Source organism: Planococcus citri, chromosome 5, assembly GCF_950023065.1.
Source record: "Planococcus citri chromosome 5, ihPlaCitr1.1, whole genome shotgun sequence".
NCBI classification, from domain to species: Eukaryota; Metazoa; Arthropoda; class Insecta; order Hemiptera; family Pseudococcidae; genus Planococcus; species Planococcus citri.
In genome coordinates, this window is record NC_088681.1 from 37,397,150 (window position 1) to 37,801,770 (window position 404,621).

Below are 404,621 nucleotides of genomic sequence, written 5' to 3' on the forward strand. Positions count from 1 at the left end.
GTACCTGTTTTCAAACATGCTGGTGTAATCTCTCACGTTTTAACTGTTCTTTAAAAGGAGAGCGAAAAAAGCTGGCTGCATTAGAAATGCGAATGAACTAATATTACAGTACCTACAACTTTACATTTATCAAATCAACCAAATGATAATTATCCGGTGCGGTGGAATAATACCAAGTCGACGAGTCAAATAAGCACTGCAGCTTGATGCTCTGAAAAATTATCCACACGAAGGAAGATCGACGACGACGCCGTCACGATTTTGTTACTTTGAATATCAATTCAGCGATAAATATCGTCTTCTTCACTCTTCAGTCATTTGTTAACATCGTACCGTGAAAGCGAGATCTGACGAATCGAAGCAGGTGGAAAATTTCAATTTTCTGAAGCAATTGTTCGATAAGAATGGATTTCTTGGAGGAACGTACTTCTACGTATTTATTGTGCTGCTGAAACGTATTCACAATTTCAGGGCTGGTTGACGTCTCGAGTACTTGTATAAGTCTCATAAAACTTGTCCATGTGATCCTCAAGTACAAATGTGATTAATTCAATTTCACCAAAAATGTTTTTCTCAATCAAGTTTCTGAGCATTTTCGCCCCTCTTCTCCTCTGCGCCTTCACTATCTTCCTTCCTATTTCAATTCTCGTGGAATAAGTACATCAGTGGGGGGGGGGGGGTAGGGAGTAGACTGAGGTTTTTTACGAATAATTTGACAGCATTTTCTTAAAATCTCTTAAATTTTTTTTAGAAATCTGGACTAATTCTTCATTGTAGTTCTGGGGGGGGGGGAGGATCTTTCACATGAAGTTTCGAAAAATGGAAAAAATATGCTCGTATTTTTAATCCTATTGTTGATTGTAATTTTTTTTGTAATTTCGTGAATTTCTGCTTGATTAAAAAAAGTAAAAATATTGAAATTTTTAAGGATAGATTGTATTGGACAAACTTGCAGCTGAGAGAAATTCATGTCAAGCTGTGTACGTTTTCTGGATTATTGGATCAAAAAACAAGATGATCTATAGTACGAGAAGATTTCAAAATTCATTTAAAAATGCGATAGCTAAAAAATAAAATAAAGAAAACCGAGAAAAATTCACCAAGGTCTAAAAAAGGATACAAATTTTGAATCAATTTTTATAAATACTGAAATGAAAATCGAACGAGTAGGTGAGAGAAATTGGAAGTTCATCTTGTAATTATTTCATTCATGTTGGAAAAAATATATTTCTACGAAAAATCCCCATTTTCTATGTGCTATGAAATGTTCTAAGTGAGACTCCTTCCCTTATTTTTCGTCTTGGTCAATAGATGCCTGACTAAACCCCATCTACTGAGTAAGTCAGACTCAAGTTAGGTCAGGCCACAGAACAGAATGAGGGGAAGGCGTGCAGGAGGATCGTTTTCAAAAAAAAAATACTCGAAATCAAAAATCTTCAAATCTTGGGACCTGAATATCAATTTCATTATTTCACTCTATACCTCTGCTCTTTCTTCACTGAGTAAGTTCTACTGTCGAAATATCAATCATCTTGGTCATTTGAAAATCTGAGAGACAATATTTTACTCCATATTTGTCAGCCGATGACACCCCCCCCCCACCACTTCTCCTGTTTACAACTGTACTTCTATTTGGCGGTGGAATTAACTGAAGATAGAAAATGATGAAATATACTTACATCGTCGCAGTAGGTCCTACTGTATTACGCGATCACGACGAAATCATTCCTAGAAATTAATTAATATTCAACTATTAACGTTCACACGTTGTCGACATAACAAAATTATCGATTTTTCAGCGGCGACGACGACGACAGCGACTGGAAGAGCAAGCGTCGCGTCGTTTTTTTCAAGCGACGGATACGCGATTGATTTGAAAAATGTCTACGATGGAAGCGGCGGAAACGAAATTATCGTGGAATTCACCGGCGTTGGTAAAGAGAGAAGCAAATAAAAGAAGAGAATCGAATCGTAGTGTAGCCGGTATTCTAAGTGAACGCGCCCGTGAGACGATTCGAAAATTATTTGCAAGGTTGCCTGCACACAGATCGCAGACAACAAATGCCTCTGCATCTGAAAATGTAACGTGTGTATGCGGACTACTAAAGTGGGAAAAAAAAGGTGGCTGTTGTTTTTGGACCAAACGGTTGATCGCAGAGACAGAGAGTGGCCTTCATCCGAGGACATTCTACGGGTAGGATGGTTATATTGGATAGCTTTTACCTGCTCTAGAGCTCTATTCTGTGTCTGTGAAGCCCACACATCTGTTTCACAGTGTGATCGTAAAATTACGAATACACGTGTTCTTCGACTCTATGATTAGGTGTATATTTAGCCTGCGCTGCGTTTTCAACTCGAGGATGGGAATTCGTCTGGTTTATTTCGTTGTTGTGGAATTTATCTCTAATAGATATTTATGTACTTACTATTTTTTTTGTGAATGAGAGGAGAGGTTTGTTGTCGTAGTCGAGTGATAATCCTTTTAAGATGATGACCAGGTTTTAGCTTCTGGGAGCGAAGACATGATTGAAGGTGTTAATGTCATATTTTTATCATACCTGTGTTTATTTTATAGCGAGGCTTTTATGAAAGCATCGTTTTTTTTTTCTAATAAATGAGGCATTTGATTTACTTATAGAGGATTAAACCGAGTACCATGTTCCAGTACATGCTCGAAGTGTAAGGGAAGAAAATCAATAACGATGGTTATTAGTTATGATTTAACACGAGTGGGTGTTTTTATACTTACCTCAGATGTGAGTATATGGTACGTTATTAAGACGTCGAAGACGTTTTAGATTAATATTCGTCGAAGACTTATGGTCTTCGTATGTGTTTTATTTGACCGGAGAATTCCTTTGACAACGAAATAAATGCTGTTTAATTTAAAAAGACGTGTTTTCCACAGCTGCCATCTCTACACACGTTGAATAATCTCGCGGACGACTGCTGCTAAATGTGGTGTTACAGAACTCGTGACTTATGCTCATAACCGAAGCCATGACTTTGATAATCTGTTCAGTGTTCACAGAGTCGAATCAGGTTTTCCTCGTGACTAGAATATTCCGTTCAAAGGCGCGGTAATTGTTCAAGAAAAGAAAAGAAGAATCAGTGCGGTTTAATTAATGTTTGGGGAAAAAATACTAGTAGGTACATAGATATACCTGAGATTGAACTATATAATGCAACTTTATACGTAGCATGAAAACGATAAAATATCTATACAGAATGTCTTATCGTATCGAGCTTGCTGCAGGATGAAATTAATATTCCACCTCATGTACGGAAGATTTGACTCGTAGGTGGTATCGATCCAAATATTTGTGATGTTTTGGAAAAATTCGACAAAGTCGAGCCTCTGCAGCGATCCGAAGATGAATTTCACAGGGTGCAGGCCTACTTTTGCGCGCACCGTGTGCAATGTGCAGCGCCTAATACACGCACACGCAGCTCACACAGCTCGCCCATCGGACAATCACAAAGACGCGCCAACTGTTATAATACATCTGCCCCTTCTGTTGAAAGCCTGCTAAATGTACAGATGGACGAGTGTTGGTGATTCAAGGGCGCTGTCTCGATGTAGGGTTCTGGGGTAGTACGATACAACAATACCAAACTCGTATACCCTGCTTGTCGAGCCGCATATCATGTCTGGAATTAACGCGAAATGCCTATTCGGCGTTTAATTCTAACACCAACCGAAAAAACAAATCGTCTTGACGTATTTTTTTTTGTCATTGTGTTATGCAACGTGCGCCTACTGAAAAGTATTAAAGATGTTGACGGCCTCTGGATGTCGTGCAGCATTGCTGAAGATTGCTTCATGGGGTGGAAAATCTTTGCAAGTTTTGAAGGTTTTTCTTTGTAGTATGTGCGAATTTTTGATCCTGTAGATGTTATGGTACGTGTTGGATACGAGAACGTGATTTCGTCTCGTAAGATGTGTTGGTTTTGGCTGCGAACGAGTATTATTATGTAGGAAATGCGTTTAATGAACATATGGCTGAAAGAGCTTTGTTTTTATATGTACATACACGACGAATTTAGTCTGACTTATGCATATGTTCGAAAATACGCCAACCTATTGAGTATCGTTTGAAGTGTCGCTTCGGATTCGATTTAATTTGCTAAAATTGTTTCACGATGTGTAACTAATTCTTATACAGGATGAACATATTTAGCTTCTATTCTAATCTTATGGGTGTGAGTATGTATGTGTCTGGAAAGTATTCACGTGCCGAACTTTTTAGTCGTGATGTTGAGAAAATGTGTGGAAATGGGAGTATTTTGAATGGTGTTGAGGATTGAGATTCGTTTCTCTCTCGAAGTACTGATCTATCAGTCCAATGTACTGTTTTCAGAGACTGACTGAAAAAAAAATTTCAACTGTGTATATTATGGTGCAATAATAATTATAACGTAACATTGCATAATGAGATGTCGAAGGATGACGAATTTGAAGGGCACATGTCCTGACCATAATGCCTCTTTGACCACCGACCAAGATCCTAAAATGACGCAATATTTGTAAAATTTTCAGCCAGGTATTTTTCGTACCGGATTTTTAGTTTTACCTGCCGAAAAAATCTAACTCGTTGACATGACGGGTGCAATCTTCCAAAAGATGAAAAAGAATCATATCTCGTAGTACAACTTTTCTCAGGGCAATAAATGGCATGGCTTTTGTTACCTATATTATTATTTAAACACTGGAATTTTTTACCAATCGTTCGATTTTCTGTTCTAGACAACTCATTGGCTTCTGTTATATTTATTTTTTTCACACTTTGGGCCTTTTGTTTCTATTTTGGTAATGATTAAGTATGGTTCCAAAAAAAAAAAAATGAAACTTGAAGATAAGAGGATGAAATTATTTTTATAGGCCCTTTCATAGTTTTCTTCGTTCCTTCCAAATTTAATGCCTCATTTGAACACTTACTAGGTCATTTGGTATGATTACTTGCCTTCAGATCTTCCAATCGTTCCAGTTTTCAGTTTTTTAGCTCGCGAAATACCTGTGATAATTGCCTGCACTTGAAATAAACGTGTAAATTGCATGTGTATTGTGTACCTGCATATTTACTGGAGTGATAAGCATATGTACTCATCGGGGGTCTTTATCCTCAAGGCTTCCAAGGGTCCCGCCTTTACATGATAGTTGTAATCGACTAGTCATTAAGAAATACATGACAATCATACCTATACTTTTTAAACAGCAGGTGATAGTGAAATAAAATCAATTAGGTACTCGAACACTCAACTTTAACCATTTCACCGAACGTTTTTTGATCTTATTCTCAAAAAAAAAAAATTGGTCGAAAAATGAGAAAAATAATATATTTTTAAAGTATTATTCTAAATCTAAAGGATACGAAGATAGAGTAATAAAAATAATTATAACTTAGCGTCGTTACATTTTCGTAAACGTGTGTTTAAGCAGGTGTTATTCTGGGGGTAAAACATTACCTACCTATCCTATATGTTCATGTTTGAATTCGATTAATCGTCTATTTGTTATACAGTTCTATAGGATTATGGTATAGGTAGGCTATGTAGGCTTTTGTGAAAGATTATGGCGTGTATGAAGTATATAGAGAATCAAAGGTTGAAAAAAGACTCCTGTAAAATACGTTAGAATTTTTCTTTTAATAAGCCAGATGCTGAAACGAATTGAATTGCGCGGAAATTTCTTTCTACTACGATTAAAACTCCGTTTTTTTTCACGTGTTAAAGAATGACTAGGTTTTCTAAAGCGTAGATATAAAATGTAATATGTATCCAGTACTTCATCATTCTTCGCAAAAGCTTATGTATTAGATACTCGTATACCTCCTTTACCTACTACCTAGACTTACGTAGGTACATTAAACGAAAGTATATTTTTCAAAAGATAAAAACCACATGGAATGATTCTTTGTTTACAGGTTCTCGGAATTGGCTGTATTAGTTATGCTGTTTCCAAAGATGAAAAGAATTGGAAAACTAGTACCTATCGAAGATATGAAGCAGAAAAAAATTCACCAGGTAAGTGTTTTTATGAACTGATCCTTTTGAGATAACCCTCGGGGTATGAGAATTCGAAAGCTTAGATTGTATATTGAACCCGTAAGTATTATCGTAGGGTATACATCTTTCAGAAACCTATCGTTTATTATTTTATTGACATTTTGCATTTTTGCAATATGGCGCGATGTTGTATCGTGAAAGGGAAATATAAAAGTTACGTAAAAATGAGAGCTTGTAGTTGTACACAAATCAAACTGACTCTTGAAGTATTTTTAACTCTCTGGGGCATTGAATTCTAAAAAACGTGGCTGATAAACGGGTCAAGTCAAGAGTAAACATGAAGTGAGGAGACGTAAGGCAACGTTTAAAGTTTTCGTCATTTTATTTATAATTTGAAAAACAATTTTTAAACCAGCCCTCCCCCCCGCAACCGCTCTCTTTAGACGTGAAAAGGGGTAGGAGAAGTGGGGTACAATTCACTTCTGGCGCAAATTTTCAGAAAGAGCTCACGAGGTGAATATTAACCTAATGAATTAAGCATTAAATTGTAATAGTGTTAAGCTTTTAAAACTTATTTTAAATTTTATGCGTTTTTAAAAAAATAAGCGAAGCAATTTGATCGATAATTTTCAACAAAAAAAAATCAACATCAACCTAGGTTGATTTCTTAAATTTTGAAGTTCTCAAGTTTGTAATGCATTTGGGCCCGTTGATCTGTTTTGGCTCTTAATGAATCTGTCAACAATGGTGGTTTTTTCGCTCTAACCCCTACCCAACCTGTTTTGAGAAAAGTGACCCAGTTTTAGAACAAATTATTTCAGATTCTGCGTCCACCTAAGCCATTTCCATGAAATTCAAGACCATTTTTAGAGTTCTACTGAGCGATTGGAAATTTGCAAATCGCTCAATTTTGGGAAAATTAACGTTTAACCCCCCCCCCCTCCCCCTCCCCACAAAAAATCGCGTTGATTTGGCTAAAACACACTTAATCAGTACATGGAAAGGTTTTGTCAAAATTGTGACCATTTTTCTAGATTTTTCGAAAGTGACAATGATGACCAAAAACTTGTGCACTTGTTTCTAAAATATTTCTCCAGTTTCAGAAATGATATCATTCGATGTTTTAGCTTAATTAATGCGAAATATTCGAATAAAAAAATTTTCAAAACTCGAATTTACCCAAAATTAGGCGATTTACAAATTTCTGATTGCTCAGTAGAACCTTGAAAATGGTCTTGAATTCTGATAGCAATGGACTACATCGACGCAGAATTTCAAATACCATTCTTTTGGAACTAGGGTATTTTTCCCAAAACAGGTTAGTTGGGAGTTAAAGCCAAAAAAATCACAATTTTTTCGAAAATTCATTCTCTTTGAAGACTATTTCTCCTCTAGAGGCACCTCTGGAACCAATAAATTCTTCTCGTAATGGAAGTAGGTACGTAAGACATCTAGAGATCAATTTAACCTCTCCCCCCCCTCCCTCTCCGCCATGAAAAACAAATTTTGAGTGTTTGAAAAATTTTCAAATTGATCGAATTATGAGCTTTTGCCAAGGAGGTTGGACCAGGTTCGTGCTCGCGTGCTTTTCAAATTGCTACACTATCTTTTTACGTTATTTACTGTCCAAGTCCCACTTTCTGTCAAAAAATTGCAAAAAGTCTCGCCTTTTGTCAACTTTGCTCAAAAGTCTCGTTTCTTGCCAAAAATTGCTAAAAATTGTTGGTTTTTGTTTGCTAAAGAATTATCACTTTTTCGCCGAAAAATTGCCCATAAAAATATATTTTTTTCACAAAAAGTTGCAAAAATTGCGAAAAAGTGTTACTTTTGTGCCAATAATTATCAAAAAGTTCTGCTTATTGCCAAAAATTGGAGAAGTTTTTGTTTTTTCTGAAATTGCTGAAGAAGTCCCACTTTTTTACATAAAATTGCAAAAAGATATTTTATATATTTTTTACCAGCAATTGCTGAAGTCTCACTTTTTTGCAAAAATTGTCAAAAGACTAGTCTCGCCAGTTATTAAAATGTATCACTTTTTGCCAATTGTCAAAAAGTTCTACTTTTTGCTAAAATGGCCAAGTCTCGATCGAATTTCATTATCAGTTTTTGATTTGAATATTTTGTTTGGTAATTTTTTTCAACCTTAACTTCAATTAAAAATATCTTTTGTAATAATTTTTGAATTGAAACGTTTAACTCACATTTTTTTCAAGTTTTTTGGTTATTAAGTTACTTTTTTTTTTTTTGAAAAAATAAAGTACAAGCCCTGATTATACACTGATCTAAGAATTTGAAATCTTCCTTAGTTTTGTTGAGGTCATTTGGCCATAATTTTTTGCAAGGATCTAAGTATCATGTTTTTGAAAGAGGAGGTACCAATTTTGCCCATCTCTTCTATAAACGAGCGATTTTACTTTTTCTTCCAAACTCTATGAATCCTTATCAGCAATCTATTGCTTGAATATTGATGAAAGATTTCTCTCGTTCTCTTCGTAGATTCGTCGAGTGGTGCGGGGAGGGGGGAGTGAATGTCTTGTCAATTCTTCATTTCATTGTCACATATTGCTTTTGCAAAAAAGCTCAGAGAAATGTCGAAGAGAAAGATACTCTTTCCTGAAGAAGAAAAAAAAATGAAAAATTTGGACAAAACCGTGAACACGATACCAATATAAGAAACAGTACCTCTGTAATTTCGGTCAAGCATTTAAATTTATACACCCTGAAGGATAAACCTACACTATTAAATTTGGCCGCCTAAATCCTAAATTGGATAAAACACGAACGTGCGCAAATCTGCGAAACGACGAAAGGTTTCGCGTGTGCTATTAACTTCTTCTTAGTTCTTATATGTGTAGTATACCAAACACACGCGTCATATCATCCGAAAACACTTCTATATTAAACTAATAAATCTCTATAATCCGCGTCCCATACCCTCTTCTTCGTCCCTGTTCATCCTGATCTGACCGTTCGCCTCGCGTCCTGACGCGTCCTACTGCAAATCTCCGCGACGACGACGACGGCGGCGGTATACCTACCCTCCCTTTGCTTCGGTTCGATAATATTCAGGAAGTATTCAATGCGAGGTTAATTTTTTAAGGCCTAAAGCCAGACCATACTTATAATCGAGACTGTATGTATTTTTTTATTTTGCAAAAGGTCATAGACGTAGAATTGTTCTAAAAATTATTCGAAACCGGAGTCACTGGCTTTTAGTGAATTGGCCTTGGTCAACGAAACATGTCTGGAATAATAAAATGAAATTCAGCTTCGATGCAACTGCACACACACACGCCATGCCACGGAGAGCTTCAGGGTCAATGGATGAGAAAACTTTGAACTATAAAGGAAGATGCCTTAGATACTTGCTTGGGTACTACAAGTATCGTACGATTATGGTTGTTTTTTTGTTGTTGGAAAGAGTAGATTCGAATTCTATTATCGCGTTTGTTGTAAAAAGAGATTTACTAATTTCATCGACTTTACTGACTGCAGCTCGAGAGAAACAGACTGACAACAGAGAGGAAACAAAAATTTCGTAATTACAGCGTCATGTACACTTCGATGTTGATGGTAAATCGAGATAGCGTACTATAAAAAGGTCAATACTCGACACCTCGTGACTGCCGAGTATATACGCTCCAAGTTCGATCTATACTTAGGTACCTACTACTTTATAGTATACTGTACAATTGCTTCGTGAAAAATAATCAAAACAGAGAAAAAAAGTTACTACGTTGTGAACTAGGTACCTATGTAAGTATATACAGAAAGAATGAGAAATGAGTTAATTTCGAGCCAGCTAACAGGTTGCAGGTTTTGAAAAAAATCAAAAAAAAAACGTAAGAAAACGATTCGAACCGTATCGCGAGTAATTTGTGATAAATTAAAATTGTAAAATCGCTCGAGGTACAATTGTAAGTCTATGTAAATAGCATGTTGGTTAATTTTCGCCTGCCTTTATCGTACCAGCGTTGTGCTATTCTGAGAATAGGCAGAGGTGGGTACGATAAGCTGCATTCCTTTTTAAAAATACGTCCTCAATAGCGTGAATTTTTTCGGTTACAGTTCAATGTGCCAGTATCGCACTATTTTTTCATCGAAAATAGAAGTTTTTCGCTACTCGAAAAGCTGTGTAAGTTGGATTAGGATGAAGACTTGTATGATGACGAAGATGATGATGATGAAGGCAGCGAATAGCACATGAAACCAGTTTTTATGGTACCCGCATGCGCCTAGGTTGACTGACAAGACACTATGCGGGAATGATTCGATCATCTAAAAGGAAATACATATAGGCAAGAAGCATGGTGTACGTAATGTACATAGGTAATAGGTATCTCGATAGTTGAAAGTTGCCATCTTGAAAACCTGCAGTACATGAGCAGATACATTTTTGTATTCTACGATATGAGCGAGCGAAAGAGAGATGGTCACCAGGTGAATACCACATGCGATTAATTGGAAAATACTCGCGAAGCTTCTTTTTTTTGGGGTTAGTGTATTAGATTCTCGTGTCGTGTTCACCGCCACAGCATCTTCAGACATGTATTAATTAGTTTAATTGGGCGTGAAGTGGCTAGAATACTGGTTTGGGTGCATGCTAGGCTCAATAAGCTCGTATAAGCTAGAGCTACATGTCGTGTAAGTGTCGCACCTTGTCGTGAATTAACGTTCGCTGAATTAAGACACCTGTTCGATGAGCTGATAGCTAAATGTTTCATCGCTTGGAAAATATTCTCGTCTATGACCTAGCCTTCTAATATTACCTACTTACCCGTGTACGAAGCAAAAATCCTAAAAAAAAATTCCCAAAGATGCGAAAATACGAAAGGAAATAGAGGAAGTAATCTTCCTTTCGGTAAAGAAGAAAAAAAACTTCGAGGCATGCGGCAAGTATGATATTTAAATAATAAAAATGGCTCGGGTACTATGCTTCGACCTTTATTACAAAATGACACCCTACAAAGTAAAAATATTCCCATGACCCAGCCTTTTTCCTTTCAAGTCGCATGTACGAGTACCTAATCCAATTTCATGAGAAATTCACAAACATCCCATCGCATCACAACTTTCGGCTGAAAGATGGTGGCCATATAAGCGGAAAGTTGAATGTAAGTGGTATGTACCTACTACCTACATTAATTGTCTTTGGTAAACGAACATTACCGAACATTTATTATAGTACAAATAGTAGCCACCTTAGGGATTGAAATCAAAAATGCATTAGGTGTCGGGATGACCGCTGATGACCTCAAGAGCTTTATATGGGCCTTTCTTGCTATGTGTCTGCTAAGCACCGCTACCTATTATCATTAGTGACAATTGTTCATTTCTGTTTCATTATTAGTAATATTTAATGAGCGTGCGGATTAGATAGTATATCGGTTGTTTGTGTAGTAGGTACTGTGTGTTGCTAATGTGTTCGTTTCGTGCACATTAACTTCTAGCATAGCTGTTGAATAAAATGTATGTAGAGAGGGATCAGGTAGATGTGATGGTATGGACGGGTATTGCACCGGGTTTAGCGGTGTAGTTTTTTTGAAATATTGTATGTTTCGCTCGTCGCGATTTTATTATGCTGTAGAACGTAGGTATAGGTAATTGTAGCGAATTATGAGTTTATTCATCGGTCGGCTTAGTGTTTGTGGCGAAGGAGAAGATTTGAGTGCAATGGTTTAAATTTTTCATGTACCAAAGGTAACTGTCCTGAACAAGGTCTTTTGAAATTTGAGCAGTTTTTGAGCTAGGTATTCGTAAACAATTGATATCGATAGAAATTTCCAACAAAATTATGAGTACTTCAACCCCTCTTTTCAGCAATTCATTCTGTTTTGTCACAGATGATCGGCTTAAGCTCGAAGTATTGATCAAAATGGTACTGCGAGAAATACCTGCTCTTAACAAGGCCACTTTTTCATTTTCACTTTAAGAGTGGTCTTCTTTGGAATAGGTACCAAAATTTCAGGTCCTAAAATTAATTTAAAAAATTTTTTTAAAAAAACGGTTTAAGGGTAATTTTTTAATTTTTTTGTGGAAAATAAATTTTTTGAGCAAAGTGAACCACTGAGAATGATTCCTTCAATGCAACTCTCAAACACCAACAACGGACAGTTTTAAGCCATTTTGGAGCCTCCAGCGACTTTTCAATTTTCTCCATCAAATTTTAAATCACTCTGAAAAGGCCAAAAATGAACATTAGGTCGTATAATTTTGGTCAGTGCTTCAAAATTTAAAGTGCTAAACTGCCTTTTTCGATTTTTGGTGAATTTTTGAAAATCAAATTTGAGCCAAAAATGAGGGAAAAAATCAAAATTTTACCAAATTGTTCAAGAAAGCTGAAATTTGGGATATACCCAGTTTTCGACATGCCAAATCGATTGGAAACTGTTTCAAACCGTTTTGAGCAGTTCTGGAGCATCCAGCAGATTTTTGAAACTCGAAATTCCCATAAAATTTCATCAAATGGAGTTGGAAAGCCGAAATTTACCCTTCGAACTAATTTCAATACACCACGAAGTCAACTGCAGCTGGATTTCAAGTCATTTTGGAGCCTCCAGCGACTTTTTGAAAATTACTGGAGCCTCCAATAAATTTTTGAAAATTGAAATTTCCTAAAATTTTATCAAATGGATATGAAAAGCCGAACTTTTTTCTGCACTTCAATTTTAACAGCCTCTGAACACGACTTCAGGTGGATTTCAAGTCGTTTTAGAGCCTCCAGCGACATTTTGAAAATTACTGGAGTGTCCACCAGATTTTTGCAACTTGAAATTCCCACAACATTTTATCAAATAGAGTCAGCAAGCTGAAATTTACTTTGCAAACTAATTTCAATACAATATGAAGTCGATTGCATGATGGTTTCAAATCGTTTTGAAGCTTCCGGCTGATTTATGGAAATTTCAATTTTCCAAAAAACGCAATACAACCATTCAAATAGTCGTTGGAGGCTCTAAAACGACTTGAAATCCACCAGCAGTCAACTTTGTAGCGAATTGAAATTATTAGTTTGCAGAATGAATTTTGGCTTTCCATCTCCATTTAATGAAATTTTGGGAAATTTCAATTTTCAAAAAGTCGCTGGAGGCTCCAAAACGATTTGAAATCCACCAGCAGTCGACTTTGTAGTGAATTGAAATTAGTTTGCAGAATGAACTTCGGCTTTCCATCTCCATATTTAAGTTTCAAAAATCTACTGGAGGCTCCAATAATTTTCAAATAGTCGCTGGAGGCTCCAAAACGACTTGAAATCCACCTGCAGTTGACTACTTGATGTATTAAAATTAGTTCGCTTTACCCTGCGAACTAATGTTCAGGCTTTCCATCTCCATATTTAAGTTTCAAAAATCTACTGGAGGCTCCAATAATTTTCAAATAGTCGCTGGAGGCTCCAAAACGACTTGAAATCCACCTGCAGTTGACTACTTGATGTATTAAAATTAGTTCGCAGGGTAAATTTCGACTTTCCAACTCCATTTGATGAAATTTTGTGGGAATTTCGAGTTTCAAAAATTTACTGGAGGCTCCAGAACTGCTCAAAACGGTTTGAAACAGTTTCCAATCGATTTGGCATGTCGAAAACAGGGCATATCCCAAATTTCAGCTTTCTTGAACAATTTGGTAAAATTTTAATTTTTTCCCTCATTTTTGGCTAAAATTTGATTTTCAAAATTCACCAAAAATCGAAAAAGACACTTTAGCACTTGAAATTTTGACAGGTGATAAATTTTTGCCTGATCTTTTGATCTAACTTTGTAAAGTTCAAAAAATTGTGTGCAAGTCCCATGTTGGAACGTATGTAAAATCTGCGATTTCACCTGGCCTGCTAATCAAAATGGCCGCTATTTTGTAAGTCGGACCACTTTTTTTTTGAGTACAAGGGCTAGAAATGTTCCGTAGGACTCCCTTTAAGAAAAAAAGTTGTCCTCGAGGATCGACCGGGGGGGGGGTGCAATAGATCCTTATGCGGGCTCCCCGACTATTAAAAATACAATTTTTAAAATATTTTTCAAATTTACTATTTTGTAACTCATTAGAGAGGTAAAGGATTACGTGCCCCAATTTTTTTTTAAATTAGAGAAAATTTGCCTAATTGGACATTTTTTTTTTGACAGTGATGTACTACCTTACTTCAAGTACTAACATGAGGTGAGAGGGAACAAAAATTAGAAGAATCATTTTCATATTTTTCTTGAAGAGCGAAGGGTCTAGTCAGTATAAAATGCATTGATATATTCCATGCCCCCAATTCCAATGCAAAACATTTTGGTCCAATTTCTCAAATTCTGATCTACTCCATATAGAAAAATTCAATCCAACTAATCCAAGGATATACCAAAATCATCGAGAAAACCATTTCTTCTAAAATAAGCACCAGCCTTGGAACTCCGAACCAGTCCCAACTCCCATACAATAAAAACCTTTACTTGAATAGGGTGCATGGCAACCACCCATCTACACCACAAACGAATGGTTCGTCTTATAGGTAGGTATAGTTAGTCGTCGACAAAACCATTTGAAAAAAATCGATTCACGAGCTAAATTCCCTGCTGCATCCGAATCTCGTGCACCATACATACATTTTGCAAACAACAACGACGAAGAGGAGCATGGGATGAAAATCCACCCTATTTCATCCCTCAATAATTCCAATCTAGAAACACTGTGGCAACGCAATTATCCGCCTTTTTTCTTCTTCTGCTCGATTCTACAGCACCATAACTCGCGGTATTACACTATACATTTATGGTAGATAGGTTTCTCTACCTATATATGTACTCCTACATTCGGTGCAAGAAATCTACTCTTATATTGTATGTGAGGCGTTTCTGAGTGAATCAAAATCCATATCATGCCTAGACACTACATCATACGTAGCTGCACCGCCTTTTGAATTACAATCCGCGTATCCTACTCTTCAAAGTACTTATTAATTCCAGCTTCAAAGACGTGTAACCTCGACACAAACGCGCAGCATTTATGCGGAAATTAAGAAATACCCGAAGCACCGATCAAACAAACACGATGCACACGCTTTTCTACGAGTATTTGCATATTTTAATTATTACACGTTTTAAAATGTTTACGAACCTTAGTAAAAATGTAAGGTACAATGAGTTTTCAAGCGTAAAATACATATAACGTAGTATTTACGTTGCCAGTTGCCACGACTGTAAATACTGGAGGAAAAAATTTCCTCTATAAAATAGCGAAATATTTATAAAAAGAAAAGCACACGACTCAGCATGGGTAAAAAAACAAAAACTTAACCCGACTCGGCTTTTTCAGAGGGTACAATGAGCCGATGTCTTTGAACCAATGTCAACTTTTATTTTTGGTTACCAGGTGACTAGCTGTATAAATTAAACCGGTTCTTTAAATAACCGCTAATTCTACGTCTGCGAAAAATGCAACCAGTGTGCATTATTTTATTGCATTTTAACGCGATGCCACATTATGAGTCTTTAGGCGTTATAGACAGCTACCAATAATACCTATAAGCAACAGCTAATTTCTAAGGATGGAAACCGCACGTAGCGAAATTTCGTCCCGCGAGTCGTGTTCAAGGACACGGACACAATCGACAACTGAAAAGGAAGTCTCCAAAGACGTATACCTACATTATAGTAGAAAAAACCTCTCACACATTTTCACTAAAATACAAGGTATAGGCTACAGGAACCACCAGCACCAGCAGAAGCATTGCCAATCGTCGCTCGTATCCATCGTTTACACCAATTAATCACCTCATCTGTTCCGTTCGTTAAAGTTATGTAGCAAAAGGCACACAAAGACACCTCTGTGGTGCCTGCCCAAGAATACCTAGTTCGACTGTTGGGTTCTTATACAAGATTCTGGTCCATCTTCTACACCGGCCAGTATACCTATAGCGCACACGTGGATCTATCTAAACGATAACGCTCGACTTGGCTGGTCTTTTTCGTTTAACCTGACAAACGATCGGGATAAATCGGTATTAAAAATCAGTAAAAATCTCAATTTCCCGACACCGGTCGACGTTAATATCGCGGTACGAATAACAGAGTTCGTTAACACTGGGTATCATCGACGAGAAAAAAACCAGCTCATAAACGTGAAGCTGTAAAATATGACATGCCTATCTCATTACGAATTCTTCATATCTTTGTTTTAACATCCTTTTCAAGAATACGACTTAATTATCTTCCATTTTCTCATTCCTTATAACAACGTGTACCCAAACGGTAATTGTTTTCGACAGGAAGTCTCCCTCTACTCGTTCTCCACCTCGAGCACTGGCTAATATAAAAATTGTTCAAATTATAACCGTTAAAAAAATCGCCATTCGCTATCGCGCGCACCATGCATGCATTTTTCCTCGTGCAGTTCCCTGTTTCCTTCTACTTACATTCCTCTTTCAAATTTACAACTCTCATCGCCGGTACCTGCTCTTTTTTTTCCATCCTCCTTTTGTCCTAATTCTTTGAAAAAGCCAAGCCAGACCTTTGAAATCGTTCAACTGTCCAAACCACACCACGCCGCGATGGAAAAAAAAGAACGCAGAAAGGTACGAAAAAAGGGCCATTAAGAACAGATTTAAAAAGACTGGCAAAGTTTTAAACGTATTTTCGACTCCCTTTACGCTTCGTAGAGCTGATCTTTGAATAAATTTCCAAATAAAAGCGCCTTTTAAAACGTGTTTATTTTGACAACTATACTCTTCGCCGAAAATGTTACTGCACAAAAGCATTCTTTTCTCTCAACACATAATAAGGTATACATATAAAATTGAACCAGAAATTCGAGCTTCTCTTTCTTATACATTTGTCGAAAACCAATTAATAAATCAAATTTTGAAACCTGCTGCCTTTGTAAATGCGAGTACCTCTTCTTACACAGTTTTCATTTTCAATGGGTAGAAAAAACTGGCGCCAAGACTCCATGTTTCCAAAACTCAATAAGATTTGAATGAGAAAAAACAAAACAAAACAATCTTTACCTACGACATCCAGACATTTGGTTTTAGAGTAGAGATTGTTATACTCGTAGAACCTTTTCAACTCCCATTCATGGATCTCATTGAAATTTTCAACCGTTAACTTCTTTTAGAGCTTTCTTTAAGTACTTATTTCAAAAATTAGTTCGATTTGCAAAATGATTCTTCCATGCTGATTTGTGGAGAAAACCTATCAGGAAGCTTCCTTACTAAACAATCAATGAAAATGGAACAAATAACAATCATGGGCGTCGAGAGCCGAGATAGATTTACTGCAAACGTCAATCCTCCCTCCCACCTCCCCAAATAAAAATTGACTTGTGATCATGAAAAATTTTTGTTTTCAAAAAATATAAAATTTTAAATTTTAATTGAAAAAGTTAGACACCTGCGCGACTGATACGATAATTCATTTTCCATCTCACAAGGGAACCTCTTGAGGTGGCACACTCCGATTTGAACGGGACCGCGATTTTTGGAAAGAGCATAGTCTAAAACCTCCACAACCTAATTTTCAGCTGCTCATGTTCATTTATCGATTTTTGGCGAATTTTTGAAAATTCAAAATTGACCGTTCTTGGCGATTTATGCTTTTTTTTTAAAAGTACGTACTTGATCAATAAAAATGGTCAAAATCAGTCCCAAAACTAATATTAATTATCCAAATCCAAATTTCACCATTTCCAGCCATTCTGGAGCCTCCAGCGCGATTTTTCAATTTCTCCAGAATTTTGAATTTGCTCCATAGAAGGCGTGAATATGAAATTGGGCAGCTAAAAATCGAGTTGTATATTACACTTGACCTGTTTAACGAATTTATCCAAATTTGAGCCGATATTGAGAGTGACACCTCAAGAGTGGTTTTTTGAAGTGTCACTCTCGCTCCAAAACGGCTAGAAATGGTAGAATTTGCGCTCCGGGGGTTAGTTCTTGAAGAAATACAGCGATTCGCGCAAATTTCAAAAATTTCCTCGCAAACGGTTATCTTTTAATTTTTTGGAGTTTTTAATTTTGAAAAAAGCTGGTCGAAAAACCACTCTTGAGGTTGTCACTTCCAAAATCGGCTCAAATGTAGATAAACCTGTTAAACAAGTCGAGTATAATACACAACTCGATTTTTAGCTGCCTAACTGCATATTCGCGCCTTCTGGAGTAAATTCAAAATTCTGGAGAAATTGAAAAATCGCGCTGGAGGCTCCAGGAAGGCTGGAAATGATGAAATTTGGATTTGGGTAATTAATATTAGTTTTGGGACTTATTTTGACCATTTTTATTGATCAAGTACGTACTTTTTTTTAAAAATCATAAATCGCCAAAAACAGTCAATTTTGAATTTTCAAAAATTCACCAAAAATCAAAAAATGAACTTGGGCAGCTGAAAATTTGGTTTTGGGGGTTTTAGACTATGCTCTTTCCAAAAATCGCGGTCCCGTTCAAATCGGAGTGTGACACCTCAAGAGGTTCCCTTGTCAGTTCCTTTATTTCTCAAGATTTCTGAAGGAAATCGAGATTCCAGGCCAATTGCCCCTCTTACCCACTTTCCGACTCTAAAAACAATTATAATTAGGAGCAATAAAAAATTATTTTAAAAAACTGAAACGCAGGTAAACGTAATTCTTTTCTTTGAACTTTGAAGGGAATCTGACATAGATGAAATGCAGAAATTCAATTGGCAGAGTTTTTATAAAGTTTGGCAAAGGTGTTACGGTAGTTGTGATACAGATATTTCTTCGTCCCCTGCTCTTTCCTTATTTAAAAATATCATTTTTCGGGATTTAACATTTTAATCTCATTACAGTAAGTGAGGTACCGACGCCCATTAAGGCCCACCAAAGTGTTTTTGAGTCATTATTTGCCCCAAATTGAGATTTTGAAAAAGTATTTTCATCATAAGAAACGCTGAAGTTTTATCTACAAAATTACCCTTTTGTTTTAATTCTTAACCCCTCTGGAGGCCGAAGTCAAGCGTTTCAAAAAAAAATTGGGCATTTTTAATTCTCATATAAAAGCAGTATGTACTTAAGTCAACATGCAAATGCACTTTAAAATTGATTTTTAATCATAATAATTAATACAATAATTTTGATAAAAAATGTTTCCAAACAAATTTTTTTGGGTCTTTTTGGAAAATAGAATTCCTGATGAGGTCCAACTTTTTAAATTAAATTTTCACTTGAAAAGGGTAAATAATGACACAAATACTGTCCTTTAAAATCCATTTTTGATCACTTTCAATACATTTTGATAAATAATTACTGAATAGCGGGTCTTACTAGGAAATTTCACTGGTCACTTTTTCAACAGGTTGTTGCGGCAGGTAGTGACGAAAACAAAAAATCGAATATGTCCTATTGTAGCTAATTGTGTATAGAATCATACTTGACTATGAGTTTTAGGAAAATCTACTCATTTTTCGAAACATTTAGCGATTCACTTGTTGTACAAGCAAGATCGCGACTCAAAAATACTCATTTTCAAATCCAGACACATTAAGAAATTTGTACCTAGATATTTTATGATTCCGAAGCAAAAATTTGTTCTCGCCTGAAACAAAGAGAAATAAATCAGAAAATTACTTTTATCGAATAAGATCACAGATAAGTCTACGTATAACAAGGTTAAATTAGAAAATCTTGCCTCCAAAAAAGTCACTGAAAGTTTCAAAAACTAGAACTGAAATAGGTGGGTAGGTACCTATTATTCCGTATGTGCCAAAGACTGAAAATTTGTAAGTTCTCGACTTTTCTGGCAGTTTGTTATCTCATTTAGGTCGTGAAAATTGACGGAATTCTTGAAAGATTTTCAAGCAATAAAAAGTAGGATGTTTTCTAATGTTGTTTGGGTTTTAAAAAATTTTAAATTTTTCACATTTTTGATTTTTTTAGACAAAGTTCTTGGTTCTTTTTAATTTGAGAATGATTAAGTGTATTGATTTTTCTGATTTTCAATTTTAGTTTCAAAATTACTTCAAAAAGACTTTAAATAATAAAATACACATTGGTCCAAAATGCGTCGTTGATGTGAACAGCTGAATCAAGATGCTATTTGTAGATTTCCATAAGGTTTTACTATAAAGACATTGACTCTTATCGATGTCTATTTTTAGCTTTCCACCTGAATTTGCATCTTGAGCTACGGCTTGGTTTGTTGGAAAGAATGGAGATGATGTATCGCGCAATGGAAAATTTTCAAATCTTTTCAATATCACGACATGTGAATTTATACAAGTGACAAAACAAATTCAACTCTGTTGGTTTAATCTGATTGGATGTGGTTGCACAGTTATTAGTCATACGTTGATTTATAAAGTAATAAAAAAAAAAAAAAAATGATGCAATGGCGGGCATCGCTAATGTCAATGTACGACCACAGAGAGATGATTACCACCAAAGTATTGTGTTTTTTGATGTATGATCGTCGATGGCGAACTGGTTTTTTCGGTGAAGTCTGTTTGCTCGTAATGGTCGTGGCAATCTGTATCATTCGAAACAAAGGAATTGCATTTTAAGTTCTCGCCAGTTCGCCGGCGAGTTTTTACTCGAAAAAAATGCATTAAATGCTGGGAATTTACTTACCTGCCCATCGTGCGAGTATCATAATAAACGACGATTATTAGATTGTGAGAAATGCCGGTGCTACGATGAGATTATGGTAAATAAAATTTATAGGAATTTTGGCTCCGGTTTAATTATTTTTAAATATCGATTTGACGTTTCTTTTCTTTCTCTCTCTCTTTCTCTCTTTTCGCATTCAGCGTGAAGGTTTCTCATGTAAACGAGTTTGCCGTATTAAATTCTTCAAATATAATATTGTATTTTGTATTCGAAGATATACCATAGTTATAGGTTTGGAAAAAAACACGTACTTACACGATACACGTGTATTATAGGACTAAATTTTATATTAGGTTTTCTTTCATTATTTGAAATTGGATGTTTGAAAAAAAAAAATCATATTTTCTTTTGAATATGGCTTTCCTGCCTTAGCTTTGTGTAATTGCACAATAAATCATGAACGCAACGATTGTCAAATTTATTTGAGAATTTTTGAAGGTAAAAGAGAGGTTGAATTTAACGGTTTTTCTATATCCGTTTTTGTTCCTTTGTCATCTGTCATACCCTTCGATTTCTCTCCCTATTTTAGAGAACTGCCGTATTTCCTGTTTTTACACAGCCACCCCAATCTATTCTTTATTAACATGGTACTAACCCTCCATAACAGCGTTGCTTGGCGTTGCAACGATGCCAACTTGAATATTCTAATCATAGATTACCTTGAGAGTCGATATTTGTAAAGAAAAGTAAAGCATTCTTTTGAAACCCGACAATGTAGTTTCAATTCGAACCTTTCCTTTCGATCTGGCGATGGCTATGGTCTGATTTTTCTTCGTGGGTTTGTTCTGTATAGGCTACGATTTTCGTGCTAGCTGGGAGAATCCGATAGCATCCGAGCAGCAAGGTTGCCAAATTTTATGCGAATGTGCACATCGAAGAACTAGAGTTTTGGGTAGATTTTTGGAATGTGGTTTTCATTGTGCGAAGTGAGAATGAGCTTTTTTTTGCTAGTGCCTGCTCCCTACGGCGGTTTTGTCGTTTGCTTGTGTTGAGATGTCATCTCTGATTTTGATAAAGTATTTCAGTTGGGTGCAGCCTGAAAATTAAAGAAGTGTGAAATGTGCAAAGCCTACGAAAAGTACTTTAATCATGAATTGAATACAGACCACAGTACATGTCCCTCAATCACCCTCCTTTTAGCCTGGAAAGTCTTATTTTGAGCCATCGAGCCATTTTCTTCTTCAACCTTTTTTTTTGCTTTCATTTTTTTTAAATTTGAAATTGAAAAATAATCGACTTTATATTTTGGATGAGAATTTTGACCATTCAATTTTTGTAAAATTCCACCTAGCAAAGCCATTTTGGAGAGAATCTTATTTGACCCGAAAGGAATAGAAGAGAACATCGTCCTCTTATTTTATTTTTGCCTCTCAGAATTTTAATGTTGGTATTACAAACTTTTTTCTTCTTTTTGGCCATTTTGAAAAAAATTTATTTCGCCTACCTTTTTATCAAAAATTCGTAATAATTAGATACATGACTACTAACTATTAGGGTGGTCCTTAAATGTGAAAGCCCTCAAAGTGGTGACCTCTGGTGAGAAAATAATTCCTGTTTTTTTTTATTTTTTCCATTTTTGAAAAACTCGGGCAACGGTGGGCCTCTCAAAACTCTCATGAGGATATTAACCTCCATCCCTAGATAACCAAGTTGATCCCCTAGAATAGCTGAAATTTGTATTTTACATAAAATTTCAGCTATTTTAGGGGATTAGCTTAGTTTACAATGGAGGGCGCTCAAATCGTCATGAGAGTTTATTTTTCAAAAGAGACTTTTTAAAGATTAGCTGCAGAATTTGAAATATTGAGATTTTAAAATTTTACAGTGAATTTGTATCTTTATAAAATTTTTGAAAATCGAGGGGTCTGCCGCAGCCCGAGTTTTTCGTAAATGGAAAAATAAAAAATAGGGAATTATTTTCTCACTAGAGGTCACCACTTCGGGGGTTGGGAGGGAGGAAAATCCCAACTTCGAAAATAAAGACCACACCCTAATGACTACATGAGTAACATTTTCCAAAATCGTATGACATTGAGTGCCAACGCTAGAATGGCCTTTAAAACTTCTCCAGGCACTCCCCCTTTTGAAAATGAAGAAAAAAATGTAGACCTACACCCATGCTTATGATCTGGGTGTAGGAGAATGATCAGACATCCCAAGGAGAGTGATAAATTTACTCGAGTAAAAAATGAAAAAATATTGAATTTTGACTGAAAAAAATTGAAGATTTTTTCTCTTTTTCTTCCCCTATTTCATTTCCAAAAAGTTTGAAGTTTCCATTGCGAATGTTTATTTGCTCAAGGAGCAAATTAGCATCGAATTGTGCTTATACAAGGTGACAATGACTTATTAAAAAATCCCAAAAAAATCTTTAATGAAATCGTGCTTTCCAAGTTTTACTCAAAATATTTTCAAAACAAAACTCTCTTAGGGAAATCTTGTGCTCTACAACTTTGATTTCTTCGATTTTTTCAAAAATGTTTGTGTTTTAGTGAAGAATTTAGAAAAAATTGAATTCTTCTCAAAGATATTAGGTTTTTGGAATATTTTAAGCAAAATTGGAGCTTTGTGATGGTTATATTGATTTTTTTTCAATTGCGCGATGACAGAAAATCAATTTTTAGAAAATATTGAGAGTGCTGTGGAAAAAATAAAAAATTTTCTTTGTTATGTAATTACTTTGGTGCATTTCAAAAAAAATTGATATTGAAAGCTGTACTTTATAGAATGATATTTTTTGGTGAGAGGGGGGAGAGAGGGGGACTTTTCAACCAGGCTACTTTGCGTGAACCTAGAAAATTTTTACCATTTTCATTTCTTAGATGCAGTTGTTTTTTCCCAACTTGAATTCGAAATGAAAGTAAATGGAGTATGAAATTTTTCCAACCCCAAAATGATTTTCAAAATCGATTCTCACTACTTAAAATTGCTCTGTAAAACCATATTTTTGTTATGACACTAACGGGAAAAAATGTTTTACACTTCCTAGAATTTTTTTGGGTTCGAAGGTTACCTCCCCACTCCCCAGCCTTCAAAAATCATTTTTCCATTTCTTACACTTGCAAGGCAATCATATAGAACTAATATGCCTGATTAGAACATGTTAAAATTTCTCACTTCCCCCTCTTCTTGAATAAAATTTTAGTTGTCTTGTTCGGATTTTATAAAACATTTTTGGGAATTTATTGGAAATTTTTAACTTTTTCATGATTTTAACTCCCACATCTCGAAACCACCCGCATTTTGGCCATTCCAAAGCCTCCAGCGAGTTTTCAATATTCTCTAAGATTTCGAATTTGCCTAGAAGGACCAAAACTTAACATTGGTGATCAGCTAAGCACAAAAGAGCAAAATTTTTACCAAAAAAAAAATATTAGAATCGTAGTGAATTAATTATTGCTTTGTTCAACTATTCTATAGCTTTGAAAAGGCTCAGACCCCCAAACATTCTAGTCTGGGCTACACCATCAACTTCTTCGTGATACATAAATCAAAGAGAAGAAATGATCAACCTTTACCAAAAGAAAGAAAAAAAAATGAATAAGAAAAAGAAACCAGTGATGAAAAGAACGAGTGAAAAAAAATACCCTCAATAAAATATATATGAAACCAGCATCAGACGACAATTGAAAAAGCGAGTGAAAAAAATGTCCTTTATAATTCAAATACCCTTCAAGGCTTGTAACTCGACATACACTACCTACATTTATGTACATGTAGTACGTTGCATCGGACATACTTCAATTACAAAATATCTGAACAGAGACGAACTAACGAACAAGTTTCGAGTTAAAAATAAACATTCTAAGAAGAGAATGAAAACAATACTCGACTCGACGTTCACTATCCTTTTCTACCTAAGGCTGTCATAGAGCAAGCAGAACATACACTACAATCGACTCTAACTGGAGAAGTCATTCTTTGGCAAGAAGACAGACTAGTTTACGATGTCGACAGTAAAGATATCTGGTCGATGAAGAGATGAAGAATCTGTAAGGACGTAATGAAAAGTCCTTTGCGTGGAACCAGATTTCTGATTTGATGTTATTAGTCATTCTGCATGTAAAATGAGAAAACGACCCAGTGGCATAAATGTTCGCATTTTAAGTTAGGCTACTACGTGTCGATGATGAAGGAAAAAATTATAAAAATCGCACGATGCTGCGTGGGAAATATTTGTAGTTGAGTCAGCCTAGCAATTGAGTCACTTGGGTAGCTAACTTGTGTACAAATGCAGCCTTGATGGACGAGACATACTATAAGATGGTACTGGTGTCGAAGACGACGCGAAAGAAAGAAGAGAAAAAAAACGAGATTTCTTTGTAATTGGTTTTTGTTTGAAGTTTTTCACAAAAACTTGTTAATTAAACGTGGCTCAGCGTGCACGTTTGTGAGCAAAGCGGCGGCAAGTTGAAAATTTCCCTGTTCATCTTGGTGTTGTTGGGTTGCTGTAGGTACCTACATCCGTTTGTACCGAGAGTTTATTCCGGTTACGAGCCGAAGAACGAATTTTTTCTTTCGAGTAGAATTTCGTGGGAGTTGGTGGGTGTATCTCTTGTATAGTAAGATATGCTACACGATCAAGGTATATCCAGGTAGAGGTAGAGGTAATGTAATGCAGTTAACGCCACAGCCATAGAGCGAACGTTTCTTCTTCTTGCTGTTGCTGGCTTGCTCGAGATCTTCACGAGAGGGTATATATTGCGAAACGGGCATGGGCAATGGAAACGACTCGCTTTGTACTCTTGAACGCGAATGTCTTTGACCTCCAGTTCGGTTGAAAACAACAACCTTCCTTCTGTGGAAGAGGTTGTAGTACTATACGCTCAAGCATTACCTACCTAATGATTAAACGTTGGGTATCGCGTGCTTCGTTCATTTTGATTTGATTTACGCGCCAAGCATGCAGGAATTTTTTTTACCTTGTATGTTATCAATTTACCGTAATTTGTATTTATCAAAAAAATATCATTTTTGTTAAAATCGTATTACGATTAATATTTAATTTAATATGCGGGTAATTTTCAAGCTTTTTATCGATATCTTTTTCGCCATTTTGCCACTAAACCTGCATACTTTAATGCAGAGTGTACCTAATTCCGTTACGCTATACCGCATCCTCCACGTAATCTCTCCAGAGTATGCGGTTCTCGTACCTGCTTTTCCACCTTTTTCCTCGAATATCTTCCAAATCCAAATTAACGGATGGTTTGCGCCGTCCTGCCCGTCGTCGATGTGTTGGTGCGATTGTCAACTTGATGAAATTCTACTCTATACTCGTATACATTATGTAGGTAGGTAAGGTACACCAGACGTTCACATCGTACTGTAAGAAGATTATTAAAGGTAGATCGCGGAAAACGACGAATTTAACAACGGCTATATATTTAATCGCATCAACGTTTAAATGAACTCCGGCGCAAGAATTATCAAATAACTGTAAAATCATTTTTATAGTGGATTAACCTGGTTCAAGTTCAAAACCGTCAACGGTCACGTGGTGTTTAAAAATTTCAAACGAGCAATTTTCAACTCCAATTGGCTTGCATTTGATGAAAACCTGCCAGAGTCTGGTTCTGTGTCGAAGATTACCTAATACCTACCTACCTATCTGTCTATCTGAGTACAAACGAAATTCGAGTATTTATCCTCAAAAACTATGCAATGAAGCTTTTCTTGAAGTCTATGGCTCGAATGTGGTTTTCGATAATCAGCTTATGAAATGTGTGTTAATCGATGAAATGGTCCAATTAGAATTATAAGAGGTCAAAAAGTTGGTAGATTTCAAGGAGAGGTAGCAATCGTCGGTTTCCATTTGTGAGATATCATGGTGTAGATTGGTTTTCTGGCTCTAGAAATTGAAGGGGCTACATGAATCATGGGATAATATGGTTGATTTTTTGGTGTTCGGGGTGTTCGATTCATATGGAAACGACACCAACATATAGCTCAACTTTCAATATACTTAGTGAAAATTAAGTTGGGGCAGAAGCACCAGAGAGGTGTGGATGAGGGTAGCATAAAATTGGACTTCATATTCGTGTTCGGGGTGTTTGAGTCATATGAAAATGACACCAAAATTATGAAAATAGCTCAACTATAGTAAAAATTTAGGTAGAGGGCAGAGGCACTGGAGGGGTGTGGATGAGGGTAGCATGAAATTGGACTTCATATTCGTATTCGGGGGATTCGATTCATATGGAAACGACACCTCGTTTACCAAAAACAATAATTTACACCAGAATCCATTTTTACCCCCTCTGTAAGTTTTTTCAGTTTTTGACCACGGCTCACCTCAAATTTTTTTTTGAAAAAAATATATGTTTTTTAGGGGTCAAAAACACATTTTAAAATGCTATTCCCATTTTTGTGCCGAATCATGGTCATCGCTAAAACGGGTAAACAAAGCTAAAAAAAACTCCATTTTGAGGGGGAAATGTGTGGGGAGGGGGTGAAAATTTTTGTGGGGATACCTCTCATGGATGTTTACAACGTACTAAAAGATTTAAAAAACCGGTTCACATGCGGCTGAGAAAAAAATTGTCAATGCAATTTCAGAAAAGGGGGGTTACTCAAAAACTCGGGGGGGTCTGGGGGTCTGAAACTTTTCTGACGGAAGGTGCTCAAGGGTACCCACCTTCCATGCAAGTATCAACCCTGAAGCTCTCGGCCGGGGGCAAATTCGCCATACTTATCCACCTATAGCCTTTGAAAGAATTTATTTTTTATACTTAGAGTCATTTTGACTTGCAACCCGATTACCCGAGAGAGCTGATTTAATTCAATGCGACCATTTGCATGAGGAGAGCTATAGCCAAAGAGATTCCTCAGGGATTTCAGTAAGTGAGATCATTCAGGAAACGTCCGGATTCGGAATCAGATTCAGAGTTTTCCTGTGTGAAGTCAGAGCTTCCAAAATTCTATAATTTTAATCCCCCTCTCCTTCATCTTGCACAATGATTATTTCAATTGGAATTCAGAATCGTATCGACAAAACTCAATCAAATCCCGTGTAATGTTGGATTGAGGGGGTTTGATTGCAGATAATCGTCGTCGAAACACGTTTACGTTAATATTATTTTGTAAGGGTGAAAGTGAAAGGGGGTAGAGTTGCGAAAATTGTTTTAAAAAAAATAAGTACTACACAGGACTATGAAATTTTCAAAAATCAACGTTCTGGAAATACTAGTAAGTAGTAAACTGATTTCTGTTAGGTTTTTTACTTTGAAAATCCCTTTAGTAACGTAACCCTTTCTCCCCTCCGGCCTTCCATTTTGAATTCTAGTGGAGACAAAATCAAGCCTAAAAAAATCTACGCTTCTTCCTTCTATTTTCATTGAAAACTTGACATTGAATGTAAATAATAAAAAATGCGTGATTTTAGCTTCAATTTTTTTTGTTTCTTCATGCCATTCACAAATTGCACTAGCAAGAAGGTCTAAAATTTGAAGCAGAAACTTTCGTAACAGATAATTCTGGCTCTGAAACTTGGAAAAACCTGCAGTTGATATAATGAAATGCTGAAATGAGAGTTGCATTCATTTTACGAGTATTTCATGTGAGGTGGAGAGGAGAAGTCAGGGTTTCCCTGAAAGGAAAAACTACTAACCCTGGATATGTCTTTTTTGACTTTTAATTAAACATGCTTCAATATTTTTCGGTTTTTAAAATATTCATTTTTGAGTGCAAATATTTTAAGAAATTTTTTGAACCAAATAATAAAAATTGAAAGAACATTCAAAATGTACCACCTTTTTGGTGAATTTTTTTTTATTGAACCAAACAATGAAAATGAAAGGAATATCATCACATTCAAAAAATATGTACACAACTTAGCCAAATTTCAGATGCTAAAATTATTTTTTTCATTTTTGATGAGTTTTTAAAGAATTTAATTAGATTCATCTGAAAAAAAATTGGATTTTCTATTTTTGGAAAAATCGTCATTGATCCCTAATTGGGATTTACCAATCTCACCCTTCTCTCTTCTATTCTGGCTGTGGAAGTTTTGCAACGGGCAGCAAAATATTTTGACTCGAAAATGAAAAATTGAAAAAACATCCTAAAGTATGTACTACACCGCGAAGCCAAATTTATGATGCTAAGATCGCAGATTAATTTTTTTAATTTTTTGTGAATCTGAGAAAATTCGAATTCTGGCAATTTTCCATAAAAAATCAAAAGTCGAAATTCTATTTTTGAAGTGAAAAATCCAAAAATTTGCTTGGGTCTCTAGAATGTTTTAAAATTGCCATAAATCGACTTAAGATGTAGAAAATGAAATTTGAACCTTTCAACTTTCTGTCTCAAGATCAACTTTTGATTTTTTCTCATAAGAAATTGGACGTCCAAATTCATCAAAAAATTAATTTCAGCATCTTAAATTTTGTTTGTTGATGTATTTTTGAATATTTTTTCAATTTTTCATTTTCTGGTGCAATAATTTGGTGCCTGTTGGGAGACTTTCCTCGTACTCGTCAAATTTTCGTGAAGTTGGTCATTTTAAGAATACACGCAGTGACGTAGATTATTCTGAGACCTCATTTTTTCCCTGATCTCGAAATTGTAAGAATAAAGAGAAAGGTTCGATTTTTGTTCAAGTTCCTATAGCCTTTTTTTGCCTGAAGTTTTTTGAAAATTTACAGAATTAAAAAAATTGCACATTTTCCAAAGAAGTGCCCGCTGCATGATTAGATGTTAGGTACCTTTTCCCTTTTTTCAATTCATTGACCAATTGGCTGCGAGGAGGAGCTGCAGCTTTTATTTCCATGGGCTTTTCTCGTGCTACCTTCTGTCCTCCTTTTAGACATCCCTTAGATCGATGATAAAGGGCACAGAAAATGATGTTCTGTTATAGTTGAAACAAAAAATTCATTTTTCGTAATTAATTGCATAAGTTTTACATCCTAGCGTTGAAAAGCAAAAAAAAACAGTCCTGGCATTTTTACGAAGTTATCGGCCTGAGATTAGTGCTAGTATTTATTACTTTCTTGCCGGTATCATTATGTGAAGAATGAACTTTTCAGCATTAGGTATACTTCGGTACATTTAGAAAAACACGCAATTTATTCAACGTTCGTGTACCTGCGCTTGAGCAACAAATAAAATTGTTATGTAAAAATTCTCATAGATACATTAACTACCTAGCTAAAACATTGTAACTAGCATCGACTATACGATGACGACGACGACGTGATGAAGAGACCGGTAAAATTTCCATGCAAAGTTCAACGTTCAGTTATTTGATGGTAGGTAACGTGGATAGAGCAAACAAATTTATCGCCTGTAGAAACCTAGCGTACACACACGGTTCGCTGAAAAGTTTTAAAAATAGCCATTATAGCGAACAACCTGTATAAGTAGGTTCACATGTATCAGGTTCAAAGTAGTTTTTTTACTTTACGAATCGCAACAGTGCACTCGCATTCGGTACGAGCCAAAGCGGCCGAGCCAGAGCCATCAAGTAACCGGACATTTGCTCTGCTGGTCGATGTTCGAAGTGGACACGATTGGCTGATCTTCAGCACCGGCCCGTCATAAACTCCGTCGAATTAAGTATTTATAATCGACGAATTGAGGAAAATTTTCAATGTTCTTGGAAAATACTTATTCGCGTTAAAAATGCCATAGACTATCTATTATTTCCGCGTTATTAGCATCTTTTTTGGGTTGACGTTCTATTCGGGACTCGGGTGTCGTGATACGGACGATGGTCGCCGGTCGGTGATAATGCCATTTTCCTCTCTTCTCCTTTCTTCACCTTTGCACGATTATTCGTGTACCGACGATTGTTCGCTGTGCTGCGCTGCTTCGAAGTTATTGGCTCCAGTTTAATCGGCATTGCTGCGGGATAATTAATGATCGCTGAAATGCACAAACCAATGCGAGTGATTTTTTTAATAGATTTCATACGGAGATTATAATTTATGCTGTATTGACCAGAGGCAAAAATTGTTTGTAGGATTCGACGGAAAAAAGTTATAAATAATTTTAAATTATCGTCGAGTTCATTCCTGAAGCAAATACGAAAAGTTCGCGTTATTTGTTTTAATGTGTTTGCGTCAATAGTTCGATTCTCGATTGTAAATTTTTTATTGGCAAATTTTTGAAATTTTTGTAGAATTTGGTCAACTACGCAATGCAGGTTGATCGTAATTCTTCAAAATACGAATAAAGATGAAATTTTGAAAAAGATTTTAACCATGGAAGGCGAAATTATTTTTTAAAGATATTTTCAAACCTTATTTTCGAATCTGGAAATATTTCCTCAACGTCACAGCTAAAACAAAGATGTCATATGAACCTTCTAAATAAAGATTGGAGTAGAGTAGAGAGCCTCATTCAAAAATGGAATCGCACTTTTGAATCTAAAATGAAATCGAGTGCTCTGATTTCGCAAAAAAAATTGTTTCACTATGTAAACTCAATTTTTTATGATTACGAGCAAAACTGCAAAAGTAGAAATTTATGAAGTACTGCCTACTGGGTTATTCCACGTCAATTAGACCAAAAAGTGGTAGGGGGGTTCGACGATTTTTTTGAAATTTTTCCTGTGGAAAAACCTTTTGAAGGGATGACTAATGGCGCAAATCGCAGCCCTCTAGCCCATTTTTAAAGGCAGCCAGGGGGTGTCAAAGTTTTCAGTGATTCTAAAATATCATCAATTTCATCAGTGGATTACTCAATAACCGCGATACCTACCAAAATGGAACTTTTTCCAATAGTTAGGGATTTTGAAAAGCTTTTTGATGATATCATAAAAATCAGTGTTGCCACTTTTTTTCGTACAAAAAATTAGCTCAAAAAGTTTTGAAACGTACCTATAGTTTTCATATCGTTCCGACTCTCAAAAATTCTGAAAAAAATATATTATGCACAACTTTTCATGTTGAACAAATGAACAACATATTAAAAAATTGGGATGGTACCATGTTGCAAAGTCGATTTTAAAAAATTCAAAGTTTGCGACAAAATGCGATATTTTGATTTATTTTAAAACATGAAAAAAAGTTTTTACAAGTGAAGTTGACCCATTCGACCTCTTATTTTTACGTATCTGTCGAAAAAGTTGAAAAAACCCTTTCACTCGCAAAAAAATCAAAATTCGAAAAAATTCAGAAAATGAACGAATTTTTATTTTTTTGTTGTGTGTGTAATTTTTATCAACTTTTTCATGAAATACTTCAGAAAGAGGTCAAAATAAGACAACTGAATAAATTTAAACTTTTTTGATAAGTGAAATTGAAAATTGAATTATTTTGATTTTTTTTTTGTAAGTTCATTTCATCGAGTGAAAGGGTTTTTTCAACTTTTTCAACAGATACGCAAAAATAGAGGTCAAATGGGTCAACTTCACCTATAAAAACTTTTTTTCATGTTTTAAATAAAAAAATCGCATTTTTTCGCAAACTTTGAATTTTTTAAAATCGACTTTACGAAATAATTCCACCCCAATTTTTTAATATGTTGTTCAGCATGAAAAGTTGTCCATAATATATTTTTTTCAGAATTTTTGAGAGTCGGAATGATATAAAAACTATACATTTTGAAACTTTTTGAGCTAATTTTTTGTACGAAAAAAGTGGCAACACTGATTTTTACGATATCACCAAAAAGCTTTTCAAAATCCCTAACTATTGGGAAAAGTTTCTTTTTGGTAGGTATCGCGGTTATTGAGTAATCCACTGCTGAAATGGATGACATTTTAGGATCACTAAAAACTTTGACACCCCCTGGCTGTCTTTAAAAATGAGCTAGAGGGCTGCGATTTGCGCCATTAGTCATCCCTTCAAAAGGTCTTTCCACAGGAAAAATTTCAAAAAAATCGCCGAACCCCCCCCACCACTTATTGGTTCAATTGACGTGGAATGACCCTACTACATCTTTAAAAATTTTTAAACAGACATTAAAAATCATTTTTAATGTTCTTTTCAGCAAAATTATTTTCAAAATGGGATTTCCACATCTTTGACGGAGAGCACAACGCCCTCCCCTCTTCCAACCTGATTTTTTCTTCTATGTATTCAAAAAAATTCTCATACATCGTTACAATACTTTTACCTTTTTTCAACGTACCTACCTATTTTATTTAATCTTGCATATTTTTTTTCAATTTTGAGACATTTTCTAATTTTTTTCTCATATTTTTGTGTTGCAAGAGAATTTGTGATTTTTCAACAAATTTTCTTTCCAACAATTCTTGCATTTTTTTGCATTTTTAAGTGCATTTTAAACGATTTTTGAGAGAATTCTTCATTTTTTAAAACATTTCAAGCATTTGTGCTATTTTGGAGGATTTTATTTTAATTTTCACGATCTGTTATGCAACTCTTTTAAATCATTCATATTGCATTTTGAACAATGCTTGAAACATTTCTCGATTTTTAGATTTTTTTTGAGAATAATCAAATGCTCTAATCTTGTATTGATGAGAGTTCTCCAATTTTTGTTTATCAATATATCTTCTCTCTCCCTCCCTCACGGAAAAATTCCTCATTTCATTCTGCATACCTACTCAACAATATTTTGAACTTTCAACAACTTGAGAGACCAATTGACGCGAGTCGAATCGTTTCATTGACTATTCTGCATTTTCGCGCTGATATTCCCATCAATGGAGACCAAATTGTGGACACACGTGTACCATAAACAAAAAATGACGAAAGAATAACGTTGGCGTAATATCTCGCGGCCAGTCATACATATTTTTATGCGTATAGTACGTTGCGTGTTATTAAACTTGACGCGCATAGTCCTTACACTTGAAAACATCGCTGGTGAACTTGAATCATAAATAGCCATGAATGGGAGCTTGCTGCTTGCAGTGCCAGTGTTGTTGTTGTTGTTGCTGTATGTATAATGGCAATTTTCGTAATTATAATTGTCATACGTAACGATCTCCCAGAGCATATTAGAAGAATGCAGCGTGATAAAATGGAAAAGAAAGATAGAGAAAGAAAGCGAGCGAAAAAAATAATAATTTTATTCTTCAAACATGCAGTCTAGCGTACGCGTTAGAGTTTGATAAATTGAAGAGATGTTGCCAAAATTAATCACGCTCTCTCGGTAACGATACAACAAATCGTATTTTATACCTCGACAAAGGTTGATGAACGTTTATGGAGCACCGAGTACTGGTAACAAAGCATTACCTTGAAGATAATGGCAGTTTAAATTGGAAAGACCTTGCAGATAAAGATTCTACCGTAAAATCAAAAAAATTACTATAAAACAACAAAAGCGAAAAATATCTGGATCGAAGATTGCCATTGAGAAAATTCTAATACGATTGTCTGGCGATAAAAATTGCTTTTCAGGGTTAAAAAATTATATTCTCGGTAAGTTTATTGAACTTTTATAACATACAGAGTCAGGTTGTACTTTCGATCGCGTATTCGAATGCTTTGTTTTTATATTTCGCGTCGCGTCTCGTCCTCGTCGTATATACTTAATCGTCCTCTGTATATACTTATTCGACGTGAGACGAAAAACAAGAGGGAAAAACCGCAAACGAAACGAACTCTCTCGGACTAATTAACTATTTAATTCACTTAATGGCAAAGAAATGTCGGAAAAAGTGACATCGAAGTAACCTGGCGTACTTCCTCTGAAATGAAAATGCGTTCGGTGCTGATGGTTTTCTTCGTGAAATGTACCAACAGCGACTAACTGTGATATATGTATTTTACCTTATACTTACACCTAGAGAAGGATACTTTACCACGCCGCGATACACCGCCGGAAATATAATATCAACCCTGAGACACTGTGAAAGCTTTTACAGAGATGTTATCGAAATTATGAATAACCTAGGTGCGAGTTATTTAATGTCAAAATCGTGGTCTCTTCTCGTGTAAACAGAAACACCAGAGCTTATAAGTTACAATGTGACGTTTTCCAGAGCAACCCGCATAATTGGAAGAAACTCTGGTTTCGATTTTACCCAAAATTTCAGTGTCATTCGGTTCATGTTCGGCAGGATGTAGAGTTTGAGTGGGTTTTCGAACACCTGAACTTTAATTGGTCTAACATGTAGATAAGCTACTAAATACGTGGGTAGGTGGGTGCATACTTAGCCTAGTATAATATGTTGTAGGTAATATTGAGTCGTTTTTGCATTGATGTGTTTCGGGAAAAAAAATTTCTCTAAAAAATCGATTAAACCTAATAAAAAGATAAAAAAAGCATGCTTTAAAAAATGAGTGTTGATAAAGAGGGAGGAACCCTTATATATAAAGCTTTGGCTAATTGAACTAATTTTTTTCTGTCATATTTTGAGGATGGCTAGTATGGTCTATGGAGATAAACAATGGCAATTTTCTGATTCAAAAATGAAATTTTTCAGTGTTTTCCTCTTATTTCGATTTTGTACAATTTTTCTTAGAAAAAAAGTTGTTTTTACTTTTTCAAAGGATATAAGATGCTTTTCCTCATTTTTCTCCTCAACAGTCCATACAAAGCCGTGAACTTGAAATTCTTCCTTTTTGAAAAAAAAATGTTTCTCCAAGCCTAACTCAATTTCCCCTAACTTATACTTACTTGAAAACAATTTTTTCTACAATTTGGTGGATGAACTGCCAAATTACCAATTCCTTCCTATTTTGCATTGAAGTGCAAAAAAAGCACTCTACTGGGCATTAAAAGTTGCATTTGAGGTGAAAATAATTTTCAAATGCATTCTTTTTCTTCAGATTTTCTCTTCAATTATACCTACCTATTGAAAAAAAATTGAAATTCGTTTATTTTTTTGCTTTGAGTGTAATTTTTATCAACTTTTTCATGAAATACGTCAGAAAGAAGTCGAAATAATACAACCGAATAAATTTAAACTTTTTTGATGCTTGGAATTGAAAATTGAATTTTTTCAAATTTTTCAACAGATACGTAAAAATAGAGGTCAATTGGGTCAACTTCACCAATCAAAACTTTTTTTCATGTTTTAAATCAAAAAATCGCATTTTTTCGCAAACTTTTAATTTTTAAAATCGACTTTACGAAAGAATTCTATACCCCAATTTTTTAATTTGTTGTTCAGCATGAAAAGTTGTCCATTATATATTTTTTTCAGAATTTTTGAGCGTCGGGACGATATGAAAACTACGTTTTGAAACTTTTTGAGCTAATTTTTTGTACGAAAAAAGTGGAAACACTGATTTTTAGGGTATCACCAAAAAACCTTTCAAAACCCCTAACTATTGGACAAAGTTCCATTTTGGTAGGTATCGCGGTTATCGAGTAATCCACTGCTGAAATAGATGTTATTTCAAGTTCACTGAAAACTTTGACACCCCCCTAGCAGTCTTTATAAAAGGGCTAGATGGCCGAGATTTGCGCCGTTGTTCATCCCTTCAAAAGGTCTTTCTACTATAAAAATTTCAACAAAAAAAATCGCCGACACCCCCCCCCCCCTCCTACTATTTCTTGGTCGAATTGACGTGGAATGGCCCCAGATTTCAATCAAATCTTCTCAAAATTGAAAGATAATTTGTCAAAAATGCAGGAAGTATTTTGAATTTTACTGTTAAATTGACTTGTCAGTTACTGAAATTTATATAAATTGGTGAAAATATAGGCACAGTTGAGCAATTGGCTAATAATCGATGAAAATTGTAAAAATTGAGACAAATATTGCAAAAATTCTCAGTTATGAAAAAAATAGAGAGTTACATAAAATTGATCAAATATCAAAATGAAACGAAATCGTGAAAAAAATCACAGAAAGCATAATAAAAACCTTAAGATTTTCATAGAAATTACTTAAAAGTTATCAAAATGTATTGAGGCAGTATTGTGAGCAATTTGAAATTGCTGGAGAAAAATCAACTTTTGCTGGAGGCTTCAAATCGCCTCCTAAATGATTGCATTTGATTTGAAAGTGTCAACTTTTTTATTTTCCAAAAATTGACCAAAAATCGAAAAATCATCGTCGACAGCAGCTGAAAAATTTGATTCTGAGGTCTGGATGATGATATGCTCTTTCCACGTTTCAACGTGTCAAATTCCAGCTCGATCGGAGTAGACGAGTTGTGAAGGTTCCTTCTATGTAGGCCTAAGCAGGTACCTATCTATGAGTGTCAAATTTCAAGTTTTCCTCTTTCTGTCTCTGTGTTTTCCTTTTGATTTTAGTTGTTAATGGTCTTGAGGAAAAAACGTAGCATGGAATTTTCTGAAATTCTCATTCGTTGAACATCAGCTCGAGCGAGTGCTCTGTCGATATCCTCATCCTGTGATTCCCACGTGCTGTGGTGGAGCTGGACCTCCCTCACTTAGGCTGTTTATATTACGTCGCTTCTTACAGCATCGATGTTTTTTTTTCATCATGTGGTTTGATGACTAATGACTCACTCTTTCTCGGTTGCTAAAAATTATTCAGTTTTTTCTCTCATTTATTTTTCGATGTTTTTTCCTGAAATCGTAATGAAATTGCAATGGTATTCGCGTGGATGGCGAGTTAGCTAGCGAGTCGAAAAATTTCATACGTGGTTTTAAAAAGCACGAAACGCAGACGACGCCACCTTAATGTCGTATCCTAATTAAGTACGCTCACCAGTCACCAATACACTCTGTCTACATGAACAATTAAACTCCGATGAAGAATAAAAATAAGAACAGGAAATAGGATTTTTCAAAAAATGGCAGACAACCAAAAAATTCCGAGTTGTTTTTCTCAATCGAGAATCGGAGTTCGAGATTTCTGCCATGCTATATTATAGAGATAGACTACAGTTCGTAAATTCGTAATGCAGCAAAGACGCTTTAGGACTGTCTTTATGCCTTATGGTAGTCGTGGTACATAATGAAAATTTTTTCTCACATGTTGGCTGCACTGAGGCAATGTGTGAGAATACACATTCCAAATGTAGACGGCTTCGGGTATAGATAATGCGTTACCACAAAGAGGGAGAGGAAACAAAAGACGCCGTCGACCGAAGAACTGATGTAGATGGCCTTCGGTGTGTGTTATTCGAGTGGTTGAATGTCCGATCGCGATGTGTACAGAGTGCTGGATCCTCGGCCAAGGTTACTTCGAGCCTGCAGTCGCTTCATCCATCGTTCATCCTGCCCTTCGACTCCTCTCCACGTCTTTTTTTCACTCCCTCTATCCTGTGCCCGCCGATATCCCCATTCGTAGGCGCTATTTACACGGTGTGAAAATTCACCGCGAAAAGCTTAATTTTTGGCCACGAACTCGCAGCTGTGCGAAAAATGAAAAAATTCTCGAAATTTTAGCGGTTGGTACGACTGCTTTACCGCCATAGTGAAAATCTTGACTGATCCGTCGGATTCTTCGCCCAAGTGTCATGTCGTAAAATTTCGTAGAAGATTTTAGGTAGTCGTGTGGTTACGTACCTACGTGTGGTCATCATCGTGAACGTCATTGAACTTTAAGAATTGCATGGATGATATCTCGAAAATTTATGAGAAGGAGTAACTAAAATATAATAGGCGACTTCTTTGATAAAAATAAATTTCTTTTTTACGTTTTGAAAAAATATATAGCGCAGAATCATAAATTTGGACTCTTGATACCATTTTTTATTTCCTGCAGATTAATTGATTTGAAATAAAAAGATGCATCTTTCATATTTATCAAGTTGAATTTTAATTTATCTCTACTAGTTTGTCCTTATTTTAATGACCAAAAATACAGGGTGTGGGTAAAAAACCTCGTAGTTGAATATATTTGTCGAGAATAGACCTATAGAAATCTCTGATACCCTCGCTGCCCGAAAAAGAAAACGTTCATTCGTTCATTCATCTTGAAACTTATATTTACTGAATTTCCATACCTTAGATAGGTAGGTACTCATTTTTTTAAAAGCATTGAAAAATTATCCGTGAATGTTTTTCAACTATGTAAAATACGAATTGTTGAACTTTAGATAGCTCTATAAACGTTTTTGACTGTAGGAGATGATTTGCATTTTTATTCCCTCTGTGATTTGATTCGACGTGATTGAATTCCATATGAGTCATTCACGAAAAATAGATTTCGTTGAACATGAATCACTTTTGACCAGTGTGATCAGGGATGTATTTTGCTCGAACAATTTGATCCCAGATGAGTACCAAAATAAATGTTTAATCAGATGTAAAAGAAATTATTTCTGAATAATTTGATTCAGAATGAATCAATCTTCAAGAACGATTGATCAGAAATGAGTGAAGGTGTCACAGATAACGATTCTCGAATCGTTTGTGAATGACCAGATCACAATCACGTGAATCGTTCGCGAATGATTTGATTAAATTTGAATCAATAATTTGCGAATTATACCTATCTGATTCAAAATGAGTTGATCATTGAAGAAGAATGAATCGTTGATGAGCAATTGCAATCAATCAGATAAGAATGAAGAATTTTCTTTAAAAAAATTAACCAAAAGTGAATCGTTCTTGAACGATTAAATTCTATTCAAGTGAATCATTCGCGAACTTTTTTGATTCAGAATGGACGAATTAAGCCTATTATTAAACGATTGCGAACGATTTTATCGACTTGAAATCGTTGGTGAACGATTAATCAAATATGAATGAATCATTTGCAAAATATTTTTTGCTAACCAAGAGTCGTTGACGTGATTTAGAATCATGTGAATCGTTCATGAACGATTGATTACTGAAAATTGAATCGTCTGAATTGAACATGAGTATGATCAAACCATAAAATGAATCTTGCGAACGATTTGATGCAAACAGGTCTAATTTTGACTCACAGTTCATTCTGATTTATCGAATTTTTTACCCAACGAATTATGCATTTTAAAGGATTCTATTTTTTGTAGGGTGAGGGGAAGAGTCCTGAAAGTGTGAGATTCGTAATTCATTACGAATTTTTTCCTTCTCTGTTTCTTGGTGTAGGCATCAAAATTTTCAAAGATTTAGTGAAATTGAAAAATTTAGCATTTTAATTTTAATCTGTATTAAGTAGGTAGGTACTTTATTTTTTCAGAAATGTAATAAGTACCTACATGTTTTCATTCTGGTTTTCGTATCTTGTGTGATTTAACCTCGGTTTGTAAATACGTAATTTTTGTTATGCGAAGCAAACGAACTGGTCGAATTTGAAATTATCATCTTTCTTCTTTCACTTCTAATTTCACACCAAAAAAAGTATAGAAATAGGCCAGCTTGAAACTGAAAATATACAAATGATGCGATATTTTGAATACTCGTACTAGAGCCTGAAAAATTCCATCGCCTGTCCTTTCTTCGTTCTTGAAACAAAATACAGAGCGAATAAATTAGGTAAAAACTCGAAATGGAAATCTCTTCCGGAATAAATTGACGTGAAAAATCCCAAAAACATCTCAGCTTCACGTGTTCGTACAAATTACATTTCATATATAAAGTCGTCAGATCAGCGATTCGTGAAATAGGTTTTTTCTTGAAACTCAAACACGATGTAAATGAGTGGAAAAAACCTCCTAGTGGTATGCTCATGTAAAACACACCTACAAGTGCTTCTTTATCCCCTAACGGCTGTCGTTACCGGTGAATTTACAACGTACAGAATCGCCGGCTGCTCTGGTAACCGCAGTTTCTAAAATTAAACGTTTTTCTAATAAAAAAAAAAAATACTACTTTATTCAACCGTAGGCCGAGCTGATTATTCAAGAATAAGGCGAAAAAAACTTCCAATTTATCCAGAAACGAGTCAAAATAGTAGCCTTTTTCACTCGGTTATTCGATCAAATTACGCATGTGGTATAAATGGACGATAAAAAACTGTCTCGAAGAGCTTTTTCAACATGTGGATAAAAAATAGCGAAGAAAGTTGAAACAACGCCCATGTAGGACAAGATTTGTTAGTGTGGCTGGTTGGTCGTTTTTTTTTCTTCTTCATCAATTTCAAGGTCATCGATAATAAAAGCTTTAAAAGTAGCTACAGGAGATTCACGTTGGTTTGTAGGCGTCGGAAAAAGTATTCGGTGAATGGAAGAGATGCTGTGTGAGTGATTAACGTGAATACGCATCTTTCGTAATAAAAAGTTTTATTTTGGTCATTTTTTTTAAAAAGTAAAATTATAGCTTGTGTGAGATTTTTACGAGAGTCAGATTCCATCGAGGCGGGTTTTTTATTGTGTATACGGAATTATGAGTTAAGAATAAAGTTACCGCGAAGCTTTTTTTTTTATTTTTTATTTAATATAAATCGATGCTTTATAACGTTTGGGTGAAAAAGAAAACATATCCCACTCGTTTTGATACTTTATGAATTTGCGAGACACAAAGGATAAATTATTTCGTTTACGACCAATCTTAATATCCGGTAATCTTTCACGTAACATCTTTAAACATCTTAATAGGTGAACTTGTTCGTGTTCTTAATGCTTAATTAGATATGTAAATTAATTACGAAACAAAAGAAAATGGCTACATCCGATCGTATTTATCCGTTCAAACAGGTATTAAAAATAACGATCATGTAATGCGCCCAGATAATAACTTTCAGTTTCATAAATTATTTTTTCCGTCAAATGCATCGTCCCGGGGTAATTAAGAATTCGTATGACATGGCGGCGAATTCGTCGTAAGGGTTGGAGAATTGATTTCAGAGGCGAGCGAAAGGGTTGCACGAAAGGGATTTGTCCAATATAAAGGGGTGAATTCTCGACGTACTCGTATCTACATGGATCGTTCTGAAAATCTCGTGTATTATATTTGTATACTTAAAACCATCAAATATTGTGTATGATATGGCATACGAATGTATAACGTTATAAGATTGCTGTTATGTTTATGTAAGTAATTGAAATAAAAATCGATTTTTATTCTCGTCCATCCTCCTCACTTGTATGTACAATTGAAACAGTTGTCGCTTAAATTTTAAAACAAAAGTTTGCCATTTGCGGATTTCTTCGATATGTTTTTCGCAGCAATTCTTCGTCGCATCAACTTTTCCTGTTTCCTTTCTTTGAACAAGTTTTAAATGAATCGAGCTTACAATTTCATCACGTAATGTTCCTCTTCTTTGATAAAACTTTCCATTGAGATTTTCTCGCGCTCGTTTAATGCGAATATTGTACTTAGGTGGAAATGAATCGGGGAAAAAGTTCTGAAAATATTATTGCATTACTATGCTGCAAAGTTTAAAACGAATCTTGAAATTTATTTCTACGCTATGAGCTATAATTGCTCGTATGTTAACGAATCTCCAGGTGATGACTCACTCTACGTGAATGTTAAATAAGTTGCCTGTCGTAGTTTTGCGAAGGCAGACGATCTGATGAATTTTTTAAACCCGGTGTTCGTACGTTTTACTTCGAAGGAATGACACGTGATGTGAAGAAAATTAACGATGTATGAATGGTCAGTGGTTTATGCAAGTTTAATTCCATTCTGAGTGACCTCTCTACGTTGAGGCGAGCCATGCTGCTTTTTTAAAGCAGTTTGTGCGAGAAATCTAACCCTTGTAGCTTTTTTGGTAGGTACCTAGTTGTTTGTGGCTAATGAACCTGAATGGATATTATTATTCGCAATGTGCTGGTCTCAGAAAGTCTGATGGAATTTGAAATGGATACTTCTAAAACTTAAGCAACCCCCAAGTCATGCAAATTTTTAATTTCAATTTTTTTTTTTTTTTGAGGAAATTGGGGGTTTATTGTACGACGTAGAGGTGTTCATTCGAAAAAATTCATTCGAAATTCAAAATCAGGGATATCGAAAGCATAACGAATGATATGCCACACGATATTAAAGTTGATTTTTTTCATGAATTCGAAATTTGGCACATAGTTAGAAACTGAGTTTTCGTTTAAAAAAAGAACTACTTCGAACTTTCAATGACATTTTTAAAAATGATTTTGTTTTCATTTTATGAGAATCCTCGAAAAATGAAATTCGTTGCTTGAAATTTCCACTGATGACATATTTTTATTTTAACTAGTTTCTCCTTCGATATTTTTTTATCCAGATCAAAAATAAAAATCTTCCTGCTAGTTGAAGTATTCATGTTGTTGAAAAATATTGTTCATAAAAAATCATAAGAACAATAAAATGAGAGACAGGAGCACGCAAGAGTTATGTATTTTTCATGACTTCATCTGTGGGGAGGAAGAAAACTTGAAGGTGAAAATTATCGCAAATAGTCAAAAATGGACTCGACGAGTTAAAATGTTTTTTCTTTCCTATCAAATAATGGATCCTGAAAAATAGAAGGAATGTAAAATAAAAATCATCATTTACAAAAATTTTAAATTTCAATATTTTGATTTTTTTTTTTTGGTTGACAAAAAGTCCTGTTTTTTTTTTAAAAATTGTGAGATTCTTGTTATTTGCTAAAAAATTATCAAAAATTCTCATCTTACCAAAATTGCACTTTAACATTTTTTTTTGCCAAAAATTCCTTTCAAAAACCCTACTTTTTTCTGGAATTGTCAAAATCTCACTTTTTGCCAAAAATAGCCAAAAAGTCTCGCGTTTTTCAAAAATTGCTAAAAATTGTAAATTTTTTGTTGAGTTTATTTTATGAGATGTGATTGGAATGTTTTGTTTCATCATCTTTTCATATAAAAGTGTTCTGTTTTTTAGGATTTTTTTCTTCTTTGGTTACTCAAGTTATTTGTTTACCTTATTAAAATTTAATCACCTGCTTGAATTTTTCTTAAATTTTTGTTTTGTTTTGAAGATTGACTAAGCATTCAAATAAATTAAGTTTTGGTCTTAAAAACAAAAACAAAAAAAAATCAAAAAAAAACAACATAAAAACGTGAATTTTTACATTTTTCTCCAATTCTCTAAGATTGCATATTTACTTTCCTCAAAATTAATGAAGAATCGATTATTTGGTTCTCTGTTCTCCCTCTTTTCTCCTCTGCTCTCTTCCCATACAAAAAAATAGCAAAAAGAAACGAATGAAAATACGTACATTTTTCAAAAATAATGATTTAATTAATTTGGTGCACCTAGTTGAAATATTTTTTCAAAATAAATTCGTATTAGATAAATGTGTTCTTATTTTTATAGTATGGTACGTCGTAGAATACTGATAAAATTAGGCTAACTATAATTTTCGTCACGCAATTTTTTTTTTTTTTTGTTGCTCTAATTGAACAGTTTATGTGTTTTTCTGAAACATAAATAGCTGCTAGCACTGTCTAGCCATACGAAATAAAATGTTGAGTTGTTAGCCGAATAAAGCGAACAGAACAGAATACCACGTGAATCGTCATAAACTGTCATCAAGCATGGGTGACTAACCTTAAAAAATGAACACGACATAACTAACACGTGTTTACTACATAAATGAAGAATTGTAGGTGCAGTAGGGAAAAAAAGGGAAAAAACACACCCTTGTCTCAGATGTGCGAATTTTCACGATTTTTTCCTCTTTGTGATATTTTTGTCAAATCTAGGAAGTAAAACTCGTTGTATCGAAGGGTTTGTTGGAAATTCGAGGCATTGGCATCGGTGAAATTTTATTAGAGAGCGTGACTGTTTTTTGGAATAAGTTGTGACGATGGTTTTTTTTTTCGTGTAACGGTTTGCAATTTCAAAGAGACGTATAGTAATAAGTGGCGAGTAGTTCAATATGTTTTGAGTTTACTTTGGATCGAGCCATTTTCGGTATTTGAATTGGATTTTTTTCCTCGATGAAATAGATAGAGGCTGGAATTTTTTCTCGAATTCTTTTTGCTGTGAAAATTGTTATTTTATTGGGAAACTGTAATTTTGCCATTTCATTATCAAACAAGTTCGCCGCCTCGCCGGGGAATTGGAAAATGTAAACATACGATTTTTTTTTTCATTTTGCACGTCTGTTAAATAAGTTGAAAAAAGTTGTAAGTTGATGTAGTTTGCTTACGATTTTTTTTTCTCTCAACGTAGATTTATAAATTTTTATTAATATTACGAGTATATGGCGTATTTTCGATGATGATTTTAGAGAATCCCTAGAGCGTAAGGTTTCCTTATTCCCACGTTATTTTTTTTCGTTTTTTGAAATAGTTGTTATGAAACTGGAAAAACAACTATATTTTTAGAAGTTCGTGTTCGAAGGAAATCGGCGTGATGTGTTTTGTTTTGCCAGAATATAAAGCGATGCTGCTACCCTCATGTTCTGACGTTCGATGTATTGCCTACTCGTTCGCCTGATTTGCGCCGTATATATTGCGAGCTTATGCAATTTTATTAACATCATATTTATTCATATGATAATAATAATTGTTATCTTTTAAAAAAAGGAAACTTCCTCATGATGATATTCTGGTTTTGGTTAGTTATGTGGCGATTTATTTAATGATAGGTAACTTGAGTCAAACAATCACTCGAACTACTGATGTGATGCGTTTTATTTTCATTCTTGAAAAAATATCAAGAAAATTCAGACCGTCGTGATTTGATTTAATTGCTACTCTTTTAGCGAAATTTGGATCTAAAACTCATTAAGATGATGTTTTTATAGGTTCATAGCATGAAGTCTAGTTTTAAAAACGTAGTTCAGGTAGTCAGATTTCGAGTATACCAACCTACTTAAGGTTTGCGTTTTCAAGTTTTGAAAATACGTGAAGAAATAGGTTAAGTTATTGCAATCTTATTTGTAAAAGTTTCCTCTCTTCTACGAAACAACGTTTGTTGGTGGATTTACCATTTATGGGTAATTCCGCGAGTAAATTGTTACGAAGGTCAAATGATCGGACTCGGATGTACAGTGCAGTGCAAATGACACAGGTTTTGCGAGACTTGATTATAATACTAACCAGAATCCAGATATGGTGGCTGGCGTTCCTTAACACTATATGGATGATTAGGTACCTAGATACATATAGGTTTCTCGAAATTAAAGAGAAATATTGTATTGTAGGTACCAATGGTCAAAATTGGGGTGTATTTTCATGGTACAATTTTTTTGCAAAGTTCAAATTTTGCCAGATGTTTGAAATTTTGATAGTAGTTACAATTTTTAAATTCATTTTTCAAGTTCTGATAAAAATTATTTGACTTGATTGTATATACCTATTTTTGAGCATTGAAACAGTTTGTGCGATTCTTCATATTTGTCGTCACACGTCACTCGTCCTCATGAGGCCTTTGTTAAAAGATGGGTATTTCAAGTTTTATTCCAACAATAAGAGAACAGGGTGTCCATTCTCTTGGGAAACCTGGAAAAGTCAGAGAATTTGGTTGGTCTGGAAAAGGTCAGGGAATTTTGTAATTTTTACGCAAAATCCCATGGAATTTTGAAAAAACGATCAACTGAAAATTTTGGGTAAGGGCCTGTGATGAGAGGAAAAAATTATTTTTTACTTCTGGAAGCACGAATTTTCAAAAGCTTTTGTGCTCGCTTCGCTCGGGCTCGTTTTCTTTCTTTTTTTTGAAAGCAAGATGAAAATCTCTAGATGATAAAAATCAAGTTTTAAAGCCAAAAAATGAGCTCCTCCACAAACAAACATCGTTTTTATGCCTCTCGAAATACAAATTTACAAGAGCTTTCGCCTTCGCTTGGGCCGGTTCTGTTTCATTTTTCAAAATCAACTTTCATAAAAAAAAAAAAAAACATTATTCAAAATCTAAAATTTTAAAAGCTAAAAAATGATCTACTCGTCTTCACATTAGAAAAACCCTCATTTTTATGCCTCTCGAGACACAAATTTTCAAAAGCTATCACCCTCGGTTCGCTCGGGCCAATTTGTTTCTCATTTTGCAGTAAACATTTCACATTTGAGGCCTCCAACAATCCAAAAAAAAAGAAATACCTCCCCCTCTCTAAAACCTAAAAATTGTTTTTACTTCAAAAATGGGAACCAACGTAATATCTGCCTCGGGCTCGCATCAGCTCTGCTATTTTTTTGTCATTTTCATACTGGAATAAACTTACTAGTTATTCTTAGTTCTGTCAGTCAAAATTATTCTCCATTTTTGGTTTTTTATTCGGCATTTTTGAATTTTCTTTCAGCATTTTTATACCCGATTCAACCCCCCCCCCCCTCCACCCCAAGAAAATTTGAAGCGCGACACCACTGCTAGCATGTTTAATTTTTTTTTTAATATTAAAAAAGTTGTAATCAAAGTTTAGCTGCTTTTTATATCTGAAGCAGTATCCAGTTCAAACAGAAACTTATGAAAAAATCCCCCCTCCCCTAGGAAAGTCATTTTTTAATTAAAGTGTGGAGTACGTATGGAAAATTTGGAAAATTGGTCTGGAAAACTTGGAAAAGTCAGGGAAAATGACTTGCCAAAAATAATGGATACCCAGGAGAAGCTGCAAAAAAAGGGGGTTGTGTGAGCCGAAATGTTTAAAAATTACAAACAAATTCGTATCTATTGTAAATTTTTTGATTTTTGAAATTTAAATGAATTCTCTGATTACGTTTTGGGCAGGAAGCAAGGAGGTTGGTAAACATTCTCAAAATGTTAAAAACTCCGTTTTCTCAGTAAATTTTGCTCATATTTTCACCGCATCAAGTTCATTTCATTGATCCTACGTACAAACAAAAAATACGTGAAAGGAGGACCTCGGATATTAATTTTGACTTTAGAAAAGCTCATTCAAGCGGAAATTATTTACGGTATAATTATGGTGATGATTGCAAAGGTTGAAAGACCTGTAGTGAGTTGAAGGGGGAGGAAGAGGCGGTTTGCTTTTTACGTATTTCGTAACTTCAGTGTCAGAAAAGTCAGTGGGATGGCAAAATGTGCAAAAATTTCATAATGTGGTACTGATTTTCAAAATTATGGAGGCATTTAAACCTCCTTGAATTAAACAGCTCTTCTTTGGGTCAAAATTATTCTCCAAGGTTTCACTTTTCTACCATATCTAGATTCGAAACTGAAGAAGTTGACGTGGTTACAAAATTTTCAGAAATGATGAAATTAAAATTTTCAAAATTGTTGCGCATTTAACCCCCCCCCCTCTCCTTGCGTCCCTGGAGAAAATTGAAAAATCGCTGGAGCCTCCAGAATAATGCGAATTGTAGTACTTGTTGATGTGTAAGAGTTGAATCGAAGGGTTTATTCACTTGGTTCAGTTTGCTTTTAAAAAAAAATCAATTTTTGAGGAGTTTAAAAATCGCCCTCGAAGCAGTTTTTTTTTTTAAATTTTGAATTTTCAAAAATCCAAAAACTGAGTTTTAGGATTTGAAGTTTTGGTTTCGAGGGTTTTTGAACATGCTCTTTCGATCTGGTTTGGTTTCATTCAAGTCGGATAGTGTCAGTTGTCAGTTCAAAAGGTTCCCTCGTAAGCTCAAAATTAAAATTCCTATTCAGGCTAAAATTTACGTTCAAAAATTGGAAAATAGAAATTTTCAATAAAGCTTTGCTTGCCTGCATTTGCTCTGTTTTCACGTAGCTCGGCTGTCAAACAGCACTTCACCTACGTTCTCTATGCTCAAAATATCGTACTATCGGACAGCATTCGCGCTATCTGTTGAGCTGGGACAGCTTCAAGCGTGCAGCAGTCGGCAGCTCGAGTATTCGATACGATACGCTCTCTAGGCTGACCGCGAGTTAACTTTGGACGGTGCTCTATTGATAAGCATGCGTTTAATATCAGCGCGTTGAACGTAGACGCGCGCGAATATAGAACACGAAAAGTTTGAACGAGTGTATGTATATTCTGCGAGTAATCAGCGTTATACTATTTTAGGTGCTTAATTGTCGTTTGTTTTCCGCAGCTGTGTTCGCGAGCGAAAAAATATACGTAAAATTTCGAATCATCGTCACAGCGGCGATTTCTTTGCGAGGGGGCGATTCTGTGGCTTCGGGGCTATCGGTGTTGTGTTTGTTGTGATTTTGTTTCGACTTCGGCTCTTAATTTTTTGCAGTGATTTTTCAAAACTGATGATCGTACGGTATTGGTGTTGTTAATGTTGTTTCAAGGTTGGAACAACGTGTGCCCCAGTGATCAGAATTTGCAAACGATTCAGCAGCAATTGAACTGCAGCAAGACACCTGGTTGGAGCGTACATGTGACTCCTAGCGGCAGATTATACTATTGCAAGTGAGTCGCTTCTTACGTAATATCATCTCGTCATTATTCAAAGGCACTCTCCGAGATAACTCGTGATAACTTCCCCATAACCCTTTGATAACCTGCATGGCAGATTCGAGCCAACTAATTACGGTAGCTGGTCGCTATGATGCTGCTGTTGCCACCACTGTGCGAACGATGCATATTCATGAGGATTGTAAAAATGCAGATGAGGAATGCGTTCCGCGTTCGTCGCATCCAAAATTCTCATTCAACTAGTTCGAATTTTTCGGACCCTGTGAAAGAGATTTCAACGAGATTACGTTTTCGGCTGGAAAAATATATCAACTGTGTTGACACGACTCGGGACCGCTTCGTTAATTAATTTTTTGCTCACCGGTCCCCAAAAAAACCTCTTCTCTATGCTCCCTTACGAGAAAATTTTTCCACATGAAATTATGTCTCTGGAAAAAAAAACGATTATTGCAATGTTTACTCAAATTGTTAACATTTTAGCATGTTTTGCGGCTTATTCGATATACACACGAGTTGGTATTGTGTACATTTCGAACGTTAACCTCCTCGCCGTACTATTACAGATTACTATGCTAATTATCGATGTGGTCCTTTTGTCGGAATTCAGTGGTTGGTAAATTTCACACTCGTTTTATCTGGCCGACTTTGATTTGTTATGCTTTTACAGAGCCCGTTATAAATGTAGGTAGCTATAGCTATTTAAACCGATACGCGAGTCAATTGATTTACTACTAATGAGGTAATCTAGATTATCATTTTTATGCTTATTTAGTATCGTCGATCGTATGCATGTTCGGTATAGCAGATGTACGTCTTTTTTTTTTTGGAAATATTATACCGCCTGTGTTTCGATATGTAGTTCATACTATACCAGCTGAGATGAGATTGTCATGGCCGACTAATACATTTTTCAGGTATTGGAACGCATACCTATATGCCTCTCTCTACCTACACTTTCGAGTGGTCGGAAGGTGTTTAGTATTCATATCGCAAGCAAATAACTAACGTTATATTCGCATGTGTCACCCATACTTATATAAACTCAAAACATAGCGAAGTATGCTCAAAATGTATTCGGAATTCAATCACAGCTCGAGTGTTTGTTGATCAAGTTATCGACATACTCGGGTACTTCAATACATAGATTTTACCCAAAGGAATTAATCAATTGATCGCGTGATGATCGAACTTCGATCACATTGTTTCTGCTGATGATAATGTCCCATTACGCTGCATCAAAAAAATAAGGAATATCCTGGAATTTGAAACTGTATTTTTTCGCTTTCGTTCTTATCATGTCAAATGGAGTGTTAAATATTGTCAAATGAGACGAACAGACATCTGTCAGCCTTTTGAATAGGTATTTACCGGCATTTGCCCACTTCTATCTGGCAAATCCCACGTCTTTATTAGCGAATAACTGAAAAATCTACTGGAAGCCAAAACCCAGTAGAGCGAAAAAATTGTACCTCTTAATGAAAAGTGTTTGGAAAATTGGTGGGCGTCTTTCACTTTTATGTGTGAAAATAACTATCGAGATTTTGATAGACATTTTATACGTTTCATTGAAGAAAAATGAGAGGGAGGATTGGATGCCTGTTAAATTTCATGATTTTTGTGGTTTTGGGATCAGAGTTGCGCATGAGTCGAATTCTTTGAGCATAAGAATCGCAAAAGTTCGATGTGATTAGAATAAGCGCCAAACTTGATAGCAAAAAATGAGAAATTATGAGAAAAAAAGATCGTTAGAAGTCAAAAAAAATCTTTGAATTGTAAAGGAAATTTATAATTTTATGTACTTACCTTATTATCAGATATTTTTTTGTTAAAAAGTTCGAAATTCAAGTTGGCCGAATGAAATTTTCGCCTTGTAGACGGATTTTTTAAAAATTATAATCCTTGTTCCGCTGAGACAATAATTACTTCACATTTTTACTTGAAACATTGTGGAATTTTGGAGAATTTGTTCAAAATTCTTGTAATTCGTCAATCTTTCTTCTCTCAAAATCAAATCTTGTTTTCAAAAAAAAAAAAAAATAGCCGAAGTCATATTTGTGGTATCCCCCCTCCCACCCAATCAGGTTCCCGGTGATGAGGTCAAAAGGACGAGGTGAAAATGAGTAATATTAAACACCTATTAAGAATAAGTTTTTTTCTTTTTTTTAAACCACTTCTTCTTTTAATTATTATTGTACTTTTACAGAAGATTATTTTTTTCAAATAGGTATACTTCAAAATTGTGGATTTTTTCTTTAAAAGTTTTCTTTCGTTTTTTTTCTCTCTTAACGTAAGAGCATCAAATATTTTTTTAATTGTCTGAAAATTTCGGTTTTAGAAATAGGTACCTTCAAGCGTTGAATTAAAAGTAAACCTTCGTTTGATTTTGAAAAATTCCCTTTTATTTATTCTTTCATTTTTGAAAACATCTAAAAGTGAGAAATTTGTTATTTCTGACGTTCTTTCATTTTTTCCTCCAAGTATAAAGTATTCTCGGATGCCTCATTCAGGGTGTCTAACAGGTAATGTAAGTAATGTAAAAAGTAATGTATTTCTTCGAAGAAAGTTTGTTAGACACCCTGCGTCAATCCTCCTTCTGAGCTATCGAACGAATTTTTTGGTTCCATGCCTGAAACATTTAACAATTTTAAACAAGAAGAAAAGTCTGATTTGATTAATACATATTTTCATCGTTTTAAAAATACTTTAACCTTATACAACAATTATTTTCACAATTTTTTAGTGACCTTTTATAATTTTTCTACCACTTTGACAATTTTTGTCAATACGTAATAATTTTCTGCAGTTTTTGAGCAATCTATTGTCAACAATTTTTTAGGAAATTGAATTCCGAATTTTGCAAAATCTTGACTATTTTTTAAAAGCTCATCCTTTCACTAATTAAGTGTTATCAACAACGTATCATATTTTCTCAAGTTTTAGGTGCATTTTATTCAATTTTCATTATAACTTGTATTTTTTTATTCGTTTTTTGAATACTTTGATCGCTTTTCTGCAAGGTTTTGTAATATTATATTTTAGTCAATTTTCAGTTTTAACGATATTTTTATCAAAAAACAAAAAAACTATATTTCTAATTTCTCTAATTGTATAAAAAATTACCTGTGTTCATCAAATCTCAGCATTTTACGATGCTCAATTCAATTTTCTTTTTTGTATTTATTTTTTGCTTGTTTTTTAAATGCTGCGTTGGTCTTAATTGGATATAATTAATAATTATCCAATACAAAATAATAAAAACACTCGCAGTATACATTACACGCAGTTCATTCACTTTTATTTGCAAACGTTTCGGCAAACTTATTGCCATCATCAGCGGAGATCTAAAACTAAGTATAAATCACGTATATGCAGATAAAATTCTAAGAGGAAATCTATAAAAGCTAAAACATGAATGAACAAAGCTTTTATCGATTTCCTCTTGGAATTTTATCTGCATATACGTGATCTATACTTACAATTAGTTTTAGATCTCCGCTGATGATTGCAACAAGTTTGCTTAAACGTTCGGAATTATAGGTGAATAAACCGAGTGTTTTTATCATAAAATTCGCAACACACAATTCTTCTACAATGAAAAATTTAAAAAACCCACCAAAGCCAGCGTTAAAATAGCTTTGAAAAGTAGAATGGAAAAAATTAATCCATATTAGAACTCGGCGTACCAGTTTAGTGAAGAATTTTCAGTCACATTACGATTTTTTCCCCCCAAAATCAGCGGTTAAAAGTGCACTTGAAGGGCAGTTTCAGTAAAATCGAGCACCTCACTTCATTTTCAATTTTTTAGTTTTTGTCATGTTTAAAAGCACTACTGAGGACTCGGAGGGGTTTTGGAACAAAAAAATTAATCGATACTCAAACTCATTGCTTTTTTAAAATTCCAAACTTCAATTTTTTATTTTTTTATTTTGATCAGAATTAGAGATCTTTGTGCCTTTAGTGGTGTTGAAATCACGTTTCGATTAAATGGCTGCTTTCAATTTTTGATTTTAATATGAAAAGTTGAACTTTTATCATAGCATTAGCAACTAATAGGTACTTATTTCACTTTGAAAGGACGTCACTTCATTTTTAGTTCGAGTGTACCTACTCCTCATTTTTTTTTACCTTTTCAATAACAATTTCTTCAATTCATCTTGGATTACTGTGTTATCTGTTGAACATCTTGCCCTGAATTTTTTTTTCTAGCAAGTGTTTTTATTTCATTCGATGTACCTCTTATTTTATGGTAAATGAATACAGCAGATTACATCATGGAATGCTAAGGATGGCCCGAATGAAGAGTTTTAGCATTTTATCGTAGGTACCTACATGTAGGTAGATAGGTACTTCACGAATATCCAATAGCATTAACTCTCGCATGCTTCTCTTTCTCCACCTTATAGGATAATCTTTAATACACATTGACAATATAAGTAAATGAAAAATGTGCGATTATATAGTGTACGCACGTGTATACAGTTTTAAATACGTATACGTATATAGTCGTATTCGAAGAAGAGAGGTCGGTCGTCGGTCGCAAGGAACGTAAAACAATGCCCAACAATATAGTCGTCGTGCTCGTAGTACGTCGGTATAACGTAGTAAAACAACGTCGTATAGTAAATACGAGAGAGTATACAAAGCTCGTGCGAACTAATCCACGCAGGCTAAAAGCGAATAAAGCTTGCACGTGGACAAAGGCGCCGTTGCGAGTGTAAAACAGGCGCGCAAAACAGATAGAAGAAGGACGAGAGAAAAAACCTTTCTCGAAAGCTAGGGAGCGAATATCTACTCGTAGAATGTTGTATTCTACACGAAATCAAACAGAAGTATAGTATCAAGCTTGCGAAGACGATAAAACTGCATGAACTTATTTCCTCAGCTTCTGCGGCGGTTGCGGGCGTATTTACGGAACCCTTGGCAGAAATGGCAGAAGATAACGACATCGGTACCGTTTCGCAAAAATCCCGAAAGCCGCAGTTTCCTTTCCTGCCTCTGCCTAGCAACGACGCGCACTACTAGTGCTACTATATGGAGTGCAAGCGTGCAAGTTGTTTTCGGGGTAATTCTGTGCTCACGCATATTTTTACCATGTTAGTTGTGAAAAATTGCAGTCCATTTAGCGACGAGTCGTATAAAAGGCACGAATTACGGCAACGGAAAAAGTAAAAGATTTATCTGGATATGAAGGATAATTACGTATGTGTGAAGGATGTTAACCAAAAAGGTACTTATTGCGTGAGAAAGCATGTAGAGTAAAGTAAGTCGTCCTTAGACTGTCGACAGTGTACCCATTTTTACTGAAAAAGTAAATGGGGCTGCATCGTTGATGCAGAATCCGAGATAGTAATTTTTCAACATTGACGTAAAAAATATACCATTAGGGAAGCTACGCTTTTTGGGTCAGTTTTTACGATTCTCTACGCAGTATTTTTCATTCGACAGGGAAGCCCCTCCCCCCCTACCAAAAAAAAAACTATACCATAGCAGCGAATAAAATTATTGAAAATGTTTCACTCATCCGAAGTAAAGATTTGGAGCAAAATCAATTTTTGGTGTCTAAACTTGCATGAGTTGTATGTAGCGACTTTACATCAAGTCCTCTATGAATTTTGGTGTACGAGTAGATGTGTAAAAGTAAGCAAAAAGTGACGATTTTAGTGGTTTTCAATTTTTTTTTCCAACTTCTTATGAATGAATCGGAATGAAATAGTGCACAATTGACCTTGAAAAGTTGAAGATGTGGTAAACATTTGACATTTTTCAGTGAGTAGATGATATTTTCTATCTTTCGCTCACTCAGATATAGATCAAACGTGTTCCCAACGATAAAGAGTAAAATTTGTGAAAATTCCATGTAAAAAGTTAGGTAGCAAAAATGGATGAAAAAAATCACTTGTTTGCGGAACAATGTTTCCAAAAAAAATATTTTCTGCATTAGTTTCCCAAATTTGAAAAAAAAAAATCAAAAACGATAATGTGTAGGCAAAGACAATTTTTTTGGGGTGGGGGGGGGGAGATTTCGGCCAAAAATTTTGAATTATTACTTCATCTTTTTGAAATTACTTCGTTTGATTTTTTTTACTAGACTTTGATAAGATTTGACAAAATGACGATAGAGACGGAAGAGATGGACATAATATGGACTCATCTACTTGTAAATTTGGTAAAAATGGCTCCTGAGGGCATAAATAATAAAAATTTAATTTTATATGGTAATTATTTGTATCAATTCCTTTTCAGATGTGCTCAGTCAATACTACTTTTTTTTTAAAAAGTAACAAATATGTGCAAAAATCACTCGAAAATTTAACAAAATGTCACAAAAAGAGTTTTAAAATGTTTTAGTATTTGATGAAATATTTCAAATAATGTGCTTGAGCAAAATTTTTCAAGAAAACCTTACGAATTGAAAAGCTTGATCGAACTACTTATGTAATCTTTAAATGAAATGTAATTTTACGAAAATGACGTCAAACTTTTTTAAATCAGGAAAATTGGCATTAAAATTGTTAAAATTGGTATAAAAATGAAAGTACGCTAAATTGAGCAAAATCTTGATAAAATGGTGTGGAAAGTTTAAATGTTGCAAAAAGAATTGAAAAAGGCTGAGGTTTTGATCAAACATCGCAAAAAAGGACTGAATACCTCTCCTTCCCCACCCCCCCCCAAAAAGCTTAAGAAACAGAAAATTTTTTTAAGAAACAATACGAAAAGTTGATAAAATATTGTCAAGTAAAATATAAGTAGGTAGGTACCTATAATTTTGAAAAAAATTGTACCTATCAAAATTTTTCGAAGTTTGAAAAATAGATGAAAGTGTGTCAAAATTGAGCAGAAATGAGTTTAAACGACAAACGAATCATTATATTTTTTTTGTGTTGAAGATAATGAGCATACCATTAACCTTGCGATTTGAAAAATATCCGGAATTTTGAACCCTTTGATTTTGTATATTTTACTGCTTTTGATTTTCGAGCTTATGTAAATCCTTATTTTTGCACATGCTTTTGACATTTCAAGTGCATTTTTGACATATTCCCGCCTGTTCCGCTTGTTTGGACGTACTTTTCTAAATGTTTTGTTTTTTATTGAAAATGAAATGATATGTTTCGAAATTTAAAGTGCATATTTTTGATGCTCCAAGTGCAAATTTGAACATTTCTAGAGCATAATATAATTTCTTGCTTTACGAGTTCGCCTCTTTTGCTTTTCAGAAAAAGTCCTCTAAAATGTCCTCGAATTGGCCTTTATTTCCTGTAGACCCATCCTATGAGATGCCTGTGACTTTTAATTGACTTCTGACAAGTCAGAAAAAATTGTATTCCATGGCATTAAATTATTGAAATTGAATGATTGTACTTATATGAATCAAAGTACGAAATGAGCTGTAAACATAAAGTATAAGACCATAGAACAGCTTGTGATTTTTTATTGAAATTAATAAAATGATACTCTTTTGAATTTTTCTCTGAAAAATAACGCGAATTTAATTAAAAAGATTTTCATGTACGAGTACATGTACTTACATGAAAACCTTTTTGAGCTTCACTGACTGACAATGTGTATTCTGTTTCAAAAGTATACGATGCTTCTTGCAAAAGTAAAGAAAGGATGCAATAAGTGTAAATTCTTCAAGGAATTTTCTCTCATGCATCTACTTACTTAGCTCATTTTACACCGAATCAGCATAAAAGTAAAACTTTCTTCTCTTTTTTCCATGTTCACTACCCCTAATGATGCAAATGGCTGAATTTCCATCTAAAAAGGTAGATTAATGCTGAACTATAATATGCTATTCTCGCAGGTGAAAATTAATATTTCAAGACGCGTTGAAAAGTAAATAATTCGAAATGGTATAAATGATTGCAATTTCTTGGAAACATGGTACTTTTTTTCTGTTCAAAAGGAAACAATATTTGAAATGAAATAATTTAAATGAGCTACTTTCATTGAAAAAAAAAAAAAAAACTGCAGTTTGATTCCGTTCGAGTAACCAAAGCCCCATTTGATGTGAAACATTCATTAATTAATGTTTTTTTGCGCTTTGAACTAATTTTTTCAAAAAGGTTTTGCCCCAACGTTCAAATGTCGACATTTTTAAAGTACGTATGTACAAATTTCCTTTTAACCTACTCCTGGAAAAATCCTGGCTAGACCACTGATTCGATTAGTTACTCACCAAAAAAAGTGCTAAACTCCTATACATGGTGGCGTTGAAAAATGCGCCAAATCACTGTCTTATGTATACTATAACATTCCAAGCTCGCTTTAAACTCGCATTTCACCTTTTTCGCGTGTAATTAAAATTCATCCTTAGAACGGATTCCGGCCAAAATAACGTTTTGGGCGGAATTCCGACACTCGCGAGTGAGTTTTTCGTGTGATATTATCAACGCCTATGCAATTCTTAATTAAACACGTCGTATAGTAGGTGAGTTAAATGAATGGTGGTGGCAATATCTACGTATATAAACGGCTCCTTATGTATAGTATACGTAGATAAACTAGCTGCGAACGATTTAAAAGCTTTATTTTTCACCCCGTGTTCGCGTCTATTGTTCGTTGTTAAGCTCGTGCTCGCGTCATCATTAAAAGAAGAAAAAAAATGCAAATTTTTTAAAACATTTCTTCGTACCTCGACCCTGTTTTAACACTTCGTGTATACTGTATTTTACGAAAACCGTAACGCAAAAGGTGAACGAAAAAAAGGGTACCTTTCGAATGAACTCAACTTCGCCATCAGATCGATGTTTTCCTTCATTTCTAAAAAAAAAAAATCAACTTATTACGTATCACTGTATGTAGTATTAAGGTGTAAATTGTACTCGACAAATAAATTCTCTTTATAAACAGACCATTTTCATGGCAGCTCGTTTGTCGGTCTAAATTTTCGAATTTTTTTCGCTTCAAAGTATCATCACTTGAAGCCTGAAGCGATGAGAGAATTACAAATTTGCGAAATGCGGGTATAAGGTAAAGGTACGGATGGTGTACGCGGGTTAAATCGTTAATACATTTCAAAGATTTTGCAACGTCTCTAACACACTTTTGTCGCTGAAAGTAAAATGATTATTCGCCTTGGTAGGTAAGGTAGATGTAGGTATACTTGCTGCCATATAATATGTAGTAACGCATTCGCTCTCACGCTATATTTTTCATCAATCTCGACACAGTTGTATGTATGGTATTTAGCTTTTGCGCATATATACCCAGAGTCAACTTAGTAAACACGATTACAACCCTCCGCCCGGTCTGCTTTTGTAGTGAGCCGAAAGCTTTATTTAATGAATACCCCGTCAAGGATTAATTCACTCTTGTGCGAAGTAAGTTTCCATTCTTTCGAGTCGAATACGAACACTTCATATTTTACTCGCTACGTTTAAGTAAATTTTTTACCCTTGTTTTTTAATATCGAGTTACGACCATTTTCACCTTGTTCGCAGCGTGTACCACTCCACCACTTCTGTATTGTTTCTTGCATTTAATTAGGAAACGGAAAATTAAATTTTTTTAGTTCAAGTTCAATTTTACCTAAAATTAGTTTTTTTTCCTCTTTGTTTACTAGTAAGCATCTTTCTCTTCGTCTTCTTCGTTTAATAATTGTGCTAAAATTAAATAAGTTTTTTTTTCAAAGTTTCAAGTTATAAATTTTTTTCTTAAAAAAAAATTAATCAAGCATTCAGAGGTAAATTTAATGAAAAAATACGTAGTAATTTTATATTGCTCTGACTTCGCTTTGTGAGGGAGGAATAGAATTTCGGTGCTTTTGAAATTCATTTTACTAAATCAGGATACAAATTTGTCCTATGACATTCTCATGACCATGTTTTTGGATTCAATAGAATTAATAGAATATTTTGGTTTCAATTTGCTCAAGGAAAACATTTTTTCAATTTTTGGCCAAAAATGGTTATGTTTCCTTTTCTGATTTTTTTGAATACATAATCAAGTTTTTCTCAAGTTTTCCTTACCATTTTTCGATCAATATCCAAATTTCAGCTTTCGAGGTCAATTTGGTAAAATTTCGATTTTTTCATATTTTTGACTCATAAAATTGATTTTTAAAAATTCACCAAAAATTTTAAAAAAATGTACGTGGGTAATTCTCAGAAAAAGGGTCGATTTTGATATGCATAATTTTGAAAAACGAAAATCATTTTTTTGGAAAATTTCAAGTGGGAATCATTTGTATATGTGTCCCAGATCCCTTTTCTAGTGTTGGCCTCAATTCAATCCCCCCACGGTGGACCCCGGCCCCCCTAAAACGGCGATAATTAGAATTCGACCCTCATCGATGTGTAATATGTCGATTGACATGTTTTCAAGGTCGTAGAATTCGAATCTGGAGTTATTTTTTTGTAGAGGTGGAGGGTGAGGCGTGGGGAGGGGGAAAATGTCAAATTTTGCTTATATTATCGTGTAATATGTCGATTTATGTTTTTCAGGCCGCAGAGTTCGAATCTGGACTTATTTTTTTGGTAAGGGTAGAGGTGAAGTGTGGGGAGGGAGAAAATGTAAAATTTTGCTTGTATTATCGTGTAATATGCCGACTAGCGCGATAAAAGTACAGCTGTCTGAAATTTGGCCAAGTCGAAGGACAAATGGGCGCTGGACAAGCCGAAGGACAATCTCGACGTTTTTTCGTTTCTAGCCTTACCTACTGGACATTATTGGATTTTTAACACGTAATAAATGTGTACTTATCATGTAGAATAACTTCCCGTGCTCAATTATTGGTTTTGGCGGGTTCATTGGCGTAAATGAAAACACCAAGCCGAAGGACACAGATTTTGCGAAATATCAAAACTTCACAGATAAGTACGATCAGAACGAGCTGTAATGTAGTTTTTAAAAAGAACGGTGCGGGGTAACATTTCTATGAGAACAGTGAACCAGTGCAGCCACTCACTAGAAAAAAATGTTGGATTGGGAAGCTACCAAAAATAATTGAAAATTGCTCGAAAATTTGCGCAAAAAGTGTGTGACAGTTTTCAAATGTGAGTTGTGAGCTTCCTATAGACTTATTGCAATTGCAATTTGCACAATAAGAGACCTTCATGTTCTATGATAATGAGAATGTGTCAATTTTTCCAAAAAAAAATGAAGTTCATGACACTTTATAACATTCATTTTCAAAAACATGATGTGTGACAGCCAAGTCGAAGGACATTTGGGGTATAAAATCAAATGTACACCAATGAAAGGAGGGTCTAAAACCTCAATACCATGTGTGAAATGTGTGCGGGGTCATTCTTGAATGGACCAAAAAAAAAAAAAAAATTCATGCTAAAACCGTTGAGAAATTTGCCATGTACACGAATTTTACCTTTTTCTGAGAATTACCCAACTACTTATTGCTCTTGAAATTTTGGCTGGTGATATATTTTTTGTCTTGTTCAAAATTTTGTATGCCAGTTTGGCTACTTTATTCTACTTGAATATCTTTCTATTTTTTTATGGTTTAAAAAATTTTAAGATGAACTGGAGGGAAGGGTTGTCGAAAAATTTTTCATATTACATAAGCATTTATTTGCTAAAAATCTCACTTCTTCGATCTAGTTACTCAATATATTCACTGATGCACTTTTCGATTGGTTTAAAATTTTCATGTCAATTCACATAAAGAGCTGGAAAAAAATTCAAAATGCTTTAAAAATTATCCGAAAATCGAAAAACACATCTACTTTTATTTTTAAATATGTAAAGGGATCCAATAGGTTAGTATGAGGAATTTGAGTTTATGTCCTAAATTTCATTAAAACAGTTTCTTTGCTTTTTGATGAGAGAAATCTTGTGTAAATGGTTCGTTTTACTTTACGAAAACACCTTGTCGTATATTCCACACAGTTAAGTTATGACAAAGCCTGTGAAGTATTCATTCAGTCACTCGTCTGTGCTCAAAAAGTGAAATAGTGTTGGCACAAAAATTAATGCTGCTACGAGTAGGTAAAGGTATACGAAGAAGAATAAGTTACGCTCGGAGGTTGATGTCATTTGGCTTCTATTTCAAAAAAGATACACGTGAACTTGATAAAGTTGAAAGTTTTAACGCGAACTTAATTAAGATGGTGTGGTAAGTTGAAACAAGAAAGTTGTACAAAGGTAGTGAGGCGGTTGTACATGCGATATCATACAGTCACGAGTCGTATATTTTTGTAAAGTACTCGGGGAAATATCAACTCTATGATATTTCGTTACAGCATCACATCACTGGTATATGAGTGAAACCTAACGATACACGAATAAAAAAGAGAAAAGAAAGAAAAAGAAAAATATATAATAATAATTCCAAAAGACGAAGTTATATGCGTCGATACACTTGTAAAAAGATTCTTAGGTACCGGCGAATGAATCGAAATTCATAAGTGTAGGTATTTTCCCCTTAGAGCAATTTTCTGTCGTCGTTTTTCCACGTGAAGTATGTAGCTTTCATTCGTTTGATTTCCTTTATATACAATGTCTTTTGTTTCGTAAAAATATAGCATTTTTGGTACGTCGTCGTCTTCAGTGCTGGATTAACTATTTTCGCTCCCCATTGGAAGTTTTATGTTTATTTGTTTTTTGAGGAGGGGGGAGGGGAAGGGGTTGGAAGCAAAAATGCCCAATGCTTTAATTTCACGGAAATGATGGTTTTACACCAAAAATTTGAATTTTTCAATCGATTAGTTATGTTTGTAGAATTTCTCAGTTTAATTTTTCTATTCTTGAAAATGTTTGGAAATTTTGCATAACAGCTACGCGGGGGCAAATGCTCTGAAAAATTGATAATTCAAAAAGTGAAACATCATCTTGATATTTCGAAAATTTACAAAATATTGATTCCGATGTGAGAAGTCAATTTTTTGCCCTCCAAGTAAATATTTTCCAACAAAGACTTTGATCAGAAAAAAGAAAATGAGTTCGCGAGGGCAAAAGCATTTGAAAATTTATAATTCAAAAGATGAAATAAAATGTTGAGTTTAAAATCTTAATACTTCAATTTCCAGTTCACCTTAAAGCGCTAGTTTTTCTTTATCGAACTGCGTAAATTTTCAATTTTTTTTCATAAAGACAATTTTTTGTGTCACTTTGCCCTGCAAGCTGCCATACCATGGTAGTTGTGGTTAATCCGGCGCTGGTCGTCATACGATGATAAAATCCAAAAGTACGACAAATATATATCTTTTAATGTCAAAGTAAAGGAAATTATCTGTCAGCTTTATCGTTGCTAGTTTAAATGGTTGGTATTTTTTTTGTCGAACTACGCAACGCGTACGTCTACGTACTACACGACGAGTACTATTTCGCAAAGGTAATTTTCAAACCCCTTTTGCGAAATAACAATCTCGATATCCAATTTCACACGTAGTTGACTTTTCCGCGAAAGCTATTCGTTAATGTTGTCATTAGCTGAAAAGTCGCCAAGAACGGTGGCAAACCTGAAAATAACATTACATTCATTTCCAGCACCCTTGAAAACCTATTAATCGATATGTATGTCGATATATTATTTTGATATCATTTTACCTTTTCAAGTACCATCATAATTGGGGGGGGGGCGAAGTTTGTTTGTGACACTTGATAGAATTTTCAGAGAATCTTTTTTTGAATACAAATCAAGTTGAAATTCAATGAAGCCCAATCCGGAATTTCTTCTTCTCTCTCCGTCACCCTAAAAAGTCTGAAAAATTGGCCTATTTCACGAATAATTTTTATGCGTAAGTGTATATACCCAACCTTAAGTGGTACTGGGTCCTTAAATTTCGTCAAAAAAATTAAGAATTCCCTTCGATGCAGAGCTGGAAAACTGAAACTGAAACTGACTTGCAAAAAATAAAAGATAAAAACTAAAAAATGACATTTTTTCAGTTTTTTGCATTTCTGCTTTCACTCTTCTTTTTTTTGTGCAATTGTTTCTTATTTCCCTAGTTTACTCTTCAAATTCAAACTTGAACTTTCCTTCTTTCAACTCTCAAGAAATGCTGGCTTCGTTCGGTGGCAAGACTAGGTATACCATTTTTTATGTTTCTTTTTTCAAAAATGAAGAAAAGAATTGAGAAAGGATGTTTTCTTGAGTAAGTATTTCTTATTTTTTTCCAACCCAACAAACAATGACTGACAAAAATTGAAACTAGAAAATATTTTACCCTTTATCATGACTGCCAAAAAGTCTTGTCTCTATTGCAGAAAATTGATAAAAGTTGCTTTTTTGCGAAAGACTTCAAAAAGAAATGGACCAAAGATCTTTTTTTTTGCCAAAAATATTGTCAATTGTTGCTTTTTGCGAGAAATATAGGCCCTACTGGAATTCTCATGTTTTATGCCAAAAAGGCGTGCTTTTATCTAAAAAGTGATCAAAATTCTGTCTTTTCATCAAAATTACAGTGAAACCATTTTATAATTTATGAAAATTGCAAAAAAGTTCGCTTTTTTGCTAAAAATTTCTAATGAGTCCTGCCTTTTTCCAAAATTATCAAAGACTGACTTTCTAAAAAAAAATTGTAAAAAATCTTGCATTTTGATAAAATTGCCAAAAAGCCTCGTTTTTTGCCAGAAATTTCTGAAACCTGTTGCTTTTTTTGCCAAAAATTACAGAAAAGTGCACTTTTAATTGCAGTTTTGGAAATTTACTACTTTTCAAGCGGTGTTATCTATAGGTACTTATTTTTTTATTTTGGTCCCTCAGGGTCTCCTGTCTCTCACCTTTTTCGTCTTTTTTTTCATTTCTATTTTTTTAGGAAGTTTACTTTTTTGAAAATTATTACCTAGGTAAATTTTTTCTATCCTATCTTTTGAAAATTTTCAATGTTTAAAATATATCAAAATTTTCAAGCCGGACAATAATTCTTGCATTTTTTATTTTACAATTTTTCAAACATTTTTTTCATTTTTCTTCCAGAAGGTAGAAAGACGGAAAAATGGAAAACATAAAAGATGATGAATTTTACGTCGTATTTTATATGGGTTACCTATCTAGAGCGCTGAATCGTATTCCAGAGTTTGTATTTTTTAATTTTAGCGAGTTATTCGTAATTTGGTACGAACAAGTGTCGTTCATAGAACTCTATAAAACTGGTGAAATTAATTTTCGCTTGTATTGTTGGCATTATAGATTATGCTTTAAGGTTATATCTTGGAATTTGAGTGCTAAAAATGCTGGAAGAATAAAGCAAAGATATTGAAAAAGATTAAAATCTTTTACGATACATCGAGTTATGGGTTATTAATACGAATGGAAGTGAGTTTAAATTTTAAGGGTGTTTTTTTGCATTGAGAACTCCATAGCTATTACTTTCGAACCATTTATAAATCCATGGCTTTTCTTCTGATACTTTATTGGTATATGAAATTCGATTTAGATCGTCGAATAAAAAGGAAAAGAAAGAAGTAAATTTCAACTCGGTTCCACTTCCTATTTAGTATAAGGTCGTTGAAAAGTCGTATATTCGTCGAAACAGGCAAATTTAAATTTCGACTATAAATTTTATCTTATATATTACGTATTATTTTTATCGACTTTTACGTATAAAGTTGGAGTTTTCTTCGTTCAGTTGACATTTTTGTCTTTTGAGTGAGATGCTCTTTTAGAAATTGTCACGCTGTCGTTGATGGTGGAGCTACAGGAAGTGCGGTTAATGTGGCGTCAAAACCCTACGAAAACGTATCTAAATAAACTTTTTAACGAAAACAAATTAACATCCTGTTTACGTATGAAGAATTTTTTTCTCCACTGCGATGAAGGTTGTTATTTAAAAAAAGACACGACGCGGTTATAAATGGCGCATATGCATATTCGTTTAATATTAATATGTACTACATCGTCGAGCACATGAACTATACGCGGTTCGAACGAAATTAAGAACCACTCTGTATTAATTTTTCAATCGCCGTGTCATCGTAGGCGAAATATAACAATCAACTCCTCCGTTTATTTCCAAAATGGGACGATTAACTTTTGCATTATTTATATATTTTTTTTCTAGCTTTTCGATTAGGTATTTCGTTCGCGAGGAACGTAAATTATATGTTTCATGTTACGTAAAACACTGTTTATAATTTTTATCAACATCTTGATCCCATATATTTCGAAGATCTCTCGGTGGTCGAATTGACTCAGCATCGTGTTCAACACGACTGATTAATCATCGATGTACTTTAGAAGTATAGGTACATTATACATTTTTAATTTTTAAATCTGTCAGATATTTTATCATTAGTAAAAATAAAGTAGTAGGTGCTTAAACGGTTGGCACAGATGGGTACTCGGTATCTGCCTCATCTGGCTGCGTATTTTTGGAGTTCTTATATAACTCGCTAGTTCAAAAGGTGCGTTTCGAATACTCGTTACTCCTTTGGAAGGAACAAAAAAAAAAGGGTAAAAATGGCTAAATGCCAACGACGTTTTATTTTAATAGTTTTTACCCCAACGATTGAAAAAAAGCCTCCAGTTCCGGGATAAATATACGTACAATAGGTAGGTAGGTAGGTAACCTACGCGTCTTATTTGTTTCGATTTCGATGAGTTAATTAATATGATGAGTAACGTACCGCAACTGGTCATAAATGTGAGGTCATGCAGTATTAGTTAAATTCTAAAATGGTCTTTACAGCGGTAATTTTTCATTTATTAATGATTCTTACTCGTTATGGAGAATTAACGAGGGCGATAAAACGTGACTGCGAAAATGAAACGAATCTTGCAAACGAGGTACGAGCTAAATGAGAGACTTACTGTGCATTTGCGTGAGGTATAATTTGAGGTGAAAAGTTTTCAAATTGATAATTTGCACCAGCTTGAAGTTATCGTTGGTTATGTGGCACGCATTTGTGCTCCTTTTTTCCATACCGGGGTGTATTGACGTCTTTTTCATGCTAATCTTGAAATTGTTTACCGGCAGGAACTTTGCAAATGTAGCTTGGTTTCGGTTGATGGTAGAATGCGTAATGAAGTTAGAAAAGCTTCGCTGCGAGGAGATGTGATGTGGTATTTGGAAAACGTTATTTCTTCGCTTCGATTGTGTTTGATTATTGTTTCAAGGTTATCGGTGTTAATTAAAAATTGACTGAAATTGAGCGTGTCATTTGTATTCAGCTTATCGAGATGTTTGTTTATCTTATTTTTAAGTACCTACCTATATATTTTGCATGTTTATCGATGCACTTATCGAAAATACTTACCTATATAGGAGTAATTCCAAAGAAGATTGGCTTCGAATTACGTATCTAAATCACGATAAACAACATTCGACTTGAATTTAAAGGCTATCGCGAACTTTTTAAGGTACGGCAATTATCTCATTTTACAATTCATTTCCTCAGAAAAACTCCGACAAATGGTTAAAAACATCTTATCATCTCCATAAATTGACGAAAAATGAACTTTAAATTTACATTCAGCGTCATGAAAACCTATTTAACTATATCACTAAATCGTAAACGTTTTCCTCCCCTCCACACTCTGCCTTTATATTGAAAAATAAATCATTTTTTATGTATCTATTGGTAAACTGTAAACATATTTCGTACACTGTCTTGCAGTCCTCAGTCCTCTTATTATTGCGAGGGAAATGAATAATAATCGAACGATAAAAAAGGTAGTTTGCACAATAGTCATTTGAAGGATAGAAAGTGGTTTAACTACGACAATTTAGGTGGTAAGCACTGATACATATTTTTCATTGATAAAAGAAGGCGTTGGCACCTTAAATTTCTCTGCGAGATAAGCAGACCTTTTTTTTTTGTTAAGTTTGCTTCTTTTTTGGGGGCACGCTAATTCTCGAAAGTTGTGAGTCTATAATTTTTTGCACCCCCTCTCCACCATTGATTGTCACGTTTAAAAATTCCCCTTTTTGTTCCAAAATTGCCAAACAAAAGTTTTGTTTTTTGCCAAATTTGCCCTAATCAAAAAGTGCCAATTTTTGGGGGAAAATGTCAAAAAGCTTCAATTTTTGGCAACATAGTCAAGAAGTGCCCAGTTTTGGAACAATGAAAAATTTTCATTTTTGTCAAATTTGTCAAAAAAATGTTTGGTAAAATTGTCAAAAGGGGCCAATTTTACGAAAATTCTCAAATAGTCCTGTTCTGGCCAAGATTGCTTAAAAATCGTTTTTTTTTTTGGTAAAATTATAAAAAAATCACGTTTTTTATCAAATATATCAGAGAGCGTCAATTTTTGGCGAGTTTACAAAAAATTGTAATGTAACAGGGTGTCTAACACTCCTATTTATCCTATATATCCTATAAAAGTCCTTTTATTTGCCTATGACACCTTTTTGTCCTTTTAGTGTCCTATTTTTCAACAATTTTATCAAAAGTCCTATTTTTTTCCAATATGACTTTTTCAAATTTTCAATTTTCCCCCCTTTCTTTCCGGAATTTTGAACTTGTAGAAAAGAGATGATTTGTCGACTTTTGTAGAACTTGAATCACACATTTTTGAGAGCTTCTGCCCTCGCTTCGCTCGGGCTATTTGCTTTTACTTTCCCCAATATGTAACTTATTGTTCAAATTCAAGAAATGTTAAAAGTTTGAATCAGAAAGATAAACTCCTCCTTCTTTACCAAATTACCGATTTCTTTTTACTTCTCAGCAAAACATGAATTTTTTGAAAACTTTTAGCTTAGCCTTGCTTCACTCAGGTTTGTTTGCTTTTCTTTTTCAAGTTTGAATTTTTCTTTTCTTTTTGTTGAATTGGGGTGTTGAATCATCATTTAAATTTTAAGATTTTGTAGCAAAATAATATAAGTAACTTATCACTCAAAAAACATCGTTTTTATACCTCTCAAAATACTGAATTTCTAAAGCTTTTGCCCTCGCTTCACTCGGGCCCGTTAGCTTTTCTTTTCCAATTTTAAATTTTCAAAAAAATCATAATTTAAATTTCAAAATTTTGAAGCAAAACATTCGAAAAATTTGTGCTTTTTTCCAAATTTTCCATTAATTTTTTTACATTTTTTAAAAATTTGTTATTTTGAAACAAGTTTTTTATTCACCAAATTTCATTACATTGACAAGAACCTAAATACATCAAAAATTGTAATGATAAAATTACCTTTTCGACGTACGCTTGCTTGAAAATAATCTTGGGATGTTTGAAGACATTGGATAAGTGAAAAATTTGAATGTAAAGTTTTGCCTCGCCCACTGCATGCCTCCCCCTCTTGAAAAATACCAAGTGTTCAAAAACTGTCCTGTTGAAAGTTCCGCTAAAATTCCTGTCGCTAAAAACTTGAATATAAATTTTGACCCCCCCCCCCTACATTACAAAATTCCACAGTAATGCTGGAAAAATTACCTGCTGAAAGTCCTGCTAGAAGTCCTATAAAAGTCCTATTTTTTCATTTTGAAATTTTGTTAGATACCCTGAATGTAATTTCATCAAAATTCTGAGGAAAGTAATTTTGAATTTTTTGGGGTGACAGAGTATTTAACAGGTAGTGAAGGTAGTGAAAGTAGTGATAAAATAGTGATTTTAAAAATTGGTAGTCAAAGTAATGAAAAAGCAGTAAATTTCGTAAAAATAATTTTGATTGAAATTAAAAAATACTTTATTCGTGTTACCTACAAATTTTCTTCCAATTTCAATTTTTTTTGAAAATTTGGTTGAAAAAAGGCACCTAGTCAAAAAAAACAGTGATTTAAAAAAAATCCGTTAAGATACCATGAATTCCAACTTCTGATAATTTTCAATTATTTTTGGAGGGGTGGTCAATTTGGCAAATTTTATGCCCTTTCTGCAGTATTGACAAATTAATCATTCAATTTTGAGAATTTTTAATTAATTCTTTGTATTTTTCAATAATCTGAGCACTTGAGCAGTCTGTGCAAAATGTTACCCAAATTGAGACAGTTTCTCTTATGGTCGTTTTCTGATGGTCCATCAAATGTTGGTATTTTTGAGTGACTTTTACAATCAATTTTACAATTTTTATGATACTTTATTTGTGAATATTCATTTCTGGCTCTTTATTAAACGTCGAGATCGTCAGAATTTTTGCTTTGGCCTTCGACCATTATTATTTCATATATCTGTTGATTGATCAATAATTTTATAACCAACTAATCCGCCTTAATTTTTCTTTGTTTCAGGTGAGTACAAATTTCCTTCCAAAAATGATAGAATATGAACTGGGTGTATGAGAGTAAGTGAGTAATTTCATAATCCTTATGAGAAAAGTTACTTAAGTCACTTCCACACCTGTGTCCTTTTATTTTCAATAGCAAATCTGAAAAAAATTCTAAATTCACGGAATTTGAAAATCAGCTGAAATAATTGTCTATTCGGTATGAACCGACGTTGTGTTGTTTTTCTAAATACGAATTTTGAAACAGTAGATCGAATTTTTTAGTTCACAAACGATTTTGATTTTTAATGAATTTTTAAGGAATCAAACTCGCGTCAAAAATGGGAAAAAATTAGAACTTTACCAAATAGACCAAGAAAGCTGAAATTTGGTGTATGTCCTGTTTTCGACCCTCCAAATCGACTGGAAACGGTTTCGAACCATTTTGAGTGGTAGTTTCGGAGCACCCTAGCAGATTTTTGAAAATTAAAATTTCCACAACATTTTACTCAATTGAATTGTTGAAATGAAATTTACTTCGTATCCCCTTTTTAATATGCTGAGTCGATTGGAGATGGTTTCGGGCTGTTACGGAGCCTTCGGGTATGTTTTGGAAATTTCAGTTTTTACCAAATTGACCTAGAAAGCGGAAATTTAGTAGGTATAATACCTTATTTACGATCCCTCAAATCGATTGGAAACGGTTTCAAACTATTTTTGAGCTGTTCTGGAACCTCCAGCAGATCTCTGAGGGTAGAAATTCCCACAAAATGTTACCAAATAAAGATTCATAGAAAACTAAAATTCACTCTGCGTATACTGTAATTTCAACATGTTGAGTAGACTGAAGCTGATTTCAAGCTGTTCTGAAGGCTCAGGCCATATTTTAGAAATTGCATTTTTCCAACAAAAAAAATGGCCATAAAATCTGTCTAAATTAACTTGAGCACTTATGATTTCAATTGGAGTTTGTTAGTGACCCACTTGATCGATGATGACGCTTCAGAACCGCTCAAAATAGTTCGAAATCATTTTCCAATCGATTCGGGCGATCAAAATTTTACACGATTGCACCAAATTCATTCAGTTTTTTTGGCCAATTTGGTAAAATTTTGATCTTTCCTTTTCTTAAGATTCAAAAACTCGTCAAAAGTCGAAAAATGTAACTCATCGATTTACAGATTTTCAAAGTAGCCGATTACAAAAACTATAATTATGATTTCTCGAACTAAGGTAATGAGATAAATACTCGAATTCAAGGGGTGCAAATTCATTTAAAAAATATTAAATTGCGCAGCTGATCGCGTTTCTTTTTATTGCCTCAAATTTATAGGCTCATTTCCTGTAGCAAAAGCGTCTTGAACAATGTAGCTCTTAATTTAACGTACCTACCTGCGTACTTACATTAAGTAGGAAATTTTAAAGGGACAAAAATTGAATTTATATCTGACCTTAATCTCATTACAAACTGTGCGACATACTGTTGGTTATTTATTGCTATCTTAAAGTACTCGCACCTGCTGCTGTAAAATTAAACCAGTAGCCCAATGTCGCAAAATAAACGAATTAGTCTTGTCACGAAAAGGCTACGTAGGTACTTGTTTTTAAGGTTATAGTATACAGCACGGCGCATTTGAGGCTATAGTAAACGTCTTCTAAAATGAAATCCTAAGTAAAAGGCGCAGAAATTTCTATGTGAGTATTTTTCTTATAGTCGTCTATGTATTAGTGGGTACTTATACCCATTTCTATTATTTATTTACACCGAACGACTGTACGAGGTTTTTTATTTCAGTCGAAAATCAATGTTACACTGTTGGTTATAATGTGTTGCGTGTGTTGCCAGTATTCGCTAGAGTTTTAGAGAATTTTTATGTATTACGCGGTTAAATGAGTGAAAAAATAGCGAAACGAAACGAATATTTTTAAAATTTATTTTTCGAGTATTTTTTTTCTTGGGACTTTATACGTACCTAGGATAGATTTTTTCCCATAACAGCATGGTAAAACCTGCTACGTGTACGTTATTAGCGAGCACAGCGAATTGTTTTATGTGCACGACAGCTAGGACAAGATAAAAAATGTGCACTATGAGTAGAAATACAGCAATTGCATTAGAGCATATTCGTTTGTCGCTAATTGTTCATTCAGCTAATGGCAACCATTTTTATAATGACTCGCTGGCGTATTTTCTTTATTAATGCAATCGTACGAAAGTTTTATTCGATTAACTTATGTATGCAGATGAGAAATTTCATTTTAGTTTATTACTACCTACACGTGCAATTCATACCTACGATGCACTTACACTTGTACGTACTCGAAGGGGGAAAAAGCAGCATAGACAAAACTATGTGGCCTGTGGAGAATAAATAAATTACTTAATGTTCGTGTACCTAACCTATTACTCGTAATATCAAAAACATCAGCTGAATTTTCCAATAATACGTACAAATTGTCCAACAATATAATGCAGTGATCAAATTGCATGCGATGAATTCTCGCCTGATTGTAGAAATTTGTCATGTTGCGGTTTCGTTTCGAAACGTTCGAGTGAGGAAATTGTTGTAAAAGAAAGCTCACACTTGTGTTTCGTAATAAGCTCTTGGAAAATGACAAAAAATAAACAGTAATCCATTTCTACGGTTGACGTTTTATTCGATTGTAAAAATAACGTTTAATAAAGCAGGTTTTTATGAATGCGCCCCAGTGTTGAGAATCTTGGTATTATATAGTTTCTCGTTTGAAATTGTCTGTAATTCCGACTCAATTGGCAGATTCGTCCGGAAGACTGTTGCGAATTATACGAACGAATTGCGTCTTCACGTAGCCACACGTTCGTATGACGCGGATGAGAAAATTTCGCTCTTCTATAAATTGAATTTATTTTTGGGCGCGAGGCGCAACTGTGCCCGATATATTTTCAATTATTAGGTTTTAAAACTGTCGTTGGACTCGGTACTGTTACGTAACTCGATTTTCACTACGTAACGATTCGGGTGAATGAAACTTTACGTACGTTTATCGCCTTATTAACTCGATGTGATGAGATTTTGGCTGAATTACGATTCGGAAGTGTTATGTTTAGCGACGATTAAAAATTATAGGTTTTTGGATCGTTTGGTTAATGCGCTTGATTATTATCTAATGTGTAGTATGATGAGGAGGTGAAGTAAGATATCATAGTGGAAAGAAAACTGTTCATCGACCGTTTTATGTTCATGGATGGAAACAAAATTAGGAGCAAATATGACCCAATTCGAGTGTGTAGATTTTTCATTTAAAAAATTTGCATCATTAGTTTAAATTGAAATCACTGTACAGACATAAAGTAAAAATTGACATCTAAAAAACTCAATCCCCAAATCAAATTTGAAGCTGCCCTAACTTTTTCTCACTCAGTTTGAAATTTTTTCTTGTTTTCCATAATTTTGAAAGCAGTTCTGATTAAGGTAAAAAATCGCTCGTTCACTGATTAATCCCACTGAAGTCATTATTTTACCATGAAGTTGACAGAATGAAAAAAAAACATCAGTTTTTGTGTTTCCACACAGCACGATCTCGACTAATCATCGTCGTCAGCGTCGAGGTATGTTATGTCTACCATCAAGACGCGCCAAAAAAATTGTTTAGCCATTTTTAAGAAATATTTTTCTGTTCATTATTTTCTAATGATTCCCCATTTAAACTTTTTCAAAACGTGATAAATTTTATTTTTTGTATTGCTCAAATTGCTAAAGCCAGCTTCCTTCAGTCTACTCTCTCCCAGTTGTAAAATAATTTTTTAAATTATTGATTCAATTCAGTGTTAGGGGCGAATAGAGGGAGGAGAGCGAGTTTGAGAACGGTCAACAGTGTATCCAAATTTGTAAGACTATTTTCATCGGGCTTTTTTTATTGAATTTTTTGAAAACTGACGCTTGCAAAATTCTGCTAAAAGCTTCAGAATTGCTCAAAAGTCGGAACCAATTGATTCGAAAGGTTGAAAATGGGGTAAGGACAGACCCAACTCCAGATTTCTGCATTATTTATGTGACATTTCAACATCATGGACCCAATTGGAATTTTCTAAAATCTGTACAGAAAATTTGAAAGTGATGAGTAATTGAGTATTCAACTTCAAATAATTCTGAAATTTTGTCTGGTAAAGTGATTTTGGATGATTTTTTTCAATTTTTTTTTTTTTTTTGAATGGATCAAAAGTTTTTGAAATTCTCCAAGATTTGGTGCTCAATTTATCTAGACATTCAGGAACATGAAAGTTTCATTGAGCTGGAAAAATGTCTGACTTTTCGCCAAAAATTGGTAAAAATTCTCACTTTTAACCAAAATTTGCAAAAAAAATCTTGCTATTATCTTGAAACGCCAAAAATTGCCAAAAAAAAAAAAAGTCTCCCTTTCTTATTAAAAACTATTCAAGTTACAATTTTTGCCAAAAACTACTGAAAATTGTTGTTTTTTTTGCAAAACGTTCTAAATAGTCACAACTTTTTCCAAAAAAATTTTCAACATTTTCACTTTTTTGCCAAAAAAAAACTGTCAAATAAAAGCTCTGTCTTTCGCTACAGTTATCAAAAATCTCGTTTTATGCCATAAATTGCCAGAAGGCGAAATTCTCACTGGGTCATTCCATGTCAACTCAACCAAAAAAAGGCGATTTTGAAAGTCATGTCTTTCGATTTCGCTCAAATTTTTTTTACAATATATACCCACCTAGTAAGTAATAATCCCGCAATCAGTTTGGTCCCAGCCCCCTTAGGGGATGGGTGGGGGGCTTCCATTATTTTCACATTGTCTCGAGGTACTCAACTTCAGCAGCCCATTCCTCCAAAACTATGATACTTTGATCAAAACTGATTTCACAGTTCAAAAGAACATTGCATTTAGAACTTTTTAAGCATTTTGAAATTTTCAAAAGTTGAAAGTTCACATTTCAAAATGACACTGTAAGTGGGAGCTACCATTTAACATTTTGAAAAAATTTCCATAGATGAACCTTTTGATGCTTTTTCGAAATATTCAAGTTTCGAGATGGGATCTCTTAATGGAGGGGAGCACCCCCACCCCCACTTTTGGGCGAAACTTTTGAAAGAAAATCTGGGGCATGTGACATATCGAATTCTATGTTTTTGGTGACGCTGAACACGAATATGACGTCAGTTTTTGATAGGACCCCGTCCATGGCCCCCAGCACCTCCCCAAAAGGGGTAAAAATTCAAAAAAGTGTTTTTGTTTGTGCGACACATGGATGATGGAATAGTATGTTTTTGGTGACGCTGAACACGAATTTGACGCAGATTTTTGATTGGACTCCATCCACGGCCCTCAACAATATTTTTGGACTTTTACCTATTGGGGGAGGTTCTGGGGGCCATGGGTGAGGTCGATTTAAAAAACTATGGCAATATATTCGTGTTCAGCGATATCGAAAACATACTATTTCATGTGTCACACGAATGTAACCATGTTTTTGGGGGTTACCCCCTTTGGGGGAGGTGCTGGGGGCAGTGGGGGCCGTGGACAAAAATTAAAATTTTTTAGCTTGAATTTTTTTCAATTTTTTTATGATTCATTTTTGGTACAACTTTTACTTTTTGATTGGGTAGGTACTTTTTTCTTTAAATAGTAATATTGAATTGAAAATAGAGGAATTGGCTTACTGTCATAACTCCTTATTTTATGTACCTAAGCACCTTAAAATTTTTCATCATGATTCCTTATAATATTTTTGATAAAAACTTTGAAGTTTTATTTTCCAATTTAATGAATAAGTCTCATTGTAGCAAAAATACATTTTGCATTGTAACTTTTTAATGGTTCATCAAAGTCATATTTATACTTCTTTTTTTCCCCCTCTCAGCTTTACTGCATAAGTCTATCAGAAAATCATTATTAATCGGTGCATTTATTCTTACTTATTTTAAAGTTAACCCTAGATATAAAATATCGTGTTAACACATTATTCGCAATATTTTAAACGGCGTCTTGCCTGCCTTGCCACAAAAATTGGCTCATGTATCGGAATTATTCGGCATAGTGCGATAAATTGTTCAATTTTTTGTTACTTTCAAAATCCGCGTTTACAACAGACTAACTCGGGGCAATTATTGAACGGCGGCCAAAGTGCCAACTTATACATCAATTATTTAGCTTACGTTGTTGGCGACAAATATGACGAATAAAAATGGTGTCAAAAAATGTCTTCGTTTTGAGGATTTCATCCGATCGTAAATTTTATCCGGAATTATCCATAGGGATAAAAAATATAAATGATATACCTACTTACAAATAAGAAAAAAAAACAGTGAAACAATTTAAAAACAACGATAATGAATATAATAATTAAGGTCGCGAAAATTGTAAAAGAAATCTCTTCTAATTATACTGAAATGTTATCTCGTTGGAAGACGAATTTTATAGTGAATCATTCAGGGTTGCGAAAAAGGTGCAGATATGAGGCCAGAGAGAAAGAGAGTAAATTACTACGTTAACATTTGATGAATAAAACAAAACCCTTGTCGTGTTAATTGTACGAGTAAATTTATAAAAATCAAATGTAGAAAACCCGAAACTGCGTCATTAAACGCGAAAAACCAAGGGTACGTGGTACGATTGTCGTGTTTTAAATAATAGAAGAACGCCAAGAGTAGGAAAAAAGAGCAAAAAACCAACCCGCTTTTCGAAAAGGCTAACAAACTAAATATGAACTCGGGTCAAATGTATAATTTAAACGCAAAAATAAAAAAACGCATTAATATCATTCTTAATTTGAATAAAAAAATCATCTTGCCGAAATTGTTTTGAAATTACTTCATTTGAATAAAAATATCAAGGTCGTTCCGATAAACTTCTCTGTAAACTTAAAAGCTCATTACAGATGACATATTTCCAAACGTTACGAGTAAGTATAACACTTTTGATCTCAATTGCGAAAATTTTTTCTCTGCTATTTGTTTGAAAGCACAAAAATGCCAGCGACCTTTTTTCTTTTAGAATAAAAATTTTTCGCGTGTTTTTTTCGCATTTTGAATAAAACTTTTATACGAAATGGTACAAAAGTTGAATCTTTTCTCTCTCTAATTTTATTACTCGAATTAATGACACTGCACTGTATGGAAAAAAGAATCTCGAATTACATTGGTGATTAATCATTATAAAGTTGACGTTTTATCAAATGTACGAGTATGTGGATGTTGTATTTTTACCTTCGAAATAGATACATACAAAAACTCTGCCTATTATTGGATATTCGAGTTTGGTACCTATTTAGTTACCTCGATATTTGATATACATTTTGTAATATTTCGACGAATTGATTACCACATCGAAGATTCTAATGGGATAACGGTTCAAGATCGTTAATTTTAAATCATTAATTAGATAATTTTCAGTCGTTTATTTGAGAATTAATCGAATACGAAGTATTTTAAAGATTAAATCAAGTCCACAACTAGGTACACAGTGCACGAAAAAAAAACACAGATAATGACAAAAAAATATCAAACCGCGTTATAAATTTTTTTATCATTTTTCTCAATACTTTTCAAGTACCCAGACAGAAAATTTTCGATAAATGTAACAAATCACGTGTTTCAATTTCTCACACATGGTACCAAAGTTAACTTCACGCTCGTGCCTCATTATACTTTGAAAATAGCGTAAAATGAACGTTAAATTCGCATTCAGCGTATTCGAAAACCTAACATTCGATATACGTGATGTATTTTTATCATATTTTTGATTTCAACCCCCTCGCGCCACCCCCCCCCCTTCGCTTTAAATCGAGGGTAATGATGAGATATGATAAAAATACATCATGTATATCGTTTTCTATGTTTTTAATGACGCTGATTTCGACTACAGGGTTAGTTTTCCAATTAAACGACATTATAATGAGATATTGTATGTTTTTTATACGATTTTACGCGATAGAGAACTACGAAATATAGGTACCTATTTATAGATCGCGTAATAGGCGCAGAAGAGAACGTTAGCATTGTTGAAATTCATGTGATGCCTTTTCACAAAAGCAATTAGTTAACAAATGTTATTAAGTATTTTACGGAATTATCGGTGGGAATTTTAATTAAATAAACAACGTGTAATTCTGATAACGTGTGGGCGACGTTGAAATTCGATACAACATTATATTCATCTTGGAAGCTGAACAAAATTTCATTAAAGGGGATACTCGTCGTCGTCGGGTACAACAAACGTATTGCGGTAAACATTTATTAAATTATGAACAATACGATTGCATTGGCTTACTTGATTAGCAGACGATTTTCAAACGGAATGTGTAAACGTGCTCGAAAGATGAGTTTTTGAAGATGCGATGATGATGAAAAATCAATGTTTTAAAAATTTCCATCGCTCGTACGAATAAGGTACTTACCCTTCGCGCATTTCGGAGGTGAAATTTTGGTAGGTACAGCACGACTGTCGAGTGTTGCTTGCTGGATGCGTGTTATGTAACATTTTATATTACTCTGCTCTCTTATGGTGTACGATCTCGTACGATGAGATAGTGGCAGCGGCGCCTGGTTGTCTGTTTTAATAATAGTTGAAGTGAGAACATTTAAAGGAGAATAAGCTAACGCAAGAATTCGCCAATATCTCATAAATAATGCAACAGACAGTTTCATCAACGAGACTCGTGCTTTGCCATACACCGCCGCACGCCTCGAATGCATTCGGCGGCTGGGCCTATTATTTTAGCGTGTGCGCGAAAAACCATCGAAAAAGTGAAATGTTTATCTCTACGAGCACGACTTTATCAACGAGCGGCGATAAATTTCTATACTAGATTAAAATCGAACATCAAAAATTAAAGCTAAATCTGCACAGCGGCCATAAAATCTGGAGCTATTCCAACGCAGATAAATTACGTTAGAAGTAATTATACTATATCTTCGCCCGTGGTTGGTTTTCGTTTGCGATTTCCAAGCGTATTCTTAATTTTCTTCGAATGCTAAAAACTTTTTTCTTTCGTTGTCTTATTGTATGTATTAGGGGCTGGACGCGATCGACATGATGGAAGTACGCGTGGTTTTCTTTTTGGAAGAATTTTCTTCTCGGTCAATGAGTATTGAGTATTGCTGCGGAAAGTTGAATCTCGTCAGCACTGGCAAGATAGAATACGTTTTTCATTTTTAGCGTGATTTTTCTGAAAAGTAAACCTTTATAAACCGTTAACCCCGATTGAGTTTGAATTTGGCTCACTGAAAAAGTATGTCACCAAGACCTTTGAATCAAATTTTAAGCTGCCAGAATTGATTTTTCGATTTTTGGCAAATTCTTAAATACGATGGAAATTGCATACATATTGGCATACGAATTTTCTGGAGAAAAAGTAAATGGAAGTAAAAAAAAATCTAAAAATCAGTTTAATATGTATGTAAGTAGGTATATACCTACTGGAGTCTTAAATTCGACTTCCGAATCAATTACCACCATTGTCGAACCCATCCTGGAGCCTCCTGTAAAAGTTGACCTTTCTTCAACAATCTGAAATCGCTCCAGAAGACATTGGAATCAACTTCAGCGTCTAAAAATGTAAAAGTTAGGTATTCCGAATCGATTAAAGTCTCGCTTTTTAGACAAAAATTGTGAAAAAACACGAAAAAGTCGTAATTTTTTTCCAACAATCAAGTTCCCAAATTCTCACTTTTTTGCCAGAAACTTCCAAAACGTCTTGTTTAATGCTAAAAATTGTAAAAAAAATCTCGCTTTCTCAAAAATTGACAAAAATTGTAAATACGAGCCACCCCCTACCTCCCCTCTCTTAATCTCAGATTCAGTTCATACATGTCTGGAAAAAATTTGTGGTTCAATTGATAAATTCGCTCCTGAAAAAGGCAGACCTTCTCCTCCCATTTCGCTACCTATTTTTGTTTGTATGAGTAGTACCTAAGTGTACCTAAAAAATTGAAAAAATTACTTTGGAAAACAAGAGAAAGTCAGGGAATTGAAAATTAAATTCTTACCATATGATTTACATGTCAAAAAATGTAGCTTACCAAAAATTACCAGTAATTTTCAAGAAATTACCAGTAATTGACGAGGAATTACCGGTCATTTATTTAAACTTACCTATATTTCACAAATTACCCGTGATTGACCCGAATTTACCAATATAATTTACCCAAGAATTAGCAGTAATTTACCCAAGAATTATCAGTAATTTACCCAAGAATTATCAGTAATTTACCCAAGAATTACCAATAATTTACCCAAGAATTACCAGTAATTTACCCAAGAATTATCAGTAATTTACCCAAGAATTACCAAATTTACCCAAGAATTATCAGCAGGGCTGTTAAATTACCGTAATTTATTCGCTGGTAAAATACGGCGGTAAAATACAGTATTTTACGGTATTTATGGTATTTTACCAATTTGGATATGAAGAGTTATTTGAAGTTTGACTTCGAAGTTCTGAACTTCTGACCTGCCTCTGAAGTAAATTTTCATCTGTTTTAAGTGTTATTAGAGATTATAGGAAATTTTCCATGGGCATTTTTTAGAAATTTATGGGGAAAATTGTTGGTAACTTTCAAATCATAAATTTCTATGGAAATTTGGAAATTTATGAAGGAAAGATGAAAAAAAAAGGTGCAATTTGGCTTTTTGGTAAATTATGGTAAAATACGGTAATAAACGTTTGGTAAAATACCGTAAAATACGGTAAAATACCGCCGTAATTTACCAACATAAATTACCTTACAGCCCTGATTATCAGTAATTTACCCAAGAATTATCAGTAATTTACCCAAGAATTACCAATCATTTACCCAAGAATTACCAGTAATTTACCCAAGAATTATCAGTAATTTACCCAAGAATTACCAATAATTTACCCAAGAATTATCAGTAATTTACCCAAGAATTACCAATAATTTACCCAAGAATTACCAGTAATTTACCCAAGAAATTACCAGTATTTTATCAAAAAATTACTATTAATTTACCAAAAAAATACCAGTAATTTACAAGAAATTATACACACGTAATTTACCAAAAGTTACCATTAATTATTACCAGTTATGTGCTGAAAATTTTTTTTTTTTATTAACAAGGAAACAGCAGAACTGCCGTGAGGCATTCACCACGTAAAATTAACAGACACAATTTACAAATAGTGTAAGGAGAAAAGAAAAGTGGACCACTGTCCAATTTTCTACCTATTCGGCATTTAATGAGCAGTTAAACAAAGAAATCCGTAGTCTTTGTTCTGGCAAGTCTTCTGGTGGTGTTATTATCCAGTAGTTGAATTGCTTCCGTGTTGGGATGCTGGTATAATCTTTTTGCGTGAGCTTTCGATGATGTACTGATGATTTCATCCACTGTCAAAATTTTCCAGTCCCTGTGGAGAGTTTTGTTGCTGACATACCAGGGAGCATTGCTCATCATTCTCAGAGTTTTGTTTTGGAAACGTTGAATGATGTTTCTGTTGGCCTTTTTTGCACACCCCCAAAGAGGTGCTCCATACTGCCAGACTGGCCGAAGTATTGAGATATAAAGGAGACGTTTATTCTCTAGGCTAAGTTTGGATTTTCTACCCAATAGCCAGTGAAGGTTTTTCAGTCTGTAGTCAAGCTCTTTTCTCTTAACCTTGATGTGGTGGTTCCAATTAAGTCGCGAATCGAGGTGTAATCCAAGGTATTTAGAAGCATTAGTCTGAGGAATAATTGACCCATTGATTGAAATGAAGGCATAGCCATACTTTCTGTAGGTATAGGTGGTCATTGTAGATTTATTCTCATTTAACTTGATCTTCCAGCGATTTGCCCAATTAGCAAACTCATCTATGGCAATTTGTAGATTATTGACTGCCATTTGGTAATCACTATGAATAGAAATTTTTGCAGTATCATCCGCAAAGGTAGCATCGATCACTTCAGGATTGGTAGGCATGTCAGCTGTGAACAGTAAATATAATCTAGGGGCCAATTTGCTTCCTTGTGGGACTCCAGCTTCAGCTGTCTGTTCATATGATGTTACTCCATTATAGTAAACGGAAAATCTACGATTCTTGAGATAAGAACTCAGGATTTCACATAAGTTGGCTGGCAGAATTGAGCCTAACTTGTGAAGCAGGCCATCATGCCAGACCCGGTGAAAAGCCTGACTCACATCAAGAAAAACGATGACACAAAACTTTTTGTCCTCCAGAGCACCCTCAATCTGATGCACCACCCGATGAACTTGGTCAATGGCTGAATGCTTTCTTAGGAATCCAAATTGGTACTCAGGAATTATTTCAGCTGTGAATTTTTCGATTCTGCTGAGAAGAACTGATTCCATCATTTTGGAAAATATAGGCAGCAGTGAGATTGGTCTGTAAGAAGAGGGGTCTTCTGCAGGTTTTCCAGGTTTCAGGATCATGATGACCTTTGCAGATTTCCAGGAGCATGGGAAATGTCTCAGACGGATGACTGCATTAAATAGGTAGGTTAAAAACAAGATACCTCTCCTAGGTAGTTGCTTTACCATGATGGTAGTTACTTTATCATTACCAGGGGCTTTCCTGGGCTTGATTTGAGAGATAATTTTTGTTGTCTCCTTTGGAGTGACAAAAGTAACATAACTTGGTATGGAAAAGTTCAAATCCGGAGTAATCTGTGACTGGATGTTGTTATTGGTGAATGTTCTGGCGAGGTGATTTGCAAATACCTCGGCGATTTCTTCGTCACTCTTGGCCCATTGCCCATTGTTGTCTCTGATCGGAGGAGCTCGAATTACAGGTCTTTTTATTCTCCTTGTGGCTCTCCAGAGAGAGTAATTGTTGGCTTTATTAGGAGCTAGGTTTGTGACATAGTCCTCAAAGGAATTGTTATTAACTGTATGCAGTAGCTGCTTAGTTAGTTTGTTGATTTTGTTGAACACAGCTTTGTCAGCAGGATTTCGAGAGTGCTGCCACTTTTTCCTGGCTCTGCGACGTTTGTTGACCATTTCAAGGACTTCCTCTGGATATAAGATTTCCTTATTTGCGACTGTTGCTTTATTTGGGGTAGCTAATGCAACAGAGTTTACCAAGATGTTTGAAAAGCTAGCAACAGAATTATCTAGCTCATTGGGTGTTTTGAGACTGGAATTTAGGTCAATGTTTCTGGAGACCTCTTCACAATATAAGTCCCAGTTGGTGTTTTTGTTGCAAATACTGGATGGGAGTATTCTTTTGATGACTGATGCACTTACTGTAATTTGCACTGGGGAGTGATCTGAGGACAGATCCGCAATGGTAACTACCTCCATGTAGTTAGTAGATAAACCTTTGATGATGAAGAAGTCAATAACATCTGGCACTTTATGTAGGTCAGTGGGCCAGTAGGTGGGTTTTCCATCCGAAATTGGAAGGCAATTTCCATCACAGATTGCCTTGTGGAGCTCGCGCCCCCTTTTAGAAGTACTCCGAGAGCCCCAGGTCGTATGTTTAGCATTAAAATCGCCACCACATATCCATCTGGTACCTAGTTTATCGAAGAGGTCCGAGAATGTATTCTTATCAGCACTGGGTCGAGCATTTGGCGGACAATAGATTGCTGAGACATTTGTAGCAATATCATTCATCTGAATGGTTATGGAAACTGCTTGGAGATTCGGATTTTGAATTTTCATGTGCTCAAAGTGTGAAATTCCTTTCCGAATAATGACAGCAGCGCCACCTTGGGCTTTACCACTAGGGTGGTTACTGGAGTATCTATCCTATAAAGCTGCAAGAAAAATAAATACACCAAAAATACGCGAAAAATACGAAAAAAATTAATTAAAAAATACCCGAAAAATCGGAAAAAAGTCCTGAGCCCGATCTATGGCACCTAGAGAGCTGATTTTTTTTTTAATCGACAGCTTAACGTCTCTAGAATATAGGAAAAATACGCGGGGGCAAAAATTTTGAAATTAAAGGGCCCAAATTTTGAGTTTAAATGGGCTGTTTTTGCCGTTTTTTCGATTATTCTCAAATATATCAAGAACGAAAAAGGCTAGAAGGGTGGTTAATATCTCATTTTAAAGAGCATTCAATTCTGAACATTTCCCTCGATTACATTACCACTCTGGGGTTTTTAGTTTTTGAGCTATTTTGAATTCAAATTTCGAATTTCAGTTACACAATTTTGAATTAAATTATCTCGAAAACTAAAAACGCTAGATCGGTACTGTCAACGAGGGAAATGTTCGATATTTCATGCTCTGTAAAATGGTGAAAACAGATTAGCAAAAAGTTAATTATATCGTGCGATTTTGATCGTTTTTTATGGAATCTTGAAACAAAAAACCGTTAAGACGATGCGTGTACTTATACACCCACACAAGCATACACACAACCACCACAACGCATCGCGATTTTCGTTGTTATTCCAGACAGGATCACGCGACATGCGCGCGCATACAAACCTCCCACTCCTCCAACAACGGAATTCTTACAATACGAGAAGATTTATATGCAAATCGATCAAGCTTGAAATTGTCAATAGAAACAGTTATTATAATATTTATAATATTGCTATTTGCTAATGTTATAATGCAAATCCATCTATCTTTGCAATTCTTTGGTGCTTTGCTTTCGCGTCTATCATCTATCATTTTAATCAAAGTTTTTACCGAAGCATCATTACTTATGTACTTATGTACCAAATTATGTATTATTGACATAATACCTACCCTTAAACGTTGCAAAATCCAAAATTGCTTAGAATGCCATAAAAGACGTTCAAAAATTTAAAAAAAAAACGAGTTAAAATATCAAAATTTATGAAAATGACTTAAAAATGAAAATGAAGAAATATTGTAAAAATTTTAAGTAGGTACCAAAAATTTCAAAAATAGTTCAAAGTGCTGAAAGTCGTTGAAAGTGGTATGAAAATGAATGAAATGATTCATCCAAAATGATGTTTCAAATCCTAAAAATTGTTTACAATATCACGAAAACGGCTGAAAATTTTATTGCGAAAAATGACATAAAATCAAATAGAATGTACCAAAAATTGTGTTGAAAATTCAGAAATTCTTTTAAAACATTAATTATTGGAAAGTGATGATTTTGTATTCACTGGCTGTATTTTACAAACAGTTGGTTGGTAGGTTGCTTTCGTTCACGCTGTTGTCCCATTCCAAAATAACCAAAAGTCTTTTTGTTTTTTTAAATGAGCGATTATTTTTGACATTGCAACTATGTATCAACGTGATAGAATTTTGAATGAAGTGCAGATTATGTATAGTTTTTAAGGAAAGGTACTTGGGAGCAAACCTCTTCTGAGAGTGAGCGAAGGGGGGTTTGGGGGCGCAGCCCCCAAGAGCGAGTTCCGAGGGCGAAGCCCGAGGAACGAGTATGGGGGTTGGGCCGCGAAGCGGCCAGGGGGCGTAGCCCCCTAGTATATCATAAAGCCTCATTTTTTTGATATCAAATCTGCTGGAGAAGTGCGTTTCGGAGATCAAGGCTATGTCGATTTTATGAGCTGCTAGAAATTGCTCCAGTTCAAGTTTTCTTCCGATTAGGCCATTAGCATTCCAAGTAACAATTTTTGTAAACACTGACATTGTTACTTATTTGTAGAACGAACTTTAGCTGGGGTGGCAGTGAGCTTGCTAATGTTGGTTTCAAGTGAGTTGACCCTAGAGTCAATCTTATTGACTGACGCAACTAAATCATTTAGTGTGGACATAATTGATTCCAACGATGAATTTGACTCGGAAGCATGACCCTCAGAAGAGTTTTTAGAAGCCACCATGGCATAGGAGCTGCCTGCTTGAGTAGATGCAGGGGCAGTGTTCTGCGTTTTTTTATCATAGGAACGAATGTTGGTAGATTTGACTGATGTGGGATCAATTATTGCTTTAATCTTGTTTTTGAAAACAGGGCAGCCTCTGTAATTTGCTGTGTGGTTACCCTGGCAGTTGGCACACTTGACTGGTGCTTTTTTAGCTTTCTTGCACTCGGAAGTAAGATGATCACTACCACATTTCACACAGAGTGGCGATCTTCTACAGTAACGTTGACTATGGCCAATGTCCTGGCATCTTTTGCATTGAGGGATTCTATCAGCTTTATTATTTGGAATTTTTGGACGTTCCACTTTGATTTTAGCATGCAGAAGGGTGTCAATATCTTCGATATCTTGATTGTTGAAATTAGGTTCAAGATCGACACGAAATAGTGGCAGGTGTGTGGTGATTATTTTACCTTCAGACTTCTTTTTAATCTGAACATTGATAACATTACGTACGTTGAAACCTAGGCTGGATAATGCCTCACTGATTTCGGAAGTGTCTGTAGTTGGGTGAAGGTGGCGAATAAAACACACAAAGGGTTTATCTTCTTTGACTTGGTAAGTGTGAAAAACTATTTCACCCATAGCAATGTATTTACGATCAATGATTTCTTTATCAAACGCCTGAACCAGCTTACGATATTCGTCGATGGATTTACATTGTAGCTTAACTTTCCCAGAAGAAAGGGTTTTACGTTCACATGACTCTTGACCTTGTTCTTTGAGAAATTGGCCAAAATACTTCATATTAGAGACTGCTTCAACGAATATTGGCGGTGGTTTACTCGAATTTTTATCGGATGGGTTTCCCTCTTTATCATCACTTTCTTCATCTTCACTCTTCTCCGTAGATTGTGGAGAGTTTGATAACACAGAAGATGGTCGTTTTTGGTTACGATTTGTTTGAATTTTTACCATTTGGTCCAATCTGGCTTGCAGGCTGGTGACTTGGAAATCAAGGGATGCAATTTTTGACTTTAACTGGGCATTTTCGGCCCTGAGAGTGGTAACTTCATCCATAGGATGAATACAGGTATCACGTTAAAACGATGCAACTTGAATGAATTACATTACACGAGATACGAGATAAGAACGGAGCTCAATCTCACTACAGTATCGGCGTACAGGTATAATAACGCATACGACTAACCAGCACGACGAACAGGTTAGGTACTTCCAGCACATAACATTATACATTAATTTATAAATATTAAATTCAGGCGAAAAATTTCTTGGACTATCCCCCTCTCCCCTATTCATCCTTTGTAGGTATGTGCTAAAAAAAAAAAACATTAGTATGTAATCTTTTTGCAAATTAATTTCCAAAAAGTCTTGCTTTTTCATAAAATTGTCTTTTTTGAAAAAAGTTCCAGAATGATCCAAATTTTCAAAAGTTGTCCAGAAGTTTCGTTTTTTACCAAGTATTGGCTTTTTTGTCAAAAATTTCAAAAATTTTCACTTGGTTTCCAAAAATTGTCAAAACGTGTTTTTTCATCAAAAAGTAACTCGTAGGGTATGTAGTTCAACTTTCTATTTTATTTTGTAATGTTCTGGTTTTTTGCAATTCTTTATCTTTATGCATACCTATATTGTCTATACTTAAGGAACCTTTATTTTTATTAAAATTGAGAAAAGTTTTTCATTTCTAAAATTCTCGAATTAGAGTATGAAACACCGTAGAAAAAATAGAGAAAAGGTGCAGGGGAGAAATAAGATGTATCGGTATAGGTATCATCATAAAAAAACTATCATTTACTTTTAGGGATTTCATTTGTTTTTCTTTTTTTCAATACGACAAAATCGAATTTAAATTAAGTTTTAAACCGAGTCGTGTCCTTTCTTTCGTATTTCAAGATCATCCATATAGTTAAGCATCGGCATAGTAGAAACAAATTAGATTTTGACAAAGGAAAAATTCACGTGGTTTGGGAATGTTTCGACGTATACCATCAATCTTTAATGTGTCAAGAGCTAAAAGCTCACACGTGAAAGTTTCACAAAGCAAATTTCAAGGACTCAGATCCGCAATGGTGATTGGGGCACGTAGAAAAAAATTATTGCTGGCTTCGAAAGGTCTAGCAGGGCCAGCTAGCGAACCATATATCAAATTCGTGCAGTTTTTCACCTCAATTTTCTCAAAACGACGGTTTTATTTGAAGCAGCGAGAAAATAAATAACCGCAGATTTCCAATTTCAAGGCCTCTCATTTTCTACAGAGAAATAAAACACAAGGCTACGACTGGTGGAATTTTCTTAAAATTAAATTTCGTTGCGTAATCCGTCAGAATTTCGCTTCTTAAAACCGTTTATGAATTTGCTATTTTTATTATGATAACGATAAATATTGAACGCGAGAATTTACCAAAGCTCTTATATACAATTTGAGAGAAAAAAATTCAAATTTTTAAAAATTATGTACATCTTTAATAAGTTTTCATCAAACTTTCAGAAAAAAGGGATACATCTGGTTTAAAAGAAATTTGAAATTTTTCTCCAGAGCGCAATAAAACACAGCAGATGAAGCTTTAAACACTCCGACCACATTTTCGTTAAATTTCAAATTCGTCGGTATTTAAAAATATCCCCATTTAAGAAGCCTTTTAATGAATATATTTGCCGAACATCGAGTTAAAATGCATACTAATCAACAGCATCTGGCTCCGATTAAGTTTCGCGTTTGCGAATAATCACGTCTCGTCAAGGCTAATGTCCTTTTCTTCGTTTGGAAAACATCCACAGCATGGCGAAGAATACGGTGACCTTTATAGTAACCAAGTTGAATAACAACATAAATCTGTAAGGCTTAAATTCGCCACCGAACTGGAATAATCTTGATTGTGTGAAAGATTGCGGGGTAATTTACTTCTCGCGCATACGTAAATCCCTATCTTAACCTTGGTAATCAATTTGATGAAATTTTTCTCGCGTCTTTCGCCGAACAGGAAATTAATCTTTCTTTCCAGCGCCATCCACCATCGCGCTATGGTCAAAAAATATGAAATAATGATGATGTTATAATATAGTGTGATGAAGTTGACTCGTGACCTGTGTGACAAAACAAGCGTATGTACGAGTATACGCATTTTAGGAACTACGAGTATTTTTCTTTTTCATTCGGCTTATTGAGAAAAATAACCATTTGCGGAAAAAATTTCCAGCTGCCAAGCGATGATATGGAGTTATAAATGTGAACGTTTTTCCTCTCTGGGTAGCTCTAGCTACCGCATAAAAATCGAACCGTTCTGCTGTTGCAAAAAAATACGTAGCTGGCTGGCAGCCTGTCGAATAAGAGCCGAATTCATTTTTTTTATTTCAAGTATTTCTATGCAAATGTTGTTTGAAATTTTACTCTCTGATGAATTCCATTTTGCTGAGGTCTCTCTCTTCACCATTTCTTGAAACCTAATCGAATTTTAATACAATTTTTACTTTTCTTTTCAATGCATTCGAATAATTAATTTTAATTCTTGAATAAATTCAGTTGGTTTGTTTTTGAGTTTTAGAAATTGATGCGATGCTAAAATATCAAAAAATCGTTAAAACATTGATTTACAAATTTTCTTCGAGACACTTCCCCCTCCCCCCTCCTCAACTTGTCTCAAAATCTTGATGATTATACTTCAATTTCTTTTGTTGAAAGAATTCTTGAAATGAAATTGTTTTGTTATTGAAGGTGATGAAAATTCGAATTTTGTAAATAGAGCCACCTCCTCCCTCCCCCTCACCTGATCTCAGGTTCAATATTTTAGGTTCAATTCATAAACGTCTAAAAAAGATTTATGGCTCAATTGACAAAATTCGCTTTTAAAAAATTCGACCCTCTGCTCTCATTCCGCTATTTTTTTTTTTTTTTTTTTTGCAGTCTACCTAGGTATAAGTATCTGAAATAGGTATTGGAAAATTTGGTTTGGAAAATATTAGAAAGTCAGAGGCAGAGAATTGAAAATAAAATTTTTACCGGGTGATGATTTACATGTCAGAAATTGTAATTTACCAATAAAAACTATCAGTAATTTACCAAAAAAATTAGGAAATTACCAGTAATTTACCAAAAAAATTAGGAAATTACCAGTAATTTACCAAAAAAAATTAAGAAATTACCAGTAATTTACCAAAAAAATTAGGAAATTACCAGTAATTTACCAAAAAAATTGAGAAATTACCAATTATTTTTCCAAAAAAAAAATTACCAGTATGTAATTTACCACAACAAATGACCCGTAACTAAACAAAAAAAAAATACCAGTAACTTATGTACCAAAAAGTTACTGGTAATTCACCAAAAAAATGCCAGTGATTGACCAAAGAAAATCATCAGTTATTTACCAGAGAAATTACTCTTAATTTACTTACCGAAAAACTACCAGTACCTAGTTTACCAAAAAAAAATACTAGTAATTTACCAAAAAAAAATTACATGTAAAATTACCTGCAGTTTACCAAAAAAAATTACCAGTAATTTACCAAAAAAATTACCAGTGATTTACCAAAAAAATTACCAGTAATTTACCAAAAAAAAATTACCAAAAAACTTACCAGTAATTTACCAAAAAAATGACTAAGTAGTATTTTACCCAAAAATTACTGGTAATTTACCAAAAAAAATACCCGTAATTGACCAAAGAAATTATCAGTGTTATTTACCACAGAAACAAATTACTCTTAATTGCCTGTAATTTACTAAAATTTACCAGGAATTCACTAAAAATGATTCTGCAATTTATCAGAAATTACCGCCATGTAACATTGTAAATGCTGTCGAAAATTTTCTTGGACTGCACCCCTTCCCCTGTTCGTCAGTTGTGTGCCTGCCCGGTGCTGTAATTGGAATAATTTGAGGTTTGAAATTAAGGAAAAAGGAATCATGAATCATTGAAACATTAATTAATTAATTTTTCAATAGATAATTTTCCATTCCTTACTCTTGAATCTCTTGAAAATACGTAATTTGGATTATGATCACAAAAAAATCTCGTACCTTAGTATTACGAATAATGTTGCGATTTTATCAATATAATGTTTTTTTATTCGAAAAAGAGGAGGAAGAAAAAAGAAAAGTAGGTAATAAAAAAAAATGATAGTCGTCATGCATATCGATTATTTAGCTTTTAATATCACCGAGTTCGATTCTGATGTTTATTTCGTGTTCGAACGTAATTTTAAATTGATGTGTAGGAAAAAAAAACAAAGAAAAAAAGCAGGTAATATTTTTTGTAAATTGATATTAAGTTAAATAGGAAAACTGTGTTTTGTATTTTTCAAAACATTTCCGCGTGTGAACGTAATGTTCAACTTTTCTTTTATGATTGAATCTCTTTTTTTTTTTTTGTTTTTTTTTCGAAGTATGCGAAGAAGCAATAATAAACTTGTGAAAAACGTACTATCTACGAATTAAGTTCGGAAATGAAATAACAACCGATTCGGGAAACGATTCTAAAGAAGTAATGCAGCTTTTTACGTAGCTACATTACCTATGTATTTTTTTTTTTTTTTTTTTTTTCATTTTCCACTGATTAATGTTGCACTGATGCGATAACAAAGCGAGATAGGAGGAGAGATATACGAGTAAATTTTTAATTAACGACTCTTTGAAATTGGATAATTAATCGAAGTTGACAGTTTTAAAAAGTTGCTCGAATGTTTAGCATAGTTTTATTGTTGTAAATTTGTCGAATGAGACGCGAAATTTGGTAAACATTGAGCAAGTATTTTTATTTGGGTCGCATTTCAATACCATTATAGTTTTGCGCGAGTACGTTTGTATCAAAACAATGAAAAAAGTTCGGTATTCGAGTGAAAGTTTTCAAGAGCAAACAATCGGAATCGGGTTTTAGGCGGCAGAGCTTTGTAGTAATTGACGGGGACAGCTTGGGCGAGCCTGTGTCGTGAATTTTGATATTGTACGTCTGAAAAGTTTGGGGTCTGCGTGCTCTGTATGCTATGGAAAAACAGCACAATAATTACGAGTAGTATGCGAAAATACATACGTAACAACGTAACGTGAAAAGTACTCGTACATATCATGAACATGACTGTAAAAGAAGCGATAGCTGGATGCAAGAGTCACTGACAAGGACAGAAATTAACTTTATCCGCAATTAAAGCTGGAACCCGGAACGAATCGATAACTAATTCGAAATGTTATGTTAGTTGGCTGGTCGCAAGTACAATTTAGAATCGAGCTCGAGTTATGGAAAGTAAAAAGTACTGGCTTTGGTATAATCGATGTGGTGGTCGCGCTAATCGTGCATCTTATCTCTGTATTTTAGAGTAAACGAGTTAGTACCGAGCTTAACAATAGAATCCCATTATCCATTGCCGATAAAATCGATTTTCGTCTATTAATTTTTAACGGTGCAATTACCCACTACATCCTATAATAGTACTAATATGTACTTGTACCCGCAGTATAAACGATGGTTTTTCTTTTAGTCGCCAACAAAAATACGAGTATGTACCTATTTGACTCGTTAAAGTACATATAGGGCTACGTAAGTTGGTTTTTCGTGAAATTATACGACAAAAAATAAAAAGAAACGCGCACTACTTAATGGTGTGTTTTGAAAATCTTCAACGCCATCCGGTAATAATCTCGTATAACTTTCGCCTCTCTTTTATTCCCAAAAATAAAAATGTCTGTCAACTGGCTTAAACAAAATAAACTTAATGAGTAAAATGTAGATATACGTGCGTATTGCAATACGCGGCAATGATCTTTCTTTGGCAGCTCTCGACATAGACGCACGTTGCGTCCGTCGTCGTCTTTACGTTTCCTTATGTATTTCCTCTCGGATTTTTAGCCGGATTTTCTTTTACACGTACCTACGTCATTCTTCTTAGGAGATGAGTCGAGTTATTACCGTGTTCTACCTGTGAATTGTGGAAATGAAAGATGTACTCTTATGTAGAATCTGTTTCATGGTCCAAGAAACCTGCAAGTATATTTAGACTATTTTCTGTATTTCCTGCAATATCTAAAATTTTAATTTTTCGATATAAATATATAATTATTTTAAAGGAGGGGAAAGAAAGGATCAATGAAAAAATGAGTGAGATTGGTCATATCACGTTGAAAATCATAAAACTGAGATGATGTATTTATAGATTTTTTTTTCATGTAAGAATCTCAGAATCGTTGATATTTTGAAAAAAAGAACAACAAAAAAAATGTCAAAAAAATGATAAATCGATAGAATATGGCGTTAAAACGCTTTTCTGGCTTCGAAAATACGAGAAAATTTAGAAAGAGACCGAAAGAATATTCTTATTTAATGATTAAAAAATAAAAAAATAAGCTAAAAATGCAAAATAGTCGAAAAAAGTGAAAAAACATTTTTGAAAACATAAAATGTCACCTAAGAAAATAATCTTAGATGTGTTAAGAAACTCAAAACATTGAAATATTTTCCTAAAATTATTATTAAGAAACAAAGTAGTGAGACTCAATCATTTTTCATTTTTTTTCTCATTTCTATTCCAATTTCTTTTACCTCGTTCTTCCTATCAAGCAACGTGAGAAAAAAGTGAGGAGGGGAGGGATACAAAATTCCGAATTCTATTATAGGTATCTATTCCTCCTCCTATATTATTTAATCAATATCAAGCTCATTCATTTTCCAGGGTTGGTACCAATGCAAAAAAAACCGAAAAATGGGGTTATGCAGCACGAAATAAAAAAAAATGTGCAAAATTTCACTGTACCTTTCGAAATTTTGGGTCCTTGCTTCGCTTGGGCAGCAACTTGTTCTCTTCTTTTTCTACCTACAAACCTACACGAGTAAATTTAATTTTCAAAGATCAAAAACAGGACAACAGCACGTGAAAAAGATGCGAAAAAATGATGAGAATTTTTGATTTTTGATGTCAGTTTCAATCACATTTTCATTTATCCACATTTTCTATCACCTTCCTTCCCTCCACTCCAATTCAGTTTCTCTTGTTAACGTGAAAAAAATTTTGGGATGAGGATGAAAAAAATTCAAACTGTCATTTTTCTTCATTTTTTTTCCATACTTGAGAGATTCAATTATAGTCTTGAATAAATATGAGATCTCAACGCTTCTGAAAGGAAGAGGACAGATCCAGTGCACTCCAATATTTTGATCGAAACTCTAAAAAATGTTCAAAAGTGGAGTGAAATATTGGTTGTTATCGATTTGAAGACGTGATCAAAAATCGATTAGTGTTTTCGATCATTCCTCTGCCCCTCTCCCTCCCTTCTAGGTATTTGAAACATGCCAAAAAACGTTCTAATATTTTGAGGGGGGAAGTTGGAAGTTTAAAAGGCATCTGCTGAATTAAGATCGTTGAGCGTGAATATCTGTTTATTTTTTGAATTCAAACTCTCAGTGTCTCTCCAAAGCCCCCCTTCTTCAAATTTTTTTAAAAAAGTTGGTGATTGAAATTCCAAAAAAAAAAAAAAAAGAGAACATTGTTACTTTTTTGAGACTTTTTGGTTGTACTGTCATCACAATTTTGAGTAGAATGTCTTCTCATGGTTTTCTCGTACATTCCTTGGGTATGACGAATTTTTCTCTCAAAATTAGACAGAAATATTTATTTTTGACCTTCAAGAAATTACTTTTTTTTTACCAATAAGGAATCTTTTACCACCATCGTTGCTGTCGAGCAGAAATTTAGCTCACCAAAAGGGCATATCATCAACATTTCGGAACCTCTCGAGTTGCTAAATCTAATTTTTCGTTTTTTGACGAATTTTTGGCATATGGACTTATAATTTTTCATTAAAACGATGAATTCAGTAAAATTTTGAAACGAAATCGCCTTCCTGGATCGAATAAAACTGCGCGGTTTTGAGCTTTTCCCAGCGCATTGGAATTGCTCCAAATGGTGCTGTAATAATCAACTTTGGCAGCGAAAAATTAGACCATTGATTGGAAAGGTTACGAGAACGCGTACTTCAAGTTTTTGGATGCTGAATTCGATTTAGACCACTTCTATTCAATTTTTTGAAAACTATTGAATTCAAAAATCCGTTGAAAGTTTAAAAATTGCTCGAATTTACCATAAAATTTAAAGTTTGCCAAATTTCAGATTTTTACCTCAATTTGATCAAAATTTTGATTTTTTACAGAGAAGTGGATCAAACTTAAACTTTTAAAAAAGTCGCCAAAATTTTTCGTGATTGGTTCAAAAATGTTTCTGTGGATCGTGACTCCCCCTCCCCCTTTCATTTGGGCATTATTAACTGGTTCGAATTTCTCCACGAATTATAAGACCCGTTCAAATCAAGTGTAAATGGAGCAAGGAAGAGCTCTTCAAACGGCTTTTGAAGCTTTAGAAAGGAGTAAATACCTAAGCCTGCGTAGCTTAAATTATACAGCTATTTATGAAGAAAATTCGGCTCGTAAAACATCGCAGAAATGTTCCTTTCTCATTTTTAAATAATTGGTATAAATTCCGAAACGTGCCAAACACGTGATACGAAATCAGCTAGATTTTCGCGAGATATATGCATTCGCGTTTTTTTTTCACGCCAAGATATTCTTCTCTCAAGTTAGGTGATTTATTTTCGAGTGCCTTTTTACGCGATGCTATAGGGTATCGTTATATAGAGGAAAATGTATGTACTTACTCGAAGAGATAACCTTTTTATCATGTTTGTTTTAAAAAGTGCCAAAATGTACGATTATTGATGCTATTTCGAGTCCATTTTTATTTACCTTCGTTCAAACAAGGTACACATACCTACCCTGTTGTACCTTGTCCGTCCCCCTGTGTGTCGGTGTCACGAATTCAAGTGATACTCGTCGTGTTCGAAAGCATGACTTATAATTTAGTGGTCACAATACCGTACTTCTCGTATATATGTATGCATATCATATACGTAACATAACATGGAACGTGTGTTTAATTACGCGTACCACGCGATGTAAAATTTAACGTATTACGTGTAATTATCGGACTAACGGCTATGTTTCTTTGCCTCTTTGTTGCAGGTGAGTAGAAATTATTCCAAGTTGATGCAATACCATATTACAATTCTTCACTCGCGGTGGGATTGCCTACATTAAACGGGATTTTGTCACGTGAAAAAATATATACACTTGTACGTATATTACAAATGAACCGCTCGGTGCTCTTTGTTGTAAACGATGTGCAGCTATATAGGTAAGCAGTAAGCACCTTTGTTCCAAATTTTGCCATCTTCCACAGGATTGAAATTACATCTCCTTTGTATTTCGATGCTGAGATTTTCATGTTCTTGGAATGAACATGATTTTCGTAAACTATCGCAAAAAAATGATTTAAATCTTGAACAAAAAATTATATTTCGAAAATGAATCTCAAAACTAGCGTCGATAGAGTAATAGGGTTGAAAAGTTCATGAAATTGCTTCTCATAAAAATACATTGAAAAAATCATGTAAAATTACCTTAACTTTGAATAGATATTGGGTATGAATTAATTCAAACTTTTCCCAAAATCGTTGGTGTGGAAGTAAAATAATGAAAAACGATTCGTATTCGAATTCGAAAAATTCAAATCGTTGCCCAACAATTTTCACTCAATGTGACATCTTCAGAAACAAGTTTAATTCCCAGCTGAATAAAATAACGTTATTTCCGGACACCCTGTATTTTGTATGTAGAGTCTATCGAACGTAATCCGGTCAATATATTTGTTTCCTTTCTGGTAATACCGCCGAGTAAATTTTTATTTATTGCATTTTTTTACTCGCTGACTGAAAACTTACTTGAAAAACGAAAGAAATATTTCTAGTATCGCGAAATTGTCAATATTTGTATAAAATGATCGGCGTCCAAACTCGTATAATGATATTCGTTTTGTACAAATCCCAATGCATGTTGACTCGGAGTTGAGTAAACTTCTAAAGGTAAAGGTATTCGAGTCTTGAATCTGATTCGATTACAAATACACGATAATTTTCTCGGCGTTTCTGGTCTTGATTAAAGAAACGAAAAAAAACCACCATTAGAATGATTTCATTACGAATGAAAAAGAAAAGAGAGAAAGAAAAACCAAGGAATAATTTCACGACGACGACGACCCCTCGCGTATTTAAACTCGCGAGCTTAACAAGAATAAAGTTCGATTTTTCGTCGTCGTCGGTGGAAAAAAAATTATAATTAAAACTTGGTCGGGGATAAAGGTAAACTCTCTGAGAGTTTTAACATTCGACGCACACCCTTATTTGAAAATTTTTCAACTGCTTCGGCCGGTGTATTATTTCTCGATCGAGGTGGATGAGAAAAATTTCAAAACCATACGGTACCGTTATGTCTGTGCTTTATGATAAGTTAACAAAGGCTATATAGTTCATATATGTGTACACTGTTTTCGTATCTCGTTCTTTTGAGATGCCAAAACTACATTTATACTGTATCTAGATAGGTAGTACCTCGTTGATAGGATACAATATATGATATTTAACTTGGCTTTGTTTGCCGAAGCCGTCCCCTTTTTAAATAAACCGAACGAAACGAAAAACAAATATCGAACAACGAAATCTTGTGAAATTTCTAACTGACATTTAATTTCTTCGTCTATTATATTCGACGTGTAGCATCGTAGATACCTCTACCTACCTATACGATGCTTTATATTTTGTCGTATATCAACAATGTCACCTTACTGTACTCGTCCACATGGCAATAGCACACAGCCATTCAAAGTCATCAAAAAAGTTAGATAACTTGATAGTTGATAGCGAGAGAAAAAAAAACTCGCGAAAGTTCAACAAAAATGTAACACGGGGACAGCTTTCCAAAAAAAAAAAGGTTTATTTTTTAATGCGTTTGATCCTCATCTGGTTCCGAACGAAACAGACATGACATTATATCATCTCTCGCACCTGCAAAAAAAAACTCCCGGCGCAGACGACAGAGCCAATAAAAAAATTATCCCTTTTAAATTCCACGCTGTATTTGATATCAGCATGCTGGTGTAAGACCTCTACATGACTCTGCTCTTTTGAAATACGAGAGCTGGTAGTTTTCAAAGTGCGTAACGAAAAAAGTTATTTTTATTTCATACTAAAAGCCTTCTCTACACACGGCGAACGGCAGACGACAGAGATGACACTTTACTCCTACTCCTCCAACTACTATTACGTGACTAAGTACTCATTCGAGCCGAGCCTCCGTGCACGTGTGCGAATTTCCATATATACGTAGACAATTGTATGCTCTTGAATAGGTACCGAAAATATCTCTTTTTCTGTTTTTAGACATTTACACTTAGTTAGGTTTAATACTGCAGGGAACAAGTAGCGGGTAGACCGCTGCTTAAGTCCTTATAGGGCCGAATTTTTTAATCTTGAGAATTTGGCTTGCTTGGATTTTTAACTCATACAGGGATGTGTTTTTGAGTCATCCGGTTTACAGAGAAGTTCCTGCAAAACACTTGGTCAAAGTTATTGGTTCTAAAAATCATTTTTGACCCTTTCACAGCGATTTAAAATTTGTGAAGAAATATGAAAAATCGCTGGGGGTTCAAAAAAGGTCAAATTTAGATCATTTTCAAGTCATGTGATTGTGTAGACACACCAGACGATACATTACCGGAAAACCCGCTCATTATTATGTACCTAGACCTACTAGGGTGGATTGTGAGGGAAAGCATTTTACCAAATTCAATAGAGGCCTTCATTTTTAGTTGAAAGTCGCTGAGAAAAAATGTTAGCTCGGGAGGTGCCCCTGGAAGGGAGATATAGGTCCTCAAAAAAAGGAAATTTTTGAAAAAATCGTGGTTTTTGCTCTAGCCTCTACCAAACCTGTTTTGGGAAAAATTGCTCAGTGCCAAATTACATATTTGAGATTCTGCGTCAACTTGAGTTATTCATTACCATAAAAATCCAAGACCACTCTTGGGGTTCTACTCAGCGATTAAAAATTGTAAATTGCATAATATTTTTGGGTAAATTCGTGTTTTGAACATTTTTTCTTCACAAATATTCTGCATCAAGTGTGCCATCAAAACATCGAAAGATATCATTTCTGAAATAGATGGAATATTTTGGAACGTAGTGGTGCCAATTTTTTGGTCATTACTGTTACGAGTAATTTCAGAGAATCGAGGAAAAATGGGTGTAAAGTCTCCTCTCCTGGAAACGTTTTAAATCATGAATTTATGTTTTTTGGTCAAATTGATTTATAATGTATGCTGATTGTCTTCCGCAGCCTGTCGCCTGACGCCTGGCTCCGGTCAGATGTGTTCGCATTGACGCGAATCATCTAACCAAAATTTGATCTGATCAGGTCTCGTCTGATCTGTTCATCCGAACTAGGTTTTCAGCCTATTGTCTGTCTGGCTTCCCAAGGTCGTCTGTCTGTCTATTTAGCTCGTTCAAGGTCATCTATCTTCCTGTCTGGCCTTTTAAGGTCATTGGCCAATGTGTCTGGACTGTCAAGGTCACTGACCTACCTTATACTAGCATCTCACGATCAATCTGCTTGCCTGACCTCTCGAGGACTCGAGGTTGTCTGCATGGCCGTCTAGCTGCCTGCCCGTCTGTCCTTTTAAGGTCATTGATCCGTCTGTCTGGCTTCTGCCTTTTATGTTCATTTACTTGTGTGTCTGCGCTCTCGAGGTCATTGGGCTGTCAATGTAGTTTCGCAAGGTCATCTGTCTGTCTGTCTGTCTGTCTGTCTGACCTCTTAAGGTCATTGACCCGTTTGTCTGGATTCTTAAGATCGTATGTCCGTCTACATATATAGTATCTAAAGGTCATTAACCGTTGGGGTTCTGTGCCCTCAAGGTCATTGACCCATATGGTCGTCTGGCTGGTCTCTTAAGGTCACTGGCCTTCCGATCTAGCCTCTGACGGTTGTCTGGCTTATCGAGGTTGTCTACGCCCTTGTCTCGTTTTCCAAAGTCCTTTATATATCTGGCTGGTCCCATAAGGTCATTGACCTGTGTGTCTAAACTATCAAGAATATTGACCTACCCGTCCAGCCATCCAAGGTCGTCTGTCTGTCTGTCTGTCTGACATCTTAAGGTCATTGACCTGTCTGTTAGGACTCTTGAAGTCGTCGGTCTACCTATCAAGCCTCTCAACAATTCAGTAATTTTGTTTCAACTTTTTATAAAGTCAGACTGGGTATCTAAAAGTCCGTTTTAATTTTTAATACGAGTAAAAATTCCAAATATGAAGGAATTATGCACATTTGGATCACTTTGCTCAAAAATAATATATTTTTTATATAAAAAAAGTTTAAAAATTAAGTACCCTTGAATTAAATTTTCTGTTATAAATTTTCAATTTTTCAAAAGTTTTAAAAAGAATTTGAAAAAAATGTTGATTACTACTACGGTGTTTCATTCAAATGAGAGAGTGCCAGTTAAAAAAGTTCTCTGATAAGTCCAAAACCGTACAGAAAAATAATTTCTTTCATCAGTTTAAAAAATTGTACCATAGCAATTTAGCAACAACACCCATTACTTTTACAAAAATTGAGCTGAAAAAAAGATCTTCCTGGCGCAAAGGCAGAAGCACCAAACGTGCACGTCTGACGTCTTCTGCGTGTAATTGCATTCGTATATATTATGTACATACTTCAATGTATTTGATGAAATATGGTTTAATGCTCGTACAACGACAGAAATAGCGTGTTTTTATAATGCGACCAATTTCATATCTATTTTTTGGCCAGACGAAATGTGCATGGAAATTATAAATCATTTACTTTTACGTGTAACTTTACCATACGTACCTACGTCTCGTTTCACTACGATGAAATACTCGCATCACTCCTACAATTTCTATAGGCAACGTTAAGTTTTGGCATTTTATTTTTATTTTTCTGTACAGTCCTACTCTGTCCTCTGTCCGCCTTTTATGTGGAATTTTGTGATTAATGGTATCACCGAATTTGTCGCCGCGAGGCGAATTGTAGGAAAATTTCAGTTTCACTTTCATTTACTATTGCTCGTGACAGCAAATTTGGTGCTGAAACTAGGTTCAATGTTCGATAGAACGGTTTAAAACGATTTTACAGACAGTCTTTAGTCTTTACCTATTTCAAAAGGATGCGAGGGAGTTGTGCATGAATTTCTTCGCGTTTTCATCAAGATTTTCTTACTTTTTAAGCGGCATCTTATGTGATAGTGACGATTTCATTGGGGTGACTTTTTAGTTTTGAATTTTTTCCAACATGATCGGAATTCAATTTAGGCTATACGTCTATTTTATCCCCTTTTTTTGTAAAAATATGAAAATTATGACCTTTCGAAGAAATGAATTGCATATATTTTCAAGACACCCTATGCCTATATGCAACTGCTGAATGCATCGAGCATGTAGAAAAAAATCTCGCTTCGAATTCGATCTGACGCCATCATACTCGTATAAGAAATTGTAACACAATCGAGTATTAATGATGTAGTCGGAATATTCGCTCGATTCGGCTTCGTAGGTACTCGTATTACTGAAATTTTAGATTACGTTTCGTCGTATGGTGTAATTGGTTGATTGCGGAGAGAAGAAACGAGATTATAAGGAATATACGCAGGGACTTGTGCAATTTCTCTCACAGTGTATTCGTTACTTCCTCTTTGTTGAACGTAATTATAAATAATGCATTTATATGCGAGAGAATTACGAATCGCGTTTCTCATAGACTAGCGCAGGCACATGCCGACGAATGACACAGACGTACTTGTTCGTACCGCTCGTAAGTCGTAATGATGTCAGTAGAGTGATTTTCATTTCAGTCTCAGCAGCCGACTATAGGACATCATCTTGGCCCAGATCCACGTGGTACTTACTAACTTTTTCGAGAATGTCAAATGCGTACTTTTGAACCACAAATAGTCAAATACGAGTACCCATAGTGCAGTCTTGTTTCCCAGAACATTCAGCATTTTTATGAAACATTAACGATTCGTATAGTCGAGTCGAGTCGAGTCGGGGCACAGATATTTGAAAAATTGATTAAAACTCCTCCCCCATATCCGCGATGGTAGCAGATACTGTGGTACAGGCGTTATTTCCTCGTTTCTAGTTGACCGTTTTTTTTCTCACTGTTTTAAATTACGCGACGTGGAAGCTGTCGAGTTTTAATTTAGTTGCCCTCGCTATACTCTCGGAGTTTACGCGACGCTTACGCGAATTGCAAAAAATAATCGAGAATTGAATCGCATCGGCGAATTACGCAAATCCCATTTGTGAAAACAAATGCTAGAAATCGGCCAGAACCAGAACGCGGGTTTGAACGAAGCCTTTTAGTACGACCAAAATCTTGTAGGATTTCAATTGGGAAAAAAATGTTTTCGTATTGTGATGGTGTGTTTCATCGTCCAAATAGTTGAATCGACAGTTTACCGCAACATGGAGTCGACAAATCATCATTGCCGTTCTACCAACTTGAATAATCGATTACATATACGAGGGTGTTCAGTCTTTTTGAGAAATTATTTTCGTGGTTTTCTGGGTCAATTTTTCCAGTTTTTTAAATGTTTAAAATATCAAGCACATAAACAAAAACCAACAGTGGTTTTTTTGCGACTTAGGTACCCTACTGGTCTTCACGGTCCAGTAAAAAAAAAATGAGTAAAATCAGACCATTTTTTTCAACATAAAAATGCTTGGCCAAATTGCCACCCAGTGAATTAAAGACCATGAAAATTGTTAGCTTCCATTCAAAACAAAATAATAGTTATTGGTTACATTTTTAAATATTTGTACAAAAAATATGTTATGAAGAAATAAACAATATTTTTTGAAGCGTTTTTGCAGAAAAGTTTTTGCAAAAAAATTTGAAATTAGTCGAGTTTACTGTTGACTCTTCCAGAACAATGTGAAATTCTTGAAGAAAACGAAAAATTCACCAGAGAGTCGAAAATAGCTCAAAAGTCGTTTTTGAATTTAAATTTCGAAATGAAGTGAAAAAATTGAAAATTTGCCCAAATACTTTCATGAATTTTCAAAAAATCTCCAGAAATCCAAAAGTCAATTTTAGCATCTAAAATTTTGGTTTCATTGAAATCAAAGTACGTCATATTCCAGTAGTTCCATTTTGTTGGTGTAAAAAATGAAAGTTGGCATGCGAGAAAATTTTGTATTTTTAGGGGCTGGAGAAGGAACTCACTAACTCCGAACCCAAAATATCTCCCAAAAAAACTTTGGATGGTGTGAAATATTACAGATAAAGAATGCCATGCCATAGCTCTTTTTCCGATTTATCTAGAACAAAATGGTGGTCTATGGAGCGATTTCAAGTGGTAAAAGATGCTCTGAAAATCATTTAAGAGACCGGAAAAATTTGAAAAAATTTATAAACACTTACCTACTAATTTTTAAAACGACCTTTATGGATATGGGTCATATTCCATGTACGAATGAAACCATTTTTTGGACTTTTACCCCGTTTGGAGAGGTACTGGGGGCCGTGGATGGGGCCCAATCAAAAATCTGACGTCATATTCGTGTTCAGCGTCACCAAAAACATACAATTCGATATATCACATGCCCCAGATTTTTTTTCAAGAGTTTTGCCCAAATTTTGGGGAAGGGGTGCTCCCCCTCCATTGAAAGATCCCATCTCGAAAATTAAATATTTCGAAAAAGCATCAAAAGGTACATCTGTGGAATTTTTTTCAGAATTTTAAATGGTAGCTCCCACTTACAGCGCCATTTTGAATTTTGAACTTTCAACTTTTGAAAATTTCAAAATGCTTGAAAAGTTCAAAATTCAATGCCCTTTCGAACTGTGGAATCAGTTTTGATCGAAGTATCATATCTTTAGAGGTATGCGCTGCTGAAGTTGAGTACCTCGATATAATGTGAAAATAGTAGAAGCCCCTCCGGCCTCCACCCGGGACCAAACTGATTGCGGGTTTCTTACTTATTGGATGGGTAGACATCATTGTAAAAAAAAATTGAGCGAAATCGAAGGACATGACTCAAAAATGTTGGTCCAATTGAGGTGGAATGACCCATATGAAAAATTCAACCTGAAAATACAAACCCAAAAAAAAAATGTTTTCAATAATAAAATGCTTACACTTTTCTGAAAAACGAACATAAAACTATAAAAATCACTCTTAGGATGTCTTTTTTAGAAGGGGGGGGGGGGGGGGGTTAGCTGGGTACAAATTAAGAAATCGAAAAACAACATCAAAAGATCATTGTGAAAATTTCAGATTCAAAATTTGAATGAGATCTTATCCATTCACGAGAAATTTTTGAAGCAGAAAACTTCCAATGTTTCCAAAAAAAAATGAATATAGATAAGTAATAGTTTTTTATGAAAATTATTTTGGTGTGAATTTTCACAAACTCGGTACGACTTCGAAATTTCGCTGGAAGTTCTGATAATTTTGTTGAATATTTTGTATTTATGCAGCTTGTATCGAAACAAGTGCTCGAATTCCACACTCGAAAGAATCAAAAATTTTGTATGTACTCGTAAATACATCATAAATTTTTTCTTTTTTGGGGTCGTGGATTTTAATTTCTGTTTCCAATTCAAGTATCAGAAGTCATGACAAAATATCTCGTATTCTAAGATTTTTTTCGATTTTCCGACGTTAAATTTTTCAGTAGATATTTATGTAGAATAGAAACCTACCACACATAGCTTTCTCAGTCGTTATTTTTTCACCCTAGTTCGGAGCCAAAAAAACTTACGATAAAATATCATTTGGAATAAATTACATGTACAACAACGACGAGCATTTGATTTATACATAATGGTTATCTACCCCTGTGATTGTTTTATAATTCGTAAAAAAAAAAAGAACGTTAGACTTTAACGCTTCAATAAAAGAAATAAAACCGAAACACGTATCTACGAAAAATTGAATAAATATGTACTTTTTAATCACACTGATGTCTTTTTAACGTTTATCGAAGCGTGTTTGAAAAATAAATGTATTCGAAAGAGTCTCCCCGTTGTCGTATAAGAGAAGGGAAAAAAGACTCGAGGAGAGAAACACTCGAGTATACGATAATTTTACGTTGAAAAATAAAAGACAACTGATATTTTAGACATCAAACAATAATATGATAACTGTGTTTAACGTAGGTATCGTTTGAATATAAAAATAGCATATTTTACAATAAGGAATTAGCGTACTTGTGAAAAAAATCTCGATTGTCGCGGATACGAAAGGATATTTGCATATCAAGTGTACCAACAACGATTATACGAATATTTCCATCGACGTTTGAATTTTATACGTAGATCTAGATACGTACATACAAAAAAGTATGAAAGTCGATAGATTGTATTTTATGGTATAAAATCGTATTTGCGCTTTCCATTGTATAGTCTTGAAGGCGGAATTTTTTCCCACTGAAGACGAATTTACTAAATCTAGGTTTACAATTAAAAGATGATTGTCCATTCTCAATATATGAGTAGTGAAACTGGTTCAATTTCGTCATAGCGGAATTTAAATCAAAATACCGGTCTGCTCGTCGATTGTAAGCTTTTCTCACATTAAAATTAGAACCGAAGTGGAAAATGGACGTTAAGTATTATATACGAAGCGAAAAGTAGGTCTGGTACGAGTGTTTTTTTTTTTCATTTGTTTATTGTTAATTTAAACATTCGTCTGGAATTGAAGCACGTTTCCTCGAAGCGAAATTTAAAGCTTCGTGTACCAAACTAAAGCTATTTCTTTTATACCTGCGAAAATACGAGCAAATGTTACAAAGTCAAGTTGACGACGACGACGCGACATAACGTGGATGGAAATCAGGAGCGAAAAAAAGCTCCTCCGGGGAATACGAACGACCAAATTCGAGTGGGACGTTTAGTTTGCGAATTTATTATTTAAATTTACCGCCAACTTTGCCTTTGTGCGGTTGGCCAATTGTTGAAAAAAATTTAATTGTCGGAACAGCTGAAAGGAAATTTTGCGATACGATTTCGTACCGTGATGAAATATTCAAAGAATCTCGTCCGGCTTTTATTATTGGTTTAATTTGGCTGGCCTTTTCAAAGAGAACTACGATACCCATGTAACACTATTAAAGATCAAAATTTACGTTGTGTATTGTACCTCGCTTTGATGTGGGATTTTTTTCCCATCAGTGCATTATTTGTACTCATTGATGAAATGCATAATACTCGTAAAAGCATTTTCCATGCGTGACCTTTTCGCATTCTGTTTGTGATTTTTAGTCTTTTTACCTCGATCTCGGAAGGAAAAATAGTTGTGTACTTAAAATTATACAGGTATTTGATAGGTCTGGCCGGTGTCGCTGTTTGAAATGAAAATATTGAAGAAAAAAAAATGCAATTTTTATAATTTTTTTAGCCTCGAATTCCTTAAACGTTTGAACTATATTTTTTTTGCTTTGGCTAAACTTTTGAAAAGGCTTATTATGTAATTTCAAATCTTTTTTTTTATGGAAAAGGTTCAAGGATACAAACTGTCGAGACAGTTTCTGCCGTCAATTTATTTTTTAATAAAAATTATTTTTTTTATCAATTTTAAATTTTTTTTCAGGTGAGGATTATGAATTTCAAGGTTTTTCAAAGTAAAAAATTGTTTGTGAATATTTTAATGTTTGGACAGAATCTTGAGTTTACTCTCGTCAAATCGAAACTGGTTTTTTTTGGAGGCGTTAGACATTTTTCCACATTTTGGTCTCATCCTTTTTCGTGGGGAGGGGGGGGTGCTCAATTTAATTTTTGAGTGCGAACTGTCAAGATAAGAGGCCTCGGTTCTGGATTGAAAAATATTAATTTTCAACGCAATATGCCTACCTTCCCTTCCCTGCTCATTTTGAACCGATTGTTCGAAGTCGTGCATATTTTTCATCGAGGCATCGATTCAAAAATATCGCGCACCCCCCCCCCCCCTCACTCACTCATTTTTCAACCCATACATATACTGTATTAGATCTCGAATGGAAAAATACGTTATAAATAATTTATTTCCTTTCAAGAAGAACTTCGAATCGTAAAAACTTTCGTACATTTTCTCTGTTTTTCAATAAAAAGTCAAAACGAAGTAAGAGTAGGTAGATGAGCAATTTTTTGGCAGTATTTATTTTCGTTCAGTGGCCCGGCCAACTAAAAGTTTGTATTGAATTTTGCCTAGATTGAGGTCCGAGGCATCCTACGATCAAAATTTTGAATTGAAATTTTCAAACGGATCTCTTTTCATAATATTTGTACATTCAAAGGTTGTTCAATTGGCGAGTCTATGCTCCATAATCAATCATTTGCCCTGGTATTAAGGGCGTATAACATTTTACTTGAAAGATAACGAGGTAGGCTTTAACTGAAAAATTACACATTTTGCGGTGCTTTCAGAATTTAGCTGTCAGTTTCACTCTATAAATTTTTACCATTTCCTTTCTGCTATTCTCTGTTAGCATTTTGAGCAAGGTTCATCGTACTCTTTGGGCATTTTACCACAACTACACTACCTAGTTATAGGGCAAAAAAACCGCAACAATTCTCGACTGGTTTGTAATTGAAAGCTTGTAAAGTTGTAACTATCATGACATGGGAAAAAAGCTCGTGGTATCGATTAAACTATACTACATACGTATATACGTATTAGACCTACACGTTTACACGAAAGCGTCACGTAATGCAAAAATTTCGTGTTAGCAGTAAATTGTATATTCGATTTAAATTTTTACCGCGTATTCTCGCTTATTGGCCAATATTATGAGAGCAGGAGGAAAAACGGTATGAAGGGGAAGGTTTGTAAAATTTAATAATTTGCGTAGCGGGTACCTGCCATGGCACCTAGTTTTGGTGTTTTTCTATATAGTGAGTGAAGTAAAAGCGTCGACTATATTGCAAAATAACTTATCACTTTTTGCGCGAATGAAACTCGTAAACGAGCTGGTTATAAATTTAACATTTTTGCTTCCACGTTCCAGGTAGTTAACTGCAATCATTAATTTCACTTGGTTGGGAAAATATAACCAGCAGTCTTTTTGGCTGAAACAACTTTATACATGGCAATAAACGCCAAGCTTCAATATTATACCGAAACGAACGTATTTCTAGCTTCATCGAGCTATCCGGTAATATTTTTGGGGACGATGGATGCGAATCGAGTGCTACGATGCAGTTGGCGTGTGCTCGGCGCCAATACGTGACAAATTGCTTCTTCAGTTTTAATAACCGAACTCCATGTTGATATTCATTTTGTACACGTTTCGCCGTGTCTTTGTGTCTGTCTGTATGCTTGGTACGCGAGCCAGTGCTCTTCTTTTGTACTCGCTTGTTCTTTGCTTTGCCGATGATAAATTATTGCCAACATTCTACCCCATATTGCTCGCAAAAGTAGTAGTATATCGAAAACTAACTAGAGGAAAAGTTCATCTGTAAAGTGATGGCGAAAATACGTACAGCTGACGGTGAGATGAGTTGAGAACGAAATTCAGTCCAAGTTTTGCTTTTCCAGTTCCACCAAGTGTTTTTCGTCATCGCTATTTGGGCTTAAATTTTAATTTGCGTCACTTTTCTAGGAGAGAGATTGCTCGAATGTTTCGAAAATTACTCACATATTGATAGTACTAAATTTAAAATGAGAACTTCTGAGAAGCCAGCTCACAGCAAGTTACCCAATCTCACTAATTTTATCAAATTAAGGAGCATACCTATCAATAATTTTGTCTTTATTATTATGATAAAGTGTTTTCATTAATTTTTAATTGCTTACCTAAGAAATTTTTGACAGAAACTTCTGTTTTTCCCCAAAAATGTGACTATTTTAAGGTTTCCACTTTTACAGGCACATTTTCAGAAATTCCAAAAATCATACCACAAGTTTGGGCTAAAAATTCTTTAAAAGTACTCAAAAAAATTCTGACTGAAATTTTTGATTTTTTACCGAAATTTAGACTTATTTTGACAGGTTGCACGACACCTTTTTCAGAAATCATATATGACCCAATTTTGGGCTCAAAATTCATCAAAAGTGCTCAAAAAACATGTTTGTGGAAATATTTGATTTTATCGACAAATTTTAATCCGTTTTGGTGGGTCACGAGGCGCATTTTCAAAATTTTCAAAAATTATAATAAGTAACCCAATTGTAGGTTTAAAATTTTTCAAAAATGCTCAAAAAATATTTTTGCAGAAAAATTGAAATTTCAACTCATTTTGATAGCTTGCAGCATCACTTTCGATAATTCAGGGCTCTTACTAGGTTACTTTTTTAAAATTTTGGTTGCTAAAGTTACTATTTTTCAGAAAAATTTTCAAAAATTTGACCTGCCCAAATCTCTTTTTTTGTCAAATTAGCCAAAAGTTTTGTTTCTTGCCAAAAATTGCTAAAAATTGACGTCTTTTTGGCGAAAGATTCTAAAAAATTCTCACTTTTTGCCAATAATCGCCAAAAAGTCGTGTTTTTTTGCCAAAAATTTGAAAAAATTCTCGTTTTTTACCAGAACTGCTAAAAAGTCTCGCCATTTACCTCAAATTGCGAAAAATTTTCATTTTCTTCCATCGATTTATTTGTCATTGTACTTATCACTTTTTTACTAAAAAGTTTCACCATTTCGCCAAAAGTTGCTGAAAAACTTTGCCTTTTACTAAAATTTTCATAATTTCGTGTTCATGCCAAAAATATATCAAAAAGTCTCACCATTTATCATAATAATTGCCATGAAGACTCGTTTTTTACTGAACACTTTCTAAAAAATGTTCAGTTTTCCGCAAAACAATTCAGAAAGTTTGACTTTTCCTTTAAAAGTGTTTCCAAAAATCTCGCTTTTTTGCCAAAAATTTGTGAAATATGAGTAGCCTAGTCTTACGTTTATAACAAAAATTCTACAAATTTACCTATCATTTTTTTGCCAATATGTACCATTGTACCTAACCTACTTATCTGAAAGTCCTTTTACACACGGTTTTATAAGTTTTTTGGTTACTTTATGGTTACTTTTTCGCACTTTTTTGGTTACCAAAATTACTTGGGGGGGGGGAATTGACTTTGAGCCTGTATAATTCTAGGACAGTTCATTTCTACTCAATATGGGGGGGGGGAGCCAAATTCGATTACTCAACCACCTTTTGGAGTTTTGACAGTTGTACATTACCCTTACCTGTCTAATCTACTTGCAGAAGTATTTCTATTGGTTGGAAATTGTGGCCTTTTCAAATTGTATTATTAAATTTTAAAGTAAAAAAAAGTAAAAATAGCTCATTCGAGTTTCGTTTGGTAGAAAATTCGGTGAAAGAATGTACTTGAAATAGAATTCAATGTGTACCGTTTTTGGTGAAATTATTAAAAATTACGTAGGTATGGATAAAATATTTTGTTAGGTAAGCGTATTTCATACAAATCGTATAAAAATATAAAAATTGCAAGAGAAAAAAAAAGAATCACCACCTCTATCCAGGTGGATGTACGGCAAGCTGGTAATTACTTGGGTATTTACGCGTATACGTGGAATTTCCTTTTCAGCGACTCGAAAAAGAGTTTACGAGTAAATTAAACTAAATAAGCTTTGTGATTCGTCTCTTGGGTAAATTTATTTATTATCGTCTTTTATACCTGCGCGAATGCATATACGAGCGAGTGGTTTTTTCGGTGAATTCTTACGCCTATGTATGTTTGAAAAGTGCGGAAAAGCCTTAGAATTGAATGGTGAATAGCGGAATCTCGGAGCAGATGAAATTTTCGCGTTTTCTCGCCAGCCTAACAAAGTGATTGCTTGAATGATACATTTGCAAAATACGTAACTCGCGTTTCGGTACTCGAACGTGCGTGGTATTTTTAAATAGCAACCTGTCTCGGCTGAAAGAAAGATGAAAAGAGTCGAATATTTTCACGAATTTGTTAGTTTAAGCAGTTTATTTTGTGCATTGTAAGTACCTACAAAGAGTGTAGGACTGGAAAAGCGACGACGACGGCGGTTGTGCCTTGTATACAGTTTTCAATCAATGAAAAATTAATCCGAAAATAATGATTTTTAAATTAGCATTCTGCGACACAAAGCGTCCTTCTTGACTATACAATTTATAATTATAACATTAACGAAGAATCGAAATTAACGAGCTGAAAACCTACCATCGTCGTACTTTTTAAGCGCTTTTTACGCGCATTTTTCGTTTACTTTGCAAATGTACTATAGTATAATAGGTAACGATGGTGGAGCAGAACCTGCAGAGAAGGGGCGGACATAGAAAGGCATTAACATTAAAATTATATAACATTTAAACGTCCAAATTATGTCAGCCATACATGACACGCTTACCTAGTCGAGTGGGTGCCTCATCGTATCGGTATCAAAGAGAGAGGTGTTAAATGATTCGCAAATTTCATTTGCTATATTATACTATCTACACTGTTGCTTTTCATAAACTGTGACATTTTCATCCTGTTGAAAGTTAACGCGGTAATTTTTTACTTTTTTGTTTCAGGTACGTGTAGCTTATGTTTTATATACGACGACAATGTGACAGTAATGAACAGATAGCGAAATGTGATCAAAGTTTTTCAAGCTTGGTAAAAAAAATTCGTTTTACATTGTTCGAGCTTTTAGTGGTGGGGGTGCAGGTAGGTGGGTAGGTAGTAGGTACATTTGAAAGCTTTCGCTTTGTAAACGAGATGACGAACTAAGCGAACGAACGCGCATTTCTATCCGATTAAATTCCAGACAATTCGATATTAAAGATAATGAGCTTTGAAGTAACGTGCGTATACATAATTTGGTACAACGTTAATGAGCATTTACTGTATATTTACCCATCTTCTCCTTTGTGTCAGGATGTTTCGAATGAGGAAAAATATTATCGAGGTTGTTTTTCTTTCTGTATTTCATGGTGTCTTAGGTATACGTAGTTCCATTAAGAAGTGATGGTGACGAGAATATTTTGTTTCAATTTTTAATAATCGAATTATCACGCTTAGAGCAAATAAGAGCTCGGGCTCAATCTGAAATCGAAAATTTAAAGTAGCTGTGAGAAATGAAACAGAAAATAAACTCCGCAGTTGTATTGAAAAAAATATGGAATATTTTTTCTCGTTTTCAGTTTTTTTACTCGTTCTCTCAACGCAGATGATGCGTTCTCTTGTTCTTTCTCCGAACTTGATCTTCTTAGGAATAAATATGTTCTCATTTTTCTTTGTAGGATCTAACATCACTCAATTAGTTGGAAGTGCTGTGGATGATGAGTAAGGAAGCGTCATTCGCGTCACAGAAAATCGGCTGCTGTGTGGTGCAAATTGTTAGTTATTTAATTTCCTGCGTAAGCGATTTTTGTGAAAAAAGAGTGTAGTTTGAAACACCCTTAATCAAAATTTCAGCTTCCTAAATTGATTTTTTTGTGAATTTTAAAAAATCTAAAATTCGAAATTGACCATTTTCAATGATTCATGCTATTAAAAAAAAAAAAAAAAAAAATGTTAACGTACTTATTCAATAAAAATGATGAAAATGACTCCTGGAACTAAAATAAACTATACTTACTCCCAATCGAATTTCACCGTTTCAGATCATTCTGGAGCCTCTTGCCTAATTTTCGATTTTTTCAGAATTTTCAAACTTCAAAAAGCTTTGAAATTAGTTTAGACCGCTAAAAATCGAGATGTGGTGCTATTATCGATTTGAGCCGATTCCCAGGAGGCCATTCGAGTGTGCAGAGTGAATCGCGACAAAAATGTCAGAAGATTTTGATCAAATTCAGTAGAGACCTTCATTTTGAGTGGAGAGTCACGCAGAAGAAATTTTAGCTCCGGAGATGTCTTTGTAGGAGAGATATGGGTCCTCAAAAAGAGGAGATTTTTGAAAAAAAACACGTGTTTTTTCGCTGTAGTCCCTACCTAACCTGCTTTCGGAAAAATGGTCCCGTCCCAAAAGATGACGTTTGAAGTTCTACGTCAAATAAACCTAGGCCATTAGAATCAAAATTCCTGGCCACTTTCAGGGTTTTACTGAGCCTGAATGCCCGAACGGTTGAAAATGGAAAATATTGTTTCTGAAACTGAGGTGCAATTTTAGTGCGCAGTGGTGCCAATTTTTCGGTCATTATTGCCAATTTAAAAAAAAATATAGAGAAATGGCTGAGAACATAATTTTTTTGATTTTTTTGAAATTGGTCGTGCCTTGTTTTGTCACCTCTTTTTTGAGGGCGCGCTAATTCTCGAAAGTTGTTGGTCCATGATTTTTTGTACCCCCTTTCCTCTCCATCCCCCAACATCCAAAAAGATTTTATTTTCACTTTACTAATTTAAACATCCTCTTTTTGTCTCAAAATTAAGCAAAAATCTTGTTTTTGGCCAAACTTGCTTATAAGATTTTTTTCTGTCGAATTTGCTGAAGTCAAAAAGTATTCATTTATGGTTGAATTGTCAAAAAGGGCCAATTTCATTGATATTTGCCTTGTCGACCTAAAAAGTCCTTTTTCTTGTTACAAAGTTTGCAAAGCAAAAGTCCTGTTTTTATTTACAAAATTGCTTAAAAAGCTTCTTTTTTTGTCAAATTTAATTTTTTTCTCCCAAATTCTTTCATTTTTTTCAATTTTAATAGCTTAATTTTTCGATATTTTCAAAATTTCCTTTGTGGGCATATAATTATTAATTTCGAAATATTTGGGTAGAAATTTTCCAAAATACGCGAATTTGCCCAAAAAAAAGTTCTCAGTAAAACTCTCTCGGATTTTGATGGTAATACCCGGGGTCGACACAGAATTTCAAATAATATCCTCAATACAGGATAAATCCACGATTTTTCCGGAAATGTGCCCACTTTGAGGACCCATAAGGTATCTTCTCTCCAGAAGCATCCCAAAAAAACAATTTTTTATGAGTGGCATTCAACTTGAAATGAATGTCTAGCCATTGAATTTAGCCAAAATACTCTGCATTTTTTCCCTGATGCACTCTAATAATTAGGTACCTACCTACATACTTATTTACTTAGTAGGTTAAAGAAATCTGTCTTTGGAAAACTTTTAAAAATTTTACGCGAATGGCTGTGTCTTGATTAAAATACGAACCCTTCGCCCAATCCAAACTCCATCATTTCAAACAATTCTGGGGCCCCCGCGTGATTTTCGATTTCTTCAGAAAGCAAGCAAGTTCTTTTGGACATTTGAAAGTTGAGTTGTGGCTTATTCTCGATCCATTTAACCAGTGAGTATCTTTTTGACCAAGCATATTAATAAGGAAAGAAAATAAAATAATTTTGGCGCTTTTTGTAGAGATTCAAGATTTCTGAAAAAATCAAAAATTGTGCTGAAGGCTTTAGATTCATTTTCATAAAAATTTGAGCTGCTGAAATTTTGGATATTTATGAAATTTTCAAGTTCATTCTCTTTCCAAAAGAAGTATCTACCTAATTGAGATAGATCGATAACAAATTAAATTTACAAATGCTGAAAGAAACCCCATGAATGGTTATAGAGATGGAATTCTTGTAGGTGGCTGAAAACTGTCAGATACGTCCTCCTCTCCTCTCTATTTAGATGACACCACAATGATCCTAAAAAGGAAACCACTTTGCAGAGTTGACAAAATATACAGAATACATCTCAAGAGAAGAAATCCGTAGTGAACAAACTAGATTACTGATTAGCTGATTACCACAGCTAAAACCTAAGCCATCAACGCTCTCCGGCAATGAATAACCACGCTCTGCTACCAAGTGCAAAATTAGCTGAAAATATTTTCATATGACTTTTAGGTGTAAAGAGCTGAATACAAATCTAGTCCTAATCACCCTCCTTTTTCATCCTCCCAATTTCTTTACCTTGCTTAAGAATGTTTTTTTCATTTTCAAAAATCCTTTAAAAATTTGGAAATGAACCCGAATACTTTAAAATTGAAACTTGTTTACGGTTTGTTTTTCTATTGTGTGGTTTTTCAATCTACATGTATCGACCTTTGATTTATTTCTTTAACCTTTAGCGAGGACAAATGGTCTTTTTTAGATGGCTATTTTTCCATAGGCATATTTTAAGACTCCCTTTTTTTGAATCAACAACAAAGAAGAAACGTTACAATAAAAGAAAAAGTGCGTCAGATCACATGGAAATAAAGAGACAAAATAAATAAACATTAGGTATAAACAAGAACAAAACGATGTCTGGGCTAGCTCAATTTAACAATACGAGCAAAGATTCCAAGTCGGCAAGTCCATTAACTCGAAATAATATTACCAAATGTTTTACATTTCTTTTGTTCAAAAATATCACTTACGTATAGGTCGAGCGTTGCGAAAAGTTGCGCTTTTACAAATCGAAAGCTGTGAGGCCTGAATGGTATTCGCAAAGGCAATATATACGTACGTAAACGAACAATGGAACATTTCTAGGCGAGCTTGTTATGGATGGAAAGGATTAAAATTGCATTATTGAAAAAGGCCCGAAATGAAATTTCACTATGGGCGAGTTTTTTACATCGGTAATTACTTTTTGAGCGGGTGAAATTTTTCGGTGTAACGAGATGACGGCTCAAAATGGCCCATTCTTGGTTTTAAATTATTAATTTCAAACGGTTATAAGCGTTAATAACGATGTCGTTTGTTGCTATGTAGTTTTTTGTTTTATTTTCCGCCGCCGTTATTATTTATTAGGCTACGTGAACTCCGCGAAAGGGCGGCAAATACCATACGAATAAATTATTTTATACGCCCCACTTTGGAGAAAACGTACCTACGTACAATTCGTAGTAGGTATATATAGGTAGGGACCTACAATATATAAAACCGAAAATGGAATAAAATGATGGGCGAATATTCATCCTATTTGAAAAGTTTAATAGGCAAAGTTGTAAATTTTTTACAAAACTACGTCTGAAGAAAATAAGCAACGATTGCGTAATAATTTTATATGCCACGAGTAAAAGTCGTCGTCTTGTTTCGAAATTCGTTACTCGGTTATTTTTTCTCATCTCTCTGCCTCGTCTCATTTTTGAAAATAGACGACGATGGGGTGGGCAGGGACGGAGACAGGGTGTAACTGAGCGTGTATAAAGTTGCATCTTAATTCGTTGAATTATCTCGTACCAGTGTTTCGTCCTTAACCTAAAAGTTGTTAGATATGAAAATACTTCTTTAGTTACATCGAAAACTATACAAAGGAGTGGAGAAGTTCGAAGGGTAGTTTTTTTTTTCTTCAAAATTGTCTAAATGATCTGGATAACGTATAAAAGTATTCTCTCGAGAGTATGTAGTTGTAGAGGTGGTGGCTATATCGTTCTATAAAATGATGAATGTTAATCAAGTCATGCAGATGTGATAAGACTCTTGATAAAACAAAACCCTGCTGTATCTACTGTACCTTTACATACAATGCAAAATGTTAACTAATACGTACGAAAAAAGAGATACAGGGAGACACAGAGAGAACGAGACCTATGTACTAATCAATATAACCTTTGTGGTTCGTTATTAATGTACACAGCGAATTATACGAGGCTAAAAAAAATCTATGTAATTTACTTTCCAGTCGCATCGTATGTAATGTAGAACATTTGTATACCAACCGTATAACTTTCGACTTCGCTATTTTTTGTATACGCGTTTCCTCTTCTTTATAGTAATGAATTCGAGTATCTAAATTAAAACTCGCGTATCGAGCAGCATTTGTTAAAAAGAATAGCATATACATAGCTTTTCCTGTACCATGTACTGCTTTTTTTATTTCGCATTCGATAAAAAAATAACGAAACTTAGGTTCGCATTAGGCTTTTCAACTCGGTCCAATTAACTTTGCGTTTGAACAAATGCGACCTTATTTGGTGAAATATATGGTAACTTTTCCGGCCTTTTGGAGTTCTACGAGGATGCATAATTTTATTGAATTCCTTTCCCTTTCCTTTTCTCTCGGTCTCGGTTTGGGTTTAGAGAGGTTCGGGGTAAGGAATGGAGGTTTTTCGCCTTATATACCCTGATTTGCTTCTAATGTCGAGTAGAGCTGAATTTTTTTCTTTATTTTCGACGAAATTTCCGAGTCTTAACGAGTAATTAAATTTATTTAAGTATCGAGGGAGCTGATGTTGGGTAACGCGGAGTTTTTATAATGTTTTATTTCGGGTCTTAATGGTCTCGTTATGGTTCTGCAGATTGTATCATTAACTCGTTATTTTTATTAAGTTTTATTTGAGAGGTGTTCGTTTAATTTTGAAACAAGATTACTCGACTGTGTTGAAATTTGAACGAATGATGGAATTTTGAAAAGATAGGGTGCCCAACCAGATCATCGAATCGAAACGCAGAATTTTTGCAGGATTTTTTCGAAAGCTCTACTCATACTTGAGTCGTTATTTAGAATAGATTATTTTTGGATTTTATCTCCTCCCCTCCCCTGCCTTATTGAAAAAAGAACATTCAAGCGTTGGCAGCGTTCACAAAATCCTAGAAAAAAAAATAAAATTTCTCGAATAGGCATCTCTTAAGTTAGGAGTTACTAAAAGTAATTTTTGGGTTTATTTTCAACGTTTTGATTACTAATTTTTTTTTAATTTTTTTTTTTTTTTTGAAGAAATTCTTTCCTTACTGGCAACACTGTCTTATGGTAAAATTGAAAAAATCTCCCCTTTTGTCAAAATTGCTAAACAGTTTCGTTTCCTGCTAAAAATTGTCACTTTTTTGAAAAAAAATTCAAAAAAAATCAATTTTTTCAAAAGTTACCCAAGTTTTTTGTTTATGCTGAAAAATGCCAAAAAGGACTACTTTTTCACCAAAAAATTGAATAGAGGCATACTTTTTCGACGAAAGCTCCCAAAAAAAAGTAAGTATCATTTTTTAATAAAATTGTGAAAAACTCAAGCTTTATGCTGAACTTAACAAAGTCTTGCTTTTTGTGAAAAATTGACTTTTTTTTACTAGGTAACACTAGGCTAGATACCAAAAAAGTCTTGGTTTTGTTAACCAAAACGATGCATAAAAATTTCGTTTTCTTGACAAAACATGCAAAAAAGTGTACATTTTTGCCAATAATTTCTAAAATACTGTTTTTTGCTAAAATTGTAAAATGTTTGCAGCTTTTAGACAAAAACTTTCGTTTTTTAGCAAAGTTGCTAAAATCACTTTTCTTTGCTAAAAATCATTACCTACTCAAAAGTCTCGTTTCTTTTGTTGCTAGAAACTGCCAGAAAATTACTAAAAATTCTAGTTTTTTTCACCAAAAGTTGCAAAAAATCTCCTTTTTTGACAAAAATTATGAAAAAATTATTTCCAAAAAGTTCTGCTTTTTAGCATAGATAAATTAATTTCTGAGTCTCACCTCTTTTTTAAAAATTACCCAGAATTCTCATTTTTTTTTTCTTGCCAGAAATTGCCCGAAAATCATCAAAAAGTGTTGTTTTATGCTTTTATTTATCAAGTTGCGAAAGAATCTCGCTTTCTCGACAAAACTTGCGAAAAAATATGTATTTTTGCAAATAATTTCCAAAAAATGCTGCTTTTTGAGAAAATTGTAAAAGCTTGGTTTTTTGACAAAAATTCTTGATTTTTAGCAAAATTTCTAGAGTTTTATTTCTTTTTTGAAAATTACCCCAAAAGTCTAGTTTTTTTCCCGGAAATTTCCTGAAATCGCCAAAAATTCTTGTTTTCTTACCAAAAAGTTTCAAAAAAAGTCTAATTTTTTTCTACAAAAATTTCAAAAATTTGCTTTTGCAAATGTTGTCAAAAAATGCATTTTTTTTCTGAACTTGTATTTAAGTCTTGGTTTTTGCCCAAAATTGGTCAACAGTTCTTGTTATTTCAATTGAGTTCAAGCCCTATGAAAACTCCAAAAATTCATTAGAGATAAGGATCAGAACTGCTTGAAGCTATCGCCATCCATGAATTCGGAAGATAAAAAATTGGTACAAAATAAACAGTTGTTTATGTTGACTTGTTCGTAAATGAGGATTTTGTCATTGTTTTTCAAAAATAATCATTTGGGAAATTTTGAGTTTTATTCGACAAAAACGGATTTTGAAAATTTGTACCTAAACCTTATGACAGCTCATCAGAGTTTGTATAAATTATGAATCCCATTTTGGCATTTTTTTTTCTAAAGATTTTCCTGCAATTGTAAAATCCAAAAATCCACTGGAGGCTGCTGATGAATTTCAAACCACCACTGATCGATTTGGATGGTTGTGAAAATAGTGTTTAAACCGAATTTCAGCCTTCTGCCTCAATTTGATCATATTTTTATTTCTTTATTTTTTAATGAAAAATGAAGTCTCTAAATTTTTTAAATGTTGCCAAAAATCGGAAATGGAATTCAGCTTCTGAAATTTGGACCAATGGAATACTTTTGAATGCTTTTTCAATTTTTTATTAAGTCCAAATAAGAATTTAAAAAATCATTAATTTATTAAAATTAGGTACCTACTACCTACCTATTTGTGTATTCTCTTTTTCATTTTTAGGTCAAAAGAGCACCTTATTTGGCGAGCCAAGATATCGATTGGTCAGATCGATATTTTGTCTATGTACTTTTCGATATCGATAACGTCGATATGGAGCTTTCTTCCAACACATAAGACTATGTTATCATATCATCACAAGGAATAGCCTACTCTTAGAAAATACTTCTATGGTCTCGGTCTGGTATTATTATTGTTATTATTTTAGAAAAAGTTTTCGGCCAGGGAGGCTATGGCGAGATGAGTCTTTTGAAAAATAGTCTAAAAACGTGTTTTTTAAATTTGACGGCTCGACGAAATTGCCAAGACTTGATGGTAAAAACCCATCACCACATACCTTTATTAAAGGTGGTATATTTTTCACGAAAAATACACTATACTGTTGAAGTGTTGATTAATGGTAAAAAAGCGCTGAGTTTTCGTAACATTTTTTTTTTTTCGTTGCAAAAGCAACCTGGTATACCTATACAGTACGAATACGAGTACAATTCGAGCAAAGGAAAAAATCAACCTACCTAATACCGGAGTAGACTTGTCTCGAAGGAACGGTAAATTCGAGTTACCAATGTTAAGTGCTTGCAACCAGAACGTTTTATTTTTTATCTAGTGATTTTTCTTTTTCCTCGTGATTCGAATAGGAACAATTTTAAAAGAAATAAAAATTTATAGGATTATTCGGTCGGGTATTTTTTTCGCTTTTGGGCCGCCTTCGACAGCTTTGGTAATTCGGTTGAATTAAAACTAGCGAAATTTTTCACCAGTAAGCGGAAGTATCGAGGCTTTTGCATCGAATCGCGGAAAACCCCAATACGAGTTATTCGATTGTGTAAGCGAAAAATCGCAACTTTGGAAAGTTTTTTTTTCTTTCCCTAGCTACTAATCTTTTTACCGTAGGAAGCGCCGAATTTTTAGGTACCGCAAAACCGACGATGACATTAATGGTACATATTTTATAGAGTGTGTGTATTCTTCTACACTATAGGTAGGTATAGTATATCAAAATTTATAAAGAATAGAGAGAAAATCCCCCAAGTATATTTTCCACTATTATACTATAAAGCTCTGTATCAATAACAATTAACATGGTTAAAAATTTACTTGGTCTTTCCTGCACCGTAGTTATATAGCCATCGATATAATAAATTTTTCATCTCGTTTTGTATTCCGCTTCTCGTATAGCCTGAGCACGATAAAAAGTCAACCATTGAGAAATTTAACCGTTAGCGAAGAACGTGCTGCGATGGGGAAAAAAGTCCAAAGTTTACAAATTTTAACCCAACTTTTGATATTCTAAAGATTATGAAGTTTGTAAGTTTCGTAATGCGATGGAAAAATATTCTCACCGTCATTTTTTTCCTACTTTATGAAACATATTTTAAAGATTCATTCGTTAAATTCTTCGACTACCATCGAAAATTTCCAAAATAAACGTCTGGCACGTTTCGGAAGAATTTTAATATTGCTAGAGTACGACATATGGGAATGTTGGTCTGTTTGTGTGCTTTCTTTTTTGAACCGAGTTCCACATGTTCAACTGCTTGTAAGCAATGTAAGCGAATGTACTTTTCGCAGGAGTTACCCTATCGTGTTATGATGTTTATTTTACCGGTTTATCTCCTCTCTGTCTCGTCTTTAAATTTTAAGGAGCGTTAAAAATGTGTAAGTGAAGGTCAGGTTGATTATGAATTTTCATGTATTTATGATAAGTTTGAGCAATCAGACAGAAACTTGAGTAGGTGATTAAAAAAAAATGCATAATATTTATTCATCAGGCGGCCTTTACAACTTGTTGACTGTTAATTCAAGGTGAAATTTGGTGCTCTGAAAGAGCATACCATTCGCACTTTGGAGCTAGATTTTGAGCTATCGCAGTTCATTTTTTGATTTTTGACGAATTTTTAAAAATGGAAGAAATAGTTCATTGACGTAGGTGTTGGTTTTTTTTTGACCATGAGTGGCAGTGGGCGAGTCTTTGGATGGAGATATACTCGTAAATCTAAAAAGTGGTTTACACTCTGAAGTTGATCCTTCTAGACAATTGCTGTCACTTTAATTTTTTTTTGATACTGGGCATATATAATTGCCAGGATTTCTAGTATCTAGCCTATAAAAAATAATCTGTGGAGAAAATTTTAATTTCAATCGATGGAAACAAATTTTTAAAATTTATGCTTCAATAAATTGAAGAGATCATTAAGACACTAAATCCCAATTCATATGTGTTTACTGTTGAAATTGATTCAAGCCCTTTTTATGACAATTTTTCCTAAACTGATGAATGCAAAAATCCGCTGGAGGCTTCAGAACGCTTTGAAATCACCATCAATCGATTTTCGAGGTAAAAAAAGGACATAAAACTATAAATTTCAGCTTTTTTTGCTTCAGATTCATGAAATTATATGATTTCTTTATTAACAAAAAATTGATAAAATTCAAATTTTGAAAGCTTGAAACATGAAACCTCGCCTCTGAAATTTCATAATTCAGATGGGAATCTCCAACGCACCAAAAGTTGAGCCCAAGAGATGAAAATATTTAATGGTATGGAGTTGGAATTTTTGAGGTGGCTCAATTCGCTGTCAATGTCCAATTTGAGACAATTTAAACTCGCACTGTGCGATTTGAACAAAATCGATCAGGCTAAATCGAAAGAGCATGTCTTGAAATCCGCTTATCAAAATTGTAGACGCCCAAGTTCATTTTTAAATTTTTAGAAAAATTTCGAAAATTTAAAAAATTAAAAAAAAATGCTTTTAGTGGATCTTTTTGAAAAAATGGCTTCTTATGGGAAAATTTGTATTTTTTTTCACTTTTTTACATGCAAACCGTTGGCCAAGAATTCACTCTTGAACTCACTTTTCTGGAATTTTGTAGTAACCATTCGAGATCTGCCAAATGATCATCGACCTTAAGTTATTACATAATGTGTTTGAGTTCATTTTTGGCCCTTCTAGAATAATTTGAAGTTTCTGAAGAAAATTGCAAATCGCTGGAGGCGCCGTTCATGTACCTATAGGAGTTGAATTGAAGGAATAATTATTCACATCGTTCATTTTGCTCAAAAAATGTTATACATATGTATTTAATATTTGGTAGAAAAGTTTGAAAATCACCCTTTAAACAGCTTATTTAAATTTTTAAATTTTTCAGAAATTCGCCAAAAATCCATTAAATGAACTTCAGCATCTTAGATATTCAGCTCATACTCTTTCGTTCTAGAATTCTAGATGGATTTCGTTCAAACAGAAGAGCGAATCGAAATCCATATAAGTTATAGTCTTTGAGGTCGCGGAATCAACTTTCGGTGTTGGGCAAATTTTAACCTGTAGGCTGTACTTTGAATTGAGACGAAAAAAAAAACAAAAAGAAAAACTTTGTGAACATCCGGTTGGAATTTTCTTGGAATGGCATGGAACATTTTAATTAAACTAGGAAGGTATGTGTAGTTAGGTACATACTTGAAAATAAAATAAAACAAACAAACTCGAATTTGATTTCCAGTCATTTTGGAGGAAGTTTAAATTCCTGGAGAAAATCGATTTTGCGCTGAAGGCTCCAGAAAGACGGGCATCTGTAAAAAATGTGTTTGGTAGGTCGATATTAAGTATTAGGTACGCGGCGAACCAAATTATAATACTTATCAGTTTGTACTTCAACTCTTGTGAGATTTTAAAATATGTCAATTTTTTTCATGTTTTCCCATTTTGAAGTTTTTTAAAACTCGTCAAAAATGAAAAAATAATTTTCAGTTGTTGAAACCCAGTTTTAACGTACGTTAGAGGATTCTTTGAAATGCTGTTTCTACAAATATAATTGTCTTAAAATTTCGTGAATTCTGATTCAAACAGTTTTAGTGATTTCCTGTTCGAAGTTTCCGGTGAAGATGAATCATGAATTTTATGTTCATAATGGGTAATGAATGATGTCACCACTTTACCTATCGATTTATCTTATTCGAATGGTGTGTAATTTACCATTATTTTCTTGTCTTGATAATATCTTCGCACCTACATTTAAGTATTTATTGCTCCCACCAATAACACTCATTACCCACCTTAGGTAGGTACCTATTTGTATGCTATTTAATGCGGTTTAGAAAAAATCCTACCTAATTACCCAAATTATTCGTTGATATTATACTCGAAAATAGCGTGATAATCCCTGATATTGTGAGATAATTTAAAAATAAATGTTTAAAAAAATTTTACTGGTTGAAAAAATTGCAACAAAATTTTGAAAAATCTTCCCTGCACTATTCTTAATCTTAATCTTATTAATATAAGAATTTTCATTTAATGGATTAAGCAATTTTAGTCATTAATATTTATGCGCCAAGTTAAACTGTTAAAAATATGTAAAATTATTCGAAAGAAATAAAATTTGCGTTAATTCGGAGTTGAAAAAATATTTCCCAAAAGAAAATCGTATAAAAAATATACCCCTGTGTCAGGTGTGGGGTTCGAACCCACGCTCCCGTTTGGGAACCAGAGCTTAAATCTGGCGCCTTAGACCACTCGGCCAACCTGACATCTTGCGTTCGGGCTGTTTAAACGCTGGTAAGAGTACATCTCGCTACTTCGCATCACTACTTCGTAATTACATCGTGTTTTTACGTGATAAGTGCTTATTTTTAGACTTTTTTTTAAAATCAATTTTCTCACATTTGCTGGTATGAAATGTAGTCGATGATTATCTTATCAAAAAATTATCCAAAGATTATGTTGTGAGTGAGAAATTCACCAGAAAGCTGACTTTTTTTAAGTGACTGAATTTCGTGTTGAAAATTTGTGTAATTTTGTAATGAAAAAGTTGACAAATGTAGAGGGTACTTGGGACTCCATGTTACCACTCTACAGTGGTAATTTGATGCCCAGGTCGGAGGCTGCACTGAACCAGGTGCAACGCCATCTGGTGGACTGGTTCAGGGAAGCTGACGGCCGAGAGTAAGTTACAGAGTTGCTTCGCAGTTTTCCAATCTTCTTCTAACGAGCAAGATAGAGCTTTTACGCTAGCTTGGAGAACGTTCATGCCTTTAAGCAGAATCTTTCGTTGTTATATGAATGGTAGTAATTGTACATTGTAGCAACATGTACTATAATCTTTCATGTGCTTGAATAAATATTCAGAGTAAATTGCTTTGGCCATTTGTTGCGTTTTGGTATTTATGATAGTACTGTAGTGTATGGTAGAACTGAGATAGGTATTTCTATACCTTGGGACTTTTGGTCTAAACGGCCTTATCGAGTAAGAGCCCTCAGAGCCAGATGGTACAAGTAGTCTGTGGACGCTTAAGAGAAAGTTAGGGTTTTACCTTTACATTGGCGCCTATGCGTGGTCTTCTTCCGAGTAGTTAAACGAGTAGCTCTGTGTAAACGTGTAGCTCTCAACCAACGATCGGACAAGAACCAGCGTGCAACAGGTTAGTGTATAAGTGTATTTATCTCGCTTTAATCTCGTTACTTTTTATTTTTTATCTCGTTATTCGCGTCGAATCGTATCCGCGAGTGTAAAATTGTGTAAAAAAGCGCATACCTGTGCAAGATTTTTCCTGCTTGGTTTCTGTTCACGTCCGAACCTGAAACACAAACGAGCAGACGTAAGCTAAGCCGGATTTTTCGTGTATAAATTAGATTTATATACAAGAGTCCTTTTAAAATGAGTTCTAATCGTGGTAGCCGAGGTGGTCGCGGCTCTTCGAGTTCTTTGAACAGGAGTAATTCTGGTTCTGGGAACAATTTAGAGTCGTTAGAAGACTATAGGCGAAATATAGGGTCCAATTCTGCTAGTGGTCAACAGAGTAGTCCTAGGGCGTCTCAGATACCTCAAAGACAGCCAAGAGATGCTGCCGTTGCCTGCACTCAGAGAATCCATGAGACTTTTCCGAGGCGCAGGAACGAAAATAACAACACAAGTTCGGAGGTCCCTAGGAAACAAGCTAGGCTAAATGACGACGAGGAAGTAGCTCAAAACAGAGTAGAAATAGGCGAGCAAGCAAGCCTAAACATGCAGCAGGCTATTTCGAATCTGGCAGCCTTGAGCACGAACGAACCTGCTCAAGGAATGCAAAACGAGTCTGAACCTCCAGTGCCGAGTGCGAATGTCGATGCTAATCCTATGCAGCAATTGTTGGACGAACTAGACGCTATGGCGGCAAACCCGAACATTTTAAGACGAATCCCGAGTAATGAAAACTTAGCCACTGGTCAAAATTTGCAAAGTGGCGCAATACCGAACGTGTCAAGTAATCCGAGAAGCTTGAGTTCTAGAGAAACTGTTCGCGTTGAGACAACAGTTGAGGAAATCGAGTTAAGACGTGTGTCTGGCGGTAGCCAGGGGGCAGGATCGAGGCCTATGTCGAGGCGTGTCAGCCCCCTCCCCCCTCGAACGAGTAGAGCTAATAGTGAACCACGTTCCAACGTGACGATCGAAGATGTTAGTGTTGATATCGAAACTGAAGCTCAAGAGCAAATGGCGCAGAGGTTTAGCGAGTTGAGAATGGACAATACTCGAGCTAGACCTCAAGAGGTGTTGTTTGGTGGTTTTTTGCCATCTGATCGCAGGCCCAGGGACCCCAACGCACCTCCTCCCTATTCAGTCAGAGACCCGCGTGCGAATGCTCAACAACCGGTAGGCACTGCTAGGCAACCTCAAAACCCAAGCTCGGAATTTATTAGAGAAATAAACAACATGACAACAGGCGCAGCTACGATGCCACGTCCAAGCGTGAACGTGGCCGCGCGAAGGTACGATTTTAGATCGGTTGAGCTTGGTGTTGAGCACCAACTCATACGAATTGAAAATAGGCAGCCGGAGGCCTCTTTGGACGTGTACGTCGACGCGCAGGTGTCCAATTTGCGTGATAATTGCGATATTTTAAACCATAGAGCCGAATGTATCGAAAGTGGCCTATCTCGCACGCGAGGCGATTTGGAACGCATTTACCGAGAAGTTCAAGCGAATATCACCGAAAGAGATGAAGCAAGTACCGCTAGAATGCGCCGAATGGCTGAAATGTGGGGTACTTGCCACACTGGTTTGATAAATAGAATTGGCGACCAAATTAACAATGAAGGCCTACGTGTAACACAGACAATGGATGCGGTCACGGAATTAGCAAATGAGATACGTGTCGAAAGAGAAGCTCGCCAAAGAGATGCTGGTTTAATTCGTATGTTAAATCAAAGAGTAGTTGATCTTGAGAACGAGCGTCAGGCTGAGGCGTCGCGAGGCGGGAGGCCACGCTCACAAGCTCAAGAAAGCTCAAATATACCCCAAAGTGACCCAGTGCCACCGGATGGTCGTAGATTCGGATTCGACAACCATTTTCAGTGGCAGGACGTACCGGAAAGATGGCAGCAAGGACCTGCTTTTAGACCACCTCAGGGTTTAAGTCAAGATGTACGATTTGATAGACCTGCAAGCAGAGGCGCGTCACTCGGACGCATGAGTAACATTCAAGAGAGACCTCAAGTGCAAGTGCAAAATCAGAGGAGCGAAGCTGAATTGCTTAGAGCTGCTGAGTGTGCTGAATTGGGCTTGAGAATCGCGTACGAGCCTCTGAACGATAATATCAATTATGGTGCAGGAAATAGCGTGGCTAAACTGAACACGTTGCAAATATTGAAAGTAACGTATACGACCGAGAACGAGTACGAGCCGCACCTTTTTGTACGTCAATTTGAAAGTGCGATGAAGAGCATGTTTGCAACCGAAGAGATTTACATAAGCATGTTCAAGCAGTTGGTTGAGCATCCTGCGGCGCAAACCTGGAATGCAAACACCAGCACGCAGACATCGTACACAGCCCTGAGACAGTCGTTTTTGCAGACTATGTGGAACGAGCAGCGCCAAGAGAATGCCTTAAATCATGTCAGAACATTGACACTTCCGAACACGTCATCAACGGACATGGCTAATACAGCGTTGCGCTGGTTAAGAGTGGTCTCAAACGTGCAAATTAACGAGTGGCAGATGATAAACGCGATATATCCGAGACTTGATAGGTTATTGAGAGTAAGAGTGTCAACTGAGGAGCGCAACGATATTGTGCTGTTTGCGAGACGCTTGCTGGAAATGACCAAAAACGAGGAGTTTTTGGATAATGCGCAAAATCAGAGTCAGGGTCAGAACCAAACGAGACGTAGGAATCAAGCCAATGACAACTGGCAAAGAAACACCAACAACAACAATGGTGGAAGAGTAACGTTCGATGATAGGCGCACGAATTCGAACAGGCGTGATAATTATAGATCTAATGATCGAAGAGATGATAGAAATAGGTCTGACACCCGAGACACTCGTGATACGCGCAACAATCGCGACACACGCGACAATCGAGACAATCGCAATACTAACCGCGACCGAGATACGCGCAATCTTGATGATAGAGACACGCGCAATCGTGACACCAGAGATACGCGCAATCGTGACGGTAGAGATGCGCGAGATTCGAGAGACAACCGCGATAAAAGAGGAGATTCGCGCAAACGTGACACTGATGCGAATAAGAGCGGCGCTAACAAAGGCGATAATGATCAGAGACGCGATCGTGATCGTAGGGCTAGAGATGGCGGTACAGCCAACGAAGCTGAAGGGGATTATAGAGATATAGATCCTGGGGAGTCGTTGGAATCAGAGGAAGAAGGGTCGGTAAGGTCTGATACGTCGTCTTTAAACGACGACCAGACGCAGGCTTAACAAAACAAGCCACAGCCCCCACGCCCGAGCCAGATCTCCCCTACGAGCAATATGACTTAGTTGGCGACGCTTTCGCTCAAATTTTAAGTAGAATTATTGAGTCAAAAGCTAAAGAGAACGGTAGCGGAGATGATGCCAAAAAAGAAGGCAAAAAAGACGTTGAAAAAATCGCAAAGAAGTGCTCCATGGCAACCATTAGGGAACATGTTAGAAAAAGAGAATTTGAAAAAAAGAAAGTCATTCTCTCTCTTGGCACATACGAGTTGAACTATGGCAATATTCGAGACAGCCATATGAGACGCCTCCTACGTGAAATAGTTGGCACGTTAAAAGAGAAAGGTGTCGAAGACATTAAAATTTTGTTTCCAATGATTTTTCCAGCTGGAAAAAACGACCGAGGAGTTACAGCTAAAAGATATTATGCTTGGAGGAGAATTTTTGAAGAAGTCTGTGACAACGAGTCCGTTACTCTGTGGTGGTCGCCAGCAGCAGTATTTATCAGGTTGATCAGGTTGGAAGATGGAAGGTTGAGGTTTCAACCTGACAAATCCGGCAAGGTCATTCCAAGAGACAATAGGCTGCAAAAGAAAGCGAGTGGCTACGTGCCAAACGAAGCAGGCGAAAAAGAGTTGCTTTTCGAGATGAAAAAATGTTACAACCATAAGTTTAAACCAAAAAATTCAGTGTTCAATTCGCAAAACTTATGCGTAGAAACGAGTACGAACCTGTCTGCTGAAGTTGTCACCGAGTCGGATGGCGATTATTTAGTCACCACCAAAGAGTCAATTGAAAAAACGAAAGCGAAAATGCCAGAGAGTAGCAGGCCGATAGCTCAAATTATTGAAGACCTAACCAAGATGGAAGTGAAGCTGTCTCCGGATTGGCAGAAAAAAGTCAAAATGGTCTGTAAAGCGTGGAAGAATAAGCAAGGTCAGCCTATGGAAGAAACCTCAAGCGATGAAGAAACAACGAAATCGAGCGATGGGGCACCAGCCAATCATCATGAAGTCGCAGTCAATCAGGCAGCTGCAGATCAGAGTAGCACACCAGAGAGTGACGTCATTGATGAGAAGCGGACCGATCCAAATACTGTTGAGCCGTTAGTGAGAAGCCAGATAGAGAATTTCGATCAGGCTAAGACCTGTGTGGTACCCCTGCGGTTCGCGGATTTAACCTTATTTACTCAGTTAGATTCTGGTGCTACACCTAATATCATGTCAGAAACTTGTGCCAATAATCTAATAAATAATTATAAAGAGAAAATTGAATTTATTTATTTAAAACGAGTACTTCAGTGTAGATTGGCTAACAACCAAGTGGTAAGAACGTGGAAAAAGGCAATAGTAGTGCCATTGAAATTTGGCAAGCATAAGATCAAAGTGCCATTTTTTGTGATGCCTGGTGACAACAAGTTGTTACTGATTGGCACGAAATCGATCGAGAAGCTAGACATAAAAACAGACGTAAAGAAAGGTACTGCTACGTGTAGGCCACCTGGCACTCACAGAGCTGAAGAGGTTGTATTTGCAAAGAGAAGCGAATATCGAGTTGAAGACATGTATACCAACCAAATACAACTTGAAGAAGAGTACCAAAAAGAGACAGTAGAAATAGTTTCACGAGCTGATTTACATAGTTTTTTTAGAAAGGATGGAAGGCCTAGAGATGATGGGCCTGAAATCTTTGAAAGAAACCTGAGAAGGTACCTAGGTGAAGCAGTTCGTGAAGGAAGGATTACGAAAGCCGAGTCTGAGGAGGCACTCGAGGAGCTGCTCAAATTCAGAGATGTGTTTAGTAGATTTCCGGGTAAATACAAAGGAGCTATGGTGAAATTGAAGTTTGTTGACCCTAACAAAATTCCGAACTTCGTAGGGCCTAAATACAATCCGTCAAACAAACAACTTGACAAAATTAGACGTGCTTTGGCTGACATGGTTGAGCAAGAGGTAGCAGAGCCGTCTGATACGACTTACATAAATCCATTAGTGCCCAACGAGAAAAAAGACGGAAGCGTAAGACTGTGTTTAAATCCAGTAGAGTTGAACCCGATATTACAAACTAATTACAACGAGGCGGGCCTCTTAGATAGAATAATTACCTCAGATGGAGAAGCCCGTTTCTTCACAACGTTAGATTTCACGACAGCCTTTTGGCAGTTGGTACTGGATCTAGAGTCGCGCAAGTATACTGGTTTCAAGGTCGATGGTAGAGTCTACCAAATGATAAGACTCCCGTATGGCTTGAAAATTTCATCTGCGGAATTTGTAAAAGTAATTAATGAAGTGATACCGGACATGCCTGGAGTTACGAAATACGTGGATGATTTGTTGCTAAGGTCACTCACCTTCTCAGAGATGCTGAGGCTGTTAAAAAAAGTACTTGAGTTGTTGCGTGAGCATGGGCTCAAACTTAACCCGAACAAGTGTAAATTCTTTGCCAGTTCCACCGACCATCTTGGCTTCAATATTTCAACTAGAAGCATAAAAAAACAGAGTAAGAAAATTGAAGGTTATTTAGAGTATATACAAAAGAAGACGTTAAAGAGAACTGGTAAAGTTAAATTAGGTAACGTAAGAGATGTGTTAACTTTGATAGGGTTAACTGGTATATATAGTCGCTTCATCCCTAATTATCAAGATATTGTGAAGCCACTCTATGATTTAACTCGGAAAGGTGTGCCATTTGTATGGGGCACCGCTCAAGAGGAAGCAGTAGAGAAGCTCACAGTGGAATTTACGAAAGAGTTTGAGCTTATGTCACCAGTTGACGGAGAAGATTTATACCTAGATACAGTGTCTACTGAGCATTCGCTCAACGGCGTCTTATACCAAAACATCAAAGGTGAAGACAAAGTAGTAATGTTCGTGAGTAGCGCGTTTAAACAACATCAGCAAAATTATACGTTAATTGAGCGCGAAATGTTCGCTTTGGTAAGAGTAATAAATAAGCTTCAGCTTTGGCTCCATGGTAGGCGGATACACGTGAGAGGTGACCTCCAGTCAGTCGTGCACAAGTTTACAACTCTGGCTAAGGTGCATAGAAAAGCGGCTGGCTGGATCACAGAGTTGAATTGTTACGACCTCATGTATGATTTGAAACATAAAGTAAGAGGTCAATGGTACGGAATTCAGGCGCCTGAGTTGACAGTTTACGATACAAATTGGACAAACATGGTGCCATTAGATGTGTCATTTGTAGAATTGGTAAAAGATGAAGTCTTGGATCATCTGAGACGCTTGGACATCTTCCAGAGTCGTGATAGGATGTGTGCTAAAATAGTGCGCAAACTGAACGCCTCAGAGCTTGATATGACTGCAAAACAGTTAGAATCAAAGAGAAGAATGCAAGCTAAATATGCAGTGATCAAAGAGAAAGACAAAGAATTGCTATTCAGAAAATTCAAAGATGGCTCAAGAATTCCAGTGATGCCTGACGAGTTGTTCAGGGATACCATTTTTTACTTGCACGAGATGTATGGCCATATTGGAGCGCATAAACTAGAAGCGGTCTTTAAACGATTATATTATTCACCAAATATTGTGAAAACTACACGAATTATTACGAGCGAGTGCATCACTTGTAGAAAGACCAAAGGTTATAGCGAGAAGAAGCGCTTGCAATTTTCACAAATAGAAGCGTTTAACATAGCGGATGTCATTTCTGCGGACCTGTGTGGACCAATAGCGAACGAGTACGGAGAGCCTAAGTATATGTTTGTCGCAAAGTGCGTATTCACGTCGAAAGTGTGGATTATTCCACTGGAGTCAATTCCAGCTGAGACAGTAGTGCATGCGATGGAAACTGTGCTCAATGATATAGAGAAGCTGGGCCACAAAGTTCGCAAAGTAATTACAGACAATGGCAGCCAATTTAGGAGTGAGGCGTGGAACGAGATGCTCACCGCGAATGGTATAAAAATAGGCCATACTACAACTTACAACCCTCAGTCTTCTCTGGTTGAGCGCACGATGCGCATAATTGGAGATAGGCTGAGAGCAAAGTTGAACGATGAGCCCGAGAATGACGAGTATACTCACCACGGTTGGCACGTGCATGTTAAGAAAATAGAGTCTGAAATAAATAATACCCCTACTGAATTTGGCATAAAACCGAATGAGGTATGGGGCATCGAAGATGAGTTTTCTGCCAACATGCCAACCAAATTGGCTAAGTTAAATTCTAAGTACCTGCTCAAGAAGCTGCAGCAGGACCAAATCGAGAAAAATCCTAAATCTGTGACTACCGAGACGCTCATGGAAAAGCCTATGGAGCTCTCAAACCTGATACGTGACGAAGATGGTTATTACTGGGCAGCCGTTGATGGAGCTTGCTCAAACAACGGTTCCAGTGATGCCATAGCAGGTATAGGGGTGGCTTGGACTCCTACTGGAGAATTTAATATATCCGAAAGAGTAGACCACCCTAGGTACCGGAATACCAATAATTTGGCCGAGGCGATAGCTCTGTGTAAAGCTATGAAAGTGATGCTCAAACTAGGTGCAAAAAGAGGAAAAATATTTTCGGATTCATGCTATTTAACAACAGCAATAAATTATAATGTAGAGAAATGGAAGATCAATAACTGGAAGAATGCTAGTAAAAAACCAGTTGTGCACCGAGAAATTTTTCAAGAAATTTTAGAATTGAAAGAAAAGTTTGAGAAGTTTGAGTTAAAGCACACACCTGCGAGAAGCTTTGATCGTAACAACCACGCCGCTGATAAGCTAGCTCGTAAGGCGGTGTATACACAAGAGTTGGTAGACCTGCAAGTTGATGAAATGACCGAGCAGCAGGCGTTAATTTCATTTATTCGAGAAAAGAGAAAGCTACAAAGATCAAGAGATGAAGTAGCATTTTATAAAATTAAGGGAGACCCCATTTGTTACGAGGAGGGGGAATTAGTTATGCTTACGGAACACAGACAGAGCTCATATGATAAAGGAGTCTCGAAAAAATTGTTTCCTAAGCGTTTTGGGCCTTACATGGTCATGAAGCATGTCGGAGATAATGCATACAGAGTAAGAAGCATAGCTAACGAGTCTGATGAGCAAATTGTCAATGCTAGGCAAATGACAATTTATTTGAATTTAGAACAACAAGAGAAGCTCAAAAATGATCCGAAATTAAAGTCAAAGACAGACTCAAGGCCCTTAATTGAAAAAATTAAAGAGAAAGTAACGCCGAAAGAGATAGAAAGGCCAGAAATTGACGAGGAGGTCGAAGAGGAGGTCATTGACCCTAAAATACACGATCAAGTAGCAGAAAGAGCAGCTAGGCTATTGGCTAGAGAATTGCGAAAGAAAGAGCTAGAACAAGCTGAGGAAAAGAGAGGAAAGAAACTGCAAGAATTCCAGAAACTCAAAAAGCATGCGAGACGCAAGTTAGATGATAAAGAAAACGAGAAGATTGCTACGTGCATTAAAAAAGCCGTTGGTTTGACAACAAAGGCTGGAGAAATACTTGCGAACGCGGAAAAGAAAGATAAAGATAGAAAAAGAACAAAAAAGTTGAAGCCAGGTGAAAAAGCACCTGGGTCAGACGATCCGGATTATGTACCACCTACAAGCACGAAAAGAAGAAAAAAGAAAACAGTAAATTTTATAGCTCTGGAAAAATTAGAATCTCATCACCGTGTGATGTTCGTAGAGTTGTACATGAATTACGAGGACATGCTGAAATAAAAAGAGAAAAAGAGTAGCTGGAATTCGAGGTACTGGTTGGTGCCTAAATTTTAATCTGTAAATAATTTTTTTTTTAGTTTTAAATCTTATTTTATTCAAATTACTCGTAGCAATATTTTAACCTAGTTTTAAAAAACCAAAAAGAGCAAGCCATCGAAAGTAAAAGCAAGTTCTATCCGAGTAGCATACGAGCTGTATGAAGAGAAGTAGTACTAGCGAGTAGGCGGGGGGTAGAATGGAACGAACGCAACGAGAACGAAAACGAGCGGCTCCCCGCAACCTGTAGTTACGAAGCAGAGAGTAGTCTGTACGTTAGCGAGTAGGCGGGGGGTGGTAAAGAGTCGCACGCATCAGCTGATAAAACTAGATCGGTTGAAACGAACCAACGAACGAGGAAAGTAATGCCAAGGACGTTGCAGTTTTGATGTATTATTGATGCGTGTTATGTAATAACGTGAATGTTTGTTGAAAGTTTGTAGTGAAGTGCGTATTCGTAGAGTTCGGCATATTGATGCTTTTGTGGTAAATTTTGCGCTAATTGGTGATCGTAAAAGCTCACGTACGCGTGTGTATGTGCGAAATCGTATAATTTGGCGTAAAAAAGTAAAAAATCGGGTAATTTATTTGAGAAGTGAACAGTTTGCTGCATGTTTGTTTCGGTAAGGTCTAACAAAGAAGCCTAAAATCAAAATGGCGTAAGTCTATTGAATATGGTTTTTAATTCGCTCGTGTTGTATTTTTCCGTTAGAAAAGTGAATAAAAATTCGAAACGTGTTGATTAGAAGAAAAATTCCAGTAAAAGAGTAGCTCCTCGTGTATTTCGACTGGGTAAGTTGAATTTGTTTATCCTCGTGTGCAATTAATTTCATTGTGTTACACGATACGTCATGCTTAATTAGTGAAAGATTATTAATTTAGTGTGGTATTTTTTGCACACAGCCGAAGAAGCTACCGGCTATACGAGAAGCGACGTGGTTTTTTGTCTTGTTTCAACGAGTTGGAAAAACGATAGTGGTCAAGTGGTGGCATGAAATTTTTCGACGAAGTTTTGTTTTATTACAAAAGGTAAGCGAAATGCACAGAGTAAACTATCGTATATGTGAACGTAGTGCTAATTGGAAGTACGTGTAATTAAAAAATGAACTACGAGTAGCGTATTGAGATGTTTATTACCTGTTTCAGCTGATTAGTTGGACGTTTGAGTGGTAAATATTCGTTTGACAAGAATTCTATCGACGCTGAGATTAGGTAAGCTGGATTAGAAGTACCTACGAGTAGTTTACACGTACCTACAAACAAAGTAAGATAATACGAAAATTAATTACCTGTCGATGCTTTCAGTAATAAGACACATTGGATCGCAGTAAATCGATTCGAGAAGCTGGAAGTTTATTTTAGTCAGACAGAGGTAATTAGGATAAATAGAGTAGATTACGAGTAAAATACGAAAAATGCATTTGTACTTACCGTTGTGCCGTTGATTTGCCACAGCTATTGACGTAAAATGGATGGCGCGGACGAAAGAGAAGATATACCGAGACGAGCGTTTGTTTGGGATGATAGCAACAGCAGCACTTCCGAAAGGTAAAGATCTTCGATACCTGTAAAATAGAGTAAAAATTAGATTATTCTCGAGTAGCATTGATAATTAACAGAGTACGGTGTAATTGTTATTCAAATTTAGCGAAGAGGAAGATGACGCAACGCATTACCGCGTTTTCCGCTGCCAGCTATGCGGACAGGCCATTGGTGAAGGCTCGAGAAGCAAAAAATCGAATTCCAGAGCCCTCGCCTTGCCATGCGGACATCAGTTGCACAAAAAATGCATGAAAAAGCATAATGTCGAGGTGCCGGGTGATTGTCCGGTGGTCCGGTGTAAAAAATCCGGTAAAGTCGATCCGGCCACATGGGTAAAATTACGAGGTGGCACGACGGAGATTTCGAGACGGGCCAACGAAGATAACGAGTCGCTGCGGGAAAGATTGCGGGATGCGGAACGACAGGTACAAACGCTGATCGAGCAAAATGAGTCGCTCATGAGAAATACGCCGAGAACCGAGTTGGAGCTACGAGAACGCGAGCTGAAAATCGCAATCGACGAAGCGGTGCGTCTGCGTAAAGAATTAGACGAGCTGCAGGCTACCGCTACTGCACTTGCTGATCGGAATCGGGTCCTCCTACTAGCGCATGAAGGCAAGGAAGAACCGACGCCAGAGGAGCTGGTGGAAGACGCCTACGCGATCGAGAAAGAAAAACGAGACTTTGACGTGCGATTCGATGCTGGTAAGTTGCGGTCAGATGGGCATTGTAGTTGTTTCGAAAGAGTAAACTTAGGTGTTGTGTATTTTATGTCATTTAGAAAACAGAGCAATTCGAGATAGGCGTTACCAACAGTTCGAAGAAGTGTTACGCGAAAACGACACGAGTTTCGAACGGGCGTTAAGCGCAATAAGTCGGGCGCGCAGCTTCAATCATATTGAAGATCACCGCGTCATGATGCTGTTGGACCTAGATCGCCAAGCAGAGGAGCGTGAGATTACCTTGACTGAAATACTCGATGGTTTGGACGTTGTGCCGGTGTTAGGAGGTGAGCGTCCGCAAATATGGTTTTAGTTTTGAGTAATGAAACGAGTAGTAAACGAGTTGTGTCTTTTCTTGCGTATGTTATTAAATAGGTGTCGAGCTGCCGGTTGCTATGCAAATGATCGGGCTTAACAGTCGCTTAGAGGAGCTGTCAATAAGTTATGAAGACATCTTCGAGCTGTTGAGCGACGAGACCGAACGAGCACGAATCACCGCGAGACGATCGTTGAGACAGGCGAATGCGAGGCCATCTTCAAGCGGGGTGCCTGTGACCAACGAGCAGCCCGAAGCGATAAAGATAGAAGCGGTGGAGCAGCCAATAGAAAACGAGAAGCCACCGACGCCAAGTGTTGTTATTCCGGTCCTTTCGCCCGAGGTTATTTCGAGCGTTAACAGAGGAGCCTCGTTAAGTTACGAAAGCGTCGAAGCGTCGGTATTGTCGGACTCGGGTAAGAATAGCGAAGTAAGCCCTCGAGCTGACGAAAGAGTGTCGAGACGTGTTACACGAAAGAGAACGAGTGAGAGTACGTCGGCTGAGAGCTCTGCGTCCAAAATATCTCGTAATAGTGACATTCCCGATGGGGTACTAATTGCGTCTTTAAAACTGTGTTTAGAAAGAGCAAGTAGAGACGATTTACGTGGCGAAATTCAAAGGCTGTTAGACATGCGAGGAGATGCTGAAAATGACGCAAAACCGAACTCCGATGAGACAGAAAACCTGATTCGGAAAACTCTGCTTGAAGCGAAAGTAAAGAAGCAAGAGTCGACACCGAAGACAGAGAAGCGACCAGTGGACGTCGTGACGGGTACGCCAGCGTCAGACGCCGACAGCAGCACAAGAAAAAGTGAGTCTCGTTCGAGCCGAAAGGATACGACTACGGAAGGTTCGTCGTCAAAGAAATCTGTCCGTTCGAGTGCGTCGAAGTCGGGCGTTTCCGGCGTCGAGTCGATCAAACGAGGCAGATCAAGGAGCAGCTCGTCGAGTAGCTCAGACTCCAGTTCTTCGAGCTCGTCACCACCGAAAAGACCTCGGCGCAAAGCCGCAGCAAAAAAAGAAGCTCCGGCAAAGAAGAAATCAGTGTCAAAAAAGAAAAAGCCGACGCCGCCGAAGAAGAAACCGGCTGCGAAGAAGAAGGCCCCGGCACGAAAGAGAACGACGAAAGGGAAACCTTCGACGAAAGAGGAGCCCTCTGTAGAAAAAGAAATAACCCCCGAACGAGCAGCTGAAGGAGTCCAAACGAGGAGTAAGACGCGCAGCGAATCAAAGTCGGTAGAAGAGGGAGAAATTACTCAGTCGAGCCAAGAGGTGCTCGAGCTGGCAGCGAGTTCGAACGAGGTGGAGGAGCTCGCGGCGAGCACGCCACCGCCACCGCCAAGCGACCCGGCCCCGAGTCAGCCACCGCCGCCGCCGAGCCCGGTGTTACGAGAACAGCTACCGGGTATTGCCCAGGTAAACGCGCAGGAACGAGCGCGACTAGTACTGATTGAGCGAGAGGCGCAATATCGCCACAATATCGAAGAGATGCTGCGCGAGCTTGATCAACAAGAGGCGAATACGCAGGCGGGCTACTTGGAGCCACTGCCGGTAGAAGAATGCTTCGTACCGGCCGAGCAGCGACCACCACATCCCGCCCCAGTGTGGATTTTGGCTAGCTTTCAGGTGGAACCGGACGGGCAGCGGTATTATCGTAACGTATGGTTCCCGGTCACTCGCGATACGCTGCAATTGGCCATGCAGAGCAGGGGAATTATTTTAGATGATAACCTGACGACGCGGGATGATTCATTTTATGAACGAGACGGAGCAGCGGGCTTGATCAGACGATACTGGCGGGAAGGAGTAGCTTTCTATGGTATAAACTCGTTTATAGTAATTGGAGATAGTTTAGCGCACGCACTAGTTAGCGAGATAATTTTTCAAAACCGAGAGGAGAAAGAGGCATGGAAGATCCACCCTGTGTCTGGCTCTCGAATACCGATTACGACGATAAGGAAAAATCTTCGGAGATTCGTACTGCGGTCGCCTCAAAGGGTGATTATGTCCATTGGTCAGTACGAGACAGAAAAAGAGGAGCTTGAAGAGATCAAGATACGCATCAGAGAACTGTGGCAGACCATGTTTAGACATGGAACTCGCCACATCTTGATGGTACCGCCGGTAACGTGGCCGCAGTGTCCGGTGAGGAGGAACGAGTTGAGACAATTCCTACGAGAAAGCCCTGGTGATTATTTCCCAGGCAGGTACGTTTACCTAGAAGGCCTCGAAGAGGTGGTAAATCGAGTCCCTCCGACAGTATTCCGTGGACCGACTCCATATCTAAATGAGCACCAAGTAAGCGAGGCGCTCGTGCGAGTTTTCGAATATGCCAGTATAGAGAGAAGGCACGCTTACGGCCACTTGGCAAGGGAGCGCGATCCACCGCGACCTACGGATGAGCAGCGTCGAGATCAAATTGATAGAAGTCATGAATTACGACGACACGACCGAGAAGCGCGCGGACACGTGGACAGAAACGCGGTAATGGAGAGATTGGCGCATGAAGTCCATGAGAGAGATCTCATAGACAGAGTGCAGGCGCAAGAGTATCGAAACCCGAATCGGAGACCACTGCCGGAGCCGAACATGAACGTCCGAGAATTTGAACCGGCACCGAGGCCACGAGTAGCTCGGGAAGATCGAAGGTGGCAGCAAGCAGCGCAGGATAGACCAGCGGCCCAAGAGCAGCGAGTAGCTCGCGATGAACGAATTCAGGCCATCGCGCAACAGCCAATTCGACAAAATGTCCCCGAGCAGCAGCGTCAGAACCCCGAGCAGCAGCCAGAGAATCGAATGCCGCAGCCAGCAGCGGTACCGGCGATTGGTGTTGGTCTGGGTAGAGGACGGCTAGCCGAAAGAAGAGAAATTAGACGACGAGATGCTGAGATGGCTCAGCGCCAAAATAACCAGAATCCGGAAAATCACCGTCGGTAAAGAGTAGCGACCGGAAATGGTTTAGAATTCGTCTGTAATAGTTCCTAGTTGAGTCAAAAAGAGGAGAAGACTGTAAATTTGGTTATTTTTATAATTTTTTGAGAATGTAATTGTTTTTTTTTTGTTTTCGTTTGCCAAAAGAGAAGCCAAAAAAGAAGAATTGGTTTTTCCCATATTGTTTTTTACGAGCAGATGGAATTGTTCTTGTTATTTTATTTTACTTTTTGCATTTTTTGAATGTTTTGGTGCACTAATAAAGAGAAAGTGGTGCCAAATTGAATGTTTAGTGAATTTGTTTGTTGTTTTTTTTTCTCTCCACATGCGTGAATTTTTGTGTTGAGATGATTTTGTTATTTTTGAATTAGGCAAACGAGTATGTAACAAAGAGAAAGATGTAAATTTGGATTGTTTTTTGTTTGTGTTTTTTGTTGATCATCATAAGAGTAGCCAAAATACGAGGTGAAAAATGTGATATAAAATAAAACTTACGCAATGAGTATTGAAGTTTTTCATTTCGCGAACCAATGTGTTTGAACGGGAATGGAACCAAAGAGCAGCTCTACCAACGAAATACCTGTGAAAAGAAAAAAGAGAAAAAACAAAGTACAAAGTTTTTTTTTCGAAAAATGGTAAAATAGAAGTAAAAAATATTACGTCCCGTGACAGGTAGCAACGAGTAGACTGCATGAATAATACGAGTAGCTGGAGTTAGCGTGCGTGAACTGGTCCAGACGTGTTGAAGGTTCAGCACCTGTGAAAAAACAGAGTGTTAATATTCGGAGGTAGACTATGAGTAGGTGAAAGAGTAGTTACCTGAGTCTGGAAGCAGTGAAGTAACGAGTTGAACTCCAGCGAAAAACCTGGAACAGAGAGAAAGAAAAGAGTTGAATTATTCGAGTAGCTCACCTGAGTAGTTTTACAGGGTTCGAGTCAAGAAGAAGTTCCAGAGTTCCAGCCAAGTTCCGGTCCAGACAATGGTATGATGTATAAGATTAGCATAGTGATAAAATTCGATTGGAATATTATTATTAATACAAATGTTTAGATATGTTAATCTTAAGATCGCGAAATTGTACAAAGATTCTGCAAGAGTAGCCAGATAGGGATGTAGGGCCATGTAACGAGCAGGCCACTTCTGGCATACGAAGCGGGGCAGGAGGAGCCCAAGTACTCTACGAGACGCTGAGTAGGCCTCTTTTAGGCTGCGTATCCAGTCGGGCCCCCGAGCTATACCCAGCCGGGGCATTATGTAGAGGGTACTTGGGACTCCATGTTACCACTCTACAGTGGTAATTTGATGCCCAGGTCGGAGGCTGCACTGAACCAGGTGCAACGCCATCTGGTGGACTGGTTCAGGGAAGCTGACGGCCGAGAGTAAGTTACAGAGTTGCTTCGCAGTTTTCCAATCTTCTTCTAACGAGCAAGATAGAGCTTTTACGCTAGCTTGGAGAACGTTCATGCCTTTAAGCAGAATCTTTCGTTGTTATATGAATGGTAGTAATTGTACATTGTAGCAACATGTACTATAATCTTTCATGTGCTTGAATAAATATTCAGAGTAAATTGCTTTGGCCATTTGTTGCGTTTTGGTATTTATGATAGTACTGTAGTGTATGGTAGAACTGAGATAGGTATTTCTATACCTTGGGACTTTTGGTCTAAACGGCCTTATCGAGTAAGAGCCCTCAGAGCCAGATGGTACAAGTAGTCTGTGGACGCTTAAGAGAAAGTTAGGGTTTTACCTTTACACAAATGAGACTGCCTTTATCAATATCAGGCTGGGTATGTCGAATGTGGAGCTTTTCAGTTGAAATTGAATAAATTTTTGTGAGCTGTAGAGTTTGAGAAAATGAACTTTTTCCATTCAAGTCTTTGGATAGGATCTTCGAATTTCGAAAGGTACTTTAATGTGTGCTGAGAAAGGAATTGAAATACAACAGGTACCCTTTATTTCTATGTATGTAGCTGTCTTGTAAAAAGTTCATTTTCCAAGTTTTGAAGATTTTCATCTCGAAATTTGATTATGTAGGCCTGTAGGTACTTACTCGTAGTTTGAGTTAGGTTACAATTTTCAAAATTTTATTTCATTTGATAGGTAATTAAATTTTTTGATGGTGGGGGGGGGGGTAAATAGTAATTTTTTGCAGCTCTTCGTTGCTCTGTGTAATTTTAAATGCGCACAGTTAATTTTAAAATTAAATTCATATCTCAACGAATAAGTCTCGAATCCAGTGAAAATATCATCGAAGAAAATGGTTTGATGAGTCGCCAGTCTCGTCCTCATCTCCCCTCTCTCGCTATTTTCTTTGCAAAATCTGCGTAAAAGTTCACTCTCGAGGGAAAATTGAGTAATTAGTTGGAAACTTTTATGAAATTTGCTTAATGAATAATCTTACCTGTGGGAAAAGGTGCGTAATTGAAAAAGTTGAGATTTTTTTTTGTAATTAGTGCTGTTTTCTACTTCGAAATGTTTTGGATTCTTCGTTTTTACCGGTACATATTGTATAAAAAACGTGTAGAAAAACGAGGCGAAAGGTCAGAAGAAACGAATTGAAAGGATTCATAAAAAATCCATGCAAATGTAAAATAATAAGCAATATCGATAACCTTTTTTTTTTTTTTTTTTTTTTTTGAAAATAACTTAATTATATGCCTACTTGCCTACCCTAAGTTGAAATTTTTCTCTTAGCAATTATTAAAGGTACTATGTAATTTATAAATTGTCGTATTATCTGAAAATTCAATTACCAAAAAAAAGAAATCCCTAAGAAATAAAAAATAAAAATACAAACGATACAAAGAAATCATTTTTTCGACTTTGCTTTTCATTTCACGAATTTTCCAAGTTTTTATTTGACGAATTCGAGGTTTTTTGAAAAAAATTAAAGTTTCATAACTCGAAAAACTTGACAAAAGGACGAATAAAAAATAGGTCATTGTATGTTTCATCATTTCTTTCTGACTGATTTTACTTATTTTTAATGATAGTATGGTATACTTAGTTTGGAATTTTATAAGTTGAAGAATGAGGTTATGTATAGGCGCTTTGAAAAATATATTCGCCAGTTGGATCCCATATTCGCAGGATACATCAGCCTTGAATTTGCAATTAGCTAGCCTATATTACAATGAAATTGTGAAATATTTCCTTATAATAATATATACGTATATCCTTTAATTTAGTTTATGCCTAATTCCTGCATTGGATTTCACAATTAATGCAGACGATGAATAAGCTAGCTAAGGAGGGGGGGGATTGGTTACATCGTTTGTGAGGAATAAAAGAATGAAATAAATGTACGTAATCTCCATCGATACAATTATAATTTGTATTTCATCAGTATACTCATGAATGTACACGTTTGTAAGTTGAAGTTGAAAGACATTAGGTACATTAAATTTATCTTTACTCCTACATACGAGTATAAGAATATGTATAGGTAGGTACCTTAAAAATTGAAAGTTAACATTTTAGGTATCCTTTAGATGATATCTGGACCGTTTATTCTGACGGTCATTAATTTCTGTATGCGTTGGAAATTTTGAAACAAGATTAAAGGTGAGAGAGCCAACAACGAGACTTTTTTTCGTGCTTTTTGTGCTACGCATAGTCATCGCAACTGTCGAGCCGAACTGGAAATTAATTACATTTCATCGTGGAAACTTGAATGATTTCCAAGGACTTATAACCGCTTTTTAGTGTATTGGAAAATTTTGTGGGCGCTGTTTAAAGTTGTAATTTTTCAAATTAATTACGTCTAGAATGATAGAAAAAGGACTGAGTGCGATTGAGAGTAGGGGGGCGGGTGAAAAAAGATGAAAAAACTGGAGGATTCGCGCATGGCAAGGTCGTATTTGGAGAGTATTTTTGTAAGGATTCGTCTATCCTTATGCCCACGTATATCCGACTATATAAAAGAATTTTCTTGGGTAATTTTTGTTGTTTAGAACGTCGTGTCGAGGTAGCTTTTTATTTTTAGCATGTTTTCGGATACATTATATTCTTATATAGGTTTAGGTAGGTACTTTCGGCGGCTGAGCTAATCCTGTCAAGAAGTTTCGCGTCGAGATGTTGTACTAAAAAGTTTTAATAAAATAATAAATTAAGAGAAAGGCTTTTTCTCGAATAAATTATTCGAGTTTTTTATACGTATACTTTTGGTATAGGTATGTTTCTGAGAAGGAAGGAAATTCGCGCGCGGTATCTGGATTATCGTCGTTATTTTTGTATATTTAATTAAGGTGAAACTCGATAAAAATGTGGCTAAAATACAAATTTCCATCAACGTGAGATGAAGAAGAGTAGATCGCTTGGAATTGATTTTAAATTGTTATGAAGTGTTACCCTACTAAAACATTGAGTATTACGTAGGTATTTATTTGTGACGTGTTGCCAAGTTGTAATACAAAGTCTTTGTGGAATGTAGTTTGTGGCACATTATAAAGCCATTATACTCCCTTACGTATAGTTTCACGAAATCAGTTTATCCCTTTGGGACTGCAGTGGAGGAGAAATTGACGGATGAAGTTTGCAAGTTTTCGTTTTCTTGAAATCGACTTTGTGTCCAGTTTACCTGAATGCGAGGTAAATTAGGCGTCGAGCAAATTCTATTTTTCGTTTCCATAATCCATAACAAAATTTGGTACTTAGGTATAATATTAACGTTTGCTAAAAAAAATAAAATAAATGAATGATTTTCAAAAAAAAAAAAATAGAGAGAGAAGAAAACCAAAATAAGAACTACTCAGGAGAAACTACTGAAATAATCAGTCTAAAACACCCAAAAACTTACATCCAATTGCTTTAGTTTTCCATTCTGTAAAAAAAAAATCGTTCTCATTTCAAAAGTTGAAAAGATATGAGAAAATTCAACAAGTTTAGATGAATATTTTAGACCTTGTGAAGTCAGTTATGGAGGAACTGCAACCTCAAAGTCTCTCTTTCAAATTGCTGTTTACTTATTTTTCTGGGTTTTAATCTTTTTAATTGAAAAAATAAAAAAATCTCAACTTTCTACTTTCCAAATTTGTTTATTGCAGTAAGTAAAAAATTAAAAATTAGATAAAATTAAATTTTATGAAATGGAAAAAAAACTAAGAAACTCATGTGATTTTAAAATCTGGAATGACCTTCTCGATTGATACAGTTGAGGGTTCAATTCAAGAAGGGCATATGGAGCAATAGGCCCTTTTTGTGATGAATCCCGCATTCGATTCTCTGTTATTTTTTACATACCTACATAATTTTGAAAACAGAAGGGGAAGGGAGGGTGATGTTGTGAGTATTGATTATTCAATTCGAAATATGCGGGGATCGTACTCGTTAATTTTTCAAGTACCTAACTGGAACTTTTAGTTACATCTTTGTTTTGCTGAAAATTTCTGAAAATAGTTTTACTATTTTACCAAAAATTACAAAAAACCTTACGTTTTGCTAGTTATTATCATAGTTGCTAAAAAGCCTCTTTTTTCAAAAATTGGTCGAAAAACTCGTTTTTTTGCCATAAAGTTGTGAAATACTTGGTTTCACTTTTTTTTTTGGCAAAAATGCCGAAAAAGTAGGTACTTACTTACTATAACTTTTTGCAAATAATTTTCAAACAAAAACTCTGCTTATGCTGAAATTTTCCAAGTCTCGATTGAGTTTCTTTGTTTGATTTCAATTGTAATGTTTTGTTTCGTGATTTTTGTTTACGTTAAATTTAATTCAAAGTTCTGATTTTTTTGGTAATTTTTTTCTACATTAAAATGTTTTTCTCATATTTTGGATCATTTTTGGTTACTTTTTCAAACTTTCTTGATTATTTGAGTTAGCATTTTTTTTTTTTTTTTTTTAAGAAAAAATTGTGTTACAAGCCCTAAGTTTGGTTTAAAAATCTCCTTTACTGATTATTTATTTTTCTTTGAGTACATTGCCAATCAGTATAATATGCGTTTGTATTTAAAATTGAGAATTTCATTGACCTTGAAAGTCCCATGGAAATTTCCCTCAAAGACATTCGAATGCGAAATGTTTTTTTTGATACATCAAATAAGATTTATCAGAATAATCATCATCGCTTCTTTCGAGCAAACTTTTTTAATTTATACAAGTCTTGAGAATTGAGATTATTCTCATTTTAGTAATTGAAACTTTATTTTTTTCTTGTTTCAGGTGAGTGCGAATTATTTTTGTCCTAAGAGTATGGAAACATGATTATAAGTAGGTAAGTTACGTGTTGATGATTCATATGTTGAATTGAAAATCATCCAAGCATTGCTTTGACTCCCTAAAACCACCTGTCATGTCACCTCAATCTGCAGAATATTTCAATTTCTTGCATCAAAAATGGGCCAATTTTGAATTTTTAAAAATTTACCAAAAATTGAAAAAATGAAATTCAGTTGTATATTTATTTACCTATTTTTTAACCAATAGTATTCAAACATATTAGGGGATCACCACAAAACTCATGTAGCCTTGACACCCAACTATTTCAGTTTCTTTTATGTGTCTCTATATTTAATGTCGATGATTTTATAAAGTTTTTGAAATTGTATGTAAGTGTACTTCTCAACTTACTGTTAGTCGGTTTGAAAAATCTTTACCGTGCGGTACATAGCATTGAAAAAAATCAAGCTGTTTTATAAAACAGCTTATTTTTCTGCTGTCTTTTATGGTCTTGGAAAGTACTCTTAGTATAGAAAGTAACTTTGAAAGTTTTCGTTTCACATTTGAAAGTTCGCCATCGTAAATTGGCCGAATACAACGAATTGTTGGAAATTAGGGCCATTTAAGGTAGTTAAAAAGAGAGAAAAAAATCCCGCTTCGATGTTTGATATTAATTGCAATGCCATTTCGATGATGCTGTGTATACTAGTGCTATTGCTGTACATGGGGAAAAAAACTACACAAAGGGATATGCGTCGTCCATTGTACACTTTAGTTCCGACTTATACAAATGTTTTTGGGAATTAAGCAAAGCGTGAAAACATTAATTTTACACGCGATGGAATTTTTATAGCGAAACCGGAAAAAAATTCGCGTTGAAAAAAAAAAGGTGAAATTGAACAATTTAAACGTTGCTGGTGAAAATCAAATGCAAAAAAATAACGTTTTAAGGCCAACTTCCTCTTTGTATATTTATGCGGGGTATTTGGCCTTTTTACAAATGCCATTTGTAATTGTTATTTCTGTTTTTCTTTGCGTGGTTAGAATGTTTTTTAATTTTGAAAAAATATTTGTTACTCGTTAGGGTCGTTGGTTAGTTTACAAGAAAATTGCGCCAACGATGGGAATTCATCAGTCAAAAAGAAGTATTTCTTTTGATGTTATTGATTGGTTAACCTTGGAACGAGATGAACGATAGGAATTGGGTACCTTACCTACCATGTACAAAGAAAAAAAATCTCGAATTTTTTATATACTTAACCATCAATGAAACGATTTCATTGCTTGATTTCGGCTTTTTCTTTTCTTTAATACGAAAAGTGGTTTTCGCTGTATTTAGCGATGAAACGACGAAAAATTAATTATTGCGGCTATTTGGAACTTTTGTGAAAATGTTTGCCACTGTCAAGTGATACTACTTCGCTTTGAACTTGTAAATTCAGTTGGGAGAGTATCCTTTTGTCTGTTATTTGATTGCTTTTGTGGAAAACGTACCAGTGAAGCTGTCAATTGCGCGGAAACGCCATCATTTGTCCTTGTATACTTTTTTTTTCATTCTGCCAAGCTTGTTGAGATTATAAATGCGAAGATGAGAGGCTCTCATCGAGTATAATTCCTATTGGGGAATAATCTTACCAATTTAGCGAAAAGCTAACTCGACGAGTAAAAATTCCATCTTGTCTTTTATCATTGGGTATAGAAAAGTTTAGACGTAGTAATTAACGTATTGTTCGTATTATGCTATAATATCTCGAATTCGCAGTCGGGTGTCCAATCGATAATATTTCTCGAGGTGTCACAAGGGTCTTAGTTTGGCTTTCGAGTTAAGGTTATCGTTAAATAGTACGCCTTGAACTTCGTTTGTCAGATTCACCCAGAGTATTGTTTTTCAAACGTTGATTTATGTGTTTGAAGAAAAAATCTCTCTCCGGCGGCAATGGCAATGGTTTCGTTACTTGTAAAACTTTGAAGGTGGTTAAATGAAGTCGTATCGTTTCGAAAGAGTGGTCGATTACTTTGGAAAAATATATCGAAGGAAATGGTTCGTAATACACGGTTAATGTGCTGTGTTTGAATTGGTGTCTGACTATTCGTCTGTTAGATATTGACTTTGTAGTACCTATTTATAGCCAGTTGACGTATCGTAAAGTGGTTTCTTTTATATTTATTTTGGCGTAAGGCTAAAAGTTGAAAAGAGTACAATATCGATTAAAAAAATTGTACTTTGATTTTTAAAACTCGAGACCGCGATGCTGTGTGTATGAGAATATTACAGTAAAACGGTTCTAAAGAGAGGTTAAATGGGCGAAGAAGTATTCGCGGGGTATTTTTCCATTAGGAATCAACGAATCATTATTAACAACTCGTATATCAAATTGGTACACACGCATCAATTTAAACAATGCAGCGAGAAATGAAATACTGTTTGAATTTTTATTTTGAGGTTATTTTTCGTGTATGTACATTATAAAACCAGAATTACTAGTTTTATTAGCTGTGTTTCGCGTGTAAACAGCTATCTGTGTATACCATTGCATCAGTGGGTTGGTACTGAAAAAACTGGTTTGACGGGTTTATAAAACCAGTCCATCTACTTCTCAACCTCGTTTGGCTGGTTTTTTTCGTAATACTGTCCATAGTTTGCGTATAAATCGAATAGCTGTAATATTTTTATACAGGTTTAGTAGCTGATGACAATGGTTAGTTCCCGAATTTCTTTTTTTCTTTTTTTAATTCTTTGAAACGTTCGTGGGAATTGTTTTTCGTGAAATTTTCATCGGAAATGCCTTAACATCTATGCTCATTTAACCTTAGAAAATGATTTGCGATAATTTCTCTTGAAGTCTGTCACCAATTTTTCTTCAGTTTCAATCATTCACCAAGTCAAATTTATCCTCTATTTTTTTTTTTTTTTTTTTAATAATTTTCACATAGGTAATTTTTTCACATTTTTAGACAAATTTTTGTAAAAAATGATAGCTATTGCAGTAGCCCAAACAAATATATTTATGTTTCAGTCCGACATTTTATACCTTGGAACTTGTTCTAATTGATCAAATAAATCCAAGCTTTGGGGAATAGGGTTTTCTCAAAAAACCATATTTGACCCCGAGAGTGGAGATGGTCAAAGTTGGAAATTGTAGAAAGGTAATTTCTTTGGCGGGGCATATTTTGGCTCCCAATGGATTAAAAGGGTCCAAAATGATACCAGTGGTCACTACCACCCCTGCAAATGTCATATCCAAACTTCAGCTTTCTAGGTCATTCCCACCCCGTTTAAGGCGGAATTGAAGTGAAAAAAATCTTATTTTACCCCTACTATTGACCCCCACCCTTAAAATTGACCTATGGGCTCAAATCTTCATCATACAATGGGAGGGTGCCACTTCGAGTGCTTTTTGTAAGTTTAAATCTTCCAACCCTAGTGGATTTTCCTGCTATTTTACGTGTTTTTTTCGACATTTAGGAGAGCCTGCTACCCCTCCAAATTGACTTAGAGGGTCCGAATTTTTACACTACAATGGGAGGATGTGCCTGAAGTGCCTGTGGTAGGTTTCGACCTTCCAACCCGAGTTGACCCCTTTCCAGAGTCAAAAAATGCATTTTTGGACTACATGTTTTTCGACTTTAAGGATAGCCTACAACCCCTCCGAATTGACCTAGAAGGTCCAAATTTTAACAGTACAATGAGAGGATGTGCCAGAAGTGCCTTTCGCAGGGTTTGACCTTTCGACCTCAGTTGACCCCTCTCCAGAGTCAAAAAGTGGATTTTTGGACAATTTTACACGTTTTTCGACTTTTAGGAAAGCCTACAACCCCTCCGAATTGACTTACAATTAGAAGGTCCAAATTTTTACAGTACAATGAGAGGATGTGCCTGAAGTGCCTTTTGCAGGTTTTGACCTTCCGACACCAGTTGACCCCTCTCCAGAGTCAAAAAAGTGCATTTTCAGGCTTATTTTTCCAATTTGATGTGTTACATGATCTTTCATATGTAGGACAGCCTGTAGCTCCTTCAAAGTAAACTGGGTTGTCCAAGTTTTCACAGTAGAATGGGAAGGTGTCGATGAAGTGCCTTTTGCAGGTTTCAACCTACCTAAGTAATATAATTTTAATTTTTAATAAACACTGGCGTTGTGTTTAAAGAGCTCACAAAGTTTTCTGTACAGAAATTTGTCATTTTCAACTTATTTTTTGAATAAGAAAAATTAGCCAAAAGTTAACAATTTTTTTAGATATTTTGAAATCTAATGACCAAAAAATTTGCACCTGTGTAGATAATTATTCCCTTTGAACAAAATATTCTAAGATTATTGCAAAATATTTTTCCGGATTCAGAATTTAGAAATGATATCTTTTGATTGTTTGGAATAATTATTGCGAAATATGTAAGTATATGTAGTTGGGAAGAAACAATTTTCAAAACTTGAATTTACTTTAAAATAAGCGATTTTAAAATGTTCAGTCGCTCAGTAGAACCTTGAAAGTGTTCTTTGGTTTTCATGACTTGGTCTAGGTTCACGTAGAATCCCAAATATGTACCATTTTTGAAATTGTGTCATTTTCCCAAAACAGGGTAGGTAACGGCTGCAGCGAAAAAACCACGCTTTTTTCAAAAATTTCCCCTCTTTGTGAACCCCTAACTCTCTTCCAAGGGGCATCTTCAGAGCTGAAATTTTTTCGGCGTGACTTTTAACTCAAAATAAAAGTCTCCGCTGAATTTGGTTACAATCCTCGACTTTTATTTTACGATCCAACCTAATGTGTATCCTGGAAACGTAAGTATGAAATGCACGCCATTAAATTTGAAAAAAAAAAGGTTATATGCAAGCATTGGTAATATGGTTATCCACATGAAAAACTATCACAAATGGACGATCCAGAATTCTAGAGCCTATAACGCTTGACCAGTTTTGTATTTTTCTCTCTTTAAGATTCTCCATTTTGAAAATGCACGACGTAAGAAATTTCCTTAAAAGGTTTTCCTACTACATATATGATTCTAGTCTTATAATTTATTATACCGTGAGCTCCTTTTAATGGGTAATTTTTCTCCTTTGGGCATCGATTTGATTTCGCAATTACCTCGAAAAGGTGCGATTAAAGGTGTAAGTTTAGAAATTTTTTACTTTTTGCACACCGAATATGTTGCTAACAAACACGCGAGTCCGCTTGATAATATTTTTCAGGTATCTGGGACGTTAATGGAATAAATACTATCGAGTGTGAAAAATTTATTGCCAAATGGTATTGGTTCGGTGTTTGGGCGTTTTCTAGCGTAGGTACACCTATATAACCGATGGATCTTAGTTTAAAACGCATTTGGCAACGATATAGAGCGACCTTTTGTGACCTCGTAGTTTTATTTACAACATAAGCAGAGACTTATAAATTTGATACTTAATAAAATAAAAAGGAAGAAGGAAATTTCGATGGTAGTTTTTTTTTGGAAAGTTTTTTATCATACACGGTTGCATTTTTTGTTACTCAACTGATACTGAAAGTCTTTAATATTACTTAAAGTTTAACGGTGACGATTTCGTAGACAGGAGAATAGCTGAATGGGTATAAGTGATGAGTGGATGTGATAACCGAAAAAAAAGTTTGATGAACTTTCCCTTCTGCAAGCTCAAAAAACAAGCTAGAGTTGAAATTATCGAAAGTATTTCCTACTCTTTCAGATGAAAGAAACACTTTGGTGGGGTAATTAGTATGTGAAGACGACAGTTTGATGTTGATTAAGGTATCGTTACCAAATACCTACCTATATAGTAATTTAATTATGCTTGGCTTAATTAAATCTAGAATACTGTGCGGGTGTTTTACATACCTACACCTATACGACATATGAGATATATGTAGGGAGGTATACGTGGTGTAGTATAACCACGTTTTCTGCCTTCTGCCGGGTAGCTAACCTTATTGCAATAGCTTTTGAGGTATGTGATTGATATCGAGCGAATTTTTCAACATCGAAAAAGTTGTAGCAGATGAGAGTAATGTGATATTTTGTCGGATTCGTGTATAGTTAGAAATAGTTTCAAGTGATACTTGCCCCTGCTCGGCAATGTTGTGTATTTTGCAGCTTGCGATATATCGTGTGACTATGGCGTTTACCATCGTAATTTGTTAATTATCTCGCAAAATGAAACTAAATAGCGAGTGAATTAGTAGTGTTGCGGTTACATTAAGCTGCGATACCGTTAAAATATTATATTTTAGCTAAAATCTACGTGATGCCGAATGCGTATAGTATAATTTATTACTATTGTTTTCGCATTTACGTATATACGTTGTTACTTACCCGTGTACCGGAGCTTTACCGGCCTCAAATATTGGTTTACAACTTTTTGATACAATTTATTGGCCTTTAAAAATAACTTTCTGCGTTTTAGTGGATTTGGATTTCATTCGGAGGTACCTATTTTCAACCTCGAGTGATTTGCAACTGTGCAATGGTAAATTTATTAAGTCGTTTTAAAATCCACACGAGCTGAGTTTTTTTCATGTACCTATCCGAATTTACTTATAAACGATGAAATATTATGCGAAATTCTCCGAAAATGGCTCCTTTTTCGTATACAGTTGAGAACGTTAAGGGCACATTTACTCAATGATTTGTAAATTTTCGTCGTAAAATGAAATATTGTACCGAAAAAATTATACGTCATTTTGAAAAGAAAAAAGGAATCGAGATTTTTTTATTATGTTTGAGCACTGTTGGCAATCAAAATTCAAGTATTCGACCATTTTCAAGTTGTAAAGTACATAAGTAATTTTCGCACAAATTACACTTTCATCTGCTCATAGAAATGGAACTGCTAATATGAAAATATTTCCTTTATTTTTTGGAAATTTTTGTTTTGTTTTTTCAGTGACTTTTGAAATGCCTTTTTGGTTATTCTCATCGAAAATGTTACTGATTTTCTTTTTTAATCAAAACCATGGTGGAACTCGCGAGATAGCACTTGAAAAAATAAATAATAAGCTGTTCAAACGGAAAATTGGATATTCTGAAGGGTACCTATTGAATTTCCAAAATCGACAAAAAATCACATAAATTGATAGAAAAAATCAAAATACGAGTTACCTACATCTCAGAAAACCACATTTCTTGTCAGTTTTGTATTAAAATCATGTTTGGAGACTTGATTTTGACAAAAGTGGGGAACAAATTGGGGAGTGGGCAAATTTTTCCAAAAAAAAACAACACCGATATCAAGAAAAATTAATTTTGTTCGTTTTAGAATTGGCCTTGTAAACATGTTGGTAGTTGAATATGATCTGAAAAAAAGATTCCTAGAGTTTGTTGTAGCTGCTCAATCGCACTCTTCAAGATTAACCTAACTTATTTATTTTTTGTTGTGGAAAGTGACCCTCAAAATATGTTTTGGTACCTATACTTATTTCATTGAAATTGAACTTTGAATACACAGTAGAAAAAATATTCAGAGTTGAGACTTCTTCTAAAAGCCATATTTTCTAGATTTTGAGACATTTAATTTTAAAAATCTCACTATTAGGTAGTGTCTTTGAACGTGATTGTAATTTAAATGGGATCAGAAGTGTGCTTTTTTTGGATAATTAAAACTAGAAAGTTTGAATTTTTCATCAGTTTATGTTTGAATCCATTGAAGAATTCAATGCACCTTTCAACCCACCATGCTCTGTTTAGTAATTTATTTTATTTACTAATAACAGTAAAATTGAATATTACCAATAATTTCCCAAAAATTGGTAATTACCAGTAATTTACCGAAAACTGTCAATAATTTATCAAAAATTACTAGTAATTTACCAAAAATTACCAGTAATTTACCAAAAATTACCAGTAAATTACCATTAACTTACCAGAAATTACTAAAAATTATCAGTAATGTACCAGAAGTTACAAGTAATTACCAGTTATTCACCAGTAATTACTGTTTTTTTTTTACAAAAAATACTTGTAACCTACCAAAAATTACTTGTAAGTAATTTATCAACAATTCCAGCCTAAATTACCTGTAACTTTTCAAAAACTACCAGTAATTGAAGTTCCCAAAATATTGATGTAAATTTGATGAGATTTTTCAGAGTTTTTTAAAGTTGAACTGAATCTCTTGACATAATTTCAGGTACTCGACAGCATTTTTTCAAGTTTCTAAAAGCTTAAAAAAATTTCAGAAAATAATTTATGAGAGTTTGACATAAGTATCTATAATTATGTCATTTTAGCGATTCATTGATTGTTCAAAGTTCTCAAAAGCCAGGCTTATACTTGAAAATTTACTTATATATAACTGAAAGTATCAGAAATTGGCCATTTTTTCAGTTTTTGGAAGTCTTGTAAAATTAAATAATATGCAATAATTGGAGTAGTCTAAAATTATTGTTAAAAGATATGGTAAAAATGTCAAAAGATATGGTAAAAATGTCATCACCTGGCGCAAAAACTTATTCTTAACCAAAATTTAAAATACTTAATTTAATTTCTTTCACATTTTTTGAATGCTTTTGGTGGATAATGAGTTCTGCGCCAGTAGGCAAAATTTTTACCAAGTCTTCTAACAACTTGCTTAGGGTGGTCCTTATTTTTGAAGTTGGGATTTTTTCCGCTCCCACCCCCTAAAGTGGTGACCTCGGGTGAGAAAATAATTCCCTATTTTTTATTTTTTCCATTTTCGAAAAATTCGGGCTGCGGTGGGCCCCTCAATTTTCAAAAATTTGAAAAAAACCTAATTCAAAGAAAAATTTTTGAAATTTCAAAATTTCGAGTTCCATCGTCTCTAAAAGGTCCCTTGTGAGTAAAATAGACTCTCATGACGATTTTAGCCCCCTCCCATTAAAACCAAGCTGACCCCACCAGAATAACTGAAATTTGTAGTTTGGCTTTTCTGGTGGGGTCAGCTTGGTTTTAATGGGAGGGGGCTAAAATCGTCATGAGAGTCTATTTTACTCACAAGGGACCTTTTAGAGACAATGGAACTCGAAATTTTGAAATTTTAAAAATTTTTCTTTGAATTGGTTTTTTTCCAAATTTTTGAAAATTGAGGGGCCCACCGCAGCCCGAATTTTTCGAAAATGGAAAAAATAAAAAATAGGGAATTATTTTCTCACCCGAGGTCACCACTTTAGGGGGTGGGAGCGGAAAAAATCGCACATTTTTTTTTTACCATGTAGTTAAGGACCACCCTAAACTTGCTACTTTTTATTTGGAACTAATTTTCTGAAAAGATGGTAGGTACGTATGTATAATTTTTGAACTTTCAATAGTTCACTTTTCTCTTATATATTTGTAGTTGAAAAAATCCCTGTCCTGATTTGAAAGAATTTAATTTCACGTTGAAAAAAAAGTAAAAATTTGTAGTTAGTGTTATTCTTTTATTTGCCTTTCTTATACCTATCCATGTTTTTTGATACCTTGCTGTTTACCTGCTTTCTTTGTGAAACCGGGTGTTTTTTTCGGTGTAAGTTGAAATTATTTTCACTGTCGGATTATCCTTCAAAATGTCAGGTTGGTGTAAAAATTTTGGATGTTTTATTTCCCATCATAACTATAAAATTTTTATACCTTGTTCGTTATCGTCGAGAGTAAAAAAAAAGGTGAAAGACACAACGAAGTGACACTGTGAAAAACCATCTTAATCGAAGATTAAGTTAGCTCTCGAAGAACTCAGCACATGAAATCAACCTCTTACACCGAAAATCTCTGGTACTAAGAAAAAAGATAGCTACAAGAGAAGAAAAAAAAATTGAAACGACAAAACTCTCGTTTCTCCGCTTCCTTTAACAAGTTTTAAGAAAAAACAATTATATTGCGACCTAAATGGAGAATAAAATAGCGACTAGAGAGGAAGGATTTTTCGCACCATCGGTAATTTAAAGGTTTCCCATTTTAAATTCGTCCTTTCATCTAATTCCGACACAATTTCGTTTCGTATACTTTTAACGACAATGCTCTTTTTTCGCGTTTTCTGGCTAATGTGCCTTTTCACAAATTGGCATTTTAGTGCTGCGATAGTATGCGACGTCACAGCGAGTCCTTTTAATCATATTCTTCCTCGTTTTGGTTTCGGGTGTTTGGAGCATCTTCATCGGAAAACATTACAATGATTGCGAAACACCTCGATCCTTTCCTTATGTCTGTTTTGATTTCATTGTCGAGTTGACATTTGGAAATTTTATACGATTTTTTGCCCGCTGTGGTTTCAAATTGTCGACGTAGGGTGCCTGGAAATCGAGCAACTTAATTTTTACCATTGTTAACTCTGCGTTGTTGAAAATTTCACCACTAACAGCCTTTTTAGCGTATACTGTACGAGTAAATAGTAGGTATGTGTTTTGTAGTTACGATAACGTCGTCTTGTTCGCCTTAGCAAAAGTTTCATTTGTATTTAACTACCTACGTATTATACCGGGTTGTGCATTAAATGTAAATGAAATCTTACCAAGCAGGCGAAAATCTTAACAAAGCAGACATTGATCAAACAAACCGTTTCAAAGATAAGGTACTACTTACCTAATATGATGGTACCTGTGAAATTTTTTCCCCATTTCGCGTAGTACGTAGCAAGTAAGGTACTAAACTTTAGTAGATATTACTCGTTTACTATGTATTCCACGCTCTAAGCTATACCTCTTTCGATATTAAACTGAAAGTTTACCCACCTTCTGCGTTTATTACGAGGCAATGTCGTAGTTTGTGTATTGAATTCGCTATCTCAAGCATTACGAGATCTCCAGATTTTGTTCAGCTCTCTTATTGCTAGCTGAGTATTCGACTCGTTTATAAATCGAGTGGAGGAAAAACCAACCTGGAAAAAGAGTAATCGATAAAATTTCGAGAAGTGAAATCGAATACCTATTCATGGTTTGTTGTCAGATAAAATTGACAGATTTTTGATGAGTTGAAGATGAACTTTCAACGCTTTGTCCATTTTATGGTCAATGAATGTTGAATTTTTGCTGAATTACCTACTTATTCGAGAAGTTTATCGAATCCATATTTCATCAATTTTTTCCTCTATAAAGCTCAAATTTTAGTGATGGTAGTATTTCAACATATCGCGAGCTAGTTTAAAATTTATACGCTGTGAAGGTATAAAAAAACTATGACGTTTTAATAATGCAACAAACATAGGTGGAAATTGAGACACAATGCGAATGGTAGACGACGACTGTAGCATTAAAAATACGATACGTAACCTATCTGCGTATTACGAGTATATTGTGGCATAATTAATTTTTTATTCCATTAACCGTTTGTCTAATTCGCGTACACAAAGCCTAATGAAATTTCACGTCCTGGGAAACTGGGAATATACATAGAACCACAGATGGAAATCGATGATGACATATTTCATACGTGTGCATTTCCTTCTCTCTTCCTATATGGTATGAGTTGAGTACAGTCTATATAGACTGTAGATGTACGACGTAGGTACGTGTAGTACGAATAGTTGCTGTCGCAGGAGATAACGCAAAAAAAGGGGGTTCGAAATCAATTACGAATTTTTCAATCGAATGCAACAACATTCCGAACATAAAATGGGTTCAATTTACATTCAAATACGATGCCGTACGAGCGAACTCGCGGTACTACACCGAGATGTGATGTAAGGTTGAGCGTGAAATTCGCAGCTAATAAAAGTATCGATGGAAAAATTCTCCTTCTTCGTCGTTGAGATCGCGTCTAGATTTCGTTAACATTTAACGTAACGCTTCCCTAAGTATATCGTGAATTCTTGGAGATCGTCTGAATACTAAAAGAAGGCTCGTTCGACTCGTATCCAAATTTTTTCCAAGGTCTGGGCGTATTTTTCAGAAGAGTAAATATGGCTATTGATTTGATTTTGTACTTTTGATAGATGGGGAGGGGGGTAAACTATTCAAATTTCAGCCTGTTAGACGTCTTAAGTTTTTTTTTTTTTTTTTTTTTTTTACTATAGCTAGAATTTTAGTCTTTTTGAGAAAACAGAAATAGGTACTTAATTCAATTTTATATTGTCTCGTATAGCTAAACAAAGTCGTTAAAACATTGAAATTCGAACCCTGCAATAAATTATGCAAATCGTTGACATGTTATCTTAATTTATTTAAAACAAATCGTTAAACCGTTCCTTTAACAAGCAATATTTCTTCTTTTTTTTTCAAAAATGATTTAGAGATATGTTTTTTGTCAAAATTGTAATGAAAATTTTCAATTTTAATCCTCAAGTTCCCAACTCAAATTTCGGATTTGGTGACAAAATTTCAGATAAAGTCAAATTAAAGATACTCATTATCGTTGCTTGTTTCGATTTAATTTTTCATCAGCAAAGACGACCGTGTTTTCTGCACGATTGAAAAAAATTCAAACGAAGGTGAAATGTGGAACAAAATGTAAATTCAGCTGTCAACTACGTCCTTCTATTCATATCCTCATTACATGTTCTTGCGAGAAACAGCTCAAAACATAAATAAATAAATAAATAAATACGGTACATTAAAAAGATCGATAATAGTCGTATTAAGTACTTAGGTACTATAACATTATGCTCATAGAATATATCACAATTGAACATAATTATGGGTACAATACGAGGTGGATACAATTTTTCGTGAACTGATTTCAAATTTGACTAACCCTTCAGTGCACAGTAAAATGTTGATGACTTGAGAACAGGATAGCGAAAAAGAGGGGACAGAAAGGGTAATTTTGTCAGACCCTGATTTTTTGGAGAATGGAGAACATCGAAAGCTAATTTGATGATCAATTACGTAAGTAGATGCTGGGCTTGTGAGCTTGCAGAATTGCTTCAAAAATAAAACCTTAATTTTTGGTTCTTTTTAAATCAACGATTGATCAAAATTTAGTAACTTTTCCAAGAATCGATTTTTTAGATACCTATGTACCTATAAAAATTGTTTTTTCGTACAACTTTTTGAAAATATTTTTCCCTACCTTTTTGTGTAAGAAAATCTACATCTTCAACTCTTCGTGCATGTTTTGGAGGGGTCTAATCAAAATAATGAGTGCTGATATTCGTATTTAGCGTTCTCTAAAACGTATGAAAAAATAGTCACACGATATTTGACATTTTTTTGCATTTTGACCAAAACTGTGGGACTCCATATACACCCCCCCCCCTACAAAATTGAGTTTTCAAAAAACCCGAGTCATCAAAAAAAGTTCAACATTGAGAGATTGAAAAATTTTAGGCAATTATTTTTGATTTTACCTACGTTTAAGAATCTTCACTTCTGTAGCTCCTAAATTTGGTAAGCTTTTGAAAATTGAGTTTTCGATAAAAGCTCAACTTTGCACTTTTGACATTTTTGGAAAATATTTTTGAAACTTTTCTCAAGAATCTGAAATGTTATAGCTCCAAAATTTGACAAGCTTTTGAAAATTGAGCTTTCAAAAAAAAATTTAGCCATCAGAAAACCTCAACATTTGAACTTTTGAAATTTTTGGAAAATATTTTTGAAACTATTCTCAAGAATTTTAAATTCTATAGCTCCAAAATTTGACTTACTCTTGAAAATTGAGCTTTTAAAAAAACTGAGCCATCAAAAAAGCTCAACATTTGAACTTTTGAAATTTTTAGAAAATATTTTTAAAATTACTCTCAGGTATCCCAGATTCTGTAGCTCCAAAATTTGACCAGCTTTTGAAATTCGAGCTTTCAAAATAGCTGAGCCATCAAAAAAGCTCAACATTTGAACTTCTGACATTTTTGGAAAATATTTTTTGAAACTATTTTCAAGAATCTCAAATTCTGTAGCTCCGAAATTCGACAAGCTTTTGAAAATTGAGCTTTCAAAAAAAATCGAGCCGTCATTGAACTTTTTGCTAAATATTTTTGAAACTACTCTCAAGAATCTCAAGTTTTGTTGCTCCAAAATTTGACAAGCTTTTGAAATTTGAGCTTTCAAAAAAAAGTGACCCCTTCGAAAAAGCTCATCTTTGAACTTTTGAACTTTTTGGCAAATATTTTTAAAACCACCCTGAAGAATCTCATACTTATTCTACTTCTTGGAACTACGCAATTTTTCCTAAATTAAGTTGGATTAGAAGAGTTATACCGAAAAAAACAATATTTTCGGAATAACTTATTTTGTAGCTCTGTACTGAATTTGGTGGTTTTTTTTTTTTTACAATCAAAGCCTACTTATTTATGATGGTTTAATCAATATTTTATTTCTATTTTTCTGCGTCTTTTTTCCATTTCAGAAAATAAATTGTTATTTTTTGTAATGTTTATTGAATTTTTGAGCTCTTTTTTAAAAACTTTAGTGTAACTAAAAAAAGGGGGCAGAAGGCAGATTTTAACGAAATTCAGCAAATACCTTCATCACTCCAAGTTTTCTGTTTGATTGCTTTTAAAATTTTGCATTTTCAAAAACTGGTAATAATGCGACTCTTTCAAGGTTGAAAATTTGTAATAAAATTGTTCAAAATAATCCCTCTTCTTATTCTGTAGAAATTTATCACTGTGGTAGGTACTCATCTTAGCAGCTATGTACCTAATTTTCAAAACACATAAGCGTACATACGCTCCTTTGGATAATATTTTTCTCAAGAAATCCTATAAATACCGCACGATATTACACCCATTTGTACTTACAAACCACACTGCCAACATTCGACTCGTATTCGGGAAAGCAGACGAGCAGTATGGTAAGCCTGGGGTAAGAAAAATTGCGTCGAGAATGCTCCTCGCTAGTACCCATTTGTACGTACTTACTACTTACATTAGGCATTCAAAATAATCATATCATCCGTAAACAACGATTTGTTAACGTTACACGTTCGTGATTGTTGGATTAAATGGTACGGCGGTATTTTGACATGTGGAAATAATTCGCGTAATTAATTATTCGTGGTGTTATACTTTCTTAGCGAGACTAACGTATTCAACACAAAATTCTACATTGTCGTAGCGCCTTTATACTCGTACCTACTCGTATGGATATGTTATACGTCTCGAGATTATAAAAGGTAGAACTGGCAGCCAAATTGGGGGGAAGGGGGGCAAGGGCGTAACACGAGGGGGCGGCTGTCTTCTCACACGTATTTTATAACGCTTCATCTCTTATCATCTGACTATATGCTGAGTGAGAACTGGGTAGTGGGTATACGTACTACGAGTATACGAGAAGAGCGTGTGACCGAAATGTGCGAAAAACGAGCTCGCAACGTTACATCATTAATGTGAGAAATTACCGTAAATTTCCGCCAACGACGACGACGACAACATCGTCTTGGCGTATAACTTTTATCAGAACGATAAGCTTTTTCGAGCAAAGGCGGGATGGTCCAACTTCGGAGGAAAAGATAACGGTAACATTGCCGGTAACCTCGACCTTGAAAATTCTATTAAAAAATACCCAATCTTTTCTAATCATCGCCACGTGAATCGTAAAATAGTACGCGACAAAAACATGCCCTCTTTTGGCACCCCGAAGACGAATTTTTATTACCTCGATAAAGACGATATCGATGGTATATAAAATTTATTTACGCGAATATCGACATCGAAGTAAAAAAGAGCACCGACGACGACGACGAGCGTACTCAACCCAACGTTTCATTATAATGAAAAAAGCAAAGGTAAACTACCACGTGCATTTAGTCAATTAATGAATGGAAAATAACAAGATGTAGGTAGAGGTACTTTTACTACGTAAACATATCGGTTATCGACACCGGAGCCAGAGCCGGAGCTTTTATCGGTGGTTACCGAGGCCAAGTTACGACCTTGTCCGCGCACTGTCAGCAAAATCGCGACACGTATCAGTATTCCGGTCGAGTTTCGATCTTATTTTATAGTTTTATACCATAAAACCACCGGTACATAGACACTTCTTTGTAATACCATTCACGTTCGATGTTTACATGCAAAGCTTTCTGTTCTACTATCTTATCTCGAGCTCTCAGTGCTTAATTTTATGTAAACTTGGTTTCTGCCTTCCTTCATTCCCTTGCCCTGGCTTGTGCTTTCGCCTTTACCTTCTCTTTACTGCGAACTACCATACTTCGGTGTCGCTATCATGTACAGGCAATACGACGAGATCCACGACCGAGCGTAATTTATCAAGTAAAAATCTGTAATCATCTAATCAGGTACCTACCTACGATTCATTAGAGAAAAATTGAATCAAAAAGTTTTGTACGTTAATGACATAAAACTCGGAAAATTGATGCAGAAATCGTTTAAAAAGAACAAAAAAATGTAATACGATTTAAAAAGTAATGTTCTTCAAATTACAGAAAATTTTAAAAAATGAAGTACATACTTCACTTACTTTGTAAACTTAGTTGAAAATCGAGAAACAGTTGATGAAATAAGTTACGATAAAATGACTTTTTCTAAAGGAAAAAAACATGTAAAATTTAATGAAATAAGTTTAATTAAATTAGAATGCGTAGAATGTTGGAAGTACGCTTGAAATACTAAAAAAATTGTATGTAGGTACAAGACAAGGTATGTGAAAAGTTGACTACTTTTTAAATCCAAACACTATAGGTGACAAAATTGAATGTACTTAACTAGGTAGTAGGTACTTACTTACATGAAAATCGTTGAATTGTAGAAAAAACGAATGGGAATGGAATATGATCAGAGTGGATTGAAATATTGCGAGGATTGTTCGAAACACTGAGGAAACTGCATGAAATAAAACTGATGGAAAGTTGGAAAAATTGATACGAAAATTATTGCAAATTTCGAAAAAAATCAAAATAAAATTACTCGTATACACTTTGAATGCAGCTGTTTTTGAATACCTAATTATAAAGTTGTTCTTGTAAAATACCTATATACCTAAATCTAATCTCAAATTTATTTTATTTTTGTTTCAGGTGAGTACCAACTTTTTTCTAAAGGAGTGATTTGGTAATAGAATAAATGAAGATGGGTGAGTAAAAAGTTGACATCGTTCGGCGGTTTAGCGATCGTGTAATCTTGTAAAAATTCCACATGCAACAAATTTTTTGATAAATTATTATTTCTTTACAGTATTATTTTCTTTAAAAAAATGAGGAATTTGAAAAAAATGTCTTGTTTAAGCATTCTTTGACGAGGTAAGAGATAACAGAATGAGAAAATTGAACTATTAAAATTTTTATAAGTATTTTTTGTAGCTACAAAAATTTTTATTTTTTTTATTTTTTAAACATGATGTGTCAATGTTTGAATCAAATTTCTTACTAGAGACCAGAGAGCTCTCACAATGGACGGAAATTTTTTTTAACCGAACACGGAAACATTGAAAAAGCACACACCAAAATAATCACCAAACCAAATATCAGGAGGCTGAATTTATTTTTTCGATTTTTGAATGATTTTTGAATTTCAAATTGATCTCATTTGATCCAATTGATTCAAAAAACTGAAATTTGGATAATACCTTATTTTCGATTGTCTTTTGTGAATCGATTGATGATAATTTTAAGTCATTCTAGAGCCTTCAGCAGATTCTTGGATTTTACAGCTTTGAAAAAATTCTTATTCGCCATTGTTTTCAGCTGCAGGTTTTTGGATTTTCAAACTTGAAAAAATTCTTTCCAAGAGGGGCGTGAATGAAATTCGACCTTTGCAAACTCTAAATGAATAGTGCAATTCAAGTTCAAATTTTTATACCTATCAAATGCGACATTTTTCAAAATTTTAGATTTTTTCCCTTTCAAAAAGATCGTTTTTCATGAGATGGGGATCAAAATGAGCTCATGAATGAATTCGAGAGTATTTCTCTTTATGTACGACCACATACTTAATTAAGACGAAAAATCGAAAAAATTCTACTTCAATATTTTGTTCTTAATGAAAGTAGAATTTTTTCGATTTTTCGGTTTGCCCACAAATGAATTCAGTCATAGAAAAAATATAAAAATATACATTTTATTACTCAACATAATATTTTTTCAAGTTTGAGATTTTTGTTCTCACATCGGGGGGGGGGGGGGAGGGGGGATTTTGAATAAGAAAAATGTTTTTCGCAATTGTTCATTTTCATCTCTACAAGGAAGTGGGATTGATAAGAATTCTTTATTATAGGTAGGGTCAAAATGGGTTCAAAAATGGATGCAGTGTTTGAAAAAATGAATATTGATACAAAGTTCAATATTTTTCAAACCTTTAGATTGTGGTCCCTCAAAGAAAGGCTTTTCATAAGATGGGGTCAAAATACACTCAAAACTGAATTTTTCGTTACTGAAAACAAACATTTTCACATTAACACAATGTTTTTTGAAATTTCGAATGTCAATTTCCTTCCCTCAAAAGAACACTCTTTATTAGACGAGGCCAAAATTAATTTCAAAAATGAATTTATCACATCAACAAAAAAACCTATCTATCTATTATGATTATTTTAATTTCATCAAATTGTAATTTCACAAATTCGATTTTTGGGAGCTCTAATATGTAGATCTGGCACACGTCGGTTTTGGAAAAATACTCAATAATTGGTCTAGTGTGTGGTATTTGACTCTTTAACTTCATTTTTTGTAAAATTTTGTGGCAATTTCATCTTTCTATAAAATCTTCTGGAGACTCCAGAACTGCTGAAAATAGTTCAAAACCGTTTTATACCAAATTTTAGCTTTCTGGATCAATTTGATAAAATTTTGATTTTTTCGCTTTTTCTTGTTGAAAATTTCATTTTCAAAAATTCACCAAAAATCAAAAAATGCACTTTAGCACTTGAAATTCTAGCTGGTGATATATTTTTATGTAGTTTTGTCCAGATCAAAAAATGTTGTGCCATAGTTAGGATACTGCTCTTGTGAGCAAATTTTTTTTATCGAGTAGAGAAATGAAATAATTTGGGTTAAAATGCACTCCTCATAACCCTCTTGTTGTTGATATAATCTTCGTTTGAATAGTTTGAATTTTCTAAAATTCAACCGAGTAAATTGAAATTTTAAATTTTGGATATTTTTTTCATGTTCTATCTAAAAATCAAAACGAAATTTTAATCCAACTTTCTCGAGGTGATTTCCTTCAAGTAGGTACCTAATTCCCTCATTAAAAATATTATCTTCTGCCCAAAAGTTGGGCCAATTTGTGCTGAGAATAGACTCGACACATTATTTGTCCTATTTTAATCACTCATATTAACCGGTTCGCGAGAATCCATAAATAATTCGTATTTCATTTTCATTAATAGGTTATCGGATCATAGGTTGACGTAATGAAACGGTACAGTAGGAAAAAAAACCATACGATTTAGCCGATTTTAAATATGTACTACGCTAGCAATAAGTATCGAAAAACAGATTCGAAACGTGCGTACAAAATAAACCGTTCAAATAAGACACGATACGCGAAAAGTTGAACAAGTTCTGCTAAATGATGCATTGTTCAAAGAAGCGTGTCCATTTTACTCGACTCGATTTGTTGTAGTATGTTGAGTCGCGAACGCCGCATGACCATCCGCATTATATACGAGTACGTCTCCGGTCTGTGGTCTCCGGTCTATGCGTACTATGTACTTACTTGTACATACAAATACGTTCATTTCCAAACGCCTCCAGTAGGTATAGGTATTCCAGCGCAGAGCGCACAATATACCGATAAACCGGTTTAGTTCCAGTTTCGTTACGGATTCTAAACAGACGCCGCCGCCGCCGCCGCCGATGTTTGCATATAATGCTTATAAAAATCTCTTTATTATAAGTACATTTGGAATTATTGTCGTCCGAGGCGCTGTTTAGCGCCATTGTTTTAGGCCATCACGAACCAATATCAGGCGCTTTCGTTCGTTACCCTTTGTACGTCTCGTCGCGTCCTAGTCGCCCACCCCCACGCACTTTGCCCTGTGGCTAGCTGAGCCTTGTGTACGCCGCGTGTTAATCGTTTGTAAAACCCGATACCTTTGAAATACCTTAATTTGAGCAAATTTTCCCGCACCTCCACCTATGTCGATCAGATTTACGAAATTTGATATCGTATTGGACTATATAAGGCTACGAACGAAAAAATAACCCTGTTTTTAAGGCCCCATTAATAGGAAAAGTTTAACGTTACATGCCTTCGAATATGTGGTAACGTGTACCTTTACGTAAACGTACGTATACGCATTCAATTCGCTGATTACCTTATATTTCTAACGATATTGTTCTCCTTTTTCGTCGTCTCGTCTGCGCTCTCTTACAAAAAGGTATTAATTTTCCGCATTTACCTTCGTCACTTCCGACTATACACGATACGTCGTCATCCGAAACGATGGCATTTGACGAAATTTTCTTATTCTAGGCTACACACATCGCCTTACATTACACATACAACCGAAGCCGAAGTCAAACCGACTGCCGCCCTACCTCACCCTGTCGTCGTCGTGTTTTTCCTTTTGTGTTATCACGATGACGTCATAGCCAGAAACCCATTTAACATATTAGTTTTTCTTTTTTGTCTTTCGTATCAAGATGCTATATAAGAATAGGTTCGTCTATTTATAGTACATTTTGTATAGATACAAATTTCCTTCTTCGGGGCGCGGCGTAGGCTATGTTTAGGCCACATACGAGTACATATAGAAAATCGGGTCAGAAAACTTCGTCTTCGTTCGATATCAGAAAATTTTCCAATCCTTTGAAAGTCTTTTAATATAATAAAAAACAAACATCCAGCGTTGTTGGAGGAGATTTTCAAGTTGTTTCCGGCCGAAGTGAACCTTTACATGCTATATCAATTCTGATTCAGCTTAATTTGGCTGGATGAAAGAGCATATCACCTACACCTCCCAAATTTTGAGCTGTCAAAGTTGATTATGTACGTACTTGAATTTTGAGTGATTTTTTTTTTGATAAGTAATGGTAGAAATAACATGCTATTTTTTTACAAAAAAATCTCAAAGGCTATAGGTGGATAAGTATGGTGAATTTGCCCCCGAGAGCTTCAGGGTTGATATTTGCATGGAAGGTTGGTACCCTTGAGCACCTTCCGTCACGAAAGTTTCAGACCCCCCGGACCCCCCGTTTTTGAGAAACCCCCCCTTTTCTAAAATTACAATAAAAATTTTTTTCTCAGCCGCATGTGAACCGATTTTTTTAATTTTTTGGTATGTTGTAAACATCCATAAGAGGCATCCCCACAAAAAATTTCAACCCCCTCCCCCCATATTTTCCCCTCAAAATGGCGTTTTTTAGTTTTGTTTGCCCGTTTTAGCAATGATCATGATTCGGCACAAAAATGCGAATAGCATTTTTAAATGTATTTTTGACTCCTACAAAACATATATTTTTTTCAAAAAAAAATTTTTGGTGGGCCGTGGTCAAAAATTGAAAAAACCAACAGAGAGGGTTAAAAATGGATTCTGGTGTAAATCATTGTTCTTGGTAAACAAGGTGTCGTTTCCATATGAATCGAACCCCCCGAACACGAATATGACGCCCAATCTTATGCTACCCTCATCCACACCCCTCCAGCGCCTCTGCCCCCTTCTCAATTTTTACTATATCAAAAATTCAGCTATTTTCGTAATATTGGTGTCGTTTCCAAATGAATCGAACCCCCCGAACATGAATATGACGTCCAATTTTACGCTACCCTCATCCACACCCCTCCAGTGCCTTAGCCCCCACCTCAGTTCCTACCTACTATATTAAATATTGAGCTATTTTCATAATGTTGGTATCGTTTCCATATGAATCGAACCCTCCGAACACAAATATGAATTCCAATTTTTTGCTACCCTCATCCACACCCCTCCCCAGTGCGTCTACCCCGACTCAATTTTCACTATATTGAAAGTTCAGATATTTTCGTAATGTTGGTATTGGTTCCATATGAGTCTAACACTCCGAACACGAATATGACGTCCAATTTTACGCTACTCTCATCCACACCCCTCGAGTGCCTCTGCCCCAACTCAATTTTCACTATATATTGAAAGTTCAGATATTTTCAAAATGTTGGTGTCGTTTCCATATGAATCTAACACCCCGAATACGAATATGAAGTCCAATTTTATGCTAACCTCAACCACAACCCTATACAGTGCCTCCGCCCCCACCTAAACCATAAATGTTTTCACCAACTCTGATCAATCTTCTACAAATAATTACTCGGGTTGTTATTACTTTTAAAAGTATGTTTCGCGAAGGTTGAAAACTCGAAAAACAATGACCATCGCAAGGTTCAAACTTTAACATTCAAGTTTCGAGGTTTCCATTCGTGCCAAAATGACACCCAGCATTATGAAAATAGGTTTAGCATTTCAAATAATAAAAATTGTCGAGCTGGCTGTAGCCTGAAAGGCGATGGATGAGAGTAGAGCTAAATTGGACTTCATATTCGTGTTCGGGGTATTCGACTCATATAGAACCGACACCAACATTATGAAAATATCTGAACTTTCAATATAGTGAAAATTGAGTTGGGGGCAGACGCACTGGGGAGGGGTGTGGATGAGGGTAGCAAAAAATTGGAATTCATATTTGTGTTCGGAGGGTTCGATTCATATGGAAACGATACCAACATTATGAAAATAGCTCAATATTTAATATAGTAGGTAGGAACTGAGGTGGGGGCTAAGGCACTGGAGGGGTGTGGATGAGGGTAGCGTAAAATTGGACGTCATATTCATGTTCGGGGGTTCGATTCATTTGGAAACGACACCAATATTACGAAAATAGCTGAATTTTTGATATAGTAAAAATTGAGAAGGGGGCAGAGGCGCTGGAGGGGTGTGGATGAGGGTAGCATAAGATTGGGCGTCATATTCGTGTTCGGGGGGTTCGATTCATATGGAAACGACACCTTGTTTACCAAGAACAATGATTTACACCAGAATCCATTTTTAACCCTCTCTGTTGGTTTTTTCAATTTTTGACCACGGCCCACCAAAAATTTTTTTTTGAAAAAAATATATGTTTTGTAGGAGTCAAAAATACATTTAAAAATGCTATTCGCATTTTTGTGCCGAATCATGATCATTGCTAAAACGGGCAAACAAAACTAAAAAACGCCATTTTGAGGGGAAAATATGGGGGGAGGGGGTTGAAATTTTTTGTGGGGATGCCTCTTATGGATGTTTACAACATACCAAAAAATTAAAAAAATCGGTTCACATGCGGCTGAGAAAAAAATTTTTATTGTAATTTTAGAAAAGGGGGGGTTTCTCAAAAACGGGGGGTCCGGGGGGTCTGAAACTTTCGTGACGGAAGGTGCTCAAGGGTACCAACCTTCCATGCAAATATCAACCCTGAAGCTCTCGGGGGCAAATTCACCATACTTATCCACCTATAGCCTTTGAATTCTGTTGCTACCAAAATCGACCCCTATGATCGATTTCAACCACTTTTGGAGCCTCTAATAACAGAGTAATAATTTCTCTTCAGCGCGTATTGTAATTGTTTCAGAAGTTTTAATCAATCTCAGCTACTCAAAATTTAATCCCAGGGGATTGTACTCGGTCACTTTTCAAGTACGAGTAACTTTCGGCCACTTAAGTTACTTACATTTTTTTAAAAATTACAAGAATTTAATTTTTCCAATGTTGGCTCTTTTTTTGGAAGAGAAAAAGAATACGTTGTGACGGACGTATTGAAGCTGCCCTGGGAGGGAGGGGAAGGGCGAGGAAAGTGAAGGATGAGAGAGAAGTCGACTAAAAGCTATGTTGACAATTTTTTCGAAAGAAGAGTCAGAAATGATTTTCAACTGACCTTTGAAAATTTTGCAATATTGCCACGTGTAAAATATCAGTGACACAGCTTCCCGTTTTTTTTTTCTAAATTTTGAATTTAAATAAAATTCTCTTGCAAAAAGTTGTGCTAAAAATTGGATTATAATGCTTGTTAGATACTCGTATGATTGAAGTTTAAATCATTCAATCTGGATATTAAGGATTTCCTCAAAGCAATCACATAAATTTCCAAAACCAAACTTTAAGATATAGTCGGGAATGAAAGATGATGTCCTTTTCCCCCACTTTTTTGAGGATTTAGAACCTACTGGAAAGCTCGAAACACAGTCTATTTCATTTTTCTTGACATCTTCGAAATCTGACGTGGGCAAATTACTATATTTTCACAAAATTGAAGTGAAACCAAGTGAGAGATTCGAGGTGGAGAGGCTCGATTGAAATTCTTAATAAATGTTGTTAAAAGCTAAAATTTCGAGTGTAAGGTTTGAACTTGAAAAAATATTTTGTATGAATTAGAAGTTTTTGGAGTGGGCAAAAAAGGAGAATTTTCCGTTGGCTAAATTGCTTAACGTCCTTCGATTTCGATTTTTTTTTTTTTTTTTTACAGATTTCTCTTGGTATAGTCTAGTAAAATAACCTTCTTCATTTATACCCTAGTCATTAAGTTGGAGGAAGGGAGCGGTATAATTTTTCGCACTGGCAATTTTGTGCAAAAATGCTGAACTTTGAGGGCTCATATCTCGATGCTATAGTTAAACTTGGAGCAAATCTGTTCGTGTGGTTTTCAACAAAATACTTAGATTCAAGATTCAGAATTGATAATTTAAAATCAGAAAAGATGGAAGTTTTACCAAAAAAAAACTGCCTCTACCCCTTAAAATTGACCTCTCAAATCGAATGCGATCAGTTTCAAGCCGATCTGAACCTTCCAGGAAAAGTTGACAGCGCTCCAGGTACTGAAATCATCCCAGATAATATTTTCATTAATCTACTTTTTTTTTGTTGGGCCTAGATCAATTTAAAAGTCGCTGTAATCGATTCTAGAAATCAAATTTACAGACAACGAAAATTTTCCAGTTTGTTTCAGTCCTAGAAACATCTCGAATAAAGACTTATAGATAATAAATTCTTCATTTTCATTTTCAAAAAAATCTATCTCTGCGATTAACTCTTCACTCTTCTCAAAGAATAATAAAATATTCAAGTTTGAAAAAGATTTTGTCTTTTTTATTAGAATATTGCGAACGTAGGCGTAAAGTAAACCGTTATCATTCTATGTAGTTAACTACAGCTAATCGAAAAAAATAATCTTGTAACCGATTCAATAAATTTTCCACAGTCTTTGCTTCCGATTCAAAGTTCATTTTGAGTTAAAGAACGATGTTTATTTTTCATTACCTCTTCGAGTTCGACAAAGCATAGGTACGAGTAAAGTATTCTTCGTAGGGATTTATTTACTCATTTGCTCAGCAAAAGCGAATTTATTTTTAGTCTGTACCAACAAAGTAGTGTAAATGTTGTCGTATTGTTTATTTATATCTACGGTTTAATTAATTTACATAAATCAGAATTCGCAGATTTGAGTAACCCAACTTGGAATTTCTTTCCGTCAGAGTGAATATTTGTAATCGAAAACTTCCCTTTTTTGTACGGTATACCGATTACATAAAGAAGATGAAGATGTTGCCAGATCATAGGAACCTGTATCAAATGTGTGGATAAAGCTCAACTTTCGTGCTGGATTTTGGATTTGATGTTGTCGTTTCGATTCGGAGCATTTTGATTGATGTTTTAGTCGGAAAATTACGTCGAGTTTATTGACTTTCTGTTTTACGTATTTGTTTGCCTAAATTTTGTTAGGTGTTTGAAAATATTTTTGTTTCTTCTGAAGAGAAAATTTGGTGCTGGAAAAAACCTGTAAAATAGTTGTTTAAAAAAAAATTGAGTGTGTATTTTTCTCTCTTTTTGATTATAGGTACCTATTATGTCAATTAGGGTTGGAAAATATTTTCATTCGTTTTCATTTTTCATATTTTTTCCATTAAAATTGGAGATTGAAAATGTGAATATCTCGTCTTAAAATAATGATCGAGTTTCATTACGTTAATGAAATGCCTGGCCATGACATTTGAAATCAAACAATTTTTTAATTATGGGGTCGATAACCCGATAACGCAAACTTGTGTGGTTTAGACGGCTTTAACTTCAATGAACTTGTACCTACGAACCAAACCATTTGTGCCTGAGGATGAAAAAATTTCACGTTATTTGGTCTTTGCTCTTCAGTTATAGCATGAAAATATTTTGGTTAACCTTGAGAATGTTTGCAAGTTTGAGAATAATGCTAGCGAGATAAATGTTGAGAAATACCTTTGGAAACGGAAAATGGAATATTTCCCAAAATACCTTTTCTCTTTTCTGCTTTGAAAAGTTTACGAATATAGATAACTTCATAGTTTTGTTTGATTGAAGTAGTTATTTTCTAAAACTGTCCCAATGAACGTCGACAAGTTCAGTTCGACTGAGGAATTCGAAATGGCCGCTTCTTTTATCATGTTCAACACGTAGCGTGGAAAAGTTTATGTTATGTATTTGTGTTAGTTGCATGACTGAGTTTGATATCGAAGGACATTTACGTGTATTTATAGAATTTTTCAGAGAAATTTTCATTTGATTTAATATTGAGAGGAGAGTATAAATAAAAAATCGTATAACTGTATGTTAGTAGGTCCACTTGGAAAGTTTGATATAGATACCTTTATCAATTCACTATTGAATTTAGTACATAGTTGAAACGCGAAATAATCTCTCTCCAGTCTAAAATTTCATCTGTAGGACAGAGGACTAGAGCAATAGTAAAGAGCCTATCGTATCGGCACCGTGGTCCTTAATATTCATTCGATTCCATATCCGATTTATAATAAAGCGACTAAAATAAACCCATTATCAATTCCGAGTATCTTCGCAAGAACCGCAAAAGTGTTTCAAATTAGGGTCAAATTTTCAAAATTTTGAGTAGCCTACTCATCCGAGAAGAGTCGATGACTCCGGCCTAAAATTCAATTAAAATACGAAGCATTTCAATTACGAGTATTTCGCCTTTATACGCTCAACCTCGATAATGAAGGAGTTCAATATTCCACCAACGAATAGTTTAAACCTTGGATACAATTTTTCCAACAAACTGAGCATCGTAATGTGGGTTTTTTAGTCGACAAAACGAGACCTTTGACCGAAATCTGTGCCGTTCTCTAGATCCCCATGCCCCTTATAAAACTAGCAAACACGAATCGAGTAAAAGCTCTCAAGTTTAACGTAAATAGTGCTTCTGCTTACGACTGGCGTACGTAAATATACTCGTACATCACGAACAGGAACAGGAACAGATTTGCCAAGGAAAAATTTTCTAATAAGGAGCCTTTGCCTGAGGAGTTCGCTTTGTATATGATTATTTTCGCTTGGTATTGATTTCGTGCGAATAATTCGACGACGGCAATGTTACCGCGTTATGGTTATTTTCTAATAAATTCGCATTTTTCAGCCTATAAATCGACGAGCTCGAGTGAGCGAATTAATGAGTTATTCGTGCAATCTGTTCGAAAATATTTCGCGTGAATGACTCGTACAGCTATTATAGCATGATGCCTTATGTTGTAATTACTTTCGACCAGATTCATCCCAAGAGCAAGATACTGCATTATCGAAACTTGGCAAGCATTTTTTTTCCTCTCGGAGCCTCAGAAATGTAGGGTATATAGTTTATTTTACCCCTGCGTGCGTTTGATTCGATACCTACCTCTTTCCTGTAGGATATCGGTGCTCTCAATGTGTGGAGTTTTATCACGATGGGCTGTAAAAATGACCTACTCGGACACGATTCTGTTTTACAAGCCAAGCCTCGATAAAATTTGGTTCGAAAACTAGGATTACATATTCTATCCGTGGTGTCGTCCTCGGTGATTTATGAAATTCGGCTAACAACGACGATTATTGAAAAAAAAAATCCCCATTTTGAATCGTATAGGTATCGCACAAATCAAAACTTTATTTATGAGTTTACCTATCAAGTTTCAAATCTCGATGTGCTTGTGCTGTTGATACGTATTTGTACCTAGTCCACCTACCTACACCTATCTACTACCTAGGCTACCTATATTGTATGCGAACATCGAACAATATTCATTTGAATTTCCATGTAAAAGTACAATTTGAGTGGATTGTTTTCAAGTAGTTGGCTGGGATATTTTTTTCCTTTTCTTTTCTTCTTTTTTGAATTAGAATCGAAGTGCTAATGAAAGAAAAAGAAGTCTTCAAGTATTTGGTATTCTGATTTGGGAATCGCTCTAAATTTTTTACTTCAACAAAAAAATTGAGTTTGATTTTTTTTAGAAATTCTTCGAAGAAAGTAGGTATCCAAACTTGTAGGAAATGTTTGAAACAGACAAAAAAATTGTACTTAAGAGCAATCAAAAATACCTACCATCAGACCAAATTTTCAGATGCTGAATTTCATTTGCGTCCCTTTTATAGCAATTTCTCCAGAACTGAAAAATTCCAAAATCTGCTGAAAGTTCCAGAACAATTTGAAACCACAGTCTTGGAGGTCAAAAATGGGGTATGAACCAAATTTCAGCTGTCTTTGCAATATTATCAAAATTTGATTTTTTTAAAATGGAATACATGTACCTTCAAGTCTCAAATTTGCTGAAAATCGAAAAATAAAATTCATTATTTGAAACAAGGTTTTATAGTGTATTTTTGAGTGCTCTTTAGGTTTTTCTTTGTCCTTCATGATCGTTTTGAATTTTTTGAAAAAATAGGATTTTGATGCCGTACAGCGATACACCTACCTCAATTTTGGTCAAACATTGAAATTGGAATTTGAAAATTACGTATTCTTGGCTATGTTTTCGATGTAGCACGATTTCAAAGTTCCATACAAGTCTTATATGCCTCGCAATATGCTCTCAAATCTTGAAAAAATTTTAAAAATTGTATTTTGGGGTTTTTATCGGCGTTAATTTCGAATTTTATTTTATTTTTTTTATGTGAGCTACGTAAGCCCTACAATGAATTCCCAAAAAATGAAAAAATTACAAATTTCGTGTGGCTTATGGTTTGCTGGGTTTTCAAAAGGGTTAATTTCCGGATTTCAAATTAAGTATTTTTTTTACGAGCCTCCTAAATGCCACCATACTTGAGCTTTTAAAATTCTAGGTCATCCAGTTTTTTTAATTTTACAAGATTTATGTATTAAATGCCAAAAACCTAAAAATTTCCTCAGAAAATTTATTTTAAAAAATTATTGTAAATTTCTAATAAATGCTATGCTTGCAAGGCTGTCATTTTGAACTCATACACTCTGACGTGAATTAAACCATACCAGATCGAAAGAGTGTGTTTCAAACCCCTCTTAACCAAAATTTCAAAAGCCAGAATTCATTTTTGAATTTTTACCGAATTTTTGAAAATTCTAAAAATTTTAAAAAGTTGTTTCATGGACTATTTAAACACAGGGAACAAAATGTGGACAGACATACCCGTATTCTGCGTTCCCTTAGTCTGAGTCCCTCTCTGGCCGTCCAAGGTGACCCGTGTGTCTATAATCTCAAGGTCACTGACTTATCTGTCTAGCTTCCCAGGGTCGTATGTCTGCCTGTCTGGCTTCTTAGGGTCATTAACCCGTCAGTATGACTTCCCAAGGTCGTCTCACCGCCTATATGCCCAATTATAAGGTCATTTACTCGTCTGACGGGTCTCTTAGGGTCACTGACCTACCTGTCCGGTGTCCAGATTCACATAATTGTCTGTCTGGTTAGACGTCCAAGGTCTCTTGTATTTTTGTCTGGCCTCTTAAGGTCATTGACCGGCCTGTCTGGGCTCTTAAAATGTAGCTTCCTAAAGTCGTCCGTCTGCCTGTATGTCTGGTCTCTTGAGGTCATTGACTTGTCAGTATGGCTTCCCAAGGTCGTCGGTTTGTCTGTCTGGCCTCTTAAGGTCATGGACTCGTCTATCTGGGCTCTCAAAATCTAGCTTCCTAAAGTCGCCTGTTTGCCTGTCTGGTCTCTTGAGGTCATTGACTCGTCAGTATATGGCTTCCCAAGGTCGTCTGTTTGCCTGTCTGTCTGTCTGTCTGTCTGTCTGTCTGTCTGGCCTCTTAAGGTCATTGACCCGTCTATCTGGGCTCTCAAAATCTAGCTTCCTAAAGTCGCCTGTCTAGTCTCTTGAGGTCATTGACTCGTCAGTATGGCTTCCCAACGTCGTCTGTTTGTCTGTCTGTTTGGCCTCTTAAGGTCATTGATCTGCCTTGCTGGCCTCTCGAGATTGTGTGACTGCTTGTCTGGCTGTCCAAGGTCCGTTTGCCTGTCTGTTTGGTTTCTTAAGGTCATTCACCGGTGTATCTGGATTCTAAAGATCGCTGATTTACCTGTCTAGTTTTCCAAAATCGATTGTCTGCCTCTTCGGCCTCTCATATAGTCATTGACGCGTCAGTATGGCTTCCCAAGGTTATCGGTCCACCTGTCCGACTATTTAAGGTCATTGACCCGCTCTCGAGGGTGTCTCAGTAGGATACTGTACAAAGTAGGTATGTTCGTCCGTAATTTTGTTCCTCATTTGATAAACTGGGTATCACATCCGAAAATCGAATGTAAATTTTGAATTTTTTAAACTCGCAATTAGTATTACCGAACATTTAACAATATAATTATGTGTAGTATTCGTAATTTACGGTTTTGGACTGAGACCATACTCAATGGTTGCCCATAAAAGTTTTATGCTTTAAACATAAATCAAGAAATTGGAAAAGAGGAACGTCCTCCTCCCTTACATGTACCTCCTAAGCTAGTCCGAAAGTGAGAAAATGAAAGTGTTTTTTTAGTTAGTGTGGTGATATGACTCCATAAAAAAATTTTAGTACTATTTTTTTTTTTTTCATATTGATCATTTAATGACATTGACGATTAAGAACTGTTCCTTTTCAGGAAACATGCGTATTTTTGAAATTTATTTTTGTTGTTTGATCGTTTTAATCATCAAACTTCAAAAATGGTTTAATTTTCATTAAAATAGGTAGGTACCTATCAATTTTTTCTCTACATTTTGCTTTTCCATAGTTCTACACAGTCGTGTTTCGAATTAAACCATACGAATGTACTAAAATTAGGTGACAATGTTGTTGAACTCTGACAAAACCTGGAACACCAAAATACATACATAATACGCACTTACTCGCATTAATTTTAAAAATAATTTGGAAAAATAAATGTGCAACTCCGGGTATAGTACACTACACGCATCGTTGTTGTCAGACACAGAAGACTCGTGTATAATACTGTGTGAGAACCAGCTGTACATGCTCGTAAAATTGGCCACACACACAAATTACACGACGTCGTCGGCATCGCGTCGGTGTCGACGACGCCGAGCCATTTCAAAATCTCTTCTCGCTCGGGCTTTATAATGAAGACTTTAGGAAATTACACGTATCGCGTTGTCAACTTGTACGTTCATAAATCAGACGACATGGACGAGTCGAGTATTCGGCGTGCGGTTGGTTGGATTTTGGAAGGTAATTGTTATTATAATTTCGATTTTCCTCGTTTACATTTACCTCTGTGTGAGCTGAGGTGGTACAGGAAGCAACAATTCGCTGGGCTGGTTTGACGAATACACAGATTCCTGCGGTGGAAAGTTGAAAACAAGCGAGGGTGCTTTGTAGTATATAGCGCTGGAAATAGGAAATTGTGCGAAATTATAGCCTACGTGTGAAGTTATTGGGCTATCTAACGAGTAGGCGTTGGAAGAAATCATACGAAAGTAAGTAGAAGATGAAGGATGAAGAGGGTGGACGATCAGGCAGATTCGATAGATAGTTTCAAAGATAATATTGACGGAAGAATAATTTCGTTTGAAAGTTTCCGGGCTACTTAAGCAGCTTACGTTTGGGTGAATAATGGCGATGATGTCGATAATGGCGATGGTACATCGTAACTCGATGTACCTTTAATTGTATTTAACTTGGAGATGGGTTTATAAGGCTATTTTAAGAGCACGTTGGTTGGGTTGCTGTTGTAGGTGGAAAAGTTTGAATTTCAATGGGCTTACACGCTTGATGTGGTCTATAGCTACGTAGCTGATGGTCGAGGTGTACTCGAGTATGAAAAATGACACCACGATGTTGATTCGAAAGAGGGAAGAGAGTCTCTTTGAAAAAGATGGCGAAAAAAAATAAATAAATCACCCGGATCGCTTAACGCCTGCCACAATTTAACGTCTATAATTTTCGGCCAATAAGTAAACACAAGGCGAATGTAAATGAGATGTAGTGATTCGTTTGAAAAATGAACCCCGAGTTAGAAATGATTGATTATTTTTTCTTCTCGTCGAGATATCAACCTTGAACCAACAGTTTACATGCTGTTGTAGTATAAGATGATGACGAGCTTTCAAGTTGCTGCAGAAAGCGATGTCGATGTCGCGTCGATGTATCGGCGAAGAAATTTCGCATATATATTCTTGGTACTTATTATGTACGACTATAGGTAAGTTAGGTAAAATGTACATAAACCGGTAGTTCTAAAGAGAAGAAATTTTTTGATTCTACAATGAACAATGACCTGAAAATGTACATACGTACGGTATAGATTGTCTCGAAAGAACAGGATATGTCACCTTTTAGGTACAATGACAAGCTTCCATTTTTGCCTGTACGACGACGTTTTGTTGTGTTCCGGTATGTGTAGCTTCTAGATGTGTATTTCGAACTGACCACGACCTACTAACGGTCGTCGTGATCGATTGCATTCAACTTGGTCATTTTGTCTTAAGGCCAAGCCACACTATGACATGCGTTCGAAAAATAACGCGTATTCCGTGTGTACAAATAATACGAGTACGAGTAATTATCGGGGCGGTCGGATTTCGTTTTTTAAAAATTCCCTAACGTCGTCGTGTTCATTGAGCGAGCAAATTCGCCAAAAATACAACCATCTGAATTGTTCGCGTTTTAACGGTTTGTGCGATTGCGGTGGTGTTCATGCAAAGTGAGTTGTTTTTTTGGTGTAATTCTTAAAAAATTGTGTTTTATACATATGTTATTCGTTGATTCTCTGTTGTTCGGGGTGCCTCAGGTGTTCCTGCAAATTGATGTGGTGTTTTGTGTTGTCGAGTTTCTTTCGAGTTTTTTTTTTTACGTACCTCTTGGATTTCTTTGGTTCGAGTTGAGTTTTCGTAAGCTCCAAGGGTGATTTGTTTTGTATTTTGTTTTATGTTTATCCACCAATCATTCGTTCAATTTTCATATAGATCACTATGATTTTTGCTGTGGAAAATTGTTTCTAAACACCTGTTTGTTTTTCTAAAAAAGAATTGAGAATTAAGAAAAATGAAACAATTTAAATGAAAATATATTTTAAAAATTCGTTTAAAAAGCAAGTGAATAATTTAAAAAGGATTATATTCAAGTCTTGAGAAGTCTAGTTGTGGATTTTGAAACGCGAATGATTTTAATCAGTTTCCAAAAAAGAAACGTCTTGCCCACTTGGACATGAATTTCATTCATTTTCCTTCCAGATGGTAGTCTACGAGATAGCTATCATCAGAGCTCGTACTCGATTACTTCTCAAGCAAATAAGTTACTAAAATTAAAATCGATTTAAAAAATTTAATTTAATTTTTCCAAATCTTGATTCAATGATTCTATGAGTAAAAAGTCTTGCTTTTTGTAAAAATTGCCACAAAGTCTTAATAATTGCCAAAAATGACTAAAAATTGTCTTTTTTGGCAAAAATTGTCTAAAATTATTACTTTTTGGAAAATGTTGCTTTTTTTGACAGAAATTACCAAAAATGTCACTTTTTGTCAAAAATTGCTAAGAAGTACCGTCTTTGGGACAATTTGCTTGAAATTTCACAAAGTCTCGATTTCACCTTAAATTGACGAAAATTCTCGCTTGTTATCAAAATAGATAAAAAGTCTTAATTTTTTTCACCTAAAATTGCCAAAAATCCTCACTTTTTGACTAAAATTGCAAATAAGTACTACTTTTGGACCAATAATTCTCAAGTCTTGCCTTTTGCTAAAATAAAACTGTCAAAGTCTCGCTTTCTGCCAAAAATTTGTCAAAATTCAAAAGTTTTACTTTTTGCCTGCAAAAATTGAAAAATGTTTCATTTTCCCTCCAAAAATTCTCACTTTCTTTGCTAATTATTTTTGCATTTATGCGGTCCAACTGCAAAATTTAAGGTCTTATAGAGGTTGGAATTTTTCAAAATTTCCTACAAATTTGCGTGAACAAATTTATAGTTTGATGATTAGGTATTCCTGAAAACGTCCAGTTTCTGGTCACATTTTTGTTTTGAAGTTCGATTTTGGTATCCTTTGGGAATATAGTGTTTTTGGGGGGCCCTTTTTCAACAAAACTGTGTACAAAATGGCGAAAAATGTAAATGACGTACTGAAACTCTAGAAATCTTTCATTTTGGTGATATTTCATGCAATGTCGCATTTTGAGAACTCACTTTCGAGATGAGATGAGAAAAAGTATATTTTTATAGCCTAAATAATTTTCCAATAAAAAATAGTTGCGCATCTGCTACATAAGAAAATGGAAATCTTCAAGTTTTGCTTCTTTTCAATTTCCAAAGTATTTTGTGGATCACTTTTTTTCTTGTGTGAGAAAAAAGTGTAAGTATTTTTATATAAGTTTTTCAACAAGAAAATCCATAAAATCTTGAAAAGTGTGATTGGGCAGTTGCAACTTATGTTTTGATTTTAATCACACGAAAAATTTTAAAATTGAATCTTTAGAATCGAAATTAAAGTTTCGAAATTTGAAAAAAAAATAGGCAATGAAAAAATTTGATGTCAAGTCCCACTTTTTCAGCGTAGGATGAATTTTTTAAATATATACGTAAATCATATCTTGAAAAATTATTAATTAGATTTTCAAAAAATAAATTTTATTCCAAAAATTTTGAAGAAGTTGGATGTGAAAAAATCAAAATTTTAAACGATAAATTAAGTTGTCAAAATTTTGGTTTCGAGGATTTAAGAGGTGTTTTCTTGTTTTACGTAGCTTGATCTATTCCAATCAGAATGCATCAAAATGATTCCCTTGCCCCAGGATCAAATTTTGAGCGGTCAAAATTGATTTTTCGATTTTTCATTTGAAGAGTCAATTTTACCTCTGATTATAGGTTAAATGACTTTCAAATTTTTTTTTCGTGATTTGCCGACTTTTTTGAATTAAAAATTGACGTATGTGGTAGCAAAATTTCGTTTATTTTCGAAAATTTACTAAAAATTTTAAAAATCAACATTTTTTGCTCCGCGAAATTTGATTTTGAGAAATTTCAGCTAAAAGCAATAACAAATCATGGAGATCTCTGTTTTTTTTTTTTTTTTGAAAAGAAATTAAAATTGACGTTGATTATTTCAACGTGACTTCTCTCGGAAACACCCTGTTTTTAAAACCAAAATCAAACGAAATAAGGAAATGTACCATTCATTATCCTAAACACGAGAAAATGAATTCGTTAGGTAATACCTACCTTTGCGGAATTTTCCAAAAAAAAAAGTTTCCTCAACTTCTACGAGTTTGCTCAAACGAGATTAAAATTTCAATTTTTCTCATCATCCGAGAACAGTTTCCAATTCTCGGTTGAGAAACTGAGGATTACCTGCGGCGAAATAACCGCGATTAAAAAACATCGCTCGTCAAAAAGTAGGGATCTTTTTGTAGATTGAATTACACAAGGATAAGGATGAATTTCTTCAACAACGAAAAACACTCGACCAAGTATCAATTTGCTAACAATGCAATCCGTGTTGTTTTCACCTTGACAAAGCATCGTAAAAGAGTATACAGAAAATTAAAACAAAATTGATGTTTTTTTTTCTGTTTGGTTTGCGTAAAAGTGCAGAAAACTTATGCTCCGGCGACTACGTATCTATAAATTCATTACCACGCCGTAATAAATTCTCCGGTATTCGAATCGGAGCGGAGTTTTATAAAACGCCGGGGAATTACGAGCCAGAGTCGCGTCTTTCATTCTGCCCCCTCGTGTCTTCTCGTCTGCGATCGAAATGTTAACGTAATTCTATATCTTTAACGATGCGAAAATTTTGAATAAAGTTTACTCTTTTTTGAAAATTAGATCAGAAACGCGAATTGCGTCTTAAGCTACCAGTAGCGAAACTTCGTCGTAATACGTTTTTTTGCACGCTCGACAGACGCAGGCATTTGTACATTTTGTATGTATTCGAAAAGTTCGCGAGGCCATGCAGCAAATCCGCAGACAAATGAAGAGACCAATCTGATGCTTTAAACGACAGCGACAAAATAACAACTACACAACAAGTTATTGAACAGGCGACATTTAAAACAGCTCGCTGCTCAGCCCACGCAACCCACGCCAATTGGTTTTATCTTTTTACATCCTTGACATTTGAGGTTTTGCCACATTTTCAAGGACGTCTATGGTTGGTTTGCTTGCGTGTGACTTGGAAAATGAAAAAAGTCAGGTGACTCGTTATCGTGAATTCCACCTAAGGCCGATACCACTCCTCTATTCTGAATATTCGATACTTTCAAAGTCTCGCTACCTCGTTTCCGTATACTTTTACCTACTGTATAAAAAATAATGAAGTGAAATCCTTCATCCCTGCATCTCCCCTACTTAAAAATCTCGTCTACGTGCACTCGACGCGACGACGACGACGTCGAAAAAAAAGGCTGCAACGTAACACAACACACGAACAAAAGCCCGTCGGGACACTTTCATCGTGGAATGATATCGCGAATCAGACGCTGCAACGTCCTTTTTAATTGAAAAAGGTACGACGAACCTTTTGCGTCATATATTTTCTACCTACCTTGTAGTCTATCTCTTTTGTGTATTGCATATACCTTTGCAATGCCTTCCAAAACACATACACATAGTTTATCCGTGTGTACTTCTGCCCTTCGGCCTCGTGTCTAGCTTGCGATAAAAAAAAAAAAAAAAAAAAAAACTTTCCCAAGTGCTAAATTTAATTAACGCCGTCGTATTAGATGATCTCGTGGCTGTAAAGTTTAACAAAATGAAAAAAATCTCGACTGTAAAAAAAACTTGTAATGAGTTATACTCGTATATTGTAAAAGTTGCTGCGCTTTAATAGCTGAAAAGGATTAGCAAATAGTTAATGGGTACCTACTTTGATTTATTTTGTGGTTAAACTGGTTGCAATTTTTTTGAATTGCATGTTTGAAGTTTTTACGAAAAATTAATACTTGACTTGTAAATTTTTGTCTTTCCTTTGGCGAATTGTTGGTGACAAAAATCACCAGAGTACTGGAGAGGGAGGATGTTTTGGACACTTTTCTTTGATTTGAAATTGCAAGCGATAGGAAACACCTATAAATGTGGGGTTGGTCTCATTTGAAAGAGGATCTCAATGCGCACATTTTGACTTACTAGAAAAATTTTCAAGTTGCAAACTGAACAAACCATTGGACTTTGAAAAAACACCATTTTGGGTGGATGTGTTGGACAGCAGTGGGATGTTTTGGACACGATAGGTAGATATTTTGGACATGCTGAGAAAAGACGTTTTTTTGAATGTTTATTTTTGGAAATCCCAAATTTCAATCCATTAGAAATCAATTGTCAGTATCTGTCCACAATTTCACACAATTTCAGTTGACTCGGATTGTTTTTAATATTAGTGAGGCAATGTTGAAGAGTCGACTTTTCTATGCCATATTTTTCAGCCAGTGCTGGCCTGCTCAAATCGACATATTTTCAGGAGGCAACTTCAAATCGTTCTTGATTAGCATTTATCATTCCAGACTCATTAAAAGTCTTTCCTGGATTTGTCGAATAAAACTGAAGCATTCTTACACACAAACATAACAAATTAACACAAATTTATCGCAGTGTCCAAAACATCCCCACTATGCCATTTCTACTTAAACTGGCTGTGGGAAAAAAGTATCAGTTTTTCACGAAAAGGTAATTAGTGATTATTGACGAGAAGGAATCAGAGATTTCATTTCACTTGGGCTCTTGACGAAATTCCTCACAGTTATTTTTCAGGAGCTCAAAATGTGAGACAAATTTTTTTTCCAAAAACAGCACTTTAAAACAAAAGCTGAAATATTGTTATCACACGATTTGGTATCCGGTAAATGTCGTCAAATATCAGTTGTGGTACAACATTGTCACATAATAGTGAAAACCCGGTCAAAAAAAATCAAACCAACTCGTCAAACCAGCAACTGTCCAAAACATCCACCTGTCCAAAACATCCTCCCTCTCCAGGCTTCACGACTGTTGAAATTTTTTTTGACTGTCTATGGTGACTCTGGTAATCACCAGAATGTCCACATGACCCTTGAAATTTTTTCTGAATGTCTGGTGACTCTTTGGTGAATTCTGGTGACTTCATGTTGATAAAGTCACCATGAGAGTTTCATCTTTCTTCAGGCGAATTGTTGGTGAAGAAATCACCAGAGTGCTCTCATGGCCCTAGAAAAATTTTTTGAATGTCTGGCGGCTCTTTGGTGAATTCTGGTGATTTCTTGGTGACATATTCACCAGAAGTCACCATGAGAATTTCCGTCCTTCTCACGACCAATTGTTGGTGAAGAAATCACCAGAATGTCCTCATGACCCTTGAAATTTTTTTTGAATGTCTGGTGATTCTGTGGTGAATTCTAGTGACTTCATGGTGATAAGTCACCAGAAGTCACCATGAAGGTTTTTGTCTTTCTTTTGGCGAATTGATTTTCAGGTAACCACCAGAATGTCCTCATGGCTCTTGAAATTTTTTTGAATGTCTGGCACCTTTGGTGAATTATGGAGACTTCTTGATGACATATTCACCAAAAGTCACCATGAGGGTTTCATCCTTCTCATGGCAAATTGTTGGTGAAGAAATCACCAGAATGTCCTCATGTCGTCATCATGTAGTAGCTCGGCTTGGATCATCAAGAGGAGCCAGTCCCCAGGGACAGATGAGAAGGCAAAGACAACACCAGGGGTATTCTGCACGTCCACGTTGTGAGGGGTGGTAACATGTTGCTGCTTGATGGACTTGGAATCGATAAACATGGCAAAAGCAGAATTCTCCAGTTGGTGGAATGATGGGGAGGAGTGGTGAGCCGAAGGCCAAGACTACATAAATATGGATTACAAACACGAATGCAAAATAGCTGCAGAACACCAACAACTCACTTGTTCCAGCCCCGGGGAAGCCAAGAGCTTCAGAGTGAGAAGGCAAATGCCAGCGCCTAAAAACTGGCAAATTTGGCTAAGGGAGTAAACCCCAAAAGAAAATGATGGTGGAAGGCAACAGGAAACCACGACCATTACATTTCCCTAGAATTATATGGACATTAATTAAGCAATGGCCCTAAGTTTCCGTCAGACCAATCCTCATCCACCAAGACAGCCGGATAGGCTACAAAAAATATGCGGGAGTCAAAACAAGGTGGAACAACATCAATGTCACAACCTGGAATGTAAGAACTTTGTATCAAATTGGAAAACTTGCTAATGTAATTATGGAAGCCAAGAGATTACAAATCGATGTATTAGGAATACATGAGACCCAATGGACTGGAAATGGTAGAAACGGGTTGATAAAGACTGTGAGACGATTTACGCTGGGAAAGATACACACAAACTAGGCGTGGGTATATTAATACGAGGGACGCTCAAAAAGTAAGGTTCCCATCCCTGGCATTTGCGTAAAAATTAACAAAAACGAAATGTTTGAAAATCGGTTGCGAATGATTCGCCAAGAAATCAATCAACTTTTTCAATCGCCAATCGTTCGTAAATGATTCGATTCGATTGTAAACAGATCAATTGCTGTACAAATATTTCAAAAAAAGTGAATCAATTCGTTCGTAAGTAAAAAGATTTTTATTTGGAGAAATTTTTCTATACATTTTTTGCATATTTTCGCATAATTATATACAAAAAAAAAATTCGAAAAACGCGTATTTTTCAGAGTTTTTTTTTTTGCAAATATACGAGTATGAGCTTTTTGCAGACAAAATTTCAATTTTATAGGTTGGTAAGAAGAAAGTACGTACTTGTAAAAAGACACATTTTGGCGAAAACAGTTTTTGTTCCCAACCCTTCAAACCGGATCTGTGGCGGTTCAAAGTTTTCTTTTGTCAATTTCACCCCTACCACTATGATAATTTTTTTGAAAAAAGTCGAGTTGAAAGGTCCATGCTTCTCCCACACATTCCGATTGGTACCTGAATTTTCTCCTCACTTTTATCTGATTGATGATCACAACATATTCACAATTTGAAAATTATTTCCTCCAAGGGATGAAACATTAGATGGGACACACTGTATATCTCGAGCATAGAAATATCATAGGCAAATTTTCTCCTTTCCTGTACACTTATCGGTTACCTACATTATTAAACGCGGAAAAAGCAAAAAGCCACCGACGAACGAGTATAAAAGCTTGGTAAATTTTCTAACTTGATACGAGAAAACAGACGTCCACCTTCATTAAACACGACGTAGAATAAACTTCAAAGTATACTCAACATACTATACATAGACCTATACACTCGTATAGTACTAGATAAGGCAACAAAATGAGTGTAGAAATTTCACGTAAAACGAGTAAAATTTGATGGGTCGTTTGGATAAGAAGCACAACAAGCGAGAATTCGAGTACAGAATAGGAACAGGAAGGGTAAAAAGGGAGACACGACGAAAGCGTCAAAAGTAAGTATTAATTTTACTCGATGAACAAAAATACAAAGAAGGTGCGAATTGGCACAGTCGAATGGAGCTTTTTACAATTTGTAAATTTGATTGAAAAATTTCTTCGCTCGGTGTACGACGCGATGTACGAGTGTACAAGTATATAGGTAAATACTACGAAGCGTAGGTACTCGTTTATGGTAAATTTTCCAAATGCTGCTGTATAAAAGGTAAAAAGAGAATTCTTTTATTGCGCCTTATACGATGTTTGAAACGAGTTATACGCGAAACAGGGACTTTCGTAATTTCGAAATTATTTTTAACAAAGTTGTACTGCAACACAAAAGGTATCTCGAGAATTTTCTAAAACTTTTCCAAACGATGCTTGTTTATAACAAGTTTTTATAATAATATCGAGCTTATTCCGCTGTCATAAGATGCGGCGCGCGAGACGCAATTTTTATCCGAGTGAAAATTTTTTTTTCACAGTAACTAAATTTAAAGCGGTGGGTACCTATTTTAAGGTTTTTCCTCGTCGATACTCCTCCCTGCGCGCAGCCTATAGCACCAAACACCGAACAGTAAAAGGATTAGAGAAGATTCGATGCAAAAATATGCGGCATTTGGTTGAGAATTTCGCAACGTGTTGTTTATATTCGGGTTAACGACGATCGCTACGTTTCAACCGAGCAAGAATTGATTATCGTAAAACCCTTATAATTTCAATTTATTATATCTACCTTCCATTCGGACGAATCGAAGCAGGGGTAAGAGAAAAATAGATGTAAAAGTTTTCAAGATGCTGGTTTATCCGCACCTTATCCTTTCACCCAACCTGCTCGATATCGATATCGAATATTACTGAGAGAATCTTAAACGATTTCAATTTTTCAGTTTACTATGTCTCGTGGAATTAATAATACGCAAAAAGGTATCTAACTTTGTAGGTAAAAATAATCCACCCTCTGTAACAATAGCCACGAAAATAGAAAACTTGATAATACGATTTCGTTCGAAATGAGAGTTTTATTTTTAAAGAATTTCAATTGACACGAGTTCGTCTGGCTATGATGACGAGTCATTGCCGACTCGATTCGTTTTTTAAATTTTAATTTAGCTAGGTACAGCCGAGCTACCTAAATGGAAAAAATTAACGTTTAAATTTTCCATTCGTATTCGCACACTGTACTTACATTCGTACACAGTCATACTCGAAAAGTTCACAATTGATGAATCTTTATCACTGGTCAAGGTTACTCTGCGTTCTTTTGTCTTTTACCCCTTCGCAGTAATTCGCGTGTGAATGCAATTTGAGAAAATCTTGTCTGGGAAAGCGAATCGATGTGTTTTAGATGTCGTATTTTGAATAATTTCTCGACCTTGAGTAATTTGCATGAAAAATTACTACTCTACGTCTCTACGACCAGTCAAGTCACGAGAAAAATAACCCCATGCAGACGTTTCGACTTTCGAGAATTTCTCGTAAATAATTTGTGACGGCGATGTATATGTGAGCGGGGAAAGGGAACAGGGAGAATGTAGGAAAATTGGTCTTCGAATGAAGAAGAAGAAAAAATACACGTACGTAAAGGACGAATGTAAACAACTGACAAGGGAAAAACTATTTTATATAGGGCACAAAATTGTATACGAATTGGACATTTGAATGGAAACGCCGTGTCAAGAAACTTTCAAATATATATTTTTACCAGATAGAAGTTCATTTTACAATTTTTAACGTAGGTATTCTGAATCTGAAAACTTATCAAAAATGTTGTACTAGTGCAAACAGGGTTGGAAAAAAGTTTATTTCTGTCCAATTTCTATTTTTAAAATCGATTTAATGTTTTTTATCGGGTATTTTTATTTTGAAGGTCGACATGTATTTCAGTAGGAAGCTTTAAACATTTTAAAAGAGTATTTTTTTGACAAAATGTCTGAAGCAGACGGTAGAAGTTTTTATAGAGGGGAATAAGAGCTGGAAAGATAGGATTAAAATTGCTTCGGTAAGTTAGCTTCGATCACAGTTTCAATATAAAAATGGTTATTCCAAAAAGTTTGTATGTAAGTACATATTTGGCTATTTTTCTTTACATTTTGAAATTTGCAGTGATGACTATAAATTGTACCTACCACTGCGTTCCAAAATAGTTATTTCCTCGGGTTTGGAATTAATATCTTTCAATATTTTGGCATAATTATAATATGAAAAAAAAAAAATTTCAAGGGCCATGAGGACTTTCTGGTGGTTACCTGAAAATCAATTCACCATAAGAAAGACAAAAACCCTCATGGTGACTTCTCACCATGAATTCACATAAATACCAAAGAGTCACCAAACAACATTCAAAAGGACTCTACAAGCATTTCACCTCTTTCATTCTGCACTCCAAGTGCGTACCTTCCCGCAAGTTGGCTGCCATGATTGTTCCCGACTTTGGCATTGAAGTCTCCCATCGAAAACACAACATTGTCTAGGTTGTTGTAGAAGTTGTTGATTTCCACTGTACTGCTTTCTGCTATTGGCGCATAAACTTGAATTTGGTTTTGGCTTGACCTCCAATCTCACAAGTAGTACCCTCTCTGATTTTGGAATTATGGCACTGATTTTATCACTGATTCTGGTATGTACGAGGGACACTCAAAAAGTAAGGTTCCCATCCCTAGCATTTGCATAAAAATTAACGAAAACGAAATGCTGAAAAATGGTTTGATTCTCTAAACTTTCTAGATCATTTTGATTAGGGTGGTTCAAAGAACAATAAAAAAATTCTATGTTTTAATTTTTTGAGCTTACCCCCTGGAAGTGTTCCATTTGGTCAGAAAACACTTGACAAAAAATTTCAGGTCAAAAAAATAATATTTAGAGGTCACACATGAGAGTTAAATCTTGAAATGGTATGAGCGCGTCAAGCGAAAACTTCCCACGGTTGCGCGCCGGGGAACGCAACGTTGCATCCCCCCATTGGATCGAAGCAGATTACAACACGTTATCCCCTCTACAATGCATGATAAGTATGTCTAGTCCTTGGTAGGCTTTTTAAGATGTTATTAATGATGAGTCAACGACAATTTTTTCAATTCCAAAGATCACTGAAGGTGAAAATACATACGAAAGATTTGAAAAGTAAAGAAAAAAGTACGAGTATGAATTTTGAGGTTGTATTATTCTATTCTAATGGAAACCAGAGGGAAAAAATTTATGGGATAAATTTACATTGAAATATGAATATTGAATATTTTATAAGATTCAGCACTTCCAAGTTGATGTTTATCAACTAAGTATTATCAATTTAACAGCTATTACTTGGTAAAAATGGAATTTTTTAATTTCTAAATTCCATTATTCGGGTTCAAATGAATTCTACAACCAAAAAAGCAAAATCAATACTTTGGAATAGTTGTTTTAAAAGCCCCCAAAAAATTGGTATCACTTAATAAGTTGTAGCGGGGATGCCACTCTCAGTACAGTTGCATAGAATCAACCCTGTCGAGCTTCATTGCGTTTTCTGCGGCAGCGTCGTGGGAAGTATTGTGCTTGCGCGTGCTCGTAGCTCTCAACATTCAATGCTTGTGCGATGTGCGTGACCTCTAAATATAATTATTTTTAAACCAAATTTTTATGGTGTCATTTTTTCATCAAAAGGAACAAAATTAGGGAGTAAGACCTTGAGATTTCAAAAAAAATGTTACATGAACCACCCTAATTTTGATATATAGGTAAGCATCTTTACAATTTGAGCCCTTGTCACTTTTAAAATCAGCTTCGCAATGGAATCGTGCTGGTCTAGTGAGATTTCAAGTTTCATCAAAATCGGTTCAGCCATTTTGTAGGTACCGTAATTTGGGGTGAATAGAATCAGTGCGGGTGAATAGGATCAAAAAAGTTTTGATCAAGTGTAGTTCAGCTTCTTATCGCTCAAACAGACTGGTTCCACCGGAAATATGACCAGCTGATAAAATACCAACACTAAGATAACTTGCCTCCGAGCTATGGTGACTGTCTCGCCGACTAAACCTTATCATGTATCTTCTCCACCTGGTAGTGCAAAAATGTACTTGTCAGAACTTCTCTCACTACCTCACTCCTATCAGAGCTATCATAATCGTTCTTTCATCAGTCGTTGGCAAATTTATTCTCGATTATACTGCTCTACTTGGATGTTGCTTTATCTTGATTGTGTTTATTCTACGAATTTTTTTCGATCGCATGGTAAGTATGTTGAAAAAAGTGGGGTGAATAGGATCACATGAAAATTCAGCTGTTTTGACGTTTTATTATTCTTTCTATCATCTTTAGGACCATGACGCATGATTATAAGACGGATCCTCGCGAATCCAGCATATTATAATCGCCGGAAATTATCGAAAAAACGTCAAAAAACTGAATTTTCAATATTGTGATCCTATTCACCCTGCTGTTTTCAGCATACTTACCATGCGAGCAAAAAATTCGTAGATTGATGATTTTTTTGCACAGATTTTTCACAGCTACCTTCCGAAATCCATATTTAAATAAAAAAATAGCGATTCCATCAACCTCCAGTTGAGTAAAGTGGACTCAAACGTGAGTGATCCTATTCTCCACAACCAACGTACCAATAGGATCAGTAATTTTGAAAGTAAAAATTGAAGGTTGGGGAATGTTGTCAAAAAAGATAAGTAGATAGACTGAATCTAGGACTCATTCTACACATTTTCATTTTTTATTCATTCTTCTACAATAATTCTGAGCAAATCTACACTCATTTGAAAAAAAAAAGTATGAAAAATTGATCCTATTCACCCCAGATTACGGTAATGAGCTTTAAAAAATGTTGAAAAGTACATAATTGCAAAAAATACAAATTTCAATTTTCAAAAATTTTAACGAAATCTTTTCCAAATCCAAGGAAAGAAATTTTCGACCAAAGTTGACCCATTAAGAGAGACAAAAAAAATTGTTTGAAAAATCAATTTTTTAGTATTTTTGAAGGTCCTTTACCCATTATAATAATACTAGATACTTATTCTGACAAAAATATATGTTGTGTATCTTAACTATAGATGTGATAAACTTTGGTATCATTTTATTTACAAGTATAATTGCACATTTTTTCCGGGTCAGAATTTTTCTATTTTTAAAAAGAACTAGAAAAAATGAATTTTTGCAACCAAAAAAAAACGCGTAAAATTAACATAAAGACCCTCAGCAAAAATGAAAAAAATTCCATTTAAAATTGCCACAGAAAAATTCTTCTCCGAATTCAAAATAAATTTCTACCCAAGATGCGGGTGCGAGGTGAGGCGATTTTTCACGTGTTGAGAATCCTTTATCACTTTCACGGGTGTCCTTAAAATCAGGATCCCCTAATTGGTAATTTTTCAAAATACCACAAATTTTTTTGAGACACCCTGTATGTGTATATCTGTCACCCGAACTTCTCCGAGATACCGAAACCTGCTGGGAAAAACTTCGTATCCTTTGGCAGGCTACCAATTAACTCCGATTGCCGCCATCGTTTGGTGCAAAAAAAAATATGGAAATTCGAGTCGTCGAAATCGCCTGCCTGCCTGACCGAAACCGAAAGAGAGATGACAGAACTGATATACCTACTCGACTACTCGCAGTCGTAGTTTTTTATTCATCGACTGGAAACGAGGGTTAATTTATTTGTATAAGGAAAACAAGCGCGGAAGAGAAAGAGGAGATGGAAAAAGTTGAACATTTTTTCTCTCGCAAATTGCTCTCCTTTTCGTTGAAAAATTTGCGTTATTTAAGGGTAAAGTTGGTTCGAGGAAATTGGTCTTTTACTTTACAAAGCGTTAGAAAAGGCTCGAGTTTGATATGCGAGTTACAGTTGGGTATAGCTATAGGTATTTTTTAAACCGTTTTCGTAATTTTCCACAGATCCCTCGAGACGTCCTGTGGGGGTTTTAGGCTTTTGATTCTAATTATGTAGAAGTTGGCCAGTCAGGTATATGAAACTTGGTTGTATGAAAGTTGCTTATCTGATATCGGCTATTGCAAAAAATATATGAATTTGTAATTTCGGGTCTCATTTTTGCTAAGGATAGTCTTTGAACTTTTTTTGGTGGAGGGATTGGAGGGGGGGGGCATAAGAGCAAGGGAATCATTAAAGGCTGGACGGAATTTCACGAGTAAAAATCAAATTCTCTTCGAAACTGTGCTATTTAAACTTGAAACCGACTATGTGTAGGTATTAATTCAGAATTGAACTCACTCCATGCGAATCAACTGCATGATAATCACGAGGTTAGAGCACCTCTTTAAAAAGGTGATCAAGCATGCTCGTCGGTGCATCTTCGTATTTATCGAAAATATGACTTCGGAAAATGCTAAGCGGTAATTCCACTGTTATTTTATAACTCGCTGAAGTGACGTATTAGCCGAGTAATTCTCGGCTTTAATGAAATGTTTACTTTGTTGTCTCGTTAGGTAAAATGGTTAAAATACAGATAGGAAGGCGGTAGAGGAGTCTTCCTAAATACTTGGAAGGAAGTAGTAAAGTTGGTTAACAATTTCGATACATTTAATTAGGCGTTAATTTATGCGGAACACGTGCAAAAACATATACACAGACTCGTCCAAGTTTTCTTACTTTATAGTTTTGTGAAGTTTACGCAATTCTGAGGAAGGAGAGTCTGAAGAAAAAGGATAAAAGGCCGTACCTCTGGCTCTAGATCGTAACTGGAATGGTATGAGGAGGCGCCGCCGTAAGGTATTAAGCTGTTAGGGAGAGCTTTAGACGTAGGTAATTATATATAGACATATTTGTAGCAAACCGAGATCAGTCATATACAACGTGCAAACCGAGATCACTTCCCTGAAGCCCACTAATGTATGTGTTCAATCCGTGTATGTTGAAATCTTCCAAGTTTTTGTGTCATTTGGAGGAGTATAGAGGGCACTTCTGTCCCTGTTTTGAACATTTGTGCATTTTTTTGAAAGTATATAGCACACGCAGAAAGCGAGATCAGAAGATCCGCGTTGAAACCGAGATCCATTTATATATATACTTTTCTCGAATATAAATTCAGCATAGATCGAGATCAGTGCGCTGTTGCCGTTCTTAATGATGATAAATTGATGATTGATTTTTGTTAGTCGCGGTTTTATCGAGAGTTTAAAATTATTTTAGTTGCATAATGAACCATTCTTAAATTAAATTTCATGCAGGGTCATTTTACTCCTAAAAATCATATTTTTTGAAATTATTTCAAATGTTCTAAGATTTTTGTGCTGTTTGTTTCTAATACCTGCGCTCAAAACGAATTTTTCTGTTCTCAAAATTATCAAAAAGTCATCCAAAAAATGCTGAAAAAATTTGATTCAATCACTTGAACTTTGGAGAAGATTTTTTCTAGTCATAGTTAAATTTACTAGCATAGGGGAAAGTCCCCTAAAAGTGCGCAGTCTCCTAATAGTGCGCAGCGCCATATCTCGCGATTGGCACCACTGAAAAATTTGTGAGGTAGCTCATTTGAAAGAGCGTGTCGTGGTGATTATTTTGATGTATCATACAAGCCATTTGGCTAAATTTTACGCGTGCAAAGTCAAAAAATGTGAATTTTTAATTTCTGATGTAATTTTTTTTTGTGAAAAGTTGACAATTTGTATTGCTCTCGTTGAATTGCAAAAATTTATGAGATAACTTATATTATATCATTTTGTAGGGAATTTTATCCTCTTTAATATTGTTGTAAAAGTTTGAATATTCATCCTTTCGTTTTCTTGAAAATAATTTTTAAAGAAATAGAGGATATTTTTGAACCATGGATTCCCAATAGTGCGCATCCTAGAAAATCTGTAAATTACGCTTGTGTTTTTCACTACCTGACTTTTGTTTTGATAGAATGGAGTGTTAAATACCTGTAAAAGGCTAAAGGGTGTTAGTTTTCAGTGAAGAAACATTCCTAAGAGTGAAAGAATACTTGAACAATGGGCTTTCTTTGCAGAAATAAGCTCACACATAACCCCTACTCATAGTAAAACATATTTTCGCAATTTTTGTCAAGTACTCATGTTTTTTATTTCTGTTCTCAGTGTTCTCGTGATAATGAAACGTATTATTGCGATTTTTGTCAAGAATTAATTTTTTTGAAGTAAATTTACACATCGCGCACTATTAGGAACCCTACTGCGCACTTTGAAGGAGCCCATGGCTCCTAATAGTGCGCATTTTACATTTTTTACTCAAGGTAGGATATCTCAGTCAGTTATCAATGAAAAATTTTGAAACTCTGGAATTATGTAGCTGAATGATACAGCTACAACATATCAAAAAATCACGATCCTAGGTAACTTTGCGGCGGAATGACAGCGATTTTGGTACTAAGTGCGCACTATTGGGAGACTTTCCCCTATTAATGCGGTTTTGAGCCTCACATCTTTGAAAAAAATGGTCGAAATTTATTCAAGAAATTTAGTTGTGTTACTTCGATTCCAGAAATTGCTTTTATCAGACATAATACTTACAAGTTTTTAAAATTTTGTGTGCGATTTTGAATATGCGCGCTCAAAATCATATTTTCTGGGCTCAAAATTTTCATAAAAATTTTCAAAAATTACCGAAAAATGTGATCAGATATTTTTAAAGTAGTCGTACCTGGTCTGATTTCCTTGGCATATTGAGAGCAATTTCCGACACGCAGAAGCACTCAACAACTGAAAATTTTCACCAGGAGCTCTGCATTTGGATGTCCTGCTTTCTTTGTGTAAGTAGATAATTTTTGGAGCGTTTTGGTTAAATTTTCTGTACGTTTGCCGTTTGCCCATAGGCATAATATTTTTTCAACACAACAAATTTTCAGACCTGATCTTACAATGGAACCTTTTGGAAAGAGCACGGTCTAAAACCCCTAAAACCAAATTTTCAGCGGCCCAACTTCATTTTTCGATTTTTGGTGAATGTTTGAAAATTCAAAATTGACTGTTTTTGGTGACTGATGATTTTTTTCAAAAAAAAAGTACGAACTTGATCGAGAAAATTGATCAAAATAAGTCCTAAAACTGATAATAATTCTCGAAATCCAAGTTTCACCATTTCCAGCAATTCTGGAACCTCCAGCGCGATTTTTGATTTCTCCAGAATTTTGAATTTGTTCTAGAAGGCGTGAATATGAAGTTGGACAGCTAAAAATTGAGTTGTGTGCTTTACTCGGCCTATTTCATGTCTTTTGGAGCAAATTCAAAATTCTGGAAAAATTGAAAATGGCGCTGGAGGCTCCAGAATGGCTGCAAATGATGAAATTTAGATTTGGGGAATTAATATCGGTTTTAGGACTTTAATAACTTTTGCTGATGAAGTATGTACTTGCATCAACCACCCAAAACAGTCAATTTTCAATTTTTAAACGTTCGCAAAAAATTGAAAAATGAAGTTGGGCAGCCGAAAATTTGGGACGTCGAACAAAATGGCATTTACAGACCCAACACTTTTAAAAAACGCATTTAAAAAGACTGAAAAATTTGGTTGAGGAGCTTTTAAATTTAGAAATCGTCGTTTATTTGGCGAACGATAATTTCTCAAATGTTTTGGTCCAATTTTCTATACGTGCACTCATAGTGCAGAGAGTTTTTGAGGCCAACATTTTCAAAAAAATATCCAAAAATGGTATGAAAATTCGATTACATAACCTAACTCATTCTTGTAGCTTTTTGCGAACAATTTCCAACACTTGCACTCAGAAATTTTATTTTTATGGCCTAACATTTTCCAAAAAATTATCAAAAAGCAAATAAAAAATTTTATTGGGAGCTCTGACCTTTTGATCATCCCTTTTTTGTCATACAATGATTTTTCGAGCATTGTGATGCGATTTTTTACGCGTTTACCCACAGGTAATGATATTTTGGGGGCGTAAAATATTCCAAAAATTACCCAAAAAAATATTTAAAAATTTGGTTGTCTAAATCAACCTATAGTAAATTTTCCCCATTTTTAGGCACTCGAAAAAATTGCTATAGAGGATTTGAAAAATCGATTAGATAACTTCAACTTTTGGAAATTCTTTCCGACAGTTTGGACAGTCATGATGGAACGAAATGTCTTTTCAGAGCATGTAATTTTGAAAAAAAATCGCCTGTATGATTTCCAAAAAAAATTGAAGGAGCTGCTTTAAATTTGTAAATTGTTTTTCTTCTGGTACATAATATAAAATGTTAGTAGTTGCATGCAGCTAGAAAGGAGAATTTCCGATGTTTATCATCTCATGATTAAATTTTCGGTTGTTATTGCATAATGCTTGAAAATTTTAACCCAACATAAGAAGCACCATTTAAACACAATTGTATTGGAAATTATATCAATCAATGTTAAGAAAATTGTATTAGGCAGGTGTACTACGAGAAAAAGCGATTTTTGAAGCTGAAATTTACTAATCAAATTATTTTGCAGTTGCAGTTTGTTTGGATGATTTTTTCATAATTTTAATCGAGCCCAAATTATTTCATTTTTTGGGTGTGCGTTTTGGAAATTGTACCCAATTGAAAGGATTCAAAAAAAATTATTAAACAGCATCCTTTTAAAAGCCATTTCCAAAATTTGTGCTTAAAACGGTAAAAACTTATTCAAATAATTTGGAAAGCTTCAAGCTTGAAAATCATCCTTTCTTTGCTTTATAATAATTTATGGTGATTTTCCTAGCTTTGTGCGATTGTAAACTGTTTCAAACCATTTTAAATAATTCTGGAGCCTCCACTAGATTTTTGAAACTTGAACTTCCACAAAATTTCATAAAATGGAGTTAGAAAGCCAAACTTCATTTAGCAAACTATTTTCAATACGCTACAAAGTCGACTGCAGGTGGATTTCAAGTTTTTTGGAGCCTTCTGCGACTTTTTAGCAATTACTGGAGCCTCCAGTGAATCTCTAAAACTTTAAATTTTTATCAAATGGAGATAGAAAGTCGAAATTCACTCAGCTCAACAATTTTACTCCCTGAAGACGACTTCAGAAAGGTTCAAGTCATTTTGGAGCCTCCAGCAACTTTTTATAAATTCCGTAAGTCTCCAGCAGATTTTTGAAACTTGCAATTTTCATATTATATTATCAAATGGAGTTAGAAAGTCGAAATTTACTCTGCAAATTAATTTCAATACGATATGAAGTGGACTGCAGGTGGTTTCAAGTGGTTTTGAAGCTTCCAGCTACTTTTTAGAAATTTCAGTTTTCCAAAAACCACCGTAACTAAAACCTGTTCAAATAATCTTAAGCTTGCGTGCTCGCAACTGGCGCTTGTTATTAATGACCTTCATGAACGATTAATCCGTTATTTTTTATTAAAATCAGTTCATTCTAGTTTGAAAATTATTTTTGTGCATCGATTCATTCGAGTTTGTGCCTAGGTATTTGAAAATTTTGAAAATTCACCGTCCCGTCTCCTTTTGAGGTAAAAAGATGAAATACAGTTGACACCCAATTTTCGGCATTATAAACGGAGTTTTCATTCTCAAAATTCTGAAAAAAATATCCAAAAAGTGCTTAAATAACTTACACTTTATTTTTTTCGTCAGGTTATAATATTATTCTACCATTTTGATGTGATTTGGGTACCCGAATTTCCGAAATAATGACTGAAAAATTTGGCTGAGGAGTTCTAAAATTCAGAAATCGTTGTTTCTTTGCCGTACATTAGTTTTCCAAACGTTTTGGTCCGATTTTCTGTACGTAAGCCCATAGTGGTAGTTTTTGAGGCCAAAATTTTCAAAAAAATATCCAAAAACTGTACAAAAGAATTTGATTACATAACCTAACACCTGGTAATCATTTTACTAGTTAATTTGTGTAGTCTTTTGCGAGCAACTTCCAACACTCACTCTCGAAAATTTTATTTTAATAGCCTAAAGTTTTCCAAAATATTATACAAAAGCGAATTAAAAATTTTATTGTGGAGCTCTGACTTTGGGAATCGTCCTTCTTTTGTCATATGTATCATGAGTTCTCAGCATTGCTATGCGATTCCATAATGACAGCTTTTGGGTCGAAAAAAAAACACCAAAAAATTCAGTGACGTAACTCGATCTATGAAATTTTCTTAGAGTTTTAGGTAGGTATTTGAATGAATCACTCAAAAATATTTGAAAAATTCGATTATGCAGCTTATTCAGGCAGTTTTTGGAAATTCTTTCCGACAGTTTGGACAGTCATAATGGAACGAAATGCCTTTTCAGAGCACGTAATTTTGAAAAAAATTCGCCTGTATGATTTTGAAAAATTTGATAGAGCAGCTTCAAATTTGTAAATTGCCCTTTCTCCTCGTAATATAATTTTCTGTGATTTTTGACTGCAATTTTTGAGTTTTAGATCCAAAAACTTCAAAAAAAAATCCAAAATTGACGAAAAATCTGATTGGGAAGTTGTAACTTTGAGAATTGTGTCCTTTCTTTGCCACACGACAATTTTCCGAGCATTTCACGAACCATAATGATACGTTTTGGGCTAAAATTTTCAAAAAAATCACTGGTAAATGTTGAAAGAAAAGGATCAGGCAGCTTCAAATTCGAAAAGAGGAATTTTTTACTTTGGAAATCGCCTCAAATAATCTGAAGTTTTCTCATCAAACTTTCGCTAGTTTTGGATTTGAGATAATTTTTTGAATGGACTTAAAAAATGTTTCAAAAAATTAGATTAGGCAGCTCTGAAGGTTTCCAATTGAATTTTTTGGTAGATTTTTAATGTTTTTTTGAAATTTTTGACTCCAAAAAAATACAATTTTAGCACCCGTGTTGGAAAATTCCGTTCAAAAGGGCCAGGAAATACAATGACTAGGGAAAACAATTTTTAAAGTTGAACCTCCCCAATGAAGTTTTTGAAATTTCTTCGGCAATTTTTTTTTCATATTGGCTCAACAAATATTATTATGAATGCACGTGCAGGAGAAAATTATTTTAAGGCAAAGAAAGATCGATTTTCAAATTTAAAGCTTTCCAAACTATTTGAATAAGTTTTTGAACACTGCCATTTTAAGCAAGCATTTTGAAAATTGCTCCCAAGAGACTAAAAAATCACATTTTATGTTGGAAATAGCAATTTACAAAGTTGAAGCTGCCCAATAAATTTTCTTGAATCCTTTCCATTGCGTACAATTTTCCAAAACTCACGACCAAAAAATGAAATAATTTGAGCTCAAAATTTAAGAAAAAAATCATTCAAACCCAACCGCAAAATTTGATTTAGAAGTATCAACTCTAGAAATCGTGTTTTCTTTCGATATACCTGCCTTGTACAATTTTCGATATATGCGTTTGAAATTGTGCTTTTTAGGTTATAATTTTCAAAAAAATTATTTTATAACAGTTGAAAAATATAATTTTGAGAAAGTAAACATCGGAAATTATTTTTTCAAGATCAAGTTGCATTTAAGTACTAAAATTTTTCTCACGTTTTAGTGGGGTTTTCTGAACGCGTGCTTACATTTGGCTCAAAATTTTCAACAAAAAAAATCGCCGGGAATAAATCAAAACATTTGACTGAGCAGCTTCAAATTTGAAAATTATTCTAATTGAACATGGGTTCCGTACCAGATAGATATTCTGACTGATATAAAATTTCTACACAAGATAAACCTAGATCGAAAAATCGTGAAATATTATACTGCCAGTAGTGCCAGCCAAAATTTTAGGTGCCTAAGCGCATTTTCCAGTTTTTGGTGAATTTGTAAAAACCCAGTATGGGCCAAAAATAAAATCAAATCATCTCCAAATTCACCGAGAAAGTTGAAGTTTAGAATGATTTGATATAGTCGGGGAGCCCGCTTAAGGATCTATTGCGCCCCCTCCCGTCGATCTTCCAGGACAACTTTTTTCTTGAAGAGGGAGTCCTAAGGAACATTTCTAGCCCTTGTTCTCAAAAAAAAGGGGGATCTACTTACAAAATGGCGGCCATTTTGATTGACAAATCAGTCGAAATCGCAGATTTTGCTTCCAACATAGGACTTGCACAAAATTTTTCGAACCATACAAAGATAGATCGAAAGATCAGGCAAAAATTTATCACCTGTCAAAATTTCAAGTGCCAAAGAGCGTTTTTCGATTTTTGGCCAATTCTTGAGAATCAAATTAAGGCCAAAAATGAGGGAAAAATCAAAATCTTACCAAATAGACCAAGAAAGCTGAAATTTGAGATATACCCATTTTTGACATGGCGAATCGATTGGAAACTGTTTCAAACCGTTTTGAGCAGTTCTGGAGCCTCCAGCAGATTTTTGAAACTCGAAATTCCCACAAAATTCCATCAAAATGGAATTAGAAACCTGAAATTACTCTGCAAACTAATTTCAATACGCTGCGGAACCGACTGTTGATGGATTTCAAGTCATTTTGGAGCCTCGGGCGACTTTTTGAAAATTCCTGGAGCCCCCAGCTGATTTTTGAAACTTACTGGAGATGGAAAGCTGAAATTTACTCTACAACCCAATTTTAACACCCTCTGAAGACGACTTCATGTAGGTTCAAGTCATTTTGGAGGCTCCAGAGATTTTTGAAACTTGAAATTTCCAAGTAATCTTTACCGCCTTTTTCGCACGTATTAAATATTGAGAAAAACACCTTTTACTTGCACTTTTACTTGCACGAAACGTTTCGTGGAAGTAAAAGGAGTTTTTCTCAATACAAAACTTGAAACTCCCGCAACATTTTACCAAACCAAATGGAGTTCGCAAGCAGAAATTTAGTTCGCAAATTGATTTCAATACGATATGAAGTCGACTACCTACATGATGGTTTTAAAATGGTTTTGAAGCTTCCAGCTACTTTTTAGAAATTTTAATTTTTCAAAAAACGCCATGCGACCTTTCAAAAAGTCGCTGGAGGCTCCAAAATGACTTGAAATCCACCAGCAGTCGACTTCGTAGCGTAGGTATCGAAATTAGTTTGCAGAATCGACTTTCCAACTCCATTTGATGAAATTTTCTGGGAATTTCGAGTTTCAAAAATGTGCTGGAGGCTCCAGTAATTTTCAAAAAGTCGCTGGAGGCCAAAACGACTTGAAATCGACCTGCAGTCGACTTCGTAGCGTATTGAAATTAGTTTGCAAAGTGAATTTCAGCTTTCCAACTCCATTTTGATGAAACTTTGTGGGAATTTCGAGTTTCGAAAATCTGCTGGAGGCTCCAGAACTGCTCAAAACGGTTTGAAACAGTTTCCAATCGATTTGGCATGTCGAAAATAGGGCCAACTTGTTCTGAAGCCTGCGGCCGTGTTAATATTTCAGTGTCCCAAAAAACACCGTAAACTCTACCCAAATAGACGTTAACATGTATGCTCGCGATTCTTGTTTGCCTGTATGTGATTTCTAGTCATTCTGGAGCCGCCAGCGGAATTTTTAATTCTTTACTTTTTTTCAATGAAGTATGAAGTCGCTGGTCAAGGTTTAATTCCAAACCAGCAGAAACCGATTTTGGGGAAATGGGTATGTAATCTGTCCAGTGAGTCATCTTGAGTTTACAAGGAAAACATACTTTGAACATAATTTTATGAAGTTTTTGAAATACTGAAGTTTTCAAAATGACGCTCAAAATTCCAGAACGGTTTTGATCTCTTGCAGTCGATTCTGCTCGTTGAAATTGGAGTACCTACATAATAAAGTTCAGCTTTCCAACATCTTTTGGAAAACTTTTGAGAAAATCTCAGCTTTCAACAATCTGCTAGAGATACCAGAGCTGCTCAAAATAATTTGAAACTGTTTTTAATCAATTCAGATGTTCGAAAGTAGATTATAAATACACAAAAGTTCAGCTTTCTATTTAAAGTCAGTAAAATTTTAATTTTTCGAGCCAAATTTGTTTTTTGAAAATTTTTCAAAAATCGAAAAAAAGGACTTTGGTATGCCTGAAACTTTGGCCAGATGGTATCTTCGCATACGTTGAAAAAACTAGGGAAATTATGCTTATTCCAAAGAAGTTGAAGCTGTACATTTGAATTTTTCAAACTTTTTCCGACGATTTAAAAAAAATTGGGGTCAAAGAATACCATTTCAAGCACATACGTGTCTGTAGAAAACCCAACTAAAACGCTACGAAAATTATAATATGGTTAGAAAAAAAATTTCCAAAGTTTATGAGGGCTAATCAAATTTGTCTGATACTTTTTTTGAAAATTTTAGACCTAAGAAAGGTCATTTCGAAAGCACGCCTAAGAAATTGTACCAAAATGCTGAGAAAAATGACTTTCAAAGTTACAGTTTTCCAATAAAATTTTCCTTCTATTTTGTGGATACTTGAATGTTATTTCAATTTTGGACCTACAAAATACCATTTCAACTTCGCTTTTTGGAAATCACACACAATGGATAAGATGATTAGTACTAGAAAAAAAATAATTTCCGAGATGGAAACTTCCTAAAAGAATTTTTCGTGTTGAAAAATCTGCTTGAAAGTGACAAATAACACCTCGAAAGCTTCAATTTTGGTATTCAAATTCATTCTACCCGCCAAATGTGGTCTCAAGGTATTGGTGAAATTTTAATTTCGATGAACTTTTTTCTGTTTCAAATTTTTACCATATCAAAAATAGGCTAATTTTCGAGTCAAATTTTCGAGTCAAATATGATTTTTAAAAATTCAGAAAAATCAGAACATGAACTTTCACATTAAAAATTTTCACTGAAATAAGAAAATAACATTCAACTAAAGCACCTAAAATTTTTGTCAACATGATAAATTGCTAAAATAAAACAGAACCCTAATAAAACATTTTAAATAATAAATATGTAGCTAAAATATCACGTACCTCTACCTATGAAAATCATAACTGCATTGGTACGCATGCGACGTTGTCAAATAATGTGATCTCGGTATTAGCGCGCGGCGTATCCCGCGAAATATACGACGACACGACCGCGGCGCTGCGAGTGAACATCCGACTCAACTACAAATGTATATCCGTAGACGTTTCACGCTAAAAACGAGATCATAGCTGAAACTTTGCACAGAGGTAGTAGGTGATCTCGTTATTAACGTGCGCCATCTAAAAAAAACCGAGATCACCAAAAATGAGTCGGTGATCTCGTATTGCACTATGTATATATATATTTGCTTGCGACCAGACATGTCAACTATGCTTGGCATATATGCAGAAAAGTGAACAAAATTTTAAAATTGGTATAATTTCTGTTCTAAATCACTTATTAAAATTTTATTTGCAGATTCAGTCCAATATTAAAAAAATCCATGTTTTGAAAAAAGAAATCAGATTTTTAGGCTAAATTTTGAAGAAAATTTTTGAAAATGGAGTCAAAGTAATTTGAATTTTGAGAAAGTTAAGACACCAAAAGAAAGCTTAAACAGCATAAAAATTTTTGATGTTTTTAAATTTTCCATAGGCCAATAAAATACTGAAAAATTTCAAGTTAAATTTGTTGTTGTGTACACTCAGGATCGATGTATTTGCATACATCTCCACCAGCACATGACATTCTACTCACTACAAATTGACTGTAGACCCTGCGTTCGTCCTCGCGCCTTGATTTCTAAGCCATGCGCCCTCTGGTGGAAGTTTCTGAAAACTCATAGTTGACTTGTATAGTAAAATTAACCCATGACTTGTCAACTATAGTTGAGAAGTTGGTCAGTCCACTTGTATAGTAAAATTAACCCATTCAATAGTTGACATGTCTGGATACTAATACCTATATTTATGATCTCGTTTTGCACTATATTTACATATATGTATAGAGAATGAAGTTACGCTCGTATAAATTGATAAGACTACTTGAAAAATTTCTCTCGAGTCGAGACGATGAGAGAAAGATAGTACTGCGCTAATTTTCGAGTTATGTAGTACTATATATATTTTTTAGTACGTTGGCGAAAATTAATTATGATATTTGCGCGCGAAAACCATTCGACGAAAGTCATTAGTAATTTTAACGTTTCAACGTGGAAAATTCGTCGAAAAGCGACGAGGTATTAGGGGCAGGGTGTAGTTTTGAAAAGAATTTATTGCTCGGAGGTTTCGGAAATGGGTATTTTTTTCCATTTTGCTCTCGCTCAAAAGCCTTAGCTGATACTCGCGTTGAAAAAACATTGTAATTAAAAAACTCGCCGCCCCGGTTGTTTTATACACCTTATCGTCGTATAGTTTATAATTAGATGGAATGTTTACATTTGTAATTTTTTTCGTCTTGTCTCATTTTTTTTTTGTGTGTTTTGTCTTGTTTTTTCTAAAATATTATCATCGTTACGATTAAAATTATATCGATTTGCTTACAGCCAAGAAACGCGAACCGCTTCATGGTTACCGCCGGCAGACGTTTGGTATTCGGAATTACCGTATGGATGGGAACAAGGAGTCGATGGTGAAAGGAGACATTATTATATTAAGTAAGTACCTAACTACTCCTCGAAGCTATATTTGATAAAACGCGAACACGAATTGATTGTTTTTATTAAACTTGTAAGTCTCTGTGTTCATCGTATATACTGATGTTGTTCTTCTCTCTGTCTCTTTCGCTCTCTCGTCGCTTATGAGTATCTCGAAAAGTCCTCATGTAAAATACATACAACCGCGAGATGAACAACGTACGAAAATTCATCATTTAATATTTATCCTTTGAACTTACATGTACACTTACTGACGGTTTTAATTAACCGCACCGTTACTATATAGAATGACATCTAAAACGTCACTACCGTTTGCGTCGAATATTCGAACGCGAGGTCTTCTCGCAGTTATAATTTGAGTGTCATTAGGGTGTAATTTTTCAAGTGCGTTGTACTTGAAATCTTTCTAAGTGGGAATGGTACTCTGACTGGCTGTTGTTAGACGAATTTCCCGTAGAAAAATATGATTATTATAAAGTAGTATGTACTCGTAGGTTTCTGCGAAATGTTCCAGTGTACAAGTTAGGTCTTCTGTTCAGTTTATGGGGGAGGGGGGGTATTATATGGAACAATTTAGAACCGGAACGAAAAATAATGAAAAATCATCCAAAAATACATCTTCATGAAAAATGTTGTAAGCTGAAATTCTTTTTTTTTGAGGCGAGCGGGGAGGGGGGGGGGTTGAAAATTTTATAGTCCTAATACAAAAAAACCGAAATGTCATTTACCTGTTACATGTTTTCGACCTCCTGCATCGATTAATGGCAGTTTCGAATTGTTTTAAAACCATCAACGCCAGACATATTTTTCATTGAAAAAAATTGAAATCACTGTTGGAAATAATCACAAATTTGAATCTGCTGAATATGGGTAAATTTTAGTCTCGTTGACTTTATTTATTTCCTGAAACCAAAACATTCTCGTGAAGTGAACGTCATTTGATGGGGTTTTGTGTGCTCCAGTGCGTTTTAAAATGATAAAAATGAGTCTAATTCAACAATTTTATTGGCTAAAAAATTGATTTGCCACAAATTTTTTGAAAATAGTGAAAATCCATCCAGTTTTGAGAATAATGAAGGGCCTGTAGTTGGAGATTGTTGGGGCATAAAAAATCTGACATGAATTGGATAGAACTGATAAAAAGAGAAAGGAGTTGAAATTCACAAAAATTGTACCTATAAAATCAGTATTACAAAAATTTCCCATGAAACTTGGATATGCAATGCTACCTTTTTCCCTCTATTTTCCTCTCCCCAACTCCAAGCTTTAAGATTTCAAACGAGTGAAGTAGTAAAATGTAAACAAACAAAAATTGACCTTAATTTAATCAATATAAATAGTACTCCTGAAACTGGATAAATTTTCTACATTTTTGAAAAATAATGATTTTGAAGTTTTCAAAAATGTATTTTGTTCCTTTAAAATAGGTACCTAATTGAAAAATGAGGCAATAAAAGACGATTGAATTTTTTCAACTGTTGAATCGTCGTTTTCCAAAAATTGTTTTTTTGAGTAATGGAGGCATACAAGTAATTATACTCCGGATGGGCGAAATGTGGACTACGAATTATGAAGGAAAAAACTCATCATTGAATCTTGAATGCCAAACAGAAAAATTTCAGATGTAATTTCATTGAAATTTATTCATTTTTTAATAAAATAAAAGTCCAGGATGAAAAAAATAGGTAGATAATAAAATGAGAAAATATAAGTACTGCATTAAATTGAAAAATTTTTATGTGCGTTATTTCGTATGATTTGATAGGATTTTATGCAATTTTAATTTTATCAACTCTAAACAATTTTGTTCATAAAATCTAAAAAGAACTGCACATAATTTAATGGAGTTTCATTTGAAACTGTTTTGTTTGGAATTTCGATCATTGAATTGTTTTCATCAGAGCTTTGTACACATTTTTTCAACTTTTTATTTTCTTTGTAAAAGCTGGCTCCAGAATCAAGGCATTGAAAAAATATCCTACCATGTAATATTTTGCCTCAAGGAATATTTTTATTTTTATTTTTTTTTGAAAACAAGCACAAGTTTTGCCTTTTTTTTTCAATTTTGTAGTTTTTACCTCGTAGAGTATCAAAAAAAGCTTCAGTTTATTGGCTTTCCTAAAAAATATTACTTTGTTTAGCAAAATTCAACATTTGTTTTAATGCTTGGAATGTTTTCTAGTATAGCAAAAAAACGTTCTAATTTATGATTTTTCGACTTTCAGAAATTGTCACTGAATTTAGATGGAGTGAAAAATATTCATCGTAAATTATTTCATCAGAATGGTTTCAAAAATGTGGCTGATTTTTTTCAGAAGGGGGGGGGGGAGGAGAACAAAATGGTTGAAAACATTAAATTTTGATGACGAAGCAGACACTCTGTACAGTCTTTTACTGTTTAAAATTCAAAAAAAAAGTTTTAGATTTAAAAAAAAATTTAATCATTGCATGTCGAGTTAACTTTTTCATATTTTTTTCGACGTTTAAGAAATTACCTATATTTTTGATATTTGTTTCTTTTATAATTTGTTTGGTCTTTTATTAATTTTTTTTTTAATAGGTAGAGGTACCGCAAAATTATTTGAATTTTTTTGTATGTATTTCAATAAAATCTGCTAATTAATATTAGACTGTCTTCTTTTTAAAAAAGTGATGGAAATTCTTTCAATTTTTCAATTTTTTTGTCCAATTTCCTTTTTTATCCCCCCCCCCCCTTCTAATCATAGAAAAATGTATCTATTTTATCATTTCTTGCCATTTTGAAAATTGCTTTGCCATGTTAAATGACTTTTGTTTGATGATGTCGTGATTCTATTTTCAATGGTTCAAATTTGTTGATCGTTTGTATACGCCTTTATTTTCGTTTAATTTTGTCGCTGTTGTCTTCGTTCAGTAAAATGTATTTTTCAAATTTTATCGATAAAATCTTTTTTTTTTAAATTGAAGTTGCTAATAAAATTTAGGTAACTTCAATGTTTCGAATGTATTTCATGAATTTAAACTTTTTAATTTTGTGTAACCATTTTCTGGATCAATTTTCGTATGTATTAAGTAGGTATAGGTGCATGTTTCAAGACCTCCAGTTTTTGAGCTCCATTTCAGATTATTTTTTTATTTAAATAACTGACAATGAGATGAGAAACACTGTTTGTGGATTTGTGAGTCTCTTCAGTGAATTCGTCTGAAAAGGGCAAGAGCTCGTCTGCACTTTCATTATATTATTGGTAACGATGAAACTGAACGTATCTAAATTAATTTCAAACATTGAATTGCCATTTTGAACTGTATGGTATGTTTATGTATTTTGTATTGTATTGGTCACGTGTTCATAACGGTAATAAATGACAGGTCATATATTGGTTATATTCTATATGCTTGTCACTTACCATTAGTGACATAAATATCGCGGTCGCATCTCTCTGGCGAGTTGTAAAAGCTTCCGGCGCGCCAAGAATCATCGATGCAATAAAAATATCGTACGTAGGAAAACCTTCTTCTTCGTATACACTATTACGTCTTCTACCTACTACGTACCTATACAACTTTTAAGGTTTTCGAGTCGAATGAGATCCGTATATCACGTCTTGTACATTTATTACATCGTTCTCATTACCGACCTTATTATTACGTAACCTCGCAAGATTTATATCTTCTAAATGAAAGAACAGTAACAGTATATAGTATAGGTAAAAAATAAATTCTAATTCAGTAGCACTTCAATATCATACGTCTCGTTAAGATTAGGTGCTCATTTCTGTAGTAAGTATAGAGGTACCTACACTACATATACGATACAATATGTAGTAAGAAATGTACGAGTAATCGTGACCGATACCTTCGTTCGAACTAGTTGAATCGCGCGCGAAAAAATGCCACCGGTGAAAGTTCATAGCATCTTAGTTGTAACCGCAAACCAACGATTCAATTTTAAAATTAATTGATGAGGCTGATATATTTTCTGTTTACTCATAGCCGCTTTATAACGAAGTCTTATAGGTATTTACCTACTTAATTAGATACCTAGTAACTATAGTTCCTATATGATTCACTTATACTTACTTTTTAAATTCTCTCCTTTTGTCTTAATATTGTCAAATAGTCGTTTTTTGCTGAAAATCACTTTTTTTCAAGAAGCACCCAAAAGTCTCTCTTTTGTAAATATTTATTCTGCAAAATTATTCTTGCTGTTTGACAAAATTGTCAAAGTCTGGCTTTTTGTCAAAAATTCTCACAAGGGAACCTCTTGAGGTTTCACACTCCATTTTGAACGGGACCGCGATTTTTGGAAAGAGCATAGTCTAAAACCCCCAAACCCAAATTTTCAGCTGCCCAAGTTCATTTTTTGATTTTTGGCGAATTTTTGAAAATTCAAAATTGACTGTTTTTGGCGATTTATGCTTTTTTTTTTAAAGTACGTACTTGATCAATAAAAATGGTCAAAATAAGTCCCAAAACTAATATTAATTACCGAAATCCAAATTTCACCATTTCCAGCCATTCTGAAGCCTCCAGCGCGATTTTTCAATTTCTCCAGAATTTTGAATTTTCTCCAGAAGACGTGAATATGCAGTTGGGCAGCTAAAAATCGAGTTGTATATTATATTACACTCGACCTGTTTAACGAGTTTATCTACATTTGAGCCGATTTCGGGAGTGACACCTCAAGAGTGGTTTTTTGACCAGCTTTTTTCAAAATTGAAAAATCAAAAAATCAAAAGATAACCGTTTGTGAGAAAATTTTTGAAATTTGCGCGAATCGCTTTATTTCTTCAAGAATTAACCCCGGAGCGCAAACTCTACCATTTCCAGCAGTTTTGGAGCGAGAGTGACACCTCAAAAAATCACTCTTGAGGTGTCACTCTCAAAATCGGTTCAAATGTGGATAAACTCGTTAAACAGGTCGAGTGTAATATAAATGTACAACTCGATTTTTAGCTTCCCAACTTCATATTCACGCCTTCTGGAGCAAATTCAAAATTCTGGAGAAATTGAAAAATCGCGCTGGAGGCTCCAGAATGGCTGGAATTGGTGAAATTTGGATTTCGGTAATTAATATTAGTTTTGGGACTTATTTTGACCATTTTTATTGATCAAGTACGTACTTTTTTAAAAAAAAGCATAAATCGCCAAAAACAGTCAATTTTGAATTTTCAAAAATTCGCCAAAAATCAAAAAAAATGAACTTGGGCAGCTGAAATTTTGGTTTGGGGGTTTTAGACTATGGTCTTTCCAAAAATCGCGGTCCCGTTCGAATCGGAGTGTGACACCTCAAGAGGTTCTCTTGTCAGAAGTTATTGCTTTTTGAAAAATTGACAAAAATTTTCACTTTTTTTTGAAAATTGTCATTTATTTTGCAAAAAAATCTCAAGGTCACAGATTTCAAAAACGATGAACAGTAATTTTTTGCCCATAATTGCCAAAAAGTTCTGTTTTTTTTTCTGAAACTGTCAAAGTCTTGTTCTTTGACAAAGTTGCTAAAAAGGCTTACTTTTTTTTCTCACGAATTACCCAATGCCCAAAAATCTCTCCTTTTTGGTCAAAAATTGCTTTTCGCTAAAATAGACATTTTGAAGACCATTTTCACTGTTTAAAAAATATCAGTAAATTTTAGTTTTTGTCAGGGAGGAATAGCGAAGGTAACAAATCCATGCCCATTTTCAAGGTATTTTTCGAGAATTGAAAATTCCAAAATTCTTCTGGAAGGTCCAGAAAGGCAAGAAATATTCCCAATCGATTCAAGAAGTCGAAAATAGACTTCTAACACAATCAAATTTCAGCTTTTTTTTCTCCCCGTTTGGAATTATTACGAGGCATTTTGCTCTCTGCAATAAATTTAAGCGACTCCCTACCCTAGTGAAAATTTCGAATTTGGAAGATTCGCAAAAACTCGATAAGTGGAAAAAATTCGCCATTTATAATATCGCATTCCATTCGAGAAATATCGATAGTATATTAATTAAGGTATAGCGATCGTCGTCGACTTGTAAATGAATCGCAATCTCTTACGCAGTAGGGTTACCGAAATTACCTACATTATGTTCTCTCGGGTATTAGAAGACGTCTTGGCAGAAGACGAGGAGTCAAAGACGAGGTACCCTTGAACACTTTCTCAGTAATTTTCGAAGGTTGGCCAATTACCAACAAGGTGTGTTGGTAAGTATATACGATGGAAAAAGGTTGTAAGCTAAAAGTAGGGTAGTTTTCTTTTCGCTGTTACTCGCCAAGTCGGTGAAAAGTTTATAAAAAAGGTGTCGGTTTAAACGAATTTCGCGCGTTGAACTCAGGTGAAACTGAAACACACCGCTATAAAATGGCAAACGGTGTAAAAGCAGTTGCAAAAGTTTCGCGAGATGCCTCGTGAGAATTAATAAATGTAAATAAAACCGCTGTACGCGGGCTAAGATACACGCAGTTGAATTGTTTTATCGACGGTATCCGAGTCGCTGGTGTGTATTTTTGAAAACGTCCGCGTCGGGGCCGGGAGGACTATTTGTTAAATGTCTCTGACGCTAAAGCGTGCATCCGGGCTGTTTTCGATACCTCTAAATCCGAGCCTGTGTCTCTAACTGCGCTACAATTTGATAAGCGTGTAATTTGAGCTGAAAAAATTTATTAACCTCGTGGAAAGTTTTTTGAAAATGGTAATTTAAGGTTGGTGGGAGGGAGCAGAGGGGGTGGGCGTTGCGTTGTAGAATTTTATTGTGCAGGTTTTTTTTTTTTAGTATTCTGAGGGTGACATGGTGCGTAAAAAATTACTCCAAAATACACGGTATGAACTTCTACGTGTATATGTTTATACTGGAAACGAGTTAGATTAATGTTTTAATGCCTTATCTTGCGAGTATTGCGGAAATCTCACGAATAATACTTTTTGAATGGGCGTGTAGCACTGTAGCTCTAGCTTATATGAGCATGGTGAGCGACGACTATGGTAAAAAAAAAAGAGTCGCAAGGTCGTTACGCGTTTACGAAAAAGGAAACCGAACGGATAATATTTTACAAACGCGAGAAATAAATCAAAATCGTACGATGTGTAGGATTTTTAAATGAAATTAATATTTTTCGAATACATTTTCGTATATACATAGAAATTCGATACAGCGAATATATTAACGTGCGTTTTGCCTATGTAAAAAGAGTGGAGTAGGTATTTTGAGAGAGTCGAACGATTTTTCCCTACGTGAATACTCTTGTATGTACTCGAATAAAAGCTCGTTGTATTGTTTTGGTATTTTAAGCAGATCCTCTCTCGGTACAGATCTAAAGGGAAATTTACCATTAGAAAAACACCACCTTTAAGTATTTACCATAACTAACGTGTCTCGGTGTTTAAAATAATTCATGAAATAAAGTTGCTCAACTTGGTTCTCGTAGCTGAATAATTTATACGTCTCTTGAAAGCATTTTCTTTGCATTTGCTAGTTTCGTGTGGAATGATTTTATTTATATATTATATGTACCTACCTACTCTAGGTGTTGGTGTATAGTAGATATAGTTTATACAGGGTGATTCTACATTCATCACTAGTTCCTAGTACATGAGCCGAATAAGCAACTAATATTGCATTATTGTGTAGCGGTCGCGAAAAGATTCAATTCATTCGGGGTAAGTATAAGTGTACTGTGTCTGTGTAGCTTGACTGAGTCGTTTGGCAATCTTTTCTTCGTTTCTAGTTGTACCTAGTTTAATAATGAACAACCTTTGGGAACTTTCGAAAAGTACGGAAGAGCTGTATCTAGGTGGTATTTTTCCATTCTATTTTACTTTTCTATGAAAAAGTAAAGAGTTGATTTCAAGAATTCTCGAATGTCTGAGTAGGTTGGTATTTTTAACTATTTTGTGACAAGCAAGAAAAATCTGATGGACAGAGTTAGAAAATGTTTACTGCATCACGAGGGTAGAGATATTTACCAGGTGTTCCATTAAAGTTCTGAATGAAAGCTCGCCAACTCTGAAAAGGGGGGGTGGGCGGGGTCGTCACCCTCAGAATTGAAGAAAATAATTTTATAAGTTTCAACGGATTGTCTTCGTGATTGTTTTGAATATTTTTTTAAAAAAATTCGTAGTTAGTAGGTCATCAAAAAAGTAATAAAACGTGACCAAAACATTTTCCATGCACAAAAAAAGAACAGCTTTAGCCATTTTGTTAAAAAAGCAAAAATTTTTGTCAATTTTCAAAAAAGCAAGAACTTTTGACAATTTTAACAAAAAGCAGGAATTTTTGGGAATCGCCTATATTGATAGAAAAGTGATAGTTTTTGACAATTCTGGCCAAAAAAAAGAGAGATTATTGAAGTTATTCTTGGAAAAAATGAGACTTTTCAGCAATACAAGATTGTTTAAAAATGAAACTATGACAATCTTAGAGAGGAAAAAATGAAAGTAAAATCTCTTCTGCAAAAAAATTTTAAATCATGGATACCTATGTTTTTTACTTCAGTTCATCTATCAAAAATAGGTCCCTAATTGTAAATTTTGAGAATTCATTTGGATTTTTTCCAACCTCTTGAAAGTCAGAAAAAAGATTAGAAACTTTTACATAACATTGAAATATGAGAAATCGCTCATTTTTTTCAACTTTTTCAAAAGTCTGGTATAATTTTAAAAATTCCACATCAAGTCGTGATTTTTAAACAGAATTTGAGAAGAAATAAATATATTTTTTGAGGTCATTGATCCCTGAGACCAGACTTTTAAAGTCACTGACCTACCTTTCTAGTCTGGCATGGTCAACTGTCTGCCAGTCTGGCTTTTCAAGGTCATTGACCCATCAGTATGGCTTCCGAAGGTCGTTGTCTGTCTGTTTGGCCTCTTAAGGACATTGGCTCATTTGAATTATTTTTTATTTTTTTCCATTTGATGAAAAAATGTTTCATATTTTGAGCACACATCAAAACTAGTGAATATTTGCTGACGAGCTATTTATTTTCAATCGAATTTGTAACCAGTTTACAAAATATCATCTGAAAATGTAACCAATTGAAATAAAATTGAAAATATGATATTCGGGTTCTCAACTTATATTTCAAAAATAGAAAAAATTAAACAAAAAATACTTAGCTTTGTAGTTTTTGACATGAATATAAAAATAAAAACGAAAATTCTGCCTTTGAACAAAATAATGAATAATGCCACAAAAATAAAAAACTTCAAAGTAGATACACGAAGATTCAATTAAAGAAAATTTAAATTACTTGGAACAAAACGAAAATACTTAGGTATCACATTTTACCTTATTTAGGTCTACTATGAAAAGTAATATGAATATTGGAGCAATTTTCAAAAGTGAAATACTTATTTATTAAATCGACGTGACTTTGATCTATGTGTTGATCTCCAGCACTCGGTGATTCCCGACTTTCATCTTGTTTTGGTTGATCTGACGTTGAAAATTGATTACTGGCCATAGATGCCGAGTCCATTGATAAATCCAAGTCAACAGGGACGAAGTCCTGCATTTCTTTATGTTTTTTGATCGATGAGGAACTTTCACTGTCGGAGTTTTCAGATGATAATTGATCGAATCCGGCGCAAGATTGGATGAGCGCGTTAGTTTTTTTTTTGCAAGATCTTTGACTAATGTTGCGAACTCCTGGTCTTCTTTTAATGCCTCCAGTGGCGTAAGTAGTTATCGTAGTGCAACGAATACTGTGCCCTGTGGTCAAATAAACAAAATATCATTTTAATTTGATACCAATCAATCAATGTTTTATTTTGAGCTGAAATGTGTGGTATGCATCAATTCGTAAAATACCTACGTTGGAGGATGAATAAGTGTACATATTTAATAATTAATATGTAGGTACCTGTATAACGTTCTGGTTCATCTAGGTGCAAATATTCGGCAATTTGTTTCGGCATCTTGGTAAATTTGTTTTTACCGATGAACTGTACCGTACATTTGCCTCTTTGATAATTGGTGAAAAACCGATCGGATCTCAAGTTGGCTGGTCTCAAATTCCAGTATTTTTCAACTAAATCGTAATATTGATCGCTGATGGTGAAAGATCGATGAGTATTTGTTCCAGGATTCGGTATCTTGACTAGGTACATTCGTCCGTGAGTTTCAATTTGATTAACACCCATATCGACCAGTTCGTCTGTTTTACAAGCTCCCATCAGAGTAAAAATAAGAACAACCTGTGATAAAACAAAAATGGAACATTAAATGAGTACCTATACTCGTATAATTTCAATTCAGTTTCTTCGCAGAGTAATCAAATTAGGTAGCTATTGCTTACTTTAGTCGCTAGATACACGGCATCGGGTGCTTCGTTGATAAATTTCAGTAATTGTTCATCAGTGAATATTTTAGCTTTGACGGGGATGTGATCTTTATTCCTAGACTTGATGAACTCCTTAAGGTCGGTGTATTTTGAAATATCGACGTTCTGCTTCAAGTGCAGCATACTCCTCAGCATCGAATAACAACTCCATAACGTTGCTGGAGACTTGCTATTCGCTAATTCGGTAAAAAACTTCAACACTACGTCTTGGATGAAGTGACCGGCGTAACCATTATCTTCTTGCCATTTGACAAAACCGTCGTACATCGACTCGTATCTGTGTTTGGATTTTTCCGGTACTCCTACGCTTCTTTCAGGGTCGAAGTCTGCATCATTGTCGATGTCTTCGATATCACCATCTTCTTCTACTGGTTCTACTTTGATCATTACGTCGTTCGATAAATCGCCATATTCTTCGTCATCGGTGAGATCTTCGCAGCTGTCCATCATTAGAAGTTGGAATGGTGTGAGTTAGAAATGAGTAAAATAGGTAACTAAACGAGCAATGGATGATTAAAGTTCACCGAACAGATTGCATTAAACTCTTGAGAGCCACGACGAAACAAACGAAACAATGCACAGTAAAGCGAACACTGCATCGAGTGTAAAATATGCGCATCTACTAATAATACACTTTCACGCCTCTAGTGATGAAAAAGTAATGTGAAACGGGCTGGCAACGTTGTAATCGTACCGCGAACGATCGACGACCCTCGATGTAAAGTAAACGTACCGTAAGAAGGAAGGGGGGAAGCGAACTCGAACACACTTTCGTTGCACGAATACGCTGAAAATGTTCACTACCGTACTACCTTCTACTTTACTCGATGTAACCGTACGAAAGTTGGATGCCAACTATTACACGACTAGTACATTTACTATTTTACATCAGCCGTCTTCGGCTTCAGCTAACGTCAGCTTGTTTCGCCCGCAAACCCGTATGCAATTCAATCTACTCTTTCATTCATTATCTGCATCTTTACATCGCTATTTTTACGAATGAATGAGTCACTTAGAACGGGAAAGCACCGAGTATAGAAACGCGAAACAAAACACAACATTACGTTACAACCTTCTATGCGGGTACTGCTAGCAGGAGGTATTCCATACTACGACCTATTTGTATCTCTAGAGACGTAAAAGTGTAAACACAAAAATGAGTTGGTAGCAGTGTATGCTTACCAGAGCAACGTTCAATATTATGCGGGTCTAGGTACCTAGTACCTAGTACCTACCTACTCGTCTCGTACTCGCGCTTTCTGTCTCTAGGGACAGAAATAAACGCACAGCGCATGCTTTCTCTTTGTAGGATAATGCTATTGTTTGTTTTCTTTCGACTACCTACCTATCATAAGTTGTAATGTGAGGTTACCTAGAGTTAAAAAATCAAATAAATCGAGTGAAGCCATTGGTATAATTTGGTTGAAAAAAATTCGAAATTTTACTACAGAATGTTCAATGAATTATACGGTATTTTCTTGGCAAGCATTCAAGCAAATCACTGATTGAAAATAATTTCCTGATGAACTATGCTGCCCAACCCTTGGGGGGAAATGATGATCTAGAGATAGGTAGGTGCTCAATATGTCGACCCTTTTTTCGTCTAGGTGATTATATTCCAGAGTATCTCACAGAATGTTAATATTTTCATTTACGTTTCTAGGGAGATAATCCGCTACATTATCTCCCGCTCGCTAATCGCTCGGTGGACAAACTAGCGATTTTCTCCCTTAAAACGTAAAATATATTATGGAACAAGGGAGATACTGTGATCTTCATCCATTTTGTTGAAAATCACATTATCTCCCTAGTTGCATAATCTACTATTACCTAATGATTTGAAATATTAAACATCTGATGCTGATTACCGTGGAAGAGGGGGGGGGGAGATCCTTTTCACAGATGAAAACTTTCGGTCACGAATATACGTAACTATAAATTTATGAATATAAACGGAATCGGAAAATTACTACCTACATCTGAGAACGTAGAGTTAGAAAGAGGGGAATTTTCTCGGACATTCAAATTTGGAATTGGAAGGGGGAGTCACATTTTTAAACAAAATTTTCACTACTCAAGAATACATTTGAAACTTTTTTAAATTCAAAACTTTTTAACAAGGTGTCTGACAGGTCCTACTTATCCTACTAAAGTCCTACTTTTTCTCAAGAGTCCTTTTAGTTCTACTTTTGTTCAATAAGACTTTTTCAAATTTTCAATTTTCCTCTTTTTCCGGAATTTTGACCAAATTTTGTAGAAAATGGCTCATTTGTAGACTTTTTTAGATTTTGAATTACACATTTTTGAGAGTTTTTGCATATTCTTTTCTCTCATAAAAAACTTATTGTTCAAATTCCAGAAATGTTTAAAGTTTGAATCAGAAAAACTTTTTCTTTTTACTTCTCAAAACATGATTGAATTTCTGAACGCTTTTGGCTTCGCTTCACTCAAAATTGTTTGCTTTTCTTTTTCAAGTTTGAATTTTTAAAAAAATATACCTAATCATTATTCGAATTTTAAAATGTTGAAACAAAACAATAAAATTTTTCATGTATAGTAGGTAGGTAGGTACCTTACATACAAAAAAACATTATTTTCATACCCTTCAAAATACTCATTTTCGAGTGCTTTTGCCCTCGCTTCGCTCAAGCCCGTTCGCTTTACTTTTTCAATTTTGAATTTTTTTCAAAAAAATCATTATTTGAATTTCAAAATTTTGAAACAAAATCATAAACTTTTTACAAATAAGTCATTACTTTAAAAACATCGTTTTTTATACCTCTCGAAATACTGATTTTCGAGAGCTTTTTGCCTCGCTTCGTTCGGGTCCGTTTGCTTTTCTTTTTCAATTTTGAATTTTTCATTGAAAAAAATATTCAAATTCTATCGTTTTTAATCCTCATCCTCATCCTAGAATACTAATTTTCGAGAGCTTTTACTTTACCTTTCCCTTTGCTCGGGTCTATTTACTTGTATTTTTCCATTTTCAATTTTTCAACACAAAATAACTATTCGAATTTCAAAATTTTGAAGCAAATAATAATATGAAATATTTTCAATCGAAATAGAAGAATTCGAGTTTTTGATTTTAAGCGAACATGAATAATTGATGTGATATTTATTCATTTTTAAAATTTATAAATGGAAAATAAAACGAAAAATTGAAGGTGAAGCGTTTTTTGGCGTCTACTTGTTTAAATAAAATCATAAGGTGTTTAAAAACATCAGAAAAGCAAACATTTTTACAAAAATTTGGCTAAAAACTTGAATGTAAATTTTGACCCCCCTCCTCCCACCTTAAAAAATTCTATAAGTCCTCGAGAAATGACGTGCTGAAAGTCCTGCTAAAAGTCCTACCAAGTCCTACTTTTTCATTTTGAGATTGTGTTGGACACCCTGTTTAATTTTCAATTTTTTCGCATCTCCAATTCAAGTACATAATATGTATAAGGTATTTATCGCTTAAGATTTTTTAAAATTTTAATTTCTAAAAGAAGGAGTAAGAATAAATACATATAATGATAAATGTCAAAGTTTGATTACAAAGATAAAAAAATACAAAATATTTTTCATTTTTTTGGGGGAGGCGGTCAACATTTTTATTGATTGCAGTCTTATTATTCATCACCAAAAAATAAAACTTTCAGAAGGGTCCTTTTTCATATAATAAGTATGTAGGTAATTCAAATTTTTGGAGATATTTTCTGGCTAAAAATTTTAGGCTGAAATGTCTCAGTTTTTAAGAAGTGGATATAGTAGATGAATATTTTAAAGGTTACCATGATTAAAAAATCGTACGTAAAAAGCAGGATATTAAGATAGAGAACCAGAAAACAGGATTAACAGAACTGTTACGTCATAGAAACCTTGTGATGCCATTTCTTCTCAAATTTTCAATTTCTAAAATTTTTTCCTAGGAACAGAATGATGGGAAATTTCAAAGAAGTTACCCGGATGAACTTTCCTTCTTTTTACTATATTCAAAATATGTACTTGCATTGGATTTCGTTGATGTTACAGTTGTTTTTACAACTAGACCCAAATTAACACTGTGAAAAAAAAAGAGACAAATAAAAAGGTCGAGGCACCAAAAAAAATACTTCAAACTGAATTCGTAATATTATCATCTTGAGCTATAAACAAAAAAAAAGCCAGAGGGAACTCGCGATGAAAAGGAAATTACGAAAAGTTTGGCCAAAGGAAGAAAAAAATTGTCTGTCTACTTTGACGTTACTATTACGTAGTTTTATTCTAAAACCAACGAAACATCCTGATGTAATACAAGTTGCCTATTTACGCCCTTGTATAGGATCCGCATATCTACTCGTATTTGCGAATCTTTCGCTTCGACACACGATAGGTGTTTTCTTTATTTCTATTCGCGATAGGAACTATGCATCAATTAAGGTTTGATTTATAGTGAATCAAATGCTTAGTAATCAGGTGAATGGTGAATGAAAGGTGATTAAGATTGAGGTGGTGTTGAACGAAGAATTTGGGCGCGAGAAAGACGCCCCTGCGTTGGGAGAGTAATTTTCACAACAATTTATCTTCATTTTTGTCGAGTAGATTAGGTTATCGCGAATGAGTCTAGTTCAATTTGTCAATTTTAATTAATTGGATTACCTACGCGTTTAATTTAAAATGTTTTTTTTTTTCTCTTTTGTTTTTGTACACTTCTATATTAGGTACCTATCTATTAAGGTAGGTAGATATACCTATAAGTTGGCTAGTTGTAAGGTGTAATTTGTTGGTCGGTTGTAGATTGTGGCTGCCGAAATGCTTCGTATAAATCAGAAACGGCCGATAAGAAGAAATTGAGGTATTACGGCGTATTATTTGTTTTCTAACGTTTTTCACGAGTAGTGTTTCAACTTACCCGGATCCGGAGCCTTGTATTGGTTAAAAGGATTCTCGAGCTCCGGATCTTATTTTTCGTGTAATGGCAATTAACTATCTGACGTTTGATATAATTTCTTATATGGCTTGAATAATGTTCGGCAAATCGTTCTAACCCGCAAAAGTTTTTTTTTTTTTCTAATTTCATTAAACGAATAAGTATAAGAAAAAACTCATCTTGTAGAGTTTACTTTTTGAAATGATAGAAGTTGAACGGCGCGAAGTGCTATAAAAACTTTTAAACGATTGATGGATGGATATTTTTCAATAAACGTGGTTCGGTTAGAAATGCTATAAGAAGAAGAGGCGTCTTGGGGCAACATTTTCGATAGTCTAGTTGGAAATTCTAGATTTATTAGAAGAATGTGGCGTGCTGTAGTGGAAGGGGCAAGTTTTGTGGAAAAAGATGCGTGTGTTGAGAAATTCTTGCTCGGTAACACGATGAGGGACCGAAGTTGTGACAGTTCCAGCATCCGAGTGAAAATCTTCGGTATATTGCCTCAGTTTTGGTACTTTTTTTCTCTAGCTTGAAAAGTATAGGGGCATATTTTTATAATGTGTGATCGTGTGGATAGTAGTTTTCGATGACGAAAAATTTTTCTATTTTTTTTCCTCTTTCGAAGATGGCAAAATTTGATAATTTATAGATATAGAGTCGACTTTTTGTAATAAATCATAATATGATTTAATAACCGCTTTAACACCGCTGGGTCCATTACTGGTACTCAATTTTGACTAAACACTTTCAATATAACAATACGTGAAGCTGCTTCATGGTTTTCTAACTCGTCCTAGGACACTTTTTTTTTGTTTGGAAAAGACGACTCCTTGGTGAAATTCCAACAAATTCTTTCGCCACAATGCTCAATTTTAGGAAACCTACCACACGGTTGAAATATTTTTTCAGTTCGATTCTCGAATAAAATAAAGTTGCCAAAAAATTTTCACGATAAGTTTGAGAAGAAGCGAGAGCACGGTATTGAAAGGAGCCACATGGTTTCCAGAGTTCGCTTGTATCGGAAAAGGAAAAAGCACGAGATTTAAAAGAACGAATCTAGCATGTTTTTATGTTTCAGTGAAGATTTTGAAAACTTCGGGATTTTTTTTATTTTGCTAGATGGAATGCCTTTCGATGATATAGTGTAGGACTGTAATGCTGACTGGTTGGCAGTCGAGTCTTGTATACGTTGTGAGAGTTTTTTTTTTTTCTCAACGAGGTTTTCCATGTTCATATCATTATTAAATCGAAAATGACGGAATAAAAGCAGAATTCCGTGTATTTTTTTATTACGTTTCCTTGTACGAATATTTTTTAGTAAAAAGAAAGACAGGAAAAGGTGAAAAAAAAATGAATTTATGTTTAAAATCAGGGTTTTCGGTGTTTGAATTTGGTCTAAAGGTTGTAAAGATAAGGAAATTTCGTAGTATGCTGAAACTACGAGGGGCTCGTGTAAACCTATAAAGTTACTTACGAGTAGATAACATGGAATGTAATGGTGCACGACTGAATTTTAATTTATTTAAATTTTCGATCGTTCGTATTTCTCGATGTGTTTTTTAATTTTTTCTCGAAATATCTCAAAAACAAGATTTTCAGAAAAAAACGCTGCCAGGTTAAGAATTTTATGCGATACAGTTTTGTTTCTTGAAATTTATTTTGCAGAGTTCATAAGATCAATGAATTTTAAACTTTTTTTCAACTTATTATCTACAAAGATGATTTGAAAAAAAAACTGAGTGATGTACAAAAAAAGGAAATAAAATAAACAATATTGTAGAGCATAAAATTTTTCATCTGTGCAGTGTAATTCATTTAACCTTGGAAGTTTCGTTTTTTGAGATATTCTGAGCAAAAGTAAAAGAAAATTCAGCTCCCAAATCAATTGTTTGTGATGTTGAAATTTTCTTCAATTTTTTTTTTTTTTTTTACAAGGAATTTATCATTGTTCTGGGAAAGTCATGGAAATCACATGAAAATTTCGAAATTTCTACTTCAAAATTAAAGAATTTTATGAAATTAACGAATTACAATCATCACTTCTGTGAAAGATGGGATTTTACTCTGTTCACGGTAGAAAAAAATTCATTCCACGTTCAAAAAATTTAGCCCCTCCTTCGCCCCTCTTTTTGAATGTAGTTGATATTTAAACAGTCTGGGAAATTGGAAAAATTGATCTAAAAAACTGGAAAAAATCATAGAAAATCCTCACCTAAGCATTGGAAAAATTAAAAATTTCAGTGATAATGAAAATTTATTGACAACTGTAACATTTTCGATCGCCAATTTTTATTTCTACATTATTAATTATGATTGAATCTGAATATTTCTAATTTTTAATGTTAAAAAAAAACGCATTTAAAATAAGGAAAGGAAAAAATGAAACTGAAAAATTGACATTCGTTTTAATATTGGAAAAAAATTGAAAGATGTTTATCTGAAAAACCACAAAAATATTGAATTTAAATGATATCACATGCTACAAAATAAATGACTTGGTCAATTAAAAATTTTGTTGACTAAATTGAACCAATGCGAATAATGTTTGTAATTCTTCTATTACACATCAATAACTCTCATTTTTGGGCGATGCTGGAGCCTCCAGCGATTTTTCAATTTTCTCCAGAAACTTTAAATCAATCCTAGAAAAGTCACAAACGATCTTTAGAACCTATATATATAACTTAGGTCTGTGCATACCTATTACCTATTGAGCTCCCTTTTGATCAATTCTTGTGTTGTTTCTGTTTTTTCCTCCTTCCAGAGTGATTTTGAGGTTTCTGGAGGAAATTTAAAAATCATTGGAGGCTCTAGAATTACCCAAAACTATAGTGATTGCAGATGTGTGGAAGTTGATTTGAAGAAATTATTCACTTCAGTTTACTATGGTCAAAAACAAGGTACATTTCAAGAAAATAAGTGCAAAAATTGTCCTTAAAAAAACAAAAAAAATTTGAAATTTCAAAAATCTGTCAGAAATCTAAAAATGAACTTTAGCGATTGAAATTTTGGTTGGAAGGATTTTCAGATATACTCATTCGATCTAGCTTTGTTTCATTCAGATTGTAGACCATAAGTTCATTTTTTCAGAAACGGTTAATTGAGCTGAAAAAATGACCAAAAAATTGAAAATTTAAGAAAAGAAAAAAAATTCTAAAAAATCAAACAAAGAGACTGAAAAAGTTGAAAAATATAAATACTTATTCTAAATTGAAAAGTCCTTGAAAAAATAAATTATTTTGAGTATAAATGAAAATTTGATTATTTTTTGGATGCAGCTGTTTACTCTTTAGTCTTTATGTAGAATTTTTTCATATTTTGGTACATATTTTAGATCTTATTAATGAATATAAAAATATAGGTATTTGCTTCTTTCAAATTTTTCTTGGGGGGGGGGGGTTCAAATTCCTTTTATACAATTCAATGGCGATTGAATTATTTAAATGTTTCGATTTCTTATCGTTGAGGATTTCCTCCCCTCTTTGTCGATGACTCTCTCTTTCAACCCAAAAAACCACCAACAATGTCTGCTTCAACTTACACAATTCGAGAAGAAAATTATGTCAAAATTTGAATCGTATTTTTAAAAAACCGTTTCATTCTGATCATCCCTTCAAAAGCAGTACTTCGTGGAGCCAACGGCAATAAAATTTCCACTATGGAAAAATCCTTCTGAAAAACAAACATCAAAAAGCAATCACCCACGTTGTTTTTGTTAAATTTCCTGCAACTTTGACCTTAATTCGAGTGAAACAATCTTCCTAATTTCATTTCGATTGCGTTTGAATTTCTTTTGAATTGGAACACGAAAAAGAACAAAAAAAATATATATATAAAATATAAATGGCGTAAAAATGAAGATGTACAGTAGGTATGTTAATCGATACCTTCCAGCGAAACATCGTTTCTATACGAGTATTTTTGTCTTCTTTTCGGAGACAAACAGAAAGAAAATAAAAACAGTGGTAAAAATTTGATTTGTGTACGAGCCTCGCTGGGGCTATTTATAGAAGATGAGGGGTTTTTTCGGCAGCTTAGTATATTGAGCTGAGAGAAAAGGAAATCTCGACGACGACTAAAAGAAAACGCCTACGAAATGTACGAAATACAAATGGTACACGAATTCGAATTGATGAATTCTCAAATACAAATAGATTAGAATATTAAGGACGAATGTAATGCCAAAGTAATCGATATGGTTGGATGAATTTTTAGCATTAATCTTTTATGCAAATGACAGTATACATGTGACCTATTTTTCGATACGGGGGTAAGGATTTTTTAGAGGGAGAAGGGGAGGGGGGTGATTAGAATAAATTTGTGTGGTAGAAATTGGAAATGATGTAAAATTTCACTAGCTTCGGAGTTCGGGTACCTAGTTATATAGAAAGAGAGGCACGTGTATTAGAGATTAATTATACTATGGTTGATGATCTTTTTCTATTGGGTATATCGAATGTTTTGGACTCGAAGCTCCGTATTGGATTTTATTAATAAGGGTTGATTGAATAATTTAACTAGGTTTAAGCGATGAAGTTTCGTTAAGTAAATATAGTCTAGACTTGGTTTGGAAAAAATGAAGAGTAGGTTATATTCGAGCTATCAAACACGTATTGTTTACTGTCGCTGAAAGCTTCGCTGGCGGCGGTTTAAACAGCGCGAAATGATTACGTGGGAAATTTTTCACTCGACTGATAGAGTGAGTAGGTAAGGTACGTCGTTGGAGGTTAGCAGATTCGCAGAAATAGCGAAAAATATTAAATTTTCATTTGGGGGAAAACTCGATCATGGAAAAGTATATACCTACTACCAACGTTCACGCTACGCCAACGCAGTCATTTTTTTCCTGTTTTAAATTACGCCTTAGTTAGACGCGCGCTTTAAAAACGGCGTTGTCTTATTCGTGATAAATGATTTTTAAAATTCATAAATATTTAAGCCGTCTGGCCGGTATATGGTTGACTTAAAATCGTGCAAAAACTAATACAATATTAACACGATGCGATGAGAGACCTCGCGCTTTTGTAGCTTTGCCGCCCTTCTAATATGTACGTAATAGCTTACCTACCCATATCGTAGAGGACCCTTTTTTTTTTTTTGAAAAACGCCCCCGTGCCCCGATGTTTACACTAACGAGTTTTAACAATGAAATTACCAACGTTCTTTGATTTATTTTGTAGTCACGCCAGCAAAACAACAACCTACGGTGATCCGAGAGCCGAGTGGGAAGACGAGTTACACCCGAAGCCTCGCATCGTCGAGTTGTATCGCGATCCAGAAATCGGATTTGGATTCGTGGCAGGCGCTGAGCAGCCGGTCATTGTGAGGTAATTATCTATTTAAATTATATTTACGCTGCTTGGTTTTATAATTTACGATAGCTCGGTTTGTTTGCTCGTGAAGTGAGACTGATATCGTCGATAAGAAGCTGTCTGGATGGGAGCGAACAGCGAATGCTTTTAGTTGGATACTTATTGATTTTTCGTTCTATGGTGTATTGGTTTAGTTTGAATAATCGTGTGGGAGATTGGAAAATTCATCTTAAGAAAAATGTTGCATGAGGAAGGGGTGATTTCCTCTTTCTTGAGATGTTCAAACCATCTTTTGAATCATTGAATTGTTTGATTTTTTTCCTAAAATGTTTAACTTTTAAAATTTTTAAATTAATTTTGACTTGAATGAGGTTTTGAGGTGGAGGGGGACGTCACAAAAGCGTAAAAAGTTGACTGAAATTCAACAGGTGAAAATTTTCAAAATTGTAATTTCAGCATAATTTGGGTTAGAGGTGAGTTGGCGATCTGAAAATTTCATCACGAAGGTTTAGGACTGTAGAAGGCCAACATGAGTTAAGTAATTTCAAAATCCCGACTCAGAGTCAAATCGTCATTTTTCAACTATCTATGCTATTTACTGGCTGAGGCAAAGCTTACATTTTTGACATTTTATGTGACATTTCTGGAAAAAATTTCCGAGAAGCAAAATTAGAGAGAATACAATTTCTAATCCGTAATCTCTCATCAAATTTTCTGAACGATCAATGGTTGACTAGATAACAAACTGAAAATGTATTTTTAAGTAGCCTTTTAAGTAGCCAAAAAATGGGAATTTTACAATACAGCAGCTAAAATCTTGAATCTGGGAGTTTACTCTGCGGATCTCGTTAAAATCAAGTCTAGCACTTTGAAAAGCGTCCTTATCACTTGTCAGATTAGAAAGAATTTTTGAAAATTGAAAATGAAATTAAAAGTTCTATAAGAATGTATTCAAAAATCGAAATCAAAATATTACCCGCCGTAAATAAAATCCAAAAACCAAAAATGAAATTGACATTTAAAATTAAATGAAAAGCTGAAAATGAAATTAAAACTGATTTTAAAATCAGAAACTGAAAATGAATTAGAATTTTTTTGAAATACGAGTAGTTAAATTAGATCAAAAACAGAAAACATTGAAATCGAAAAAAAAAGTGGAACTAGGTACATAGGTACCTATGTAAAAAGTGACATCTGAAAATTAAATCGTAAAAATTAAGGTAAAATGATAAACTAAAGTTAAAATTAAAGACTTTGAATGGAAAAAAAAAAAAAAAAAAAAACACTAAAAGTACATATAATCAAAAGCTCTGCAGTCTGCATATTAGGTCCAAAACGTGAAAAAAGTTGAAAATTCTGAAAATAAAATTGAAAATTCAACTGAAAATCTAGTGAAAATTTAAATCAAAAACGTCGCAAATGTGAAATCAAATTATTGGGAAGAAAAGTGTAAAACTCCGAAAGAAAAACGTTGAATCCTAAAATAAAGTGAAAGTAGGTACCTCTGAAAATGACCCAAAAAACTGAGAGTAAAATTGAAAACCCTGAAAGTGAAAATAATGTAAAACTCTGAAATGTGGAAGTCTGAAAATAAAGTCAATAATGAAAATTCTGAAAAACAGATAAAAACTAAAAATGAAATCGGAAAATTAGAGTAAGACTAATAAGTAATATGTAATTCTAAAAATGAAACAGAAAACTGAAAATATAAAATCAAAAACAAAAACAAAAAAAATATGTGAAAATTCTGAAAACTAGATAAAAACTGGAAATGAAATCGGAGAGTAAAGATAATTTCTAAAAAAGCAATATAAAACTGAAAATAAAATCAAGTGTTGATAATGGAATTGAAATTTTAAAAATGAAATTGATAATTTTGAACATTAAAAGTGAAAACAGAGGAAAATAATATTGAAAGTGAAATTGAAAACTGAAAACTGAAAATAAAAATAAAAACAAAAACAAAAATAAAAACAAACGCTCATGGTAAAAAATCGAAAATCGAAAATCGAAAATTAAATTGTGGATTCTGAATACTTGAAAAATCTAAAACATAAAATGAATTGAAAACTTTGAAAGTAAAATCAAAAACTACAAATAAAACTGGAACCAAAATTTTTGAAAATGAAATTTAAAACTCATAACAATAAAATGAAAAACTAAAAAAAAAGGAAACCAAAACTTCTGAAAATACTTAGAAAATGAAGTAGAACCTTTTGAAAATTTAGGAACCTAACTAAATACTCTAATCGTGTAGGTACCTAATCAAAAATCCTAATTGAATTAATATTGATTAAGTACCTTAATGGGATTATTACACCCATGAAGAGAGTGTTTTAGATGTGGTTTATTAGACTTTGAAGGGTTATGAATTTTTGAATTTCAGAAGGGCTGTCCGGGATGAAAATTACTGAAGTTGAAATATTAAGCACTGAAAAAAAAACGAGAATTGAATTGAAAATTTCAAAAATAAGATCAAAAATTCAAAGTAAAATCGAGAGATAAAAGTAGGATAGAAAACGGTGACAATAAAATTAAAATTGAAATTTCTGAATAGGTACCTAAGCTAGTATTAAATCTAAAACAAAATTGTGTTCAAACATCTGAAAATTAAATTTAAAAAAAATAAAAATGAAAGATTTTGAAAGTAACCTAATATCAAAATACCGTGGAGTGCTATCGAAAACTCATAATATCAAAATTTAAGCATGAAATAAAATTAAAAACCCTGGAAATGAAATTGAATATTGAAAATGAAAATGAAAATTCTGAAAATTAAATTAAAAAATTAGATCGAAATCAAAAATTTTGAATAAGGCTTTCATAAGAACAAAATACATGGGAATAAAATCTAAAACTTTGAAAGTGAATCGTAGAGTCCTAAAAATTAAGCGAGAGTGCCTTTGAAAATGAAATAAAAAACCGAGAGTGAAATCGAAAACTCTAAAGTAGAAATTTAATTTAAAATTCTGAAAATTGAATCAAAAACTGAAAATAAAATTGGAGGAGAGTAAAACTGAAAATTCTGAAAACTAATTCGAAAACTGAAAATAAAACCGATAACTTTGAAAGCAAAATTAAAAAACGAAGGTGAATTTGAAAATTCTAGGATTTATAATCCCTGAATTTGGAGAGTTTTCAGAGCCAAAATTTACCTTGAGATAATGACCCATTTCCAAGTTTGTGGTTGAGCAACGATGATGGTGGAATGCTCCCCTAACATCATCAACACCATCATTAGCCGTTTAACAATACCTACATGCAATTTCTACAAAAATAAAAACACACCACATGACCACATATCAAATTGTGTATAATATACGACGGCTGATCGAGTTGATGGAAAATAATTTCTCGCGTGATACTTACCTATAAAAATCCGCCCAATTTGCCGGTATAACGGGCCCCCTCCAGCTCCGGACCGATCCTTCGCACGATCCATCAAGCAGCGAGTTATGTGTAGATTTCGTACAATGTAAACAAAGCTACATAGCTTTTAAGGTCGCTTGCTTTTTTTTTCTCTCGTTGAGTCGTTGCCGAGCATTTTGCAAAAAAAAAATATAGGTATATTTTCTTTCGATTTTTCGTATGAACGAGCAATCGGGTGTAAATGTACCTACCTACGTACTTATACTAGGTATATAGCTTGGCGATGTTGGAACAACACGAAGGTGAATGCGCACGTTACAGTCGAATAATTTTTATTTACCGCTGCTGGCGAAATTCGATGAAAATTAAATACCGAGTAAGGAATTTTTTCAACGCTGAGGTAATTTTTACCAGCATCGAGTACGCGTATGGTGACTTTGTATGAGTTATGCCTCCTTAAATGGAGCCTGTTTTTTTAGAGACTAGGTGTACAGGTACAGGTTCATACGTGTATTACGTACAATATACCAAGCTTATTATTATTGTTATTTATTTTTGAAAGAAAAAGTAACTTATTGTGTGTAACACGTGGAAATATACATATTTGTACGCGTGGGTAGTCGAGAAGCATAACAATACATCGAGAGAGAATATATACTTAGTCGAGTTCGATTTTTATTAGAATGAAAATGTTGGAGAGTACACACTACACAGTCTTATACACGAGCGTCGTCAAATGGTATCCAATTGACACGAATAATTAGAATGAATATGGCATCAGGCGCCGAGGGCCGCGTACCCGTAATATCTTTCAATTAAGCTTGGCATTTTGTTGCAGATATGTTACGGAAGGAGGCCCCAGCGAAGGTAAATTACTACCGGGGGATAAAATACTAAAAATAAACGATGAAGACGTTCAAGATTATCCCAGAGACCAGGTCATACAGCTGGTTCGAAATTGCAAAGACACGGTCAGACTGAAGGTGACTCAGCCAGCACTGGATGTCGTGAGTGTTCATACTTTACTATTACGTGCTTTTTCTTAAGTTAATTTTTTGAATAATTTTTTACCCTCTTGAATAATAATTGTCCCATAGACTGCGAAGAAATCAGCTTTTTTGAGTTCAGCGAAGAAAGCCAAGTTAAAAACAAACCCATCCAGGGTGCGATTTGCCGAAGGTGTATGCGTCAATGGATCTCCTCCTGTAAGTTGATTCAACATCTTGTACCTACACCTTAATTCTGTACCTACATGACTTTTGACAATTTTTATTAAGGGATGTGGAGTGGTTTTCAAACAAATAATTTAAGAAATGATTACAGATTTCGACGCCGTTCAGCGGAGGCGAATCATGCGTCCCTCCGATGCCCAATGTGCTCAAAGTCTTCCTGGAAAATGGACAAACAAAGTCTTTCAAATATGACAGTACGACCAAAGTGAAAGATGTCACTGCATCGTTGAAGCATAAGCTATGCATTCAAAGAATACAACACTTTGCTCTAGTCCTTGAACAAGTTAAAAGTTTGAGACGAAATAAATTAACTTTATTGAATCCGGAACACACGATCGCTAGGGTGAGTGAATCGATGACCTCGTTTATCATATATCAGTATCTTATGTATTTTTATTTAAGGTAAAACATTATTCATCATTGATTTTATTTTATTTTGATTTGCCTACCTATATGTGTACCTACCTACTGCTCGGTTTTTGGTTGAGAAGAGCGAATCTTCTACCATAAAATTAGATTATCCAAGAATTCCTAACGTTTACTTTACTTTGATCTGAAAACACACTCATACGTTGGTTCGCTGCTTCGCTTCACGAAAATGCAGATTAATCGAGCAAAATTTAACGCTTAAGGGAAAATTAAATAAAAACAACTCGTTTTGATGTCGATTTCATACTTAATATGATTTTCACGACGCCAAAATATTTATATATTAAACGACGATGTAAACCGACTTCTAAAGTGAAGAATATTCGCTTTTAGCGCAGCTAAAAAACGGAAAAAATTGTTTTACTCGAGTTAACGTTTTGTAATAATATTATGGTATAAAGGATTTGCGAAACATTACCAGCGAGCGTATATTTATTTACTTATTCGCAGTTAGCACGTGCAAAAGTTGATATTACTTTGTTCGTCAAAATTGGTATTAATATTCGATGGAATTGTTTATGAGTTATAATAACGTGCTCGAAAGGTGGTAATTTTACTGAGCAAAGTGACGAGGGCATTCACATCTTGTGAATTTTCGTGAAGAGGGAGACATTAGGTAGGTACCTACTACCTAGTTAAAGTAAAAAAAAAAAAAATGCATACTAGTTGAACGTTATTGGCAAATGAGGAAAAATTGAGATATTCGTGTTATCACTCATCAAAATTATTTTTGATGTATTGATATTTTTTTTCAACATTATTGCCTCGCTTTTTTGCCTTTTTTTTTTTGGAATTCCAGAGGAAAATGATTGGACCTAATTAGGTCATGTTCACATCAAATTAGGTTCATCAGAATAGGTCCAATCAGATTTAGGTAATATTTTCCTCTGGCATCTGTTCAAGATCAAATTGGATATTTCTACTGACAAAAAATGATAACATCTGATCAGATCTGATTAAACCTGGTTTAATGGATCCAGAGAAAGTTCAGATTCGATTTGATCAAAAGGGTCTGAAGAGATGTAATCAAACGGGTCCAAATAAGTCTACGTCTGATCCACAGATCTAATCAAATCCAATCAAATAAAATCACTCTACACCTAGTAGATATTATTTAAAAGTCTCATTTTCCCCCCTTCCCATCACCCACCATAAAAAAAAACATGCAAAAGTCTCTATTTTTTGTCAAAAAATGTCAAAAAGTTTCAACTCTTTGCGACTAAATTGAAAAAAGTCACGTTTTTTCAGTAAAAAGGTGAACAAATATAATTTTTTTTTTTGCAAATAATTCCCAAAAATTGTTGCTTTTTGATTAAAATTGTTGAATTCTCGCTTTTTGACAAAAATTCTTGCTCAGCAAAATTGCTAAAAATTTTCACATTTTTTCAAAAGTTACCCAAAAATGTTATTTTTTGTCAATAGATTTTTAAAAATCCGGTTTTTTTCTAATATTGTCAAAGTTTTGCTTTTTGCCAAAGTTTGGTTTTTTTGCCAAAAATGGCCAAGAATTATCTATCTCTTTTTTACCAATCATTTTCAAAAAGTCCTACATTTTGTTAAAATCATCAAATATTAATTTTTGCAAAAAATTGTTAATTTGTTTCGTTTTTTTTTTTCTACAACATTTTTCGTTTTTTAACAAAATGCTGAAATTAGTTAAATGTTTTTTTTTTTGCAAAAAAATGACAAAAAGTCTCACTTTTTTCCAAAAAAAACTATTCAAAAGTCTCGTTTTTTTGACAGAAATTGCCTAAAAGCCCTTTCTTTTGCTAAAATTGTCAATCATCTCGTTTTTTTCCAAAATTTGTTGAAAAAAACTTTTTTTTTGATGGAATAAGTCTTGCTTTTTACCAAAATTTGTTTGTGTTTTTTTTCTTTGCCAGAAATAGCAAACATTATTTTACCATCAAGTCCTCAAAAGTCTCACTTTTTTGCCAGTAATTTTCAAAAAGTTCTGTATGTTGCTAAAATTGTCAGTCTTTTTTACCAACAATTATCAAAACGTTTTTTTTTCCAGAAATTTACAAACATTTTCGCGTTTTAGCAAAATTATATTGTGTTTTGTGAACAATTCCAGAAAATTTCACTTTTTTGCCAGAAGTTGCCAAAATGCCCTTTCTTTTGCTAAAATTGTCAAAAGTATCGCTTTTTGTCAACCTTTTTTTTTTTTTTATCAGAATTTAGCAAAAATTAATTCTCTGTCAGTTATCAAAAAGTGTCGCTTTTTTATCAAAAATTTGCAATATACGTTCAACTTAATTAAAAACCAAAACATATTAAATTTCTCAAGTTCTGTTTTTGGGGGGAGGGGTGATTTTTTTCTATATTTTGCTTCAGTTTTATCATTTTTTAAGGTACTTTTTGGTTATTTTTTAAAGCTTTTTTGGTTACTAAAGATGTTTTTTTTTTGGAAAAAATTTTATACGAGCTGTCGAGCCCTGGAAATATTATTTTGAATTGTTTTTATGCCATTTTGACAAGTTTTAACGACATTTTACTCATTTTTTGCATTATTTTGTGAGAGTACTAAAACCAACAATTTTTGGTAATCCGTAATTTTTAAAAAAATTTTTATAATAGGTACAATGGGTAGTTTTTACTTTTTACAAATTTCATTCGATTGTATAATTATTTATGTAGCTTGTACCTAATATCTATCATCAATTTTTCGTATTTTTCAATAATTTTTTTGGAAGAATAATGCATTTTTTGCAATGTTTCATGCACTTTTAGTAATTTTTGATATCTTTATTGAAATTTTCTAAAATGAATGATCAATTTTTATAAAATGTTACTCAATTTCGCTCATAAGTATGTATATATGTACATCAAATTTTGATATTGATGCATTCAATTATGTTGTTCAAACTGTTTGATGGAAATTCCAAATTCTTACGGTATGGTTAGGTATGTAGTGTACCTAATCTGTTTCACTGAATTCAAGTATTTATATTTTTTAATTTTTAATTTTTTTTCTTGCAAATTTTTCTCATGAACTGAAAACTGAAAGCATTTCAACTCCAGTTATTTATCTCGTTTTATTCCTTAAATTTTTCATTTCTAAATTAATTTTAATAAATTTTTCTCGTCGTTTGAATGTTACAGATCGCATCGAGGCCGGGTATCCACAACATGAGATGTTTATTCCGCGTAGCGTTTGTTCCTCGAGACGCTTGTGATTTAGCTCAACAAGATCTAACAGCCTTTGAATACCTTTATTTACAGGTTAGTAGATTACCGTGTTACTTGCTCGCGCAAAAGTTAAATGCTTCGGTTGGTAATTCAACGATAACGTCGAATAAATTTTTTTTTCAAACAACGTCATTCCTCTACTTGTACCGATCACTCGAGCTTTTTTTTCCAAACGAGATATCGAAGCTGTAAAAAAAAAAAAAAAAAGTGTTACGCGATATAGTACGCTTGTAAAAAAAATTGTAACCTTGATAATGGATTTGTTTTTCAGTGTTGCAACGATGTGGTACACGAAAGATACGCTCCCGAATTGAAATACGATACAGCTTTGAGATTAGCAGCGTTGCATATCCATCAGCATGCTATATCGAATAACATTCCATACAATAAAGTTACTGTCAAGTCTATTGAGTAAGCACGACTCGCGTCTGGCGGATTAAAGGAGTGTAAATTGACGACGCCCTGTAACTATATCGAGTTGTTTTGTTTTAGGAAAGAGTTCGGTTTAGATAAATTTGTTCCTGTGTCTTTGATGGAATCGATGAAAAGAAGAGAATTACGTAAACTACTAACACATTTGTTGAAATTAAACCAAACCATTACCGGTACGGCGCATAAAACGCTAACTAGTCTACAAGCCAAGCTTTATTATTTAACTATCATATCAGAGTTACCAAGTTACGGAGCTAAATGTTTTTCTACCGGAATTAGAGTGAGTTTTTCTTTTGTTTTTTTGAAACCGAACTGAGGCCTTTGATCATTATTAAATGTAAACGATTAATTTATAGGAATGCAATGCAGAAACTGTGATCTTAGTTAGTCCTAAATTAGGAATTAGTCAGATTAGTGGGATAAGAAATAGCGTGGTAAGTTTACCTACTATGTGTGAATATACATTTTTTTTTTTTTTTTTTGAAATGTACCTAGCTAACGTCTCATTAATTGATCCTCTCTTTTTTTTTGCGTATTTAATATTTCTAGCCCTTGCCTATCGCTGATATCGAGCAGCTGGAAGGTGTAAGAGTGCAAATGAACGATCAAGTTACGTGTCTAGTTACGTTATATATACCATCGGTGATACAGAAAGTAAGCATGCTGCACTATTTATTCGTCTATATATCTGCTTACGAACCTTTTAAAACGTGGTAATCTTGACTTTACGATCTTACCCTGTAGGCTCTGGTACTCGTATTACATTATAGTAGGCTTAGCGGGCTTAAAAAGTCTCGAATTGTGCGCTATAGAATATTATAATTAAGTTGAGATTAATTATAGGAGATGAGTTTCACTATGGAGGATCGCGACGCCGAAGAATTCGTTTTAGTTTTAGTCGGATATTATAGACTGCTCACCGAACGTGAATTGTACTTGGATTTGGAGAAAGATATTTGGAATCAAGATACGGGTAAATATTATAATTCGCTCGTATTACCTCTAGGAATCTACTCGCTTTGGAAATTAATTGAAATAATTTTAATCGATGGGGTAATATTTTCACGACCATTATCGATTAGCAATTTCAAGTTTAAAATACGAGAGAAGATTAGATTTGTGATTGTAAGTTGATAAAAAAAATGATATGAAACTCAAAAATTGAGTAACAGGTAGATTTTATTATAATGTGATCAGCTATGAATGAAAATCAACAAAAAATTTCACGCGAACCGATTTTATTATACTTATTTCACCCCCCCCCCCCCTCCTTGTTACTTTTTTGGTAGTACGAATCTGAAAACATCGAAAATAGAAGTAACAAGTTCTCATCTTTAGGAAATGAAAGCCAGAGGCCTGCGAGAAAAAAAAACAGTAGAATAAGTCAACTATCTGTAAAATTGAAGGGGCTACGACTGTGAAAGAAAAACTTGATTTGTCGATACCTCGACGAACAAATTTCATCGTGGTTATTTTCAGTCAATTTATCTCCAAACTTGAAATAAAAAGTGTAGACCATTGTCGAGAAAAATAATGATTTTTTTATGGAAAAACTAATCAAGTGTAACGGGGTAAAAATTAATCCAGGTTTGTTACTGAAATTTTTGGCCCATGAAAAGAATACTAAACAAGCCATATAAAGTTTTTAAAATGAATGATTTTTTTCACAAATGAAATTTTACGTAGGTAATTTTATTGTGACGTAACTCTTTCAATTTTAGTTATAAACAAACTAAATATAATCGAGCCGAATTTTTTTCATTTCCAAAGTTTTTCTACTCGTATTTTCGGTTCCTTTTTCCACTAAAAAAAATTTTTTTTTCAGCAGCAAGTTGTAATTTTTTTGAATTTGATTTTAATGAGGGAACATTTTGAACCTTCACTCTTTGTTTTGAATAAAACCAAAGTAAATCGAAGGTGCATATCCTAAACCCCTTGTAACCAAAATTTCAGCTACCAAAGTTCATTTTTAAATTTTTGGTGAATTTTTGAAAATTTGAAAAATTCAAAAAAGCTGTTTTGAAGAGGATTTTTACACTTCTTCGTGAAATATATATTTTTTTTTTATTAAAGTGAGCCAATGCGAATAATTTCTTGAATTAAATTCCCACTCATCAACTACTATTTCTGCTTTTGGATCATTCTGGAGCCTCCAGCGATTTTCCTATTTTCTACAGGAATTTCAAATCTTTTTGGGAAAGCCAAAAATGAACTTTGGGACGTATAATGTTAGATGGTGCTTATTGAGTACCCTTTCAATCGTTTTATAGGTGTTTTTGCGAGTAAAATGAAGTCATCAAAACCAATGCTCAAGAATAAAAAATGACTACTTTTGATTTTAAAAATTTGCATGATTATTGCAGAAAAAAATTGTAAAAATTTCATTTTAATCTCTTCTTGAAGAACATTGAAGGAAAAGCGTCGATGACATTTAATTTTTTGGGTGTAACCAATGCTTAAATTTTTTTATTTTTTTTCTTAAATTTTCCAAATGGGCATTTTTTTCTAATTCGAAGGGTATCGAGATATATTTTGGTAGACGAGGAAGGGAAGGGGGGTCAGTTTTTCATTGCGTCTTCTGGGTGCCTGAAGATAACTTTCAAGTCACCGTGGTATCTATTTTTTCTTTCTTTGAAGCTGCGACAAATAATCGATCTGAATGACTAAGCATTTCGAATCATAAAATATTTCATTCTATTCTGCGCCAGGCGCCATTTTTGAACTGAAATTGAATTCGTGAAATTATCGATTTCATTTCGTATGAATAAATTCATTTTTTACAAAAGCTCACTGACCCCTAAATTGTGGTGTTTTATCAAAATAGTTCAGTATCATTATTTATATTTTTATTGACGAAGCAGTGTTGCCAAAAAAATTAAGATAATGTTAATTTAAAGTTAAATTAATTGAACTCTTTCAAAATGTGAAAAAAATAATTGCTAATTTTTTTAAAAAATTACCTGGAATTGAATTTGGTAAATTTAGGTATACGTAATAATATTTTAAAATGAAAGAAAAAGTTATGTCTTCATTGATTCGTATTTATGAGGTAATTTTTGAAAGTTGACCTTTCAATTGAAAATCTCTACTTTCAATTATATTAAACAGCCCCCTCCTCTCTTTTTCCGAATGTGTTCAGAGCATACCAACCGAAAAGGGGGAAGAAGGGAGGTCGAGTTGATTTGGAATGACTCAGAGTTGTCAAGATCCCATTTTGAAAATTATTTGTCGCAAAATTGATAAAAAATCGAACGTCCGTGAAATTACAAATTTTTCAATACATTTTCCCACTTTTATGAAAATATGAGAGTTCAGTTTTGACCACCTATGCAGTCTTTTCAACCCCCCCCCCCCCGCCCCCTTCATAATTTGACAGTTTTACAAAAAATCGCATAAAAGTACATATTATATGTAAGTGTCAAAAGAATTGCATACTCAGTTTGCCGTAAATATCTTCTGAGCCATATTTACGGCAAACTGAGTATGCAATTTTATTAACACCATCGATTTGTCTTCAAACCTTTCATAAACTGGAAACAGAAACAAAGGCAGATCCTCCGGTTTTGCAGGGTTTTTTTTGTAATTCTTTTTGGCTTTTGCTGGTGAGACTGATTTTACTCTATCAAACTGGTTGAACTTGAAGTAAAACTGGGAAGATTCCAAATTTTAAAATATCATAAGCGAGAGTATGCAGAATTGTATCTAATTTTTGTTCTTTTTTTTTGTTGTTTTTTTAATAGCTCCGACATATCACGCTCGTCATACAGTGGCTGCTGCTCCCTGGAGCTACCTTAGAGAACCAGGCACAGAGCTGGAAAAATTTGCTGATTTCACCAACACTCCAAAATTTTCCTGTTATCCTGATAATACTTGTAGTGTGAGTAATTTTTCAAATGCTACGTGCTTGAAACTGAAAAAAAAAACCAGCAGGTGATTGAAATTTATTTACAGGTGAATTCAAACAGTAACGGTAATGGAACTCTTCGTAACCCTAGTCATATTAAGTATCCTCAGACTGATAATCATAGAATTAAGTAAGTCTAAAATTTCCCTCGACTGTATAATTGAAGCATACGTTTCCAAAACGTACTAAATCCATTTTCAAAGATTCTGAGGTTGCAAGGCCGTCTAGCATAAAGTTGCGGCCCAAAATGGCTGATTTTTTGATATGTTGTACCCAAGGGTCTTGGCTACAACATATCAAAAAATCAGCCAATTTGAGCCATTTCTACGTTTCCAAATTGTACTAAGTACCATGAATTTCTTATCAATAATTTTTTGGATTTAGTGCGTTTTGGAAACGTATGCTTAAATTACATCGCTTCATGAAATGGTGACACGTGAACGCTTCAATCCGCAGATTTAATACAATGATAACCGACCAAAACGGATACTTGGTTAGTAAAGCGAGCCACAGCAACTCGTCTCCGCTAGACTTACAGAGTGTAATATCAATGGAGATATTGGAAAACGATATGAACTACGCTGATATTCGAAATCAAGATGTAAGTTGATCAGAATACCTACCATATATACGAATGGGTACATATGTATTACGAGTATGTACCTATTTTGAAATGATCGATGATCATGAATTGAAAAGCTCTATTCCAAAGTGGTTTAAGTCATTTCAAAAAAAGGCACGTTTTACGTAGATCTTCATTTCAAAAGTGGGTTAAGTGATCGATTTTTCAAAGTAAATTTTTCCACAAGTAATTGTTCTATGTCCAAAGGAAGGAAAGGTGCACCGACCTTTGGAAACAGAACAAATTTCAGCATCAAAAACTTTAAACGCATTTTTTGGAGAAAAAAATGACTTGACCCACTTTGGAATAGAGCTCTTCAATTTAACACGGTTATTTTACAGGTGATAAAGAGAATAACCGAATTGCAACAGATGGTAGAAAATTCTGAGCAGTATTTAACTCAACATCAGAGAGAATCGAGTGATTCTGATAATTCGCATATATCGCTCGAATCAGAAGCAGCAGCTCCTCCGCCAGGGCAGCTCAAACATAGCGATTCTTTAACGTTATTGGCTCAAGTATGAATTTTTCGTTTTTGTTTTTTTTTTTCAATTTCCTATTTAGTTATTCATCGAGTTTATTTTTTGTGCAGAGTCATGCCAATGTAAATGAGAGACTTTACGAAGCTATGAAAGCTTTACAATTGGCTGATCTAGAAAGTGATACGGATTCTATTTGTACGCCTTCGAATAGTCCTTCTCGTGCGAGTAAGTTTAGTTTATGAAAATTAAAGGTGGAATCACGAGAGATAACGTACTTCTACATAACTTTGTGATTTATTACAGATGCAAATAGAAATCGCGATTCGAATTTAAGTTTTGGTTTACATAGTCCGGATAATATGCTTTCTCAAGAGCAACAGAATATGGAGGTGAGAATTGCTTATGTAATCTGCAAGAGTACAAAATATATTTGGATTTTTTTAGTCGGAAATATTAATCGATTCAGAAAAATTTCAAATGTATCCAAGAAAATACTCTTTTCTCCATTATTAATTTATTAATCGTTTTATTTTTATGCCTAGGATTGGTGGAGAAAAATGCAAGACGAAACCGACTCGTCAGAATTTGCAGACCCTTGTTACTTTGTAGAATCAGATTTCGTAGATTTGACGCTACTTCCACCTCCACCTTTACCAGCATCGCTCAAAGTAAGTTGTTATTATTAGAACGTACTCCCTTCTTCGCTACTTTTTCCTCAATAATTTCTAATTCATCTGATGCGATTTCTTGCGCAGGACGAAGATCGTCGACTGATCGAATCTAGAGCCCCGCCACCGCCTTCTTTTTGTGATGAAAATACCTTCTCTCCTTCAACTACAGAGCAACAAAGACATGACGAATTATTAGGTGCATATTACTTATCAAATCGCTTTTCCGGAATCGGTTTTGTTGAAGAATTTCGAACTTAATTCGTGATTTTTTTCCTTAGATACTGCCTTGTCAAAAGTACTGAACAATGATAAAATATTAAGCTTAGATTTAGACTCGTTTCTGGCTACTATGACTGTTCCTCCTCCTACGCCCAATGCAGCTGTCACCAGTGAACTGACATCGACTCAGATATCCTCGTTTATTATTCCACCGCCTCCGGCAAATCAAGTATGTGAGATGAAAATGATAATTTTTGCACAGGGTGTTTCTCAACGCCATTTTGTTGATGGATTAGAAATGCGTTGATATCCTATTTAAAAAAATATTCCTAATAATTGAACATTTCGCAGGAAAAATCTTCTTCCAAGTTACCCAATGGTCACGCGATAGTGGTCGATAAATTGGAAACATTGCAGCAAAACACAGCCACTTCACCGACCAAAGAAATCGTTCAAGTGAATGGCACAAATTCAACGGATGTGGAGCAATTGACGAAAAACGAAATGGAAAATTCCAGTTCAACTTCAACTTTGACCAATAAAAAGAGAACTGCGCCGCCAAAACTGCCACCGAGGACGGACTCTTTGAATTCGTTGACTAAACGACCTTTACCTCCGACTCCATCTCAGGTATATTTTTCGTGCTCTCGTTGTTTGTTCTGCTTGATCATTTGCTTCAACTGATCTCCCTCTTGAGGAACAAATTGTAATTTTTCAAAGTTATCGAAAATTTGTGAATTATTGAAGATTTGGCTGCAAAATAACTTTTTAACTTTTTTTGAGCTCGTGAAAAAAAGATTGGAAATCATTTTTTTTTTAAATTCACATCTGTGATATAAATTTTATTAATTGAAAAATTTGCTTACTTATTTGGAATTTTACTATAATTTTTTTTTTAATTTCCGAAAAAATATCACAGGCTGATGTTTTTTTAATGTTCATATTTCCGTGAAATAATTATCAAAAAAATGTACTAGATATTTTTTCAAATTGGTATTAAAAAAGCAAATAAAATGAAATGTTTAAAAATAAAGAAAGGGAAGACTTCTTTTTTTAAAAAATTGTAAAATCATTTATTTAACAATTTGGTATCAATTTTAATGACTATAGCATTAATAAACACGAAAAACACTTTCGAAAAAATTGTAAAGTAATTTCAACTGACTTACTGTGCATATCAATTTTAATTATGAAAGCAGCTTTTTGAAACGAGAACTTAGCGAAAAGATGAAACTTAATTAAATGCAAACTTGAAGGAATTTGAGAAGTTTTTTGGAAAAATTGAAAAACAATCACTTTTGATTCGATGCTAAAGTTTTGTTAAAATGTCAAAAACCACAAAAAAAATACATCTCGTGGTTTAACTTTATTAGCAAAAACACTTTTTGTGAATTAAGTAACAAAATAAATTTGAAAAAAAAACTTGAAAGAACTGACACATTTTGAATTATAATAAAGATATATTTTTTTCAAGCTGAAATAATAAAGATGTGCCGAATAACGCATAAAAAAACTTTCTGAAATTAAAAAATAATATAGGTATATATTTTTAAGCAACGACCTTGCACTCAGTTAACGATAATTTTAAAACGATTTTTCTCAACAATTATTTTAGAATTTTTCCAAAATTGTGGATTGTGACTTTGAAAAAATTATTTTTAAAAGAAGGAAAATCAATTTTTTGAATTCAAGAACTTTTCTTAAACTAAAAAAAAGTTTTTTAAAAACTTCAAGAAATTGGATCATTTTTCATAAAAGGAAAAATCAAAATTAGACCAGTTCGAGATGGAATGCTGAAATTCAGTTAAGCGTGTGTCCTATTTCTGACCCCCCCCCCCCAACCAAAAAAAAGTGGATTGGATTTAAATTTAATTTTGAAATTTGTACCTAAATCGATCAGAAGAGTCACAAAGGCGATACATTCAGGATTTAATAGAAACTGGATTTCATTTTAATCCTTTTTATGGCAATTTTTCCAAAACTGGAAAATAAAAAATTGATTTTTTTCTCAAAAATTTACATTTTTTTTTGAAAATTAATACATTTATAAATTTTTATAAATAAAAAAATATGCAACTTTTTTTTTTAATTAAAATTTTATTTATTAAAATCTAATCTTCCTTCAATTTTTTTATCTTTAGAACTCGTCTCAAAATATCTACTTGGACGAAAGCCAAGAAGCCATCGAAGAAGTGTTGAAATTAATAGAAGAACATAAAATCATAGTAGACGAATGTGAAACTGCTCAAGCTCACGGTGGAGGCTCCAACATCAACGAGTTGAAATTCCAAGTAAGCACTATAAGCAATTCATTGAGTTCGTATTCCATTGCAATACGTTTGCTTCCTATTGTCAACATTCGATTCTAACCTCACCTTGACAATTTTCACGCAGGAAATCATACAAGAATTGACTGGCGAAACGAAAACGCTAGTTTCGTCTTCGAAATCGCTAATACGCAGTTATATGGACCCGTCGTCGTGCGATTTCAGCGTTAATTTGTCGAGTTGCGTTAAACAATTGAAAACGTTGATAGAATTAAGTAGACGACTAGTAACCCATACGGCGTCTCCTTTACAAACGAGAAACTTGATATTAAAAGTGCTCGATGTAATTAATTCGTTTCACGAATGCATAACGACTAAAAACATCGAAACTGAGACTATAACCAAACACGCCGAAAACCTAGCTAATGTGTTGGCCACGTTGTTGAGAAGTTTGAGAATATTTTCTCCTTGAATTTTTTTTACTCGGCGTTGGATATTTTTTTTTCTACGATGTTTTTTTTTCTTTTTTGGTTTTGTTTTGTGTTTCTTTTTCTATATTCCTATAGATTTTTTTTAGTTACCATTCCAGTGTATGATGTTGTATATGTATTTTTAACGGTTTAATATTTTTTTCGTATAATTATAATACATATTACGTCATTATTGTTTAATAGCGTTGTATAATTTTTCATTATACGTGTATATTTTAATTAAATTTCTCATGATACGAGTGACATTCCAATGAATATTTCTTAGATGGCGGAATGATCCTCGAGTGGTAGTGTTTTGTTCGCGAATTTATCTGTAATATTATGTAATTCACGATTGCGCTTCTTTTTTCGACGAGTTATGTACTTTTAGGTAATGATTTTCTGTATGTTAGGTTGCTTTGTTTTTTGTGTGTGTAAATTCGATTGTACATATTTATGTATTCTTATATTGTATTCGTCACGATTTAAGGCGTTTTTTTTTTCGAGTCGCTTTGAACTTCTGTTAAATGAACGATTTTGTACGAATTCTTGTCAAGAGTATGTTATGTTTCAACGAATTATGTTTATCGTAATTACATTTAGATATTTGCTTCAAATAAAGTATTTGTTTTTATTCGAGTTGTATTTTTGATGTTGCTTTAAAAAAAGAGGGGAAACGATAATACTGAGTAGATGAATTAAAAAAGATAATTTCGTAACGAGTGACTCAAATTATCTAGTCAAAGATAAATGTAAGAAAGTTTCCATTATAAAAGCGTGTTTTGCGCCTGCAAATCTTACAAGATAGGCAACTTATATCTCTCGGTTTTTTGTAATGGTATAAAAAAACTTAAATCTCGATTCTCGACTCGTCAGAACCACGCCCGCAGTACAATACTGGCATAAGCTCTACATAGAAATCAAATTTGATCAAAATTTTAGTGACGTGAAAAGTTCTATGGATCTAAAAATGTCATAAAATACCTATTTTGGATTTTTCCTGTTGCACAACAATGGCTCGGGCCCATAATTTTTTTAAACAGGTTATTAGAGCTGGGCACTCTGATCATCTTGGATATGGATACAGCTGGTAAACCCACCCCCCATCATTTCGAGTAAAAACGAACCGTTGTAGAATCATTCAACAGTAACCTTGCAACCAATCAAAATGTGTTAAAATAAAATTGTGCGAAAAGTTCAAAAATTCCTACGAAAATCTTTTTTGAGCATTTTGAAAAATTTTGAGTCTAAAATTGAATCATGGTGAAACAAATTGAAATTTTTTGGGTACCTATATAAATTTTTGGATGATCTGAGTTTGATTTTTTTCTTTTTCTTTGTTGTACCAAATGGCAACACTGTTCTATACCTCTAAGTAGTTTCTCATTCTCTGTACCTACAATGTATCTGTACGATTAATATGTAATACAACGTTCTCGTATACGGTACTTTATCTACTTTATTTCTCGTGTACATATCTCATGGTTACTTTTGCACAACAAAGGTTATGGGCCCAGAGTAACGTTTATTTTGTGTGTTCTAGTCAAAGTTTTAATTTTTTATATCAAGCCCAATTTTGTTTCTATTTTGTTTCCGTTTTGTATACTGTCTTAATTAATTTTTTCGTGTCGCGATCAAGTTACCTTTTGTCATCATGTTTGATCCTGCCAACGTCACATATACTGGCATTAGACCATTTGATGGAACAAATTACGACACATGGAAAACTCGAATGTTAATTCTATTGAAGAAAGAAAAGGTACTTGATATTGTTCTCCAACCTATTCCAAGTGTTGCCATTCGTACCGAAGCTTGGATCACTAGTGACGATTCGTGTTTACAATTGATCGTCGCTCATCTTGCCCAAAATATGACCCATATAATTCATGGAAAGAATCACGCGAAATTGTTATGGGATGCTTTGGAAACAAATTACCAAAGCAAGTCGGATGCCCGTATGTCTGCTCTTCGTGACGAATTATATGCATATCGTTACAAAGGTAAAACTTGTGAAGATCTCCGTTCCTATATCGTACAATTCAGATCAACGGCAAATAGATTACGCGAACTCAACGATTCTACCCCAGACAGACAGTTTATCTTGCAGTTACTTCGATCACTACCGATACTATTCCTCCCAATTCGAGCTAATATTGAAAGCCATATCGCCGACTATGATTGGGATAAAGCAACGTCTACGATTTCCGATTATCAACTTTCTGCTTCTCAAGTTTCTGAACCTACCGCATCAACGACTGATCCTAGTGAAAAATTCAAAGATGAGACTCCTGTTTCCAGCGCATTATACGCTCCAAATTCGTCTCGAGGTAATTTCCGAGGTCGTGGACGTGGTAGAGGTAATTTTAGAAATTCGAATTCGAATACTTATAATGCTAATGCTAATGGTAATAATAATAGTGGTAGTAACGGTAGCTCTGGTAATAATCGTCGTAATGTTAGGTGTAATTATTGCAAGAAACATGGTCATATTAAAAGTGATTGCTTTAAGCTTAAGAATAAGAAAGGTAGTGCAAACCTAAGTCACGCTGATACTGAAAATTTCAACGAATTTGCCTTTTTGTCTGTTAGTAATAATTCTGATTTTGGCTCTTGTAATGGAAAAATATCAGGCGCTCTTGATAGTGGTGCAACGCGCCATATGATAAATCGTGATATTTTGCAAAATTCTATTACTCTTCGTGTTCCGATGAATGTCACGATAGCAGAGGCTGGTAGAAGTTTAAAAGCGACTAAAGTAGGTACTTTACGTGTTAAGACAGATAAGGGTTTTGTTTGTGTTTTTAAAAATGTTTATTATGTGCCGAAATTAGTTCATACGTTATTCTCTGTTCGATGTATTGAAAAGTCTGGATTTACTGTCACTTTTAAGAATGATACGCCTACGATTTCGAAAAATACCACAGTGTTAGCTACTGGTACATTGATTAATGATTTGTATATTATGGATTTTGAGCTTATTGATAACCCTAGCGGTGCTTTGTTAACTGTTCCGCCTAGTGCGGACTTGTGGCATCTTCGTTTAGGTCATCCAGGTCAATCTGAGATGAAATTAGTTTCCAAACAGGGTGTCTTTAGTGAAGAGCTCTTACAATCATTATCAACGTGTGATGAATGTCAAGTTTCAAAACAGTCCCGAAGACCACGTTCTTCTTTACCAAAATCAGATACATCGTACACTCGTGCAAATAGCCTTTTGTTTAGAATCCATTCGGATGTTTGTGAAATAACTGGTTCTCCTATTGCGGAAAAATACTTTGTAACCTTTATTGACGAATTTAGCAATTTTGTTTATGTGTACACGATGAAGAATAAGTCCGAAACGTTGTCAAAGTTCAAAGAGTATGTTGCATTAGCTGAGAATACTTTGAATACAAGAGTCAAGAGGTTAAGGAGTGATAATGGTGGTGAGTATATTTCGGAAGAGTTCAAGAATTTCTGTAAAGAAAAAGGTATCTTTCATGAATTTACAACGGCCTATTCACCTGAAAGTAATGGTAAATGCGAGAGATTAAATCGTACCTTGTGTGAGCGTGCTCGAGCAGTTTTGAAAAGTGCATGTTTAGATAAGAAATTCTGGCCGTATGCTCTTCGTTATGTAGTTTACTCTTTCAATAGGATTCCGAAACATAATCAAGTTCCTGCCAAACTTTGGTACGGAAAATTTCCTGATTATTCTAAACTAAAGCCTTTTGGTTGTGTTGGTTTTGTTCGTATTCCAGATATCAAAAGAGATGGAAAGTTAGACGATAAAGGAAAGAAATGTTGTTTCATCGGATATTCTCCTAACGGTTTTTGCATGTACGATTTTAGTGAAAATAAAAAGGAGATAACGAGTGATGTAGATTTTTATGAGACGCGTGTGTACATGAAAGATAACGAAACGCGCGTGTATATGAGAGATAAAGATTCTCCTGATGTGAGCGATGTTCCTACATCTGTCTCATCGTCCTCGACTGTAAGCGATGTACCAACATCTACACCATCGTCTTCGAATATACCTCCTTCATCCAACATTAATCCCCTCGCACCTCCTCAACCTACTACGTTCTCTTTATCTAACCGTCCGAGACGTAACGTGAGAACTCCGTCCTATTTGAATGATTATCAACTTAATCTTTGTGCCCTATCTTCTGAAGGTTTGTCTTATGATGAGGTTTTGCAAGCGGAGGATTCGGAAGAATGGAACTTAGCAATTAATAAAGAGATTGATTCGATGGAGAGACTTCATGTGTGGGAAGTAACAGATAAACCGGAAAATGCTCACTTGATCGATACTACATGGGTATTTAAAAAGAAAGGTAATAATGTATACAGAGCTCGACTTGTCGCTAGAGGTTTCTTGCAACGACCAGGTATTGATTTTCATGATATTTATTCACCTGTCGCTCGTTTAGTTACGGTTCGAGTATTATTAGCGCTTGTTTTGAAATTGAATTGGTTCACTCGTCATGTTGATATTGATACGGCTTTTCTGTACGGTTCTTTGAAAGAAACGATATTTATTAATATACCTCGTGGCCATCCTTTGTATGGTACTCCTCAAGCCGAAGGTTTATGTTTACGTTTGTTTAAAACCATTTATGGTTTACGTCAATCTTCTAGAGAATGGTATGAGGAATTGAAAGATTATTTAGAGTCGTTAGGTTTGAACCATTCAAGTGCCGATTATTGTCTGTATTATGATCTTGATTTAATACTTGTCGTATTCGTAGACGATTTATTTATTGCTGGTCGATCAATTGAAATAATTGATAATTTCGTATCTCGTTTATTGTCAAAATTTAATCTCAAAGACCTTGGTCAATTGTCGAAGTTTCTGAACTTGGGTATCGAGTATGATCGTGAAAATAAGTTATTGTTTGTTGATCAACGTGATTTGATAGAAAAGGTACTGCGAGAATACGGTATGCAGGATTGCTATATCATGAAACAACCTGTGGAAAACAAGTTGTATGCCGTATTGGATAATTTAGATGGGCCACTTATCTCGGATAATTCTTACAAATCGCTTCTAGGAAGTCTAATGTACATTATGCTCGGTAGTCGGCCGGATCTGTGTTACGCCATATCTCTCTTCAGTAGATATCAAGATAAAGCTACCGAAGCACACTATGATTACCTGTTAAATGTTCTCCGATATTTGAAATACACTTCTACTATGAGATTACGTTTTAGCTTAGATAGCTTATCTCCTATTGAAGCGTTTTGCGATTCAGATTACGCTAATGAGGAAGGTAGAAAATCAATATCGGGAAATTTAATCAAAGTCTTCGGTAATCCAGTATTGTGGTCATCTCGAAAACAAACAATCGTTACGTTATCTTCAACCGAAGCGGAGTATGTTTCCTTATCCGCATTAGTAAGCGAAGTAATTTGGTTGATAAACTTGTTCAAAGATATTTGTTTCCGATTAGAGTTTCCCGTGCCTATTCGTATCGATAGCCAGAGTGCTATGCACGTAGTTGAGAATTTTAAAAATAACCGAAGAATCAAACACCTCGATGTTCGATATCATTTTGTCAATCAGTTTGTCGAAGCTGGTTTTATCTCGTTGTTTCATGTCGGTTCAACCAATCAACAAGCCGATGGTCTCACTAAGAGTCTTGTAGGTTCTCGTTTTAGAGATTTTTTACAGTTCTTAAAACTCGAATTGTTGTAATACCATTTGTTTTATTTTACTTACCTGTTAATTCGATTATTTTACCTAATTTATCATGTATTAAACGTTGTATTATTATGTGCCATGTATATTTATTCGATCATAGATTACGTCAACTACGTTGTAATTTCATAAGCATATTCCTATAATCATTTATGTTTCCGATGCGTTTCCGATGTATTCACATCACTTTGATTATTTGTCATTTGGAATATTTGTATTTTACTGTGAAATTATTATGCATTTTATTGTCAATTTGTTTGTGTTCATTGATAATTTTGTTTTAATGTGTAATTAATTATTTACCATTTGCGGGGGTATTTGTTGTACCAAATGGCAACACTGTTCTATACCTCTAAGTAGTTTCTCATTCTCTGTACCTACAATGTATCTGTACGATTAATATGTAATACAACGTTCTCGTATACGGTACTTTATCTACTTTATTTCTCGTGTACATATCTCATGGTTACTTTTGCACAACATTCTTTTTCTTAAGAAGTATGAAATTTATTTTTTCAATTTTCAAAATAATTTTTGAATTTAAAAAATTGTTTGGGTCGTTTTTTGAAATGATTGAAACAAATTAAAATTTTTTGGAGTAATCGGAATGAATTTTTGAATAGAAACGTCGAGTACTGTCCTTGTTGCGGTGGTGGAAGTTGATCAATTTGTTCGTGTATAATTTACCAAAAATTAATCAAATAATTCGATTCGTTCGCGAATGATTCACGAAAAATTAATACAATGAATAATTCATTAATTTGTTCGTGAACGATTCACCAAAAATAAATTGAATAAATCAATTCGTTTGCGAATGTTTCACAAAAAATAATTCAATCCGTTTGTGAATGATTCACCAAAAATTGAGCAAATGAATCGATTCGTTCGCAAATGAGTCACTAATACGAATCGATTCGCTCGCGAATGAATCACTAATACGAATCAATTCGTTCGCGAATGATTCATCAAAAATTGAGTAAATGAATCGATTCGTTCGCAAACGAGTCACTCATACCAATCGATTCGTTCGCGAACGAGTCACTTACACGAGTCGATTCGTTCGCGAACGAGTCACTTGTACGAATCGATTCGTTCGCGAATAATTTAGTAACTTAACTAAAACTATTGATTAACTCGTTCGCGAATTATTCACCTACAAATCAATCAATTTATTTACTAAATCGCCCATTGTTCGTAAATGATTCAATTCGATTGTAAACAGATCAATTGCTGTAAAAATGTTTCAAAAAAAGTGAATCAATTCGTTCGTAAAAAAATTTTAATTGAAGAAAAGTCGGTCTTCTCGCGCTAAATGCGTAAGTGTTTTTTAATTTTTAAAATGCCTAATTTTTGAATTTGAAAATTGTTGACTTTAAGAATATTGAATCCTCTTAAATTTATTGAAAGTTTTGTATTTTCAAATTGAATAGAATTGATTTTTTTCAATTGCTTGGGTAGTTTTTGAACTTGTAAAATTGTTGATTTTGAGAATATTGAGGGAAATTTTTTGAAATTTTTTACATTATCATTTTCAAATTAATACTTATGCAAAATTATTGATCAATTTTTTCAATTATTTTTTGATTTCTTTTCCATTTTTCGAAATATTTCTTGAGTTTGAAAATTTTTGATTTTGGGAACACAGAAAATAGGTAAGTACGTACCTAATTTGCGAATAAATGAATAAATTTCTAATTTTTAAATTTATTACTTGCCGAAAATATTTTTTCAAAATTTACAGTAAAATAACCCTATTTTTAAATTTCATTTTTTGGCACAAACTATAAATGAACGTTTTAAAAATTTGCCAGATAAATTTTCAAATGAAGTTAATTTTTGCAAAACTCAAAGAAATTGAAATTTTTTGGAATAATCAGAATAGATGTCGGTCGGTATAATTTAGGTTCGATTTTTTTTAGGATGTAATGCACACTCTTGTCACTTGTGTCTCTTGTTGCTAAAAAATTTGCTCAGTTATCTAGTTCATTTATGCGTTTGCAAACGACAATTTTCTCTTTTTTTCAAAAATAAATCACTGGAAAAAATTTTGAATTTGAACCGGAACAAAAATATTTTGAAACTATTAGGCAAAATAAATTGAATAGGTCACAAAAATGGTAAATTTGAGTTTATTATGTGTCGAATTTCATTTTCACTCTACTTACAACGTTTTTTCGAAAACTGGAGAATTCAAAAATCCACTGGAGGCGTCAGAATAGTTCGAAACCATCAACAACTGGCTCGTGAGGTCGAAAGTATAGGGTACAAAGCAAATTTCAGCTTTCTACGAGGTTTAGTAAAATGTTGATTTCTTACCATTTTTGGGCCAGATTTAAATGTTTAAAAATTTGCCAAAAATCGAAAAAATGAATTTTAGCACTTGAAATTTTGACAAAGGCTGCTAATATGTACATATATTTCGATGAATGGAAAGTTTTATAAGTAGGTATTTCATTCATTTCCTTCAAAGAAATTCAACTGTTGCTCATTATAATCATTCAACTTCGTAGAAGCAAAGCAGCTTATCTTAAAAAATTTTCTTATCGATTTTTGAATTTAATCATAATTTAACTTAGGTCCTATTCCCATATTTTATTTTCTGTTCTGTTACTCGTTTGAAATAGTGTCTGTGTCGGATCGGTATCTAAAGTTGGTACCTACATTAATTTCTATTTACCTGAACTGAAGTTACGATGAATTCAAAACAAATGATTCGACGTACTTGTAAAGATAGGTACCTACTTGACATTCAAATTATTTTTAAATGTTGCCCGAGCTGCATAAATTCATTAAATTATTTCCATTGAAAAAAAAATTTAAGTTATTAGAATGGCTGATCCTCCACCTCATTCCACTTGAAGAACTGAGGACTTAGTGCCATCATTCAGCTTGATTTCCATATTATATCTATATTTTCCAAATGACACCGAAAACCTTTTGGATCTCTCTTTATGGCACGCTTCTGTTATCTTTTGTGATTTGTTCTCATAAAAAATTGAGACGTGATAGACCACCTGTTCGGATTAGCGATTGGTTCACTCCAGGTTTCACTGAAGAAATCGAAGAAGAAAGCTCAACCACTCAAAAGACAACACCTACATGGATGTTCGTCCATCGACGACGATCGTATTGGACCAGCGTCGGATTCGAAAAGATCTCAACTACTGACACATTTGTCGACAAAACCATGATGTTGGAGAGATTCTTCGAAACCTATCCATATCACATAGTGACCTATCCGTACAAATTTGGTAAAACTATCAACATCGATATGATCTATCGATTCGTCGGCATCGAGTTAAATGAGACAAGAAGACCCTTGGAAAAAGAATTCACATCGAGTTACTCGTTATTCGCAAACCAAACGGAGATAGGTAAAAAGCGCAAAGATATAATACAAAACCATCTGGCAGAGTATCCAGTTTTATACTTGAACTTGATAGGATTTTACATAGGATTGGGTCATTCGAATGAAAGAATGAACAGTATGGGCGATATATTGAAACGATGCATCGTTGAATACGAACCTTTATTGGATTCGGAATTAGTTCAAAACAATCAAACTCATGCTGAAAATTTCGATTTCATTAGGAAAGCTATCGATAAAGAATTAACTTACGTTGACATTATGAACAGTTTGTACGAGTTTTCTCGCATACTCCATAATCATTTTAATAAAAAGGTCGTCTTGTTGATCGACGATTTCGATTTCCCTTTTAATAGCGCCGTCAATAAAGGTTTCGGGTACGAGTTGGTCGATCTATTGGTCATCATGTTGGATAGAATGTTCCATCCTAGTGACGACCAATGCCACGTGGGTTATGCTCTGATCACTGGATTTAGTCATACGATGGCTACTTTGATCAGTACAAAGGTTCCGGAAATTAGGCACCTCGAAGCTTTTGAAAATCACGTATTCGCTCCATTCTACGGTATTACTGATGAAGAACTGGCAGTCTTATTGATGGGTCATTCAAATCTAACCGACGCAGATAGGATAAATATACCTAGATGTTATCAGGGATATTTGATCCGCGACACGAATCGGTCAATCTACAACACTTTCTCGATCATCGAACAAATCAAAAAAGACTGTATGGGGTGTAACAATTCTTGGTACAACAATCAATCATTTTGTTTCACTTTCGTCGAGTTCTTGAATAATAAGCAAATCTACGAATACATGTTGCGATTGATTTTCTCGAACGTGATTGAAATCCGGTTACTTCCTTGCATCGGATTGGAAGATTTGAACGATCTGTGGAGAATCGAACGAGCGCAGAAGAGTCCTTGTGATTTTGATCCACGAGTGCTTTTCTCGTTCTTCTTCGAATACGGTTACTTGAGCTACACTGGTCGAGATAATTGGTACAGGGTGCCCAATACAGAAATATCGGAAGGTTTCAAGCAGTCTATGATGAAATTCTATGACTCGATACTTTGTCAAGGGGAAAGTAGGCAGAAATGGTATGAAAAATACGCGTTAAGAGAGATTTTTAAAGCCAAAAGTGTGACCAATGAAATGTTGATCCATTTTCAAAACGCATTGAAGAATTTAATTCGAACAAGTGAAAGCTTTTATACAACTCGACATGCAAATTTATTCCATTACCAAGCTTTAATTGATTACAACGCGAGGAAGGATTTGGCAAATGGGACTATTAGATCAGTGGTTTATAATGAATCCGTAGAGCAACCCGTTCATATTGTTATGATCAGTTTTCAATCCATCATGGCACTTTGCATTGGGCTAACGGAGAATGGACCTGCTGAAAGTACTCTAGAATATTTGTATCGTTATTCGATCACTTATGAGACCGATCTGCCTGCCAAAATGATCAAATATATAGGAATTAGTTTTAACCAAAATAAAAATGCAGATGCGCTTAAAATGGCCTATGATTGCAGAGGTCATATTGATGCTGAAAATTATCAAGCGTTGTTGGCTACGGCTACTCCATCAACGGCTGCGAAAAGAATAGGAAGGAATTCTAGATACAAGATTAAAAAATCACTTGAGAAAAATGAGAGAGATGTTTCGGTTTGATTTTAAGCAATCACCCATAAGAAAGGGAATAGTTCTGCAATAATGGGGGTTCAACCTAAAAATATATAAATAATTCAAGTTCAGCTGCCTCGTATTGATTCTAAATATCCTAATCTGCTTTGCAGTATGTATTTAAAATTGAAAAAAATTCAAGTAGGTATGTACTCTTTCATCCAGCAGATTTTCAGGATTTTTCAGTTTTGTAAAAATTTTCAAAAAAAAAGAAATACTTTTTAAACTTTAAGCTCATCATTTTAATCGTTCATTTTCAGAACTCGAAAATCAACAAATTCTCTGGAAGCTCCACAACAACTCATGCTTACCACCAACAATCAATTCGAAGGTTGGAAATACAATTTAAGCCACTTTTTCAGTACTAATATTCTACTTCAATTTGATGAAACTTGGAGTTTTTCATGAAAAATGAGTCAGATTTGTAGGTAGGTACCTATTTTTAAAAATCAATCAAAAATCAAAAAAAGAAATTGCCAGCACCTGAAATTAGGCCAGACCTCAGAACGAAATTTTCAGCTACTGAAGTTGATCACAAGACCTTCTGGAGCAATTTGAAATTCCTGGAAAAAATCAACTTTTGTTGGAAGTTCCAGATCGGTCCAAAATGGAGAAAATCAATTCAAGGGTTCAAATTTAGGGGGTAAGGCAAAGTTTCGGGCAATTTGTTGCAAAAATTGATAATTCAGGAATTTTTTGAAAATTTGAGATTTTTTAACTTGTAAAAAAATACACTTTTAAACTCGTTACATCGGATTTTTGAATCACAAACCAAAATCGATTCGGAATGCCGAACTTATGATATCTAGGATTAAATTTTCTGTTGCCGAAGTTGATTACAGCGCATTATGAAGTGATTTAAAGTTGCTGGAGAAAAGTCAACTTTTGCTGAAGGCTCCAGGTTGGTCCAAGAATGGTGAAAATCGATTCGGAGGGTTAAATTTAGAAAGTAGGTGACTTTTTGTGTGCTTTTTTTTATAAAAAATTGACGATTCTGGAATTTTTTGAAAATTCGATGGATATAAGTAAATTTTTTTCGCAATGAACTCGTTTTTTTAGCTACTATACCGGTCAAGAAGGTGGTAATGGATTTTTGGGTTAAAAATGTTTTTTAAAGGTACCAAACAATAATCTATCGTAATTTTCTAAATCTAGGAACAGAGACATTTCACTTATCTTACTTTGGAATTGATTTTTTTTTCAAATAAGTGCCTAACGCATCGTATGATTATTTTATTACAATTTTTGTCAATTTGATAACATTCATTCATTTTATTTTGGATTTTTGAAAAAAAAATCGTGATTGATATGGGTCGTGATTTTCTAGTGGATTGAAAAAAGTACCCAGCGTGTGGTGAGTTATGGATGGTAGATGATTTATGTCAATCGTACAGATATTAAAAGTTTGTCGAAAAACTCCAGTTTTCATAAAAAAATTTCAAATTTAATCGGTAGGTAAAACAAGTTTTTAGATTGTTTTTTTAATCATTTCGAATTTTTTTATGCATATTTTTTATTCATTTTATCGCTACCTTTCCCTGCATCGTAATTTTGCCTCTATGAAGGATTAGGGTGAAAATAGCGATGATTATTTTCCTTCACTAGACCATCGAAGAAAAATCGTACCTCATCTACGTACAAAAAATGAGAAAAACAAGGGAAAAACTACGTATTGAAGAATCATAAATTATATTTATGCAATGAAATTTTTCACGGTTACAAAATATTTTTCTATTCGAAATCCTATTCATTCAAGTACGAAAATTCAACGCAAAAAATGTTGGTACCTACATAATATTATCGTGAATCGTGATGTACTCAGCACCTGATGTAATATTTTCTTAATAAATGTACATACATGCATGCACAGGTGGTAAAACTGTTACAGGTACCTGAAAAACTATGACAATTTTTTGCATGGAATATAAAATGAGTCATTTCAATTCTATACTGTCTATAGTTTCAATAAATCATTAAATCTACGACCATCAAGTTACATATTTGAATCATCGTCTGTACATAAGGTAGGTATAGGTGTAGGAAGGTAGGGGTGGAGGAGTCCTATACCTACGTGGTAGACGCCATTTTTGTACAGGTAATTATATCATGATCAATGTAGGTATCAAAACCTTATATAATCAAATGTAAAATTAAAATTTGAACAGAAAAAATTCAACGATTATTGTCGTAAGAACAAAACTACGAGTAAGTAGATAAATGTTTTTCATTCAAATCGTAGCGAAAAAGTCGGAAATCTAAACGCGTTTTTGTTCAGTTTTAACTTTTAGATAAGTACCTATAGGAGACCTATCGATATCCCAAGATGTATAGAACTTCAGGAACTTTTGTTGGATTGCTGTTATTGGGTGAATAAAAAAAAAATACATTTCAAAGATTTATCCAAGTGATCAATTTTTATTATTTGGGATAATTAATCAGAGAAATTTGTTTTTTCAGGTTTGCTCTGTAGCACAGTTATGAAAGAAACTGCAGGTAAGCATAAGCAATCAATTTGAATTCTGTCATGTGTATGATTAAATGGATACGATAGAGTTTTTTTTTAAATTTTTTTTCAATGTCGTTCTTCTCTTAAATTATACCTAAGCAGTTTATCTTAAAATCTGATAATACATATGTAAGTTATGTACGAATATGAATTTTTCAGCATTTCAAATTGAAGATGCGAGAGAGCATATCAAAGAAATCGTGACATATCTTTATAGCAACGTGCTTAAAGAAACGGTTCCAAGTTTCAATGGTATGAAAATTCGATTGTAGATTCCTTATTATTATACCTATTCTGTACGTATCTAATATCTACAGGGCGCCCAGAAATATCGAGCACCCCTAAAAAAGTTTCGTACTTTGGTTGGTCACAGTAAATGATAATAATGATAGCACATGATTGGTTGTTGGACTGGAGAGATAACATTCCACCAATCATATGCATCTATTTCACGTTGTCAGCCTATATTTTAAATGAAAAACTTTCTTTGGGGTGCTCGATATTTCTGGGCACCCTGTATATCTGGTTTCGCACAAAGAAGCTAGTAATACCTAGGTACCTCATATCTTCTGCGATAAGTTATCTATTTCTTTTCTTCTTCGAGCAGTGATTTTTAAGTATCACAAATCATTGCAGTAACCCTAAAGGTAAACTGGCCACGTAAACTTTTTTATAATACGTACTTATAAGTCTGCAATGATTCGCGATTTCCAAAAATGAGCGATCGGAAATGAAGAAAAATATCTTCTGCGATTGACCGCTGATTTATAATTTTCAGGTGTTGAAGGCGCAACAACTGTCGACGGTAAAGCACCTTACCTACTTACCTATGATAATTTTACGTAGGTAACATGTTGATCTCTTTATCGCTATTCTATACAAAATCAGGTTTGGATTCAGAGGCATCATCATTATTACCTGATGATAAAGTAGAATCAATTAAAGGGATTGTGAAAGATTACACAATAGATCAACTTGAGCCTCTATCAGGTGAGTCTTGGAGTATTTCAGATTTATGAACAATTTAGTTTTGTTACCTATACATATAAATATTACCATTGGGTACAATTCCATCGTTTTACTCTAATTGAGATTTTGTTTCTTTCTTTAGAGGCAGCCACCGAATACATAAGAGTTTACGCTGGATGTAAGTACTTCTTTTACCTAGTTTAGCATAAATAAAAATTAACCATAGGTAGGTAATTAAAATAATTATGTAGGTACCTAATTATTGAATTAAAATTTTTTTGAACGCATTTATTATACTTACTATTACCTAATTACGTATACCTAATCATTTATATATGTATTTTTCCTCCTTTAATTCAAATCATGTATGCAGTGCTCTCAGGTGAACCAGATATACGTAAGTTTATCTCATTTAGTTATTTTCAAAGAAATGTTGCAAAAGTATATACCTACATTAATATCATGACTCTTTTCCTTAGAAAATAAATCAATCCCATTGAAAGGTTTAGTATATTTTTCGTAAATTTTTTATTCCACTTATTTCAATAGGTAATTTATGGGCAACGGATTTTTATTTGATTTTTTTTTTTCTATTTAACAGCGAAATTGCAAGCGATTTCTGAGGTTTATGCAAGCGAACTGTATGGAAAGCCGAAGCCGGGTGCAGATACATCATAGTTCTATTGACTATTGTGTCCCAGCTGCAGTTTAGCATATTTTAAAATAAAAGTCAAGTTCATATTATTATTTGTATAAATTAATCATTAAGCTGTTTCTAAATTCTAAGTTATAATTTTATATAATATCTTGCATATTTAGACATGTATTATGCTAGACTGCTACATATCTATACGTATAAAATTATTGATGTTTTTAGGTTAAATACCTACCATATTATTTTATTATGATTTAAGATATTTATTTAAACGTGCGAGAGTAGGTAAGTAAGGACATGGAAAAATTATAGGAATATAGTTTTAAGCTAGGTAGTCAATAAGCAGTTTTATTGCTTTTCAAACGTTTGTCAACAAAAAAAAAAAATACCTACTTTTCAATCGAAATTTCCTTTACTTATTCTTAACTAAGTTGAATTGTACTGTGGAAGTAATAGTGGATTGAAAAAATAACTAGCTTATGGTGAGCAACGGATGGTAATTGGTAATATTTGTAATATGTCAATCGCACAGATATTAAAAATCCATCGAAAAACGCCAGCTTAAAAAAAAATTCAAAAATCAGTAGGTAAAACATTTTTTTAGCTGTTTCGGTAAGAAAATGACATTAACACCCCCTCTCCCATCTGAAGGATTAGGTGTAAATAGCGATGATTAGGTATTTTACTTCACAAGACTATCGAAGAAAAATGGATCGTACCTTATCTACAAAAAGATAGAAAAACAAGAGGACAAATTGTATTGAAGAATCAACAATGAAATTTTTCATGGTTGCAAAATATTTTTCAATTCGTAATCCAATATAAAGTGTGCGATATTCGTTCATTTACAAAAAATTAAACGCACCAAATGTTGGTATTAATGTGAATCGTGATGTACTCAGTACATATCGTACGTTATATTTTCTTAACAAATGTGCATGCACAGGTGGAAAATCTCTTACAGGTACCTGAAAAATTACAAATTTTTTTTTGCTAAGAATAGAAAATGTGTCATTTCAATTCCATACTGCCTATAGTTGCAATAAATCATTAAATCTATGAACATTAAGTTTCGTATTTGAGTCTTCTGTGCATAGGTAGGTAGGTAGGCAGGCAGGTAAGTTAGGGGAGGAGATATCCTATACCTATACGTGGTAGAGTAGACGCAATTTTTTATATAGGTAATTATATCATGAATCATGATCAATGTAGGTATCGAAATCTTATATATAATCAAATATAAAATCGAAATTTGAACAGAAAAATTCAACGATTAAATATTGTCGTAAGAACGCAACTCGAGTAAGTAGATATACCTATGTTTTTCATTCAAATCGTAGTGAAAAAGTCGGAAATCTAAACGCGTTTCTGTTTAGTTTTAGTTACCTATCAATATCCCAAAATGTATAGAACTTCAGGAACTTTTGTTGGATTGCTGTTATTGGGTGAGTAAAAAAAATACAGTTTATGGTGATTGTGCAAAATCCTGGAATTTTAATGTTAGAAAAAAAACCACATCGTCGTTATCGAACACTAATTCAAGTACTTTCTGGTTGAATAAGTTGCCTACACGAGTATTCAAGGTGTTCCGCCAGATCACCAATACTCGAGTTAAATTTTTTTTTGATACGACACTTATTGATATTCTTGGCCTCAGGTTTTATGTATTTCTACGTATTTATAAAAAAAATGTCAAGGATGAGGGGGAAGAAGGGGGTACACTTTGCGGATAGTTACTCGATGAAGAACAGTTCGCCATTCATTTTCACCCAGTTCATAGCCCTCTTAGCCGATCAGAACGAAAGGGTAGGTACATGAATTTTGGAAAATCCAATTTCTTTACTCCAGTTTCTGGTACAACTTTTCATGGCAAACAAATAAGGTAAAGTACATACCTACCAGCCAGTGATGGATATACTTTTTCCAAAAAATTTTTTTGAGCCCAAGCTCTTCTGTTTCAACTTTTGAGTCGTTGTACAAAATTCAACGTTAGTTCTTTGAAAATTTTTTCAAGAACGTGTAGTCGTGTACCAAATCAAGATGAGTAACATGAGAATGAATTACATCGGATTTTTACCATTTTGTGAGTCTGAGTACGAGTAATATTACGTACCTATGATTAATTTTTCGTGAAATCAAATCGATTGTAATTTTTCATAAAAAGTATAGGTACTTGGCTAAGAAGGTATTAAACAAATTCTGTACTCCAATGCAAAAAGGATGGAAGTCCTATGACCTGGCATAAGGAAAGGAGGTTAGTGTGTTCAGTGCAGCTTTGAGAAACAGGAATTTCAAATTTTGAACTGAAAAGTTTAAAATCCCTGTTTCTCAAAACTGCACTGAATACACTAACCTCCTTTCCTTATGCCAGGTCATAGGACTTCCATCCTTTTTGCATTGGAGTACAGAATTGCTAAGGCTATTAACGAATTGTTTTCATTTTTTAGGCCTGCTTGGTTCGACGCTAGTAACTGTTTCAGCTGAAAGTGAGTACCCTATCTTTTAAAATGATGCATGTAGACTTCAAAATTTTCCCTTTTCCTAGGAGTGGGTAGATGACATTTTGTACAATCGCGTCGTGTTAATGAAAAAAAATGGAAAATTTGTGTTCTTTCAGAGTTTAATCTTGCTAACGGGAAGGCTAAGATTAAAGAAATTTTAACTTACCTCTATGAAGATGTGCTTAAACAACAGGTTCCTAATTTTCAAAGTATGTGTGAAAATGTGATTTCTTTCAATTATTCTACGAAGAATTTACGAATAACTATACGTAGTTTACAAATTAAAAAATAAGCCCACCATTAAAATTATGATAATTGTATAATTAATTTTTTAGGCATCAATAACGCTTCCGATTTTGATGGTAAGAAAATATATACCTACCTACCTTGTAAAGTATATTATTTCCGTACATTTTCAGGCTAATCATTATTAGTCCAGTCATTTTAGCAAAATTTTTAGTCGAACCTCAAAAAAATTAGGGGCAAGCTGAATTTCACATTATTTGTTCAGATTGGTCTCTAAAACAACTCATCAAAAGTTGCACCCCCCAACTTGACCGCTACCCCCGCAAGAGGTCATTAACCTTTGCCGATACAGGTTTTCGGCTGTATCGCCAAAATGAAGGGTCCGAGAGGGAAAATGTTCGAAGAAAACTGTTCTACGCCAAATTTCCTATCAGCATGACAAGTCCAGCTTTTCCCAAAATGGCGATTTCACCCTTACTGGGGAGGGGGTAAAGTTGTCAATTTTATGAAAATTGTTTTAAAAAATGAAAATCGGCAATTTAAAACGTGAACTCGATTCACGGTAGACTCAAAAATATTTTGACCAAAGTTGCACACTGCAACTTGTCTGCTACCCCCGCAAAAGGTCATTGACCTTTGTCAATCTACGTTCTGTAAGTATCATTTCAAGTCGTTTCGGAGCCCCCAGCAGATATTTCAGTGCTCGAAATTTCCATAAAAATTTACTGAACAGAGTTGGAAATCCAAAATTGACTGTGTACTCCAATTTCAATATGCTATCAAGTCGACTGCAAGTTGGTTCAAGTCATTTTGGAGCCTCAAGCGACCATTTGAAAATTACTAGAGCCTCCAACAGATTTTAGTTAAAGGCAGTTGGAAAGCAAAAATTCACTCTATAAATGTTTCAAAAATTTACTGGAGGTTCCAGTAATTTCTAAAAAGTCGCTGGATGCTCCGAAACGACTTGAAATGTACTTACAGTCGACTCCCTAGCGTATTGAAATTAGTTTACAGAATACATTTTAGCTTTCTAACTGTTTTTAATAAAATTTTATGGAAATTTCAAGTTTCAAAAATCTACTGGAGGCTCCAATAATTTTCAAAAAGTCGCTGATGGCCACAAAATGACTCAAACCCACCAGCAGTTGACTTAATAGCGTGTTTAAATTGGATTGCAGCGTGAATTTCCGCATTCTAACGTCATTTGATGAAATTTTGTGGAAATTTCAAGTTTCAAAAATGTTCTGGAGGCTCCAGAACTGCTCAAAACGGGTTGAAATTGTTTCCAATCGATTTGGCTAGTCGAAAATAAGGTTTGTACCAAATTCCAGCTTTACAGCTCAATTTGGTAAAATTTTGATTTTTTTTCTCATTTTTGGCCTAAACTTGATTTTCAAAAATTCACCAAAAATCGAAAAATATATTTCAACTGAACCGGTCATGCTTATAGGAAATTTGACGTAGAATAATTTTAGTTCAATCACTTTTTTCCCTCCGACCCTTCATTTCGGCGATATAGCCGAAAAACGTAGATCGACTAAGGTCATTGACCTTTTGCGGGGGTAGCAGACAAGTTGCAGTGTGCAACTTTGGTCAAAATATTTTTGAGTCTACCGTGAATCGAGTTCACGTTTTAAATTGCCGATTTTCATTTTTTAAAACAATTTTCATGAAATTGACAACTTTACCCCCTCCTCAGTAAGGGTGAAATCGCCATTTTGGGAAAAGCTGGACTTGTCATGCTGATAGGAAATTTGGCGTAGAACAATTTTCTTCGAACATTTTTCCTCTCGGACCCTTCATTTTGGCGATACAGCCGAAAACCTGTATCGGCAAAGGTTAATGACCTCTTGCGGGGGTAGCGGTCAAGTTGGGGGGTGCAACTTTTGATGAGTTGTTTTAGAGACCAATCTGAACAAATAATGTGAAATTCAGCTTGCCCCTAATTTTTTTGAGGTTCGACTAAAAATTTTGCCAAAATGACTGCAGGACTATATCTTATTGTCAGAAATAATCCGATACCTAGTTGGCGTTATTTATTTATTACATTAATTTTATGTGAATTCAGGTTTGTCTACCGCAGCTGAATCATTTCTGAACGATTCAAAAATAGAAGAAATCAAGAACGTAGCTGCAGATCATTTCCCCGAAATATCTCGTAAATGCCTAATTTAATTATACCCTAGCGTCTGATACCTGAGATGTGATATGTGAAAATTCACGCAGTTTAATCATATAATGAGCCAACGATCAGTGAAAAAAAAAAAAGCTTGATTAGGTTAAGTATAAATAACTAACCTAATGACCATTTTTTCCCCTATTTTTTAGAACAAATCCAATCCTATTTAAACATACTCGCTGCAGGTAAATATTTATGTAACCCATTGACTCATTCACAAAATAAAAAAATTTACTTCCACGTAAAACGTTAACGTTATGTAAATTCTGAGCTGTTTTTCATCACATTTCGATATTTCAAGAAATAAGTTATGAGACTCGGCTCGAGTAACCGTATAAGGGATAGTGTTTTGAGGTACCTACTATTGTTTTTAAAATGTTCAAAAATTACCAAAAAATTCCGCCGTGAGTCTCAAAACGTATAACTAAAGTAAATTAAAACGAAACGACTATAGTTCGTAAAGTTGTAAAACGTTTTGCAAAAAAAAACCTATACTTACGAGTAGGTAGCTAGGTATATCTGTCAGATTCCAGTAAGTATAGCTAAATTAGAAGGAAATTGTTGAAATTTAAGCACGAGCTTACTCATAAAGTTTGGCGATGTGTTGTATCTATACTTGGAAGGGACATTTTGCACCAAATAATTAGGTTTCTTTGACACGAACCTAATGTGGGAATTGAAGGATCGAGCATCGAAAATCTTATTTTTTGTCAATCAATGATAAATTCGATATCGATATTAAATGTACTTTTTTTGTTTTTCATTCAATACAGAAATGGAAGACGATGATGATACGAGTAAGATTTTTTTTAAATTCATCATTATAATAACTTAATAAGACACTTGATATATTTTGATATGATTGATTATAAATTTTAATGCTACGTACTTAACAATAGTATATTGAAATTGAATACTATAATTAGAATGTTAATTTTGAGGTGTAATTTTTCAGAGAATGAAACGATTCCATTAAGCGGTAATACACTACTTTCAACTGATATAATTTCATTTTTCATTTTAACCAATGATAATATGTATCTATGTTTAAAGGATTTCTTTCATCACTTGATGTATTTTATTTTCAGGCGCGATAGCCAAAATAACACCCTCGTATGCCCACAAACACTACGAAGAGCCTGACCCGGCAGATCTGTTTCAAGGATAGGTAGGTATAGGTATAGGTATAGGTACCTACGAAAATTCTATAAAATTATTTTATTATACATATTTGTTAAGTTGCTTTGACTATATTTTCTAAAATCAAATTTCACATTATAGTATTAGTACGAGTAGGTATACTGGTATAGTTACAGTTAATTTATCTATTAAGTAATTCGGATAGGTACCCAATGAATTTGAATTATATTTCATAAGCTGTGTATCCAATATTGTAAAGCACCCAATGCTATAATTACCATTAAAATTTTCAAAAAGTTAGTGAGTTGAGTATTTTCTTAATATCGACTTGGATTCACTCGAAGTGATACATTCAATTTTTTCAACGAAATAGGAAAAAAAGATTGAGTACCTATACCTACATTTAATGAGATAGGAAAGCGTACATAATTTGGGTGGAAGGCTCGGTTGAAGGATCGAAACGTTTGTAAGATTTTCAACGAAGTTAGGTGTTTTTAAACGTACATGGCTAATTTTTAGCAGTCTCTTAGGTCAATTGGAATGGACACGGACTCCAGCAATGATTCAATATTAAAAACTGTAAAAAATATGCTTACAAAAAAGCAAACATTTTGAGCTTGAAATGAGATTTGGAGAGGGTTCGTTACATTACCTTTAAGTCAATTTCATCTATGAAATAGCATGGCTCAAAATTGAAAATATTTTGCTTAAAAAAAAAACAAAAGTCCACTTTTTTCAGTCTATGTGATGAAGTAGGTAACGTGTTAAAGGAGTCAAAACTGCAAAAGCAAAAGAATAGGAACTTTGGAGTTCCCTTCGAGTACCTACGTACCTAGAAGAACCTTGTCTGAGATCCTCCAGATTGATTGGAATGGGCTCTATGACAAAATAGAAAACTAGGGATAGGTAGGATAGAAGTTTTGAAATATCAAATTTTACCAGGCTTGTTAACTGGTTAAACTGGTGTACTTCGAATAATTTTCAGAATTTTAAAAATTCTCCAGAAGGCGTAGAAATTATTTTGGGAAGTAGGTATAATAATTTCACTATTTTGATTAGGTACATTTTATATGGTTTAGTATGGTCTAGACACACTAAAGAAACGATTTTCATCATGATTTGTCATTTTCAAATTCTTCTTCATCGCCAAATGGGTAGGATGATCAAGATTTGGCTCTCGGTGCCAAATCTTGAATTTTTGGACACTTTTTAGACCTCTGAAGAGGGGATGGAGGCATTTTTTTTTTTTTACAATACCGATTACATGTAGTTGAAAGATGATATTGTCATTATACATATTGAAAATTCACTATTTCGCCACTTCAAGTGCCTCCGGGAAGGGTCATTCCATGTCAATTCGACCAAAAATAGGCGATTTTGAAAGTCATGTCTTTCGATTTCGCTCAAGCGCATTCCTCCAAAACTATGATACTTTGATCAAAACTAATTTCACAGTTCGAAAGAATATTGAATTTTGAACTTTCTAAGCATTTTAAAATTTTCAAAATTTTAAAGTTGAACTTTCAAATTGAAAGTTCAAATTTCAAAATGGCGCTGTAAGTGGGAGTTACCATTTAAAATTCTAAAAAAATGTTCATAGATGTACCTTTTGATGCTTTTTCAAAATATTTAAGTTTCGAGATGGGATCTCTTAATGCAGAGGGAGCACTCCCACCCACAATTTGGGGCAAAACTTTCGAAAAAAAATCAGGGGCATGTGATATATCGAATTGTATGTTTTTGGTAACGCTGAACACGAATATGACGTTAGATTTTTGATTGGACCCCATCCACGGCCCTCAGCACCTCCCCAAATGGGGTGAAAGTTCAAAATAGGTTTTTTTCGTGCGACACATCAAATAGTATGTTTTTGGTGACGCTGAACACGAATATGACGTCAGATTTTTGATTGGACCCATTCACGGCCCCCAGCACTTCTCCAAGGGGGGGGGGTAACCTAAAATAAAAAATGGTTTCAATCGTGTGACACATGAAATAATATGTTTTCGATATCGCTGAACACGAATATAGCCGTAGTTTTTCAAATAGACCTCGCCCACGGCTCCCAGACCCCCCCCCCATTGGTAAAAGTCCAAAAAATTGGTAGGAGGCTGTAGATGGGGGTCCAACCAAAAATCTGACGTCATATTCGTGTTCAGCGTCACTAAAAACATGAGGAATGCGCTGCTGAAGTTGAGTACCTCGAGACAATGTGAAAATAGGGGAAGCCCCCCACCCGCTCCTGAAGGGGACTGTGACCAAACTGATTGCGGGTTTCTTATCTACTGGGTGGGTAGATATTGTAAAAAAAATTTGAGCGAAACTGAAAGACATGACTTTCAAAATCGCCTTTTTTTGGTCGAATTGACATGGAATATGACCTGGAAGCATTTGAAAAAATCTGGTCAAGTATTGGCACTTTTCCATATCCTGCTGGAGACTTCAAAATGGCCAGAAATGATGAAATTCGGTTTGGGGGAGTTGACATTAGTTTCAGGACTAATTGTCATCATCGTTATTGAATAAGTAAGCATACCTATACATTTTTCAAAAAAACACATTTATTTTTGAAAATGGTCAAGTTTGAACTTTGAAAAATTAGCGAAAAATCTAAAATCAATGTGAGCAGCTAAAACATTAGTTATATGAAGGTTTTATACCGAGTTTTTTTGTTTTCAAAAATTGTAATCTCATTCAAATCAGAAACGAACACCTTGAGAGATTCCGTTGTTAGGTTGAATTTTATTATTGCATACCTACATAGGTATTTGTATATCAAGAATATCAAGCTTATGCAGATTTTACGAATACGTAATGTCATGAAATGGAAATTAAAATCATCGACGCTGAAATTTCAAGTTCATCAATAAGCCTTCAGAAGCAGGGTTTTAAATGGTTTGAGCTAAACTTAATTTCAAAATTTTGAAGATTATATGGTAAAACATTATCACACGAGAGTGTTGAGTTTTTATTATTTTTTCAAAAATCATTTACACCTAATTAAAATTTTAAAATGGATCAAAAGTGTGAATTTTTCGCTTTCTCTGTTCGAATTACTTCAGCACGTAGGTAAGGTACCCTATAGAAATCTACCTTTTTCGAGAAATAAATTTCAATAAGTGCCTGATTCAAATCATCTGAAGAAAAATGAAAAAATATAGCCAAGCGTAAAATCTTTACAACCTAGCACCAGTCACGATTGATTCAAGATTTTTGAATATCGTACGTAGAACTTATCTATCGTATCCTCGGAATTATTTGCTCAGGTGTTTTCACCTTCTGGCAAAGTGACGAAGGTGTAGAGAAGTCAAGGCTGGATGAATTGGTGAATATCATACCTGTTTACCTATTCGAGCTTTGTAAATGCAAACGAAGATGTTTCACAGCTTTGAGCTTTGATCGTCAATTCGTCATGTAAGTAACAGATGCTGAATCACTCGTGATTCTCGTGATTCAAAAGCATTTCTTATAAGGTCTTCGAATTTTTGCACCTTTCGTCGAACATCATTCACTTCTGTTTCATCAGTCGAGTCGTTACGATTTTACACTACCTACCTACTAACATTTTTCATCTCACACCGAACCAAGATGAATAACATGAAAACAAAACACCTCGGATTTTTGCCATTTTGTAAGTAGAATGTGTCTCTCGTGTCTCTCTCTACGATCGATTTTTCAAATCTGAAACATCAATCCTAAGTTACTTACGAGTAAAACCTTTTTTAAATGAATTTCGTTAAAAACATATTAAATTGTTACAATTTACAATCGTATTTTTCTTAATTTATTTTTTAGGTCTGTACTTCAGTATGGCGATAATAACAGTTTCAGCTGACGGTGAGCATCTACATATACCTACCACAACCTAATATTACAATGTGCAAAGTTCCATTTTTTTTTTTAGCGCACATCGATAAATCATAACGTAGAACATATATGTAGGCTGATTTCAAAAATTCAACATCAATTGTTTCAGATTTCAACCTCCAAAATGGGAAAACTACGATTATAAAGGTTTTGACTAGCCTTTATAAAGCTGTGTCCAAAGAAAATATTCCGAATTTTCAAAGTACGTACTACGTATATGAGGAGTGAATTTTTCAAACATTCGCAGCAAATTTAATTTAGGTACCTACGTACAAAGGAGGTGAGTATTCCAACTAGCATGGAAATTTTTGAACCAAATACAGAAAAATAGAAAGATTAGACAGGTACCTACTTAAAAATTCACCACCGGTGCAAATATTCGAATGCTGGATTTCATGTTTTGAATTTATAAAAATTTGGAGGTCCATTTTCCATGACAGATTCAAAATTCGATTAAATTTTTTAATACTTTTATCGCCACCTATCTGTGCTATTGTACAAAAATGATTATGATGATTATGACTATTATTGCATTATTAGATCCATTTTATAATTTTTCTAGGCATTACAGACGCTACTGATTTTGATGGTAAGATAAAAGTCTATCCAATACATATGTACATAAATTGAATGTACCTACTAACCTAATTAGGTAGCTACTCAATTGTCAGAAATAATCCAATAATAAGTGTACTTATTGTATCTTCGTCGTTAATGTGAATTTAGGTATGTCTAATGCAGCTGAGGCATTCCTGTTCCCTGAAAAAGTAGAAGAAATAAAACAAGTAGCGAGAAGATACGTCAAGCCAATATTAGGTGAGTAATTTCATTGCTATAATGAGATCAGACAATTAACAAGCGTAGTTTAATTGGACCATAGACCTAGATCTAGGTATCTACGTTAATCAAAACCAAGACAAATCCTTCCATTATTGATTTTGGGTTCTCTTTTTTCAATAATTGACAACTATTACTAATTCTAAACTAAAACTAAAACCAAACTTAAGACCAAGATACCTGATAAACCATATATGTATAAATTAGGTAGCTACCAAATTACCTGCCATATTCTGAATTAACCTTTTTTTGTATTATATGTACTTAGGAATAACAGCAAGGTACCTATTGAATTTCCGCAAGGGTAAGTACCTTCTCAAGATGCTAAGTCAGGTCTGAGTTCACATCAGAATCTTTTTCGTTCAAACTTTGAGATCCGTACCTAATGTATTATTTCTACAATAAAAATTAAAGACATTTTATTTGTCCAGTCAAATCTAAATTTTTATATTGCGAAATCATGATGAAAACTTTTATTTTAAGAAGTTCCTTCATTTTATAGCACCCTAAATACTGTAATTCAGCAATTGTAATTTAAAATCGTCCTACAAAAGTAATTGAACAAATTTGATCACTGCAAATTCACAATTTTTTTTCTCGCTTACACAGAACTGGAAGCCCACGAGGATACGAGTAAGCTTTTCTTTTTTTAAATTCTTACCTTATTTATTTATGATCAAATATGTAGGTACTAGGTACCTAAATCAGTATTTTGGTTCAAATTAATTAGAGCTAAGTAGGTAAGTAGGTATTATACTTTGTCAATGCTAATATTGCGCTGTAATTTTTCAGAGAATAAGACGACTCCAATGAGCAGTAATATTTCTATTTTTTTTCTTTTTAATTAATATGGTAATTTACAACTGTAATTTAGTGTATGGGACATGTGTATTTTGTTTTCAGGCCAGTTGGAAGGCATAAGACAATATTTCCACCAACAGGCAAAGGCAGAGGCAGATGCAGAGGCAAGGACAGATGCAGAGATAGATGCAAAATTAATGAGCAGCGATAGTTCTACAAAATGATTTAATTTCTGTTACCTGAGTATCAAAAATAGCGATTCTTAACATTTTAAAAATGAAATTTTTACGTGCTCAATCTATTTAAGATGGGTAGGTATTTGTTTAATTTAGGTCTATCTACAATTATTAATTTATCAATTATCATTTACTTATTTAATAAATTTATATCTATGCAAATATTGTGATTATTAAACATTCGCAAAGTAGATACGCATAGGTTGCTTATTTTCTCAAGTTTTGAACAATGTTCAAATTTTCAACAATTTTTGAAGACAGGAAAATTGATAATTTGAAGCAAATCAATTGAAAATTTGTAACATTTAGCAGGTAGACTAATTCTCATCAATACCATTTTTTTTATTTTTTTTAAATTTTTTAATTATTCAGAATTCTTGTTTCCGGCTACTTCCTTCCCCCACCCCATCACAATTCGTCAAGCCACCTCCCACTCATATTTAAATCAATTTTTGATGTTATCATCTTATGAGCAAAATTGTAATTTTCAAAATTCTCAAACTTCTAACTTATATTCGCAAAAAAAAATAAATAATAATTTTTAGATGCTAAAAGGTTTTCTCAGACTTATTTTTTCAAAGATTTCATGTCCATAAAAATTTTAAAATGCGAAACCAACAGCGAAAAATCGTTCTTAATGACATTCGTGAGTCAGAATTAATGTGTTGTACTCGTCCATTAAAATTATTTTTTATGGTTCATTTTTAAACAGGTATTTTGTTAAAAGTGAAAAAAATGTGGAAAAAAATCGATAGTGTTCCGAATTAAGATAAAATTATTTTCGGAAAATCATGAGATGCTTACAAAATTGAGAAGTATAAAATTAAATAGAGATAAGAAACAAAAACGAGAAAACTCAATTGATTTTGTGTAAAAATCGAAAAAAACTGAAAGTGAAATCTCGAATTAAACTTCTGTAGTTTCAAAAACCATGATAAAAATCTAAATGGGATTTCGACGTGGCGAGAACTAACAATGGAAAAAAAATCGACTGCTAAAAAATCTTATTTATTCACTAGATACTTTAAAAAGTAATAAAAACAAAACATAAATAACAAAAGAAACGATTACTCGTTAGAATTCATCATTCGTAAGGCTATTTCTTCATCTTCGGCCAGAGTCAATCCGGTATCAATATAATCTTCATCTTCGGACTCGTTTTGAAGCTTGATTTTCTTACTGGACTCCTTCTTGGACTTGGAGCGTTTCTGTTTTCTTTTCCTGCAAAGCGAACATACGCATTTAGATCAAAACATGAAAATCGAAGTGAAAATTTTAAAAATAAGTAGGTATTTTTAGTGACGTACTTTTTCGTATCTTTGACAAAATCAGTCTCAGATTCTTGCGAATTAGATTCATTTGCTTCTGATTCGTCTTCGGAATCATTTTGATTTTTTCGAATTTTATCGAAATCTGGTAACCAGGATACATCAGGTTCGTAATCATCTTCACTTCCTGATTCTGCTTCTTCAGGGACAGGTTTTCTTCGTCTTTCTTCTTTTTGTCTGAGTCTTTCCTCTTTATGTTTTTGTTTGATCTTTTCGCGGAATATTTCTTTATCGTATTTGTCCTCTTCGCGAAGGACTTGCTGAGCTGTAGTTATATCGATTCCGGCTTCGTTGGATTTTTCGTACTGTCTGGCCAGTTCGGATATATATTCTTTGCCTTTCTTCAGCACCACCTATTCCACAACAGATGAAAAAAAAAAAGTTAAAAATATTCCACGTGAGAAAAGATAATTTAGAATTTGATAAATGAATACGTACTTCTCCTCCTTCGTCGAATACTACTTTCTTATTCGGTAGGATATTCTTTTTAAGCATTTTTTTGGCTAAAGCTGCCCGAGAAATCGGTTTCTTGGATTTTTTACTAGTGACTAATTCTTCGCTGGTGATAGGTTCGATATCCAGTTCGTGGTCCTTACGTTTCAATACGATGAAATCGTCATCGTCTTCTTTATCTGTAAATGACGACAAAGGTTACTTCGATTGTCTCAGTTACTCGACAAGAGGCAGAATAAAAGATACCCACCATCGTAAAAAGTGAACGGAACGACTTTCTGGAAATTCTTGTACTTTGGACGAGGTTCTTCTGAATGACTCGGACGAGACTCTTCTCGATGGTCTTCGCAAGCAACGTCGTCATTCTCCGAAGCATTATCGCTATTCATTTTATCGATCATTTGCTGTTCATCTTCTTGATCTTTTTTAGCCTTATCAGCCATCATTTTTTGACGTTTTTGCAAAAATCTGATTCGAGGAGATATTGCTAGTCCTAAAGATCTGAGAATTGAAAGAAAAAATATCCGTGTAAATAACAGAATAAAAAAAATAGCCAATTTAAAGACAATATAGATATTACTTTGAATACGCGTCTGTGTCGAGAGCAGCAACATTGAACACTTCTTTGTCTTTCATTAAAAATACGGATTTGATGTAGGCGACAAAAGCCCTTTGAGCGGATTCTTTAAGATTATTATCACGAGCCAATAGAGCTTCCAAGTTTCTTTGAATACTATGCAATTTTTGCATGTTCACTCTGTGTTCAAAAATTAATCCACATGATAAATCCATTTCAAAAGATGAAGAAATGTGTGAGCAAAAGTAAAAAAAGCTTACTGAATCTCATCTATGGGGATTTTCTTCTGTTCTAATTGTTCAAGCATTTTCAATTCCGAAGGTAACAGAACCAGTAACGACTCTCCAGCTCTTTGGTAACGAGCCGTTCGTCCGGCTCTGTGAATGTATTCGTTGGCACTTTCAGGACAATCTAATTGTACGACCCAATTGACTGCAGGAAAATCTATAGAAACACATCGAAATCAAATAACATAAGATGGGTTCGTCAACTTACGAGGCTTCGAAAGATGATAAATAATCTTATTCGTTTGCTATTAATCATATTTACCTAATCCTCGAGCAGCAATATCGGTAGCGAACAAAACGACGTGTTGTTTTTGGCAGAATGAATCATAAATTGCCATACGTCGAGATTGATGCAAAGTGCCATACAATGCCAATAGACTTACTCCAGGTCGTAATCTGCAGAACACTTCGTAGGTATATTTCACCTATAATAATGAAATCTAAGTCAAATTATTCAAAAATAATACCGATTAATTTTAATCGTTCCTCAAATCGTCAACTATTTACCTGTTTACAACTAGACAAAAATATAAGAATTTTTTGCGATTTATGATTCTTGATAAAAGACCACAAAAAATTCATTTTATCGCTAAGTTCGCATTTAATATAACTCTGAACTAATCCGGAAGGTGTACTGAATTTAGCATCTTCGTGAACGGAAATATAACGCGGATTAGTTAAACTTAATCGAGCTAAATCTTTCACTGATCTGTAATCGGAACAGAATTCGTTACTTTACGGTAATTACTTCACATCAACACGGGCAACTCGGATACTAACTTCGTTTGAGTAGCAGAAAACAATAGTGTTTGCCTTTCCGGAGGTAAATTATCAATTATACTATTCATTGTTTTCTCGAACCCCATATCTAAACATCTGTCAGCTTCGTCGAGAACTAAAATCTGCATCGTGCTGCAATCAAATATTGGATTCTCGTCCATGTGTTGTAGAAGTCGTCCAGGAGTACAAATAACGATATTACATTGATCCATTCTTTTCTTTTCGAACTTTAAATCTTTTCCGCCTGTAAAAAACGTAATAATACTTCAACATTTCTGGATTATTTTCACGATCAAACAAATTCTTGAAACTGTACCGATAATCAATCCAGCTGAAAAATCGTGGAATTCGCCTAATTTTTTCAATGTTTCGAAGATCTGATACGCTAATTCTCTAGTAGGTGTAATAACTAAGGCTCCAACACCATCGTATCGAGTCCATTTACTGCGATATAATTTTTCCAACACCTACAACGTTGAAATAATTACTAGCATTGGTAAAACTCCTGCTATTCGTATAAGTTGAAAAACAGAACTAGCAACTTACTGGAATTAAAAAGGCTAAAGTTTTACCGCTGCCAGTTTTCGCAGCTCCTAGGACATCTTCACCTCGAAGACTGTACATTATACTGTCTCTTTGGATTTCTGTCGGTGTGACGAAGTTGTGTTTCTGTAAACCTTTCTGTGTTTTTTCAGATAATGGCAGGTCTCTAAACTTCTGAATGGCATCGCGATCGATCTAAAATGTTATCAGATATGTTTAGTAATACCACTAATCAGAGAAATTATCAATAAAATATTTGAATCTCACTTCATCGTAGAGCTTTTCCAGGTTTGATATTTCATCGTCTTCGGAAAATACTTTGGGTTTCCTCTTGAATACTTTAAATCTCTGCTTCTTAGTCATGGTTATGAATGCATTTAGACTGGTATTACTTCAATTTAAACACAAAATCACGTAGTGACAGCTTGATAAAAGGAAACTTCACAAGTTCACGATTTTTGTTTTGACTTGTGAAACTTGTGAGATAAAAAATTTACATGCGTTAAATTGTGCGCGCGCATGTCTGAACTTTGTTTTTTTTTTGACTTTTTGATTTCTGCAGTAATTTTTTATCTGTGACATCTGTCAACAAGTAGGTAAAAAAATGCTGAGGTTTTAATTTTTTTAAGAGAATGAATGCAGAATTGCAGAATGCAACATTATTCCAACATGAATGACAATAATTGTGAATCGACAGGAGGGGAAGGTGGAAGTTCGAGCATTCGAGTTCGAGCCATGGGATAATCATGGAAAGTACCTAAAATTAGATGGTGACTGACTGACTGGCGGTCTTGCTCTGCCTTCTGAGTTCTGAATCTCTCATTCTCTCTTCCAAAATAAAATAACCGAATTGCAATAATTTTCATTTTTCAGCAGCAAACCCAGGAATTAAATTCGAAAAACAATTTTTAGCAAACCAAAAAATTAATCCGAATTAGAGAAATTCTAATCTTACGAGTACAAACACGAGATGAAATAAAATTACTTCTTTTTATTTATGCGTCAAGATTCTAGTTTTATCAATATTGATTATTGAATGACCTTATCGTATTGCATTTTTCGAAGCAAAGCTCCAAAAGACCCAAAATTCAATTCAAACCCCACAACCAATCTATACAATGAAACAACATCGATTCGTTGAAGAATATATTATCGTATACAAGCCATCAAAATACAATAGTACGCGAACTATCAAGAAGCCTGTATATTAAACCACATAATAAATTACAATAAACACTCTACACTTTTTTTTAAATATTTTTTTATTTTAAAAACACTTAGAATCTAAGTAGTTATAAATATTTTTTTTTAAACGTTCGCAAAAGCAATTTTTTAAATTAAACGTAAATAAAATATATATATTATTTATATATTTTATGTATAATATTTATAATTCACCTTAAACCATGACATTTTAAAATTAAGATGTTGGTTTAGAGAAAAGAGAAATAGAGAGAGAGAACAGAAAGAAAGAAAAAGATTCAATAAAACGGGCAAAACAAAAAGAAATGAAAATAAAATAAAATAAAAAGAAATAACGTTACATTTACGGGAAACGTTACAGTTTTCACGTAATTTTACGTGCGAAAAGCGAATACATACTTTTTTTATACATTTATAAAGCGCAGATGAATACAGTATACTAGTAATATTTTGTGGAAACGCGAAAAAACATTCAGCGTAAAAACAGAGAAATCGTAAACGTACAAATTATATGATTTAAACTTGTAAAAAGTAGTAAACTTGCATAAACCTGGAAGCCAATCTTCTACGACAAATCTACGATGTTTTTAGTATCTTCGATATTTAAAAATGTTTTCTTAATTCGATTTTTTTTCTCCATTATAATTCATAATTTTCGTAATTCGATTACTCGAATTTTTCCTTCGATTTAGTGATTCCAAGATAACGTCCAATTCGGGGGTTGAGCCGCCTGCAAATTTCCACAAAAAAAAAAAGGTCAATTATATTCTTGAAATTTTTTTTACTACGAATAAATGAAACGGACGATGATTAACTTACGTGGTGCGGCTGTTTGTCTGTGTTTAAAGAAATATCCGATATACATAATCGACTCGGATCCCAGCCGGATTCCATTTTAAAAGAATCGGGATGCCCGACGTCGTGATTATAAGACTGCATCATAGGACCGGATACAGCGGCGGCGGCGGCTGCTGCAGCAGCAGCGACCGCAGCTTGACCCATATTCATGTGAGGCATTAACGGTGGCAATGTGGTTGGTAATACGGTATTTTGCACCATTCCGTTATAATGGTCGTTCTGTAAAGAAGAGAAAGGAAAAAATTAGATCTAAAAAATTTTGTCAACGTAATAAATAGTTGGAGTGAAAGGAAAGTGGGCTGCATCAGACGCTTCGAAGCTTTAAATCAATAAACAGAACCAAAAAAAACTTGATAATTTTTCACTCAAAAAGTTTTATTGAAATTCGCCAAAAAAATCATATTCGTACTTCTTTCAGCCTTATTCTATTCAAAAGTAGTATTTTTACCCCATTAAAACCGAAACTATTTCTCATTACACAGCATTGTTTTTGCCAAGTTTCTCTAAATTTTGAGAAAAAAAAATCAAAAACTGACTCTACACTAAAATTTGACGCGAAAAAAATTTAGTAAGGAGCACTCACTTGATAAACATTACCGTCCATCACCTGTGGACGGATATCGTCCGGTACTTGAGCTAATCTAGAGTAGGGAGTAGCGGCCGCCGGTACCCCCGGACTCGATTGTACGGCGGTAACTTGCGGCGGAGCGCTATTGCGATACACTTGCGGATTCCACGATAATTTCTGATCCAAAATCCAGCTATTCGGGTCTTGTTCTAGTGGCATCGAGCGTTCGCGTTCCGTTCTCCACGCTCGTTCGGTGCCGATAGGTTTAGGTGGTATTTTACGCTCTTCGTTACGCAATCCGGCTGCTGCGGCTGCGGCAGCGGCGACCAGATTCGGATTCGAGTTAGGGCTCATGTTCAGAGCGTTGCTAGTCAACGCAGCCGCAGCTCCGTTCTCCAGACCGGCCAACATGTCGTTATTTTGCGCTTGTATCAGACTGTTGAGCGTGGTAGGTGTAGCGGTAAAATTCATCAGATCGTTCTGGTTGTAATTCGTATGCTGAGCGGCGGCCGCAGCGGCAGCGTTGATCAGCGACCATTGAGCAACGGTGGAGTCGTTGCGTTGGGAAGTCTGCTGGCCGTATTTGTTAATAGGGAAAGACATCATGCTCGAATTGGCCATTACCGTAGCGGCGGTCGGATGTTGCGAAGAGATGTAGTTAGCCGTCAACGATTGCTGGTTGAACAACGGCGGAGGCTGATGCGTAGGTGGCAGTTGATTGGTAGGTATTGAGACGGTGGGTGGTTTGATGGTGGTGGAGAAATCGGGCGCGCGCGGATTCAGTCGAGACATGCTCACTGTCGTGGTAACCTGGGGTTGCGAATAGCTCAACGAGTGGTATTGAGATAACAGGCTGGCTGCCGAATCGTTGCTCGTGCCTTGGACCATTTTCAATGCTTGTTCGCGTGAAAATAAAGCGGCTGTTTTGTCCGCGCCACCGGAACTGTTGCTGGCGCCAGTACCACCGGTACCTGCGCTACTGCTGCCGCCGCGGAACAATGCTCGTGGAGTGAATGACGACGAATGCGAGCTACCGACGCCGCTTCCGTCCACTGAAGATGGTACTGAGGTCGGACGAGCGATCGGGGCTGTGATAGGAGCTACCATTTGGTCGGACATCGAGGTGCTGTTGGTCGAGCAGCTGACATAGGCCAGCGACGAGCCGCCGGACGGTGATAAGGATAGCGAAGTTACGTTCGACGGTGTTGAACGTATCGGTGGCGGTGGTTTTTGTAAATTTGGCGAACACATCGACGTACCGCGATAACCGGGAGCTTTGGATGCGTCCACCTGTAACCCGAAAAAAATTCCAACATTAGTTACTTCTTCAATCAGAATTTAGCGATCATATTTCTCTTCTCAAGCGTCGTTTTGTTGGAAGTGAAAATTACGAACATTTTCTAGGCAATTGGGTACAATCATAGTTCGCAATCTTCACTACACTAAAAATTGACTTTCAAAAATACTTTTCTGAACTCTCGTTCAACTCACCTGAATAGGAGGTTCGGCATCTAAGAATTTGGTATGCGAACTAGAACTGGCACCGGTCGAACTAGTCGATCCAGACGCCGTAACAACGCTGGCGAAATTCATGCCACCTTTCTGACCGCTACCATCGTCATCTCGACCCCACATCGACTGCTGCGTAACCTGCAAATCAATACTCGTTTCAGTTTCCCATCTAGATAGTTTCCCGATCGCAAACAAGGATAAAACTCACCTTCGAGAACGTATCGTTGAACAGCGAGTACTCGGAAGCTGCGCTAACCGGAGATGGTTCATCATTCGAAATCGTACCAATCTGTAATTCGGATAATTTGCCCGCCAGACTGACCGGCGATACTGAACTAGGCAACGGAGGCGGCGGATGAGACAACTGTTGCGATATCTGCGCCGGTAACGGAGGTATCGTGGCCGGGTTAATGGCGGCCGGCGTCATTGAGGAAGACTGCGACTGATTCTGCATCGAAAACGGTGGTTTATTGGGCGTAGCCGAGATGGACGGCGGTGCCGATGCGATAGGCGGTGGCCGGATGAATATCGATGTCGATGTCGGAGGCGGAGGAGCTATCGGTGGTTTGATAATCGTCTCTTTTTCGCGAATCGGCGTCGTCGTTGAGGCGATCGCTGATGTCGCGTCGTTGCTCACTTTGGCGGCGAACGTTTGCGATACAACGGTCGTCGTTGAGATAGGCGAGGTGGAGACAGCCGATTTAGGTGGCGCCTTGTTACTAGTCATTATTGCACTCGTATAAGACATCGTTGTCTTTGTATTGCTCACCGGTGCCGAAGAGCTCGCGCTAGACGATGTCACCGATGTCGTGGTCATCGCTTGGGAACCAGCCGATGGTTTTCTATCGTCTGAGGAGTCGAAAAACACGTCGAGATAGGTTAGTTTGGAAGACATTACGAGCGATATTGTCGCAAAATATCGAATTCATACTCACAAGAGGAATACGTAGAAGTGGAGATTTTGGTCGATGGCCGAGAAACGTTCGTCGTATTCGTGCGAATAGCATTTGCCGTCGTAACGAGCATACCAGTCGTCGTACCTAGTTGAGGTAAAAAAGAAGAAAAAAATTAATTCTACATTTTTAATTATTACAACAGTGAACACATGTGATCCACTGATCTAGACTCTCTAATAAAAAATTATCTTCAAATAGTGTCGCCGGATCTAGAAATTTTCAAATCGGATCCAGATCCACGAACAGCAAAAAAAAAATCGAAGACCCAACAGAACCTTCCCTTATCAAAAAGTAATTACAGTTTCAAAGGTCGCAGAGACTCTACATGCGACGATTTAGCCCATTTCAAGTCAAAATGTTCGTTTTTTTTTCTTCGATGGAACAAAAGAGTGCAAGTCCACTTGCAATTTTGAACGGTATATTCGAGTACTTACTGGTAGCGGCAGCAACAGTCTTGGTAAAGGCAGGAGTTGCGCTGACCGAAGTGGCAACATGTTGAGCACTCGTTGTACTCTTGGTTATCGCTGTCGTTGTCGAAGTACTGACGCTTTTGCCTTTGGTACTCTGGAAAAATGGTAAAAATACACCAATGAGTATCTCGGGATCTCGTTGCTTCGCAATTCTACGAATTTACACGCAGTCAACTCACAGTTTTGGCTGATTTTGGTAATATTTGCGAAATATCAACTTCAGGATCGTCGATAAGAGCACTTATCAAAGTGTGAGCCTGCTTCGTCGCTTCATTCGACCCTCTGTAAACGAGAAATAAGTTAAATTAGATAAACAATAGATTTAAAAAAATCGTTTTTGTACGATATTGGCGACAGAGAAAAGAAGAACCACATTTTTCAAAATGAAAACAATAAAGCATCGAAATGAAAACGACAAAAGTAATAAAAATCAAACAATTACACCCCAAATCCATTTCATATAAAAAAAAATCCACCAAAAAGCACCGTCCAACTTAGCATTACACTACATTTCTAAGAAAAGAATCGTACTTGATGAAAATTATACGATCGCCCTGACTTTTTCCCTGCTTTTCAATTTCTATATGAGCGCCGGTTGTCGTTCTGATTGCATTAATATTACAACCAGCTCGGCCAATAACGCGACTAATCGCTGACAATGGAACGGATACTTTCTTTGTTCTGTACGTTGGACTCAGGCATCTGCAATTCATTATAAAAACGTGTTTCGGTTCTCATCGTCGTAATTTTGGGAAGGGGATTTTTTATGGCGTTATCAAACCAAATTCACGCCCAAAAAGGGCAAAACACATGAGTATGAAAAAAAAAATTAAAAGCAAGTAAGTAAATTAATTCAGAACGAAACTCACTTCCTAACCACCTCTTTCCACTCATCTTCGTTGTTATTTCCCGTAGCTCTTCTTGCACTTTGCTTGGAATTGTTTGTCGTAAAATTCTTCGTATTAGCGGAATTTGTAGCATTACTTTTGGAACTGCTGGTATTATTACCATTCGATGAAAATGCACCGGATGCAACGATAATGGTGCTATCTTCGTGATTAAACACGTTGCTGTAACAAAAACGGTACAAAGTCAACATACTAATCAATTATATACACAAATAGTGCAAATAAAGTAAATGTATTGTGATAAACGTACTTCTGTTTTTTCTTTTTAGTTGTAGTTTGTAGTTCCGTCATCAAATTATCACTGTCCTCCTTATCAACGGTCGATATCGCCGAATTCTTGGCGTTGCTTGATTCGAACACAAGCTTTCCATCTTTTTTCGATGACTTTTTGCCAGATGATTCTTCGCTAGTTACCGAGCCATTTTTGGAATCGTCTGATTTCTTTATTTTACCATTTTCCGCCACCGATTTCGCATTCGCCGATTTGCTGGACGAAGCTGCTTCGGCTTTCTTTGGCTCTTTCTTGGTTGCAGCTACGGTTTTGCTATCTTTTACTTTCTCCGGCTGAAATAGCAAAGAAAATAAAAAATTAAACATTTCGTGATGAGAAAATCTTGATAAATATTACCAACGCACGATTTCAGCGAAATATGTAAACGGAGTAGTTTTCAAATTTCCATAGCATTTTTTTTTCTAAATTAAATACTAGCGGAATTACGAGAAATTTGGATCAAATGACATGAAAGTTTTTCATTTAAGAATACTCAGAGCAGAAGTAGCCTATCATTCTGCATCAATAGAAAATTTTACGCTTCATAGTTCCAATTACTTGAGATTCGAATAATCAAAAGAAGATATCTTTTTCAAGCAAACTAAAACCAGTCACTGAAGTAGGTAGGTAGGTACTGAGGTAGGTACTAGGTATCTACTTGAATATTGAAAAATTCCAGCAGACTTCAAATTTACAAATGCTTGCGAATCAATTCAAATAATTGAGGAGCTTATTATAAGTTTTTCTGAAAATTTTTCAAAAATAAAACCTCATAGATGAGAATAAATCAGTCAAAAATAGTTTCATTTTTACGCAGGATCCTAGCTTTTTCCTGAAAATCGACTTCTTTTTAATTGGAAAACAAAATCATCGAGAGAATTGGGTCAATGGATTCCAATTAATTGAGATTTAAAATAATTAAAAAGTTATATGTATTTTTCAAGCAAACTGAAAAAAATCACTGTAATGGGTAATTGAATATTGAAAAAAAAAACAAATTTAGAATTTCATCATCTCATTCGAGCAGACTTGATTCACTAAAGATTGGAAATTAATTCAAAAAATTTTACGTTTTTCTGTTTCCTTTGAAAAAAAAATTCACCATTCGTTGTACTCGTAAAAAAACAAAATCGACATGAATACTTATTATTTGCAAAAACCAACTTTTCGTCATTTTTTCCACTCATACTTCAATTTTGAATACAGGACCGATCGCTGTGATCTTTTTTCAACATCTTCATTACAGAAGAAAAAAAATGGAAGAATCTAATGATCTTACGGGAGGTATTAAAAAATGAAAAAAAAATTCTAGAGCATAAAAATGGAAAGAAAAAATGAATTTTTATAGTCGAATAAATCACAAAAAGTGATGAGACTTGAGAAAGGTGAAAAAGTAACTTTGACCAATAGCTCATTTTTTCTCAATTAGGAAAAAAAGACGAGAAAAATCAAGAGTTTTACAGAACAAAAATTGTAGAGCATGAAAATTTCAGTCTCCTAAACGAAAAATTCACAAAAAATTTCCGAATAGACAAATGCAGCTCCAAGCTTCTTCTATTCTGATCCAATTTCAACCATTATCACATTTCGAAAACTACTTTCAACGGGAGTGAAAAAAATATGCACTGTTATATTTAATAATTTTGAAAGTGGGCATCAAAACAGGTCATTTTTTCAATACAAAATCACAAACGAATAAAATTCACACACCCAAATTATTCCCAAAATTCGAAGTTTTACATATTTCACGACGTTGCAAGATAATCTTATAAAAATAACACATCAAATTCATTTTAGTTCTTTACCTCCTTCGTAGTTGTCTTTTTTTCTTTCGTTTTCTTCTTTTTCTTCTCATCCTTAAGTACTTTCGTTGCAACCGTCTCGATTTTTCTTTTCTTCGCCATCGTATGATCCGCACTGATGTTTTTATTATCGTTGCTAGAACAGCTACCTAAGCTATTCGCATCGATGCCACTGTCGGGTTCTTCGACTTCCAAGTTTTTTATACCGCTTCGGGAACCAACACTGGAGTCCAACTTTCGTCCCGATGCTGGAATTAATTTTTTAAAAAAAGAACCCGCGAATTAAACCAAAGATGAACCTCAACCACGACCACATAACTACATTACGAATATAACACGACGAGAACACTTACGTTTTGTTGTTGAGTCCTTTTTCTCTTTCACCGAACAACTCGGCTGATATTCCTCATCGGGGTCTACGTCGTCTTCGTCTTGTTTACGATCATCAGAGAACTCTTCGTTGTTCTCGGTTTCGAGTTGTTTACGTTTTTCGAAAATCTTTTGCAACTTTTTATTCTTCTTACGCTCCTTTCTGCGAGCAGCAGCCATTTTTTTGAATTCTTCTCTTGTTTTCTCGAGATCTAATTCTTCGAGTAAAATGGTGGCGAATTCGTTAGCTTTCTCGGCTTGTTCATCCTTCGCTATACGTATAGTATTCATACAAGTTTGGCATTTATCTAAAAGTTCCTGGGGATTGAAAAAAAAAAGTTTTAGTGAACGAGACAAAAACAAAAACCATAAACATAAAAGCACATAGCATAGATTATATAGTACTGGATCTGTGATGTGATACGATTCGGTATTTAACACGTTACGAGGAACAGTTGAAATAGACGTAAACAAAACCGGTTGGAAATACTGTGAAGTTGGACGATTTTATCCAGTTTCACAGCATTTCGGTCCGTTTTTCCTCGTATAAATCGTGATATGTGATTTCAGAAATTTAGAACATGTTGGTACTATTACGATCCAGTACGAGGAGATCTAAAACGCTGGGTGAGCTTACTTTATCGTTGATAGTTGAAATATATCTAGTCATTTCTTGATCACTAGGGAACTGATTGACTCGATTCACCATCCACGATACGGTTTTCACGTGACCTTTTCTGAACGCTGCCATCAAACATGAAACCTACACAAAAGAAATACAACGATTAAGAAAATTTCAAATTAATCGGTACTCTGCGATGATAAATATAGTTACCTTTCGATTATCTTGCGAATCGATATCAGCCCCGACTTTAAATAAGAGTTCGACGACTTGTAAATGGCCTCCGTTGGCAGCTAACCACATAGGTGAATTTCCTTTTTTATTTTTCACTTCTACTTGCGCTCCTCTGCAAACGAAAAAAATTCGAAACATTAAAGAGTCGATGCCTTTCATATAACGTATTTTCGCATCGAAATCACGTTCGATTACGTACTTGGTTATAAGTAATTCGACAAATTTAACGTGTCCTTTATCGGATGCGATCGTTAGAGCGGTATCTCTAGACGATGGCACAGGAGGGGCGTTTACATCGGCACCTTTTTCCAGCAGAACTCTACCAACGTCCACGTAGCCTCCGCTAGCTGCTTCCATTAATGGGGTTAGGCCAGTCTGTGGGACAATTAGAGTATAGCAAACGAATTCGTAAAGTTATATTCAATTTTATTTAGGTTTCGTACCTTGGCTCTATGTTCAACATTGGCTTTCCTTTCCAGAAGGAGCGAAACGACTTCGTGTCTGCCTTGAAAACACGCTAAGGTAAGGGCGGTATTTCGATTGGTCTCTATTTGGGCATTGATATCACTTCCCATATCCAGTAATAGTTTCACAGCGGCTGAAAAATGAATAAAAAACCACGTTAGAATATTATTTGTAATAATTTCAGTTACTCGTGGATAAATATTTTGAAAATTAAAAAAAAAAATTAAATCAATCGTAATAATCTCACCTGTATGACCATTCATAGCAGCCAACATCAACGGTGATATACCGAGCTTAGATCCAGTCCTTGAATTGATCTCAGCTCCGTGAGATAACAATAATTTGATAATGTTAACATATCCTCCGGAAGCAGCCAGGCTTAATGGAGTATAATCAGATACGTTTCGATGTTCCTTATTCGCACCACGTCCCAGTAATAGATCGACCACCTGAAAAATTTACACCGGTTTAGAAAACCTTGAAAATCTCAGATCACCGAATCAGAAAAAAATCCAAGAGAAGATCACAACTCACCTCGTATCTGCCACCGGAACACGCTAACGACAAAGGAGTGTCTTTTGTTCGCTCAGATTGGGCTTCGATATCGGCGTTGTGATTTATCAACAATTCCACTACTTTCTCATGACCAGCAGTTGCAGCTAATATCAACGGAGTGAATCCTTTTTTATCTCGATGTTCTGTAAAGGAAAGAAAATAATCTTGAGAAATTATGGCAAGATGTCTGCATCGTCGATTAGAACTCGAGGATCGAAAGATGTCGGACTAAGATCCAAAATACAAAGCAGATAACCGAAACGTTACCTATATCGGCTCCTCGGCTCAACAGCAACTCGACGAGTTCTTCGTGCCCTCCGGCACAAGCCAAAGTTAACGCCGTATCATGGTTACTTTCCGTTTCCGAGTCAACATCCATCGAGAAATTCTGGTTGTAAGCGACATTTGTCGAAGGTACTCCTGGAAATCATATCAAAATTTAAAAAATTGGGTTTCAAACAAACAGAACTTCAATCTTGTGTTTTCAGTATCGATGAAAAAATTCCAAGCACAGATACAAAACCAGTTCTCTCATTTTTTCCAACTTTTGGAAAATTTTAACCGAAGAATTTTCGAAAAAAGTAAAATCTTATTTCCAGCGTGCTCAATTTATCAGTTGAGCTGAAGATTTCTAGCATCGATAGAGAAAACACCGATCGTTTGAAGTTCAACACCGATGAAATTACATCCAACGATCACTTACGTGCAACATTTCCATCATCTTTAACATGGGCACCAGCGTTAGGAGGAACTCGCGGATTCACCGTCCGCATTTTCTTGCCAATTGCCAGCTTGGTAAGAGCGCCGGCGGCATCATCGAACGGTAGTTTTTTCTTGATAGTAGTAGCAACGGTAGTTTGTGTAGACGTCGCTGTATGGCTCACCGTCGAGTCAGCTACACATTCTGTAGAGTAAACAGTAAAAAACATCAGTCAAGTTGAATATATTATTATAAAATTCCTCAAGCGAGATACGAATAACTCCTTCGAGCTTCTAAAGTAATCTCCGGTGGTGAAAAACGACTAAATTTTACTTACTGGTCACTGGATTATGAGTCTGTTGCGCAGCAACAGCGGTACTCTGAGCAATCGCCTTCATCTCGTTCAGATGCCGATGAAGCTCCTGTCGAGCTTGCGAATTCATCGATAACGAATCCACATTACAACTCTGTTGAGCAGCTTGCTGCTGTTTAGGAGGGTTAAGTTTTTGCAGTTGTTGAAAATGATGCTGTTGCATTTGCTGCATTTGCTGTTTCTGCTGCTGCTGCAACAGTTGTTTCTGTTGCTGCATTTGCAACTGCTTCTGTTTCTGTTGTTGCTGTTGCTGCTGCAATTGTTGTTGTTTCAACTGTTGGATTTGCTGCTGAGTGGACGCCAACACAACCGGTTTCTGATTCGGTTTCAGTTTAGTTGTCGTCGTCGTTGCAGTCGCCGTCGTTGACGCTGATGGTTGACTATGCAACGTTTGCCCCAGCGTCGTCGTAGTAGCCGTCGTTGACGATGATGACGACGAAGACGACGATGACGTTGATATCTGTTGCTGTTGCTGTTGCAGCTGTTGTTGGTGGAGCTGTTGGGCCGCTACGGCAGCAGCCGTAGCTTGCTGCGCCATCTGCTGCGCAGCGGCAGATGACGATGGCGATTTGGTTTGAGGCGAGGACGGTAATTCCGCCAGTGGTTGGGTAGCGGATTGGGCTTGTTGCAGCGTTTGGTTTCCAGGTTGTTGCTGTTCGAGGAAAATCGAAATGTAAGCGTTAATACTTGATAAAAATAAACGATGATTTCAAGAAAGAGAGACGAACGCAGTCTTATTATAAGATGAAAATTGAAAATAAATTCGTTTAGCATCGTACGTACCGACATTGAAAATAACTGAATACACGTTTGTTGATCGAATGTCAAATTGGCTAATCCGGTTTGATTACATTCCGGTAGTAAAGTTTGGTTATCATGAGCAGCAATAAAGCTGTGCTTCTCAATCAGCGACTTGTCGCCATTTTTCATTGCAGCTTCGAGCAGCGTCGCACCGGCATGTTGATGCGCATCGCACAGCCTTTTCTCTTCTATCGTAATGGTACCTTGAAAAATACGTAAGAATTAGAGACCAATATCGTTCTTTCTGCGACGATCACTTTAAAATTAGACGACTTACTGTTCGTGGCATCCTCCAACGAAAACGCCTCCATGTTCTCGAGCAACTCGGCTTCGGCGGTTTTGATCTTACTAATATCCAGCACTTCGTCTTCCGAAATGGAGGCTAAAAAATGACACCTTTGCAAAGACTCCTGTATCATATCGCACGACATCATCTAAAAAAAAAAAAGAAATTCCATCGTTAGTTCACGCGATATCAACATTTTTAATCCAATGGCTGCGAAAGCTCACCTGCTGCATAGCCCTCATCTCTTTCTCGATGGCCTTTTCGGCGAAATCGGGAAAACTCTTGGCGAAATTCGAATCCATCTGCTGTATCTGCGCCAGCAACTCTTGATGGTTGAAGATCTCCGCCAAATTAGGTGCATTCGTAGCCACCGTTATGGTACCAGACCCGATGAGCTGAGGTTGTTGCGACGATTGCTGCAGCAACTGCTGTTGTTGTTGCTGCTGTTGCTGATGCATTTCGATCTGCTGTTGGTTCTTAATCACCTGTTTGAGAACATCGATTAAAATCACGATTACAACGACTCGATCGTAATTCGTCGTCAAGCTACCACAATCTAAATCGAACACCACAAACGAATAAAAACTAGCACGCATCTGTCGGTCGTTTTCTTTTCCTTCGCGTCTCCTTTTTCCACCCTTATCTCTTGTCACTTCATTTACTCGCGCCACTCGCCTCGACCTTTTCCACAAAATTAAATCTATTGCAACAACAAGAAACAATAGACTGTCACCTGTTGTTGCAACTGGGCGTTTATTTGAGCTAAATGTTTCAAATGAAGCGCTTGAGATTGTTGTTGTTGAATAGCCGCTTGATATACTGATGACTGCATCACCTGTTCTTCGTGGTTATTCATCTGCCTGATATTTGCAGCCGCAGCGGCTGCTGCAGCGGCCGCCGCTGCTGCCGCAGCCGACGACGACGACGAGGTCGACGACGGCGGAGGCGACGAAATCGGTGATGGTTGTAACTGATGCGGTGGCGTGTTTTGTTGTTGTTGCTGTTGCGAAGGTGGCTGTTGAAGTTGTTGCTGTTGTTGCTGCTGCTGCATTTGCTGATGCTGTAATTGTAACAAGTGTTGTTGCAGTTGCGCGTGAATGTTCTGCTTACGCAGCATTTTGCCTTCTTTTTTCGTCGGTTTGGCTTTCGGTCGATCGCTAATCGCCGTAGACTGCGCAAAGAAAAGCACGGATTTATAAAAAAAAATAAAGACTTATGGTAATTTTTAAGCGAAATGTTGAATTTTTCACGGATACCAAAAGTTTTAAAAAAGCATTTTTTTAAAAATAAAAATTAAATTTTCGCGAATCTTGGATTTAAAAAATTTTGAAATATTCACCATTATAGCATTTTGAAAAGAATAAATTCACAATTTCTACGATTTAATCTCCAAAAAGACCATTATTGGCCCTATATAATTTTTTGTAGAAGTGTTAATCATTTCGTCTCCCTTCGGCGATATTCGACTTCTTGCGGTGGTCACATTACTGCCTCATAAATCAGTCAATGCGGCAACGCTGCTCAGGCGCTCACCATCATTCATACGTGGAAAACATTTGTATGACGGTAAAATTGCCTATCTGCTTTTCAAAGGGGAACTTATTGAGAACTTGAGTCAACTTCACTTGATATGAGAAATCAAACATTTTGAAAAATTGGGTCACAAATTGATATTTAAAAAGTGAAGTGACATCGATTTTTACAAATTTCAACGAGTCGAGCTCGAATATCAACATATTATTTAATTCAGTTCCTCTGAAACTTGCGTCTCAGCCATTCAGTATATTCCAAAAATAGAAGACGAGCTGGGATGCGTCATTTGTTGAGTCTTTGAGAGTACTACAGATCAGTACAGAACGTGGAAAGGATTCGGGGTGAAGAATTAATTCGAAATTCCTATAAACCTCGTCGTACGAATCTGCAACCACCAAAGACTCGAGATTTCCAGCCGAAACGAGAAAATTACCTGTAACACTTCCGAAATAGGAATAAGTGGCGGTGGCGGGGGTAAATTCGAGGCATCTCCATTCGACATATTGGCTGGCACATTGACGCTATTCACCGGCATAACCTGGCTACCAGTCGTACCCGTGTTATTCGAGAACAGCGGCTCCACAGAACAAATGACAGCTAAAACAATACACGATTATTAATTCGTCACGTTCGTGAATTAATTTACAATTTTATATTGCAGATTCGAAGGGATAAACTTACTTCGACAATTACTCGGATCTTTATTAGCATCACTCGATGCGGAAACAGGCACCATCGTGTTCCCCATTCCGTTACCTTTCATCTCTTGTTCTACCCTCTGTAAAAAAAAATCCACAAAAATCACGATTAATACCTTCAACAAATTAGTCCAATCGACGACTATTCCGCCAAATGTGCGTACCTGTAACTCTTCTACGATGCTTTGACTATGCAGTTCATCTTGACACTGTTCATCAAACTGCCATGTACTTTCGGGGTGTGATTTAACTTGCTGTTGTAGTTGTTGTTGTTGTTGCTGTTGCTGCGAAGATAGATCTTTCTGCGACGACGGCGATGGCGAAGGTGACGGTTTCTGTTGCTGTTGTTGCAATTGCTGCTGTAGCTGTTGCTGTTGATGGAGTTGCTGTTGCAGTTGTTGTTTTTGTTGCAGCTGGAGCGTTTGCTGGTTCAGACGCGCTTCTTCCACCATCATTTTCACACCTTTGGCCATATCCCCTCGATAATAATCAATCTTTTTATTCTCTTGCGAAGAAATTGTCTAAACGAGAAAAAATTATTCCGGTTACTTCGCCACTTGGTAGCAAAATTTCAAAGAAAGCGAAACAAAAGCGGCGTAATGATTGAGTGTTAATTGTAGCAACAATAAACATGGTAATATGACATATTTAAAAAAAAAAAAAAAAAAAAAAAAAGGAAAAAAATGTGTGTGAGTAAATGTACGCGTAAAATGCTAGATGAACTCGAATCATTGATTAAATTTCGATATAATTTCGCAATTTTACGTCTTTTGTGTTAATTACATTGTAATTGAAAAATTTTAATACGAGTTTCTTTTCAAAAGACAGAATATCTTTAACACTGTTTATTAATTTCTCCACCATTGTTCCCTGTGACAACAAAATCAATACAATTTAGCGAATTCGAAATTCAACTTGAATACTATTAGAAGTTCATACGTCGTAAAAAAGAAAACAAAGAAGGGAGAATTTTTTCATACGCAGTGCTACGATTCAAATACTAAATTCAAGCGTGAAAAAAGACCAAAATGAAACATTCGACTAAAGGTGTCCATTGAACGCATAGCATCAATTTTCCACCAACGTAAGACAGGAAAAAATTAATAAAACTTGACACCAGGTGAGACGATACTATTCCTACATCCAAGCAGAATTCTAATTTTTTCTCAAAAATCCTAAATCTCGTACATTTTGCAACCATGCGCTTTAATAGACACCTTGAAACAATTTTCATGCACATTTCGTCAACTCACCTTCTTCGTTTCGACACTAGGAAATTTATCGGATATCCGAGGATCAACCAGACGCGGATCACGAGAAGACTTTCTGACCACCGTTTTCGACACAGCGGTGGCGATCTGTTTTACACCGTTGGTGGTAACTTTTTGGTTACCGTTATTGTTATTAACACAGGTGATCGAATTATTCGCAGATCCCGAAACAACCATATTATTGCGGGCAGCTGAAACAACAGAGGACAAATTAGCGAAAATTCGTATCGTAGACTGAATTACGCCTGCGGTAATTATCTATGCAACTTACCAGCAACGGCGGTACTTTTCTGCGCATCAGATGAGACAGAAGTTGGAACGGTACATGTCTGGGTAGCGGTGGCCGTTGTCGAAGTGCTGCCAACAGCTGATGATGTCGCGACGACCATATTATTTTCCATGTTCGCGCACAGATTCGGGTAATCTAACAATAACTGAACGACGTTCGTATGACCACCCTTGGCCGCCTCGATGAGCATCGTGGAATTATCCTGCGGATAGAAAATTAACGTTTAGTATGACTTTAAAACAAAAATAAAAAATTTCCTTCTGTTTTAATTCAATCTGATTGGTTTAAAACCAACAGAACGTCATCAGTGACTGGTTTTGAGATTTCAAAAGCTCCGTAAAGGTCGCTGGTGGCGTTCTGACGTCACTACGTCGGTAGACGATTTGGCTAAGCTGAGGAATGGAAAAAGTTGGACGTTTCAATACGATTTTATGGTCCGTTGCGACCACTGTTTTATTCTACTCGCTTTTTGTGCGTTATTTTTTCGTGAATTAATCGGAGACTATTGGAGCAAGAGGAAGATCGTGATATTTTCTGGTAATGTTGTTATCTTTATACTTTATGTTTTTCACCTTGCAATGTTTGAATTATTTCGCTTGTTATTTCTCTCCTTTAATAAATTTATAATTTGTTGCTCAACTATGTAGGTAAGGAGGGAGCAAAACTTTGCAATTTTTCTAAAAAGCGAAGATTTTCACAATTTATGACGAAAAACAAGACAAAAAAGCGACTATAAGATGATTTTTGAAAAAAAAAATAAAATCTTTAGCAAGATATGTATTTAAAAATTGAGAATTTAAATTTTTATCAAAAAGCAAAAGTTTGACAATTTTGGCAAAACGCATCGAATTGTAGGAATTATTGGAAAAGAAGACCTATTTGTCGTATATTTACGAAAAACAAGACTTTTTTTCATTTAAACACCATTTGGTAATTTATGGCAATTTCAACTAAAAAACGAAATTTTTCATTAAGTAATTGTTAACAAAGAGGGAGTACCTAGTTTTTGATAACTCCTTGACAAAGCTTTAAAAAATTAGACTTTTTCGCAATCTTTGTAAAAAAAAAACAGCGAGACTTTTTGGTAGGTAATTTTAAGGGGAAAAAATAAAGACTTTATGGAATTTTTTGCAAATGCGATCATAAGGAGATTTTGCCACTCATTTTAGTGTACTTTTGCAAATTCTTCGCTTATTGATAAGATTAATTTTTATTTCTGCTTCAAAACGTTGAAAAAGTAACCAAAAAATGTTAGCAACTCAAATAACTTGAAACGCAACCGAGTACGAGCTCTAAAAACCAAAACCTTCAAAAGAATTGAAAAAATTGCATACATTTTTTCAATTGATGAATATTTTTGGCAAATATGCACTTTTTTCTCAATTTTGTGTGTTTTTTTTTTTTTACAAAATTAAACTTTCAATATCCGACAAACCCACCCAGGATTGGTATCCAGCCAGCGTTTCTTCCTTCCCTAACTCAAGACAAATTTACAGCCTCTCTCGCTGAATTTTAAATTATTCTTAATAACCGGCTGGTTGAACTTGAGTTTAAAAAACCTGGACTGATTCGACACAATATATATGATCAAAACATTGATTAAAATTATAGTATGATTGCTTCGTTCGCCAGCTCAGCTCACTAGGCAATGCGTTAGAATTAAATCGCTGGAAAAACACGAAAAAAAGGGAATCGTGGCGGAAGGTTGACCTTTGGCCCATGTTCTAGTACTAAGTAAAATCATTATTGCACGTTTCAAAGTAAAACGTGAACGTGTCGAAACGAATTTCCAAACGTCTGTCTACGTCTACCAACTACCACTAGACTCGAACGATTCCAATTCCAACCTCCTCCCAAATCCTACCACCTTTCCCCACCTCTCGTACGAGCAACACTTTGGTACTAGCATATCAGAACACAAAATGCGTTGCTAACCTTTAATTTATGGAACATGTCAGCTCCAGCATCGAGTAAAAACTGCACGATAGCGAAATGACCTCCTGCACAGGCTAAAGATAACGGGGTATGGTCGTTATTGGTGGTACGACGATTGATGTCGGCTTTTTTCGACACTAGGAACTGCACTGTGCATAGATGTCCGGCTCTGCACGCTTTCATTAACGGTGTCCGTCCTCCTTCGGATTCGTGTTCCTGTAACGAATTCGATTCGAATTAGTACTCGCGAAATAGAACCACGCGTCAATGCAGAATAGTCCAGATACTTACGAGATGTGCGCCGTATTGCAATAATAGGTCAGCTACGTCGGTATGGCCATTTTCGCAGGCGTACGTAAGGGCAGTGTCGGCTGTCTGCGTATGCGCATGAACATTGGCTCCGGCCTCTAATAGATACCTGTTGAGAAAAAATACATCGAGTCATTAGTAAAGGAAACGAGCTCGATTTCAATTCTTGACTCTTGATCAACCTATCTTCATCACGTACCTCACAAGCTCCAGGTGGCCTTCTTGCGCGGCTTCCATTAGCGGTGTCGAAGCGCCCAGCTCTAAATCGGCGCCTTGTTTGATTAGGTAATCGGCTACTTCGATGAAACCGCCGCAACACGCTAACGTTAGAGCTGTCTCTTGCGTTTCTTCGGTTTGAGCGTTGATACGAGCACCTTTGAAAACAAATCATATCCACGGTTTAGTCGATTATCATCAATTCATCACCAAAGACTCGATGGTGAAAAGAAATCAACGTATACGCTACCTCTTTGTAGTAAAACCGCCACCATATCCTCGTGTCCTTCTCGGGCTGCTTCCATCAAAGGCGTATACCCTTCGTCGTTGACTTCTTCGATATTTGCTCCGCGTTCTATTAATAGGATGGCTAAATCTACATGACCTCCGCATGCGGCTAATGTTAAAGGTGATTCGAAACTATCCGTAGGCATATTGACCTATAATGTGGGAAAAAACACACGCAAACATGAGATGAAATATTCAAACAAACGTTAAACTATATGACCATCGAAAACATGCTCTCAACGATCTCGCACCTCCCTTCCCCTTCCTATCATATCCACCTCTAACATGAATAAAATAAATCCAACGTACTTGGGCACCGGAATCCAGCAGCAGTTTTGCTACTTCAACATGACCATCCATAGACGCCTCCATTAATGCAGTATGCATCTCGTCGGTTTTATGCTCCTGTACAAAAATGAACATATTTGGATCAGTTATCGATACCTATTTAAAACAACAACTTTCGCATCGAGCAATGGATTTTGTCACTCACCTGGTCCGCTCCAGCTTGTAACAGAAAATTAACCATTTCTAAATGACCTTTATAACACGCTAACGTGAGGGCGGATTCTTTAAATTCATTAGAATGGGTATTGATGCCGGCACCTTGTTCGAGTAGCATCTGAAACAGAATTGAAAAATTGGTTCGGTAATGTTCATCTCAACATACAGTGTCTCTCAAAGAAAATTCCAAATGCCAACTTTAGAAAGGATGAAAATGAAGTGAGATTATACCGAAAGTATAAATCAACCTCACACAAAGGTGCTCAAAAAAATACTCAAAGGACACGAAGCACGTTTTCATTTCAAATTCCCGTGAAAATATTGAGATTCAAAAGGAAGCTTAGGGGGAAAATTTTAAAGGCTAAAAATGGAACATTTTGCTGTACTTCGAAAACATACATTTCATTTAAAAAATTTAAAAAGAATTCTTTCATTTGAAATCCCGTTTTTTTTATTGTCGAAAAAAATTGAAAAAATTCAAAGAAAAAAAAGAAACTTTTTTGAATCAAAAAAAAAATTGAAAAAATTGTGTAAAAGAAGCAGAGAAAAAAAAGATCACCTGACATTTTAAAACTTGAAAAAAATAATAATAATAATCTCACAAAATTATTACTACAAAATACAAATTGAAGCGTAAAGTAAAATAAAAAGTAACAAGAAAAACTGAAAAAATTAAAAAAAACCTCCTTAGAATAAAACAATTTTCAAAAATCAATCAATCAATCAATTTTATTTAAAACGATAATTCAGAAAATCTGAAAAGAATAATTTTTTAATTCAAAATTTTATTTTCATCGTAGAAAAAAAATATATGTATAAAAACTCAAAAAAGTAAAAGGCTATTGAAAAACTCGAAATGGCAAAAAAAAAGTATTTTTTCAATTTTTTGACATTTTACTAAAATTCAGTCATATTTTGCAACACTACACTTATAATTAAGTAGGTATAATTTTTTTTTCAATTTTTCAATTTCAGATGGACTTCAAATTTTTTTTAAAATTTTGTACTAAAAAAAATTTTTAATTACATTTTTTTAAATTCTTCAATTTTCTTTGAAAAAAAATTATTCTTTACTCTTTCTTTACTGAACTTTTGATCATATTGAACATCAATTTTTTGACATTTTAATGAAATATCGTAATTTTTTGCAATACTACAATATGTGACCGTCCGCGATAAAACCGACCATCCGTTGCAAAAAATCGAAAATGTTTTTTCGCCTATTTTTGGGCCTTAAATGGTTTAAGGAACAAAAATTTTCGATTTTTTGCGACGGATGGTCGGTTTTATTGCGGACGGTCACATATACATTTTTTTTTGATTTTTCAAACATCGACAGCTGTGCAAGAAATGAAACCCACCCCGACTCATTGGAAAGTTGCAACCCCCAACCCAACCCAACCAAATTATCGTCAAATTTTCATCTAATCAAACGTAGTTAGCACTTGGCATAAAACAGAAGAATACTACAACAAAACTACATAAATGATTTCTCTACCTTGGCAACTTCGACATGGCCGGCACTGGCAGCTTCCATCAAAGGTGTATGACCATTTTCATTATGATCTTCGACATTCGCATCTGCATCCAGAAGAACACGAACGGTTTGAACGTGTCCGCCGGCACAGGCGTACATGAGTGGTGTATTACCTGCGGTGAGGAAAACCACGAATTACATATCATCTTACATAACGTAAGTTCACATATTGCAATGAATCAAATCGTCAACTCGAGACTCACCAGTAGCTGACTGCGCGTTTACATCCGCACCGTGAGCCAATAGTAATCTAACAATATCTACATATCCGGCCGAGGCAGCTTCCATCAAAGGGGTACAGTCTCCTTTCGAGCCTCTGTCTTCGACACTGGCATGCATGGCTAATAATACCTGCGCAACAGCGGTGGAAAACAAAACACCTCGTCAGCTCATTCGACGATAAAATCGACTCGCAGCATTTTCTGCTATCCAACTAACCTGCGCTAATTCGTAATATCCTGCTGAGCAAGCCAACGATAGTAAACTTTCGCCTTCTTCGGAAGTTTCATTGACAGAGATGCCTTGTTTCAGCAGCTTCCTTACGGCAGTTACATTTCCTTGGGTACATGCTTTGATTAAAGCCCTGCAAAAAAAAAAAATCAGAAAACAAATTACATATCTTTAGCGCCACGTAATCCATCACACACGTGACAACAAATGATAGCTTATCAATACATTCGTGTATTTATTATTATTGTAAGGTAATTGTTGTTGTTGTTTTTTTTTTTTTTTGTAGTGATGAGGAGAACAAGAAGCAGGGGAACAGATGAAGATAAACATACGCGTGCCACCTCCTTTTACGCATGAAAACACCGGCGTACACCCGCGTCTTCGGTCACCGAACGACATGGTCCTCGTCATCGTCAATTTGACGTTCTTTTAGAAGAAACGCAGCATCAAACTGGTTTACGGCGCGACCGCGCGTATATATCGGAATAATTAAATATTATGTGTAATGGTAACCGGCTTCACGTACGTACTAATACATATATCGAAAGCAGAGATAAAAACATACTTAAACCTGTTTTCGTCTCCTAATAATTTCTCAGTAACTAAGTTACTTATATGTAAGATTTTTTTTACGCAGAAGCGCGTAAAACGATCGTTTTTTATCGTTTTAACGGAATCAACGGTATTGTTTCGAAATTACCGAAATCCAAAGATGAATAACGCGATACTCGTGAGGGAAATTGAAAAAAAAACTGATGAAAAACTCGAGTTTGAAAGATGAATGAATCAATTTTTTGAGGGATGAAGGGAGGGGAAGGAGAAAGGGGAAATCGAGTTCAAAATTTCAAAAAAAAAAAAAAAAAACAATAAATGGAATAAAGTTGGAAAAAAAAACAATAAGTACATTAAATTAATTGAAAAAACAGAGAATTTACGAAATAAAATTTTAAAAAAATGAATAAAATCTCAGAGTTCCACGACCTTGTGTTCTGAAATTCGAACGAGACTTCGACAAACGAACAGAGCACCCAAAAGTCCACACAATGAAATTTTTGCAAGAAACGTTAGCAGGGCACTATCTAGACAAATTTCAAAATCGAGAAAAAAATTCTAATATTGTAGGAGGAATTTACAATGTATCGAAAATGAAAAAAATGGACTCAGTAAATTAAAATCACGAACTTACGAAGTTAGCCACTTTTTGAAATTTTACTACGCACAACACAAGATTTTGGAATTTTATTTTCCATCTTCGACTTCATTTATGACAGATGGAAAAACATTCGTGAATTCGTCATCTCTAATAATGCTGATTACTTAAATTTACCAACCTAATCGGTTTGATCTTCAACGTGTACTCGTACATTACCCATTAAAATGACTTCAAGTCAAATTTTCAAATGCCCAAGTTGACGTGGATACGTTCAATCCCCCTCCCCTCCCTCCCTGCTTCCTCGAACCGCCGTTAAAGATTTTAGAATATGAATTAGACGAGAATGTAGAAAATTAACGAGTAGAAAAAAACACAAATATTAAATATAAATAATTTTTCGTTACTTTCACTAACCAAAAAAAATAACAATTTCTGAATTTTCATCTCTCGAAGATTTTAAAATTTTTCAAAAATTCAGTAAAAGATGACGACAAATGTGAAGAGATTACATTACATAATAAAAAAAGAAAGAGAAATTCATAACCACTTTGATCGTAAATCACTTCAGATTCCAAACAATTCGAAACAGCAGCACTTCCCTCCATAATCACAGACATTCCATCGATTTATATGTATTTACATGTGTATAAGGAAACCGAACTCAACTGCTCAGGCACTTTACAAAAGCATTAAGCACCTGCGATACCCAGTTCTTCGATCTTCACCCTTACACACTCGAGGGATCAGTATCCCCACCACAAAACCGGAATATGAGTCAGAGTTACAGGACAGAACCCACATCACCCATCCATGTCATCTCGAAACTAATGGACCACGTTCACCTTTTATGAAGGGAGGGGAGAACCGCTTGATCTGAAAATTATTGTTACTTCAAAAATAATGCATTCCAAACCGAGATCAAATCGATCAAATCAAGATTTTCCATTGGTACTTTGGTAATAATGTTTTCCATCACCTTTTTGCAGAATAAATTTTTTAAAAAAATGGAAAAGATCTGCACTATTTTGACAAGAATTTGTGAAGTTCAGAAAAATATTCCTCTCCTCTCCTCTCCCTCTTTTTCAGCCAATTTACGCTGGTTCTATCGTTCTTAATTCTCAACTTTATAAAAATAATGCAGTATAAAATATCCGAGAGAAAAAAATTTAATTCTGATAAAAAAAGGATCAAATTGAAATTTGGAGGAAAATCCTTAAAATTTGGCAATTGTCGCTAAATTTTGGACAATTTTCAATTTTTCGAAATAATTTTGCAAAGTTAAAGAAAAAAGATGAATAAATAGAGAGAAAACAATTCAAATCTTAAGGACTACTTTCTTTAAGAAAGAAAAACAAAACAAAACAGAAACCGTTAAAATTCTACAAAAGTTCAATAACCCCAAAATCCTCTTTTCTCCCCTCTCACACTTCATCTCAATCAAACTGCTTATAAATTTCCAAAGGTTATGAAAATTGAAACTATCACATCTGAAAAATCACTAATTTCGTGATGATTATTGTTCAACTTACAAACACCACCCACGTAGTGGATTTCAACCTTTCACCAGATATTTCAGGGGTTCCAAAGGTGCTACTGTCACACGCAATACGTTGAAATATTGCATGTTATCAAAACTCCCCACCACGTGTTTTTAAAAGCCATAGAACAAATATTTTATCAAATTTAATTTAATCATTTGTGAGTAAAACGTAAAATTTTTCCTTCCAGAATTTCCTAATCTCGATTCATGTCAAAAATATTTCATTTCTGTTAAATTCTGAAGAAAATCTTCTCTAGGAAAAAAAATAACTTGCACCAGCCTTTTAAAAAATTGGTGAAAGTTCGACTTTTCTCATCTGACACCCGAACCCTTCATTCAAATATGGGAACATATAACTTTATAGAATTTTTAAAACTGAGTCAGAATAATATCAGAGATACATTCAGACTGACGAAAGGGGAAAGAAATCGAAATTTCCACCACGTGGTTTCGAGAACCGCTTACAATTTGAATGCCACCTCGTTCAATTCACTAAATTCTATTATTTAAATATATAATTAAAAATCAACGAACCATTATCAAAGATAAATTTTACAATAATTTGACATTTCAACTATCCGAGAATATAAATTGAAAATTTCTCTGTAAAATTAATTTTCTAAAGTAATAATCAAAAGATCAATAAAACCACTACCAGAGTACAACAGGCGAGTAAAGAAAAAATGAAATACGATATGTAAAATTAGTTGAACTCGTGTAACCGCAGGCATGTTCTTTGTAATGAATTGATTACATTGTACATTTATATGCTGCGTAATATTCAACAGATAGGAAAAAATCGCGCCAAATTATTCAATGTTTGGCAACCATTTTCACGAGAAACACCAGATAAAAACCTTACTTTCGAAGGGGTTGTTTCGAATTGGAAATTTCCACACGATGAAAAAAAAAAAACGTTTTCCAAGATTCTTTTAGAAAAATGAGTAATTTTTCCGCTGATTGTTGAACTCGTTTTTTTTTCTCTTTCCAATGCAATAAATACTTCAAGGACTTGAGATAAGCGAGAGAAAAGATTTTGATAAAAATTACCTACGTATTTGAAAAAGAAAAAATACATACTAAAAGCTCGTGGTGTTTAAAGTTGCGAATGAAGTGATCCATTATTTATGACATCACACTATAGGATACCTTTCAGATCAATTTACTCCCAATTTCGCATTATTTTGGTCAATTTTCAAGATTATCGAAATGATATGTACTTTATCACTTGAAATGATAATAATGAATCGTCGGGGGAAAAAAAACTACCAAATTCGAACCACTACATCGACTCGATTTGTACACAAGTGACAAAATATTCACCTTTTATTGGCTTGTCTGCTATCGCTTCTCATCCTTGTCAATGCTGCCGCTGCTTCGTCCAGTGCACAAGATACGCTGGAGGTTAGACGCCGCAACACTTCTGGATCTGCTAATTGTTTACCATCACCGGCTGTTAATTTATTAATACCTGAAACACGACGAGAATTATTAACACGGGCGAGAAATTTACCTCTTAGAGGTTGATAGTTATGAAAGGTTAATGACCCGATTAAGTAACTATTTTCCAATTTTTAAACCTTGTTTACGAACAGTACACAACGATTTTAGACGATGATTCTACAAACATGGCGAAAATTTGGTCCCATGTATTACCATCGTATTTCGATCTGATTAAATTTTTAGCTCGGTGTTATGTAATCGGTTAACATACCCGATTAAAATCGAATTACTGATGCAAATTGAGCGTATTACTAGAGGAAAACGCTGCATCACTTTAATTTCAAACGTGTTTTTGTTATTTTTCCTCTGCTTATCTAAGGAATTCTTTCCTCGTACGAGTTTTCTGATAAGGAATGGTTGGAAAACCATGCTTAAGATAAATCCATAACTTACTTTGGAGAGAACTCGAATGATTCATAGAGTCGACATGAATTCGAAGTTGAATGGGAATTAAATTGAAGATTTACCTACTTAATATAGAAAAATATAGGTAAAATATTGAAATGAATCGGACAATCAATCTGGTGGTGTATCTGGAGAAATACACGGTGGAGAACAAGGTGAGCTCCTCGGTCAACTGGGTGTCGACGAATTTCTTACTTTAGAACCATTATTAATTTCGAATTCTAGTTTAATATCGGTTTCAGCGATTGCAGCATTCAGCATTTTTACATTCATCAAATAATCATAACATCACACTTAAAAATCACACGTAAATGATACATGAGGACTCCTCTCTCACATCAGATCATAAACTACGACGAAAATTCCGCGGAAAAAAACTTCGAATTTATACCTGCTGCTTTGAGTAAGGACTGCAATCTAGCTTGAGTTTCAGGATCGACAGTTTTCTCCCCGCCGTCGTCTGACAGGAGTAATTTCGAACTTAAACGCGCCCTCGTCTCCTCCGGTAATTCATCGGCATCAATAATAAAGGAATCGACCTGCGATAAAATACAAATAAATTAATAACTTCATTATAATACACACAATTATTGATAAAAATTGAAAAATGCTTTGAGAAAAAAACAAATCTAAGGGTTAATATTGATCAGTAATAAGTGGGTAGGTAGGTAGTAGGTACATATAGTATGGAATACCCTGACAAATTTTGCAACGCGTTTTCTTAGAATCGCGTTCGAAAGTATTGGTTTAAATTTATACCAAAATAAAGGGAGCTGAATTTTGCATAATGAGATTTATCAATGTGATATGGAAATCGTCTACGCTAATATAGACACATAAACACGTCATATGCTTCATGCTGCTCTCTATTTCGCCAATGACGTCCAACTTTCGACTTGAGCAACGTGAAGCCACGAAGAGCTTAGCGCTGAAAAACGAATTGCTTATCTGGCGGCAAATTTTCATTTCGCAGAGATTCTATACACCACAATCGACAAAACGTGCTTCGTTTTTTTCACAGCTAATATAAAAGTGAGTCATTCTTCCAGTAGTGAGCAGTCGAGCTATTCAAACAATCTACATATGGGGATGGTTTTAAACATTATAGTACGATATATAATCAAATTAAATCCGTATTAAAATGATAAACGTGATAAAACTATAGATAATGATTAACTCTTTCGGAACAATCCAATACACCAAGTTGGCAACTATCACTCGGGTTCACTCACGCGTAACCTGACTTGCTAACACACCAGATGCAAAAATCGTCAAAAACTAGTGAAATTTTATCAATAAATGCCGTTTTCGATGCATTTTTATCAAACAATAACATTTTGCGGAGAGCAAATTGTTCGACGTAAGCTCGCGACAAAGACATCTAATTAGCCGTACAAGGCGACCTACATTCGTGAAATTTCGAAAAAGTAAACTCGAACGATGCGAATTAAGCGAATATATGGTAAAAGTTGGAAAAGTGATTGATTTTAAGCAACTTATTCGACTTAATTGTACATACTGATGAAACATAATGCTTAATATCGCGTGAAGCCGTAGGCCATGTCCCGAGCGCAAGAATGTGATTTCGCGTTAAGCTATTGTTTTACGTACTTCGGAAATATCTTCGTCTCCGCTTCCCGAGGAATCGGTCAAATATTGAAATGAATCGGATAATCTATCTGGTGGTGTATCTGGAGGAGTACACGGTGGAGAACAAGGTGGGCTCCTCGGTGAACTGGGTGTCGACGAATTGCCTACTTTAGAACCATTATTAATTTCGGATTCTAGTTTAATATCGGTTTCAGCGGTTGCAACATTCTGCATTTTTACATTTATCAAATAATCATAACATCACACTTAAAATCACACGTAAATTATATATTAATGTTACAAACAAATTACGACGTTATTCTGCGAAATATAATTGCGATTCATTAACAAATTAGCCATGTCTACGGTAAAATTCTCCTACCACCAGTCTCGTCCAGATGCTTCCGCTTTATCAATTCAATATTCAAATACGCACTCTACAGGAAAACTTGCCAAATATTTTGAAAAAAAAAATTTGGATAAAAAAGTTCAGTCCAAGTCGCCATTGTTGCAAGCCTCCGCGTATCCACGTTTTTTCAAACTCGCTTTCTTTTGCGTAAGCTTTTGCAAATGAACGGGTTAAGGAATTACTTGTTTGGAGAGTTACCCACAACTCTTTTAAAACGCTCAATTGTTCAAAAATCATTATATTCTTTTGTCAGATAATTAAAATAAAAAATCTCGTAAACATGATAATGCAGCATCCTATCTTCTAGGGGGAAAAAGGATAAGTAGGATAAATTCGTCATTTCTGTGATATGAAATCTGTGGTTTATGGTTTTTGTTCCCCCACCCTTCCATGGGAAAAACCCGAAAAACGAATCAAAAACTAAATAAAAATTTAAAAAAAGTTCCAAAAATCCTTCTGTACTTCTGTAGTCCAATCTTGGGCAATCTTCATTCCATCAAATAATAAAACCTCGAAGTTGAGTTGAACCAACACACACTTCGAAAAGGGATGGAATAAAAATTATTTTTCAAAAATTGAACTCAATATGAAAAATTTTAACGATGAAAGGATTTGCAGTGACGGACTCTCTATGGTTTTTTCAGCCTTTCCCAAGCTGCATGGACATACTTTCTTCCTCTAATTGAAAAATTTGCGCAATGTCCAGTCCGAGTTATCGTTGTCAAATGATCAATTCCTAAAAATTCTATGCTTCCAATCAAAGGGCATCTATGGAACTAGAATCAGGCGGTTTTTTCACGGATATCCATTGAGTTAAAATTACAGATATGAAAACATAAGCTTTTATGCATACCCATTGTACAATCCACTCACTAAATCCTACGTAAAATTCAACCATCAGTTCATACGTAGGTACCTAGAACCTACCTACCTACCTACCATTCATTTTCTATGTCAGTTCATCTCCGACAGTCACTGTTTTATTTCAGAGAACATTTCGAACTCGTGAATACCTACGTATCAAAGAAGGTAGGCACTACCACATCATTTCACTTAAGTACGATTTCTTTCACATTACTCACATAAAAAAAATCAAAATCTGACATTACGACATTAAGGGTGTTCGAGCACTCTGCAGTCCATTCAGAATCTATCACAAGTGTTCAAAAACACAAATTTTTGCATTTTCTGTAAATTCTGTAGGTAGCTTTCTGCTCAGCGCTCGAACATCGCTATTAAGAAGATAAACACTCGGAACACTTTATTCGATTTTAAACAAAAGGTTCAATATTGAATTCCAAACAGGAACAAGGTAACGCTAAAACAAATTCTGTTACGACTTCTGGGTGTAAAATACCCATCACTCCGATTTTCTCACCCTTGTACAAAATATCGGCGCACCTTTCTGGGAAAAAGGTTGAATCTGCAAAAGAAAAAACAAGAAAATGATACAAAAAATCTTCGAACTCGGTTTCCTTCAATTTCATGAAATTATTTTGTCGGTGCACATTTACATCATTTCTGGGAATTTTGCTAAAATTCTTCATATTACATTATAAATATTAATAATTTAAATTTCTAAAAATTGTTATAATTTCATTAATAAATAAATATTAAGTTGGACTTCAAACATGTACTTTATTATTGAAAAAAAAAACCACATACCTTCGGCGCTTCTGATAGTGTAGCCTTTTTCTGCATCTCTAGGAACTTCTAAATATTGCATGATTTTATCTAGTAATCCGTGAATGATTTCAAATCCAGAGGTTTTACTGTAATACACTGCGCAGAGATGTCTTTCATTACGAGCTCCGACACCTAAAAAAATTAATTACGTAAGTGTTCTATTTGCATAGAATTTTCAATGAAAAACGTCAAGTTTAGGAATATTAGGAAAGTTGTGCACACCTGATTTTATTTTAAATACCACGTCTGATATTTCGAATACTCTGATAGGTAAGGGTAATTGTTTATTAGATGATACGGTTTTCAATAATCCAGGTATTAGCGTTGTTCTGGCAACTTGGAATTCCAGCGTTTTAGGATTACTCACGTGTACCGCTGGTATTTGATCGAGATCTTTTCTTAGCTTGGAACTGATATCGTTTCTGGAACACTGAAAGAATTATTACGAAATTAGAAAATTCTAGTTGTAAATACTCGATGCTCACGTATCAAATAGGTATTCAAGAGAAAACGATTTGTTATCTTAAAAATTGAAAAAAAAAAAAAACTAACCAAAGAAAATGTCAAAGCTTCCGAAAACCCATTGAAGGCGACATGATATCTCAACTGCTCAGTGAGTTTATTCAAAGAAAACTGTAAAAGAGATAAAAATCATTAATAAGAATCACCTTGTACCGCACGATTTTCAGTCCACCTACCGATACCTTCGCTCACTGTATCTACTCGTTGATTGGTTGTTTCGTCTAAGGTATTATGTAGTATGTATAAACATTGTGATGGAAAAAATTGTAGCATACCTGATTAGAAACGGTGCTGGTAGACGGTACAACTTTAGGGATATTATTGTATCCAATGCTAATAGCTACGTCCTCTATAATATCACACGGATGGATAATATCATGTCTAGAAGGAGGTACTCTAACTTCAACACTTTGACCTTCGGCCGATTGAGCATTTAAAGACATTTTATTCAACATTTCGACAATCTCAGATTCTGTACTTCTGTAAAATTTAAAAAGTGAAAATTCATTACAGAAAAGCGGAGTATTATTCAATTATTTTTCGAGAAAAGACCGAAGGGTGATGATCATTTGACTACAAATAGGTCGACTTGATGCATCATTCTCCTATAATAATTCATTAAAAAGGGAAAATACGGAGAAAATTATTAAATACATATACAATGCAGGCAGGAGGATTAATGATGCGAAATAAGATAACGTTTACCGGCTCAACAATGATAGCGGCGCTGCGACCGTCGTGAAAAACGACAACCGCGCGCCGAAGAAAATGATCAGTGGGTTTGTACTAGAGTAAGTTGTGAGCCCAACTTATAGATGAACAACAACGAAGACAGACAATAAAGGCTACTTGAAAATGAAACATTTTCACGATAATTATGTATTCAGGGTTTGAATGAGATGGCGTACTTATCAGTACCTTTTGTACGTCGCGTTGTGTACATATTTTAAATACACTAATTCGTGTATTAATCACAACTGCTGAAAGAGTTTATCGACTCTTTTATTTGTTTATCGTCACTTTCTCATTGAAGTATAGGGAACGGGAGAAGAAAACGAAAGTGGATTTCAAGACTTTCAATTTTAATTTCTTTTACAATACTAACTTGACACCGAGATAACCATTGATTTTCTTCACGCTAAGCGTTTCTTTACGGTATTTTAAATGAGGAAACCATTCTGTTCCTCTGGTCGACGTCACTTTACAGCCTTCTACGGTGAACGGTTCTTTGCAATATGTGCTAAATGCACAGACTAACGTATCCAATACGATGATAGCCTATGAATAAAACAAAGTCAAAAATTAGTCGGCGTATTTAATGGGCAGGTCAACTTCCAAGTATACCCGCTTACTTTGGTCAGATCAGTAGCTGTACATTCAATAAATATATTTTTCGTATCGACGGAAATTTTAGAGTGATCTCCATTGATGATAGGTGGTAAAGATAGGACGACACCTTCACTATCTAACACTACAGGATACACCGGACTATCTTTTATAATAGGCACATATTGTTTCAATTGAGCGTGATTCTGAAAAAAAAAACATACACATATTGCATTTTAGTAAACATTTACCTACACATACAAAATTATTTCAATGGTTTTAATTTTTTACCGCGTAGATGTCCATAAGCTCAACAGCTGAGTGTTCATTTTTCTGATTAAGAGCTCGAAATTTAATCTCACTCGGAGGTTTAGCATCGTAATAAATGGGAGGTTTAATGGTATCCAAGTCATGAGTACCAATAGCCACAAGCGTTCTTTTACGGCAGATATTATGATGCAATTTGTCTTGAAAATCAATGAAACTGTCATAACCTTCTTGGTTTAGGGTTACATTTCTTAAAACAGCGGCTACAATGAATGGTCTGATTTGCTGCGTCTGAAAAATAAATTAAAAACTATATAGAAGTGAAGCTATGATTAGGGTGAAATGCGAAAGAGTAAATTTGGGAAATAGATAACCTTTACGAACAATACGAACTGATAATCTTATGAAATCTACATAATTAATTTGTAATCAATCTAAAACATTTGCAATCACTAAATAGGTAATAATTTCTTCCGTGTTTATGTTCGACTAGGTAACTCCAACTTCCGATAACATAATAGGTATGTATTAATGTTGCGGAATGATTACATGACCTATTTTAAATTTTAATTTAACTCAAAACATCTACGATAAGCATACTTTAATTAAATATGAAATCTAATCATCGCCCAAGCATTGTAATACTGATTTTTCATAATATACTCACATTTTTAGAATTGTTGTGAACCGTAATGCAATCATTTTCTTTCAAAATACGTTTATATTCTGGAGCAATCAACCTATAAAATTTCAAATAAAGATTATTAAAAACAAAATCATACCCCGATGAGATGTATGAGAGAGAAACTAACTTTTTTTGAAAAATTAATAAGGCTTTACTCAAACCTTCTATGCACAGTAAATCATATCTGTTGGCAGGGATATCAATTTTATAAATAATTTCTTCAACTTCTTGTTTTGAGGATGGATTTTTCGAAGGGACTTTCTCCGATACCTGATAAAAAAAACGAAATTGATGAGGAAACGAATAGATGACGTCAAAATGACATAATTTACATGGGGTTTACTCACAATTTCGTCCAATTCTAAGCCAAAATCGAAGCATAGATCACGGAATTCGTCGTCAGCTGTAATCAAAAAACGAATATATAAGTCAAAAAATTGAACTAGATGTTTCGGTTTCCAAAAAAAATTGATAATTCCAATGCAATAAGCTGATACTTACAGTAAGTGTGACCCAGAGCTTTGAATAACTGCTGTTTGTTGATGTTTAAAGTTGGCATAGCGAGGATTTGGTTCTAGTATAGCTCGTCTAATTTCTTAAATAATTATATTAATTACTCAACTCCACCAAAGAATTAAACCCGATCATTTGTTCGGCAAAAACCTTTTGAAATCGAAAAACACAGGTGAAAAATACCGCAACATCACAACATGGCACTCCTCCCCGCCACTGCACACCAAGCACCCAAACCCCCACGCGTCTTGATTTTTACTTCCGCCATTTTTGCCAGCGTATTCATAACAGGTGTTACCAACATTTACGGACCATGTTCGCAATTTATTTTGTTTTTTTCATTTTTTCAGTAAAAAGAGTAAACAAAATTAACGTTAACAATTTAATTAAAAATTTTTGTTCATGATTGTAATTAATTTATTCTCTAATATCAAAATGATCTTGAATTCGGATACTTAAAAAAAATAATAAGGTTAATCCGTCGGGTTAATCTAAAAATTATTCAACAAGCACTATTCATTTTGGAAATTGGTAGTATTGCAATAATATACGTGTAAAAAATCCGGTAATTGTTTTTGATAAGTAAAAAAAGTGCTTCATTTGGCTGAAATTTCAGTTCTTTTTACTTGATAATTCATTTTATGGAAAATTATATCCCTAAATGTGGATGTAATTCGAATAATTGATCTCTCTAATATTATAATTATGTGTTAAGTTTTGTTACTTCGGAATTAAGTCACGCAATCATCGAAAATGTATCTGAACAGATTCACTGCTGCTATAGCATTTTGTATTATTTCTTACTTATTATGTTACGTCGAATGTATTATGTTTCATTTACCACCTAATTCTCAAAAATGTCTTCGAGAAGAATTAAGAGAAAATGTCCTCATCACTGGAGAATATGACGTGTCAGAAGCTCCTGGTCAAAGGGTCGACTATGTGGTACGATTTCATGCTTAGTACTCCGTATAATGTTTTTATAAGTGTTGCTTTTACACCAGGAATATTTATTTTCAGGTTACCGATTCGAAAGGACACATATTTTCACAGAAAGATGAAGTAAACAGAGGGAAATTTTCATTCGTTAGTGAAACTTATGACACCTTTGAAATTTGCTTCATCTCCAGGGTACCGCATCGTAAGTATTAAATTTCGTTCGTCTTAAAAATCGTCCAAATTTATCAGCTAGTTGATTTAATGCTTTGTTTTCTACACAGAACAAAGGACCATCTTCCATGAAGTATCTTTGAATGTGAAAACCGGAGTTGAGGCTAAGAGTTACGAAGGCGTAAGTTATTGTTTATTTATCAGTAAGTGGTACACAACTGAGAGATAATGCGAACTTTGTACTGTCGTGTAGTTGAATGAAGCTGCTAAACTCAAGCCAATGGAAATAGAGCTGAAACGTTTGGAAGATTTATCTGAATCTGTGGTCCAAGATTTTGCTGATATGAAAAAAAGAGAAGAAGAAATGCGAGATACTAATGGTAAACTTTATTCGTCATAATGCCATAAATTTATTTCGCGTTCAGCCAATCATTTCATACATGTTTTTCATGTTTTTGTTACAGAATCCACTACAAACAGGGTGTTCTACTTGAGTATATTCAGTATATTTATTTTATTGGCATTACCAACATGGCAGATATTATACCTTCGGAAGTATTTCAAGTCTAAAAAACTAATTGAATAAACATTTACGCTGTTAATTTATGTATAACATGTAAATTTTGTACATTATGTTCTACTATTAAGGGTAAACACTCGATTTTAATTCTTGCATTTCTTTGGAAAAATTATAAATAAAAATAAATTTGCTGTTTTGTTTTCAACTATACAAATTTTATATTATGTTATTTCGAGAATTCTGATATTTGATTAGAAAGTAATGAAATCGGTTGTAGGATCTTGAAAAAATCTGGTGTCGAGTGATCTAAACTAATGTGCCAATGAATTAGAGCATAAATATCTTATTAGCACAATTTTTCTTTATTACCTATCTCATTGAATGTTGTTGAATGTATTCTGACGTTCGAAGGGCATTCGAAAACAAGAAACGTCGGCAACAAGATAATGAAAATAATTGTGACTAATTTTCAAGTAACATTTAATTCATTGATCTTGAATCACATATAAGTTCAAAACCAATAAAATTATTATTTTAAAACAAATGATAATACATTACACATCTATATTCACATGAATGAAATATATACTTGTTCAAAGTGAAAAAAATACTTGTTAAAAAATGGCTTCATTGAAGCATTATTTACGTAATGATTTCAACAATGCGCATAACTTCAAAAAGAAGTTTTTGGTATAAAACTTTCAAACTAGCATCGAAGAAGTAGATGGTTTTTTGCCTGGCCATGCTTCTTTAGCATACTTCTTCTTTTTAGGTAGCAAATCAGCTTTAGTAGTTAATGGATTTTCCGGTGCCACTTTGAAATTATCCATCAAATCGACATCCGGTGCTGGATTTGGAAGAGGAAGCCCTAATTTGGCAACGATTGAGGTAGAATATGAAGAATCAGCTTTATTTGAGTGACTGCCTTCTTCATCTTCGTTAAAATGCAATCCTGGTATATCGTAATACAGATCGTGGTGATAATTTGAAGGAAACTGAGCACCTTTGCCTGTGTTCTCTTTGAACTTTTGTTGATAATCATTATCGTTATCTTCGATATGCAGCCGCTGCCTTTTTGTAGGAATCACTGTAGAATGAACTAAATTACGGAATCTACCAATGGTAGGATCAATATCTTCCGGATTTATGACCTCATCTTCTTCGTTGAAAGTTACAGAGTGTTTTTTACGCTTTAATTCGGATCGCGGAAAATCTCTATCCGAAATTCCGATCAACGTAATACGACGGTTTTGAGCGGTATTATATTCAGTGATGTTATCTAAGGCCAATTCATTTTCTAAATTAACATTGTCGTCGTTATCATCGTCGTTTTCAAATTCTTCCATAATAGGTAGATTAGGCATTTGAGGTCTGGCACGAAGAACATATACACGAGTAGAGTGACCGAAATGAAAATGACTATCTACAGGTAATATGGTCGGTTTTTGAGCTTCGATTTTCATTTTTCCGATGAACGTTCCGTGAGTACTGCCGAGATCGACGAGAAATCCTTTTTCTAAAAATTTATGGTATACAAACGCTGCATGAACGCGCGAGCATGATTGATGGTCGATGGCAAAATCACACATTTCTTGATTTCTTCCAAATAAATAACATTTTTTCTGATCAAGCATCAATTTCTGCACAAGTCTGTCACCTTTCAGTACATCTAAATGAAGACCAGTAGGGGGTTTTCCAGCCCAGCTGGGAATGTCGTAGTGGTTTGCCATATCGAGTTACAATGTTTAGCTTGTAAAATGTAACGAATTGAAAGTTGTGTTACTGCTTACACCGAAAAGTCTTGATTGAGTAACATTACCGATGCACCGGGCCGTAGTCCATCCTGAAAATCAATTATATCAATTAATGCGACGATTACAAGGCTTGGAAGTTGGAACTATTCAAAATGGGCATTTGATTCTATAATAATACATACCCTCGATAGTTCAACACTTCAAGATTTTGTAATACAAGCACGAGTAGGCTGCCAAATAATTGAGTGATAATCGTCTAATCGCTTACTATTTTCTAATTTCTTTCACGAAATTTTTCAATTCATTCATTCATCCATCCAGTGGACAAGGCTTCGCTTCGCTAATCGGTAAAGGCAGCGGTGTGAATTCGACCAATCATTGAGCTCGTTTCGCTACTGCCAATCAAAAACACGGGATTTTTATCATCTTGACATCTACAACCAATAGTAAGCTTTTCCGGTGTTTACATTTTTTTATCACCACAACCATTTTATCACTGGGGATTGAACCGCATCTCTCGAAATCTTGAGCGTCTCCGTGCTTTTTCCTTTCTTTTTCTTTTCAACCTAAATTTAGAGTTGCTTCTTGTAAAATAATAGACATTTTTACTTTATTTCAACTGGTATACAAACATTCTTCTCAATAAAATGTTCAAAAGAAAGTTATGTGCTCTTGAATACGTCAATGCGGAATCGTTCAACATCAGTGGTGAGTATCGCAATAATTGTAAATTAAAAAATTGTTCTTCTGTAATTGCTTGAATTTTTAACGCATATTTGTTGTAGATGAGAAGCAGTTTAGATCCTTAATTTTATGGCTGGAAGACCAGAAAATTAGACATTACAAGATTGAAGATAGAGAAGGATTACGTTTAATAAATTCTCCAGATTGGGATAAGAATTACAAGAAATTTTTGGCGGATGTTGGTTGTCCATTTCTAAATACTAAACGTAATGACCAGTTGGAATGGTTGATATGCTACGCAGTGAATTTGGAGTATTCTGATAATGGTGAGTTGAGATTCATTATCTGCTATTGGAATGTAAAACAAATGACAAATGTCACAATACTAATGTTTATAACCGACATTTTCAGTTGATAAGTACAGTAAAGTTACTTCATCCGAAATACAGAAGAAAAAGACTGACGCGCCGAAAATGATTTCATCCAATCCATTAGATAATTTAGATTGTGAGTATATATACTTCATGATTCGAGATTCGTCTTTCCAATTTTTTTTTCTAAATCACGTTATATTTTTTCAGTTGAAAGCGAGGAGTTCAAGAAAGGAGTCAATTCGTTGGCTTTAATGTTGAATGTGACCTGTCATCCCGATCATTTAATCACGTTGCAAGCAATCAGTAAAGTGATCTGTGAAAAACTGAACAGTGAAGCGTTGAAGAATCCCGATCTTGTGATTCCAAAAGTATGCGAGCATTTCATTCCCTGCTATGGTAATTTTTATAATGCTCTAATCGTGTTTTGTATTTTAAGGGGAAACCGTTTCCATTTGAGCAAGCCGATTTAGGATTTAATGCCGGAGACAAAAGTTTAATCGACGCCGGCAAAATTCTCAGGTTGATTTTTATTCAAGACTTGAGACGGTTGCAAACTGAAATAAACGAATGTATCGTCGAAGTTCAAAAAGTTACAGCAGATCCGAAAACTGATACCAAATTAGGCAAAGTAGGCTTTTAAGGCTCGGCCAAGTTTTAAACATCGTGTCATGTCATCCAACTTACGTAATAATATACCCATTGTACAGTAATTTTGAAATATTTGTTTTTTAACACGATTTAAAAAATGCAAGTACTTTCATACCTTATAATTGTTTTAAAGCCTTACCACATAATTAAACTTTTGTACAAAAATATTTTCTTATCAGTATAGAATAAAGCTTTGGAACGTACATAATGAATATTTCTTTCGAATGCAATAAACGGATGACTGCTCATTTACATCATAGAAAAATAGATACTCATTAAATAGTGTACAATTGCGCATAGTTAACAACACGAAAATAAACAGGTAGATGCCTCAGCACCATATTCATACATATGTTATGGTGCAGACTGCTCTTTTACATCGTAGAAAATTAAATACTCATTAAATAGTGCACAATTGCACATTATCAACAATACGAAACTAAACAGGTAGAAGCCTTAGTACCATATTCATACACATATTATGGTGCTGACTGCTCATTTACATCATAGAAAAATAGATACCTACTCATTAAATAGTGCACAATTGCACATTATTAACAACACGAAAATAAATATTAAACAAAAATGGTAAAAATATAAAAAATGATATTACAACACTTGATCATACTAGAGGAATAGCTATAACACAATATCAGCGAACTTCATTCTTATTCTTGGCATCTAAAGGAATATGAAATGGAGGCAGATCTAATAACCTAGCAGTTCCCAAGTACGCTAGTCCTGAAAAAAGAGTAACATCAGCATTTGTCGAAATCCAAGACGAATTATAAAGAAGTGCTATAAATTATACCTGATGAAAATCCAAACATTCCTACTTTTCCAATTTTTTGAAAATTACGTGCATTATAAGCGACATAGAAACCAGCACCAATCAGTCCTCCGCCGCTGATGAGTTTACAAGCGACACAATCTCGAGGTCTTTGCTCAATTAAAACCATATTACTTCAACTTTCATTAACGCTAATCACAATTAAAAATTCTACAACTTTGTACTTTCGAATTAGATATTCAAGAACAGAAGATTGATGAAATGATGAAAATTTTGAGAAATCTTTCGAATTTCGAAGGAGTCCATCTTGACCGGAATCGGAGCACATTATTGATGACGTCATAGCTCAACTTCTCGATGTTTATTTTCATGTTTTCATTAAAAGTTTTCATTTATTTATGTGGAAAAGGTCTCTTTTTCTACTTTTTTAGTATAAATAACGAAATACCGAATTATATAAATTTTGATGAGGACTTTTCTGAAGTAAAATTGAATTTCTCATCGAATGGTGTGAACAATTTTTGTTTTCGTGTAGAAATAAAAGACTTTATGAAGGTATTTTCATTCACGGATTATGAGCACATGAGTGTTTCAAAATCAAAATGTTCAGAATTTTATTCTGTTCGAAATGTTTTTTTTTTTACCCAAAGGCTCACTCAGCGTTTATTGTTCAAAATTCATTAAAGCTCCAAGTTGTGAAAACCAGAGATGCGGAGTAAAAATCGAACGTTGAGCTTTAATGAATTCATTGAATTCTGAAAGATAAACACTAAACAGTAGCAGCTTTGGATAAAAAACTATTTTGAACTGGATAAAAATAAAATTCTGAACATTTTTGATTTTGGTATTTTAAAACACTAGTGTTTTCATTGAAAATTTCGAGAAATTTCAATTCAATATATCTACTTACATAATAATTTATCCATGAATGAAAATATATAAAGTCGTTGTTTCTGTAATTCTGCTGGAAAGCAAACCATTCGACGAAAAATGTCATTTTAATTAAGAAAAGTCATCATCGAAATTTACGCAAATTCACTTTATTCCTACCAATAATGATTAATAAAGTCGAAAAACTGAATTTCTCCCATACAATTACCTGTGAAAACTCGGAAAATGATAAATAAACATCGAGAAGTTGAGCTATGACGTCATCAATAAGGTGCTCCGATTCCGGTCAGGATGGACTCCTAAATTAGAGGTGTTTTGTTTTGATTTTGAATTTTGATTTGGCCGATTGTCGTTTCGATTGAATGTTGAGCCATTTGCAAAAAAATTTCAACTTCGAGTTGTCGATTTTGACTGATTTTTTTTGGAAATTTCCGTCCCTCAAGTCTAAAATAGGCATAAAATTAAACCTACTACTTTTGGCAACGTTGTAAAACTCAAATTCCCGCCAATCACAAAAAATTCTCAAAAAATTTATTTTTGTTTCGTTATCAGTTGTAGATTTTTAATTTTCATAAAATAAAATCGGCGAATCGAGCTGTAAAATTGAATTGCAAAGCAGTGAATATTTTGATTCTAAAACCCCGAACGTAAGACAACGATATAAGAATTACATTATTCATGTGTATGACTTTGTGAATTTGAATACTGTGAACAAATCATCATGGTTGAACGAGACGATGTTATTGAGAACTTCAGTGACATGGGTATCGATTTACCGGAAGATGTCGTGGATAAATGTAAGTATAGATCCCATGCATTGTCCCATAATATTACTATAACTATAGTCTAATAATATGCTCTTGTACAGGTATGGAATTATGCAGATTGTATAAAATCGATGGAAGTGATCTGTTCGAAATATGGACATCTTTCTCAGCCACGAATCATGAAGATAACGTACCTACTATCGAATTATTGAGTATGATGGAAAAGAAAGGGTTTTTCAAAAGCACTACATCAAGCAAAGATAAAAGTTCTGAACAAAAGAGTATTGTAATACTCGATGACGATATGGATTTGCTCAACGTTGAAGAGTATCCTTTTCCTACATCATGCTAATGGTACGAGATTCTTTACACGTTTCCTTAACCAGAATAATTAGTACTATACCTTCGTCTCCAACTTTAAATCTTTCAAATACTGCTGAACAGGTAAGATTGATGAGAACAATTTTTTATATTTAAAATTTCGATTTATCAAGTAGAATAATTTGCCTAAATGACGTTGAATTTCATCTGATTCGATGTGTTTGATTCATGATTACATGTGTGTCTTGTCATGTTTTCATATTTTAAATGTATCGATATCAAACGAAATCACTACTTATTTATTTCATTAGTTGCTTCACTTAGTTACCTATGTCATGTATTTTTGAATTGTACTGCTTTATTGAGTGATCTTGTGGAAGATACATGATTATGTGTAAGAAAATCAAGTAATGTTGGAATCAGAAAATTGCTATTGTTAAAAAAGTCGTAAATTTACTTCGCTCTCAATTTGAAATCAAGATTAATAATTTGAAATTCGTTCATATTTGTTTTCCGAAAATGATTCGCATTTAGGACGATTACGTTATAATTATAATGATGATATGAGGATGAAGAGAAACGGAGCCGAGAATGTAGTTCGATGACATTATACACTATACCTACTTAATATGTATTTCTTAGGGACAAGCCTTTCCAGTGATAGATTTAGGATATTGCAATCGAATAGCGATACTCGAACTAGGAGTGAATTTGAAATTTGTATGTGAAGGATCAGTTTCATTTAGAATACTAATTTTTTTGTGATTATTAATTTTAAAACTTATTTCGCATGCTCCATAATGATAAACGAAGCATAATTATCTTGTTTCTCGATCGTACTCATTTGTCTCGTTCAATCAAATTTCAGTTCATTCAATTTTTTAATTTATTATTAAGGACGGTTCTCTCTCTCCACTCTTCCAGTTTCTCTCTCACTGGTCTCACTCTCGCACTCTCCTCCCGTCCTCATAATTTCGATTCATGAATGAAAAACGAAAAAAAAATCAAACTTGTTGAACGTGTTGAAAATTTTTATCCATCGATGAGTCGTTTTTTCTGCAACACCTTGAAACTTGGCAACATGGTTTCCGGTTTTCTGTAATCTTTTCAGCTACCGCGCTGCCGCCATCATTATCCAACCTTCTTTCAAATTAAATTGTAACTGTTTTGTGTCGAAATTGTTTATTCGGAATGTAATTTATAATTCAAGTTAAACGTATTTTATTAGAATATTAATGAAAGAATTAGGTCTAATGGGTTCCGTTTGTGTAGTTAGTTCGAGTGATCAAGTTGAATTCGCGCTATTTTTTTAATTCTAGCGGCCATCTTATGTTCTTTCATTTCTTTCGTTGATTTCTTTGATCATTTAGCAAATCCTTTGTTCAAGGCCAAGACGTCGCGTTGCTAAGAAAATAATTCTATGAGATGGACGCGGTTCGAACTTGAACATTTTTTCAAGCTTAATCCGCTTACCGGTAATCTTACCGTAAATTTTATTAGTAACGGAAAACAGAAACGCGCATGTGATGAATTATACTTGGAGCAACAGGTGGCACATTTTGAAAAACTATACCATTTGTTATTTCGTTAGAAAATGTATTTTTTTCAGACCGCAATTATTCGCAGATTATGCGGCGCAGTTCACCGAGGTCGAAATATCCGCTGTTACATCAAGCGCGTTCGTGTATCAATTAGCCCGAGCCTTCTTGTACGCCGTTGATTATAGTTGATTGTGTTTCTGGTGCGCGTTGTTTGAATATGTGACTAGATCCACACTCAACTATAACGCCGCGTTTCACTACCTCAGCAACGTGGAGAAGAAAATTCCTATTGAAATGCTAGTATCATTTGCATTTGATGAGCCAGGGTCTAGTGCTCGTTTTATGAGTTGTCGTGACTAGATCCCTACTCGTCTAGAGCAATTGTAAAGGCATGAATGTAATGAATTCGATGAGCTTTCTGAAAAGCTATTTCGATGATATCAAAATACGCGTATTTATGTTGTTAGGTTAAACTTAAAGATTCAAGACCAAGTGTTCCTCCTCCAGGTCCCGTTGCGTCGTTTTCGGAGTATGTATATTGTATATCTGTTCAAATTCTATCTTTATTTCATGTACCTCATCTCTGAGAAATTTGATTTCGGTTTTTAGCGGTAATCCTACCAAAGAATATACATCTCGAAAGAATTCCGGTCATGTTGTTTGTAATTATGGAAACCATGTCGATACATTGTCTTGGAGCACTTCGGAAAAGTACGCGCCTGAAGTTGAATTTAGCGAAGAATTTAACCCGGTGAATCCAAAAGTCCGTTACATGTTTAGTACGATTCTCGATAAAATCCAAACCTATAAAAAACAAGGAGATGATTTGTGTAAAGATATCATCGACAACAACGATCTGAAACCTCCAATAGAAACGCATCATATTACAATGGTATATTTTCAAACGTTGAAATTATTTCGCATTGTAATTTCCACTATAATGGACGTTTCGTATTACAGGAAACGGCAACATTTGCGGGTAGAATTTTATGCGACGGTCGTGGTAAGCTTAATCCGAGTTCTTTATTGTTGGAATGTTGCTTATTCAACATACGTGAAGAAAAAGTGAAACTAGAAGTAAACGAGGCGCCGGAATATAGTTTATTTCCCGGTCAAGTTATCGTAGTCGAAGGCAAAAATCCCGATGGTAAAAGAATCATCGCCGAGAAAATATACGCCGATGCTAAGCCGGATATTTATCCGGATTTCGATCCTAGCAAAAATTTACAAGGTTCGGGTATTCGTATACTTCGAAGAAAAGCGCATTTCCTTGAATTACTTATCTTTTTGTATGCATTGTAGAATCTTTACAAGTTGTTATCGCTTGTGGTCCTTTTATGCTTGCGAATGGATCGTATCAACCATTTTTGGACTTGAAAAAATACGTCGTTAAAAACCTACCTCATGTATTGATTATAATTGGACCTCTTGTCGATGCCCAGAACCCTAATATATTGCAGTTTGGTAATAATATGAAATTCATCGATTGTTTTGAATCACTCCTTAAAACTTTGATGGATGATCTTGAAGGGTAAGGTGTTCGTAAAATGAAATGATAATAATCTAGGTGTAAGCTTATCGAAAATTTAAATTGAACATTGAATTTAGGACGCATACCAAAGTAGTGTATACGAGTAGCTGGAGAGAAAGCAATTTGCATATAGTTTATCCTACGCCACATCCGCTTCATGTATCGTTCAAAAGTAAGAATTTGAGTAACTTGAAATTGGTACCGGACCCGAGTATTTTAGACATATCTGGATTCACTATTGGAGTTACAGCGTCTGATATTTTACTACATCTGAGTCCAGAAGAATTATGCCAGTGAGTATATTGTAATCCAACTTTGGTTCGTTGTGAACGCATCAATTCTAAAGATTTTGTGTTTTTTAAGCCCAAATACTCCTCAAAATGTGCCTCGTTTGTGTCGGATCGCTTCTCATTTACTGAAACAAAAGAGCTTCTATCCATTGAAACCATCTCACGATGAGATGTCCATCGATGCCAGATTATCAACCGAACACGCCTATATACCGTTGAAACCGCACGTTCTCGTTTTACCATCAAATCTTAAAAGTTTTGTCAATGTATGTAGCATGTTGAAGAATTTTCATCATCGATTTCAATTCGTACCTTCTTAACTGGTATATTATTTATTAGGTGGCAGATGATTGTGTGATAATCAACCCTGAACGAGTCGCTAAAGGTGAATATGGCGGATCATTTGCTAGACTTCAAGTCAGAAAAGCTACAGATGGTGAGAAATGGTCGCCAGCTACTCATATTTCGGCGCAAGTTATTAAAGTATAAATTATTATTTTGAAAACGTTCCTATATTTCGATTCGTGTGTATTAAAAGTGAGTATGTATTTATCGCGTGACGGTTTTAATTAAATTATTTTTTACACAGAATGAATTCTATGATTATCTTGTTGACCATTTGGTTCCTCGGGGGTATTCGTATTCTTGAAATATTTCTTCTTTGAAACGAACGCTGTAACCTGGCTCCTGTTTATCAGGAAGTGATTATGTAACTATAAAAAAAATATAAATAATGAGTCATAATGAATGGCTGACGTACTTCCGGAGGCATGTAGTTTCCATTTGATATTGTTATCTCGGTTGTGAAATGATCGTGTTCGTCGTCAACGTATTCGATGAATTGCCCGGGTTGAATGGTCGCCGATAAACAGATGTAGTCGAAGAATTGTAAATGTTGGACCATTTCACAAAGGCCGACACCTCCGGCGTGGGGACAAACCGGTACTAGAAAATGAACAAGACAGAGTTGATTCGATTGTCTAATATCAATTCAAAACAGATGAAATCTTGAGTTTTACCATTCAATTTTTTTGCCATGAGGTATACAGCTAAATTTTCGTTTATGGAACCAAGGCGACAGGAATCGATTTGACAGTATTGTATTCCTCTAGATTGAAGAAGTTGTTTGAAAATTACTCTGTTTGAGACCATTTCTCCGCTAGCTACTCCTATTCCAAATGGTTTTAAAGCCTATAGAAGATACAACTTGTGGAAAAAAGCTGTGGTGATTTATACATGTAAAATATTAATAGATTGTTCTTACTTTGGATATCGTTGCATGTCCTAGGATATCGTCCGGCGATGTAGGTTCTTCAATCCATAGTGGTTTATACGGAGCTAGCTCTTTAACGTACGCAATAGCTTCAAGAACATCCCACCTTTGATTAGCGTCGATCATCTAAATTATCGTGAAAAAATATTGATTTAATTAATGGATACTTTTTGATGGCAATTATATTTTGATTCCTTTTCACAAATGTTTACCAAATAATTTTCACTTCCAATAGCATCTCGGACGATTCCACATCGACGTTTATCGTCTTCTACATTTTCACCCACTTTTATTTTGAAACCAGTAAAGCCATCAGAAAGATACTTTTCGCATAAACTTTTCACTTTATCATCTGAATAACCTAGCCAACCTTTTGAAAACAGTATCCGGTGGATTAATTAAGCAGTTATAAATGCCATTAAGTAGCATTCCATGTAGGTGACGGAAGCTCTATTAGTGTACCTAGACCTACCCACTTGAGTCGTGTAAGCAGGATAACCATTGTTTCGAAGAAAAGTTTCACGATCAGATTTTCCCTCTACGTTGCGTTGCAATATTTCAATTGCCTCTTCTTTTGTTATAACCTCTGAACTACTCAATCAAAAATAACGAATTTGCTAGTAGCATTAAGTAGGTAAAGGTAGGTTCAACTTCAAAATAGACCCTGACTAAGTAACTAAAAATGTTTTACATGTATCGAAAATCGATGACTGAAACGAGCTGCTCGGGTTCCATGTCAACTAGTAGTTTCCAAACAGGTTTTTCTTCGATTCGAGCCCATAAATCCCATAGAGCGTTTACAATAGCTGCGGTAGCCAAGTGAATTACTCCTTTTTCGGGACCCAGCTGATAAAGTATACGTTTAATTAAAATATTATTACTGCCAGAATTTGTTTCATTATGAGATGTTGGTCATCCTACCCATCTGAGTTGAGTTTCACTGGTCAATTTTCTCCAATATGAAGCGAAATTCTTGAATATTGTATCATGATCTTGGAACAAGATGATATGAGAAAGAGCTCGGATCGCAGCTACAACTGTTGAAATTCGAATATTAGGTAAATCAGAACTGTATAAATTCATGCAAGCGAATATCTTGAAATTGTGTTTTTATTACCTATTTCAGTTCCACGACCCAAAGTGAATGTCATCCCATACCCTTTGTAATCGGTATCTGTATTTATGATGACGTAAGCACAAGAGTAATCCGGATCTGTATGCTTTAAAATTGAATTATTTTCAAGGAAGAAATCGAAGAAAAATAAAAATAAAACAAAATTTACCATGGCGTCTGTTCCATGACCCTTCTTTGATGTAGGAAACCGGACATCTTTTATATCGATCGACGTGATTTTCATGATGAGAATTTGTTTCAATTTGATTAATGATTATAGAGAGAATAGCCAACGAATGAATCCAAATTATCACAGCATTAATAGCTTTATAATCACCTGTAATCCATGTATTGTACGAGTATACTAATTACCATAAGTTCCATATGATAAATGTGTACAGTACCTAACTAAATTATGTCATAAAATATTAATACATATTAGAGGTACCTGTTTTTTTGAGGATACAGCTAGGCCATCAAGTAATATAGTGTTTGCATTAGATCGAAACTTTTCTCTGCTCATGTAAAACCATAGTTTGTTTTGTACATGTATTACGAGAAACCTACTATCTCAAGAGCAATGGAACGTTGACGGCGAGCTTATCACAAATAATTTGTGTATTGCCACAATCTTTGAAAACAAACAACCGTATCATTGCCGGGTAAAAATAAAATTATTAGAAGGTACTTTCAACTCATTTTTATGTTTACAGAGATAAAGCATTGCATTTTTTTCTTTTTTTCAATCAATTTATTGGCGTACCTACTTAATTTATTTTGTAGCATTCAGATTATTTGTACGTGACGTAGGTATAGGTACATAGAATACTGAATAACAATAGCCAATGCAACTACTAAAATAAATCAAGTGAGGCCTGGGTGACATTAATTTTGTTTACGAGTGAAAATATAAAATTATACGGAAGAACTATTCAAAGAATGAATAGCCTAAATTACATATTATGTAAATTGAAATTATATAATAAGCTGCAGGGTGTACCTCATTGAAATAATTAAAAAACCTAAATGTGATTTGTCGCCTTCAAATATGTATTCACTCAACCAAGATTTCATCGCAGGTGTGAAATAAGTTGCCTATTATTCTACATATTACAATCTTTTCTTTTTCGTCGTTCGCGTTAATAAATTTGCATACCCTTGCGCCGTAAATATATTTATGTACATATATTTAAACGCTGAGAAAAAACTTTGAAAGGAAGGGGCGTGGAGTGCGTATTTCTGATTCTGAATTCCGTGACGCAAAATTTCTTCTCGCGTTTTACATGTTAAATAAATTGAAATAAGAATAATTTTGTTGTCAAATTTTCTTTTGATTTTTTTACACAAATAGGTAAGTAAGTACCTACTGTTGAAATTCAAAACTCGAAATAAAATTTATTTTTACTCCTTCGATTTTCAGTCAGTTTTTCAGATATGCTTTTCATTTGAGTCGGCGAAATGTCATTCATTCTTAAATCGAGCCTCTGCAACGTATCGTTTTTACAAACAGCTTGGGCAATTCTATCTGTTTTTTTCTAAACAAAAACAACAAAAAATTTCTCACTGAATTTGGCTCATGCAGTTATGCAAAAATGCTTCATAGGCCACATATTCATCAGAATATTAACAATAAATACTTACATCATGTAAATGATTTACACTCAGATCGATCTCCAAAATATGACTGTTTACTACAATCAAATCGCATAAACTATCAATTGTACGGATACCTAATTCGCACCCTTCTAAAATTAATTTTTCAACACAGCTGTGCTTCGATATTGCTTTAAAAATAGCAATACCGCCATCATCCAGGATAAAATTCAGTCTCAAGTTGAGAACTTTTAACGAACGATAATATCCCAACGAAGAAGCTAGAGATACAGCTCCGTTTGGACCTAAAAATCGAGTAAGTATGTTACATAATTTCATTTTTGTCACATTTACCAAACATAAGTGTATTTTTTATACCCACCTATTTTATTATTCACTAATGAAAGCTGTTCTAACGAAGGCAGTTTGATGAGAAATTCGCTCAATATGGAAATGCATTCGTCATCTAAACCACAAGACATGAAATCAACGACTTGTAAACACGACAAAAGTTCCCAGTTGGTTAACAAGCTATGTAACTTGATTGGATTTAAATAGCAACGATGCATTCTGCGTTGAAATCAATCAAAATATAGTTTACTTGACCGATAAATTGACACAATCAAATAAAGTTCTAAACCTACTTGTAGTTTTGAAGACGAATCGTCCATTGTAAACCAATACCTATACTTGTACAGTCATTTTCAGTCAATTCGTACAGATTTTTTGAGAACTCGATGTCGCAATTTTTCACACCACAAGCTATGCTAAAATCCTAAGCCAAACGAGTACTACATTAATAAATGTACCTAATAAACAGAATTATGTATGTACCTATACCTATATCTATCGATATTTAAAACACACGCAATTCACAATTTGTTAGATCAGTTGTATGTACTACTTACTCGCAAATTCGATAATGATGACAGAATAAATTTCATATCAATATGTATAACATCCTCATCTCGACATTCCTCCACATCAGAAATTAATAATTGTTCGATTGTTAGTGATAATATGTAAGGTTTGAGCATTTCCAATAGTTCTTTGAATTCGATCATGTGAATATTGCTAGGAAATGTGTTTTCTATGTAGCTCTGCAGAAATTTCTCCATGTATAATCTTTTCCACGAACCTTTAAATTGAGGCATGAAGAAACCCTGAAAAATATCAAACAGAGCCATGTAGATTTGTGAGCGGATTGCATTATGAAAGTAGGTATACTTGAAACATGTTGATTGCAGACCAAAAGTTTTGTATTACCAATGGCCAATGATCGTAGCAAGCTCTTTCCCAATAAATACTTTCTGGTATAATGGCTGAAGAAAAAGAAAGCGGTAAATTGGTCGGTATAATATGCATAAGTTTAATTTTATTGGTTTCCGATATTGCGTCAGATTGGAAATAATCAGTGAATACTGTAAAATAATCGATTGACGTTTTTTAATCGCTGGAATAAATAGAATTAATGATTACACACGCAAATAAATATCCATTACATTCGAAATGAGTTGCTATACATTCCAAAGCAATATTAGCCAAACTTTTAACATTTCTGGCTTTCCAAGTGGTACTTTCTGCTTTCAATAATCTGTCAGATTCGTTTGAAATATTTCTCGCGATGTGAGAAGCTTCGTATAATTTGAATACATTTTTATCAACAGAATAATAATCTAGCACGTTCATTTCATTAAATTTTAAAAATTATCATTTTTTATTTAAAGTAATCAACATAATTATTAAAAAAAACACAGCCATTACTATAGCAACCGTTATTTAACCAATAAGTGTTGGTGACTAATCGGCGGAAAGAATTTGATACATCTGCTTTCCCTTCTGTAAAATAAATCCTTGAGTGTTCAATGTGGAAAGAAAGGTGGAAAAATTATCCACATTGACATTTGCCAAAGCTGCAATATCTTTCATTTCAGCAACTGAGAACGTAGAACGCGATAATGATTTCGCTTTACGGTGTATCATGGTCAAGAAGCGTTTGGCCTGAAACAATGCGATATAAATAAATAGGTACCTACGATGAAAAACTGGTCTTATTTAACGACATATAACATACTTGATTCCTAGAACTGATTCCAGATCCGTTTTGGGAACGTTGGAAATCCAATGTACCGTATTCGTCGGAATATGTATCCATCAGACTCCAATTTATCAACTCGATGACTTCTTGAGCATCTGAAAGAGTTGCTTCTTCTCTAAGCTCTAATTTGGCTCTGGCCTAAAATAATTTTCATCCCTCGATTAAAATTGATTAAGAAATTTCACTTCATAAAAAATTTTTCAATAAGCTCACTTGAGTTAATCTGACGAGTGAAAGTAATTGACGAGTTGTGACTGGAGTCGAGTCGCTGGTGTGATGGTTTTCTCTCATTTTCAGATAGAAACTTTGAAGAGTTTCTTTGGCATCTTGGGATAAAGTAGGCGTTTGGACGTATTTTCTCGCATAAGCTATATATTTTCGTAATAATTGTGGAGGGAGTAGGTCTAATTTATCATTTTGAGTCATTTTTAATCGTTCACTGACAAAACAAAAAAGCGAATTAGTTTTTAAAAATTTAAAATAAATTATTTTTCTCTGCCAGAGAAAAATTTACCAGAGGGGAATATTCCCACCAGCTTCGCTATTCTGAGATCTAGCTTCTGTGAATGTATCGTTTAAATCGATCTTGGCCCCCGAATGGATTTTCATCACGTGCTCAGATAATAACGAATCTAAGTGCTGAAAAATTCATATTTTACAATCGAATTTCAAAAAACACTGTTAATCTAATTCTGATTATTTACCTCGTTCGGTTTATCGAGTAAAATAAATACTAAATCGAATCTCGACAGCAGAGCTTGGCCCAATCTTAAATTTTCAGATACGGTTTTACCTTTATTATAATGACCTCCGGCTGGATTTGCGGCAGCCAAAACTGTAGTTCGAGCAGGTAGCATACAAATTACTCCTGCTTTGGCTATGCTGACGGTTTGTTGTTCCATCACTTCCAAAAGTGCCTAAAAATACACTAGGGATGTAATTTAAATATCAAAAGAAAACTAAAAAACATCATAAAAATATAGTACTTGATGCTGCGAAGACATTTTATCAAATTCGTCGATGCAGCAACATCCTTGATCAGCTAAAACCAAAGCTCCAGCTTCTAAAGAGAAATCACCGCCTCCTTCGCGAACCAATGTAACAGTTAATCCAGACGATGTCGTGGTGTTTCCACAAACGAATACACCTATTTAAAAATGGAAATACTTCACCATTTGTAATTTAAACTTACAATATTCTATTGATTAGGAAATATCCCACCTCGAGGAGCAACGAAACTACACGCTTGTAACATTTGAGATTTTCCTAATCCCGGATCACCTACTACAAGAACATGTATTTGTCCTCTAGATTCCATAGAATCAGTATCGGCGCCACCGAAAAGTGCTAACAGTAGACCTGCTTTGACCATTTCGTGACCATAGATTGTAGGACATACAGAATTGACGAGCAGTTTGAAAAGATGAGGTTCGGAATGTATTTCCTAAGAAGATTAATCAGAGTTGAAATCTTTCTTGATTTTAAATAATTCATAAATTTATTATCGGTGTAATTACTTGAATGGCGTCATAATCTCGTTGAGTAAACTGGACAGATACGCCTGATTCTTTATTCGGATTACCGGCAGAGTCGGTGTTTTTATTATTCGTGATACTGATTACCTCGATGTATAGAGTAAATACACTAGGTCCTTTTGTTTTTTTGAAATTTTCGTCCGCACTACGAACCTAAAAATAAAAACTTATCAGCGATCAAAAAAATTCCGAGCGATTCGTTTCAATAATAATTACTTTGACTATTCCGGTAATCTTCACAATGTCTCCTGGCGCACAAGTACCCACCAGATCGTCGCTCAATTCACACTCTACGGTACGTGGAACTCGACCCCCTTCTCTCTGCAACAAACATTGATTACTTTTCCATCACGTTCTGAATGTTTATAAACCTATTTTCCGACATACTTGATCATCGGGCACTATTTCTTGCACTTTTATACATTGCCAATCGAAAGTCTGAGTGTAAGGTGACGAACGTAAAGCAGAAAAGGTTTTAAAGTGACAGTCTTTATTCAAACACTTGGTCGGCTGCGTAAAGGCTCCATCAGGTTGCTTGACACACTGAATAGTGGAACATCCGCAGCATTTAAATGCCATCCAAGAACATTGCAACTTCGCATTACTAACGCGAATTATAGTGCCATTGATCGACACCAGTTTTCCTGTATAATTAAACAATGCATATTATCAATACCTGTTTTTATTTCTCAGTTCCCTTCTGAGAAGAAAAACTCACCGTAGAAATTCGTTTTTAAATTTTTCAACGGAGTAATCGTATCGTGATTACTGATTCGAGCTTTGATCAGAGGGATATCTATGGAGGTCGAATCTTCATTCACATCTTGCAAAGACATCGATTGTTCTTTCATGGATTTCCACACCACCTGGAACCATATTGATTAGTATGTATTTTTTCAAAATCAAACTTCAAACAGAATTTTTACCCACCTGATGGACAGCGAGTCCTAAGCAATCCAATGTATTGGATGGATTATCAGACAAATCTTCTTTGAATGAAGGCCATTTATCAGATAATTCGTTACTGGCATAGCACGTTTTCAAATCGAAAATATAAAATCTATTCTCTTCTACTTCTTCTTCGTTGAATAACTCTTTAAGATTCAGAACGAATTCTTCGGCTGCTTCAACTTTGCGGACGATTTCAACACTTGTTCTGTAATCTAATCCAGAAATCCGTGAATTTTGATACAGTGCAAATAATGCCTATAAATTTAACGTTGATTTTAAAACACGTGTACCATCGTCAGGAAAGTACAGTTTCCATCCAGCGTACGGCGAGCATCTTATTTTGGCATGATTATGAGGAACTGCTGAAGGTGTGTTTGCGGTCTGAGGTGAAAAAGAATCATCGGAAGTAAAAGTGAATGTATCACTAGGATTACTAGAATTAACATTGGCAGAATTGTTCAATGACGAATCATTATTGTTTGCCGGATTGACTCGACCTCGTTTAGAAGTGGAACCTAGAACAGATATTTATATTATTTTTCTGGATTTACAAATAGTAAGTTCATGAAAATAATAATTTTACCTCTTCCTCGATAGTTGTTTCTGGCTTTGTATTGACCCCGCCAGAAATTTTTCTTGAAGGGATACGGTTTGTTGTTGTTCGGCATATCGCAGACTAAATAGTAGAAAATTAAATAAAATACCAAAAATGTTAGTTTTACACCGTGGAGGCAGATGAACTTTATTCCCGCCAATTCTCAGGTTCCATCATTTTCTTCCAGCTTTAAAAATGGCAAAAAATACAAAGTAGACAACTCTACGAATGCATTCGGATTTTGATACAGATTTTCAGAATGGTCTTAAATATCCAAAAAATCATTAAATATCAGAAGTAATACAACAACTTTCCCAACTTTAAATAATTTTTGGAAATTTTCAAAATTTTTTTATCACTGTTATCAAAAAAAAACATGCAACGTACCTGAACGAAACTTTAGCGCCGGAATCCTTCGTGCATTCGGTTCATTGCAACTTCAATAGATAGCGCAAGTGCAGCTTTCACCTACCGGCAACCGGGTCAGGCACTTCCATTTATGAGACACCCTGTATCATTTTTCAATTCACAGAAGATAAGAATCTCGGTTGTTTTATTTTCAAAATTTTCTGATGTGTGATCTAATCATTGGTGAAAATAGATAGTGTTTGTTGTAAATTTTTAAAAAATTACATTATTTTCAAATTTTTAATGAATATGTGACCGTGTTTATTTCACCCTAGTACTTTAATCAATTCTAGTAAGTTTTGTTTCATTTCCATTCTTCTATCTTTCATAATTACGAATTCGTTGAGTGATTCCTTATCATCCTAAATAACGAAAAGTTGAAGTAGTTAACGAACAAAAACGTAATTCGTGTCAAGTTTTTCAAGTCTTATGTAGCAAATAATTGTAAATAAAATGTTGACATTTTTTAAGGCTACGCTTGAAGCTTTCTTCACGTAACTCGCATCTTATCATTGCTAACACGTATGTTTACGTATGCTTTATTTTGCAGAATGTTCAGAAGAAGAAATATCATTTTACTGTTTTTAATTTTCTCGCATATATTTTGCGAGAAAAAAGACGAAGATGATTTGAACACCGAAGAATTGGTCCAAATTTACACCGAAGCCGACGAACCGATTGTCGAAATCGTCAAAGGAGCCGATGTGATTAAGATCGTTCCCGCACCAGACCTGTCTAAGGAAGAACCACGGTTCAAAGTTGAAACTCCGGACAAAGATGTACAAGATGATTCGAAAATCAGACGTAAGATCAACTCATTGGATACCGAGTTGGTGAAAATGTTTTATAAAAGCTTGGAAGACAAGTATCCTCAATACACAACTAATAAAGAATACCAGAACATTCTACCCAAGTTTATCGACTCGCAACATGAAGAGAAGAAAACCGACGAAAACGACGAACCTAATCAAAATAAAGAAGGTTTGTATTCGATACTTATATACGCCACGCATTTTGTAATCAAATTTATTAATCGATCTTCCGTTTATGTATCCAAACAGCCGAAGATATTTATAAGAAAGCCATCGAAATGTTCAGAGAAGTACGACCTCGTAAAATCGAAGGCCTTCAAGCGTTATTAAAAGCTAATGAACTAGGCCATAAAAAAGCTAAAGCTTTAATCGCCTGGGAGTATTTATTCGGCACCGAGTTACCACAAAATATCACTTATGCTAAAGAAACCTTCGAAGAATTAGCAGCCATCGGCGTATCCGAAGCTCATATGGGATTAGGTTTCTTGTATTCTACCGGAATTGGTGTAAATGCTAGTCAGCCTAGAGCATTAGTTCATTATACTTTCGCTGCACTGAGTCAGAATCCCTGGGCTCAAATGGTGCTAGGATACAGGCACTGGAGCGGTGTGACTTTATCCTCAGATTGCGAAAGTGCTCTGAACTATTATCGTCTTGTTGCCAATAAAGGTAATTTGTTTAATTTTGCGTTGTAGAAGTTTTGCTTCAATTTTAACTCGTCTTTATTTCGATCTAGTTGCCAGTGAAGTTTCGCTTTCCGGTGGCCCTGTCGTCCAAAGAATACGATTATTAGAAGAGACAGAGAATCCGAGTTATAGTACGGGTATAATGGACAAGGATTTATTAGATTACTACCAGATGCTAGCTGATAAAGGTGATGTACAAGCTCAAGTTGGTTTGGGCCAGTTGCATTATCAAGGAGGTCGAGGAGTTGAATTGGATTCGCAGAAAGCCCTCCACTATTTCATGAACGCAGCCGATGCGGGGAATCCTGTAGCTGTAGCTTTCCTAGGCAAAGTAAGCTCAATAACAGTGATGTATTTTTGCTTTTGAGATGTGTTTTATTAATCAGTCCAAATTCCAGATGTACCTCGAAGGAAACGAATACGTTAAACAAGATAACAAAACAGCTTTCGAGTACTTTAAAAAAGCAGCCGACCTTGGAAATCCAGTTGGTCAGAGCGGACTCGGTTTAATGTATTTGTACGGTCGAGGAGTACCTAAAGATTATGAAAAGGCTTTGAATTTCTTTACATTGGCTGCCGATCAAGGATGGGTTGATGGGCAATTGCATTTAGGCATTATGTATTTCGGTTAGTATCATTAAATGTTGCGTAAGTACTTTCTGTGCTATTGATTCTAATCCCAATGATACGCAGGTGGATTGGGTGTGAAACGAGATTATAAATTGGCGAATAAATATTTCACCTTGGCTTCGCAAGCGGGCCACGTATTAGCATTTTATAATCTCGCTCAAATGCATGCCACTGGTACTGGCGTCATGAGATCGTGTCCAACGGCCGCTGAAGTGAGTCATCGATTGTTCAGTTGGTTCTCGATTTCGTTTTATGTATTTTTTAAAATCTTTACGAATATTTTTACAGTTGTATAAAAATGTTGCCGAACGTGGTCGATGGAGTTCGCATTTGATGGATGCGCATTTCAATTATAAACGTGGTCGAGTAAACCAAGCATTTATCAAATATGCGTTATTAGCTGAAATGGGATACGAAGTTGCTCAAAGTAACGCTGCATTCCTCCTGGATAGAGGTACTTGCAATTGGTTGCTCGAGTAGCACTTTAAAATTAACGAGATAGCGTTTTTATTGATAACTAAGTTCATATCGTAACTTTGGATAAATCTAAATGTAAAAATATTTGCCTATTTACAATAATTGCAGGCAATACAAGCATTCAAAGGATCACTAAAACAAAAAACAAAGATTTTTTTGAATTTTAATATGAAGAAATAATCTATTCGATATATTTCTGTTCAGGTGAAGTAACTTTGTGGCCTGAAGAATTCGATCAACAAGTAAGAGCCTTGATGTACTGGAGTCGAGCTGCTGGTCAAGGTTATTCGGCTGCTCAAGTCAAACTAGGCGATTACTACTACTATGGATTAGGTACCAATGTCGACTATGAGACTGCTGCTATGCATTATAGGATTGCCTCTGATCACCAGCACAATGCCCAAGCTATGTTTAATTTAGGATATATGCACGAGCAAGGTCTAGGAATGGAACAGGTAAGTTGAGGTTTAGCTCGTTGATAACTGTTGATTAGAAAATTATTCTAATTGTTTATTTTATCTCACCAGGACATGTATCTTGCCAAAAGATGTTATGATTTAGCCGCTGAAACTAGTCCAGACGCTAAAATTCCTGTAGCATTAGCGTTGATTAAACTATCCTTATATTTCTCGTTCAAATATTTCAAAGAAGTAAGTACCTAGCATTGAACGCGAACCGATTTTATTTTCAAATACTAACCTCTAACTTTTTTTGTTTACAGAAACATCTTTCGAATTGGTATATGCTGTTGAACCTCGATTACCTTTTACGTAACTATTGGGATCTTTATTTATTAGCAGTGCTAGTATTCGTCCTATTTTGTACTGTTTATCGTAGACCGAATCATTAAATGGGATCATTTTTTAAATTTATTATTCTATATTTATTTGTTAAATATTCCGGGTTTTTATGTACAAAATACATACCATTGATCGCATTTTAAATCACATAAAGATAACTTTTGAATTTTAAAAATTTATTCTCAATTCTTCTGAGGTGGAGCATTTTGTTGGAATTATGATTTTTGAAGCGAATGCGAACTTTATTAAATTTTTTAGTCATTAAAATTTCATATAATGTTTTAGTATTAAATTTGTTGTTTTTATGGATAATGGAATTTTTTTAAGAATAAGAAACAATATTATTTATTTGAGATTCTTCGTCGATGTATATTTGAATAAAAAATTTTATGTATTTATGTAAATAATGTAATTATGCTTTTTTTTTGCCAAGTACTTCGGAGTAACTTTTCTCCCTCGAGTACTCCGAAATCGCGATTCAACTAGTAAAGTTACTCTACTAAGTGAGACTTTAATGTTATCTGTAAGCTTTGTGATATTGATGTAATTGTCTACTATACGTCGTTTCCCTCTTCTTTCATTATTTCATGTATGTATGTATTTTTAAACACAATTTTGTAAATACTTGTGATACCTATTTTGTTGGCGCGTGTGTTAATAATAAAGCAGTTTTGAAAATACTCGCGAAATTTTTTATATCGCGTGAATGTCGAACTTGTACGAAAACTGGATCAGTTATGACATGTGTCAAAATTTTGATGACTGCGCACGTAAAACAAACATATTTGATATGCAATCGTTATGCGAATAAGCATTTCAAAAATACTCGTATCGTACAATTTGCGAGTAAATACTGCAATATGTTGAACTTTAAATTTCTATTGTTTTGGATTTTAATTACGCAATGGAGTAAGCTTGTATGAAGTGATTTATGTTTGTAAGATTTTTATGTGTAGTACTAGGTACCTATTTATTCGCAGATATGATTGTTTTCCTAGATTTTTGGTACTATCAGAAGTTCGAGAAAAAGAAGTATATCGCTTGGAGAGAAATAGATTATCGTAATATATCGCTAGTAATCGAAGATATTATTAAACAATTACCCACAAAACCTACTGCTTTATGTTTGGATTACAATGTCGGTATGCTGGTGTTAATTCAAAGGTATGATTAGCAGCTTATAAGCTCTCGAATAATTACAATCATGTTATTCTGTTTACACAGGTGATAATTTCCAAACAAATTTGACAAAGCATATACATAATGCCGGTATTACTACATCGTTACACGTTTTGTCAGGGGAAAAAGATAAAATAAATGTGAGTTTTAATCATTCTATGTATTAATTTTATTTGTATTGAAAACAAATTTAATAAAAGAAAAAGAATTATTGACGAGCGTTTTTAATTATTAGGTTGAAAAAGACATAAAGGTTTGGCTGTTTGGCTCGCTCAGTATAAAAGTGCAAATTTTTTATTCTTTTTACGCAAAAACTTGATGAAAAAAATGTTAATTGAGGTGAGGGTGTTCGCTAATGTATCTATGTATTTTTATTTATGTATATTGTGTAGTGTGTACGTACGTACCTACTAAGTATAATACTATCAATTACCTATGTATGTAGTACATACGTTTACGTAGGTCTAACATATCTTTATTTGATTTTACCGATAAAGGAAAACGACTGAGTTATTTGAACTTTTGTAATAAATAGGTATATAGCCTAAGACGGCTAAAGGACTTCTTGATACGAGTCAAATGAAATTATTAATAAATTAGATAAGCCTCCTATGACGGTCAGCTCATTTATCACAAAATTTGTTCAATTCGGCGTAGTTCTTCATGTTGATAAATTATTGAATTTGATTTTGGCTGATTCTGATAGATAGGCAGTAAGTACACCGAGATTGCCAATTTCAATGCAGAAATGAGTATGGTTGGTATGTCTAATACGTGCAAATATTCATTTGAATAATCTCATATGTACTCAACATGTGGAATTTATTTCATAGAATCACAAGAAAATTACATTGCTGCCTATTTGGCCTTCATTGTATAAATTTTGACTTTTATACATGTTACTTCAAGTACATCTCTATAGCATGTAGGTACCTCTACCTACTAACCCTTCTACGTCAATTGATTGATTTACAGATTATTATGTAGACAGAAATCGTTTCAAATCAATAAACAGCATCAACGCTCGTTTTCACGATTCATTAATTTTTTTCTCGAAGATTTGTGAACATTACCTACGCAGAATCTCGTTTTCCATCGAGATTATGACTGTGTACAATTTTTTAGTTTGAAAATAAATTTAATAACATTCCAGAAAAAAAAACTACGACAAATCAACAATTACATCATGTACGATCATAGTTTCGATAATTCAGTACTCGATTGATCGAAACCTATGCTTAAGTTATAGTTATATGTACTATGTAGTTACATCATATCAGATCTTCATAATTCCTTAAGTGGTCTAAATGGCAATCACAATAACATTAAACGCCAGAAAACCTGAACAGTTGCCTATCTGCACGCCTCATGTTATGAAAATGAGACTGGGAAACAATCATCGGACAATACCCACCTATTACACATAATCATTAGCATTACCATTATGAATGTTTGATTTTAGATCAAATGAGAACGACATACCTAATTCATCGAAAAATATTTTATTTATTTTTATGGATTAAAAAGGACGGGATTTTTATACTTTTTCAGGCTCATGAGAGAATATCAAAATCTGCGTCAGAACAGTACTCCAAGGAGCATTTTATATCTTAATCAGCGGCTATATTCTGTCTGGTGAGAAACATCTAGCCTATTTTTGGATTTGTGTAAATTCAATTGAAATTACCTACTTGTTTCTGATAACTACATTTCTTCTCAAGTTCTTAGTTGTAGCTTTTGTCACTGAAATCTATCATGAAATGAAAAAACATCGTGTTCGCAAGAAATTCATCATTAAAAGTGGAATTTCATACTACAAATCGCCAATTGGGTATCCTATAATATTACATCATCCGATCAAAAAACATATTTCCATCCTAATCAACCATAACTGTGCTTTTTTCAATTAGTCAACGAGTTCATATTTGTACCTATTAAAACATTTACATGCAACCCAAGTTTAATTAACTTGTTATCATAATGATTATGTATGATGTCTCGAAAGATATAGGACCAATTTAGCCTAAGTATCCTAAGCATACGATTTGTAAGCAATTTATTAGCTTCGAAATCAAAAATATTTTAAAATATTTTCATTTTTCAAGTACAACACAGCATAAATAAAATTCTTAAAATTGAGCACAAATTTATGTTTCATTTTATTTTTAAGTATATGTGTAGGTATGCACTACTTATGTACCATTAATATAAAGATTAAAGATCATTAAGTCTCTAAAGTTTAGTTACGCGACCTGAAAGCAAAATTTATTCATTAGAGAAGTCCAATTTAGCTAAATCATCATGACGATAATGTCATTTATACCCCACGATATCAGGATTAAATGTTCAAAATGATAAGAGAAACATTTACTTGTGACGATAAGTAATACCCTAGATTATACCAAGCACATCCTGTATTTTATAAGTATACCTACCTACCTACCTGCTTCATCATGAAATGGTCTTTCATTTTTAATATCTACCTACAATTCTACAGGGAGTATAAATGAACCGATCATGGCGAGCAGATAAATCGTAATTTGAAAGTTGATAAATTGTGAAAACAGACAGAAGAACAGTACTTAGTAATTTATATTTACGAGTTGAAATTATTATTGAAAGTCACAATCAAATGCTAGTGATTTTTGAACATCGTATTTCGTATATTTTAAAAAAAATATAAACAACACATACACACACAAACAAATAAACAAAAAACAAAAAAAGTTTATCATGGTAGGTCTAATGTTAACGTAGCACCCCTCTCCCACTCCCCCATTACTACGCCTATCCGTAACACTCATATGATTCTCAATTCTGCAAATTCTGCATCATAATCACAAATTTCAAGTCAAGAGTTAGCCTAATGCCTATCATTTTAGTTAGGTACTTACTCTCCTGTTTGATAAGGCACTATAACTTGAGCCTACCTTTGATGAATGCCTTTGATCGACATCAAGGAGCATAACTGGGTGATATTCTTTTACAGAAGTTATATTTTTAGGCTCGTCAGTCAGTCGTTCATAAATTTTCTTAATGGTAACGTAGGTACTAGTTAGATATGAGTGAAAACTGAAAGCCATCAATAGGGAAGTAATGGCAAAAAACTTGAAATAAGTGATTAAGGTACTGTAACCCGGGTATGTCAAACTCCCATTTTGTTCCTTACGAAAAAAAATTGTAATTTTTCGATTCAAGGTTTTTATGACGGAATTTCTGGCATAGAATGAAAGTAATCATTGAATTAGAGCACATGCTGTGAATTTCACACAATTTCAAACTATTTTTAACGCAAAAATGAAGTGCTGAAAAATGACTGAAATTCAAAATAAATAAATGTATTTCAATTGATACATGTAGCATACCATTGGAAAGCTCGTTCAATTCTCTTTCAAAGATGTTATTATGAAAAAGTTGTAAAAGTGCACGGTTTTGAAGATATACGCGGTTAAAGTTTGCCGAATTCCCATATACTGCAATGCTAAGTTTGTCAAACCAGGAACAAAATGGCCGTCTGACATACCTGGGTTACAGTTCCCTAAAGTGATATGAAAAAAAAGTCATCATTATAATTATATTATCGTGATTAAATGAAATAGGTAGGTACACATTAATTATGTAGCCATGAAATAAAATTTCATTTTTATCAGCATAATGCGTTTCAAATCAAAAAAGAAAAACACAAAATGATGAACTCCATCTGGATCAATGATCAAAAGCAAGTACACCTACCTACTTGAAATTCGAATTTCGAAATCAAAATCTATCCTAACCAAGTAACCTTGTCTACTTTGTAACTCGTATAGGTAAGCCTATGAGTCTTACAAAATATTTTAAAAATAGGAATGATTGTGGAAAACATCATCAGATACTCTTACAAGAATTTCACTTCTAATTTCTTTGCCGTCATTCCCAGCAGTATGTTTTTTTGCCAATTTGTAAATATTAAAAAAAAAATCTCAATCAGCAAAAATATATACATATAACGGCATTTAGCATGAATGAGTCACAAACACATTTCTTTCCTGTTTTGAGTGTTTGTGTTGTTTACGTTTACTAATAGTGGGGGATTGGGGAAGGTTGATAACCTTTTTTCTATTATCATCTTATCAGTAAATCCAAATCGCTTGCAGTAGCGTAGTATGATCATTATGTATTTCGCTTCGCACTTTTCGCAGAATTAAATTAATTTCGTTCTGATTTTTTTCCAAATTGTCTGATGAGTTTTATCATGCTGCTGAAACCTCGAACTGTTTAATTTGACTGGTTTACTTGGAGCCACTATTATCATGTATTGTATCTTTCAACTTTCGCTGCATCGAACTCTACAGCAAGTTTGTTGTAAAATCGTTTCATTACACCATTGTGTGTACAATGAATAGGTATGACGAACAATAAATTTTACCGAAATGACTAATGAGTGACGAAGAATTGAAATGAAATCTATTTGCAATGCTTTAAGTGAGTGCTATAATTAATTTTTGATGTAATGGTTATTACGTTAAGTAGGTAGGTATACAGATTAACTTATCAATTCGATATCATCATTGATATGGAAAAGCATTTAAGGAAAAATTTCAACCACTTTTTTCACTTCTAACTTTTTGTTAGTTTAACACGATGAGTGTATACGGTGAAATCGTGCAAATATGTGGATGTAGTGTAAACCAAATTGGAACTTCTATAAATATGACTTTTAAACGAAAGCATAATTAATTATCGTTACAGAGTTTTTACGAATAATTGATAAAGATAATTGTGTCAACATGACCAAGTTTATGAATGAATATTTTCACAACGATAATCTGAAGAAACAAGCCATGAACAAGTGGGATCTAGCGAAACTCCTCAACACCTCTCACAATTTCAGTGAGAATTCCAGCTATTCTTTCATCGTTTTGAATACGCCTATTTTGAATCCTGATTTAGTACTGCCACTATGGAACCATGGTGAGTTTTTGATTTAGTTCAAATTCAATTTGAATTATATTGTACTCACGATTCAATTTCTTATTTAGCATCATTCAAAATGGTAGTAGATGGCGGAGGAAATCATTTATACTCTTTAATTCAACAACGAAAGGACGAAGATGTAGAAAACTTCGCTATTCCAAATGTTATTTCCGGAGATTTCGATTCGGTGAAACCAAACGTGTTGGAATTTTATAGAAAAAATGATACAATTCTTGTTCACACACCTGACCAAACTAAAACTGACTTTTTCAAAGCTTTGGAAGTCTTGGTATCTACCACAAAAGTACGCATTTCGCTACACGTTCAAAATTGTCGAATATTTTTTGGTGTTCAATTCATAATAATTTTTTTCATTCAATTTTCAGAGCAACACAGTGATCGTATTTTGTGATAATGTTGGTAGATTCGATCACATGATGGCAAATATAAATGTTTTATTCAAAGCGCAGCAGGACATCCGAATGGAACACTTGAAAATTCTGATCTTGGGTAATAATGACATAACGTGGTTATTGGAGCCTGGGGAACATATGATCTATGTACCAAAAGAATTATGGAGTGAGAAAGCTTACTGCAGTCTTATTCCAATTGGACGTCCTTGTCACCATGTAACCACATCTGGCTTGAAATGGAACTTGAGTCAGTATAATGTGTAGTACTTGGCTCAATTTCAATAATTTTTCTCTTACTAATGATCTATCTTTTCAATAGATGACGGAGTTTTGGAGTTTGGTGGTATGGTCAGCACTAGTAATACATTTGATACCACTTCAACCGAAAACATGGTGTTTATTAGTACAGATGAAAGTCTATTATGGTCAATGACACTGTGTTCTACATGTTTACCAGGTTTATAATGTTGACAAAGAGGTCTTACTGCCTGTGATATTTGATTAGCGTAATTCTACATTTATATCAATGGATTTCCCCTTTTAAAAAAAAGTAATTTTGTGTGTGTTTTAGATGTTTGCTTTTAAAATAATAATAGTTGAATATGAAACAAATTTGATGTGCAATAAAAACTGTGCCTAACCAGATTAGATTGTTCAATTTCTGTATGCATTTATAAATACATATGTATGTATAGTTTCTCGAATTGTTAAGCTGTGAATTTGTTGAAATTTTGTAGTATTTTTGTTGTCTTCTGAACGTATCAAATAAATATCGTTGTTGAAAATGATTTTAAAGGAATGAATGTACTTCCTTATATTTTATAAAACGAAAATATTATAACATAAAAACAATATGTTAACAACGAATGAGAATATACATGTATAACAAAATGGAAAAATACTTCAAGACTTTTGAACCCGGATGTTGAATTTACAAGCAGGTAAAGAATGAACTTCCGCTGATACGACGCAGTTAAGGCCTAAATTTGCTAACGCTCCTCTTACCAATCCACAAGTGAATGTCACATACTGTAAAGGAGAAAACAAATGGTGAAATTCACGTATCAAAAGTCATAGATTTGTATTACGATACAACTCACCAAAGGAGCATATTCCAAATACTGATTTCCAGAGGAAATTCGACTAAAAAATCTAAAGTCGTTGTCCAGCAAAACGTAAACACCTTGATGATTAGTTCGCAAATTATCAACTTGCCTCTTATAAATAGAAGACCAGAAATCAGTGCAGAGAAATTTGAGCATGTCGAGCTCTTCTTTGAAGCGAGGCCAGTCTTTGGTTAATCTGTAAAATTAGAATTTGTTACAGAAAAGAAAATACAACGTATACTTAATTCTAAACATGTTTCGAATACAAATTTAGCACGGAGCTAGTGCAACTATAAAATGAACAATCAAGTTGATTCCTAAATTTTTTTCCATCCAAGAAGACTCATGCTTTGAAATATTTTGTTATCGTCGTTATCGATAGTATTGCTGAAAATATTTAATTTCTAGTAGTGAAGTGATCCATATTTGATTTGAAATAAAAATTACCTCTCGACAATACGATGACCGCATGAGTAACCGATATACTCTAAATCAGAAACATCTTCTTTCTGTAAAAAAAAATCCGGGTAAAATATTCAATTTCATTGAATAGTGATACATAATACAAAAATACGAATGTAAAAAGATATTCATGACAGTTTCACTTTCACCTCTTTATCTTCTTTTTCATTGAAATAAGCGACTATTTCATGATGAAGGAATTCAAACAATATGTCTTGAAGAGCCATTGAAATTTTGCATGACCACTAAAAAGCTTTCAAATTACAGAGAAAAAGACAGTTTTCGAATTAAAATTTGAGAATTTTTCAGAGAGAAAAACAACATCTGTTATCATTTTTTGTTTATCAATTTTTTAACCGAACTTGACTGGAACCTGACCGCGCATGCGCCGTTGAAACTTGCAAGACTACAAAACAAAGAGGGTGTTGGCACCACTGCTTAACACTCGCTTTTCGCTTATCGGCTTTTTCCTTTTCATGAAACACTTCGCAGATTTTCATTAATTAAACGTTAATTAATTATTCATCGTGATTAGGTTAGGTTATTCAATTAACAGTTGGTTATAATTGATATAAATTACTCCGATAATTCACCCATTTGATTTAATCTAAAGGTAAGACATAGTATTAGCCTAATCACATCCAGTTTCTAGAGATAACATTCGTTCAGCTCAGCTGATGGAAATGAATTGTTTTCAAATTATTTATCGACTGATTTATATTTTCAGCTCAAGTATCTACCATGTTGTAATCACAATGGATTAATATGCGCTACAAACTACGTCTTTTTATCGTAATCCTGGTCGCTCACGCGTTAGTGGCTGTTTTCATATGGTCATGGTTCATAAACGGAGATATCACCGAACAACCCCGGGTACTGGCGTTTGCTGCGAGTAATTTACGAAAATTCGAATCAGATAAGTCTAAAGACATTACCTTTAAAGAGATACCATGTAATATTAATGGCGAGTACAATATATCATGTCGAAAAGAATCCGACGAGATATATTTACCATTTACGTTCATCAAGAAATATTTCGAAGTATACGGAAAGCTAGTGGAAAAAGACGGATCCGAAATATTCAACTGGTCTCATAGTTACGCGAATTACTACTCTGTGAAGAGGAAATACGATCCTAGAGGCATCTTCACTCATTTCCAAACTTATAAAGTCGAAGAACGTGAACGCGTCAAATGTATCTCAGCTTCCGAAGGCGTTCCTTTATCTACTCAATGGGATCCCAAAGGCTATTACTATCCTACCCAAATCGCTCAATTCGGATTGTCGCATTATAGTAAAGCTATTTTGGAACCCGAACTTGTGAAACGTGTTTTAGAAGATGGCGAAGATAATCAAGCTAATTGGATAGTCTCGCACGTCTCTAGCATTAAAAGAGACGTAGACGATGATGCGGATTCTCAAGTGCTATGTTTTGATACTGCCGAAAATAAACCAATCATGTTACACATCAACGATACCTTGCCAATTCTATCTTTCGATTTGAAGTTGAACCCGAAAGGTTCCAACGAATTCGTTGTCGAAGTTAAGAATATCGTTGAAAAACTGACGTACTATTTGCATTACGATTGCAACGGTGAACATATCAACGTATCGGGCGACGACATTTATTACGGATTGATTTGTAACGGTCGTGAAAACTGGTATAAATTGAGCAGAGATATTTTCATCGATGTTCAAAAGGGTGTTATGTTGAAGACGAAAACGAAACCGAAATTCCAAAGATCATCGTTAAAAATTTTCAGTATTCAATTAAAAGGCAAAGGTTGCGTCGATAACGTAACTTTAGCGAGTAATAATCACATGACGCAATTCTACTTAACGGTGAATTGGCTACTTAAACATCAAGATGAAACTACCGGCGGCTGGGTCAATCCAGTTACCCGTAAAATGGCCGGATCCCTTTTGCTGAAGCCGGGTTGGTATTCGGCTATGGGTCAAGGTCACGCTTTATCTGTCCTAGCACGTGCGTATTATATTTCCGATAAAAACACCAAGTATTTAGAAGCAGCACGTAAAGCTCTCGGCCCATTCAAAGTTTTGAGCAAGAATCACGGAGTGTTGGCGATGTACATGCACGAATTACATTGGTACGAAGAATACCCAACTGATCCACCTACCTTTGTTCTAAATGGGTTCATATATTCGTTAATTGGATTGTACGATTTTCATACCTTGGCTACGGTTGATTACTCACACGAACCGTATATGCTCTACGTGCAAGGTATGACTTCGCTGAAGAAATTACTGCTGGCTTTCGATACAGGTTCTGGAACGACGTACGATTTACGACATATGAGCTTAGGTATTGCTCCTAAATTGGCCAGGTGGGATTATCACGCCACTCATATCAATCAGTTGCTCTTGTTGTCGTCTATCGATAAAGATCCACTGTTTTCCAATACCGCTAAAAGATGGATAGGATATATGAGCGGAAAACGTGCTTCACATAATTGATTTCCTTCCTCGATTAAAAAGTATTGTAGTTGCCTTTATATCATTAGAATTTAGCATTGTAATCTAGTCATTTCTTTTGTATCTTTTTGTATAGTGTATATATTAACTCAAAACTCACATTTTCCTCAATTTTTCCTATCATTTTTTTTCCTAGTATTATTTTAATATCATTTTTTAAATTTTATTTACGTGGTCTTCGTGACATATATTTATACTTACCGGTAGTGCCTCTAATTGACTTACGTAAGGGTTTTCTTGATCTCTATATTATTTTTTTTTGTATGCGTAAAATGAAATCATAGACATGTACACTTCCTTTTAATTGGTTTATTAGATTTGACAAAAAAAAAAAAGTATCGTGTGTATATTTCGTGCATTGAAAATCATAAAGCTAATCTTCCTGCGCCGAATATTGCTTTAAATTGCTGGTACGACAGCTGAAAGAATATGTTACCTCGTTATAAACTATTGTCATTATTTTTGTTACATCGGAAACATATTAAATTGCTACGTTTTATTTTAATTTATTTGTGATTGAATTATTTTATGAGTAATCAAAACTCACCTGGTGGCATATTTACAACTGCTGACAGAATAATTTTTTCGTTACTCGCAACAGCCAAGTTTACAGCACTGTTTACGTTTAAACTGCAATTTATGAACGTTTCTACTTTGTAGATGTAATTTGGAGTAATGAATGGAATCTGAAACATGTTCGTAGAATGTGATAAGATTAAGTTGCTCTTGAATTTTGGAAAATGTTCGTAGAATCAAACACATAATTTTAAAAGACTCACGTTTATGTAAGGCCTTTCAACAGTATAAATATCAGCATCGTATAAGAATATTATTGAAATATCTTTCAGAGCGTTCTCCACTGATAGGCTTTGAAGTTGTATGAGAATTTTCAATCGTGGACCTAATCCCAACACCTGGAACATAAAGAAAAAAAAATGAAATTTAATATCTAAATCCTTTGATAGCTACAGAAGTGAATTTATCGAGATGAAGTATACTTGAGCTGTCAATTTCAAAGAATGGTCTCCGGCTAGAGTAGAATTTTGTAATGCGTTTAAGTAGGATTCATTTGTTAAGATTTTCATTCCTTGCCAAGTTTTCTGAAACCAGCTATAAATTTCTGCAAAAAAAATTATCATAATCAACTAAAGTTCAATCTAATCAGTTTCAAATTTACCATTCTTACCCTTTGATTGTTCTCGTTCTCTTAAAGTTTGTTCAACAAAAATACGAGTTTTCTTCGGTACCAGTAGTTTAATGTTATGGTGCATCGAACTTCCCAGCATGGCACATTTATCACTGTTCCCAAAATGTGCAGTACGTTTCAATAACTTGATCGAAAGTCCTCCACCTATAAAGGTACATATCTTTCAATTGGCATAATGAAACTATCGGAGAATCGCTTAGGTTTATTTCATTACCTATCGTATTGAAAATGAAAGCTTGTTCTCCAAACCCATAAGGACCATATACTGCAGCTTGAATAGGATCTTCAACGTGCAAAGTGTACAGTAATTCGGTGCCTTTGTAAATATATACGACGCCTTCTAATCGTTCTTTCTTAACAGCATTACAAGAAATGATGTAGGTTGATTCTGATAGATGAGGTGGCATTACCGATACAGCTGTGGGAGTACCTTCTAGCAGTACTGACCATTCTTTACTACCCTGAAATTAGTAGATAGGTATGTTACCAATCATTGCAAAGAATGTGTGGAAGAGATATGATGGCATCTACGATACTTTGAGAGTGTAGCTTTGAAAGGTGCCATCCATGTTTATCGTGACAAATCTGTTGTAATCCAACACCAAGTCGACAGGCAAAGCTGACAGATTTGTTAGGCACTTTATTTCTTCTAGGCCACGTTTTAGTCGATAGACCTGGCCATATCTCAGGCAAAGAATCATGAAATAATCGACAGCGTAGATTCCTTGAACAGCTAGATGAGATGTTACTCCAGGAATCTGGAAATCAAATCAATGAGTAAATTCAATGAGTCGTCGTTTTTGTGCATGGTTCAGTGACAGTGATGCGACGAAATCGTGAGATCGAAAAAGCTGCGAAAGCTGTTTGAAAAAGCAAAAACTGAAATAAATAGACAATTTTCATAAGCTAGTTACGATGATTTATCGCCAATCTCGCCGGAGATCGATTCCGAATTTATTCGAGATCGTCGCATCACTGACATGGTTGTAGCCTATTTTTAAAAGACCAACTTTTCGTTGTTCCACCACAGAAAATGTTTCAGGATCGAGAACGAACAAATGTGAGGATTCGGTTGTCACAATTAAACACTCCACAGGTTTTTCGCCTTCTATCATTTTCGGAATTTTCGTCATATTCGTAATTGTAACCTAAAAACATGGACAAAAAAGAAAAAGCTTATCAATAAATTCATCAACACGAAGTCAGCCAATCACATGCGTTCATTCAACGATCAACGACCTTTTGAGTTTTATTAACCAATCAAATTCGAGTTCATCGATCTTTTGATTAAGTTTAATTTTGAGATTGTTAAGGTCATAATGAAACATAAATACGATCTGATTTATCAATTTTTTATTTTGCTGACATTCTGACAAAAAGGCTTTCAACGCCCAACAACTTGGAAACTTTCCTATTCCTACCTTAGTTATAAGAAAATTAATTCAACTCACCTGTTTCTTTATTTGTATGTGACCAGGCATCTTCAAGAAATTCTCCCTATCTTCCGGATTCATTGCTAATAATTTTTGCGATGGCGTACTCAAATTTGAGAATCCATGTTCCATGCTCAAGTCTTGCAATAACTGCACCAGTTGCAGAGTGTCTGCTTTCTGTCTCCATATGTCTGTTTCGACGCCGGTGAATTCTGTATCTTCGTTTTCAATTAGCGGTAATGTAAATTTAAAATACGGACGGACATTCCTATAAATTAAAACTTGAGATCCGCATGCTACGGCGATAGCTATTTGAAAAAAAAATCGTAAAATGCCATAAGTATCTATTGAAAACAATAGTACTGCTGCGAAATGACCATCATGAATCTCGGTTGTGCGAATTTGTCATTTATTCGAAGATTTATCGATGAAATGAAGAGTAAAGCAGAGTAATTTTTCAATTGAAGATTTATCATCAGAAATTCCTTACCAGGTATTCTGGGTTCGTTCGAATCTGTATAAAATGTCGTCACGGCACATGGTATTTCTGGTAAAATAGTTTCCGCATAGAGAGACAATCCTTTGAAAATCTAAAACGAGAAACTACTCGATCAAATTCACAATTTCGAATTTAAAACAGCAACAAGGCAACTACTAGTGTTGTGAATCGTGCTGCTTTTCATAAACGATATTTACACAGGAAAACACAAAAAAGTGAACGAAATGTGCACAAAATTTTATTCATATAGGTAAGCATGTTATTTATGTTATGTAGATTTTCAATACACATTCGATATTTTAAAAAAAGATAGAACCAAGGCGATTCTATTCGGATAGAAAGTAGAAAAATTATATGCTTAGATAATTTCATTATAATGGCATCTAAAATCTAATCTGTTTCGAAGGTGTCATGCTTACAGTATCAAGGGATCTGGGAAATGTTTAAGTATAAAAAAATCATAAGTTTCAAACAGAGAAGTGATAAATTCGTAGTCAATTTATTTGTCAACGTCGTAAAAGCGACTATTTTATATAAATATATACGAGCATATCTAAATAAATTAAAATAATAATGATATTTACACTGACACGTTTTACTTCGTAACGCGAAAAAAATCATAATAAAATAGATAATAAATCGTGATATCAATACGAAAGAAAAAATTACGGAAGATAAAACTAATGGGGGGATATTTACGCTTCAGATTCGGTGGGCATAGCAGCATCGGTTGTTTCTTCTCCTAATAGTCCTAATATAGGAACAATAGCACTTTCTTTCGGCATTAGCGAATATTTCATAACAAAGGTGGTAAATCTTCTACATAGATATGTTTTATCTTCGAATTCGTCGAAAATAGCCTTATGGTGATAATAAGCATGTGAAAATATTCTATATACTCGTCGACAAACCGAACCCAATTTGGTGACCGATTGTTCCTTGATACTAATACGACTAGGAAAATATTTATTGCTATTCAACAAACAAGCGGCACCATCCAACGTATGCCGCGTATAATCAATGGCCGGACATTCTTTAGGTGCTTTATGAGCTGCGCATAAAAATATCCACTGTTCAGAGGCGGTCATCTGAACGCACGTTTCTGGACTACATTCGTCTTGTAATCGTACAGCAAGACCGTGTAATTCTAGACAAAACTGTCTCAGGTGCTCGTATTTCCAAACTCCTTCGTCTTGAGATTCCGGAGGATTTAAAATGGTATCGATATCGGCAGGGTTGTTGCGTATTAATTGTTGTATATACTGTTGTACGGCTAAAGTACTATCCATTTCTTCGAATTGTTCTTCCGGCCAGTTGTAAAAATCTTTGGATTTCGTACCGGGTTTATTTCGTCTCATTAGAGGTTTAATTTCGGCCATTTTCACTGGTCTGTGAATATATAAATATTATGGATTGTATACATTCACCTGAACGAAGGAATCGACGAGATAGGATAACTACATAAGCGTGATACACACCGTGCACGTGAAGCATTAAGCGTATATTCTTACTTTGAGCTGGGCTTGAGATGATTTGTAATCGATACAGATCAGTTTGTATTCGGTGTTTGATTCTAGATCAGCTAAAGCTAAACAATTATTGTACGTATCGATCCCCTGATTTGGTTCCCAATGTGCGTCAATCCAAGGATGGTTAAATTGCATATTATTTCACTTTCTGTTCAAACAAATTTAATCGTAATCGTATAGTATTCAAAAGTGATAATGTCTGTGTGATGAGAATTATACTCGTACTTTACTTACAGTTCGCGGCCTCCGTTCCCAGACCAACATTACATACTCAGTTCAACCCTGAGCGATGCATATTCGTTCTCTTGACAATGTAAAACAATACCGCTCGTAATTATTGAATTATTAAATAAAAAAGTTATTAAATAATGTAAAATTATTACTAATCACTTTTTTTTACACCTAAGCTAAAGCTCGAGGAAAGTTTTAAAAAGCCTTGTGCGTTTGTACGGTTGTTATTTAAAAATATGTTTCGTTATTAGAACACTACGAGCGCTAGTTACAATTTCATAAAATCAAGTTAGGTAATTTTTGTAAAAATGAAAAAAATTGCTGGAATTTATGTTTTTTAATGCATTTTTGTGCGGCAACATTGTTTCTTTCTAATCAAAAATTCAAAAATCAAAACACCGAAAATAAGTAGTTTTGAACTTCGAAAACTTTATTTGAAATTTGATGTGAAAATGATTGTTTTTGGTGAAAACTGAAAATTAGCCAATTGGACTCTCAATTGTTTGTTATTAATTTGTTTATTCACTGAACCATGTTGAAAGATATTCCTAGTTGAAATTGAAATCCATCGCCATGGGTAAGCTGAACTTGCATTGAAATATACATCGTTGCTAAAAAAGACTTCCTTTGATGATTTCTTCGATATTTCAGAGACAATCAACCGTGAGTCAACTCGTATCAAGGAAGTTGGCAAGAAAAGAGTTCTGGACGATGCTACACGAAGTCGTAGGCTGAGAAAAGCTCTAGAAGCTTTGGAAGTTGACAACTACCATGACGATCCTCATGCAGATTTGGGTACGATTTTTCTATTACTGCCTGATACCAATACTACGTTTACGATTCGTTTTACATATTTCCTCGTGTTTCAGTTATGAGTAAAAAAGTTCCAAAATTCAGCGACTCGTTTGAAACACGAAGTGGTCGAAAGAAAAAAGGCAAAGGTCCAGATTATTACAAACAGAAGTATGTATTTTCCTACATCGTCGTTTTGGATTCGACATCGCGCTAATTACGTTCATATTTTAGGTATCGTAAAACGTTTCCACAATTACTGGAGGAAGAACGACATATGCATCCAGATCCACCGAATTACGATTCAGCAGAAGCAGCCCCTTCTGGATTCCCTCCTCGTCATTTTTGCGCCGTTTGTGGATTTTTCAGCAATTATACGTGCGTTTGTTGCGGCGCCAGATATTGTAGCGTTAAATGTCTGGGCGTACATATGGATACCAGATGCCAAAAATGGACCGCGTAATGAGAAGTTTTTTAATGTTGTGATAATTATTTTCTATATATTGTACATAACTTAATATTTTATACTGAAGTATATTTTTTTTCGTTACAATATAACAGGTAATTTATTTATATTTACAAAAGCCTACGAATATGGTGATGGCACTCCATAGTGCGACACTAATCCAAGAAAATATGACACTAGCTAGAAGAATATATCCGGTATTTATTCTGGTGGTACGGCGAGGGTAGTAATACTGCGTTGTGTAAGGATACCTGAGTATTGGATCGGGTTGAAGGAAATCCATGAAGTCGTACATCGTCGAACATGAAAATCGATCCATGACCAAATCAGAAAGATCTCCGCTCGCCTGAAATTAATCATCTCGTTAAAATTACGCGTTCTAACGCAGGGAACGAAACGGTTCCCATAACGAAGGATTGCGCATTATAATAGTATTTCCTACTCTGAGCACTTTGTTGACGATGGTTTTGTACTGGTTACACGTCTGCCAGTAACCTTCAGACAATGTGATGGCTTCGACGAACATCAACAACGTAACAATTCCAGCTACAATTTTAAGCAATAACGGAAATCTTTGCTTGTTTCGACACGTGAATCTGTAACATATTTTTTTTTACATGTAGCGACCTTGAATTTACGCGTGTATTGTTTACATGCGAATGTCAACAACGCGACGTGTTTACCACCGCACCATTATACTCTATCGTACCTCTTTTGTGCAATAGCTTCCTCAGACTGGGCAGATCTATGAAGCGATCCCGGTTGCGAATTACGTATTTTAATGAGGTATACAGCGGCCACCGCGAAGCTGACTATTGTCAATGCTAACGAAGTATAGGTAACTGTTCTGCATCCTAGAGGAGTTCCACCGACGAAACTGCTACCTCTGATTTCACCGTACAATACACATTCGCAATTACCGCTTCCAGTACATGTGTTGAGGGTGTTGCTCCAGTACGTCCATGTTATGGCCACAGCTACGCATGTTATTAGATTCAAAATACCGCTTATGCCGCTCAATATGAGCACGTGCTTGTCGCTGAACATGGTTCCTTCCTAGACGCTTGGTAAATCACATAGTTGATACGTCTGCAAAAATCAGAAAATCGAAGCTGATTAAAATGGCGCGTAAGTTTATCGTTGCAGATTGTTCGTCGAATGCGAGTGTGATTATGGATAAAGAATAGGTCAATGCGAGGTGCGATTTATTTACTATGTGAACGATGTACCTAGTACGACCATGATAATCCCTACCTGAGAATTTCATTCACTTTCGATATCCCTTCTTAGTTAAATATTGATAAGAGAAGAAAAAGTTAACACGACGAATGACTCATGCAAACGAACGAGCGTCAAGAGTAACTACGCCTAAGATAACTCACGAGTATAAATGCTGCGCCTACTTTCGTACAGGTATATTTTTCTCCAAGATAACCGGTTTTGAATTAAATAATAGTGTTTTTTTCTCCAATAGGTACACTAGTCAACCGCGAGAAAAGTAATATTCTCTACCGAAGCGTTACTAAAAAAAAAAAATTCCAACGAAAACACTACACTCGAATTTCGTTTTGAATAATTTTTTCGAACGAACGCGACCGCAAAGTTGAGACTAACGAGGAAACACTTGCGAAGCGATTACTATTTTATATTTTGTAATTTACGATACGCATCGAAGAGGCGTATAATTTCATTGTTTACCTATCTTGAAGTACTCACGGGCGGAGTAATTAACATAGCACATGGCAAGTTCACGAATTCAACTGTAACAACCTTCGCTGCGCTGCTCTGCTCTACACGTTCGAATATCATCGCTGCTTGCTGACTCGCTGCTGCTTTGGAAAAAATTTATGTCGACTCGTTCGCGCCAAAAATTAACGGTTTTGACGCGCACCAGCAATAGCAGTCAGCAAACTGATGGGTTGTTTTTCAGCGTACATAATAAATGCGGTTAAACAATATAGCACTAATTACTCTACGTAGTGTACGAGTAATATGTACCTACGACATCGACACGCTAACCACCTATAAAGTCGACCGGCGTGTTTCAGTTTTCCGCATTTTAAACGATTAATTTTGTATGAAATCAATGCTCCATTAGACGCGATTACTGCGTGCTGCATAAGTAAGAGGTTTCGTGATGAAAAACGAAAGTGTTAAACGATGTTTTGATACACGAGAGTATGTAGGTCGTTGACTTGTTTTTGTTTTTGTAGGTTGCTATACGTACCTTACCTACCTACTCGTAAGCTCCAACTTGAAATATGCATGTATGCGAATACAACTCCGGAGCATACCTACCCGATCCTAAAGACTTGAAAAATTCTAATAGTATTTTTACACGAATCGTGTTCACGAATATTTTCTTTTTTTCACGTAAGTTTACACGCTAAACGTGTTTTTTTTGCTCGTGTGTATGTAAATCAACATTCTTCTTCTCGCTTCTCTAACCCCCTTCTCTGTCAGATTTCATTATATTGTTCAGTTGTTGAAAATTTATGAATTGTATACCTATTTCAGCTATGCTGAGTGTGCTTATTTTTCTTAACGTGAGAGAGGAAAATCACCTACATACTCGAACTTGTATAAATTAATATGTACGTGTTTTACACCTCAAGCACACAGACATATCCACCAATTGCGTCTGCGTCCAAATAAACAACAATCTGGACATAGCGTGACCTACATAACATAAACATCTAGTTGTCACGGGTGATTCAAGGTACATTTACGTACGATATACATATCTATCTGACTCTGCCTTCTGTACCTGCTGACGATGGATTATATGAAAATGTATATTTTACATATGAAATGAACGATTCAGCTACCTAGTATATAATTGAAAATTGCTTTTAAAATGATTATTTATGGATGATGAAAACGCACGCGAGGATAGCTCGCGAAGGTGATAGATGAAGGGATGAAGCAGGGTGTGAAATATCGGTGATTGCTGATTGGGAAATTCTACCGATTATTGTGAGGTGTGATGCAATAAGGTTTTTTGTAGGGTTGTCGAAGGTTTTGAGTGATTATAATTACATGAGAGGAAGAAAGAGAGAGATGGAGTAATTTATTATCATGCTCGTTTTTTTTGTTAGTTTTTCAGCTTTTTTCATTTTTGATATAGGTAGGTATACGAATATTTGTTATTGTTATAGATTTTTGTACACTCTTGAAACTCTCAAGGTCGATTCTATGCTCAGTTTTTGTTTTTTCCTTGTTATTGTTGGATTATTGCTGTTGACTGCACGGAAGTTGGATAAAATTACAATATTTTTGAAAGGATATGATATACCTACATAAATCTATAAATCCATGCTCATACCTAATACAAAATTTTGAACTTGAACTTGGATTTTTAAGCTTTTGAAGTTTCAAAAAAGAAAAAAAAACGATGTTTACCTATTTAGCATAAGGTAAAGTGGGGTAATTCCGATGGCAAAATTCAAAATTTTAGCAATTTCTCATTTTTGGATTTCCTGTACATTTTGGGGCAAAAATGATGTAACAACTTTATTCCTGCGTCCTTCAGCTACACATTGACTATATTGAAGAGTGATTTGTGTGAATGCTTCGTACATATAATTGAAAAAACATTTTGGAAGGTCGAGTTATCAGAATTACCCTAAAAATGGGGTAATTCCAATAATGAGTTTTATAAGGAAAGGAATTCTCTCAGGGTAATTCCGAGCCAGTAATGTTGAAATATACCATTTATTGCATATTTAGGTTTTTATTTCATGTAAATTGAATCATTAGAACAAAAATTAATTTTTTTTTACAAATATGCATTTTTGAGGCATAATTTTTGAAAACTAGACCAACTAGAGAAAAATGCCCCGTTTTGAGGATTTTCTTTGATAATTTCGACCCCCTAAAACTATAATACATCAAAACAGCGAAAAAAACATTGCATTACAATTTTGCTGGGGCTATCGGAATTACCCCACAGCATGAAAAATGATCGACATGTTTAATAATTCAATGCCACCAAACAAATAATTATAAAAGCAAAATCAAAAGAGGTACTGACACTTTAACACGTATTCATCAAATATCAGCTTCTAAACAGAATTTTTCAACAAGTTTTGAACGATAAAAACGAGTTTCAAAAGTGCCCTGTTTTTTGCGGCAAAGGATTTGGGCATTCAGATTTTGAACACTGCACAGACTTGACAAAACAGAGCAGATGAACCATCTGATCATTAATGGGTGTAGGTTAGCACTAAAACTACCTACCTTCTTCATCATTTGTGCCAAAATGTGTTTTGCAACAAAGCTAGGGCTTGCTATCGGAATTACCCCATATCGGAATTACCCCACTTTACCTTAGTTAAAATAATATTAAAATAAAAAAGCGTTTTTTTTTATCAGGTAAGTAAATGAAAGATGAGTTTTTGTTCTCCAATTTTGGTTTACATACTCTATTGTAGAAATTTAATGTGTAGGTACTTAATCGTAGTAATTTTTCACTCGAAGAAGTTTGTTTTTAAAGAAATAAAATTACCAAATGACACGACAGAAAAAAGAGAACAAAAACAATTAGCTATAAAATCGAACATTTAAAAACAAAAAAATGTTATTGAATTTCTATGAGAAATAAGTGTTCTAATTCAGTTTTTCCAAACAAATCAACAACAACAACAAAAAAAAAACAGGAAAGAAATTTTGAAGGCTCAGATATCTCCAGACACGTCAAACTTGAAGCAAAAATGTTTCAGCGAAATTTTCAAAGAAAATAGGTACCTATCAAAAGTTTAAAATTGGAATTAAGATTTTAAAAGCTCAAAAGTTGAGAATTTCCATTAAAAAATTTATATACATTACTACGAAGACCTTTTTCACTCACTATTCAACAAACTAGATAATCATAATCTACAAAATTCATTTCAACATCCTCAAAAAGAACAAAAAAGGTTGCCAATTTTTATAAAAATTTTGAAAAATTTCAATTTATTTATTGATTTTTCTTATTGCAATTTTATTTTTTTACTTTCACTTTTCTTTCAAATGGCGTACTCGTTCATTTATTGCCTCATTTTCTCCAGTACTTCAAAAATAAGTAGTAGAAATTTTCAGACCCCCTTTCGCTTCTCTCTGACCATTAAAATAAAAAAATACCTTGACACTTTTTTATAGAAAAATAATTAGGTATTTACGTTTTCCGTTATTGTATTTATGTATTTTGAATGAAATCGAAAAAGAAAGTTATGACGAGATTGATAAGTATTGTTGAATGAAATAATCGAAAGATTATGACACAACTGATTCCTACAAGTCTTGTAGGCTGATTGAGAATTAATTATCTGGAATACCTACCAAGGTTGGACAAACTCAGCGGGGGATCGGGTAATTCTCGGTGAGGCATTGTTATTTTGGGGCCGCAAGGTAAAAGTCGATACTTTTTTCATCCGTATTCAAAAAATTAAAAATAAAAGAAAATTGGATAGGATAGGTAGGTATATAATACAAATTTTGTTTATTGCGATAGCCATTTAATTAATTAATGATGAGGAATATTTCGAAATAATGCGATAATCTCTCTTAAAATTATTGTAAATTGTGGTACAGTCATACCACTGGTAGGTAAGCCCACATGTTACATGTGAAAGATTAACGCGATATCGCCTATCCAGTCTGTGCAAAGTGATAAAGTTGAATTCAGAAAAATGAAAGAGCTGTTTTGAACTTACAACACAACTTTTCAAAATTTTCATTGAATCGCTCTGTTGAAAACTCCAAGTCCTATGGACAGGTCGTCAAATTATAATTCTCCGGGCCACTCCGAAGAGTTCATTTAACCATGAAACCTATTCTATGCTCTTTTGGCACTCATTAATGGTGATGTCGTCGATTATAATATGATTTTCAATTGGAAGGGGTTCTGATGTAATGTGATTTGTAGGTTAATTGAAGAATGTTACGATTGTGTCTTTGGAATGTTTTTCTTTCTTTCTATTAAGCTTATCAAATTACATAAAAATTACGTTCCTTGAATTCATAACGAAGGGCAGGGATGAGTTTGCAGAATGAATTTCAATAATATCTATGTACTTATCTATGAATTTATATTATTTTTTTTGCAATTTCTTATTTCAAAAAATTCACGAGTTGATAAGAGATTTTTTTCAGGTAGGTAATTCGATTTATTAGTGGTAAACCTTAAAATTCGTAGGCAAGTTCTCCCTCGTATCAAAAATTACTCGTTAATTTAATTAAACATGAAATTATTCCTTCACTGTACCTGTTTCATTACTTTTTCACCCCATCGATGGGTAATTTTATTCATCACAACTTGTAAAATTATGAAACTACGTGCATGGGTTGCTTGCAGCGTAGTTTACGTACAAGAAATGTGCGACATATTTGAAAAAGTATAAAAAATTCAATAGGTTTGTCTACGTCGTAGATGAAATGGGCTTTTATAAATGATATGTCAACAAAACTGCTGCGACTGCGATGATTACATCGACATACACGCATAGTAAAAGAATATGGAACTATGTTTACCTGAGCTCATCACTCGATAACGACTTAACGAGACCCGCGACTGGCACAAAAAAAAACCATAAACCGATATACAAAAAGAACTCTTTTGTAATTAACGAGTGCTAAAAATGACTCGTGTCAGCGTCAGTTATGTCGAACAATTGTATAAAGACCTTCGGATTTCATAGAGTTATAGAATTCACTAGGCATTTTTGTGTAAGTGGTGTTTTAAATGAATTACCTGCGTCTAATTAATCATAACATAGGTTTTATAGCTATACAGACGTTATTTTTATGAAGTCGACGAGTCGAGCGTGTAAAATATCAGATCAATGCGCGCAGAGTGAAATATGTTTATAAATTACACTCGAGTTATTAAATAATATACCTACCCATTGGTTTGAAATGAACACGTTTACGTAATACACGTAAAATAAAAAAGTAGAAAAAAAATCGTCACCTGGATACAAAACTCGCGGTAGCGCGTCGAAGTCGATCGACGAATGGAACGGAAATAGGAATTTTCGTCATGTTTAGCTTTTTCAGAATTATATCAGCGGACTATAATAGCTCGTTAGGAGCTTTTGTCAAAATAAAATATTAACAAAGAGAAAGTTGGAAGAGTAAAACATTAACATATTGATTTTCATGCTAAATAAGTTGGAAGGAGTTTTATTTGTAGTTCACTATGCTACTAAGGTGTTCTAACTTTTAACACAACACGTAAACATAAAATATTCATATGCTTCAAAGTGAAAACACTTTACTGGTAAAATTACGCTTCAACTTATCACATGTCTAAATTTGATTCGTGGATTAAATTTATACCTACTTAATTCTTACAAAATAGGGCTTAATATAGGTAACAATGGTCACAATGGGATGGAGGAGGGGGGGGGGTCGAATTGGAACTTGGTGATTTGAATGAAATATCGTTCATGGGATTGGAAAAAGGTATCAAAAATTTTACAAATACGATGGATTTTAATGTCGAGATCAATTTTAAAGTTTTCTGTGAATTTTTGAAACCTCAAAATTTGCCAATAATGTGGGTTTTTTTGAGCATCGTTAAACTTCAATTGAACCGTCTTCTCTAGCAATTGTGTTCAATTTCAACTGACGTGAATAAGAATCCAAAGCTATCAACTCTTGAACACAGCAGTGCAAATCTACACGTTCCAATTCGAGTGATTCTTTGATTAGAAAAGCTCGAAGATTATAAATACGAAAAAAAATTCAGTCTACTCTATCACAAAAGTGTATACAATCTCGAATTAAGTAAACCATCACACATAAAGCATTCCAACCGGCTTTAAATCATCTTCAATCGGTCTGCCATTAACGCAGATAGATTTCGCGCAATTACGATTGTTGGAAACAACAACGCCGCCTCCACCTCTGGATCCATTCTTGAATATGAACTTGGCAGAGTTGGATTTTTTAGATAAATCGCTGGATTTCGGATCACCGAAAGTGAACCCTTCGCTACGCTTCGAATCCAAAGACGACGAGGGCGATACTGCGTTCATTTGTTGGAGTTTTTCGTCGATAACTCGAAATTGCCATTTCCACGAGACGTTATAAAGGAAGGGACGATGATCGAAACGATTATCGTCCGGACTATAGAATTCGGCGTGGTAGCTCGGAGTCAGTACGGTCATCTTGTGACGATTAATAGCGTAACAGCGGAAAAAATGCTTCACTTTTTCAGCTACTTCTTCGGCGGTATGAGAAGCTGCCCATATTGGTACCAATTCGGTGAACATCGAGTAAGGGCCGCAATTCTGCTGTTTTCGAAGACGTCCGAATACATTTAGTTCGTCGTAGGTCATGCCTGGAAACAATATTCAATTTTTAATGATTTAATGCCAGTTTGAACATGAATAATTCTACCAGTTTCGTTTTTATTGACGAGCGATGGAAAAAAATGAAAGGTGATGAAAAATTCAGCTCATATGAAATATTTATTTTCCAGTCGTTTTCCTCTTTTTTTTCTTCTCATGTATAAACAATGAAACATCGATTTTCATTTTTTCCACGTAAATTACAGTTCTCAAGCTTCTCAGAATTTCGTGTTCTCGAAAAAGTTAAATTTTAATGCGAGCGAGGGGAGAGGAGCGGAGGTTTCCCTCGGTTTTTGAACAAAATAAAAAAGAGAAAAAAGACTGAATAGGTACATTTCTATCAATTCATCGATCAAAAATATTTTCTTACCCATATCTTGTTCATCTGTCTGCACCAAACGACCTTCTTGCAGAGGTTCCAGTTCAGCGGTCGGTACAGCGTTCAAAATATCTCCCAAAGCATCCAATCCAAAATGGTCTTTCGCATAGGTCAAAAATAGTTTCAAATCTGTCTTGGAAATACTTCCAATAGGGTTTATATCAGCGCTGGAACAGTCATATTTGGTGAAATAACCGCGTAACGCCTCATCCACGTTCCCGGAGCCGAGAACCAGCAGTCCACCGGGTCTACCCCGAACCCATAGCATTAGTTGTGCGAACAGATACGACAGAACCATACGAAGTCTAGCTTGAATATTCTGCAAAGCTAAAGATTCTCTGGCGGATCCTCCGTGGGCAGCGAATCGTGGTACTTTACCTGCGAATTAAATTCAAAATTAAAATAATATCCCAACGCAGATGGGAAATTGATGGAGTTGAAGTTACCTGTGATGGTGGTGAAAATGGCCATAATAGCGGTGACAGCTGTATCTATCGTTATACCCATATGGTAACTACCAATCTGCCCGGCTAATCTTTCGGCTCTCTTACGCGTCTCCTTGGAGGAATTTTCCGTACCCATGTAGCAAGTGACGAATAAACGACCGCACAGTTCTCGAGGATTTTCAGGAATATACTCAGGATCGCATACCATTCTTCGTATAGTCGATATGACATTCTCGTCGCTTTCTTGGCAAGATTTAACGATAAGGTTACACATCGAGTAAACGATACAAGCAGTACTGGAAGAATCAACTCCACCACTGAGAGGCAGGAAGAATCCACCTTGGCCAGATCTCCTCACATAGTCCCACAACCAGCACGCAGGACCCAAGGTTATTTCTTCCTCAGGTTTGAGATCTTGCCATTTCATAACTGCAGTTTGTGGTAACTCTGACGTAGCATCTGAAGATAATACAAAATCACCGACAAACACCCTCGGGTAACTTCGATGATCACTGGATAATGCCGATCTGCTGCGGATACGATTACGATAGCTTCCTATTTTTTCCAAATTCACAGTGGCGCATACAACTTCAACATCTTTGAGAGAAAACTGCTCGCTGCGATTGAGGAGGTCGCCATTTAAGAAGATACAAGAGTTTCCATTGAAACATACACGAGCACCGTCGCCTCCTCGTAAATTACTGTACAGATAACATCCTCCTGCTTTTAAAGTAGCGTTTTGAATCAGTCTAATTACTCGGTCTGCTTTGCGTAGCTCTGTATACGATCCGGAACTATTGACTATGATTTCAACTCCATCGATACCCAACTCGCTGTGGGTAGCTTGCGGAGACCACATCTCTTCGCAGATTTCATACCCGATACACGTATCCCTGGTTGCAATTACTGCATCGCCAAATGGCACCGTTGATTGTCGAGTGTGTTTGTAAATCATGCGAGGCAAGTAATGGTCTTCGATTTCCTGCAGTTTTCGCCACGGACAAAACCATCGTGATTCGCGATAATTATCGCTATCGCACATTAACAACTTGGGACGGATTAGAAGGATTTTACGATTCAAGAATACAACTCTGCAATTATAAATTAGATTTTTGTGCATGATTGGCATACCAACGTCGACCATGATGTTCTCACATTCCGTATCAAGCAGCAGCTCTAGAAGCACTTGCCACGAATGTAGTAACGTATCTGTCTCGAAGAAGTGGTCTTCGCAGCTGTAACCGCATATTTCGAGCTCTGGTCCACTTCTGTACGAAGCTCCGCATTTTTTCGCTTCGATAATACTTTGGCGTATTCTGTTTAGGTTACCCTCGAAATCTAGTGCCCACTGGTTCAGCGTACATACCGCTATAATCGCGTTTCTTCCCATTATTGTTTTTTTACGTCACTTATGTAGACTTTTCTGAAACAGAAATTTACCTCCGTATTAGGATTCGTGATATTCGAACGTCGGAGCAGTCAAGTTACTAATATAGTTCAACCGGTACAAACACAACAACAGAAAACACATGCGATAAGAACAGTTTATTAATATTCGAATAGAGACTTATTGCATATAACTCGCGTAACGATACAAAATACAGCTTATTCGGCTGGATATTGAATAGTAATTATTTTAAAATCTTTATCAGGAGCGACCATTATTTCGTGTTTCTTCGACTTGACACGTAAGAAAGTCAGATCGTTAGTGGGATCCAAATCTCGAACGACACTTCGTGCTTTATCAGCCAAATGACTAACTAAGCCAGCGTACTGTACAGTGGTCGTATTGTCCATCGTTGTTTTAATCGGAATGCCTTCGCTGGTCACCACAATCGTTCCAACAACTCCTTTGTACGACTGGATCCTTTTCATAATCTCATCTACTTCATTCGACATGATTAAGCGATTAATTTATAATTACCTTGTATTAGTAAAAATATCAGAATATCATTTCAACGTTAGATACAAGTACTGACTGAACATTTAACTATTCAACTGAAGATTTCTTTCTTGTTGACTGGTTACTTGGTTACAAATTAGATGAGTAAAGGCGTCGGAATTTCGATTTTAAACAAGTTTTGCTTGGGTGTTGTAAAAAAAAAATGAGATAAAAATTGTTTGAGTCACAGACATAAAGTAAGTAGATTTGATCATATTGTTTTTCAGTCTGAAGTAGGTGGTAGACGCGCGTCTAGAGTCTGACGGGCTACGAAACGTTCCCGCCAATCACAGCGCAGGGTTATGTTTATCACCGTTATCACTGACGTTCAAGTGTTGTATTCATTCTCACAATATTGAAAAAACAAAGTAATTTAGGTGTAAATGGACGTTTTGCATATTATTTTAAATAAAACACTGTCGCAATGCAGAAATAAAGTACGTACAAGTCCTAGGTAGCTAACTAGCTATTCAGATTAACTTTATCATTCAGCACCGGCAGGCGGCATTCCCTGGCAAGAATGAAGTAATCTGATAAGAAAGAACTATCAATTATCACACACTCATGTATTTTTACTATTTTTACAAATTAATAAGATCTCATCAGTAAATTCAATACTTGACATTTCAGCGGAGAAAAATGAAAATCAATGAGTAAAATCTGGTATCTAAATAGATAGAGTCTAGAGATACGTAGGCTCACGCTAGTTATGCAGCTAGCTAATCTGTACATTCATTTTCACTAGCTCCAACTGCAAAGTATTTCTTTTTGAAGTTATCGATCTCGATTGCTTTTATTGATGTAATTATCGTAAATTATGATGGATTTGAAATGAAAACAAGAATGACTTTTCCTTTTTGGTATTCATTCAGTAAAGTTGTAAATGTAAAGTTACAGTACTGTCGTACGTAGGTTAAAGATTAGATTACCAACCAATTTGAAGAAAAAAGTCGTTTAATTTTCTGTTTTAATTAGTAAAATCGCAAAAGCTCTTTATTATATCGTATTTTCAACGAAAAATAAAAACTGAAAAAATTTGCAAGTCCATAGAACCGCCCCTCTGCGCTGTGATTGGCGGGAACGTTTCGTAGCCCGTCAGACTCTAGACGCGCGTGGAGGTAGACCTACGACATACGTGTACCTCTAGTACGGTTATTGACCGGATACGGACGTTAATAACCACGAGGAGGATACACTGATTTGTTCAACGGATAATACTTTTATGACAAATTAAAACCCATGTACAGAATAAGTGGACTGCTACATAAGCGGCAACTCGGCAACTTAGCAACTTCGTTTCGCGTCAGTGGAACGAAAATGATAAGAAGTTGCTCGGTTATTGGCTGGAACTAGCAACCAAATCAAAATTTTTTGATTTGGTTGCCAAGTTGCCAGTTGCTGGTTGCTAGTTGCTGCTTATGTAGATGTCGACTAATACGTTTATTATAATTAATATCAGTACAATTACATAAACATACATGTATTATTCTCTTCAGCGTTACTCAATAAGACCGACACCAATTATTCTCATTACCGTTCTCGGCTCGAAGCACTGGACGGATTTAGGAATAGTAGCATCAGATCACAAGAGCCAACACTGGGCAACTTTTGGTAGCCCAGCTTCTTTTATATATATTGATCGGATACGTAACTCATCTGCGAGAAGCGTTCCGGCGCAGTACGTAGCGGTTCCCTGCACACCCCCTACCCACTACATTGCCCCCCGAGCCGTCCAAGGGGTCACCTTGAATCGGCGCGGAAGCCACGCAGCGGGGGAAGGGGGGTGCCACCGATCCTACTTTTCAATCAGAGGCCGGATAGCCAAAGATTTACAAGTAGGGCGCACTTTCCCTAGACCAATTTTGAAAACAAATATCGAAAGATGGAGTTTCGATGGCAGTGAGACATTTGACCCATGCGACATATGACCCATGCGACATTTCACCCATGTTTTTATCAATTTTGGATTTTCGCAAAACGACATTTGACCCATGCGACATTTAACCCATGTTCTGATAGATGTTTGCATCACATCAATATGCGACATTTGACCCATGCGACATTACACCCACATGAATATCCGATGTGAAATAGACATTTCGCCCATGCGACAATTGACCCAGGGTAAATCAAAATAGCGACATTTGACCCAGGCAACGATTTTATTACAAATTGGGACATTTGACCCATGCGACATTTGACCCATGATGTTATTTAATGCTGAAACGTCTCCTTTGCGACATTTGACCCATGCGACATTACACCCATCATGAATATGAAGTAGAATTCTAGATATTGTGAAAGTAGCACTACGCAGTAGAGGAAATCAAAGGCAGCCAACCCTCTACATAAAACTTCTTTTAGATCTTTCCCTGTATTTAAAAATCAGTGCGTGCGGTGAAATACAAAATATACCTTTTCAATTTTCATTCTCTTTATATGGGAAAGCCAGTGTACTCTCGTCACAGTATGGTTCCGCATTTCAATGCTTTCGTTTATTGCAGGGTCGTACATAAATACTTACTAGGAATGTTGGGATATACCTGTTTTTTTTCTTCTTTTTTTCCAACAAAACTACCCTTCGGCTACAGTATAGTATAAGAGGACGATCTTTTTTTTTTATTTCCTATGCTGCATTCTGCATTTGATCTGTTTTCACTGTACGAGTAAAATCCACTTACAAAGTCAAGTTTTCGAATGTTAAGAAATTCATGTAATTGATGTAACATGATTTAAACATATTCTTCACTTACCTACCTAAAATTATACGTACCTAACAAGGGAGCCTCTTGAGGTGTCCGCCTCCGATTTGAATGGGACCGCGATTTTTTGAAGGAGCATAGTTTAACACCCCAAAACCAAATTTTCAGCTGCCCAACTTCATATCTCAATATTTGGCGAACGTTTGAAAATTCAAAATTGACTGTTTTTGGTGATTTATATGGTACTTTTTTCAAAAAAGTACCTACCCTACGTGCATACCTAATCAGTAAAAATAATCAAAATAAATCCTAAGACTGATATTAATTCCCCAAATCCAAATTTCGCCATTTCCAGTCATTCTGGAGCCTCCAACGCGATTTTTTAATTTCTCCAGAATTTTGAAGGTGCTGCAGAAGGCGTGAATATGCAGTTGGGCAGCTGAAAATCGAGTTGTGTGTTATACTCGACCTGTTAAACGAATTTACCGACATTTGAGCCGATTCTGGAGGGGACACCTCAAGAGCGGTTTTTTGCATGATCAGCTTTTTTTTAAAATAAAAATATCCAAAAATCAAAAATTTCCCTTTTACGAGAAAATTTTTGAAATTTACGCGAATCGCTGTATTTTGTCATTAATTAATCCCACGAGAGCGAATTTGGCCATTTTCAGCCTTTCTGGGGCCTCCCTTTATCGAGAGCTTTTGCCCGAGCGATTCAAAAAAAATCATACCTAATTCGAATACAATTAATATTTTGAAGCACAATAATAAACTTCTTATAAGTTATAAGTGACTCGTCTCACAAAGAAACATCATTTTTCATATCTCTCAAAATATGTACTAATTTTTCAGAGCATTTGCTCTCGCTTCGCTCGGGCTCATTTGATTTTTAATTTTATTTTCAATTTTGAATTTTAAAAAAATCATTATTTGAATTTAAAACTGCTTAAAGTTGCCTAGATACTCGTCACACAAAAAAAACATCGTTTTTTAAACCTCTTGAAATACTGATTCTCGAGAGCTTTTTGCTCTTGCTTCGCCAGCTCTAAAAATTATATTTTCGACATCTGCCTGCTTAAAAAAATCTCGTTTAATTTACTTACCTAGCTTAGAGTATTTTTAGCAAAATTGATGAATTTTGATTCTATTTTAGCTCAATTTTGAACCTAGAACCCCCACCACCAAGTTTATCAAAAATCCGCCCATCCCCTCTTTCAAAATTCTCTTTTTTGCTCTATAAAAGTTTCCTTTAATGGAAAAAATGATAAAAGGCACAAGTACTTGTTCAGAGTGTCGAGCACTAGTGGAAAACAAGTGGTTTCAAAATAATGTTAATTACCTACTCTCAGGGCTTTTTTTGTGGGGGGGACTCGGGAGGACGCCGTCCCCCCCCCCCCAAGAAAAGTTCGAAATTATCAAAAAAATTCCATAAAAACTAAAAATTGAACGAATTTGAAAAAAATGAAAAAATGAATAAATTTTGGTAACTTTTTAAACAAAATGTTGAATTATCGGAATAGTAAAGTGCGAAAACGAGATCAGAATTACGATGAAAATTCGTAAATCTAAAATTTAGCATTCAAGTTTGTACCTCAGTACTTATTTTGCACGTCGGGGAGCCCGCTCAAGAATTATTGCACCCCCCCCCCCCCCGTCGATCCTCTGGGAGAACTTTTTTCTTAAAGGGGGAGTCCTGAGGAACATTTCTAGCCCTTGTACTAAAAAAAAAAGTGGCCCTACTTACAAAATGGCGGACATTTTGATTGACAGATCAGCCGAAATCACAGATTTTGCGTTCCAACATAGGCCTTGCACGAAATTTTCTAAACCTTACAAGGTAGATCGAAAGATCAGGCAAAAATTTTTCATCTGTCAAAATTTCAAGTGCTTCAGTGCATTTTTCGAATTTTGGTGAATTTTTGAAAATCAAATTCAGGCCAAAAATGAAGGGAAAAATCAAAATTTTACCCAATTGACCAAGAAAGCTGAAATTTGGGATATACCATATTTTTGACATGCCAAATCGATTGAAAACTGTTTCAAACCGTTTTGAGCAGTTTTGGAGCCTCCAGAAAATTTTTGAAACTCGAAATTTCCACAAAATTTCATCAAAATGGAGTTGGAAAGCAGAAATTTATTCTGCAAACTAATTTCAATGCGCTACGAAGTACTGCCGGTAAATTTCAAGTCGTTTTGGAGCCTCCAGCAAGTTTTTGAAAATTCTGGAGCCTCCAGCAGATTTTTTAAATTTTAAATTTTTACAAAATTTCATCAAATGGCGATGGAAAGCTGAAATTTACTCTACACTCCAATTTTAACACTCTCTGAAGACGACTTCAGGTGGGTTCAAGTCATTTTGGAGCCTCCAGCGACTTTTTGAAAATTACTGGAGGATCCAGCAGATTTTTTAAACTTTAAACTTTTACAAAATTTCATCATTGGAGATTGAACGTGACATTTATTTCGCAGAGTAATTTCAATGCGATATAAAGTCGCATACATGGCGGTTTCAAATGGTTTTGAAGCTTCCAGCTATACTTTTTGGAATATTCAATTTTCCAAAAAACGCCGTACGACCTTTCAAAAAGTCGCAGGAGGCTCCAAAACAACTTGAAATCCACCAGCAGTCGACTTCGTAGCGTATTGAAATTAGTTTGCAGAATAAATTTCTACTTTCCATCTCCGTTTTCGAGTTTCAAAAAAATCTACTAGATTCAGTAATTTTCAAAAAGTCGCTGGAAGCTCCAAAATGACTTGAACCAACCTGAAGTCGTCTTCAGAAGGTGTTAAAATTGGAGTGTGTAGATAAGTAAATTTCAGGTTTCCATCTCCATTTGATGAAATTTTGTAAAAATTTAAAGTTTGAAACTTCGATTTTTTTTCTCTCAAAAATTCAAATTATGTACAGAGACCGAGTGGGGGATGAAAATTAGGGGCTTGCAACTTCAATTCAGCGTCCCCGTCAGAAAAGAAATACAAAAAAAGGCCTGCCTACTCTTGTCTACCTATCTTCCAACCAAGTTGGGTAGGAAAATGAAAGTGGTAAATAAGCACTCGAAACTCACATATTCCACTAGTAATTGACATGCTGAAAAACTTTTGTTATCATTATTTTTTTGATTAAACGATCCTTTCACTTGAAATAGATCAAAAAAATTTTTTGAAAAAAATCAAAATTCATCAATTTTGAGCGGAACATGGCCAGAAAATTATCGCGAAACATGCGTTCCCACTAATTTGAGGTCGCTAAACATGAATTTTGATTCAATTTCAACACAACTATACACCCTGCACTCCCCAATCCCGCCAATTGTGTTTCACCACAAATTCCACCCCCCCGCCCATAAGAAATTTTTTTTGAAAAAGTAATCTGCGGGCTAATTAATGATGTTCTGATTGAGCCATATACCAATTTTCAGCTTGTTCGGATGGTTTTTGGCCAAAATAACCCCAAAAAACACATTTTTATACTGTTTTTCGCCTGAGCAGGAAATATCCACTTTAAGAGTATAAGCTGTACTCCACTATACATCGCAATCTAAAAAATCCAGCAGAAATAGTGAAAAAAATAATTTTCTGGGGTTGTAATTAAACGAACAAGCTGAAATTTAGTATATGACTGTTTCAGTAGAACATTGATGTGTCTGTACACAAATTTTACAAAAAAATAAATTTTGGGAGGGGAGGGGTGGATTTTGGGACGAACTTGATGGTGAGGGTTTTTTATTTAAAGTTGGGGTAAAATAGAATCAAAATTCGAGTTCAGCGACCTTGAATTAGTGAGGAAACGTGTTTCGCAATAATTTTTTGGCCATATTTGGCCCAAAATTTGACAAATTTTATTTTTTTTTAAATTCTGTTTTGCTCAATTATAAGAAAATGGCTGTCTTAATCGAAAAAAATGCAATAACAAAACTTGTTTAGCATGCCAAGTACTAGTGGAATATGAGAGTTTCGAGTGTTAATTTCCTAATTTCATTTACCTACCCAACTTGGTGGGAAGTAGGTAGACGAAAGTTGGTAATAATCATTTGAAATCCATGTATTTCATTAGTACACGAGATGCTAAACAACTTTTGTTATCATCATGTTTTTGATTAATCAATTCTTTCACTTATAAATTGATCAAAAAATAATTTTGAAAAAATTAAAATTTGTCCATTTTGAGCTAAATATGAGCAGAAAATTAACACCAAACAGGTCCCCCACTAATTCGAGGTCGCTGAACTCGAATTACGATTCCATTTCAGCCCAACTTTCAACCCAGAACTCTCACCACAAAGTTTATCTCAAGATTCCCCCCCTCCTATTGAAATTTATTTTTTGGAAAAATTTTTGTACACACGCATCAATGAGGTACTGGAACAGTCATGTACCAGATTTCAGGCTCTTCCGACGATTACAACTTCGGAAAATGAATTTTTTCACTATTTCTACTCGTTTTTAAGATCACGATGCAAAGTGGACTACAGCTCATATACAGCACATGGATATTTCTCGCTTAGGTGAGAAATGTACCAAAAATGCGTTTTTTGGGGTTATTTTGGTCACAAACTAACCGAATGAGCTGAATTTTTGTATATGGCCGAATCAAAACACCATTGATAGGCCTGTAGATTATTTTTTCAACAAAAATAAAATTGTCAAGAGTGGGGGTGAATTTTGTGGTAAAATGCGCTTGAGGGGGCAGGGTTTACAATTGCATAAAAATGGAATCAAAATTCGAGTTTAGCGACCTCGAATTAGTGGGTAGACCTGTTTCGCATTTATTTTCTGGTTATATTTAGTTCAAAATGGACGAATTTTGATTTTTTTTTCAATTTTTTTTTGTCCTTTTGTAAGTTAGCGATTCGTATAGTAGAAAAAGTGATCAGAACTAAACTTCTTCAACGTATGGATGTGAATAATAAAATATAAACTGTGAAAAAATCATTTTTTCGCGTTGTAACTATTAGATCAAACATTTGAAATATAGCAATATACCTACATTAGCGATATGTTGGTACCTATACCTACTGTTAAAAAAAAAATTTTGGGGTGAAATTTGACAATGTAAGGGCTTGTTCGTATTGCAGAATTGAGGTTTAAATTGACTTCAAATTCGAATTCAGTGACCACGAATTAGGAGAGAAATAAATTTTTGCTTGGGTAGGTATAGTTACCTACTCGTATATCGTGCAGTTATTATTATTACCTCGTTATTCTGTTCAAAGTTGATGAATTTTGATAAATTTACTCCCAAAATGGATGTTTTGAAGAATGATTTGAACGGGACCGCGATTTTCGGAAAGAACATGGTCTAAAACCCCCAATACCAAATTTTTAGCTGCCCAACTTCATATTTCGATATTTGGCGAACGTTTGAATATTCAAAATTGACTGTTTTTGGTGATTTATGCTTTCTTCAAAAACGCACGTATTTGATGAGTAAAAATGATCAAAATAAGTCCTAAAACTGATATCAATTCCCCAAATCCAAATTTAACCATTTCCAGGCATTGTGGAGCCTTCGGCGCGATTTTTCAATTTCTCCAGAAGACGTAAATACGATGTTGGACATGCTAAAAATCGAGTTGTGTGTTATACTCGACCTGTTTCCCGAATTTATTCACATTTGAGCCGATTCTGGAAGGGACACCTCAAGAGTAGTTTTTTAACCAGCTTTTTTTCAAAATAAAAATATCCAAAAATCAAAAATTTCCAGTTCCCACGAGGGCGAATTTCATCATTTCCAACCATTCTGGAGCCTCCAGAACTATTTTTCAATTTCTCCAGAATTTTTCATTTGCTGCAGAAGATGTGAATACGATGTTGGGCAGCTAAAAATCGAGTCGTGTGTTATACTCGACCTGTTTACGATTGTGTTCACATCTGAGCCGATTCTGGAAGGGACACCTCAACAGTGGTTTTTTGGCCAGCTTTTTTCATAATAAAAATAGGTATCCGAAAATCAAAAATTTCGCGTTTGCAAGAAAATTATCGAAATATGCGCGAATCGCTGTATTTCGTCATTAATCAAGCCCACGAGGGTAAATTTCCCCATTTTCAGCCTTTCTGGAGCCCCTGGAGAAATTGAAAAATAGTTCTGGAGGCTCCAGAATGGTTGGAAATGGCGAAATTTGCCCCTCGTGGGTTTGATTCATGACGAAACACTGCGATTCGCGCAAATTTCGAAAATTTTCTCGCAAACTGGAAATTTTTGATTTTTGGATATTTTTATTTTGAAGAAAAAGCTGCTTAAAAAACCAGAATCGGCTCAAATGTGAATAAATTCGGGAAACAGGTCGAGTATAACACACAACTCGATTTTTAGCATGTCCAACATCGTATTTACGTCTTCTGGAGAAATTGAAAAATCGCGCCGAAGGCTCCACAATGCCTGGAAATGGTTAAATTTGGATTTGGGGAATTGATATCAGTTTTAGGACTTATTTTGATCATTTTTACTCATCAAATACGTACGTTTTTGAGTTCGCCAAATATCGAGATATGAAGTTGGGCAGCTGAAAATTTGGTTTAGGGGGTGTTAGATCATGGCTCTTTCCGAAAATCGCGGCCCCGTTCAAATCGGAGGCGGACACTTCAAGGGGTTCCTTTCTTGTAAGTAGGCTACTTAAAATTAGGGGTATTACGTATCACATTCGTATAAATATGTATAACGCCGGAGGAAAACATCAACACAGGTCTCGTCTCTGTCTAATCCTCTAATCTATCCAACTTACGTTAATTTATAAAAATTAAAATTAACTATGTACTTATGTACATCTACATACATAGGTACAATATGCTTGAAATAACGATTCCGCCATTCAACCATTGGCGACTTCGCGTCTTCCTATTTCATTCATTCATGGGGGGTGATGGGGGGAAGGGTGAAGTCGGAAGGGTCTTTAGCAGTTTACTGTTACATTAGTACGTGTTACATAGTTCGTATAGAACAGGTAGAGGGTGTACAGAGGGAAGTAGCTGTACCATAGCTACAGTAAGCATTTCCGTCCGTCGCATTTCTAAATAAACCAGTTTGAAAAAAAAATCAGGATCGACCCATCCGCTACCATCTAAAATCAAATCAAGTATATATTTTAAAAGGGAGACATTCGTGTTAGTTGCATACACTGACAACTCCCATCCTTGGTAAATTCAACGTTTCAAAAATCTAAGGTTGGCAGCGGCGCTGCGTTACCTGGATCTTGCCTTAAGCACAACGTTCCGAGATGGGTGTAATGTCGCATGGGTCAAATGTCGCAAAGGAGACGTTTCAGCATTAAATAACATCATGGGTCAAATGTCGCATGGGTCAAATGTCCCAATTTGTAATTAAATCGTTGCCTGGGTCAAATGTCGCTATTTTGATTTACCCTGGGTCAATTGTCGCATGGGCGAAATGTCTATTTCACATCGGATATTCATGTGGGTGTAATGTCGCATGGGTCAAATGTCGCATATTGATGTGATGCAAACATCTATCAGAATATGGGTTAAATGTCGCATGGGTCAAATGTCGTTTTGCGAAAATCCAAAATTGATAAAAACATGGGTGAAATGTCGCATGGGTCATATGTCGCATGGGTCAAATGTCCTGGTCCCAAAGATGGAGAGACTCGGTTCAAAGAACCCCCTACTTTAACTCTAATTCCATCAAAACAATAAAAAATTCTTAATACTAAGTATAAAATAACAAAAAATTGGCAAAAACGCCGGTCAATTAAAAAAATGAAAAAACATTACAACATAGTTAAAAATATCGACTGTACACAGCGCTATAGTAGCGTCACGATTACAAAATAAAACGGGAGTTGGCAGCAGTGGCCGAAAATCAAACAACAACAGCATCGTGTTTGTAAACACGACGATAAAAAATGGTTGACAATTCCAAAAATTTACAATTTTTATTAAATTTTGAGTTTTTTGCCCTACAAATTCTCGCTTAAATGCGGTACCTGCAAGGACGATGTTGTCGACGATGTTTTTTCGACGCTGGATACAATGACCGGTAAGTCATTTCTTTGTAGCAACTGCTACTTTATACACACTTTTTAGATGGATTTTCAAAATCTCATCTTTCTTGCTCTGGTTTGTTTTTCAATTTTTTAGGCCACTCAACCGCATATTTCAAGATGATTCATCTCACTACTCATTGCTGCTGGTACGTACTACATCTCACATTTACTATTGTTTTACTATTTTTTACTAAGATTATTTCATTTTACTTTACAGGTATTTTATCGATGGTGATACTTTCCATAGTTCAATTTGGAACCGAAGACTTTTCTCAATTTATTTGGTAAGTTCAATTTTTAAAGTTTTCACTCTTTCCCTCTCATGCTATTTCTATTTCTTTCGGTACTTTTTTCCACCAGAGTTTTTCAAGTGTTTTTATTTTTTGTTGCAGAATAGAATTTTGGTTTTTGCTCGGTATCTACGGTTACTTTGGTCGAACGTTACGATGAAATGATTTTGGATTTTGCCTTTTTCTTCTTCGAGCGTTTTTGCGAGGTGTTTTTTACGCATAAATAACAGGTACAATACTATTTATCGTTTTTTGTCGTTTTATTTGGTACGAGTTCTTATAATTAATATCACAGTTATTTCTTGTTTTTTAATCATCTTCCAGGAGTTTTTCTAGCACGAAATCCGCCGGAAATACTTCGACCTTGTGCTTTGCTGGAATTGTTCGCTGCGATAGTACTGTAAATGAGCGGTTAATTATTGTCACCACATTCACCGTCACCGGAGGTGTAATGACGTGTACCCGTACCATTTCTTCGTCTGAAAACAGAAGAAACGGAACAACAATTCGAATTAGTTCGATTGATTTTGATTTTGTGTTGGTAAGTATTTTGCACAATTTAAAATGAACTTCGTGTATGATTTCTTTAACCAAATTAGCATTAGGCGAGATGAGTTTTTTTCTTTTTTTAGTGTGTATCTTATTAATTAATTATATTTAAATGAGATGTAATTATGTGTTTATTGTTTTCGTGCATGATTTGTGTGTATGTATTTTATTAATGAGATGAGTATTTTGCAAGCAAATGAGTAGGTTACTTTTTTCGATGTTTTCGTGCTTATTAATTTTTTCTTTCTTTTACCTATTTACTTCTTTTTGTTTAATAGGTTCTGCGAGGTCTTCTTGACCTGCGCGATGCACGATTTGGATAGCTCGACCCCCGAGGGTACTCGGCATAATTTTGCGCAGGGGTTGAAACTGTTAAAAACCCCAAAACCAAAAATGAAGGAAAAACCAAATATAAATCTGTTTTGTGCAAAACTCAAAACCAAAAATAAAAAATATTTGATCAAAACTACTTGACCAAAAACCAAAAATAAAAATATTTGATCAAAACCACTTAACCAAAAACCAAATATAAAAAATTTGAAATTTAAATCATCAGAAATGTCAAAATATGTGTAATGTTTTGACATTTTATGCATTAATTGACTAGTAGAAATGAATACAATAATTAATAATACTAATACTACCTAGAATTGGGCGGCATAACGCAATAATTGGCAGGAAAAAAAACCTAAAAACTGAAACCAAAAACCCAATACCAAATAAAAGTAGCAAAAAACTGTAACCAAAAACCAAAAAACCAAATAAAGGTAGCAAACAACTGAAACCAAAAACCAAAAAACCAATTATCAAAAGGTAAAAATTGAAACCAAACCAAAAACCAAAAATCAATTTTCAATCAGTTTCAACCCCTGATTTTGCGGCGGTGGTTGATTATACGATTGGCGATATTGGTCAGGCGGATAACGATTGCCTGCATTTTGTTGATAACTTTGATGGTTGGTTTGTTGGCGATTGGCCTGTTTGAATCTGTTGCCCATGTTCGGCTTGAACTTTCGCTTCAGCGGTCGTTGACCTTGCCCCCTGGGCATTTGGTGCCTTTGTTTTGGCTTTGGGTGATCGTATTTCTGTGGCTGTCGCTAGGTAATTATAAGATTTTTAATTAGAACATTTTTCGTCGTATTTTTCGCATGTTAGTAGGTACCTATTTGTTAAACTTTTTTATAAATTAATTTTTTACCAATTTACCCGAGATGTTAGGTTTAGGTAGGTACCTAGCTTATTTTAATGGTTAATTTTTCGATACTAATTTTGAATTTTATTTTTACCGATTTTTCAGCCGACATATTTTCCGAAGATTCTGACGATGGAGCCAATTTTTTGCCGGTAGCCAATTCGAGCTCGCGAAACAAGTATTCGACTAAGTCGTTGGAAGGTACGTAGCACAGTGGTCCGAAATAAAGAAGTAGCGGCCAAAATTCAAAAAATCCTCAGATTGAAGAAGTCTCAAAAGTTGATTACGAATATGTAGTGGTTTTCTACATTATATTCCACGTCCCTTTCTGTGATTTCAAACACTTTTCCATTATTTTGCTTGCCTACAGAAATGAATGAATTGAGGTACCTCAAAATAGCCAAAACAACTGCTAACTTCAAAATGCTGTAAAACATGTCAATTTTAATTTTTTTCGAAACTTTATGGGTTTATATCAAAATATGGACATTTTTGAATATAAAAATCGTTGATTCCATTTTTTCAAAAATATTTTAGTTTCTACCATGCTCATTACAAAAAAACTCATTTTTTTTGTTATTTTTGAGGTAAAAGTTTTTTTTTAAAAAAACGCAAGCTAGAGCAGTGGGAAATATCACATCCCTGGGGTACTATGGCATGTAAAGAAAAACACCCTTGAAAAATTTGCTGCCCCAACCTGCCCCATTTGAAGAAATTGCTATGCAAAGTTGCATAAATGCTGTTTTTCCTATTTTTTAAAAAACATTTTCAGATAAAAAATTACTAGGGGAATATGAATACTAAAATGGACTTTAGCGACCCAAAAAAAACATATTTCGATACCATCGCGGATTTTTCAAAATTTCATGTTTTGGACCATCCCCTCCCCCCTTTGAGGGCTCATTTTGAGGTTAGGGGTAAAATAAATGCCAAAATCGACTTCAGCGACCTAAAAAACCCCCATATCCCATAGCGATCCGAAAAAAATACATATTTCGATACCCATCTCGAATTTATCGAAATTTGATGTCTTGAACCACCCTCTTCCCCCTTTTGGGGGCTGATTTTGAGGTTAGGGAACAAACAAATGTCAAAATCGACTTCAGCGACCTAAAAAACCCCCATATCCAAAATTTTACGGATTTTGCTTTGAAATTCGATTTTGCACCACCCCCTCCCCCCCCCTTTGAGGGCTCATTTTGAGGTTAGGGGTAAAATAAGTGCCAAAATCGACTTCAGCGACCTAAAAAACCCCCATATCCGAAATTTTACGGATTTTTCTTTAAAATTCGATTTTTGGCCGCTACTTTTCATTTCGGACCACTGTGCGTAGTAGCCACTTTTTGTGCGGTGCCATCTTCCTCCTCTAAAATCTTCAGTCGCGATTTTAAGTCTTTCGCAACATTCTACCCTTTCGGCGGATTTTCCCCAATCGATTAAGATCGAATTGTATTTTTTGATCTTAGCATCAATTTCAAAATCACCCACGTAGGGTACCAGAGAAATACGCGTAAGTTCGACGTTCGGTTTTAATCCGTCGACAAATTTTTTCACTTCTTCTGCTACTTCTTCGGGTAACCGGTTTCGATTTTGAAAATCTTCAAAACCACACTCAATATAATAATGTTTCTCGGTCGTAGGTGGGCAGTTATCAAGGAAACTTTCCAACGTTGATTTTGGCGCAACGTATCCGGCTATGTCGTGTTTTATGTAATTCGCGACCGCACCTAACACTCCGTTGCCCAGTACTAGCCTGTGTCTCCAGTATAATTTATTTTCTTCGAAATTGTAGGTCCAGTTTCAAGTTGGCAAACGAATTTTCTTATCCGTTGGGACTAGAGTTTTTTTCAATTCCTCATTCCGATCTTTGAGGTCGTTGTTTTTCCTCATTAATGATTCAAATTTCTCTTTTAATGAATCATACTTCGTTTTAAATTCGAGTGCTTTTAATCTTAATGACCGTTCGTTTCTTTCTGTTTCAGATGAAGTGAAACTTGGTGGCGAATACACCAACGAGGATTTCACCGGTCGCTGTTGTATTTTGTCATCGTCGGAGTCGAATAATGATTCGACATGTTTGTTCTGGTTTGCAGTCAACGACGGCGAAACATTTTTGGCAGATACCTTCGGCAATGGTACTGGTGACTTCGGAGGTTTAGCAGTTTTGGCGGTTGCTTTTGTCGTTGGTTCGGATTTTTTCTCGGTGGCTTTCGATTGTTTCTCGTTGCGCTTTGCTTTTTTGTGCGCTTAGACTTCTTTTTAGTTGACTTGGGTGAGTTTGGTTTTTTAGCTTTTTTCGAAGTTTTTTTCTCTTTTTTAGTAGTTTTTCTCTTTTTAGCCGGCGGTGATGATTTCGTTGAGCTTTTACGTTTTTTGGGAGGAGTCGTGCCAATAATTTTGGGTATTTTGAAATTAGAAACCTTACCTTCGTTTTCGACGACGGGTATCTCTTCGAAAGAAGCACCAGCGATTTGCATCGAATGGCGGCGGATCTGCGGCGTATTTTGGGGCGAATCGTCGGTCTCGGACTTCAAAAGCTTGTCTTCGAGTTGCTTAGCTGCTATCTCGTCGGTTTCATCTGGCTCGGATAATGATGTCGAGCTTGGAGATTTCGACGGTGACGACGACGATCGGTTCGACGAAGAGGACGACGACGATGATGACGACGACGACGAACTCGACGAAGAAGAAGAAGAAGAGGACGACGATTGCGAGTCAGCTTTTTTAGACTCTTGATATGGTGACGGTGATTTTTCCCGTTCATTTACCGGCTATACATTTAACGATTGGTTATTGTTCGATTCGTCGTCCATACTAGCAACAGAAAATTACAAGCCACGTTTTATCGATCACGTTTTATTTGGTAAGTTTTTTATTTTTAATTGAATTATTTTTAAAATTAAATGGTTATTAGCTTTACCTTGTAGATTTATTCGACGAATTGATCAGCTTATAGAACTAATTGAGTTCTTTTTCCAGAATTAACACGTAGGATTGGAACCCAATTTGGCGAGCACGTTTTCACGATGCAGATTTCGGTGCTGAGCAATTTTTCACGCTTTTTTCGCGAAGAAGAATCAATTTTATTACTCAGAGGTAATTTTAACAGTTTTTAATCACGATGTGAACAATAATTGCGCTTTTTAACACTTTATTTGCAATAATTAATTAGTAAAAAAAACTTTTCACTTTTCAACTTGCACGAAACGTATATGTGAGCTACTAGGTAGGTACCTATTTCACTGACACAAGGCAAATGCAACGTTGTTGCGTTCTGCGTTCGGTTCGTGGTGGTTTACGTTATCATTGGGACTTGGGAGGTGGTTTTTTCCCATTGTTTGAGTTTTTCATAGTTTATTCCCAATAACAAAAGATAGATTTAGCTTGTTCCATACTGAGTACCTTTTGGATGAGGTGGGATTTTACTGCCTTGGTAGCGTCTGTTGTTTTACATGTTGATAGGCACAGAACACTAAGTTCGTGTAACCTATCTTGTGTAATCTGATCGCTTACTTTTTGCAACCAGACTAAATCTTTCTCATCTTGACTTCTCAGTATGGTATGAATTTCTTTGACTTTTTTAGCAATTTTTATTTTTTGATCTTGTTCTCTTTTTTCTCTAATTTGTTTTTGGCGTTCTTGGATCAAAAGTTTTCGAGCTTTTTTCAAATTTTTCAAATGCTCGTGCAGTACAGGGTCAAGCTCCCTATTTGGTAATTTAAATAACCATTTACCAGTTGCTTTGTAATGGTTATGTGCTAGTTCTTCTTCTTTTAATTTTTGTTCTGCTCTTTCTTGTAATTCTTTCATCCTTCTTTCTTCTTTCAAAAGCATATCAAAAAATGCATGCTCATCATCAATTTTTTCCTCAATTTTTTTCTGTTCTTTTCTTTCGGTTAATCTGGTCCTGTCATAAATTCTTTCTTGGAAGGGACGTTCGTCAAAGATGGATTTATAACGAACTTCATCCTCCAACATTCTTAATTGTTTTTTATTTACAAATGGGGTCATTTGGCGTACGTTGGCGATAGGCCTATCTTCTTGTTGAGTTGATTTATAATTTTGGACTCTATAACAGTTGGTATGTATTTTATATAGGATAACGTAGGGTCCCTTTCTTTTAGGATAAAGTTTACCGGATACCATTTTATTGCTATCGCTTTGGCAATGGGTGTCTAGCATCACGAGGTCACCGACCTCTACTCTTTTTGCTACGTCATCGTTTTTGTTAAATTCTTGTTCATCTTTAATAATTTTTTCGTGATTTTTGAGTCTGATGTAGGTACCTATCTTTTCCATTTTGGTATTCGGATTTTCGCGTAGAATTACTTCTAGCTCATCCTCATACACAGCAGCCTTAGCCAAACGGTCTGCAATGGCATTTCCATAATCGTACTTATGCCCCTCTACATACTTGATCTCGATATGCTCAAATTGTTTTTTCAATTTATCAATTTTTTCTAAAATTTCTCTGTTCAAAATTTCTTTTCCATTGCTTTTCCAATTTTTTGCAATGTACTGCTCGGTTCTTTTTATAGTATCGATTGCATATCGAGAATCAGTATTAATTTGCAATTTTTTATGATCAGTTTTTCTCAAAATTAATTCCATGGCCAATTCAATCGCCGTCAATTCAGCTACATTGTTGGTATTTTTTTCTACGTTTAATTTATGGCTTACATTCTTTTTACCATAAGGTTTGAAACAGATTCCGATGCCAGCAACCGCATCATCGTTACCATTTCGAGTACATGCCCCATCAGTATATATATGAACGACCCCTTTTTCGATTAGAAGGTCCTCGTCCTCTATATATCGATCATTTTGAATGTTGTCGAACGGTATGTAATCCAGCATCTTGGTCAATTTTTCTCTTAATTTGGAATATTCGCCATCTAAATCATATTCCTGCATTTCAAATACTTGGGGGTCGGGTTGTTCATTAAATGCCCCAATAATTTCATTTGGGGTCAGACCAAACTCAGTTGGCAGAAGGTTCATGACCTTCTCTGAATCACGGATATATTTATCCCAATTTTCATGGGTGTAGTGGTGTTCGTCTTCAAATTGCTCATTTATTGCAATTCTGAGCAATGTCCCCAATTCTCTCATCGTACGCTCACAGGAATTAGCTGGAGCATTGTACGGTGCAATATGTGTACATTTTATTTTATTTTTTTCACAGGTGTCTTTCCATTCTTGGGAGATAAATTGGGGTCCATTGTCAGTAGTAATAGTTTGCAATTTATGCCCCAATGCTGCCAATTCGTCGCGAATTCTGAGTAATAAATCAGTGCAGCGTTCGGTGGTCATGTCGGGGGCATCATAGAACCAAGTGTAATGGCTAAATATATCCTTGCCAACAATGACCGCTTTAGAGCCGCCTTCTCTATTCGGCAATGGACCAAAAATGTCCATTGTTACGAGTTCGCCGACCTCTTTGGCTACAATTTTAGAATATTGAGGATATTTTTTAAATCCATAAACTTTATTTGTTTTGCAAGTTCTGCACACATTTAATAATATTTGTATGTGTTTTTTAGCATTGGGGAAATAATATGTTCGTTCGAAGATGGTGGCAAGCCTGGCACTGCCAAGATGACCATACCAGTGATGCAGATAGTTCACTACTTCAGCAAACAAATTTTCAGGTAAGACCACCATGTCCTGCCTTTTTACTTTTCGATATAAAACACCATTTTTAATTATGTATTTGTCTTTCAAATTTTTAATTTTGCTGTTTACTGCCTTTTGTCCGCGTACCTCTACTTTTAACTCCACTTTCCCGCTCCTCAGGACTTCTTTAATTTTACTCAGGTTGTCATCTAGGTCCTGACGGACTTCAATCATTTCTAGAGCATTTCTAAGGTTGGGGGGAAGTTTTTGTCGCGTAAAAGAATACTGGATCAAATTGCAATGCAAGGTCACTTCGGGGGGCATAGGGTCGAAATACCTTTTATGGTCTTTTTTGATCGAAAAATCGATATTAAAACTGTTCAAAATTGTTATCCAGTATGCTGCTTTGATATGCATTTGCCCCACTGAACGTATTTTGTTTACCATTGTTTGCATACTGTGAGGTACATTGACCTTTCGACCTATTAGCCAAATTTGACATTTTTTTAATACAGTAATTAAGGCCAAAATTCTTTTTTCAATTAATGAGTAATTTTTTTGGTGTTTTTTCAGGCATGAACTAACGAACATGACGATGTTGTCGTTGTTTTCATCGTCCTTTTGATAGATGACCGCATTCACCGTATCATTGTCATGGGCCACTTCGATAAAAAATTCGCGGTCTGGATCTGGAGCAGTAAGTTCAAATTGTTGGCAAAATGCCTCGTACAATTGGTCAAACGCTCGCATATGTTTTTCTCCCCATTCCCACTTGGTATCTTTTTCAAGTAGGTCAGTCATTGGTCTTAAAATTGTTTGGTAATTTTTTATAAATTTGGAGTATAACATAGTTAGGCCAGTCAACTGTTGAATGTGTTTTTTCTCTTTTAACACTACTCCATTTTTCCTTTTTTGATAAAATTTATTTCTAAATTTTTCTAATTTTTCCAATTTAATTTGCTGCTTTGCAATTTTATTTTTATCCAGTACATAGCCCAAATGATCGATTTTTTCTTTAAATAATTTTGTTTTATCGGCGTTGAGTGTTAAACCAGCCGCTTGTAGACGTTTTAAAAATTCAACAATTGCTGCAATATGTTCTTCAAAATTTTTCGATTTAATTCTGGCATCGTCTACATACAGGTCTAGGTCTTTTAGACCATACAAAATTTTCCTGAGCATTTTAATAAAATAGGCAGCAGCAATTTTTACTCCAAATGGCATTCTCATATATTCATAGGTCTGGCCATCGACCTTAAATGCCAAAAATTTCCAAAAAGCTGGGTGTACTCTCATTTGCCAGTAACCACAGTTAAAATCAAAGGTGGATTGGTATTTTACTCCATGTCCACTATGTACAATTTTATCCAAATTTGATGCCTCGTTAGGGTCATCTTCAAGCAACATATTCAAAATTGGGGGATCTATACATATGCGAACTCTGCCATCAGATTTTTCTCTGACTAATGTACTACTGACGTATTTTGAGTCAGAGGGCCGAGCAATTTCATTTACTAACATTCGATTTAATTCTTCAAAAACTTTATGCTCGTTGTGTTTGCTAGGTATAAAATTGAGGTGCTTCCAATCAACAGAATCTGGATCGAATTTCCATTTTAATTCGTACTCTTCAGTTTTATCATACCCCACTTCATCTCGCCAAACTCCCCCATAAGGAGAAATTTGCTCGATGGTGTACATTTTTCGATCGTACGTGAGGTTGGAATTACGAATTTGGCGAATAATTTGGTCAAATCTGTTTTTTGGAGTTTCCACCGTTTCTTCATATTTCTCTTCTACTTCGCATACGTGGACTTTTACTTTTTTAACTCCATGTATTGCGTGTAAACTGTCTGCTACGAATTTCTTATACCTTTTTTCTGGTAATTTTTTACATTTTGCTCGACCTTTTTCCGTCGACGCTTCAATTCTTTCCAATTTCATGGTATCTCTACCAATTAGGAATCCACAAGGAAGGGTTTTTACGATGTAAAATGGAATTACACACTCGATATCTTTAAAATGCATTTTGATATTAACTGAAAATGGGAATGTACTTTCTTTTTCCCCATTTGCCACAGTAATTACTACCCTATGCTTTGGAATTGCATATTCGATCGATTCTTTTTGTCTTTTTTCAATAACTTGCATCAATCTTTCGCTGATTAAATTTACTTCTGCACCTGTATCTAGCAAACCGCAAAATTTTTCGCTTCCAATTTTCCATTTAATTACACACGTATTAGGTGGTTCAATTTCTTCTTTATTTTTTTCAGATTCCGCAGAATTTGCTGATTTTTGGTTGACTGGAAGATCGCTGCTGGTGTTGCTGTCTACTTGGGTTTTTTCAACTTCAGCTGCTAGTACTTGTCGAGGTGATTCGATTAAATTATCGGTTTGTACTGCTTTATTCGATGTTTTGTTATTGATTTGCTTTTCTTTTTCAGCTTCTTCGAACGCTGCCATGCATTTTTGGAACGACCATGGTTCATTCGTTTGCTGCTGAGTGGAATTTGCCACTCCTGGATTGGCCGCTGGAATTGAAGCTGTTGGCTGTTCAATTGGATCGTTCGGTGGTGTAATTATTATTTTAGGTATATTTAATACGCTTGTTTGAGTTGTTACGTTGTGTTGTGCATTTTTATCGATGTGTTTTTCGCTTGATTTTGCATTTTGTTGTTGTTGTCTTTCCATGTATTCCCCTCCTTGGTCCTTGTATTTTGAATTTTCGAAAATTTGCGTCTTGGAATTTAGGGTCGTAGCATTTTTTGGAACTACTTTTTTCGAATTTTTAAATTTTTTATTTTTATTCTTTTTTCTTCGATTTTGGGAGTCTAACTTCGCGAGTAAAATTTCATAATCGATTTGTTCGATCTCTCGACCCTCGATAATTTGTTCTACTTCGCGAACCAATGCTACGTGGCATGGTTTTAACATGTATTTTTTCATAGGTGGTTTATTTGATCGATGATTTTTCTCAAATAAATGCCTATTAATTTTAACATTTCCAAATTCAGTTTTTTCGATCGCGTTAGCATGATTTTTACAAAGAAAAATATCAGCTTGAGACGTTAGGAGGTGGGTTTTTGTAATTTGAGTGATTTTTTGAAATAATCTGCGCAAGGCAAGATATCTTTTCAACGTTTTCGCATTTTTTCTCTCTTTTACATAAGGTAACAGTATAGGAAAGTTGACATAAATATTTTCACCGCCATTTTCGCGTATATGGTCGATAGTATCGACCATATATTCTTCAATGTAGGCGAAGGGAGCGAAGAGATCGTTGACTTCGTCTTCCCCAATCGATAAAATTACATTTTTGTTGAAATTTTTCATTCTTTTAATATACAGCCAATGCTGCTCAATTGTTCGGTTGTTTGAAATTCGATTTGCCACTGCGCCTTCTCCTATTCGGTCGTATATTTCATTTTTTATTTTATACGTCCTACCCCCACCTCTCGTTGCAGTCTTTTTGACCACATACATCGTCAATTTCCGTTTTTTGAACCCCCAGGCTTAGAATTTTGATAAAAAAGTTGCTCTGGGGTTGGTTGGGGAATTGATTGGGAGTTAGGTGCTTGAGGTGCTTGATTTTGGGGAGTACCATTTTGCATATTTTGAATGCTTAACTCGCCTCTAGCACCTTGACCGGTTGAATTGAATTTTGGAGGGGGTTTTCTCCATTGTGAATCCGGTACATACGATCCATAATTTCCTCTTCCTCGATAGTTAAAATTTCTAACTCGTACCTCGTGGAAATTGGGTATAAAATTTTTACCTTTGTAATTTGAAACTCTTGGTTTCTCTTGTTGAATTTCTCTGGCTTCTTCTGTTACTTGGGGATCCGTTTTCTGATGGAAATTTGTATGTACGTATTTCGTAGAATGAACGTACATAGCTAGATATTCATCAGTCACTGATTTCTTTGCCACAGTAAGTTTCTTCACGAGGTCTTCCTTAGTATTCAACTCTTCGAGGTTCATTTTATTTTGGATTGCATGGGGGATTTTTTCGAGAATTTTATCAATGATTTGCTCGGCTGTTAGTTTGGTAGCCGCTAACGTATCATACCACATAGAAAAATATTCGATATAGTCGGCCATTGTTTTTATTTTTTCGACATTATCGGTTCTAAAGTACTCAATGGCGGATTGTTTCGCCGTTTGGTCCCAATATAGATTTAAAAATTGCGGTATTAATTTTTCTAATTCTTCCCCTTCTTGAATTTTGGTTTCCCAAGCTTGTGTTTTATACTCTACACAAGAAATAAATAACATGCGACGATTTACAGGGCTTAGGTTTTGCTCAATCTCTTTTGTTTGAAATTGTTTAACAAATCTGACCGGATGGTGTATCATTTTCTGAGTGAACATCGTAGCACTTTTTCTGAAAAGTTCAATAAAGACCAATTCAGATGAAGATTTCTCTCCTCCTGCCTGTGCCACTCTCGCTTCAGCACCTTTCAACAAGATATCTACGGTCTTTTTCATTTCTTGTTCATTGTTTTGCCACATAGTAGTACTTTCAGTTTTTAATTCGTCGATGATAGAATTTTTAAAAGATACTATTGCTTCGCCTACGTCTTTATTCGTTTCAGTACACCATTTTCCCATTAATTCGTTGACAGATTTATCAACCGAAGATTCCAACTCTTTCACTTTTTCATTGTGTTTTGCTAGATAGGTAGCTTCGATTTCTTTTACCTTCTCATCTAATTTGGTCTTGTACAGTGATGCTAAGTTACCGGTAATTTATAATTGGGTAACTTACTGGTAACTTACCGGTAAGTTACCGGTAATTTAAGTAACTTATAAAATTTCACCAAAATGGTTCAGAAGATCAGAATTGAGATGATGGTTACCTTAAAATCATCCAAAACTCCCAACAACTGACAGAAATGGCTAGGGACTTGGGCAGATTTCCCGATTTCCCAATTCTGCTCATTTGGGCTAGGGCAGAACAAAAATTTCTGCATTCTGCCCCTCCCACTCATTTTTCATTTTCAAAAAATTCCTAATCAGTAATCACAAGTCACAACGCACCCCAACAATAATTTTCAAAAAAAAAATAATTATTGATGATTTCTCAAATTTTTTTCAAAATGAAAATTCCTTCACATTTAAAAATGAAAAAAATGAAAAAATAAAAATGAATTTAAAAAAAAAAACAAGTTAAAATAATAAAATAATGCTTGATTTTTGATTATTGATTTTGCTCAATTTCTGGAATTCCTTCACTTCTTTGAGTTCTTTTTTAGTTTAGCAATTTTTTCATCTTAAAAAACCTAGGAAAATTTGATAGCTGTGGATGCGGAAACTTTTCAATTTAAAAAGTAAACTAAAATCAGTCATGAATCATGATGTGAGATTGTGAGATACTGAAATTTGAATTTCAAACCACAGTTTTTCAGGAACTCCTCACAAGGAAAACCTAAATAGCCAAATTCAAGAACAAAATTATAGGTACGGCAAAGAAAGAAATCAAATTTTCTCTACATCAATTGTCTCTTAAGTTCAAGTTCAAACCACAAAGACACAGCATTCAAAAAGAAAAAAACACAACTTTTGAAGATTTGTAATAGGTACCTTGGTACCTACCTATTTATTTACACAATTACACATTGAAAAATTGTAACTTGTTGTATCTAGACAGCTATAGGAGCACATGCAAATTTATAAATTTTCAACATTTCTGTTGAAAATTTATAAATTACCGCGGTAACTTATGGTAATTTATGTCATGGTAACTTACCGGTAACTTACCGGTAAGTTCTCGGGTAAGTTACCACGGTAAGTTTCCATGCATCACTGGTCTTGTAATTAGTCTCTAGCTCGGTTGCTTTGTCTTCGAATTGCTTCTTAATCTGGTCTTCGATTAATGTTTTAAAATCACTAAACTCCTGTTGAGAAACCATTTTGATTTTATTTTTTCTGGTTTTTACAGGTATAGGTAGCGATTTATCAATCAACAGATTACTACGGTGCCTACGAATTTGTGGTGGAGTGATTCTAGCAGGACTTGAATCTTCCACTACTAAGAAACGACGCGGGGTATTATTTTTATCCGTTTTTGATTAATTTTTTAATTGTTCAATTTCAAGAATAAATTCTTGATCGGATATTTTGCGTTTTTATTGCAAAGAAATAATACTTTATCAAATATACTTTGATTTTTTAAGCCTCACGTAAGTCACGTTGTTGGATTAATTTTTTATTAATCGTGGGCGATTTGCTCATTAAATTTTTCAATTTGTAAAAAATAAATCCGTGCCTTTGTCGAGCGCCAATGAAGTAGGAGGTAGACCTACGACATACGTGTACCTCTAGTACGGTTATTGACCGGATACGGACGTTAATAACCACGAGGAGGATACACTGATTTGTTCAACGGATAATACTTTTATGACAAATTAAAACCCATGTACAGAATAATACGTTTATTATAATTAATATCAGTACAATTACATAAACATACATGTATTATTCTCTTCAGGGTTACTCAATAAGACCGACACCAATTATTCTCATTACCGTTCTCGGCTCGAAGCACTGGACGGATTTAGGAATAGTAGCATCAGATCACAAGAGCCAACACTGGGCAACTTTTGGTAGCCCAGCTTCTTTTATATATATTGATCGGATACGTAACTCATCTGCGAGAAGCGTTCAGGCGCAGTACGTAGCGGTTCCCTGCACACCCCCTACCCACTACAAGTCATTGTGACGTCATTCTCATCAGGTATGTAGGTCAAACAAGTAGGTAAAAAATTTGTCCGTTCTGTTGTTGCATTATTTTTAGGTCGATGACCGACGTTCATTGATCAATCTTTTGAAATTGACCAGATGTGACTCGTAAATTCATCTTTTTACTGTTTTATTAGGAAAATAAAAAATTAATACAGGAGTCTCAGTTGAAAAACCATTTATCCGTCTTATCGCGTAAATGTTTTGCATGGGAAAATTCATTGAAAACTCGTTGGAATCCGGAAATCCTTAACAAGTGCTTGAGCTTTCACAATGGAACAACTGATAACAAGATGAGTCTTATCGCTTATTATAAGCAGCAAATTGTTGTTCAAATGGAAATTTCTTACATTTTCTATAATTCGTGGTAGTTCGTAATAAAAATATTGCTGCGAATGTAATATAGTTAATTTCTCAGAATATCTTTTGATTATATTTCCACTCTATGCTCATGATCTATTGAAGTGTTTCTGAGCTCTTTTTTTCGTGAAAACATGTCCGATAATTCATCCGAACATTCAGTCATCAAAGAAAACTGCAGCGATACTAATGCTAAATTCTCACGACTGGCTGCCGAGTACTCAAAGGTGATGCAGTATTCATTAATATATATATTATGTATCATTACTTCATTATCATTATCTTCATCATCATTATCATCATCATCATCATCATTATAATGGTCGTGGCGTGTGTATAACTTACTTGCCTAGAAAGCTGATCTTTTCATTGTTTTTTTGTTGAAGATTCGAGCACAAAACGCAGTATTGAAAAAAGCAGTTCTTGAAGAGCAATCTAAAAATGTGGAGCTTAACGAAAAACTCAAAGATAAAGAACAAATTGTTCGGAAATCGGATCAAGAAATGGAATCGTTAAATTTTAGAAATTCTCAGCTAACACGGAGAATCGCAGTTCTTCAAGAAGAGATAGAAAATATATCAGTAATTTAATTTTTCGTTATACTTTTACGGTCAGTGACGTATCTATTTTTTAATACATTCGCGCGGATTGCAGAAAAGTGGTAAAAAGAAATCTAAGAATGCCTCCGATACTTCAAATGGCGTGTTTTATGGTACGGTAATGGACGAAGAACTGAAAAAAACGATGATCGAAAATGCTAAACTTTTATCTCAAGTAAATGATTAAATTTTTGTAAATATGTAGTTTTGAAACAAGATGTGTTTGTAACACTTTACGTTGCAGTTGAACGAAAAAGAAGAAAAACACCAAGAAGAAATATCGATTTATAAAACGGAAATATACGCTTTAAAACACGAATTGGAACAAAGTAATTTGAAATTCAAACAATTACTCGCGGATCACCAGGTACTTTGCACATTTTTGATGTACATAGTTTTTTTCTATACGAATTTCTCATTCCTGTATAACTTTTTTCAGTCAAGTATGGAACAGATGAAAAAAGAACAGCAAGAATACAAACGGGATTTCGTTAATAAAATGAATAAATTAAAAGAAACCGAAATAGAATTATCTACATTGAAAAAAGCTCATAAATCGTACGTTAATGACGTAGGTCCGAAATTAGAAGCTGTATCGGAAGTGATATCAAAACGGATTCCATTCTTGGATGAGAGTAAGTTGAAGAAGTTTGCGTTCATTGTTACTTGAGTTACTCGTTTATATGTTCGTTTTATTTTTCAGAACACGCTGCCTTAAATAAATTAAATGTAAGATGTTCTACGAATTCGTACGAAGAAAACATGCAAATCGAATCATTACAGAATTATTTTGCCGCATTATTGTTCACTTTTTATAATATCATTCATAATGTTACCTTGGAACTGAAACAACTGGTAATTCAAAGTAGCGAAATAATACTTAATTGAGTTATTTTTAACATCTTTTATTACGTAGTTTGTGTATTTATGCAAATTTTATTTATTTATTTACTTTCTAATTGTTTACTTCAGGGGTTTGAAGAATTGAAAATTTATATTAAAACGCTGTTAAAAGAAGACGATGGCGTGCTGTTGAATGAAAAATTGAACGCGTGTTACCAATTATTAAAAAACATAGGGTAATTTTACACACTTGTAGATTTTTAAGTGTTTCAAAATGTAATATTGATTCGAGATTTGATTACAGGTTGGATTGCAATATTTCTGAAAGCATGGAATACTCGGTTCATCAATTTATGAAAAGTTTCTTAGATTTATCTTCGTCTATTTATTCGTCATATATGAACAAAAACAAAACCAAATCAGCTGGCCTGGTTGATTACTCGAATGACGTATCAATTAAAAATTGCCTGCAAACGTTTCAAAAAAAGAAAACAGGTTGGTATTTGTTTTTCGATCGGTTTTGCATTTCATTAGCTGCATCATCTAATGAGTTACCTAATGGTTTGTTTCAGAACTTATCGAAAAAATTATGAAAATGCCCAACTCTCAGCAAACTTTAATTAAAGAAGAGTTCGGAAAATTAGACATCGCTATCAATAATGTAATGCGAACTCTCGTTTTATGTTTTTAAAAGCATAGATTGCCGATTTTAATGTTGATCTTTTTGCAGTTGATCATGGAAATTGATAGCCTGGAGCAAAAACGTGTTCAGTTGAGCAATCAAAAACTTGCCGATACTTACGAATTTAAAAAACGTGCTACGGATTATTTGAGATCTCTAAGAAAAGTAATTGCGTTCATTTTTGACGTTGTAACTTGAGACAGTATAATGATTTCTGTTCTCAATTTCAGGACAAGGTTGAAAGAATTCCTTATAAAGAGGGCATCGAAAATAAACGAAAAATGCAAGAATACATTATGCTCAATAATGCGTTAAAGGATGAAATTCATGCTTTAGAAAAATCTATTGTCGATTTAGAAAAGGAAAAAATCGATTTACAAAACCAATTTAGTATTAGCCTCATTAAACAATGTAACGAGGTAAGCAGATATTTCGTATGCTCACTTGAGAAAATATTAATTATTATTTGATTGATTGACCCGTTTTTCAAATTTTTTATAGGATATTAAAGTACCAACGAATTTAGATCTCAACTCATCAGAAATAATTTCTGAAGAAGTAAATAGACTTTAGTAAATTTAGAAGAAAAAAAAACTTTCTTAATACCTCTTGAATACATGGTGTCTGTTTATTTCAGATTGGTAAAATAAAACTACCTTATGACATTCCCGAAGAAATTCTTGCCCGAGAAGAAGAAATTAAAAACCATTTAAATGAAAAAATTACCGAATTAATCGTTCTGAAACAAGAAGCAACTAGTAAAGCTCGAATGTTCATGTTTGAGGTAATTTTGAATAACTCGATGAAAAAATAAAATTCACTTGTTGGTCTTAAAATAATATCGCTTGTTTTTTTCAGTGTCGTGTTCTTCAACGAAGGCTGGAAAATTGTATTGTGGAAAAGCAATTAATGGAGAATAAATATTTGAAATTTAACAAATCAACCCTCGAATTGCAAGAAAAACTATCTACCATTAGCCAAAATTACGAAGGGCAATTGAGCATGTTATCTGAGCATTTAGCAAACGTTAATGATAAATTAGCATCTCAAACCGAAGAAATAGATAATCTTCGTTATCAGATTAATAATAAGGTAATTTTTTAGTGTTTATATTTTTCGATAGATACAGATAATTCATTAAGTTTTCTTTCTTTTTTGTTACAGTCGTCGAAAAAAACCAAACAGAAGTAACATTTGTGAGAAAACATAGAAAAGACTGCATTTATGTATAAATGAAATTTGGAGCGTGTTTCTGTATGTCTATTTTGAAGTAGACAGTGTATTTTATCCTACCCATATTATTTATTTGTATTTCGGTTCGTAACCGATTAGGATCTGCTAATATTCGTAACTTATTCATCAACTTATTCGTGAAGGTATTTAAAACCTTCGTTACTAGTCAGTTAGATGATTCACATGATGCATATTTCATTTTCTTTTTCAAAGCGTTTATCATTTCTCTTAAACTAGGTACATTTTTATTATTTATTTATTTATTTTTTTTTATATTCGTACAGGTTCGTTACGAATTTTTAAATCCGTGTTTCGTTTCTACGGATTATGCAACTTTGAAATTTGAATGTAATTCAATTTTAATAACCTTTTACAACGTTAAACGTATTAATTCCAGATCAGTATTTTGTAATATTTGATTCGTTTGTAACATTTTTCTAATGCTCATCGTACGTGTGAAATTTGTATATTTAATTGGATAACACGTAATTAATGAACTTTCATCATGGTCGAATCCCATCGTTTTGTTTTTTAACGCAACTTTACTGTCTTTTTATATAACGAGTATTGTATTTATTTTTTATTTGTTTTAGTTTCGTGTATCTTCGAAGTGCTTCTAAACAACCCACCTTTTATGAGAATTCTTTTTCCGGAAGTGATTTTTTCAAACCAAAATTTCGTGTTGGTAATTTTTTTTAAATTATTGCTCAGTTACAAGAGTACACAGTACATACCCATTTTAAATGCATTAAAATCCCCAATTAGGCGTGCTTCAGAAACATAAATTAATCATCTGACTGTTGTTTCATATTTCAAAAAAAAAAAATGAGAATGGGTAACTTGATGAGTTGAATTTTTAAATTCCACTTTTTATGTTAACAATTTAATTACGAAACTCTTGTTTTTATTTTTTATTACTTTTATTACTGTTATCACAATGTTATTTCGGCAATGATATCTTAATATAAATATACGTATGATTTACGATCTGTTACAATGATCATTGATGATATTTTCAGGAGCGCAAGCTGTAGGATCAACATTCCCCTCCCTTTTCCAGAATAGTTTTGATGAGATCATCTGCTGAAGTCAGCAAATTATGAGGAAATGAAAGCTAAGTAGATTTCAACGAAAATTGTAAAAAAAAAAGGTCTATTTATTTGGCTACACTGCAGTAATCAATGTTCAAGTTGTTCGAAAGCTCGAGCTTTAAATGCTGACGCCTGACGCTATTTGCATTTTAAATCGATTATTTGGAATTTCGAACGAATAATCGGCAGCGGTAACTTTGGATTTTTTAAAATTTCTATGTTTGATTACTTCGCGAATAACACGAGTTAAAAGCTTTGAAAGTTTATCAGCGAAAGCTCATTTTTGATAGATGTTTAGACTAGTTTAGACAACCCTGAAAACAATCGACTGCAGCAGTGCTGCGAGACTTGTTAGTGGCGAGATATTCAGTTGTACGATTTGCTTTCCGCTTAAAATGATCGTAAAAGCTTATATTATTCAGAAATGAAACCCTCGTAGCTCATTATCGCTGCAGTTTTGAAATGAGAGCTTTTTTACCAATCAGTCACTTCTCACATAGAATACAATGGGCGTATTAAAAAATTAAATTTAAGTCACCTATCTTTCTAAAAAGCTCACATCTCAAAGATGAACTGGAAATGAGCTAGGTACGAGAGCTTGATTTATTTTAAAATTTTAATCAAAATTGCTCCTGCTCCCAAATAATTAATCAACAGTTTTCAATAAATTTTAATCACGAATAGCTTAAAGTAATCGTGAAAGCGTCTTATCTTCAAAGACGAAGCCCCTGTAGCTCATCTTCGCTTAATTTTTGCAATACGACTGACGAGCTTTTTTGCGAGTCTCGTCCCGCATGAAAATGGGCAAATTTCAGTTGAAGTTGAACAGTTAAACATTTTCATCTATAAATATCCAATGAATTATTATAATATTCATATTAATTTTATTTTAAAGCTTGAATTTTTTTCTTTCGAAATATTATGAATTTATTTCAAATTAAATTAAATTAATAAATTTCAAAAATATGAACAAATGAACTTTTGGCAGTCGCGTATGACCGTTGATCCTCGGCCATCTTCGTGAAACCCAATCGTACAATCGAATATCTTACCACGAACGAGTCTATTTATTATTGGCGTTTCTGAAAAGATTTTCAGTGATTTTCAGAGCATAATGTCTTCACTCTCTTGAGTGTAATCTTATCAACCCAAAATCTGTAATTCAGTCCTTTTTATACTTTAAAAATGTGGTATAGTTCGCGTACATTTAATGTCGAATCCGCACTCGTTAGTTACCTTTGGTGTTTAATGTGATCGATTGGCGTATCGTGAAAATACCAATGTTCACTGGCACTTTGAAGATTAAAATATGTGAAGCTTGCGGTCTAAGACCCACAGATTACCAGAAAAGGCACAATGTAACTTTTGGCAAACTAGACGATCAACCTATTGATCCATATGTCACGATCGACGTGGACGAACAACACTTACATCGATCAACCACCAAGCAGAAAACCTTCGATCCTGTGTGGAATGAATCATTTGTGCAGGAAGTACATAATGCTAGTTACCTGGAACTGACGGTATTTCATGATGCTGCTATACCACCCGACGATTTCGTTGCTAATTGTACCATAACTTTCGACGATCTGCTTCAAAAAGAAAAGGAAACGCCAGATTTTTGGGTACGTTGAAATTTAGTACGATGCGTATTGAACATATGTATCAGTAAGGTAACACCAATGTAACACTTTTGGCATGTAATTTTGCTTTTTTCACTCGTAATTTGAGTGTGTTGACGTATTATTAATTGAAGTTCATACGTATTAATTACAGGTTGATTTGGAACCTCAAGGGAAACTGCATTTAAAAATCGAACTGAAATGGAACTCATCAGGTACGTTTGGATTTATTCTCGGTTTATTCGTTGAAAATGTATATTTATAAATTTCACTGATTGCAGAACAAGTATCAAACCAGAAGCCCCTGGAATTCAAAGAACGTCAAGGCTTCAATCGTCGTCGAGGGGCTATGAGAAGACGAGTACATCAATTCAACGGACACAAATTTATGGCCACATTCTTGAGACAACCTACGTTTTGTTCGCATTGTCGCGAATTCATCTGGTAAAAATCTTCAAAAATCAACCGTAAAGTTGACGGATTAAACAATCGTACTAATGTTGATTTTTATGCCATTACAGGGGTATAGGAAAACAGGGTTATCAGTGTCAAGGTAATCTATTTTAGCTATTGTGACGCTCGATATGTGTTTAATTGGAAACTAATTGCTTACTTGTTTTGTTTTTCAATTTCAGTATGTACGTGTGTGGTACATAAAAGATGCCATAGATCTGTTTTGACTAAATGTCCTGGAATGAAAGATGAGGTACGGAGTTTGGTTATTTTTAACTTGGTTCGTCCGAATAAATTCACACGAGATAATAATATTTTATTTTCAATTATAGCAAGTGGTTGATAATAAATCTCAGCGGTTTAGTGTCAACGTACCGCATCGATTTGTCGTCCATAGTTATAAACGGTTCACATTCTGCGATCATTGCGGGTCTTTGTTGTATGGCCTGATCCGGCAAGGATTACAATGCGAAGGTAAAGCGATCAATTTTCGCTTTGTTAATTAGTAATCTGCTCAGAATAATGGTTAATGTGTATTTTATTCGAACAGTTTGTAATATGAATGTCCATAAACGATGTCAGAAAAACGTAGCGAATAATTGCGGAATAAACACCAGACATTTGGCTGAACTTTTGGATGAAATTGGAATTTCACCTAGTCCTGGAACTAAGGTAAATAAATGAGGAGTGACTCACCTCGAAAATGTTGAAGAGTCTTGATGTAGAAAAATACTTTCAGTTTTTGTACTTTGATTTTAAAGACGTAGAGATGTCTTTGAAATTATTGAAATACTTACCATCTTTTGAAATGAAGTTTCAGATTTTATCAACTTGCCAAAAATAATTCCTAAGGTATTACTTCAGGTTTAAAAAATCTTATCAGCTTACAAAAATAATGAAGATTTGAAATACTTTGATTTAATTCATTGTTTGTACGTAACACATGATTGGAATTGAAAACAATTCTTCAATTAATGTGATGAAAATTTCAGGATTACATTTTATAAAATATAATCGAAAATTACAATTATCGTGATGAAGGGACGTGTAGAAAATTGAGAGGTAAAATACGATTTAACACCTCGAAATTAAGATTGAAAACCTGGCATAATATAAAATCTTATTAATATGTTTTAATATATTTTGTACCTATTATTATATCTTTTTTTTTCGCGGAATAGGGATCAAGCAGCGTCGGCGGTCCACCATCAAATTTACAAAGCAGCACATCTCCTGTAGCATCCGATGAAAATACTCTATTATTCGATCAAAGACGGATGACCGATGATGATAAGCAGACTGACAGCTCAGAAAGAGGTATTTCCGTTCAACAGCGATATTTTTATAACTCGAACGTAGACATTAATTTAAAATTTCCGTCGTGTTCATCAGTGAATCGTAGCGGATCCAATGGCGGTGACCGAAAACTAGGAGTTGATGATTTCCATTTTATTAAAGTACTCGGCAAAGGAAGCTTCGGTAAAGTGATGTTAGCCGAGAAGAAGGGAACTGATGAAGTTTATGCCATAAAAGTATTTCTCTTTCTACGTATTATCAGCTCTATCTATTTGTACCTTAGAAATATTATCGTTTAAATTCGATTTTGTCTGTAATTAGGTTTTGAAAAAAGATATCATTATTCAAGACGATGATGTCGATTGTACCATGACTGAGAAAAGAATATTAGCTTTGGCCGCCAAGCATCCTTTCCTCACTGCCTTGCATTCCGCCTTCCAAACTAAGGTCGGTTTTTTATTCTCAGTCCCTTCGACGTCTTCACAATGAAATTTGGTATTCGTGTGTGAAATGAAATCGTCATGTTGCATTTTTACAGGAACGTTTGTTTTTTGTTATGGAATATGTTAACGGAGGCGATCTAATGTTTCAAATTCAAAGAGCTCGAAAATTTGATGAACCCAGGGCCAGATTTTACGCGGCCGAGGTTACGTTAGCGTTGCAATTTCTTCATAGACACGGTGTCATTTACCGGTAATTAAAACACCATTAAGGAGTTCTTTTTGGCTCTGTTTCAAGGTGTAATTTTTTTTATGACTATTTATAGGGATTTGAAGCTGGATAATATTTTATTGGATAACGAAGGACATTGTAAATTGGCTGACTTCGGTATGTGCAAGGAAGGTATCATCGATGGCGTAACTACCAGCACATTTTGCGGTACTCCAGATTACATCGCTCCTGAGGTACGAATATTTCAATGGATTTTAATTTTCTTCAACTATACCCGAAGAAGAATTATTAAAAATACGCGATGTTTCGATTTTTAAAGATATTACAAGAATTGGATTACGGAGCCAGTGTCGATTGGTGGGCATTGGGTGTGCTGATGTATGAAATGATGGCTGGCCAGCCACCCTTCGAAGCTGATAACGAAGATGATCTGTTCGAGTCCATTTTACACGATGATGTACTCTATCCAGTCTGGTTGAGTAAAGAAGCCGTGTCTATATTGAAAGGCGTAAGTACTAATAATTACCACGTACATCCTACACGAATTCTAAATCTAATTTTTGAATAAATTATATTTATCAATGTTACGCTTTTTTTTGAATTTTATGTTTGCAGTTTATGACCAAAAATCCTAGCAAAAGGTTGGGTTCTGTAGCGTCGCACGGAATGGAAAATGCTATAAGGACTCATGTCTTCTTCCGCGATATCGACTGGGATGCGTTGGAAGGCCGAAAAATCAAACCACCGTTCAAACCTAAAATCGTTAGTCCTTGCATATAATTTTTGTATTGTTTTATTGCATATATTTTCAGGATATGGATATGGGATTATTAATTTTTTTTTGGTACGTGAAAAACGAAAAATGTTTTTAGGAGGGGAAAGGAGTTCCAAATTTCGGAAAATATGATATGGTTAGCAAAATTCTCAAAAATATGAATGAAATATAAACAAAAAAATTATAAATCGAGATTAACAAAATAAATATGACTTTACAATATTCAGAAGTAAAGTACGAAAATAGAACATTCAAAAATTATTATTTTGAAGCATCAAATAATCAGTCGGAGGAGGTTGAAATCATAAATATTTTCGGCCAAGATACTTGAACACATTTTTTCCAAATGTTGGAAGGAGGGGAGGAAGGGCTAAATTTTTATAGAAAATCTTGTTTTTTTGCTAAAATTTGCAGGAAAAATTCAACTTATCATCAGAATTATTATCAAAATGACTGGTCCCGATTTATCAAAATTGCAAACAAGGATTTTTTTTGCTAACCCTGCAAAAAATATTTTTTGGTCAAAATTTCCAGAAAGTCTTGTTTTTTTTGCTGTAAAAAACTGCTTTGGTCAAAATTGCAAAAAAAAAGTTTTTTTTAAAATTAAAAAACATTACAAAGATTTATACTTTTTTGAAAGAACTGTAAAAAATACCCTTGAATTTTTTGCCAAATTTTCCCAAAGAACATTTTTTTTTCTTATCATAATTTACCTAAAAGTCTTCTGTTTGTCAAAATTGCAAAAAAATCTCACTTCTTTATCATAATTACAAGAAAGGCTCATTTTTTGTCAAAATTGTCGAAAAGTTTTGTTTTGTTAGGTAGGTGTTGAAATTGCAAAAAAATCTTACATTTCGGAAATTTGATTTTTGAGGATTGTCCCAGGGTAAAAATGAAAAATTATGGTGTGGTGTAATCAGAGTACATACTTAAATCGCATTTTAAAAATTACTTTGTTTCACATTTGATTTATTCTTATTGTTTTCGTTTTCAGAAAAACAAAAAAGACGCCTTGAATTTCGACACGGAATTCACCAAAGAGGAACCCGGTTTGACACCAATTTCAGCCGACATCGTTAAATCCATTAATCAAGAAGAATTCCGCGGCTTCTCGTTCACAAATATGGACTACAATCCTTCAAAATTCAGTAATTTCGCAGCGTAATCCACGTCTTGACGCTTAGAAGTTAGAAGAAGCAGAAAAAAAAAGAAACCAGTACAGCCACGCTGTATGATTCGTTGCATTTGAAAGTAACTTAAGCACAAAACATCCCCTCCGTAAATCTAATTTCATTTTTGCCCATTCGTACGTAGTAATTAGCTTCGTAGCTTCGGTTTAAATAGTATAATTTTTTTAGTTGAGGAAAAAATGACATAAACTACTAACAAAGGTATCTCAATAGCGTAGGATTAATTAATTCGCGAAGAAATGAATAAAATTGGCAGATCGAGTATCCGCGTTGTATAAATAAGCGCGGTACTCCGGTGAAAAAGTATGATTTTTCGATACGAGCGTATGGAGATAATATTTTTAACATAATTCATTTTAGTTCCAGTGCCTTGCTTGTGTACTATTAATTTCGTATAATATTAAATTTTATATAGTTTGGACGCGTCAATGAACGAATTTTAAAGAAAAAAACCCCATTTTATAAGTCGACGGCCGTATTCGCGTTTAAATGTTAATTTTTCTTGTGTCCCAGTATCCCTTAAATCTTTTCCATGTCCGCTGCATTTCTTTTTTTTTCGAAAGACCGTACGACCTTTTGTGCCCTGAAAAGATCCGATAAATGGAATTTGAGAACATTTCCTGTGTGAAATCGTACCGTACGATTTACAGGGAACTTCGTCAACGTGATTAAAATTTTGAAATTTCACCTCGTTCGATTTCTCGCGGGCACTAAACGGTCAAACATCACGTTGTATGAATTTTTAATTAGGACGTTACATTTCGTTATAAATTAAGGTTTAGTTAATCGACGAAAATATTAGCTTAAGTTTTAGTAATCGAGATTCGTTTGACGAATTTACTTATTTTTTTTTGTTGGTATTTTGTTTTTCTCGCGTTTCGAACTTTTCAAAGTAAAAATCGACAGTATTATTTTGTTCGCTTTCTATGCTTTCATTGTATTCTCTCTCTCTCTCTCTCTCTCTCTCCTTTTTTCTTTCTTTATTTTTCTATTATTTATTTTTAACGCCAATTTATCAAATGAAACGTATTAAATGCATTTAAAAAAATCTCTCGAACGGCGAATGATACACATCATTCGTTAGTTTGGCTTTTTATCTTATTATAATATTATTGTTTTCTTTTTTCGCTTTTTGTTTCGTTTTTTTTAGTCATGTGTTTTCGTTTTTATTATTCTATTTGTAATGTTTAACTTACCTAGTCTTTTAGTTTTTATATATTCCAATGTGTAATTTTAACAGATTTCTTTTTTCTAGTATTAAGATTATTAGGCCAATCGAAAGATGAATTTCGCATTTATTAAAACGAGAGAACCTATAGAATGATTTGTCCAAAAAAAAAAACCGAAACCGAAGACGAGTCTAGATAAAAAAAGGATAGTCGCGTGCTCTTTTTTTCAATATCCAGGACGTTCCGTTCGTTCCGTCCATCATATCGCATATTTGCGTTATTTAAGGTGTATTTTATTGTGTATCGTAGGTGTGCCTGAATGTGCGAAGCTGAAATGAAAGAGAGAATTTATTGGACAAGGTGTGTTTGGGCCGGAGGCGCGGATAAATTTATTATTATGTAAATATGTATGTAATTTTTATCTTCTTCGTTTGTTTTTTTTCTCCTTTCGTTTTTGGTTTACGACTGAAGCGCACACAAAAATTGTACCGAAGATACGAGAAGGTATCGTTAAATGTCTTATTAATTTACCATGAAAAAATTATTATTAATTACATAAAATGCACCATCGTTAGTACAAATTGAAAAAATTTTCATGTTAGACCAATTTTAAAATATGTAGGTAATTTTTCGTCTTGTTTCGCGTCGCGTCGCTTTTATCGTAATTTATTAAGTCGATGTTTTAAGCAATGTCCGGTCGATACGAGTGAACAAATGTTGTGATTTTATTTCCCTACCTAAGCGTCATCCCGTTACAAATTTCGTTTTTTATTTTTGTTTTTGTTTTTGTTTTTGTTTTTTTACATCATTCCTCGTGAATGGACGAATTCGCGAAATTGGCTAATAATCTGTGTGTTTTATTCATCTTTTTTTTTCTTCTATTAACGGACTTTTTGAGGTCAAGTACCATACCATAATCGCTTTTATATGTTAATTGGTTGAGTTTTTGTTTGTGTTTTATTATGATTTTTTTTTCGTTCGTTCATATTTAATACTCAGATGTGTTTTAATGTTTAATTTCTCTTTGTATCGTTGAGTTTTTAGTTTTGTTGTATGTAATTTCGTTGTTTGTGTTATTTGTAATTGACGTGGTGTTGGTGGCGCCGAAATTGGTGAATAAGTCGATAAGGAGTGCTTGAGGAGAGCCTGCTTCTCGGTATGGAAGCGAATTGAATGATGAGGGATCGATTATTTTTACAAGGTGATTCCGAAAACATCTGCTTTGCTCTTTAAATCGTTCCTGCAACATGAATGTTGAGTGATTTTGGGGTTATTGTGAGTTGGTTGGAGTGAGAACTCGCGAGAAAGCATTATTTGATTGTGACGAAGAAGAGATCATTTCACTGAAGTGGTTTAAAAAGAGATTAAAGGAAGTTGAGAGAGTTTTGAGTACAATTTTGGAGTGATTTGCATCCCATGTTATGGAGTTTTACTTACTCAGTGGATTGAATGGCTGGAAACCTTACCACATTGATCCATCAGATAAGTCGAATTTATGCCTTGTGTGTGATTAGTTGTCTATTTATCGTTTTGAAGGTTTTTAGAATGTTTCTGAATCACCTTGTATAAAAATATACTTGTGTACATTTCGTAGAGAGACCTATTTGAGTATTCCTCTTTTCAAATACCCTATTAGAGAATAGAGAAACGAAACTGGAGTCGATTAATAACGATCTCGTTTGCAAAAATGCAAAATAAAACGTGAAACATGATGTAACTTTCGTAGCTAGAATAATACAGTATTTATTCGTAATTAATAGAATGAGTTTGAATGTTTTAAACGTATGCTAAGTAAGATTTGACGATAGTCGAAGTATAAATTATAAGAATAGAGCAGTGTGAGAACTGAGAAGTATATATTTCTAGTTCTAGAAATATTTGATTTTGCGAGTGATGAGTGTATTTTTTTTTGCAATTAGGATTCTGTGTTTGAAAAAAGGTAATATTTTCTGCGATGGAATTACCTAAAGTTCAGTTTTTTTTTTGTTTTTTTTTCTTGATTTATTCGTTTGTTTTCGATAGACTTCTTTTATACTTCGATATCAGTGGCGATTATGTCGCAAGTACTAATTACCTATTTTGTTTTCATTTATTATTATTTTTTTTCTCGAAAAATCTGTTTCCTACATAAACTCGCATGACGAAATAAGAAAAAAACTCGAAATCCCTATAAACGAACTTACGTACCGCAACGAACAGTTTTATTAATAAAAACATAGCACCTCATTTTCCTACCTATGTATCCGAACCAGATGTGATATCGTACAAGATCCTAGACGTATATTATTTACGAAACATATATAAAAATCGGTTATTTATTTCCTATTTTTACAAATACAATTTTGAACCTCGCAGTCGACAAAAAAATTATCGATATTTTCGTTTCGCACAAATAACCAGAATACTTTTAAACGTACTCGAATTTTGTTCATTGGTTTGATTTTTTTTTACTTACCTCATTCTCGCCTGACATATTGTTGTATCAAATCCTCCTCCTGTTACCAGGTTCTGTTACCTATCTCTTCATTTACTTCTTCTGTGGTATATCGAAAGATTCGCGTATTTTTTAGAGCAAAAGAATATTTGAATCGCACAAAAATCTTGTTCAAAGCGTAGACAGTATTAAACCGAACAATATTATAAATCTTGCCGATTATAGTTCTTATAAAACAAGAACATTTTTAAGATCAAATTATTCGTTAAGATTAATTATAAAGAAAATTTGTTTTTTGCATTTATGATTTTATTTATCTTCTACCTTTTAATGGCAAATTTTACGAGTTCGTTTAAAATGCATTTTTTACTTGTGTTTTTTCTTTTGATTTATTTACTTTTTTTTTGAGGTTTTCGTTTTGTTTATTTATTTTTATTATTATAGTGGTATTTATACATATACGAGTAAAGGTATTATACTACATAGGTATTGGTCAACTACCACCTATAAATAAATGCATCACGTAAGTTATGTATGTATTATACCATCACATCAAGTTCCAATAATGTAGTATTTGTGTAAATGTCGTCGAATTCGTGATATAAGTTTTCTAAATGAAAGTTATTTTTTTAATCGAAAAGAATAATTCGGATAATATGAACTCGTACGTACGCATACTATATTATAATATTCTAGTCCTAACGTACAATGTATTTTTTTTTTTTTTTTTTTTTTTGAGAATTTGTTAACGTACTCGTATAATTATTGGATGTTACCTTGCGATATTCGTAATAACTTGGAAAATTGATTGTTGAGTTGCTATAAATTTTAAGTACATTTATGTAGATTTTTACCATTTATGGCGCACCCCCATGATCAGAGTTTAATTCGCGTTTACTTACCTCTCGAAATCAAATTGGTTTGATACCTAACGATTTCATAATCGTATGGAAAATCGAGTACATCGTACGATGATGTATTCATACCTACCTACGCGAATAACGCGGATGAAATGCTTGAATTTATAACTTTTTTTTTGTTTGTTTTTGATTTTACTTAATTTGTTTTTTGTTTCGTTGATACTAGTGATTGTATTTTTAAAAAATGAATTCCATGATACTGGTATGACCGTAGTACACCGTTTCTTTATGTAATAAACTTCTTTAATAAAGAATGTGTTGTAAACGCTTTACATATCGGTGTTTGTTTATTTCTATGGTCATTGTGGATTACTTACTGCGGGTTTGAATGAACTGGATGAGAAAATAGGGGAAATCAGGGGATCTATACGATGGGCTGCTGAACTGAAGCTGTTATGAGGTTTGGAAATATTAATGCACTACTAACATAAGCTAAACTTCAAAGTGCTGAACTCGGACCTTGCACTCGATTACTTTTGCTAACTTTTTCAAAGGTATCTACGTATCTACTAAAAGTACATTTCGGCTCAAAAGATTTTCAAAAATTTAATAATTTTTTCAAATCTGAGTCTAAAAAAAAAAAAAAAATGAACAATATCTATTAACAAGTGATTTTGGGGCAGTACCTACACTTATTTTTACAAGGTCGCACATTTTGCTAAAATTGTCGAAACTATTGTTAAGATTGTCCAAAAAAGTTGTTTCATGCCAAAAATTGTGAAAATTGTCACATTCTTGCAAAAACTTCCATAACGTCTTTTATATTTTACCAAAATTGCTCAAAAGTCTTTCTTTTTTGCCAATAGCTTCCAAACAGACATGCTTTTCGCTACTAATAAAATTGTCAAAGTCTTGCTTATTGCCAAAAATCGGCAACAATTTTCAATTTTGTACCAGAAATTTCCAATAAAGCTCACTTTCTAGTTTTTTGCTAAAAATTGGCAAAAACTATGCTTTCTGCAGAATATGACAAAACCTAGGTTTAGCTGTTGTTTTCAGCCAAAAATTGCGAAAAAGTTTTGCCTTCGGCCAAAACTGCCAAAAAGCCTTGTTTATTATGAATTTTTTTTCAAAATTTCCTACTGTTTTGCTAAAAATTCCCCAAAAGTTTTCGTAGTTAACCAAAAACTTATGAAAAGGGTTTCACTTCTAGGACAAAAACTTCGGAAAAGTAACACTGCCTAAAAAACCTGCTTTTTCCTAAAATTTTCAAAGTTTTGCGAAAATTATCCGAAATTTTTACTTCTTTACCAAAAATTTCTAATAAGTCTCTTTTCGCAAGAAATTGCCAAAATGTCTCATTTTTGACAAAAATTGCTTAAAATCTAATTGTAAGCTCTTTTGAAAAAAGAAATTCTCAAAAAGTCCCACTTTTTCCCAAAAAGTCAGTCAAACGTCTTATTCAAGCCAGGGCTGCCAAAAAATCCTGTCCTTGGCTAAATCCTGCTTTTCACCAAAAATTACCAAAAGTTTTCATTTTTTTAAAACTTAAACCACTATTCGGGCCGAGCATGCTGATAAGGCAAGCGGGACTCAAGCGGGAGACCACTTGTAATTTTACATTATTTAAGGAAGAAAAATAATTTCTAGGCAAAATTAGTTCAAAATTTACATGTTTCAAAAATTAATTGAAAAAATTAAAATGTTTTTATAAGAAAAAAAGTTAAATTTCAAGCGGTCTCCCGCTTGATTTATGTACATACAAAAATTGGCGCATCATGCTTCGTGCTCGGCCCGCATTGCTGAAGTTGTTAACAGTGCATTTTGATGAAATTTTCAGTCTCTCTTTTTGTCGAAAATTGCAAAAATGCTCACTTTTCTGCTTAGAACAATCAGTTTCACGTTTGAACAAAAAGTTGCAAAATGATCTAATTTTTTCGAAAAAAATTGCAACTTAAGGATACTTTTTTGCCAATAGTTTTCAAAAAGCCTGTTGCTTGTTAAAAATATTGAAGTTTCAACCAAGTTTATTTGTGATTTTTTTCTGCATTAAAATTTTTTTCTCACGTTTTTTTTTATTACTACTTTTTCATTTTTTTTTATTTCCCAAGCAGCTTTTTTTTGGAAAAAATTGAGTTCGAGCTCCGTGAATTTCATTTTGCGATTTTTGGCGAATTTTATCTGACTTGGATCTATTTTTTACGAAAAAAAGCAAAATTTCACCCTGTTCAGACGGAAATCTGAAATTTTGTGGTTGTTTAAATCCATTCTAAAGCCACCCATAGATTTTTTAATTCTGGAAACATTGCCATAAGAAGAATCAAAACGAAATTTCAAACAAGTATGTCCTTGTCGGTTTAATAGTCAAAATTATCTCCGAGTAATTATTTTTGAAAAATGTGAAAAATTGCTCGTTTACGAATTCGTTAAAATAAAAGGCCGAAATTCGATAATGCGCTTTACTTTTGACCTCTAAAAATCCATTGAAGCACAAATTTTTTGAAATTGACTTGAAATATCCAAATTTTGAGCGTAGGTGTACAATGGGAGGGTTTTTACTGAAGTGCCCGACCTTTCAATCCTATTAGACCCTTCCACTGGGTCGAAAAGTGGGATATTTTTCATGTTTTTCATACCTTTAAATAGCTTGTAGAGACTACAGAAGCAAGAAAGCTTGTCTGCTGCAGCGTGCAGCGAACGTTATCACTTCAATTCCACATATTTTTTCATTGTTAGTAAATCTAAAAGTAATCCATTAATTTGAACAACAACCTGATTTCAGAATTTCTAATGTCACTGTGTGATTTGAAACACCTGACGATTGTAGATTTATCACACAATAAAATAATTATCCAAGTCAACCTGTGGGGGGGGGGTCAAGTTCAACCTTTCAACCCTATATTTGACCCTTCTCCAGGATAAATAAACTTTTATGACTATTTCACGCGTTTTTTCTTTTCTTCTTTTTCGAATCCTCAAAAATTTAGAAATTCACTGAAAGCTCCAAAATCTAATTTATCAATTTTGGAGATTGAAAATAAGGGATTACTATTATTATGTAATTTATTATTCAGTAGATAAGTAGTCTACATGTAACGTGACTTGTTTTTGGATAAAAATGCTTCGGAAGAAGGTCTTCCCGAATGAAACGTTTCTGAAGCAATTCGAAATTGCATAAATCAGTGCTTTATTTTCATTTTTTCATGCATGTTCTTCATGAAAAATTTCAACTCAATAAGTCAGTAAATATGTCACACGTCACACAAAATAACAACTGTTACCTATCGACTTATCTTTATTTACAGCAAAACAATACTAATAGGTACACAATACACAATCATGTAGTACTGAAAAACAAAAATTTACCAAATTAAATTGCGATTGCGAATTCTGATTTAAAAACCATAACCCAATATATTTTAATTTTTCTGTTGTAGAAATTGTCAATCAACAGTCTACTAATTTGAATGCAATTTGTTTGTTTTCCTAAAACCAAAAAAACAATGAATTTGTTTTTGAGTTCATTTTGGGTTTTGGCTTTTGCTATCACAAAAGTTACTTCATAGAAGTTTTACTGAGGACAAAATACAAGTCAAATCAAAAGTGATTATAAGTATAAAATGAATAAATAAAATTTACAAATTAATCTTGAATTTGCAGATTTTAGTATTTATGATTGAATTTGAATATAAAAATTCTGTTTAATCTTCAGAAACGTAAATTCTCTTCTGGCAATAAGATGAGCTCAAGTATTTTGAAATAGAGTAGCTTTAAGATTGAATCGAGTTCAAAAATGAATTCTTTGAGAAAAATAATCAGAGATATACGTTAGGTACCTGCCTGTTTTAATATTTCGGTAAAAATGTGTACCTACCTATCTAATTGTAGCTTGATGAAATAAAAAAAATGTATATATCAAAATTCAAAAAACAAAAACAAAAAACTGCTTTTAAAATTTTAAGACTGACTACAACCCCCGAAATCAAAAGCAAAACAAAACACATTTCAGTCACGATCCTATCTATGACTTGCGAAAGTTCCTAAATACATGCGTAACCTAAGGCTATACTACCTTAACAGAAGAGAAGTTAATAAAGTTGCCTAATTTGTTCGCCGTAATTACATTCAGGATAATAATATACACCTAGAGTTGAAATGTTTATCCAACATTCGATTGAAAGGCGCAGCTGAGATTCATTGCACCACGCTGAATTCCATTTTGACGTTTTATTTACCTAGCAGGTATCATTTTTCGAAAATTCTCAATTATAAACGTTTTTCAACTTTTTCAGCGTTTTTCAAGCTATTGGAAAGCGAACCGCAGATGAATAAAATTAATAATCAAAATGTACCAATGATCGGGCCATTTCCCATGTTGAAATTGAATCGAAACCGGCGCTAAAATTTATCATATAGCATCACTGACCAAGAACTGACAATGAGTCGATGTTATCATCGGTTCACATTAATGGTAAGTAGGTACGCGATAATTAATTGTAAGTTATAACATTACCATTGAAAGGAAATAATAATAATGCGACTATATCACTCATTTATGAAGTCATTTTTTTTTTCTTTGTAATATCTATTCTTTTTATCTTTAGGGAAATCTCGAATGTCGAATGAATTTTTATTAGGTAGGTCTAGGTACGTAGTGTTTTTCTCGATGTACTTATCTGTTCCTTTCATCAACTAATTTGCAATGGAACGCGTACCTACGTGCCAATTTAATATACTAAATTAACATCGAGACTTACAGGATGAAATTTTCGAGCCTTTATTCATGTGAAACCTCACTAGCTGTCTTCAAAATGACTCACATAATTTTCATCGTACCTATTTGCTTGTCAAGTATTCGAGTTTTAGTATGGTACCTACTGTACCAAAAACGCTAATGATGTGAAAAGCAACATTAAACCGTTCAAGTCTCTTCTTTACCTGTTGCATTTAGTTGGTCAGCACGTCGCAGAAGTTCACTCGTTATCCGTGTGTAATTTTCGATTTAATTTGTCTCATTGATCCTACGCATCGTGGCGCCTTCACGCCTCGTTGCCGAAGGTTTCCAAATAAAGACAATAACGTCCATTTAACGAAATGCCAAAAAAAAGAACCGGATTACTAATGCGTTCTTTACTTCGAAATAATGTGCATTCCAAAATCAATTCATTCATTATTTTAACTCATTAACGCGCGAGCTAAATCCTTCGCACGCAGAGTAAGTACCTATAGTTATAGTATTTGGAATAGATGCATCGAGTAGGTACGTAAATGTACCTAAACTACAAATTATGCACCGGTGTCATATCGAAACCATAAAGGTATGCCATTGTAGCGGAAATATGATCGTAAAATGCTGTTGCTATTGTTACTATAACGTGGGAATTCTCAGACGAGCTCGTGAAATGATTTATTAATTTCATTTTTTCCTTCTTTTTTGGCAGGGAAATCGAATTACGCCGAAATGGTAATTACTTTATGTAATTGGCAGCTTGATTATCGTATCATCTTGGAATGTTTTTTATACTTCTTTTTTATAATTGGACTTTGGTGAAGAGTGAAGACGAAATTACACTTTTTAGGTATCTGTAAATTACTTTTATGTGAAACTTTCTTATTAGAAAATTATCTGATTATAGAATAGTCGGTTGTGTTTTGTGTTTTAGGTGAAGATTCGGGGCCACTGTAGCTGGTTCAGTTTTAACTATTTATAGTCTATGTACTTTGCTTTGCTCGACCAACGATACCTTATTCAATTTAGAATAACATAACTACTGCGGAGTAAAATTATTGGATTTTGTTTGCGGTATGAAATAGTGAATCGAGGTGATGATTAGATAATTTGCATTGCGAAGAATCAAACTTCGAATGTAGGTAGCTACGGAAATGGAAGATTCGGAATAAGGAAACTCGATTCAATAGCTCGATTTGAAAGCACTAAACACTCGACGATCATTTTCTCACACTTCTGGGTTCGTAAGTGGAAGAAAGAATGGACCTACTGTATAAAATTTGATTACTAATCACATCAATCTTGATGATTTCTTAATCGAAAATCTACATCGATGGAATATCGTTAGTTTTTAGCTAGGTACAATCAAAAGATTAGAATACAAGTAAGTACCTATACCTACCTATCTACTGACATTCATCTTACCAATATTAATCCATACCTTAGCTACAATGTGCAGAAGGTGAAAATACTCTTATTGAAACATCTCTAATACGTAAATATGCGTACAGAATGAACTATGAAGAAGAGATGGACTATGCTATAATCACCGAGTCGTTTGTCAATTTTGTATGTACCTAGTTTCTGAAGAAGATGGAGTCGTGTACCTACAAGCGCTACTTTTAATATTTTTCATGTCCGGTAAGTTGGAACACAGTCGGTCGAGTATGACTTCAGTCCAGGTGCGTAATATCAATTTCAGTTTCTCGGGGTTACCTACCAAAAAAAAGTACGCGAGTATAGCGCGCAAACACCCGCGGATACTACATTTCTACACGTGGAAAGATGAAAACCGGTTTCGTATTTACTGGCGAAATCGAGCAATACTTACGTTGAGATCTCATAGGCTCAAATCCATTTTCTTTTTGAATTAAAGTTTCTATTGAAAGTTTACGTATTGGAATGATCAAATATTGGAATATTGACGATGAAAAGAACTGAAATTTTAAAATGATATTAGCAATTATGGTTTAGAGTAATTTTGAATTGTGAAATCGTAGTTGGCATTTTCAAAATAGAAAATTTCAAGTCGGGGATGGTGATTGAAAATTATGTTTGGTTTTATAGTTAGTTTTTAATTTTGTGAAAACTAGGTTTTAGTCTTGAAAATTTAAGTGATATTTTACTTTGTTTCTACATTTATAATTACTTACGGTTATTTTCCTCGTTTTTTTTTTTATTTTCCTAATTTTATATAATCTGCAATGCCGACACATTATTCTTCCGTGTTTGTTTACTGTAGAAGCAACAGGTTGATTAATTTTTACTTCTTAGATTATTTTTCAAAATTTTAAATCGGTTCGTGGAGAAATTAAATTTGTGATCAAGTACTTGAAATTATGACCGTCATTGAGTTAACGATTTAAAGTCCCATTTAAACTTAATATTTTGTAAATCTGTTTTTTTTTTCTTAATAATGATAAAAATTTTATGTTGTTGAACTAAACATATTGACAGATATTAGGGAGAAGGAAAGAAATTGGTATACTTATTCTACTTTTGGCTTGTATTTTACTATAAGCATTTTTCTTTACGATTTTCATATCATTTCATGAAATCATTTTTGTGATAATGGTGTGGCATTTCATTAATTTTATTTTAAAATGTGTTAAAACCAAAAATGAACCAAAGGCAAAATTGGCTTTTTAATTTTGAAAAAACACCCAATGTGCATTGATATTAGTTGATTTTTTGAACTGCGAAGGTAAATACCTACCTAATTATACATATTATTAGGTTTTGATCATTTGATAAATTTTTGAGTTTTCTGTACAGTCAAAACTTCTGGTTCAAATTGATCGTCAACAAAATACAGATCAGCGTACGGATTGAACATGAACGTTGATTCGTTCTGTTCTGTTTTCTGTTGATCGAATGATTTTTGGATAGAATCGTTCAGTTTTTCTCATTGTTTTAAAAACCGTTGAGGATATTTTTCGATCTGCTCATTTCTTTAGGAGGAATACATTTTAGTTGTTCTATTCTGGTTTTGATTATCTCCATTTTCATTGTTTTGTTCTTTCATATTTAGTTCACGCTTATTGTTCTGTTCACGAAATTTAAGGAAGTAAAAAA

At 34.7% G+C, this 404,621-nt stretch overlaps 29 protein-coding genes and 1 non-coding gene across 54 annotated transcripts; 14 read left to right on the forward strand and 16 right to left on the reverse strand.

The window, feature by feature from the left end:
- The first annotated feature begins 48,044 nt into the window (after window positions 1-48,044).
- Window positions 48,045-240,795, forward strand: LOC135847985 (FERM and PDZ domain-containing protein 4). 14 transcript variants are annotated; one of them, XM_065367747.1, is made up of 25 exons: window positions 48,398-48,538; window positions 202,266-202,376; window positions 217,428-217,485; window positions 222,741-222,887; window positions 227,080-227,248; window positions 227,339-227,446; window positions 227,565-227,816; window positions 231,008-231,127; window positions 231,366-231,505; window positions 231,587-231,806; window positions 231,883-231,960; window positions 232,076-232,180; window positions 232,370-232,499; window positions 235,267-235,403; window positions 235,478-235,560; window positions 235,887-236,031; window positions 236,394-236,570; window positions 236,645-236,759; window positions 236,838-236,923; window positions 237,077-237,202; window positions 237,290-237,401; window positions 237,484-237,653; window positions 237,776-238,054; window positions 239,566-239,715; window positions 239,819-240,795. In XM_065367747.1, the coding sequence occupies exons 2-25, from the start codon at window positions 202,328-202,330 to the stop codon at window positions 240,161-240,163; spliced, it is 3,501 nt and encodes a 1,166-aa protein (XP_065223819.1). In that variant the 5' UTR covers window positions 48,398-48,538; window positions 202,266-202,327; the 3' UTR covers window positions 240,164-240,795. The 14 variants fall into 14 exon arrangements, 10 of the variants coding, with proteins under 10 accessions (XP_065223813.1, XP_065223819.1, XP_065223811.1 ...); XM_065367743.1 differs by lacking the exon at window positions 48,398-48,538 and adding an exon at window positions 94,460-94,490; XM_065367744.1 differs by lacking the exon at window positions 48,398-48,538 and adding an exon at window positions 176,246-176,375.
- TRNAL-UAA (transfer RNA leucine (anticodon UAA)) lies at window positions 122,077-122,160 on the reverse strand. Its single transcript has one exon. It is a non-coding gene; the product is annotated as a tRNA-Leu (tRNA).
- Window positions 211,382-213,775, reverse strand: LOC135847549 (uncharacterized). Its single transcript, XM_065367111.1, has 3 exons — window positions 212,619-213,775; window positions 212,184-212,517; window positions 211,382-212,032 (listed from the first exon to the last, which is right to left on the reverse strand). Exons 1-3 carry the CDS (start codon window positions 213,111-213,113, stop codon window positions 211,611-211,613), a joined length of 1,251 nt encoding a protein of 416 aa, XP_065223183.1. The 5' UTR covers window positions 213,114-213,775; the 3' UTR covers window positions 211,382-211,610.
- Window positions 240,796-248,433: 7,638 nt separating the features above from the next.
- On the forward strand, window positions 248,434-250,974 carry LOC135847806 (uncharacterized). The gene has a single exon (XM_065367524.1). The coding sequence runs from the start codon at window positions 248,765-248,767 to the stop codon at window positions 250,889-250,891; it is 2,127 nt and encodes a 708-aa protein (XP_065223596.1). The 5' UTR covers window positions 248,434-248,764; the 3' UTR covers window positions 250,892-250,974.
- Window positions 250,975-252,887: 1,913 nt separating this feature from the next.
- Window positions 252,888-255,439, forward strand: LOC135848727 (uncharacterized). Its single transcript, XM_065368692.1, has 10 exons — window positions 252,888-253,108; window positions 253,179-253,269; window positions 253,361-253,396; window positions 253,569-253,661; window positions 254,188-254,214; window positions 254,298-254,399; window positions 254,521-254,556; window positions 254,752-254,775; window positions 254,858-254,881; window positions 254,980-255,439. The coding sequence occupies exons 2-10, from the start codon at window positions 253,227-253,229 to the stop codon at window positions 255,054-255,056; spliced, it is 462 nt and encodes a 153-aa protein (XP_065224764.1). The 5' UTR covers window positions 252,888-253,108; window positions 253,179-253,226; the 3' UTR covers window positions 255,057-255,439.
- Window positions 255,440-256,435: 996 nt separating this feature from the next.
- On the forward strand, window positions 256,436-261,355 carry LOC135848362 (uncharacterized). The gene is made up of 9 exons (XM_065368263.1): window positions 256,436-256,478; window positions 257,442-257,519; window positions 257,651-257,743; window positions 257,870-257,896; window positions 259,849-259,938; window positions 260,109-260,144; window positions 260,733-260,756; window positions 260,915-260,938; window positions 261,048-261,355. The coding sequence occupies exons 1-9, from the start codon at window positions 256,436-256,438 to the stop codon at window positions 261,125-261,127; spliced, it is 495 nt and encodes a 164-aa protein (XP_065224335.1). The 3' UTR covers window positions 261,128-261,355.
- Window positions 261,356-264,475: 3,120 nt separating this feature from the next.
- On the forward strand, window positions 264,476-266,935 carry LOC135846609 (uncharacterized). Its single transcript, XM_065365802.1, has 9 exons — window positions 264,476-264,730; window positions 264,895-264,936; window positions 265,076-265,168; window positions 265,529-265,555; window positions 265,693-265,782; window positions 266,072-266,107; window positions 266,413-266,436; window positions 266,596-266,619; window positions 266,707-266,935. The coding sequence occupies exons 1-9, from the start codon at window positions 264,688-264,690 to the stop codon at window positions 266,826-266,828; spliced, it is 501 nt and encodes a 166-aa protein (XP_065221874.1). The 5' UTR covers window positions 264,476-264,687; the 3' UTR covers window positions 266,829-266,935.
- An 897-nt stretch (window positions 266,936-267,832) lies between these two features.
- On the reverse strand, window positions 267,833-271,298 carry LOC135846601 (probable ATP-dependent RNA helicase DDX10). The gene is made up of 12 exons (XM_065365791.1): window positions 271,076-271,298; window positions 270,812-271,003; window positions 270,582-270,732; window positions 270,266-270,509; window positions 269,993-270,194; window positions 269,748-269,910; window positions 269,459-269,642; window positions 269,202-269,378; window positions 268,872-269,122; window positions 268,607-268,800; window positions 268,148-268,521; window positions 267,833-268,061 (listed from the first exon to the last, which is right to left on the reverse strand). The coding sequence occupies exons 1-12, from the start codon at window positions 271,169-271,171 to the stop codon at window positions 267,908-267,910; spliced, it is 2,382 nt and encodes a 793-aa protein (XP_065221863.1). The 5' UTR covers window positions 271,172-271,298; the 3' UTR covers window positions 267,833-267,907.
- A 914-nt stretch (window positions 271,299-272,212) lies between these two features.
- Window positions 272,213-299,368, reverse strand: LOC135846600 (ankyrin repeat domain-containing protein 17-like). Of its 4 annotated transcripts, none has more exons than XM_065365789.1 (43): window positions 299,004-299,367; window positions 297,784-297,931; window positions 296,808-296,955; window positions 292,780-292,924; window positions 292,545-292,692; window positions 292,303-292,454; window positions 290,794-290,922; window positions 290,610-290,705; window positions 290,263-290,452; window positions 289,996-290,170; window positions 289,779-289,905; window positions 289,488-289,703; window positions 287,535-287,754; window positions 287,246-287,454; window positions 286,157-286,513; window positions 285,976-286,072; window positions 285,728-285,891; window positions 284,495-284,821; window positions 283,986-284,246; window positions 283,753-283,909; window positions 283,458-283,678; window positions 282,639-283,326; window positions 282,305-282,505; window positions 281,869-282,021; window positions 281,581-281,744; window positions 281,294-281,495; window positions 281,025-281,179; window positions 280,781-280,956; window positions 280,561-280,693; window positions 280,363-280,488; window positions 279,710-280,043; window positions 279,360-279,604; window positions 277,534-277,847; window positions 277,245-277,445; window positions 276,907-277,077; window positions 276,555-276,657; window positions 276,340-276,469; window positions 275,885-275,989; window positions 275,158-275,798; window positions 274,929-275,087; window positions 273,453-274,727; window positions 272,831-273,088; window positions 272,213-272,741 (listed from the first exon to the last, which is right to left on the reverse strand). In XM_065365789.1, the coding sequence occupies exons 1-43, from the start codon at window positions 299,214-299,216 to the stop codon at window positions 272,700-272,702; spliced, it is 9,876 nt and encodes a 3,291-aa protein (XP_065221861.1). In that variant the 5' UTR covers window positions 299,217-299,367; the 3' UTR covers window positions 272,213-272,699. The 4 variants fall into 4 exon arrangements, with proteins under 4 accessions (XP_065221861.1, XP_065221860.1, XP_065221858.1 ...); XM_065365788.1 differs by having other exon boundaries at window positions 284,597-284,932; XM_065365786.1 differs by having other exon boundaries at window positions 284,495-284,932.
- A 1,269-nt stretch (window positions 299,369-300,637) lies between these two features.
- beta-PheRS (phenylalanine--tRNA ligase beta subunit) lies at window positions 300,638-304,600 on the reverse strand. Its single transcript, XM_065365795.1, has 12 exons — window positions 304,379-304,600; window positions 304,225-304,280; window positions 304,005-304,147; window positions 303,860-303,932; window positions 303,217-303,483; window positions 302,952-303,131; window positions 302,705-302,877; window positions 301,875-302,079; window positions 301,630-301,710; window positions 301,300-301,507; window positions 301,057-301,209; window positions 300,638-300,814 (listed from the first exon to the last, which is right to left on the reverse strand). Exons 1-12 carry the CDS (start codon window positions 304,434-304,436, stop codon window positions 300,663-300,665), a joined length of 1,749 nt encoding a protein of 582 aa, XP_065221867.1. The 5' UTR covers window positions 304,437-304,600; the 3' UTR covers window positions 300,638-300,662.
- A 347-nt stretch (window positions 304,601-304,947) lies between these two features.
- On the forward strand, window positions 304,948-306,234 carry bai (Transmembrane emp24 domain-containing protein bai). Its single transcript, XM_065365801.1, has 5 exons — window positions 304,948-305,335; window positions 305,411-305,531; window positions 305,611-305,681; window positions 305,754-305,880; window positions 305,965-306,234. Exons 1-5 carry the CDS (start codon window positions 305,144-305,146, stop codon window positions 306,084-306,086), a joined length of 633 nt encoding a protein of 210 aa, XP_065221873.1. The 5' UTR covers window positions 304,948-305,143; the 3' UTR covers window positions 306,087-306,234.
- Window positions 306,235-306,483: 249 nt separating this feature from the next.
- Window positions 306,484-308,142, reverse strand: NiPp1 (nuclear inhibitor of protein phosphatase 1). Its single transcript, XM_065365798.1, has 2 exons — window positions 307,957-308,142; window positions 306,484-307,863 (listed from the first exon to the last, which is right to left on the reverse strand). The coding sequence occupies exon 2, from the start codon at window positions 307,748-307,750 to the stop codon at window positions 306,722-306,724; it is 1,029 nt and encodes a 342-aa protein (XP_065221870.1). The 5' UTR covers window positions 307,751-307,863; window positions 307,957-308,142; the 3' UTR covers window positions 306,484-306,721.
- A 134-nt stretch (window positions 308,143-308,276) lies between these two features.
- Window positions 308,277-310,219, forward strand: LOC135846606 (RNA transcription, translation and transport factor protein). The gene is made up of 5 exons (XM_065365799.1): window positions 308,277-308,482; window positions 308,560-308,784; window positions 308,870-308,965; window positions 309,040-309,200; window positions 309,269-310,219. Exons 1-5 carry the CDS (start codon window positions 308,422-308,424, stop codon window positions 309,470-309,472), a joined length of 747 nt encoding a protein of 248 aa, XP_065221871.1. The 5' UTR covers window positions 308,277-308,421; the 3' UTR covers window positions 309,473-310,219.
- Window positions 310,220-311,693: 1,474 nt separating this feature from the next.
- On the forward strand, window positions 311,694-316,202 carry DNApol-alpha73 (DNA polymerase alpha subunit B). Of its 3 annotated transcripts, XM_065365792.1 has the most exons (10): window positions 311,694-311,958; window positions 312,030-312,255; window positions 312,324-312,372; window positions 314,258-314,319; window positions 314,400-314,682; window positions 314,751-315,021; window positions 315,093-315,321; window positions 315,399-315,614; window positions 315,685-315,877; window positions 315,951-316,202. In XM_065365792.1, exons 1-10 carry the CDS (start codon window positions 311,883-311,885, stop codon window positions 316,098-316,100), a joined length of 1,755 nt encoding a protein of 584 aa, XP_065221864.1. In that variant the 5' UTR covers window positions 311,694-311,882; the 3' UTR covers window positions 316,101-316,202. The 3 variants fall into 3 exon arrangements, with proteins under 3 accessions (XP_065221864.1, XP_065221865.1, XP_065221866.1); XM_065365794.1 differs by lacking the exons at window positions 311,694-311,958; window positions 312,030-312,255; window positions 312,324-312,372 and adding exons at window positions 313,397-313,798; window positions 313,876-314,187; XM_065365793.1 differs by lacking the exons at window positions 311,694-311,958; window positions 312,030-312,255; window positions 312,324-312,372 and adding an exon at window positions 313,396-313,798.
- Window positions 316,160-318,632, reverse strand: LOC135846604 (mitochondrial enolase superfamily member 1-like). Of its 2 annotated transcripts, XM_065365796.1 has the most exons (11): window positions 318,447-318,632; window positions 318,168-318,335; window positions 318,002-318,104; window positions 317,806-317,921; window positions 317,576-317,730; window positions 317,357-317,475; window positions 317,097-317,254; window positions 316,876-317,010; window positions 316,631-316,802; window positions 316,372-316,556; window positions 316,160-316,298 (listed from the first exon to the last, which is right to left on the reverse strand). In XM_065365796.1, exons 2-11 carry the CDS (start codon window positions 318,240-318,242, stop codon window positions 316,215-316,217), a joined length of 1,302 nt encoding a protein of 433 aa, XP_065221868.1. In that variant the 5' UTR covers window positions 318,243-318,335; window positions 318,447-318,632; the 3' UTR covers window positions 316,160-316,214. The 2 variants fall into 2 exon arrangements, with proteins under 2 accessions (XP_065221868.1, XP_065221869.1); XM_065365797.1 differs by lacking the exon at window positions 318,447-318,632 and having other exon boundaries at window positions 318,002-318,097.
- A 742-nt stretch (window positions 318,633-319,374) lies between these two features.
- On the reverse strand, window positions 319,375-320,924 carry LOC135848363 (dynein regulatory complex subunit 5). Its single transcript, XM_065368264.1, has 5 exons — window positions 320,500-320,924; window positions 320,236-320,366; window positions 319,974-320,161; window positions 319,640-319,896; window positions 319,375-319,533 (listed from the first exon to the last, which is right to left on the reverse strand). Exons 1-5 carry the CDS (start codon window positions 320,776-320,778, stop codon window positions 319,375-319,377), a joined length of 1,014 nt encoding a protein of 337 aa, XP_065224336.1. The 5' UTR covers window positions 320,779-320,924.
- A 360-nt stretch (window positions 320,925-321,284) lies between these two features.
- On the reverse strand, window positions 321,285-325,123 carry LOC135847237 (DNA helicase MCM8-like). The gene is made up of 14 exons (XM_065366685.1): window positions 324,759-325,123; window positions 324,466-324,690; window positions 324,155-324,387; window positions 323,943-324,090; window positions 323,612-323,868; window positions 323,441-323,545; window positions 323,207-323,377; window positions 322,911-323,133; window positions 322,676-322,836; window positions 322,394-322,606; window positions 322,204-322,328; window positions 321,903-322,128; window positions 321,666-321,827; window positions 321,285-321,592 (listed from the first exon to the last, which is right to left on the reverse strand). The coding sequence occupies exons 1-14, from the start codon at window positions 324,841-324,843 to the stop codon at window positions 321,392-321,394; spliced, it is 2,535 nt and encodes an 844-aa protein (XP_065222757.1). The 5' UTR covers window positions 324,844-325,123; the 3' UTR covers window positions 321,285-321,391.
- A 189-nt stretch (window positions 325,124-325,312) lies between these two features.
- Window positions 325,313-329,263, forward strand: Hrd3 (HMG-coA reductase degradation 3). Its single transcript, XM_065366687.1, has 10 exons — window positions 325,313-325,470; window positions 325,729-326,159; window positions 326,240-326,659; window positions 326,727-327,007; window positions 327,075-327,303; window positions 327,370-327,518; window positions 327,595-327,760; window positions 327,988-328,238; window positions 328,311-328,433; window positions 328,505-329,263. The coding sequence occupies exons 2-10, from the start codon at window positions 325,730-325,732 to the stop codon at window positions 328,631-328,633; spliced, it is 2,178 nt and encodes a 725-aa protein (XP_065222759.1). The 5' UTR covers window positions 325,313-325,470; window position 325,729; the 3' UTR covers window positions 328,634-329,263.
- Window positions 329,264-334,350: 5,087 nt separating this feature from the next.
- LOC135847243 (thiamin pyrophosphokinase 1-like) lies at window positions 334,351-335,916 on the forward strand. Its single transcript, XM_065366690.1, has 4 exons — window positions 334,351-334,712; window positions 334,781-335,019; window positions 335,102-335,375; window positions 335,448-335,916. Exons 1-4 carry the CDS (start codon window positions 334,529-334,531, stop codon window positions 335,591-335,593), a joined length of 843 nt encoding a protein of 280 aa, XP_065222762.1. The 5' UTR covers window positions 334,351-334,528; the 3' UTR covers window positions 335,594-335,916.
- Window positions 335,917-335,927: 11 nt separating this feature from the next.
- Window positions 335,928-337,066, reverse strand: LOC135847247 (trafficking protein particle complex subunit 6b-like). The gene is made up of 4 exons (XM_065366700.1): window positions 336,846-337,066; window positions 336,682-336,743; window positions 336,229-336,430; window positions 335,928-336,157 (listed from the first exon to the last, which is right to left on the reverse strand). The coding sequence occupies exons 1-4, from the start codon at window positions 336,921-336,923 to the stop codon at window positions 336,032-336,034; spliced, it is 468 nt and encodes a 155-aa protein (XP_065222772.1). The 5' UTR covers window positions 336,924-337,066; the 3' UTR covers window positions 335,928-336,031.
- Window positions 337,067-337,154: 88 nt separating this feature from the next.
- Window positions 337,155-339,694, forward strand: Hsepi (D-glucuronyl C5-epimerase). Its single transcript, XM_065366688.1, has 2 exons — window positions 337,155-337,309; window positions 337,424-339,694. Exon 2 carries the CDS (start codon window positions 337,462-337,464, stop codon window positions 339,169-339,171), a length of 1,710 nt encoding a protein of 569 aa, XP_065222760.1. The 5' UTR covers window positions 337,155-337,309; window positions 337,424-337,461; the 3' UTR covers window positions 339,172-339,694.
- On the reverse strand, window positions 339,484-342,459 carry BBS1 (Bardet-Biedl syndrome 1). Its single transcript, XM_065366689.1, has 10 exons — window positions 342,320-342,459; window positions 341,848-342,137; window positions 341,407-341,544; window positions 340,933-341,154; window positions 340,611-340,857; window positions 340,376-340,540; window positions 340,188-340,309; window positions 339,969-340,103; window positions 339,737-339,875; window positions 339,484-339,608 (listed from the first exon to the last, which is right to left on the reverse strand). Exons 2-10 carry the CDS (start codon window positions 341,959-341,961, stop codon window positions 339,589-339,591), a joined length of 1,302 nt encoding a protein of 433 aa, XP_065222761.1. The 5' UTR covers window positions 341,962-342,137; window positions 342,320-342,459; the 3' UTR covers window positions 339,484-339,588.
- An 85-nt stretch (window positions 342,460-342,544) lies between these two features.
- On the reverse strand, window positions 342,545-343,981 carry Mob4 (MOB kinase activator 4). The gene is made up of 2 exons (XM_065366698.1): window positions 343,840-343,981; window positions 342,545-343,717 (listed from the first exon to the last, which is right to left on the reverse strand). Exon 2 carries the CDS (start codon window positions 343,705-343,707, stop codon window positions 343,024-343,026), a length of 684 nt encoding a protein of 227 aa, XP_065222770.1. The 5' UTR covers window positions 343,708-343,717; window positions 343,840-343,981; the 3' UTR covers window positions 342,545-343,023.
- A 472-nt stretch (window positions 343,982-344,453) lies between these two features.
- LOC135847246 (zinc finger HIT domain-containing protein 1) lies at window positions 344,454-345,438 on the forward strand. The gene is made up of 4 exons (XM_065366699.1): window positions 344,454-344,665; window positions 344,740-344,883; window positions 344,958-345,051; window positions 345,115-345,438. Exons 1-4 carry the CDS (start codon window positions 344,662-344,664, stop codon window positions 345,341-345,343), a joined length of 471 nt encoding a protein of 156 aa, XP_065222771.1. The 5' UTR covers window positions 344,454-344,661; the 3' UTR covers window positions 345,344-345,438.
- On the reverse strand, window positions 345,341-352,346 carry LOC135847244 (uncharacterized). Of its 6 annotated transcripts, none has more exons than XM_065366694.1 (4): window positions 352,228-352,346; window positions 346,056-346,435; window positions 345,789-345,942; window positions 345,341-345,692 (listed from the first exon to the last, which is right to left on the reverse strand). In XM_065366694.1, exons 2-4 carry the CDS (start codon window positions 346,391-346,393, stop codon window positions 345,447-345,449), a joined length of 738 nt encoding a protein of 245 aa, XP_065222766.1. In that variant the 5' UTR covers window positions 346,394-346,435; window positions 352,228-352,346; the 3' UTR covers window positions 345,341-345,446. The 6 variants fall into 6 exon arrangements, with proteins under 6 accessions (XP_065222766.1, XP_065222768.1, XP_065222769.1 ...); XM_065366696.1 differs by lacking the exon at window positions 352,228-352,346 and adding an exon at window positions 351,857-351,998; XM_065366697.1 differs by lacking the exon at window positions 352,228-352,346 and adding an exon at window positions 347,045-347,192.
- Window positions 352,347-352,491: 145 nt separating this feature from the next.
- Nadsyn (NAD synthetase) lies at window positions 352,492-356,645 on the reverse strand. Its single transcript, XM_065366686.1, has 4 exons — window positions 356,429-356,645; window positions 354,505-355,927; window positions 354,050-354,436; window positions 352,492-353,669 (listed from the first exon to the last, which is right to left on the reverse strand). Exons 2-4 carry the CDS (start codon window positions 355,892-355,894, stop codon window positions 353,122-353,124), a joined length of 2,325 nt encoding a protein of 774 aa, XP_065222758.1. The 5' UTR covers window positions 355,895-355,927; window positions 356,429-356,645; the 3' UTR covers window positions 352,492-353,121.
- robl (roadblock) lies at window positions 356,035-356,432 on the reverse strand. The gene has a single exon (XM_065366701.1). It carries the CDS (start codon window positions 356,401-356,403, stop codon window positions 356,110-356,112), a length of 294 nt encoding a protein of 97 aa, XP_065222773.1. The 5' UTR covers window positions 356,404-356,432; the 3' UTR covers window positions 356,035-356,109.
- A 15,814-nt stretch (window positions 356,646-372,459) lies between the features above and the next one.
- On the reverse strand, window positions 372,460-374,108 carry LOC135849008 (golgin subfamily A member 6-like protein 26). Its single transcript, XM_065369134.1, has one exon. It carries the CDS (start codon window positions 374,091-374,093, stop codon window positions 372,534-372,536), a length of 1,560 nt encoding a protein of 519 aa, XP_065225206.1. The 5' UTR covers window positions 374,094-374,108; the 3' UTR covers window positions 372,460-372,533.
- Window positions 374,109-381,585: 7,477 nt separating this feature from the next.
- On the forward strand, window positions 381,586-386,242 carry LOC135849007 (protein phosphatase 1 regulatory subunit 21-like). The gene is made up of 15 exons (XM_065369133.1): window positions 381,586-382,125; window positions 382,285-382,479; window positions 382,553-382,672; window positions 382,742-382,864; window positions 382,937-383,132; window positions 383,201-383,352; window positions 383,470-383,576; window positions 383,645-383,835; window positions 383,913-384,001; window positions 384,071-384,187; window positions 384,253-384,441; window positions 384,524-384,580; window positions 384,660-384,806; window positions 384,881-385,114; window positions 385,187-386,242. Exons 1-15 carry the CDS (start codon window positions 382,033-382,035, stop codon window positions 385,211-385,213), a joined length of 2,037 nt encoding a protein of 678 aa, XP_065225205.1. The 5' UTR covers window positions 381,586-382,032; the 3' UTR covers window positions 385,214-386,242.
- A 1,168-nt stretch (window positions 386,243-387,410) lies between these two features.
- LOC135849006 (protein kinase C-like) lies at window positions 387,411-397,149 on the forward strand. The gene is made up of 14 exons (XM_065369132.1): window positions 387,411-387,971; window positions 388,123-388,183; window positions 388,250-388,412; window positions 388,490-388,521; window positions 388,604-388,674; window positions 388,754-388,895; window positions 388,972-389,093; window positions 389,603-389,953; window positions 390,039-390,164; window positions 390,256-390,410; window positions 390,484-390,622; window positions 390,709-390,897; window positions 391,005-391,151; window positions 392,159-397,149. Exons 1-14 carry the CDS (start codon window positions 387,627-387,629, stop codon window positions 392,327-392,329), a joined length of 2,214 nt encoding a protein of 737 aa, XP_065225204.1. The 5' UTR covers window positions 387,411-387,626; the 3' UTR covers window positions 392,330-397,149.
- The last annotated feature ends 7,472 nt before the right edge of the window (window positions 397,150-404,621 follow it).

Bases quoted from the DNA above. Each gene is read 5' to 3' on its own strand.
- LOC135847985 (XM_065367739.1), top strand. From the start codon at position 133,515: ATGGATGGCGCGGACGAAAGAGAAGATATACCGAGACGAGCGTTTGTT. The intron at 134,294-134,369 runs GTAAGTTGCGGT...TATGTCATTTAG, and splicing joins TGACGTGCGATTCGATGCTG to AAAACAGAGCAATTCGAGAT. The intron at 134,598-134,685 runs GTGAGCGTCCGC...GTTATTAAATAG, and splicing joins CGTTGTGCCGGTGTTAGGAG to GTGTCGAGCTGCCGGTTGCT.
- LOC135847549 (XM_065367111.1), bottom strand. From the start codon at position 213,113: ATGATGGACAGCTGCGAAGATCTCACCGATGACGAAGAATATGGCGAT. The intron at 212,518-212,618 runs GTAAGCAATAGC...GTTTTATCACAG, and splicing joins CCGTGTATCTAGCGACTAAA to GTTGTTCTTATTTTTACTCT. The intron at 212,033-212,183 runs GTACCTACATAT...ATTTGACCACAG, and splicing joins TGAACCAGAACGTTATACAG to GGCACAGTATTCGTTGCACT.
- LOC135847806 (XM_065367524.1), top strand. From the start codon at position 248,765: ATGACACCGAAAACCTTTTGGATCTCTCTTTATGGCACGCTTCTGTTA.
- LOC135848727 (XM_065368692.1), top strand. From the start codon at position 253,227: ATGTATAGAACTTCAGGAACTTTTGTTGGATTGCTGTTATTGG. The intron at 254,215-254,297 runs GTAAAGCACCTT...ATACAAAATCAG, and splicing joins AGGCGCAACAACTGTCGACG to GTTTGGATTCAGAGGCATCA. The intron at 254,776-254,857 runs GTAAGTTTATCT...TCTTTTCCTTAG, and splicing joins CTCAGGTGAACCAGATATAC to AAAATAAATCAATCCCATTG.
- LOC135848362 (XM_065368263.1), top strand. From the start codon at position 256,436: ATGTATAGAACTTCAGGAACTTTTGTTGGATTGCTGTTATTGG. The intron at 260,757-260,914 runs GTAAGATTTTTT...GTAATTTTTCAG, and splicing joins GGAAGACGATGATGATACGA to AGAATGAAACGATTCCATTA. The intron at 260,939-261,047 runs GTAATACACTAC...TTTTATTTTCAG, and splicing joins TGAAACGATTCCATTAAGCG to GCGCGATAGCCAAAATAACA.
- LOC135846609 (XM_065365802.1), top strand. From the start codon at position 264,688: ATGAATAACATGAAAACAAAACACCTCGGATTTTTGCCATTTT. The intron at 265,169-265,528 runs GTACGTACTACG...TAATTTTTCTAG, and splicing joins AAATATTCCGAATTTTCAAA to GCATTACAGACGCTACTGAT. The intron at 266,620-266,706 runs GTAATATTTCTA...TTTTGTTTTCAG, and splicing joins TAAGACGACTCCAATGAGCA to GCCAGTTGGAAGGCATAAGA.
- LOC135846601 (XM_065365791.1), bottom strand. From the start codon at position 271,171: ATGACTAAGAAGCAGAGATTTAAAGTATTCAAGAGGAAACCCAAAGTA. The intron at 271,004-271,075 runs GTGAGATTCAAA...ATAACATTTTAG, and splicing joins TGGAAAAGCTCTACGATGAA to ATCGATCGCGATGCCATTCA. The intron at 269,379-269,458 runs GTAAGCTTTTTT...TTTTGAACACAG, and splicing joins ATCCCCATAGATGAGATTCA to AGTGAACATGCAAAAATTGC.
- LOC135846600 (XM_065365786.1), bottom strand. From the start codon at position 299,216: ATGCAGAATGTTGCAACCGCTGAAACCGATATTAAACTAGAATCCGAA. The intron at 292,455-292,544 runs GTGAGTCTCGAG...TCCTCACCGCAG, and splicing joins AAACGCGCAGTCAGCTACTG to GTAATACACCACTCATGTAC. The intron at 284,933-285,727 runs GTAATTTTCTCG...TTCTTTGCGCAG, and splicing joins CTATTTCGGAAGTGTTACAG to TCTACGGCGATTAGCGATCG.
- beta-PheRS (XM_065365795.1), bottom strand. From the start codon at position 304,436: ATGCCAACTTTAAACATCAACAAACAGCAGTTATTCAAAGCTCTGGGT. The intron at 304,281-304,378 runs GTAAGTATCAGC...TTTTGATTACAG, and splicing joins AGCTCTGGGTCACACTTACT to CTGACGACGAATTCCGTGAT. The intron at 301,711-301,874 runs GTATGCTACAAT...TCTCTTTTACAG, and splicing joins CCAGCACCGTTTCTAATCAG to TTTTCTTTGAATAAACTCAC.
- bai (XM_065365801.1), top strand. From the start codon at position 305,144: ATGTATCTGAACAGATTCACTGCTGCTATAGCATTTTGTATTATTTCT. The intron at 305,336-305,410 runs GTACGATTTCAT...ATTTATTTTCAG, and splicing joins GTCAAAGGGTCGACTATGTG to GTTACCGATTCGAAAGGACA. The intron at 305,682-305,753 runs GTAAGTTATTGT...ACTGTCGTGTAG, and splicing joins AGGCTAAGAGTTACGAAGGC to TTGAATGAAGCTGCTAAACT.
- NiPp1 (XM_065365798.1), bottom strand. From the start codon at position 307,750: ATGGCAAACCACTACGACATTCCCAGCTGGGCTGGAAAACCCCCTACT.
- LOC135846606 (XM_065365799.1), top strand. From the start codon at position 308,422: ATGTTCAAAAGAAAGTTATGTGCTCTTGAATACGTCAATGCGGAATCG. The intron at 308,483-308,559 runs GTGAGTATCGCA...TATTTGTTGTAG, and splicing joins GGAATCGTTCAACATCAGTG to ATGAGAAGCAGTTTAGATCC. The intron at 309,201-309,268 runs GTATGCGAGCAT...TTGTATTTTAAG, and splicing joins CCGATCTTGTGATTCCAAAA to GGGAAACCGTTTCCATTTGA.
- DNApol-alpha73 (XM_065365792.1), top strand. From the start codon at position 311,883: ATGGTTGAACGAGACGATGTTATTGAGAACTTCAGTGACATGGGTATC. The intron at 311,959-312,029 runs GTAAGTATAGAT...GCTCTTGTACAG, and splicing joins GGAAGATGTCGTGGATAAAT to GTATGGAATTATGCAGATTG. The intron at 314,683-314,750 runs GTATATTTTCAA...TTCGTATTACAG, and splicing joins AAACGCATCATATTACAATG to GAAACGGCAACATTTGCGGG.
- LOC135846604 (XM_065365796.1), bottom strand. From the start codon at position 318,242: ATGAAAATCACGTCGATCGATATAAAAGATGTCCGGTTTCCTACATCA. The intron at 318,105-318,167 runs GTAAATTTTGTT...TCAATTTTAAAG, and splicing joins GTCATGGAACAGACGCCATG to CATACAGATCCGGATTACTC. The intron at 317,255-317,356 runs GTAGGTCTAGGT...TGTTTTCAAAAG, and splicing joins TGCTTACACGACTCAAGTGG to GTTGGCTAGGTTATTCAGAT.
- LOC135848363 (XM_065368264.1), bottom strand. From the start codon at position 320,778: ATGGCTCTGTTTGATATTTTTCAGGGTTTCTTCATGCCTCAATTTAAA. The intron at 320,162-320,235 runs GTAGGTTTAGAA...ATTTCAACGCAG, and splicing joins ATTCGTCTTCAAAACTACAA to AATGCATCGTTGCTATTTAA. The intron at 319,534-319,639 runs GTAAGTATTTAT...GTTTTTGTTTAG, and splicing joins GTGTAAATCATTTACATGAT to AAAAAAACAGATAGAATTGC.
- LOC135847237 (XM_065366685.1), bottom strand. From the start codon at position 324,843: ATGCCGAACAACAACAAACCGTATCCCTTCAAGAAAAATTTCTGGCGG. The intron at 323,869-323,942 runs GTGAGTTTTTCT...TTAATTATACAG, and splicing joins TTTAAAAACGAATTTCTACG to GAAAACTGGTGTCGATCAAT. The intron at 322,607-322,675 runs GTACTATATTTT...GTGTATTTTTAG, and splicing joins AAATGTCTTCGCAGCATCAA to GCACTTTTGGAAGTGATGGA.
- Hrd3 (XM_065366687.1), top strand. From the start codon at position 325,730: ATGTTCAGAAGAAGAAATATCATTTTACTGTTTTTAATTTTCTCGCAT. The intron at 327,304-327,369 runs GTTAGTATCATT...AATGATACGCAG, and splicing joins TTTAGGCATTATGTATTTCG to GTGGATTGGGTGTGAAACGA. The intron at 328,434-328,504 runs GTAAGTACCTAG...TTTTGTTTACAG, and splicing joins CGTTCAAATATTTCAAAGAA to AAACATCTTTCGAATTGGTA.
- LOC135847243 (XM_065366690.1), top strand. From the start codon at position 334,529: ATGACCAAGTTTATGAATGAATATTTTCACAACGATAATCTGAAGAAA. The intron at 334,713-334,780 runs GTGAGTTTTTGA...TTTCTTATTTAG, and splicing joins ACTGCCACTATGGAACCATG to CATCATTCAAAATGGTAGTA. The intron at 335,376-335,447 runs GTCAGTATAATG...TCTTTTCAATAG, and splicing joins TGGCTTGAAATGGAACTTGA to ATGACGGAGTTTTGGAGTTT.
- LOC135847247 (XM_065366700.1), bottom strand. From the start codon at position 336,923: ATGGCTCTTCAAGACATATTGTTTGAATTCCTTCATCATGAAATAGTC. The intron at 336,744-336,845 runs GTGAAAGTGAAA...TTTTTTTTACAG, and splicing joins ATGAAAAAGAAGATAAAGAG to AAAGAAGATGTTTCTGATTT. The intron at 336,158-336,228 runs GTGAGTTGTATC...TCTCCTTTACAG, and splicing joins ATTTGGAATATGCTCCTTTG to TATGTGACATTCACTTGTGG.
- Hsepi (XM_065366688.1), top strand. From the start codon at position 337,462: ATGCGCTACAAACTACGTCTTTTTATCGTAATCCTGGTCGCTCACGCG.
- BBS1 (XM_065366689.1), bottom strand. From the start codon at position 341,961: ATGGAACATGGATTCTCAAATTTGAGTACGCCATCGCAAAAATTATTA. The intron at 340,541-340,610 runs GTAATGAAATAA...GTACCTTTATAG, and splicing joins TTTCATTTTCAATACGATAG to GTGGAGGACTTTCGATCAAG. The intron at 339,609-339,736 runs GTGAGTTTTGAT...ATATTCTTTCAG, and splicing joins AGTTGTAAATATGCCACCAG to CTGTCGTACCAGCAATTTAA.
- Mob4 (XM_065366698.1), bottom strand. From the start codon at position 343,707: ATGGCCGAAATTAAACCTCTAATGAGACGAAATAAACCCGGTACGAAA.
- LOC135847246 (XM_065366699.1), top strand. The intron at 344,884-344,957 runs GTACGATTTTTC...CTCGTGTTTCAG, and splicing joins CGATCCTCATGCAGATTTGG to TTATGAGTAAAAAAGTTCCA. The intron at 345,052-345,114 runs GTATGTATTTTC...TTCATATTTTAG, and splicing joins CCAGATTATTACAAACAGAA to GTATCGTAAAACGTTTCCAC.
- LOC135847244 (XM_065366694.1), bottom strand. From the start codon at position 346,393: ATGTTCAGCGACAAGCACGTGCTCATATTGAGCGGCATAAGCGGTATT. The intron at 345,943-346,055 runs GTACGATAGAGT...AATATGTTACAG, and splicing joins GAAGCTATTGCACAAAAGAG to ATTCACGTGTCGAAACAAGC. The intron at 345,693-345,788 runs GTAGGAAATACT...GATTAATTTCAG, and splicing joins TCGTCAACAAAGTGCTCAGA to GCGAGCGGAGATCTTTCTGA.
- Nadsyn (XM_065366686.1), bottom strand. From the start codon at position 355,894: ATGGGAAGAAACGCGATTATAGCGGTATGTACGCTGAACCAGTGGGCA. The intron at 354,437-354,504 runs GTAACTTCAACT...TTTAATTCGCAG, and splicing joins CATTTTCACCACCATCACAG to GTAAAGTACCACGATTCGCT. The intron at 353,670-354,049 runs GTAAGAAAATAT...TATTGTTTCCAG, and splicing joins GACAGATGAACAAGATATGG to GCATGACCTACGACGAACTA.
- robl (XM_065366701.1), bottom strand. From the start codon at position 356,403: ATGTCGAATGAAGTAGATGAGATTATGAAAAGGATCCAGTCGTACAAA.
- LOC135849008 (XM_065369134.1), bottom strand. From the start codon at position 374,093: ATGCAGGAATATGATTTAGATGGCGAATATTCCAAATTAAGAGAAAAA.
- LOC135849007 (XM_065369133.1), top strand. From the start codon at position 382,033: ATGTCCGATAATTCATCCGAACATTCAGTCATCAAAGAAAACTGCAGC. The intron at 382,865-382,936 runs GTACTTTGCACA...AACTTTTTTCAG, and splicing joins AATTACTCGCGGATCACCAG to TCAAGTATGGAACAGATGAA. The intron at 384,002-384,070 runs GTAATGCGAACT...ATCTTTTTGCAG, and splicing joins TAGACATCGCTATCAATAAT to TTGATCATGGAAATTGATAG.
- LOC135849006 (XM_065369132.1), top strand. From the start codon at position 387,627: ATGTTCACTGGCACTTTGAAGATTAAAATATGTGAAGCTTGCGGTCTA. The intron at 388,522-388,603 runs GTAATCTATTTT...TTTCAATTTCAG, and splicing joins ACAGGGTTATCAGTGTCAAG to TATGTACGTGTGTGGTACAT. The intron at 388,896-388,971 runs GTAAAGCGATCA...TTATTCGAACAG, and splicing joins GCAAGGATTACAATGCGAAG to TTTGTAATATGAATGTCCAT.